Here is a 494,794-nt window from a genome sequence, read left to right on the forward strand (position 1 = left end):
GCTATGTTCTCATATCAATTCGATGATTAACTCCCATTTATTGGGAAGAAATATGCGATAATTTTTTCAATAAAAATTGACCTTATTTATTTCAAAACTAAGCGGTATAAGTATAAGATATCATATTTCATGTTCTATAAAATTTCCTATTAAGTGAGAGGCTCCCTGTGAAAATGGATAAAAATTTAAGGGTTCTAAGTGTAATTATTTTCATTAGTTATTCTATTAGTAATTTATAGTAGCTCCTGCTTGATAAGAAATTTACACTCAAAATCTTAGGTGCTTGGTTGTGAGATCAGAAAAAAAAAGGATAAATGAGGAGATATTCCAATATAACGGATGTTTTTTAATCTAGTATTAGGTGATTGGTTTTTAAAATAAGGATAATTATCAGAATAAAAATATGAGATAAAATGATATTGAGTTACGATAGCTGAGATAAAATAAATAAAAATACTAAATTGATATTATTATTTTCTTCTAGTTTAATATAAATAGATATCTATTATTTCTCTGTCTGTTCAACATAGACATGAAATAAGTAAAAATATATATTTTATTTTACAACTATTATATTATATTTTAAAGATTATTTTTATAAAAATTAATTTGACTTAATTTATAAAAAAATTATATAATACAAATATCATTACAAAAAATATTTTATACTATAAAAATATTTTAATATGTTACTAAATATATTACAGCCACGCTACATTTAGTACTGGCGATAAGAAATTAATAATTTTGATAGAGTTTATTCGGAATAACCCCTTCATTACTCCACCCATAAGAATAAGTCCTTAGCCCAAGTAACAAACACGTGCTTACTTGTAATGGCCACTATTGTGATTCCATTACCGGAGACGGCCGTATGGCCCACGGTACAACTCCACACATCATACGCCACGTTCCCCTATTCCTCTCCTCTACTTTACCGTACTCACACGTGTGAATCCGGAAAGTTCACGTTCTCCCCCTAAGGGCGCGAGGATTCCCTCCGACCTTCTCCCGACCCCTTCCAGAACCTTCCACGTGTCCCATCCCAACCCCGATAAAACCCTCCCCTTATCCCTTCCTCTCGCCACTCTTCTTCTTGCATTGCCTCGTCTCCTCCTCCACCTCGAAAATTAGGGTTAGGTTATTGCGCCAATGGCGTCCTCCTCTGCCCAAATTCATGTCCTCGGCTCTGCCGCGGCCTTCCCCTCCTCCAAGAAGAAGCCGTCCTCCACCATCTCCTCCTCGAGCTCCCTCTTCTTCGGCACTCGCCGACGCAATCCCATCGCCGGGGCCTCCATACGCCGAAGGTCTACGGCGCCCCTCCGAGTAGTGTGCGAGAAGGTGGTCGGAATCGACCTCGGGACCACCAATTCAGCCGTCGCGGCGATGGAAGGCGGTAAGCCGACAATCGTTACCAACGCCGAGGGGCAGCGGACAACGCCGTCGGTGGTGGCCTACACAAAGAACGGCGACCGACTGGTGGGGCAGATTGCAAAGCGGCAGGCGGTGGTGAACCCCGAGAACACCTTCTTCTCCGTGAAGCGGTTCATCGGGAGGAAGATGTCAGAGGTCGACGAGGAGTCGAAGCAGGTGTCTTATAGGGTTGTTAGAGATGAGAATGGGAACGTGAAGCTTGAGTGCCCCGCCATTGGGAAGCAGTTTGCAGCTGAGGAGATCTCGGCCCAGGTCTTTCTTTTTCTCTGAATGCGTTTTGCTCTTTTTCTTGTTCTCTAGCAGTATAATTTTCCGTACCGATAGTTAAAAGTGTTGACTTTATTATGACATTTTATCATGACTTCTTATTGAATGTCCGTTTTCAATTAATGCATAGTGAATGATCATTTGAACTTTATTAGGTTAGGGAATTCACAGGGAAATGCGTCTTTGATGTTGCATTTTATTATTTTTAATATTGACCATCAGCATTGAAGATGTCATCAAATTTCAGGTATTGAGAAAGCTAGTGGACGATGCGTCTAAATTTTTAAATGAGAAGGTCACTAAAGCAGTGGTAACAGTCCCTGCATACTTTAATGACTCTCAAAGAACTGCAACTAAAGATGCTGGTCGTATTGCCGGATTGGAAGTTCTTCGGATTATAAATGAACCAACCGCCGCATCATTGGCCTATGGATTTGAAAGGAAGAACAATGAAACAATTCTGGTGTTTGACTTGGGAGGTGGTACCTTTGATGTTTCAGGTATTACCTCTTGTTGAAGTTTAAATCTGCCATTGTTATCTTTCTTTTTATCTTTTGAGTTTTTTGTGAGTTTTTTGTACAAATATCTACTAGTTAACCACATTAACTGCACATATGAAGTATCCATAGACTGGTTTCTAGATTTGCAAATGTCAAACCATTATCCCTGCATTGCCTCCCCCATTAAATAGAAGTAAAAGCTTTGATATAAGCAGTTCTTTCTTTTATAGATTGATAGTCTGACAATAGTACTAGCATATTTAATGATTTTAGGTATTATTATACTGGAGTATTATTATATTGCACGAGTTCTCATAACTGAAGTATTTTAATAGACAAAAAAGTAACATGGAAGAACAGTTGGTTCAACAGAAAAAATTGTGCTCACTTTATTGGATAGTGCAATTTCAGTTTTTCAGTCATTACTTCTACTTGTTCCTTTTAGTAATGATTGCCATGACATTATGATGCAGTTCTTGAGGTTGGAGATGGAGTGTTTGAGGTTCTCTCTACATCTGGCGACACACATCTTGGTGGTGATGATTTTGACAAGGTTGGTTAGTTTCCTTTTTGCATGTTACAATACAGAAGATCTTGTTGCAGTAATTAGACACCTATGCTTGTTCATGACCATCTGCTGCATCTTTGCAAGCTTTGAGTTATGCAGATGGTGTTTGGTATGGAACTATTGCCACATATTTTTGTGCTTGAACAAATCAACCTTTAACATGCCTCAGAACACCATCAATTTACTGATATCTTATCACTCCTCATCATAAACAGAGAGTCGTAGACTGGCTCGCTTCCAGCTTTAAGAGAGATGAGGGCATTGATCTTCTGAAGGATAAACAAGCCCTTCAGCGTCTCACTGAATCAGCAGAGAAGGCCAAAATGGAATTATCAACCTTGACACAGACAAACATTAGGTTAGCTTAATCCATTCTGCTTTTCTCTAAATGACACTATGTTGCACTTTCTGCGGCTTCTTTTCTCAACCCATCCTAATTGCTTTTTTGCAGCTTACCATTTATTACTGCAACTGCGGATGGTCCCAAGCATATTGAAACAACCATTACAAGGGCCAAATTTGAGGAGTTGTGCTCTGACCTTCTTGACAGGTATAAAATTATCTTTTGTCGTACTGGTGCTATACAAGTTGAAAGAAACAGTTCGTGTTCTATAGTATGATAATTTATGACTTCCCTTGTGAAGTATTGCATTGTTTGAAATTACGTTCCACTTTTCAAGATGATGTTGCTAATCTTCTATATGATGCTTGATCCTCTGATTAGAGTCCATGTCTCAGCAAATTTCTTATCTATAATTTATGTGATCTGTGCGAGACAATGTTTAACCTATGTTACAGTCAGACTTGTTCACGTTATTTGGATGTCTCCGTTGCTTATTTGCTTTTGATCTCAACTAGGCTCCGTACTCCTGTGGATAATGCCCTGAGAGATGCAAAACTGTCATTCAAGGATATAGATGAGATTATTCTTGTGGGTGGATCTACTCGAATTCCAGCTGTTCAGGAACTAGTGAAGAAATTGACTGGAAAAGATCCGAATGTCACTGTCAACCCTGATGAGGTTGTTGCTCTTGGGGCAGCTGTTCAGGTCAGTTGTTGAAATATTCATCTTCATCTCTCATGCTAACGCATTGTATTACTAGACCATTGCTGAAAGGTTCTTTTTGTAGTCGATTCTTCTCTTGAGGGAAGGTTGGAAAATGAGATAAACAATAAAAAGACAATGCCCTAATCTTAATTTTGTGGTCCAGTGGCAATTTATGTAAAGGCCTATGCTACAGTTGGCTGCATTGTGGAACCACCATCCAATGCACCTTTCATAGGGCACTGCTTCTCTGGCACTTTTTTATCTACAACCTTACATTAATTTGAATTCTAGAAGCTCAGTGCAACTTATTTTAAGAGCATGACTCTATTTAGCTTTGACCTTTTATTATACTCTCGGATAATTTATTCTGTGTAATTTCTAACACCAGGCAGGAGTTCTGGCTGGAGATGTGAGTGATATTGTTCTTCTCGATGTTGCTCCACTATCTATTGGTTTGGAGACATTGGGTGGGGTGATGACAAAGATTATTCCTAGGAACACAACATTGCCCACCTCGAAATCAGAAGTCTTCTCTACAGCAGCAGATGGGCAGACAAGCGTAGAGATTAATGTTCTTCAGGGTGAAAGAGAGTTTGTCAGGGACAACAAATCTCTTGGAAGTTTCCGACTTGATGGGATTCCTCCGGCTCCACGTGGTGTCCCGCAGATTGAAGTCAAGTTTGATATAGATGCTAATGGTATTCTCTCTGTTACTGCTGTCGACAAGGGCACCGGAAAGAAGCAAGACATTACCATTACTGGGGCTAGCACCTTGCCTAGTGATGAGGTACATTATACAACTACTACTTGAAAGCCATATTGATTTTAATGATTACGCACTACGAGAGGCTGTCTTGTAATGTGTATGTATCTGGCATCTAGTACATCACATGTTTACTAGGCAATCTTTGGTAGGCTGTGGTTGTCCATATTACACATTACTAGAAAGTAGAAACAGATATATGCCTTGCATTTTGTCACTGGAGAAAATTAGTAGACCCATTTACCTCATGATGTCCTCTTATATGTTATCTAGTATATCATATTTTTACTATGCAATCTTTGGTAGAAACAGATATTTGCCTTGCATTTTGTTACTGGAGAAAATTATTAGACCCATTTACCTTTTATGATGTTCCCTTGTATGCTCTCCCCTAGCAATCAGATCATGTGTTAATGAAAATTCTTGCATATATATGCACTCATGGTAAGTAACACTGGGAATCTAATGCAAATAGTTTGGCCAGTATATGCTTATTTCTATACCATGACCATTTATATTAGTATATCCACTTACTTTAGGGTTCTAAATATTTACAAAACTAATATTTATTTGTGATTGTTCAGGTGGAGAAAATGGTGAAAGAGGCTGAGAAGTTTGCTAAGGAGGACAAGGAGAAGAGAGATGCCATTGACACTAAGAACCAGGCAGAGTCTGTGGTCTACCAGACCGAAAAGCAATTGAAGGAGCTTGGAGAGAAAGTCCCTGCTGCTGTCAAAGAGAAGGTAGAGGCAAAGCTCAACGAGCTTAAAGATGCAATCGCTGGTGGATCAACACAAATCATGAAGGATTCCATGGCTGCATTAAACCAGGAGGTGATGCAGCTTGGCCAATCCCTCTACAACCAGCCTGGTGGTGCTGGAGCCGGGCCTGGGCCTGCACCTGGTGCTGATGCCGGCCCTGCTGACTCAACTGGCAAGGGACCTGACAATGGAGATGTAATCGATGCAGATTTCACCGATACAAAATGAGGCTGACCCATCTGAGGGGAGGAGAATCTGGTAATTAGATATCTTCCGACAAAAGAGTAATTGTTTCCACAAAATATGCAGGATATGGGAATGGTGAATCAGGGCTTCACAGCATGAGCTAGCTAATTTTTCACCTATCCTTATCCGTTGTGGAGTTTTGAGATGAGAAATATTCGTAGGAAGGCTAGGAGATGTTTCACAATGTAATGATGTTTTATCAGAGGAGACTTTCTGTTGTAAAAAAATGCTACAATCATCTATTAAAGACCTTTCTATTGGAAAGGTCTTATTTTGGGTCTTTTGTTAATATTTGTGCAGTTGATTTCTAGTTCTTGCATTGCTGGTGCATTTGCCTCTCACTATAGCATTGCATTTTAACCACCCTCTTTTAAATGATACAAGCATTTGAGCTCGAAGTTTACGATAATTGCATTGTTATCCATGTCAGGTAATTAATTCGACGAACAGGATTTGCCTAATTTGCTAGTGAAGTAAATTGTAGAGCTAATTGTCATTATTTTCAGTAGTAATTCAACAAAGTCGGTTACTAAACTCGTAACTTTCTTCAGATATTAATGTTAAGAAAGTAAAACAAAAACAAATACAAAAAAATTATCCAGGACAGCAAGCTCTACACAACACAGCACATGGCAGAACACAACCAAGGACACACAATGAACCAGCAAAACTAAAAATAACACTCACTATAGTTAATCGAATTTTGTCAGTACAGAGAGATAGCAGCATCACTGTAATGTATACGTATAGAAGCTGACACATCTTGCTGATAAGTTGAACAGACCAAAATGGGCGAGTCAAGGAGATCATTGACCATGTATGATATGTATATAATTCAGAAATAATGTCTTCCCAAGAGGTGCATCAAGATACTGAGAGAAGTGCTTGGTTGAATGTCTCACTAGGTGGCTGTCCGCTAACTGAGTCGTCTACCGTCAGGCCATGTGCCCCAAAACAGAAAGATCGATTTGTTATCTTACTGCCATTAAAAAGACCTGGCCTGCGTTGTACATCCTGCGTCATGCCATTTTTGTTCATTGATGGATTAGAAGATGAAGCAATACCGGTGGTCTCATTATCTAAACAAATGCCTTTCTGTTTACCAGATGGGGGTGATGACATTGATGACCTTGAGAAAGGACTAGTTGGAGATTGTTTTAGAGTGGCAGCAAATTTCTCCGTTGCTGATGGGCTTGGCATGGAACTTTTGGGGCCAAGAGTTCGTCTGTTGCTAAGGATTGAAGTTGCCATGGAGAACTGCTGTCTGAGAGGAGTAGGAGCTTCCATGCATTGACTCCATTTCTTGAATGAATCCAATGAGTCATCATCTTCTCCAAGTTTCTTTGGTGTCTCATACTTCTTGACCTTTCGATGAGACCACGATAATAGGATCTTGAAATGCTTAGAGACATTCCGGGCAGAACGTTGTTTCTTATTCGACAATTCAGACTTTCCACCAGTTGGGCTAAAGTTGGCAAGCTCGCTCATGCTAGAACTTGAGCATGAGCTGAGTCTTCCACCAACGTCAGATGCCTCAATACCGGTATACAAAAATATCTCTGCATCAGATATCGTAAAGGAAGTACCTGGGCTGTTGCCAATTCCTTGCATCTTTAGGTGGGAGGCTATGGCTGACCTTGCAATGTGATCCTTCGATTTTGAGACTCCCCCAGCAGAAATTAACTGTTTAATCAATATTTCAGATGATGCCGATCGTGGGTGTTGCCGGAGTAGATCCAACGGAGTCATTCCATCAGCATCTCGAATGTTGACATTGATTGATCGTGCAGACATCAAGAGCTCAACAAGGTCAGAGTGCACATTACCTATCACAGCCATGTGAAGGACGGTTCTTCCATCATGATTTCTTGCATTGATTATGTTTTGGATATCAACAGCTGTTCCAGAGGTCAGTTGCTTCATAAAATCCAATTGGCGATCCAGCCTCCGAAAGCCAGGAGTTCTGAAACCTGTCACTGCCATATGAAGAAAAGTATCTCCAGCATTGTTCGTGGCTGCTTCCAATGATGGAAATGCAGTAATTAAGGCCTCTATAACTGACAAATGTCCTTGAAAGGCAGCCACATGCAATGCTGTGTTGCTTTGATTATCTCTTGAACTGATGATATCGAAAGAAGCCACTAAATGCTTAACAACCTGCACAACCAATAAAAGAGGTTACTTCACAATTTGTACCATGCCAGATATCTCAAGATAAAATGATTTTTCTACTAAGCTCGCTAAAGTAGCTCAACATGAGAAAAACTTCTCAAAGCATAATAGGATAGATACGTTATCTCATAAAAATTGACAGAAAGCTAAAGCTAAAGCCATGGGAATACTCTCTCCAGAGAAGTATCAAACATGAAGTCTAGAAATTAGAATATTAGTCTCTGCAGTATGATCCACTACTTGCTAAATTAGCTTGCTCACTGAAGAATCTTAACCTACACTTTCGCAAAGCATTGTGCATGTCAATGCTGGAAAGCAAATAATTCCAGTCTAGATGAAAGTATAATGAACTTAAGTTTTCCGCTTTAAAGCACAGAATTAAACATTATTTCATCAATTTACTAGTCTGCCTTTTCTTTTACTTTATTTGACTAAAAGATAACGAGTCATCGGTTCACACCTGCATTGTCACATCAAATCTCACATTACGGGCTGAACTTCAGGATTTCTATTCGACCGCAGAAGAAGACTTTAGTCAAATATTAGTTCGTCTGAAGCATATTATACATTTATATCAGTTCCATTCCTCAGCATTTCTCATCATGTTCATAAGTAGATTAAAAATCAGTTTTCCTACTACTGAATTGCTTCTCTTCACATATGTAATAGGCAAGATAGATTTCTACATGAAACAGCAGCACATCGATAAGCAGAGTCTGCTGATCATGTTATCTAAAACTAATATTTTTTTATAGTGCTAGTGTGCTACTCATGAAAAAAGATAAAACGACAAGCTGACAACATTAGCAGAGCACTAGAGCAAACTCAAGACAAAATTTCCTATAACTAGAGCACTGCTCATAATTGTCAACCATAGAAGAAATCTCACCTCAACCTGCCCTTTGTCAGCGGCAGCATGCAAGATGGTAGATCCCTGAACATCCCTATAAGCCAAGATATCAGAGGTGCCATCAAGAAGCTCTTTCAAGATCTCCAAATTCCCTCCTCTAGAAGCAGCATGAACAGCCCTGTTCACCATTTCCCACCTAAAAACTGAAACACTACGACCTGACACAGCTACCTGCTCTTCTCTTCCACCTCCAGTCGAACACCTTGGTGACACAGCGAAATCCAGCAGAAGCCTGAAAACATCGGAGTTCTTGCTCCTTGCCGCGGCATAGAGGATATCAGTGACGCCATATTCCCCCTCTCCGAAAACTAGCAGTGGGTCTCTATCAAGTAGCCCCTGCACAAAGCCAATATCCCCTGCGGCGGCTGCAGTGTAAAGCAGCCACCCGCCATAGCCGGCTCGAATCAGTGTGTTCCTCCCGTTCTTCGATTCACACTCAAGGAGGAGGCTCCGGGCAACAATTGCCCGGCATTTAGAGGCGTCAACTAAGCGGGCATCGTCGTCCCAGACAGTCTCAAGCCGGCGGATCCGGCGAAGGGATGTGAGCTTGATGAGGAGATTGGTGTCAAGATGGAGGAGCTCCCGGACAAGGTCATAGTGGCCATTAGCCGCCGCCCAGTCGATGGGCGAGGCGTACCACCACTGGTCCCCGGTGCTCTCCCACCGGAGAGGGAGGAAGTAGGATTGTGCCATTGGAAAGACCAAATTAAGAAGAGGTGAGGGTAAGAAAGGAGGGGCTGTCTAGAGCTTACATTGAGAACGACCCATTTGAGACAGCATCAAGAAGCAAGAAATTGAGAAGAACCCCCAATATATACAACAACTAAACTGGAAAACAGAGCACTACCCATATGATCTAAGAGCAAGAAATTCCAGAAGCACACAAGGTAGCTAGCAGTGAGATTAAGTAAAGAAGAGGGGCAAAAAGGAAAACAAAGAGAAGAAAAAGATATCAACCACCAAAGCAGTAAAGTGCAGAGAGATTAGTTCACGAGGAGGAGAAGATATGCATGACCATGACCCATGTGAGCTCAAAGCAAATTTAGTGACTTTAACTAGTAGGAAGCTTCAACCTTGAGGTGATAACACTACTTACGCAAACTTAGTAAAGAATTTTTGGGAAGAAGAAGAAAAGGTTACCAGAAGTTAAAACAAAAAGTTAAGAGACAAACCTCAAGATAAGATCTAGGATACTCTACAAGATCCAGCAAAAGTAAACACTCTAAAGAATGGAGCTGGTCAAGGAGGATGGAGAGTTATGACGGAAGTAAAGTATCTTATGTCTTATGGGGTCACCAAGAAAAGAGAAGGTATTAATGGAAGAAAAGCTCAAAGTGGAGACGACCAAGTATATATTATAAATATATATAAAGTAGTGTTTTTCTTACATCATATATTGTCCTCTTAACTTTATTAAAAACAATATTATATATAAATATTTTATTATTCAACTCGTATATTTTATTTTTATTTTATTACTTCAAATACCATTTATTTGATCTTAAATTTTGAGTTTCCTTTTTATTTTTAAATTAATCTTCGAAAAAAAAACTTAGCAACTGAGAATATTAAGGCTATTCTCTATCTATACTTCATTTAATTTATTTTTACTTAACTCATGCTAGTTCCAATGATAAATATCTATAGAATATGATGTGAATAATAATATATATTCTAAAATTTCATTTATTTTATTGCACCAAAATAGTCTTAAATATCATTAACTTACACAAATCTACTCATAAAAGGAAAAAAACACAAGATAATTCTCTCATACATTGTCCAGAAAATTAGAACTTTGTAGTGAAAACTAGTCTTATTTTATAGGTAATCAATTTAGATGCACATTTGACTGGGCATGAACATCCAAATGGTATGTGAGGTGCAAAATTTAGCAGCTTCATCATCCACTGGATCTTGTGAGCCCTAATTTGGAGCTTGAGGAGATATGATTGAGATGGTTGAGCAAAGGAGAGGGAAGAAGAGAGATAGAAACTTGTAAGAGATAACAGATTGAATCCATTCAAAATATGTGGAGAAGATTACAATGAGGTCCAAGTCTTAAAAAATTATCAATTCTGCAAGGCTGAGACAAAATAAAAGCTAAACACTCTAATGGCTGATCTCTTGTTAGTATCCTTTTCTTGGACTTTTCATCATGTTCCTAAAAAATGAAGATATATTTTCTTTGAGTCGCTGGCTTTATCGTATGTTATGGATGGAGGATCTAATTTTCTCGAATCTTACGATTTAAGAAACACGAGATGTATGTAGTCTTATCCGCATCAGCTAAATTTTTGAATAAGCGAGCATTATTTGATTATTTATTGTGACTAAAATAAATGAATTTGGGGGGAAGGTGGTTAGCATCATCCATCATAATCCCTACACATGCCTTTTTCACAGACTTTCATGTACTGATGCATGTTATTATTGGTTCCTCCCTGGCTTTAGCATGCTCTTCTAGTAGCTTTACAGGTGCATGCCTAACTTTAGGAACTTCCAGTAGGGTTGTATGATTATATTAAGATGCTCCTACTTAAGAGCAACTTAAGATCTAATTAAAGCACATAACATTTCTCAAGCCACACTACTCTTGCTTGCAAGAACCTTCTTGTTTTCATTGAAATCACCCACCAAAAGGAATGAAGATCCATGGTTTTCGCTTACAAATTCTGTGCCCAAACAGAATAATTAATTAGTGGGTTTCCTACAAGTATTTTAAGTCAATCAATGCTAATTTTGTTTCTATACTATTTGAGCTCCAGGAGGAGGGATTTATATAATTTAATTGCATTAAATATATTTTTTAATTTATAATAACCGACTCTAGTGTGCACTGCTTTGAAGTGAATCTAATAACAGGCAATTTCAATAGGGAAATGGGAAGCAGAAGCCAAAGAAATAGTAGAGACATTTTTTTGTCTTAATTTTTCTTCCCTTTCTACTCTTTGTAACTTGATTATATTGTCTTAATTAAATCTTAATTGTGGTCTAATCCCTATTTTATCTCTCAAATATATATATATAATAGTGAGCCCCATAGGATCCAACTTTAAGCCAAGGCCAAGCTTTTATGGTTGTGCAGAGAATCATTTGATACAGCACCTAACAAGTAAAACCACATGTCCATGGCTGTCAAGTGTCAGTCTACCTCTCAGGCTCTCAGACTCAAGAGAGATAAAAGAGGTAGATGTGGACTTTGTTGTGGGCCTGCCTCTCTTAAAAAGAACCATCTAAAACAGTAGCAGTCCCAGATGTCTTTGGATTCGAATTGGAGTTTTTTTTATATTAACATAGCATCTCTTTGCCAGGCCAATAGGCCATCCATTCTAAAATGTGCTAATGTTTTGTATATATATATATCTATCTCATGACTTTTTCTTTTATTTAATACTATTTTAATGAAAAAATATATGTTTACTAGCAAGTTAATACTATTTATATTTTCAGATCTCTATCTCCTCCAGTGGGGAAGAGAAACGTAGTTAGGTAGATAATGTCCAGTGAACTGGAGGGATTTAAAAAAAAAAAGTTACACTTAGCTTCTCTTAAATTATCGTAGTTTTTCACATATGTAGACTCCCTTAGCTAAGAAAAAATTATAATCATACGAATTCTCTGAATTAAATTTTTTCTTAGATCAGCGAGGATCTAAGTTTTGGAGGCGATTACCTGCTGCCTCGTAGAGAAACACTGAATTATTAAGCTGACTTTAAAGTTGCTTAAACTTCAACAAAATTTGCTTCATTCCACCTCATTCCACATGTACTTCGCTACCTCATTTTCTTCTTTCCAATTCATTCACCTCTGTAACACCTTCCTCGACACCTCACTGTGACACTTATTATTTTCCTCTTCTACAAGGGAAAGAAACCTAAAGATATAAATATTCTCCCATGAGTTTGTTTCTGCTTCTCCATCTAAAATTTTCACATTACTACAGTAGGGTCAGCAAAGATATCACACCTCAGATTGTATAAAGACTAACTCAACAACACCTTTCCTGCCATACAATTTATTCGAATTCAGAGCATAATCCAAAGATTTTGAGATCTTAATCTTCTACATGTCACTGCAATTCGATTTAAGGAAAGAAACAACAGGTAAAAGGGAAGAACTTGCTGCAGCTTTATAATCAGTTCTTGGCCCTGACGGCATTATTTTCCTTGATCCTTGCACGATTATCTAACTTAACAAAGCGTTTGAGATCATCGAAAGGAAGACTCTCCGTTTCCTTCCTCCTCAATTCACTTAAAGGAAGACGCTTGTCCAGCAGATGCCACAGCCAGTCAGGGTAGTCAGAGTCCTGCAATATCTTTGGATCTGCACCGTCCTTGAGGATATTTGCTCCAAATACTGTGGTGCTCTTCAATTCTTTGTCGAGTATAGAAGCTTTAGGAGCATCACCACCTGCACCACCTTTGGGACCCTTCTTTCCCTTGCCACTGGCAACTGCAAACTCTCTCCTACCCACCAACCAAGCAGCCTTGTTTATTAAACTTTTATGCTTCAATATTCCTGTGGAGTTCATTGCTATATTCTCCGTTGTTTATGTCAATGTCACTGCATTGGAAATATATTAGAAAGAAGAAGCTAATTCAGATATATATATATATATACATAATCCACAGTATTTGAAGTACTGCAAAGGCAACAGTATTATCCACCAATTTCATTTAAAGATGATCTCATAAAGATAGACTACTTATTTTGTACAAAAGAAAAACACTATAAAAAGAAAAGAACAGTAAATAATAATTGGTTCCATCTGCATGACATAGAGATTGATCTCTACAAGTGTTGAATGTCAACCAGGAAAAGCTCAATAGAGATGATCTCCAAAAGTCCAGAGCCTTCAACCAGACAATCTCAGCAGTTTGCGAAAGTTGCATCTTCGATCAGGGACATGCAACTTAATTACTGAAAAAGGGGTCTGTCAAACAAAGATAAGATTTCTTACACTATTTGTCGAACCAAAAACAAGTCACGGTTTATGTATCTTTGTCAAAGCCCGTGGACTCAGAAAGTTGAAACTGTCAAACATAAAAGCATCTTTCCATCTCCAAGCGCAACAGCAAATCGCTCCCTCAACTCTGCCACACCAGTGCAGTAGTTTACTCTATGACACAAATTACGTATTAAATAAATCCTACATCAGATCCATTTTCTCCAATTTACCATGTAACCCATCATCTTAAGCGCAAATTAGGAGCATGTCGGTGATCATACTGTAAAGCAACCCACTCAAAGGAACCCAGAGCAGATTTTCAATCCTTTCCAAGTTTCTGAAGTGATTTATCAACAAAGTGTTACGGTAGTAGATAGTTACCAACTAACCACCTGGACATGTTATTATAGTGGGTTCTTTTATACTTGCAACTATAGTAGTAGGAGGTAATGGGTAGTTAATTTGTTGAAGTGTTGTTATTATTCTCTAAAAATGTGGGGTCTTAGTTGTAACTAATGAGTCCTTGTATATATTGGTTAAAAACATGAATGGAAGGTGACTAATGCTGGTAATTGTTAATTAGGAGGGTAATAAAGTGGGTATGATCAATTAGATCACAAATCCATATTTGAACACATTCGAGTAACACCTCTGGTTCTCATTTTGTTGCTTTCCAGAGAAAGAGATCGTCTCCAGTGACTCTAAACCTCTTAATCACGTAAAATTGAAGAAAATAATAATGCATCAATCAAAAGGTATAGAATTAGGCATTGAAACCCTAGTGGACCAGTAAAGAACAGATATAAGAGGGGCAAAGCTAGTAGAAGTAGGATCTTAGATTGGAACCCTGATTTAGAAGAGGGCAGCAGTAGAGTAATTGAGAGGTCAGACCTGAGAAGGTGCCGGTGATCACATTTGGTTCCCTCAGGGCAACGCGAAGGGGACTTCGGCTTCAAGCGGCCATGAGAAGACTTAATGGTTCGCCTTTTTTTTTTATAATACAAGCGAGGATTAGATTAAGAGGAGGGGTTCAAATTACTTTCCAAAACTGTTAATTTTAATTCAATCTATTTCCCAAAGGTGGCAAAATCTACAGTGATTTAATGAATTCTAGCTCTTTTGGTCTCATGTGTTTTAAGATACAAAAATTATAGTGTTAAATGAGAAATCAATATACATAAAAGTCTTATATCTTCCCTCTTTTCTTTTAACTAAAATTTAAGAGAATGTGTTTTTGACACTCACTTAATTGAAGTGAATGTCAAGATCCTGCATGCGAAATTGTGAACCCATACCAGCCATTCAAAAGGATACTTAAATGGGTTCTATGAATTAAAAACTAATTTATATATTACACTTTATAAGTATAGATGTAGATTTTCTATATGCATGTAGCCAAGCGGCTAGGGGTGAAAACAGATCAGATAAAGATTGGATATTGTTTAACTCACATCCGAATTCATATTTTTGGTCCGAATACAAATTCAAATATGAATATTTATGAATATTGAACGGATAACAAAAATTAAATATCATTTCACACAAATAATTTTCAGATACGTTCCGGAACTTAAACGGATACTTATTGGTCTTAAATAAATATAGATCAAATCTTAAATGAATTATAACATTTCTTTTGAACACAATTAACACAAAAAACTAAGAGTTTTACAAAAATAATTTCTTGCATGTCAAATACATATGAAATTAGCAAAATTAATCTCCACAAACAACATAGAATATATCATTAATAATAATATCAATATTCACAATCTAAATGAGCAAACTAAAAACAACAAAAAAAAAAAAAATTGGGTGTCTGATTTAGTAACCTGATTAAATTTGTTCAGTTGCACAGAGATATCATTCTTGATCAATATTTCAAGATCGGCTAAGATGTGCATAAAGAATGCGGGCAACAAAACAATTAGAAGAAAATAACAAATTCTAAATAATATAACAATATTAACAGAATTACAAATTCTACTTACAAGGTTGATGAAGACGGAGACGCGATGGCGGCGAGCTCCAGGAGGGAGTGGGCGGAGCTTGGTGATGGCGGCGGAGCCTGGTGACGACGGAGAGGCGATGGCGGTGGAGCTTAGTGACGGCGAGCTCGAGGAGGGAGGGGGCGGATCTTGGTGACAGCGGAGAGCCAGAGAGGTGATGGCGGCGGAGGACTAAGATGGCAAAGGTCGGGTGGTGATTTTGGGATTTCAACGGTGGCTACATAGGGTTTTGGGTTTCGGTGATGGGTAACTAAAGGATTGAGGAGACAGGGAAGCTGGGTAGTGGATAGGGTTTAATTAATAACGGGCTAGATTTAGGCTTTTAGCGGGTAGGGTATGTAAAGTATATCATTTAAAAATTATTTGAGTAAATAGATATTCGATATTTATATTCGTATCAAAAAAAGCCTCTACAGTCTACACATCCATATTCATAATTTTCGAATAAAAAACCAAATTTATTTTTTTTTCAAAAAATTTATTCGTATTTAAATTCATATCCGAATTGAGTAAGAAATTTTAATGTCCGAATAAAATCTAATAGTGAGTTAGGTCAAAGTTAATTCAACTCACTTTCACCTCTACAAGCAGCCCTAAATGATTTGTAGACTCGGTGGTTAATTGATCTCCTATAATTATACAAGAATTTGATGTAAAAATTTATCTCTATCTTTTCTTTTTTTTAAAAGTCTATAGACTAAACATATCATTCATTTTAATATACCAATTATAACTTGATACAAAGGATGATAAAGAGAAATAGGACAGGAGCCTTAGAAGCAAACCCCACACTTGGTTATAGTATAGACTGAACAACATTTAACGCATGTATCATAACAAAAACTCAATCATAAATAAAGCAGAGAAGATAGAGCAAAACTCTAATAGCAAGTCTCTCGCTTGGCTAACCGGCAACAACACAGATAGAATAATATGAGTCTTTTATCTCTATCATAAAAGTTAAACCTCTCCTATTCATAAAGCTCTCTCTTTGCTAATAGTCTTGAAAAAAAAAAAACACCCCCATTTAGATTGAAACCAATTCATTTTTATTTGCCAACACTCTTAATTAGGTTCATGACACTGAATTATCCACCAAAAGAATCATAGGCAATATTTTTCTTCTTATTAAATATTTCTCCAAATATAAATGTGAAGCTAATTATGCTGTAGATTGGCCGGCTAAACCACTGCTTTTGTAATTAACGGGGCATACCGTATAACTACTCAAATACCTATATTATTGATCATGTAAAAGAATTATAACCAAATAGCACTGATTTAGATTATTGGGAGAAAAAAAAAAGAAGCTTTTCGTGCATATCAACAAACTTCTCTTCATTTCGTTTATGTATTTTGTGGTTAATTTGGCAAGAGGAATTGGATTGAACACAATTAAGCACCATTTAAGAGAGTTACAACAGAGAAGTATAAGGGAGCACAGTGAATAATTTCCCTCTCCAACCAGCTTCAGACTTTTTACTAGTCTGACATCTCAGTAAAATTCTCTCTTAAATGAGTACAAATCTTTTGGATCCATTAGAAAAATAATGTGACATTCCAGATGACTTCCATCTACTACATCATCCATGAAGAACTGAGTGAGACTCACTCTTACTACAGAACAGCCAAATCCAAAACAAAGTAGCAAAACATAAACAATCTAAAGAATACGTTCACTGGATAATAATATAATTTAATAAGACAATCACTTTAATCCAGGTTGAGTTTTATTAACTCATGGTCTCTAATTACCTCGTAAACAGAATTTTTGAGGGAATATAAAAAATATTTAATTCGGTCCAGAAGTTCTTTTTTTTTTTCCTTCCTTCCAGAACTTCCCATTACTTTTGAGAGACGCCAAAGTCGTACACGGCTCGTCCCCAATCTTGACCGCTTGTAACGTACCCATTAACTTCCCAACAAAGCAACCAATCGATCAACCAAAATTCAAATTCAAATTCAAAAAATTTCATAAAATTCAAATATCAAATTCCAGGCAAAAGTTGCCTTCTTTGGTAGATTTTTGAGTGAGCGAATCTTATGCTCGTGAAATGTATTACCTATATATTGGTGGGAAAGCGAGAAATTTCCGGGTCTTAATTGGCGGCCGTCCGCTCGATGCCGTCTAATGTCTTCCCATAAACCCACCCCCCAACTATATATATATATATATATATATCGGCGGAGGCTTCTCCTAATTATTTTCTCCCAAATAGTCAGTCTTCGTCTCCCTCACCAAATCAGCCACCAGCGACCTCGATCTCCTGCAGCTCTAACAATGGCTTCTTCCACTCTTAGCAGATGGGTGAGGCCTGAGGTAATTTTATTGTTCTTCTTCTCCTTTTTCTCTTAACTAGTATTGCCTTGAAACCAATTGCTTGTTCTTCAAATGTGTACAGTATGTGGCTTCGTTATTATTGGGATTATAGTTTTCTTACTATATTCTTCTGGTTGTCCGAGTTCTAATGTATGATGTTTATAATAGTATCGAAAGATTAAACTCTATTTTTGCATTTGCATACCATGATAGATGTGTAATAATAAAAAGAAAACACAACTTCTTTTTCTTTTTCCATTTTGAGCAAAATGTTGGTTTTTGATATCAAATAAAAATGAACACAAAGTTCATAACAAAATTTTATTTAAATTATTATTATATGTTTGTTATCTGAAATTGGATCGGTATTATTCTAGATGTATTAGAAAATTTATCTAATTCCATACAACTTTGTCTTAATAAATTTTTTGAATTCGATCTCTAATTTAGTCAATTACAATGGAGAGAGTATGATCACACTTTAGTTCAAACTATAAGAGAGTTAGCTGCTTTGATTGAAAGTACAGGGTGTTTTATAAATTTAAACTAAATCATATCAGAGTACAGTATAGTTTATCCTAAAAATAAACATAAAGTTTATATGATTTTATCATATGAAATCAGATGGTTGATACTTTTCTGGATGTTTAGGTTTATCCTCTGTTTGCTGCTGTTGGTCTGGCTGTTGGCATATGTGGCATGCAACTAATAAGAAATATCTCCAGCAACCCAGAAGTGAGGTAGGTTAAATGAGTTGAAGCAGATCACAAATTTGCATTGATCTATGTGATGTTTGTTATGTTTTAAGACAAGCATTAGGAAATATTTGAACATGGACTAATTATCTCCATTCTCCTTAAAAATATCAATGGTTTTCTCTTATATCTTATTACTGCTGAAAACTTTAAAAATATTATAATGTCATTCTATTATCATCATAATTGCTCCTAAAATCTTTTGACTTTTTTAGAAATTCTAATTATGTTGGTTTTTGACGAAATATTTATAAAATATTCCTTAACAAAAACATATGCAATGACTAAAATACCTTTTTTGTTGATTTTTTTCATGCATAAAAAATTTCTTTTCTTCTACAGAAATTGATATAGTTTTAAAATAGTCTAAATTTAGTGTTAACCGTGATAAGTTAGATTTAACAGATGGAACGATAATCTTAAAAAAACTCAAATTTCAGTGATAATTATGCTATTTTGAAGAATATAGTGACAATTAATTATGGTGTAACAATTATATAAAAAAATTTAATTTAATTTTAGCATTTGTAGTAATTGATGGTAAGTTTATTTTCTTGGCAGGGTCACTAAACAAAATCGAGCTGCAGGAGTACTTGAAAACTTTGAAGAGGGAGAGAAATATGCTCAACATAGTCTGAGGAAGTTTGTGCGCAATAGAAACCCTGAGATCATGCCATCCATTAACAAGTTCTTCTCTGATCCAAAATGAGAGATTATTTGTCAAAGATTGTGAAATGTTAACTGAGATTGTAACTCTGTGGTTCTCTTGACATTGCTTTGGGATTACCATTGGAGAAGAATTTAATTAGTCAAAAAAAAACTATAAATATTTGGTATATTGACAGTGGATGGTGTCAGTGTTGGTTGCTGAATAAATATCTCAATACAAATTTATGAAGAAGTTAAGCAAAGCATTTGTGGTGCATCTATGTATTCAATATTCATTCCTATTTACTAGTCTTCTGGCATTACAGGAGTAAATAAGTGCGAGCCAGCTTTAACTCATGCTTCGAGATTAAGATAATATTTAAGTTCAGCTCAGTTGAGCTCGAGTCTAACCAGAGTTGCTCAATAAATTTGCCAGCCCTAACTAGCATTTGCACAAGGGAGGAAAGAGCGAGCCTTTTACTCTGAGTTGATTTTATGTTGATTTGAATCCGTGAAAACTATGTTGTATATCACATACATTCGCTACTTTTTTAGACTACAATCCTTTTCTAATTATGGAGGTGACCTCGTTCACTTTAAATTTGTCTATTTTTATTTTAGGAATAATTTTTTTAATCTTATTTTACAACTATTTATTATAGAATACAAAATATATTTATTAAAATTATATCTTATACCATTCTAACTTAATTTTTAACTTACCTTTGATATCTATCTGATTAATCTACTTAATCAAATAATATTATAGTTTCATAAAAGAGAAAAGTTTTTTTATTATCTTTTCTTATTACTTTATATCATATTAAAAGTAATCATTACTTTTTTTATTCTAGAATACAAATAAATATATAAATAGTTATTCATAAAATAAATTCATTCTTTTAAAAATAATAAATTAGAATACCTATTATATAATTATCTTATTCCATATAAGACTTTATAGGAATTAGGCCTCAATTTTCATATCTGCATTACTTTTAAGCCTAAAGAGAAAGTTTATTTATTATCATTTATATATATAAAAATTTATCATTCAACTGAAATTAGATGCAAATCTCCTTATAAACTCTTAGAAGTTTTTTTGTTATACTTACGGCAAAAGTATAAGAGAAACTAATATTTAAAATTAAATAAGAGGTAATAATCTAATATTTTATACTCAGATCGGCTTCGGTAGGTTAAATAATAATACAAAATATCCATGAAATCCAAGTAAAGGAAAGGAAGAGAAGGTTTAATCAAGAATTGTAGTCCGGACATGAAAGTAGAATTCTCATACTCGAACACGATCATCATCAGTCAAGCAATCCAACTATTTGCTAGACTTCTTATGGCAGAGCTCTTTGATCCATCCAAACGTGCCACTCTTCACCTTCTTGAACCGCGACTGTGACCGCCCCTTGGAATCGTCCTTCCCCTTCTTGCCTTGGACGTCGGCCTGAGGCGACGGTGGCGGATCGGCGGTGGTGTCCCACTGGTCGGCCCAGGAGAGCCCCCCGACGTAGTTAGAATTCATCGATTCTCTCAATTCGCCCTTCTCTTTCTCTTCTCCTAGCTACGCCATGCGCGTATGCATGCATAGCTACTGGGAAGCGAGATTTGTTAAGAATAACCTAACAGAGGAGATCGAATATTGTTCCTGTCCATTGGATTTTATTACTGTTTTTGGCTATGAATGGAGGTTGCATGAGAAAGCTGTTACGGTTATCTTAAATTGGAAGTTATAATGTTGGAAAAAAAATATATATATATATATGATCATGAAATAAATTACGTGGAACTAAATAAAAACAAGGTGTCAAGGACACGGGACTTGCGAGTTTTTCTGATTTGAGAATATTCTTTCTATTAAGGGTGTAAACGAGTAGAGCACGCGCGAGCCGGCTTTGCCTCAGACTCAAGCTCAGCTCAAGTCGAAGCGAGCTGATCTAGCGAAGCTTAAGATAAAAAAAAACTAATGACTATAAATATACTTATATATTTACTCGTAGAAATTTTAAAAGATATTTATTTAGCTCGTGACAAATGCTAAGACCTTGTTTAATTAATTAATCAAAGGCTAAATAATGCCAATATTTAGCTCCACTTTATGCACAAAAATATATAAAATACCTCAATCCATCCATGATTCATTAATCCTAAGTACGTAACTAATCAATTGCATTGCCGGCCTTCTCTCTCTATATATCTTCAAAGCTAATTCTTAAGGTCGAGATCTATAATTATTGTCAAACGTATTAAAACATTGCACCAGCCAATGAGGGGCCACGTAGGACGGTACGCCGGCCTCAACTACCTTCACATGTTCCCCACCCCCTCTTTATCCCCACTTCTATCCACCCAACACCACTTCTCCTATTCCAATTCCTAGGAATAAGACCACTTGGACATGGGATAACTACTCGTGGACCCCCTGAATAAGAGGGTTGGATAACAAAACTGGACTTTTAACTATTCTAGGTTCATGTTTACATAACTGACTTATAAACTTATTTTCGAAACGAATGAATGTTAACAAGAATCACCTTCCTTTCGTGATAGTGATTTTATTCAATAAAAATCGATTTTTTAACGCCTTAGTAGTGATCCATTCAACAATTTATATATAAGATAGAAAAAAAATTGTGAAAAAACTTAATATATTAAGTTATTTATATATAGAGTATTTTATAAATTACACCTTATATTTTAACTATTATTGAATTCACACATCGTTTTTGACGATTTTATAATCCGATTCTTTATTATTTTTATAATTTTTATTTAACACCCTGACGTTATATTGACTAATTAATATCGACTAAATTACTAAAATATTTTTACCATTATTTTTTCTCCTCTAAAGAAGTCATGAATAATTTAGGTATTTATAAATTATTTTATATATTATAACAAAATATTTCTTTGCTGGCACCGTTTAATTATTTAAATTAAATAAGAGTGTTAAATAAAAATTATAAGAAAATAATCGGGTTTAAAAAAACTTCAAAACAAAATATATAAAATATAAGGTGTGATCTATAAAATTCCCTTATATATATATATATATATATATTATAATTTTTATCCACCGGTGCCCAAACTAGGCTGAAGGAGAGATTGGTATAAAATATTTGCATGGCATTCATGTAAATAAGTTTACATTGTTCGACGTGAAAAATTAAAATAGTAAAGAAAAAAGTCTAAAGAGGTTGGATAAAACTAAGTCATCCTGTACGGTAACCTCACCGCTTATCGATTTCAAATTCGGGCATATCCGCTTCATCCACCGGCCGTCCCCCATCAACAAAAAAAGCCGAGAAAAAGTTTAAATCCTTCCTCAAAAAGAAACCAAAATAATCCCCCAAAAAGACACCCAACGAACGGCCCACACGCGAGAGAGAGGAAGAGATCTAGTGGAGTTGTGAGACCGATCGAGGAGGAGATCGAGATCCCATGGCGACGGAGAGGGAGAAGGAGAGGGAGGCGGAGCTCGAGAGCGCCATGTACACGAACTGCCTACTATTGGGCCTAGATCCATCGCTGCTGGCCGTGGCAGGCGGAGGCGGAGGTGGTTCGGGCGCGGTGCGGGTCGGCCATTTCCGGCACTCGAATCCTCGTCTCGGGGAGCAACTGCTCTACTTCCTCCTCTCCGCCCTTAGAGGGCCCGTCCAATCCGCAAAGGTTTTCTATCTTGACTCGGATCGGCGGTTCCTGTGTGCTTTATATCTAAAATTTGAGTTCTTGATGATATGCGTATGGTTGATAGGATTTCGATAGAGTGTGGCCGATATTTGATTCGGCCCAGTCGAGGGATTTTCGAAAGGTGCGGTTTTTGCTTTTGATTATTATGCTACAAAATTTGGGATTTTTCTCTCTTTTTTATTATATTTTAGGTTTGTTAATTTTGCTGATTTGTGAGTTTGATTTGGTCCGGAGAAGATCGTGCAAGGGATCATAAGTGAGCTGGAGTCACAGGGGGCGTTGCCGAGGAGTAGTTCTAGGGTTTCTTCTCTGGCCACTTGTTGCGGGCCGAGGTTTGTAGCTCATACTTTGACTTATTTAATTTGCAGCATTTTGGTCTTGCGCATTAGATCTTCAGTTTTTTTTTTTTTTCCTATCTGCATTTGTTGGAACTGCTATTCGTTATGTTCAATAAGTTTGTTTGAAGAATTTGGCCATTGTTTTTAGAATTTTTTTTTTTAGTCATCCGTGTGAATTTGTATTCTGGATAATTTTGAGACAGCATGGTAAATAAATGGCCAATGATGTATATACTGATAAATTGATTTAGCTAATCTTAATCGTTTTTGCTATTATTCTTTGCAACTTTTGATCATTTCCATCAATCAAATTCTAATTGATATTCATCTTCTTTACCATGATTTTGTCTTACTGTACATGGACTTTTCAGTTTCTTATATCATACCCATGCTTGTTATTTATAATTTTGCTCTCTAATGTGCCACTGAAAATAAGCATATATTTACTTCATGCAGATTTGTTGAGCTTTTATGGCAACTTTCTGTGCATGCTTTAAGAGAGGTTCATAAACGAATGTTTGCTGCAGATGTAGCATCAAACCCGCTGCCTGCTTCACTAACAGATTCTTCTTATCTACATGCAGCTGCATTACTCCCCGTGACTAAGGTAATTGGATCATTCAATCCCTTTTTCATCTTTTGGGCGTTTGACTTTCTTTCATTGTTCGTTCTTTTAATTTGATTAAGTTTTAATTTAGTATTTCCTTTGGGTACAATGGTCATCAAATGGAAGAAATGTCCATAGAATCATTGGTTCCAACTAGTCTTTCCTCTATTGAGCAAGGACTAATTCAGTTTGGGCTGTTAAGCTAAGTTGCTTTTTGTTTCTCATTATTGATCACTTCTATGTCATGTAATGTACTGCTGACCGTCTCACCTGTATTAGTGTGTTCACGTGGCAGGCTGTTAATTCTGTATTGAGGTGTTAAACATCCAATCTCTCTGTGTTTGTGTGTCTGTGTGTGTGGTGTGTGTGAGAGTTGCTTATCACTCATCTAGTGCCTTTTGAGATAGTCTTAAGTTACTTTCTTCGATGCACAAAATTGTGTGTGTTTATACTAATATTGCCACTAATATTGCTTGCTGTAATTTTTGTCCTTGGTGTTCAGCTTGTCAAGTAAAAATCTACCTTGAATGCAAGCTGCAGTTAGCTTAGCCTAATATTAGCCCTAGAGATTGGGAAGGAAATTACTGTATTCTTTTGATAGAAATAAAATTGATATAATCCTCTCTGGCAATAGCCAATTATTACTGACATTTGTATACAGTCACATGGGATCATCTATTGTAGACTTATCTGGTGACTTTTCCTATGTTTGAAAGAATAATTTCTTCCAAACAGGCAAGGATAGCTCTCGAGAGGCGAAAGTTTCTAAAGAATGCAAACATCGCTGTTCATAGGCAAGCTACATGGTCTAACTTAGCCCATGAAATGACAGCTGAATTTCGGGGTCTTTGTGCTGAAGAGGTAGATGGTAACTTCTATATGGTCCCTTTAGATGAATTTATATGCCAGTTTTGGCCAGATTAATTCATTTCTGTTGTTTCCAATATACAGGCCTATTTGCAGCAAGAGTTAGAAAAGCTACAGGATATGCGGAAGAAAGCTAAACTGGAAGGGGAATTATGGGATGATTGTCCTCCTAGCTCTTCTGGACAGAACTTGCATTTGGTGTCTAAGGCTACTCGCTTGTGGGAATCATTATTATCTCGCAAGAGTATGTATATTCAAAATCTTTTAGTTATTGTTAAATATAAGTTGTGTTAATTTGCCAAAGTTAAAACATAATCCTTATCTTATCTCAACATATGGACAAGAATTATAGCATTTCCTTTTGGCATACTAAATTGTGACTGGATAATTTCTTGGCCACCAAATAATATGGCATACAATTGACTATTTGAGGAAATTTAGTATTGAGAGGAGTAAATTATGTATATTTAGTTCCTGTTAATTGATTATCGAGGAGAGGGGTAACTTAATGTGGTGCAAAGGCTTACCTCTTGTGCTCAAATGGTCATGCATTCGAGCCACAGAATATTCTCTCCGATGATGGAGGTAAGGTTATGTGCATCTTGCTTCCCTAGACCTCCCAAAAGTGGGAGCCACATGTATTTGAATACTTCTTTCCTCTGCTGAATATTGAGCACTATCTATTGGATGTAATTTTTCTCTATTTTTTTCTTCAATTGTGTTTATCTTTATTAGAACATGACAAAAGAGCAGGAGTATGGCAAATTGTCGTCTTGCAAAGTGGGCAGTTGGAATTATTTATCTTGGAGTTCCATGCTGTCATATTAATTAAAATTCATTTTTTTTAAATAGAGAGCAAATCAGTCTCATATACACATTCTCTGTTAGTGGGAAGCAATCTAAACAAAATAAAGTTCTGATCTTTCTTTCCTCATTCTTCAAATACCAGCTCTATCATTCTGGATTAGTGTCTGATTTTTTCTGTTATTTTGAGCACCATAAGGGAGACTCTTTTTGCTGGTTTACTTATTTTTTTTAGTTGCAGGTCAACATGAAGTTCTAGCTTCTGGGCCTATTGAGGATCTGATAGCTCACCGTGAACATAGGTGAGAATCACCATTTATTTTTTAAATAGTTTTATTATTTTATATTTTTGTGTACGATTTGTTTAACTTTACGAAATATGTTTCTATTAGGTATCGCATATCTGGCTCATCTTTGCTTGCAGCTATGGATCAAAGTTCTCAGGTTCCATATTCAGATGTACTGTCAGCGCAAACCGGTGAAATATCTCCATCCACAGATCAGAGAGAGCAAAATAATTTTCCTCAATCACAAGGAAAGAATGAGTCTCTTCCTAGAGCAGATGATAGAGGTGGAAGGCTTCAACCTACTGTTGATGTAGCTGAAATTCTTCGACGTTGGACTCATGCCTTACAACGTATTCACAAACAATCACTTCATTTGGTAAGTTACTAGGTTCTGCATAATGGATCTCTGATCTATCATGTAGTTTTTTCATAATATTCAAGATGCCACACGACTCTTATAAATATTATATACAGTAGCACAAATTACACAACTAACAATAACAATATTGGAGAGTTGGATGAAGTTATCTTTTCTACCTTCTATTTATATCTAGATATTATAATGAGTCCTTGAAACCATGGATCCTAAAATCGGTCGATCCCGACTAGACCGGCTGGTTTTGGCCAGTTTTAGCCATTTCGGCCGATCTGTCTCGGCCGTATTGGTTGAAAACAACAATATCGGCTAAAATTATTTTTTTAAAGATTTAGGTCTAATCTAAAATGTATCTAACCTAGAAGACATTAATAATTGATGTCATTAACTGTTTTCTTTTCAAATTTTTAGTTTTTACTTTCTATCTCTTACTCTCATACTTCACTGAGTTTATTTGACAGCCGTTTTGATGAGTTCCTTTGGCTAGTTTACACTTTGATGAATTTGGAAGAGTTTTATTTCTTACTCTTTTCCTTATTTATTAAACACTCTTTAACTCCTTTTATTTTTTACTGCTATAGAACAACAGTGAAGAGATATCTCTCTCTTCATGTTGTTTTATAGTAATAATTTACGAGTATAAAAGTTTGTCTAATTTAAATCGAAATTCATTATAATATTTAGTGAGTTTTTTCTTTAGTTTTAAAGTCCATATGTCACTAATTTATATTACTTATTTTTCTGTTATTGTTTAGAAATTTTCTGCATTTTAAATAATATATATAATTTTATATAATTGAAAATAATCCGATCCGATATGACTGGCCGATACGTATGGTTTTTTTAACGGCCGATTCCGATCCTGATACCGAGTTTCTGAACCTTGCTTGAAACTGTATCATGACACCTAAAATACTACAAGGTAGGTTGCCTCTTGTTGCCTTACATGTGAAAAAATATTTTGCACTGTGAAATATAAAAAGACGTGTGATCTGTTTGCTATAGGTTACTTGAGACTGACATTTCATATTTCTTTCGATCTATGAACTTAGATACATATATTTTCAGGAAGGTAACTAATTGTTTGTGAACTGTTGGTACAACAGGCCAAAGCTAATGACGGGGAGGGTCCAGAATTACTTCGTAGTGCATCCGACAGCAGTACTTGCGGTCATGCTGACTCATTGGCCGCAACCCTTGCTGAACATCGCCAACATTTAGTTAGTATACAGGTTTGATATTTTTCATACGACCAATAGCTATTATAGTTTCTTTTGACTTTTGATAAATTCTTATTCAGTGATTAAGGTATGAGTATAATTCTTTCTTGTTAAAATAGAAAAACAAATATTAGATAACAAATGATTGGACGGTGTGCTGAGTAAATCCGGGAGATCAGTAATATTAGAGTTGATTGGTTTGCACAAAATTTTACCACTTTAAAGAGATAACTTTAATTGGAAGGATTGCACTTACCTGCACCACCTGATTCATGAAACTTTTGTGTTCATTGTTATGCATGCAATTCATTGATTAGTTTTTATTAAACTAAGAACTTTAGATGAAATTGCTTTTCATTGGATTAATCAATATAAGAATTTGATTACACTCTTACATTAATATTATTTGTAAATTTAGGGACTTATTGATCAACTAAAGGAAGCTGTTCCAGCAATGCAGAAGTCAATATCAGATCTCACTGAAGAAGTAAACAGTATTTCCTCATGTACAATGGATGAGTTAGATGCAAGACCACATTTGTGTGTCCAATCTCAAAATGTTGGAAGACAAGAAGTAAGAACTACCTGACTTTCTCTTTGTACTTAAGCTGTTGGATGATTAATATCCACGCTCTAGTTTATGCATATATATATAAATGCTCTAGCTGATTATGTATTTCCTTGTAAGCAGGAAATTAGCAGTGATGAAGTTAGTGAAATGACTTCAAAGCTTTCTTCACTCCAGATTGAGAAAGTTGCCTCCAGCCCCACTTTAAAACTCCCTCATTTGTTTAGTCTCACTCCAAATTCTTCGTTGAAAGTCTCGGCCACACCGAAGCGTCAAGCTATGACTAATTCATCTAACCAGGAAATGGTACCGGCAAGAAAATATCTCACTCTGCCCTCTAATGATCATACAAATGGTGTAGCACAAGGTTGACACCTAACAATTTATTTCTAAATCTATCCTTACAATATATCAAAATTAATTGATAGCCTATTTCACTTGTCTCTATTACTTTATATTTCTCTCATGATCAGGAAAAACTACAGTTAGCAAGAATGTTGGGTTTTTGTTAATCTTTCCTTTTTGTTTTACAGAAGGTGGTCTTTACTATGCTCAGGACATTAGGCGTTCTGTTCGTGAAGCTGCTCTTTCAAGGCCATCAAGCAACTCAGATTGGTCACAAGACAAAAGTAGTGATGATGGGTCTGAACACTTCTTCATCCCACTCCAAAAAAATGCTTCAAGGAAAGAAGCAGATGCTCTGCCAAATCGGAGAAAACAAAAGTTGGTTTTTCCTCCTCCAGTCCAGAAGAGTACAAAAGATCTCCACTTGAATACTGAAAACCAGTTAAATTTGGCGAAAACCATGTCAAATAATCAGGCAAACCTACTACAAACTGCCAGTCGTAATGCACAGAGAACATTTCTGGATGCTGATGATGCATTCGATCATGTTTTCTCACCTCCATTGCTGATTGAATCATCTTTCTTCCAAGACACTTACGAAGACTTACTTGGTATGTATTTTGACATGCTTTCACCTTCCCATATTCCAAATCCAGACGAGGAAATCCATTGATTATTTTGTTTAACATGTGACTGCATATTGATAAACCTTAATCAGCAGCAACCATTGCGTAAATCCTATGGGCATGCAAATTCTATGGGCACAGGGATACCTAAACCACATCCTATGATTAATACTGTCCTATACAAATCTGTAGTGATACATCTTTGTTGATGTCTCATTTTTCTGCTACACTATATTTGCAGGGTGCCAATGATAAATTTACAAATTTTCTTTTGCAGCACCGCTATCGGAAACTGACACAGCTCTGATGGAGCACTAAAACTTGAGAAAGTGTATCGCAGTATGGACACCTGAATCTTAACTGCTCAAAGAATGCTCTCAATTCTTTGTGAATCCTAATGTTTAAAGGCAACACGTGTGTACCGTTACATAAGCACCAGTATCATCCTCCTCACTAATGCATGCTCGGTGTATAGGCAAGTCACCGTTTTTAGCTCGCGGCGTCTTGAACAGGTGCTTCAATATGATGGACTGAGCAATGTACTGATATTGTTGTACACAAAGCTATTCCTTTATAAACCTTTTATTTGTTGTATTTGTATTGTAGTAACCAATCCACCCATTGAAATGCCAATAGGTTCTCCTGAGTTTTGGTTTCCGAGATTCTAAGCAAAATGATGTTTACAGAGAGCAAGGAATGCTATTGATAGAGCGACGTTCCATAATGATAAAAAGGCTCATATATGTATTTGTTGGTGCGGATAAATTCTGAAAGGTATCTGAGCTATAGTACAATTATTAATTTTTCATCACATTTGATAAAATATAGGTCGAATTTAAAAATATTTATTAAAAACAGAGTAGTAGAGAAATTGATAAGTTTAAAGTAATAAAAATATGCATATGTTCAAAATTTTTAGTATGTCATTAGTTATCTAAAATTCAATTAATAATATTTTAGATGCCTTAAAGATGTTATTTAATCATTTACATCTTTGTCTCCAATAGATTTGGACAGGCTAATGTGGCACAAATAAAATACACGAGAATAAATTAAATTTACACTTAACCACGAAAAGAAAGTATGATTGGTGTAATAAATTTTGGACTGCTCCAGCCAATGAGGAGTGATCAAATACTATTAATGTGTGAGAAAACTGTGGGTTCTTTTAATAAAATAAGGCTAAACCTTGGGTGGTGATAATATGATATACAAATGAGCCGGCCCGACCCGAAACCCGGTGCCGGATCGTCATCGTTACTAACAATTTATTTTGACATTCGGTTAGGAATTAGTAACATTTTTAACTTAGTAGGATTAAGTGATACATTTTAAGTTATTATTTTAATTTTATATACTAGCATAAAAAAGAAGAAGATTATATTGGTATAAACTATTATAGTGTATAATAGTTACACTTGATGATGTGATATAAGTTTAAAAAATACTTTCATAAATAATAAAAATACTATTTGTAATAAATATATGAAAAGAAGAAATAGAAGTGGAAAAGGAAAGGAGAGAGTGTAATTGAAATAATAATTAATTAATTAATTAATTAAAGTGACTTATTTTCAATGATTAAATAGTAATTATTAAATATAATAGTATTAAATTGAAGAGTGGAGGAGAGAGAGGTATATATTACCATACTAATACGAGTCCAATGATTATTTATTTACTATGTTAATATATAAAATAATTATACCAAAATGAACTTATTTATATTCTATAAGTTAATAATACTTAAATTCAAGGGGTTTCAACTATAGTATGCGATTACGCAGCCTTTTCACATAATGTCTGATATTTGTTTGTTCTTTTCTAATCTATAATTAGTGTTTACATGTGATTTATTGTGGTGGTTGTAGGGCCTTGTTTTGGTTCATATACTGTGACATTAATAGGAATAACTAATTTTTATAATCTTGCGGATAATCTTAGTGGAGCCGACGCCTATTTGTAAAAGAAAAATTCTAAGGGTTGTTGATTTTGGACCAAAGTACATAGGATAATATATAATCGACCTTTTTATATTTTTTTATTTTCAAAATTGGACCAATTCAAACTCGCAACATACATTCGACGTAGTGGAACCGCCATCTAAGATTTCTTTTCTTTCATTAGTTTTCTCCTCAGATTGAAGTATTCATGAAGACGATGTGTTCCAATTCTATGTGCCTCTCTCTCTTCTCTCTCTCTAAATATAATATAATAGATCATGAAGATAATACTGTCGTCTTAACAGGTTAGTCAAAGTCCAACGTGGAGGAGTGGTCAACTTGAACAGTTTATTAACGAAAAGTGCGTAATTAGCACGGTTTCAAACACTACAAATAATTGCAATGTGACATTATTTTGAGCATCAATCAATTTTCTTTTGAATCTTATAACTATCGCAATTAACAATACAAATAATACCACTCATAATAGAAGAGATTTGATCAATTGGAGATAGTTTAAGTGGTTCGAGTCTTAGTTACATTAAAAAAAGATGCGAGTTAAATATAAATATAAAATTATATGTTTATAATTTAAGTTCATTGTACTTTTTTTTTTCCATGGTTTGGTCGGATGGTCTATTCGGAAAGGAAGTAGTTCGAGTCTTCAAGAAAACCATCATCCACGCAGTCAAAAGGACAAAGAACAGCTCGATCGTATCCGGATTTTTTTTTTCTTCTTTATCTTAATTTGGCATGCGTTCAAATCTCGGTTGTAACTCTTGGTGGCGTTTGACGATTAGCAACTCGTCCTACTATAAATCTCTGAATTTATCCCCTCTCTTTTCATACTCTTCTTCTCCATCAATGGCAATGTTACTCGCATTTGCATGTCTTGTAATCTTCGTCACTTGTCTCCTCTCATACTACAAGAGAGGAGGAGCAAAATATAATCTCCCACCTGGGCCGAAGAAGCTTCCTATAATAGGAAACTTCCACCAACTCAGTCGTCTCCCTCACCAATCCTTATGGGATCTCTCCAAGAAGCACGGGCCGGTCATGTACTTGCACCTCGGAAGCTTGCCGACCGTCGTCGTCTCGTCGCTCGAGACGGCGAGAGATGTGCTCAAAACCAACGACCTCGACTTCTGCTCGCGGCCGCACTTGGCGGCGACGGACACCTTCTCCTACGACTGCTCAGACGTGACCTTCTCGGCCTACGGCGAGCACTGGAGGGAGATGAGGAAGACAAGCATACTCGAGCTCTTCAGCCAGAAGAAGGTGGATTCCTTCCACGTCATACGAGAAGAGGAGATCTCAGAGGTGATGCGAACCATGTCTTCGTCCTTGGCGGCGGCGGACGGTCGAGTGAACGTGAGTAGCATGGTGATGAATCTAACGAGCAGGATTGTATACAGACTTGCACTCGGTATGAGGTTTAGGGAAGGCAGAGAAGTTGAGAAGAGTAGAATCCATGGGATTGTGAGAGAGATGCAGGAGTTGTTAGCGAGCTCCTTCGTCGCCGACTTCTTCCCGGCGTTGGGCTTGATGGATCGGATGACCGGCCTGCAGGGGAAGCTGGAGAGGACTAGAAAGAAGTTAGACGACTTCCTTGAGGAGACCATCGCGGAGCGAGTCCACGCCGGAAGAGAGGAGGCGGAGGATCTTCTTGACGTTTACCTTCGTATTCATAAGCAAACAGGGCAGCTGAGTAAACATTATGTCAAAGCTCTAATTACGGTAAAAAAAAAACTTGCATCCTAACCCTCTCTTTTTTTTTCCGTCGAAAGGTCATCTTTTTAGGCCATAATTTATATCTACAAACTATTATCATCAAGTTTTATCCATTAAGAGAAACGATAATTATAACTTTAAAAAATTGGAAGTGGACATAAAAAAATTTGTTTTTAAACATTTGGATATGTGTTGAATTATAGGATAGGATGGTGTTTGTTTATAATAGTTTAAAATGGATAAAAATAATCAAATGGAACCATATACTCCAATAAGCATAACTTTTAAGTTGCTCATATATTTATAGTGTAATAAAGTTATCATATTTGTTTTCTTACTAGAATTAATTTGCATAAAAGTCTTATGCGTGTTTAAGCCATATACGCCAACCAAACGAGTCACTAATCTCTAATCCTTTACGTTTCTTTCTCTTCTTCTTCCCAGGATCTGCTCGCCGCCGGGACCGAGACGGCGACGGCGACGATCGTGTGGGCGATGACGGAGCTGGCGAGGAACCCCCACCTAATGCTGAAAGCCCAAGACGAAGTCAGAGCCGTCGCCGGCTCTCGAGGCAAAGTCCAAGAGAGCGACCTCCCCCACCTCCCCTACCTAAAGTCCGTCATCAAAGAAACCCTACGGCTACACTCCCCAGTCCCGCTCCTCCTCCCGCGAATCTCGGTGCGCCGCTCTCGCGTCGGCGGCCACGACGTGCCGGCGAACACGACGGTCTTCGTCAACGTGTGGGGGATATCGAGAGACCCGAACGTGTGGGAGGATCCCGAAACCTTCAATCCCGAGAGGTTCATGGGGAGCTCGATAGACTACAAAGGCCACAACTTTGAGCTGCTACCGTTCGGAGGTGGTAGGAGGATATGTGCAGGGATGAACCTGGGAGTTAGGAAGGTCGAGATCGTACTGGCGAGCTTGTTGTATTGTTTCGATTGGAAACTTCCCGGCGGGGTGAGGAGGGAGGACGTGAACATGGAGGAAGCTCCGGGGATTGTTGCCCACAAGAGAGTTGATCTTGAGCTCCTCGCCGTTAAGCACGTCGTTCCTTTAAGTTGAATTAATTAGCATTACTTGGAATAAGTTTGCTGCTTAATTATTTATGTCAGCGTTAATAAGATTGTACGGCACGAGAGAGATTGATGTACTGAAATTATAGTTTACGACTCATCCGGTTTTGGCCGGATTTTTAACTTATTACCTTTTAAAGTGATTAACTTCTATTTGGTTCATCCTCCTCGTCAAACCAGTAACCCTACCGTGTATAAAGGAATAGGTAAAACACACCTAGCCTCTTAAAGTAAATACGATTTATATCCTATATTTTTACTATTTACAAATAAAAAAAACTCCGTGGATTAAATTTGGACTAACATCGCAAAAATATTCTGTTAAGCATAGATATTTTATTTCTAAAATGACTAAAATACCCTTATTTCTAAACTAACTAAATGTCCTTAGTATGACTTAGTTGAGGATATTTTTATAATTTTTTAGTATAGTTAATTTAACACATATGTTTAGTTAAGTTTAACTGAGTGATTTAATGGTAGTGTATTTTTTTTGCACATATTCACTAAATCATAGGGTTCAATTTATAAATAGTAAAAATGTATGGTATAAATCACAATTGCATTAAAATCCATAGTGTTATATGCAATTTAAAAAAAAAAAAAAAACCAGGTAACCCTACTGATTGTCCACTTTAGCATCGGGAAGAAGTTGTTGATCACGAATCTAGCCAAGAGCCTTTGCACCCTAGTGAGCAGCTCCTCCCGAACGCGACGTGGCAAAGGACGGCGTTAGCGAGGGCTAGGAGCCTCGCGCTGATGTCGATTTGGGTGGGATTGGAAGAATCTAAAATGGAGGAGAGGAGGAGAGAGACCTCGTGGCGGCGGATGGGGGCAAGGGCGCCGCTAATGAGGCGTGGAGAGGAGAGGAAGAGGAGGCGGAAAGGTGGTTGAGAAAGGGGAGACAGCGGGAGGCGAAGGGGAGGTGATCGCTGGATTCAATATTTGGTTAGGGGAGGTAGACTTGGTTTCGAGTTTTTAGGTTTAGGTTTGGACCTGTTAGGCTATTGATGATCCGATCCGACGTCACATAGACCTTTCTAAACTCTTTTATTTAAGAGTATATTTCTACGGTTTGTTTTAAAAAGTAAAATTCAAGGAAGCAACCAGCTTAAGATGACTTTTTTTCTTTTAAAAAAAAAGCTAAAAGGAAAAAATTAAATTATATTTGCAAGTTACTTTCTAAATGACTTTTTGCAACCAAGTATTAAAAATTAAGAAAATTTTGAAACATAGAACTTTCCTAGAAGTTTAGGCTATGTACACTTGTAGACAGATGACAATGAGACTAAATAAATTCGGACAGGATAAGCCACATCAAGCATGGCCTAAACTTGCAAGCATAATAACAATAAACATGAAATGTGTCTTTTTTAGGGGACAGGCAGCTCCCTGTTTCCATATCCCTTTCCTTTATTCCTCCCTAAAAGTATGCCACTCCTAAAGACAAAATCCATGCCAACCTCTCAGGGGACCCTGGAATATTTCAACCCTTCTTTTTAAGTTATCGTAACAAAACATATATAGGACCACTAGCTAGTTTTATCTGAATATAATCTCATGAAGAATCTTTTCGAGGCTTTCCAAGAGGACTCTTCTGCAGCTTCTTCTCATTTTTGACTTCTTCTAGCTCGGATTGTTCACAATGGCTCAAACACAAGCATTTCTTTATGCTATGCATGATCTGGCAGCATCTTTTTATATAGATCGCTTCTCTCTTTGCTTTGGCATGGGAAAGCAACCTTGCTGTGCTAAGATGGGAGTAAACAGAGGTCTGTGGACAGTAGAAGAAGATCAAAAGCTCGTCAACTTTATCATCAAAAATGGCGTCCAATGTTGGCGGCTCGTTCCCAAACTCGCCGGTATATAGACCAACTAGTTATTTAACATTGTATCAAAGATCTATCATTGTCCACGTACGAACTAATTCTATTGTTTGGCTACGAAGGTTTGATGAGATGTGGAAAGAGCTGCAGGCTACGATGGACTAATTATCTCCGCCCCGATCTTAAGCGAGGGGAGCTCTCAGAAGCCGAAGAGAACCAAATCATCCAACTCCATTCTTTGCTCGGTAACAGGTCGATCTATCCCTTGGGAAATAAACTCGTCAAAGTTTCAATCTCTCATGCACGAATACATACATATATTATATCCTCTCAACTCTAATGGCAGGTGGTCTAAAATAGCATCCTATTTACCCGGACGTACTGATAACGAGATAAAGAACCATTGGAACACCCGAATCAAGAAGAGATTGAAGCTTCTTGGATCGGGTACCGAGACCCACGACCACAAGCCTATCAAAGTACACGAGAGTTGCGACGGTGAACCGAAGGGCGGTTTCGCTTCGCAATCGAGTACTCTTTCGCAACTCGAAGAGAAGGGATTAATGGAGGCCACGGAGTTGGGGTGCAGCAGCAAAAAAGAAGTCTCAGTAACAGAAGTAAAATTAGAGGAGGAGTTTGAAGTAGTAGCCGACGCTTCAACTACCTGCAGTACTTTGTTCTATCTAGACGACACTACTGTAAGTCGTGTGGAAGGAGCAGCTTGTAGCCTTGAAAGCTCATTTCCTTTATGGGAGGATCAGTTTTATCCACTGGATGATGATATCTTTGTCTTCGGGAATTGCCCATAAATTTATTATATCTTTTTCTTTTTTGAGCAATATTTAGGAGTCAGAGGTGTAATTATTTTTATTTAATATTAAGTGGCATTTTGGTTCATGTGTAACAGATATTTATTTATAAATTATAACTCCTTTAAATATATTTTATAATAAAATATTTATTCATGTATATTTTCGTAAAATCTCTATGGATAGGAAATGTAATAAAATTATTCACGTTTATAAGCAAAATTTTATAGAATAATTAATATACTTATTTATAGTCGGTAATTAAATATACATTATTAATTTATATTTAAGAGATGAGAATAAATTTATTCTTAAAAAATTGTATGCACTAACCAAACTAGAGTATATTATCTGCGAATAAAAATCTTTTGTGAGGGTCCAAAAAGAGACTAGTAGACAAAACTCACGAGGCATATCCAAATTCCTTTCTCTGGGGTTTTCAACACCAAAAAAGAGGAGAAAAAAGAGCAATTTTTTTTTCGTTCCTGTGCATTGTAAGGCTATTCTAAACCAATTTCCTTCCGTTTCTATCACAATCCACGATTTGGGTTCTTGTTCTCCTCCTCCTCCAATTTGATGTCGCGCTATTCTCTGAGTCCCCCCAACTCTTTGTTTGTGCAGGGAATTTTGTAGACTCGCTCTAGTTCTTATCAATGTTTGCGGCTAGCGCAATAATGAGAATTGGGGGTAGTTCCCCTTTTAGCCAGTCACTATTAGGCTGGCAAGGTTTTCCAAGATTAGGGTTTCCATCCTTGTGGTGGAAGATAGGGTTATCAGCTGGTAATGATTCTTTCCTACTGTTGATTGAGAATATTCTTTTCATTTGTCGATTTGTGTGCAATGAGTTGTGTTCAGTAGTGTTTTTTTTTTTTTTTTTTCCTCCGTCGGTTCATAATTTCCCTTTTGGTTTCAGATAACTTTGCAACAACTTCTGCTTTTCTGTAGCTAGGCTGATACTTGAGTTATGTTCTGTTTAAAGAACCTTTGCTAGAATATATGGAAGCATTTTTTTTGGTTGTTTGCACGAAATATCAGGGGAACTCTGGTGGAAAGATTGAGTAATATTCAAGTAGCTCTTCCATCATTGCGATATAATTTATTTTCTGCTTGACAAGTTAATTTTTTTCTTCTTTTGCTCCAGTTTTTTCATTGCAAAATAATTGCTTCATGAAAAAGTTAATTATGACTTGATTATGCTTCCTTACATGGACAGAGCATATTTGATCAGGTAGAAAGTGTAGCGACCCCTTTACTACAAGAAAAGTTCTTCCTAATAATCCATGCAGAGTAAGTGCTGCTGTGCATCTCATTTTTCATATTGATCTAATTAATAGGAGAAGTGGATTATAGATCTTGAATAGACATTAACTACAATTTTGAAGACTTACTAAAGTAGCCAATATGATAAGATTGTTATCATTCTATTGTATCTTTTAATAATGTAATCCTTCTTACGCAGTGCCACTAATCCCGTAACTATTCTTGAATGGGTCCTTGGTACAGTTTAAAGCATTTGCATCAAAGAAGTCTGAGAGGAAAAGGAGAAATCGCCAGTCCAATGATAGAACCTCAAGAAGTGAAAAACTTTCTCTAGACAACTTTGGAGATTTGTCAGATAGAAGTCCAAGCAGAGGCAACGACAGTTCTGCAGCCAGCGTTGAACTGCCTAATGGTGACACAGGTGCTGGTGTCCAGTTTGCAAGCTCTAGTAGAAGTGCAGTGCTTCAGGCTTGCATTGTCACATCCTCCTTGTTACTTGCACTGGGTGCAATTGCTCGTCAGGTTTGTGGTTCTCTGTTGAACATCTTGTATGGCAAGTTTGCAATTTACTATATATGGTTTACTTAAACCTTTGGACATATTAATTCACACTGAAAGACCAGTTAAACAAAAGGACGAATTTGTTTGTGTGTATACTACACGGCATATTTTGAATTTTACTTTTTTAACTGAATCATTTTGTCTTGCTCATACCCTAAATATTTGTATTTTTTATTCGTAGGCATCCCATGTTGCATCTATAGAAGGATGGCCAATTCTTGACACTGCAAAAGTGTCATGTAAGTTCTTATGCCCATTAGACTTCCTTATGAGATTTGAGATATTTCCTTTAGTTCATATTTGTTCTACAGAGCTATATGGTTTTTGAATACCTTGAAATAGAAGTCCATACTGAACAAAGATGTTTCGTATTTTGTTTTATGTTAGGTTTCTTAATATTAAGAGGGCTAGAATTTATCTGCTAATTAATTTAGCTAGCTTGCTGCCTAGTCAGTACCTTAATAAAAATATGATTGATCTGTTTCTCATAACTCTCAAGTTTGATCATGTGAAGAAGTATGTGCATTTCCCAGGTTTTTGGGAAACAATGCTTAAAGCCTCACAATTCTTGGCTCTTTAACTCCTTTGCAGAGTGAAAGAAGTTGCCTTCCGAGCAACTCTGGCTTATTTAGTGGACAAAGATTATCCTTTGTCTACATAACATTGACAAAGATAAACTTTTATTTTTCCTGTTCTGAAGATGGAGATACAGGCCTTACCCAGTTAGTATTGATGCATAGTATGGATGTTTCCTGTCCTGTAGGTGCTATTTGATCAAGAGAACATTGATTTTGTATGTGATTTAGAGCCAAGAGAGTCTGTTTTAAGTATATTCTTTGAATTGTTTCACCAACATGATTAATTTTGCAATTTATCTAAAAGAACAGTGCTCTTCTTATTACCCTTTGTCACGTAAACGGTTTATTGCAGTTGGTTTCGAAATATGGCATATCGAATTAATCGTAGGACTCGTTATATTGATCTCATCCAGTCGATTTGTACTGTTGAAGACATGGCCTGATTTTGCAGAGTCCAGTGAAGCCGCCAATCAACAAGTATGTTCAATATATTCTTAATAATCTCTCTTTCTTGAAATGCATTATTTTTTCTCTTCTTTCTATTCTTTCTATGAGTGCAAACTAGAAGCAGGTTGGCTATTTTTCCCCCCTTCTTACTGCTTCTGTTTTTTTATTCAAGAAAGCTATCCTCTATTCATGATGACAACATCTATAATGAGGGAAATTGAATAGGAAACATTTGAAGAAATTTGAATTTATACTACTAATAGCTTTCATTGAGTCTTCATATGTCATTGACATCTTTTTAAAGTTTTTATGTTTCCTTTTGTCAGATCCTTAGTCAACTGCAACCATTGGATTTTGTTGTGGTCTCCTTTCTTCCTGGGATAAGTGAGGTAAAGATCCGCAACATCACTCTCGATGATGCATTAAACTTATATTACTTTGGAAAATGAGTTTATATTTCCTTCTATTCAGTATGTACATTTTTTTTTTCATTTTTGAACATAGACATACGTAGCATATAATAAATTGCACATGAGTGCGACATGTTTATTATAGCACTACCTCTAGTCCTCTATTACTTCAATGCTAATTTGAAATTTCTGGTAAGACACCAATAGCTTCTGTGGACATTATTGGCAATACCCACTTACATATCTTTTACTGTGCATCATCATCATAATGACACCCCACCAATTCTTGATGTACATCCATAAACCTCTCCAAATATGTGCAAAACCATCTTTAGAAGACACCAATTATTTTCCTTTTATCTTTTGATTTTCTTTTTAGGTGCAACTTGGTTACTTCAACAACATTCGCAGTTTGTTGAGGCATTATGTTAGTGAGAATCTTAATTGCTCTTCATAAAGGGCTTTGGCTATTTAAAAACCTGCTTTCTAAAGATCGAATCATATTTTCACATCAACTGTCGTCTTTGGCAAACAAGCTTCTAGTTATCTTACTTCCCTATATTTTTATGTGTTTTTTTGCAATACTTGTAGTACATATAAGAGTGAGAGATTGAATTTTGATAGTAATCCTCTCTAATGGAGATGATCATCATCTATCAATTTTGTCATTTTTGAAATACCAGGAGCTGCTCTTCCGGGGAGCTCTAATGCCGCTTTTTGGACTTGATTGGATAAGTGCCTTGGTAACTGCTGCTATTTTTGGAGGCCTTCATTTGGGTAGTGGCCGAAAATATTCCTATGCAGTGTGGTAAGTGATTCTACAACTGTTGTAGCAAATATAGGAACTATTAGTTCCCATTACTAGTAGTCCTGGCTTGCAACTCTTTTTTATGATCAAATCCATGTCTGGTCAGGTGCCTTCAGTTTGTCGAAGAACCACATTACCCCTGTGATAAGCAGGCATGATGCCCCACATATAATATCAATCTAAAAAAGACTATCTAAGACTCGTTATTTTTTGTTATTCTGGCAAAAATCATGTCACTTTTCCTCTCTTAGTTATTTGAGCTGTTTCATTGTTCAGGGCGACGTTTGTTGGATTTGCCTACGGTCTGGCAACTATAACTTCATCAAGTGTCATAGTCCCGATGGCTTCACATTCACTGAACAATCTTATTGGTGGCCTCTTATGGCGCTTCACTTCTAGTCCGCAGGAGAAGTTCAAATAAATCTCAGACATATGTTAAATTCATACTTCATCTGTCTACAACTGTGATATCTAACTGCGTAATATATATATTGCTTATTGACTTGTGCCTTATTGTCTTTTGTTATATGTTGTGGACCTTGTGTCTGTCCAAGACTGTACAATTAAATGAGTCTCTTGCAGCAACTTGATCTTACTTCAAAAATCATTTCGTATTTATCCAAAGTTTTGGTTCATTTTCCTTTAATTCAAGCTATATAACTGGAAATGGATCTGGCCACTTCCATGTGTTCTTATTTAAAGGAAATTACATTTTTACCTTTGTGGTTTGACTTAGATTTCAACTTACTATTTATACTTTATACTTAAACACTTAATTATTAATTATGACATAAAAAAATTTAATTATCCTCATAGAATATAGTCTGATTTGAGAATGGTAAGAATAGTTTAGTTATTTTGTAAGTATTTATTTATGATAAAAAATATCAGCGCCAATAATTTAAAACATTATTTTTTTTTTGAGATAAATTAAAAACAAGCTAAACTACGAAAGGCAAATTATAATTTGCAAATATTTATTAAATTATAAAGCTCAATTTAAAAATAATAAATATAAGATATAAATTATAATTTCATTAAAGAGTAAGAATAATTTAAATTTTTTGACTAACTTAATAGATAGATGAACAAAAGTAACCATATCTTCCTTCTTTATTCTTCAAACTCTAACTATCAAACCCTAAACACATTTTCTATAATTTATTCTCCAACTATCAAACTCTAAACATATCTTCTATAATTTCTTCAAATTCACTTCTAGGAGGAGTGATATAATTAAATAATTCAGGGATATATGTGTGAGGGTGGAAATGATATGAAGTATTAGTAGAGTGGTCTAAACATAATTAACTCTTGTTTCTTTTCAAAGAGTAAATTAAAAGGAGCATACAATGATATCGAGGGCGTGTTTTTTTAACGTACACAAATATCAAGTTTTTTGATGGTATTTATGAAAATCTCAAGTTAGTGAGATATGTATTTGCAAATATGCAATTATAGAGGGGTTTATTTGCAACGACACCTCTTACCTTTAAACCCTAAACATAGGGTTTTTCTCTCTATCTCCTCCCTTCTCTCTGGTGATCGGAAGCTAGCGCTTGGTGTTCATGGCCAACGAGGGCTAGGCAAGTATATCTCTCTCGCTCTCTCTCTATCTCTTTGACGACTATCTCTTCTCCTATCCATCGGCATCTCTTGTTCCCTTCCTCTCCTCGTCGCGGCCTTCCTTTTCACCTCAAACTACCCCCCTACTGCGTTCCCCTGACCGCCCCGGCAACGACACCAGCTCACCGCTGTTGCGAAGGATCCCTGTTATATCTATGGAGCATAGGTTTCTTTTGATAATTTCGCATCGTAGCTATTAAAATAAGTACGTACTCGTCTGTTTTTTACACCAACATTCATGCCTATCGAAAATAAAGAGAGAATTTGATCTATGTGAGCTTGTGCACGAGAGAGTGCTTCCTTTCCTTGATCACAAGATATAAATTTACCGAAAAGAATTCTTGAATCGTCCTTTATGTAACTTCTTTCTCAAAAAAAAAAAAACATCTAGGATAAAAGCAGAGACAACATTAAATAAGCATTAATTTCAGCTAATATTTTTCCTACTCTTCTGTATGCTATAATTGCTAATTTTTAATTTTTTTCTATCTGTTCTCTGGCAGGGTTAATATCCTCTCTGGCAAGATAATCGTTCTGCAACACAAAGTCTTCCTCTCTCTGCCTACCTAACTGTTGCTCAATTTGCCAAATCTTTCAAAATCCTAATGGGGAAATCACTTGGCCACAGAAAAGGTCAGACTCCTAAAACCATTTGTTAATCTCGTCTTATTTTTGTAGTCCTTCAATTCACACAAATTCCGTTGCTTGTGAATTTGATAGTTTGTGTGAACTGACAAAGAAAGAATACATTTTCATCAGGGCTTGTTGTCAAGTAAATTTATTTAATATTCTATTCCTAATGTGTTGCTAAGATGATGGAACACCGACAATGTTTTAGGATGGAAGAGACCTAAAGAAGCACAGCAGTCTGAAGTTAGAAAGGAATCAAGGAGGAAGATTCTTGATGATAGGTTGGAGGATGCAGGTAATTCATCACCATCTTCTTCAGGTGATTATTGTGATGTTTTTTCTTTTCGAAGTTTCACCATGTTTTGTATATTCTATTTGCTGGTTTGCTTGATTTGCAATTGCTTTGCTTTACTATCATTTGAAGTAAGTGCTTGACATATGATTGATATGAATTTGTCTTCATTTATAGTTATAGTATCTCATTCTTTATGAAATTTACCCTCGTGTAGAAACTCCCAATACTGTTGCCTCCGTTGATGGTGTTCTCAGGGAGTCATCCACATTTGACAGTCTGTTGAAGGCTTTGAGACCTGGCAGTAAGAAACTTGCTGCCGTGTATAGGATGAGGTATGCCTTGATAAGTTTGATATATGTTCTCTAAGAGATTATCCTTATTTTGCAAATGAATAATTTGCCATGTTCCACTGCATAATGCTCATTTTACCTATTTTCCTTTATTAAGGATGTCTTTATGATGTTTTACTGCTTTCCATATTACATACAGATAGCAACTAGATTGTATCAATTATTAACTGTTCGTGGGCATTAAGACAAGTTTAGTTGATGCTTATATTGAGCTACTCAATAGATTTTTTTATACATTTTTCTAGCTCAACTATCATAAAACTTATCGACATGAGAGGAAAGTTCACGAGTACCCCAATATAATTGAATCTTATTATTCTTGTGACATGAAAAATTCTAACTTATTGCCTCATGACTTTTGAATACTCATTTTTCTACACCAGAGTTTTATGATCAAGTATGCTTCCCAGTTTAAGTGAACTTAACAAAATCAGCTTTTGTGTCATTGAAAACCAAGGATATGAAATCTAGCAAAAATATAGAAATTTTGCTTTACCATTTTCTATTTGTGTAGGGAAAAAGAAGAGAAGGGTAGAAGTGATACTGAAGAAGATGAGAATGATGAGTTTGAATCTTCTAGTTTGTCCGAAGGGGAGGATGTTGATGGTGGTATTGTTTTAATCTTTTATCAAATTTATCAACTGCCCCATTCCAATCAATTGCTCTATCTCCTAGTGCTTATCTTGTTCATGTAGTTCTAGATCAACAGCCATTACTTGTTCTATTAAGTACCCCTTGAATCATGCATCTAGTTGATGGATCTTGGCATTTAGCATGGTAGATAAATTTTGGATAATTTTAGCTTGTTAGCTACATGTTACTAAGGAGTAGAGATGAAAAAGGATCGGATACAGATTCAGATACGGATATTGGATGGATAGCAAAATTCAAGACCATATCATAAATAAATGAATACGAATAATTTTCGAATACGGATCGGATAATTTTCGGATAGAAGATCGGATCTTAATCAGATGTGGATTGAATTTTAAATGAATTATGATGAGGCAATTAACATAAATATTAAGAATTAAAATAAATAAACTTTTTACATGTCAAATGCATATAGATTTAGTAAAATTAATCTTTAGAAATAATATAGAACACATTATTAGTAACAATATCAATATTTACTATTTAAATAAGCAAACAAAAAACTGTAAATTATTCAAAAAATAACACGGTTAAAGGATATCGGATATCTGTATCCAAAAAATTATATTCAATCCGTATCCATGTCCGAGTTTTTTTACCTGTATCTGAATTCATATCGGAGTTTTTTTTTCAAAAATTCTTCCCAAATTCAAATCCGTATTCCGGTCGGATAGAATTTTTTTTATTCAAATCCGATCTAAATCGGGTCAGATAGTGGGTCGGGTCGGAATTAAATTCAACTAGTTTTCACCTCTACAAAGGAGACTATTTTAGTTAATGCCAAGTTTTGGAAGGGAAAGATGATTTGATTTCTTAAAATTTTGGCTCGATCATGTAACAATCTACATATTCCCACACCTTGTATGAGTATGACTTGCATATGTCCATGTATGTAAACCAACAAAGACATTAAATGTTAGTGGAGTTGCACGGGCTTTTCTCTAGAATAAGTTCCCATGGGACCCTGTCTATGTATTCCCCAAATCTGCTGATTAGATAAGCACTGCTACCACATAATAAATTGCTGATGTAGTCAGCAATTTTCTTGCATGCTGCAAAACAGCTGATTGATTCAGCAGTAAACTCCTGAAAATTCTTAGGTAAAAGTTGGTTTATTTACTGCTAAAAGAGCCAATTGCATCTGGAGTTTTTCAGGTCACCTAAAATTGTAATATATTTTGAAAATTCACTAATATACATTTTTTTAATAAAAGCCTATTTTGGGGAAACAGTCGTTGTTGTGGACCTTTCTCCTGATGTCTTCATGTGTTAATGTTTGATATATATATATATATATATATATATATATATGAATGAACAGGAACTGTATTTGCTAAATGAGTGACTTCATTTTCCTAAGGTAAAATTGTAATTGTTATTTCTAACTTTTGAGATCAGGTAGTGAATATAATCTGGCTGATGCTGAAGGAGATGATCTACGTGAAAATCAATTAGCTCACATGCCACTGCAAGTTGAGGAAGATGACATTGGGGATGAGGATGAAAGCATGGATGGTGATGATGTACAAGGGATGCAAAATAACAGCCAGAATAATGTTAATGAAACAGAGAGCTCAAGGTTGGTTTCCTCCAACTTAGGTTTCACCAATTTTATCAAAATGGCTATTGGTTAACCTATAAGACTATAAAAATGTCACAAAGCGTTAGGTTGTGATAGATGATGACTGTGCTGCACCTCTGTGTTTAGCCAAATTTTTAGATACTTCAAATTTAAGCATTGATATAGATATTCTCAGGTTGGTTCTAACAAATTACCTTTATTGTCAAATTTTAACATAATACTTCTTGAGTGAACTCGCATGGTCTGTCTGTCTCCCATATGTCACCTATGTGCATGTAGTTTAACTTAACTCTAAAGGGCTATATTTTGAGAACTAGAACTTGCTAAATAAATTGAATTTGTCTACAACATTCCTCATGAGTTTATATCACTGATATTGTTAGTGTTTATTTAGAGGTGAATATAGTTTTGCTTGTCTTATATATATATATTCTTTTGTTTATAAGAAATTTAGTATAAGATTGTTGCAAGTTTCTTCTGATCTTGTTTGCATGTTAAGTGGACCATGCTTACTGTTGATTTTTTTTTTTTGTTGTTGTAAAATTACTGTTGACAATATGTGAGCCATAAGGACAAAAAAAGAAACTATTCATTGGATTAGTGCTATTAGTCCTTTCTTATTGCATTTCTGAGGCCTTTTAAGCTGTTGGTCAGAATAGTCAATTATTATTATTTTTGTTGAATTGGATCACTAACTAGAATATTTTATAGCAATGTTGCACATTTATACTTCAGACTTTTTGATCATACATGTAAAGAATGCATTTATGAGTAGAGAGAATAAATTTTTTATATCTGTACTGTTTTTGATGTGTTTTATTCCAATACACTTTGTTCAGCTCTTTCCATCGACATATTGGGCATGTCCTAACAAAAGAAGAGGTCGATAAGCTGACTAAGCAGAAAGCAAAATTTGATTGGAAGATACCTGCAGTTGGCATGCTAAATGCTGAGTGGGTGGGAACAGGGGAATGTATTTTGGAGGTACTCAGGAATACATCAGGAACTGTACTTCTGTCTCTTGGACCTTCTGACATTATTTTTTGATATATGAAAGGATTACTCTGTAAAGTACTTTGTGGAGATATGCTAGAAAGTTGTTGCAAGTACTGCTATATAGTACACACATATATTGATTTTCATTTGGTGATCGGCATACACTATTGTTGAAGGCTGGCATGCTGCATGTGTAGATTCAGTGTTATGAGACATGTCGGCGTCAATGAATGATTTCCATTAAATATGAAGACTGAAAAATTGGCCTCAGAAGTACATATACCATGTTTTATTTGGAATTATTTTATCTGGCAATCCAGATAAATCCTGAATTGCTTTTAGGCTTGATGGTAACTTGATAGCTTAAGTTTAATTCTTATTTTTTTATTTTCAGGGAACCAGCAGAGATCTTGTTTGTGACCTCAAGGAAAAGCTGTATAACCATTGGCTAAATATATACAGGGACTCTAGGTCTGGTGACTTCCATTCTTCTAGACAGAGTTTCTTCTTCTCACTTTGTAAGTCCTTAATATCACATGAAATTGATCTGTCCTTTTTATTGAATTCTGCTAGTGATTACACATGCTGAATGATATTTGAATTGAGGGTTTTCTTGGAACTTTCATGTGATTGATTCCTTTTTGCTTTCGGATTCTATTGTATTACTGGACATGTTAGATTTGTTGTTGTCAATCCAACGAGAGGAATATGGGGAAGAGTCTTGAGAATTGCAATGATTGAGTAGGAACAAAAAGGACTGGTAGCCACAAATACGTGGCTGATTCAATAGGAAGTAAAGCTCATGCTTTTGGAAAAAGCTTGGGTCATATAAACTTTTGGATATTGATTTTGCCTGGGATGTGGTATCCATGCACGTACATTCAATTTGAAAGATGGTTGTAGCGATTTTATTAGTTCTTTCTAGATCCTTCTCATTGCTTTGCTTTATGATTCATCATCTACTACATCCCAATTATCTTATCGGAAGCCTCGACCCTACATTCCCTTGCAATTGGTACTGTCAAACTTTTGTAGTTAAAGACAACTGTTCCAAACTTTACAACAACTGCACCCCAAGACGATATAAGAGTCATGTAATCCTAAGGGATACACATTGATAGGGAAGCAACACTTTTGTTGCTTAATCTATGTGCCAAGACAAAGTTTCGTGCACTCCAATCTATTTTCTTCGGTCACCAATATGGAAAACGGGGAGTAGGCTCTATCTTACCCCGAAGCTCCCAAATGATCAACTTGCTCACAAAATTATGAGTGCTCCCATTATCAGTCAACACTAACATCACACACCGAATAAAGTATTTTGTAATTCATAGCCATGGCATCACACACCTGGATAAAGTAGATGGTTCTGCCACATCTTTTAGGGTGGCTTAAGTCGTCTCCACATCCACTGTGTCATCGAAGTCTGAATTGACTATGAGAACGAATAGTTCTCCTTTGCATTGGTGTTTGCGAACAAACCTTTTGTCACCGTGAAAGCACAAGTCTTTTCCCATTGCTCCCACATCTGCTTATAAGTCAAACTCTAAAATCATTACTCGACAAATCTGTCGGTTGCACGATGCCTACCGGTTGAGCCCCTATTAGTGTCAACCCCGAGATCTTGCTGTCTGCTAGTAGTTTTGGACTCAACCTCGTAGTTGGTGTGGGTAGAAGACCCAGTCTACCCTGTATCCGCCTCCCCATCACAAGTCAATTCTCATGTATCCGTGCTAAATCCATGGCATAAGCTATTGTTTGAGGCTTGAAAGATTTCACTTCTAGTTATATCTCCTCCCGTAGCCCTTTGATGAAACAACCCAACAGTGCCGATTCTAATTATTTTTAGACTTCCAAGGCTAGTTTCTCAAAGTTGTTCTGATAATTGCTGACAATTTTCGTCTGCTGCAAATTCTTCAAGGCTTCATCAAAATTATCATATTTAGATGGCTCGAATTTGGACGTTAACCCCTGAGTAAACTCCTGTCAACCTTTTAATGAGTTCATTTTTGTAAAACCACTGGAATTATTACAGGGTCTCACCCTGTAAGTGGAATGCGGTAAGCCTAACACTCTCCACTGGCTCTATCCCTTGGTAGGTGAAAATTTGCTCCGCTTTAAATATCCTACCTATAGGATCTTCTCCCGAGAACTTTGGAAAGCCCATAGAAGTGACTTGGGGCTAAACTCCCCCATTCTGGATACCTCAACACCCATAGTAAGAGTGGTTGCTGGCCTCACTTCCATTATGGCCAGCATCTCTGTGATGCGAAACATCTGCTCCATCTCCGCATATTATTTTTTATTGTCTGTATTGCTTTCTCATGCTCCAATTGTTTCCCTGATTGTCGATGAAGAATGTACTCTAGCATATCGAGATAGTTCTTAACTGATGTCATCCGTGTCTTTGGCATCCTCCTCAACCTTGTGATGAGTTAAAAACAGAGTTATATCACTAATTGATAGGTTCTAACCTAACAAAACCCTATCAAACAATACCAAAGCAGAATAATGGGAAAAAGAAAAGAAATTGCAAACCCTACCCTCTGGCTAGACTTGAGAGAAGAAAGAACCGAAGAAAATACTTTATTGCCTGCCTTAGCTCACATAAAGCAATTTATATATAGTCTTCCAATCAAACTAATTAATTAAGGAAAAAAAATCAAACTCAAATCTAATCAAGCAAACTCTTGAATTAAAACAACTTAGCGAACAATCAAGCAGTTGAGCATTCGATTGCATCGACGAACTTTGCTCTTGGCCAAAAGTATTCTTATCTTGTTTGAATAGAACAACGACCCCTGTCGTCAGGCATTCGAATAACTGACCAGGCGTTCAAATGCCCGACTCAGAATTCGTCTGTTTTGACAAATCTCCTCTTGTGGCCAGACATCATCTCCTTCGATAAGTAGACAAAAGCTCGACTTAGAATTTGTCTGCTTTGACAAATCTCCTCTCATGGCCAAACATCATCTCTTTTGATAAATGGACTGGAATGGAGTGATTAGATCTCCATTCCTATCAGTTTGTTTTTGGCTCTAGCTTTAAATGTCATTTGTTACTAGGGAAAGTTCTTTCTTAAATTGGAATCTCATTCTTTCATTTTTATATCTGGCTCTTCAAAACCACAGTTATCTTTTGCAGGTACCACCAAGGTTGTAAAGGAATGTCATTTTTTTTAAACATATTGGTGCAGTTCTTTATATGATGCTTGACATGATTTTGCCTAGCTGGAGTCATGAGAATTTTATTTGCTTGTTTGAATTTGGTGCAGGCAATAGTTATCGTGATATAATGCATTGCAATAAGAGACCGTTTTATCTCAAGGGCAGTGAAGAAGATTCATGTATTATGGATGCCTATATTATGCATGCTGTATGTGTAAATCCTTCTCAGTTTCTTTGTTTCTGTAAGTTACTGAACATTTTTAGTTTTTCACATGTAATTCTTAGGCCAATATTGTTTTTGTAGTTAAATCATGTATATAGGACAAGAGACCATGTGATAAAAAATGATGCAAAACTTGAGAAGCATGAACATAAGGAGAAGGAGATTCTCAATTGTGACGCATATCTTGATCAAGGTTTTACTCGTCCTAAGGTACTTTTATCATAGCTCTTTTTTGATGTGATATAATATTGATGATTAATTTGGTTGTTTCTTACACTTGAATTCATTTAAGTCAAGTTCTAGTGGAGTGTTTCCATTTTTTTAAACTAGTTTAGAATCTTTTTTTTTTAATGCTAGGTAACCATTGTTTATCCACATATTTAAGGTACTATGAGTTGAGACTATTTGGTGTTTGATGCACTACTTTTAAAGTTAATGCCTTAATGGAGGAATTATCACAGCCACGACTTTATGACTTGTTATCACATTAATTTTTGAAATGCTTTTTTTCTAAGGGATAATTGCACTAAAACTTCCTAAACTATTGCTAATTTCCATATGCATCCTCTCATATTTTTTTGATACATATTGACCTTCTAAATTATGGAAAACCTCTCACCTCCTTTAATGGTGTTAATGAAAAATATTAAATAACCATTTTACTCTCAACTTTTCTCTCTTTCGTTTCTCTAAAATAAGGGTGGATTAGTCTCTAGAGGGCCTAACATTGATTACATGACACTCGCATGTCATTTTTTAAAGGAAAAATCTAACAGCTAACTAATGAAATTGGCATTCCAAAGATTTTCCATAGTTAAAGAGTCAGTGTGTCTTGAAAAAGAAAATGATGAAGCCTATGTGAAAATAAGCAATAGTTCAAAGATTCTAGGTGTAATTATCCTTGTTTTCCAATTGTCCTTTCGTCATTAGGCGGAGTTTCTGTGTATTGGAAACTGTCTTCTAAATAATATATGTGTGGTCCGGCTTCTCCTCTGATTGCTTTAAATATAGATTAGTGAAATCATAGACTATTTTAAGTGGTTTTGGTAAGACCCATCGATATGTTAATTTATTTTGAAGATTGTATGTGTGTATGCACATCCAATCATCCATGGTTATAAAAACAAATTCTGCTCTCTTTTTTTCATTGGAAATGTTTTGCTGTTCAATCTCCATAGGTTCTTTTCTTACTACCACTTGCAAGCATTGCATCACGTGTTGTGAAGAGGCTGATCCAACTTACTCCTTTATCAAATAAAGTATGTCCACTGACTTTGTTTCTTTATTTCTTGTTTTATTGTTTTAGATTATTAGATACAATTTTATGAACTTTGTGCATATAAATATACTTGTTTGATGAAGAACTAAGAACTAAGAGGCATATGTGTAGTTTTGAATACTTGTTTCTTGGGCATTGACTTAACTGCCTTTTGATTTTCTTTTGAATTCTAGGACAATGTGGGGCATATTGATCGTTTTACAGAAGAGTTTGGTAATGGTGATTCTGAACCTGAAGATGACCGGAAAGATGGAAGTTCCGAATCTCAAACTCGTGCGAAACCTGCAGACTTTCAAGTCTTATTTGGTGGAAACAACAATGATCACTTTATGCTGGGAATAAAATTCACTAAGTAATTCTTGTCAGATCTTCATTTACTCACTTTATCTAGTATATGTTACTTTATTATATATGGCAGTCGAAGTAATCTGAATTTTCTGCTAACTAATTTCTCGATGCAAGAGTATTGTAACTGTAGCATTATAAATAATTCTATTGCTGTTAGTTATGAAACAGTTATCTAATTTATCTTTTGGGTTGTTCAGAAAATAAATAGCAAAATATCCTTTGAACCTTGAAGTAAAAATAGTGTCTAATACTGTGAGTTTGAGTTATCAGCCCCTTTTTCCATCAACCCCTGCACACCCAATTCCCTCCACCAAATGTGGGCCATGTTATGATTAAAGATTTAGAGCAAAACAGTACCTGTTTTTAAGTTATATTTTTCTGAAGCCGTAGCCATTGACTCACATGAACATTGAAAAAGGATTTATCATTTATATATCTGACCTCAATATTACAAGTCACCTTATTAGTTACTATTGTGATTCATAACACATAAAATGTCAGAAAGTGTGGTTGTTGGATGTTGAAATTTGTCACCAATTAGTGTTTGAAAGTACCACTGCTATGAGTAGAGATATATGGCCCTCCCCTATTTGCAATATGGATAAAAATCACACTCTAGCAATTAATTAAAGTAACAACCTATTTGTCCAGGTATAAATCCATTTGCATGAAATATTTGAGATTATCCACCCTTTAATGCATATATCCATGGTCAGACAAGATAGCCACAATAAAGTCAATGTGTTAGGCAGTCCACTAAGCACAAGTTTTGCTTTTACCATTTTAGAAATTTATTCTATCACTACAAAGAGAAGCTCATGTTCATCTTCGGTTTTGACATGCTTCTCTTTCAAGCAACAAATCTGAACATGATTATTATGGGTATAGTTGCTGCTGGCTAACTTTCAGTTGTATGCTTCTGCTATATGATTGTTAGACAAGGATTGATTCAGCTTCATGATCCGAGAAAGACCTCAATGGCCATTTTCCCTCGTACATCTTGTATTGTTGTATGTGCACTCATTATTAGGTGAATTATGGCATTGTTCCATGCTAAAAGGATTGGTGATGTGTGTTTAGTTTCTTCTCTACAATAGAGCAAATGATTGCAAAATTTTTGGGTGAACAAATATGACAAATCAGTTGGTGAAGACTGTCATCGTTATGGACTTTCTAGCACTTTAGAGGATTCTTAAGTCAGTATACTGCAATAGACAAACTGACAGATGGTGACACCTATTGAGGCTGCATGATTATTTCTAAGAAACTTCTATGCTTACTATGAAACATCTATGTATCGTGTAATGTTATGTGTATCCTGATGTACTTTCTCTTACAACTTTATTGGAGTAGACATCATATGTTCATCTGTGTTTGCAGGAGATCCATAAAATTGTACAGCGACTTCTATTCCTCAGACATCATTGTTGCATCTCCTCTTGGATTGGTCACTGTAAGTATTAAACTTTCAATGTGTAAGGATATCTCTGTCTATCTACCTAGGCTCCATTATCAGCAACATTTTAGTGTTGGAAAACCTTATTTATACGATCTAATAGAAGTCGGTCTAAGCTTGCTTTTAGTATTACTTCTCTCTTAAAGTTCTTTTCTGTGAGAAGAAATTTTGAGGTTTATCTTGTAGTCTAAAACTTTAAGTTACAGTTTTCAGATGTTTCTAAATTCTAATGTTATTTATAAATTAATCACCTTTTCTTAACAATATTGTACCAATTTTGTAAAGTTGCTTATTTACTGGTAAAATTACCTTTTCTTTTCTTGCCAGAAAATTGGGAAAAGTGAATTTGAGAAGGAAAAGGACATAGATTATCTATCATCAATCGAGGTATGTAGCATTCCTTTTACTTGTCATGCCTGTGAAATTAATAATTAGTTGTTAAGTTTATGCAACTTTTATCTCCCTCTCTGATTTACTTATTTTCTATGTTACAATGAGCAGATGTTGATAATTGATCATGCAGATGTGATAGCCATGCAGGTTAGTCATGATCTGGAAATTTTATTTTATTTTTTCTTTGAGACAATATTAAATAATGAATTGTATCTGAAAGACTGAAACAACCGTGCAGAATTGGTCCCATGTGAATACTGTTTTAGAGCAGTTAAATCGGATACCATCAAAGCAACATGGAACTGATGTGATGCGCATTAGGCCATGGTAGGTTCTCATATATAATTTCCATTTTGTCCCATACCTGTGTCATGTTGTCTTGAGCTTCAAAGCGCACTGTGCTGTCTTCACATCCCTACATTCATAGCAGGTAGCTAGAGTATGTCCACCATTTCTACTTTTTGTTTCTTTGATTCTTGTACTTTCATTTCATTATGTTAAAAAGAAAAAGAAAGAGAAAAGGAAAATCTTGGCTTTAGCAGATAAAGATGAAAGGTACTTATCTTAGTTATTTTTCTAAATTTGTGGATGATTTTGGTATTTCAAGATCGTGAAGTTGATTTTAATTTATTGTTTGCTGAAAGGGGTTGTGTGTGATCAGATTAGTTAGATTGAGTATCAAACTTATGTATATGTGACATTTTATTTTAATAACCAGGTATTTGGATGGGAACGCCCGTTTTTATCGACAAACGATACTCTTGAGCTCTTATCTAAATCCAGGTACTAAAATATTTTTAGTTATTCAAATTTTGCTATATGCAGTAGAGATGGATAAATTTTATTCCGTTAGTATTTACTTGACCTTTTTCTTTTCCGGATCTCTTCTTGGTTTGTATTAGGTCCTTATCTTGTTGATTCTTTTCTGCGATCATATGCAGAAAGTATTATCTGGCTAGATCAACAAAGTGGAACTAGGGAAGTACGGACATATAAGATTTTCTGCTAATAGCTCGAGCAATTTCACTTAGATTATGTTCCTGCCTTGATGTTCTGGCCTTGAAATTCTTTTTCTGCCATCCTCCCCTCCGTGGATTAAGATCCTAGATGGTGTTTGACAGATTAAGTCGAGCTTTTCATTAACTTCTAATTTGTCTATCGTATTTCTATATTTCAGATGCATTGCTTGTAAGAAATTTGTCTTTTCTGTTATGAGTGTATTATTTTCTTGTGGATATTAATCAATCTTCTCCCACCCCTAACCCTCTGATATCTTCTTTCTTTTCTCTTTTTTTTTTGTGCTTACTGTTAAATTTACTTTCTATAGTATATGTAATGATCACCGCTCTTCACTCCATAAGTTTTTTCCCCTTAAGATGTCACATATTTCTTTTTCCTCTTGTAGACATGAACGCATTATTCCATCGCCAATCGGTTAATTATGAGGGAAAGGTATGCCAATGTACTGAATTTCTAGAAGCTGAAGTTCTACAATAAGCTGATTTTATTTTCCTTTTCAGGTTAAACTGGTGATTGAATATAAAGGTGTTCTTCCCAAAATACTTCTTCAAGTAGGGCAGGTAAGTTGGTTTGTTTAGCTTATTTGCCTATATTCTCTCAAGTTGTGTGAGGGAGTGTTGTGTCTGTTCATGTGTTGTATGTGGAATATACTAGGATTTCCTAGTAGTATGATAGTATCCTTTACTCGTCTTTCCTTTTTCCTGCTTTTCCCCACCCTGAGAGCATGGGTAAATTCAGCAACTTCTATGTACATTTTGGTTCAGATCATGAAATTCTTACAGCATCTAACCACTCAATCAGGTATATGAGCGTTTTGATGCCTCTTCAATCATTAGTGCTGATGATGCTCGCCTTGATTACTTTTGTAAGAAGGTTAGTTTATAAAGCTTCCATATGCTACTGTTACTTATGCTAATTCCATATATGAACTTGAGACGGTGAAGGTACTAGAGGTTGTATGGCTCTAATCTCAAAGTTATATATTATCTGTTGGGAAATAGTGACCCTACTAAGAGAGCTAGAACATGGAGTAATTGATCAGATTGCATTTTGAGTTTTGTCAATTTGATATGCCTTACATGCACAAGTTCATCCATGAATTTGTATATAATCTTTAAGTCATCATTATTTCATCATTTCTCAAAACAAGGAGGGCCAAGTCAAATAGGGCATTCAGAGTTGCAGGAGCCAAGGTTAAGCTTCAAGACATAGGTCTTATTGGTCCTTCTGACAGGGTTTTGTAAAATGCAAGAAAATTTGAAAATAAGCATGGTAATATTTGTGAACTATTGTGGATTACAGACTACTAAATTCAGCAAGTCACATTCTAGATGCCAAACTGTACTTAAATAATAAATCTTGATAATGAGCACACAAATACTATTTTTACTCATGCTAATCAGAACACGAAGCTTGGAAGGATTGGTTCCTTCTCTTGTACTAGGTTTAGATTTTATCAAGTCTAGCTTGTATCCTCTTGTATAATATGTACTAATTTCCATTTTATTTATATATGAAGTTCTATCCTACTCTTAAACCTAGAACTACTACTACTACTACTACTACTACTATTAGTACTACTACTATCTGATATACTTCATTTCTCGTGTGCAGGTTTTCCCTAAGATTAAGGACTCTGTTGAGGTATTTCTATTTTTTTATGTACCATCAATCGATTTCGTGCAAGTTTCTTCTTGATCCATTTGGAAAATAAAAAGAATTAACTCATGCATGTTTATTTTAATTATACTTATGAAACTAAGCTAGACACATTTGTAATACAAAAAATTAGAGTATCTTTTACTTTTTAATCCATGCATGTTTTATCTTTCCTTTGATGCGATAGAACTTAGACCTAGGCAATATTTGTTCACAAGCATATCCAAAATGCTATATTACTCCATGGATAATTGAAAGTAGATTTATATTTTATAGGACTAATGGAAAATTTAATAGATCTTACTTATGTCTCTTTTTTGTTTTGCATTCCTCTATTTCCGTAAACATAAATTGAGAAATATCACCTACTTTTCTAAGATTAAGATACTTGTATGGCACCACCTACCTAAAAAGGTAGATCTACACAATCTACCTTGCAATATCACCTATTTCAATTGGTGAACGCAAATATTATGTGTTCCAAAACTTCAGATAAACACATCTAGAATAACCTCACTGAGTGGCCTAGTAAAGACCAGCAAGGACTATCATGCTAGTGTTATGGTCAGTCATCATCATGATACATACCAATTGGGATGGTACATGATTGATACAGATTGGCACAAAGCTGAGAGGGAGTTAGGAGGGTTTGATACAGGTTGGCATAGGTCAGCATGGAAGAATTATAGATACTATCCCTTTACTTGTTTTGACAATTTACTAGCACACTATGTGCGGCCAAGAACGTGGGATCTACAATTACTTGCTAACGATTTTTGTTTTGCTTCTTTTAGCCTTTTTGATAGCTTTCAAAATTCCAGCAGAAGAATTAGGCAAATGTTTTCCCAACTTTAATTAAAATTTTGACCTGTGCTCCTCTCCACACATTTGGTTTGGGTGGTTTTTCAGTTTTGGTAGTGATTATCAAGCTTATTGTCCTTTCATGGCTGATAGCAGGACAGGTTACAGTCTTTTATGTAAAATTGTTAATGTGCAAGCTAATAGATATGGGGATACGTTCATAATTGGAAGTTATATGACATGAAATAAATGACAGCTAGTACACCATAATAATAGTTTCTGGAGTATCACAACTAAAATCAGGCTTTTCTACTTCGAAAAGCATATCAAGAAGGGACAATTCATTGCCAATCCTTAAATTCTATAGTTGACATCTAACTTGGAAAATTAATTTGAGCGGCAATTTTTCAAGTGAAAATTTGGTATAGTAGAAAATATACATTTTTGTTTGCAGAAAAACAGCAATATAAGGAAGTTTCTGGCTGAAGCTTATCATTTTCTTTTTGGCCTTATAGTGAATTGTGGCCAGAGCTGACCATGAGCAGAGTTTGGGCCAGAATTGATTAGAATGTGAGAAACCCAAGATTTGTTGGGTTTCCAATTGGATTTGGCCTTAATTGAAACTTCAACCTTGAATGAAGTCTATAATTTTTTTTATATTTGTTATTTTGTTACCATGTTTTGTACATGTGCCATGGATCATTTATTTTTTGTAACTTCACTCTTATTGGGTTTTTCATACAGGGAGGAATCTTGCTATTCATAAGTTCCTACTTTGAATTTGTTCGGATTCGGAACTTCTTAAAATCTCAAAATGCTTCTTTTTGTCTGCTTGGGGAGTAAGAACACTTACCTTTTCATCCATTTTGATATTTTCATAACAAATTATTTTGATGTGTTGCATTTAATTATTTGCCATTCTTAAGCATTTTATGACACAATGTGCAAAACGTCATTTGCTAACTTGAATAACTTGTATCCTAGGTATACGAAGCAAAGTGATATATCCCGTGCACGGATTTGGTTTTTTGAAGGCAAGCGGAAGATTTTGCTTTATACTGAAAGATCCCATTTTTACCATAGATACAAGGTTCGATCCGATGCTCAAGTAGAAATGCTTCTCATGCTGATATTTCTGTGCCTTAAAGTAGCTAATGTCTTCTATGTGCTTTTTGCTAGTGCACCTTAGATAGGGAATGATTTAGTTCTTATCTACAGAAGTACCAAAAATTATATATGTTCTCTAAAACTAACTTCCACTGTGGCTTCATCATATAATGAAGAAAACTTTGTTTGATTTATCAAATGCAGATCCGCGGAATAAAGAATTTAATTTTCTACTCTCTGCCGGAGAGAAAGGAATTTTATCCTGAGGTAATCTCTGAATAATAAGTTTTAGTCCTCATGATATGTTATCTTTGTGTTGTCTATATGAAGCTTATTATCTATATTCTATTATCATTTTTTTTCAGATTATCAATATGCTTGATGGATCTGACAACAGGATGTGCAACGTGCTTTTCTCCTGTTTCGACCATTTTAGGGTGAGTGAAGTTGAAACCTTCAATCTCTTGTACCATATAGGTGGATTGTGTAATGGCTCCAGGTTGGCTAATGCATTCTGAACTAGGTTTATTCTTGGAAATGGCTTTTCTTGAAGAAAATTAATTTCCTCTAAGCTAAGCTACAAAGTGAGAGCATAGTCTGGGCTCAATCAGATCCTAAACAAGCCTGGGCCCTTCTTGAAACTTGAATATGGGGATGATTTCATCAATGTTGCTTGTACATGTTTGTCAGTCAACTAGAGATAGTGAGCATTTGTGAAAACTTGCATTCTTTCTTTCTTTCTTTCAATGTGGCCCTCTTGCTGCTCTCCTCTCTTCCACCAGTGCCTCAGCTAAAGCACCCTTTCTGATATCTCTTGTTCTGTTGTGCCAACTCTCTTCACATATCCACCCTAATTCCCCCCCTCCTCCCTCCCTCCCTCTGCTCTCCCTTTGCTCTCCCTTTGCTCTGTGTGTGGCTTCTTTCTCTGCCCCTCTTTTCATATGTTCTGAACTGTTTCTAGTTCACTCTTTCTCGGAAGTGGCTTCACTGTAATGCAATTCTGCTTACTTCAGCTTGATGCCATCTTGGGCATGTCAAAGTAGCCAGGGATCTTCCCCATCCATAAAACAAGCTCTGAGCATGCTTTGCTTGTAGTTTGTACATTGTTGTTTCCTGCAACTTGACTCCATGTAATTTCAAACATAGTAAAGTTGTGGGAACTGAATACGTTTTATTATATCAGATATTTTGGGATATGAATAGAAAGTAAACAGAGAAAAAGAATATGGAACTTCTCTATTGAGAGATTGTTGTAGATCATTTATATTGACTAATTGTTATAGATGGCAACTTCTGTACATTATAAATACCTTAGATCAGTATGCGCCATCACATCCCACTTCTGCTCCTATTTCATTTTGCTTATAAGCTATCATGTTAGTTGTTGCCAAATATCTGGACCTGGGACATTTCTCCACAAGAATAGATTTGATGTAGTTTGGACAATACTATTGTTTTCAATAGTGCTATTTTAATTTTTTTTTCTTTTTCTCTAATTAATCTTAGTTATCATTAAATTTATCACTCATGACTCCTTTTAATCCAATTCATCTACATTTTTTTTGTTAAGGTCCTTCATCCATAGGTGGAATTTTTTTTCTCAAACTGTGTCTAGCATTGTCATTTTCAGTTTTCTCTTGTTGTGGCTGCTTTCTTGCCTGTATTGAATTATATTTCTTTTGTTGATGCACCTTGTTGTCTGTTGGGTATGGAAAAAGCATTTAATTGTTATTACTGTATCATATCCGCAATAGGGACTACTCTCAATCCTATCCAAATAATGTCAACCATCGTCATTAATAGCTCAGAGTCTCCTTGATGTCTCCATATGTAAATTGCTGCCTTTCCCAATCTGTTGGACTATTGGCCCAGCATACACTCAGTTGTGCTTACCAATGATGATGACTTAATTTGCAGTTGGAAAGAATTGTCGGAACCTCTGCTGCAAAGAGAATGCTCTCCTCTAACAAGGACATGTTCGTTTTCTGCTGATGGAAGCTACTGAGCTAAACTTTTCTGGAAATGTTATCACCAATGGTCAATGGAGCAAAGCAGAACTCAAGGCATGCTTCCATGCTGATTCACACTCGCTTTATAATTTATTAATCTTGTATTTTTGTAATATCTTTCTTTTTTGTTGACAAAAGTCGCAAAGCAAGTTATTTTAGTCTATTTATTGTAGTTCTGTTTCTTTTAATTCATAGCTACGATAATTTATCTAATTTATTTTGGCCTTGCCATTTGAGTGTACAAACTAATTTTTGATCAATACATTTAATGATAAAGCTGAGAGTTGATTTATTGTGGGTGATCTTTCTTGTTCTTAGCATTCTAACAGGGTCTTCATTCATGAGGAGCAGTCTCAGTAAATTTTACCTTTGATTGTAAGTGTGGTCATAGTTTGTGAAGGCAAGAAAAAGGAAAGGGATGGGTATCGTGAAAGATGATGTTTGGCTTCATCTTTAATTTACATCAACAGAAAATTATATTTCATATACTACATTTTTCTTATCATAAATTTGCATCCGATCTTTTCACGTCGATTATATTTTTGGTGTGAAAGCTGCAACAAGGTAAGAAATATGAGTTTTGGAAGAGCTGAAAATAAGGTCCATGGTACCAAGGGTTATTGATGATCAGGAATAATGCAGTGAACACCATTATAAATTGCAATTAATTGGTGGATTTATTTCCATCTGTATGTCTAATTAGAGTGGGGCATTCGTTCCTCGGAAGTTTGCCAAGATATGCACTATTAAGGACACTCAGTTGAAATGTGGTGATTATCCTCAAATGTCAAACAATTGCTGCTCTCCGTTTTGTGTGAAGGATTATTTTGTATATCTATTCTCTCTCTTTACACTTACCATGAAGCACCTTCAGTAATTATTATTATTTTCTTATTATTTGATGCAAGGAATGCTCCAGTCTATGATTTATGTACATGTTGCAATTGTGAATTGTTCTCTGGACATCGATGTCGAATCCTAAATTATATGTGCATATTCTTTCTTCACAGTCAGGAACCTAATAAGCAAGGAAAAGGATATGGAAGATGTAATGAGATGATAGAAGTTAAATTATTATGGACTGGAGGATGTTGTTAAAGATAGTTGATGAAATCTGAAGTCATATCTATTAAGTTTACCACATTAAAAGCATTTGTTTTGAAAATAGAAACTCCTAAACCATCACCACTTTCCAGACTGTTGACCAGACGGTTGATGCCGTTGATCATTTTTTCTAACCATCACTTTCCAGGAGTGTAATCTTCTGATAGGGTTGGCCACCAAATAATCCACACCAAGTTAAATTAGGTGACGAAAAAATGTCAAGCTATATATGACTCCATTTCAAACATATAGCTTCTTTTTTTTTAATACATATGGACAATAAGTTTATAAGCTAATTATATACTAAGAAAAATAATTAACATTCTTGATATATAAGTTGGAAATAAATCAACTAGCCTAAACTATACGCATAGAATAATTTAATAAAAAATGAACTAAATATCAATTCTAACGTTTGTCGAGAATTAAACTCATAAACTTTGTCATGAGCTGACACAACTCTACTACTTGATTACACTTCAATCAATGGAGGACTTCCTTGGGATGTGATCTTTTCCTAACATAAATTCAATGTGCAGCATAGATATATTAGAGCAAGATGGAGCCCACGTAAAGAAGACCCAAAAATTTAGTACGGTGGGTAGTAGTTGAACCACACCATGCCACCATCACTCCAAACCTTGAGGTGGGTCATATGGCTTTCAAGAGAGAACTCTCTTTATAGTCTTTGGAGACTTCCCATAGATATCTAAAAGAACAACAACTCATGCTCTCACAAGTCACATCTACTATAGTAAATGACCTCATTCCATATCGATGACCTTCTCCTCATAGTAAAAAAAAGGAAAAAAAATGGAGAAGAAGAAGAAAGAGTGTGCTTTTTCTGGGCTTCTTCTTTTTCCTCTTATGCTTGTGATGATGTCAAGTAATCCACAGGGAGATCAAAGTAATGGATTGCTTGAGGAAGTGGCCAACCAAGCCAACCTTAACTAGATCATCATACTATTCAATTGGAAACTTAGTTTTCTCACTTGAGTTAGCTTAGTTGTTCACCCTCTAACAAATTCCATTCCTCATGATCTAATGCTCTAGTCTTAAATTTTCAGCAATCATGATGTTCTGCTACACAAGCGGGTGAACCATGAGATCCTCCATGCTTAAATCTTAATTAGTTTAAGTGTCTTAAATAGATTGAAGGGTAATTTATCAAAGACACGCTACGTTATGTTTAGCTTTTATTATCATTCGCAACCTACCTTTCAGATATTTATCATTTTATCGCGTTCCATTTTATTCTTAATGCTTTGAAAATAATCCAAGTCAATTTTAACCTAACAACAGATGAAGAAATAAAAATTATTCTAATACTTCTTAAAAACTAAGAATTAAAATACCTAAACTACCCTCATTTGTTTTTAAGATCTGATTTCTCTTTCATTTTCTTTTTCAGTTTAATCTTCAGAAAAAAAAAGAGCCGAGGAGTATATATATATATATATATAATATATAACACAAGAGAAAAGGAATCTTTTATCAGATGAAATCTTTCAATCTCAGTCAAATTGATGATATAACTGCAATGATTAGACAATAAAAATCTTTCAACTCCAGTCAAATGTTTAGGTGACTCAAAGTTTTGGCAAATAAAATTGTTATGTTGATTTCATCACAAATGCAGGATTACTCCACTAAATCCACTATTCTATATGCCAAATGATGTCCCCCTTATACTTATGATCAAAGGGCTAATTGGTTAATTAGGGAAGAAACTTAGTTATGGTTGACTAACAGGGTTTGGTGGGTTAGTTATCCCACAGATCTTTATCACAGCATAATTAAATGGGCAGTGTTTGATGTTAGACAATTCGCATTGGCATTTCATAAATTGGCCACCTAATCCCCTATTATATGATTGGAATTTGGAGGACAATCTTAGTTACTGTTGATTGGCTTGTTAGTATACATCAAATAGCCTAATTTACCCAAGTTAAATTACCAAAGAAAGGGTCTTCTTTTTTTTTCCCCCCCATTTTAAACATTTATGTTGTCTGTTATTTTAGTTTTATACTTTTCCCTATTTCTTAATTGGACTGATGTATTTTAATAAGGGAAAACCATGCTTTATCCTCTAGTGGTTAGTCATAAATTTATTTTGATTTTTATTATTTTATTTGTGTCATTTTACCTTTTCCAATTATATTAAAATTATGACTGTTATTTTTTCTATCATATTTGAGTAATTAATATATTAAAATACTAAGAAGCTTTTAAATGAATAATACCGATTAGATTTTAAATGATAAATATATGACAAATATATTGAATATATTATATATATAAATATTTATCGTTTGAAATTCGATCGATATTATTTTAGATGCGCTGGAAAGCTTATCTAATTATCTATAACTTTCTCTATATTAAATATTTTTAAATTTGAAAAATACCTTAGTTTAATATAATAGAAAATATAACAATTTTAGTTTATATATATATAACCATAAGATATTAAAAATATTAAAATAAAACAATAAAGGGTGAATTACGTGCAAAAATTTACTTAGAAATAAATACCGAAAGATACACTCCAGTGAGCTTTTGACTAAACTAGCCCTATTTTAAATTTTATTAAAAAAAATAATTATACGTCAAACTTATTACTAAATGAGATTTAATTCACTGTATTACTAATAAAAATATTGAACCGATCAATGTTATATGTATACATCTTTTTTAACTTAATCTTTTAGCAGTCAAGACAAAAAATAATATTAATCAATTTAATATTTTTGTTATGACTATAGTAAATTAGATCCTATTTAATAATAAAATTGGGTATAAAAAAAATATATATATATATATAATTGGTGGTAAAAAAAAGTCCACTCGAAGCCTCAAACATTCTTAATTCCTTATATTAGGCTTTTTTTCAGAAAAAAAAAACCAGCAGAATATTTTGCACTATTTAATAGAGCAAATTATAGTTTACCGTTTAGTTCGGTACTAACTCTCGTGTAAACAAAGTTGTAAACGTTAAATTTTTCGTAACTAATAGCCCAAATGTTGAAATTAATGTGGTAACTTCATAATTAACCTATTATTACTTATTTTTAAATAGATTATTTTTTATGGGGGTAATTATATTTTTTTTTACATCTCTTTTTAACGGTTGTTTAACCGTTGCAGCTTAGCGTGGATTAAAATTTTATAATAATTCTGTTAAGTCCTGCACTCCATCTCTTGCTTCCTTCTTAACCCCTCTTCCTCTTTCCTTCGTTTTTCCCTCCCTTCTCCTCTCTCTTCTCTCTCAATCTCTTCCTTTCTCTACTTCAAGATATCCAAATCCCACTTTGCAAGCCTCCTTTACCTGTTCGCTTTCCTTGGCTTCCCTTTGCTGCGCTTTCTCCTTTCTCCTTTCTCGGTGGTGAAAGCGAAGAGCTTTCAGAGGAACCAGCGAAAAAGCTGCCGCCTTTTTCCCGTTTTGGTTGTTTAGTCTTATTACTTCAGGTGCGTAATGATTCTTCCATGGTTCCTTGGTCGTTTTGATGATGGGTTTTGATGGGCTCGATGTTTTTTTTATTTATTTTTTTCCTTCTTGTCTCTTCACCTGTTTTGGTGTTCCTAATGATGAACTATAACTTTAATTTGAAAACTTGTAAGAGTTTCCGCTTAAAAAGGGTCATTTTGATGATTTATCTTATTGGTTTTTGATAATTGTGCTCTTGGCTGGCTTGCTATTTAATCTGCAGATGTTTTTTATAATTCCATTCTGACCCTGGTTTGCCTTGAAAAGGGTCTCCTTTCAATTAACTCTATTTCTTTCTATTATGTACTTGGCTTGTATCCCTGTGATCTTTAGCTGGCGAACAAGTAAAAAAGTTGATCCTTTTTAGTTTCTTCTCTTTGAGTATAGCTTTAAGGCTTTTTGGTTCTCCAATTACAATTCTTTTCTTCTTTCTTGTGATCATTGAAGGATGGGTGACCATTTTGTGTTGCTGGTGGACCGGTTGCTTACGGAATCAACATTAGTAGCAGCCATTGAGAGCAGAAACCAGGCTTCAAATTGTCCTTCCTCACCCACAAAGTTTAATCTTTCTGAAGAGAAGAATGATAGTATTAAGAAGCCCACTGGTAATGTGGTGGAGTGTCGAATTTGTCAGGAGGAAGACGACGACTCCAACATGGAGACCCCCTGTTCCTGTTGTGGCAGCTTAAGGGTAATATGTTGTATATTATATTGGTTTTTGGCAGTCAATTTGAGTACCTTTTAAAGTTGAGAATTTGATTTGCCAAGAAGGACCTTAGGGAGTCTTAAGATGGCAATAGCTTACGTGTGGTTTTCTGCAAGTGTATTTATTAAGTAAAGGAAACTTAACAATAAACATATGCATGCATATCTAAGTCTGTGGAGTGATAGTTAAGCATAGGGTATATCAATTATTTGGAGAGTATTTATTGTCTGAATTTGCGCAACTTTTTACCGTAGATTTGTTTTGTTTTCTGTAACAGCATCTTGCTTAGATGAGATATTGCATTAATTGATGTAGCTTCAGCTGCACTTCTGGTCTCTTACTAGTATCGAATGAAATCTGTGAATGGTAGTATCCATATTGTCTGTAGATGATGCCTAAGCTTTTTAGCTACTGGATGTTCTTCATAAGATTCCCAATTTATCTTCCTCTTTTCTTTTCTTGTTTTTTGTGCTTATTAATCTTCATGATAGAAGAGGTGTTATTAAGGTATAGGTGAATTGAAAGTTTTATTTACACTTCTGGTCCACTGCCATCATAGTTGTCAAGAGTTCCTTGTGGCCTACAAGTTTATCGGCTTTGAAAGTTTGCCTCTTATGTCACTAGATCTTAATACACAGCAAGTCTTAACATAGGAAAACTATTTACAGAATAAAAAGATTTTTTTTCCCAAACTGAAAATGCTCCTAAATGAATTTGTTTTGTTTTTTGGATGATAATAAATATTCATTATTGCTTTTCTTCTTATTCTCTCCTCTTTGTATGATTGCAGTATGCTCATCGTAAATGTGTTCAGAAATGGTGTAATGAGAAGGGCGGTACTACATGCGAGATATGCCTACAGGTGGTAATAGCTTTTTATGATGTTAATTCTGCATACTTTGTTATTCCCTTCCAATTGAAAACTTACTGATGCTGTCTTTCTCCTCTTCTTGGATCAGCAATTCAAACCAGGCTATACTGCTCCTCCAAAGTTGGTGCTATATGGGAGGAGGATCCCTATGAACTTTAGGTATTCTTTGTGCTCTACTCTGGTAGCAACACAGATGCTTATCTCCTATATGATCATTAGTAACATGTTCCAGTGCTTTCTATTACCAGGGGAAATTGGGCAAGCCAGGAAAACCACAATCTTAGGTACATAGAGACCTCAGGACGCAATACAATTGGATCCTCTACTGATGATTATTCAACATCAAATGCGAGAAGCATTATATACTGCCGCATAGTTGCCATAATTGTGAGTTGTTTATTCAATAAGTTAGGTCTTCTTTATTCCAGGCAAATCTCTCTCTGACCTATTATAGTACTATTCCAAAATCTCCATTGCCAGTTCATGGTTCTTTTGGTTCTTCATGATGCGCTTCCAATCATCCTCACGGAGTCCAAGCTGTATTCATTTACAGTTTTAGCGGTAATGCTCTGATAATATAATTCATTTTATTAGCAGTAACATGTAAAGAAGCCCATTTATATTGATTGTCCCATTTTACTCTTGTCAAATTAGTCGGCGCTTCTGAGGACTGCTGGAATTGTCCTACCAATCTATATAATTTTGAGAGCAATTTTAACATTTCATCACCGGCAATACCAACATCAAGTAATAAGTCTTTCTTTCCTATTTGGATGAATGCTACTAAATGTTCCTTCTGTTTGATCTATGTCCTTATCTAGCTTTCTGAGATAATAGGTAACACATGAGTCGTCCATCGTGGAATCTGGAAGCGCAGACAGTTTGCCATAATTGCAAGAGTCTTAGATCTTCTGCCTTCCCAATCATAAGAAGATCCATAAAAGAAATGAGCAGAAGTCTGGAAGTGGCACTTCCATCAAGTACCTGATACATCAGATGAGTGATGGTCACATTGTGTAAATAAGACATCATACAGTAGTTTCGCGCAGCTTTTTATACTTAACAACGGTTTCATTCCTCTGGTGATGTCACTCTCTTCATCAAAATGAAGATGAAGTGTCCTGTATGAAGGAACCATATAAAATAGTTCAAATGTATATTTTCTTATAGTGGAAGCAAAATCAAGTATATTTCTGTAATGCCTACTTTGGTCCCATTTGTTATATTTGACAGTTTCGAGTTTGTTGCTCGACAACTTACAAATTTGTGTGCGATGAATTAGATACTTCTGAAAATGATACAAACTGTTCATTTTGATTGGAGTAGTTAAAGGAAAGAGGGATGATAATATTGAATCTCAACTATATGGACTTTGGCTCCTAATTGAGTCTCAAGTATCAAGTGGGCAAAGTAATTAAGGTATCTGATTTGGTTGCTCCTGAGATGCATTGCTAAAGATTCCCCTTGCAAGAAATGATATTTTCTTTGTCTGCCAATAAAACCAGCATCAGTTCAGTTCAGTTTAAATCATAGTTATCTAAATTGGACCAGACATTGACCCAGTCATGGGTCAGGCCATTGGGTTATTAGTTCAACCTTTACCTGATCGGATTGCTGATTTTTTTAAAAAATATTTAAATAATATATAAATAGATGTAATAAGTATCTATAAAAGTAGTATAATTATATGTATATCTCTTAAAACAAATATTATTTATAGATACCATCATGGTTATTTTCAAATTAAGTGATTTAATATAAAAATAAATAAAAATATTATTAACTAAGAAAAATACTTGAAAACAAGAATAAAGATATTTTTGTCTTTTTATATTTAAATTGTTTAAATTTTAATAGTAGTTTATTCCATTATTACATGCAAAATATAAGAATTTTAAAAAATATACATGCAAAAAATTTGTATTTTAAGATATAATATAAACTTTAGATAGGCATAATTTACCAATTCAACTGGTTGGTCAGTCGGTTTTTATTAGGTAAATTGCTTATCCGATCTAATAACTAAAATGAACCAATTTGGTAATCTGTTCATTGGTCCGACCACCGGTCTGATCCAGTTTTGATAACTATGTTTAAATGCTTTCACTGATCACAATAAATTTTGATATAGATGGTAGTTTGTCTGTTTGGACTTCTAATGGGCACTCCTTAAATGCAATATAGTGTCCTAGCTTGGCAGTTGGCAGGAGGTTATAGTGTAAAATAATGCCATGCTTGAGATTGAGACTAGTACTATGTCCGGTAACTGGAAAGTGCAGTTGCTAGAACTTTGATAGAATTCCCCGTTTAGTTGTAGAATAAGCATAAAATTAATTTGATATAGTAAAATTTATTACTAATATAGTAATCAAACAACATTTCATCTCAATATTAATTTATTAATATCTACTTCTCTCTCCTATTCTCTTACATCTAGTCTTTTATATTTAATAACAAAATCTAATTATTATTTTGCTCTTAAAAATATATTACTTTAACCAACTATTATTTCAATTATTCTCTCTATTATCTGTGCTCTCCTCTCCTTATCCATACACTATTAAAAATATTTTAGCCATTTATTAAAATATTTTCTAAATTTATTACTTTTCATGCCCGTATCAAGTGTAACTTATACACCAATATACTAATTTACAGTCAAACACCAAGTGCACCTGAAAAACGTCTGAATTTTAAAATTGTCTGGCATTTTCTTCTCATAACAATGTGTTTGAGATTGGGCACCAAGGAAAATTGCACCTATGAATATAATATACATTTCATAGCCACGAACAAGTTGGAGAATCTGTATAACTGAAAAACTTGAACCAAGATGATCTCTCGTTCATGGTATGGATCTTGATTCATGGCTGTGGTTGGTTGTCCAGCAATTTTGTCCTGGTCTCAGTTCCAGTTCTTTCTTTGCCTGTAACAAAAATAACAAAGAGAATAATGGCCAATCTCGTCAAATGCCAAATCATACTCTCACAAGCAAATGACAACCTAATGGGCCACACATAAAGATAATCACCCTCCTAGAATTCATATGTTCTTTAAAGAGCAATGTTGGTGTAAGTACTTTCTATTCTTCTGCTGTGCCCTCCAAAAGCATGCTAGTGCCCCGAATGTGCAGCTTGCGAGGGCGATGCCAAGTGCAGCTCCAATAGGCACAGCTACTGCGTTTGTAGAAGTGGCAATGTCATCCATTGGCGATCCATCATTCCTGCTGCTGAGAGCAGTATCCCTGTCAGAAGATGCAAGAATCTTTCCATAGTACTTAACTAAGAAATGGAACACTTCGTCCTCGTTCCAATCGACTTGAGTTGTGCCGCTACTTTTCCTGCTTGGGGAATGATAACAAGATGGGCATAGCTGCTTTGGAGGCCAAATGATCTTCGGAAATCTCGGGTCGGCGGTGTCTAAAGCTTCCTCTACTTTCATCAGCCTCTCGTTCACTTTGTTATGTGCACTCCATAACCAAAGGCTTAGATCACGAGTTGTGTTGAATGGGACCGAGACACTGGTGAAATTTCCATATTGAGAACTGGACATGGTATTGAAACATAGATGACAAGAAGTAAACTTTTATACCTTGAGCACATAGCATAGAAGTGCCTGCGGCATTCCTCGCATATGAAGAAATTGTGGATAAAATCACAGATTGTTGTAAAAGCCAATTGACTTTCTCCATCTCCAACTCTTACAGAAAGTGAGTGCAACAGAACCCAAAGTCCGCAGCTGCAATAGACCACAACAAGCAAAAACAAGCACTAGGTTCAATCTGTCTGTAACTCAGATACATAATATCCTTTGCAAGGCAACAAAATTTACTTTGCAGTGCAATTAAGAAGTTCCATAAATAGTCCCACTCAGTTGTATAATTAGTTAAACACATAAAAAAATCCTGGCTTTCTAACTAAAAATGGAAACAAGAGTATGACATAGCATCTGAAATCCATATATGCATAAAATGTTAACTCTTGATAGAAACCATCAAGCCCCATCAATTTGATGTTGGGTGCCCAACCTCTTTCCCTGAGATAAAAATCTTATCAGCTCAATTTACTATTAAGTGAATATTTTCTCAAAGGAAAACTTACTACAAAATAAATAAAAACAAATTTAGTTACTCTTGATTGCACATGCAGATTAGGATGACAAATATGGCCTTTTAATAGTTGAACAGTTGGTCCAGCGAAAAGGAAGCAATCAGTCAAGTCAACTGCATCCATGAAATGAATGCAGTTCAACCTTTTAATTCTAATATGATACTTATTGCACTATATTTCAATCATGAACATTTATATTCCAATATTCTTTACCACACCTTTGAAATCCTCAGTTCCCTTTCTTCAACTTTCTCAGGTTTATGCATCTTCTCTTTAACTCTAGTATAAAACATTTGAAGTCATAGCCAAATTTGGTCCATTTTGGCTGGAACAGATCAGTTTCAACTTTCAATCACATCCAATCCAAAACATTCTCCAAAACAACAAGCGGACTGCTTTTGGGGGTGAACAGTGAATTTCACCTGAAACTCAGTTTTGGGTCAAACAGCTGAAACAGCCAAAACTGGCCCGATGACAAATTGCCCAAATTCAGGTAGGAAGACTAGTGGGATTTGGACAATATGCAACCCGCACTACCATAATGTCCCAGTGTAATAACCTAGTTGCATTCTGGCACTATAATGCATCACTTCTGATTAATGGCCTTCACATCATTTTGGTAAATTCTACTAGTGATGATGCAAGGAGTTACTTGAGCAGCAAACACATCACTGACAATGACCAAAGCTGTCAAGTTCATACCACAGCTGCTTTCTCTGCTCAGTTTGGAGAGATCACTATATATATGATTGAAAGCCCAAAGGGGAACAGGGCAAGAAACTTGCATAAATTGTTTTAAAAAATAAACAATTTTTTGGGGGATTAGATTAAAAAAAGTTAATAAATAAGTACCTAAATCCTCTTGTCTCATTTTTGCTCCCCCGGCAAAATATCTGTAACATGATTTACCAAAAAGGAGAAATGAGAATTTAAATAAAAAAGCTAGCTAAACTAAAATCATCTCAGGAGAGTCAGGACATAACATCTAATTTCTCACAATAATCTGAAATGCCAGTAGATAACAAAGAAGATGAAATGCTCTCAGTAATGCAATTCACACATACAAATGATGCCAAACTTTTTGCTTGAATGAGGCAGACAATTATCCCAAACATTTAGAAAGAGGGAGAGAAACTGGTCAGGACTTCTAATTCAAGGGGAAGTTTGAATAGAACTTCAAAAGTTTTTAAAACTTGTGGGGCAGAACTGAAAAACACTAATTAAGCTAAAAAGGAAATCAGGTGTATGTGAGGACAAATAGCAAGTCTGTGGCTAATTCTAATGTATGATTGTGGGAAACTTTACATGAGAATGACACACTAAAAGTAAAAAGGTTAAATAACAATAGAAAGAACACATGTAGCAGAAAGAGGTGAAGAGAAAAAGTCTCAAAAAGAGATACTGAGCAGAAAGAAGCAAACATAAACTAGACAATTCATAGCTTAATTTACATCAGAATAGCTCAAGGTATTAAAAGAGTTACAGAACATGAAGTACTAAGTCTCGAAAGCAAAGCTACTAAAAATTAATTATGACGTGGAAAACAACTTTATACTGTTTGAACGTCATCTATTACCATTTACCACAGTTGACATGCTATTGCTGTCGTCATTTTAGTTAAGTGCATATTTACCTTGGTGGAGTCCACTCAATTCAAAAGGAATATCATGCCAGCCATAGGCAGAGAATAATTAGCAAAATGAGAAACCAAAGAAAGGGAAAACAAGAAACACTCCATAAAAGCCAACAAAGAAAAATAAGCATAGTGGAGTTTTATATACCCAATATCCACGAGGAACTTCTTTGCCACAAATCAAGTGACTCTTTGTCGTGTCTCTTTCCTGTAATATAGTGACCTCCTGTGAACTGACCGCATGGTCTGACGGCCACAAATCATCAAAGTTCACGAGTATCTTGGCACTTCCCATTCGACACCTACTGACCAAACTCATTAATAAGCAACAAGGATACATGATCTGACTCATGAAAACAGGAAGTCCAACCTTTTAGAAGGATGATGTGCCGCTAAAAGCTGGAAAAACTTTATCAGAGGAGCACGAGTATCTGGTTTAATCATCTGCATATTGTTGAAAGAAAATAAAATTCATAAATATATATATATATATATATATGCAGATTTCATATAGACCTCAGAGAAATAATTCAAACCTTGTGTTCCAAGATTATATCAAATGCATTTGTTGTTGCTTCCTCAACATCGTAGATAGCTCGCGCAATCTTATGAAACAGATATAATATGATAATGTAAAGTTGATATACTTGTATAACAAAAGAAACTAATCTTACTCAATACTTACTTAATAATCTAATAGACTAGTATATGAAAAAGTAAATTTACTGCCAAATTATCAATACCTGTTCAGGATCAGAAGCATTTCTTGGAAATGTATTTTCATTCTCATACTTTTCATCGTCCAAACTGAATGAACTGCATATGTCATGAAAAGGGCATATCCATCAAGATATTATTTGAAACTTAATGCTAGCACTGATAAAAGCCCCTAAGATCAGAAATTTCTGATTACATAATCTATAACATGATTAGAAGTGACAAAAAGATAAGTCAGATGAACAAGAAACATAATTAGTGTATTTACAGCCATTTAGCAACAGTCAACTGCTTAATCCTCGAGGAACTTGTAGTGTATGGTCCTTGATTCAACATTATAGCAAAGCAGGTCACTCAAAACATACAAAATCCTTGAGCTAAGTTAGAGGGGTTGGTTTGACCATTAAAATGAACTTTACAAATTAAGAGTGTTTGACATCATTCTGCTTTCCTACTATTAGCTTTATTCAGAAAAAAAAGGAGACCTTGAGGCTCTCAAAAACACACGTCAACTATGCACCATACTTATTTACTTTTACAGATTTTATTGGAAATTATCATGCATTCACTTAGAAGTTGTTGACTTGTTTCAGGTAAAAAAAAGGCAGATAGAGTTAGGCAAATAACAGGGACAATATTGAATTGCATTCTAAATGGATGTGTTGCATGTCAAATATCTCAGAAGTTCAAGAATTGGCAATGTAATGATGGAAAAAAGAAAAATCAGCACAATATATAACTAGTGACATTTACAAGCTTTAGCCTTTGATGTGTACTATAGGTTTTTAAGCTGAAGGAGAAAGCGTTCCAGTAGATAACTTGCCTTCCGATACGTTTATTTATCCAATTAAGCAAACGCTCTGCTGTTCTTCCATCATCGATTGATTGTATCTCATTTTTCTCTTGCTTAGGATTCCACCGAGTGGATGCAAATTTTGACGGAGGTCCCCACAATAACATAGGATAGTGGCTAACTGAAAATCTATCGCAGAGGATTGTATTCACCTGTTCTGTCACACATTGAAAAGGAAAAAGAATATTAATTTTGTAGCCGCAAAGTTGCTTCACTCAACTTCCAAATTTGCATATCCTTTTAGGTGTCATAACTTTTTTTTAATGAAAGTGGCTCAAAGATATCTAATGTTTAAGGGCAGGTAAAGTACAAACCTAATTCGCATGTCTACGACTGGCTTAGATACAAAAACAGAAGATGACCCTAAATAGAGCTACTATACCTTCATTGCACAGTCCACTCGTGCCATGAGTATAACCCCAGGATGTACCGCATCTGGACCATTGAAAAGCCTCGCAACTTTCTCATAATGAGGCTGAATTATTGCCCCTCAGAATAACAAAGGTCAGCAACAGAAGAATTTCTACATAATCACAGCATGCAACAAATTTATATACCTTATAATTTCTGCAAGCAGGACACCTGTGGAATCAAAAGAGTGCAGCAGCATTCCGATTAGCATATTCAAATGGAAATGGCAAAATGAACAAAGCTTAACAACGCACTTCTAGAATGGCATAGACCACTAACAAAAAGAAACTAATTCTATGAAGTTTGCCCTTAACGAATTATGGCTGCAATAAAGTCAGCAAATTTCAGCTGCTTAAGCTCCATATATAATTATCTATGATCCAGTCCAGAGAAACAGAAACTAAACTTACCATACGACAACAGAAAGGTCAAGTGAATCAGATTAATCGCCAGGGACTGCTAACTTTCGTACAAATTCAGATAGATGAACAAAAAGGGAAAGCATATCCGACCACTAATAAAAAGTAACTAATGTATGGAGTTCACCTTTTACAAATTATGGCAGCATTAAAAGTCAAGAAGCTCCTAATTCAAAAGCTAACTACCACATGACGACAAAAGAAAATGTCAACTTAATAAAATTAATCCTCCGGGATCATAAATCTCAAAAAAAAAAGCCAAAGGATACATCAAATCTTCCCACAAGATGCAAACTTTCGTTCAAATTAGGGGAAAGAAACAAAAAGGGAAAGCATATCCGACCAGTGAGCGAAGAATTCGACGATGGCGAAGGTGGCCGGCGACCCCTTGAGGGCGGCGTCAAAGTTGCTGCTGTTGAGGTCCACGGCCGCGTCGACGAGATTCGCCCCATCGCCTAGCGATCGGAGAAGAGATCGCCGCGGCCCAACGGAAGACTCGAAGCTATAAACAGGGAGGATGAGGATGAGGAAGAAGATAAGAGAGGCGGCGATTGGAAACGCCATTGGAGGAGAGGAAAGTCGAGGAGATCGGTATCGACCCCGATCGAGTTACAAGGAAAAGGAGCGAACTTGGTAACGGATCCACCGGGGTTTTGGAGATTTGGTCACCAGCTCTCAAGGAAACGCTTCTAGGTTTTTTTAATAACGAAGAACTCCTCTGGGTACTCGTTTGATGCAGGTAGTGTGCAGTGGAAGGCAAAATACTGTCTACTTTACATATGAGGAAGGGAGAAAGTTATTGGTGGGTTTTTCTTTGAGTGTATTAAATAGTTCGTGGTTTCTTGTTTTAAAGTCAAATAATAACAAAAACTATAAATTATTATCCTATTTATGTTTGAATGAAATTTGCATCTCGGATATATAACTCAATCAAAATTTTCACCTAAAATATTTCATAAACGTTATTAAAAAAATGTTAAATTTTAAAAACAGGTTAAACTAGTTTACATGGTTTATATAAATTATTTAAAGTATAAACTAGTTATTTAGCTCATAATCAAATTATAGGGTCACAAAACATTTATATTGTGATTTGTAATTGAATTATCAAATCATAAATAAATTAAATAATAATAATAATAATAATAATAATAATAATAATAATAATAATAATAAAGACAAGCCTTTATGTGAATTTTTTTTATTTATATAAAACTCCTAAATTAAGAGAGATATTCTATACATAGACTCTTCAACTAAGAAAAAAAAACTACATTCTTATTAAACTAATAAATTTTTTTTAAATCAGAGGGTTTATGTGGTAGAGACGTAGTGATATTTTAAGAGCTAAATATAATTAACACTTTTTTTTAGGTTTAATTATATTTACACCGCCCGAAGCTCTAACAACTTCGCTTACGCTAGCCCAACTCTATCATATGGACCAGGCCGGAAAAGAAGGTTGGTCTGACCTGTAATTACTGGGAAACTGAGTGGCAAAGACTTCTCCTTGTGGTGCCCTAAAATCTAACCCGTGTAGGTAAAGGATTCCTCCCCTCCTCCTCCTCCCTATAAATAATTCCTCTCCCTCCCTCAATTTCATCCATCGCCCCCCTCAAGGTTAGAATCTCTCCTCCTTCTCCTTCTCCTCCTCCTCCTCCTCCTCCTCCTCCTACGCTTTAGAAATCCCGTGTTCTATTTGATCTTCTTGTAGCGATCGATCTATGTTGTTGCCATTCTTATCCGATGATTTTGTTGCATTAGCTCGAGATCGGTTCGATTTCCGCCTGGATCGTGACGGTTCGTGCTGAATTGTGTTTCTTCTTCTTTTTCCTGGGGTTTGTTTGTAGTCATTAGAATCCTGTTGATTTGTGATCATGGTTCCGTTTTGGATTGGATTGTTCTAAAATTGTTTTCTTTTTTTTGTTGATTTGGAGTTGATCTGTATCTGTCCATCGATTTGTGATTTTACGTTTTTATTTGTTTGTACCTGTACTTGTCCATTAGAGAATGTACGTGGTTATATCTACTGTTAAAAGTTTGCTGTGATTCACAACCAAGATAGGGTTTTTTTTTTGCTTATCTTTGAAGATAAGTGGTTGTGTAGGATTTAGTTAATCTATTTGGTGGTGAACTTTTAGAGATTTTTCCAAGTATTATAAGAGTTACTAATGTATCTAGTATCAAGCTCACTTTGAAACTCATGGTTTGTTAGAACTTGAAACTTTCTGTTCACTGAAATATTTAGAAACCAATGGTAGGTTTTATATAACTACAAGCAACTCCGTAACATGGATTATTGTTGCAGTTGTTACTCGGAAGTTACATTGATATGCGGTCATCCGTGTATAATTAATCAATTAGTACATGGATCTGCTTATATGGGTGGGTGTTTGTTGTTTATAATTGTTATCTTACTTTGATGAGTTTGTACAATTAATTTGGGCAGCATGTAAAAGGGAAGAGAATTTTATTGATGCCCAAAGAGGTAGAGAATCATTGTGGCTTGTGAAATTATATTTTGCTATTTAGGTATCTTGCTGAAGTTCTTGTGTATGCTTAGTGCCCGTTTAGTTTATTGTTGTTTTACACAATGATATTTAATGTAAAGCAGGAAGCTAGTAGCTTCACAAAATGTCTCTTCTACTTATGAAACATATGATAGTTGCGAAATGGTGAGGCTTATGTTGGCAGTAGGTTCTAGTTCTATTTGGGGATCTCTGGTTCTTGGGCTCCTATCCTAGATCTCTTTCTTACAATCCTTTTAAACATCTGAATTGGTAAGGTGCATTCTTGTATTATGGTTGGCATCACAATCAAATAAGCAGTTGTTTACATATAATCAATGTAAAATGGCCATGGAGCCATTCTTCGTATAATGTTGTAATGGGAATTTTAGTGGGTCGCTCAGCTGATACTTCTGTGACCTTTCTATTTGAGAAACTATAATGATGGACAATATTGTTCTCTTTTGTTTGCCTAGTGAGAGTCTACTATTTTTAGGAATGATTCTGTGGAATAATACTTAGTTTTGAGATAAAGCCTTTTAGATGAAAAAAGATTATTATATATTTGCTTCTACTTTTTGTTGATATTTTGTTATACTACTTTGATAATTGGAATTATAATCTGATATTTGACTTTTCTGCTCCAGGAAGTTGGATTTCCAATCTGTTGTTGCACATCGCCAAGGTGGAGGCTGCAAACATTGAAGTCTCTTTTATGTCTGAACAAGCACCTCTCTTCTTGGAATCAGTTGGATTGCTTGGAGAATATTCTCCTACACCAAGAAAAAGATACCAAAACTCCTTTGAGAGGTTTATCTGCATGCATCACAGTCTCCTTCAGCATTCTGCGCAAACACCCGGTTGCTATTGCAAGCAACCTCTTGTAACTGCAAAACAACCTCTTAGTGTTCTTGAAAGAAGCAACAACACTGTCCCGTTTGCGTACTGCTGTCTCTAACAGTGCCAAATTTCAATCTTGTGATCCAAGATGGCTTTGCAAAACATTGGTGCTTCAAACAGCAATGATGCCTTCTATAGGTATAAGATGCCCAAAATGATAACAAAAATCGAAGGGCGTGGCAATGGCATCAAGACTAACATTGTGAACATGGTGGATATTGCAAAAGCGCTGGCCAGGCCTGCTTCTTACACAACAAAATATTTTGGTTGTGAGCTTGGTGCACAGTCCAAATTTGATGAGAAGACAGGTATTTCCCTGGTGAATGGAGCTCATGATACTGTCAAGCTGGCTGCTCTTCTTGAGAATTTCATTAAGAAGTATGTGCAATGCTATGGATGTGGCAACCCTGAGACTGAGATCATCATCACCAAGACCCAGATGATTACCCTCAAGTGTGCTGCATGTGGCTTTGTGTCTGATGTTGACATGAGGGACAAGCTCACAACTTTCATTGTGAAGAACCCACCTGAACAGAAGAAGGGGGCAAAGGACAAAAAGGCATTGAGGAGGGCAGAAAAGGAGCGACTGAAGGAGGGGGAAGCTGCTGATGATGAACAGAAGAAGCTAAAGAAAGACACGAAGAAAAAAGGTGTGACTGCTTCCAAGGATGCCAGTACTGCAAAAGTTGTTGCTTCAAAGAAGAAAGCTGGTCGTGGCTCTGATGGGGATCATTCTACTTCACCTGCTAGGAGCCAAGATGGTAATAATGCTGCAGATGATGATGAAGAGGAGGATGATGTTCAGTGGCTGACAGATACCTCATTGGAGGCTGCAAAGCAGCGGTTCCAGGAACAGCTGAGTGCTGCAACTGCTGATATGGTAATGCTCTCTACCCTTGAGCCTGACAAGGAGAAAAAGCAACAGAAGGCAAAGAAAGAGGGACTTACTAATGGAAATGTGAAACATGAAGAAAAACTAGGTGCTGACCAAAATGGTGTCCAAGGTAGTTCTTATAGTAAGCTGCTTGAGGAGATTGCAGCTAATTTACGCAAAGGGTTAGCACCAAGCCAACTGAAGAGCTTTTTGGGTTCTCTAGCTCAGCCCCCTCAGGAAGTCATGACTGCCCTGTTTGAGGTGCTTTTCGTTGGTGTTGGCAAAGGATTTTCAAAGGAGGTAAGCAAGAAAAAGAACTACATTGCTTCTGCCCTGAAGAATGAAGACTCCCAGATTCTCCTGCTCCGAGCCATTGAAGCATTTAGCATCAAGTGTAGTCCAGATGCACTGAAGGAGGTGGCGCTTGTCCTCAAAGTACTTTATGACGGAGATTTGCTTGAAGAGGAAAACATAGTTCAGTGGTATGATGAAGGCGTAGCATGTGGGAAGAACTCTCAGGTGCTGAAGAATGCAAAACCTTTTGTTGAGTGGCTTCAGAGTGCCGAGTCGGAGGAAGAGGAGTGATATGATGATGCAAGCACGACTTCCTGATTACGAGTAACAAGTGATAGTTATTGAATAATGTTTATAGTCTGCATGCTTTAGAATTCTGTTCCATTTGGTCATTCAGTCCGGACTGTTTTCTGATTTCAGGTTTCTGCATGTTTTAGTAAGTTCTTGTGTTACAGTTCTGCTCCTCTGTAGGGTCATGGATATTCTGAGAACCTCGTCTGTAACAAGGTTGCTATTTATTTCAGAAATCTTCTTGCCAGTGTCGTGAACCTTTATTTAATAGTTCTCTGGAATGTAGTAACTATTCAAATTAATGATGTTGGACTTCTCTGGCATTTAATTGTCTCATGGGGAAAGTGCCACTATTTATTATTTCATGGTTCGATCCTTACGGATGGCCCTTCAAGCAAACAGGAGTTCTCTTCTTTGAGAGAAGCAGAGGAGTTTTCTTAGGAACAAACACTTGCTTGTTTGTGTTTAGCAACCTAACGGAGTTTCCATGATGTGAATTAAATGACCAAAAAGATTATTTCACAGCCAATTTTCTATGACCCATTGACAAATTTTATGGTAAACAAGATATTTAACACGTAAAACTTCTATGGAAAACCTTGCTTGAATATAAGGAGAACAACACAATTTCGAAGTACATATCAACTTTTATCTTTCCACATTGTCTCGCTGTAAAGAAGACATGCCAACACAGTTTCTCGCCCCAACCTGGGACCTTGATAAAATGCCCCCCCTTTTGAATTTGATAGATAAGAGAAAATGGGAAAAGAAAGTTAACTACCTAAAAAGTGCAAGATAGACTACCTCCTTAAAGCATAATATTGCACGATGACCTCTATTGGAATAGATTTTCTTTTTCTTTTTTTCTTCACATTCGACGAAGAGCAACAGTGCAAACACGAGAACCCTCAACTCCGCCAAACATGATTGTAGGATAAGTCCGCACATGATCCAGGTATTGGAAGACTGAAGGCTCCTTGCTTGCCTCTTGGTCCAAGTCCTTGCTCTCAATCTTTCTTTGGTTGAAATTATCTACTTCTTGCAGCAACTCATCCCTTGTGTTATTACAAGATGTGACGACCTGTAAAAGTTAATCAAGTGCTAAGGTGAACAATGAATCTTGGCCCGATCACAACTATGCATATATTTATTTCTAAGCAATTTCTGACAAAAAGAATATCAAGGAAATTAGAGAATATTCAACTCCCAGAAGTTTATCTGATAGAGGAATTACTGACCAGGATACCACCAGGGAGAACCAGGTTTGATAATGATTCCCAATACATTATCCTGAACAAGAAATATACAACACAAAGAGGATGAATGAGGTTAAAAAATTGTTGTATTTCATCTTGATGAGAAATAAGAAGTGGTACAAGTACTTTATCTACCATAAAGAAATCTCTTTCCACAAACTAATACAAGATTGTGCATCATCGTGTAAATTAGCATAGTAAAATTCCTGGTTATGTACTATTGCTTCTGAAAATTGTTGTTCACAATAAAAGCTATGGTCAGAAACTTCACATAACGAGATCTTGAGTACTTGTAAAATGTTATCTTTCCAGCCCTCTTTTTGTAATTGAAAGCATCAATGGTCCTCTGGGGTTGTGTTTGATTCGAATATTGAGGCAGTATATGAACATACTGATAGAACAAAAAGTAAATGAACCAAATATATATATATATATATATATATATATATACACAAGCAAGCAGAAATAGATGCCTTTTTGTAAATCTAACCTTCTAATGGGGCCATCTGGATGTAACCCTATTGCATCCAATGTTCCTTTGTCTACAACAAGTTGGAATTTTCCTTCCAGCTTTGTCTCCAGAATATCGTCAACCTGATACAAACATGCATGTCCATTATAAAAATAATTTAACCTAACACGAGGAGCAACTGCTGCCAAGTTTGCACGGGCAGACATCATGACAACGATTAGGGTTAGCTCAAGTTAGTAAAAATTGAACGCTGTACCAAGTAAAGAGAGCATCTAAATCTTGCCATAATCTACATCATGAATTTAGCTTGTACTCTATAGCCTCCACCAGTTGCCACTTGCAAATATCAGGTAAATGTAATAGAAGAAAATTATAGAGAACCAGATCAACAGCAAGGTAATTCAAAAACAATCCAGAACAGAACAACAACAGGAACAAGGAAAGACCAAGAACTCTTCATAAATAATCTTAACTGTTTGATGCTAACTTATGTTCCTGAAATTGTCATAAAAATAATTAAAGAAAAAGCACAGTAGCAGTCCTGATAGATATTTAAGTTTGGTGGACGAATGCAAAGGAAAAATAAATTCCAGTAGTCAGTCTACTACTGTCATTACATACCAAAAACTTTATATTGGTAAACCCATCACGAAGAGCAAGATTCCGTGCAAGTTCAATTGCTCCCTCACTATAATCAGTTCCAGTCAAATCTGAAAACCTGGAAATCAAATTTGTCATTAGTTACTATGAAATATAAAGCAAGGTTCTGGTAAGGTTGCCCAAAAATAGAAATATTTGAGGTACATTGTTCTCAATTCTCATATTCACTCACAGATAGTCATGTTGGAACAAAGAATTCAAATATATACAAAATGAAGCTTAGAAGGTAAATTTTCAGAAGTGTACCCCTGCTTTGCTAGGGTTTGCAAAAACAGGCCATTCCCAGTTCCAACATCAAGAACACTCCAACTTGACAAGTCTTGGAAAATCTCACTAGATTCAGATTTACGATTGCTGACATCAGCTGTATTCCCATTTTGATAGGTGTTGAGGCACAAGTTTTTAGTCCAAGAGGCAACAGTATCCATGACTTCAGCTCCAAACCTAATAGAAAGAATCTGACTTCAGGCCCCAGCTTTAACATAAATTTTATACAACATAACCACAAAAGATAAACAACAAGAGAACTGACAATCTATAATATGGATGTTATACAAGATCAAAGAGAAGTTCGGCAATATTAGCAAGCAGAAACAGGCTTTTTCACTCATAATGCAAAGAGCTGCCAACATACAAAAACTGTAGTTGATAACTTAAATCTGTTATTGTTTCAATGAAACAGGGCAGTAGTGCCTTTTGTCACCCAAAAAAAAAAAACTTAAATTTCGGCAGCATGCATTATTCCAAATGAAAATTTGTCTTGTAGACAACCAACAGAACTTCTTGCATAGAAATTGCTTATGTATGACATGCAAATAATTAGTCCTGATGTATGAACATGTATTTATCTGATAACTAAAAAACCAGCAGAAGTGGTGAGAACTGAGAAGGGTGGCCAAAATAAGGTATTAATGGTAAGTGAGGAAGATCATGGTTTTTCCAAACCTGTAGATAGAGAAAAAGATTCATGTACTACAAAGCAGGTAGTAGGCTAGCAGCCTTCCACCTTTAGTTGCCTAAAGTGGAGGAAGATTCAGATGCAACTAGTAGTGTAGGTAAGTCTCACATTTAAAGTTCTAAAAATTTTAAGGTTAAAGGTGCAGTGGGCAACAAGGAACTGAGGAAGTGAGGTCCAGGAAGGCAAATCCGTAGTGGATCATCTACAGGCAAGGATGAATGCCCTAAATTAGCTTCCTTTTAAATAGAAATCTCAATATGATTATCATAGGTAAGTCTCATTATGCTGGAGAGAGGAATAATGGCCTGCATATCTAGATGTAACACTAAAATGATATTATTCAAGGACACTTTTTATTTCCACTTGTTACTTTATATAAGAATTACAAAAACTCTTTTACCATTGGTGTGAGAAGAAAGTGAACAGGAGAGACATGCTTGTACAAAAAAAAATGGAAAGCATTTCATGGCAACAAAGTAAAATTCAAACAGAAGAATAAGAAAATGTAAGGTAGTTAATAAAGAGGATGTTAATGTCAAGTTGTCAACACCCCAAAGCTAAGATGACAATTGCAACTTTACTGAACTACGATGTGGTTAATAAGACATCAACATTCAAGAGAAGTAATCACCAAACTTCACCAGCATGCCCGTGCTGGTGATAATTTGCAAGATCCTCCGAGTACGAAGCATCCCAGTAGCTCTGCAATCCCAGCATTGATCCGTCAACCTCACTGGCATCTGCCTCATCCTTGTCAGAACTGTTTCAAAAGGAATTGGAACACATCAGTAGTAAAATATCTACATTCAAAGGAAGGGGTAGGGGTAGGGGAGGGGGAGGGGGGACCGACAAATTATAAGATATTGAACGAAGCTAGTATTGTTTTCAATAATACAACTAGATGTCCATTATAAGGAACTCTCTCGCTCTCTCGTCTCCGGAGTAAACACACATTTACTTATGGGAAGAAACTTCTAGATGATCTTGACATCAATTAAATCCTTAGCCCGAACTGGAGGCAGAAAGATGAAAAATACAGATTTTAATAAAAGTAGAAGCTGTGCCACCTAGTTTTCACATGGGTTGACATAGATGGTGGTAATTTGCGGGGGAAGGATATACTTTGCAATTACTCCAGCAAATTCTCTTTAGTGGAGGAATTTAGAGGTAACAATGAGGTTTGCTTGTGGGCTCACAGACTGACATTCCCCTTCAGCAGCGCTCTCTTGAAGAAACAGGAAATAGTAGATAGTCTAGATTCCTCCCGATACATACTAGTCGTATCTCTGAAATGAGCACCTGGGCCCGTCAAAGGTGCAAAGGCACTAAAACTACATGCAGGTGGGAAATAATTAGAGTTAATATCAACTTGCAAATTTCGATTTTTGGCACCAACCCAATCATTTTCTTAACTCATTCAACTACCTCGAAAGATTTCGGCGGCAAAAAGATTCCTCAAACGGGAACTAAAATTGAATCAAGAAGCGAGAGGAGGAGACCCGTAATCCGAGGCAGCGGCCGGGTAATTGGCGGCGCAGAAGACGTCAGCGGCGTCGGCGTGGCGTTGATCGTCATCGAGCGTGCTCCCGTACTCGCTCTTGATGGACCACGAGTCGGCAGCGACGGACCGATCATCGTCCGATATGAGATCGGCAGCAATCGCCGGCGGCGGTCGAGCCTGAGATTGGTCAGCGTCGTCCGAAGGCAACCCTACGCCCTCCATGGATCCGATGAGCTCCGCCGCTTGCCGGAGATCGTAGTCCTGGAGAGGAAGTTAGAGGACTAAAACCCTAGAGAGAGAGAGAGAAGTTATCAGAGCGACCAGGATTCGTCCAGTTGGATTGAGACCAGACCAGTAGTACTCTCTCTACTCTGTCCGATGACTCGGTTTTAAGAAGAAAATGCAAGTATTTTGACCAAACTTATTTACCGAAATATTTTACCTCTCTAGTGACCCAGGAATAGGAATAGAGATGCCGGCACTTTCTTCATGATAGAAGAAAGAAACCCACTCTCGGGTAGTGACTGGCCCATCAAGCTATTTCCATGGCCCGGGAAATTCTATGATGCAAAAACTGGGCAGCCTCGTTGGTTGGTTCAGTGGATCAGTAGATATCCCTCTCGAGTCTCCTCCAACTCTATAACAGAGAGAGCTGACTTTCTTTCTGAACTATTAGAAATACTTTACTTAATTCAGTTTAAAAAACTCAAAAAATAAAAAAAAAAATTATAAGCGACTTTGCTGCTATTTTTCCTAAAAAATTTAAAAAAAAATAAATGGATACCTCTCAAACACACTACCGAATTTTTTTTTAATTTTGGACATGTCATTTGCCATTATATATGTCAATAATTTTACATAAGATGCAAATCTCACTATGTTTCAGAAAGGATATAGAATGCTAATCTCATAATTAATTTTTATATAAAGAGAGTAAGGAGGATAAGAATATTTAATTTCTACTTATCTTATTAAATTTATAAAAAAAATTGCCTCTTTTGGTATTAATAAGGTTCGAAGAGGGCCAGTTTGGTTAAAAACTATAAAGAAATGCTCCATTTAATTTTGTTTTAGAAAATTTTCATCTGGCACCCCAGCTTCTTGGTTTATTATAACTTAGATCCCATCTCTTCACAGTTTCTAAATCAAACCTTTCGTTCTTCTAAAATTGTTTAGATATATACCCTCCTTTCCCAAACCCGTACAAAATCCCCTCTATTGAGGCGAGTTATTTGACGAGAAAAATATAATAAAACCTCAAATGAATCAAACTAATCATAAATTTCAACTGTTTCTTGATGAAAATGTTTACATATCCATTCCATATAGGTGGTGATTACTCACCATTCTTATGCACAACACCAGAGTCTAATAATAATCTCACCCAAATCCCAACAATTATATGATCTCCCTTCATCACTTAAAAGACATGAAAAAGAGTGAAAAAAAAAATTAAAGAAGAAGAAGAAGAAGATTAATTAACTCATCTATAAGAAATAATATCCTCTTCTATAGTCTCCAATGCAGGCTTCCTTGATCTGCTCATACTCAATCTATACTTCATCTCTCCAATCTCCGCCGCCGCCTCCGGCGGCGGATCCATCTCGTCGAACTTCACCCTCACCACATCACTCTTCTCCTTCTCGTCCTCCGCCTCCGCCGTGGCCGCAGCCTCTGGCAAAACCCTCGCCCTCCCGCCGGAAGCCCGCCGGACGTCCCTGTTCGCTGCCACGAGCAGCCTCGCCATGTCGGCCGCCGCGACGACGGATTTCGCCTTCTTCATCGGGAACATGACATAGACGTTGCCCATCTCCAGGTCCTCATCGGCCGCGAGCGGCGAGAACCGCCGGCCGACGTGCATGGATCGCGAGTTCACGACGAAGTGGCCCGGCACGTCGAGCATGAGCTCGGCGGCGTTGAGGGGCCCGTCGAGCTGCCGGAGGTCGCCATCGGGAAGAACAACCTTGGCACTCGATTGAGTCGAGCCGGGAGAAGAGAAGAGAGTGCAAGAGAGGTAGTTCCCCATGTTAAGTATAGGAGGATAAGGATGCCAATGAGGTTAGAGTTGGGGAGGAGGGGATTAATAGGGATCAGAAGAGGTTGGAAATTAGAGATGAAAGATTCCGGCGGCGGGAGGAGAGCTGGATCGATATACGCGTAAGGAGAAGGGGAGGAAGAGAAGGAGAGAGAGAGAGGAAAAGGTCACGTTGTTGGAGTATGGGGTGGATGAATGATGATGATATGCATGGCTGTTAATAACGTGTGGGGCCGGCTATTGTTCTTGTTTGGAGGCGGTGAGAGAGAGAGAGAGAGAGCAGTGGATAGCATAACTTGCCAGAATCCAAACTGAATTTGTTAGAATAATGAATGGGATTATTTTTCTCCTTTGGCATCGGAAAGTTTTGAGCTTTTGATCAAATTTGCTATTATTCCTGATTGAAGAAAAAGGGTAGTATTTATTTTACTATGATTTTTAAACCTGTTAGCCGAAGTACTACGGATGATATCGTGCAACTGTTTAAGCGCCACGTTAGCAGACGGGAGGGAGTTTAGATAAATTTTGCAAATACTTCGATACCTTTGTAAAATTTATAATCTTAATTTAACAGTTATAATAAGCTAATTTTCACGACCGGTATCTATTTCTCGATACAGATTTCTAAACCATATTAGGTAATAAAAGAGAAAATTAGTAAAAAGCATATTAGTAAAAGGATTTGATTACGATGTGTTTAATTTTCTTTTTCAACGTTATTTTCTTCCGTTAAGATTTCTCTCTCTTAGATATAATTATGCCTTAATTATATGAGATATATTTAATATTAAACCAAATAATAATTACCTATTGAACAAGTAATATATTTTAAATTTTTTGTATTCCTCTTAACCGTTAGATCTTTATCAAACGAACTGATAAAATAAATTGTGATTTATTTATATGGTGACGGTTAAGTTGAATAAATATATATATATATATATATTATTTAAAGTGAGGAGAATTGAATTAAAAAATATAATTTTTATAAATCACACCATATATTTTATCTATTTGTAATTCATATTCTATTTTTGAATATTTTGTAACTTGATCATTCTTTTTTTTCTTATAACTCTTGTTTAATACCTTCCCCCTCCTTTTTTTTTTCCTATAATTCTTTTTTTCTTTCCAAAAAAGAAGAAGAAGAAAATGAGGGCGGGGAGGGTGGTAGAGGAAAGACAGTGACGATGGAGGAGATAGGTGGAAAAGATTGTTGAGAGATATACAAAATAAGAAGATATGATAGGGGTATTTTAGTAATTTAATTAATATTGGTTAGTCAAAATAACGTTATAGTGTTAAATAAAAATTATAGGGAAAAAGAGGAGTCGGGTTATAAAATCCTCATATAAAATAGATAAAATATAGAGAGTGGTAGTAAACATTCTTTAAAAATAAATTGAGAAATTCTATTATTTGGGTACATTAATTTTTCCATTTTGTAGTTTGGTGTAGTAGTTCAACAAATTTAATGACTGCGTTTGACCTTTTAGGAAGATGCGTGTGAGAACGCCACGACACGGAGGTGGAGAACGTGCACGGAAATTACTTTGAAGAGAAGCCAACTGCGTCAATGGTCACACGTGGCTGTTTACTGTCGGAAAAATTGACCGAGTCAACACGCTGTATTGCTAAGTTGTGGTGGTCAAATACTACTCACGAGATTGATTTGAGTGCAGTGGAATCGATTAAATTCCTGATCTTGATGGTTTCGACTTTTTATTTTTAATTTCACTGTTCTTAGTTTTATAGTCAAACACTAAAAGGGTCTTGAAGAGTACTTTGTCAAACACTAGCATTAAAAAGTTTGCAATTGCTTTCAGAGCCGTGGTGGGAACTGTTTGAAATTACGCGTTAACATGCATTTTAGAACAAGCATCTCGTTTACAAAATTGTGTCTCCAAGAGTCAACCAAATTTTATATTGTTGTTCTTTTGAGTTTTGACACAGTTTTTCAAGAGAGAAAATTGATGAATATTTTTTTTACTATTGCTGATTTCATATTCTATAGACTTAATTACATTTTACCTCGCTGTATTATAAAAATATACAAATACTCTTATTTGTCAACCTTCCTGAGTTAAAACTCGCGTGTCAAACTATAAAAATAAAAAAGAATATTTTTTAGAGAATTTTATCCTCATCTTTCCTAACCCATCTCTTTTCCTATTCTCTAATAAATATTTTCATCCTATCCCTCTATGTCTATCTCTTTTCCTATTCTCTAGCAGAATAATGGATTTCTCAACTAATAAATCATAATATTTTCTCCAACAATAAATGATAGATATATAATTTTAGGGCCTCGGTTAACGACGAACAAAATGATACCATGTCAAAGTATAAAAAAGCAAAATGTGATTAATCGAAAAATTGAGATTGGGATTAACCTTCTAGAAAACGATACATATCAATTACTTGGATCAAATCAGACTTTTTAATTACATAAAATACTAAATTTTTTTAAAAATACAAAAAAAACTTTTGAAAATTTAGAAAAAATTATTAAAAATAAGAAAATAAAGAAAGAAAAATTATGGTGCAAAAGAAAAAGGAAAAAAAAAGATTAAAAAGAGAATGAGGAGAAGAAAATCAAAAGAAAAACTATAGTGTATTGAAGAAGAAAATATTAGGGAGAGAGTGGAAGAAATTAAAAAAAAAGGAGAAATAAATTAAAAATTATATACTAAAGTCGGGGTTTGCCGAAGCTAGATTTCTCCGTAAGTTATGGAGAAACAATGGTTATATGATAAAAAGAATAAAAGAGAGAAAATGTGAAAAAAATAGGGTGAGAAGAGTGAGAATTCAGATCGAGCCTGTAACGAGTAGCTTGAGTTGATCTTAGTTCATTAGCTGAATCAACTTGTATATCATAGATTGAAAAACTCGATGATATGTCCACGAGGCATAGAGGCCATCTGCTATTTTTTTTAGAAAACCATATATAGCAAAACTGCAAACCAGATAAATCTCACTAAGTGATAGAAACTGAGGCACTATAAACAAACATGGTATGTCATCTCACTACATAGTGATAGAGCTAGTGAATTTGAATCTCAAAGGTCCTGAATAGAATAGGCACTAAACGTAGCCGAAGAGTACTATTATAATGGACTTCCATTATCAATTGCAGAAGATAAGCTACATTTGCAGATCAACATCAAAAAGCCGACTATAGTCGACTTGTATCACCAACTTGAAGAAAATGTAAGTCTCAGCTTGCAGATAACTAGACAATTGGAAGATCTTTGTGTTCAGGAAACTAGTAATCTCCTTTATCTTGTAAGATATAGGGCAAGTCGTCTCTCTTCAAATGAGTACTCAATCTCTTCCGGGGCTCTATCTATTGCTGCTTCATATGCAAGGGAGGTCAGAGCAGGTGTGGCAGCCATTTGCATTGGTATAGACACCGTCATTGGAGTTTTAGGAGCTGGGATGGCCATTATTTTTGGAGTCTTATTCTCCTCATCAGCTGAACTGGAAATTGGTAGTGAAGGTGTTGAAGGGATGTTGTTTGCCAGCGCTATAGGAGCAAAGGGCCTGCGGGGCGTCTCGGCCTCATGAGTATTGTTCATTGCACTGTTCATTGCATTGAAAGATAACTTCTTCACTGGAAGGCCGGCAATATCTAAGCCTCTCCTGCCTGGAAGTATTCAGAGTTGCATGGTCATAACTCATAAAAGTCAGTCATTAAAAACTAAAGGCAATAAAACTTGTAAATATATCTTTCAGAATAGAACTTGTTAGGATAGTTACCTGGAGATAAAGCACCCATATCATCTATCTTCTTGGCTGAGCGCATGGACTTGCTTGAATGCAGAAAGTCTGGCTTTGGCGGTTGCATTATGGCTCCACCAATAGACACTCTTCGGTTCGGAGCACCAGTCGAAGTCCGAGAATTCTTCTTTGCACTTTGTGTCTTTGAAGGGCTTGGTTTAGATCCGAAAAGAGCTTCCTGCTCAGCTATTAGCTGACCCTGAAGTTTCTTCTGATCCTGCAGTTAATTTATATATTAAGGGGATGCCTAGTAAAGCAGTGCAGACTCCTTGTTAAACAGATGAGTTTTTAACAAGACATTACTCTCTGTCTCTTGCGTTCTTGCTCTTTTTCCTGCCTCAGTATGGTGTACTCTTCCAGCATTGACAGAAGGCGAACCTGCATTGGAGGGAGGAAAAGGATTAACCATGTTAATATGTGCTACATAGAACGTAAAATGGAACAGGCGGAACAGAATCCTTACACCATCATAAGTGAATACCGAGCCCCTTTCATTCTCCCAAGCAATGATTTTATTAGCTAGAGTGTCTACCACTGCTGCTCAAGATACAGCAGCAAATCACAGGTGTAAAATTATGAGAAGGAAGTTACAGATGAAAGATCTACTTGTTTGAGTAGAATGGCTCATTCATAGACCCCAGGGCATTAGCAGCATACCTGGAATTTTGTTGACCAAGGCACGAGCTTTTTCGGCTCGCTTAAGCGTAAGGTGAGCACCTCTTCCAGCATTGTAACGGTTTTCATCCTAAAGATATCATGTAGCAATTTAACTAGTTGCAGGATGGAATGACAAATGTAGCTTACACAAGCAATCGAATGCCTTACCCTGTTGTACTCCTCTAGCCAGGATTCCTCTTCACATGCGGCCAGCCATTTTTCAACCCTTTCAAGAATATCTTTCCTGCTGAAAGCTTCCTCTTTTACTGTTGAAATTTGCAACTCAATCTGTTCCAGCACCAAAGAAGGATTAATAGCTCCTGCAACAGAAGAATGAACGGCAAAAATGGTATCAGCGTAAAATGATATGTCTACAGGACAGTACAGACCACAGAATAGATGGAAAAGACAGATGAGCAAATTTAGCATCAAAAGATCATGTTAATATTATAGTATATAATATATAGCAGGAGCATCACGTGTTCGTGTGACTGATATCCTTGTCTTACCAGATTCAATGGCTTCAATAGTTAATTCTGTTTCACAATCTGCTTCCCCAATCAGATGCATCCGTCGTCGAAGCTCCTCGAGCTCAGTTTTCTTTTTCAGAACTAGTTCTTTCATCTTGCTAGTTTTCAGTTGTTCAAGCCTCAAAACTTCTGCCTCCACCTGCATCAAAGATGAGTTCCCTCTGCTGCTTTCAATTCTTAAATAGAATGTACATTAATAAAACAGGAATAAAAAAGAAAAGAAAAAGAAAACTAAAGCTTCTCTTGTTTCTGTCATCCGCTTACATAATTGAGGTAATCCAGAGAAAGAGTGTTCGCCTCAGTTATTTCATGTTCAGAAGCAGCTATATTACATGTGACATTCTGAAATAGCTGCTGCTCTTCAATTGGTGTATCCATCAGATTCCACAATTCCAGCATAGAAGTTGCAAGATCTTGAAGCTGTCATAGCTTAAAGCTTTAAGCAATGGAAATATCAAATATCTAGGTTAACTAAACCAAAGCACTTACCTTTTGCATTCTTTGGATCTTAATCTCCCTCAACCTCTCTATTGCAGATGCCAGCCTTTCAATTGTATCATTGCTTATATTCCTTGATCCTTCAGCTTCATCCAAACTGGGATGTACCTCAGAAATTGTTTGTTTGAAATCTATACCGAGTACTTGGCATAAAGAATTCAAACTATTTAAATGATCCATAACCTGCTGTAGACGATCACTCTGTGATGGAAGAAATTTATAGTTAAATATCAACAGATCATAAGTTATAGAACTAAGTCTCCAAGCTCGATCATTCAAGCAAAAAGTGAGCTTCAACCTTCTCCTTTTGAATAGTCTGTAACTGCCTGTGCAACTCTTCAAGCTTTCTTGTGGATAGGTCATACTCATCCAACATCTTGGGAGGAATATAATCTGTCGGCCTTATCTCAATCGTGATCTTCCTTATCTGCTCTATAACGTCAATAAATTGGTTCCATCTTTCAGTTTTTCTCTTTCGCATCTCCTCCAGCTGCGGAATAATAGCTCCGAGCTGCTCCTTTAAGCTTCCAGCATTCTGATTGCACTGGCAAATCATCCAAATAAGTTCTTATACTGTCTAATGAAGTTTCCCACTAGAAATCATAGCATATTGAAGCTGATTCTTTTCATGTTCTCAAAACTTACAAACCAGCTTAATTATCTTACCATAAACTATAGAATGACTCTAGTTTCTAATAAAATTCTCTCAAAATTGAAAACTAATGGGAATACATATTAGATAAAAGGTTTAAAAGGATATTTTCCTATATATCTGATTTGTTCATTCATAGGAATATGCTATATGCGGTTCAACAGATTTAAAATTTGAAATAATAAATTGATGCACCAAATTCTTTTGAGCTTTGGATGTCAATAACAGAAACAAACCTGCCTGATGTGCACTGGTCGCTCACCCATTGAAGAACAGATGGCAGCAAGCTCCGCTTCAGAATCTGCAATGGCTTGCCGAAGCTGAGCTCTACACCGGTTTGCCTGGTCAACCTTCCTTCTATACACCTCCAAGCACTGCTGCTCTAACTCGAGAAGCATTTTGTCCTTTTCAGAATCAGATTCACCAACTTCATCCCATATCACCTGTACGCAGTGACATTCACAAAGCAAAAAGAAGACAGTCATGAATTATCTTTGCAAAGACACCATTTTTATTTGAAAACATGCATATATGGTCAATCCAAAGTTGGCCAATATCATTTCCTACAAGATGGAGCACAATCTGCTGGCCACTACCCACATCTAATATGATTTTGGTTGCACTGCGGGAGAAGCTTTCTGACATATCCTCAATTTAACGTGAGAATTTTGAGAATAATAGATAAAGAGTTTTAAAACAATGCTACAGAAACTTTTGAGATACCTGAAGCTCATATAGAAGAGATCCGCATGGTGTCTCTGTTTGCAAGAGCTGATCACTTGGAAGATTAGTCATCATGAGGCAATGTGAAACCTTGTGAAAAAAATATTTACACATTAGGCAGCAGGATATAAATGGTACAATGGTAAAGGACAACATAATGTTCAACTCTCATCTCTTATCTTCCAGTGTACGAATGATCTGGTGACAATGATAAGTACTCCTAGTTGTTAGTTTTCCATCTTGATTTCACTCTTCCAGAAAAATATAAAAATAAATATCTCCCTTAAAGTTTTGATCTTCTATATGCCGTCTATGTTGGATAATTAGGAAGAAAAAGATCATTTCATGTAACACAAACACTGGTGTAACCTACGTAATCCTCCACAAAAATTAACAAACTGGTACTTATGGAACCCTTTCATATGGCAATTTATGTCGCTCTATGTTTCCACATACGCAAATCATCAGAGTTTACTCTTCTGTAATTTTCCATGAAGTCTAATGTCTAACAAGAGATCTTACAGGGTCGATGTATAATTCTGACATTCCAAAGTTCTATTTACTCCGATGAAATGAGCAAAATGGAAAAAAAACGACCATCATGCAAGGCATAAAGATTTCATAATAATAAGCAAAAATCTTTTTTTTTACTCGTTGCTACATTTTAGAAACCTATCTGACTTAAAAATTAGGGCATCGACCTCATTAATCCACTGCATTCAGTTATCAGCAAACTATAGAAGGCGAAAATCACTAGTTTTTAGGAGAACGACTGCAAAACCCCCAAAATAGATCCTTACGAAGCAGAAAGAAGAGAGATCTATCAAATAGGAATCCTTGGAGGGTTCTCTAAGCTAAAGGAGGATAAAATCCACAAAAAAGGCCGAAAATATTCGCAGAAATATAGTCAAGACGGAGAGAAATGTACCGAGGTAAATGTACTCGGAGGCAGCTCGCAGAATTCGTCCAGAGAAGCGCAGATCGTGAGATCCGTCAGCGTCGGGGGGAGAGAGAGAGAGAGAGAGAGAGAGAGAGATTTAAATTTTAGAATGTCGTTTGAAATAGAGGATAGAAGAAGAAGATTTCGAATGGTACGTTAAAGGATGGCGCTTTTTATATTATTTTCTGTTCGAGGATCGATCGAGAGCGTGTATTTCAAATTATACGGCTAGGATTCGATTCTGGTTGAGGTTAGGCTTTTATTGTAATTATACAGGAGTTTTAGGTCCGGTTTGGAATCTAGAGTTTAAACTTTATTTCCCTCTTGTCAACGTCGGCTGTTACCGTTTGGCACTCCCTAGTTCTCTATGGATGTTTAACTTTGAAATCAAAACATTTAATGCCTTAGATTTGCTTTATTAATATTTATTAAAAGACGAATGATATAAAAGGGAAGTATATTCCTCCAGTCGGGTATTTTCAATTGCATAATTGGGTGCTAATCATGTGCAATAGTTAAAGCAAATGATAAGAGAATCTAGAACTAATATGGTAGTTTGTCATAGACTGCAAAATGCCTCGAGATTGCAGAGGGATCAAAGTTTTTGGGGGAGTGCAACATGATTATGAGCCATTTTCTGGGGATCAAATGTAAATAAACTGAAAGTTTCATGCAAAGCAACAGCAAGGAAACGAACTCAAAAAAGTTGAAAGCAAAATGATTTGAAGCTAAAGAATATTTTGTATATGAACCAAAGCTACCGATAGTTCACAGAGCTCATTAATTCCACCATCTAAGGCAGCAACAACAAGATACGTGTGATTTACAGGGTAATTTGCATAAATACTCGAACCAGAAAAAGATGGATAAAATTACAGAAACAATCCAACATAAACATGGGATATGTAATTAAAACTTTAAAGAGACTCATTTTGATGCAAAAAACTAAACAAACCCCTGCTGTCATTTATTGGCAAACAAAAGGAAAAGATCCTCGCGAGCAGCCACTTGGTTCTTCGGCTGCTCGAAGCTGCTAGTTCTGGTAGAGCTTTAACAGGGATTAAAAGCATATAATTTTGACCTAAAAATGAAAATATTTGATACAGGTATCACAACCTGCACCCTCTAGATCTTACATAAATAAAGAAAATTTTCTCATGCCGCAGACTCCTTGGCGATCTTCTCAGCCTTTGCAATGACTTCCTCTATTCCTCCAACCATGTAAAACGATTGTTCAGAAAGGTCATCATACTTTCCATCCAAAACACCCTGCCATTTGGAAAGTGAAATCTTAATAAACAGTTAAGAGAACTTCAAATATACAAGTAGCAAAGTTGGTGTTAGAAAATATTAAAGGTAGAATACAGATTAATCAAGGTTCTATGCAAAGCCATCGCCATCTCAATCCAAAAACTGAAAATAAAAGAAAAGAAGTTTTTCCAATTTCTCAACAAAAAAAAAATCCAAGCTAATTAGAAGATCTTTTTTATTTATGGTTAAATCTCTTACTAGCTTCCTAATCAGAAAACAGTAGTCATAAGTGCCAGACGACTGAACGAATATCTTGCAAAATTTATTCCACGAATCATCCTAACTAATAAAATAAGCTGAACTCGAAAGAATATGAAGAAACAAAAGTTAATAAAGCAAGTCAGAGATAAAGCACTTCCAATGAGACTTGAAGGCAAGATCCTTCCTCTTCTATCATCAATTTTACATAGCACATTCAGCTTTCTACTAACAGCACATCATGGAATTTTCGCATAGAAAAGACTAAAAGATAATCACAGCCAACATAATCTTTGCGTTAACATTATGAATAATTACCAACAAAAAGCCTTCTATGTTTAACAAAGTGGGGCAGGCGTGTCACCTTGTTGTGCTTGTATTTATGCTTGCGCGAGTGTGATATGTGTGTGTGTGAATCAGAGAGAGAGGAAGGCTTTTGCAAGTATAATAACAACCACTACTATCTTGAATTTAGCATATTAGAAAGGATAATCATATATTATAGTGCACCTAGGATGAGCCAATGAGAAATTGAGAATCTAGAAACAACAGCGTAAACACAATACATCATATTTAGGAAGTGAAATTAGAAATTACAACTAGTCAACTCCAAGATACTCATTACGAGTGGTAGCATGATAAGGAAGCACACTATTTTGCTTAAGTAAGACTCAAAGGCATGTTGGCAGTGATTGTTAAAATGTCTTTCTCCTTACCTGAAAGCTGTTAACACTCTCTTTCAACTCGACATACTTTCCTGGTGCACCTGTGAAAACTTCAGCAACATGGAAAGGTTGGCTTAGGAACCGCTGGATCTTTCTAGCACGAGCCACAGTTAACTTGTCATCTTCACTTAGCTCATCCATTCCCAAAATTGCAATAATATCTTGAAGATTCTTGTAATTCTGAAGAACCTTCTGAACACCACGAGCAGTATTGTAGTGTTCTTCCCCTAGCACATGGGGAGAAAGCATTCTCGATGTGGAGTCAAGAGGATCAACAGCAGGATAGATACCAAGCTCAGAGATCTGCTCAAAGAAACAGTCAAATAACTCAAGTCAGAATAGGCAGATAAACTGAAAGACATTTTAGGAATATAACTACGTGAGGAAACCTGTCGTGACAACACAGTCGTGGCATCAAGATGAGCAAAAGTAGTAGCAGGAGCTGGATCAGTCAAGTCATCAGCAGGCACATAAATAGCTTGGACAGATGTAATAGAACCCTTCTTTGTTGTTGTGATGCGCTCTTGCAACCCTCCAAGATCAGTAGCAAGAGTTGGTTGGTAACCCACAGCAGATGGAATGCGTCCAAGCAATGCAGACACTTCAGAGTTTGCCTGTATTTCATGGTAATATGCAATCTAAGCAAAAAGAAACTTCTAAAGAAACTCTTAAAACCCCTTCAAAATTAAGAATAGATTTTCTGCATAGCTTACCTGAGTAAAACGGAAAATATTGTCAATAAAGAGAAGCACATCTTGGCCTTCAGCATCCCGGAAATGCTCAGCGACTGTCAGGCCAGTCAATCCAACACGAGCGCGGGCACCAGGAGGCTCATTCATTTGCCCATACACGAGGGCACACTTGCTCTCGCCCTACCATGAACATAGAAAGCTACCACGTTGAGGGCAATTACACATCTGAATTACAAAGAAAACAGAGGGAAAGCTAGAATATACCTGCTTGTCCCCAAGCTTAATCACACCGCTTTCAATCATTTCCCTGTACAAGTCATTCCCCTCACGAGTTCGTTCACCGACACCAGCAAACACGGAGAAACCACCTAGAGCAGAAATTTTAATTACAAGAGGTATAAGTGATAAAAAATTTCATCATTGAGATCTTTCTTAAACTGACCATGAGCTTTAGCTACATTGTTGATCAACTCCATAATAAGGACCGTTTTCCCCACACCAGCTCCACCAAAAAGTCCAATTTTTCCACCCCTTTGATAAGGTGCAAGGAGATCCACAACCTGTTGAAAGTAGGAGCCTAGAATTACAATAAAATGAATATAACAACTATAGATTTAAGATCGTGATATCAGATAAAAGTTATTCAAGTCTATTCAGTGAAGAAGTTCAGAGAAGTGGGGCAAACAACTTTACTTTGATTCCCGTAACAAGAATTTGCTGTTCTGTTGCTTGCTCAACAAAAGCAGGAGCTTCACGATGAATAGGAAGGAAGTGATTTGTCTCTATTGATAAGAGCAAAATTATCAAGCCCGATAAGATTTTTGAACAATGTATAAATAATATACCAAATTAAAAATGCAAGCACTCATTCGGTATTGCATCACATTTACGTACTTATATCACCCTTCTCATCAATTGGTTCACCAATAACATTAATGATGCGTCCAAGTGTTGCCCGACCAACAGGAACCTAGCAAATGACAAATCCAACTCAGTACACCTGAATATACATCTCGGTGATTGCAACAACTGAACAATGTAAAGAACTGATGTAAACAAGGACATCCGACTGAAGTTTAGATGCAACAAAGGAGCAAAGAGTTGAACCATTCAGCTGTAATAACCTTAACAAACAGTTAAAAGCTTCAAGTACTGTTTTCTGTCGATTGTTGTCCACCCATATCATGTCGCTACAAATTTAGTTTACTACAATTTATTAGCTAACTTCCTATATAAATATGTATGTAACTAACAATAAACAAAATCCTGAATTACTATAAAAAAGAAGAGCTAATGTCAATGTGTCCCCACAAGCTAATCTTTATGCCACAGATCTGCTCTTTAACATGAAAAGAACTTACCAAATAATGCAACATGACATGGAAACATTTCATAACCAAATACATTGTGAGAAAAAAGAAGTAGAATGAAGTTTCTACCGTTTATTAAACAGCTCAAATCAAAGCTAAAACATGATGTCATTTAATCAATCAAAATCAAACAAGAGAGCAAAACGCATTACGGTGATCGGAGAACCGGTGTTCAGAACTCTCTGCCCACGGACAAGCCCCTCAGTCCCATCCATGGCGATCGTCCTCACCATGTTCTCCCCGAGATGCTGCGCGACCTCAAGAACCAACCGGATTGAGTTGTCCATCACCTCCAGCGCCGTCAATATCGGCGGCAGCCCCTCATCGAATCGAACGTCAACGACGGCACCGATCACCTGGCAGACCTGCCCGATCGCGCCAGCGCCAGTGAACTCATCAGTGATCTTGCCGCCAGGGCCACCGGGTGACTTCGCCGGCGGCGAGGGCGGGGCCGGAGAGGCGGCTGCGGCCGCGGAGGTGGCGTACTCGGCGGCGCGGGCGAGGAGGAAGCCGGCAGGGGAAGGGCGCGGGAGGGGAGCCTTGGGGGTGGGCAAGGAAGCTGTCGAGGAGGGGCGGCGGCGCGAAGCGGAGCGGAGGAGGGAGGAGAGGACACGGCGAGAGGCCATGGCCAAGGTCGGAAAGCTAGGGTTACGATTTCCTCTTGCCCTTTACCTCTTTCTCGGCTGCTTCTTTTTCTACTCAGTTACTGCTAGGGCTGCAAGGCAGATGAAGAGAGGGAGGAGAAATGTGTGGATGGAGAAAAACTAATAAAAATTTAAAATTGATCAGTTTTTCGAAAGTTGTAAACCTTCATCATTTAATTCTAAAAGTGAGACGCTAATTTTTTTAGACCGATTATTTTGCATATTATTTTTTTATAATTAGATTATCTTAATAATTTATTAAATATATATATTTATTAATAAATTATTAAGATATTGATGTCTTTTTATATCCTTTAACTAAGTATTTATATATTAGAATAAAGGTATTGATGTCTTTTTATAATTAACTTAATAAAAGTTTAATTATATATATATTTTTTTATTAGTTTAAGATTAATTTAACTTATTTTTAAATAATAAATTTATAATACTAAGAACTTCTTTAAAAAAATAATATATCGTGGGTTTATAACTTAAAACAAAAAAAAAGAAAACTAGGAATCTTATATTATTATCTAGAGAAAAAAACAACAGTAATCTTATGTTATTTTGAGAAAAATAAAGAATACGTACTTATAAGTATATGATTATAATAATAGACCTTATTTGAAAATAAGTTTTATATTTTTAATATGATTATAAAGTGGAATTAATTTGCAAAAGCATCGTGGAACGCCAGTTGCGCATCTGCAAAGCTTAACCGCCTCAAGGAACCTCCTCGTTGGCGCCATCACCTTCTCCATTTCCCAACACCACCACCAAGCCCTAAATCTCATGGTCTCCTCCCAACCATGGCGACTCTCCCTTCCTCCACCGCGAAAACCTTAACCCTGACCACCTCCTCCCTCTTCCTCTCCTCCTTCACCTCCTTCTCCGCCATCTCCCCTCAAACCCCTCCTCCCCAGTCCTTCGACCTCATCTCCCGCGGCTCCCCTCTCCCTCCGATTCCGTCCGATTTCCCCCAAATCAAGGTGATCCCTAAGTCCCGCTTCGTCGTTGACGGCTTCCGCTCCGCTGGCGACTTTTCCGTCTCCTACTTCCTCTCCCACTTCCACTCCGACCACTACGCTGGTCTGTGCCCCACCTGGTGCAAAGGTATAATCTTTTGTTCCGAGACCACCGCTCGCCTCCTGGTGGAAATCTTGAAGGTCCCTCCTCTTTTCGTAGTCTCGATCTCACTGGGTGAGACGGTTGAAATTGATGGGTGGGACGTCACGTTGGTCGACGCTAACCACTGCCCTGGTGCTGTCCAGTTCCTTTTCAAGGCTCATCCGTTGGAAGGGCAGCAGCCGGAGAGGTATGTCCACACCGGCGATTTCCGTTTCTGCAACTCAATGAAATCGGATCCCAGATTGTGTGAATTCGTTGGTGCGGATGCGGTTTTCTTGGATACAACGTATTGTAATCCGAAATTTGTTTTTCCATCACAAGCAGAGTCGGTGGATTACGTTGTGAGTACTATAGAGAGAATCAGGGATCAGAATAAGGAATTGGCGGAGCCCGTCCTTTTCCTGGTCGCTACTTATGTCATTGGGAAAGAAAAGATTTTGCTTGAGATCTCGCGTCGGTGTGATTGCTTATTGCATGTGGATAGTAGGAAGATGGCGACATTGTCTGTTTTAGGTGTTGGTGACTCGAGGGTTTTTACGGAGGATCCTTCTGCCAGCAACATTGATGTGATTAGTTGGAATCTATTGGGTGAGACTTGGCCATATTTCAGGCCGAATTTTGTGAAGATGAGGGAGATTATGATGGAGAGAGGGTATGGTAAGGCAGTGGGTTTTGTTTCAACTGGGTGGATGTATGAAACAAAGAGAGATGGTTTTGCTGTGAGGGTTAAGGATTCACTAGAGATTCATCTTGTACCCTATAGTGAGCATTCAAGCTATGATGAACTGAGAGAGTATGTGAGGTTCTTGCGACCGAAACGTGTAATTCCCACTGTAGGAGTTGAGGGAGAGAAGCTTGATGGCAAGAATGCTGTTGCTTTGCGAAAACATTTTGCAGGGTTACTTGATGAGAAAGCTAACAGGCATGAATTTTTGATGGCTTTCCATAAAAAGATGGATGGCACTACTCCACATGTAGAAGATGAAGAGACTGGCAGCTTAAACCAGAAACAGGATGAAGAAACAAGTGAGTCTCTCCCTTTGGTATCATTAGATTCATGTCAAGGTCTTGATTCAGAAGGCATAAACAATTTGAATGGCAAGGATATGGAAGGAGCAAAAGAAGAGCTTCGCGGTTGCCTTCCATCTTGGGTAACTGAGGACCAGATTTTAGGCCTTCTGAAGAGCTCAGATTGGGATACTGTCGAATCTGTTTCAGAATTTTATGAGCATGAAAGAGAATTTTATGAGCAAGCAAATGCTTGTTCTTTTTTGGTGCCCAGCTCTCAGAAAAGCATGCCCATTGATTTAGAATCTTTTGTAGATAAAAAGTCTGCTCAAGAAGTCCCAAAATGTGGTGCGATGAAATCCTTGAATCATGCTCTAAAGCAAGTGAACCGGAATCCAACTAAAGTGAGCTCTAACTTTTCTAAGAAAAGGAGTACTGGCAGCAGCAGTAAGACAAAGAAGAAAGCAAGATCTGTTGTAACTGTTGAATCTGGTGCATGTAAGCAGTCCAGAATTACAAATTTTTTCGGAAGAGTTGTGGCTAATGCTTCTTATTGTGATGACAATTGTAGTATTGTTACTGATGATCAGTACCAGAATAATGTGAACCAGCAGCTAAGTGGTATTGTTGAGACACACAAGCAGCAGGTGGATCAGATCCTTCAGATAATAAATGGCAGTATGACTAGACCTTCAGCAGTCTCTTTGCTGGAGAAGGCAAAAGGAGATATCAGTGTGGCACTAGATATATTTTATAATAATTATAATGATGTATATAGCAAGGAGACGAGTATAGCGCCTTCCAGTGCAAATGACTACATGCATAATGGTCTAACTAATTATAGTGAAAAGGCTAATCATTCTTCCAGTACAATGGCAAATTTGTCGAATCCATATATAGAGGGGTCTTTACAAGAGGATAAATCCATAGCAAATGTATCCTTGCCAATTGAAAAATATTTACCTATTGACCATGGTTTGTATTTTTTTTTCCTTTCTTTTAAAATAAAGTCATTTTGGAAGAAGTTTTTATTGGTTTGTCAGCATAGGATAGTATGTCACAGATGTACTCTCTGCAGCTTGCTGGAAGTCCGGACAGCCTGCTCCGTACTTGCACTTGGCACGCACTTTTGATCTGGTAGAGCAAGAGAAAGGAAAGATTAAAACTACTGCTATGCTTTGCAATATGTTCAGAAGGTTTGTTCATTTCTTATATTCTATAGTTTTTCTTGCCTTTTTCTTCTCAAGCTTGTCCTTGATGTTCTTTTGGACTTAGTTTTACTGATATTGCCTCTTCACATGCAGTTTGCTTGCCTTATCACCTGATGATTTGCTACCTGCTGTGTATCTATGCACAAACAGACTTGCTGATGACCATGAAAACATGGTTAGTTTATATGTTGTGATAATTTTCCCCTCCTTTCAGTCTGTCTAACTTACCAATTTTCATTGAATATGTTTTTGGAAGGAGCTTGCACTCATTCTTTGCCAATTGAAGGTTGATTTACACCATTAGCGAATTTAGCAGTGATAGATCCCTGCTTGTCTTATACATTAAAGAAATAGATGTAGATTATTTAGTAATTTTTGTGTTTCACGTCTACATCATGCTGTGGATACCTTTGATTCAGGTGAGCTGGTACCTGATTTTATAAAACATTTCTGGTATTAACCTTGACTAAAATGCTACGGTTGTCTTAAAAGAAGTAATTTTGTTGCTAATGGTTGCAATTTTTGCCTTGTGATATGGGCTTTGATTCTCAACTACCAATTTGGGCCTTTTAGGCCCAATTGAATTCAATTGCAATTTTGGACTTGATTGTTGTTCGATGGAATTTTAACTCCAATTTTACTTGTTTCTAGTTTGATTTGGTTCATAATATAAGTTGGTTTGATGGTTTCAATCAAAGAAACTGAGAGATAACCTCTGTGGTAATGTGGGCAAGGTTGATTCTTGCTTCTGAAGGCATCTCCTTGGCAGAACCTTGGTGCACTAGCATGCCTTTTATATAAAACTACATTGTACTATAATGAAAACATTTTTTAACTAATCAATAACAGTGAAGTGCTAAAATGGTACATAACAAGTATTATCTATGTATTCTCTTTGTTGTCAGAGATGAGACTAGAGATCTTTTGGTAATATTATAACTTAGTTTGTTGTACTCTTAATTGGCTGTAAAATTATCAGCAAGTTGAATTTTGCTGTACAGAATTATATAGATAGTATAAAAATGGTGTCAAATATCAAAGTTGATTTTTATCGATAAATATAACTTCAAGTTTCATATTTAAACTGAGGGAGATTCTTTTTCCCAGTCTGAGCTAATTAAAGAAGCACTTTATCTAGGTTTCATCTTATTTCAAGCAGATGGTGCCAGTAGTCTGTTTTCTTTTTGAGCTCACCCAATTTACAATTAGTTTTCACTTTTCAAAATTTCAAATGGTCTGACAATAGAGCTCTTTTGACAAGTCTTGTGAAACTTGTGTAGTTATCAGGTAGTTGCAAGTTTTTACTGTATTGGTCTTAAATGAGCTCTCCATATTCAATGTAGATTCCTTTCGTTAGTGTCATGGAGCAAAAATGTGTATATCTATGTAGTATGGTATGAGAATCATCAATCATTGAATCATTTTGCTAAATAGTAACCTTATATTTGTAAATGAAGCTAGGAACTCAACATTGGTGGTGGTCTCATTGTAACTGCTCTAGAAGAGGCATTAGGAACAAGCAGATCAAAAATAAAAGAGATGTACAAAATTTCTGGTGATCTTGGTGAGATTCACAAGATTTGGGTGTTCATGATTTTGAAATATGATCTTGTATATACTCCAACGAAGCTGGATAATTTTCACAGGTGATGTTGCACAAGAATGCCGTCAAAATCAATCATTACTTGCTCCTCCTCGTCCACTTTCTATACGCAATGTATTCTCTATGCTTCAGAAGATAAGGTATCATTTGTAGATTCATTTTGGTGAAGGTTGACATGGTTTATAATTGGATTTATTATTTATGTATTGGATCATTATCATCAAGGAAATTTTGTACTATTTTATGATGCTTTTGTTTGGGCAGACTCATTATCTTTGGCTCTTAGTAATGGCTTTCCCTTTTGTTTTCATTTACTTCACTTTGTTCAGAATATAATTTTTCCTTTCGGGATTTTTTTCCATATATTCATTGAATATTATTCCATATAGATAGTGCACTTCTTTTTACATCTCTTAGCTATGAAAAAGAGATGTGCCATTCAATATGCCTATTGTCTTAAGTGACTAAAACTTGCTTTCACCATTAGATTTCTTCACCAGCATATCTTTTGTAGAGATTATAAAGGTGTGTTATGGTTTGGAGTGTTTACACGAGTAGCTTATTTGGACAGGCAAAGCTTGAGCATATGTCACTTGTAGATTTTCTTTTGATTGGATTTTTTGATGTCCCAGGTAGCAATCTGATTGATATACGATATTGTCTGCTATTTCATTTTTCTCTGTTATACAAATGGACAATTCAAGTTATATTCTGTACTTATATTTCATCATCTTTCTGGAAGCAATATCATTATAGATGGTTTTTGCCTTTTGATGTAAATTCAGTCTTTCCCAGATCATTTTATTGTACTTAACTTGCTATAAAATGTTTATAGATATGATGATTGTGGATTATCACGTAATTGTCTTGTTGTATTTTTATTAGTGTTACAACAGGTAGTGGAAGTGCTGGCCGAAGAAAAGACCTTGTTATAAGTCTTATACATTCTTGTAGAGAAATGGAAATGAAATTTCTTGTTAGAACGTTGGTGAGTCATCTTGTCTATTCTTTATAGTTGATGATGCATTTTTGATTTTTTTCTTTTACTTTTTCTTCATTTCTGGATCCAATAGTTTCAATGTAATGAGGTCTTTACCCGTTGTTCTTAGTGAGTACAATGCATCAGTGTCATGGATTTTACTATTGCTATTTAACCCCTTAATTTTCTCACATTCTTTTGTATGATGCTTGTAGCTTTGTGTTATAGGTTCGGAACCTGCGTATTGGGGCCATGATGAGAACTATCTTGCCAGCTGTGGCACATGCTGTGGTGCTGAACAGCTATCCTCCAGCAGAACTCACAGCAATCTCAGAGACACTAAAAATGCAACTACAGGTTTTTATTTAAGCGATTGATCTGAATTTTCTTTGAGTAACACTAGGGAGATCAATCATGTGCAATGGCTTCATCTGCTATTTCATACTAAGTTATAAAGCTCTGTAGGGACTTTATTGAAACTAATCCTAACAACCTCTTTCTTTCTTGTGTTGTTGTCCTATCAAAATGTTGATGCTGGTAATGTATATAAGCACTGTCAATCCAGCCTTCTATCATGATGGTGGAAAACCCTTTGACACAACCTGCCACAATGAATGCTGAACCCAATTCGTGATGGAATATGGATGACTAGACTTATATCACTTTGGTTAAGCTCAATTAAAATTAAAAGTAATTGGGAGCAATTATGTACAACTGACACATTATTTTCTTCATTCGTGTCGTATAGTTTAACTGATTATGTTTTTGATCTCGGGCATTCGTATTCTCACATAAAACCTGAACACTTAATCTTAAAATACAATTTCAAATGATGGCCTGATGGTTGATTATATCGAATGTTTGTAGTGCATAACACTCACCTTTTCCTGGCCTAAACATTGATATTTTTTTAAGATAAAAATATTTGTCAGGATGGCTAGGAAACATTAATTTATTAAAGTGAGCTTATTTCTTTGAATTTTTGTGTTGAAGTATTGCTTTTACAAGTCATGCTAGAGATGACGTTTATTTTCTTGCCCCAGGGTATTTCTATGGAAGTTGCAGAGGCCTACAATGTACTTCCTAACCTGGCAAGTCATCTATTGAGCTCCAGTATTTTACACTCTTCTATGACCTCTATTGGAGAATTACTTCTTTGTTGCTTCTTTTAGAAGGAAGGAATTCTAAAAACATAGGAATATAGCATAGTTGATAACGTTGTGATGTCAAAAAATTTCCTTCTAAGTCATGCATCATTATTATACGAGTGCTGCAGGCAATTCTCCATAAGTGCTGCAGGCCACTTCTGTACCAAGAAGCTCATTAGTTTACTGCACATTGATATATAATTTATGCTTATATTTGTAACCAGGATTTGCTTATTTCTTCCCTTCTGAACAAAGGCGTTAAATTTTCTGCCTCTACTTTAGCAATGGTTACAGGAACACCTATTCCACCTATGCTTGCTCGGTATATATTTCCTTTTACTTTCTAATACATTGTTGTATACTCCTTTTGTTGAATATTAGCTGGTATTTTGTTGATGCTCTTCATATGGTTTATGTGGCAGAATTACGAATGGTTTCACCCAAGTATTGAAGTCATTCCAGGGTAGAGCATTCACCTGTGAGTATAAGTATGTTGCTTTCTCTCTAAGCTTCAGTTTTACTCTTTTAGGTTGTCTAGTAACTATGATCATTTTTTCCTCTGAAATACATAAAAACAACTGAAAACTAGGAGGTTACATCCCGAAGAAATGGAGACACAAAGTGAATGGTCTACATTTTGTGTTTCTTCAATTCTGATGGAGTTAGTTGGAATGTTACATTATAAGTTGCTCTTTCAAGATTGGATATATTTCCCTGAAAATAATGTTTACTTATATGCCAATCTAAAAGATTGAATCTTGCTTAGATACCTTCTGGAGCTTCAAAATTTGCATATATTCCCCTAAATGAAATGACATCCTTTGTAGAATGTTCTAGATGTGATTTCCACCTTTCAAATGGTGTACAGGTTCTTGTAAAAAAAATGGTGTACAGGCAAAGAGGCAGTTTTGACAATTTTGCAAGTGAAAAAATCTGTGTTCTTAATTAATGAACTATCCTTTTCTATCTTTTTCTTCAGATATGATGGCCAACGTGCTCAAATTCATAGACTAACTGATGGCTCTATACGAGTTTTTTCCCGGCAAATGAAAGAAGCAACGTCCCGCTTCCCTGATGTGATTAATGTAATTAAAGAATTGTGCAACCCTGCTGTCCCAACTTTCATATTGGATGCTGAGGTAGTTTGGTTCTCCATAATTTACTCTCTGTGGTATTTGATTCTTGCTTTTTATTGCGTAAAGCTTGCTACACTTGTTTATGTGGCTTTCAAGAGGTTCTTGTGCAGGTTGTAGCAATTGATAGAAATGGAAGCAAGCTTATGTCATTCCAAGATCTATCCTCGCGTGACCGAGGAAGCAAAGACTCCTCAATTTTAATATGTAACATAAAGGTATAATAGATAAATCGCAAGTTATATTTGATGCTTTACATTTTTAATTCTTACCCTATTTCCTTTTGATGTCTTGGGGGCCTGACCAAGTCTGACAATTAAAGTTTGGCCATTGCACCCTGGTGGCAAGGGTTTGAGTCGCGTAGTAACAGCATCTCCTATGACAGGGCATATTTGTTTATAGTCTGTGAAATGACTAGTTTTTAGTTTTACAAAATTATTGTATTTTTTCTGTGCAGGTTGACATTTGCATATTCGTTTTTGATATCATGTTCTACAGTGGAAAGCGGTAAATGTTTAAAGCCTTTTTTATCCTCTGATATGTTTAGAGCCTTTTTTATTCTCTCATATGGCTTTATACCCCTTTCGCTCATTGAATGGTTTTCTTTTTCCACAACTATGCCATGTTCTTGCAAGGTGGAAGTCTAGGTTACATTGAGTACGTCTATGAATCAGTTAGGTTTTGGCGTATGGTTAATAGTTAATTCAAAACATGGTCCTCAAATTAAGTAGCCAGATATCTTTCTATCAAGTTGTTTAATAAAAATATTTAATAGAGTGCATGCTACTTAGTTCATATAAAATGGTTCTATCAGCTTTTTGACAATATTATCTGGAAGAATGATATCACGTTTTTGTTACAGGCTGCTGGATTTGCCACTACGTGAAAGGAGGAAGTGTATGCTCTATTTACTACTAGAAATCTCATGGCAACATCTATGACCAGGAATATTGTTCATCTTGTTGCAATATAAATCATATGGGTTGAGGTCAAAAAAAGAAAATTTTAATATTTACCTGCACTATCATTGCAGATATAAATGATTTGCTTAGGGAGAAGGCAGGTTATTTGGAATTAGCAAAGGAAATAACTGTGAGTTGTACCAGATGTAAAAGATATATATATGCTTGGTTTTGTATGCATGCAACTCAACATTTGATGATATTATTAGTATATTCAGTGAAGAAGGGAAGTGGGTGATAGTTTCTTCAAGTAGATCTTGTGACGTAGACCTAGTCCTGCTATTCTGCAGGTAGAAGCAGATGAAGCTTTTCCTGATAACCAGAATACATTGAATAAGATGAACTCTTTTTTTGAAAAAGCATGCAACTCTTCTTGTGAAGGAATAATGGTTAAGTCTTTGGATGTTGATGCTGGATATTCTGCTTCCAGGCGTAGTGAGGCCTGGTTAAAGGTATTGCTTTAATTGTACATACTGGAGTACCAAGAACTTGATTTATTAGTTATTTCTGTTCTTTCTTAAAAACTAATCTTTGCCTGGATTTGTTCACAGGTTAAACGTGACTATGTAGAAGGCCTGGGAGATAGCCTTGACTTAGTTCCCATAGGTGCATGGCATGGGAATGGGCGGAAGGCAGGATGGTGGGATCTGGAGCTCTTTTCCCATTACAAAGTAGCCTTTACATTATTTACCAAAATCATCCTTTTCTTGGGAGTTAATAATGTTTAGTTCTCTTATACTGTCAGGTATAGTCCTTTCCTTATGGCATGCCATAACCCTGAGAATGAAGAGTTTCAAAGTGTATGCCGTGTCATGTCTGGCTTCTCAGACTCTTTCTATAAAGAGGTAAGAATAATTTGCAGTTGATATGCATATTGAAATTATGACCAACTAATTATGTGACTCGATGTTTAACTACCCCGTTTTGCTCAGCATTACTTTGTTTGTCATATTTTTAGTTCTAATGAACATTCTTTTAGTCCTTTAGATACTTCTTCAAATGCTCTTGCCTTTCTATCGCCTGAGAAAGCTTGATTTATCTTACACCAGTATTTTGTTGGATAGACCTAATAAAGTCTTGACCAACGATGGTCGTGCCACCATTGGCACGCCTCGCCGTGCCAGTGGCATGCTCCTACGTGCCACCTGCTTGCATGTAAAATATCTTTAATAAACTTTTTAAGATATTTAAAGATATTTTTTGATCTTCGATATGTCAATCTTAGTTTTTTGTTTAAATATATATATTAAAAGTTTAAAATCTATATTATAATATTTTATCTTAAGATTATTTTTATAAATGACATATTTTATTAAGGATAAAGCAATAGTTAAATATAAATATTATTTAACACATACTATGATTGAAGACATTCATTAAAACTAATATTAATGATTCAACACTTTAAAATTTAATTGAACACATAATATTAATCGATAATAGTTTAACAATTAAAATCAATATTTAGTTGAACATAAAATAACGATGAGAATCAAATTCTTTATTTGTCGGCACAAGAATAACACGTGAATGTTGCATTAAATACTGTCGATATTCTTTAAAACTCATTCACTGATAGTATTGCTCATTGTAACATCTTACATAATCTTCATATAAATAGAAATGTTATAATTCTCTTATGATATGATATGAATATTGAACATACACGAAAATAAATGATACCGACACAAGCATAAACACACCATAAACATATCAAGGTTGTAAAAATAGAGTATAATAATGGTGTTCTGGCTTTGATGGGTGTGATTGCATGCATCGATATTTTAGGTTGGATATCATCCTCCGCGCCCTCCTCCACGGCCTCCTCATGGACCTCCTCTGAACACTCTCCATCACCAATAACCTCATTGTCCTCCTCGAGATCATCGATGAGCATCACACTCCCAATCGGTTTGGAACACCGATGACCAGGGGTGAAATATTCATCACATTGAAAACGAAGGCCCTTCGCTCTTCGCTCCACCACTTGGGCAGGTGTGAGAGTTCGAACGGGGGATCTTGTGCTTTCTCTAACATCAGAAAAGGTGGTCGTGGTCTAGTACTAGTAGCCGCTGTCTTTGAACCTACAGAATTTCTAGCAAACGTTCTTGGTGCAAACCGCTCATCTTTGAAGGGATCAACATCATCCGCTAAGTGCGAATCCTCTTCATCAATGAAGCGCTTATGATGAACTCATATTATCATGTAGGTGCATCTCTCTTAATATCCCGCTATCTATAAACTCAAGTCCTCTGTAAAAAGAATCTCTCTGAAAAGGTTATGTAATAGGGACGTACGTCTCATTTCTATTATCATCGCCACAAGACTGAGTCTCGTTATTATCACCATCACCATCATCATCTCTAGTCTCATTATGATCAGTTTTATTTAAGCCTTCTAAATAATTAATTGATTAGTTGATTTAATAATGACGGATGGAAATAAGAGAAAATTAAAAATGGCTCCACATTGCACAATGACTCGGCATGCGTGCAGTGCCATTACTGGCACGGGGTGTGTCGACTAGCACGACCATCCATGGTCTTGACTACATAGCAACAGCCTAGGGTCATGGTTTAGAGGTCTTTTCTGAGCTTAAACGAACTTGACTTTGAACATAAACATTCAAAACCAGATGAAGCTTGGAATGATAGCCTCAGGTCTGGGCCTAACCTGGCTGATCTCTTTCTAGAAGAATGAAAAACCTAGCTAAAGTTCTTTTCCTTTCCTATCTCCCTAGATTAAATGATTTGTGGCACTGCAGCAGAGGTTCCTCGTATTTAACATTGCTAGGGTTTGTAATCTGTCTGGTTATACTCTTAATACTATATCTCAGGAACGACAACAGTATCAAGGGCTATGAAGCACGGACACCTCTCCTAGGGAGGTGTCCGTGTCGGACACGGACACGCTTCGGACACGCGTGGGACACGTGTCCGACACATGTCTGAAGTATCCTTAATTAAAAAAACATAAAAGAAAATATTGGGCACGGGGGGACACTGCGGGACATGGGAGGGACACGGCGGGGACACAGGGGGGACACGACAGGACTGACATCAGTGCTAATGGGTCAGGATTGGGTCCTTTTTATTAATCCAAATCCAAACCCAAAATTAATTTCCCCAAACCCCTACCCCTTGGGAAATCTCTCACTCTCTCAGCCCTAAATCCTCATCTCGACGAACGAGCGGTTGCGATAAACTTTTTCTTTAGATGTATCAATAATTATATATATTTTATTGATTTATTTATTTATTTGCCGTGTCCTATGCCGTGTCGGTGGCTTATTTTTTCAGAATTTGATGTGTCGCCGTGTCCGTATCGTGTCGTATCCGTGTCCTGTGTCTGCATTCGTGCTTCATTGATCAAGGGCCTTCAGAGTATACTCCCCAAGACATCAAATGAAATGGATGAATACTTTGTAGCACTCTCTTTCACACAATCAATAAGATTTTTTTGGACTATTGCTGTAAATAATCCTTAATCCTCTATCATCTAGAATGAGTGAATAAAATTCTCATTCATATACATTTACATATTCATGTAACATGCATATTCACCGGTATGTACTGTCTTCGACTTATTTCGTGATTCTGTATGGCTGCATTTCTTTTACTGAATTCCAGATGAAGGAATATTTTTCTGGTGAAAAGATTTTGTCCAAGAAACCAGCATATTATCGAACAGATGAATCACCAGATTTTTGGTTCAACCCTGAACTTGTTTGGGAAATCAGAGGTGCAGGTATGCAAAGAACTCAGCTGATCAGAAACTTCTGTTTTTAAGATTTTCTCGAACTGCTTGACATATACAAGCTATTGACTGAATCATTTGCGACTATCGCAGATCTTACAGTCTCTCCTGTTCACCATGCTGCAGTCGGTTTAGTTCATCCGTCTCGAGGTATCTCTGTCCGACTCCCAAGGTACGTACGGTCCGTATTAGACAGGAAGCCTGAGGATAGCAGCTCAGCTCTTGATATTGCAAGCATGTTCAGATCTCAGACCAGAAAGATGGAGGTGATCCAGGAAAATTAAGGTTCACCTTTATGCTGGGCCTTTTGTATATAACATCGTATCTGCCCAAGTAATTGGAATGGAAACAATCAGTTGCCTGCATGAGTATTTACTTTTGCTTGTGTATAAAATTTAAAAAAAAAAAACATGCTTGTATATGTATGTGTATACATATATAGTTGGGCTTTTTCTTTGAAAATACTATATATTTCTTTACCTTTTGCCCCCCTTCTTGTCTCATTTGCACCTGAAAAGAGTAAGAGTATTATGCTTGGCCCATCGAATCTTGTACAAGTTTTAAGGATGCTTGCTTGCTTTAAAAACATGAGAGGTGTTATTGAAGCAAAAGATACCAAGGATGCTTGCTTTAAAAGATGAGAGATCTTACAATGCAAATCCCTCTTTATCTAGAGATAGAAGGCCAAGATAGCGGCCAAATGAGAATGCAATGAGAGGTTTATGCATATTTCTTTCTTTACTTCCTCTTCTTTTTTATTAAATATTTTTGACAGGAAATCCCAAGTTATGTGCTTCATTAAGATAATGAAAAGAAGGTTGGTCATGTCTGTGATTTACTTTCTTTCCTTTTCGCCATGTATTTTTTTTTTCAAACTTTCCCGCCAGTCTCTTCCCCGCCATTCCCTTCTCCCGCTTCTCCTGCAAAAACCGGCTGCAACCGGTTACGCGCAGCCCCTTCCGGTTTTGAGCCCTAAAAAGAAAAGAAAAGAACAGAGAAACAAAAATAATATAACCCTTTTTCCTTTTTCACATCACACACCTCACGGAAGCGAATTCCATTTTGCAAATTTGGGCGATTCTAAAACCCTAGTCTTTTTTCCCCCTCCTCTTTGTGCGCAATAAAATTTCCTCGCTAGCTATCATCTCCTCTCCTTTGATATTTTGGTTTGCCGCTTTCGGATTCTCTTTGGGGATAACCGTGTAGGTTCTGAGTTCTAGGGTTTGTATTCTTTGCTGCGATCATGAGCGCGGTCAACATTACCAACGTGACCGTGTTGGATAATCCCGCCGCTTTCCTCAACCCTTTCCAGTTCGAGATCTCCTACGAGTGCTTGGTTCCTCTCGAGGATGGTAAGAGTTTATTTCTGTCTTGGTTCGTTCTGAATGATATGTTCTCTTTTTATCTTTTGGTTTGATAAGTAATCGGCTAGTTTTTTTTTTTCTGTAAATATTTTCTTCTCTTTTTGGTTAGTTGAAAAGGGTGTAGGGTTCACTGTGTTTCGGGCTTTAGCTGGGAGGGAATACTGAAGTGGAGTATTAACAAGAATCGAAAAAGAAAAGGAGATTAATTATATTCGAGGCCTCCAATTTGATTTAGAATCCTTGCCTTTTTTTCTTGGGATGCAAAATGTTTTTGGTGAGTTGATGGCTTCCAAATTCTAACAGTCAGATAGCTTGGCTATAGTTGAGTAACTCTAATTTTCCTTTAGATTGATGTACTGCTATGGTCAGGGCATTGATTGCTGTATTTTAATGTTGTTGATTCATGTTATTATGCACCTGTCTGTTGATGCATAATTTTGTGCCAGCATGGCATAATGAGAGGAGAGATGGGAGGCAGATTGGGCCGGGTTAGGCCCTAACCCTTAGTCTGCTTCTTCCCCCTCTCCGTTGAGTGATGAACCTAACGCACTTCGTTGTCAGCATAGTTGTGCCTGGCGCTTGCTAGTCAAATATCCTTTTCACTCAAGAGATCCTACAGGAAAATTTGCTCATTTATTCCATCTGTTATTTTATATGTCGGTGGCACTTAAACTCTTAGTCCTTTTATATTCTATTTATATGAGTTGTCACCATCCGTTGTACCATAAAGGCATAAATTTGTTGCCTTTCAAACCCCTGAGGAAGAATGAATGTTGTAAAGTCTGTTTAGGTTGCTTTCTACAAAGCTGAATGTTGTCAAAACCAATTCAATTGATCATGCTGCTTGAATTCTTGAGTTTCAACAATACAAACACCTATTTATTATGATGTAACATTCCGTCCCCATTAACCGCTCAGGCATCGACCCAGGAAGAATTCATTCTAATAAACAAATACTAGTTCTAGTATAATTTTCTTTAGTGAACTATGTTGGCTGTTATATGCAACTTCTCTGCATTAATGAAGAAGAAACTTATGTTGTGGCCTGTTGTAAGGTAAATCTTCTGGATACATGTTAATGGATAGTTATTTGTTTTCTTATTCTTTTCTCTAGGTCATCTAAATCGGTCTCAGTTCTATGATTTTGTTTACACGGAATATGAAGTGCTTATTTTCACAAGTTTATGTGCTCAAATGTGTATGGCTCATGTAACTATATGCAATTATGCATTCCTTGAATATCAATAACCTTATTTCTGACGTCAAAGTGGGGATCTAGTAAACTTTCTTGAACCTCTCGAGTTAGTTGTCTTTTGACACTATATCCTTGTCTTGTTAACATATACAGATGACTGCTGGATAGTTAGTTGTTTGTATCTTGTTCTAAATTGACCACATTTCTCCTCACTCCAGATTTGGAATGGAAGCTCATATATGTTGGATCTGCTGAAGATGAGACTTATGATCAACTTCTTGAGAGTGTACTTGTCGGCCCTGTCAACGTTGGAAACTACCGTTTTGTATTCCAGGCAATTTTAGCTAACTGGATTTCATTTGTCAGGTTTTCATGCAGCAATTTTGCATTGTAAACTGACTTGATTTAGAATTTCTCTTTTCAGGCTGACCCGCCTGACCCATCAAAGATTCGCGAAGAAGATATTATAGGTGTCACAGTGCTGCTCTTGACTTGTTCCTACATGGGGCAGGAGTTCATTAGAGTAGGTTATTATGTGAACAATGACTATGATGATGAGCAGCTTAGGGAAGAACCACCACCGAGAGTGCTAGTTGATAGAGTTCAGAGAAATATTTTGGCTGACAAGCCCCGTGTTACAAAGTTCCCCATCAATTTCCATCCCGAAACAAATGACAGTGCTGCGCAGCAACATCCCTCTACTTCACCTGAAATTCGCCCAAATGATGAAACCCAGCCAAATCAGCAGCTATGATGACATGAGAACGAGCTTTAGATATGCTCAACATGTCAGAATGAGGTGTGCACACTCAAAGAATGCTGAATTTGCTGGCTCTTGTGATGCAAATATTTTGTGCTTCACTCGAACCTTGATGTGCTAAAAGGGCTCGTGGGTCATGGGTGGAGTTGATAGTGATGGCTGATGGAATCAGTTGCTTAACTTAGATGCCTTCGTTCATCTGTTTTTGTTGGAATGCTCACAAGTATTCAAAAGCGAGTGTTGTAGCTGGTACTCCAATGTATAATTTTGAGAAAGAATTGGTTAATTTTTAGTTTATGTTTATAAGCAATGCTTATCTTTGAATTCCAGAAATGTTTGGTCAATCTTTTACGTTATTTTGTCCTTGATCTGGTAATCTGCTGCAGAGTTATTCTTGGTAATGATCTGATCATTGGATCCTAATCTAATAGGCTAATAGCTAGGCTACAAAGACTATACATTAAGCTTTTACTTGTGAAATATGAATACTTTTCTTCTAGGTCCATATGCTGTAATAATAATCAAAGACTATACATTAAGTTATTGTTGGAATGCTCACAAGTATTCAAAAGCGAGTGTTGTAGCTGGTACTCCAATGTATAATTTTGAGAAAGAATTGGTTAATTTTTAGTTTATGTTTATAAGCAATGCTTATCTTTGAATTCCAGAAATGTTAGGTCAATCTTTTACGTTATTTTGTCCTTGATCTGGTAATCTGCTGCGGAGTTATTCTTGGTAATGATCTGATCATTGGATCCTAATCTAATAGGCTAATAGCTAGGCTACAAAGATTATTCATTAAGCTTTTACTTGTGAAATATGAATACTTTTCTTCTAGGTCCATATGCTGTAATAATCAAATAATAATTTAGCTTCTTTTGATATTTAATTTTAATATTCTCTCATCTTATTCTATATAATGTTTAAAAAATAATTTAAAATTATTATTTGATCTTAAATTAGATAGCATGTAAATAGCAACCACTTCAATTATAGTTAAGATTCTCTCTTCTTTTAAAAGATAATAAGTTGAAAAATAGAAAGAAGATATTATCAATTCTCAACATAAATTTATTATTTTTAATACTTTAATATTAACTTTATATCATATCAATATAATTATTATTTTTTATATTAGTATTCAACTATACATTAAAATAACTTATATTAACATTAACGCTCTTCTACTGGTATTAAAATTTTAAATATTAGCCTTATTCACAAGTGAAGGAGGCCTAAGATCAATAACGAAACAGCAAACTATATGGAGGTGAATAAACGATGAACATAGTAAAGAAATGGTAACTGAATCAAGTGACAATATAGAGCACATCGATCGCCTTATAGCTGGATCATGTTATCCAGTCTTAAGCGCTAATTATGGTTCATGTCTTGGAAAACCTCTCGGGCATCAAATTCATATCGTACATGTTCAGTATCCTTAGTGTAACACACTAAAATGCTTTCTTACAGTGCATGGTATCAGAAAAATAATCACCTTGGAGGTTTGTCAGCAACCCACAAACCAAAGAACTACATCAACACTAACCAGACACTAAAATGCATGGAGTAGAAGCCAATACTATAAAAGTTGGAATCTTTTCTTTAAGTGTTGCATAAATGAACAGCTGGAAATGATTAGAGAAAACAAATTGCCTGTCAAATTAGTCAATTAGAAGCCATGGACTCAAAATTTCACTCATAGGTGGAGATAAACAACAATTAGTAAGGATGGTTTACTTTCCTATCCATCCCGGAGAGGAAGGTACTTTGATCCACGCAAACCACTAGAACTAGCAGTTCGTAGTTCAGGATAACTTCTGCAGCCATGGGAGGATTCTCCATTCAACCCTCTGTATTTGTCATGCGGCGCTTCTTGGGATTCCCTGTTGGCTGTTCTGGCTTTTGCTTCTTCTCAGAATGATTTCTCAACCTCTGCATCATATACCATGCAAGTTATCACATATTTGTACGCAATGATAACTTGTTCTACGATTAGTGAGTTGTCCATCAGCCCTCGAGAGAAAAGGCTTACCTTTTTCCTTCTTCGGTTCTGCCGCTGCCGTCCTGAATCTTTCTTTTTGGGAGCATCCTGTTCCTGATATTTCAAATTAGAAAAAGGGACATGTTATAATCTCAATAAAAATGGGTGAACTACTGAAATTTTGAACATTATTATTTTGTCAGATAGACAGTCAGTGGATGTACTCAGAGAGTACCTGAGCAAGCGCCATAGTTCGAGCATATCTTTCTGCATGGGTTTCTTGGTCCTCCTCAAGTTCACCATCACTATTAAGCATCAGCTTAAGCCTTCCTTCTCTTAGTAGCTTCTTGGATCGGGCGTGTCTCTATGGGCACGGGAAATGTCTATTAGCAAGTGCAAAAGATAATTGAGCTGAACCATAAAAAAAAACATGGCAGGTAATTTGATGGCAAACAATCATATAACTAGGAGAAAGCAGCGTAAACCCCATCCAATAAGTTCTTGCCTACTGACAAAAGCCACTCTATATTGCTTACCTTTGATTTAAGATGTACCCTAATTGTTTCCTCGCTTAAGCAGACAATTCTGGGACAGAGTCTGCACTTAAACACTGATTTACATTTCAATATATAACTGGCCATATCAGGTTCAGTAGGGTCATCTATGGCAGGGGCATTCTTTCCAGCATTTTCATACTGACAATCTTTAAGAAAAACTTCATTAGTCAGATGGTCATTTTTATGGTTCTTATCACCTCTCTTCGAGCTCTCTTCTTCCTCATTAACAAGCAAACCTGTTCACAGTTTAAAGATGGTATTTGTGAGATATCTGCAAAGTGGCAATCCTCAGTAAATGATAAATAGAGCACAACATATTTCATATGTTATTAGGAAAAGGAATAAAAAGAAAGTGATAATGATTTATACAACAAAAAAGTTAGTAACTAATCAGAAGAAAAAAGGAATAAGTATTAAGATGCTATTAGATATTAAAAATAGAAGAAAAATGCAACTCACTACACAACATGTCAAGCTAAGCTCAATCCAGTGGTTATATTGTTAATCCTCCAACCGCCGAAGGAAGTAAATGTTTACAAACCAAAAAATTTATCATATCAAGTCACTCAAAGATGTCCGAGCAAAAACATCTAGACAATTTTACCTGAAAAAGGCTATAATATTTTATGGGTGGAGCAGAAAGGACCCTTAAGTAAGCAGTTCAGAGAAATAGGCCAGAGGGTTTCAAAAGCAACTGCTTCTAGATGTGATGATAAGATCTCAGATCAGGAGCAGCTAATACATTTTTAGCTTATCTGCTCAAAATGAGCAAGAACATATGCTCCATCTTTTGATTATCAAACTGTAGCTCAAAACACAGGAAGAAGTTAATACTTAATAGACCAAAAATTGAGGGAGAAGTGAAAGAAAAAAATATCAAATTCTTTTTCAGCTTCAGGAATAATAGTTTATACCATCATCTCTCATAGTCTGAAATTCTGTGATACTTGAGCCCTTGCGAGACAACGCCCATAATTAATAGCAAAAAGACCAAATGGCTGAAAGATGAGGATTCAAAAACAACATCACCTTCTCTCTTCACCTCCTTATTCCTTTCTCTTCTTCTTTTTTATACTTTACCTTTTACTTTTCTTCTCTCTACAAACCTTCTATTTCCAGCCTAAAGGCCTGGATGCATCATTACCAAGATAACCACACTCTCCAGATTTGCAGCATCATAAAGTATGTTTGGTCCCATTATGTTAATGACCAACCATTAGTGCTCGATGAGCCCTTTCATGCTCATAAAGCTGAATCCAATTAGGCATATGACAAGCTGACACAGGTTAAGGTCTCCTCTCAGAATAACTCAATCTGCTTAAAGAAGTTAATTTTGCTAACGAAATAATAGTTCTGGTATTCTCTTAGACTCTCAAAGTGTACAGTTCCTGGCGTTACATCCATAATGTTCCAAGAAGAATGTCTACCCTTAGAAAGAGATCACTTACTAAGTAAGTTCTATTGTCGGATCGTAAAATGGTAATTAGCATTGATAGAATTTTTAGACAATTATTTCAATCATTGAAATGCAACCTTTATGACCAGATATCTGCAATCCAACTTATGGATCGACTTGAAGGAGCTAACCCATATTGTTGACACTGATCCAGGAAATGGAGCTAGACTGCTGGTCTTTAGAAAAATGATATTGGGTTTTATGAATTCCAGAGATGACGGCAAAGAAACAACTTGACGATGGTCTTTCTTTGCTCTATTATTTTATTCTCTTACTATTCTTATAAATGAACATCTCTGATTAATCCAGTCACAGATCCTGATTGAGAAATAAAAATTATCCCTATGTCATTACCAGGATGTCCCCCTTTACTAAGGAAATTCCAAACCTAGAGTCATAGGCTCGAAGTTAAGTTCAATCCATCCCAGGGACTTCACTGATTCTTTCTTCTACTAATTCATGGTGAATAGCCAGAAAGCCCTAAGGGTCTACCTGTGATTTATCATCCAAGGCATGTCAAGGTAGATGTCTAACACAAACTTTCATCCAAGAAGACTCCAATTATGATAAATGGTCATATTTTTGCATTTTAAAGTTTAAACTATATTAATTTGCATATAGCCCAAACATGAAACCAAACAATGTAATGCCAATTATTCAAGTAAACAAGGTTAGATTCCATATCACAAACTAACCAGATAAAAGGAGGAACCACTTCAGAAATAATCATTCAAAGACCACACTTGAATAACTAAAAAACCAAAAATTACCAGTGGATTCTCCGTCAACATCATTTCCAGAGCTATCCTCGCTTTCATATCCTGAACCTGTCAAAAACACGAGGAAAAAATATATATACATATATATCACCATAACGCATACAACACTGACTAACAAGAGCAGAAACGAGCATCACAACCAAATTACCAAATGCATATGTACGAAATAAAAAATATTAAATTCCACGTCCATACAATCCTCATTACCAAGTAGATCAATAACATAAACCTAGAAATTACCGCCCACCGTCATCTGCTATCAACAAGCAATAAAAGAATGCCCAAATCAACCCTAATTCCTAATAAGACCTCATTATTAACCGCCCACTTATATAAGAAAAAGAAAACCGTCCAAACCCCATTCCCGATACATCAAGACGTGAAGGGAAAGCTGGAAAAGAAGTAGCACAACAGAGAAAAAAGGATGAGAAGAAAGCCACCAGGCGAAGGCAACCGAGTTTCCTGGTTCTCATCATCTCCTCCAATTGCTTCTTCTCCTCCTCCTCCTCCTCCTCCTATTTCCTCTTCTTCTACTTCATCCTCGACATGGGGAGTGGAATCGGAGTCGGATTCGGACTCCGATGAGGAAGAAGAAGAGGACGAGGCGCTCTTATCGCCATGGTCTTGCTTGTAGAAACGCCTCTTTATCATTTCTTCTTTGCTTCTCAGAGAGAGAGAGAGAGAGAGACCGAGCTCGGCGCTGTGTGTTAGTGGCGGAAATAGGGATGGTTTTTGGAGGAAGGTCGTAGATGTCGGCTTTGTCGCAGTGAGGTACGGTTTAACTGGGTCGGATTTTATTGGATCGATTCAGGATCCGTTAAAGAGGTTTGCATGATTGGATCCGCAACTAAAAAAAATTTTAACAAAAAAAATATATTCATTAATTAATTAAAAAAAATCTGTGTCTAAAATCTAGTCTTTGCAATAAAAAAATTATATAAAAATCTTCATTCATAACTTATAAACATAATACATGCCAACGTTCGCGTATAAATATGGATTGAGATTCGGTACACGCTAATTCTATTCGGATATGTATAAATAATAATATATTAATCATGCATGTTCAACAGTTATAATTGTGCGTTCTAATTCTAATCATTGAACACATGTAATTCATTTGTTACTGAATCCAAACTAACCCAAGTGGATTGGCTTATTGTAGTTATTCTTATTTTAGTTATAAAGCTAAAAAGATGTTAACATCTTTTATTGAAATGTTAATTTAAAGTTAGTAATCCAACTCCTATGAAGTAGTAATAAATTAGAGAAGAATAATAAATCTAAAATTAGGTCTGAGTTACCTCAAACAATACCAAAAACCTTAAAAAATAAAAATAAAAATTAAGATTAGCTTATAATCTGTACCAAGAATGTACTTCCAAATATTATATGTCTACATTTTCCTTTTTTTTAGGGGTGAAAAGTACCGTAGAATGATAGTTTTTCTAAATGTTGCATTAATAGATGTAATATTTAACTAAAAACATGATTAAAAAAAAATATATCAAAATTTATCCCCGATGTATCCTTATACAAGAAGGATGCAAAACTAGAGGGAACCATGCCCAAAAGTTATAGGGGCTTCAATAAAACAAGATAAAGGTCCAAAATATTGCGTTTGGGCTGCCACTTGACATAGGTATGAGGAGGTTTGGGGAGGGGGTTGGCTTCTTATTGGGCTAAAAACTCTCAAGGGCCAAACCCATCGTTTCCAGAGCTGCCAAAGTTGTAGCCTTCTTTGATTCGGTCACATAGAAAGCACAAAAATTATGGATATAGGTGGCTAACTAAACCAACCTCTTATTACAAGTAGTCCTGGCAAAAAAAAAAGCCGTGGCTTGTAAGGTGAGCTTGGCTCGAGCTCTAAGTGAGTCGAGTTCGAGCTGAGCTGAGCTGGCATTGGGTCACTTAGACTCGATTTGATTAGACTCGATTATATATAAATATATGATTTAGAACCGTTAGATCTTATATCCAACGGTTGATATGATATAGATATAATATATAAATAAAGAGAAAACCTTAGCTTTCTCTCCAAATCCATTGCCTATATCGATTGGCACCGCCCAAAGGTTCAAATTCTCTATCAAAACCCTCTTCTCCATTGAAACCCCACTAGCTTATCTGGTTACCAAAGAACGACCATCTCTCTCTTCACCATCGAGGCACCAACGGTAATCATCTTTATCTTCACCATTGAGGCACTAATGATCAATCCTCTCTAATCTCAATTGGACCACTGAAACCCCATCTTCACCATGAAGGCGACATCAACAGCAAATCATAATAAATATACCCTAGCCTATTTAGCCCACGAGCTAGCGAGCCAAGCTCGAGGTTCGTTGAGCTAGCCTTGAGTCGAGCCGAGCTTCTCCGACTTGATTTAAACTCGAGCCAAAATAAAATTACTATCGATCCGAGCCAAGCTAGGTCTAGCTCACTCAAGCTCGGCTCACTTGCACCCCTAATTACAAGCACCCGTGATATGCATATATATTATAGTTTTACCTCTATTAATATTATTTATTTTATTCATCGAGCTTGCTTTTCATAAGATCTACGAAGACCCGTGGGTTCGAGTAGCAGTGGGGCCGTAGCCTCCGACCAACAAAAACCAAAGTTCTACGATCCGCCGCCTCGTCCAGTCTTTTCCTTTTGTCTTATTACACGTCGCATGTCTGGTACCTTGATATAGAAGCTTAGCGCAATACGACAACCCAAAAAAGACACGCTGCCTTCTTTATCACATCCCACGTCGTCAATTCTCAGCAATTTCTCTCTCTCTCTCTCTTACTTTTTCGTTTTCCTTGATCCAAAATAATCCCTAAAATTTTATCTGACCCGTTCGATTAGAATTTTCGCAAACTTTTGATTACGTGGCTTTCGAATCTTAACTTTTCCCGTGAATAAAATAATTTTTTTAGTATATTTTATAAATTACACTCTATATTTTATTTATTTTTGACGTTTATCTTTTTATATAATTCTTATTTAATATCCAATATTTATTTTAACCAATTGATATCGATAAAATTATTAAAATACTCTCACTATTATTTTTTACTTCCGTTAAAGAAAGTCATGAATAATTTATATATTTATAATTTATTTTATATATTATAATATAATTTTTTTTATTAATACTGTTTAAATTAATGAAAAGTCTTAAATATGAATTATACAAAAATAGGAATCAGGTTAAAAAAAATTTGAAAGACAGAATATAAATAATAAAATAAATAAAATGTAGGGTGTTATTTATAAAATTTTCTTTTTTTTTTAACACTCATTCGAGGATTTTGAATTACAATTTTCTTTTTCTCTATAGTTTTCACATGACATTGTAGACTAAGGATATCAATCAAAGATTATTTCTAGAATTTCTAAATTATCGTTTTATATTTAGAAAGAGGTTTGTTTACGAAATATCGTGTTAACCGGAAAATAACGAAAACGTAGGGTGTTCTTTGAAAATATTGTTTTTCATATAGTGATATAGATCTTTATCTTTCTATATTTATACCAAACAGATGTGAGAGAGAGATCACTCTCTCTAATCTCTATCCTTCCAGAGATGGAGAGTGAGGTGGAGGCAGCGTTGCTCTCACCAAAGGAGGGAAGGGAAGGAGACGAGAGGAGGTGGTGGTGCTGTGGAGCGGCGAGCATATGCGGCGGCGAGCTCATGGAGGAGGGGAAGAAGCTGGGGTACGTGGCGGCGCCGATGGTGGCGGTGACCCTATCGCAGTACATGATCCAGGTGATCTCCAACATGATGGTGGGGCATCTCGGCGAGCTCGCCTTATCCAGCGCCGCAATCGCCACGTCCCTCACCAGCGTCACCGGCTTCAGCCTCCTCGTGAGTCGCCCCCTATTCCCTAAACCTATTCGAACCGATCGAATACCTAATAGCTTATTCTCGAATAAGTCTTTTACTATCTTGATCGATCCTGATTTGGGAATTAATATTATCGTCTCAGTATTAGTGTGTGGTCAATAACGGACGATTTGGTATTACAATGACCGTTTGATTTTTTTTTAAAAAAATTGTGTTTGATAGTAACTCTGCAGCTGTGGCATGGAATAAAAATGCCAACTTTGGACATTTGTGTGAATTGTTCCATTCATCCAGCATTTAATGGTTCCGGATATTGACTTTGCCACATTGTGTGATGCTAGAGTTTGCCTCAGAACTCGAGTAGTTAATATGTTTCAATTTATAGGAAGAAGCTCTCGGATAGTAATTTTTTGTTTTCCAAATTGGTGGTAGGTCAAAGATGGGAAGTATTAGGAGTGGAGAGGCAGGACCAATTCTTATGTCAACCACCATTTGGTTCTCTTGGAAAGAAGTTATTAAGAAAAACCTCTATTATTCACTAGTTGCTTTGTGGATCACATTATATCATTTAAGTTACTATTTTTCCTTGTTCCACTTATGAAGAAACTGATCGTAGGACTCTTTCATTTAAAGACAAGTTCCATCTAGCTTTGATATGCTGGTAGCAGATGAACTGTTTAAGTAATTATTCAAAGCTTTCGATAAGCCACTTTTGGTAGAAGAATATTCATCAGCAACTCCAGTTCTCTTCAAAAGATTCATCTGATCATCATCTCTTTTGCTGAAGAGTTCTGGGTAGCATTTATGTTGGTGCCACAACTTCTTATATTAAAAAGGATTGTCATCTTCATCAATTTCTTGAGGTGGAAAATTTTTAATTTGTTTGGACATGTAGAAGTCTAAAAGGAAGCAATGGGACATACTTTAGCTATATGACTTTACATGTAGAAGTCTAAAAGCTTTTTTGATGCTCTATATGTTAATATTTGCTGGCTACTTGGCATGACTCACTTTTGCCATCAGCTAGGAATGGCATGTGGTTTGGAAACTCTATGTGGGCAAGCTTATGGGGCACAACAGTACCAGAAGCTGGGAATCCACACCTACAGGGCCATAGTTACACTTCTAGTAGTATGTGTTCCCATCTCTCTTCTATGGTGTTCAATGGGAAAAATTCTCTCCTTCATTGGCCAAGACCCTATGATCTCACTCGAGGCAGGGAAGTATGCAATCTGGATGATACCCGGCCTGTTTGCTTATGCAACAGTTCAACCTCTTATGAAGTTCCTTCAGTCCCAGAGCCTAATCATTCCAATGCTCCTAATCTGTGCTACAACACTATGCTTTCACATTCCTCTATGTTGGGTAATGGTATTCAAGACCAGCTTGAGAAACACCGGTGCTGCTTTGTCAATAAGCATATCATACTGGTTGAATGTCCTAATGCTTGGAGTGTACATCAAATACTCGGATTCTTGTAAAGCAACTCGCTCACCTTTTTCAAGCGAGGCTTTTAGAGGAGTTGGGGAGTTCCTTCGAATAGCCCTGCCATCTGCAGTGATGATATGGTAATTACAGTTGTTTTCTCGCGAGGGTTTTATGTTCTTTTTTTTTAAGTTCACCTGCAGTTAATAGATATTTTCTGGTTATTTGGTCGCAGTCTCGAATGGTGGTCCTTTGAGCTGCTCGTCCTTCTCTCAGGACTGTTGCCTAATCCTGAGCTTGAAACCTCGGTTCTTTCAATTTGGTATGAAGCACCCAGAACTGGATAAATGATTTATAATTGACTAATTGTATGTTGCTTTGATTGGTTTCATCCTTGTGGCAGCTTGACTAGCATCACATTGCTATATACAATACCATATGGACTTGGTGCTGCTGCAAGGTAAGCACAAGTTTCACATCCTTAAATGGACTTGCATTCAATTGCCTATTCATCAGTATGGTACTATATGTACGAGTGTTGCTTCTTATGAAATAGTACACGAGTATCAAACGAGTTAGGTGCTGGGAACCCTGGAAGAGCTCGATCAGCAGTTCGTGTCGTGATGCTTCTTGCAGTTTCAGAGGCTGCTCTTGTGAGCGGAACCCTATTAGCCTTGAGAAAAATTGTGGGCTATGCCTACAGCAATGAGATGGAGGTCATAAACTATGTCACCAAAATGGTTCCCTTGGTGTGCATCTCTGTGATCACAGATAGTCTGCAAGGGGTTCTCTCAGGTTATATATTCCTCCTTCCATGTCAGCTTTTCTTTGAGGTGCTATTATTCGGTTTATGCTGGCTGCTCAAGCATGTAATATTCATTTGAGATGTTCTTAACTTCATATCCATCCCTCTGCATTACTTGGTTGTTATTTGCTCCTCTTACAACAGGCAATTTTTCAAATCAATTCTAAAGTCAATATAACAGGCTCAACAATTACATAAGCAATAACTGTTAGTAATCACTGATCAGTAATCCTGGAAAGTCTAAACTAGTTTCAACTTGTATAGCTTTTTACAATTCAAATTTTGAGTTATTTGTACTTAAACTCCTAGAAGAATATGTTAGTATCTCTAGTGTCAAAGCATGATACAAGAAGCATGAGAATCACCACAGTACTTTAATGTAAATATGGGCAAGATTTCCTATTTCCACAAGCAAACACACTGTGCACATTGTTTAGTTAATTATCGCAGCATCATCAGCAGATCATAATAATGTCAAATTGGAAAATTTACAATTATAATTTTGCTTTTCTTTCGAAAAGAAAGAATGGTACCTCTATGCTCTATGCTTACTAATATGTGTAAACTTTTTTGCATCAGGTGTCGCTAGAGGATGTGGGTGGCAGCACTTAGGTGCATATGTTAATCTTGGGTCTTTCTATCTGATTGGAATCCCTATAGCTGTTTTGTTGGGCTTTGTACTGCATATAGGTGGAAGGGGTCTTTGGATGGGTATAGTCTGTGGGTCTGTAACTCAGACAATTCTTCTCTCTTTCATAACAAGCTTCACAAATTGGCAACAAATGGTTTGCTCCTCTACCTACAAATCCTCTATAATCATATCTTGTTGGTCCTTGATGAACTCTAATGAATAGTTGCTATAGACGAAAAATAAATTCTTGAAATAATTGCTGACTATCTCTCTTGTTACATAAATTGCAGGCAAACAATGCAAGGGAGCGAGTTTTCACAGAAAAACTACCACTGCAGAGTGAATCTAAACGAGCTGGCGTAGTAGTTCTTTGAATCTACTTGTATTCAGAGTACTAACTGTTTTCCTTCTAAGCAGGTCAGAAGTAGGATTTGCATCGCCTAAGTAGTTAGAAAAAGAGAATATTACACAAATAATTCTATTGCTGATGGAGTTTTGGCTCCATTTGATGTTTGTGTTTAGGCTCCACGAGGTTATAAACGTGGGTTTTATTGGTTAAGAAAGCTCATATCGAATTTAAGTATTTTCAAACTTAAATCCTAGTAGCACTGATTTAACTGTCCCACTGTTAAGTTTGCACTCTCTTAAAACAGAACAATAATGCTAATATTTTTGTCCATGTTCACAAGCGAGCGAAGCTCTGAGCTGGAACTAGAGAATACGTCTTAATCGCCCCATATTTTAGCTCTTATGAAATAAGACAATTATTTGGGAAAAAAATATATTAGAAGGTAGAACAACATGTACACATTAGAGAAAATAATTTGGAAATTATTCTCCTTCATTCTCCTACTTCTGCTCACTATCCTTGATACGGTTGAAAATTTGAATAAGTCCAGAATGTTATAACAATTAAGCTCGTGTCTTATGAATCTTCCAAGGACTAAGAGGAAAATATAATTGATAACCTGAGTATTAAGAAAGAAAAAAGGATTCCTTTCTACTAAAACTAAGATATACAAAATTTTCAATCAACTAACTACACGTGCAATGGTTAGATCATGGAGAGCTACCTGATGGAGGAAAGCAAAGCGTAGACGACAGACTGATGTACTATGAATAATGAAACTGCATACTTGTATGGTATTGACAAAATGGTAAACTAGAAACAAATGTAGTACAAACCTGAGCCTGAGGATCTCAGCCTATTCCAATACAAATCTTCTAACGAGGAAATCTATGAAGATGGATAAGGGATACGAGGATATGGCTATACAGATTCGGAGATATAATAAGTTCATAAAAAAAAGGATATGAATAGATATGGCAATAAATAAATTGATAAAAAATATATTCTTAATTTATTGCCAACCAATATATAGTACAGTAAAAAATGCATATCATTCTCCAAAAGTTCATAAAAAACCCAAGTTCTGTCATTAGATAATACATACACTAACTATGTTCGTACATCATGCACTAGATAAGTTTCTTCATTAGATAATACATACACTAGATAAGTTCATGCACTATCCACTAATAAGTTTCATCATTAGAAAAACCTAAGTTTCTCCTATTATAAATTGACATCAATTCTAACATGGACATAGAAAGTATAAATATTAAATTAATATACAACAGTGACATTCACGAGCTCCAATTAATTCATCTATGAATGGATAGTGACAAGTAATATTATGAATAGAGCTCCTTTCCTGCTTCATTTTCGTTAACTGTTAATGGGTTAGCTAACCAATTAATGGGTCAAGACACATTTTTATTGCAAACCTGACCCACTAGAATCCAAAAAACTTCAAAAAATGTACCGGAGTCATATCCCACTATATCGGAGCCGTATCAAAAAATTAAAATTAATTTTTAAAATTTGGATACTCTTCCAATCGTATTAGATACGTATCAGACCGTATCAGTATCTAATACGTATCAACTACTAATGCGGAAAAGTAAAAAAAGTATCCATGCTTTAGAGGAGGAAATATAACTAGTTCTTTGGAGTTATGTATCCATAATTATGGAATTATAACTAATTGTTTGGAGTTATGTATCCTTATTAATTAGGGAGCATGAACAGCTAGGGGCATATCTGCTATGACAACATTTTCCATCTATGACTGCTGCAATCCTTTAGGCGAGTTGCATCTAATATTCTAATCTTAACAGTAGTACGCAGGATATTTAGAACTTAATACTTTGTAGCACAGGCAAACGGCGAAACTGTCCCTTCACAAGTATTTCTAACAAATCAAATCGAAGGAGGAAAATTTCTCAACAATATCAGTGACCTTGATTTGACTCTCACTTATAGCGCCAGGTAAAACTCCAACAAGTAGGGTCCTCTCAAGTCTCAATATAATTGATTATAATTCACTACTCAGCAAACTACAGAAAGCAAAAAATTGGACCATTAAAGGAAATGCATTACCCAATTATAAGTCATTCATAAAGGAAGAGATGGTGTTTCAAGCATGAAATCAAAGTAATATGAGAAATTTGATTTGAAATTATCTCAAGGCGTATTTATTTCTAGCTTCAGATTACACCAGAATAACGTTTTCACAAAAGGTGACTCACTTATTGCAGGCCTTAAATTTTAAATAAAAATCATGAGAAACATGCATTTTCTCTCTCAAAAGAAAAATAGAAGATAATTCTTTGAATTTCTTTCTCCAAATGCATCAATCCACCATCATCTTGGCTTTACCTAATGTGTGAAACATTAATAACAAGCACAAGAAGTGCATGGTGGAGAACTCCTTAAGCTCCATGCATCTAATGCACTAAAAATCCTTGTGTTCCTTTGATCAAGTACCCCTACCAGAGATGCATAAGAAGCCACAATCATGGAGGAAGAGGAAAAAGAAAAAGGCAATCCAAACTTGCAACCTAATTCATACCAAAGTAAACAAAATCCAGAGAAAAGTTACCTCTTCTTGATCACTCCATTACAACCTTGGCGCCGACAGCCTTCATCTTCTCGATGATCTTCTCTGCCTCCTCCTTTGAGACCCCTCGCTTGATCACCGTCGGCGTCTTCTCCACCAAGTCCTTAGCCTCCTTGAGCCCGAGATCCGTGAACCCCCGCACCTCCTTGATCACCTTGATCTTGGACGCCGCGTCGAACGCATCCAACCTTAGCTCGAACACCGTCTTCTCCGCTTTCTTCTCCTCCTTCCCCTGCGCCGCCCCGCCGGCCGCCGCGCCGCCACCGAACCCTCCCCCGCCGCCTGCGTTCAATATCCCGATCTCCGGCGGCTCCTCCACGCCGGCGCGCTGCATGAGGAGGGAGGTGAGCTCCGCGACCTCGGCGAGGGTGAGGGCGGAGACCTCGTCGACGAGCCGCCAGACTCGGTCGGAAGGTGGGTTCGCCGGCGCCGATGGGTCGAACGTGGAGGGGTCGTAGTTGCTCGGAAGCTTACGCTGGTCGAACGGCTCGAGATCCCCGACCGCGGCGGCCTCCGCCGCCTTCGCCGGGAGGGAGAGGCGGCGCAGGGCTTGGATTGGGTTCGAGTGCTTGGTGTAGAGGAGGCGGTGAGCGGATCGAAGGAGAGAGCTCATCGTTGTAAACTAGATAGTGTAAAGCTTTCGCTCTGATGAAGCAATGGGCTGGGTTTTAAGTGGGGTTAGGGTTTGGGTTCGAAGAGGAGGAAGAAGTGAGGGGTAGAATTGTACACAAACATTCAATAAGGGGGACCAATATGCAAATATAAAAAAAAGCAGGGGAGTATCTATAAATGCACGTTTTGAGTAATGTAGAACATCCGAATCAAAGGATCCCCATCCTAGCAAATATGAGGAATTATATTTGAATTCTCCCAATATTTAGCTTCTCTACCTCATAAATTACAATTGTTTATCCCAAAAGCCTCAAAATACATTTGCCCATCTGCTTTGTTTGGCCCTCTCATTCTAGTTTACATATCCTACATAATTAATACATTAGATGCTACACAGAAAGCTTCTCTAGTTCATTTACTAGGTCATCATCACCCAATCCAGACTCCAGTTCTTTTAAGGAGCTCTCAAATCCTTCACAGGCTCCATAAACAGCCTCCGGTGAGCCGCCAAGACATTCAACTTCCCTGCACATCCCGCGAATTACACCGTACATATTTTTTATCATCGATTTCATCTGAGATACATCTTGCGGCGGGTAAACACAAGCTCCCAGATCATTAACTTGGTCTGCCATCTCCTGACAGAAGCTCAGCAATCTTTCCAAGGAATCAACAATGTCCTGAGTCCTAGTTTCATGGCTTGAGCACTTGAGCAACCCAGTAACAAATCGGATGACCTCTTTTATGACTGTCAGTGTATTGGATGCAACGCTGATGACTAACTGGACGATGGTGATCTCATCACGAGAAAGATTGTCATCTTCATCATGCTCAGACCCACAGGTGGTGTCAAGAGCTTCATTGGAAGTTCTATCTGTTGAATCACCAGGGCTGTGGGTATCAAGAGCTTCATTGGAAGTTCTATCTGCTGAATCACCAGGGGAGTCAACATATGCAATGAGTTCTTTCATCTCTCGTAGGATGTCCTTAACATATACAGCCACCTGAGTCATTGCTCGGCCGATGGCAGTATAATTTGTGGACGGGACCTTCTTGAGGGCAGTGCATGCTTCCCAAACTTCTCCTGTTAGCTTTGGGAATGATGATCTTTTATGAGATTCTGAACATAAGTCAGCATAAAATGTTAGGCAGCCATGGCAGAAGCCTAGATATTGAATCATTGATTGAGTCTGCCTTACAGAAGAAAGAAAATAAGAAAAAGTGAGAGTGCAGGGTTTGCTCCAGTTTCAAAATGATTTAAGTGAGTTGACTGTTGATTTGAGTTGTTTGACTATATCTTGTAAAGATAGGCTGCAATAATTCACAATATAAACTGACAAACTTTCAGCCCTTTTTGAGTTATTTTGCGGCATAGATCTGACCAGGTACTTGAACTGTGCCAATTCTTTTCATACAGATTGACTTAAAAGAAAAGTTCACAGGTGATAGATTTGCATACCATAAGAGGAGACAGCTTCCCTGAAGAATGAAAGGCTGCAATCCACAACTCTTTTCGCAGAAATACGGATGCACTTATGGAGGGTGGGCCCAGCACCAACTGTAGTACCACAGCAAATTAAAATAAATCCCTGAAGCACATTGAAATATGTACTCATGTTCTCCTTCAATGCTTTCGCATCAGGTGCTTCTCCACCCCAAAGCATTCCAGCTGCATGGTATCATATCTATTGCATTCAATCATACATCTTTAAATAGAGCATAGAAGTAGTAATAATTTTGTATTATGATGTTATTCTTATCACTTTATCGCTTTACAAATATGATACAAATTTCATCTAATAAACATGAGAAGTACTTAACATGAAAAAATGATGATGTAGTGCCAAACATTCCCATTTGACTTGGTAGTAGCCATAAGCATAATTACGTAGATTAAATGTATCAAAAGCAATCATATCTTTCTAGACAATTTGCAGTTAGAATTGATAAACTAAGGATATCAGAGCAAATTGGCGGAAACAGATTGCAGATTGATGCGGTGTTTGGATGTTTCTGGAATCAGGCTTGTATTACATTATGCAACTGCTTGTAGGGATCGTCAGTGCATACAATCTCTATCATGTACTGTGCCCATCCATCATAAGTGAACTCAGAAAGTCACAAAGTCAAATAGCAAGTGGGAATTTGTTTGTGCACAGATGATCTGAATGAGATGAAATATGAAATATAATGTGTTTGAGGAATGTTACATCTTCCATATCTATGGGTTTCATTCTTACAGATGTATTATATTAATTAACCTCCATCTTGAAGGTTATGTAATCCCACGGGTCAGCCAAAACAAGCACTATCCAAACACAATATACAATGGAAATTCCAAACACATGAAAATAGCCCAGAAAAGATAATAACAGAATTAACCTCTAACAGATCTAAAAGTGTACACTATCATATTCCATCCCAATATTTCATGTTAAAGATTCAAAATAATACCAATAAGCATCCTAGATATGAAAAAATGGATCAGTTATTCAACACCTAGTAAGTAAATAAACCTAGCCTACAATGTAGTTGTTGTGTGAGTTTTTGTTGTGTAGCTGTGATAGTGGTTGGGTTGTCATTTTGATTTGGTACATTGGTGTGGCTTGTGTTTGTGGTAGTCATGTGGAACTTTTTGCGGGTGTTGCTCTCCGGCAATGTTTTGCAGGCTTGCAGGCTGGGAGGCAATTAAGTTTCTAAATGAAATGGCACGAATGCCTTCTGTCAAAAGAAAAGAAAAAATCATTTCTCTCCAACTCTCCATCATCCTTCAAAGATTATTCATCTCTGTTTTGCATTTCTCAGGAGTGCATAATTCACGGAATCAATGAGAAGTAATCAAGAATTTCTTTCATGGCCCCGAGAATGCCAATATTAGCAGAGATATTGACAAGAAGATATTTAATTAGGTATTAATATTCAAATTCTTGGGTATGGAATGCTAACGCATAATTACATTAATAACAGCATGGTGTTTCTTTATCTAGGAATCTATCCATGACATAGCTCCAACAAAATTCCTATGTTTTATGTGATTTCTCCATTAAATCAGACAAATCCACGAAAACCCAACTCAAAAATTGATACCAAAATTCCAAACAACATGAACAGAGAGGCGAACAAACAAATGGTATACCAACTGTTGCTTGTTTAGAGAGTTCATCACCAAGTTTGGTGACTTGAGACCAATCCACCCTCTCAAGAGTCGAGAGCGCGGGCGCGGACGCCTCCATCATCTGCGAAGCATTAAAAAAAAATTGCCAGTTTTAAGCCGAGATAGCAACTATGAGAATGGGGATTAGGATTTTGCAATCGACTACCTGAAACGACTCATTGATGCTCTCGATTTGCGAGTCGAGAAATTGAGCAAGATCGAGTCTTCTCTTTCCTTTAGACATCAGTCCTCCACGAGGTCGTCTTCTCTATTCTAGGGTTTTTTACTTCTCCAAAACTGAAACCCCTTCTTTGAATAATCCCTTCTTTCTTAAGAAACCAAAAAAAAAAAAACATTCTGACACGCGCAAGGCACGTGCTTATTGCTGGTATATAAGACCAGAATGTTTCCCGCCAAATTATTCCAGTCATGGCAGCCGAGAAATCCCTAGCCCTCTTCCGATCACGGCTCTGCGACACTCGCTTCGTCCACTCCGCTTTCAAATCCTCTCCGGAGAGCAATTACAGGTATCCAATTCAATATTTTCCTCCCATTCCTCTCTTGGGTGTTGATTCTAGTCTTCTTGAGATCTTTGATCACTCCATCACGTCCATTCGCCAGCAAGCTCAAGTTCCTCATCTCCAGCTCCATTTCCGAGGGCTGCAACAACTCCGTTCTCCTCCTTGGCCCCCGTGGATCCGGGAAAGCAGCGGTAATTTCACTTTGCCGGAGTAATTTGCACGTAGGGAGTTTTTTAGATGCGACGTGCTTGGGAAAATTGATGAAAGATCGGATCTTGTTTATTTTGTTTTAGGTAGTCGAGTTGGTTCTCGAGGATTTGAAGATGGAACACCCTGATGCGATTTCTGTGGTATTTCTCTTGTAGATATATTTCTCTCTTTAGTATGATTGTAAAATTGCTTTATTGTAACTGAATGGAGGAAATTGGTTGGGCTGCTGCAGATCAGGTTGAATGGGCTGCTGCATAGTGATGATAACTCTGCCCTCAAGGTTTGATATTATGGAGCCCTACTTGTTGTTTTAAATTGAGATCTGTTTGCAATTATGATTATTACAGTAACCGAGCAAATTAGTGTATCAACTTATCTATTATTTATCTTGCATCAATTCTAAGATCTTTTATTGCCCTCTATCCATGTTTTGTGCCATTTACTTATGTTTATTGTTTCTTTGCTTTTAACTTTCTCGAAATATGTTCAGCTGTAAATCTGATTGCATTATCTGGATTCTGATTTTGAAGGAAATTGCTAGGCAATTGTGCTTGGAAAATCAATTATTATTCTCGAAAATGGTAGGTAGTCAATACCTATTGTAGTTTTGTTCTATGAAGGTTGGACTATTTTGGTGCATTTACAGGATAACAAATCTAAATTCTCTCTAGGCTTCATCTGATGACAACTCTCAGTTCATGATTGATATGCTACGGTAAGTATAAAGTTCAACTTCATTTTCAGAAAATTCATTTCAGTTGACAACTTGGTCCATTGTTCTTTTGGCAGGGAGTGTGGATTAGCTCACAAGGGCGTTATTTTTGTGTTGGATGAGTTTGACCTCTTCACTCAGGTTGATCACAAGTACATATTGTTATCCTATATATATATATGACTTTATTTTATACCCTAATCCATTTCCTTGTCCATAACTATTATCAATCTAATTTATAAGTAGGTAGATGTCCTAGTAATCAATTTATGCTAGATTTTAATGTTAAAATATCAGTAAGTCATAGTCGTGCTTCTGAAACTGAATCCCTTATAATTCAAACTATTTGTATAGAAACAGAGAACTTTCTCTTTTTTCTTATTGTAAAATTTGTTGTCAGATTATGTTTGACACAAGGAGTTAACTTCTGCATGTATAGGGGAAGCAACGGCTGCTTTATAGCTTGCTAGATGCATTGCAAACTTTGACGTCCCAGGCTGTAGTCATTGGTGTGAGTTGTCGCTTGGTATGAGGTCTTAAATTTTTGTTTGCTATTTATTTTCTACTTTATGTATCATTAGTAACAGCTTACTTTGATGTGGTTAGTTGGAATTTATTCTTAAACAATAGATGTTTAAATTCAAATTAGTTTTCTATATTATAATTCACACAAGATTGTACATTTCTAGGAGCAGTAGAGCTGGAATATGATCTGTATTACCTAATGAATCACTCGAATAAAATCTGATTAAGACGGATATGAATCTCAAAATTCTTATAGTTTTTTCTTTTGCTTACTGATTATATTAATAGAAGGTTCAAAATATTTGACTTTATCTTTATTTTTGCTTCATCCTATAAGATATTTATTACTTCTTTCTATTAGTTTTTCTTTTTTCATTTATAGTTTGTCAAAATAATTTAGTTTTGTATGTTTTTACAAGTATAGATTATATAGTTAGAAACTTTGCATATGCAAATTAGTAGTTTAGTACTTGTATGTTCTTTATATGTAAATTTGCTTCAATTTCCAATTTCCAATTTTAATCCAGCCATATTCTAATCTGAATGGCCCGGATATTAAATGTATTAGATATAGATTACAAAGATATATTCAGATTTAGATCCAGTCCTAGTCAAGTTAAGCTGGATACAGAGTTAATGATGACACTAATATCTATCTATCAAAATATGAAGCTTTCCAGTTAAGTACCTATTTTGGGCAGTTCTCACAAAGCAAGACATAAGATCCAATTAAAATCAGTACTCTAGGGATATCTTGCATGAATGTGCACAAGTAGAACCTATATAAAACTTCTGTAAGTGAGAAAGCATGTAATAAGTTCTGAGTTAATGCGTCTCACTTGTAGCTAAAACACTGTCTATTTTGCAGGATGCGGACCAGCTCCTAGAGAAAAGAGTTAGGTCTCGGTTCTCTCATAGGAAGATTTTGTTTATTCCTCCTCCAGCAGATGACATACAACGGTAGGTTCTGGGTTCTTCTTAGTCTAATTTGTATGTGTATTGTTAAGATTAGACCAGAATCTTTTAAAACTGTCTAACTTTGAGATGATATGCAGGTTGATTGAACACTTGTTATATCTACCGAGAGAATCGAGTTTCTCTTCAAAGTATGTTAGTGAATTTAATTCAAGGCTCTCCGTATCCTTTAGAACTTTACTAGCATGATGTTTGTTTTCATTGGCAAGAGTGAATGATAGGATAATTTGAGAACAGTAGGAGTTGTACTAATAGTGATTAAGATATCTAAGAAGAATTACAAATAATGCAAAAATATACTATAATAACAATATAAGAAAATTCTTGCTCCTGTTAGTTGATTGGACTTCTCAGTTTTGACTAGGAAGGCTATGGAAGACACAACTTTGTATTAGGCATTAATACTAGGTTTGCCGTTTATAGTCCTGAAATTGTAGTAGTGAATCCTATGAAATGAATATCCTCTATCCACATTGTTTGGAGAATATGAAGTTCAGGGATATTAGTGCAAAAATCAAAGACAATTCACTTAGCATCCTATAGTGCCACAATCAAGTTGCTTCCCTTGACAGGTTGCAGAATATTTTTAGTGATAAGAAGTTCAAAGAGATTCTTAATTCACTCTTGGATGTTGATGGCACAATCAGCAACCTTTTGGGGTTTCTGTAAGTTTTAAATATCATTTACATTTTTGTAACATCATGATGTGTGCTTGAATATCATTATTTATCTTGAGAGTATTTGTCTTCAGATTTAGGGCCGTGTCTTGTATCGATATGGACTCTGGATTTCTATCATTGGAAAACTTCAAGAGTGCACATCTATGCACGCAAAGACAGCCCAAGATTGATGCCCTGCAAGGTTTGCCACTCTCATATATGACTTGCACTGTGGCTAGTTGGCTAGTTTGCCTATACACGCCTTTTACAGTGGTAATTATTTTGTCAACATGATCCATGTGTTGACTTGCTGTGAGAGTGCGAACCATTCTCTTTAATTGGACCATATTGATCCTATCAAATTCTTTCCTGTCAGCTGGATGTACTCTTTTAGTGGATCAATCCTTTATCAAGAAATTTCTGTCTTAAGTTTATATTGCCTGCCACTTACTCTAACCACCGAGCTGCCTGTACCTTCTCTGGTATTTTTGCCACACCTTTGGATGTCCATTTGGCCAGGCTACTAGATAGCCTACTTGATTCATCATATATTTCAGCTGAGATGGCTGACTCTTATCTGGATAAGCTGGATATTTCTCACAGCAACCCTGAGTATGCCTGCTTCTAGGAATAAAGGATCCACACTGCTAAGCCTGAGAATTGCATAAATTTTGATAGGATACGAATATAAAGTATAAACCAAGTTTCATCAGCATTCACATCACTTGGTGCATTATGTGTATGCCTGCTAAAGAGAGCACCTTCAGTTTGAAGATTACTTATCACCTATTTTTCGATATTAGTTAGCACTAAGATGTTGTGCGTAGAGTTGTATGTGTGGAGGGATGTATTACTATTTTGGAGAACATAGAAAGCAGCTGTTGTTTACATGAGAATTGTTCATTCTTATTCTCTGTATTTCAGAAATAGGCTCTCTCATGATTGTTTATCTGAAACATTTTTTGAGCAGGAGCTTCCATTCTGGAGCTCTATATCTTGGTCTGCATGGAGAGGTTAGAATTTAAAGAGAAAAACTCGTACAACTTCACTTCTATAATGAAAGGTAGGAATCTATCTTGTTCTCTTTACAATCAACTCTAGCAAAAGTTCAACTCAACAGTTTTTTTTTTCAGAGTATAAAGCTATTCACGATGCCTATAAGACCTCTGACAATTATGCAAATATGGTTTGTTTACAGGTCAGTATAAAAATTATCGAGGAGCGCCAAGTTTTCTCATTTCTATTGGAATATCAAAAATAATATAATATTTTTTTCCGCAGGCTTTTGAACACCTTCTAGATCGGGAATTGATCAGCTTCGCAGATAGCAAAGGATGGAATCAACCCATTGAGTTTCGTCCTGTGAAGCTTCTGGTTTCTGCCCATGAACTGTATCATGGTCTGAAGTCAAACTCTGCCTGCCCAGTGAGTTTCTTCATCTCATCCTACTAGAAAGACTGTTCTCTTGCTTAAGTTGGATGATGTAGTCGCCTCAGAGTGAATACTTTCTTGGTCATTAATCATTATTGTCCTTATAATATCTTCTAAACAAATGGAAATTCTCTTTCTGTTCTGATAGGCCATTCTTCAGAAATTGTTTGACCATGAAAGTTACAAGTAGAAGAGATGGTATTCTTACTAGTCCTTATTTGCTGGATGCTGGCAACAAAACCTATAGATGGCACGCAAATGCCGATTGAGCTGCTTTTCCGATATTTCCTCAGGTGACTTTCAGAGGAAACTTGATTCACTTCAGTCAATGTTAAAGCATGACGCAGAATGCCAGTGCTAACCATGGAGTTATTTGAAGATGAAAGACAAATTATTTATGATGACATGCATATAAGAATGTCAGTCAGACTCTGTCCAAATTCAATGTTGTAAAGTGAAAAACAAAACCCAATGGAATTTGCTGTGCTAATGAAGCAATAGTTTCAATTTTCCTTGATACGTCTTTAGCTAGATGTTGCTAATAGCTGGATCCTTGATACGTCTTTAGCATATTGGCATGCATTTAGCGACGATCATAAGAAAAGCTTATTTAAGATATGGCAATGATGTATTGATATTTAGGAAGACAATAAACTTGTAGAACTTGTCTTGTTGAGCAAATATCTCAAATACTGGTGATGTATCACAAATAATCGTCAAACAAGAACTACAATATTGTGCTTTGAAAGAGAACCTCAAATTTACTGTTTTGGAATTTTTTTCTTCTCAAGTTCACTGATTAAGAACACAAATTCTAGTTTCAATGATACAATATCTGAAGAAAAAAGTATATTCTATTCTCACTAGAAGCAGCAATATACAGAAAAAAAGGGACATAAATTTTGAAATGAAGCTTCTTCAGTTTAGTATAAATTAGGAATATACTCTAGCCCCATTTCAATCTGACCAAAATCTACACATTCACGAAGCAAGATGATGCTGCATGTGTACATGTATATGTATTCTGGAAAAGAGATTGTGGAAGAACTTAATAGAAGAGTGATGTGATGAAATCATAGCCTCTTTTTTAACATTTCTCGACGAAATCTCCACGACCAAACTAGCAGGAAAAGTATGATGACCATCCCAACAGATTCCCAAAAAATCATCAGCCATGTCGGCATTGGATCAGGGAAAAGACCTGGTTATGTTGCCAATAGTCAGCCACTGATTTACAAGAGATAAAGGACATAATTTACCGATAAAATAGGCAGTAAAAATATGCATGCATGCTAAACATGACTAAGATAGAACTCACCATGCCCAAATTTAATGCAGATAAGAAGCTCTACTATGCATATAGCTAGGGAAAGCCAACAAAAAGCTCCCACCTTCTTCGTTGGTTTGCTGAGATGATTTATAATTTGAAAGTGTTAGTTATCCACTGAAAATAAAATCATACAAGTTTACATGCTGGACAGTGAAAGAAGTAAAACAGTTTGTAATAGCTTTGCTCATATGTGACAATGTATGTATGAGAGAGAGAGAGAGAGAGAGAGAGAGAGAGAGAGAGAGAGAGAGAGAGAGAGAGACCTGTCTTGCAAGTAAGAATTATATTCACGGATAGTTGGTATGGCTATTAGCCACCAAAGAATCAGCCTATACACAACCAAGGGATTTCTAGGAGGAATCCAAAGGCAGAATTTGAGGAAAAAAGTGTTAAGTTCCACAGTCATGAAAGCAATGCAGAGGCTCAACACTTGGATGAACCTCCATGGCCCCATGAAAGGGTGCCACTCATCCCTGTCCCAATGTGCCGGTGTAAACTGGCCTAATGATCTCTTTACCTTCAAGACAAAAAGGAAAAAGAGCATTATAGAAAAAGTCCTAACTCAAACTGACCCTTGCGATGTAAAGCAGAAAACTTATCAGTAATCCAGAAGTCTAATTGTGTATGTAATAAGTCATACAGGACTACTGAACCTTGCAAGATGCATTCAATAATCCAATCCACTTGTAAACACTTGATTTACATGTATAAAAAAGAGTTTTATATCTCAATCATGAAAAGAATGCTTCTTCAACTAGCCATATACTCTTCAAAAAGGATTTAACAGAATGTGAAATGAGCTACTGATTACATGAAAGGTCAAACACACATGTATCTGTTCTGTTGCAAGATTTTTTGATAAATGACAAGTTGAAGCTGAAGCATAATTTTATCCAGATCTTAACATCAAGGATCTTACCGAGAATGAAGTAATTAATTACTTTCATAAGCTTACCTTACCAATGATATTTGGTTGGCGGCTTAGACCAACCCATTCATATGTTTTGCCATCAAAATACCTAACAGTACGCATTCCAGCCCAAATACCTGCACCAGGAAACAAGTCCAGATAATCATCATGGAGGTAATTGGAAGTGAACTTTCATGAAGATCTTCTCAATGGAAACTATAACACAATTAGAATGGAAAAATATAACACAATTAGAATGTAGCATGTCGTATCTTCAGTGAGAATGCTACATAATGAATTATGTTTAACGAATAAAAGCCGTAGAGATAATATGAATAGTGGAAGTCTAAATCTTAAATGCGATGTCCTCATCATAAAGTTAGAGAGCAAGCACTCATGATGGAATTGTAAAAAGTATTGTCTTTCACTCTTGTGGCCAAGACCCTGCTATATCTTTAACATCGAACTGGTGTAGAATAAAAAAAAGAATACAGTTTAATATAACAATGAAGATCTTACCAAACCAATTGCAGATCAAAACATCCAAAATGATACTATCCCACCAACATTCGTTAAAGTTTGGCAACATATGGCGAAAGGTGAGCTGCACAGAATCATGCATTGCTTACTTTGAGAGGAAATTAAGAAACATATAGATTGAATTGAGAGGGTAGAACTTTTTTAAATGCTTTTATAGCTTATACCGACCTCCATTAGCTCAAACCCAATAGACAATACCCATAAGAGAGGTTGGTTCCGTATCATTACAGCCTTTCCCCACCAACCCAAGATATGAGCAACAACAAACTCATCAAACAAAGTTTCCTGGAGAAACAGATATACTGAATGTTATATTATCCGATAACTGATGCAAGAATTCTTGATTGAGACATCATACATAAACATTGCCAAACTTGCTTTTGGGATGTTCTGGAACATAAATACGACAATCAGCTCCATAAGATCTCTCAGGTAGTTCTGCATTAAGCAACTTAATCAACAAAAGAGTCTGCATTGACAGTAAATAAAAGAACATCTCATACTGTAGTGCTTCTTTCTTGTTTCGATCAAAATCTTGTCCTAAAACATTACCAAATCCAAGATCAGGGTGAAGGTACTTCATGAACTGACGAGCATCAAGACGAGTCTGAAATAAAAAAATGAAAGAAATAAAAATCTTGCAACTTATATTTCCAAGAATTTGCAAGAATATTTAGCTTTCAAATTGCAAAGCTAGAGTCTAAAGATACTAATAATCTGGCAACAAGACAACCAGAAAATAAAATTCTTTATGTCCAAATTTCAGTAAGAAAAAATATCTATTGAAAGATTAAAAGAAACATTAATTTTTTTAAAAAAAGGAAAGGGAATATCAAGGTAAACGAAAAGGCATACTGATACCTGGATAACAACAGTAATGTCAAAAAATGTTTAATGATAACAAATGGAATCTTAGAGAGGATATGTACACAAAGGGGAAAAAAAAAAGAGAGAGTTACAGTATAATTATTCACAACTTTTTCTATAGAAGATTATGAACACAAGAGAAGTATAACAATATAATCAAACAAGAGAATATTAACTTAGTAACGAATATTGGAGTTTGAACAACCTCAATAATCCTAGGGTCGTTCATTTTCAATGAAAGCTTTATGAAAGAAAAACCGAACCTGGAAAAGAAGAAAAGTAAGGGCGACAAGGTACACAACAGCCATTCCATGGACCAAGCGCCAAACAGCAGGATGAGGTCTGATAAGTATCCTAAAATAACACAATTCAACTGTCATATAAAAAGAACTTGCAAGACTAATTCTTAACTATTTATTTTTTGAAATATATTATAAAGTAATTATTGCAGCAGTTAGAAATGTTTTCTGCTATTGCACAAGAAATGCTTTTGAATATGGTTCTTATATCATTATATGTATTGTGCTATCTGGCCAAGCCCTTGAGGACATCCATGGAATGAAAATATCTCCAAATCAAATATCACATAAAAGACATGACATACAGATTAAGATTTGCCATTTCTAAAAGATCGTAAAAGTAAACATGTAGTACTCTCTTAAAAGAGTATAAGTAAATGAAAAACTCACGTAGAAGGGGCTTGAAGCACGCAATAAGCGAGAAAGACTGCAATCATTGCCCAGACACCCCTGAACAGAAAATATGTAGGTGTAACTGTGTAAGCACTTCTTTATTTTTCTCTTATGATAGTGGTGATCGGGAACTATAAATTGAATGGTGCAAGAACAAAAGGAAGCAAGATAATTAAATTAATTGTATTATGTCCCAGTATGGTATCGGCAGACTTCTGCTAAAATGAAAATAGAGTTATCTGCTTGGCTGACTGATGATCCTCATGTATACATATGTAAATTACCTCTTAACAGATGTAATATTAGCATTGGAAATAGTGCTTTCTGGATCAAGTGCTCCACTGGCCCAACTGAGAAAACACACAGAAAGATCACATTGCAGGGTCAGCATTTCCACAAGAATATAAGAATGAGAGGTACAGTCATATATCTCTTATGTGCAAAAAATTTCAAACATCTGGCATCTGAAATTCTAACCAAAAAAAAAAAATTAACTCTTACTTATTATAATTCGATTCATTTACATTAGTTAGCCTATCAAGCTTCTTAATTGTCCAGAGTAAGACTAGAAAGATAACTAAATGCTGAGTCTGACAAAGTGGTTGCATCTTTACTTGCAGGAAAATTCCATCAACACTCTGGAGCATGCTCAAAGAATTGACTTTTTTGTGATGCTTAAATAGAAAATGGGATTATTTGATTGTGACAATATAAAGATTGAAATTTCAAAAAGATCAATAATCAAACAACTCACATTAACAGACATGCACCAACTAACAGCAAGGAAATTGTGTGGGGCTTGTAAGCCCAAGCCGTCCAAGGATCAAATTCACTGACATCATCTGATAAATTCCGACCATTATCCCCTTGAATAGTATGAGCCACTCTGTTTTCATTCCCTCGAAAATTTACCTCCATGAAAAGAGCACTCTAACGCTCTCAGGTTGATCTCTGAATGCAGTGACAATGATGAACATGAGAAAATTCCGGCCCAGAGCAAAGGAAGTATACACACTAATATAGCATATAACTCCATGCAGTACTAACGAAAGTATAAACAAGTGATTATCTATCTCAAATTAAAAGCCGCCACTCTCCACAACTAAAACACAGACCATATGCTAATTGCTCAAGTACAAGGATCAATTGAACCACAAAATAAATCAACAAATAAAAGTAGTTATCAGTTTCCCATATGTGCCCAAAACAAATTGCAGACTAATACCTAGTAGCAAACAAAAGAAGAATTCAATACGGTCATAGTTTCCTGCCAACCAATCTAGACAAAATCCTAACCTTTTGAACACAAACTCTCCAAAAATATTCCACAAACACAACATAAGCGAAATTTGATGCAGGGGAAGAATCCAACCAATCAAAGATTGCAACTTTTTGAGACTAACTCAAAGGTGGAAGTGGGATTAAATGATGCTCAGATAGGACGAAGAAAGGAAAAAAATACCGAACCCAATAGAAATCTATGATGATGGCGGTTGCTTTAAAAGAATCGTCCATTATTTTCGTTACTCTTTTCTGGCTTCGTTTCGTATCCGCCGTGGCTAGTAGCCGACAAGCCCGCCGTTTCCGTGCGATCTCGAGACGAGGAGATCCTGTCCGTCCGAAAAGTCCGAATAAACGAAGGGAGAGCGTGGTGGATTAGGTGCGGTGGGTGTGGATAAACTCTGGATATTCTTCTTTTGCGTATCTGATGCCCATATTATCTTTATCCGGTCCGAGAAAACTATATCTTTGTTTGGTTCCAAGATTTGAAATTTTTATCCAATTTAACGCCAATTGGAACGCAACTCGAATAGGAACACCGACAAATCTTAACGGATCCAGATTTAGTCTCATACAACATATCGATTATATCCGGCCCGGGTGATGCCAAGGTTCGTTATATTCTTCTCCATCTTTCCTCGTTTCCAGGTAGCATCTTTTTCAATTGAAATTAAAAAAATAAATAAAGATTAATTACATTTCATTCCCTGTACTATCACCTAATATCACACCACACTTGAAGAATAAATTTGTCAGATCCATCAGTTTAAAGAAGGGTATCTAATGTACACAATAAAATGATAAAAGGATTGAAGCACATATTATTCATATAATAGAATCATTGATGTCTATACATTTGCTGCCGAGATGAATCAACCTGTTAGATATTTCAACGTGGAGCCGCGTATCAAGGGCTTAATTTCTTTCACAACCCTAAAGATATGAACCTTCATTTGATTCTTTTTAATAAGCTCAAAAACGCAGACATCATGCTTCTCCAGATTATTGGCAAAAGAAAATGCGCCCCAACCGCCACTTAAAGCACCGCGATAGCCATATGAAACATAGCTAACTGCCCATGAAGTTCCTTGTGGATCCCATAGGGTCATCTTTCGACCGATCTTGGGAAGATACTCTCTCGCAAAATGAACTGGAATATTCTGGAACCATGAAAAGAGGAGGAAAAATAAGTCAACAAACAACAAATTTTAGATGCAGCAGCATATAAGGGCATCTTTTTACAGGTGCTAATCTAAATTCCAAGAAATGAATGTCAACAAAGTATCATAAATTTTCTTTAGTGGCTCATTGAGTCAAGGCTATTACTTTGTTCTATCGGTCCTGGAGCAAATATATGGTTATTATGGCTTTAAATCGTACTGGGTAAAGAATCATTCTAGGGACTGGAAATAGTTTGAAGAGAAAATATAAATGGTAATGTTATATTCATAGTGGGCTGCTTCACCAGATATTATGTAGAGTTATCATTAATACAACCTTAAAAAGAAAAGAAGGGAACGTAAATTTATAATGACAAAAGCCATTACACTTCTAAAGACAGCATCTTTGAAAACAGGAGCACCATACTGGAAATTTAAGCAATCCATAATCAAAAATCTTGCAACGTAAATATATGACAGTTTCCAAGTACCGCATACTTCAGCTTAATACACATTGTTTTTGAAATTAAGAGGGAAAAACAAGATGACAACCTAACGCCATCTCATTTGATCCGGCACTAGAGGCTCTCCCTCAAAAGCAGTAGCATCAAGTACATGAATGACATTACTATCATGGATTAAATTTCACCTTCTTGCTACTAACATGGGTAAGTCTTCCCTACTTTCCATTTCTATTGACTTCAGCCACCATATAAAGTTGTAAAATGTAGAAATTTTCAGCATAAATAAAATAAAGAGAACATATGAAGCAGCTTTTTTCACATGGGCAGTGTTAGCTAATTCCACAATAATCTGTTAAAAGAAATAAACATATTAGATATTCTCAGTTTGTAAAACAATAATCAGCTATAAGTAGTAGAAAGACTGGGAAGGAGAATATACCATGAAGAAGCTATTATAACAATAGGAATCCTGCATCACAATCAATGTAAAAGGATTCCTTGATTTAAATAACTTTGCCCTTTCCAGAGACTTATTGATTTCCTCCTGTGTGACAGGTCTCCGTTGTGATATTAATGCAGGCATTTTTTGGATCGTTGCCACAGCTAATGAGGGAAAAGTAATAGAACAAATTAATCCATAAACTCCTACTGCGAAAAGTGCCATGTAAGCATAAGATAATACTTTGCAAGATTCAATTATAGGCATTCATGCAAAAGGAAAAACTGACCTTCCCCACGCCATCGTACATGGCTATACTTTATCAATTTCAAAGATCCTGCGTACTTCCTAGATATTTCGGAGGCAGCTGTTTTACTGAAAGTGACTAGTTTCTTACTTATTGAGCATGGTGCGGGAGCTTGAGAATGAGTAGTAGCTGGAACATGGACGGACTTAAAATGTTACCATGATGTATATCAACCAAACCATAAAATATGCAGATATAATTTGTCACTAAACCTTCATTTGCACGAAAAGTAACTCACCACAACCACTCTGGGCATTTGACTTAGCCTTCTTCACAATAGTACCTGAGCTCATAGGATTCTTGCACAAGTTTTGGCTACCCAGTTGGCTGACCCTCTCTCTTGAAGTAACATTACAATCTATTTCTGGATAAGAAAGGTACAGGACCTTATTTAATTGGTTTTCAATGCTCAGTTTTATGACAATAGCTAAAGTTCTACAAGCTACAAACATCTAATTACAATCAATGATGTTGTACAGACCTAGTGAAATGGTAGCAATAAAAGACATACAAATTTTAGACAATGTATCAAGTTCTGACCTCTTTTACCAAGAGAAGTTCTGCTCTTTGCATTATACAAGCCTAGGTCAGACCCTTTTGTTTCAGCTCTCTCTGAAGGGCTACATTTCTTCTTCAATGGTGGGACATCTACCGCGATGCAATCATCCATTTCCCTCCTCCTCTTTGACTTGACTCCGACACTCTCATTTGAGGGTAGAACCAGAGCCTTTGAACTGCCTTCGATGACGGTTTCTCCTTCCTCTTCCTTCTCCGTCTTGTGAACAGGGCGCGCGATGTCCCCTTGGCGTGGCACAGCAACGAAAGCCGCCTCCTTCTCACACGCAGTTGCATCAAACACCAAGACAGAGAAATGTGAGCGCCCATCATACTGGAGAACCAAGAAGTCCCCAGCCTCCAGGGAATGATCAGAAACAAACTCCTTCCAACCACTCTCGAAAAAAAGACCCTTGGAATTCTCAACTAACACCACATGCCACATATTCCCACTGGGGCCTTTCAAGTAAACCGCTCCTGAGGGTTTACTCCTAAGGTGTTCTTGAAACGCCGGCGGAATTTTCTGCAACAACCCATGCACCACATTGTTACTAGAGCTAGCCTATCCATCAAAATGTCATATTTCCTCAAAATCAAGGAAGAAAAAGTCATCCGCTACAACACCCATGTCACACATTTGCAATTTAGAGTTAAACATATACATCAATATTCCCATCTTTGATCGACCCACGAGACAACTAATGATCAAAAGAACAAGATTTCCTACAAAAACACAGAGGAAACGTACCAAGTGCTCTGACGAGAGATGGGGGAGGAAGACTTTAAAGAAACGGGGGCTTGATCTCGCCATTGGAGAAGAGTGGCGTCTCCTCTGCGCCTCTACTGCAACCCCTATGTAGGGTTTCTGCCCCGTTTCCCCTCTATGGAATAGGAATCGGCAGCTTTCTCTCTCCCCTGCATTAATTTTCCCCCTTCTGGGACTTTTCCTGGAATAATGCTGAGCGGAAGAGGAATAAAAGATGGGATTTTATCAGAATCTATCTGAAATCTAATAAATACCTAATAAGGTGGAATTCTGGCTAAGTTGTTATTCATTTCCAGCGATAAATTGATACGGTTTTCATCACTTGGAAAGACAAATATTTTCGTTTCACACCCTAAAAAGTTTAATAAATTTATAAGTGCATACTCTATCAATTCACTATTTGTACTTGGAGATCTTGTTTGGAATTAAAATTTGATTTCCAATAACACCATATCATGTAATAATTTGCAAGATAACTCGATAGTTTGCAAATAAATCCTCTAAGAAAGGAGTCCCTTTAGAAAGGTAACGAGAACTCTCTTTTTAGAGAGACAAGGTTCTTATTTAATACAATCCGTCGAAATAGAAAGAGGCTCGAAATATAAACACTAAATAGGTCAAATATGAATCTATTGTATAGTCTCCTTGAACCCAAATCTTCATTATTTTTTAATTTCATTGAATTAAAGTTTAATTATATTTAGATCCCTAAATTATAGTCTGATTTATATATTTTCTATAGTCGATATATATTTTGTTATAACGGAATACACATAATTTATATATACAATGCATATTAAAGTCAATTATTATAAATTAAAAAAATTAAATGCAAATAAATTATAAATACAGCCTATGTTGACGTACCCTCTATATATTTTTTGTGACGCTTTAACATGTTAACAATCTAATATCTCCAGTAGTAAGGAGAAACCTCAAATGATCATCTTATCGTCGACTTATTTTTATCAGTGTTTTCTCAAATATGAATCAAGCAGATAATTAACAGAATAAGTATACGAGAGATTTTATATAATTAAATAAATAAGAGAGTCTAGATGTAATTATCGGTTAAATTAATTTGTTAGTCTTACATCCCACACAACTCTCTCACCTTTTGTTATTCTCTTTAAATCATCCATAAAAAAAAATTAAAAAAAAAAAGAAGAAGCTCATCATCAAACCTTGCTACCTAATACATCAAACATCCTCCTTAACAGTAGTAGTAGTAGTAGTAGTAGTAGTATCAGGATCATCTGTATGACAAGAATCATGAAGCCCTCTCGTGTGCTCCGAGGTAGTATCCAGGAGGTACAAAAGGCAACACATGACAAAGCTAAACACCAACATCGGGATGGGCCCGAAGATCCACAAGAAGAGAGTGAAGGACAAGTAGAAGGCCCTCAAACCAAGCGACCAGAAGAAGCTCCCGCGGTTCAAGCTCCTCGCCACGTAGGACGTGGAGACGGCGGCGGACGCCGGGATGCAGAGTAGGAAGCTGACATGGGCGTAGTGGCGGATGGACTGGACGTTGCAGACGAAGGCGAGGATGAAGCAGAGGGAGATGGCGAAGAACTTCACGGAGGCGACGATGGTGGTCTTGTTGCCGTAGACGAGCGAGGAGGAAGACGAGAACGGGGAGGAGGCAGAGGCGGAGGCGGAGGTGGCGCCGACGAAGACGCCGATCAGGGAGGCGAGGGTGATGGCGGTGGTGGCGAGGACGGTGGACGCCATTATGTTGTTGCGGAGAGTCTGCACTGCCAGCACTCCGTTCTTTATAGGGTCCTACTTAATTATACAGTAATCCAGTTAAATGGCATATATATATTGATAGCTTTGTATCTAACTATTTAGCTTAAAAATTAATCACTATTTGTACCTCTACTAATATCCACTATATATATATATATATGAATTTACAACGACTCAGTTAAAAAACTTCGAAGTTTCTTTCGATATCCTTCTTTGGCATTAGGTTAATCTTTTAGCATATGATTATCTAACACAATATTAAAGCTTGTTTTCTAAAGATTTTGAGTTCAAATATCATGTATTATAAGGCCTAATCACTCGTGCAAAATTCTACCTACCTTAACTAAGAAGTTAACGAACTCTCACGTGAAAAAAAAAAATTATACTTGGAAGAGTAAACTAATTAAAGTTTGGCCTTACTTTGTTTCATTTCAATAGAAGGAATGCATTTGCATCTAATATACATTATTAGTTCCTTTTTAATATAAATTAGCTCTTATGAATATATATATATATATATATATATATATATAAGATAAATAGGCTAATCTTCTTTTAAAAAAGAAAAGCCATTGACATTTTTGCAAATTTGAGTAACATGATGTCCAAATGTAAGTTCCTCTTACCAATGTAAGGAGCAGGGACCCACTAATAACAACTACTTGATAAAGGGACAAAGGCACCGATAATAGTTTCTCTCTGATAAGATAAAGATAGGCATCTTCTAGGCCTCGATTCCTTTCCCATCACAGTTAACTAGTCATGCCCAAAATCTAGAACCACCCAACTATAGCATTCTCAAATCTCTTAATCAATTAAAGTTTCCTATGAAAAAGAGGATAGATAGATAGATGGATTAGGAATTGGAGACTGTATATAAAAAGATATATGTAGGTGATCAGAGGATGGAGAGCTCACAGCCATCATGGTGGCGACCCATCGTTTCCTTGCAAGAGCATTGAGGCCGATGACGGTGCTCTTGGGGTTGCGGATAATGGTGAAGAGAAGCCAAGAATGGTAGGTGGCCACCACCAGGAGAGAGAGAGGAACTACCACCAGATCCAAATGGTTCTCCTCCATCCCTACTTTGCCTTGTCTGTGGTTGCTTCTCGATCTTTGTTTGCTTCCTTTAGAGGAGTAGCTTGTTAATTGAGAGATGGTGCATTAAAGTAAGCAAGCGAGTAGATATGGGAATCTAGGAAGAGGACAAAGTGAAGGAAGCGGAGAGGTGACAAAGATATATTGGTTTAGTGGATTCCATTTCTTTTTCTTCTTTTAAACCCCATTTGTGGTCTTAAATTGGCTCGTGAATTGGGACCCAACTTTCAACGGGTCGATTTAACCCCTAAAACATCACGGATTATGCATGAATAATTTATTTATTAATTATATATCTAATAAATTTAATAATAATTTTAAAATATATAGAGAGATAATATAATTTGTGCTAGGTCCTTAGGCTGTTTTGCTTTTTACTGCCTCGAAAATATATAAGAGTTAAATTTAACTTATTGTTACTGAGAGAATAAATAATATTTTTTTCATTTGAAAATATCTAAATCGCCCTATTTTGACTTTAAGATTGATTCCCCTTGCAACTTTACCCTGTTCCCCTCTCTGGTATGAGTTTATATAAGGTATTGATAATAATATAACAATAGTAAAATATAAGGTGTAAATTATAAAATTTTCTAAAATTTAATAGTTAGAAGGTTTTTTTAATATAATTTTCAATATTTTTCATAAAATATTACAATTGTCATATGATGTAAAACATTACAATTTCCATGTAAATTTTTTCATTCTTTTAGAATGACTAGTTTTTAACGCAATATTTATAGAATATTTTTAATATATCATTGTTAAAATTAATAGACGCAAATAGCTTTTGAACCATTCTTAAAGCAAAAAAAAAAAAAAAAATTTAAAAATATATAAAAAAAATCTTTAAAAAAGTGTTTCTATGGCGATAATAATATTTTAAAGAATGTAGTTGCTATTATGATAGTTTAGAAGTTTTAAGTGGCAATTATATAAAAATCTGGAGAGGTTAGTGGATATCAACATCTGAAAGGAACTTCGTCGTTTAACTTAACCTTAATTTGCTAAACTTAATCCATGCATGCCAAAGTACAAGATCTAAGCTGGCCTGGCAGTTGGTAGTCTTGCTCAGTTAGCACTTGGCACTCTACCGTGGCATGCAGCAATCCACGCGTACCAAATCCTATCTACATGGCACTCGTTTCTCCTGCCACGTCCGCACGCCCACCTCACCTCAGCATCCACTTCCTCGTGTCTCTATATAAAGGCACGTTCCTTGTCTATTTGCATGTAGGTCCAATTGAGTTCATCTAATCTTTTTTTAAGTCACAGAGATGAAGAAGGCAAGCGTTTGCGCCATCCTTATGTTGCTGCTCATCTTGCTCGTTACCCGGAAGATTAGCTCATCGAATGGTACGGCATTTTAATGGGATTTTTTTTTTGTTGCAAATAACGACCTACGTTTTAGATATTTGCAATTTGCATGAGAATTCCCTTCTTTTATGGGCATTTTTGTAAAAAGCCATCTCCGTCGTTATATTTAGGTAGAGGTGGTTATTTATAAATATATCCAAATAGCGAGATATCGATGTGTAGATTATTTTTTTTTATAAACAGAGGTGGATTTTTGTATTGACGTTGAATTACAGGCGGTTATTTGCACACACAAAAAAAAAAAACTCTGTCCTCTTTTTTATTATTATTAAAATCATTCATTTTTTATATTTATTAGAGAAAATTAAATTAAGATCGGAAATCTCAGCTATTTATTTATTTATTTATTTATTTATTATTAGATATTGCATTTTGCTCATTTAATGTCTAAAAGAGATCCTTTTTAATTAAATAAATGAAAAAAAGGGTGTTATATATGTATATATATATATTGGATATGGATTGCAGAGGAGATGAAGGTAGGAGTTGCAGGGCGAAGGAGAAGGGTGTGCAGAGTGAGGAGCGCAGGGTTTAAGGGGCCGTGCTTCTCGGATACCAACTGCGCGCAGGTCTGCATCAGCGAAGGCTTCGGTGGTGGAGACTGCGAGGGACCTCTGCGACGCTGCTTGTGCCAAAAGCCTTGTTAATTTAATGTAAAAGAAAACTCTCTTTCTCTCTTAGATGTCCAGTGTACTTTATATATATATATTCCTACCATAATAAGATGAACTCCTCTTCTTCAGATTAATAAAACCTCAGGGTAGGGACTGTAGCATTATTCGATAAATATTCTGAATTATTCAGGAGGTCTTTTTGAGATGGCAAATGGGCATCATCGATAATTAACAATGCTACAGTCCCCTTCAACTAAAGTTTGCCGGGGCATGCACTTAAAAAGTAGAGATATAGAATAAGATAACAATTGTTCACATACGTACGTGTAACGACTCCTACCCCAAGGAGCTCTGAATCCGAGTGAGTGCCTATTCCTCAATCCTCACCCCACTCAGAATCCCTTAAAAATACACACACTAGAGTCCAAACTCTCTCTCTATCTTTCTCTTCCTCCCTTCTTCCTCCTACTTATATATCTTTGCCTTCTTCTCCAACTCCTCAACACTCGACTCCGCTCTTCCATGGAAGCCAAGCCCAGCTCCCAGCCAAAGCTTGGAGACCCAGGTGTTGGTCTTGAGCTCTTCTCTCTCGTTTCCACTACTCCCCGGTACTCCAAAGTAGAGCAACATGGTTGATTGAGTTGCAGGCATGCATGCACCTTGAGGAATTGAGGCTTCATGGTCCGATCGAGTTCTACGTAATGCCAAAGTACTTTTGTTCTTCTTTTCCTTTCGTTTTTGACGTTTCTGATGTAATTTGTCTTTCTAAAAAGCCTTCAACATCAACTATCAAGCTTGATGGATTTGGACTACCTGCAGGTTCGGTGTATCTCTGTCATTTCTTAATGTGTAGTGCACCATAAGGGTGACCCAAGTTGATCCTGGAATAGTATTGGATGACATGTCCCTGTCCTTGTGAATATTTGTGTGGATTTTTTTTTTCTTTTTAATTTGACTAAGGGGTTGATGTATGTGAATGTGATTAGGCTTTAAGCATGTATGTTACATTGAATTTTCTGAAACACTTAGTTTGGACTCCTTGTAGCTTTATTTCTCAAGAGAGTTGGTCAGGAAAGCTAGTCTCTTTATTTAGAAAATAAGAAATTATAGCAATTTTAAAAATATTCTCTTAGGATAATTTATTAAAATTAAATATTTTATATTTTACATTTTACATAATATTTCGACTCAATTTTTTTACCAATTTTAGTAGAGTTGGTAAGTATTATGGAACCAGAGAAAATTATTTATTGGTCAGTAGTGATTTGGGTTAATGCATAATATTTTAGAGCATTGTCTTAACGATATTTAATTTGTAATAATAGTTTAAACGATACACACAGTTTAAAATTTAAACTATACAATTCAATATATTAGTTAAAGCTTAATAAAACTTTTAATGTTTTTGAATTTAGAAGGTTAGCTTTTGTCAGGGCTTTCGAGGAGTGATAAGTCAAGGCTTTCGAGGAGTGATAAATAAACTTTCAATTAATAGCCGACAGAATAAGGAATAAGGAGTACTATCCCTTTTTCTAATTAAAAGTAAAACTGTCCAAAGATAAGTACAAGACAAAAATGCATAAAAGTTATTGGGCCCTTTTGGAGTTACATTAGTTAGTTAATCACGATGATAATACTTTAATCTCTATTTCTCACATAAAATAACAAAGAGAATAGCAATCTGATTCAAAAGCTGATAGGTGAAAGAAAACGATAATAAAGTAAGTAAACAGATCATTCTGACAAGCAGAAATTTATTTTAAAGACAAGCAACCCGACCAGGTTTCACAGGATATAGTACTACTTCTCATATATATTTAGATGTCTAAACAGACATAGTCACCATTAATAATCTCATCTTCTTCTCTTCAATTCAGCCGCCTTTCACCATGGCAGGAGCAATTTGAGGTATGGGACTTATATTTGGCAATGGTGCAGGCGGCATAGTCTTAGGGCACCCACGCAGTAATCTTCTAGTCCAATTCTTCAAACCTATAAAAGATACAAATTAAAACTATAACCTATCAAATGTATCAAAACATGAAAAGGAGAGATATTTGAGTGCGGAGTACTTACCATGGTTGGTGACAACCTCTGTTTCCGTAATAGTAATCAACACCATTAAAAGCAATAGGAAGATGGAAGAAAGCTTCACTGTGTTCATCTCCAATGTTTCAAAGGCGCATTGCTCTGCTCCTCAAATATATACATATATATATATATATATAAGATTTGCTGCTTATTTTTGTGTCTACTGTTCATTTATTTTGACAAAATCATGACTAATTGGGCAATTATTGTTTGAGGAATAGGCAGTACAGTTGAGTCGTTGTGTTGCAGAATGGTCTGAGACATGCCGTAAAGGACGAGGACTTGACTGACAAAGGGGAATTTAGGGTGGTCTATTGCAAAGGAGACCGTTCGATCAAATGCCAATTTTGTTTGAGAGAATGGTAGTTTGGAATATAGGTTAAGAGTGATGTTATTATATCCACACACACTCTACAGACACAATGTCTTAGTGTTTATCTTTGTCTAATAGTCATCACTGTAAATGGATAAAATAACTACACATCAAAAGTGTAAATATATCTTATTCTCTTATACTTATGATTAAAATTATTTTAATCGTATATATTTTTTTTATTAAATTGATCAGTCTTTTTACTTATAACAAAACTGGCATAGTTATAGTTTCTATCCAAATTAATAAAGTTCACCTAAATTATCAAAATATCTGTTTTATATTAGATATTAGAAAATAATAAATTACTAAAATACCTAAATGGGATGATTTGTTTGGTAAAAAAAATTATATGACGAGGTAAAATAATTTTATGCATAAGTACATAAAAATAAAATATATTTAATATTAAAATTACTTTAATCCCGGGTATTTAATTTTGAATCAATAACCCCTTACACTTACAAGTAATGTAAAACCAACAACACTGTTAATGAATTATCAAACCCTAACATTATAAATGATCACCACTGTTAATGAGCTCAAACACACTCCTCACAGATAATCGTAATCGAATTTTTTAATAAAAAAAATCTACGAAAAAGTTATGATGCAGCTTAATGAATCAAACTAATCAGCTCATAATTTGCTCTTCATTATTCAAGCATTAGGTGTTGCATTTAGTTAGTATGAGAAATGCATATAATTACCACTCTGTAGAAAATTAAAGAGTAAGTTCCCATTCTCCACTGCTCTTGTACAGTAGTAATAATGGGTGTGTTTAATTGATGAAAAGTTTTATAAAAAAAAAAGTTACTAACTTTTCTTATTAATTTAATGTAAATAAATATTAATTATTTCTTTTTCTATGAGAAAGATTGTAATAATTGATTATTTACATTTGGAATTAACTTGGTGAGAGATATTCTTTATCATAACATTTTAAGCTCTTGTAACAAAACAATGGTGATCTGGCTTTTGACCAGCCCTTCTCCTTGTTTAGTGTTAAAGAAAAGGGGATTTTGATTGCAATTGATTCACAGATAGAAGTAGGTCACACTGTTCCCATTCTTCTTCCAATCCTCCCAACTCCATTTGAATCGGACTCCCTCCACTCCGCCGAAGGTCTCCCTCGGCCTGACCGTCTCGTCGGTGTCCGGAGACGCTACTTCCTCACCGTCGATCGCAGCTGCCCCTCTCCGACCAGAGATAGATAATTAATTAATTTCTCTCTCTTTTATTTTTCCCGAATAGAAGATTTTTCAGAGGTACTTCACTAGAAGCGTCAGAAAATAAATCAGAAGAAGAAGAAGATAAAAGCCTTACCTTCGAGGTAAATAAATAAAAAGAGAGGCTGGAAATATTTGATAAAATCCGATCAAAGGATTTTCCAAGTGCTCCCATCTTGGTAGCTTGTAGAAATCCTCAACTTCCTCTCTCGATCATACCACCTCTCAGTGCTTTGACGGATCTAAGTGTGAAGCATCGAGGGAAAGGAAGGAGCAAATAGAAACCATTGGTATGGGAGGAATTGGAAAGCACTCCAAGCTCAAACGATAAAGAAGATTTGGGAGCTCTCCAACCCAACCCCATACCCATAGCTTCTACTTACTGTCTTCCTTCACCACAATTGCCTTCTTCTCTCCCAAACTCCCCTTTCTCCCCATTATTCTCACCCTACTGTTGATAAATAGAGGGGGGTTAAACTTTTACCGGTCTTACAAAACCGCTTTGTGCCACCCCTGGTTTTCTATAGAAAACCAGCTTGGTATTAGAATAGTTATTTTGTCGTAAAAAGTTTATTTTTTGGGGTTACTTATTTTGTCTCAAAATAGAAAAACGGAACATAATAACCAAGTCGTTGTAGTATAGTGGTGAGTATTCCCGCCTGTCACGCGGGTGACCCGGGTTCGATCCCCGGCAACGGCGTTATTTACTTTTTTAAACTACCGTTTTATTATATTGGCAAAATACGGATTGGATTTTGACAAAGCAAGCATCAAACCCGCCCCGTTTGCACCATCTAGTGTCCCATTAAGAAAAGGCACGCGGCGATAGACTAACCGCACAAGGCACCGCAAACGTGGACCGCTCATGTCACCGGGCCCCACAACTTCTGCGGTGGATGGCGCGAAACTCGTCTAGTCTTAACCCTACCCTGCGAGACAGCATAAGCTTGCCCCGATAGAAATAAGTTCCGCGAATAGCGAGAACTGGAGTTCAAAATTATCCAGGAGAAATGGCGGCCACGAGCTCGGTCTTCTCTCTATCCTTCCAGTCTCTTCGGATCCCCTGCCCTTCCTCTCGGAATCCGAAACCCAAGCGCTCGACCCCTAGTTCTTGCTCGCTGAATCCCTCGTCGGATACTTCTATGCCCCAAGTCGAGCTCGAATTCCTCGGTGTAACGCTCTAAAATTCCCCCCTTCTTTTTCGTCGTTGTTCTAAATTTATCGTCAAATTGATCGGCCTTATCTTGTAAATTGATCGATATGTAGCCGAAAGCGGGAGACGATGGATCGTATCCGGTGGATAAAGCCTCTGCAATTAGTGGAGAGAAGCTTCTCAGGAATATTATGCTGGACAGCAAAATTGAGCTCTACGCGGCATATGTAGGAATAGATCTTTATTCGTTTTATTCCATTTATTTTGGGGAATTAGTAAATAATTTGGGATTTTTAGGGGAAAGTGATGAACTGCGGCGGTGGCGGAAGCTGTGGCACTTGCATTGTCGAGGTCTGTTTTCTTTTCTACTTGATAGTGGTGTCTGACATATAGTGGTATAAGCGTCAAAATCATTGTTTGATCTGATAGATTGATCTTTGAGTATCTCATGCGTCAAATCTTCAAGAGAATAAAATAGAATTAGCAATACATATATCTTACAATTTTAATTTTGCGTGTCTCTGACTCTATTTAATGCAATCTGAAATGCATTTTGATACATCACAATTAATATTGGCAATTCCTCTCTTGCAAGAAGTGGTTTTTCTGATGGTCATTAAAGATGAATTTGAAAATAGTATTGCAATTTCTGCAGATTATTGATGGCAAGGATCTCTTGAATGAAAGAACAAACACTGAGAATCGCTATTTGAAGAAGGCATGTTAATTTACTATCCACTCACTTCGGAACGTTGTGTTCTCCAAATACTGAGTTTATTAATTTCTTTTGTAGATTGTGGAAATTTTCTCTTGTTATCTGTGCACATCAGCCGCGTAATCTTTGACACAAAGTATTAGATGCCATTGTGCCAACTTAACTTTTCTCCTTTCTTTGTCAAATTATAGAAACCTGAGTCTTGGAGACTAGCTTGTCAAACTATCGTAGGAAATAAAGAAAATGCTGGCAAGGTATGCTGTCCACCTGCTTTCATATTTTACTTGTAGAATTTGAAATGGCTTATTAAGAACTCCAACTGCTACAATTGATGATTTGGCTTTTGAACTTTATAAGGATGTTAGTTAATAATATTTCCATCACTGGAATAAATAGAAGGCAAAAGTATGCCGTAGGTATATTTACTTGTTAATACAGAATTATCTACTAGGCCGTTAATACAGAATTATCTACTAGGCCTCTTGAATTTTTTTTTTCTAGTCAGCCTTCTAGTGCCATAATTTGAGGCTTGTCCTTTTTCATAAGCTAGTAGAGTAAATGATATTCCCATTGGTATCTATGATAAAGATAAATCATCTGTATATTAGGCATAAGTTATTCATTTGCGCCTCATATTATTTACTAGCGAGTAATTTCTTAATATCCTTTTACATACTAAACTTGTAAGCTATTGTTAAAGGTAGGCTGGGAGTTGTAGGCTACTATGTTTTATCTTCAAAGTACTGACTATCTGGAGCTAGAAAATTCGACATTTAATTAAGGGTTAATATATGCATTTAGAACAAACAAAGGAAGAAGAAAACCCTTTTTTCCTGGTTGTTTTCTTTTCTTTTTTTCAATTTGTGGAGTCTCAGTTTATGGCTTTTCTTCTTGTTGATTTGAAGTATTCAACTCAAAGTAGTGTAATATTTCTGAAACCTCCACATTTTTTGGCACAGAAAGATAAGCTATATTCTTAAGGTGCATAATTTCTCAGGCAAATGATATTTTTTAGCCTTTTAGCCATAGTCAGTTGCATAAATATGAACCAGTTATGTGTTAAAGCCTCTTCCTTTATAGATACACATATGGTTGTATGTTTGCAAGTATTCAAGTATAAGCCTATATGTAAGCCTTCTTTTGTTCTCTAAGCAGTTCATATTACTGTCAACAAAATCACATTCTTATTACAATCAAATCTTTCCATCCCAGGTTGTTGTCCGACGGTTACCCCAGTGGAAAAAATGATCTGCATATTTTCAGATCCTACTAGATCCCGAAAACTCGCTAGGTTCAAATCTTTTACTTTTTTCTTGAATGTATTTGAATTGCAGCTGCCATGCCCTCATGATTTATCTTTCTGGTGTGTTACCTTGTCAGCAGAGAGTTACCAGTTTGTTCGAATTTTTACATTGATTTAAACGAACGGAAAAGAAGTACATGACGCCATTAGTCAGTCTGCTTCTTGGACCTCACAGAAGGAAAAGAAGATAGAAGAGTATATGAATGATGTAGTACATGCAAGATATTTTTCATCCACTTGTAATATGCTTGGCATGATTTGCAAATTTGAGTTTGTTTAAGGAATGCAACAGCTCAGACCTTTTTTTAATTTTTTTAATTTTGTGTCCATTTGCTTAGAATTATTATAGACTAATGTACTGATATTCTTTTATTCATATATTCGTAATTATGGATAGTGAGAACTATCAAAGGTTGGTAACCCTTCTACGAGCAAGGAGGAGATTATAGAGTCGATTTCAATCTTATATAATTATTATAGAAAAAATATTTTGATGGTTTGATAGTTTGGCTCTCGAACGTTTAATTGGGTTGTGCTATGTTATTAGATCGCATCGGGTTGTGCTATGTTATTAGATCGCATCTGTCGGATTGCATGATGGCTGCTCTTTCCATGGGCATCATTCATAGAGATTGTAGGATTTTAGTAATTTAGGGGTTAGTCTAGTTAATATGTTATTAACTCTAATAAATGATAAAAAGTAATTCTATGTGAATAACTTTTTGACAAAATTTTAAGCGTCATAATCTCGCTAATAAATAAATCTACGTGGACAAATTTGAAAGGAATTATTTTATTATTTTTTTGTCATTTAAGAGCTGACTAGATCCAATCCTTCCTTAGTATAATAATAACAATAAGCAAAGATTTCACTAAAATTTAACTAATATACTAAGTCGCTAAATTTAAACTTTAAGTCGATGTGATACTGAACTATTGTTTCGAATTAAATAACTCCGAATTATTCTATTATTTCAAATTAAACACCTCGGAATCATACGAGGTTCTCAATTTTTTTTTTAAAAACAAAAAAACCGTTGGTTAGAGAGAACTTTGCGAGCATTTTGATAATAAGGATACCTTCCAACATTTTAAAGTAACGGTAGTTTGCATTACTTTTATCGTTAATGTAATAATAGTTGCCTATTCGATTTTCCTACAAAAGAAACAAAAATTAGGTTGATAAACATGGAAGGGTACTCCAATGACACAGGAAGGTTATCCAAAAGCGAATAGCCACCTACACATATTATAAATAAATAAAACAAAAATATATGTAGATGAAAAAAATTAAAAACAAAATACGAGCTTTAGCTCTACATCTCGGAATCGGATAGCGGCGAGGCGCTGTTCTCCTCTCGTCCCTCGCCGCCATCGCCGTCCCGATGAGGATTCTAAACGCACTGTCTCGACCTTCTCTATCTCCTCCCACCACCATCTCTCCTTCTTATCTAACACATCACTCTCCCTGTTCTTTCCCATCTCAAAAGAATTCCCCTAGCAATCCTGATTCCAGACCAGGTTAGAGACGAATATATTCGGAAAATCAACTTCTTCTTCTTTTTTCTATCCCCCAATTATAGAGTCCGAAGAGCTCCTGAGGAGTATGGGAAATAACCCATGCTTCTTTTGATTTCTTTAATTTATTTTTCACGTTGAAATAAATGGCACTAGAACTGACAGGTTTTGATTGATTAACATCTCAGTCGTAAGCTTTTATTGCTAAATTTATTGATGTATGTTTGATAATTTGCTATCATCGACACGTTTGATGAAATTTTATCGCAAATTCTTGGTACCCATTTGTTGGTTTGAGCTAAAATGGCTTCTTTATGTCTCTGATTGTGTGTATGTTGTAGTTTCCCTCTCAAGCAATTCGTCGAGCAATGGACGGGGGATGGTGCCATCGCGCTCGGTGTTTCCTACCTCTCCTGCTCTTACTTCTTCTGTTGGAGATCTGTTTGAGTTTATATGCTCTGGCCCTTTGATGAAGAAATTGGGATTCACTGCCGAAACGGTGGGCGAATCCGTCGACAAGTGGTTGCAGTGCGGTGGGCTCTTGTGCCGGTTGTTTCGGCTCAATGAACTTAGGTTGTCAGTCCCTGAGAAGGCTAGAATCTACCATTACTATGTACCTGTGTTCCTTTGGTGTGAAAACCAGATTTCACATCACAAATCCAAGTTTAAAGATGGAGAAGAGATACCACCATTAGTGGTATGCAAATAACTTTGCCAAGTATAATTATGCTCATGTTTGTGTTCATGGATGACATAATTCAATTGCTTTTTGACACTTCGAATTGAAATAACAAAATAAGACATCTGGCGATGTTTGACTTAGCTGTTCATTCTTTAGATTTGAGATAATGTTTACCTTATATAATGTAGATTGGTATCAGTGCTCCTCAAGGCAGTGGAAAGACGACTCTTGTTTTTGCCCTTGAGTATCTTTTCAAGCGAACTGGTAGGTGAGTTGGCTATTCTTGGCAGACTAGGAGACTTTAAACATCTGATCCAAGTAGTACCTCCTTTCTTGAACTGTGACGCCATTACTTTTGTATGCTTACAACTAAAATACTGATTTATCTGTTTCGTTCCCTAGAACTGCGGCTACCTTGTCCATAGATGATTTTTATTTGACAGCAGAAGAGCAGGTATGCATCTTCAAATTTGGTACAGTGATAAATTCGTTACTTTATGCTTCTTTTGATTTCTGATGGTTTGATCTGATATGCAGGCTACTTTAAGGAGTCAAAACCCTGGAAATGCGCTCTTAGAGGTGCCAAGTGAACTCATTCACTGTAATCATTAGAAGTTGAGCATTCTATGATGCGCCACAAACTATTGTGAATTTTATGTGTTCATGTACTTTCAGCTCCGAGGTAATGCAGGAAGCCATGACCTGCAGTTCTCAATTGATACACTTACATCTTTAAGCAAACTGACAAAGAAAGGTATCTAATCCTTGTTACTCTGTTTGATTTCCTTAGACCAGATTCTTCTCCACTAATCCAAGTAACAAGTATCCTCTCATGTGATGTTTTCTGATAAATCGGTGAAAAAGAATGATATGGATTGCATGTAACATTAAACCATTTGTCAACTCAAGCTGACTGAGAAATTATCTTGTATGTTCAAACTATTTAGGTATGACGATGAAACTTCCACGATATGATAAGGTATGCTTAATTGCTTACAGTAATGTGCCTATAAATTATCCTTACTTGATAGTTATGTTGGATATTCATGCTAGACATCTCGTCTATGTATGTAGTCGGCTTTTGGAGGGAAGGGTGATAGAGCAGACCCTTCCACATGGCCAGAGGTTGAAGGGCCAGTAGAGGTAAAACTACTTTAGAATATACTGTACAATGATGAGCTTCTACTTCAAGGAATAAAAATGGGGTCTTCATTTATCATTTTTCAAAATTAAAATGAATTGTTCTGTACTTTTCTCAATCAGCCTATTTTCTGCTATGGCAATTCAGGTTGTATTATTTGAGGGATGGATGCTTGGATTCAAACATCTTCCAAATGAAGTTGTGAAAGCAGTTGACCCACAGGCAAATTCTTCTTTCTCTCTCTTTTTCTCCTAGGAGAGTTTCAGATTACTCAGATGAGATCTTTTGTAATCCTTCTTTTTATATCAAAGTATATTTTTCCTTCTCTAGCTTGAAGTGGTAAACAAGAACCTTGAAGCCTACTATGATGCATGGGATAAGTTTGTTGAGGCATGGATGGTCATAAAGATAAAGGATCCGAATTGCGTATATCAATGGAGATTGCAGGTTATCTTCACATTGATATGAAAAATTAGTACTGACAACTGCAAATTATGAGTTTGTTCGTTATTTCAAGCATCCATTGTAACTTATGGCAGACTAAGTTTCTCTTTCGACATTTCAGGCGGAGATAGCCATGAGAGAAGATGGAAAACCTGGCATGTCTGATGAGGAGGTGCATCTTATACTTACATATCCCTTTTGAACTCATCTCATAGTGACCTCTATATGCTTTAATTTTCTTTTGACCAAGGTTCTAAAAGACTTTTGGTGGTAAATGGGCTGACAAGAGATTATGTAGCACCTAGGCACTAGGCAGGTTAAAAAATAAACAAATAAAAGAAATATCAGTTCGAGAAGAAGTTAAAATTAATACCTACAATTTAAACAATATACAAATGCATTTTTGTTAAAAAAAACTATAGTAAACTATTAGAATCCACTAATTCATCGTGTATAATAATTTTTATTTTCAAAGTCAATTTACGCGAAAGTATGATACGAGATGCTAAGACGACCACTAAAGCGGGGCCTAAAAGGAGCCTAGAAAGTTTTTTAAAACAATGCTTTAATGTGTGAAATTTACTCCAGGTGTATAATATCATTAGTTATCTGTGATGCTTCAAGTAATCACCCGAACGGGACTTTTTCTTAGAAAAACTGTAACAAGTTATTTTACCTATTTTTAGTAGTTTGTTTTACTGTGCACCTGCAGTGAATTACTTTAGAAGAGCTAAATTTCCAGCAATTCTTGCAGGTTTTGGATTTTGTATCTCGTTATCTGCCAGCATACAAAGCATATCTTCCCACTCTGTATGCCGAGGGACCAAACGGAATGGATCCGGACCGACTTCTTGTCATCGACATCGATGAGGAGAGGAATCCCATCTGAAAGAACTGATCTGATATTTCTTTTCGACAATTAATCAACACTTTTTGTTTTAGAATAGTTCTTTCATTTTTGTATCTGTATAGCAAACACGCCTTAATATTTGTATGAAGCTTTGTGATTTGTGGTTCGAGGACATCTCTCTGGTGGAGTTTATATTTCTTTCATAAACTTGTGATCACTTGGACTAAGGGGCCGATTGGTTAAGTGGAGTAAGTGGGTTATTCCCAAATAGATTCTCTTTATTCTAAAAATTTCATGCCAAACGCAGGATAAGATTTTGGAGTAAGAAAATAGGAGAAACTTTTTTATTTGGTACATTTTTTTATCCTAGATTTTAGTTTGGATAAAAAGATTAGATTATCTCACCATTTATTTCAAAATGCAAATGAACAATTACCCTCATTTATCTATGTACTATATCATAGTTTAGATTCAAGTTGAATAGCATAGCATGACTAATATACTTAATAATATATTAGAATATATTTACAGTGAAAATATTTTAATATAAGATGTCCATTTGTGATGGCATTTATATTATATAATTATAATGAATTAAGTCAAATTATGTTTTGACCAAAATGGTGATAATAACTATGAGAAAGATAATAATAGTTTAGGATAAAATTACAATTTATATTTGTTTCTAAACCTATTTCTTATCTTTCTCTAAAATAAAACAAGAGTTAACAAAAATAAATTTACACTAAATTAGGAAAACATCAATATCCCTTTCTTATAAATAAATAAATAATAAACATAACATTTTCAACTTCCATTGTAGTCTAGTTGGTTAGGATACTCGGCTCTCACCCGAGAGACCCGGGTTCGAGTCCCGGCATCGGAAATTTTTTTAATACCTCTTCCATTATGTTTTTCAACAGCAACCTAATTCAAGTTGATTTGACTCAAACCAAGATTAAGTCACCAAGTCAAATTGACTTGGCCGAGCTAAATTGATTCTTCTATTTGTTTATTTATTTATTTTTTTCTTTGAAAGGGGGGTGGGGGGGGGGGGGAGCGAGATTGACATTTACTCGGAAAAATATATATACTTATTAGACTAAGATATTGAGATATAGTTCATAGTGGATGCCTGGGTAATATTCATTATTCAACTTAATGCTCCACTTCATGAATCTACAGAACAAGTAACAAATGAGCATATGTATCATTTTGATATGAGACTTGAAATAAATAGATTTTAAGATACACCGCCTAATGATGATTCCAGGTGCACTATGAAACACAATAGTACAACAGAGATGGATATATGCAAGGAACACTGGTCCAAACTGTATCTGAGAACGATCAAACTGGAAATAAGAGGAAGAAAACTGGGCAAGTTGTAGGGTAGGAACATGCTCATTGCAAAACAGGCAATAGTACAGAAAATGAGTGTTAATACTCATAACTTGCCTGCCTGAGAGAGCAGGAGATTCCCAAATAGTTACAATAGAGCAGAGCAATAAAAACAAAAAAACAAAAGAAAACAAGATGAAAAAAGAAGGAAACACTTATGCGCAAGCAGCCCATTTTGGGAAATCACCCGATTGTTCACACCTCTCCTTGTTATCATAACTAAGTGAAAGCTGAGGCTGTCTCTAAGGTCTTACTAGGACAGGAGTGTTGCCAGTCACCGGCTGAAAGGCGGCGGCAGACTCCAAGCGCTCCCAGGTGATCTTTCGCTTCTCCTCCAGAGCCATTCGCTTCTCTTTCTCCTCCTGGTACTTTGTCTGGCAAGACAAGAATAGCTCCTCATCCATCTCAGACAACATTTTCCTCATATTCTGTGTTAGATTCAAGACCGCTTGGTTCCAGTGATTCTGACTGTTTCTTTCCAAAGCTGGGAATAGGATAGGCATGATCACTTGCCGGTTCTGAGCAACCAAACTTATCACGTGATCGTTGTTCCACAAGAAGAGCGCCCGTTCAGCAACCTGAAACATATAATTTTGTTTGGAGTACATGGTAAGGAAAAAAAATATATAGAGGAAGCTGATAGGATGTTGAAGATGAAAAGTATTTAATCACAATATCAAAGTCAAACAATTCTAAAAACTTCAGTCTTATAATGACTAACAATGTCCTCACAGCAAATAACTAATTGTAATTTTGACTGTTGGAAAATGGAAACACCACATGCTTCCCTAGGGCTTGGAAACAATCTTACCGAATAACTTCATAAAGTTAAATTTCAGTTTTTTCAATGATTGCATGTGCCTAATTATAGATAGGAATAAGTATATCACAATTACATGTTTGATTGGACCCAACTTTATCATCATTTGCAATTCATTTATGGTATCCGCTTCAAAAAAAATTTCCAGACTAAGCAGTCTCCCAAATACATGCAATGTACGAACAAGAACGAAAATTGCTTCCAGTAGAATCAGAAAAAAGTAATACAATATTGCGAGTAAAATTTCAAAGGGAGATCTACAGATTAGAAGTAAATGTTTCAGATACAATTATAATTTGATCATTTTTACTCCTAAAAGAGAGTCGGATCAACGCAGTCAAAAGAGAACTATCAAAAAGGAAAGGAGATGTTCCTCTGTTTCTAACATCTTTAAGCACCAAATTACTTTCTGAACCTATTCAACAATCTTCAGAAAATTTGCTTTCCAAAATTACTGCATCAAGATTGCATAAAGCCAGACTACATACCAAATTATCAGTTAAGCAACACGAGTATAAAGTGGTTGATACATCCCCACAAATGAACATACCAACATAATGACCACCAGTGTTACAAAACACTTGGCATGCGTGATAGATGTCATCCCAAGTGCCATAGAGAGGTTCGATACATTCCCGCAAATGAATGTACCAACATAATGACCATCGGTGCTACAAAACACTTGGCATCTGTGACAGATGTCATCCCAAGTGCCCAAAAGTGTCAACCATGGGTAGTACAAAAGTATAGGTTCAGAAATTTACACACCATATTCAAACTTTGGTCCCATACCTATAACTTTGCACTTGCCTAATCAAAGCGTCTGGGGGCAACTAAACCAAATGTACAATTAAGGATAAACAGAAGCAACCACCAATACAAGCAAAGGAAAACAAGGGGGAAAGTCATGTAAAGAGAAAATCAAGAGCACAAAATTAATAAATTATTAGCTAAAATATCATAATTAATCACAAGAACTAACTACCAATCATTTTATTAATTTATTTCCCTATGAGGCTGGTGAAATATTGAAAGAATCCACAAACCGAGCAGAAAATATTGATTACCTGGAAATGGGAACTATTGATGCAGCAAGCAATGCGTTGAAACAATGGGACCATGCATTTCTGGAATTCTACTACATTAGTAGCTTCCAAGACCTCTTCCAACTCACTCAAAAACATTACTTCTTTCTGACTATTTGTTACTGGCCAGTATTTCAACAACCCTCTAATCACTGCACTTGCTAACTTTGGCTCTTTCTCTATAAACTGCATCACACAATAAGTCAACTGTTGAAGATAAACTCCGACTGTTTTTGGTCTGTGCAAAGGAACTAGTGCTCTGCACAGAAAAATCTTATGTTCCTCCTTCAGAGGCAAGGCAAACCCACTAATCACACTCCCAAATACCTCCAGCAATTCAGCAATTCCATTATGCCGGTCAGTCTCAAAGACAAAACGATAGAATATATTACTAACTGCTCTTCTGATGAAAGGACGATGAACCATGAATTTCCCATAAATCTTATGCAAGATTGTTTTCAAGCAATCCCTTTCTCTTGGATCCTCAGAGTCAAAGAGATCGAGCAGTCTTAAAATGAATGTATGGTCAAAGTACTTCTTCCCAATCTTTGCATCAAGCGAGGAGGATGCAATAAACTTGAGAAGGAGATCATAAACAAGTTGCAAATGGGGCCAAGCAGGATCGAACATTGGCTCCTCCTCTTCAGTCTCCCCACCACCAGATGAGTTGGACCGGTAATTCGGAGGGAAGACGCGGAACAAATTATCTGCAAACATCTTACAGCTAGCAGCAATCACTGGCTCAGTAAATCGAGCACTCCCAGCATTTACATAATCAATAATGTCCAACAGAGTTTGCCTTTTGATGTCTTTCTCAGCTGAATTCTTGTTTGAGTCGGAGAAATCAAAAATGACACAGCAGAGATTCAACTTGCTAATGCAAAGGTTCTGCTTTTCTGCATTAGAGACGTCTTTGAAGGACACAAGAGGTTCAATTCCAGCAACTACGCTCGATGGGAAGACAGCAGATGACATCCGCTTCACAGTGGCGGATCGGGCAGGCCCGACATTGCTGCTGCTCGTTCGCTGGATCGAGTTCCCAGAGGTTGTGGAATTGAGCCCCAGATGGTTGTGCCCGGAACCTGAAGCCGTGTCAGATTTTGAGGACGAGGACGACTTCCGCGGCAACTTGTTAAGGAACTGCTTCCACATGATGCCAAAGTTTTTAGAAGCAAACCCTCAGATCAAGATCATGGCTTTTGATATTTTATCAATTTGGGCAGCAAGTACAAAGCTACCACCACCATAGATTTTGGATCAGAGAGGGACAAGAAACAGTAAACTTATATAGGAGCCATAGTCCTAATGCTATGCGAGAATAATTAGAAAATCCCTTGGCACTAAATTTTACAACAAAACAGAACCTTTATCGTGGGAGAGAGATCAATGCGACGAAAGGCTAAATCTTTCCTAAGCCGTGAAACAACAGAGAGCAAAATGCAGCTAGATCTACGACTCGAAAGTGGAAAACCGACAGAAGCTCAAAGATCGAGCCGTCCCCAGCTAGGATCAAAAGAAGGAAAGCTAAAATCTTACCTTTAGAAGAACATTAACAACAAAAGATCCTAAATTCGAGAATCTCGCATCAAATTCCACGCCACCGACCTCTACCTGGAGTTCAAAGAAGACCCGGAAAAAACCCAAATCTAGGCTCGGAAGAAAGGAAACTCCACGAACCCTAAAAAACTGGTACCGAAACGAATCCGAGGCTTCCAGGCTCAAAACTTACAGATCTATTGACAAGATCTAGATCGGAAGAACGGATCCGAGTTCGCTTCCAGCGATCCAGCAGCCATGAGATCAAATCAGAGATCTCGAGGCTTCTTTGCTAGGGGGGGGGCGGGGAGAGAGAGAGAGAGAGAGAGAGAGAGAGAGAGAGAGAGATGGGAATAGAAATGGGTTTCGAAATTCCCCCTTGGGAAAAAATAAACTTCGAAATGGGCGGATCTGCACCGTTGGAACTGAAAGGAGGGCGTGATGGGGGCAATACGGAGCGTTGATCATGGAGAGGGGAGAGGAGATTGACCGTCTGATGTGATGGTTTCGTCCTCAGGACAAAGGTGGACCAGGGTCCACAGATATGACGTGACACGTGAAGTGATGCCGATAGTCCACGGAGGCTTTGGCGCATAGCGCGGAGGAGGTGCGGGTGCCGGTTAACTTATCCGGTGCCCTTCGATGGGTACAAAAGCATGCATAATTGCATTTTTGTTGGTAAAAGATGCGACTCCTTTGCTAAGTTGGTCTATTTGTCAACACTAACCTCTTGCGAGTTCAATAATTACACCTGAACCCTCCACGAGATCAATATTTTACCTTTATTTTAGGATTTTTTAAAAAAAAATTGAATTTATTTAATATCTCATAAAAGAAGAGAAATATTTTTAAATAATTGATGAATCAAATTATTACAAAAAATAAATATCTCTAAAATTCTACCAACTTGTTCAGTGGAGAAACAGCTCACAAGATACAAAACTCAAAGGCACTTGTCCAGATATCCAGGGTAATCATTAACTTGGTTGAGTAGAATTACGGGTTTCCGGAATAAACTATCCTTTATCCTAAAATAAGTGCCGAATATCAAACGCATGAGAAATGGAATAAGTGGCGAATATCCTGATATATTTATCTCAGCTTTAAGCTTTTAGAAAAAAATAGAATATTCCATTAAGTTATTCTAAATACAAATAACTAATTTACTCTGTTTAATGTGACTATAATATAATTATCGAATTACTGAATTTTATAAGACTATAATATATTATACTATTAAAACATTTTGTAATGAAAATATTTTAATCATATGTTCATTTATGATGTTATTTATAAAAATATCTATATTATGTAAAGAATTAAATTAAATTATTTAGACAAAAATTCTAAAAATAATCATGATATAATAATATCATAATTGTAAAAAAGAATTACAATATCTTTTAATCTATTTCATATATCTCTCCAAAAAAATATATATTTTTTATATTGAACTAGAAAAAGAGTAATAAGATAAATTCGATCATTTTTATTTCTTATACTAACCAAATATCATCTTTTTCATATTTTATCCCTGTATGTATCCTTTTATTCTTTTCCAACAAAATATTAGGACTGAAAAAAAATATATTATCCTGAAATATATACTCATTTTATCTCAATCTCAATCTCAATCTCAATTTTTCTCATTCTGTAGCTAAACAGTCTCCAAGTAACTTTACAAGTGGCTGCAGAAAGAAGTGAAGCATAAACTCATACTATATTCAACAGGAGAGCCTACAGAATGAGTTTATGGACTACAAATCGGAGTCTGCACTTATTGATGACAGAATGGAGAGTGCAACACATATATTCATATCATTCTTCAAGCCAAAAAACCTGATTGATAAGGTACATACAATGTCCTTTATTGCTACTTTAGGGCAACAGTCAAAACTCGGGAAAATATAAAAAGGAACCAAAACAATCCCTGTACATGATCATGTCTTCTGAAGTTGCTGATGCCCGTTGTTTAATTTGTCGACAACTCCCTGGCTGCATCCCTAGGATGATCTCGGAGCTGCACCATAAGGCGAAAACTTACTCAGACGTCCAAAACATGAAAACTTCCTACTAAACTTGATTTAGTTAAGACAGCAGCACAACAAGACTCAATATAATATATAGCAGTAAATTTTACTGAAAGATCCTAGAATATGATGCACTCAAGGCCTTCAAATGGAGATATTTGAATCATCCAGGACCTTTCGCAATTCTAGGAATGATAATCATATGCTCTTCTCTCTATAAACAGATACAGAATGCATGTGACTTTATGGTACCAAACACAAAATTGACTACTAAGGAATACCGTCAAGTACCTAAGTTGATAGCCTCCGAGCTCTTCATCAACCGAAGTCGCTTGCATGATGCAACAAACATTCTGCAGTAAAGATGCGCAGATCAGAATTGCGCCATTAAGATATATATATATATATATATATATGAGATGATGCTTGCAAAAAATGATTGGGCATGGCATGTACTATATAATTCCTTTCTTGAAGGTAAACATGAAAGAAAAGTAAAATGATCAATAGGCTCATGCATATATAAGTTCTCCAAACAAAATTTTTGCAAGTTCTATCTCATTAAAGCCTAGAGATATATTTCATTTACAGACATCACTGTATCATATTTCAACTCAATGGCTATATAATACTCAAGTGGAAAAGAATGCAGAAGTTATTCAGTAGTAGTTGCGTACGAGATTCCATGGACAGGAAAACTACCCTGAAGAAGATATGTGAAAGAATGAACATTTATCTTTTCCTTAAAGGTTTAGGGTCATTTTCTAAGAGGAATCAGATGCAGGAAAATATGTTCTCTTTCTTAATTCATAAGTTACTTGCTTTCTAAAGAAAGCGACATGTACAATGCATTCAATGCTTTGTATTCAAGAAGTAGTCCTAAGAGATTGCCACAGCAAGCCTGGAGGGAAACCCTGGAAACAAGTCCAAGCACCATGGTGAAACAAACGGCACATATTCTTCAGTCAGTGTAGGAAGGATATATATTCGTGTACCTTAGCAGACTTATAGACCTTACATGAGCAATATCTGCTAGTTATTGATGCAATAATCAAATAAACTGGCCAGAATAAGTGGGATCTTATTTCTTGTTATGCTTGGAGGAAGAAAGTAGAAGTAACATAAACATAATAATTCCTCCTTAAACACTTGTCACTAGAATTTACCAAACATGGTTGAAGTCATAAGGAAAATGGTAGAGGACTAACACAAAACAAATTGCATATAATACTTTAGCATGACATCAGATCATTCTGTTGCTCGCATCAGTCAGCATGCACATCCATTGTCCACATTGACAAGGACCTAAACACTATAAAAGACATTGTTATCTAAATCCCCAACCTATGTTCGCTTCAGGAAATTCCTTTTCTTATTTTGAATACAACTTTATATTCCAAAACAACAGCTAAACATCATAATAACCTCATTCTAAAATATAAACATTATTCATCAAAATTACATATTATACCATTCACTAGCATAATTACTAATTTACTTTTAATATCTATCTCATCAACCTACTCTATATTAAAGCAAAGAGTATCCATAGTAATTTTATAAAATACAAAACACTTTTTCCTCTTTTTTACACTTTATACCACATCAAAAATAATTATTATACTCTTATTCTAGAATATAAGTAAATTTAAGAATCATTATTTCTGAAATAAAAACCTCACTTTGAAAATAACAAAGAGGAATATTTATTTCTAGAATTGACTTTATTCCTAAAATAAACAATAGCTCAGTAAAACATTTAAAGCCTTCATGTTGTGTATTGTATAATAGCATTGCTTAGCCATGAACATCCTTAACTCAGTGATTTGTGTTTTGTGTTTTGTGTTTTTAAATATGCCTCAGTCACTCAACATTGTAATAATGGATAATCATAAAGAAATCGAACAAAACTTGCCTTCGTTGCAAATGGAACCATCACAACCTATTCATGCAGGTACTTCTATCTTATGATATATACTCATTCCTGAACCTCTGCCAATTAGATGTAAAACACTCCTTTTCTTTTATTGATAAAAAAAACATAATAAACATACATATATATTCAGAATATTATAACAGGAAAGAGACCATGACTCGTGAGCTATCCTCAATTCTATGAACACAGCATCTGCGTTAATTTTCCATTGATCAAGTGTTATTAGTTCGCCAATCTTTACCAAAAGAACAGCTACTACCACGACGACGACAAGATCCAGAAAAACGATAAGATCATTCTAATCAACTATGGTCAAAAGACAACGAAAGAAACGTACTTCCATGGGACGTCCCCGACGAGCATCCAATCTCCGTCCTTGTCCTCGTATGTCGGGACGTACTCTGTCCCGTTCACCGGATCCACGAGCCTCCTCTCATTCAGATAGTTATTACCTGCAAAGCGCCAAACTCGCTAACATAATGCAAGATAGAGCGGTAGGGAATGGAACAAGCACTTGTCATGGCGAGATCTTACGGATGGTGAAGCAGGAGAACATGTCCTGGAGCGCGGCGAGCAGCTGCTCGTATCCGTCGTACGTCTCCAGATCGACTTTCCGCAGGTACGGCGCTCCGTCGACCGCCACCTTCACGTACGCGCAGCTCTTCAGCACGTTCCGCCGGAAAGACCTCACCGGCGGCCACCCCACCACCTGCGCCCTACACACATTCCATCAGAGAGAAAGCAAGTTGAGACGGTTGGCCCGATGGATTACCAGGGGAGAAAATAATGAATCAAGGGCAAAAGCGTCATCTAACAGAAGGCAGTAGACTTTTTTGGTACTACTCACTTGGCAGCTGAAGGCTTCCCGGCTCCGGCGACGGGATCACCGGAGGAGGATCCGGAAGACCGATCCCCGCCACGCATCTCGATCCCGGCTCCTCCGAGCCTGACATCGACGGTCTCGGAGAATCCGCGCTTCCTCTCCAGCTCGGTGCCGCCCCGCGGCCCAGGGAGCCCCAGCTTGAGCTCCGTCTCCTCGTAACCCAACCCCGTCGCCTCCGACTCCGTCGAGCTCTTCCTCGTATCCGTCGACATCGCCGCTCTAGGGTTCCAGCCAAGCTGCGTGTCTCCCTTTCGCTCCGACCTTTTTAAGAGAGGAGAGAGAGAAACAGAGAGGGAGGGATGAGCAGAATGGGATGTGTGGTTCTCTATAATCTCTCTTTTCTAAGTATATATATATATATATATAGAGAGAGAGAGAGAGAGAGAGAGAGAGAGAGAGAGAGAGAGAGAGAGAGAGAGGTTTTGTGTGTTAGATGGAGGACACGTGGTGGAGAGCGTGCGGCGGGGATTGGGGTTTGGTGGAGGAGGACAAGAACATGGACGGGCTTTGAGGAACTGGGCCCCCACCTGTCGGTTCGTGCTGTCCCCCGCCCCCAGTCTCCGGCTTCGCTCTGTTGCCGTCCGTCGCTCTCCGTGTCAGTCTTATACATGTTAAAGTACCCGTGTGCGCGTGGTGCCTTGTACCGAAGAAACCGTAACGGAAAAGTTCTTCTTCTTCTTTTTCTCTTACTCTCTTTATTAAAAACACCCTATTTTTCTTTTATTTTCTTAAAGATACTCTGAAATTAAATTTAATCTAACAACTACTTGTCCACAGAAGGGGGATAATTATTTTGTAGCAGACTCTTATCCAGTGTTAATATGATGTATAAAAAAATAATAAGAGCTTTATTTTGCAAATTGTTAGTTACCTTCTCAGTTCATTGTAATATTTTTGACCAATTTGCAGATGAATCCCTCTCCTTTTCAAGCCCACCGTGACTATAATAAATGAACCATTAATATATTATGCATCATTATCATGATTCAAAAAGAACCAAAGGACACAAAATTAATTTCACAAGTCTATCATTAGAAGGCAGAGAGGGTTTGCTAAGTAAACTTATGATTGTTTAGTGAAATGAATACTTTGGGAATAAATTAATCATGGAGATTGGGGGCAATGTCGGGGAAAGCCGGTGCTAATGTGACATTGGATTAATTAATCTAATCCTTAGCTTTATCTTATTTTAATAGCAAACTGGCCGTCAAAGATCTCATTAGGGGATCCTCTTTGGGAATTGTTAAAGAAATAGAGTACTTTAACTATATTACATCAAAATATGACTCCTTTTATATAGAATATGTGCATGATATTAGAATTAGCGGGTCGGGTTTGGATTAAATTTATCCATTTATGAATCCAAGACTATCATCATATTACTCTTCGATACTGGTAGAGCACTCAGCTATTATTATTAGAGAGAGAAATAAAAATTTAATGGTGTCTTGGTTAATTAGTATCCTTATAATTTAAATCTAGATACACTTATGCAACATACTCGCCATTGTTTGACTAAGATTATTAATTATTAACAAAATTTGGTTGATAATTATAGGAATTATTTAAGTGTTCTCTGTTCACTTTGAGCTCTGATGCTTTTGGAGCTTTTTGATGATGGTAGTAGTTCATCCATATTACAATGTTTGTGAAGAAGAACAATCCACACTCTTTAAATTAATAAATTCTTCCCGAGGATTTCATGTTTGAAGTTTCTAAATTGGAAGCCAGTTTTTGCTAGTATTCTATTTTGGGCCAATTAATTATCTAATATACTATTAGAGCTAATTTTATTTTCAAACTTCTAATATTGCATAAAAACACGATAGATGTATTATTAGTCTGTTAATTTAACAGTTTAAATTTTTGGATCAAATGGAAATAGAAAGTGTTGACTTCTTTGATATAATTTATGCCCAATTGGATGGATGAACAAAAGTTCCCACTTGTAAACCACGGGCATCCATCCACTAATTAATTATGTAAACATAATAAGAGTTCTTTTACAAGGCAACAGTGAATACACAAGTGACATCAAATTTGATGAAGGAATCTTTGAGTACATCATCAACAATGATATGAGTTCTTGAAATTTTCTTTGACCATCTTAGATTAAATATAGATGCATGTACAATTAGGCAGCAAATGCATGTTATTCTAAAAGCAATTATAGATTCCATTATGCCCAAATCCTTGTTTAATTTTAATAAACACCATTCACTTTAAAACATTGCCTGAATAGTAGAAGTAGGTAGCTAATGATGCAGATAAGATTCTGTGTTTCGATAATTAATTAAGGGCTTGCATGTGAGGTTAACCCCATGTTAATCCACATGCCTATTGTTGACTATGTTAATCCACAATGTCATTGCTTCTAGATGAGCATTTTTATATAGGAAAAAAAATATATATATATATATAGTGGTTTTGCAATGCTAATGGATAATAAAATTCCATTAGTAATTTATTATTATTTTTTACTAAAAATAGGGTATATTATAAAATTGCGATCTATATTTTATCTATTTTATTATTCACATTCCGGCTCCGACGATTTTGTTGCTTAACATTTTTTTTTTCTATAATTCTCCTTTAAAACCCCAACGTTATTTTAACTAACCGATATTGATCAAATTATTAAAATACCTTAACTACTATTTTTTCTCCTCTTAAGAAGTCATAGATAAAATATTTCTTTGCTAGTACTGTTTAAATTAACAGAAATCATATTAAAATGATAATTATAAGGGAAATAAAGTGTCGGATTATAAAAACATCAAAAGACGAGGTCTGAATGAGCTTGATTTATAAAATTTCCTTAAAACTATTACATAATTAATTTTAAGTCACGGAGAAACTAGTTTGGAAAAAAGAGAGACATTTCGGACGAAACTAAAACCTTATTTTGTATAATAATTAGGATTAAATTTTTTTTTTTGTTTAGTGTATAAATAATCTACGCTCGTAGTAGATCGAGGAATAAAAATTTGTCCATTTACAAATTTATTTGATTTTAGCTAAAGGGTGATTTTAGGATTAAAATAAGCAAGGAGTGTGGCGCGCTGTCGGGAAGCCACATCAATGGCATCATTAAACTAATGAAGTTTTTTTAATACCACATCATTAAACTAATGAAGCTACTCCAACACCCCAAAACCATTAATGGCAGACAGGCAGTCAAAAGATCTCCTTGGCTGCACTCTTGGCTCTAAGAATCCTCCTCGGAAATTATGAAAGTTTTCTTAATCTACTAATACATAATAATTATAATAATAATAATAATCTAAGCTAAGATGGACGACCTGGATGTATATAGCTTAAAAATTTGGGTTTAAGATGAGAATATATTAGTAGAGGTCGGTAGCTAATGATGCAGATTAGATTCTGTATCTGAATAACTAATTGAGTGCTTGTCTGTGAGGATTAACTCAATGTTAATCCACATGCAACGAGTGCTTGTATGTGAGAAGAATATGAGATTTGCTTCTCCATCTATTTAAATTTTCAATTATGGCAAACTAATATATATATTAGATAACTAAATATTTTTTTAAGAAGAAATCCATAGAGCTCCAATAAAAAAAGTGAGATTTGGGAGTTAATTATTTATCAATTAGTTTGATAAGATCTAACAGTTAAGATCCTCAGGGCTATAATACGAATGCAAAAATTTGATAATTATATTACCTTAATATTTTATCAAGTAAAAACATATATCCTTGACTAAGAGTAATATATATATATATATATATATATATATCATAATAAAGTTATTGATGCCTTTTTATAATTAATCTGATGAAAATTTAATTAAATTTTATCTCTTTGATTATTATTTATTATTTATATATAATTTTATTAGTTTAAGATTGATTTAAATTTAATCTAATAATAGATAGAGATAGAGAATCATATTTAAATTGAAGTTTATCTTCAAAATATTTAATATTAAATAATATCTTCTATATTCAAGGCATAATTATATCTAACAGAGAAATTTTAAAGGAAGAAAACAACGTCCAATTCGAATTACCTAATATAGTTTTGGAACCGGTAAGTACTGGGTATGAAAACCGCCGTTAGATTAAGATGACATTTTATCACCGTATGTTAATGATATATTATTACTCTCTCTCATACGCGGAGCCATTTATGGTGTTTTTTTGGATTAGTGTATTTATTATTAAAAAACTAAACTATGTAATAGGAAAGTTAAATTTGATTAATCTAGAATATTTTTAATTAGATGGTCATAACGGATAATATTTTTATGAGTATTGATATCTAATTAGAGATATTGCCCCCTAATCAAAGTTTTTCTCTCTCACACTCGTTAACATTAGATTCCAATAACAACACTCTATTGTTGGGCTTTAGGCCTTGGCCCAATTATTTGTTGGGCTTGGGCCGATTCACACAGAATCTGACCCAATTCTATATCTGAGTTTTTTTGAAGATAAATATTTAATATTCTCAGCGATATCGGCATAATGATATTCACATCCCAAAATAAATATGGCTTGAAAATTCTTATCTAAAATTTAGTTTAAATATGATAAATAAAACATTTTTTTTGTGGTCTTTTCAAGTGAATATTTTACACATGTTTATTATATCTTATGCTATATGTTCTTTTGAATAATATAATATTTCTCATGGATTTATAAATTATACCAAGTAAATAAGCTAATTTATTTTTATACATAGTAGATTAGATAGTTGAGTCTAACTCTCATAATAAATTTAGTTACAATGCGTCCAATGTCTCCCGTGAAAACTTTCTTTGGTGCTTCGCTATCACGATTTCTTATCCTAAACCGATATAAGTTCGGTTTTTTAATCCAATTTTTTTAATAAATATTTTCTAGATTTTCCGACGTGGCGCCACCTCAGCGACATTATATCCCTATCAGCTCGGTCGCGTCACCGTAGGGTTACTCGTGATGGCTACTTGCCACCTAACCCCATAGTTGACAAAGCCTCCTACAATTGGTGTGATGTCGCTATCTCCAAGTCCTGATGAAGTCCGGTCACCGTCCATTGGACACCGTCGATCCTGTTTCCGCCGACTGATCTCTACCGTCGATCTCAAGAGAGCAGCCGAAACTAGTAGTGAGAGTTCGGACACGTTAAAGTTTCACCCCATTCTTCCTATTATTTTTCTTACCGAGCGAATAAAGAATTAAATTTCCTCTCCAGTGTGCATATCTTTAAATTATCTCTACGAGGCGACGGTGATCGAAGGCAGCAAGAAGGCCAGAAGATATTTTTGGGGGAACCGACGAGGTGCTTGATTTGATCGCAGCCGGAAGCACGCAAAATCGGCGCATTTGCCGTCGGATATGGTGTGTTCTTGTTCAAATTCCACGCTTCCCGATGCTCTCTATCTTTTGGGTTTTATTATATAGTTGTTGCTTCGTGTTAGTTGCTTTCCCCGATTGTTTGGATTCGTTTGAGGAGTTGGGAGCTGGAAATGGCATGCGGGTTTTCATGTAATTGATAGGTTATTAGTCGGGTTTGAGGGTTTAGGGTTATTTTGTGGATTTTATTGTTGGGTTTCTTGATATATAGGGGTTTGATGATCTTTAGATGCTAGTATAGTTTGTGATGGGGAAGTTCTTGAGCCAAGATATTATGATTATGTATACCTGGTGGTGGATAAGAAGCAGCAAAATAAGCTTCACTAAGATTAGCGCTATTATGACCTTCTTAGCATGGTTATAAACTTATACTCATTGAAGTCCTTGCTCCATGAAAGATAATAAGGTTGTATGTTATGTCCCTTGGTTTATATGTTTTGGTGCTCTCCGTCTGTTTTAACATTTTTGTGGCGCATGCTGTAAATATTAATCGGCAACTATATAAATGAGCATCTTAATTGATGTATATGATCTGCAGGTTGAGTTGTTTCCGCCACACCTTACTTTTTAGAGAAGAAAACGAAGGAAAAGGGTTCTGGTTATCACAGCAAGGTCTATTCAACAAATTGTCTATTTGTTCTTCAATTCATATCTTCCACACGTGAAACCCAATTAGGCATTTTGAGAAGGCAATAATCTGAACAGAATTAATGAACTGCTGAATCATTGGGAGTTCAAATTTATTATCTCTCTGTGTTAATTTCCAGTATGAATACTGCCTAAACTTTGATTGAATTCCTTTTCCGTAACCATAAGGTGAAGGTAGAGGGGGCATAGATCCTTTATAAATGGAGGCATCTGCACAAATTGACGGACATGAGCATGTGATTAACATAGCAAAGGCCAGCATGGTTACTGCATCAACCAGTGATCAAGATTGCTATAATTATTCTGATGGATTACATTGTGAAGATAGGCCTTCTACAAGTACACAAGCCCCGGCATCTTCATCATCGTCATCCTCATCATCACCGGTTGCATCCAACTCCAGGAATGTCCATTCCAATAGAGGAGGTGAAAATTATGGTCGTCACCAAAGAAGTCCTATGAATTCTGGTTTATGGATTTCAATTGAGTTTCTTGTCAATGTGAGCCAAATTATAGCAGCTATAGTTGTACTCTCCTTGTCGAGGCATGAGCATCCGCGAGCTCCATTATTTGCATGGGTCATAGGCTATACTGCTGGATGTGTTGCCACTCTTCCTTATCTTTGTTGGCGCTATATTCATTTCAATGGTCAAGATTCTGGGGAAGAATTAGACGAAACACGCCAAAATTCTTTCCCAAACGACCCTGCTGAATCTACCAGTTACACTTCAATTACTTCTGCCCAAGCAGTGCAAGCAGATCATCGTAGCACTGAACCAGTATCACAACTTGCTTCTGTAATTACTAGTCCAAGGTATTGTATGTAATGCAGTTACACACTGTGCTTAATTTTCTACCATTATGATTTATGAATTGCTCTTCTCTAGCATTTGCTGTTAACTAAACTGCAGCCATATAATAAATATTATGGCAATGTTTATAGTTGTATTCTTTCAAATATTAAATAGACATTTATATGGACGCAGGAGAAAAAGATCACTTGCATATTCATGATATCTTCCTTGCTCTTTAACATGCTCCAAATCTTGGTTAATCAGAAAGAGAAGATACAAGATAGAATTTGGATACCTGCATATAATCTTGGTTAATTCGTTCTGTTCTTGCAGGATTCATGCATTGTTTGACCATTTCAAGATGGTAATAGATTGTTTTTTCGCTGTTTGGTTTGTTGTTGGGAACGTTTGGATCTTTGGTGGGAGCTCTTCAACCGATGCTCCCAACTTGTACAGGTATATGCACAGTAACTCTGCATTTCATCCACTTAATTCATATCTGGATCCACCTTGACTTATTTTCCTGATCTCTAGGTTATGTATTGTGCTCCTGACAGTCAGCTTTATTGGGTATGCCGTGCCTTTTATCCTATGCGTGACGATATTCTGCTGTCTACCTTGCATGATGTCTATCTTGGGATTCAGAGAAGATTCTGGCCGTAGTAAGGGAGCCAGCGCAGAAGTAATTAATGCTCTGCCAACCTACAAGTTCAAGTTAAAGAGAGGTCGAAATAGAGGGAATGAAATTATCTCCAATAACCTACGCGAGGGTGGAATCCTGGGCCCTGGTACTAATAAAGAGAGAATAATTTCTGCTGAAGATGCTGTGAGTTCTCTCATGTTTTACATTTCATCATTGTTTTGCTATTTTGTTAATTTCCCTTTAACTGTCTTCATGGAAGTTGCTAGTTGCTCCATGTTGTAAATCTTTTGGCCTTGTTTTGGTTTGAGGCTAAGCTCCGAACTCGATTAGTTAGTCTTAATTTTTTGAAGAGTAAATAGGATTAGATATGAAAAAGATAAAAAGATGTTTAGTTACTGAACCAATTTGGGGGTTCCTGAACCATTTTAGGGAAGGTCCCTAAACTCAAAGCAAACAAAGCTTTGTGTCTCCTATATAAACTTTTGGATGATAGAAGAGAAATCTGATGTCTGCATCTTTGGATCTATGTTTAAGTTGGCACTTCTTAGTTTTGATGGAATGGTAAAAACAAAAAAGGACACATCGGTTTATAGTCCTTTCATAGAACCTTCTTAACTTCATGTTGAGAGCCCCATGTTGTTGAAAAAAGAATTGGATAATGATATCAATTGGTGGAAGGGCCTCAACTACTGGGATTCAAGTCTACAGTCCATACTATCTGATCGAGACTCCTCTCTATATTGTTGGAAACTTGGAACTTCTTGTATGTTTGATGCCTGAGTTAATTATTTGATTACGCGTTGTTGGTTACTATCTAAGGGTACTTTGTGATTGTCTTGAACTTCCTCAGAATGCTTGCTTTTATTGATTTATAGTTTCGATATTAAATGGGGCCCATGCCCTTAGTTACCATTTCTTCTTTGCCATCCTTTCCATCTATTCAACAAAATTTTAATTTGCTGTCTTCTGCTGCAATTGATAGGTTTCCTTAACATAATTTATTCATCTAATGGCATTAAGAATACATCTGAGTTGACCTAAAAGTTAGTTTATTTCTTGTTGCTTTTGATTGATACTTAAATGGCACCTTAATCTAGAACCAGAGTAATTAATGACTAGCAAGAATATTTTTATCGATCGTTTTCTCCTGAGGCACTTGTTTCATTTATGATTTACTAATGATGCTGACATGTGCAACGATGTATTTATAACTCAGAAGAACATTAAATTGATTAATTGATTTAGGGCGCACTTGCTTCATGACTCCATCTATGGGTGCCGGAATGCTTAGTATAGCAAACTTAACTTATACATGTAAATTTGATTCTCTCCTGGCCACATTCAAATTGTACATGTAAAATTGATTCTCTCCTGGCCACATTCAAATTGTCTGTAACAGACACTTCACTTTTAACTTGGGGTTTGAAAAATCAGCTCTTTCATTATCAAGGCGTGATTTGCAATTTATTATAAACCACAAAGTAATGTTTAATGCCGAGTGTGGTCTTTGCAGGTTTGCACCATCTGCCTTGCAGAGTATTCAGACAATGATGAGCTTCGTGAGCTGCCCTGCTACCACTTCTTCCATCTTTCCTGTGTAGATAAATGGCTCAAGATCAGTGCAATATGCCCCCTTTGCAAGTTTCAGATAGGATTTGAAGCAGCAGGGTCGGTGTTTGGTGCGCAGTTCAGCCGTCGCCGTGGCAACAGGAGGTTAGGGAGAGGTGTTGATTCCACAAGAGTTGCAGTAGTGTAGGCTTCGAACTACTATCTGCTCAAGTGTTGTTATATACTTCTATGTTGGAAGATCCTTCAAACATGGATCTTGGTATCACTCAGGCCTCAATCTTCTCTCTGTTGCATGTCTACACCAGATGCATGGAGATAGATTGTATCATGAATTGAAGGTTTCTCTTTTACTTTAGGAGGACTGGATTGTCCTTTACTTTTGCTCTTACCCCATGTTACGACATAATCCTTCCTCCATGATGCAGCTGACATCCTTGTCTGTGGTGCAGGTTGAGAAGCATGATAATTTAATGAAGGCTTCTTGAGTCTGACCAACTATAGTTTCATACGAGTGTCAAAATACTCATTCAAAGATTCTCATCAGAACAGTGCAAGCTCTTCTAGGATTTCTGAGCAAAAATGCAGGCGATATATCTTCAAAAAATGATGCACGCGGTCGTTATTGGAGATGTTATAAAGAGTTATCATTGAGATTTGTTGAAATTCTTGTTGTATTAAACTATGATCTCCACTTGTGCAGTTGATTTGCCAAATGATTTGAATTAATAGTAAAAGTATATGAGATAATTTATGCTCACGTGGACTACAATTGCAATTATCAAATCTTTATTTCTACGAAATAGACGCCCGGCTCTTATAAAGTGGACGATATTATTCGTATTATCCCTAATGTGATGAAAAGATTTGCCATCTATGAATAGTATTACATATCAGCAATCCAAACACGGTGAATAAGAATGACGAAAGCCGAACAACTCAAACCTACATTTTTTGCGACAATTAGCTCATTAGTGAAGATCTAAAGCATTACTTTCACTATTTTCCAACTTTTGACATGTTTGAAAGCCAAAATACGTGAATTGCACAAAAGCAATTATACAAGTCGGTTTATGCCAAAATTTTTAGTTCAATGTGAACGCTGATAACACATAATAAATAGCTGCCAGTGTAAAGTGAATAATATAACCGGGCAATGAATCTTGACCCACTACTTGAAAGAATATCACAACCCAGAGCTGGCAGTCCACGGACATATCGCTACACAACTAAGAACACCATCATTCAAATAACTGGGCTTGATGATGATGAGGACGACGGCACAGCGGTGATGAAAGGTTGTCTTCCACCACCTACACAATAAAATCTCGAACAGTAATACTAGTCTGTAGAGGGCCACTCAGAGCTATTAGTTCCAACTCACCAACATACTCTCACTGTAATGTGCGGACAAAAATGTCTTGGGTGCTCTTGAAACATACCTTCTTCCCCTCCAGCTTTTCGTACCGCATGCGCACCAAAATTCTAAATATTCTGACTCCACACTTTCAACAAAGTAAATCTCCTCTTCCTTTGGCAAGGTTAGTCAGAGAGCACATGCTGTGCTATTGAATGCTTAGGCTGTTCAGCTCCTTCAAAGGATGCAATTTGTCATTCAAAGAGTAGGGAACATCTTTTGCTTTTAATTCTGGAGATGCCACAACTCCATTTTCTGGTGCATTTTCTATGCAGTGATTCACGGAATAGGAAGCGGATGAGCTGTGGCCCCCAAGGTATGTGGAGTAAGGAAAATATTCTGCGCATCGCGTCTTCCATCCTGATTAGGAAACAAACATATAATTAGTTCTGAGAGGTGCTACTAGTGCATGCTGCAAGTGACTGATGGAGATCAAGACTTACTAAATGCAGCATCCTGATCAATGAATACCGTCTCAAGCAATTTATGGACCGCAATACAGTCTTGAAGTTTCCATTCATTAACTGGAGCCAGTGCACCATTTCTGCTTAGAAGGCGAGAAGCATGTAAGTTTTGCTTACATATTCGCAGATGGATCATGACTAAACACTTGGATGTACTTACCCTGAAGCAATGTTATTTGTTGAATCCTCGATTAACTTAATTGCCTCATGCTTCTTATCTGGTTCCATAACATATAGCATTTCTGCAGCTGCTGCTCTATGCATTAAGGAAGCTGGTTCAAAAACATGAGATCTATGTAAGTAGATATCCTTCAGTATAAGAACAAGTATAGAAGAGATAAAAACCTCCGTGCTTCTCAAGGAATGATGTGTTCACTTCCATCAGAGACTTCTCATTTAACTGACTGCGAAAAGAAGCTGACAAGTTAAAAATGACTAGTAATGCAGCTGCACAAGTCAGAACTGGAAAAACAGTATAAAGTTAGCAACCTTATCTCTAGCCGTTCGGCTTCCAAGACTTTCCAAATTAGTTTCTCCGAGTCAGTGACTGGAGATGAAGATTGACTTATCTTGTGAAAAAATCTTATCTGGAAGGAATTGTAACCAAATTAGGTCCAAAAAAGTAATGAGAGAGTTGTGCTAAATTCAGGTAGGCCAAGAATGTATGAAATATATTGCAAAATTGCCAGCAACCAATTAACAGACTGCCAGCAAAAAGAATGTGGTAGTTGGGATGACCACAGATAGATGGACAGAACAGAAGTCTCTTTGCACATAATCATGGTCTGAAATTTCAGCCAAGAATGATGCGTTTTGCCAGAAATGTATCGGTTTTACCGACATCCAATCCAAAACTTTTCCCTAAACAGGCAATTTGACTGGTTCTGTGGTTTAACATTCTACTAAGCCAAGGGGGATAAACATTGTGTTTCTACCGAGCTAAAGGCACCCAATAACATTCTTCTTGAGTACGATTCAAACTTAGCTGATGTTCAATATTTTCTTCTATTCTAACTTTCTTTTGGTGCCATTAAGATTTTTTATTTCTTATATATTAATAAATAGTGCAATTGAAACGGGAGAAACTAAAGCAAAACACAACCTAAGCTGATCAGAATGTTTTGCTTTTTCGCTTTTTCGGCGGACTGAAACAGACAGGGAAAACAGAACTTTAAACCATGCACATAACAAGAATTGCACTGGTATATTCAGATGTAGAGATTTCTTAAATTTTAAACCTGAAAATGATTGATTCAAATGTGATAAGTGTAGACAATAAGTTTATTTTTGTCAGGATACTAACCGGTGAATGTTTAAAAGTTAAAATGACTATTGTGCAAATGACTTATATATATATATCAAAATAAGGACTAAGAACACTAACATACCATTTTACCTAATTAATGATAATCATAATTCAAAGCAAGAAAAGGGATGAAAAATACAACTTTGCTAGTTGGATGACTTACCAAACACCGATGGCAATCCGGATTATTTTTGTCCAATTTAATTAACTGTTTGACAGCCTGAAGAAAATAAGCAAATACTTACAGTAAGAAAAGCAGAAGTGAAAAACTCCTATAGGGAAATTCAGAGTTTCAACGAATAATATAATGAGATATCTGGAGAGAAATCAATGTACTTGTTTGATATGAAAAGAGTAAACGTGAAAAAAAAAGGAACAAATCAGAAAGCTCCTTCAATATGAGTGGTCGAGCTTCTTTTCTCTCTTTTTTTGACCTATTTTGCTAAATTTCAACATAAAAAAATAATTCAAATTGCAAAGAATATACTTGCCATCAAGCCTACATACAGCTAATTGATCAAACTATTTTTTTCTTCAAAAAATAAAAAATCACCACAACAGAACTATAATTAACTGACCTGAAAAGCTAGTAAAGTTCTTTGCTTCCTCATGTTTAATTCAAAAGAAAGTATATGTGTTTCCAACGAGTTTGATGAATTATTCTGGAGCAGCTTTAAATATTTAGTAGCTTCCAATAATGGATCCTCAACCTGCATTATAGATAATAAACATCTGTAAACATCAAACATCGACATTAAGCTAGGAGAAAGGCTACAACAATCTTGAGAATTTAAAGTATAACAAATAACTCTTTTTTACTTTTCTTCTATCATTTTCTCTGGTAATGGATGAACAATTGGGCAGAGGGTTTCAGCTTCACGTTACAAGTCATGGCAACTAAAAAAACGTACACAAACTTCAGATAAGAAAAAATGTCCAACATGAACAATTACCTGCAACAGTTTTTCCCCGTGAGGATCTAAATCAACTGGCCTGGCATGCTGCCGTTTGCCAGATTTAGATGTGCCAGAAGTTGCTTCCTCTTCAACCTTCTCTTCAGCCTCCTGATAGTATCAAGCATAATTACACGGACAAATTTAGCCAGTCAAATATATTGTGCATTCAAAAGTAGCACTTACTTTCTTTGCACGTGCTTCAGCCTTTTTTTGCTTTTGTCTCAATTTCTTCCTCTGTGAGGGCGGCAGTTTTGACATTTCATCACCCTCCTCACTTGCTGATTTCAATGGAGAATCATGTAATTTCATATAGCACCTACACAGAAGATACATCACTAATTCTTGAAGCTGAATAAATAGCTAGATATGAATGAAACAGCAAAATGTTGAAACGACTAATTAGTTATCCAATCTCAAAAGTCTTGTATCACACTCAAAGCATATTGCAAGATAATGTGTTCAGCATTCAAGTATTGCTCAACACTGGATGAAGATTAGCACTGATCACAGTATAGTTGGGAAATTTATCAGAAAAAGGGACTACTATTTCCTTATCTTTTCCTTTCTTTTCCCTTTTTCTCATTCCTCTATTTCATGATTATTATGTGAAATAATTATACCTTGATAGTTTGAATTATTGCTCATTTTCACATAGACTCCCTTATTTATTTTTCATGATATGTCAACCCCCTTAACTATGTAAAACATCCAAAATGCATGTTCTATTAGTTATCCGTTAGATTTTACTAAAAAGATCACTGATCATAATGTGATCACTTTTAAGCTCCATGGGGATCACTTAAAGAGAAACAAGATGAGGGTAAGATGATCATTTAATGTTTTTTCATTAATACTACTAGAGGGTGAGAGATATTAGATAGTTGAGGGCGTCAAAAATGTCACAAAATATAAATAAGATCTATGTGAAAATTGACTATAGTTCAAAAGGTCTAAATGTAATCAACTTTTATTACCTCCAACAATGAGATCTTTGAAGAACAAGTAACAACCTTTAGATAAACCAGTCACAATACTATGTAAAATTTTTCTCCTTAGCTATAAACTCTTGCTTTTGGGACACATTGAAAAACAAAAAAGAAAAGAAAATTAAAGCAACATAATATTGTTATGTTTATGATTGTAGGCATCTTCAAGTAACCTGGCAAGCATCAATGGCCCTGTTATAATGAAATAAATCAAACAGACAGTAGAGGCAACCGCTCCCCATCTCTGACTATAAACTCTTACATCAACTCTTCATACTACATACTCTATCACTTATTGTAACAAGTGCCTCTAATGAACCAAACCCGCAAACTAGATCATTTTGAGTAAGTCTTTCAAGGTTTGCCAAACTTGTTATCAGCAGTTTCATTTAATGATATGCAGCAGATATGAAATTTTACAAGAGATCTCTCACAAAGCTAAAGAATCCTTGCAAACAGACAAGGTTTGGAACGTAAAGTACCATCAAAATCAGAGAAATTATCTAAACATCGTGATCTCTTATTTTCAGGCCTTTAGACAGGAATAAGTGAAAGGGCAATTTGTAGCATTAATGAGAGACTTATTAGTTTGTAGAACACTAAACCGAGAAAAGTTAGAGATCAGTGGAATTTCTTATTCAACCATTTGTTTTGTGGCAACCAATTTTAAGGGATATCCACCCCCAAGAAAGTAGGTGTGATGAGGTATTAGTATGATATGAGAATAAGAAGAAATATTCTCAAATCAAATGGCCCTCAAGATAGTGGTCTCATTGATACTCAACAATATGCTTTGAATCAACTCTTCCTCCAAACCTACATGAAGCATAATACCATAACAACACTAGGCATCAGGCAAATCCCAGATCTAACCTTACATACTGCATTCACAGTTAGCACCATCCCCCCATACTCTCAAAAGAATTAGGGTGGATTGCTTGCTGCAAGAAAAGGGAAAGGATAACAAGAGCGTTTGTGCTTCAGCATGTTTTGTGCATACAAGCCAGATGTTTGCAATAGAAAATAACAAAAGCAGCATATATGGAAGCAAGATCTACATTTCAAATAGCCTGCAACATGAATATAACAGGTGAGAAAGGAAGTGATAACAATTTAACTAAATGTTTTAAACCACAAAAAAAATGTTAAACCTTTCAATAAATGAAACAAGCAAGAAACAAAAGATAATCACAAAGAATATAGTATCAAGTGAGACGAGGCCATATAAAGAATGTCCTAGGACAAAAAAAAACTTGCACAACCAAATAGAAACCCACCTGATAGCTCCTGCAGCAGCCTTATGGAAGTACTCATGTGAATGTAACTGGTCTTGAAACTTCAACATAGAAATGTAGGCTCGAAGTGTCATTTTACGTAGACAATAAGAATGAAAGTCAAACTGATCCTCTGTAATATCAGCATAGTGCTTCTCAACAGCCAAAAACTTTTTCAAAGCCCGCCCTAGATCTCCTTGACGGAAGTAACTTTCACCAGAAGCAAGTTCATACCTTTCCAGGATGCAGGATGCAAAACTTAATATTATTGGAGTAGACAAAATAAGACAGTAAAAGGGGGGGTGGGGGTGGAGGGAAGGTAGAAGGGAGGGAATGATGCAAAAGAATTAACATAACTGGGACAGGCAAAAGAAGATAGAACTTGAGAAAGACAGATTGAGAAAGAGAAGGCAGGAGAGGGAAGGAGCAAGAACGCACCACATGCACTGCATGTCATGCAGATTATTGTGCTGGTCTCCATCCTTTGTGAATAAAACAGCTGTCTTCTCTGCTAATCCAACCTTCACCAAAAGTAGACTTAAGAAACTCCAGTTGCAGATAAGCAGACTCTAAACAACTCAAGGAATAAAGTTACAGTTGGTATTCAGGTTTCAAATGCCAGATTACCTGATCAGCTTGAAGCATACGAGTAACACACTCACTGTTCAAGTAACGATCAGCAAGATCCATAGACCTAGCTTCATCTGCTAAGGTAGCAGCAGCAACTAAGTCACCTGCATGTTTCAATATCCTTCCCTGTGATCAAGAGCTTAATACATTAGATAAATTGTATTACTTGTCACAAAGTTGATCATCAAGAAGTCAAAATAGAAGACATGAACTGAGTTTATGTCCTTATTGGTTAAATTAGTAGGGAATACTTCACATAGTACATATAAGTGAGATAAACATTAACCATGTCAATGAGATGAGTACATCTGCAAAAGTAACGGAAGAACAAACAATCTAACAAGCATTGTTCCTTCCAATCTGAAGCCAGTTGGACTCTCAGTCTGTTCTTTCACCCGCCTTGGAACCTTTACATGTTTCAATAGCAGGCAGGGTGGTGCTTGACTTTCATAATTTCATCACTAATCATGATGAGCAAAGACAAATAAAGTGTTGCCATTCTTGAGAGGCCATAACAGTTGAATTTCCCAACTGAATGATATTATAATTAAGAGTGAAACATAGCATATGATTTCTCTCATGCTTCCAATTGAAAAAAATAAATATAAAACCTAATATCTCGTGATGTCCTATTCCAGATGGGACTTAAAATATTTACTTCAACATTTAGAAACCTTTTGCCAAGATTAACTTCCCCTCTCTACATGGCTAGCGTGTTTTACCAATAGAAACTTTAATATACAAGAGAAAGTCAGACATTTATGCACTAGTAACTTAAGAATTTCCAGGCCCCAAAAGAGAGAAGCAACATAAGTCATCCTTGCCAGGACTAATTGTAGTTTGCACTACTCTTCTTCAACAAAAATAGGTGAACAATTCTGTTTTAAGGCTTCAAAGATGACAAGCACATGTGAAGTTGCCTATAAGCTTGTATATGACAACAGCTGTGGAAAAAAAAAACTTATATAGGATATGGCTATGACATGGATACATGCTATAGTTACCCAAAAAATTGACAACCACGAGCAGATGCATCCTTATGGTAAAATACCAAATTTCGTCTTTACATCATAAATTCATCATTGCTATGTGGTAAGTTCTAATGATCATCATTGCTATGTGGAAAGTTCTGATGATCATCATTGCTATGTGCTAAGTTCTAATGATCATCATTTCTATGTGGTACTTTCCAGTAATATACTGGCAATCCAATGTGTGGAGAGATCTTTCTAGAAATAGCTTTGTCCTCTACAGTGTATTGAGAAACCACTGTTTCTTCAATTTCATTGAATAAGTAGGTTAATATTAGCTTACATATAAACTGTCAGTGGGATATCCATGGCTGTGAACACAAGATACAAGCAAAGACATGCATTTTCAGCTGCCAAATTCCTGCAGGTGCTACATTAATACTACCAAATGAAGAACCTCTATTGACCAATGACTTCTTATACTAGGACTCTGGAGGAACTTAACGTTTTTAAGGCCAACACAGAAAAATTTTGTCCATGCAGATGTAGATATCTGGAAACTAAAAAAAATGTCAAATACAAAAGTAAGAAATATGTAGCTATGAATTACAAACAGTTGAGCCTCAACCAAACCAAGTCCTGTCAAGGAGAACCGAACAATGGGTCCAAAAATCTAAAAATTCTTTGGCTATGAATAAATATTATCTTCCGTGTGGTCGAATATGGCCTGATTTTAGAGTGGTCTTGTCATTACATGCCACTATGTTACTCTACTCACATAACCTCCCACATTTGCCACCACATTTGTCAAGACTTTATCCAGATACAATCCTAAGCTACTCACTGTCAAGGGAGCCTACTAACTTCACATGCTCCCCCCGCCTCCAGCAAGCATCCATCTACCTAGAAACCTTTGTGCACCTCCTATGGTCACTCCACTGTTCCTCTTTGATTAAGCAGACTAGTTCAGGCCCTGAATATCTATGCTCTGGATCAGGCTTGGCAGTAATGCAATCAAACATACACCTAATTTAGTCTAGTTAAACTATTTTCTGTCATGAGTGAAAAGACCTACAACCAACTGAAAATGCCCAATGTCAACATGAGTAAACAGATCTCAGACAGATTGATAGCTGAAATAAAATAATTACCTTGAGCTTCTAAGAACTTAAACAGATCTCAGACAGATTGATAGCTGAAATAAAATAGTTACCTTGAGCTTCTAAGAACTTAAACAAATCTCGGACAGATTGATAGCTATAGTTATTCGTAAAGAAATAAAATTGTTACCTTGAGCTTCTAAGACTTTTACATGTCACCAAAAGAAAACAAACCTTGACAGAATATAAATCAATCACTGTTGGCGTGTGTGCAATAGCCTCATCAATTTTAGCCAGAGCAACATCATACTGGCCCCTTCTGTCATAATGCTGTATACAAGTAAAAGTATGACCTAAGTATATTAAGACATCCTAAAAAAATTAAATATTTACAAATTGATCCAAACAAACATAAAAAGACACCAAATCCAAACCTGGGAAACCAAAAACAATGTCCACATAAGTGTTGATGGAGGTTCCTTTTGTGTCCTGCACTTTAAAGTCTAAACATTATTCATAATACTATCATAAGGAACATAATAAATCTAAATGTAGCGTCCAGGATAATTTGGATTGACATATGTTATCAGACCTATCAATGGAAACATAAATTTTGTAGGGCATGGTGTACTAATAACTTTGCTCCAACATGATAGGTCTCATGTCAATTTGGTCCAAAATGGGGAAAATAATAATATTCAAGTACTGCATAGCAGCACAAACATGACTAAGAAAAAATGAAACAGAAAGATTAGAACATCCAAACACATATTTTATTGTCTAATGACAACAATTATAAAACACAGCTTAATAACTGTAATCTTGACATTACATTAAATTCTTGTTTCAGAAGTTGTTAAGATTATTTAATGAGAATTCATTATATGACTGGGAATACCATAATGTCAAGGATTCCTAGGATTACCTTCCAGGAAAGCAACCAGTTGTCCTAATGGAGTCCTCCAGTTGAAGAAACAACTGTTCCAGAAGGCTTGCCTGTTAAGGTCGACAAGAAGTTTTCATTAAATAAGCTTTATCTGACTTCTAACAATTCTTCAGGAAAGTAATGTTCTGTGAGGAAATTTAGGAACCTTGCCAGGGTGCTCATATAACGGGCTTAGGTCACCAAACAACGAAGGAACTCCCTGAAAGACGGAAGAATATGTCAGCTTGACTGTTTAGTCCATCCATACAGAATGATAAACAAAGTGATGAGAAATAAATGCAGAAAAAAATATAATACAGAATGATATAGAATTTTACAATGCAGACACGTAAATTATCAGTAAAAGGTGCTTTGTAATTAAGACAACCTTAGTTAACAGAGGTCTGACATAGTTGTCTGCTGCCTCTCTAAATCTGTCACCTTCTAGAAAATCAAGTGGTATCCTCTGCAACAAGGAATTAAATGTTTAAGAATTGAATATGGTCATAAGACTAGAAGAATAGTAGAGAACACAATAGAAAACAGCACAGCTAAAAGCAAAGATGTTTCCAGATTTAGATAATTTAGTTGAATAAATAGTGGAGCACATGAAATAATGTAGAGTGAAGAGATTGAGAGTGATGAATATATTTACTCCTCTCACTATCTATAAACTCCAAATTTCATAGTAAGAGTATTCACCAACAAAAATAGCCTAGTTATTTCTCTGTTTGCATTACTATAACCACATCAAATCCCACGCAAGATTAACTTGTATTATAAGTTCACGGCAAACTTATTACTGATGGTGTTTTCCTCTCATCAGAAAAAAGAAACAAATGGGTATACATGATTCAACGCATGAGCATATTATGATATGTTGAAGAATACCGTGGAATTGATTCCCTAGATTCTTGTCAATATCTTTCTTATATTTCCAAATAGTAGTAATTCCTAATGTTTATCAAAGATATAAAAAACCAAAATAACTTTTACATATCAAATTAATGGCTAAAGATCGTAATTTAGCATCAGTTAGGGGCAAAAGACCAGAGGCTTCTCCTCCTATTGCAACTACAACCCATGAGGCCAGGACCAAGCTCTATGGTTCTGAACTTCACATTAACAAAACATAAAAGAGATGTACTATATTCCTCTTTCCTTTTCCATTAATAACTTAACATTCCACTGAATAATAAAACAAGGTTAGGAACTAGCTATCTATGCATTCCATTATACAAAAAAAAGAAGTAATTGAGCACCATAAGCATAATACGAATTTTTATGCTCACATAATGTAACTATAATCTATAATGAAGAGAACAGTACCACAAAAAAGAAGAACAAAAAAGGTAAGAACATCAGGGCATTGGTTAGTCTCTGAGGACAACATTTACCTTTGCAGCTGATGACCAACTGAATTGCTCCTTCAGTGATTTATACAAGGCATCAAGACATTCAATCTCATTAGGAGTATACTGACCTATCTCAGAATACAACCCCGTGCATTTTTGCAACCCTATCAAGTATCTGAAAAGAGGTAAACAACAAACATTAGTGGATCTCAAGTTTAACAGGGACACCATTAAGTTCCCACTTCTTTTTTGTCCTTAAATGCAAAAGTCCACCTCTTCTAGCAAATCAGGCGTATGCAGCAAAGCAAACAAAAATACAGGACTGGAACATGGTCGGATGCTGCATCACATACAATAGCAGATAAATAGTTGACCTCTGGAGATCAATTAGTCAACTAGATGTAAAAAGATTATTTTTATAACTCCATTTAAAAGATAAACAAAAGCAATTATAATCCAATTAAGGTTTTATTCTTCTCCTAAATGTATGATACTCAATGGATTGTTATTGGGTATTATAAGAAAACTAAGGATTGTATAGATGTGGAAAGATTGAGTCAGATTCTCCAGTGTGAGATTGAACACCATTCAAGGTGGTCAAAACACATGGCTTAGCACAGATGATGCATTTAGGCTAAATATGTCCTGAAGATGTTGCCTTGTTCTCATGAAAGGAAAACAGGTTTATAGAATCATAGAATAAGATATTGCTGTTTTTAAAAAAAAAAAACACATTTTGTGCCCTTGGTGCATCATAGTGGTCTTTGGCCACACGTGGAATTTGATCTCTTGTGATTTCCTTAACACAAATTTATCCACTCCCTTTCACAACCAAGTGAGAAAGACCAAAAACTGTGCCAATTAATAAACAGATAACAAAATTGGCACATCACCATATGTAGAGAAATACCCAAAATTGCTGAGTCACCTTCCAGTTAACAAATCCTTTGCGAAAAAATGGGAAGTGAGAATGAGCGGTGAAAAAATATGCAGTCAGCGCAACAAACAAACAAAAAAAGCCCTTAGCAAGGGCATATGCATGATACAAGAATTGATAGAAGAATCAATAATTTTTAGAAGTCAAAATAGACAAACATGAGTTCTTATAAGAAATTCTGGTGAATAAAACACAACTAGATGTATCCACTTACAACATCAGGGGCATTGTCTCCTTTTCTAAGAAAATATACATTAAGAAGTATATCATTAAGGATATCAGCCACAACCAATCACTCCATCTACGGCTGAACTAATCCAAGCACTTAGCAGTCGAGGCAAAGCTACTAAAACCCAAAAGCTCGAAAGGTAAATTCAAGCAAACCACAAACATTTGCATTAAGTATAAATATAAACACACTGCCTAAAGCAAAACATGAGCGACAACTTTAGCGAAATTGTTTTCACTTGTTCAGTATTAAAATATAAAAATAGAACTGGTTCTCAACATCTAGAAATTCCATCTCAACGTGAAGAGGGAAGCCCTAAACATCTTACCGGTAGTTATCAGAATTCATAAAGAGGAGGGATCTATATATTTTCTCTCCTTCCTCTAAACGACCAAGTTTCAGTAGGATAGAAGCCATTTGTTCTTTGAAGGCTAGTTTGTCAACCTGGCAGATAATATGAATACTCGTAAGCAAGAGCTAGCTTTATACACCAAGATAAATAAAATGCCCCCTACATCCTTCTGATCCCCATACGGAAAATATAATCCTTGTATTGAAACTTCCAGATCATTTTCTTTATATGTACATATGTAAAATTCATAGAAGTTGAATAGGCTTACGATCTTGGCTTCTTTTTTGTGCATTTCCTCAAGGGCTTTATCCAGCAAACCACATTCCTCTAACAATGATATCTGCAGTAAATTACATAAAAAAGATGACAACAATATTTTCTCGATAGTTAAACTAAAGGAGAAATAGAAACATAAAACCTCACTATCAGTATCAGTATCTAATGTCATTGATTACTGGACAACACTCTCGTTACCAAAGAGAAAATGCTCATCAGATAGTAGCACCACAACAGAATAGAAGGACTATTACAATCAGCTTGAGGAATTAACGGATCATCATACAAAGAGTACCAAAAGAGACTAGGCTTCCTTCCCAAGTAAATTTCAGCACAGCGCTTCACAAATTTTCGAAACTAATACGAACTGATAACATGTTGTAAAGATATGTCGGCATAAGTTACTCCTAAAATGTGCAGACAAAATATCACTTCTAATAAAGGGACTATACTTTTGCAGCCATTTGATACAAGGAAACCCCCAGTGAGATGTAATGACTGAGCAGAACAATCTACTAACATATAACAGAAGTTCAGCAGCTTGCAAGCATCTGTATGAGGCTGAGCTACAGCTACAAATCTTCCATAAATTAAGTTGATAGTTTAATGAAAGAAAAGGAAAATTTTCATGCAATATAGGATGTACTATTTATATGCAGCTTTGCTCTAATAAACATAGTTTCTTCACAACAGCCAGTAGACAAACATCATCATTCTCTCTCTTCAAGTTAAAACTTAAGACAGCTACTTGAACTGATTCTAGTGAATTGACTTCATTTTTGTTCAATAGTTGTTATCTTCTTTTTAGTCCAATGGAATGTTGAATTAAGTCTTCCCACTAATGCTGCTAAGAAGTCTCAGCAGCTGACAGCAGACAAGGAGGTGGACTCATACAACCAATCAGACATCATCAGATATATGGCCGGGCCTAATGTCTAACTATTGTGGCAATCCTTGAAAAAGAGTATTGCACCAATGGAGACTCAGGGAGAGCAATATTAAGCTTTAGGTTTTAACCAGGGAGAGGTTCAATGAACAGACAGACAATGACAGCCTTATTTGATCACCAGTATTGACTTCCAGCAGTAAATCCTCAATTTGCCACAGTAAACATCAAGGGAATCTCATGGCAGCAGGAGCAGTAAAGGTAGGGATTGTAGCACCCATGACAAGTGGCAACCTTCAATAGCATGATCCAACAAAGATATTGTTCCCAGCAAAGAGATAAAGTTTTAGCTGTGAACTTTCAGCAACTTTCCCTCAATATTTGTTTGTATATCAAAAGTGGCACTCAAAAGATATATTCAAATATGCCTGTAAGAATATCATAGTACTGTTTGTCATAGCACCACCTAAATATGAAGAGTAAACATGCCATCTGCAAATCAAGGAGATTTTTTCAATTTATTTTTGAAGACATAGAGAATAATGACAACCCACCTGCTTGTTCAATCTCACTCATAAGGAAATTCAAAATAAAGATACATGCTTAAAATACATTAATCACATTCAGTTGCATCTAAAAGTTAAAAGAACTGCTTGTATAATAGAATAAATACCTTGTACAAGAGCATCTCTCCATGTTCATAACGCTCATTATCTGGAGGATAATCATCTTCTAGTGTCCCTTCATAAGCCTCCAATACTTCTATCGCCTTCGAACCACTAAGGAATACAAATGAGGAAAACAACAGAATTACATAAATGAATCATTCTCCAAAGATGATGTTAGCAATCTTAATAATCAAAATTCTGATACCAATTTTTGAGTTACTTCTTTACAAGACAGATGGAAAAAGAAAATTAAAAGGAAGGTTAGAAGAGAGAGACATGGGAGGGTTAACAACGTGTTGGTTTGATGGCTTTGCCAGGCCACCGGGTGGTAGGGTGTCAAAAAAAGCAGCAGGGCACAGAAAGTCCAAGCAGTAGATGGCAAAAGCATTGGAGGCAGGGAAGAGGCAGGACCATGAAAGGAGGCTTTTGTTACTATTGTGCCTGGCTACAGAATAACAAAATATTCACACCAGATAATAATAGAGCTACAGAGATATGGAACTCCTCAATTTATATCTCAACAAAAAATTCAGTTTGTTAACTAAGATGGTATGGTTTCTATTATATAAAGCAGATCAAGTACTACTAAATTGTTAAGTTTGACTGCTTATAATAAAGAAACGACAAATTACAAGCATAAATTTGTGTATGATTCATCAGGAATGATTTGTAGAATGCCAAAGGAAACTAATATACTTGGAATTCAAATGATGAGCAACTGCAAAGCCGATCCAGTTCATGCGATGATTCGGTTTTAAACTTAAAAGTTGTTGTCTTGTTTCAACAAATCCTGTCAAATCCCTCATTTGTGCCTGCAGAATACATTAAAAGGTGCTTGTATTTAGCAAAATATGGGTGTTACACTTCCCAAAACTTCTAAAACAGCATATTCTTTGATAAATAAGTAGCTAAGCACACAAAAGATATATTACAGCAAACTCTTTTCCAGCGCCGTCTTTAATTTTGATACTTATAGTCTTATACAACTCATATGGCTTTAGATCAGTAGACCATACAACTAAATCAATTGAGTAGCAGTGAAACAAGAGAAAAACAAGATGTTTATCACATTCATCCTTCTAGGCATAGTTGAGATATTTATAAATTACATATATGATTACTAGAGAATCTCCAGTGATTCCCTAAAGAATCTTTTATTTATTCCTTTTGGTATCCTCAGTTTATTAGCATGCTGTATTACCCAAAAACGTTCCATCATTGTAAACTGAAACATAAAGTTTATTCTAATAGCTGAAGATAGATACCGTCTTCTGAAACCCAAAAAGTTTGTGAAGTCAAGAACTTCTGCCAAACTATTCTAACGTAACCACCTTATAGAAAAATATAGGTATGGATGATTCTTTACCCAAGAAAGGATGTGTACCCAATTCTTCATAAATAGATGTCTCTTAAGAAAGTGTATCGAACTAACACATAATAAGGTCATCCAACATCAAGGTCTTGACTAAGAAAGAATTTTAGGTTCAATAATATTTGTAACAATTATAGCACCAAAAACAAATAACAGGGAATATTTGAGATGCAATAATTTATCATAAATTTACATCTTTACAACTACAATTAGCAATATTATTTCCAAGATTAGAGCTAGGTATTTTTGGACAAAGACCAACACACTTATGTTTCACTGCAATGAAAATCTCTGATTCCCACAAAGTTGAAAGAGAAAACAATCTCAATCAAACAAAGAGTTATAGCTATACTAGAAACTGATAACAATAAAATCAATTCACGTGTACCCCACCTGTAAGAGTGACAAGTCACGTAGGATTTCAATATTATCTGGATCAATCTTCAATGCGTTTCTGTAGCATTTAATTGCTTCTCTATATTCTCTGTCTGATCGATAAAGCAGACCATAGACATGCCAGCATACATGACTTTTAAGATCATTCTGCCAAGAAGCAAGAGATATCAGATCAAGAGATATCAGTGTGTAACAATGAACTGATCGCACCAAGTATTCAAAGAAGTAACTGACCTTGAGACCACGGCGAACAAGCTCATACGCTTCAGATTTCCGGTCCATGCAGTTCAATGTTAATCCTTTCATGGATAAGGTTTCTAGGAGGAGACAAACAGAGAAATGGGATGAGTACAACTATACAGAAAGTAAGAGCATGCTCCATTGATACACAGACAACAACCAAATGGTATGGCATAGTGGATAAAACAAATGGGAGCAAACCCTTTTTATTATTTCTACACATACCTCCATGCTCAGGAAACTTTTTTAATATGGCATCTGCAGCCTTCAACCCCTTTTTGTATTGCTTGGTCTCATATGATTTCTGAATAGATTGATTCAAATCATAAAAATGACAATCAACAGCCTTCAAAATTGTAACTAGCAAAAGACTTACTTTCTAAACCAGGTAAGTTATAAAATACAAATATTGTTCATCCGTTCACATGAGCAATGGTGGAACAGTACTATTTTCTATTTCAGAAATAAAGGATACAAAATCAGAAGCTTCAAAAGCTGCGATAGGCAAAGGTCTTATTCTCTAAACCAGATAAGTAAAAAAAAACCTATCCATCTATGCATACGGATGAGTAGAAAAACAAGCAAAGAATAAAAATGAAAAGTGTTACATGCATTTGTTATCGTAGCATCTAGAATTTATGACTTTATGTGCATATGCTTGCAACCCCATCAAAGATATAAATGTGTCGTTCCTTCTCCTGCACAAGCTACTGGCCTACTTTGCAAGTTCTCTAAACATGAAAGTTATGAATCAATCCTCTATAAGTGAGCCTGCAGCCTAGTTTGCCCACCTTAATACATAAATGACCTGCCGAAAAGCTTCAACAACCAAAAAAAAAGCTTCATGGAGAAAATTAGTACTAGCCAGGAAAATTAAAAAGGCCTGCTACAGTTGATATTTTCTTCAGACAGGCTTGTATCCTTAGCAGTTTTATAGGCCAGATGCATGCCCACTCCATCCGGATAGATATGTTATACACAATGGAAATCCTTGATGACACATAAAATCTTAAAAAGGATGATTGTATAGCAGATTTTAAGGAACTAATTGACAAAAAAAAAGAGAGGAATCCCCAAGAACACCACCTCTTGTTTCTTGCATATTCAGCATTCTAATTCAAGTAACTAGTAAGGTTCCTGGCTGTTAAGTTGAATAAAAGCAGAGTTCTATTGATCTGGGAAAAGTGATAGATAGTTGTACTTTGGAATCAGTAGCCAATTTCAGAAAAGCGGAAACTTTGTCTTAGTTATGGCCATAATACTACCAAAACTAATAAACTTGATGATGCATTAAACAGTTTTCCAACAGTTGGTGGAACTAACAATTGCTGGAAAAAGCGACTAATTCAATATGATATCCATAGTGTTCATCTCTGTAACAATAAGCAATAAACTAATAACAGTCTTGTTCAACAAAAGAATTATGTTCAAAATAGACAAGGTGCTCTGAAGAAAATGAAAAATAAAATAAACAAAGAAAAATGAAAAAAGATATCCATTTGACATTAAGTAAACTTAGAGCACAGCTCAAGTATAAAAAACAATTTTTGAGAATAAATACAATTTCCAGTCCATATTAGAAGATATATATTTGTGAATCCTTATATAAATAAGCAGAAGATGATACACTAGATTCAATTACATGAAACCTTCAAGGTAAGGAATATATCCTGGAAAGGACAATATATAAATTGTCCATCAATTGTATATTTCCTGTTTCAACAACAGTCTACGCTAGATGAAAAAGAAACCTTTCTTCATTCTATAATAGGCCATGTAACTTAATACTAAAAACAGTCTACAACAAGAAAACGGCTCATCCTAGCCTTAGAAATTAGGTGCATTTAGGAGGCCGCGCATCCTCTAATTATTTCTAATCATTATTAAACACAACAATCCAAAAATTATCTTTATCAAGAATCGAAGTCGTTCACAATACTTCCAGTAACAAATTACAAGTTCTTCTATCAAATATTTGAAACACCAAAAATTTGACAAAAAGTATTGAATCAGTCATATGCACTTACTCTAAAATCCATCCCAGTTCTCACTTCCAATAGAAAGTTGCAACGCAGCAAGACTATAAATACTTCTACCAAGAACGCAACACATTAAACAAAACTTCCAATAGCAAAAAACAAGTCTGCGCAGTAAATTTATGAACCACATATAAAAAAGCATCGAATTAGCCGAATGCGTCGCAAATCAACTCATCCAACCAAGCTCCAAAACCCATCCCAGTTATCTACAGCAGCAGCAAGCAACACCCATCCAAGAAAGAATAAACTCCAACAGAGACGCCTCCACTCCCCCGAGAAAACCAATTACCCGAATCTAACTCAAAAGAACCGCGAGAAAGGGAGAGGATAGGAGGGACGGAGAACTGAGGAGAGCTTACGACGATGACTTTGAACAGATTGGCTTCCTTTGTGGGGAGAGACGACCCCATTATCCCCGGTAGCGTAGCAGAAACCCTAGGAGAGAGAGAGACGAGCGAAGGGGTTTGGGCAGCGGAAGGGAGTATCGTCGCAACCCTACCCCTCTTCGCAGTAGCTGACCGAAGAAAAGAGAAAAAAGAACTCGATCCGGTATGGTATACCGCGGGTTTAGTATAAGGAAAAAAACAGATCTACGTCGATCGAGGTAAATGGACGGTCCCTGTGTGGGGATTCATTTTGGGTTATATTTTATCCTGCGGCCATTTAAGTGCGAATATGGCTTTCCAACTTGGAAGACCTAAAAGGCTAAAAGGAAAAAAGAATCTTATCGAGACTCTTTTCGGTAAAACAAATTTAATTATAAGGGCATGTTTAGTTTCAGCAAAGTGAGCGAAATAAAAATAAATAATAAAAAAACTATCTTGCGTTATGTGCCAACATATAAACTCATTTTGATGCTGTAACTAGTTTATGGAAGACACCTATTTCTCTAATTAGGTTTTTGAACAGACTTATTTCAACAATAAAATATAATAATTGACGATATCAACATCATTATCTAGAGATGATCTTATCCAAATTCATCGGCCAAAAGTCATGTCAGTTTAATATAAAGCTTGTCACAACGTCTTTCTTTTATTTTCTTTTAAGTGTTAAAAGATCCTCCTTTTTCCTTTGGGATAGCAATTTTTTGTTTTTTTTAATCTCGAACAAATAAATCCTATACTAGGTTGCCTATCTTATGGAGCAAATAGTCATCTGCAATTCAATTACGAGCACAATCTTGCCTTATTTTCTTGATTACATCAAGTATATTGAACATTAATATGATAATTTTATTTAAATCTTATGAACTATTATGTATTTTAGCTAATGAGATAGTGCTTAAATAATTAAAGAGACACACATGATATGAGTTTTCCGAATTTGAATCTCAGCATCATTGATTTAATTAAAATAGTATTAAATTTCTCTCTTTTTATTTAGATTTTTTATGATGACCATTCGCTTTTTTTTCCTACAAGATGTCGCATGATTATTACATAATTAGTAAGATAATTTTACTCTTATTTTAGAAGGGAAAAAACATGGGTAAAATAGTTATTTGCCATTATATATATATAAGAATTCATGTGAAAATATAAAATAATTTTAGAGTGTACGTGATTACATAACTAGTTGGGACTTACTCAGATTTGGTGTGGCGTCCAACGTACAGTGTAGAGGATCCAAACCAATAAAATTAAGCCCGAGCAAAGTAGAACCTCCGGTCATTACCGCCCCCAGTTGGATCGGATCCGGTGCAAAGCTCGGGTCTGGTATATTTTATTCGGGGGAATGCTAGCGAGGACGCGTCTTACGACCAATTCAAACATCTCTCACACATTATAAGCTTCCTCGCATATCCCCTCTTTCACTCTCACCTCCAGGTAGTAACATATCTTCAAAGAATTAGATAGAAGAAGGGATAGAGGAGAGAGAGCGCCGCCCCTCGTCAGAACGACGAGCCGTTGCGGCCTACAACGCCTTACCATCTCCTCCGACAGCAGGGGGGTGGCGTTGTAAACCGCACGACTCCTCGTTACGGCGACCGGCCGGAGTCCATGTTCAAGGTCTAGCTCAACAAGCCTCTACCGTTTCTATGTTAATCCTGCGTTCGTCTCCTGTAATATATTTTGAAACATGCCATGTAGGATCTGCAATGATCTTTTACTTGTAATCTTGTACTAATTATATATTTTCTAAGCAGGCGTGGAGTTGAAAAGGTTATTAACTCTTGAAAAGTGCATGTAATTAGTACTAGTTTTGCTAAAGCAAATGGTAGAGACTTGCATCAAATCATGGAACACCAGCTTCTTTGGTCAGAAAAAAAGAAAATAGAAAAGAAAAGGAGGAGGCAGGACCGGCTACGAGAGAGAGGAAGAGCCGCCTTTCTTGAGATGAAAAATACAGTCAAATAAAGGAATTAGACAGTGGTGAATAAAAAAATCACATTATGTATTAGTTTCATTCACAGCCCTCTTCAGAAAAGAAGAGAGAAAATATCATACACGATATACTCCACATTGTTTTCCACTCACCAATTGTAAATTTTTCCAGCAAATGCCTATTCATCTGGTTTCAAATATTCCTCAATTTACAAGATAAAATTCCAGGTGGCCTGCTCTGCTTTAAATAAGGTACAGATAGTTTAAAAACCAAAAAGGAAAAGAAAAACTCCATCCATAAGCCTGTCTATTCATATGATTAGCCACTAATTCTGAACTGGTATCAGCTGGACCTACACGGCTATACCACACGTACAAGGAGCACAGAAGTTAGTGACTTTTCTATGCAAGGAAGAAGCTAATACGTTATTCGTAGCTAGATCTCGTTCAGTCAGAAGAGTCAGGTGATTCATATCCGTAGGGGTTCTTGCTAGCCCAGTTCCACTGATCTCGACACATCTCTTCAATGCTGTACTTTGCTCTAGAAAGACATATTACCCGCAGTCAGTATGCCGGAAGTACAGAAGAAGCAAAATGGAAATAAAAAGTTCTTCCTTTTAACAATAAAAATGTGTTAAGAGTCTTCCAGACAGCACTCATGCAGGATCTTTGAACTTACTTCCACTTCAACTCTTTCTCTGCTTTGGTGGTTGATGCATAAAGAATTTCAGCATCACCAGGTCGTCGTCCAGCCATGACCAAAGGGACTTTCTGCATAACATTAAGACAAAAACATAAAAAGAAAAGATGGTATCAGGTAGTGAACAGAGAGGACCAAACAGGTCCTCTCTTTTGCCAAAATTAACAGTTACCACATATTGAAATAGAAAGATGTTGGACTGTTGGGTCTCTTTGATCTGGAAGCTTCTCAGCTAGAGTCAACCTAAAATGCGAACTAAAGATTGAACTACTCAGAGAAATGGAAATTCGGCAGTGTGGATTATAATCACCTTCCCTGAAGCCCTTTCAAATGCTGCAACCATTTCCAAAACCGTTGTGCCCTTTCCAGTTCCTAGATTGTACGCTTCACAGCCTGCAGATTGCAATATACTTCATTAAAGCAAAGAACAAGCTTCTAAATACCTACTAAGAAATGCAACACACTATTATTTAAGGTGCTATCAACAGGAAAAAAAACTAGCATGGAATGCTTCGGAATTACATAGAAGTAAAATATGACAGCTATGCGGAGCTTTGCGGGTCGATAGAAAATGTCATGCATGTAATGAACTATAAGGAAAAATGCAGTTATGAGCTATAAGGATAATCATGTTGCAGGGATTTGTTCCATGTAAAAGCAAAATCACTATTTCTCTAAGCTTGATGAAAATCTCCTATTGGTCCGCACCTTACAGCAATGTTCTTGAAAATCAAAGAAAAGTTTTTTAGTCCAAAGAACTCCTTATTCCCCCCTTTTTATGCTCTAATACCTTCCTCATTTTCTACTTTCCTATCCTTTTGTTCTTCAATTGGATAATAGGCATGGCAAAATAGGTTCTTACGATCATTGAGGTGACACTTTAGTGGTTAACTGTGGTTGTCCCTACGTATCAGACTCGAGTCCCATATAGTGTAATATACAGGTTTGCAATTTCAGTTTCTCTGCAGTACGAACAGCAGAAAAAGGAAAAGGAGAACATTTGCTTTTCCTTTGCTTTCATATAAAACCACAGAAGGAAAATCAAGTTAAAGTATTCCATACATTTTCTTTTTCAGAATTATCTTATCTCAACTAACAGAGGATGCACCAGAAATTCATAAACCTGAACTATCAAGGCAAACTTTTGTGAAGACAATGGAGACCAAAATATATAATTCATCCACACCTATATTAGAGCCTTCAAAAAGCTTCTTTAAAGCTGAAACATGGCCATCAGCCAGATCAACAACATGGATGTAATCTCGTACCTGCAATGGCAGCACTCATGTCATTAAGAACATGCAATCCGATATCAAGCACCTTAACTGTGGACAATAAATAAGCAAGCCAGATTGCAAATATTTAATTTTCTTCAGGCGCTGGAAAAAAATGGTACACACCCATATCTAAAAAAGAAAAACTTCTACAAGGGTAGCCTCATACCTTGTAGTATTCATGAATTAGTCATTTCATACTTATGGAATAACTACAAATGTAATTTTAATTGGAAATATGTATGGAGGAACCTATTTAGTACAAAAATAACTAGAAACTCGACAACTACCCTACTGCAAGAGCAGAATGAATCCAATCAGCTGAATATAAGATTAAGATCAATACAGAAGAACCAGCTTCAAACAATTGATATCGAGGTAAAGAGATAGTTTAGTAACAATACCCCAGTGCCATCTTTAGTTGAATAGTCATTTCCATATACTGTAAGTGCAGGTCTCCTCCCAACAGCAACTTGCTGAACAAAGGGCATGAGGTTATTAGGAACTCCATGAGGATCGTCACCGATATATCCACTGGAATGAGCTCCAACAGGATTGAAGTATCTAAGCAATATTATCTTCCAATCAGAGTCGGCACAGTGAATATCATGACATATCTCTTCAATGATAATCTGTGGCGTCAATAAAATCATAATCAGCTCAGAGAATTGGACCATTAATATGGAACATGAAGGCCAAAATTGAAAGAAAGTACCTTAGTACGCCCATATGGGTTCAATGCAGACAGAGGGGATTCCTCCCTACAGGGGACCTCCTTAGGGCATCCATAGACAGTTGCTGACGATGAGAATACTAACTGAACATTTAAAAAACACCACAAGAACGAGAACGTAAAAGTTATTCGATCTACAAATTAATATGTTTTTAATCAACATTTTCAGGTCCATCGGATGTGTGCATCATTAAATTTGCATATAGAGAACTGAGCAGGTTGATCTGGCAAAAGGAAAAAATCGTGCAAGATGGACCAAGAAATACTGTTTTGCTATATTATTAATCCTTCCAGATTATCTTGATGACTAACTAAAAGTATATTTGTTCCACATGAAGTGAAACACGAAAGTACCTTCATACAACTATGGGCAGCCATTACTTCCAAAAGACTTATTGTACCAATAAGATTATTGTTATAATAAAGCAAGGGCTTCTGCACGCTTTCACCCACAGCTTTTAACCCCGCAAAGTGAATAACAGCATCGAAGCTGAGAAGCAAAAATGAAAGCAAGAATTTATCAAAATGACAACTGATCGAGTTAATTTTTACAATAACCAAAAAAAAAAAAAAAGAATTCACAGACTTGATAATAACAAGTCCAAAAAGTGCAGTTACAACCATCTTAAAACATTTGAAGCAATTTGCAGAATTAATGAATAACAAGCAAAAATAAGTTGAATTGAAAATATTTTAGCTGCATAAATAACAAGCAAAAATTGAAACAAACATGACAAAAAGAAGTACAACATTTTTGCTGCATTGGAAATATTCAAGCTTCACCGCTACTAAGGATGATTCATGTAAATGTTAAGCAATTGAATGCTATCCAACAAGCAGTCCATTTTAAAAAGAGATAAAAATTAGGTTATCATTTACATTTTGCTTAAACAAATGCAGAATAACTATCAAGATGAAGTTTCTTACTGTGTCAAAGCAAAAAGTGTGTTCAAGGCCGCTTTATCTCGAAGATCAATCTGCAGAAACACATAAGTCACCAATTGCATTAAAAGGTTATTGTTAGTATTTTCTTTCGCTTTGTTGAATGAGCAAGCATTGGTGAAGGATACATTATCAACAAAAAAAACTTACAGAATATACCTAGTTTGAAACTCTGTAATGAACAATTTTACCATTGCACATAGCATCACTTCCTAAGGAATTGCACCATGATTTTGAAATCAGTTAACTGGGATGGGATAATGCAAAAGAGCCCAAACAAGATCAAGAGGTAAGAAACAATGTATAACTCCATAAACTGAATATTTCCTTATTAATTAGTTATTTCTTACAGCAAAAGAAAATAATAAGACACTCCATGCGATCATTCTACATCCGATGGAAAAAGAAGTCATATATCCAAGAGTGTTTTCAATTGAGACAATTTAATGTAACAGTTATATGCAAAGTAGATGAATCAACGGGGCCCAATCCACATCCTACTTGCCTCAACAATCATCTTAGTGTATCATCTTAGTGTATCTTATGATTTGATGTGAACTAGGCTATATATTTTTCCTGCAATCTTTTCTAGTGTGGCGCTCCATTTCTTATTTATATGCGACTCTAAATTTCCCACTATTATTTTGCTTCATTATCCCGATCCCCACCTCACCATTTGGCTAGTAACTAGATTTTGATAAGTGCGAGCCCAAACTCCAGATACGTTTGGAACCAATTCTAAGTAGAATTCAATTGATTTCATTTCCGAAGAGAGGATAGATTATGGGAGTGTGTGACTTGAACTATTGATTTAGCCATGCAGATATAAGATTTTATCTGCCACGTTGGAATTCACAGACTTGGGTCTCTTTCTTGGGCAGGACACCAAATCCATGTTTTAAAGAGAACTCAATTGATTTCACTTGGAAATGAATTCCATTGTTTGAAAAATAATGAAGTGAAATGAAATTCATCTAATCTTGTTGTTTGGAACCAGGCAGGAAATTATTTCATTATGTTCATTTTTCCTATTATACCCATGAGTTTCAATAAGAATAGAACAAATGATGGGTTAAATCTGAGATCTGGAAAAGGTAACTTAAGTGGCAAATAAATTCCATCCAAATCTGACCTCAAATCATTGGATTTCATTACATACATTGAGATCTATCCAAATCCACTGAAATCAATCGAAGCCTCATTACTTAATAGGTCCAAACAACAGATTTGGTTAGAATAGAATTCCAAATAAATTGATCCACTAATTTGCCGATTCCAAACAGGGTGTAAACAAATGAACCATTAACCCTGTCTAATAGCTGGCTTTTGGTAATCATTTAAGGGAAGACAGCTATGTCACAATTGGAACCCACATGATGGAACGTACCACACCTTTAACACCCATTTGCTATCTGGGCCTCTATGCAAAGAGGCTGTGGGTTAGGAGGAGGTGGAAGAAGAGGTACTAGTCCACGTGCCTTTTAACCCACAAAGTACCAATTTCCTCTTCCATTATCATTGACTAATAAAATATTTTGTTCCTTGTACACCTTTTCTTCCGCTCTTTTTCTCTTCCTCCTTAAAGGTTATGTTTATCGGCCAAGGAAATACTGGATCATCCTTAATCTGCCATGATCATGTATTTCATGGAGCACAGGAATTAACTACTTCCATAAATTGAGCAGCTTACTGTAAACTAGAAAACGACCAAGCACCTAAATTTAAACCAAAAAAGAAAACTTTACCCACGTATTAAACCCTACCCGTCAAATTCACAAAGTGGTGAAAAAGAAGGAGCGGAGCCCAACATAATGAAGATGCCCTATCAGCAATCAAATGCCACCTAAAAGGAGACAAATTTCCCATAGAAAACTTAAAATCATCGATTACATGCAAAACTAGGCAGGAAATCTACAGAACCAATCAATTTTCGATTGAAAAAAAAAACACCACAAAACCAAAATTCCAATCCTACGCCACAAAGAAAAATCTAAAAAACAATCCCCCACCTCTTGCCTTCAAAGAAAAGAGCGAAACTGATACCTGTTGGAAGGAGAGATTCTTGCCGAACTCCCCGGCGAGCTCGGAGACGCGCTTGATTGCCACCGCAGCGGAGTTGTTGAGATTGTCGACGACGACGACGCGAAACCCACTGAGGAGGAGTTGGAGCACCGTGTGGCTGCCGATGTAACCCGCACCGCCGGTCACTAGAATCGACTCTGACATCTCCAAGGAATTCGAGAGTAAGCGGAGAGAGAAGTGATAGAGATTTCAAGAAACTAGAGAGAGAGAGAAGCAAGAGTGACGAGAGTGGTGGGAAGGAGATATGGGAGAGATGGAACAGACCAGAGAGGAGGAAGGATCCAAAACCAGGTATTTACTCTTTATATATTAATATTACTAAACTTTTAATTTATACTATAAAATTTAACAATTCTTTTTTCTCGCACATCTACGGTTAATTTAAAAAATAAATCCTTTGTCTCTCTTTCTGTCTATTCAAAATTTAAAACATCTCTCTCCTAATAAATTCAAAATTAGAAAAAGAAATTCTGAGTGTAAAATTAGAAAAGGACATTGACTGAGATGTGATTTGGTCCACTTAAATAAATAAAAAGATATTACAATTATATATAATTAAAAAATAATAAAACTAGAATATATAATAAGGTAAGAATATAAATAATTTGATTTACGGTGTAAATTGCCTAAAAATTTCAAAGTATTATTATTATTATTATTATTACCATTATTACATTTTTTTAAAATATATATGTATATGGTAATATCATCTAGAGTTTATAAAAATATAAAAAGAGAGGGAGATGTTTGTAAATTAGTCAGGCCTCACATACGGCAACGAACGGCATACCCCTGAAGATATTTTAATTGTCTATGTAAAATTGTAAACGGAGGGTAGAAAGGTTGGGCTCCACGCCTCCACCCCTGGAAGAAGAGCATCAAAGATCGTGCTGTCGCGTGAGACGGAAGTTTCCAGGGAGCAGCGTCAGCCAGCAAAAAGTTATAAATTATAAATAAAAAGTATATTCCTGGGGACGATTGCCGACAAACCCGCTTTGCTGGAGTTGGGAGAGTGGAATTTGGGGATGAGACTTTTTTGACTTTTGACTTTTGAGAGAGAGGAAACGGAGGAGGAATTTTCAAGCTAATTTCAGGTTATTCAACTTTGGTCAAAAGTTGGTTACACGTTTCAAAGAGCGGGCACTGCCACGTGGTTGTTTGAGGCTGCGTTGGTCGGTTCGGTTCCAACTTTCTAATGTGCACCGAAGCATTGCTTTTAATCATTTTTAATTGTATATGTTCAAGTTTTATTTGTTGTCCGTTATGATCAAAAATATATATATATATTTGTTGCCCGTTCACACATACCATTGAAATGCATTCGGAATTTCATTAAATATATGTCAACAAATTTTTTAATCTATTTTGATATTCGAATTCGTATTTGTATTCAGATAATTTATATATATATATATATAAGTACGTAGGTTGAAAATTGGTATCTGACTTATAATGGATCTCAAATCTATTTTTTTTAATGTGTTTACTAATTATAATATATATTTCGCCAATAAATTTTTGGTCAACGAGATTGTGCTCGCTCATGCTATATATATATATATATATATGAGTTTAAGAAAATTTATACGTTAACACTCTGATTTTAACGAAATTATAGTGGCACCTTATATTTTTATTATTTACAAATTGAATTATATAATTTAGTAAATATATGTAGAAAATATTTAGTAAAAATAGTATCCTAACGAAGAAAAGTATGGGTTCAAAGAAATTGGATATTTTGGCAGTCAAGCCAAGAGTTCCTGACTACTACTCAACTCTTAAATGCTAGTTGTTGACTTAATCTGTTTCCCCTGCTGAAATATTATCAGCATTCTACCTGAATTTTTAAACTTTTTGCAACATATTTATTTTATATTTCATTTAGGCGAATCACTATCAGAGAAAATGACTCATGAAGTCAGCATTAGCAACTCGCTATTAGTTATTTTCTTGTGACTAAGAATTAGGGTTATAGTTATTAAAATCGGATCAGATATTGACCCCCGGTTGGATATGGATGCTTTTTTAAAAATACTTAAGTAATATATAAATTTTTCTATATAACTTTTAAAATAAAAAACAATATCGATAAAGTAGTATAATTATATGTATATCACTCGAGATAAATGTTTCAAATTAAGTCATTAATAGAAAATTATAAAAATATTATTAACTAAACGAAATATTTAAAACTAAAATAAGAATATTTTTATCTTTTTTAAATTTAAATTATTCAAAATTTTAATAGGAATTTACTTGAAAGAATATTAATGCAAAACAAAAATAAGAATTTTAAAATGTATATATAGAAAAATAGTGTATTTTGAGTGATATATATATATATATATATATATATGTGAATATGATATTAAGAGGAAAATATAAGCAAATAAGTGTCTTTTAAAGGTATATGTATATAAAAAAAACTAAATTTATAACACAAACATGTTATTTTTTAAAATTTTAGGACTAAAATATTATTAGGATATAGAAAAGAATAATAAAATATTAAAGATAATTGAGTAATTTTGTAAAAATATTTGACTCATGCATGGGTCTGATTCAACCGCCAGATTTGTCAATTTTTAATAGGTTGATTGCATATTCGGTCTAATAACAAAATCGAATTAATACGGTGGTCCGATTATCCTGATAATTAGGTTGATAAAACGTAACTCCTTTTCAGCATAAATCGATGTCGGAAAAAAGCATTCAGCTACATTTCGATTATTAATGTGATGGTTACAGGACAACAACTGTAATATTTTATTAGATCAATAATAATTTTTTCACGGAGAAATAGTTTTAGTCGAACAATTACTATATATGTTTCGAACAAGATCAAAGGAAAATAATATTTATAGAGCAAAAGCTTTTACATTCAGAGCAATCTTTTCTTTTTACAACGATTAAAAAACGCCCTTATGTTACTTAATAAATAGAGTAGGATAGCTAAAAAATATATAATATGCGAACAATTATTATTTTACTTATGATTGCTATAATGATTGTTTCCCTATAAATATCAATTCCCAATAATAGATGCTATCACCTCCTTTTCACAATATATATATATATATATATATGGGTGACTCCACTAATTAACTGTCTCGTTTGCGTAGTTGATTTGCATTCAATGTTATCTGTACACATAACTTCTTCTTTTTTTTTTGAAAAAAAGAAAAAAAAAACTACCTATTATTAATACTTTACTATATAGATATTTACGAGAAGACAAATACTTCAGTGCCCCTCTCGAATTTATAATTCGAATTTAACAGCTATAATAACTATTTCTCACACTATGTGCTAGTTTATCCGATTCAAAAATCACATTATGTAAAAAAATTTATATTAGTAAAAAAGATCAGTGCGTTTCACTTGGGAGTTACACATTTTTTTTTCTGTTAAGTTTTCTCTCTCTCTTAGATATGATTATATCTTAATTAGATAATTTTAGTTTTAATTTTTACCTTTATAGGAGATAGACTTTGATTTAAATTTGATTACCTATCTCTATTTCTATATATTATCAAATTTCACTTTAAATCAATCTTAAACTAATAAGAGATATATAAAAATAATTTAAAAAATAATCAAAGAGATAGAATTTTAATTGAACTTTCATCAAATTAATTATAAAAAAATATTAATATGTCTTTTATTTGATAAATTATTAAGATAATATAATTGTCAAAAAAAAAGAATATGTAGAGTAATATATTTTAAAAATAAATAATTAGCTATGGAATCAGGTAATACCTTTTAATTTTCTTGCATTCCTTTAACTATTAGATTTCTATTCGAAGAAGCGCTCTTATGAGAATAGAGAATATTTTAGTCATCATTTTAGGGCAGTGAAAGTCATACCAGTCGGTCTCTGAATTAAAATCTAATATATTATATTATTCATCGGAGATTGTCCGAAGCGCAAACTGCAAATATTGTTAAAATATAGGGACTGAAGTGAAAATATTATGGTCAATTCAAGGGCACATTTGTAATTCAACTTGCCCACCCAGAGGTCGTAACTATTCTATTCTATTCCTCTCCAGTCTCGGGTCGTAATAGCTAACATAACCCCCTCAAACTCCAGATCCAAACCACTTCCCGATCTCCTCCCATCTCCGTGGGGGGAAAAGGAGAAGAAGAAGAAGAAGAAGAAGAAACCCTTCATGGATTCCAACGACGCAGCGACGCTGAAGAAACGGCCGCTGGCGATAAAGACGACGAGGAGCAGCCCGGAAACAGAAGGCCATGAGAGGGCGAGGAAAGGAGGCGAGGGAGCCAGCAACGGCGAGATAACGGAGGAGCTGGAGGAGCCGTTAAGTCCGGCCGGGAGGCTATTCCACCAGCCAAACTTTAACTGCCACATAGTCGCCGTTATGGGGATTGGAAAGCCGATCGACGTTGCCGTCCTTAAGTCTGGGTTAGAGGCGACTCTTATCCGCCATCCGAGATTCTCGAGCATTCAGGTCGGAGACTTTTCGCTTTTCTCTTCCTCTTCCTCTTCCTCTGGTTTTATGTCCATCCATCATATCTTTTCCGAATCTCTCCTCTCCCTCCCCCACCACTCGCCCTGTAGACGAGTAATTTGCACGAGAAACGTTGCTTCTTTTTCTTTTTCTTTTCTCGTCCACCGTTCTTATCGTTATTTGATAGATTTTATAATTAACTAATTGTCGTTCTATATAAATACATATTTGATAGGTTTAAAATTAGCTATTTTATTATAGGCATAAAATAAAATTAAAAAAGTCACGGACCTAAGGTAATTAGGTATTTACTTTTTTTACTTTAAAATTAACGGAATATCTTCATTCGTCGTCTAAAATTGAGGACCCACCAATAGAAAGAAAAGTCTTGTTTAATGTTGAAAGTAATGTTATACAAATACTTTACTAATAAGCATATCGTCGATTGGTAGTACCACATGTTCTAATGTGGGCCATCCAAGATGGAAAACTATATATGTTGTCTCTTTCCTTTTGGCAACGGCAGAACCCGAATAGAGACGGCGGATACGGTGCTTATCCTTGTCTCATTTTTACACGATAGACACAATAATGGGGAAATAATTGCGTATATATGTGGATAAATCCTCAGCTTGTTATTGTTATTGTTATTGTTATTGTCATTGTCACGCTTTAAAATGTTGTTAGGATATTGGAAAAGATTGGGCCACAAATATTTGCAAGATTACTTACTTCTTTTCCTTGTAGGAATTAGCATATATTAATTTCTAAATTTTTTTATTGAAAACACCTTATGGTTTATCTTTATTATTGTTCACAAATCACTTACGTATAGTATTATTTCAGTATTATGCACATAAATCCAAAGCACACCCTAACTAATCCCCGGAAACTTTTATGGTACTCAGCTCCTGGACGAATCCAAGAGCAAGAAGGCCCGGTGGGTCCGCACTAAAGTCAACTTGGACGACCACATCATCATCCCCGGCGTTGACCCCACGGCCTCCTCGTCGGCCCCCGACAAATTGGTGGAGGACTACGTGTCCTCCCTCTCCACCTCCCCAATGGACCTCTCCCGGCCCCTCTGGGACCTCCACGTCCTCAACTTCCCCACCTCCGAGGCCGCCGCCGTCATCGTCCTCCGCATCCACCACTCCCTCGGCGACGGCACCTCCCTCACCTCCCTCCTCCTTGCCTGCACCCGCAAGTCCGCCGACCCCGACGCCCTCCCCTCCCTCGCCGACCTCAGCCGCCCCCGCGCCCGTCCTCGCCGCTCCCGCCCCGCCTCCAAGAACCCCCTATCCTTCCTCCTATGGCTCTGGGCGATCTTTATGCTCACCTGGCGCACACTCATCGACGTCGCCGCCTTCGCCACCACCGCCCTGTTCCTCAAGGACACCGCCACGCCGTTCACCGGCGCGGAGGGCGTCGAGTTCCGCCGCAAGCGGTTCCTGCACCGGACCGTTGAGCTCGACGACGTCAAGCAGATCAAGAATGCCATGCATTGTGTAAGAAGCTTAAGTTTCTCTTCCCGCCTCTTAATCCGAGGAAAACCTCCGAAATATCCTTCCAGTTAATTATTTATTAAAGAGTAATATGTGTGTCTCGTGGTATTAAAGTTAACTTTTTAGGAACTAGTTTACTCTTATTTGAAAGGAAAAAAAAATATGGAAGTCAATGTGTATTAAAAGAAATTGAAGCTAATTTATATGCAAACTTCTCTTCTATTCTTCAATGGTTACTTCTCTCTTGCAGACTGTGAATGATGTGCTGCTGGGGATTACCTCCTTTGGTCTCTCTAAATATCTCGAAAGGAAATATGGTGATTTTTTCTAAACAATTATTGCTTTACTTTAATTTTCTCTCTATTGATTGCATAAGTTGATAAATTCGATTCTTTTTTATTTTTCTTTTTTTAAGGTGAGAATAATAAGAAGAAACTGCCCACGAACATCAGGATGAGATCAACCTTGCTGGTTAACATCAGGCCAACACCAGGGATACATGTAAAGGCCTCCTTTCAGTGTCCAAGTTGTAATTAGTGCGATGTTTAATGCATTAATCATGGGGTTCTAATTGATGATTATAATAAAGCAGGCATTATCTGATATGATGGAAGAAGGAAAGGGAAAGGGATCAAAGTGGGGGAATTGGCTTGGCTATATAATCCTTCCATTCCCTGTTGTCATGTATGAGGACCCCTTGGATTACATTCGCAAGGGGAAGGCGACTGCAGACAGGAAGAAGAACTCCTTGGAAGCAATCTTCACTTATATGAGTGGTGATTTTATTGTCAAAATCTTCGGCATTAAGGTATAAATTACCCATGCATTGCAGTCTGACATTATAGAAAAAAAAATAGTTTGTTTATCAATTCAAACAGAGAGAGAAATCAATGCGTACGTCTAAGTTGAGTAAAATATTTGCTCAAAAACTCAATCCTGTTAGGCCTACAGGCCTTAAATTTACTTTGTAAATCAGTAGCAAGTTTACATATAGCTCCTCATTATTCGATTCTAGAGAATTTAGAGAAGTGCGAGGTTAAAGGCATCCTACCAAATACTGATAACGCTCGAATTCGAACTTAGAAATGTATAATATGAACCCCTTTAACTAACTGAACACTATTTAGTCGGCAAAAATATAAATTACTACAGTTTTTTATGCTTTCGTCGAGAGTTGAACTCTAGATCTTATTAAGTGAAGAATTCTCATGGATCTGAAAACATTTTATTTGACAGGCAGCAGCTGCTCTATGTCACAGATTGCTCACTCACACTACCTTCTCTTTCTCAAATATTATGGGACCAGTTGAGGAGGTAGCATTCTATGGCCATCCAATTGTCTACCTCGCTCCAAGTGTATATGGCCATCCTCAAGTAACTACTTCTATCCTCCTTTAGACATTACACTATAATAACTCTAAAATAGTATACAAGTTTCATATCAGATGCCTAATTATTTCCATTGAAATGTGATAGGCTCTCACTGTCCATTACCAAAGTTACATGAACAAGGTGAAGATAGTTATAGCAGTGGACGACTCCGTGATCCCGGATCCTCACCAGATCTTGGATGATTTGGCTGAATCCCTCAGAATTATTAGGGATGCAACTGCGACGAGATTGTGAACCGATGAAGGCTAATGTCCTCACGGTGATGATCTATAGGCTTGAACAGATGTAGAAAGGCTCTGAATATTGCTGAACATATTCACACATGATCTGCAAAATCTTTCAGAGTTTCAGCATACTGTAGGAAAGGAAGAATGAATCCACTGTGGATTGGATTCATAGTGTAATTAATCCTTTCTTGTTTGTAATTTACAAATGTAATCCTTTCAGAGAAAGGTTGTAAGTAAGTAGAGATAAATCTGTGATGGTATAGTTGAGTGTCTTCATTATCTTCTTGCTAGAATATAATGTTGTGCAAGGAGTGAGATATCATTCTAGTGATGGAATTTGCTCATCGAGTAGGCTACAAACGAAGGCCTGCGCTCTTTTTTTTTTTTTTGAACATTGTTCATGAATCTTTCATGGTATCAAATGATCAAATGATATCTACCATAATTGATAGAGTTAATTATTGAAATATTATCCTTTTTTCACATATCTATTTAAATTTTTTGTGACTCATAAATTCTTGAACTATTAAAAATGTCTCAAATTCGTTAAGTTTTTATGACATATTTACTTATGTTTTAAAGAGAAGAAGAGAAGAAAATTTAGTTTACCAAAATATCATTACCAAATTACCAAGCATATTCAAATCATATTTTATGTGTAGAGGGTAATTAAATATTTTTCATATTTCTTCTAACAATTGATTTACAGTTGCAATTTAATGCATAACAAGTGAGGGTTAAATACTTAAATTTTAAAATACATCAAAATAAATTAAAATCTAGCCAAACAACAACATGAGACCCAACTTTCAGTGTTTCAATTATAAAATAAATTTGTGTATCCATAAATCATATTGAGATGATTAATTATATCTAACAAACAATCAGGTGGAAAATCTAAACCTACATGAGCTGATATCATTTGACCAAATATTATATCTACCATCAGACAGCTTAGGTGGCTAATCACACCTACTAATGTCATATGCACTCAATGGTAGGTAAATAATAGAAATATTTGGGTCCCTCCCATCTTATGGCTAAATGTTTAATGAGTGGTTGCATTGCGTTGGGGGCCCCAAGGGCATTTTGGGAATAATCTAATGTATAAATAAGTTAAATTAAACCAACTAATAATTAACTAAGGCAATCCCATAGTCTAAATTAATTTATAATTGTTAGATTTTTCATCCAAAAAGGTAACATTTTATTAACGCCAATATTTTTTCATCATGAATAAATAATAAAATTATTACCAATTTATCTTTCAACCTATAAATTAGAATATATATTTATTTCAGTTAACGGATGAGTAATAATTATCTATTTGATAAATTACAAAGTTTAAAATATATAAATTAAGTTAAAATTGAGCTAAACAACGTGAGCTTAAATTATAAATTTTACTCCGAACGAATTTGTGTGTTTTCGCGATTCTTATTCGTATCGAGATCTGGATCTGAATTGGATGGCAAAATTGTATACCAAAGAGAAACTTTATTTATTTATTTATTTATTTATGATCTAGGAGTCCAATTCTAAATATATGAGCATACAAAAATATTTTTGGTATGCTAAGTTTTAACCAAATATATATTAAGCCATTGTGCTGGCGTACCATTGCTCCGAACTATATTTACTGAGCCGTTGAACTAAGCCAAGCTAAGCTGAGTTACTAAGCCAAACTAGGCCAACAACATCCAAACAAATTGCCCATAAATGATCATATCTATTGCTCTGGACTAATCATTAAATAATTTTTTTCACAATAGTTATTTAAAATTGGAGCAACACCTTAGACCTTCTTGGTTGTAGAGAGATAACCTATTAACTTCATAAGGGCTCTCAAGCTTTAGCTAGTATACTAAGTTACCTAGTTTAGGTTTCAAGTTGTGTATGTCACCAAATTATTGCTCCGAACTAAACGCCATCGAGACATATTTCAAACCGTCACGCTGTTTTGAGTCAAGCCACCAAACATCCAAACTACCAAATTATTTTCTTCACAATAATTATTTATTACTGAAATTAATCATATGACCTCCTTAGTCATAAAGAAGAGTACTTACGGACAAGCTAAAACCTTAAACTTTTTTTAATTTAAGAAGCCGAAAGTTTTACTTATTTATTTTGATTGAAAGCTTTATTTTTTTTTTATCATTCATGAGCCCAAATGCTAGACAAAGGGCAAACCCTCTCTAGATACAGAGATATTTAGACTCCACCGAATTTTAGCCAATATAACAAGCTGCATAGTTTAGACTACAAACTATATGCGTCACCGAATAATTGCTCCGAATACTGAGATTTGTTCTAAGTCGTCGCACTACTAAATTGCTTCTCTAAACCAACTGCATAGTCAAACTGTTGTGCCAAGTCATCAAATTACTAAATAATTTTCTTCACAATACTTAGTCCAAGAGAAGTTATCCACTAAATTTCGTTGGTTGATTGAAAGCTTTACAACCCATAACAACCTTTTTACCCGTTTCCTGTCCGGAGACGATCCTCTGCAAAACTAATGCAGGAACATTACTACACTCTATGATTTTTCAACTGCCTTTAGTAACTTTCCAAAAACGGCCTGTCAAGTACCCTGACCGTAAAATCCTTGCAATCTCAGCTACAGGGAATCCACTTCCTTTCTCCTCTGCAATCTAAAGGACTTTTTTCATTTTACACCCTACATTAGCTGTTTATTACGGTTAACACTGCCTTTTAATTATCATTAAGGTAACCCCCCAACCACCCTTGCTTATCTTTCATAATTGCCATTAATAATCCCGAGGACAAAAGTAAATCAGAATAGTCTTCGAGAGTCATTCTAGTTAATTTTTTGACAAATATTAATAGAATATTCCTCCAAACATATATAGTTGTTATTGGCGATCAAATACATAAAAAAATATATTAAAATACTTTTTTCTTCCGTAAAGTTTAAAGTATAGAATATTTATTATGATATCCACAATATCATCATTAGATAGCTTTAAAACTATTTAAACCATTTTATACAAAGACAAAATAGTATTTATAAATTTAAGTTTAACCGAAAGTGCGGTAATTTTCAAAAGGTTTAATACTTTTTAGTAACAATTATGATATTGTAAGCAATTTAGTACCCTATCCTTACATAGCTTTATTACCATGTTAAGCAATTTATATCAGGGCAAAATAATGTTATATTAATCTAAGTTTAGTTTTAAGTTAAATTAAAAAAAAGTCATTTCCCTCCCTTTTATTAAAACATCAAGGACATAATTAAAAATATCGAAACATACAGGGTGCGAAATGTAAAACAAAATCCCCAAAACGACATAAATCTATAAAAGCAGCTCCTTTTACATCTCTGGTCACCTGTCTCCCCATACCTTCCTTGGCAATCTACCATGCATCATTTCTTTTATACACCTCTCTTTTTTTTAAATATCTTCTTCTTCTTCTCTGTCTCTCTCTCTCTTCCAGATCTGGGAGAGAATAAAAAGCCAATGGCTTCTGGCCCCATCCAACAACCCTAATCCTTCTCCTTCTTCTTCTTCTTCTTCTTCTTCTTCTTCTTCTTCTTCTTCTTCTTCTATTACTACTACTACTACTACTACTACTACTACTAGTACTGGTTGTTACTTTTTACTTGCTGAATTGACGTCCCACCCAACTCACAACTTGTAAGTTGTAAGCGACTACAACATCCCATCTTCCCTCTGCCCATTTCATCCGACTCCTATCGTCATTGCCTTCTTCCCATTATCTATCTTAGTTTTGCTTCTAGGCATTAATTATTCGTCTTCGCCGTCCGGCAATGGCGCGCGTCTTCTTCGCCCTCTTCTTCGCTGGAGCCGCCCTCGCCGGAGCCGCATTCGCGCAGACCGACACCTGCGGCGTCGACTTCCCCCCCGCGCTGGCCGCGAATTATTCCGGCCTCAGCTGCCGCCCTGTTTGGAATAATTTCGTTCTCAGGGTAAAATTATCTCTCTCTCTCTCTCTCTCTCTCTCTCTCTCTCTCTCTCACACACACACACACACACACACACACACACACTCTCTCTCTCTCTCTCTCTTTCTAGTTCTCTGTTTGATGTTATTTCTTTTTCAAAAATTTGTGGTTTAATTAAAAGACATACTGTTGAGCAAGATCCAGATCTCAAGGAAGTCTCTGGAAAAAGAAAACAAAAACTTTGCACAGAGTCACTGTAAAAGATAAAGTAAATGTAATGGATCTAGATCTCAGAAGAAATTGAAGGTAAAATAGTTTATTTATATCAGATTTACATTTGCTTCCCTAACTATCCATGCATTAAATTTGGATTGTTCATTATTTTGAGATGGTCAAATTGGGTAAATAACAGTTCACCTCTTTTTTTGGTTTGGCCTGATTTTAACTTATCCCATGTACTTTAAACTCGAGCATTTAACCCTGTTGTCGTTAATGAAGATGCGACCCACTAGAATATAATCTGATCTAATGATGGTAAGGGTAGTCTCGCGATTAGCAACTTGCTTATGGCTGAAAAAAAATGGTGCCAATGATGGCAGTAGGGGTAGCTTGGTCGTTTGTACTATTATTTTTGGATGGAAAATCTAATAACTGCAACTTGGTTTGGATCATAGTACTGTAAGTTAAACTCGGGGCCAGATCGATGGGGAGTAAAATGTAATTTGCCCTATCAAATATTGATTCTTGCAAGACCACCAAAACCAAAAATGATGTCCTGAACTTGAACATCATTATATTCAGTGTGATTGAATGCAATTTCTTTACTATCCACCCTTAATCATTGCAGTACTCCCTGAGCCAAGACAATGTTCTGAGCATTGTTCTATCTACCACATACACCACTGGCTGGGTTGGCATGGGGTTCTCAAAGGATGGAATGATGGTTGGCTCTAGTGCAATGGTGGGTTGGATTGGCAAAACTGGCTTAGCTCATATCAAGCAGTTCTATCTCCGCGGACAGTCTAGTTCAGAAGTTGTGGTAAATGAGGGGCAATTGCTCTCGACTGATGTTGCACATAAGGTTATTGTTGATCAGGCCAGAATCTATCTAGCATTCCAGTTGAAAAATCCAGATATGCAGCAAATTCTCTTGGCTTTTGGGGCTTCGATTCCCGTAAATAACCGCCTCACGAAACATGAAGATATGACATCATTGTTCTTTGATTTCTCAACAGGTGTGGTTCCTTTGATCATTTTTAGCGTTCTTTTTATTCTCAAATCATCATCAATGGTACATATTTACTATGAACTGCAGTATGTTGTGTTCCCTAATTATAATGTCAAGGCTATATTAATAAGTCTGATAGGATCTCTTGGAGATATTTAAATACAGATTAATAAGATCTTCTGTCTTTCTTCACTGTTCTCATTGTTGTGATCTTTACTAGGGAGATGCACTTTAAGACCTTTTGCAGCTAAAAACCACCCGAATTTGCTTCTCTGCAGAAGTTAATTTACGTTCTACATGATAATTTACTTCATATTAATGAGTATTTGAGTGCCTATCTTGCTATTATAAACTCAGTGTGGTTAATCCATTTATCGGCATACTCCCTTGACATAATGCAACATTATACTTTGCTTACAGGTAGTTCATCTGGTTCTCCTGGTTCTTCTGGTTCTTCTGGTTCTTCTGGTTTCTCTTACCCATATAATCTGAAGAGAACACATGGAGCACTTAATTTAGTTGCATGGGGAGTTCTACTACCGATCGGATCAATTGTTGCGAGATACTGCAAACAGTGGGATCCACTATGGTTTTACCTTCATGTTGGCATCCAATTTATCGGCTTTATCCTCGGAATTGCCGGTGTAGTAGCTGGAGTTGCTCTATACAACAGACTGCATGTAAATGTTGCTGCACACAGAGGCCTTGGCATTTTTGTTCTCGTTTTAGGTATTCTGCAGGTGAGTCGTCTGATCATTTCCTTGCTCCTCTTGATTATAAACAAAGACAATATTGTAATAACCGAGTTAAACCGATGAAAATATTGTTATTTTGAATCAAAACTGGGTCATTCTCAAACCTTTCTTCTAGCTTGTAAATGATTCATCAAAAGCGATGCATTACTTTTTGTCTACATGCCCTTTTGAAATGAATTGATTCATTCATTTTAAGGAAACTAACTACCTAATTGTCATTAGATTTCCAACCTTTATATATATATATACATAATTATGTAGCCAACTGTCGCAGGTAATATCGTTCTTTGTTCGACCGGATAAGGACTCCAAAATGCGCAAGTACTGGAACTGGTACCATCACTGGGTCGGGAGGCTTGCTCTCTTCTTCGCCGCCGTTAACATCGTTCTTGGTATCCGAGTCGGAGGCGCAGGGGCATCTTGGAAAGTTGGCTATGGCATTAATCTCTCTGTTCTTCTGATTACAGTTGTCGTTCTAGAAGTCCTCCTGTGGACGAGATGGTCCAGGAAGACGGATCCCAAAACAGTTCCTCCTCCAGTCTTCTAAGCTTTTTCCTTTCTTTTTTTCCTTGATGTATTTCCAGAATTAATCGCATCTCCCGTTCCCCTCCTCTGTTGAAATTTGTATTTAGGAGCAGCTCAATGGACAGTTTGTGACTGGAAAAGATTTTGTTGCTTTTCTTTTGATGTACATTAAAAGCAGTCAAGTTGTGACTAGTGATCCGAATATGTATCTCTCTCCAAATTGTTTTGCTGAGTGACAGCTAGAATTTTCTTATCAGATTCAGTGTATAGCGTGCTAGAATTTCAGTTTGCTTCATCATCACCTGAATTTATTGAACGTCCTTTTCTCCTCAGCTTCAACTTGGCTTAGATATTCTTGACTAATATTTCTGGGCTAACATCGTCAGTTTGTTAGACAACTAAATCCAGAAAAAGGGGGGAAATTTCAAGGAAGATCTTTTGAATATTCACATCAATGGGCAGATACGATAATTATTTACAAAGAAATGAAGTGAATCTAAGTCGCTGCACTAAATCAAAATCAACACACAGCCCTGCTGTTCCTCACGATTTGCAAGGCAAATAAAAGTAAACACATCAACGCATAGTAATCATAACAATGGCAGTTTCCTGACACAAAAAAATAAAAGAATTGACCAAAACTTTTAGGATGAAATGATTACCAAATTTACCAATCACAGTGCCACAAACTATTTAACCGCCCTTAGCTACCATCCCTTCATGAAAAATTTATAAATCATTTTACCAACTACTAAAATTCTGTCTATTATTCTCACCAATTAAACTAGATATATCGTAAACTGGAGAAAGATTAGCTTCAAAGATCCAATACCTGCTTACTATATTCTTTAACTTCCAAATATTATGAAAAGAGAACACGAGACAGAATTTTACACGACACCAAAGCAGAAAATATTGCAGCCTTTTGAAGGAACGAACATATAGCAGGGCCATGGCTCCTCAAATTCATAAGTGCAAACAATTCCCTGCTGTTCCTCTCCAAAGTGTTCCAACACAAAGAAGAGTAACAGTCAAACAAACTGCGAACCACCAACCTAAACGTGAAGCTGAAGTGAATTGGACTAAGGCAATCAGTGAGGCCAGACAACTACTATCATCTAGAGAAGTTGCCAAAACGACGGTTATTGCCACCAGATGGGCCTACATCTCTACCTCGCCGCTGTTGGTTAAGACGCCTTTGTGCAGTAAGGCCATTCCCATTACTGTTAGTCGACTGCTGCGATGAGGCTCTCATCCGCTGCTCCTTCATATTAGCGAAGAGTGCATCCAAGGTCTGGGGCCTTTGCTTCAGAGCCACCTTATCCTAAAAAAATAGAAAATCATTCGAGGTAAGAAATAGAACCCACTATAATAGTAAAGCAAAAGTTTAGTCATAAGAAACAAATCAGCCTAAGAGATAATATCTACTGTAGTCATTACCTTATGTCAGTCACTCTGCTTATCAAGCAAAAGAGGGAAACCAATGAACACACAACTAGAAAAATGAAGAACCAGAGGTAGTTTACATATCAAACCTTACAACTATGACAAAAGAATGTATACTCTGGAGGAAGTTGCAACCCCCAACAAAACCCATAGGAGGTGAATTTCCTTGCAATAGTTTTGCTTGCTTATTGAGGTTTCATTTTGGTAGTAGATGCACCTCTCAACAAATCGTGAAAGAGCAAAGTACTGTTAAAATGAATCAAGATCTCGATTGAGACAGATAACACGATCATTTAGCTTCACAGTTTTTTAACAAGTTGAAGCAACTCAAAACTGGTTTCAACTGAAAAAATACAAAATAGATCAAGCATGTGCACCCTAATTCACCTAACCAGCTGTAAACCATATCATCTTTCGAAAATGACCTAAATTTTTATCATTAATTATCTATTACTCTATATAAATCAGGGTAAACTTGAAAAAAGAAAATTGTCTGGCCATATTGACATATTATAAAAGGTAAACTGTAACATACTTTTCCAGCAAAGCCCACATCAGCTGCTTTCCTTTGTATCAACATAGGTGCAAATCTGCATAAAAAACATACTATCAGTAAATAACATGTAATGAGCATCAACATCATCCTCAGTCCTCATGCAAGATTGCCATAACAGAATATATCTAAGCAATACATAATATTTCATGTCATCTATTACTGCATTGAACAAAGTTCCATGGTCTCCATGAACTTACCAGGGTATCTCAGAAAAAGTATAAATCCTTAAAACGGAAAAGGGAAAAAAAAAAAAAAAGAAACCTAACCAACTGATGCTAGATAGGTGACTACTGTGAACATTTCCAATTCCATCTCCATAACTCGCACACGCTTTAATGCTCCTGTATTTCCAGTTTCCTACCATGCGGAGACTCTTGAGTACAACAAATATTGCTTCCAAGATATTCAATATTTATCATCATTGGTTTGCAGAAACACATCAGAGTAAAAGATCACGAGCATTACTTTGCAGGATTACCGTCCCACATTGCAGTATCACCTCAAAACTTCGATAAGAATTTTTCTGTCTCAGATTCAGGTATTCAACATCTTGAAATGGAAGGGCCAAAAAGAGGTGTATGATTCACAAAGAGGACCTAGAAGAAAGATTGGGCACCATCACATCTTTGCTTCTGTAGCGAAGTCACCGAAAACCTCAAATAAACCTGATGACCAATGACAGAGACAAGACAGACCAACCACCATTCTCACATGCAGGGAAGAAAGACATATATGGTCTGCCAGATAATTGAAACATATGACTTGCATGCCATCAGATATTTGGGAGTTGACTAAAGTATAGAACTTAAGAACTCAAAGCCCTTACAGCTCTCCTGATGCACAACAGTACTTCGTAGTTTTTCAGTGAGATGCATAAAACTCCTACGCAACAAGTTTACTGAAGATCAAACATTAATATCATCTGGCAGCTACAATTTGTATCCAACAAACCAAGATCAGCACGGGTGCACGACGAATGCTGTAGGAATTATACTCTCCCTTCAGTTAATGGCAAAAAGATTTAGAAATAGAAAATTCATGCTTTGAACACAAACACCAATTTCTTTCTTGAAGATGTCAGGAAACACCAAAAGTTAACATCCCTCATATATTTAGAGACCAAACTACCAAAGATTATATATCTTGTGATCAGATAGATGTGCACAAAGATGTCTACCAAAGTTCCCAAGTTATCTTCCACAGATCACTAGAAGAGCATCAATAGCACATCAAATTGTGCAGGACCAGACTGTACTCGACTCAGAATAGGTCTCTAACTGTGTTAAAGCAGTGATGTGACTTACGCATCTGACTACCAAACTTGCATCTACAGCCGGTACTGCTTATTCTAGTTATTGGTGTAACTTACTCGCCAGACAATCAAACTTGCATCTACAGCTGGTACTGCTTATTATAGCTTATCACAATGAAAAGGCATAAGTATCTCTGAGCACAGTTGTTTCTCACTCCCCACAATATAACAGAAGTGACTCAAAGTGCCTCAGATAGCATGAAAACATGGAGTAAAATTTCTGACAACAGAGAAGACAAGCTGAATGCTCTCAAGGGAAAATGAGCTGCATGTTCAGCCCATCAATCAGCTCAACTGCCAACTAAAAACTGCAGATATGCAATTGTATACATGTAAGAGACCTTCCCATCACCAGAAAAAGGAACTGTTATTACCTGTGAAAAGATATGTATTAAGAAAATCTGAGAAACAGGAAAAGAGTGATAGCAAGCAACAGAATCACAAGGAATAAATTCTCACCTTGGCTTCTTCCAGTTGACCATCCTGTTATGAATAGGCATGGCTGCAGCCTTTTTGCCAACTTGTGTAGTTACAGGGAATTGATTCCCCTGAAAATTGGACCTTCTCTGTGCCAGCACACCCTAAAGAAAGAACAGATCAAAAATTGAACACAGAAAACATAGCCAAGGATCTTATCGTATAGGAAATTAAATACAGGAAACATCCTAAGCTAATTCACCTGTCTAATTGATGATCTAGAATTCATAAACTGCTGCACCTTGGAGTTCCCTTGGGGAACATTGCCATTGAAAAAACCTCGGCCTTTAATCTGTAATTGTAAAATAAGATATAGTAATTCATGAGAAGAAGTGATCCAAGTGCAAATTCGGTTTTTCATATAAACGAGCTGCTCACAGGCATCCTTGGAGGTCGTTTCCCTTTGGAAGTAGTTTTCTTTGACATTTTTATAATATCATCTGGAACAATCACAAGTGCATTCCATCACAAAACCAGATCAGGGAGATGATACCAATGTCAAATGGAATTTTTTCTTTAAATTTAGCAGTTTAAACAAAATATACCTAGAGTCATGTCCATTTTTTTCTCAGTAAGAGCAACAGCTTCAGTGGTTAGTGGTTTTGCCGCCATCTGGAAACAAATCAAATATCAATAAAAGTAAGTAAAACTATAATATAAACACCCTCCAGGATTCACTATTCATCTCGGAAGCTACTAAAGCTGGTCTGAAAGAGTCCTATGGAACCACCAACGAAGCTAATCCTACCATCTTAGATTGAAACAGATTAATATCATGTAACTATAGACAAATAAGATAAAATTGCGTGTACATTTGTAAAAAAGATTGCAGACGACAATAGAAAAACACAAGATAGATGGCAGTAGAGTTCTAGCCAGGATTCCTAAATTAACAGATGCCGACATTTCAAAGCACATTATATTACGGATAGACTCGAGACTAGAAAGTATAAGCTAGAAACTTCAAGCAGGTGAACCAAAAAAGAAAAACTTCGGCAGAAAGGATAACCAGTAGTTGTTTTCAAATATTTGAAGAAAATTATTCGGTGATAACAAACAATGTAACTTAAATCCCTGATATTGAAGCTGATAGAAATATTTGACGTTGCAATAAATAGACACTGAAGCCCTCAACATCAAATCCCACAAGAAATAAACACCTAAAAATTTCCTCAAAAACATATAAATCTCCTAATTAGCTCACAGCTAACACAACAAACACAAGCTCCAAAATCTTTCAAACCGCCTTCTGACCTTCTTATTAGAAATCTAGAACTATTATAGATAAATACAAAACACCCTCAAGAAGCTAAACTAAGCATTATAAGCATCAAGCCGACAAAAGAAAAGAAGAAACCCTAACCAGATAATTTGAAATCAGATATAGATTCACAGAGAAAAATAAGAATAGACCTCCGATTGACAGGAATAAGGTCACTAATAAAGACGAATGGATCTTCCAGAGAGAGAGAGAGCGAGAGAGAAAAGAAACTCACCAGATCCTCCTCCTCGAAAAACTAGGGTTTCAATTAGGATCGGAACGAAGATAATAGAAGGGAAAACTCTCGAGACCGGTCTCGATCGCGATCGGCTCTTCCTCGACCTCAACCTCGACTTCGACCTCGACCTCGATCGAAGACGAACCCTAACTTATGTGGCTCGTGTGAGACCCACGGTTTCTATGGCAGGGCACGATATCGGCTGCCTTGAGACGCGTATATGAAGTATCCACTACTGTCCACCGAGTCGGAACTCCATGGCCACAAGATATCCATAATGTGTACTTAGAAGCACGAGCCATTCACGTGCAATAGGATAAGGATGGTTAAAGGCCGGGCATTTTAGTATTTATTTATTTATTTATGGATCCACCTATTTAGACTAGGCTTCTGTTCTCTTTTTGGTACACGTGGAAATTAAACGCGACTTACTCATACAATAATTTTTTTAAGAAGTAGAGTTAAATAAAATCTCTCACTTCAGTAAATACTGAAGTGTGCAGTGAATTTTTTTTTAAGAAAAAAAAATAGTCACTTTTTAAATTTATTTTTTACAATTAAATATTAAATATAGTAAATTTATTGGAAGTGAGCATTTTCTTTGCCCATTTTTTAGCAACACACACCCTCTAATTTGAAAACTACAAGAAGATAAAGGATACTGGAGATTTATATATCCTTTTTTATATCTTTATAAATGAAGCTGATGAATAAAAATTTTTACGTGACAAGTGTTAAAATTATAATATATATATATATATATATATATGTGTGATAAATTTATAAATCCGCCACGTACATATGCAGCAAATCGATAGTATTTGTAAGGAAATCTCTTTTTACTGTACTCCCCTCGGCTTTGCTTAACTGCTCTGTCTCGTATATTAACAGAGCTTCCACAAGAAGTTGCACAGCAAACTTAGTATTTCAGCTTTGAGGTGAGTTGACATTTGTGGCACTGAAATGTCATGAAATCCACGTGTGAGTCCTATGTGGGGTCCTCGTAGGATGAAGTTAGAAATTTATTTGATGAGAAAAATGGTCGAGTTATCAGATCAGAGGAATCTAGTAAAGGGCACATGGGTGGATTGGTCCCCAGTTTCATGATTAGGACACCAGCTCTGTTTTGCAGCAGCAATTTGGCTATTAATTATACGGAGAGTCTTTTCACCCTTGAGTTTGTGTTTATTATGAAAGAAAGGGAGATAATTATATGAATTAAGAGAAGGAAAAAAGAAAAGGAAGCAGAGAACAGACCTGTCTATAGTCTTTAAATGTTTTAGAGAGAGATTAATGGAAGATCTTCTCGTTGTGCTTCTTTCAAAGTAGTCACCAGAGAGTACCCAGCAACTGATTGCAAGCTATGTGAAGCTGAAGAGTGAATTGAAGTTCTCCTCCATATGTGAGCGAAGGAGTGAAGTCTCAAAAGTCTTAGCCTTCATTTTGGATGACAAAAACTCGTCTTATAATAATGACTGTCGGCCCACTCTCTCGCACTTCATGGGACTCATAGGAGAGGAAATTATTGGAGTAGTTAGGCAGAGAAGATAGGCAGAGAAGATCCTTGAGATAGAGAACCAGCCTCAATATGGCAACCTCTGATATTGATAGAGATGAAGATATCCACAATAAGAAGGGAATGCAACTATCCCAGTTGATGGGTGATGGACCATAGAACAAACCTCATACTTGGTTATATAAGTTGTCCGACAACGAGAAAAAAAAATACTAAAGTCTTAAAGTATATAAAAAATCAACAAAAGACATAGCTTAGAGGAAGCGTGTGCGAACGCAAAGGTTCCAACGCTCAACATCTTTATCACGGTCTCTGATGATTTAGATGCCACAACTCTGAGTGAACCCTAAGGAAGCTGGAACAAGAGTTTGATACTTGGACAGAAACATTACAAATAATAATCTAATAAAAAAAATAGCAAATAATAAAAGTGATTGCACCGGAGGAGGAGTCGACGATGATTCCTCTCATCCATGTGAGTTTCCGACATGGGGAGGCTCTTCCTCTTCTCTATTGAAACTCATTCTCTTAACCTAGCCAAGTCAACGGGGGGAAGGGAGAAGGAGAAGAAATGGTTGCCGACAGTGGGCGAGCGATAAGGGATGGGAAACTCAAGCATTGCTAAGTAACACTCGGTGGCCCTCAAGAGGGATGTACTATTTTTTTCAAACCATAAAAAAAAAATCATTAAATTTCAGAAAACACTTTGACAATCAAACGACAAATACAAGTGGATGTATTCTAACGATCTGTTCACAATGTATCAGCTCGAGTAGTATCGAAACAAGTCAGAATCATGAGAGCCCAACGTGTTTGGTGAATTGATTTTGACCTATTTAGACATAAAATGACTGTTTATGGCGTGATATAACGTTTAAGCCTTCCCACACATTGCAACACACCGTTTAATACGATTAAAATGGATATGGATCTTAAAATTGACATCCATTTATTTTGGCATCACTAAGATATCAAATGAAGCTCCTAAATACACCCCTCGCCCCGCCCTCCACTGTACTATTTTTGGCATGCAGAATTTAGTAAAAAGTATTCAGACAACCCGAATTCTAGCCGAGCTTTGAACGCCGGAGTGCTCTGAAACCGGCTATTGCCGGTAAAAGGGGGCGTGGATTAATCGTTAACGCAGAGTGGTGTTATATAAGCGCCAGCTCGCACTTAATTATTTAAAACGTATGGTCCATATCGGCCGTCCACGTATACAATAGGGAGAATAGACGGTGGTCTGGATATCCGCATAAGAAAACTTCCTGCGAGGCTTCTCGCACACGCGAGGGGGCGGGCGCTTGGATCCTTTCGGTTGTACAAAAGCCCATTTCTTTCCCTCTATTTACGTTTAAACGCCAAGTCCACCTAGGCAGGGTTATTATGGTAAAAGAGGGGTTAAGAGGGGCATAATGGGAAGCGCATGTTTAATAAAGCCGTGAGCCCGTTCCTGCTTCCACTGCCTGCCTCTCTTCCTTCTTCCTCCTCTCGCTCCTTTCTTCCTTCCTTCTCAAAACTGCTACCTTTTTTGGATCTCTTTCACTATTATTCGTATAGATTTCTCGGGTGTAATCTTTGCTGCATACGTATCTAGAAAGAGAGGAAGAGCTGTGGTGTTACTTGGAGTGCGCCATTGATGCGTGGTTTGTTGGAGAGCCATGCGATTTCGCCAGAGATCTCTGCGTCGAGCCATCCGCGAATCCCCTCGGCATTTGATATGATGAGGTTTTGCTTAGATCCCTCTTCTTCTTTTCTCTGTCTCTGCGATCTAATCTCGAAGGTTTTCAACTTTGTTTGAGAAGGAGATGGCTGTGACTCCTCCTCAGGCATGGATCGACTTCGTTGGGTATGGTGCCAACGAGGTCTCAGAGGAAGCGCTGGGGTTTGCGTCCTTGCAGTTATGGCTCGGCTTCCTGTCTTGTTTGATCCGATCGCGTTTTTACGACTCTAGAATTTTGTTGTTGTTGTTGCTATTGATACGAAAAAAAAAATGTTTCCGAGATATTCGATCTTTTCTTTTATTTCCGGGCTAGTGGTTTCACAATTACGTTATCTTTTTTTTTTTTTACTTTGTTTCCGAGATCAGCAGAGAGTTATGGTGGTTAATCGTGTTCTTCTCCTTAGTTTCAAAGTTATTGGATCACTTATTAGCTGGACTTTTGGGCGTTTCCAGTTCGGATATTGCTGGATTATGCGTTATTTTGGAATGAAGCGCTTCGGAATGTTTGATTTCTTGTGCCATATGTGATCTTGGGTAGTCTATCGTTGTGTCCTCCTGATTTCGATCTTCTATCAGGAAGGTTTCCTTCTTGCTTCATTAAAAAAAAAGAGAGCTTTTGTCTCATTCTTATCATCTTGTTCTGTTAATTTTTCTCTTTGGCCGGCGTTTTGTTCTTTCCTCTGCTTTCTTTCCTTGGGTAGTTTCTCCCCCGGATTTAGTCTCTATTTATTCTTCATTCGCTGATGCTTTCGGGCTGTTCCGGCTCCTACCTCTCTTTGTCGCTGTGTTATTAGTTCATCGCCTTTAATCTCCAGGACGAAGGTTCCTCTGGTTTTCTTTTTTCTTTTGCTCGATCTTCTGTGGATTTCAGCAAGAAGAGAGGTTCTAGATTCGGCTTCATTTTGTTCGGCTGCCATCGGACCCCTTTAACTACTAGTTCTGTTCTTCGCTGTTGTTTCTCTAAGAATAAAAGATGAGACTATATCTTTTCCCAAATTCGATTGATAGATCTTATTTTGCTCCTTTTGGTGTTCAAGTTTTAAGCAAGATCTAAGTTTGATACGTTACTGAGCTCCCCTCTGTGCTGGTCTTTGATACACAGATACCAGAGAGTGAGCCCAGAGTTCCTATCTCTTACCAATGGAAGGAAGCCCACCATCTTGAAAACCTACGAGGGAGACGACGCCGTCAACGCCGCCGCTCTAACCCCCAATTACACCCCCATCGAAGCAAAACCTATCATAAGAGCGCGGTCAACAGCGACGGCGTCGGCCAACCCATCCTCGACGAGAGACCTGCACTTCTCCCTCCCCTGCGCCGAGAACCCAACGCCCATCGCCCTCTCCGTCTCTACGACTACCCAGCAGAACGGCAAACACCATGAGATCAACGGGGGAGGAGGCGATCTACTCCTCCAGTGGGGCCACAACAAGAGGTCACGTCGCTCGCGGTCGGAGATCCGGGCGGCGGGGGACAACCCATCGACCACCAACGGGAAACGGACAATTAAGATCCGACGGCGACCGACAGCGGAGAAGGTGATGCCGCCGCCGCCTCCTCCGTGCGGGAGCTACACGAGAGGAGCCAATCTAAGGCCTTGTTTGCCTTCTCGAGATCCGCCTCTCTTCCATCACAGGTCATACTTCCCTCCTCTGGTTCTTATCCTTTTTGGCTAAAAGCCCTCCTCTTACGCCGTTATTCCTCTTATGCCCTCATCTTCTACCTTTTCCATGTCATCTCATAAGATTTTCTATGTAATTTAGCCCTTCTATTTTGTTTACCCATCTCGAATAATGTATAGTAAACTTTACCCTTTTTTTATTTATCTTTTTTCTTCTCTTTCTCTGTATATAAAGATAACTAACTTCTTCCTCCACTACCGAGCTTTTTATGTGTGGGTTTATAAATACCACCTTCCTTTGTCTTTTTAGTTGGTATCAGAGGTAGCCCACTACTTTAAACTTGGCAACAACAAACTACCAACTCACGCACGCTATTCTCCCACGATCAGGGCCGTCGAAGACCGATCCAGCGGCCATCCTCGATCCGAGAAGCGATCGCCGCCGTCTCCGCCGCAGAGAGCCATGAGCACGGAGGCGAAGCCGCCGCCGCCGCCAGATCTAGATCCGGCGGCGGAGAAGGCGCACCAGGAACCGCTGGAGTGGCCGCGGATCTACATCTCCCTCTCGAGGAAGGAGAAGGAGGAGGACTTCCTCGCCATGAAAGGCACCAAGATCCCGCAGCGACCCAAGAAGAGGGCCAAGAACATCGACAAGACCCTTCAAGTATTCTTCTCCTACATTTTTCTCAACTAATTTTCGCAATCTTTTTACTTGATTTTAATCTATTTATTCCCTTGTTGTTTTTATTTTTTTTTCCAGTATTGTTTTCCAGGGATGTGGCTTTCGGATTTAACGAGAGGGCGGTACGAAGTGAGGGAGAAGAAGTGCGTCAAGAAGGTATTAATTTAGATCTAAGATCTAGACTCGCCGTTATCTTCCACGTAGCCTCCGTGATGCGTGCCGCTATAATTAATTCGGTCCCTGGCTCACCTTTTACCATGCCGCAGTAATATAAAAGAGTCTAATTTTATAGTTTGGTAGGGTTCTGATTGGAAATTCTCCATTTCTTTTTTTGTTTTATGGATGGTGTGCAGAGGAGGAGAGGGTTGAAGGGGATGGAGAGCATCATGGATAGCGATTCGGATTGAGATGGGATGAGATGGGGTTATTGGAGAATGATGATTAATATAAGGGGCTAAATGGAAAAGTCACAAAGAGATAGAGAGGAATCGAGGAAATGGAAGGCGGGGAGATTCCTCTTTGGGCCTCCGGTGGTCAGTGGGTGAAGCTTTGGGTTTGGTTGTCGGTGCTAATCTTATATTTTGGTTTTATTCTTTCCCTGTGGGCCCTTGTAGTAGTACTACCTTTGGGGTGGCTTCTTTTTTTATTTATTTCTTCCTTCTTTTTTTTCTTCGTTTTTTTCTAAGGGGATTGAGGAGTGGTTTTGACTTTTGATCCCTCCCAATCTCCAGTTCTCATTCTAGAGAACAGATGAAATTTCTCTGGGTTAGATACAATTTATCGTCTATATTTTGGTCGAAATTTCCTCCACTTTTCTAAATTTTGTAAATCGTAATTACAAACATAGTTAATATAATTAAATAATTTAAATAGCTTAGCTTTTATTTTATATATTTTTTTCAGTTGGGTGATACAGAAAAAAAGGTCAATGAGACAGAATTTGAGATTAAGATATTTTTCAAGTTAATTGTATTTTGACCTTCTCAAAAAAAAAAAATTAAAAACTATTTAAAGTTATCACTAAGTCTGCTCCTTTAGTATCTCATTAAAGTTAAAAGATTGACTAATTTAATAGACGAATAAAAATGTAATTGTATCTTTCCCCTTTCTTTTGTGTCAGTAATCTTTATGTCAACTTCTTTATATTTTTAAATTTTTAATTGATCTGCTCTAAATTATTATAAAATTCACTTCTAACAAAAAAGAGAGAAGAAAAAATAAGAGTATTTTTGTCGATCTAAATTTTGAGAAGATGAAAGTAATTATTAACAGTAGAGCGTATATTTACACTACATTTGTAGGGTCGCATTTATTTTCATTACAACTGGATGAAGAAAATATGGCAGATAGAAAAGTAGAGAAAAGAAACAGAAAAGGAGAATAAAAAAAAATTATTTTGCTTTCGTTTGAATATAACAGAGAAATTATGTCATTTTTCCTCGCATTCTCTCATCCCAAGTATATGATGTTAACCCAATTTTCTTTCTTTTGAGGTGTTGCCAACTACCATACCCTCAGCTGCAGTACATTCCTACTGAATATGCTGCAGAAGATCCATATATGTGGATATTTGCCGTATCTACCAGAGATTCTGAAGAAATTGAAGACGTTGTTCATTTGACAGGCTAATAACAATAAACTCGGAAATTTGAGCGTTTTTTTGTAAATTTCGTTTATTTGAAAGAGACGGCCTTCGGCTTGAGGACTTTTGGTCTCTATTTCTAGTTCTCATCGTCCGTGTTGCACGTTACAAGTTGGTACTCACATAGCCTAGAATAGATTGATTCTCGGTGGACTTGGATAACTAATTAATTTTGCAGATAAGTGGGGACTTATTCCACCTAATTTGGCAGGTCCTGGATACACCTATAGGTTTGACTAGCATAATTTTGTTGCTGTAATAACTTAGATGGAATAAGAAGGATTTCATACAAGGGGACGAGGTCAAATTTTTTGAGAAAGAGAAAAATTCATCATGCCATTGCCTTCTGAGGTGGTAGCTAAGCATCATCAATCTAGTGTGGGGGTGGTAAAAAGAAGACCAATTTTAAAAGGAGGGACCACTTCCACTTGGTTGATGTGAACCTTCAACCAGCTTACTGAGGTTAGATAAAGTCTTGCGAAAATTAATTTTTTATAAAAGAAAATATCTGGATTACTATTTATCTTATCAGGATATCCACGAGTTATCGTCGATAAGGTTCTGCGTCATTGTAGCAAATCCGAACTCGCTTTTCTTTTTTGTTCGCGATTCACGGGGGTCGATGAGATCGCCTCTCACATGCCACGCGTGCCTTCAAATGCAATACAACTTGAAAAAGATAAAGATAACGTATTGGATATACAAATTCTGCTGTCCTTTTCTCCTCATCAAATCCTCCACCAGGAACAAATACTAGATATGAGAACAATTTAAGAAAATAATTTTTTTTAGTTTATAATCGTATTATCAAGACATATGTTTTAGTTTATATTCACTAAAATAGAGTGGAAATGCCATGGAATGAGACAGAAGGCTTGTTTGTGAACAAAATAATCTCATTTTTCTCATGAATGAGAACTGGAGATCTGTACAAAAGGCTCCATCCACTTAACCCAAAGAAGAGAGGGGGAAAAAAAAGAAACAAAATTAAAAACCCTAACAAGAGGTAAGCTATTACTCTTTTCCTTTGTTCTGCTGCTCTACTAATTTATCCTCCTCTTGTCTTTTTCTTTTCTCCCTATCAATCGGAATCGCTGTCGACGCTCTCCATCCCCTTCAGCCCCCTCCTCTTCTGCAAGCGGAAAAAAAGGTTGAAGAAATTAACAACATTTCCATTAGGAACCGAATAGATATGTGGGAATTCTTTTTTTAATATATATATATATATATATATATATAATACCTTCTTAACGCATTTCTTCTCCCTCACTTCGTACCTTCCTCTGGTTAGATCCGAAAGCCACATCCCTGGAAAACAATACTGGAACAAAGAATAAAGGTTAATTATTATGAGAAGAAGAAAAGGGAGCTACTGTTGTTTTTTTTTAAAGGTTTAAAAGGTTGAGATGGAGTACTTGGAGGGTCTTGTCGATGTTCTTGGCCCTCTTCTTGGGTCGCTGGGGGAGCTTGGTGCCCTTCATGGCGAGGAAGTCCTCCTCCTTCTCCTTCCTCGAGAGGGAGACGTAGATCCTCGGCCACTCCAGGTGAGGTTTCTCCGCCGGCGGATCTTGGTCGTGGGGTTGCGGCTTCGCGTCCGGGTTCGCCGACCACTCCGGCGTCGCGCACCCGTTAGCGGACGCCTTACGGGGGTGCTTCTCCGGCGGGGACGGCGGCGATCGCCTCTCGGATCGAGGATGGACGCTGGATCGCTCGTCGACGGCCCTGATCATTCCCGAAACAACCGGTGATGTGATGGTGGAGGTTGAGTCAAAATAAGGCAACATTTTGATACCGCATGGAAGAGGAGAAAAAAAAAAAGGGATGGGGATGGGGAAGAAAGCCGACTACTTATAACCAACGCACACACAGCTGTTTGCTGTTACTATCTCTACACCCAAAAAAAGCTCAAATGGCGAAAGAGCGGATTCCCGAAGGAAACAAAGAACTATAAAGGAAAAACAAAAACAATAGCGGAAAGGGAAGGGGAATATTGGGGAAGAGTAGGGTGTGAATCGCAAAAACGGAAGAAAAATAAAAACTACAATCTCGAAAGGTGAAAAAAGATCTAAGAGTTGTCACCATCCCAAGCACACAAATACAAAATATTCGAAAAAAAAAACCACGGAAATCTTGTGAGATGACAGGGGAAAGGTAGAAGACGAGGGCATAAAAGGAATAAAGGGAAAAGAGTAGGGCGTTTTTAGGTTTTGAGTCTAGAGGGTTACAAGGATAGAGGATGAGAACGGAATACCAAGGAAAGGGTTGGAAGGGACTATTATTTACCTGTGATGGAGGAGAGCCGGATCTCGAGAAGGCAAAGAATGCCTTAGATTGGCTCCTCTCGTGTAGGTCCCGCACGGAGGAGGAGGAGGAGGGGGTGGAGGAGGTGGTGGCGGCATCAGCTTCTCCGCCGTCGATCGCCGTCGGATCTTAATCGTCTGCCGCCTGTTGGTGATGGATGGGTCGTCTCCCGCCGCGCGGCTCTCCGATCGGGAGCCTCGTGACCTCTTGTTGTGGCCCCACTGGAACAGCAAATCACCTCCTTTTCCTCCACCTCCTCCGTTGATGTCATGGTGTTTGCCGTTCGGCTGGGTGCTCGTAGGGATGGCGGCGAAGGCAGCGGGGGAGGCGGCGAGGGGCGTTGGGCTATCGGAGTGGGGGGAGGAGGTCTGGTGGTCTCTACTTGGGGATGGGTTGGTCGATGCCGTCGTTGTCGACCGCGCTCTGATGATGGGCTTTGCTTCGATGGGGGAGTAATTGGGGGCTCGAGTGGCGGCGGCGGCGGCGTCTTCCTCGTAGGTCCTCAAGATGGAGGGCTTCCTTCCATTGCTAAGAGGAAGGCAATCCGGGCTCATCACTCTCTGGTATCTGTTTACATATATATATAAAAGAATAAGCCAAGTATAGATGGATCTGGTGAGATATAGATCGTCCTGAAAGAGATAACAAAGGACATGATAGAAGCGCTCAATAAAAATAGCTCCTTTGCATAACAGAGGGTACTTGGAAACCAACATGAGCAAAACAAAAACTCCTTAACAAAATTTGTAGTAGAAGTCCAAAAAAAATAACAAACAACGAAGAACACAACTAGTTGTCAGAAATTTCGATCCAGAGGATCCCAACTCTACGACAGCTTCAGAAGAAAGACAACAGAAGCAAAAGATGAGATGGAATGCCGGATTCGAAGGTAAAATACTAACTTCTCGATTAGAACTTGTGTGAAGCCAAAAGAATCCCTCGCCTCTTGGTACCCAGAAAAGAATTGAACAGAAGGGAAATTTTTTCACAAAACCAACGAAACAAACCAATGGGAACTTGCCAGTTCCTCCATGGAATAACTGGGCTAATCCGAGAGAAACAAGCAAGAAAAGAAAACAAATGGAATCCGAAGCGAAGCCGAGCCGGCGACATCAGAAGCCAAACCGATGTCGTCGCCTGACACCCCGTCGTCACCCGAATCCATCGGAGGCGATCTACATCCAGCGGAGAGGGCAAGCCATCTCCAGCCGGAACCGCTCTCCTAAGCGTCCTCTGTTTCCATCAACCTCTTCGGGAAGAAGAAACTTAGGACAAAGAAGAGTCGATCTCGAGCACCGAGGCCCTTCGCGAACAAATCGAAGAAACCCAACGAGATTAGAGCTCCGGAGAGCAGAGAGGCAAGAAGAACGATAGGGATCCGAGCAAACCTCATCATATCCAATGCCGAGGGGATCCGCGGAGGGCTCGACGGAGAAATCTCCGGCGGAATCGCATGACTCTCTAAGAACCCACGCATCAATGGCGTGATCGAAACAACACCACAACTCTTTCTATCTCTCCGTATGCAGAAAAGACAACAACAAGCACTCGAGAAATCTATACGAAGAAACGAGGAAGAAAAAGAAAGAGAGAGAAGAAGAAGAAGAAGAAGAAGAAGAAGAAGAAGAAGAAGAAGAAGAAGAAGAGGAGGAGGAATAGGAAGAAGAAGAAGAAGAAGAAGAAGGTAGAAGAAAGCGAAGGCAATCGGAAACGGGTTCAAGGCTTTATTGAACGGCTCTTCCGACTATACCCCTCCAAAATTTTGTTACCGTAATACCCCTCGAAGGCCTCAGGAATGTTTTCGTAAATATAAGAAAAAAGAGGGGCTTCTCTGCGAACAAAAAAGATCCAAGGGGCATCTTCTCGCTCGCTTGCTTCCTGGGGAAGCCTCGTATGACGAAATTTTTTATGCGGCTCGATTTGCTTGACTTTTCTATGCGGTCGCCTAAATCGCCGTTAGTTCGTTTCGTCTCGTCTCGTCTCGATGTGGATGGTTTTATGGGAAAGGATTTCTATTCACGGCGTTTAGATTATAATACCACCCGGATTAGCGATTTTGCACCCCTTCTTTACCGGCAACAGCCGGTTCAGCCGTTCAGGTCTTGTCCGTTCCCGATGCCATTTATGTGAAGCAACGTCGAGAGAATTTTTTTTTCCAAAATAAGTCACGGGAGAAATTTAGAAAAAACTCCCTACATTTTGTTTTTATTATTATTGACACCGTATTATATTAACATATATTATTAGAAATACAAAAGCTAGTTTAATTGATGGGCTGTTACAATAAAGGTGGGTCAATTATAATAATTGTAATGTCACAATGTAAGTTAACCTAAACTATCTTTCATAGGTAATTTTATTGAGAGGTATTTTAGTTTTTTATTTTATGAAGTAACATAAAATTGTTATGTTAAATTAAACTTAAGATTTTTTGGGGACAATAAAAAGTAAAATATAGAATTGAGTGATAAATATTTAAAGTGTTAATGATAATAAGAGAAATAATTAGAGTATATTTTTACAACTTGAAATATAATATAATAGGATGACACTCAGGCTTAAACAAATTTGAATTAAAACCCAATTGAACTTAGTCAACCTCGAACCAATTTGATATTAGAGCAAGATAAGTTCAAACTGAATAAGCTCTTAGTCAACAAACGAACTGATATATTTTGCTGAACTTTTTGGGCCCTTGTCCATGTTTTCTTTTAATCAGGGCTTGTGTTTGTGTCTAATTGCCGGGGTTTATAGAGAGTTTAGGTAAACTCATATTTTTAATTTTAATTTCATGTTTATCAAGTCGGTATGTTTTCGATCTTAATAAATTATCTACCCATAAAAAAAATCAAATATTATGAACAAGGCTAAGGTGATTTATTTGTTGTGATGGCCGATGGAGGAGATTTGGTTGTGGAGTTAAAGGAGATTGTGAAATCTATAGGATGTGAGAGAGAGGGATAATAGTGCTGATGATGGCGCCGGGTAGATTTATAATTTAAAAATGAAGGAGGGGGAGAAGTTGGTTGACCCTAAAAAATAAGGGGGATCGATAGTTGACGAGGGAGGAGCTAGCTGATGGCTAGGGTTCGAGGGAGGAGGGAGAAGATGGGCGAATCTATTATACTAGGGGGATCGACAGTTAAGAAGAAAGGGAATGGCGTCGACTTGATGACCTTGGATTGAATGAGAAGGTTGAGAGAGATAAGGTACGAGACGATACAAATATCAATATTCTTCTCTCCTTCAAAATGGTTGCTTTTCATATATTTAGAAACTAACCAAAATTTAAAATAATTTAAATTAACTCTAACATAAATATTTCGACATCGAACGTTTGAGCGTTATTAGATAGACTGCACTCTCATGTTCAGGTGTTTGAACGACGGGCGGCAACTGTTCGAACGTCAAAATCCGAGAGCACTTTTTCATCGGTGGAGTTGTGTCGTTCGAACCCTGGGCAGTAGTTGTTCATATGCCAAAATCCGATAACACTTATTCTACGATGAGCCTACGGCGTTTGAATGTCGAATTGCGACACTTTGAACGCCATAGCTACAACTGCTACTGTTGAAAAAAAAATTCAATGATAAACTAGTTCAACCCGGCAAACCCAATATCCACTAGGAGGTGATCCGATGAGGCCTGAACTACATCATCAAATTCGAGCAAAATATAATTTTGAGTGGATTTAGTTATCGAAAAAGTAAAATTTAATAAAATGGCTGACTAACTCTCCTTTTAAAAAAGTTAAAATAAAGAGATGGCAAACTTATCTCAGCTCGATCAAGTTCGGGTTATTTACATCATAACTTTTGAATTGTGATAGCTAAATGTGAAGCACTATACGAATTGGAAATCTTCCTTTTCCCACCTGAGAATAATGACATAGTGAATCACATAATTCCAAATGAGATCTATAATTATATTTTAGATGGACCTAGGAAATTAATACCACCTATATGCCAATTAATTATTTGGCCAACTTTAATTCATATACTATCCTGTGTTCGTCGGAATAATCACACATAAGCATACAAAAAAATTTATCCCAATGGGGTATGTGAAAAAAATAATAATAATTAAACGTATTCATCCAAGCTACGGATAGTGTCTGAATAGTGAATAGTAATTCTTTGAATTGACGGGTCAGGGAACGGATAAAAATACTTGTCGACTTCCTCCTATTCGCTTGCCACGTCAGCGGGTATAATTAAAAGAAAAAGACTAATAAAAATGATTAACGTAGTTAGATTTATCTCAAAAATGTAATCCACCTTTTATGATATCATTCTATGCAACATAAAAGAGGAGAAATTGGCAAAGATTGGAAGGGAAAACAAATGCCTTAATAGAACCTTCGATTGAGGTAAAATTATCGAGTATATTTAGAAGGGCATATGAGAGAAAAATGGAAACCATTCACATAATTAATTAGTAATCATCTCCATGGCTAAGTCTAATTAGATACTAAATTATGCATGAATAGGAAATTTTTATAATGTTCGCACATCTTATCGTTTTTTAAATTTTGAAATTTGGCTGGTTTTGGGGAAATACATAACAAATCTATTATTTTTATGTACTTCTTTTTAATTACTTCAATATTATGTGGCCAAATTTGACTTAATCTACCATATTATTCCACTTAATTTCACATGCTACATCTGGTATGCATGTAGATATAATTATTTTACCGAGCAAATTAAAGTTTTATAACCTTATGATTTGGCATGATTTTAACCTCTCAAACAAATTATAATTATTCTAAATTAACGGTGCGAATGTTAGAATCAATGTAATCCATTGGCAGTAATATATCTTCAAAATGAGACTATAATTCTGTTTGTTTAATTTAAACTTTTTCAAATAGTTACAAGTATAACTTGCGGGAGTTAAGTATTTAAATTTAAAGTATGTATTATATACTTATCTTATATGGGTTATATTTGAGTTTAAAGTACAAGGGAATCTATGTGTTGGTTAAGTTTAATATGAGTGTTTGTATTTATAACTTGTAATATGGAAACAAGATTCCTGAGATATGTAGATTGGTCTCTCTAATCGCTTCAGTAATTTATATAGGAGAGTAAAGGAATTGCATCTTAGTAATATAGTTTACTTGGATCAATCTGCATTAAGGATCTTTGGGTATGTAGTCTTCCACTGCATTAAGGATCTTTTGGATATATCAAAGTTCTTTGTAAACATTATTAACATAGAGAATGTATGTTGAAATTTGAAGAAAAAATGTTTAAATAATTTTATTTACCTTTTTTTAGCTTTTTATTATGCACAAATCTTTAGTGTTGGATAAAAAAAGCACTCGATCTTGAAGTTTAACTTAAGTATCACAACTAATTTCATGTAAGATTATGCTCAGATTGTTAAGGAAACACCGTTGAGTTTCTACTTCTCTCTCAAAAGAGAGAGTAAGAGAATAGTATACCAAAATATTGAGTCCTTCGCCGAAGCTACCTAGGGTTCTAGAGAATAAATAATCTATTTACCAGGGTAGATAATTACAAGCATTGCTACCATTATTCTTATTCTACCCATTTTTTTTTTGGTTGGGAATGAGAAGACACCATTATTTTAGAATTGCTGCAGGGAAGAGAAGCAAAGTATATTAGATGTAGCCTTCTCCATCTCGTGACAAAACCCCGGAAAGTAACAGAGCATTTTAAATAGCCTACAAGATGAAGATGTAGTAGTCATATGGGTTTTTAGTTAAATAAACTCTCACATGGTTGCCATTATCTCTATCATCACCACACTGTCATCCAGATTCCCCTGATCAAAACCTTTTCTCTCAAAACACTTTCATGAAGTGAGCCACTAGGGCACGTTTCTAGGGCTTTTGATTTTTTTCTTTTCTTTTTTCTATGTTGTGATTTGGGTATTGCTAGTATTAGATTTATTCCATGATACTGTAGAAATGTAGATAGAGATACTAAATAATACTTAACAAAAAGAAAGAAAGAATAGAGCCAGGCCAAGTGGGAGTAAATTTTCCAAACCCTAGACATTCTTGGGCTTAGAATCTTTAGCCAAGATTGAGTTCACTGGGCCAAAATTGCTAGACAGAGACACAGAATAGGTGAGGTATTAAATTTTCCATGGCCAAGTTCATACTTCCTGGCATTATTGTAATCAGTTGGTGTTAATGACTGAACATTATGCACCTTTGATTTAGTATGCAAAAAAAAAAAAAAAAAAAAAAAAAAATCATGCCAGAGATCTAGAACAAGCAAAAGTGTTCCTACTGAGATACCTTTTTGGCGAATTAATTGCTGATGCAACAAAATCCTTGTAAAAGATGACATTGCAATCACAGACTTTACATGAGCATAAGAAGAATAAGCATTTTCCACCAGCTACAATGCATTTTTGAGATGAACATCAACTACAACTCTAGAAGGCAATTCTATGCAGGTGCACCAACTTGCAGGCACAGCTCTTCTAATGGAAAAGCCTAGGCACTGATCGTTTCGGTATCTTCCCTTCAAGTTTTAGTCTTCTATAAGCTTCTCTAACGTGGCAAGGCCTGATGGGACCATTCTCCTTTCTCTCTGTCATAACTACTCTAGCTACAATACAGAGAGAAATTGTCAAAAGGAAATAAAGATTTTAGAGAAAATAAAGATTTTGGTTCAACAACTTTTTTCTGGAAAAAGTTAGTGTGGAAGTTCGGTGGTAAGAATTACAAGAGCTAATATATATGTAATAATGAAGCCTCAAGCTTTGCAAACCATATGCTGTCTATGTTTGAATCAAACAATGGGCTGAGAAGCTTAACTTCAAAATTCAAACAGAAATAAGAAACAATTTCCAACAAATGGTGATCATATTTGAGTTGACTTCCTTTCACAAGTCAGTAATGAACAATATCAGGCAAAGAATAGATGTGCATCATGTCATAGAGAGTCAATTAGTCAAACTCAACTTGCCTGTCTCAATGAGCTCCCCAACGAACATTTTTGCTATTCCTGACACCACAATAGTCGTGGGCATAGAAATCTTTTGACTCCCTGTAATACTAGTCAATAGCTGTAATAAAACAGAAACAATGTGTCAAAACAAACATCTGAAATAAACCACAGCAACTGCAGCAAACAAGTAGAAGCGGAATTTCATCCACTAGTAACATGATATTACTGCTAATACAGAATACATGTTAGCTAATGGCTGGGATAGTATTCCATGGGAGCATGCCCTTGATGGTCATCTACAATCAACTCTGAGCTGCTATTTACCAAGGAAAGATATAATGCTACAGGATTTATCATCAAGAATCAGAGTATAAAATTAAAACATAGCCAACAACTCAAACGAGAAAAGAAAATAAAGATGCATGTGCTCTTGTAAAGACAGTCCGCCAAGTAATGACATTGATCCTACTGAATTACATGGTTTACAACTTTGCATACCCTTCTCATATTAGCTTTCTGAAATCCAGATCTTCGGAATGACTCATATCGACTCATTTGCTCCTCTGTAAATTGGGACAGAATTGCCCTGACAGAGAGAAGAGAAAATAAAAAATACAAAGAAAATTATTTTTTACTTAGATTATTATGAAATTAATCTGAGCAGAAGATCTTGACTTCACAAAAGCAGGGATGAAACTTTTAATACTACATTGCTTAATGGTCAGAACAAGATGTAACAGCGTGCACAGCGTAAGAAGCAGCACTATTTCAATTCAGGCACAAGTAGAAAGTCTTGACACTCATGTGGTAACATTGTAAATTATATCGGGTGAAGAGAATGCCATATATTATTCTCAAATTTCAATGAAATTTACAAAGTCCCATTGGACTCAACCAATTTCAATAGGATGGTTTCTAGTCAAAGACAATTTTGGACAAATTGAAGGCATCCCAAAGAGGAGACAGGAAACAAAAACTAGGTTAGAAACATGAGAAAATATATGACAACCTCATATGGGCAGAGTTCATTGCAGAAGATCGTTAAATCAAGCATATGAAACACACAGGCTACCCTAATTGATTCAAACATAAGGCACTGTAGTTCCAGACACTGTTGTTATGGGCAGGGGAGCGACCTCTCTTAAAGTTAAAACCTCAATGGTGAACTGACAAGAGGAAAATTACATGTCTAACAAGTCCTTGGAAATTTGTATCAACAAAAATGCTTCAAATTTGCTTTGAATTTTCACAGACTATGCAAACATATGGATGCAAAGCCTCTTCAACAATTCAGTTCATCAGTTGTAAATTCCTTCGTCAACTCAAATAGTACCAGTGAATTGCAACTAGTGATTAGCACTAAAATTATGATATTTTCTTATGTCAATTTTTACTACAGAGAAAGATTAGAAGCTTTCCCCAAATTGAATACCAGAGAATTGTTACTATCAACAAAAGAAGTGAACAATAATAATATTATAACATCATCATTGAGCCTGCCTAACGCGTGAAATTTTTTTATTTGCAGAAGTATTCCTATAAACGAACTAGATTCCAGTATATTGTTATAGAGTGATAATACTAGAATACTTTAACAACTCAGAGTATTCGAATACCCAGACCAGGGGATTCCCAACCTACACATAAAGATGAGTTCTCTATCCGATTTCTTTCATTATATCTCGGTATAGTTTAATTCCACCTCTAAGATTTTGATCTATATCTCTATTCGCTAATCTTGACAGTTTTTAGGGCAACTCACTGCATCTTCGCCAACTTGTCGGGATCGCCTCTGGATGGGAGCTTGTCGAGCTCGACTTCCATGTTCTCCTCCTCTTCATCGTCTTCTTCCTCCTTTCCCTTCCCTCCCGCGCCCCCAGCAGCCGGCGGAGGGGCGGCGGACGCCGGTCGAGACTGCGGGTCGGCCTCCTCCTCGTCGGCTTCGGCGTCCGCGGCAGCGACCTCCTCCTCCTCCGCCGGCACCGGCGATTCCGGCGGTGATTCTTGCTCCTCGACGGCCGCTTCGAAGGGGTCCTTCATCGGCTCCCTCCCGCAACCTAAAACGCTAAAACCTTCCTCCAGAATAAGTTTCTCTATTTCGACTTAAATTAAAAGAAATACAAAATAAAAGAAATATATAATGTATATGATAATAAATAAACCTTTTTTCTTTTTCTTTTTCTTCTAGTAATAAAAGATTTTGTCTCTAATTTCAATTTCTCTTTTTTCTAATTAAAATTTTAGAAAATGATCACTTTGGATCAACCAAATACCGCATCTCAAAATAATTAACCACAGGATTCATGAAAGAAGCTTTATTAGTGGTGTCCCATTACATTGAAGAATCTCTCAAAACACTTATCTCCTCCACCTCTAAAGTCTCAAAGTACAAAGGTAGAATATACCATCTGATATATTATTAGACAAGGGCCAACCCATGCACTAATGCTTTCTCCTCATCAAGATATTTAGACAATGACTTTTTGCTACACTTGTCTTGCAAGTCCAAGTCCAAGGAGGATTTGAGGGAGTTGACTTTTGATTGGCAACTCTATGATGTTTTTGGGGACATGCACCTCATCAGAGGTGGAATTAATCAATCCCTAGCCGCCCGCGCTGCCCTCGGTAAGTTTTTTTTTTATTTTTACTCCTTTTTTTCTATTAGAAAAGAACGGTGATCAAAATTATCTTATAATTTCTAAACTTTGGACGTAAGAGAAATTTGAGCTCAAAGACGTGCAAAATTCATTAATTCTCATCAAATTTATGTTTCTTAATTAACCATCCTAAATTATAAGGAAGCATAATTACATATTGCAAATATAAAAATAAGAGAAATACCCGTTTTTTTCAATTTGGGCACTCTAATCATTTTACACCTATAGTTAAGTTAACTAATGTGGGTAATTAAGTTGAGTTTAAAAAACTAGCATTGTGGTGTTTTTAATAATTAAACCCAAAATATAAAAATTCAATAATGTATACCCATAAAATAAAACATAATCAATATCCCATTATAATTAACTTCAGAAATTCTTTTTAACCCGGCGTTAAAGCAAAATGTGAGGATTAAATGATAAGTATTTATATAATAAAATAAAAACAGAGCATCAAGCCATCATCTTTCATCGATCAAACAATCACCACCCTCCTCCTCTTCTACAAACTAAGAAATATAAAATAAATAAAAAATTGGGAAAGAGTACAAAAAAAAACTGTGCCTTTATTAAGCGTTGACTTGAAACAATGGAAAAACGAGAGATTTTTGTAAGTCAAAAATTATTCTAAGGATAAGTATCCCCTTCTCCTTTACGCCGACCACGATTAAATTCAATGTATAGATTCGTACATGGAGGTTCTTCCACTTCCATCATTGTCGGAATAATAAAATTATTATTATTATTTTCCCATTTCACTCCATCGAATTTGTTAGAAGTGGACATGGGGTCAACCCCATTCGGCAGAGAAAGAGACATGCTCCATTTCTAAGCTTTATCCTTTCGTCTTTTTTCTTGTGTCGGAATCATCTTGATCCAATTTTTTCTTTTTCCTTTTTTTCTTTTTGGCTTTCTCACAAGAAGAGGAGATTAGATCATCTTTAGAGCTAAATATAACCTCCTCTGTTTTGTTTTTTGTTCTTCTTTTTTATATTTATAATACTCTTCAATTTTTAACTGCAGTGTAAACAAATATATGTTTTTATCTTTATTATATTTGAATGTGTATTTTTGAGAAACAATTAATGATAACTTAATAGTAATAAAACATTAATTAGGTGGTATAGTAATTTTTATTTAAGTAGTAGTAACTTTTCTAAACTAAGAAGGCACATACACATAGTCAAAAGTTGAAGTTTTAGTGATTTTAGTCTATAGGACATGGAGTAAAATTATATGTTTATAAAAGATAGAGTGGCATTTGGTATGCTAACAAAATTATAGACAGTAGAATAAGTGTTAGAACTTTATCTTTTCCACTCATAATAGAAAAACTTGTATGAGAAAATGAGAGAATAGTTTTTTTTTCAAATAACATTCTTATACACTAACCAAATTCTTTTACAACCAGTCTACTCTAATAAAAGAATTTAACTCTAAATATCTATTTTTTTTTTTTTTGAAATAATAAGCTTCGTCGTGTTAACCTACTTACTACTCTAAAAACTTAAGTTATTAGAACGGTGACATTTTAATAGATAAAAAATAATAATTTTAATTTCAATTGACAGAGTTATATACTCATATCCTCTGATTCGTTATTTAAATTAAATTTATTTCTTAGATCCATCAATACATTTCATACCAGAAGTAAGAGCGGGTGTTGAACTACAAAGTATAACAAATCTATCATTCTAAGAGCTTAAAAATTAAATTTTTAGAGCAGTTGATGAGTTAACAATCGTGGGTTGGTAAGATCCAACTACTAAATAATAAAATATTCAAAGGGTGTTGTATAGCAACATTCCCCTGGACCCCATCACAGGGCAAGCATCTAAAGTTGGTGAGTGGAAACACACATTGGTGATAGAACAAGTGGTGGATGTTTTTGTCACATTACATCTTACTCTCTAATCACAGACATTGTGGCTGCGCATGCACATGATATGGAATGAAATGGAATGGAAGGCATGCACTATATAGTAAACCAAATTAATCAACAGTAGAGGGTGCTATCAGGAAAAAAACAAAGATAAAGTGAATCAACTTCTTTTAAGGCCATGGATCATGGAATTATCATGCTTATCTTAGTTTCACCCTATATATAGATGATAAAAGGTTCATTTATTCTCACATATATATATATATATATATATATGGCGGACAATTGGACCGGCCATTCTAAACATCACTCACTAGGTTCTCGTAATATTTTTGCTCTCAGTCGTAATATATGATATGTTATGTCTTTTAAAAAATTAGAACCTAATTTTGTAAAATTTTAATTTTAATGAATTTTTTTCTTTAGTATATTATAAGCTCCTAGATTAGAATAGTTATATTTTTCCGAATTTGAAGATCGTTGTTAATGACGAAATAGTGACTATTTCAAGTCACAAAGGAGGTTAAGTGCTTAAGCTATAATTAAATAAAATGATGTAGATAAAATGTAATTAACCTCTTAATTGTAATTAACTGGGTCATATATTATTATTCCAAAGTATGATCACAAACATCCAAGGAAGTGAACACTCATTGTTAAACACCAGATTGATAGCTTAACAATGACAATTTCCAACATGGGACACACCTGACTCACTACCCACCAAACCACTACCACCCTCCTCCTCCTCCTCCTCCATTGCTGCCAAAATTAAACAAATGAAGAGCTTTTCAATTAAGTACGTGCGCAAATGATTGGTTTGGTTGCAACTGACTACTAATTAGCGATTAAGCTTTTAACTGTAATCACTCAAAACCCCCCACCTTGATGCATGCATTGGGCTTAATTAGATGTACCCACGTCTATTAATTTATAATTATTTTCCTTTAAAACAAAACACAACTTGCATCACACTAATCAATATTCTAAACTGTGGAGTTGGTAAAATAAATTTAATTAATTAAACATCAGTGGCGAACTCAATGTAATAGAAGAACAACCATGATGCTTAAGTAGCTAGCTTCCATTATTTTGATTGTTTATTCTTACTTAGTGCTTAATGCTCCTCTCGCAAGCAAACAAACCAACCACCAACTTCCAAACCTTTTTGCATCAATAACAAATTTTGCAAATCACTACCTGTACTCTATTATTATTATAAAATATCTTGGCCTTTTTTTTTTGGACAAATAATTCTTTCTTCAAATTGAGGTATGTACGATGGTGAAATAAAGTCAGGGTTGCAATAAGTCTATTGCTGCTCCTACGCTGAATGAAACTAAGTCCAGGTGCGTTGATCGACTTTTTTAGGATTATTTTTTTTAAATAGAAAAAAGTGTATTATTTTTTAAAAAATTGAGGGTTAATTCGCGAAATAATTAATCGCTCCGCAGTCCGCACTGAGATTATCAAAGGTGCCGGTTTGCAATTATGTCAGAAAAAGGAAATTCTTTTTAGGTGGTGATTTGCAGGGACACCCTTGCCTTTTTTCCTAATCACAAGTCCGATATGTTCACCCCAACCATATCAAATTCCTACACGCTCTCCTCTCCTTCTCTCTCCTTCCTCCCATCCCCTAACATCTCCGTCTCCATCGTCTCCTTCTCCTTCTCCTTCTCCACCTCCACCCCTCCCTTCTTCTTATACTCCCCGTATAGATAGGAAGAGAAGCCCCAAACGCAGAGCACCGTCGCCACCGCCTTCTCTGCACCGAACTGGTCGCCGAACACGACGACACCGCCGACGACGTTCGCCGACAGCACCGCCGTCATGCAGATCCCGCTGTGCAGTGACGACGTCAGGAAGATCATCCCCGCCGTGCCCATGAAGCACATCTGCCAGCTCAGCACGACCGCGGCCAACGCCGACCAGTATGCCACCGGCCCGAGGTCCCACTTCCCGTTCTCCCTCCACCCACCGCCGGCCGCCATCCCAGCTCCTGCGAGTGCCGTCGCCGCCGCCTCCATCACCGCCTGCACCTCCACCACCATCCTGAAACCAACAACCCCACGGTAAACAATCTCCATCACGGGCAAATACATCGCGAAGAGCCCGGCGGCGCCGAGGGTGGCGGCGAAGCCGAGGTAGTAGTTCGCCTTGCTCTCTCCGGCGGGCTTGTCGCCGGATTTACCGGAGCTGAGTGCGAGGAGGACCGAACTCAGCGTCAAGAGCACCACCGCGTTGAGATTCGTGAAGGTCAACGGATGGCGGACGAGGAGCGCGGCGAGGACGAGGGTGAAGCCGAGCTGGGTGGAGAGCAAGAGAGACGATGTGGACACCGGGAGGTAAGACACCCCCCAGGAGAAGAGGAGGTTGTTGACTCCCAGCAGCAACCCGAGGAGAATACAAAGCAAGAACAAGCGAGGGGTGAAGCGAGAGAAAGGCCTCGAAGAAGAGGAAGAAGGCGAGAAGTAGACGGCGAAGAGGAGGAGAGGAAACCCCGCGGACTGCACCAAGGTGGACACCCACCGGTTAGATCCACCATGGGCGAAGTAGAACCGAGAGAGGAGGCTCGAGGAGAGAGACCCCACCAAAAGCGCCAAGTAGTTTAGCGACAACAGGACGTAACGATACCTGCGGTTCCCCGTCCCCTGGAGAACCGGACTCGTTTCTTGATCAATAGCCATGAGAGAGAGAGAGAGAGAGAGAGAGAGAGAGAGAGAGAGAGAGAGAGAGAGAGAGAGAGAGAGAGAGAGGGAGAGTATTAGGTGTGAAGATTTGAGAGTTCTATGGATGAGTATTTAAGTTGGGATAAGTGGAGAGGTTATACGTGGCCTTCTCTGGGTTACCGTGGAACCTTTCTTTTTATTATTATTTATTTTTAAGGAAATGTGCCCCTCAAGAATGCGAACGAAGAGGCAACTCATTACTGCAACTAATCCGATAAGGATGTGCTACATCCTATAAAGGGAAAGGGTGGCTGTATAATTCGTATTCCCGGAAGTGCATCCAGCGTTTGTTTGTTTGTTTCTACTAGTTTCCTCCCTTGAGAGATGATGGCATCGAATGCAATATAATTATATAAGGGGCGGGGGGGTCTTAAGAAGCTCTCAGCAAGATACGATCTTTCTTTCTAAAAGTAACACTATATAATGTATAAATAAATCTACGACAAATATTTTGTCGTTTCTGGTTGAGCGTTACGTACTGTACTAATCGGCATCCAATAATGATATTATAACCAGAGGAATAATATAACGTACATTATTCGCGAGGAGCATTATTAGCGTGAGAGCCGAGGCGACGAGTCTCATGCATAACTAAAAGTTCCGCTCCGCGACCGAGGTGGTGCCTGGTGCTGGCGGTGGTTATCCGAACGGATGGTTTCCAGTGGGAGTCCACCACAGGGAAATATATATTCACGTGAATTCTCTCTCTCTCTGTGTAGGACTTACACCAGAGAAGAAGGGAATAAGTAATAGTTTGTCCGAGAATAACACTTGGAATGATCTATTCTGACTTGAAACGGCTACAGATATAAATATATACATACACATACATGCATATATATGTATATATATTAATGGGGGGAGATGGAGAGAGAGAGAGAGAGAGAGAGAGAGAGAGGTTGGTGAGAGTGGAGGTTGTTGCCAAATGGTTAGGCTTCATTTATAACAGTCAACAGATGCCATTTCTCAGTGTGATTTGCACTTGATTCTATAAATATAGAATAGGATAGGGTAGGAGAGTCTATGAACTTTGGTCTTATTCTTGTGAAGGTCAATGCGGTGGATCATGTGGGAAAGCGTGAAATGGTTTCAGTTACTACAAAGTAGGAAAAGTAAGTGATAATTTTTTTTTAAAGTGCTCTCCTTCTTTTGTAATGTTTGAAAGGACGGATGGAAAGTGGATTGGAAAATAAGTTTTTTTTTCTTAACCTTTTCAAAATTATGTATATATATATATATTTATTTATTGAAAGAGTGGTAAGCTATACTTTACACACCAAATTGATTAAAAGTTACAAAATAAATTCCTAAGTGGTTGTAAATCTTGAATTGGGTTCTAAAAATTGCATTCCATTTGGACCCACCCTCGACACTAGCGAAAGTGTTTTTCCATCACTAATATTAGGTTTTCTTTTTACTCTAAAGATGAAATCGAGAGAAATGAACTTTCTAAAAAGCCCTCAATTTTATAATGTTTAGATAGTGTAAGGAGAGTGAAATTTTATTTTCTTTAACTTTCCCTAAACCACGCTTCACAACTTTTTATATATATATATATATATGGTATGTAGCTATTGGTTATCGTAATTACTCACTTTCGCTAAACACTATAACTTATGACTATTTTTAAAAGTAAATTCTCTATAAAAGATATTTCATATATTTTACGTGTATATTATTTAAAAAAAACCTTATAATCATTTTCTTATATCTTTTAGTTGTTAAATTACTAAGAATTTATCTATCAAAAAGTTGGGAAATTCATAAGGGCATATACGTAAATAATAAATTTTAGAGGGGTATACTTATAACAGAACCCTTTATCTAACTATTTAGTTACAAACCAATTCAAAACTGGCCAGGATTAAAGACGGTCCTGGGCCGGCCCAAATTTAACCTTTTTGACCCAAAATATCGAACGAACGGTTGTGATCGAAACAAGATCGCCGTGGTGATTAGGTGTCCCCGAAACCCTAAATTTTGATGGTATAAAAGCGAAAGCGGCGGCCCGCGACGCGATCCTCTCGTCTCCTCGATCCAGGTTTCGGCGTCGCGAGCTCTCCCTTCCCCCCCCGAGATGGTACGCTGCGGATCTTATACTTTCTCTCGTATACCAGTTTAGATGCTATCTTTGGTTCGTAGGATGAGAAATTAGGTAGACGTTTGCTCTATTCTTTTCTCTTTATGGTGTACAAGAGAATGCTAGTAGTCTTCCTAGTTTCATCTGCATAGCTGCCTACAAGTTTGTAGAATTTTTTCTTAGCTGTGGATTTTTCCATGGTTGCGAATGGTATTATGACTGAGTTGTTTGATTATTTAGTGTTTATTGGTTGTATCATATTCACAAGTGCAAGAACAAGTTACTTCTAACACTTTTAACGTAATTAGAAAGCTATTGATATCTGCAAATAGCGATCATGATGTTAGATAGTCGTAATAATATGCCGAACATCTATTTGGTATGCTGCAGTAATACGTTAGATTTGTCTCAATTACCTTTCATTATCCTCTTAATGCAGACAAAGCGTACCAAGAAGGCTGGAATTGTTGGCAAATATGGTACTCAATTTTTTCAAAGATAGACTTACATTACCTCTATCCTACTTTTTCTCACACGTAAGACGTTTGATACATTCATTTAGTTCATTCGACATCGTGTCTTGGAATGCAGGTACCAGATATGGTGCCAGTTTGCGAAAGCAAATTAAGAAGATGGAAGTCTCGCAGCATGCAAAGTATTTCTGTGAGTTCTGTGGAAAGGTATCATCTCCAGGCTGAGATTAGATGTTGTGCAATTTTGGAGATTTATTGTAAATCTCCTTTTCTAGATGTCCTGAACTCTTAAGTATTGTTTTTTCATCTCTAATAATACTTTGACATGAAGAAGAAAGTGAAGCTAGAAAGGTTCGATTCAGACCTACTTGTGATTGGAACCTTGCTAATGTGGTAGTGTTCAATGTATTAGAATATATACTACTTTCTTCTTTCGAAAGATCATGCTTTGGAGTATGTTATTTTGTTATTATTATCTTACGGTACAAATATTTTTGTTTGTCTGAAGGATTCATAGGAAAGGCCTTATGTTAGTGTATTGAGGCACAAATATTAATTTCAAATTAAGTTTATACGAGTTATCTTGTTGCTACTTGAAAGGTCTTTGTGCAGAATTTTCCTTCTACATTTATCATCATTTCCTTCTGTTAAACTTTACATTTATTAAAAATTCTCATCTGTACATTTATGTTAAAATCTTTTGTATCTTTCCAATTTTTCGCTTAATAGAGAGCATCCGAACTTGCAAGCATTGGTTCATAGGAAATAGGATTCTTGAGGAATGAAGTTTAAATTGCTCTCTATAATCTTGTAGTTGAAGCTTCTGTCTAAGGTTGCACATTTTGTACTGCAATGTTTTTCCCCTCAGTAAATGTCATTGAATTGACCGGATTCATCTGTCCCTTCGTATTGCCCTGATTGTTTTCGCGGAATCTTAGTTCCTGATACAGTTTTTTGTTTTCAGTATGCTGTGAAAAGAAAAGCAGTTGGAATTTGGGGATGCAAGGATTGTGGGAAGGTCAAGGCTGGCGGTGCTTATACCTTGAAGTGAGTGGTCATTTCATTCTTCTGCTCGTATCTTTCAATTCCTTGCATCATTTTCTATCATCCATCTTAAATTTGTTCATTTACTCTTTCAGCACTGCTAGTGCTGTCACTGTGAGAAGCACCATTCGTCGCTTGCGAGAGCAGACCGAAGGGTGATTGCCGCAATCTTTCTTGGGTGGATCTGCACTTTTGCCTTACTTTTAGTCGAAACTACGGGTAGTTGCTAAAACAATATTAGAAAGTCCTTGCTTACGAACTGAATCATTGTGACTGAATTGCTATTCCATCTGATATGCTTCATTTATAATTTGAGGACATGGAATGTTTCGTTTTGGTGAAGCATCTTGAGATTGAACCCCTTCCAAATATAATTCTTTAGCAGACTATAATTCTTAATTCTGGTGAATGTACTTCAGGACACTTTTTGATGAGAAACATGGCATGATTTTGACAAGGTTCTGGTCTGTGGCTTACTTAGATATCTCAATTGGGATTTGATGAATTCGATTTTGTTTCTTTAATTTAGTTTATGGCTAATTACACTGAGAACTTATAAACTACTGTCTATTTTTACTTGGTACTCTCTCCTAAAAAAATTCTACTCTTTTATTTTCCACATGATTATTATTATTATTTTTACATAGATATGCAATGTTTTCTAGATGGCTTAGAAATAATCATGTCATATTGGCATATCATTTAATGTGTTATGAGAAATAACCGATGGGGGTCTATAAAATTAAATATCAGTTCATAATTCATAGCGGTTTGGTATAATCCTCTCTAATTAATATCATTGAAAGCTATTGATTTTGGGTATAATAAGGTTCGGAAATACTTTATTATACACCAGAGTACCAGAGTACTTTTTTCACTGGAATCCATTTAATTCCAGTACCACCAACCCAGCCAACAGAATTCGTTTTCTCTCTTTTCTACAACACTTTACTTATTAAAGACTACAAATTATTTATATAAAAAAAAAAGACTAATAATTGAACGTCACATCAATCCAATTGTCCACACTCTATACTGGGTGTGGCGTCCAATCAACGGGAAGGAGGTTTGTCTCAACCCTCATGTTTTCACGCCATTGTTTTCTATTTTGCTGCGACCGTGGATTTTCTATAATCAAGTTGGAGGAAACTTTTCCCCACATTGCTTCTCGTATAGCTATCTATTTGTTTTAAGAGTTATTATTATTAATTTTCAAAGGAGAAGTAGCAAGCTGATGGTGTCAGATATGAGATGTCTATATTGATGGCATAAAAACTCACGCTGACGACATACATTGATTTCATTACAAGAAAACTAAAATATCCTTTTCATCTTACAAATGCAGATAAAAATTAAAAAAATTAATTAATTTTGGTCTAAATTAAAGGAAGTAAAAGCTAATTTTTTATTTGTTTGATAGGAAAGGAGATGTTGGATTCAATTCAGCGACATAACTCTACCGATATGATTCGGTATGATATGGGGAATAGAGTCCAAAGGTCTCTTAAAACTAGACGAGAAACTGACTCTCTATCTCGTTTAGTTGCCCGATCAGTTATCCAATTACTATACTGATCAACTAGTCTTATGATCCTCTTAAGGGCACTGTGCGGCTCCACGTAGAATTCTTGTAGCCTCCCAACTAGTCCGTCTCCACCTCATCTCGATATGCCCGTTTTCGCCGTTGGCATCGTCGTTAGAGAGAAAAGCAACAAGGATTTTATATAGGCAAGTTGTACAAATTTACTATTTCAAAAATTAGAGAAAAAAATGACCCATTTTTTAAATAATTTATTTACTTTTAATATTTGATTGTTAAAATATAATTAAAAAAGTAAATTTTTTTACTTATGAAAAATAATTTCACTTGTTCCTTTTAACTTACTCTTTTTTTTTTCACCAAAGAAATTCTAATAAGTAAAATAATCATCTAATTCGCAACTAATACCAGAGATTAATAAACTATATCATTAATACATTTTTATTAGGCAAGCAATAATAGTAAAGCCGTGTGAGGGGGTTGGGTGCTGAGTCATGGCACGCTGGTTGCTGTTTAGTCTTTATCTATCTATTCACCCACCGCCCAAGAGAAGCAGTTTACACTACCAACTCTGAATCCTGATTCATTCAATTACATAGTACTTCCCAACTCCCATTTGCTCCAAAGAAACCTCTCACAGGAGGAGAGAAGAAGATATGTTCGAGTTGTTCATCCTCGGGTGCACCAGCGTCGTTGTCTTCCTCCATGGAGTCAACTTCTTCTTCCATATGCTATCTCAACAGATGAGGGTCCGATCGATTAGGTATTCTTCTTTGTTCTTTTGAGTACATCTTTGATGGGTTTCTTTCTTTCTTTCGTTTTCTCCTCGGGTTTAATTTTGGTTGGCTTTCTTGTTTGCAGTTTTCTTGGATGCGTTGCGTAGTAGGAGGAGCATCCATGGAAGAGGAGAGAGCTTAATATGTACAGGATTGATCCCTTTGTTGAGCAAGAACGCTTTGTGATGTTAATGTAACTTGGGACTTTGAATCTAATTCATCTGGTCGTTTACTTCTTTTCGTGGAGATTTAGCTTAACATTCTGTTGAGAAAAAAAGTGGTATTGTTCTCTCTCTCTCTCTCTCTCTCTCTCTGCTGTTAATCTTGGCGAAGAGCAATGGAAGGAGAAAAAGAAAATGTGGATAGATGTTATCAGAGTAGAATTTACTAATTGTTAGTAGAAAATAATCTAACTTTTAGCCCTTGTATATATACTTGCTAATATATTTAACTTTATTTGTGTTTAGGCGGCTTATATTCTATATTAAATATTAGAGAAATTTGCAGATAATATTTTATTTTTTAATTATATTGTGGACGGCAATTATATCATCGTTATTGAATTCTATGATTTAATAAATATATACAGAAATTAGATTCAAATTAATACTAAAAGAATATTTTATTAATTAAAGATGTTTTATTTTTAGAACGACTAAAATACTCTTATATGACTTAGTTGATAATATATTTATAGTTTTTCTAGTACTGTTAATTTAATTTAATATTTAATTAAGTTTAATTAATAGATCTAACAATGATTTGTAAAAATATATGATGTAAACTATAATTTTTTTTAAAAGATAGGTTATCATATGCAAATTTACCTAAATGTTAATGCTAGCTTAACTTATTTTTTTATTTTTTTTTTTAATTTCTTCTCTTACTTTCTCCTTTCTCCATTTGACATAGTATAAAATGTTATACTATGACTGGTTGTTATCTGAAGAATTAAGAGTAGGGTAAGGGGGAAAACATGGGAATATTCTACCCAATAATAATAATAATAATAATAATAATAATATAAGGCAATCAAATTCCTTAATTTAAGAGGATTCTAAACAACCTCCTTCTTCTACTTATATTTGGTCTATATGACACCTTTGTCAAGGGTGAAGGACCTAGAACTAGAAGCAACATCAGAATCCATGGGTCACTATAAACTCCTCAGAACTGGACTTTGTCTATTATTTGATTTGAACTTTTCAAACCATAATCAATTAGACATTACAAAGACTTTTAGAAGCTGATGAAATAGATTATCTTTTAAAAATAAAAATTTAATGGTGTCTCGATTATATTCAAGCAGTTGAAATTCGAATCTGGAAATATTTATACACTAATATGTGCCACTTTAATCATCTTAGCACAATCACACTGCATGTTAAATTAAAAAAAAAAATCCCACTTATGTGAAATAAAATTTTCGTATCAGATCTTATTAGTATAAAAATCCCAACTAATTTATTTATTTTAATCCAAGTAGGGTTTTTAACCGTCTAGCTAGTTGGGTTGAATTATCGTAATAATATAAACATGAATACAACTTATTTATGAAATTAATTATCAGATGATATAAATTATTTATCTGAATTATAAATAAATTTTTTTATGTTATAAATAGGTTAGTAAGTTGGGTCAACTATGAATATGATGAGAGTTAACTCATTTAGGACTCGGATTTAATTAAGTTACATTTAAATCCGTTTAAAAAACTAGATTATTGAGTAGGCTATACTTTTGCCACCCATTTCCGCAAGGATATTTTCTATAATTATTCTTTTCGTTGGGTTATTTTTGTAAAAGTAACTTCTCCCACTCCGATCGCCACGTATCAAATCGGCTCCTCGCCGATATATATAAAGACTGTTCACTCTTCTTACGAGCCGCCACCTGGTAGTATTTCTACTCTTCCCTTTCCTTCTCTCCAAGAAATGGAGGCGACACCGCCGCCGCCGCCGCCGGAGCTGGCTCCGATGCTTGAAGCCGCCTCGGATTTTGCTTCTTTCCCTGGTAAACCTTATTTTCCCCATCAATTAATTCCGTTCGTCTTATCTCGATCCTTTCTTCTTCTTCTTCTTCTTCTTGCTCATCTGTGCAGCGATCTTTGTTGCAGGAATGCAAAACGATGCAACTGTGAAGGAATTCCTCGATATTTTCCCCCTTCCCGTTCTCTTTAGGTAGTGCAATCTACTTACCTCTCTCTAATTTTGTCCATTGCTTGTTGTTTGGCGTCACGAGCGTGGAATTTAGTTGAACGTCTGGGGTTTCCGTCTAAACGTCAATATAATGGACTCAAATTGTAGTCTCTTGTTTACATAGTGCCATGCCTGTCAACTGTTTGGTTCTTTGCTGAGCTGAGGCGTTGTACCTGAACAGTTCAGGGTATCTCGTCTCTATCTTGCGGCAACTTGGTGCCCATCTCTCGAAGTGGAGCATATAACATGAATACTTTATGATCTGGAAGTTGGTAGGTCTGGTTATTGTTTATTTGTTTTGTTGAATGTAGAAGCGAAATGAGAATTGCTTGTGGATATTGCTTAGTTGCATGCCTTTTAAGTTTTTGGCCTTCTTTTAGCAATTTCATGATGTCCTGCAGGTTGTGGCAGATTAGCTAGCTCCTTTTTTTTTTTTTGTTGTTGCTTTGTGCGTTGGGCTAATGTGTTTTTGAGAGGAGTTTTTATCTTCTTACGTGTTCTTTGCAGGGTGACAGTGACTTTGCAATCTGCTGATTGTGATGTGAAAATTTTGTCCTTGAACCCTTAACTCTTCATTGTGGTGTAACATGACTTCTGTTTTTTCAGTGCGTTGCAAAATGAGGCTGATGTACCTGGGGTAATAGACACACTGGTTGCATGCCTGGATAAATTATTCAGTACGAAATATGGTGCATCCCTGCTTCCAAAGTACGCCGTATGTATCATGAATCCTCTTCATTGCTTTCTCTTGAAGATTTGATGGACAATTAACATGTTAAATGGGATATATTGGGCATTTGAGGGCATATTTTTTATTTTTTTGCTTCTACTTTGGAGGCTAGGCAGGCATTAGAGTCCTCTGGAATAATACACTTTATGCATTATCAGTTGAGATATAGTTCTGAAATTTTTAGTATTATTTACTGTAACTCCGTATTGAACTCTTCAGTAGAAAAGGCTAAAACTGCTGAATACTGAATCCTTGAGAAGTTTCTTTTGGTAAAGATTTTCCTTTGTGTACTCCAAGGGTCCCATTATATGATAATGGTGCATATAATTAGTTCCTCTTTTGCGCTAACTTCTGCTTTCTTTTTCCCTTTCAGTCCTTTATACTAGCTGGATTGCAGTCTGACTCTCAGGCAATCAGATGCCTAGCTTGTAAATCTGTACGTCTATCAAATAATGTTTATGAAATGAATCTAAATCCAGATATTATCTTGTTGATTTTGTTTATAGTTTTAGAAGGATTTTGGAAATATATTCAATCTCTTTCTTAGATGAACTTTACATGCTTTGAGTTATTCATATGACTTAAGGAATAACGGTATCAGCTGTAGATGCCACAATAATATGTTTTTTTACTTCTTTATCGATTGACTGTTCTCCTATAATTATGTTCCCCTGAATAAGCCAAAAGTTATTTCAGTCCATATTCTGAGTCAGCAGAAAACTCTCCATGTGATCAATAGTTGCATTTCTTGTACATTTGTAGAGTTGATTCTACTCCAAAAGACTCATGCCAACTTGTATGATCATCAGGTGTCCCATCTTCTTGAAAACACTGAAGATTGCAAAGCTGCTGTGCAGACTCTTGAGGGACACAACATATATCCGCTACTGCTCAACAGCTTACTTGATGGGTATTTGCCTCCTCAATGTCCTTTACATGCATCCTTGCTTTCTTTAAACAATTCTATTCTTTATTCACGAAATACTGTATTGCCCGTTGATTCTCTTAACTCTCCGGCACATTTTTGCAAGATGAATATTTTTAGCTCTACTTGTAGTGCTCATATCTCCTTTAGGTGACTTGCGGAATATTTGTCCTTTTCACTTAGTACTAGAACTTTTCAGAGTCTAATTGCATATAATATTGATTGCCATAGAGAGGAACAAACTTCAACAGCATCAATCAATGCCATAAAGTGTATTGCTCAGTCTCCCGGAGGAATGGTAAGTAATGTCATTGATTATGCCATTGAGACAATTGGAATACACATCCTCACCCCTTTGGATTTTATTTTATTTCATTTTCTTTGTACAACTTGTGTTTAGGGTATTGTCTTTCCAGATCCTAGTGAAGGGTCCAAACAACTCAAAGACTTGGCAGCTCATTCGTCATCGCTGGTATGATGTGCATTTTCTTTGATAATTCTTGCTATATAACTACAGAAGGTTCTTTTCCTAATATTTGATAAATAATGATGATAATACTGCAAGGTACATATTCCTCTATTTTAACTTTTTAATAGTCTAGGTAGTGTATACAGTCTACAGACATTAAAAAAAAAATAATGTACTTAATATCCTGTCACTGTTCTTTGAAGACCCAATTGCTATTGGTACTTCTTAATTTTCAAATTGTATAAACAGTAACCATCTCTTTCTTCAATACCTACTATAAATGTGCCAATGGATTTCTAGGGACGCATTCGGATTTTGGCTCTCATAGTGAAGCTGTTCTCTGTTTCTAGTTCTGTTGCAACAGCAGTATATGACTCCGACCTGCTCAACTTATTTGAGGTTGAAATCAATGACAGGCATGATATGCTCACAACTTTGAGTGCTCTGGAGCTTCTCTATGAGGTAGAAAGAAAAGCAATATTTAGTGTTGGCTTCTGCATTTGCTTTCTTATCTTTATTTATTGCATTGTCACAGCATTTCTTTTTGAGTTCCATAAATCCGGATTCTTCAGAGTTCAGACGTGTAATCCCAGAATTTGATGATTTCCAACTTATTACTTTTGCAATTTAAGAAAAAACTATATTAACTGAACATGTTGCTGAAGGAGAAATGCATGTTATTCTGTTTGTGTGTCCAAACTTATGCATAGGTATATGGGGACACCTTAATAGCTCTCAGGGAACAAATGACTTGATAGTTCCTAGCTGGAAAACTATGTGATCTAGATGAACTAAGACTATTGAGATCATTGATTATGTTTCCTCTAGCTTTTATCTTCTTTCTTCTACCTTTTCTCGATTCTAACATCCTATTATCTCTCTCATAACTATCATCATATTTTTGTTGTGCAGAAACAGATCATATCTTTCTTCTTCAACTCTCATATCCATGGGACTCGATCTGTTATTTCTTAAATGCAGTTCTTACTTAGTCTGATTGTCTGATATTCGGCCTATTGGCCATTAACAATTTGATTAGAGCACGATCAAACTTGCTCTGTTCTAATCAGAACCACTGATGAGACCATAAGCCTCGTAATTACATTTCCTTAGTTTGCGTTATGTCCAGGTAAAGAAGGTTCAATTGTTGCTTGACATCAATTTTTTTCAGCACAATGAACTTGGATACTCAAATTACATGCTTAGACTAGGCTGTTGACTAATCTCTGTAGTGAGGCTTTCAGTAGGTTTCCTTGTATTTTAGCTAATCATCTATAGTTATTTTTCTTTTGGTTGACACTTGTGCTCTTTCTTAGTTGGCAGAATCTCCTTATAGTTCTAGATTCCTGTTGAAGACTACCTTGCTTCAACTGTTGATTGGTATGATCAGGTACTTTGCTTATGAGTCTGTATGCTTGCTTTATTAATTCTTAATCACCCCGTCTTATATTTTAATAGCTACTCTTGTTTCAGTAATTCCTCTGTTGATACTATTCTACGATCAAGAGCAGCTTTGATTAGTGGGAGGCTTCTTTCTTCAGTCGATGCTTACACGACAATTGATAAATCAAGTAAGATTAGTTCCTTAAACTCAAAAACTTGTGAACAATGTGAAAGCTATATTAATTTTTAGTGCGGTATGTGGATTATAATTTCCTTGATTATTTTTACTATCCACTGTGCTATCTGATGTCTTATATTAAGTTATTAACTGCTGCACTGTGCTATCTGATGTCTTATATTAAGTTACTAATTGGCGTCTTTTCTCCGCTGGGGATCTTGGTTTGGGATCTATGTATGCGAGCTTATCTGTAAACAATCAAAATTACCTGACCGCTGGAGTTTTTAAACTAGATGAAAAGTAGATGTGCTTAGATATTCACTTCTTTTTTGTGTAGGATTGGTGCTTTTTGGCCAAAGTATGTTTCTCGTATGCCATCATTTGAGATAGTCTTTTTGATTTTGAGTTATTCCCTCCCTAAAAGATTTGGGGCCAGCATTTATAGGTCATGTATGCCAAATCAAATGGTTCTTTCTAAAATCAGCATAAAATGGCCACTTCAGATTTCATGCCAAAATGTTGACACCCAGACAACAAGGTGATCAGACTCCTTGCTTGTGAATTTAATCAATATTTTTTGGTTATGCTTCTTTTGCATCATAGGTGAAGCTTAGTTACTGGTGACGTGTGTTTGTATTGGCTTTTCCTCATTCAGTCTCTTTGCTTTTCAATTACTATGAACTTTTATAACTTACAAAGAAAACTTGTTGGAGTTATGTTTTCTTTATCAATTGAATTTTGTTTTTCATATTCATTTTGGTATTCTTTTATGAAAACCTAGAACTTAGTACTAGAGGAGCTAACCAAATTGCTGAAATTGTTTTCAGGTGTTTCAACACTTCTGTTTGCTATTGATGGAAGACTGAAGCTGCTAGACAGTCAAAATACAGATGAATGTGAGAGCATACTAGAAGCTCTAGGGTTAATTGGAGCAAGTAAGTACTCTCATAAAGCCTTTAATATAACTTCAAAGGCAAATCCAATGGAGTTCATTTCTTATGGTTTGCCAGAAGAATCTCATGAATATTTGCTGCTGTCTTTTCTTGGAAGATTTAGCTATTTGGTTGGGTCTTTTAAGTTTTAACGTTATTTAATATTCTCCAGAATTCCTGGATCAACTACTCAAAAGGATGTTAAATTGTTAATATTTTGCTTTCATATTCTTGTTTGTGTTATTTGATGTCTAGCAACTGAAGGAGCAAGTCTGTTACTTACAAGTTCGTTTGAGGTTGCAAGCCATGTTGTAGAATCAGCCTTTGGTCGCCAAAGTAGGGGTAAACAATTGGTATGTACATAGTGACTTCTTTATTTACTCCAAAAATATATTCTTTTATAGTAATTCATTATTCCCTGATCGTTCTTATCTGGCCCTCATATACTGTTTCATGATCTGCTTCTGCTGCAAACAAGTGAATTTCATTTATGTGCTCTTCGTATGCTCTCAAAAATTAACTACAGGCTAAACAACTTTTTAGTTATGCTTTAGGTTGTAGTAATGTTATTCTCCAGGTTGAACTAAATGATGTATTCAACAAGTGCCAATATCAAGATAAAATTGACACACAATTTCAAATAATAGATGGCTCATCAAGACTTCTATCATTTTGGTTTCTCTTATATTCTGTCGTTGGTAATTTTACTTATTAAGATGATATTAATATGTTGGAGCCTGTGTCATCGAGAATACTTTTCTCTGGAGAACTAACATAGTTCTTTCAGGCTTCTTTACATGCCCTTGGAAGTATATGTGGAGTAGATCGACCAGAAGAGAAAATGATGCTGGACAGTAAAGCAGAGGAATGCCTTAAGCAACTGTTTTATGCAACAGCAGCCAATAGTCCAAAACTGACTCCGTCTGTTAGTAACTTACCCTACTGTTCTATTCTTTTTCTTTATCAGGAAGTTTCTCTATTTTGTGGAAATAAGTGTATCATGCTGCACTATGAATTGTTGACTTTAGTCTAGCTGGTCAGCTTCATTAGTACGACTTTTCAAGCATGACCGGGTATCTCTATGGGCTATAGCCTTCTTTAGCACCTTTCCATCCTCTTTTGTGGGGAAAGCGATGTTCACATATCTTGACATTTGTATTCCTTTTAAATGCTTTCAAATTTTTTATATTTTGTTAACAGGGTCTTCTTTTCTCAATACTGCAACAAGAGCCAGAAATCCGAATAGCTGTAAGTGGTTCCCAATGGACATATCCTTTCAATAAGTATTTGCAATAGTTAATCTTTATTTAAATCTTATATCTGTTTCAACTTGCGACCTTATTGCTATGCTTACTATTATTTCAAGTCACTTTTAAACTTTTAATTCTTATCCCGCAACTGCATCTCTTATTCATTTAACCTCTAATGTTCTGATCGAATTTTGGGATGCTGGCTGACTATAGTACAGTTTATCTTTTTGATATTTGAGTTGTTCCTTAATATGTTTTCCAGTGCTTGCAGCATGGAGTCTAGGAACTGTGCAATTTCTTATGTTTAGCTCACCAGAAGTATGGAATTGCAATTAGTTTTTTTTTCATGATGTTTGCCCCTCTAAAGTTGATATCTCTCAAAACATATATTATTTGCATGGATATCCTCTTGATTATTTTTCAAGTTAAGTCTGAATAATTTAATAAAAAAGACACTTAACCAAGAAACACATATTTTTTTAAGAGAATAACTAAGAAAATACTTGAAAGCTAGAATAAAGATATTTTATTTTTTTATATTTAAATTGTTTAAAATTTACCAGCTATTTAACTTTAAGGGTATTCACGCAAAATATAAGGATTTTAAAGGATGTGCATGCAAAAACCATGCTTGAGGGATACCGGATACCATACAAATATCAATTTTAGAGGTGAGAATTTTGAATGGTGTGTGTACAAAAAACCCTATATATATTTATTTATTTATTGTAAATGTTCGCAGGGTTATAGATTGATAGCTGGATTGGTGGTTCGCCAGTGGTGTTTGATGGAAGTTTGTTCAAAGCAGGATATTATTTCTGTGGTGACTAATCCACATGCTGAGACTACAAAGAATGGTTCGCTTATTCTTCTTCATAGTACAGTTGATCACTTGTTCACAACTCGTCCTGTAAAATGTGAAGTACTTCTGTTGAAAATGTTTCATTTCTTATGATTATTTGTGGCGCACCGGTGGAACATTGACTGTTGTAATATTTTATGATTAACTCAATATGTGCTATAACTAATTTTGCAATTTCTAGGTATGGATGCCCGGCATGTGTGTTGCGTGGCAATTAGCAAGTCCTTATCATCTTCACCATTGCTTCATGATGCTAGTATTGCTGGAATTGCAGGAAAGGTATGTTTAGCAATCAAGGTGCACATAGCAAAATTTGGTGGAATTAGAGGTAGAATCTATATAATGTGAAGATGATTGAGACAATGACACTAGCCACACTTATCAGTTGCAGGAAGCCATCAAGAGGGGGCCTTACCTTACCAAGAAGCATATTGAAGCCCAGCCTCTTGTCATCACTGCTGAGAGATTTTGAGCTGGTCCAAATAATTTCACGATTAACGTTAATTTCTATCCCTAGGCAGAATAGGAATTAGAAGCTATGTAGTTTATTACTCTGCTGAGAAAAAATTGACATGGATTTTGTTAAACCTCCAGAATATATTTGCTGTTGATGCTGGATTAACAAGTTTATTTAATTAAAAGCTCTGATACCTTGTCATTGTCGTTGTGTAGCAAGTCAATTATTTATCTATAGTGGTATCTTCTTGTTTAGAAAAAGAAAATTGCGCAGAGTGATTCAACGAAATTGTTTGGGTATTGAGCATTGGTATTTCAACATGGTTGCATTCTATGATTTTCTTTTTCCCAAAGAAAAATGGAACTTGTATAGTGTCTCAGCTGACCTGATTCTATAGAAATTCAAATTTCGATACATATGAGTCTCTCTTTAGTTATTATGTCAACGCTGATCCTTTTAGTTTGGTTGCACCCTATGTTGAAACTTGAGCAATACAACTCAATTGTAACTTAAATATTGACCTAAATCGAATATGAAATAAGTCGATATCAGAATGGACTAGATGCCTAGATGTTGTTGGTCTAGGTACCGGTCGGTATATGATTCAAATCCTAAAAAATTTAAACAGAGTCAAACGAATATAGTTGCAATCTACTATCCATAATCCAATAGAAACTTGCCTTGTGGCCCCGTAGGCCGTAGTGCAATCGAAGTTAATGAGCTAGTCGAGTTGGGACCCTCTCTGATTCGTTCGTTCGCCGAAACAACGGTGCTTGCGCCTGCCACGTGGAACTAGAGACGGGTTTGCTTTTCCCGATGCACCGGAGAGACTCCGAACCCGTTTAATCTATCCATTGGCTAGAATGGACGGTGGTGATGTACGTCCCTGGTACAAGTTAATTAAAGTTCCTTTCCCTCTCTTTAGTCTCTTTCGTGTCGTCCTCCTTTACCTCCCCGATCGCTCGCTCTCTCTCTCTCTCTCTCTCTCTCTCTCTCTCTCTCGCGTAAACTTCTCCGAAGAAACCCTAGCTCTCGTCTCCTTCAGGTTTTACTTCGAATTTTTCGCTTGTTATTTTCTTAGCAGAGTTAAGATAAGTAGTTCTCTTCGTTTTTAGACGAGAGATCCTTTAGATTCATACGCGATTTCGAAGCGTTTGCTCCATTTGTCTTCCTCTGGTGTTTTGAAGTTAATTCGTAGCTTTGATTGTTCTTGCGCTTCTGTGGCACTTCTTGATAGTGATATCTGTTTGATGTTAACGCGATCACGACACTTGCGGCACTTCCTTTTGTTTTCTGCAACTCGTCATTATTCAAGATGAATTATTTTGAAGCCTACTTGCGATTTGAGCAGAATTTTTGATGAGATACATCTGACTGGACTATGTTGCTGTAAGGCTAATTTGATGGGTTCACGTTTGATCTTTTCGTTTAATTGGAATAAATAAATAAGCTTAACTGGTACGAAATAATCAAGGTGAGTGCGGAACGTTTGGTAGGATAAAAATGTCTATTGCGGCTATTAAGTAGCAAAGAAATAGGAAAAGAATCTGAGGTGGTAAAATCCGATGGTAATCATAAGAATCTGAGGAGGTAAAATCCGACGGTAATCATGCATGCCAGTCAGTTAGTTAACTATGAGAAGATAAATGAATTGTAGTCAAACACAATCTAAGTGGTGATGTTGACGAGGATCACTTGAACAAATTCTTAATGAGGTGCTGGTTAATCCTTTCATTTAACTAGCTAATTTATGGATGCACCAGAAGTTGTAATATTATGCATGCTTATCTTTTTCTCCTTGTTTATTTCACTTACTTGTGTTTGTGGATTGCAGTTTGCAGATTTTTCCAGATGATTTTATGTGTTTTTGATATCTGAAGAAACTCGGGCAATGATCCTTGATTGATGTTCTTTGTTTAGGTTAAACAATATATATAATTCAAAGGGCAATTTTGTGTGTGAAATACTTAAAACTGATTTCTGATGCCTTGCTAATGTACATGTTCATAGGAAAAGAGTGGCGAAGCAGCGACATCAGCTTGGGATAATATATTGACGTTTAATTACATGTATGTTCAGGAAGATGCCAAGTTCCAATCTTCTGATTGGTGAGCAGTTTGGCATTCCATATTTTCTTTTAATTTTTCTCGTGAGCCTTTAAAGAGGTTATTTACTTATTTATTAATTGATCTTTGCCTCCTCTGATTGCACCTTTATAAGCAGTGCCATGGGAGAAAAGAAGAAACCAAGAATCATGGGCTGGGGTCTTCGTCAGTACAGTACAATAGGTAAGGTAGTTGACTCAATGTTTCTTGACATTTTTGAACTTAGAGTCAGCTTATACTTATGGGTTAAACAATATTATGTTACCACCCATAATGATACCTGTATGGAAGTTGCATGATCTCAGTTGTTGTAGTATGCTTTGTGGAGGATATATCATTAGTATAAAAACAATTTCCTATTGAAATTATATATTGTCTTTCTGCACGAACTGTATCTTGTTTTGTCTTTCAGTTTGTAAGAAGGTCGAGGCCAAAGGAAGAACAACATATAATGAGGTAATCTGTGCTGTCTAATAATGCTTTTCTCTTTCATGTTTCTTCCTTTTTCTTTCCTTTTCTGGTTGATATTCCTTATAATAGCTCGAGCAATGAATATCACTCCTTTTTTTCACTTCTATATTTTGTTTTTATTATGAAAAAGATGCGGATGTTGAAGCATAGGCCTTTCTAATTGGATATGCTAACTTCAATATACAAACAGGGCATTGAGTCTAATGACACAAGATTCTGCTACTTAAACATCTCCTTAATTTAGAAAACATTCACTAGTGAATGCTACAAAAATTTTATGTGTTTATTATGAGAAATATTTTTTCCGTGAAAACCATATAAAACATCAAGCGGATTTTGAAACTCTGAGCAGTGTACCATAAACATATATCTGATGTTTTTGGTGATCACACACTTGTTTGACAATGCCTACTTCTTGCTCTCACATAATCCTACCATAGTCATTTGTCATGGAGTCCGAAGTTTGTGTTTTTAAATGTTTAAATTTTGTTAGGATACTGGCTTAATGCAAGATAGCAGTTTGAACTCAAGGCCCTTAGCCCCTTAGCTGTTATATTAATATGGATCAAAAGGAAAAAAGTCTTACTTTAACTAGCAGTAACTCTCAAGGTAAATTAATTCGAATAAAGAGCGCAGTACCTTCTCCTTTTTATCATTTTTCTTAATTTAATCTATCTTTTAATTATTCTAATTTTTAAGGTGCATATCCCAGGTTGCAGACGAAATTCTAGCTGAACTGCCATCCCTGGTGAATAAGGGTGAAGATATAGAGGTTTGTTCTGTACCATCAATTTCAGCTTAATTAAATACACACAGACATGCGCAAAGAAATGTTTACAGGTGGCATTGTCAAATTATTTCTATTTGAGTAGTTTGATGAGAAAAACATCCGGCGGAGGGTGTACGACGCTTTTAATGTTCTCCTGGCAATTGATGTTATTGAGAAAGACAAAAAGGAGATAAAGTGGATAGGATTTCCTTCTACCAGGGCTGAACAGATAAAGAAGTTGGAGGTGAGTTCTATTGGATAAAATGAAAATATATCAGAATTGAACGTCGATCAAGTGCTATGGTTTACTAATCTATAATATGCTCATGATACAACCCTGACAAGGAACATATATGTTAGTTTTTAGTTTTGTTTTACATTTTATAGGAAATTCGCTTGGATCTTTTGAGCAGAATCCAAAAAAAGACAGCTTTCCTACAAGAAGTAGGGGATCAAGTAAGCTCTAGCAATTTAGTCATATGCTCGTGCTAGTTTTACTTGATATCAACGTTCTTTCAATGAATTGGTGGTCACCTGGTGTGGTTGCTCATCTTTGCCTAGTGAGTGATACTTGTGTTACTTTTTGTTTCTTCAAGTTAGTAGACCTCCAGAAACTTATGTCACGCAACCAGAAATTGCAGAAGTCAGCGAATATTTCTGAAGGTGTCGCACTACCATTTTTGTTGGTCAAAGTATGTACTCTTTATTCTCATATACTGTAGTAATGCTGTAAATGTTTTTCCCTCTGCCTAGTACAATTGCTTCTTCATGTTTTCCAGTTAATGGTTAGCTTCCTCTCTCATGACTGGTTTGGCACATGTCCAGTTATTTAAATTATTAGCAGATTCTTTCTTTTCAAGGAAATGCAGATTATGGAACTCTGATCGAACCGTTTATTGTTAATTTTAGTCAAGTTCAGCATGAACAGTATCCATTTTGCATGAATTATTCCTGATGATTATTTCCCTTTATGTTTAAGTTCTTTCTTTGGTGCGTTTTGATTTATTAGGATTTATGAAATACTTTTGCGCGGGTGATCTTTGATGAATACAAGTTAGAAGAGCGTTGACAATTGATTTAGGAATAGTTGAATCGGTATTTGTATGATTTTCCAAATTAACCCATGCTTTAGTCCTTATATGCAATTTGCATGGCGGGAGCTTCATGGACTAGGTCACACTTTTTGATTGATAAAGTAATTGTATCTTGAATGGACTACTATGAGTGGATCTTGTAGCCTTCCAGTAGAGTGGCATACCTTTTCATGTAAAGGTGATTTCCTGTATATTAATGAACATCTTATTTGCAAATTGCAATTGATGCTACTTTGATGTATTTGCCAAACATTTGCGTCCTGACTATCTTGCCTAATCTGGAAAAGATCTGTTTAAGCTCTCATAACATGGCAGCTGCAAAGGTATTCATCTTTAATAACAGCTGACATTTTTTGACTTAATATCTTCTTACTAGTCATTTTCATTGATGTAACTTCTCTTGGAGCAGACTAGTCCCAAGGCAACAGTGGAGATTGAGATTTCAGAGGACATGCAATTCGTTCTTTTTGACTTCAATGGGTATTGCACTCTGCACCTTTTATTGTTAACACATACTTGTATCATCTATTCGTTAAGAGTTGCGGAACCTCATCCATGCAGTACTTTTTTTTTTCTTCTGTTTTTAAGCTTAGAGTTGAGGCAACTCTTAGTTACCCTCTTTTAATTTTTTCTAATGTGTCTTGTTTTGCCAGAGCGCCATTCACCTTGCATGATGATGCTTCCATCCTCAAGGCAATGCGGGTGGAGCAAAAGAACTGAGCATGCAACCCAAAGTTCAGTAGACTGTTCAGATATGGATCCTGACCAAATTCGCAGTAGCATAGCCACCTTCTTCATCATAGAACTCCAAACTTATTAATTGTAGTTATTGACATAGGCAATACCATGTTGTTTCATCTTAGTAGTCAGGTTTTACCTGCATTTTGGTACATAGACTATATAGTTAAAGATGGAACAAGTAGGTAGTCCTACATGAGTACATGTCAATAGCCAAAATGTACATATTAACTGACTATACTTTTTGCAAACGATTGCTATTGAAGGGTGGTACTCTTATTTACACTTTTACTCTGAATTTCTTGTTCTTGTTTATACGCTTCAGGTGTCTGCTCGCTTCAGTGTTGTAGCATAAGGTCTCATTTACATTAGTAATAAAATCAATTCTAGAACAGATATTCTTTTTATTATTTTAAAAAATAAGAATTTTATTGTAGGAATAATTATTTTTATATTTATTTATAATCTGAAATAAGAATGTACTAATTATTTTTAATATAATATAAAATAAAAAAAGAGGAAAATATATTTTGGTTTTTATGAAATTATTATGAATACTCTCTATAGTATGTTGATGCGATATATATTAAAGATAAATTAGTAATAGAGTTAGAGTAGTATAAGATGTACTTTTAATTAATAATATTTTTATTTTAAAATAAGGTTATTATGATGTTTAGCTTTTATTATGAAATAAGGATTGTGTTTCAGAATAAAATAAAAATTATTGAGAGCATGGTTTGTTCTTTTAGTTTTCATCCAATAGATAAAGAGAGGATTTTATTTGTAATATAGGGTGTTATTTGTACTATTTCTTAAATTAATCAATCTCATTAGAGTTTCACTATCTTCGGGACAGATGAACTCGAAGCGGTGAATCTGAAACTGTCAGTCGCAGACAAGAAGAACTCCCTGAGCTTATTTTCTTGGCGGTAAAATAGTTTCCAGGAGATGGATGGCACGACGACTGACGTTATGCATAAAATTAAAAGCATCAATAATGGCGCATAGACATAGTCTCACACATCTCAGTCGATGACATAGAGAACTATCCTGGCCGGTGATACGGTCTCTTTGGTCCGTTCTTGGTTGCTGTCTCCTCCATCCGGAGAAGGGTCAACTTGATCAACTTTTGGCTTGTAGCCGTGTAGGGTGTATAGCAGGATAGGTAACTCTCCCCTGCACCGGTGGCTCCTGCTCGTCACCATTGCGGTTCAGATCGAAGAGGTCAGTGCCTTAAAGGCCAAGGCTCTCCTTTTCCCTTCTAGCCTATTCTGGTGGTTTGCTGTTCCAGGGCTCCTTCCTTGTGGGCTGGGCTACCATACCATTTATTCTTTTGAAGATCACACTCCCCCTCCTATATAAGGTCAAGGTTTTTTCTTCTTTTTTGTTTGTTATTATGACTGACTGCTCACTGCTCTCAACGTCGGGACCGTTGCCCTACCCTCTTTATTGAGAGGAACTGTAATCGCTTGACCATTTTCTTCTCATCAAGCATTTTCAGGATTCTCTTCTTTATCCATTAGGCCTTTCGTCCCTGCCGGCCCTCGTCCTTCGTTCGTTGCCTATCAGTCCTTTTGGAGAAAGGACTTTATTCCGCCTACTCGCTCTTTGGCCTCCTCTAGTGATTACTGGGCTCCACATTTCCCCTCTCGGAGATCTGGGCTTCTCCTCCCTCCTCACTTTGTATTCCACTCCCTTTCCCCTCCTCTAGAATCCTCTCTCCTTTGATCCTTCCCCATCTTCTCCCGTCTTCTTCAATAATATATCTGGGTTTCTCAACACACACACACACACACACACACACAAAATGTAATAAGATCTCTTTTTTCCTTGGACAAGTTAAAAAAACATGGATTATGGACATAGAAAATCTACTTCGCCAGTTTACACGTGAGGTACACTAAAGCATCAAGCCAGCACACGTTTCACTCATAAAGTACCATGAAAACCCATTCTCTCTTGGACTGTTACATGGCTAAGAGTTATTCACACATTGCGATATAGTAAATAGTAGTACTGAAGTCTTGCAATATTCTGTAACAGTAAAAAGCTTGGGGCCAACAATGACGTCAAAGAACAATATACACACTCCGATCAGTTAGCACCTAGCACCATTACATGCATCGAGAGAAGTAGGTTTGACCCACGTATCCTCCAGCCATCGCCCTTCTCACATTAGTCTCAAACATCTTAGGATTGTCCCGAAGAACTGCAGCTGCATCATGGTTCAAGGGATCCTCGTCATTCGGTTGCTGCAGATAGAAAACCAAAAAAAAAGTTTAAATAGAGAGAAAATTTCATCATAAAAATAAAGTGAATGAACAAATGATTCTGATGAGTGACTGATGTCTACATGCAGAGACAAGGGTGGGTACTACACAGAAGTTCCAGATAGTTCAGTCCGACATAAATCCTCTCTTAATTTACTTTGATGATGTAAACAATATCTTTAACCACACTTCTATTTTTCCAAGGGTTTACAAGAAAGTCTTCATCATGGTTGACACTTCCAAAACTCATAAACTGATAAAATTTAATTCGTCAATCAACTTGGATCTAAAACAAATTCATGAGTAATTATACAACCATGAAGAAAATAAACATGCAACTAAATTCAGAGGCGGTTATTATCTTCTAAAAGGATTAAAGCTTTACAATAAATAAGAAGATTAGAAATACCAGAAAAAGGAGATTCAAGCCGTAGATGATTGTGTTAATATTGAGAACAGGCTTCCAATCTTCACGCAGAATGTTCAGGCAGACATTTCCTTCCAAGTCGATATTAGGGTGATAAACCTGAGTAAATATATATTTCAGTTCATAGAATAAAAAAGTTTCAACAAATAACAAGCATCTTTGGAAAGAAGAAGAACGACTGACATTTAGCAAAATCCAGTTATACCTTCGTCTTGCACTTGACCTTTGGTGGCTCATGAGGATAAGAAGGAGACACTTGGAAGGTAAAAATAAATGCACCACCTCTGACCGACAAGGGATAAGACACGTAAGATTCAAACAAGATGTTATGGATCAGGAAATACAACTTTGGAAAGAATGAAACAAAATCCTGAATATTAAAAAAAGCTTCACACATAACAGCTATATAGACATACAGAGAGTAATATTCTCGGGTTACATTGAAACATATTATAAATCAACACGAAAGAAATCCTAGTATTCCTAGATGGAATTGAAAAATGGCTAGCAACTGGCAAAACATTACTTACTGGTAATATCCTTCATCAGGGCGAATGCAGATTTCAAAGTTCATCAGATCATCCTTCCCATTGGGGAAAGAAATGGAAATGGTGTTAGGTAAGTTAAGCTCACTGATATCTGTAAATTATGGATAACGGATAATCAGGTAAATTGTCTTAAACTCTTCATACTCTAAAAGAAGGTGAAATATCAGATGATGAAATAGGCGCTTGCAGAAGTTAAAAGAAACTTGCAACTCTGAATTTGAACAAATAAGTTGTACGTGCAAAATGTTAAAGTTCTTATCCCCATTGTAATCCCATGAAATGCAACTGACAGAAAAAAAGAGCCCAAAAGTTGCATAACACTTTCTACATATAATTATTCAAGCTAAAAATAAAGAAATTACAGTGAATGGGGCTGCAGCATAAGAATGTGAATCATGAGAAACTGTGGAAGGTGAATGCAGGAAAATTGCATGACCATGCAACCGATACCCCGTTAGCTTAAAGATCAACCAAAACCAGAACACTCATTCATAAGAGGGGAGTGGGAACAACTCTATGAATCATTTTGCATTTTCAACTATCATTTGTGCAACCTTTTAAAACTAACTAGAGACCATGGCATCTTTACTCAACCAAAGCATCTGGGGAAAATATCTCTATACCTTTTCATGCCTCTCTTGAAATTTCTGCTTAAAATGGATCACTCCATGCTGACACACTGTGTAGCATACTTTGACAACTCCATTGGCTTATATGTCCCGTATTCTAAATATATCTTTCCCTCATCTATTATTTATCCATGTCTTGCTGAACTAAGTTTGCAATGGATGTAGCCAATAATACATTAAGCAACCACTTGGACCACCTGACCTTTATTGTTAGTGCCATTTCAACCAACATGCTATACCCAAGAGAGCTTCTATCTAACCAATGAATAAAGAAAGCACTCCCTGGAATAAACTTGCAACTAAGTATTGTAGGGTATTTTCTTAAAATAATATAAAACGAATCATTCATAAAAAAGAGTTTTTTTGTTTAAAGAATAGTGTTGCACGACTGTTGGAGATAAAATTACCAAGAGTTCATCCGTAATTTAGTGAAAAAAATAATATCTTAAAAAAAGCTACAAGCATCTTGCCTCATCAACCCAAATTTATAATTTGATTCCACTCCACTTGACAAATTTCTCCAACAAGTATAAACAAATTGATAATAAGAAAGGTAGCTCAAGCAATAAGAAATTAAAGTAGATACATATATAAAAGACCTTCAATGCAACAAACCTTTATGAAGACGTAATTCCCCTGCACTCTGCTTCTTAACCGAAGACCTTCCATTGGGATTTGCTGCATCTTCCCTTTTCTGTCCCTTTATTTTAAATAGATTTATCATTGTTCTGCAAATAGAAGGCAAATACCATAATAAAAATACAACCTTGTATAAGAAAGTATAGGCATATCACAACGCTTTCATCCTAGGATGAATTTAATTCACTCGGATCGTGTGGAGTTGCCCTTCTCAGGAGAAGTCCCAATCCTAGTATAGATCAAGAAAACTCACAGATTCAACAAATTTTCTTACTAAACCCAATCCGTTTCTCGAAAAGCGCTACTACAAGCAGCAATCATTAACCAAATCATCGGAACTCCAAATCCAACAATTAGAAAGAAGTAAGTCTCAGAACCACAACAAAATCAACTTGAATAAACAATTCCTAGATATGAACTCATCAGCGTAAGCTCCAGCGATGCAAGGATTAGGGTCAGGGTTAGGTCGTCCTCGACTAGATGATGGAATTCGCCTGAAGGGTGAAGAGAGAGAGAGAGAGAGAGAGAGAGAGAGATGCACCAAAAGGCACGGATATCGCCGGAAAAGTTTGCCGGGGAGAGAAGGGAGCGATCGGAGCTTGGACGAGAAGAAGCGGAAGGGAGACGAATCGGGTGATGTGGGCAATTATTTCGTGGGATATTTGACAATTGACATGACCGCTTTTTTAATATGAGAATTGCCTTTGTATATGAACCCCTACATTTTAGTATTATCGTAGAACAACCCTTTTCTTTTTCTTTAATATTTTGCAGTTGGACTCCTACACTTGGGTATATTACCAAAAGCCCTATTCTGATTTCTGATTCAATTGGAAGGAACGCGATCAATATATTCTAATTTTGACTAGAATCAATCTTTTAGCTTTTAAAATTAAAAAAACAAAAGATTAGGGGAATTTTCAAACTTTATTCTATTGCAATCACTATTTGTTACATATATATATAAAACTAATAGCAACTTTATGTGCATTTATTTTTCCCACAGGAACCATAGAAAGATCCTGGTAAAGAATATATGAGTGGGGGTCGTCTGTAAGGAATGCAACGCAAGGTTATCAGTGGAGCATCATCCTTTCTCCTTTTCCAAAGCATTAAAGCATCTTGTTATAGTGTGTATAAAATTGGGCAAATCCAAAGTCCGTGCTATGATATCTTAAGATCAATCCAGATATGCTCACAAGTGGTGAGTACATACAAAGGAGATATGCTCATATGTAGCTCAGTGCTATGATCAAATTGTTTATTATGTCAAGATTCAAGAACCGGTTACATATTTGTGGCGAAATGTAGCAGTAATCAATCAATTTCCATTTGGACTATGGATACAAAAGACAGAGAGAGAATAGTTTTTGTACACAAAGATATTAGCATATAGATAACCACTGAACTGAAGATAGGAATGCGCAGAAATACATAGTAGCAGAAGAATTTGTCCATCTGAATGTTCATCTATTGTTGCAGAGAAACACAATTCTGGCAATAACCACATTAGATTTGATTGTGAAAATACCAAGGTACAAAATTGAAGCACCAGATTTCTTTTTCTTCTAATCAGATCCCCTTTTCAATCTGAATGATGATTTACATGTAAAGGAAACTTTGTTGAACCGTAATACTCGCATATGCTATGAGCTAGCAACAGGAACCATCTCATATTCTATCGACTTTTTGTGCTTCAGAAGCAGGAAACAAGCACCACCAAGACTCTGCTGCAAACATATGATCACTGAAAGAAGTAATCCTCCAAAAGGAATAATGATATCCCATGCAAGAGTAAAGAAATCATCATGAGGACTAGCATAGATATAAGATGACTTCACACCAGGTATATAGCTTTGAGCTCTATAAGCATCATACACATGAGGTAGTGCCCGCACGAGAGAGCTGCCAACATAAAAGGAAGGGGCCAGGACCTTATCTTTGGAATCTGAGAATACGTTGAAGATAACTTGAGGGAGCAAGAACCCATCAAGTATCAAGCCAGCATAAGATATCAAATCCTCCCATAGAGTATGTCGGTGCACAGAGACTAAATATGGTCTTTGCTGTGCAGCTTGATTAGATTTCATGTGAATTAACAAGGCAATTAGGCCCCCAACAACATACAAAGGTGCACAAATAAAGAGAGCCTTCTTTTCAGTAACCCACATGGCTCTTTTTCCCTCATCTACTGATCTTGCAGTCCATGCAATCTGAAGAAGCCGAAATTGCAATAAGAAGGCCACCATTGTCATGACCCTCACTAGAACCTCGTTCACCTCAAGCCATCCACCAGTCCAAGACAAAACATTTTGCCTGCTACGCCCAATGAAGAACAGAGCTTCAAAGTTCAATACTAAAGGTATCATGTAACCCAAAGACAGAATAACAAGCATTGTAACAGATATGGAAGGAATAATTTCCGGATTCTTCTTCACATGGAAGAGCTGCAAGCCAATGAAGATGCAGGATAATGTCAAAGAGATCAGAACCATGGTGATCTCTAAATCCATTCTCCAGATTGACGCAGCTGCTTGTGCTGTGTAAATACCATATGAAGTAATCTCCAGTGGATCAAGGAAAAGAGGGTCCGACCTGTCTCGTGTACTCCTAATTGCACCTCTTAGATGCTCTCTGGTCTTCCCATTCAAGGGAGCAAACTGGACATTAATAAGAACTTGACAGTCCATAGAATCATTAACTTCTGCTTGCTTTGCAACATCCAGGAAATCCACAGGTCGGCAACCTACCAAGCAAAGTGAACCTGTTCGAGTGTTATATATTCCTTCTGCCAAGATTTCTGTTTCTTCATTCAGATTTAAGGATGCAGCGGGAGAGGTGTAGCTTATTTTATAGCTTACATTCAGAAGGCTGTGGCTCATTTCTGTTGATGTAGGCTTGGAGAATGGAAGCACTCTGTCCGACATGAATGATCCACTAGAAAATACATCGCCAATTGTAACTGGGGCTGCATATCCCCGGGCACTTTTTCCCTCAGCATTTGTCACAGAAAAACCAAATTTCAAATCTACAAATGAACTCCCATCAGGGTATCTCTCTTTCCTTTTGTTATGCAAATCATCCATCACACAGGACATTCTCACTACATCCATCTTGGTGTAGTTGTATTTCAAACCAGAAAGATCATCCCTATTTCTTCCAGTGCTCTGAAATGAAAGCATGCTGAAGTTATCTGGGCCACCCTTACGCGGCTCGCTCCAAATACGGCCAACAGCAATGCTCCTACTCCTAATTGACCAGACGGCTGGCAACCAAAAGCTCATCCCAAATGGACAATTACCAACAGATAAATTAACAGGAGTATCCTTAGAAATCAGCACATTACAAGCAACAAGACAAAGCCGGCTGTTCTCCTTGTCCCAAACCCCTTCACCAACTAGTGCATTCTTCGCAACCACAAAGCTATGATATTGGAAACTAGTCCAATTGGAGAACACTACATACATATGTATCTTCCCATCGTCAGTACAATGGACCTGATTCAATGACATAAAATGCTGGTTAAACCCAAGACTCCCTCTTGCTGGAACACAATGTCCATCTGAACAATTCTTCCCACCCTCCAATCTAAACCCACCTTCCAATACACTCTGCAGGCGAGAACAAGAAAAACTAGATCCAAACCCTCGCGATTCTTCCAAACCACCTACACGAGAACAAGAACTCTCGGCTCGGGCGATCTGCGTGTACTCATAATTCCCCTCAGCGTAGGCCAAAACCGAGATTTTATCAAAGTGATTCGAACTACCAGGAGCATCCAAGCTCATCAAACTCCCACTGATGAAACTAGTAGAAAGTTCGAAATTTTTTTTGTAATTGAGCTTAAAAACAGCTGCGAGATCAACGGAGCTACCTTGCTTGGATCGCCCGACGCCATTCCCCACCATACAAAGAAATCCACTAGACTCCGACCAGAATCCATCTAGCTCGAAGGTGGCCTTTGCCCTCCGGGAGAAGGAGTGCGGAATCCGAGGCCGGACACGGTGAAGCAGAGAACGATTCTCGGTGAGGTTGCGGTGGGTGGTCCAGAAGGCGCCACCTCCGCCGCGTAGAAATAGGGTCCCGGCGATCTTGAGTACGCCGGGGGTTTGCGTCCAATGGATGGATCGGGGGAGGAAGGAGAAGGATCTGGGGAACGGGACGCTGAAACCGGCGTCCGGGCCGAAGAGGGAATCTGCACCGGAGAAGTACCCGGTGGACAGTGTAAAGGTAGAGAATTTGTCAACGGAGGCGTCCGATTGCGGGACGGCGGCGGCGGCGGCGGTGCAGTGGTCGGCATAGGAGATCTTGGAGGAGGAGGCGGAGGAGGGGAAGAAGAGGACTAGGAGGAGAAGATATGGACAGAGGGAGACCCTAAACCTAGATTTGTTGGAGAGCGGCGGAGGAGGCGACGCCATAGTTGAGGGATCGGCGTCTCGCGCGAGAGAGAGAGAGGAGAGAGGATCGGAGAGATCGTAGCAGCCAACGGGAATTAAAAGCAGGGGAAGAGAACGTCCTCAATTTTCGAATTATTTACGTGCCAGCCACTATCAGCAGTGTTTACTGTTTAGTTACCGGCAGGTCGGTAGGTGAGAAAATGGGAAAAAAAATCACTTTTATAAACGTTTCTAGTTTTAATATTTAATTATAGAAAATAAATTAAAGAAAACACTTTCTTATTTACCAAAATTAGTTTTTTTTTTAACTCTTACAAGAAAGTCACTTTACGGAAGTCTAATTATTTCATAGAACTCCACTATCTAATAACAAAAACACACACATATTATTCATGTATTATATTATAATCTTAAAATATTTTTATGTTATGCCTTTATTATAACTATTAATTAATTTAAACCATGCATTTTATCTTTAATAACTAAAAAAATTATCATGACATTAATATTCTACATTTAGACAAGTTAACTAATAGTGCAAAATAACTTTCATATTTTTGAAGAAGTCTTTTTTTTCTAAAGTGAAATAAAAAATAAAAAAAGAAGATTTTAAGGTCAAATAAGTGGTATTCAAACTAGTACTGAGGATGATGTTCTTTTAAATGAATTAAGAGCAAGTGTTGTTCTGCAAATTGGTTTTATGGCAAGTAGTTCTTATTCAAGTACAACTTTACATTCAAAATTTACACAAGGAAGCAGTACAACTGACCTAGTTTACAGCAACAAAGAAGATAGAATCATCACACTAAAAGAGATAATTACAAGCCAAACATAGCAGCTGCGCTTATAGGAAACCTATACGCTATAGCAAATAAGCAAAGAAATAGTTCATCAATTGATACCTATATCAGATTGACTCTTTTCCTGAACGTGGAATTTCATTAAATTGCTCGATAAACTGGCTGTGATCGCCTCCCATTTCATCAAAGGCTGACATAAGCTTCGGCAAAAGCTTCGCGAGCATGATTTTAAACCCGGTGGAGCAGCTCTTATGATCTTCACCTGATACCGTTCCAGAATCATATGCATGCCCAACCTGGGCACCATCCAAATAAGACTTGCAGGCAGCCAGAATATGCAGTGACCGACAAGTGAAATGCTCCTCGACGAGTTTCTCAAAATGCTGGATTGATATGAAGAAGAACATTAAATTACTGGAGATTCAGGATATAAATTCTAGGTGACCTCGCTATGAACAAATTAATGGAAAAGGATATGGATAACATATGGTTTTGTAAAAGTTGTAATGGAAATGCTGAGATACCTTAGGTGGCTTTTGCAAGAGGTATAGCATGGACTTGCATGACAGCAGGAAAGCGTTCTCGTTGTAACTGATGGAGTTTTTCTCTCCTTCAGCTCTTCCTATCTGTTTATCGTAGCCCGCCTCGTTGAAATATGGTTTCTCATTAAGAACAAGTGCCTGAAGTGATAATAATAATTGAAGGATAGTGGAGCTATCAGGATTCCACACTTCAGTGCCAGTACCCGTCCATGTCTTAAGAAGGCTAAGACACACTTTTCCTGACTCATACAAGTTTGGGTTCAATCGGAGCCCCCCAGAGATGTAGTGAACGAACTGCAAAATAAAGTTGATTATTTCAATTTTGTTTAGTATATTTTAAGTACATCCTCTTATATTCTCATTAAGAAGTTCAAGATATCCTAATAGGATTTCACGCTACTCAATAAAAAAAATTGAATACCTAAATGTCTGGTACTTAAAGATAACGAGGAGGGAAAACATTTACCATGAAAGCACATCTATCAAGCCACTAGGACTTCTAGATTTCATCTACTGAAAGAAGTTGAGGATCTTACATATCTAGCAGAAAAGTCTTATAATGCAAGATTCTTATACATGTAATGGTTAAAAGAAGGAAAAAGGAGAATGAGGAAAAAAGAAGAAGACTTACAGGTGGTTCGCGGGGATAATCCAGAGGAAACAAAATATCAAAGAAAAATAGGCCGTCGTGGTAAGGAGTTCCAGCTGCTCCAACAATGCAAGCCCTCAAGAGATCCATTCTTTCCTCATAAACTCTAACGAAAATACTATCTGTCAAGAATACCAAGGATACATGCCATTATCAGCACAATCTTAACAATAAGTTACCAGCAACCTTTAGAAAAGGAACAGCTTTCCTTGTCAGTTTCACAAAGGAACAAGCGGCAAGTCTATCAGGGTTTAAAAGATACCAATTACTTTATTTTTTCCCAGTGCCTTGCCAGGAATTACGCAAGTCCTACTATATCTTGTCCGAACATTTACCATGAACTGGAGCATCTGCTGATTATAAACGTGAAAAAGATAGCATAATTGCAAATGCAATCTTCTCCACAGCATTATCTATTCTTGTGAAGGTTCTTGAAAAAGAAACCCTATAACTGAAAACCAAATAAATGGGATCTAAAGACTCATGAAATTTAGCAGGTTATTGTATGGATAATGTTCACAGTTTCTGGATATTAAACAGGAAAACTGATTAACATGATGAGTTTGTGCACCAAAAAAAAAAAAAAAAAAGGGAGATAGCATGAAGAGCAAACCTGGTAGACCATTCTTCAGGATGCTCCACTCTTGCTGTATCCTCTTCAACCAACCTCTTCTTACCTAAAGTTAGGATAAGTTAAATAAAACATGCATTGCTAGAAGAGATGATTGACATTTCAGTGATAATTCTGTACCTGAGATGATAACTTTTCAGTGCCAATGCCAATTGCAAAATGATGATCAGAGATCTCATTGATGACATCAAACTGCTTAAACTTTGTTCTTTTGTCATTCTCAATTGGTGAAGTTAGTTTTTCGTTCTGTTCAACCACTTCCTTTTGCTGCTTCAAGCATTCTAGTTGGAAATTGTCTACACCAGATTGAAGTTCTTCTGTCTTCAGAATTTGATAATGAGAACTTTCTCTCAACTGAAAAGAGCCCAAGATAAGTTTTCCAAAATAGAACTAGAGCTTGAAGGTTAAGGAAAATCCAAGACATTGATCTTACTGAGCCAGACGGTGGAGTCACACAATGGGCAGAAAATAGACTTGCAGCTACATTTGTGAGAAAACCAAAAGCTGTTCTTCGAAACAAAAGAGCAGTAGATTTCCACAAATCTCTAAAGCAATCTTCACTAGAATCATCTACAACCTTCTGAAAAAGATATTGAAGCATATCAGTTCATTGCATTTGTGCATTAGTAGGTGATAACAGCACATAATGCAGTAAAATGGCATCTTGTATGTACAAAAGAAAAATAATATTGGGCCTGGGTAAATTACCTCTGCAATCTTGTGGCAGAGCTGTTTCTCCTGCTCGACCATCTCTGTTGCAAGATTTGCATGAAAAGATTCCTCATTCACTGATACTGAGGAAACAGCATCAAGAAGCCTGTTTAATCCAAATATTTCAAAAGGCTGAACCTGAGATAATTGAAGACCAGAAAGACTATATCATTGATACTTCTGATTCAAGATGAACTAATTCTGCTTTTCCAACAAAACCTTCAAAAAATTAAATATAGTATAAACTGCAACATAATAGTAAATCTCCATGTTTCTTGAAATTAACCACATTTTCCAATTACAACTGATTAAGGACAGTTATCGTAAAAAACATGGAACAGGTAACAGGATGAGCAGATGCATACCTTAGATATGAGACCATTGGCCCACCTTACTTCAATACCTTCATCCTTGTAACCGATGACATTTCCAACATATGATAGAAAATGATGAAAATCTTTTTCATTACTTCCATCTGCGACCATTTTCTGAGGAGTGTAATTTCCTAAAACTGAAACTTTCAATGCATCAAGGATCACACCGTTTCCTTGTATATGTCCAATATGATTTGCACCAGCATGATTGTCCATATAATTAAGATCTAGAACTGATCTTAGCACGACATCACCAATGCAGTAGGAGAAATCTGGATGCTCAATTAGTTCATAAGCACTTACTGTCTCCTCACAAGTGTCTCTAGTAACATCAGAAACCTGTTTGAGCTCAGGAACTGCCCATTTCACTTTCACAGTCTTCTCAAGTGCATCAACATTTCTCACAACCCCTATAAGATGTTGCTTTTGAACACACACTTCTTCAGCTCTTACTTTGTCTACGAACTGTCCTGGCCAAAAATCATGGTCGCCAAGATTGTTCACAGGAAACAAGGTTCGTGGATCTAAGCCAACTGAAAGATCACCATTTTGCCACAGAACATCAAGCTTGCTCTTTGTCCTCACAATAAGATATATCTGTTTATGGTCTTGACCATTAACTGCAGATCTATTCTTCATCTTGGTATAGCTTTTTGGTGCAGTAATCAGAGTTGCTGACTTGTCAGCATTCATCTGCAGACTATGGAAACAATCCACTGGAAGGGTACACCAATCACCAAGTTGCCAATTAGCATATGAAAAAAATGACAACAGAGTGAGGTTTTTTGGTTCTTGAAAACGAGGAGGAGTTGCTGAGCGGTTTGAATCATTAATGACAGAAGTTATCCAGCTTACTCTCAGTAATCCTATTTCCACCTTGCAAATTGTACCTTCATCTTGACTTGTTTTCCATGAGCCACACCACCATCTCGCAGATACAGAAGTAGTTGGAAGATCAATTCTGACACGCTGACCAGGATAATAAAATGGCGCATCTTCAAAAAGGATTGGAGGAACAGGTTTTAAAAGTTCAGTGTCTTTTATCAACATTTTGCACTTTGTACCATCATTATATACAAGAGTAACTACATCAAACACCCTCTCCACCCTTCCAATCCATGGCCCCATAAGTACATAATCCCCAGACTCGAAGGATCTGACTCTACAAAGGGCCTTGCTGTTAACACCTTCTATTAAATCACCAGAGCTTGCCTCCAAGTCTACAATCATGTCAACATCCACAACTCGACCCAACTGTCCAGAGGGATCACTCATTGAGCAGACAATGTCACCATGCACAAATCCTCTCTCAAATGCAAGAAAATCATCAATCTTGATGATGCTCTCATCTAGGTTTGACAGGATGTTCTGTGCATGTCCACTGTATGAAGATTCACCATCATCTTGGTCCTCACTATCACTACTTTCAGCATAGCCCTCGCTCTCCGAGTCAACAACAAGAACGTCCATTATTTAAATGCCTGCGACATGTTATGTTGCTAACTTTCAACACTGACACTTCTAAGAATGTTAAAGCAGAAAGTCATATTAAGTGGAAGTAATCTACCAACCTTCTTAAAATAAACAAGGGGCTGAATGTAAAGTTTATGATAACTCAATGATCTTTCAACGCCAGGCTTTTTTAAGAAGTCAAATCTATCTTCCAGTACTTAGAAATTATATCTTCAACAAGAATGAGCAAGTTGCAGAGAATCCCTACAAATAAAAAAATGTTCAAAAAGTAAAATAAATAAAAAATTTCAAGCTTATAGCACAATATGCATTAGAACTAAGAATAACAAAAAAGAAGAAAGAAAATTCTTACTTTGCTTACTTCTCTTATTGGCGAACTGTTCTGTATATATCTTTAACGGGTATATATTGGTAATCACAAGTATTCAGCACAATCTACTGTGGCTTCAAATGTGAATTCTCAAGATGTAGCAAAATTTTCAAGAAATGAGATAGTCACATCGACCATAGAAATAACAGCAAGAGGATGTATCACCAAATACTCATACAATCAATAAATCCAAGGTCCTAACGCTGAAGGAGAATTACCCAGATAATGACACAGGAAGTTAGCCTGCACCTGATAATACTATTACTGCCAAAGGAGATCTGCCCAACAGACCAAATTGTATGTAGAAGTGCCAAAGGAGATTTGCCAAGGAAGCAAATTATAGGGAACTAATGCCAAAGAAGATTTGTCCAAGAGAGCAAATTATAAGCAATTAATGCTGAACTATTTATCAAACAAAGGAATACTCCTTGCCCAAGGAGACCTGATTATAGGAGAAGTTTTTTTCTTTTTTGAGATTTTTCTGCCGAACGAGATATGCGTGAAAGAATAACTTTCACAAGTTGTCAATGCCAAAGGAGATTTGCCCCACAAACTAGAATGCTTCACATAATAGACAACTCATTGATATACTCTGATTCTTGTTTGCCGATTATTGAATCTTCTGCTCCAAAAGGTACTAACTAAACTTATCAATGCCAAAGGAGATTTGCGCCGGAAATAGAAGTTCTTGCCAAAGGAGATTTGTCCAACAAAGTGTGATAATTGAAGATGATGACGCTTCACATGCCAAAGATGGCTAATCTTGTGCCACGCCACACTGCAATCTTGCAAGGAGAGAATATACCACCAACCAACCGACAATCAAACATGTCACTGAAGAACTTTCCAAAGACGGCCGTGACTTCATTCTTCGAGTATTTACAAAGCCTCCAGCAATCTGCATGCCAGTTTCACAAAGAGTTTCATAAAAATAATCCCATAGTTAAGCAAGCATAAGTTAACTCCACAAATAAACCCTACCTTATATAGTAACTTGGTTCCGGAAGTAAAGAAATTATAATGGAAACCCGAGTAAAACAAAAATCACCTAATATACTTGCAAATCAAAGTGGACAATACAAGAAACGATTTTCTTTTTTACCAAAAACAAATAAAGATGAAAAATAGCAGCGAAAAGTCTTTTTTTTTTCAACAGAAAAATAAGAGCATCGGCTTTCTAATCCACAAGGACCATCAAGAATCAAAGGAGAAAGCTTTACCTCGAGAACCCAAAACCCCAATGGATCAAAGGGATTGAAACCACCAGTTCCAGCTACTTCTCTTCTTGCCCTCTTTCTCTTCTTTAACAGCCAAAAAAGAAAGAGAAGGGTGGGTTTAAGCCAAGAGTTCGAGTCGCACCCATCAACCCATCTCCTACACCCGCAACCATAGCAGGGCGACTCGAGTCAGAGAAACCCAACTCCCAAAACTCCTCTTTTTCCTTCCAAATCCTCCTTGGTCTTCTCTCTGCTTCACTCCTCTCTCTCTCTCTCTCTCTCTCTCTCGCTCTATCTCTATCTAAAAGCAGAGGTTTTGAGGATATTTCAAATGGCAGTTATAAATCTCTCTCTCTCTCTCTCTCTCTCTCTCTCTCTCTCTCTCTCTCTCTCTCCCTTCTCCCTTTCTCCACGCACTTTTTTGAAGGTGCTTAGAAACTTTAGACTATTTTAATGGCACATGCTTCTCAGTGCTGTAGAATTTGGACTTTGGGCGGTAAAGTAGCAAATGGTAGGTATCATCGTGTGTAGTGTTCTTGTGACTTTTATTTATTGTGGGACATGGTTGGCCTTATATTATGCAACGTAAAGTTGAGGAAAATAATGCCCACGCTCACACAAGCACTTTACAAATATTTACACGTGGCATTTTCTCCTCATTTGACAGTGATAATTATAGAATGGATTGAGAAAATATCATATTATTCATTACTCCATGAAAATTATTCTCTCTCATTGACTCTAATTTCTTAACCTCAATTTACTTTTATTTTAACTATATATGTATGTATATCCAAAGGTAGATCGGATTTTAGATATACTTATGAGTGATCCTAAAAATTAATTACTGTGCATTTTTTACTTCTTCTTTTTTTATTTACTATTTCTATATTTAGTCCTGCATGGATGTAGACCATGCCATAGCTATTTACATGATGTTATGTCATTCTCTATCCATTCATGCATGTCGCTATATAGGCACAATGGCAGTATAAAAGTTGGATGTGGTGATATCATAGCATCATGTACTTGGAAGATTGGGTTGGAACTTGGAACTACTTTTGCTGCCATACTTTTTATAAGTCACTACCTTTTTTTGCCACTAAACTTTCCAGTTTCCACTCTTCTCATCATGCTCCACTTTCTCTTTTTTATTTTTTTTATTTACTTTACTTTTGGAGTTTGCCAACTCATTTTCAAATGACTTTAGGTTGCAAATTATGTGAAGGTTGTGTTGGATAATTTTGCTCTTAGGACTCGGCCTAAGTTAATTTGTGAATGTATTAATTGTGCTCATTCGATAGTTATTTTAAATTATGTGAAGGTTGGGTGGAATAGAATACTAACTCACCTGTTTGAGCTGTCTGTAAATTATATATATTTAAAGATAATAAAATATGTATCGACTATAAAAAATATTTATAGAAACTCTAATATGCTTAATTGAAAACTAAATATAATTAAATTGCTAATAGGTGTGCTTTGCAAAAACTTACCACTAAATTCTTTTTAATACTTGATTTGTTTTATATGTTAAGTGCTCTCAAGAATCTCGTGATGTCTACTGTTAAGGAATCAAAGCGAATGTTCTTCTTACCCAGAGAAAGAGTAGGATAAAAGTGCGAATGTTCACAGGATATCTTTGCTTATCTACGGAAGTTATTTATCCGAGGTTTCGAGTGGAATTGGGATTAATAAAGTTTCCATAGAGAGAGAAATTTTAAGCTAAAACTAACACCAGTTCATTTAAGTTAATATTTTTCTTTATTTCATAGAGGGATATTTTTTTTTTCATTTCGCACCCTATATTATGTGTTAATTATAATTTACACCTTTTCTTCTTTCTTTCTTTTTTAAAAAAATGAAATCATAGAATACGCCCCCCCCCCGCCTAGTTGGTGGAGTCCAGTTTGCATCTTCTTTGGATTAGCACTAAACTTAGTTTAACACAACAATTAACATCACCCGGCACTAATAATATAATTACTCAGCCATGTAGAACTATCCATGATCCACTAATCGACCATTAATTCCAAGACTAGCTAATTAAGAAACTAAAAATTCGTGTACTTGATTCCCGTTAGCAGCTAATGCATTTCTGACTCATTGTTATGAGACAAATGATTCAATACTTAATTTTTGGAGGAGACTAATTAAGCCTCCTTTCCATAAACTAAGCAAAGTAGACAGAGGGGTTGCAGCTTCTGGAGGATATGCTCCAATGGAGATGCCCACATCTTGCATTTTATGTGTCTCTCAATGAAAAGTACTTCTGTATATAAAGAATTAGTGGGAGCTGTGAGTTCTCCATGATCATGAGTTCTTATGCTTTTGGAGATTGTGATCTCCAACCATTTCACCTCACTTTTTGCCAAAATTTGTGATCTCCATTAAAGTTTCCATCTCTCTCTCTCTCTCTCTCTCTCTCTCTCAATTAATAATTATGATCTACATAAATGTGAGAGATTCTTAAATTGATGGGCTCTTGTATTTGATTTGTATGAGTGAATTAATCATGAGAGGTTTTTAAAATTGATAGCGAAGATGGCCATCATTCCAATGTGGGTATTAAGTCATAAGTATGTTTGTAGAATGATAGTTTGAGACTTCATAAAAGAGTCCACTTCTAAAGCTTTGATCTTTTTGGATGTCATGGTTTGGTCCATGTCCATTCTTGTTCCTCAAGTCAGTCAGTGTGGAAGAATAATTCTTCTGGTACTCTTTTGGTAATTTTAGTTTTACTTAACTTATAATATTTAAATTAAATTTTACGGTAAAATTTAAAAATACTTAATAGAAATAAAATTTTAAAAAATAGAAAAAACTTATAATGGAAATATAAACCTGAAACATATCTCGAGTTTTTAAGTCAAAACTCTCTAAATACTTTTTATTTCAAATAGAAACAATATGTTTTGAAGAGTAGTCACATAAATACAAAATTTTGAGGGGCATATATGTAAAAAATAATGATACTCGTAATATATATATACCAAAAGTTTGTCCAAAATAATTGATAATATTGTTGTTATAATACTGTTGATATTAATGCTGGCCCAACACAAACAATGTTCAAACTGGGGCTTGGAGTTGGGCCAATATCAATTTGGATTTGGGCCCTAAAGTTGGGCCATTTCCTAATCATTCTAATATTCTTGACTAAATGAAAACTAAGAGGATATATAACTATATAATTAGTAACCACATGAGAGTTAGTTCACCTAATTCTCTACTCTTCCACCTAAATCTCAATCTCACAACAATTCCAGTCAAATTAGCCTCTAGATTGGAGTCAGTAACCTATCACATTGACTTTTATTTACAAGCTAATAAATGATCATCTCATATCTCCTTAATATTAACCTTAAACAATGAGATCACACAACTCTTCTACTTGCTTAATACTTGGGCTTGCATGTAGCATGATAACATTAATATATTCTTTAAACTGAGACCACCTACAAACATGAATCATAATCTTTATCATTTCTTATTATTTTATTTATTTCATTGTAATATTGTACTTGCAAAAATTCCATATTATATTAGGGGCAATCTAGCTTAAAAAAAACATTATTTAGTTTAGCATATGAAAATTCTTTTTTCTATCCCTTTTTTTTTTTCTTCTCTTTAGTTAGGTTATATTTAAGAAAAATAATAATTTTATAATATACAACCAACTAAATAGTAAATTTGGATTTCTGACCCCTTAGAAGAGCAATTTATTAAAGTTGAGATCGAGACCTAACTGCTTCTACTATATGGACTTGGTTGACATTTCGGGTGAGAAAAAGGAATAAATAAATAAATAACGAGGGCTTAAAAGGGTAAAAAGTCCCGCCTATTTATAGTGATATAGTCTCTCAAACCTCCCAATCCCCTTCAGAGATTTCTTAATGGAACAAGCTTCGTCTTCTTCGTCTTCCGTCTACTCTTCTCCTTCCAATGTATTCTACTTGGGCACTCCGGCGTTGGACGAATCGTATCGGCCGCTACCATCGCTCTACTTGGCGTTCCTAGCGATATGGGCCGTGTCGGGCTTCTCCTGGACCTTCAACACCTGGCGGAATCGCCATTTCCAGGTGCCTTCTCTTCTTCATTCGGTTCGTAGTAGAGTTAGAGCTTCCGACTAGGGTCTCCTTTGATGCATGTGCCAAATTTGGTTTCTTGAATGCATTTGTTCTTCGAGGATTCTTTCGTTTACTTCAAATTCAGAAATTTTGCGGAAAGATTACATTTAGGCTGGTAAATTTTGGATTTAGATTCTTTTGAAGAACGTCTTTTGGTGACACTTGACTCTTATGTTGAAGCAGGCAAATAATCTACAGTGGATACTGGCGTTGGTTCCTTTAGTTAAGGCCTTGCAACTAGTACTTTCCTTTTCGTTTTGGTGAGTACTTACTGAATCAACTATTCTATCACAGTTTCTACCGCCTTACCTTTTTGTAGATCATAATAATGTGTTGCACCAGTGGTAAAGGCAGTTCTCTTTAGGATAAAACAGTTGATTTTCTTGTAGAATATTTACTTATTAGTTCTTGTTACGGCATCAAAGAAAAGCAAAAGGAATCTATGTGCATTTTAGTACTTTGATCAAATATATAAGTCATCAAAAAAATTTAATGTGGATCATATGCAGGTACTCGTGTTTAAATCTTCAGACATGTTCTTTGTGGATGTCATTTGGAGTGTATGTAACAGGAATACTCTTTCAAACAGCCTGTTTTGTATCATTCATGCTCATCTCACATGGCTACTGTATCATGTGTGAGCGTCTCTCAGTACGTGAACGGCGAACAACAGCTGCTTTAGGATGTGTCCTCTACTTGACTCTTGTTGGTTACAAAGCTTCTGTGCCATATTTCACTGTGAGCTTTCTGTTTTCTCCCCACTTTTCGGTATGCTCATTTGTGGCTATACTAGTTCCCATTATTTTACATGTGGGTCATGTAGGCTTTTTATGAGGATTTGAAGACAGTATTTTGCAGAGACTATAGTGCTTAACAATATTGATGAACATATGTTGGCATTATGATTCATTTAGAGGTAACTGCAATATGCTTTTTGAATTGAATGCAAGACAGGTCTTTCTTATGCTGAACTATCTCGTCTCCTTCTATCTGATCTTCCGGCGTATTTCCCACAATCTGATAGTTCTGCGTGAGCATTTGAGTTTCATAGAGGAGGAGGATATTCAGACAATGCATGAAGTACTGAATAAAAAGTACACCATGTTCAAGTATGTTGGGCTAGTCTTCGCATACTTATTTGTATGACTTTTTTCTGAAGTAACTATTTTACAGAGATGACCGTCCTTTCTTTCTTCTGAATCAGGAGATTCCAAGGAACAATGCAAATTGTCGCAATTGTAGACATTCTGGTATTTCATTTTACCCATCAACACTAGTTATTTGTATTCACATGAAAATTTGTTCACTAACTGTAGTCAACATCATGTTCAGGTTTACATGAATGTTGACGAGACACCGGATAACTACTGGTTTCGGTTGTTAGTACGTGAATGGGTGCAATTCTGCATCTTCCTGTACATTGGGTAAATTGAAAGCATATCCTGTTCTTATTGCCCTTCTTGAATCGCACTTCAAATTCCAATTTGATTTTTCTTCTCTTTTCAGGTGGACGTTCAGAACACAGGAAGCATCACCACATTTCTCTGTAGTGCCTGCTTTGAAATCCAACTGGGATGTGGCAATGCCCCCTGTTTATAGCATAGTATGCTGTTCTCTTGGAACTCTAGTTGACTATCACATCATCTGTTTATTTGATTATTTTCATCATACTTGATGAGCCTTGTTAACTGGCACTGCATTCACTCACATAATGTGTAGGTCATCAGCAAGTCAAACCATTCTTTACATAGTTCCACATGTGTGCATCTGTCAGGCTCGACCAGGTATCTAGGATTAGGCACCCACCAAATTAGTGAGGACTTGAACTGTCATATATACAGTTCAGTTTTCTAATCTTCTAAGCAGGCAATTATAAACTCAAGGCAGTGAGGGCTTGACCTAGCCCATTAAACTCAAGGTCTTGAGATTTTACCCTGAGGCAGTTTGTTGCATACCTATTCCAGTTTGTCTTTGGTGTCTCTTCAAAGTGATTTTGTTTTAGCCTTTTGAGTTTGGTACTTTTGCCTAGAACTACGATCATCGTCTTAATCCATCACAAAACCGGGTGTTTTGATAATCAACATATTGCGTTCTTTTCTAATTAACCCTCATGAAAAGATCCACTTGGTAAAATATGGTGATAACAAATCACATGTAGGTAATCTGGTCGAAAATGAAATTGCTTTGTGCTGCAGCTCATTGGTCTGGCCAAACCTTTTTGGAGGCACACCAGGGTTATAAACTTATATCGTTGTCTCAAAAACTCAGCAGAAAATCATTAGGAAAACTCTTTTCGATTTTTGGATCCAATTGTATGATGTCTTGCCGTATGCCTCCTGCTGTCTTTATCACCATGGAAGCAGCAGCATATATCACCTTAACTCTTCTTTCTTAATTAAACATTTCAGGAAATGGATGCTGCTGATTTCAAGAATCTGGTGTCCCAAGAATGGCATGTTGGAGTGGTAAGCAAAACATTAGTAATTCACTTGGACCTTTCATACCTTTACAACTTTAACAATGACTTGCATTATGCCTGATTTTCCTCGTCTTTCAACTTTATATTGCTTATTTCCTCCTCCTTTTTTTTTCTCTCCCAAGCTCTTTTCGTTAGTGTTTACATCCGCACTCCTCTATTGTTCTTCTGCACTTCAACTGAATAATGAAAATGCAACTTGCTATTTTGCAGCCAACTTCTCCTTCAGGTGACAAAACTATGGATCCTTTACTAGTAATAGTTCAGAACCCTTGCGCAACAAGCAAATCCACAGCAGATGTACATAATAACCCAAGGACTCCTGCTGCTACCACTGCCATAAAGTTTCAGCGTGCTGTTGACCAAGTTTAGCATCAAGAGAAGAAAGAAACTTTGAATCAACCAAACTTGCTGATGAGTAAGGCGGCAAAACCGCTGTTGTAATTGTCCATACATACAATTTGTGCTTTTGTGTTTTCTTTTATTGTTTGTACTGTAATTTGTGTCCTCCTAAGGAGAAGTCGGTAAACGGAAATTTCATGGGAGTACTCAAATTTGTATAATCCTTCACAACCTTTGCAATGATATCGTATTCTTATGATGGTCATATTTGAACTAATTTTTGGAAGTTTCACAACATTCAGAGCAAATTTTATCTTGAGTTGCGATTACAGTTTAATGAGGCTCCCATCTTTGCAAGGTCTTCAGAGGGAAGATAAATACAACCTTCCCACAACCAAGTCGCTTTCATAACTTGGAATACATGCAAGTAGGAAGGATGGGGTAAGTGCATGTGTCACACTAGGCAAAATCCTCAAGTCATTAACACAACCAAACTATATGAGGGTATTGACCATTTATACCAAAATAACCCTGGATAGCGACATACCTTCTTGTGAAGAAGCATTGGAAGAGGACAATGATTCATTGATCTATCATTCTCATGATCTACAGGAAGAACATCATGATACGATAGAACTCCCTTTCCAGCAAATATTATCTCAAACATTTTATTGATAAAAATATTTACTTGACAAGAACTACACTTATTGGGCATAAATTAGAGAATACAAAGAATATCCAAATATTCCTTGTAATACGGAATTCAGTGTGCAAGATCAACAGTGATAGCTTCTCTGGGCAGTATCTTTCCTAACATGGATTTGCTACTCTCGTCATGGCTTTAGTGGATACGCTGAGCTTATATCAACTTTCATCCCTTTGACCTTTTTGTCTTAACAATGAAGTCATCACCATCATCACTGTAGCTAACTCTTTTCTTTGGCTTCACATCTCCATTCCTTACTACATGCAGATTCTTTGAGCTCTCTGGCAGCTCCTGCTTTGCTGATTTGATAGGCATGCCCATTCGCAATTGCTGCTGCCTCTTTTGCTTTCTCTCATAGGCTTTCTTTGCTCTTTCAGGAGATAGCAAACCATGTTCCATCATCCTGATTGTCCAAATAAAATCAATGAAATTCAAAACAGGTAAGGACAAAAGAATCATCATAATCTAAAGCCAAAAACTTTGACAAGAAAAAAATTGACTGCATTCTTCAAATAGGAGGTAATTCCATAGTTCTCAGATGGCAGGTTATGTGCATACTGACTTATAATCTAGTACTTCTAAGAAATTCTTAGAGAAGATAACGTCCAGGAGGTGGACATTAAGAAATGCCTACTCATGGAGTTCAACTAATGGCTACTAATTCAGAACCCTTTGCCATATTCATAGTAATAATCCATACTTATTCAACTTGTCAAATGGGCAAGTAAAATTCACATGAGAATCAGATGACACCTTACCAGAACTCTGCCATTTCGCTTGATGGAATCTGCTCCCATAATGATTCATAGAATATCCTCAATGGTTCTCTCTGCCAAAAACAACCCACAACTAGGTGATGGTGGGCCAGTAAAGATTAACAATTAGAAATTTAAAAGTGAATGTCAAGTCTAGAACCTCTTCAGGAGGATCATGCTTCTGACCAGGAAGAGAATAAACTTTTTTCTCAGCTCTCCCCTTAACAGTTACCGTCTTCGTCTTGGTCGTCTTTGTGATAGTCTTTGATGACTTTGTTGAACTTTTGCCTTTTGTCTTTGTTCAAAGATCATTTAAGCAAGGAAAAAGAATGTGAGTCCATATCCACCTCATGGCTACTGCTAAGATTGAGAAACTACAACAAACCAATTGGTTCACCAAAATTGGAATGTGAACAACAATAGGAGAGATATCTCAGGACTAAATATAACATGAAGACACTAAATTAAGTGATTCAGTACCAATTTCTTTCTATGATCCCAGGAAGAACTGTTCACAAGCCTAAATTTACCATAGATAGAACCACTATTAAATAACTATGCCTAAATTTAGCAATAATTATAGTCAACACAGAACAATTCCCTTGCTAAGGACGCCCAGAGAAGCAGGAAATGCACATCAAAACCGACGGATAGCTAAAATTTCCTCATCAAGATCGTGTCTTTTCTTAAGAATTACAAGACGGGTACCTCCGATTTAGCTACCACCGTCGCAGATTTCTGGGTAGACAGCGAAACCTGCTTCCCCGATCCATCCACCTTCTTCCTCCCGTCCGGCAAGGTTACCCCTTTCGCTCTTGCACCGCCGTCTTGGTTCGGCTTCGCCTTCAGCCCCTTGGCCGCCGCCGTCGCCGCAGAAGAGGAAGAAGCCATCACCAATCCTTCCAATTGGACTGCCCAGATTGCGCAATCGACATCAAGATCCGCACTTCGAGGCGCCGCCGCCGCAGCTAGCTTACTAGCTCTCCTTTTCTTGCCTTGAGAGCTGAGAGCTGAGAGCTGAGCTCGTGGGATATATACAGCAGAGGGCGGTGCTATCTTGCGCCCCGTGGGCGGCGGGGGGATTATCGTGCGCTTTTTGGTGTGTATAAGGGCGTTTTTGTCATATTAGCATGCGGCTTAACCTCCTCACCGAATAGGAGATTCTAGGATTATTGCCGTACTCGCAGTTAAATCCCGACTCCGTGACGAGATTACATCTATGCGGGATTAACATCAGCCGTTCATTTTTCTTAAAACAACAGATCGGTGAGTTATGTGCGGACGAGATTGCTTCGAGTAAGAAACGACTTATCCGGGGGGCAGAGAGGGAACCCGCGTAAATAAGAAGAAAGCACGGTTAGAATTACAGATTTGCCCATGATAACACTAGTGGTCCAGGGTTGTTCGCATCTCCAAGTTAATATGCCAAGTAAGCCAATGAGCCCGAAGTAAGCCAAATTTTGTTTCTCTTTTACTTTTTCTTCTATTTTTTTTCTCATATTTGATCGTCTTCATTAGGACTTTGGTCCATACGAAATTAAGAATTAACTTTTTTTCTAAAACAAAATAAGAAAAACGGCACTCTACATTGTCTGCAATCTGATTCTTTTTGTTTGAACTATTACTGTTTTATAAATACACTAACAAAAAATAGTTATATATCCTCATTTGAACTAAGAAAAATAATAATTATTCGAGCATCTAAATTATTTTTTTAAAATCAGAAAATATATACGGTAGAAAAAAATTCAGACGATCTAAATAAAATTATTATCCCTATAAAATATAATAACATTTCATAATAACTATACTTCCGAACATTTAAGCAAGCATTCCATAGGATGGCTTTCAAAAAAATTACAGCTTGATACTTTGAAACCAATATTACTAGCACCACCATACAACCAAAGAAAGAACATTCAAGTTTAAATGGAAACACAGGATAAAAATAAAGATGCCAAGGTATGGTTTCAGATTCCAAATATTAACAAAATGCAACCAGTAAGTAACAAGTTTTACCAATGAAGCGAATTATGAGTTAAAATTGGAGGAAGTAAGAACTCAGATCTTAAAATGAAACTGCAAGGATTTCTCTTCGAATTTAACAAATCAAAGTACATTTTCAACATAAGATGAAGGAAGAAATTTCACTTCTTTATTAATCAGTTTCCGATTCTTAGACAAGAACTGATAAAGAATACAGAAGTTCCAGATCTAATATATGTACAAATAAGGAGAAAAGAAATGAACAACAGGATTTGAAGAGAACATTTCAATAATACTCCACAGACCAAATCACCAACATCCACTTATCAATATCAATAAAACTAATTTCTTAACTGAGGATTACTCCAAACTTTTCTCAAAAAATAAAAACAAAGATAGAAATAAAAACAAAAATAAAACTAACATATAAACTACACAATATAGAGTAATCATAAATAGTACAAGCTTATTTCAAATGACTATAAACATTACATGGATCATAGGGACCAAAGCAGTTATATTACGGAAAGGAATAGAGAGCACAAACATTAGCAGCTAGTAACCAAGTCTAGAAGATAATGAAAATTAGATAGACACTTGTCTTCATAAAAGAGTGACATGGAAATCTTATTCATTACCCTCCCTGGAAATGGGTTATGATCATCATTTCCTTCCTCCAGATGTTATCCATCAATTAAAAAGTTCAAGGATTTCAAAAGGCAAGAAGCCAAGAAGTTAGAAGCACCAAAAAAGAGGAATTTTGGCATAATGGATAGAATATTAGAGTACATAAGGCGAGAACAACATTAGGCATATTTTGATAGTTATGCATAATTCTCTGTTTTGTCAGTCTTTTTTATGTTAGCGGATTCTATTGTACATGCTGAGCACATAACAACATGGAAAAGCACAACTTTGTTCAATCATATACTTCAATGTGGATGGGGAAAGTGGAGTACAAAATTTGCAACCCTTGCTAAATAATGATATACAAATATATCAAAAGTCCGATTTTCTAAATAGATCGCTTATGCTTGAAATATATTTCTAGAATTTTGTCCTGCAAATAGACAAGGAAAAGGATATTGCTTGCACTTACAATCTTCAGGATTATCCCTCATAAATCAAGTTGTAGCTTCACTTTCTACCTGTAAATATCTGACAAGCATCTTTAAACAACACAGAATGTAACAATCTTCACTCGAATTCACTAAGACTGGAAGTGCCAACCTCGAACTGGAAAATATAAAATGAGAACAAAAGGGTTTTAAGGTCGTCAACCATTGGCTCCAAGTGAATAGGCATATAGGCAATAATACCTCAGTATTTTTCCATTACTCAGATCTTTCAAGCTAGCATTCAATATCAAAATGAAATAGAAATAACAACAAACTCCTTAATTGCATAACAACTTAAAACTGAAATATATAAATAGTAGGGATAACCTAAAACCTGCAGTTTTATGATCATAAAAGTGGTCTTAGTTGATCATAAGGTCCACATTGATCAGTTGTGATCCGCAAATAGTCTGGCCTCACTGCAGGAAAACTGTAATGGAAGAACAAGCAATCATCTCTTTCTGACCAATCCTATGTCCTCACCTTACTCATCTTAGTCTTCTGCACCTGCTTATCACCCACCATCTTTGTCTTGCTCTTGTTTTTCGTCTCATCACCGGTAGAGTGAAGCAAAGCAATTTCTTTTCCTTGTCCATCCTTCCTCTTCTTGATATTTCCAACTTTGCTCTTCTTCTTGTTCTTCTCATTCATGGCTTTGTCTTCCTCGTCCAACTCATCGCCTACTCCTTCTCCAGTAACATCATCCTCAATATTACTGTCTGTATCTGCATCTTTCATCCCCTCCTTCTTCTTCTTCTTCTTATTCCTCTTCTCCTCTTTCCCATCTCCGATCTCTGGCACATCCTTCTTTGCCCTCTTCCTCTTGTTTTCCATTTCCTCCTCGCCATCAACCTCACTCTCCTCTCTACCAACCAAACAACCACCATCGACGTACCGCATCACCTGATCCATTTTCCCATTTTTCTTCTTCTCCTTCTTCTCCTTCTTCTCCTTCTTCTTCTTCTTCTCTCCCTTGACCTTCTTATCCTCCACATCAAGACCCCCCTTTAGAGGCACATCAATCTTCAACCCCACCTCCGGCACCGCCTGGTAGATCGGCAATGCAACCGAATCCATCGCCTTGATATGCAGCGACCGCACATTCCCCCACTTCTTCGGCACCCTCGCGACCGCCTCCTCCACGACGGCCATGAAGTTATCCACAATCTGATCGATTTCCATGGACAGCCTTCCGACCTTGATGCCGCTGCACGTGCCGGATCGAAGGTAGAGGAAGGTCGAATTCAAGCACCGCTGGAGCTGCTGGGGCCATCCGGGGCGGGAAAGATCGAGCGGCAGCGGGATCTTCTTCTTGCGGAAGAAGGACTTGCCAAGGAGGCGGGGGAGAAGGGGGATGACGCGGCGGTCAGCGACGAAGAGGTCATGGGAGCCGCAGAGCTTGCGGCGAGACTCGAACGGGCGGTAGTCAGTGCGGAGGTCGGAGATCCCGACGACTTCCGAGATGGGGAGGTTGAAAGAGCGGGCGAGGTCGAGGGCGACGGAAGGGGAGGGGGAGGGGGAGGGGGGAGGAGGGGCGGTCGTCGGCGATGAGGAAGACAGAGGTGGAGGAGGAGGAGGAGGAGAAGAGGGGGTGGGGGAGGGGGAGGAGGAAGGGATTGGTGCGGGAGGAGGAGGGGATGCGCTTGAGGGAAATGACGAGGTAGAGGAGGTCATCATCGTCGTCGAAGAGGAGCTGCGGCTTGCGGGTCTTGGAGCGAGAGCGCATCCAGGTGAGGAGAGCGGAGACGGCGGCGGTGACCGCCTCGCGGTTGATGCGGCTCGACATGGGAGCGACGACGGTGGCGGCGACGATGGATTCTTGGGGTGTACTAAGGTCGACTTTATACACCCTCTTTACAAAACCCTAACAGGGTTTAAAGAGACGATGTTAAGTTAGAGCAATGATTCGATACTAACCAATTAATTATTAAAAATAATTTTTATCTATTGATAAATTAAAGGGTATATAAAATTATATATATATATATATGACTAGATTAATTAATAAAATAATTATAATTTAAGTATTTTCTTATTGCTTATTCTTATAATATTTTCTTAATAATAAGAGTGTTAATTTCTATAGATTTCTTACTATTTTTATCTTTTATTAAAAAAATAGATAGCTAAGTGAGAAAAATAAAATATGACTAATCTACCCTTATAATTTAGAAAAGTGATTTCTTATTGAATCATTTGTCATTATAGGCATAGTTAGCGATCGGATCTGAGTTATTGGTTCAATAGCTGATTTTTTTTTAAAATATTAAATAAATTTCAGATATATTTAAATAATATTTAGAATAAAATATTTTATAAAATTAGTATAATTGTATGTATACCACTCAAAAAATATATTATTTATATACAAACTAAAAATACTATTAACTAAGAAAAATATATGAAAATAAAATTAAGAAATTTTTTTTGTATCTTTTTACGTTTAAATTGTCGAGTACATCAAAGGAGTCTATTAGTTATGTCAATCTTTTAAGACATGATATCGAAGCTCACCAACCTAGAATAAAGAATAAGAAAAATAAAATCTTATAGCACCCTAAATCCCACTGGCAAAACAAATCACGAACAAGATCCAAAAATGGCAGATTAAGAAGTTGCGCAAGCACAATCTTTTATTGTTATTTTTATATTTATATAATTAATTTAAGTATCTTATCATAAATGTTCTTTAAGTAACGTGAGGTTGTTTCAAGGCAATAAAATAATTGTTTTTTTTTTATCAACGAGGTAATAAAAGTAAAATTTAGGGGTTAGAATAATAAAATATTCATATAGTAATATCGTGATAAAATAGATGCAAAATATAGGTTAAGTTATAACTGGTAATCTAAACTTAGATTTGACTCGTTCGGATCAAAAATCAATTTCACTCATCCAAACGGCGTATGCATAAGTGAACGGCAGCAAAATGTTACAGAGAAATTAAACTTTTTATTTGCATCGCCAAAACCCTTATATCAGATGCAGAGCTTGTAAGTCCTGAGTTTATGAGCCATAAGAATTTGAATTCAAAAAAACTCATACAACTAAACTCTTTTAACCATCCTAGCACTATTCCATTAATTAGAGACAGACACTGTTCTTTTAGATGAATCTCTATTATAATTACTATTGTCAAAATCTGATTTATATAAAAATTTCAAACTAATTTGTCGTTTCTAATCATCGTTATCTTGCTTAGTTTCATCATTCTAATGAGTTGCAAACTAAATCTATTTTTCAAATTTATTGGAGAAGTAGAAGGTTTTCTTTAATGCTGTTGTTAGATTCTAACATATACACAGAGAAACGTTACCCTTGAGGCCTTGAGAACACATCACTTTTGTCAAATGTGGTTCAACCTATTCTTCTGGAAGACTCAAAAAGTCACCTATTCCTCCAATAAGTTTGAAAAATATACTAGGTTTACAACAAGAAGAATAAAATCTCATATCCAAGGTTAAGCTCGGACAAGAATTTAAAAGTCATGAAGAACAAACCTTCATCTTAGCAACACAAAGTTGGACTATAAAAAGAACTGAATTCTCCAAGTTTCTTGACAAAATAGTTTATGTTGTTCAGCCACCTGACGCAAACCTCCTCCCTTCCAGCACTAGGAGCTGGCACCAGAAAACACAAATTCATACCAACAAAACATTTTAGTCAAATTCATGTAGAACAAACAAAATATATTTTTTCTTTGCCAAAGTTCCAGGTCAGGGACAAGGAGAACCATTTATATGTGAATGTAAAACTGAAAAGAGAGCTCCTAAGATTATTTCTACAAGGGCCCTTAGGTCCAAGAATTTTGAATGAACTATTAGCCCAGGGGTAAGTCTTACTTATAAGTTATAACCTAAATTACATATCATAGAATGATTCCCATTGAAAGTGACAAGGGGCCTATAAGCTTAAAAAATGATCAAAGGGAAGCTTCATTAACTAAAAGAGAGAAAAAAAAAAGGACTTAACTATCAAATGATATTTTCCTTCGAGGTGGTTGCAGGGAGCATGCCTCAGCTAAAAACTTCAGAAGTGAGTAAGGAATTAACTTTCAAGAGAAAAGAGTATAGGAGCACCAAAAGTTCAAGTCCCTATAGAATGCCTTGATAAGCAAGCGCATGCCGCAAAGTTCACCTGTAGGAAGCACATCAGAAAGCTAGCAAGTCAACCAAAATTTGCAAATTAGTTAGCGTCCTCATCCTTTAACCAAGTCATCCATTAGAACAATAATGCATTCAGAACTTGCAGAAAAATTGGATATATTGTTGCTCAAAAGAAGATTCTCTCTACTGAGGAAAGCAGAGATAAAGTACGTTACATGACAGTATTAGATACAGAGAATCAGAACCTTTAACGACTAACAAGGACTTCATCCTCACATAATAGAGATTGTTCACTGGAGCCATCAAATTATTAATCCTTAAAAATGGGGAACTCCTTTACAGCAGTTAGTCCAAAATTGAACAGCTGCAGAGGAGATTCTATAGATAATCTCTCCTCTGACGACCCTAGGTGATTTGGCATGAATTCTGATAAATCAGAAATTAACTATTAAGCCTAGATTAAGCCCACCAACTCCTTGAATAAGGCAAAGCTTGTCTTACAAGGGCAACATAGTCAGACCTTACTGACTATATGTGACAGTGCAGTGAACAACTGTTACTACACAGACCAGCAAGTTCCTTGAAAGGAAGGGCGTGAAACTCCACCAAGTAACTGAAGCAGCGGTGAAAACTTACCAATTATGTAATGAATTCAGCAGGTTCTCAATAGAACTTGTTAACAACCTACCAACTATATGTGGCAGCAAACTGGATAATTGATCTTTGGAAATGTTATTGATCAATTCCATGATGAGTACTGTTTTACCTACTCCAGCTCCCCGAAACAGTCCGATATTGAGAAGAAAAGGATTAAACCTTTTTAAGAAATAAAGTTTAAAAGGTAAAAGTTCATATTACAATGAATCACACGTATTACTTGCTTTTTGCAATCAAAGGTTCTAGTGAAATGGGAACAAAGATTCCTAAAAGCTATATGTTGCTGGCCAACGAGTAACAACTAATCATCATGTATACAGTAAATGAGTAGCTACGGCTAGATATCTAGACTGAGCTGAAAAGGGGAAAGATGTCCTGCATACTGTATGTCACGGGTAAATGAATAGCTACCAAAGTATACATGTGGTAGCTAACTGATAGCTACTGAATACATATTAGACCAGTAGGTTCTTTACTTCGCAGGCAAACTCCATGGCTATATGTGGCAAGTGACTGAATTGTTAGAAAAAAAAGAGAACCACAAATACTTTACTGGTTTGCAAGTGTAATAAGAAAAGAACTTACAAAGGAAGAAAACAAAATCAGTCTTTTGTGTGAGAAAATTGCTAAGTACCTTTACTTAGTCCATTATGCACCACGATGATACTCCAACTCTTTTGTATTCTCTAGGAGAACCTGGTACACCATAGTCACCACAATAGAGACACATTTAGAGGATGAAAAAGGAAAGAACGAATCTCTGCACAATCTGAGAACACTACAGGCCGGAAAAAAGAACTCTATGACAGAAATAATATGCTAGGAAAGAATATATATGAAGGTTTATTTTAATTTGCACTGAAGATACATGCTAGATAATTCATTAGTAAATATTTGGGAAGTAGGAACCATTACACAGATAAACAAAGTAAAAACAGGGGCAAGATGAATACATGCAATGGTCAGAGTAAAATGCTACATTTCTTACATTTCGAATGTAATCAGCCACTGCTTTGCATCCTTCAATTGCAAGTTGCATAACATTTTCAAAAATATCCATAGGTAATTTTGCATCCATCTGAGAATTAAAGAAAAGTGATTTCTCAAACACAAATTAAAGCAGAATATCAAGGAGAACTTTTGTAATCAGGAAAATGTAACTGATAAAAATGAAGGTTAAATGGAGAGGAAAGCTTATTATTATCCTCAAATCAAAGAATGAAAATTGAGATGCAAGGACATTTAATATATATTCACCAAGGCAATCTTAAAAAGATATCAACAAACACATACATTGGACAATTAAAGAATTGGAAAATTAAAGCCGTTGATTAACATGGTGTAACTGAACTAGGAAAATTTGAGACCAGGCTACTGTCTTTTACATGAAAAATTCTACTTACTGCTATCCTAAATAGTTACCAAATCTTTACAGCACAGATAAGCAAAAATAAGCAATAAGTTGAAGGACCTTGTAATCCGGTCATCACCATTTTGAACCCCAATAGAGGTGGGATATCTGCCTAATCTGACAAGTCTTCAAGAAGTAGGATTCTAAAAGAGATAACTACCTTCATAACATGAATATATAGATTAGAATTTATGTACTTCTATATGCTTCTTCATATTCTTATTATATTTTTTATTAATAATTATTTGATTGACATAAATTAAAAATAAATAATAATTTTTTCCCATCCCCACAAAAAAATTGAAAATCCTAGCTCTGCCATAATTGTCCTCTATCACTTTCTTATCCGTTATAGGTCTACCATATGGCACAAAAACCGAGATGGCAATAATACAAGGATTGACTATATCTTCATAAGAGTTGTTAACCTCATATCAACCCTAAGAAAATTACAAAAAATTTCCTGGGAAGGAACCAGGCAAAAGAGGTTCTATTCATGAAATCTGGGAAGCTAGAATGGCCACTAAAATTGACTGCAAGAAATAGTTAAAATTCCTCTGAACATGGACGATGTTGACATGAACTTGACTATGACAAGTTTTAAGCAGAATATACCGAGAAAATCTGGCTAAATTATAGTAGCAAATAAGGATTATTTGTTCACCATAATAGTCATGTTACATTAACATTATCTTGAGGACTGTGATAATAGCTATTGCTTTCAGGAAAGCACTAGCTAATTGCAAATATAGATGACAAAGTACCAACAATATAGATGACAAAGTAGCAACCTATAAATAGACATAACAGAGTAACTTCTTGTCTAAACAAAGTTAGTGTCCAATGTAATGTGTACTGAAACCCCAGATAATTTGAGGTACTGCCAATTTTTTCTGTCAAAGAAAATATGTCACACGCCACATAAAAATTTTAGAAGTAAACATGCAAAACTAATGTTACATGGAAAGACTTTTGAGCTTCCAATGGACAAACAATCAAGGACAAAGTACTCAGTATCTTAGAGACCTGAAGAAGAGTCACTTTATCCATCTTTTCCAGTATCCCCACAGTGACATCTGGGCCTCCAGCACTATCTTCTGCATAATTTAAATCTGGCCACAAGACTCATCGAGTTTAAATATTTCTCTTATTAATGTCATTAGGTTTTGAATATCTTGAATCATTTTAAGCAACATCAATAGTCACACCGAGCAAAGGAGTGGAGCAGAGATATCCAGCACTGCAAGAGGTCACAATATCATGCATTGGTATTCTAGCATCAGCAAGAGCCAAAGTTGCAGCATTGATGCATGCCGATCTTGTTCCTGTTAAAGCCAAGTTGCATTCACATACATCATAACAAAACAGTTAAACAGGTAGGCTAGAAAAGACAGTGAAACTTCATGCATGCACAAGTAAAACAAGAATCAGAGAAACAGTAGATTGGAAAGAACATATAAAAATTAAAATATACAACTGGACAAGATAGCTTGCAACAAACAAAGCCTTGATAAACTCATGATGATAAATAACATGCTTACCACCATCAGCTTGAAGAACTTGGACAAATATATCAATCTGCAAAAAGGGAAAGCAAATATAAAAAGGAAAAAAAAAGAATCTGGTCTAGTTCTACTTTGGAAGAATAAATGATTTAGGAGTTCTAGTAGACTGACTTGTGAGTGTGGCATCAAATCTGTTAATATGCATGCCTCCATGGTTTGACGAATAACTAATGATATTTCCGTAGATCGCCTGCCAAGAATAAAATTGAATTAATAGGCTTATCAATATAATGAGTAATATTTGTGTTCTAACTCCTACTACAAATATATGCATGTAAAGTACCGTTAAAATAAATAAAACAAAATAATTAAATCTTCCAAAGATAGCAAGATATATGTGAATGATGTAAGGTTTAATGTGTCAGCTAAAATAATGAAATGGTGTCATACAATTTCTTGCTTCACCTATTGATCAGCTCTAAACTCCATACTTCTCCACACTTCAGAAAATATATAACTTAGATACTTGTCACCCCACTTTCCACATGTTTGCCCGTTCACCTCAATATTGAAAATATTCTGCTGTGGACTACAAGCTCAAGTAACACATTTCATGTCATGAGTTTTGGAGGTTAAAGAAAATGGGTTAGGTAATATAGATTATGTAAGCATTTGTACGAAGAATCAATTTCTGAGTGGACAAACATAAGAAATGGTGCAGTTAGATGTCTTTATTGAACAATGTCAAGCAAACTGCTAAGATATTTGTACCAAAGGACTCAAAATTTTGGTAAGGCTTGCTGTACTTGAATTTCGATATGGCAACAAGAGTACTTCAGTACAGCTCTACATGTGCAACTAAGAGATGTTTTTTGGACATTACAACAGAACATATGAAGTTTAAGACTTTGTATGGATTTCCCTTTCGAATAAAATTAACTTTTTTTTCTGAGAACACAACAAATTCATACGAGAACCCTGTCCCTGGTCACTACATGCTGATATGCTATGACATCCTAATTCAGGTAATATTTCGAAATGAATGAATTTTAATAAACCTTGGGATAATAAGACTTGCATGACCACCATCAAGTATCAGCATCCCCTAGGTATATATTCTACCCATGATCCAGCAAAGATCCACGTACTGAACTGCGAGTCTCAACTCAAACAATATTACTCTCTTACATTTTCTAACTCACGATGAGCACAACAACATAGAAGCTCCTTGGACCCAAGCAAATGCCAGATTGATTTGAAAAAGATAGAATTGCAAAATACTCGATTTAAAGTGGGGAAGCACCTGTCACCCTTTGGCCTTCTCGTCCGATCTCCAGTACTAAAATTGGCCATGCTATACTCGCAGCGCACCTGCAGGTACAATTTTCAGCATATAGAAAATATGTGATCTTTCGGTAAGAAAATCAAATACCTCGTCACTAAGAAAATGAGAGTATTACCAATGCTTGGCCATGGGTCTGCGAACTCCTATTCTGGACCTAAAATGCATAAAGTATGATAAATCAATTAAAAGATCAAGCCCTTACCAAAAGGACAACAAAAAAATTAGAATAAAAACTCTTCCATTAGTTTTTCAAATTAATAAGTTTCAGAGTATATTATACTACATAAATAATAGAGACGAAGAAATAAAAGAAGAACTCGACTCTAACCTCTCTGGGCCCGTATACAGCTGCGATGACCCTAGTATTGCCCATCTCAAAAAGAGCAGACCTGCACTCGATCGAAGAAAGAACAATGACCAAAATCCACCGCTTCATGCAAGCTCTAGATGCAAGAAAGGAGAATAACGAAAAAAAAAAAATGGGAGATCCAAGAGGTGATACCCATCAGCACTTGCGACAACGCCGAGTTCACCTTTGATATGCCTCATCTGGAATCCAAACCGAAACAGTTTGTAGTGAAGAAGAGATCAAATAGAACGACTAGAAAGATAGAGAGGAGGAGGAGAAAGGATTCGTGATACCTCGTTCGGAAGACGCCCATCTATGCGAAGGCCGGTGAGGGTATTGACGTACTCCATGGCTTAGGATTTGCGATACCGAGACAGAGAGAGAAGAGAAGAGAGAGCGGAGTTTTCTTTCTTGCAAAAGGTTTTGAAAGGGTTTTCGACGAGGCTACTTATCGGACCAGGCCACTCTTTGGGCCGACATCGGCACTAAACTCGGCCCAATAAATAAATAAATATATATATATATAAAGATTGAATCTATTAATCCATTTAATTTCATGAGATTTAGATTTACAATAAAAAATTTAAATAAATAGATAGTCATAACATGTTATATGTAATAGATTTATTATCTATTATCTCGGACTCAAATTGAATTTGAATTCAATCAGAAAAAAACTAGATTTAGATTCTTTACGAATAACCTATATACTATAAGATCAAATAATTACAATAACATGATTCTAATAAGTCACGACTTTTGGCACTAAAATGATGATAATTTATACCTAAAATTTAGACCACAATACTTTAATCATTTCACGCAAAACAATATGAACTTAACATATTAAGCAAACATAATTATATTAGGAAGTATATTTTTTCGAGAGCCTCGGGATTATTATATTCTAAAAGTATTACAGTATTAATCCAAAGTTTTTATTTATATAATTTAAGCATTAGACTATATATTAATTGTCTATAAATTTTAAAAAAAAATTATATATTCATCAAAACTCCCGTGGATATTCATTTAATCCGAATCCGAATAATTTGGATGAGAGTCAAGTTTGAGGTATTTTTTTTCTTTATTTGGTGAAATATATATATATATATATATAAATAGAGGTTTTAGAGAAATCTATCAACAAAAAAAAGGGTTATATTTTGAGTTCATTATCTTTCACACAATATCGAATAATGTTTTTTTTTTTTGTTACAAAAGATTATTTGCAATCCTATGCATGGAAATAAAACTGTTCTTTGTTACAGAAGAGAATATTAAGTTATAGTCAATAAATCGCACGAGAAAATACCAATTGTTTGATACTTCTTTTTGAAAAAGAAAAAGAAAAAAAGAAAATTTGATACTTTAGGATGTTAATTGCAATAAATCCAAATTTAGGTGAGTAATTGGATATCATATTAGATAACTAATTGATCTAAGATATTTGGCCTTTACAAAGCAAAGATAAGAGTTAGCATAGAAACAGAACCTCACAATGAGGCCTATTCTTCTTCCAACGGCTTCCTGCTCCTCTATCCGTTCGTTTCCTTCATTCGCCACCGCCCTCCACCTCTCACCTCAAGCTCGCTGCCATCTATCCTCCAATTCGAATCCATCTCGCAGGCTCGCCCTCCTCCAACTCGGCACTGGTGAGCTCTCAATCTGTATCTTCTCTTGCTCATGAACTGTTCGAGAAAATGCCCATTCGACACCTCTTTTACGATATACTTTATAACAGCTCAAATGCGAGTTGGTAGAGATATATCTGAGTTGTTCAATTAGATGAACCAATCTGTTGGGGGTGTTATCATGCAGTCATTCCGCAGGCGCAATTGTTAGGCGTGGGAACTAAGTTTGCAGGGGCACAGGAGAGCCTTATAGAGACCAGTACCAATGGAAGTTTCATTCGAGTTAGTCCCACAGTTAGCGAAGAAGGTGCCGCAGACTGGGCAAAGAAGGATAAAAGGAGAATGCTTCATGCCGTCTGTTGTGTTGGAGATCTGGATAGGACTATAGAGTATGATTTATTTCATTGCTCCTCTGCTTTCAATGTATTAAGGTTGTTGGCTAATTGGTCCTCTGGGTTATCTTTTTCGTTAAAATATAGATTTTACACAGAGTGCTTGGGAATGACGTTGCTGCGGCGACGTGATATACCAGAAGAAAGATTCTCAAATGCTTTTGTTGGATATGGGCCTGAAGATTCTCACTTTGCTATTGAACTTACTTATAGTAAGTTAACTAATGATGTTTCTTTATGCTGTCACTCTATATTGATGTTTGAAGATCAATTGTGCTAGATTTTTACTCCTAATACACTTAATTTAACTTTTATTGCCTGTTCTAATCAAGTATTGTGGAAATACTTATGTATATGAACATGTTCCTGACAAGATTATGTTGTGAACAAACATTGGCAGACTATGGTGTTGACAAATATGATGTAGGAACTGGCTTTGGTCATTTTGGTATTGCTGTTGCAGATGTAAGAACTCTTTTCCCAGTATATATATGTACTCTTGTTTTGCTTGCATTATTCTATTTAATCAAATTTGTGCAAAGTTGCGTGGAATGCATTGTATGTTAAAATTGTATCTTGCTCCAAACATTCATTTTGCTCTCACCATTCATTTTGCTCTCTTTCAAATCTTTCAGATATCATATATCTTTTCATGAATTGACAACAGGTTTCCAAAACATTGGATCTTGTAAAGGCCAAGAGAGGAAAAGTAATCAAGGAACCAGGACCTATAGAGGGCAGCAGTTCTATGGTTGCTTTTATTGAAGATCCTGATGGTTATAAGTTTAAACTTATGGAAAGGAAACTTACTCCTGAGCCTTTATGTCAAGTAATGCTCCAGGTGGGAGATATTGATCGTTCTGTTGGATTCTATGAAAAGGTTAGTGCATTAGGATGCTTACTCAATTTCATCTTTTGAATCTATTCTCCTTTATATATCTTATTTGTTGCTTGCTCATATTTTCTAGTTCTAAAATTTCTCTTGTTTTAAAATCTAGGCTTTTGGAATGGAGCTTCTACACAAAAAGGAGAATCCTGCCTACAAAGTAAGCATGACGGACAACCTATCTTTAGTTCTTGTGCCAGCTCTTATTCATTTTCTTCTGCCTAAATTATTCATTTTAGTTATTGTGCTGGCCTCTTAGTCATTTTTCTTGCTTTTCGCTCTGGTCCTCTTAACTATGTGTCTATGACTCAAAGTTATATTATTGATTTGTATTGTCTGTGGTAGTCAACTCAAATGCACTCTTTACCAGTATTCAAGTGCAACAATGGGATATGGACCGGAAGATAGGAATGCAGTTTTGGAATTGACATACAATTATGGGGTTACAGATTATGATAAAGGCAATGCTTATGTACAGGTGAAGTACTACTTGTCAGCAAATACAAATTTACTGGATCATGGCTTTACGATTTGCATTATAATAGAAATGGATTGTTGCATATAGAGACTCACATCTCTAGTTATCAGATCGCAATAGGCACAGATGATGTCTATAAAACTGCAGAAGCAGTAAACCTATTTGGTGGAAAGATTACTCGCGAACCAGGGCCCTTACCTGGTCTTGCCACAAAGATAACAGTGTGTTTGGACCCTGATGGTTGGAAATCGGTATGACTCTACACAAGTTTAACAATTCAGGTTTAAGAATTTAAGGTTATGATGCTCATATTAGTTCTCTTCAGCATAGTTTTGTCAACTTCCACTATTATCTTGTGCAGGCCTTTGTGGACAACAAAGACTTTGACAAAGAGCTGCAATGACCGAGCTTATTCGACCACTTAAGAAGAGGCAAAAGTATCACCTAATTATTGTGCATCAACAAATTTGAGTAAGTTTAGTTTCTTTGTGATGATCTATTTATATTCCTTCACCTTAACGCGCTCTGTTTCTTGTACATTTGGGGATTGTTATTTGCACAAGTGAATGGTAATAGCTTCTTCGTGTAGGTCAACCTTGTTGCTCGATCATTTAATATGCAGATGAGCGTGTTCCTTGTAAAAGGGTTTTGGTTTCTTCTATACAAGGAAAGATATATAAATTATCAGAAGCGTCACTACTTTCCCCTGTGATATTGATTATATAATTACATATAGTAGCTTTCACCTGTTGAATCGAATTGATGTGCATTTCTCTCCTCCATGGAGTCCGTTGACCTTTTGATTACATGCATTTTTGCATTTAAAAGCATAAGATGCTATATATGCTGCAAAAGAATTGGATTTTCGTGTTAGCAAAAAGCTAGTAGTTGACCCTTGAGAATTAATTTGCTCTTTTATTATTGATCCTATTATGTGCTGCCAAGTCCTCACTGCAGAAATTTCTTGCAGCCGGGGCTGCATAGGATCTACTTTATATTTTCTTAATTACTCTTTCTTCTGTGACTCTTGCTTTTTTGTTTATCCATATTAACCCCTCCTTTTTTTCATCCCTGTTTTATTATATATTAGCTAATAATTAGAAAAGTCAGGGGTCCAAATACAATTTGGATAGCCTTAAAAAACCTCGAGCCAAAAATAAAGGGAAAGGCAGGGTGTAAAACAAAAACTTCCCTCGTTTATACTTCTTTTTGGTCCACCGACGTTCTTCTCACGCAGTCGCTTTCCCCACGCGCGCACGCGTGCCCGTCTCAATCGCCGAGAGCTCGCTTTCGCCCACGCGTGCGCGTTGTCCGCTCCATGTTGGTGGCCTCGGTCGTGTGCTGCATGCTTCCCTCTCGGGCACACGTGCACGGATACGATCTTCTAAGCTTCTAGAGAGGGAGAAAGAGAGAGATGGCAAATGGCTTGAAAGTTTGGGGAGGTACTTACGTCGGTACGTGATGGAAAGGGCAAACAAAAAAAAGCCCATAAACGAGGAGCATGTTTGCTGGAACTTGGGGCATCTGGGTCTTCTTTATTACCTATTAAACAAATAGCCAACCCAACCCAACAGTGCTTCCATTACGTACACAAACATCTATAGCGAGGTAACAAATAACAAGCCGCAAGTGTTATATATACCTTTAGGCAGAGACAGAGACAAGAGAGAGAGAGAGAGAGAGAGAGAGAGAGAGAAAATATAGAGTTCAAGTAAGAGTCAGGTATATATCTTTGCATGTCACATATCCTTTGTTTTGACCATCTTGGTTCGTCTTGAGTCGTCTTAGCTAGTTTGTTAATTTTAACAATCACATAGATATGGAGCCCAGCGAAGTTAAAGCCTCCTCGGAAGTTACCTGCATCGAAGCGGAGGATTCCGATACCACGTCGGACGCCGGCACCGATGGTCTTCAGGCGGCAGAGAAGGCCGACGACTCGGAGGGCGAGATAACTACGGACGATGTGTTCCATGAAGAGGGTGTTAGGAGTAAGATTTCGTTCTTGGCTGCGATAGTTGGCATGAGAGAGTGCGGCGAGCCCGGGGTTGTGTTAGCTGAAGTTGTAAGGGTTCTAAAGGAGCTGGAGCAAAAGAGAAAACTTATCGGGTTCGGATCCTCTCAGCAACCCGAAAGGACTAATGAAAAAGAATGGAATTAAATTACGTTGACAATTAATTCGTTTTCGTTTGACAAAAAAAGGGCGAGGGGAAACGAATTAAAAAAAAATGAAAATTACAAATATTGTATTGTTTTATAAATGAATATATGAATGGTTATTCCAGGATCGAACACGCAGCAATATAGTTATTGAATCTGGACCCAGATTCCTTTGCTGGGCACCCCTTTGGTCACCACGAAGACCAAGTAATACCCCGGCGGCGCGAGCTCTGGCTTGGGCGGCGCCGCCACTGTGACTGTATACCCCCCGCTCCCGTCCTCGGTGAACATCTCCGTCTTCAGTATCAGTAGCCTCTGGTTCATGGAGAAGCCGTGCGTCGTGAACGGCGGCGCGTACATCGTGACCATCACGTCCTCCTCCTCCACCGCCGCCTCCACCTTGAAGTTCAAGGTGAAGATCCCCAGATACCGCATCCCGGTAGTCGCCGCCGCTTTCTCGTCGATCTCCGCGCGGTTCTTCGCCATTGCCGGATCGAGATACGGCGGGTAGAACCGCTCCACCCTCACTTCGGTTTGGAAGTCGACCTTGGTGAAGTGGTAGGCGTTGTTGGGATTGCTGCCGGCGACCAACACGGTGGCATCGGGGAGCACGGCGCTGCTGGAGTGGTACATCCTGGCGATAGTAGTCGGGGCGAGCGTGCGGAACCGGTCGGCGGGGGCGGCGTTAGGGTGGTAGAGGACTGGGGTGAAGACCGGCTCCCGGCCGAAAAACCACCCAGCGCATCCCTTGCTTGCGCCGTTGATCATGAGGATCTCGGCGGATGGGAGGATGAGCATGTCGCCCATCGTTCGGGCTACCGGCATTTTCTCGACTCTCCAGTTTGCCGTCGGCGTGGTTATGTTGATGCGGCCGCAGCTGGTAAGCGCGGGGAGGAACTGGTTCTTGCCGGCGGCTGTGAAGGAGTTCTTGGTGGCGCCGCCGCAGACGATGACCTCGGCGTCGGTGGGGATTCCCTGGCGGAGGTCGAGGGGGAGGAGGGCGGACATGCCGGACGCGGGGTAGTTGCGGGAGCCACCGTCGAGACGGGGGAGCTGGCGGACGACGATGTGGGTACGCGGGTCAAGGATGATCGCTCGGTCGTTGGCGAAGACGAAAAGGGTGCCGTCGGGGGCGAGGTGGACAAACGGGTAGAGGTTGTTCTCCACGTCGTCGGTGGTGTCGATCAGGAACTGGAGGGGGATCGCCGCCGCATTCTTCTGACCGGCCTGAGGGACGAACTCGTAATTGAAGCCACGGCGGCCGCCAATCACGATGAAGCTGCCATCTGGCAAGATTTGCTGGGTGGCGTACCTACATTATTGTTAAAGATACTTATAATGGCATTACCATGCGTAATTTACTAATTTTTCAATTGCGTCTACTATTTTGTTTATATTGTGAGTTGTAATGAAGGAAATTAAAACATACCATCTACTGTTGCCAAGAGAGTATTGATACTCAACCCAGTTACAGGTGGGACAAGGAGAGATGTAGCGCACGGTCCTGTCGCCCTCGGCGTAGCCTCCGGTTTGCACGAGGGTCCCATCCAGTGCAAACCCCCCGGATGAACACCACGTGTCAGTCAACACCTGCATTCGAATCCCAAAACATGAGGCCCGAAATATAAAATACTGAAAAGATAGGGGTGTGATTAATCATAAATAATTAAATACAACTCGAACCAACACATATTTATGCATGCGTACCTTGAGCGCCCGATACTTCCCAGTGTTATAATCAAACTCAACCGCATGAGCCCAGCAATCCAACGACTTGTTCTTGCTCCGTTGGTCGACGCGGCAGTTGCCGTTGGGCAGTTTAATCGTCGACGGCCCGAGGGAGGTAGTGTCGAACATGATCGCCTTGTTGTCCTTCAGGATCGCCAGGTGCATTGCCGACACCCCGGAGGTATTGGTGATGAGCTCCCACTTACCGGCGAATCCACCTGTGATGTCGGCGGCGGCGGCGGTTTTCGGGGGCTGGTTGACGGCTTTGGGCATATTCGAAGGCACGAGGAAGCTGCCGGGGTTACTGCCGGCCGGCGGGAAGATGTTGAAGAAACTGTCGAAGGGGAAGGGCTCGGCGAGGGTGGCAGCGAGGAGGAGGGGGAGAAGGAAGGAGGCGACTTTGAGAAGAGTCTCCATTGTTGATGAGACCTCTCAGTTGCTTTTCCCTTCTATCGTTCTCTCCCTCCCTCGCTATCTATCCCTATTCGTATTCCTCCCCTCCTCTTATTCTTCCTCTCCCTCTTCCTCTTATTCGAGCGGTCGACCTTTGTACGTGGGGATCGGTAAATATAGCATGGGGGTTTACTGGCTCATGCAAGCTTATAGCGTGGACCGTGTCGTGTTCAACAGTTCGGGCTCGTTCTTTCGCCAAATACCGAAAACGCCATCGTGCTTCACCGGCGATGGTTTTAGTGGACGGTGGCAATTTTGTTATTTGGTGACAGCTGGAGGGTGCATAGTTGTCTGGACAACCGAAACAGTTGGGAGTTAACCGTTGCGTCCAATGTGGCCGTTAGCTTGGGCGAGCGCGTTATTTAACGTTGGTCCAATGGATTGGTGGAACTTACTTGGTCGTAGTATTGGAGCACAATTTTCTAATTTTAATTTCCAGATAATTTTAGACTTAGATTATTATAAGAATACCCTATATTCTTTTTCTCTTACAACATCCAACTTTTATTTTATTTTTATTTTTCTTTTAGAAACCTCTTTACCAAAAGTTTTATTATTATTATTGTTATTTAAAAGTTTATAGATTATATATTGGCTGATTAAAAGATCGATCATTTCTTAATATAAAGACATATAAGCTTAGAAGAATATAAAATAATAGGGTGAGTAATTAGGTCAACCCTCCCATTAATCGAGTCATAGAAAGGCTAGTTCAAACCGTTATATCATCATCGAGCCAAATCTATAAGCCAAAAGTTGTTGAGCTCAATGTTCCAAATTATTGTACCACATAACTGGTCTTCCAATCAATCTCACTAAGGAGCAATCAAACCAAGACAAGCTAACGCACAGAGTATGGATATAGATATTTACTAGTTATTACTTACTACACACTTCTTCTTCTTTTTTTGTTGAGGGGATTCACTGGTCACTTAAATTTGGACGTTTGAATTAAAGGATGAGTGGGCCAACATCCAACCGGAGAAGTCCATCTCCTATTTTGGGCTGGCCCAATAAATATTTGATAGTACTAGAATTTGATATCTAATAACTAGGGTAAAAATAAGTCATTTGATGTGATTCCATATATGAGTTTTATTGAATATGAGTTCTATGTGGACACAAATATGAAATATGTGCTGAAGAAATTATTATTTTTGTCCAAATTCATATAATAAAAATAGTGAAATAAGATCAAATTGCTGGACAATTGAATGATGCTATGTCTCTTCTAGCTTTACAAAATGAATTTAGTAAAAATAATGGGATAGTGCCTCGTTTAATTAGCTGTTTGAGTATTCAGGTTTAAATCCCAGCGGCATTGCTAAAATTGAGACATTGTTCTCGCTTCCCTCTAAAAATAATGAATTTAGTAAATGGCAGCAAATCAAGTAGTAAATACAGATACAATTACGATATATAATAATCAATAATTTTCTTTTTAAACCTCAAATTTGAATGATCCACCTAAAATGCTAAGTTGGGTTGAAGTTCTAAACTCTAGCTCTATTGAAACTAGCCAAGTAATTAACCCAAGATCTTCTTCTTCTTCTCTCTCTCTTTCTTGTGATGCAAAAGATCTAAAACTAATAATATGCATTTGAATATTACATCAACTTGGCCGCAAACTACCATGCCATTCTGCTACCAACTTGTATCCTTTACACATCATAACATTCTGGCCAACAAGCTTCATGATTATTGAGTGTACCATTAAGCATTAATAGATCGAAGTGCATGCTATCTATCTCACTCTCTCTCTCTCTCTCTCTCTCTCTCTCTCTCTCTCTCTCTCTCTCTCTCTCTCTCTCTCTCTCTCTCTCTCTCTCTCTCTCTCTCTCTCTCTCTCTATATATATATATATATATATATATCTATGCTTCTGCAACTTGCGAGAGTGGCTGTGTTAATTTGCATGTCTGGTGGTGGATGCAAGTGGTGGTACGTAGTCATGCAAGAATCTCGATGCTCTCCTTTGATAGGAGAAAAAGAAATGGAGATGATCTCCAAGTGGGTGTGAGGTTTGATTTAATTTCATTTAATAATGTGGAGAAGAGAAACACATCCATGTTACCATTTGGTTGCATGGAAGGACCACATGTGCCCATCTAAAGTTCAATGGTTTAAATCATCAAAAACATGCAAGAGAAATTTATAATGAAAAATGTACTAGAAAATAAATATAAAGAAGAGAAGGAAAGGCTTAAAAGAAGAGAAAAATATATATATACACAATGGTGATCTCCCTATAATGAAGATATAAAGAAGGTAATGACTACATACAATTTCTAAATTATAATTTGTCCTGTAAACGAAAATTCTGGCTCCGCCACTATGACAGCGCTAATGTAGGTATAATCTAATGAAAACATATATGCGAGTCTGAAAGGTGTTTAGAAGAACACTTGAATGGTATAACAAGAGTAACGTGTCCTATATGACAAAGGAATTGCAAGTAAAGAATAATAGATAGGTTGAAAGATACACCAACCTAGGCATTTATACTCTGCATGTAATGAATTGATGCTGTAACACCTTTAAATACATTTTATGTATAGGATTATACAAGACTAGCATATAACAGTTGCATTTATGCTATGCAAAGATTATTGCTCGCTCGATAGGGGGGATGATACCATCAACATTAGATGAAGGCATCTGGAAAATTTTCAGACTCATAATTTAAGATCTAAGTCTAGTTCCTGTGTGTTGCCTGAGTCGGAGTTTGGACTCGCCGAATCTGTTACCGACTCGCTCCGGTGGTGGTGGTGGTGTCTTCTCTTGTAAGCTGAGTCCTGCGAGTAGATGTAATCAATCGAGTTTTAGGTACCTTTTTTTTCCAATAACTGTTAATATATACATACTAAGAATCAGCAGACCTCGTAGCATTGATTGAAGAGGGGCAGCGTTACCGTAGATTGATCGTAATGTGGCGTAGAAATATTATGATGACTGAATTGAGGTCTGGTGATGAAGATGAAAAAAGATAAGGATATATGAATAGTAGTAAGGTTTTCTAATTTTATGTTTAAATAGTTTTGATAGAAAGAATGGAATGAACAAATTAGTACCTGATAATGGAACTAGATAGAGATTCGCAGTACTTTGCGTTGCTTCCTTCAGTTCCATATGAGATCTAAAAACATGAAGAACATAAATTTAAAAAAAAAATTGGATGAAAGATGAAAACTATATTGTTCTAGTTGTTATATATGTACTAAAAGAATGGAAGAATATATTGTTGATATATATCTTTTCCTTCATCAAGATGAGCTTACCATGAAATTCGGATGATAAGTAGTGAACTTAATGGAAGAAGAGGAAGACGACGACGCCATCTCTCGCGCATCCTCCTGCCAAAAGTAGGGAATTAGCATCCACCATGCATCTACCTCTACCCCCATGACATAGAGATATATTATCATAACTTCATTCAAAGTGCATATTTCTCTTTGTGTCTGTGTGTGTGTATATATATATATATAGATAGATAGAGAGAGAGAGAGAGAGACCATGTTGAGGTTGTCATGTAATGAAGATTGGAGAGAAGGATGATGGTATCCAGTCATTTCACTCTGTAATCTGATCTTCTCCAATTGAGCAACTCCAAGGCCTCTCTGAGGTTGCTTTGGCTTCTCTGAATTGCTCTTCCTCCCTTTCTTTAAAGAAGTAGGTCTTCCACTACTGAAGCCAAATTCACCAAGGTTGTCCCCCATCTACTACAACTCCTAAAGTCCTACCTATGATGCCTATCTACAACCCTAGAGAGAGAGAGAGAGAGAGAGAGAGAGAGAGAGGATCTAAGAAGAAGAAGAAGAAGAAGAGAGAGGAATAGTTGAATTTAATTTATAGATCTATTGGAGTGAATACAAGATGGATGGATCCCCAAGATCTCTCCAAAGTTGAGCCAATGACTAGGTTTACAACGGTGGAAAGGGATCGCAGGATGAAGACTGAAGAGAGATACTATGGGATGGAAACTCCTCTCCTTTTTTTTTTTAAATTCTCTTTCTTCCTCTCCATATATGTTTACATTTAATTTGTGGTTAGGATGTTGCTATATTTCTTTATGGTGTGACGTACCAACGTGATATAACGCCAACCTTTATTTATAAATAAATTAATTAATAAACCTCCAGAGCTACTTATTCGTTAATGAACATAGATCTTTGTCTTAAACCTTTATAAAAATCTATCCCAAAACACCCTCTAATTTTAATTTCTCTTCGTACCTCCAAATTAAATACTTCTGTTATTAATATAATTATCTCTTAACATAAAAGAGATTGCCCGTATCTTTTCGGTAGATGGGAGGGGTTGTTAGGGATCCATTTAGAATCGTACCATCCATGTTATCGGGTTTTGGTAATCAGATCCGCTTCACGTGCCGAGGTGGACCACGAGATTATGGGTTAGTTGGCAATTCTATCATTTGTAAATTAGGATGATTCGTTTTAGATTATTAAAAAGGATACTTGGTCAATTATGGCCTAATTATAATTTATTATCATATTTGGGGAGGATTCCTTCTGTCTCCTAATTTGCAAAATATACCAAGATCTTTGTTCATTAACAAATACTGTGTCCGGATATCGGACAATTATATGGATGGAGCAATTTTTATTAATTAAGGGCTTCTTTTGCAAATAATAACATTACTTATTGTTAAAACCCATCATCTCCTTTTATAAATTTAGAACTAATTAATGTTTCTGATTATACTACAGAAAAACACCAGACTCTCTGTTTCTCATCTAAATTAAGAGTAAAGTAATTATATTCCTGGGGTTTTTTTTGAAAATAAATATACTCATGGAGATGAGGTTTTTAATAATAAATCCGAAATGTTGGAGGTTATTTGCTTATTTCTTTTCTCTTTTTATATTAAATTACAATATGATTGATATTTAAAAAGGATCACATGCTCACCATGAACTAATTTTTTTAATATTTAGAGAAGGTTCGTCTATTAGTTCTGTTGTGGACTATGCTTGGCCATACTTAAAGAAAAACGTATAATTAAGGCATGCTTTTAAATTTCGAATTTTGAATTCTTAATTTGAAAGTCAACTTTTATTATGTGGTCTGCTTCTAATATTTAATATGAACAAAGTAGGTGGTATCTCTTTTGCACTATTAAATTTAGAGGTAAAATCATTTTAGGTCTCATTTGTAAGTTTTTCATCAAAATGGAACCCCTTTCATAATAAATTTAATCGGTAGACTAAAATGATCAGCGATTTCACTGTCTACGAAGGAGCTAAATAAAATTTTAAATTTTTAAGTAACTGAGATAAAAAAAAAATGTTTGACATATTTACTTCCATGATCCAAGATGACCCATGAAGTTAAAAGAGAGAAATTAACTAAATTGATGTACATCTAATATAATAAGTGTCATTAGTATCAAACTATTAAAGATAAACATGGGATCCATCAACAAGTTTTATAAACAACTTAAATTTTGACGTTAAATTGTTCAATACAAATGCATATTCGTGCATAAGAAATAGAATTATAATTTATTTAAATATATTTTATAATTAAACACTTATTTATACATAAGATAAATCACGTGATAAGTTATCTATAAAATTTTATCATATATAAAATGTGTGATAAAGCTATGCACATTTTTCGAGCAAAATTTTTAGTATACTTAACATAAGTATTTATAGTTTAGGAGCTAAACATAAATTTATTTAAGTTAATCATTATGCTTTACAATCAAACAATAAAATGTGAGTAAAATTATAAATATACTAATCTTTATTTGGAGAGGTGTACATAAATTTATCCTGTAACTTTTTTTTTATTATCCACACATCAACAGAAACACATATTTGTTATAAATTCTTCTTCTAATTATTGCACGGTTAGTACTTGACACCCTGAAAATAAAAAATAAGAACTCAAATAATGTACAAGAAAACACGTTAAATTTATCATGTTAAATAATCTAAACTTTTGGCATTTACAAAAGAAGATAATAAATTATGAGATTCTTGTACTGTATTGCGTTAACATCAAATGGATATCCCTGATAATGAACTTTGATCTATTAATATTAATGTTGACCCAACTAAAATCCATCCAATAAACAGGTGACGAAATTCTCAGATGAAAGCCAAGTCCTCATCTCATGGGCTAAAACCTCAACATGACAATTGGAAATCTTTAAACTGATCAAATCTAACCATTTGCTCAAATTTAAGATAAAACTAAATCCAAGGAGTATGGTGTGGTCCAATTTTTTAAAGTACATCTCCCCTTTTAAAAACATTAGGGGGAGGGGGTGGGGGAGATGGAAAATATGTGTCTCTTTTAATAAAGAGTAAGAAAGGGAAAGATTACCCATTAAAGTCAAATGACTATATATTATGTTACGTTCGCATCTTCTACACTATTGGCACAATATTTCTACATAAGTTGAGATCAATCGATGACACTGGACATAAGCTCTTCACTTAGTTATCGTTGCCAGCACCATAAGAAGAGCACAACAAGATATTTAACGCGTCTAAAAATCTTTAATAATGTTGGTATAGGTAAGAATAAATATACAAAAAGGTTGAAACCTTAGATCACGTAAAGACTTGACACACACAAACTTATAAATCTCTATCACAGCAAAAAAAAATAATGAACAACAAAACAAAATGAGAAAATAGACAACTGCAACGGCGGTCACAAGCGTACTCAAAATGTCAGCCACCATAAAACTCTGAATTTATTACCCTTGTTGACACCTACTTGCTTCTGAGCCTTACAAATGAGTTGTGTCGGCTTAAAGCTCGGGGACAAGCAGTTAGGATGATGACAAGCCCGATAGCTGCAACAATAGTGACCTCAACGATCCAAGATGAAACATGATGCTAAAAAGAAAGGAGAAGACATAAGAAACGGATGAAGTAGAACGAGTAAAAAAAGGGAGAGAAGAGAGGGAGAAGACCACTGGCAACAACCGAGAGAGCCTTCTTAAAGAGCAGAGTTTTTGTTTTGGTTTTTTGTTCAAAATTTCTAGAATATGAGGTTGGTACCATATACCTAGGCTGGTTATCTTAAAAGTCCTCAGCATGACAACATATATAACACAATACTATAAGAGGTCACAATTGAGATGGAAGTATAAAGAAATCTTAATGCGTGTCACCTTCAACATGCCTCTAAACTAATGATTTAAACTAATGGGAGAGATGGTGATCGGAGAGAGAGGGTTGTGTTCAAATTTTTATTTTTATTTTTCGTTTTTTATTTATTTTTATTATACCAAGTGAACGTATAGAAAATGTGCACCGGATTAATTATACTCTAATTTATTGGAATTTACTACAAATAAGGATAACAGATTTGTGTATTTTGTATGTATAAAGATTTTTTTTATAAGCAATTCAAGAATCAAGAATAAGCTTTTGAGTTCCGATCTCATTAAAATCTATCTTCCCACCACGAATAATTTATAAGATTATATATTATTATATAGATGCGTATTGTGCATGTCTATATTATTACGCATATAAAGAATGTATTCTACTCATTGCACATAAAATAAGTGCATAAAAAGTTATGAAGTTGGGTATGTATTTGCTAATGTGATTTTGAAATAGAATTATCTTATAAATTATTTGGTACTTTCTTAATAGAAAAAAAAGGGGGGGAAATGAATAAAAAATATATCTATATATATATATAGAGAGAGAGAGAGAGAGTCTTTTGCAGTTAAGACCTCGTAATTAAAGCAAGCAACAACCACAGTCCACACTACACGCTCCACAGCGATCACCGGAGAGCAAGTGTCGCGATCGAATCGAGGAAGTCGACGAGTCGATGCAAGAAAGCGTTCTCTCCTCTCGGAGATCAGCTCCCAGCCCGCAGGAGGATGAGGACGACGACGAGGAGGTCGTCGGCGACGAGTCGAAGACTCGGAAGCACGCGTGCCTCGCCTCCCAGATCTTCGCCAAGTACACTCGTCTCGTCGCCTCTTCCAGCCGTTTCCTCGCCGTCGCCTTCTCGGTCCTAGTCCTCCTCTCTGTTCTTGCGTTCTTCTTCTTCCGTTCTAGCCCCGTCGTCTGCGTCTCCCCCTACGACTCTCTCTCCCGCAACGCCCTCTTCACCAGAAATCTCGAGGGCCTCGCATCCGATTTCGGTTCTCTCGGCGTGCCTTGGTGTAAGTTGCTACGAATCTCCGTTTAATTCGATTGGTGATTGGAGTTTTAAAGTTAGGATTTTTGTGGTGTTTTTTCTTGTCTTCTCGTTTGGGGTTTCTTTTTAATTGACGGAGACAGTGGGGGGATTTATGAAATCTTGGCCTTTCTCTTTTGAGTCATGGCTGCATTCTTGGATTCTTAGCGGTTGATTCTGACGAGTTCTTGGTCAAAGTTAGGGTTTCATGGGTTTTTCTTCGTTTTCCCATTTTTAATAGCTTGTTCTTTGAATCTATTATTCTCCCTTGCCATATTCCCAATAGTGATGCTTATAATGCCATGATATGCTGCCATTACCTAATTGTAGTTTGTTCATGAGACTATGGTGCTCAGCAGTTCAAGTGATGCGATATACGAGTCTTTTCTATTGTCATAGTCTCTCAATTCTTGTTCTTGGCTAAAGGCAGATCGAAACATGGGAAAACAGTAGAGTGGACTACGAAGGATCTGCTCATGGGCTTGCAGGAGTTTGTACCAATATATGAGAATCGTCCAATTAAGAATAACATGTATGGGATGGGATTTGACCACAGTTTCGGGCTCTGGTTCATGACCCGGTGGCTGAAGCCTGATCTGATAATAGAGAGTGGTGCTTTTAAGGGGCATTCGACCTGGGTTTTACGACAGGCTATGCCAGAGACGAGGATTATTTCTCTGTCACCACGCCACCCGGAGAAGTATCTGAAGAAGGGGCCGGCGTATGTTGATCAGAACTGCACTTATTTCACCGGGAAGGACTTTGTTGATTTTGGTAGTGTTGATTGGGGGAAAGTTATGAAGAAGCATGGAATTTCAGATTTTAGTCGGGTTGTCGTATTCTTTGATGACCACCAAAATGAGTTGAAAAGGTAATTTTGTCGCACCCTATCTTAGGCAAAAATATGACGCTTCCACATTGTACCAGTGTCACTCTTCCATCATTAATTCTATTTTTGCTGAACTTTGCCTTTTCTCTAGTGATCCCTTTTTTTTTTTTTTTTTTTTTTTTTTTTTTTGGTGATGTATACAAATAGTTTCCATGAGGTGCCAATGTGCCATAATCTTGTCACTGACAAATTCTAGTATGACTCTTGTATGTGCATGAGCCATGCAGTTCACTGACATTACTTATAATCTTTTTATAGCTATAATGGGGTGTGTTTTTAAGTTGTGCACTTTGCTTGCATGTGTAATAGGTTGCAGCAAGCACTGAAGGCTGGATTTCAGAATCTCATATTTGAAGATAACTACGACACTGGAACTGGTGATCATTATTCCTTAAGGCAGATATGCGACCAGCCGTACATTAGAGGTATGTTCCTGTGTGTTTACTTAGGTTTTATGATGCATCTATTCCTATATATGCATTTTTATGCATGACACCTTCATATTGGCATGCTTTTAGTGTCATAATAATGTTAAGGTGAACGAACTAAAATAGCTTAGTATGCAATTTTCTGGTTCTTATGGGCTTGTGCTGTAGCTGCGGAATAGCTTAGTGCTTTTTGGTTTCTTAGCTGTCTAAAATCTTGTTTCAATGCATAAATAGCCTTGGCACCGCAACCCCTGTTATGTTATCCTTATCCTTTTGTTGAAAGTTGGATCTAAGAAATCTAAGATGAACTTCTAATTATTATGTACTTCTAGCATTGTTTTTTCAGCCAAGATTTTGCTTGATGTCATTACACCTTAAGATCTTTAGATCATAGAAAGGTGGTCATTTTCGCTATTAATCTCCTGATGAATGAAGATTATTTTCCCTTTTAATCTCCTAATGAACCATTACAACTTTGTATAAGGTGACAAAAGGATTACAGAAAATATCAAATATGATGTCTTAGTTAATTATGGTAGCTAATTAATATTGAATACTTTTAAGCTATGAGGCCTTATCTTCAATCTACACTTTGTTCTCTTACTCTTGCTTGGTTGACTGTTGTGATTAAACACTTATCTCTGTGTACTCTGCACTGCACATTATGTTCAGTGTTTTTTTGCTATTGTTTGTGTCGACTCCTTTGATAGGACAAATATTTATGCATCTTTTTCTTTCCTGTGGCAGTGGATTGTAATTACATATCTCGCTAACTTGACCTTCAAGATGTTTCATTTTCATTTTTCTGCTGTAGGTGGTGGACACAGCTGTTTTACAGATAGTGATGAGGCAAGAATAAGATCCAAAAGGAAAAAGATGTGGGAGAAAGCTGTGGACATAGATGAATTATGCGGGAAGGGTGATGGTTGGTGGGGTGTTAGAGGATACATGCGAGATGATTTTAACCACAGTAATAAAGCAATTTCGTACGCAGACCATTTCAAGAATAGTAGATTTCTGGAGTCAGTGTTGGATATATACTGGGAGCTCCCTCCAGTAGCAGGCCCCTCGCTAACTCATCAAACCAGATACGATCCTGCCCGTTCGCCAGATCCGATAATTGAAGATGGTCGATATCGGTCATTTCAAAGGCTTGGGCTAGGAAGATTAGAAACATCAGTTTTCAATGGTTATACACAGATGGTCTATGTTCAGATATCTGTCTCAAACTCTTAGGTATACTAGAAGAAAAATTTTCAAGGTGACTTTTGTTGCACTATCTTTTTTGGCGTATTGAAATCTAACATTTGTTTCATCTTTTTGTTTATCTGGTTACATTTTATGGTTGAGAACTATGCTCTTTTGCATGTAGTTGATGTCTCCATTTGTAGGACTGATCTTTAGGGCTGTTCGGTTGTCTAAGAATAAATGGTTCTTCTGGGATAAACCCTTTTTGTCCTATAATAGTGCTGCTGCCGCCAAACTCACCTTTTTCTTTTCTTATCTCAATATTTAGGTGGGATAAAAAAACTGAGCTAATCAAGTGAGTCATCCAATTTTGGCAGGTGATGTATTGTGTCATATTTGGAAGGCTATTTATGTTAACTATTATAATACTATAGGACTTTAATATATTTATATATTATGATGTTATTTGTGATAGTGTTTGTGTAAATTATAATGAATTCGGTCAAATTATTTTTTGGACAAGAATTCTAAAAATAATCTTAAGGAGACAATATAATAATCATAAAACAAAATTACAAATGTCTATTTATATTAATTTTAAAAAAAAGACAATAAAATTAATTTGATCATTTATATATTTTATCCTTCCTTTATCCCCTGATGAGTCTCTCCTTTATCTCTATCTTAATTTTTCTTTTACCCTGCAACTATTCGTAATATTCAGGTAGAAACGGTATCAATAACCACTGCAGGGAGCCCAATGATTTTATCAAGTTTGAACGTTAAGAAGTCAAATCAGATTGCTTCCCTTTTTAAAAGATCGAATGGAACCGTCATATAGACAAATAAAATCCCTTCCTACTATCTTCGCTATGGAGAGAAGGAAAAGAACAAAAAAATTTCAAAATTTGAGCTTGCCCTTGAGATCAGACGGAGAACAGAGCAACAATAGATCATAGGCTGATGCATCTTATTCTTCCAGCGCCAACCAAACTAGTTCTCTAAGGACAAATAATTCTCAAGCAAATCTCTCAGGAGGAGCCATTAGGAACTCATCAAAGGATAAATGCAAATGAGAGAAGTCAACAAGGTAATGATAAAACTGCAACCACAATCCAGACGGCAACCAATTTCCAGACCACCTAAAGGTATGAGTTGACTTGTGTCGTGATCAGTTGATCCAACTTTGAATCGATAGAGGTCAAACAAGCTGAGATGATTATATAGTGCTTGAATAGTAGTAGTAACTACATAGGGGTCATCAAAAGTGACAACAATGCATGAGAAAGATACAGTGACTTAATGACTGTTTAAATTAAACAACTCTAGAGATGTCTCAGAAGTTCACCACAAGTTTTACTTGATACATAATTAACCATGAGAAATAAACCTTGCATCTTCCTCGTCAAGAACATCAGCATCCTTTTGATTTGTATGCACTTTCATCTATGGCTTACAAGTGCTGCTTGTTACTGTCTCAATTACTCCAAGGCCCGAGGGGCTGCACAGAGAGAAAAATAGTTACACCACAGTAAGCATGATATGATCAATAAACTAATATAATAAGGTCTTGTCATTCGAGACCGGTCTCTTTTTGAAGAGATGATACAGTCAATCATTTACTCTCTCTTTGGAGAGTGCTTAAAGTCCCGATCAGCGTGCTGTAAGTATCCCTTTTTGTTTTGGCAGAATGCTAAGTTTCATTGATAAATTGCGACAAGTCACATGATCAAGTTGAGAGTTATTTGCTTAGAACCTATCAATCACTGTGACCATACAGGAACCAGGATGAATAAAGTTTGAAATAGCACATATAACAAGGAAACTTTATATGAAGAATGATGCCAAAAGATAAAAAGAATTTGTAAATTGTGCTCATTTCACCATATCAAGGAAGAATAATGAAATTCAGTTTTTTGTCACTTAACATCATGTCCTATATTACAATCGCTACTTTGCTATTGCTACAAATACAATGACGTGAATGATGAGATTTCACACTGACAAGACTTTAAGTATGAAAGACAATGGTTAATTGATAGCTTTTTAAATTCAAAGAGTCAATAGTTAAGGGTTCTTTGGAAGAAGTAATATGTGTAAGATCTCAGACATGAAGAAAAACCGATGATGCATGACTGAGAAACAAATCAACAAAACAATGAAGCACCCACAGATCAATAAGAATGAATACAAGTAGAACATCGTACAGATAGATATAGATAATATGTCCATACCATTTCCAGTTGCATCTGAACCCTTCATGATTCTCAACTTCTGACATGAAATGATGAACATACTGCAGTCGCAAGCATAAATAATAATATCAAGAATAATTTTGTATACAAGTGATAAGAATAATTTATCACTAAGAAAATAAAAACAAGTTACAAATCTTTTTTAGGATAAGCATGAAAATGTAACTTACAGTTATAAAAAGTAAATGTTGTTTATAAATTAAAAAGATCTCATCCATTAAGTGAACACCTTGATTTGGAGCACAAGTAATATGTTGAAATATGGAGGATATGTGTGAAAGAAGGTAGCAGGATGGTCTTTTCATAAGTTATTAATCTAAACTTATACTTGTCAAACTTATTTTTAAAAGCTGTATATCTTTGTTGGGGAGTTAAGAAGGAAATGAGGTTGCAAGAGTAATCCTTCCATACATTATTCTAATAGAAACTATTTTTCAAATAATGTAGATCTTTGTCGATGCCAAGTCTTGTCTATATATGATGTGTTCCATTCATTATAACTATAGCTTCTTACTTCTTAGCTGCAAATTGTACCCTCACCATATGAAGTCGATAAAAAAGTACAAAAGTTATAATACTCACTCCCATGGAACATCACCAACAAGCATCCAGTCACCATCCTTGTCTTCGTAAGTAAGAACATACTCAGATCCTTGAAGAGTATCAATCATTCGACTCTCACTAATCCTCTCTCTGCTTGATACTTCATTTGAACTGCATTGGCCTGAAATGTGCAAATTAAAGAGAGCTCTTTTTGCAGAAAGACAATCTCAAAAGCAATAAAACATCTGTTATTGATTACTTGTCAACCTCCACGCAGAATGGAAAAAAAAAACAAAAGAGAACCTCTTCTGGGAGACGCAAAAGAACCAGATAAGAGGTCCTAGTGTGATCATATGTCTGCAGAATTAACAGAATAATCAAGTACTCCTAAGCAGGCAGCAGTAAAACTAACAAGTTGGTCAGAGATCCATCTTCGGTTAATATGTCACACCTTCACACCTCATCACATTAGATAACAGAGAAAGAAAAACTGAAAAATGTCCTACCGTACCAAAAACCAGCTAATAAAAAGAAAATATAAATCTATTGGAGCTCACCGATGATAAAGCAGCTGAACATCTTCTCAAGAGCAAGTGAAAGCTCCTTGTAGTTAGAGTAGGTTTTAAGATCCACTTTTCTAAGATATGGTGCCCCATCCATGCTGACTTTAATATATAGACATCCCACCTCTTGTTTCCCTTCATCATCTTCTTTGTTTTTGGAGGAGTTTGAAGCCATTGTATTCTTTCGGTAACTCCGGATGGGTGGCCAACCGACAACCTGTGCCCTATCACATATAATTTTGCTTAATCTCCTGACAAAACATGTGTACTGCTGCAAGACTCTTACAGAAATAACCAGAGTCTTCATGAACTATGCAAGCTTAAAGAGGTTAACAGTGACACCAGTACTGAAGGTTTTCTCCAGGGCAGAAAACTTCAGTAGAAAAGATAGATATGATAAATCTAAACAATATAAAAGAGAATATCGGTAGAACTTTCAAGCTTATCAGATTAAATGCCATGTTATAAGGAAAATGCAACTCAAATCACTTAAACGATGGATAATAGAAGTTATGTAAAAGAGTAAGATTACTCGAGGACAAACTATGGTAATAAACCTATAGGAATTAAAGTTATGATGAAAAAGAAGAGTTATCTAATTCCTCTTTTCCAACAACAACAATGAATGAACTGCTTATTACATTAGCAATTAACTGAACAAGAAAGCAACTAGCAGTTGATTGAACAAATGAGGTAACATCAACTAACATTTAGAGATGAAAACAGAACGCGATGAGCAAAGATTGAAGACATCAGTTACACAAAACTTTCACACTATTATTCATAAAAAAATGTAAACCAGGAAAAATTTCAGCAATCTAATGGGATTAATAGCAAGAACTAGCATCGAGTTAAAATTTAAAGCAAGCCAAAAGAATCTCGAACATACTTCGCAGCAGGCGCAGCTAAACCAGAACCAACTTTCCCCTTATTTTCCTGGCCCGTAGCCTTTCCCACCCCACCGAGATCCTTCGCCGGCGACGCCACGGGGAGCTTCCCACTTCCATTTTCTCCTCTAGGCGAGAACAAAATCCCACCTTTCCCCAAACCCACCTCCGACCCCCCTCCTCCGGAGAAAACCCACTTCGCGGATCCATCAATAGCATCAGAAAACCCCCTCTTCGCCCCAGAACCGAAGCTTTTGGGGAGCCCAAGAGTGAGACCGACCCCTTCCCCTCTCTCGGGAAACTCAGAACCGGGGAGCCCGAGTCTTAGCTCGGTTTCCTTGAGATTGAGATGACCAATGAGCTTGCCGTTGTCCTCGGAGTTTGACACAGTCGAGGAGGAGGAGGAGGAGGAGGAGGAGATCTTGGTCGAGTTCTCCATGGCGGATGTCTCTGCCAGGCCTATGTAATCGTGCTCTAGTGGTGGCGTCATCAGAACTAGTGTTTGGTTTCTAAGTGGAGGGGAAGAGGAAGAAGCTTCGTGGAGCGCAGTAATGGAGGTTTTGGGTGGTGGCTGTGATATATAGTCTCACTTTTTAACAGAGTGGGAAGAAAGGGGAGTGGAGAGTGGAGAGTGAAGGTAGAGAGAGAGAGAGAGTGAGAGAAACAAAGAATCCAGGAGAAGATTATGTTGAGCAAAAGGATTAAAGTGCAATAAAGGTTAGCAAAAAAGTCTAATTTATAAAATTATCTCAACCGCTTTTGCAAATAAAACCACTAATACTGCTTACTATTAGTATTAAACAGATAGTTATAAGAGAGGATTAGCCGAAAAGAGAGGGTGCTTTGTTTAATATTAAACTTTGTTCGTGATGGGAAAGACGTACTCTTTTTGGGGCAGACACACCGACAAGTGACTGAAAGTTCTCCGACAGCGTTGCAGATAACTCTCTCACCCTGATCACTTTTCGTATTCTTGTCATTAAAAGAATGGCAGGATTACACTTCACCCCCCACATTTTGGTAAAATTACAACCCAAGGCCTCCTTTTTCGTATTTGCATTTTGAAACCTACGGTTCGGGCTTTATTACGAGAAGAGTATTTTGTCCGGACTCAGGAACTACACTTGATATTTTATTTCAAAATATCTTCCACGGAAGAGGGCGAGTGCTAACCGTTACCCAAAATTAACTCAACATAATTCTTTTAGGACAAAACCTAAATTTATAATAATATAGGGTGTGAAATGTAAGTTTCTCCAAAAATTATCTTAGATAGGTAGGTGACCGATCCCATTTATTAGGGGTAGAGAAGTAATTTGATGTAACGAGATCTCCCCTTCAATGCGCACCAGCAATGCTCGTGTGGTTAAAGTACTCGAGAGGTAATTAGTTCTACATTTATTAACGCAATTAAAATAATAATAATAATATAATAAAATATAGGGTATAAATTATAAATTTCTCATCTTCTCCTCCTGCATCTTATTGAGATATATGCAAGTCAATTAAAGTCTGCAATACCCGCAGCTTTCCCGGTCGTCGTCCTCATACATCGATCTCACACCCCCCCTCCCCCCCATGCCGATCGATGCCGGCATCATCCGTCATTATTATCGTGCTCGAAACCACCCATCCCACGCCTCAGATCGGTCGTCGATGGCCATCCATGCCCATGCATGCGTGCTACCGACCTCGCCGGTGCCATCAATGTCAGTCCATTCCTCCTTTGTTCTTTTCCAAGAAACACCAAAACTCCACTGCCTGAAACCCCACCCAACCTGCCCCTTTTCCTATTCCTATTCCTCAATATATACACTATACATAGAGCCTCCAATGGTTCAAGCATTAACCTTCATTAATAACACTACAATTTTCACTTTACACCCTCTCTTTTTATGATTCTCATAAAAATACTCCCTAACAAAAGTGTATCTTAAAGAGAGATGGGTAAAAGAAATCAATATCTGTAGTGTAAATCATAAATTCATGAAGAGATAGGTTGCGAAATGTAAAGTTGCCTTGAGATAAAGACTTGTGCTATTGTGGAGTAGTTTGGTTTGGTTTTGCTTTTCGCAAAGCAATATCATTAGGAGAATGGACTTAAGCCCGACAAGGCACCGAACCCGTTTGTCGTGGGGCGTAAGTCAACACTTGTCCGTGACTCTCGACACCAGGTCAATTCACCGGGGCCGTTTGACAATATTAATGTTTTCAACTCCTTTTCCTGTTTGTTTTAATCGGTAACTCACCTATTTTTAAGAACAACTTTTGTTGATTAGGTGCGAAGCTTCTTTATTTTCCTAATTATATAAATAGGCAGAGCCAGAATTTTTACTGAGTGACTTACATAATACTAGTAGAATTAAATGTATTCTATTCTCACTAATTAAAACGTAATTAAATATTTGACAGGACAATTAGAAAACATTTACCCCCTTATATAAATTTTTAGGGTTTAATTATTGTGGGCCCCACATAAAGACCTATGAATAGAATAAATAATGGGCAAATACTTGTTTAAGAAAAAAAAAAAAAGTTGACAAAATTTAAGGATTTAATTCGCCCTTTTCTGTTTCGAATCAAATAAATATGGAAAGAGGTAAAGATATTATCTCCTGTTAATTTGTATTTTTGTATGTGCATTAAAAGGTGGCCTGGCTACAGACATATTACCAGTAGCTTTTCCAACATGCTGCAAAAGAACAATTTCCAACATGCTGCGTGTTTCTCCTGCAAACCTTTGCACAAGTACCCAAAATTTCTATGCGCCCCCCCCCCCTCCTTCATCGCTTATTGCAACTAGTTACTAGTGTGCACACGTGCCACAAGAATCCCGTGTATCCTTTTTCTTAATGCTTATACCCCCCACGTCTTTGCTTAAAAAAATATAATTTTGGTTGTAACGGTATTCTCAAAATCAAATATATTAGAAATCACATAAGATACATATTCAGCGGTACACCTGTACCAATATTTGCAATATTAAATGAATCCTCATTGAATCTTATTGGTAATAGTACCAATAAGTTGGCTAGCATTCACTAAGAAGGATTGTTTCAGTTGGAGGAGGTTTGATTTTGTTGGTATATTTTCATTGTCAAGCCCAAAGTCTTTCTATTCGTTCCTAGGTTGTGGAACCTTATCATTGATTGATACTTTCTGGTTATTATGGAGTTTTTGACCAAACTATTTTTTTATTATCAAAATAGACTACTTTTAAATTTATATTTTAGCAATGCTGAACTAATCGGTATTTTATATTTAAGCAAAAATACTAATTAATTTAATATTTTTTAAATTTTAAAATACTGAAATTATTAGTGATATATATTATTTTAACTTAATCTTTCAGCTACAGTGAATTAGCTTTATTTGATAATAAGTTTGAGGGACTAAAAAGCATAAAAGGGGGTCTAGTTGTGTTTTATGATGTTGCAGTGTTTATTTGTTTATTGATACTTTGTTCTACTATAATCTATTGATAGATTATTTACTATTTTAAGTTGATATTTATATATATACACATAAAACATATGTTTTCTTTACGCTTACTTTTCAATAAATATAAAATTAAATCTCAATAACTTAATTAAAAATTAATAAAAATACTCGTAACTAAGGGAAATATATAAAATATAGAACAAAAATATTGTTTTATCTGAATTATTGAAAATTTAATGGTTAGTTAACTTGATAGAATATCTATAATAAAATAAATATATGGAAATACGATGGATATATAAATAAATGAAAGATTTTTAAAGGGTAGACATACAAAAAATATTATTACAAAATAATTATGTAATTATGGCTGTTAACTAATTGATCTTGTCCTTTAAACAACAGAAAGGAAACAAACAAAGCAAATTAATAGCATTCCAACCTTAAATGGGCTCCACTAATGTGATTACTTAACTACCGTTGATTTGACAAGGTTAATCCTATACGAACGGCTATTGTTCAACCAACCCACTCCAGCTGGACACGTGGCATCTTGCGGGGGTTGCACCGCGAGCCAATCCAAAGATACCCAACTAAGCTCACCAACCTGGGGCCCACTAATCATAACTCTTGGAGCAGTAAGGAATCGAGTCCGTGCGATTCGTATTGGTCGGTAGGGATTGAGTTGCATCGCAGGATAAGGATGCCGTGACCGATGGAGCAGATCATCCATCACATCTCCATCGGACGGCCAAGAAACGAATTCGGTGCTGCTAATACATCGTCGTCAGTGTGGGAGAGGTCAGATGAACACCGTTCCGTCGCTCTCGTTCTCGGCTCGTCCCTTACGACTGGGCCGCCATTTTTATTTATATTTTTTCTCTCTAGTTTATTGGGTTCTGGAGCAGGTATGAGGAAGCGCATCCATGGTTGATCGGCAGGTTCAAGGAAGAAATGAAGCGCCAGATCTCCATTTGACTCTTTTGAAGATATCGTCAAGTAATCCTTTTACACTTTCTTTTTTGTTCTGATGATACTTCGGATTTGGAGATATGGGTCTTGCTTGTGGAGATGTGTTTCATTTGAATCCGAAGGAAAGTTTGTATGTTTGTTATCCTCGGTGTGATTTGGAACGAATAACATTTTTATCTGGGCTAATTCTTCTGTTGGATTTCTTCTTTTCTTCTCTTTAAAGTCTGAAGAAACTATCTTTGATTGGTTCTCGTTGGTAATTCTAAATCCCTTTTACTTTCAATGTCCCGAGACACCTTAGAAGAATTTTTCTTTGCAACACCCTTTTTTTTTTTCTTCTGGTCATGCTTTAAACTGATTGGGGTTAATTGGCTTTGCAGTTTAGAGTGGATTGAGCAAGAAAAATGGAGTGGAATGGATCATTCAGTCGCGTTGCCCAGAAGCCTTTTAGATTTACATCCCTTTGTACATAGTTATAGGACGATACTAAGGAGTTGCAGATGCAAATCTCTCGAGGATGAGGCACTGGACGATTCATATGACTCCATGGATCTAAGCGCTATCTAATTAAGAGAGGAGGCAAAGCAGTTGATTCAGTTTGGAATTCAATTAGTTGATGCTCTGAGATGGAGGGCTGAGTTATGTGGTGATTGGAAGACATGTTGCTTAAGGATTAGTTTCTTGTTTTGCAATATTTTGCAACTGGGTTCTTTGACAGCTAACACTGTTGTGATAAAGCTGGATTTCTATTCGTAGCCACATATGTGAAATTAGAGCAAGTTCTGAAGTGAATTAGCAGTTGGAATCTTTGTGTTATTTATAAGTAAGACAATGGCATCTCTTAGAAGAAGTGCAGCAACAATGCAGCGAGCAGGAGAAGAATTTATGGATCCTTCACCTTCCCCAAAGTTGTATTATTCTCGGACCTACTTTGCTTTCAGGGGATTGCTAAATTCGTTTCTAATTTCCTTAAATTTGGTCGCATTGTATACTAAAGTCAAAGCTAACTGCTCAGTTCTATTGTTGCAAAGACATCCTCGGTCTCCAGAGAGGTCAAAATCAAGAGGAATAAGCTGGAAGAAGGTCTCGTTCCATTTTGTTATCTTCTTTACTTTTGGAATTTTTATTGGTTTCATGCCATTCTTCTCAATAGATATTTCCAAAATTATTGCATACCAACATGAGGGGTTTACCGTAGAGGAGAATATAACAGCTGATAGTATTCAGCAGAAATCTTATTCGGTGAAGGAGGAGGTTTTATTGTTTGAGCCAGAAACCAATGACACCACTGCTGCTATATTGAATGTGAAAAATGAATCTCTTGATGCCTCATACCGTAAACCAACCTTTAATGAAACTTCTAATGATTCAGATTTCATTGCAAGGAAGCTTCTAATAATTGTGACACCAACGTATGTTCGGCCATTTCAAGCATATTATCTAACTCGCCTAGCCCATGTGCTACGACTTGTACCATCTCCTCTTCTGTGGATAGTTGTAGAGATGTCTTCACAGTCTGTGGAGACAGCACAAATTTTGAGGACAACTGGGGTCATGTACAGACATCTTATTTGTGAGCATAACCAGACTGGCATAAAGAAGAATGTGGCTTGCCAAAGAAATGTTGCACTTTTGCACATTGAGAAGCACCATCTTGATGGTATAGTGTACTTTGCTGATGATGATCAAATGCACTTGGTCGACCTGTTTGAAGAAATGAGGAAAATCAGGTAATCAATTCTCTCCTGCTTGATGTTTTATCGAACGTGAGACTACTAATGTGATTTAGAAATTTATTTCAATTTATTCTTGTATCAATTAGGCTTGATTTCCATGTTACTAGATCTTTCAACTTCAGCTGCATGTGATGCCCCTGTTTTGAAACAGTCTGACTGTACCTAAAGTAATGTCATAAATGTTGTGCGTGCGTGTGTTGGCGTTCGATCTGTTATGTACCACTAATATTGTGTGATTCCGATTCAGCTCATGGGACTGTGATTTGAGCATGACATTAGGCATCTCATTCATTTAGTTCAAACTTCAGGTCATCCTTGATTGGTTAGATGGGGTTACCCGACCTGCTTGAGTAGGTTACACAACGTTTACCGACCTGAGAGAGATACTGAAATTAATGCTACTAACGAAATATATGTAGTTATCTATATTGTGAACTTCTAGGCATGCTTTTCAGTAAGGTAGAGTCAATATATGGGTAAAGTTATGTCTGTCTGTTGTTCCCTTGGCCTTACTAGTTGATCTTAATGGTTGCTTGTTTTATGTGAAAATTAATTTGAAATGTAGCAACTAAAAAGTTATATACATGTGAATATGTGATCTTTCAGTTATTTTGTTAAGTAAAATATTACTCGCACAACAGCAATGAGATGGGAAAAGGAGGAAATATTTATGGGAGATGGATAAATTATTGCTGTTATTAGCTTTGAGAAGTAGTTTTCTGTAATCCAGTCCAACCGTAAACAATATTAGTCGTGCAAAACAACTCTCATTCAGTTCTCTAGTTGGTCATTTTATCTACTGACATACATAGCATGTATTTCCAACATCCTCTTTGCTAGCATTTTTTTGTCATCTTAAGCCGCAACAGTTTCTGTGCTTTCCTGTAAATTACCTGATCTGCATATAATGCATAAAATCATCTAGGTGGGCGAATTGAATCACCTTCCATCTTGGCAATTAAAGGTTGTCTGTGATTTAAGGTGCTAGTATATTTGTTCTTTTGATATTTTAGAGGTCATTTATACTTGACTAAAAGATGTCTGCATTGCTGATGAAATTTGTATGAGTCTGAGTTGCATGGAAACCTTTTCTGCAAACTTCTGGTAAAAGTGAATGATGTGATTGATGAACAAATAAACAGTGATTTCATAATTTTATTTGTAGAACTCCTAACTAGGCAATGATTGGGAAAGGTTCAATTTCTTTGAAATTGTTCTTCCTTTGGTGCACTTTTTGAGTGCAATGTGATTGAACATTTAGGTTATTCTTTTGACATAGACCTAAATAGTTTAATACTTCTGATAAAATGTTGCTTAGTGAAGATGTAATGACATGCACCGTGAGGACATAACTGCTAAAATGTATTTTGTGACAAAGATTTGATAGATGTTATAAGCACTTCCTGCTAGATTTTACTGGGATTCTGGGAAGAGACCTTATAAACTGGGAGTTTATACTATCCTCTTAATCGTGTTCTTTCCTTGCAGCTCCCTCTCTAGCTTCTCATGACCCTTTGTTTGCTCCAAATTGCAGGCGCTTTGGCACATGGCCAGTTGCAATGCTCTCTGGAAGTAAAAACAAAGTTTTATTAGAAGGTCCTCTTTGCAGTGGCAGTCAAGTTACAGGATGGCAAACAAATCAAAGGAGTAGGGTACCTCGTAGATTCCTCATTGACTTGTCTGGTTTTGCATTCAATAGTACTATTCTTTGGGACCCTTTGAGATGGCATCGCCCCAATTTTGATGCCATCAGACTACGCGGCAGTGGGAAGGTAGGTTTTCAAATAAGATCGCATGGTACTTCTTTCTCAAATAATTTATATACATAATATATGACTGCTGAAACCCTTCATTACCACAGCTTGTGCAGTTGCATAGCTAGGAACTTAAGGAAAAGCTTACCATCTTTTAACTTATTTTGTTTTCTTTTTCGTAGGTTAAACACAAATAATTTGTACTTTGTAATAATTGAGCTCAAGATAAAATAGAGATTAATATGAGATGTATCTGCAGGAAATCAGATTCATCCAACAGCTCGTTGAGGATGAGAGCCAGATGGAAGGTTTAGCAGACAACTGCTCGAGGATAATGGTCTGGCATCAAAATTTAGAATCTCCTGATCTTAACCATCCTATAGGCTGGTTGATGCAGAAGAGCTTAGAAGTTGTTGTGCCTCTTACATACTAGGCATTGTTTCACCTAATGTGTGCCCCACCATCCCTTTTCTACGAACTGTGGAAAAAGGACTTGCTGGATAAAAGCTAATTATATCTCGCTCTCTGCTTGTGATAGTATGCAATTGGACATTGGAAGACTCTGAAGATAAAGCTAAAGCACCTGATTATAAATGATGGTTTTGCCTCTAATGCTACCTAGTATTACCTAGAGACTGCTTCGCTCCCCAGAAAGATCTGCTTTGACCGGTGTAGTGCAGTGAAACTGAAAAGCGCATTTTCTGACATGCCTTCTTCTATACTCTTTGTTTGGTCCTAATCCTCCTCCTCTTATTGGAGAACGTTGTCCTACATGTATTTATTTCATTGCTGTGAAGGTTTCTATAAATTTAGGGAAGAAAGCACTTACCGGTTTGAGAAACAAAAGAGGATTGTTTAGTGCCGTCACTATAAAGTTAGGGGTTATACTCTTTTCTTCTTTCTCTTGAATGGTTTACATAATTGCATATTTGGCAGCCTAAATTATAACTACTGTAATCTCATGAGAAGAACTTGTTCATATTGAAGCACATAATTTCTGAGTTATTTTTCTATCATCTTTTTCTCTTCTTGAGAAAGGAGCATATCATCTCTGACCGAGTTGTTAGCTTACAGCATCTATTGATTGTTCCTCTGGCTTTCCATGCACATCTCATTATAGCTGTTGACTAAAGGTGATCGGATAATACTTTTGTCAAATTTTATTATGCATGTAGTTCATTTCTAGGTAAGTTTTGCTTCGTCGAAATCACTAAGGAATCTATTTTCTGAAGTGTTTGTTGGTTGTATACTCATTGTGACTACTTACTGACTGACTACATTATTGTTTTGTACTTGGTGATTTCCCTCTTTCCTTTTTACATATCTGGCAGGGGCTTTGGCTAACACAAGTGGGTAACACAAAGCGTGATATTGGATAAGTTTCCCCCTCTGGGATCAGCTCTCCAAGTCTCCATGCACAGCACTGGACAAATGAACCTGAAAGATTCGCATATCGCTCTACACTCATGATGACAAATTTCCAGTGTCTAGTGCGAAATGTTTAACTGTCTCCCAGATGAGATCACTGACGATTCAAATGCCTGGTAAATCTGAGTTGTAAATTTGTTCTTCTGAACCTTTTTTTTTTGTGTGTGTGTGTTTTTGGATCCATCCATTTGATCTTTCTCAATGATTCACGACAGAAGTCATGACATGTATGTCACATGTTCTAAGATGCAACTTTATCCATTAAATGATCACTGTAACATGAAACTACAGTGAATACAACTTGATCCGAGAATCTAGTGCATGTGGTGGGGTAGAAGCATAAGCATTGCCTGCCTGCATTGCTGAAAGCTCCTTCTCGGGGCCTCCCCTAAATCCTTTGTTTCTTTCTCTTCAGAATTATCGCCGAGAGATGACAAATAGCATATTGGGTCCTCAAATAATTATTCACAACTGTCTCAATTCTCTCGATGAAATAAATTTAAAATATCCAATTAAATAATCCGTCGATATGTCCGAGTGGTTAAGGAGACAGACTCGAAATCTGTTGGGCTTGCCTGCGCAGGTTCGAATCCTGCTGTCGACGTTTTCTTTTATTTCTAGTTTTTTATAGAGAGAATTACGAATAACACCCTATATTCGGGCAATGTTATAAAAAAGCCCACTCTTATTATAGCGAAAATTACGAATAAGACCCTATATTATAAGTAAATCCCTCTCGTTTTAATCATTGTTATGCAAAGTCTATCTAAACTTTAAAGCCAATCCTCTCTGGATGTGATTGTGATTATCCTGCATGGTGGTTGGTTGGACGTACTACCAAAATATTTCAAGATAAGATTATCTCCCAGATGAATGTTAATCACCAATAATATACCTCTACGAGCAGGCCCATGGCCAACATGATGCATGTGAATGGCTAATGATTTGTTGATCACAATAATAATTTGATTAACTTGTCTACTTCCCTTCATCCCAAGCGAGCTAATAATATATACTCATTCAATCAAGATCACAGTCCAATCCCAACTTTAATTTAAATTGATTCTTGAACAAGCCCTGTGCGTAATCATCTCTAATATCACAAAGTAATATAATGTATTAAGAAATAAGCCTGTTATTTGCTAAAGAGATAGTAAGCTATATCCTTGAGTTGAGTTAATTTGATAAGCTCCCAAAGAAGGAATGAGAAATAGAATATTTTATTCATTTTAAATTAGTTTTTTTTTTTCTCATTCCCTATATTCCCCTAGTCTCCATTTATTGATATGATATTTGAGATTAAACGATGGTGATTTAGATTTAGATCCGTTGATCTTGTAAAATTTAGTGTTTTAATATGATCTTAATATTTTAGAGGCACGATTAAGTTCTATTTTGTTGGAAATCGAACTAGATATAATAAATAACAAAAAGAGAGAGAAAGAGAGATTTACTTGTAATGTAGTCAAGATGTAAGGTGCTATTATAATACTTTCTAAAAGTAACACTTTAGATATATTTTGAACAATGTAGGTAAGTTATCTAATAAATAAAAATAATAATAATTTCACTTAAAACTTCTGAATTATTATCTATTTTATAATATACCTCCTAAACTTCTTTTACACGTAAATCACTCATCCACACCGTTAATAGGAAAGGTGTACGTGAAAAGGCATAAATTCTACATTAATATATATTTTTTTCCTTCAAAAATACATCACAAATTTACTCATGAGTGAGTTAAGTGAAAGCTAATACTTATAGATGAAAAATATTACTGAGAATTTCGAGGGGTTTCTAATATTTTAAGGGTATCAAAAAAAATTTTATGAGGTGTCGTCTAAGTACAATTATCCCTAAGCAAAACCCAATAACAACAACAGGATTACTCTCATGGCCATGGGTTTCTCTTTGGTACTCATTTAGAAGAGCACACACATGCTACAATTTATGGGAATGAACTGCTTATCAACTCCTTAGATAACTTTAGGTACAAGTTAATTTACATTGCCATGTGTATTTTGGACATATATATTAAGAAACAAAATAAATAAATCTTAAGCAACATTAGGTATAATTAACAATTTGCCTTTGATTATTTTTATCATTATCGAGGCGATTATGACTTGTTCTGTTGGGAGTGATCTAGTTCATGGGACATTACATACTTTATCCTTATCTTCTCTTGGATATAATGAATATTTTTTAGGAGAATATATACAATTGCAGAAGCAAGATCACAACAAACAAGGGCTTGATGATCATTATTATATAGCAATTTTAGTACTCATCGAGACACCCAATTTGGCACCTAAAAAGGATGACAAAGTTGTGTAAGAAGATAATTAAGTTAAGCCAATAGGATTAACTCATTGGAGACTAACAAGCTTATATTAAATATTACTCAAGAGGACTAGTTGGTGGATAATGATTTGAAATAAACAATGGACAAGCATGCAATGAACAGTGAAAAGGATGGCATTATGTGCTCCTTTAGAGAGAATGGACAGTACTAGATTCTTGAAATGCCCAGTTCATATGGGTCTCCTAATTCAAATATTTTATTTATATATATTTCCTCTAAATTAAGAGGAAACTAGTATATAATTGACGACGTGACAAGAACGTAATATCTTGTTAACAAAAAAACAAACAGACAACTAACAGCAATGATATTTGGGAGATTTCACATAATCAAGAGGGTCAGTACGTGACAAAAATAAATAAGATAAGTCTATGTGAAGATTAATGGTAGATCAAGGAGTTTAGGTGTAATTATTTTTTCTCTCTGCCAAATGTGAATGGGTATAGTGCTATTAATCTACTAGATACTTTTCTAGTGTTCTTTTTCTCTTGCTATTTACCACCGAGCAGCATCTGATCACACATTCAGGATGTGCTTCTGGTTTTGAGACACTACATGGAAAAGAGGTGATCAATGACACTTAAAATAATATGAGAGCTTTTGACATAAAGAACATGCAAAAAAAAAAAAAAGTTAAAGATTAAGAGGGCAAAGTAGGGGGAAGAAATAAAGAGCAAAACAAAAGTAATGACCCAGGTTTCTTCTCATAGTGTCTGTGGTGGGGTGGGGATGTAGTCTAATTATAGATCAATGGAAAGCATTTTTCTTTTTTCCTTTCTAGAGAATAGATCAACAGATAGTAAGCATTATAAATATTTTACAATACTCTTGCAAGAATTAACCATAACGGCGTGTAATTTTAAAATATATTTATATATTTTTGACAGAAGTGCATGGTGTCTCAACTAAACCGATGCTGCTGGGTTTCAAATCGAAGAACTCTCATGAAATATGAGCTTTTTTTTTTTAACTATCTAACCATGGTTCTTTTAGCGACAGTTATGAGTTTTTAGAAGTTTTATATAAATATTGTGATTAAACAAGGGATAAGATGGAGATAGGCATTTATATATGTATATATGAGGAGAGAGACGTGTGTGTGTGTGTGTATATATATATAGGGGTTGAGGAATATGATGGATAGAGAAGAAGACAAGGGGGATGGGAGCTTTTGCAAGGTAGGAGTTAAAAGGGAAAGGAGTAAACTACGGGAAAAGTCATCTTTGCAACGGACAAGATACACTCGACAGAGATTTCAAGCAGCGTACGGACTGAAAACTACAATTCCCAGACTCCCAGACGTAGATTGAATCCTATTTGATTAATTCCACGGATAAACGAGAGAAAAGGTGAAGAAAATTATGGTCTTTTTTTTTTTTTTGTAATTACTATTGATTGGTAATATAAAAAAAAAGGCCATTTAGTTGCGAGATAAGAAAAAATAAAATAAAGATATGATAAAAATAGGATTTATTGAAAGAATTTTAAAACTATAATAATAATAGAGGACTGTGGACACAGCCGTCTTATTTATTTTTTTTCTAAGAATAAAGGAAGATTTATCTTGTATTCTGCTCTATTTATCCTGCAGCCAAACAAGGCAAAAGTGTACTAAAAAAAAATAAAGATATGATATTGCAGTGAGGTTTATTTTCCTGACTATTAGCAAGATAATGTATAATTCGGTTTTAATTTGGTGAAGTACTCATACCTCATTATTTGTTTCTATTTCATTTCATCAAGTGAATAATAGAAGAACAAAATAAAATGCTATCAGTAATCTAACCCTAACCCTAATCTAGTTTCCACTCAAATTAAGAACTAAGAACTTTCTTAATGCGATTGCTTTTTGTCTGGTCACTGCCTCTTCCTTTTATCCTTCTTTATGATAAAGCAAAAGCTCGAAAAAGGAGGAAGAAAGAGGAAAGTAAAGAAACATATAAATTTTTTCTTAAAGAAAGCTGGTGGAAAGAAAGGGCAACAAAGCAAGATTACTATCTCCATGACTTCATCGAGAAGAAAGAGAAGGATAATCATACTTGTTTAGTTTAGCATTTCTTTATGTAATTAATAGGATCTCAAGCATGATATGTTATTTATAAAGATATATGACTATGAGAAGTAATTAACTCTAATAGCATTGATCCCTTTAGTTAGAAAACACAAATCTTCCCTTTCTTGTCCAATTTTGCCAAAAAGGAGGAAGGAAAGAGCAAGTGGATCAAAATAAATAAATAAATAAATAAATAAATAAATAAAGGTATACACATTTCTGGAGGCCCAATTAAAAAGTGTACACATACACAACTATGAGGTGAATTGGGTTTCTCCAGTATTTATCCAACCACTGGAGAGGATCCTAAACTTTCAAATAAAATACACCAAGCCTTCAGCTAGAAGCAAACAGAAGGCTAGGCATCTGTACTTGATTGGAGTGGTATAGAAAAGGGTAGAAAGAGTAGTGGAGAAAGAAAAGAAGAAGAAGATGAAGTAGAAGAAACAAAAAAGAAAAAGAAAAAAAAAGATCCCAAAGTTGTGAGGCAAATGAATAGAGGAATTCTTGAGAGCTCTCATGTACAGCAAATGATAAGGAGAAACCCTAGTTTATGGAGCATGAATGATCTGAGCCTCCCAATCCAAGAAACATCCCTAATCCTACCCCCCTTCTCTTCATCATACTATTCTTCTTCCTCCTCTTCTTCTTCTTCTTCTTCTTCTTCTTATTCTTCTTCTTCTTATTCTCTATATCCTCAAAGCTCACAGCCATCAAATTTTCTTCCAACAATCCCATGGCCGGATTCACAAGTGCTACCTGTGTCATGGAGCCAACTGCTTCTGTAATGCTTCTCTCCCTCTCTCTCTCTCTCTCTCTCTCATATCTTTTTCTATTTGTTTAGTTAAGTTTTCATAGTGTTAGTTATAATATTTCAACCTCTTGTACACTGACTAAGCTAGCCCGTAGTGCATCGATCTTCAAGTACTCTCATGCATGCTTGCTTCATGATCAATTCTGGAAGCACTTACGAGTAGCTTGTGGTGTGATTTGAAGGGGTGGATTGGTGGAGGAAGAGGAGAGATGCAGTTTGAGTACTTCTTTCCAATCAAAAAGAATGGACAATTGGGAGAATCATGTAATACACCCATCAGCAACTACTGATCATATGATTGATGTAAAACAAGAGAATGAAGAAACCCCCACAGCTAGATCTCCATGGAGCCAAGATCTATCAGCTAATTCTTCCACTAGGTCTTGTGCTACAGCAAGTTCTAGCAGCAACTTGATGGATTTATCAAATAGCAACGCAGAGAGAAAGCATGTACAATCATCAGAGGTACAGTAAAAGAAGGAGAGGAACAAGAGATCCATCTTACTAAAATTTCACAAATTTTTGTTCATATCATTGTTGCATATTTTCTTCAAGTTATATGTGTATGATCTACTTGTAGGTAGTTTTCATGAAATGCATCTTGATGAACTTGAACTTTTTTTTTGTTGACTTTCTATAGTGCGATAGTACAACTGGTTCAGCTTTCAAGAAGGCTAGAGTTCAAAGCTCCTCAGCACAATCACATATGAAGGTAGTAGTCTATAGTCTATTCAATCAATACCTCTCTCTCTCTCTCTAATTAATTGATGTGTACCTTTCTTGAGTACCATAACTTTGATGCCCATTAATTTCTCATAATTTCGAGTCGAAATGTTGGGCATTCAGATTATGAAGTCTTATTACTGTATATTTTTCAAATGTTTCAGGTGAGGAAGGAGAAGTTAGGAGATAGAATAGCAGCTCTTCATCAGCTAGTTTCTCCATTTGGAAAGGTACACAACCCTAGCTATCCCCTGAACTTAATTAAAAAGAATATATAAATAAAATAAAAAGTCCATCAATATAGTTCACATATCTATATATAATCCTATCTAGTTACACTGCCCGTAGATTTTTTTTTAAAAAAAAAACAGTGCCCATAGATTTATATATAAATTTATAGTTTCAAAATGAATAAAGATCTCACATGTGCCAACTTTTGCAGACTGACACGGCGTCCGTCTTATCAGAAGCCATTGGATACATTAGATTCCTCCAGGGTCAAATTGAGGTCCAACTCTTCTCTCTCTAGACCTCTCTCTCTCTCTATGCTCCCGAGGTGAAGCATATCGTTTTGGGGCTGCTCAAGAGCACGCAGTAAAAGTTTGCTGCGTTGTAGACAGTGGATGTTGCTTAGTGCAGCATCCTTTAGTTGTTGGTGTCTTGTACATGCTGTCATATATTTCAGCAAGATTTTACCCACTTCCCCATTTCACTATTATTCTTTCTTTCTTTCTTCCAGGCCCTCAGCTTGCCGTACTTGGGAAATAGCTCAACCCACACTGTGCTCCCCGTATGTAATTATTCACTTTTCCCGCTTCTTCTTCTTCTCCTTCTTCTTCTTCTTCTTCTTCTTCTCTCTCTCTCTCTCTCTCTCTCTAAGCTATATGATGACTAGCTTGTGCAAGTGTTTAAATGTTGGGTATTGTTCATTGAATAATTTGGTGTTTTACTGCAGGAAGTTGATGATGAACTGAAGACGGATTTGAGGAGTAGAGGGTTGTGCTTGGTGCCGGTATCCTCCACTATGAATGTTGCAGGTGATAATGGAGCTGACTACTGGACTCCAAATTTTGGTTAGGGGTTTCAGTAGAGAGCTCAACTAGTATTATATAGTATAGATAGGTGATTCAGAATGTTAAGGGCATCTGGAAGGCTAAGGTGGCAAGGAACATAAAGACTGGCTAGCTACATGGAGGGCTCAAAGAGAGACAGGTTTCTTTGCTTTCTTTACTCTTTCTCTTAGTTGTTGTGTGCTTGTAGGGATCTCAGTTGTATCAGATGTAAAGTAGCTGAGGGGGGAAGTGATGCTGTGCCTACTTTGATCAAGAAAAGGAATGTTGTTGTAGTAGCTTTCAGGGGATCTTTTGCTTTACTTTTTCCAAGAAAGTAATATCTACTCATCTCTTCTTCTATTTGTTTCTTTGAAAAAATGTTCTTTCTTTCATCTTATTGTTGATTATATTCTCGGTTTGTTTCAGAGGAACTTCGTCCTTTATATTTTATCTCTCTCAAATCAATGATGTTTAATTTAGTGATTGTGTTGCCCTCTTAGAAAATTTCATGCATGTTTTCTTCTAATTATGACTAATGTAATATATCTTTTCAGTAGCTTTAAATAAAATGAGGTTCAGGTTTTTTTTTAAAAAAAATCTTATGTTTACTCAACTGTTGATTCCTTGGATCAAGAGTTCATTGAAGTTATAATCCCATATCCATTTGAATCAACTAAATTTATACATGATTGTGCCTAAATTTCGAGTCTGATATATTGTGTGTATATATATAGTAATATCTTGTAGTTACTTAATCTATATACCAATTCTAAGCAAGTTATTAGAAGTATTCACAGCCCTTAATTAACTTGAGTTTGTCTAGTCTTTTTTCCTTATTAATTATAATCAAAATAGAAGATAGATTCATATTCTGGTGTGTATTTCTTCTAGTTATTTGTTTTTTTTATCAAATTATTTGTTACCTTTTCTTTCACCAGTAGAGACTCGGTCTCTCTATTTTATTTATTATTAATTGACTACCGTTACTTTAGTATATAGCCTATAAAGGGAATTAATATTTACAATAAAAAAATTATACCCTGGACAGTATCTCTTTACACTTGTTAGCACTAAATCAGTATAACTTAATTTTATTATTCTATATAAAAAAAGTAGTTTTATATCGTTGCCATTGAAAACTTCTAAAATATAATAATTATCGCTACATTTTTTAAAATATTATAATGGCCACCGAAATCGTTCTGTTCATTTAAAATTATTATTATTATATTAGTTAAATCTAACTAATCATTATTAAAATCAAATTATTTTGTCTTTGCATAAATTATTTAAAAGATATCCAATATTTTACCTAATATGTAATATCATAATACAGTGAAGAATAGCTTCTTCTATGAAAGACGATAAATATTTTACATTCTAAACTTGAAGGAAGAATAATATTTTTAGTTATTTATATATATTTGTTAATGTTAACAATGATTGTTTAAAATATTTCGTTAAAAATCAACCATAATGATAATTATGAAAAAGTTAAAATCGGGCAATTATGCTATATAATAGAACACGACGACAATTGTAATATTTTAAAAGTTTTTAATAACAATTAAGATCAAGAGATGATGCTTTTAGTTTGAATTTTTATTAGAATCGCAGATCAAGAATAACTCTATTACTTCTTCCTCGTCAAGTGTTTCGTTAGTTAAAAATGCTCATATTATATGACAATTTTTGGATTCAAATCCTGGCGATGAGTATAAGATTAAATTCTCACTCCACTCAACCAAATGAAAAAAGAAAAAAAAAAAAAGAGCTAGGCAAAAATAGTTGCAAAAAGAAATAATGGAGAATATAGGTTTGAATATGCAAAGGCGCTTATTCGTTGGAAAAGGAAATAATATAAGAATGTAGGGTTGAATATGAAGAGTACGTACGTACGCTTGCCCGGTGGCTCGCGTCGTTGTAGGCTTGTAACGTGAACGCATCTTGCTGGTTTTGTGGACCAAAGACTGCTCTACTACTACTACGACGTCAAATTGAGCATCTTGTACGACCGAGTCTATTTCCAAGACTTCCTAATTGGCTCCTCGTTTGTATCTATATATATATATATATATATATATATATATATATATATATGTCAAATAGTTCATCGCTGCTGCTTACTTGGACTTGGTCTCACGATATTTCAAACAATTATTTACCGTATATAAACTTTCTACTGGATTGCAACCGTTGATTTTTTATTTATTTTTATTTTGGTATTCGCTTTCTAATTTGTAGTGTAATGGAAGCACGAAATTAACACTGTGAATTTGTTATTTATTTATTTTTAAATAGAAGTTAGATTTCAGAACAAAAATGAAAAGATTTATTTTTCTTATTTTTATGCATATATTTTGAAATATAATAGTTGTGTCATATCCTTTAAAATAAGTACTCTTCGGTTAATTTTAATGGATATAAGTTGTAATTTTTTATACTTAAAAATATGAAAGAAAGAAAGAAATATCATTAAATAAAAAGAATATGTAAAAATAAAAAATAAGAGTACTTTTATTTATTTATTTTTGGGTCAAATTGATAAAATTTCTAATGATTAGTTAGATTTGAGGGTATTCATGATTTTTTTTTTTTTAAATGTATGCATGCAAGAAACTTAGTTTTAAACGACCCAAAACAACATAGATATTAATTTTAGAGATATATTGGAAAAGTATTAAATAAAATAATATGGGTTGATGACTCTTAAAAGCTGGAGTGGGTAAAGTAATTTTCATCAAAACTATTAGGGGCCTCTTCTCTTAGAGACAAACGAAGTATCAAATTGCCCCCCTTATCCTTTTATCAATATATATAGTTCCTCCTCAAAGATAAATATTATAAACATATAAGAAATCTTTGCAAGTGCCAGCATCTTGGGGGTAAACTGTGAGATTACAAGATAAATATACTTGCATATTTGCTTACATACTTTGCTAACATTAACGCTATACATAACTTGTAAGATTCTGCATTGAGTCTACAATGCAATCACAACTCCAATCCCAACTAAAAGTAGAATTTTAGTAATCCCTCTTCTTTGGAAATTAAATATAATTAGCAAGTCCTATCAAAGACAAGTGACAAAGGTCGGGTCAAGTTGAATGAACTAAAAGTGGATCATTGACTTTGGAAAAGCATCAAAGATCAAACATTGTGTTTCCATTTTGTTGGAATATCCAGCAAGTGGAGGACACAAATCTGGACTGTATCTTCTCCTTTTGGTCTATAAAATAGTAATCTCCTCTGCTTCTACTAACTCATTGTGTCATTTCTTCTAGGGAAATAAATCTTATATCAAGAGAGAATAGAGAAGCAAGTAATGGCTCAGATTGCAGTTGGTGATTCAATTCCTGATGGCAAACTAGCATGGTTTGATGAGAATGATCAGCTGCAAGAGGTGTCTATCCACGCCCTCGCCGCGGGCAAGAAGGCCGTCCTTTTTGGAGTTCCTGGGGCCTTCACCCCCACTTGCAGGCATTCTAGTCTTACCTTGTTCTTTTGATCCATATTTATTTCCATTTAGTAATTGTTTCTTATTAGAAACATAATATTTTCAAGTGTTGTCATAGTGTCCTTCAGATGAATATTTTGCGAATAGAGTGAAAGCTATTAGTTTCTCAAACTCTCTTCTTGTAGTTGAATATTTCAGAGAGATCTTATATGGAATAAAGTTTGATTGTTTTTTTTTTTAATTGGTGAAGCATGCAGCATGTGCCAAGCTTCATAGAGAATGCAGAGGAGTTGAAGTCCAAGGGTGTTGATGAGATCCTTCTTATCAGTGGTATATTCTCAGATGCCATTCTTTTTTTCTTTAATTTTCCTGGCTATTACCTCATCTACTCGGCTACTTTCACAATATGATCCAAAGTTAATATATGAGTAAAGCTTAAAATTTCTCCATATAAATTCGTAGTTTGGTTAAGTCTTCCAGAGTAGGCAATTCCTTCTGTAGTTCTGCACTGTGTTCCCTGATTCAGATTACCCTTTCTTGCATAAATCTATCTTTATATCTTCTATTTGTATGACTAATTCTTGCAATAAAACCACTGAAGTGGTAATTTACCTATAACCATTTTGTTTGAAAATTTTGCAGTTAATGACCCCTTTGTCATGAAGGCTTGGGCAAAGACATACCCTGATAACAAGCATGTCAAATTCCTAGCTGATGGCTCAGGAACCTACACCCATGCTCTTGGCCTTGAGCTTGATCTTTCTGGCAATGGTCTGGGGACTCGTTCTCGCAGGTTTGCGCTCCTTGCTGCTGACCTTAATGTCAAGGTTGCGAACATCGAAGAGGGCGGCGCATTCACCATCTCAGGGGCTGATGAGATCCTCAAGGCACTCTGAAGAAAACATTGATCTCTTGAACTAAACTTTTTTGCTGCTTTTGTTGTTACTTGTTCTTCAAAAATTAAGTTGATGTCTGTTGGCTGTATGTTGTTCTTTGAATAAGAAATTTCATGGATGTAAGGTAAAAGAGTGTTTTGCATATCCATCTGAGTCTCTAATCTTCTTATAGCACTGCAAGATCTAGGAAGAGACAGAGATCATAGTAGGCAGAAGCACAGAAAGAGAATAAAAATAAGCCGGAGGATCTCGTGAATAGATCACAAAATTTGAACCACTTCAAAGACATCTATCTATTTCCAGCATACTGCGGAATATATCATCAATCAACAATATCTCATTGGTTTATATGAATGTAATGCTGATATTGAAACAAAGTAATGCTACTTCAACCTAAGAACACAAGAAATACATAGTAACAGTTAATCATTATATTTTCTTCCATGTAGCAACATAACAGTTGGATGGGCTATTAATAACAACTCATCTGCTCAGCCTATGATTTAACCAGACAATGCTGTCATCTATCGCCCATGTTTTCTTTTTTGGGCAAAAAGAAAAGGCTGCTGCTTGCACCGAAATTCATGATTTTCATTCTCAATTGCACCTGATAACTTACATTACCTTCTAGCCTAGTTTTAAACTGACAAAGAGCAGAAGCATGTGGACTAGCTTCAGATAGTTACATGTACAAGTAGACCTTGATCATATCTCCCCACGGTAGCCACCTGAACCGAAGTAATCCCTTCTTGAACCAGCAATTGCCATCGTCTTCTGATGCTCAAGCTTGGGACAGTCCCGAATTCGATGACCAAGACCACCACAATATGCACAACCCTTGACTCCACTTGCATTGGTAATAGCATCCTCGTCCTCCATTGGATCGTTGAGCTCTGCCAACACTGGTGGTATTCTTTGTTTTGCTTCTTGCAGCAGGTGCTTCAGATCAAGAAGTGTCGTCTCTGTCTGGTTCTTGTTTATGAAGGTCGTTGCTATGCCTGTTTTCCCGCACCTTCCTGTTCTTCCTATCCGATGCACATAGTTCTCTATTTCAGCAGGCATATCATAGTTGATCACATGCTGGATTTCAGGAAAATCAAGACCTTTAGAAGCAACATCTGTAGCAACCAGGACATCTTTCTTTCCAGATTTGAAGGATGCAATTGCATACTCTCTTTCTTCTTGATCCTTTCCTCCGTGAATGGCAACAGCTTCAACTCCCTTTAGAAGGAGATACTCATGGATATCATCCACATCAGCTTTGTTCTCGCAAAAAATGAGGACAGGCGGTGGAGTCTTTTGGAGACACTCAAGGAGGTATACAATTTTAGCCTCTTGTTTCACATACTCGACCTCTTGTATGACATCTAGATTTGCTGCTCCAGCTCTTCCCACATTGACTGTCACAGGTTTCACCAGGGCACTTCTTGCGAAGTTCTGTATCTTTTTGGGCATGGTGGCAGAAAAGAGCAGAGTTTGCCTCTGTGCTTTAAAATGGTCAAAAACCTCCCTGATATCATCCTCAAAGCCCAAGTCAACCAGCCTATCAGCCTCATCCAGTGTCAGGTACCTGCACAATTAACCGGTAAGGTGAGACAAGAACATGTGACATTATGAGAATATTTATTCAACCATGTTGCTTAAGCTACTTGGTCAGTCTTGATGGTTACGACAACAGCAAATAGCTTGATATCATTCATGCATATTTTTGTAAACTAGGACAAAAATACATAGAATCTTTTTCTACAAAGAAAACAGATATCCCACTAGTGAGCGGTAGAAATTTTCCAGTTGCAAACTAAAAATTCAGCAGATATTCCTCTTCCCTTTTCTTGTTTACTTTTCTCTCTCATTTGAAAGAACCTTGTTATACTTTTGACATCCCACTAGTGAACTGTTCAAAGCTGAGCCAACAGCTAACCTCTCTTCTACCTCTTGACATATCTCATCACTGTATCAATGAATCTTATAACTCAACATTACCCTTTCAATTCAAATTTCAGAAATCCAAGGAGAAACCAGACAACCAGCATACTCATAACCCTCTCAGTACATATTAGCTTCAATTTGGATGAAAAAATGTCTGTATTTCAAACATGTCAACCCTGTCGCATACTGCAATCTTATGAACTTTACAGAGAAAGTACAACATTTCTACGTCTATCCAAACTCTCCAATGTCAAAGAGATCAGAAGCCAAACAAAGAACTGATGCCCACTCAAAGTACTAGAGTTCCTCGTTAAGTCTTTTTCTTTTCTTAAACTCGGTTATCCTTTTTCCTTCTTTTTATTATATATGAGTTGGTAGCATACATCGATGCATAATTCATCAAAATTAAAGAATGTCAACACTAAAACATGGTGGCATATTTCAAGAATTATAATTATCAGGAATAAGATAACCAGCTTGCTTTTTATAATTAGTGCTTCAATATTCAGGTTGAACGGTTCTAGTTTCCGCAGAACTAAGAATCAGTGCAGCTTAAAATGAAAGAATTGGCTTATCATAGAGGACAACATTTTAATCTAGTCTGAAGTAACAAATAATCAAAACTAGATGTAGAAATAAACAGAAATTAACAATGTTATCCATCAGTTCTGTTTTAATCAGAAGGTTGGTTGCAGCGAACAAGCAGCAAACAAACCTGCAATTATCGAGATTCATCTTCTTCTTCGCGAGCAAGTCCTTGAGCCTCCCTGGCGTCGCAACCACAATATGCACCCCCTTCTTCACCACCTCGAGCTGCGACCTCATATCCACCCCTCCTATACACAGAAGCGGCCGGATCTCCGGGTACCCACACGCCCTTAACGGTACAAGGAACTCCTCCACCACCTCATAAGTCTGCCTCGCCAACTCCCTCGACGGGCAAACGATCAACCCGAACGGCCCCTCCCCGGCCACGATCGGCATCATGATTTCCTCCTGCAGCGCAACCATAATAAGCGGCAGCACGAACACCAGCGTCTTCCCGGACCCGGTGAACGCGATCCCGATCATGTCGCGGCCCGAGAGGACCACAGGGAGGCCTTGGACTTGGATCGGGGTAGGTTGAACAATACCCTTTTCCTTCAATTTCTTGAGGATGGGATCGGGGAAGCGCATGTCCTTGAAGTTCTTGATCGGCGGGGGGACTTCGTCGCCCTCGACGAGGATGTGCCACTGGCGGCGGAGGGCGTCGGCGGAGTCGGGGGGCATGCGGCGGATGCGAAGCGGCGGCTTCCAGCCTGTGGGGATAGGGTCGGAGTAGGTGATGCCCTTGGCGAGCTCGCGGACGGACATGAGGGTTTTGCGGTCGGAGAGGTGTTCGATCATCTCGCGCTCTTGCTGGGCGAGCTGCTCGGTGGGGGAGATCTCCGGGGCCTCGCGCTTGAGCTGGGTGGCTTGGATTAGAAGGCTGGGTCTGGAGGTTGGGGGAGGAGGGGGTTCGAGGGGATCGAGAGGGACGGCGGAGGAGGAGGAAGGGACGGAGGCGGAGGTGGAGGTCGAGGTGGTGGAAGTGGAGGGGGGCTGGGATTTGGTGCGGTGGAGGAGGAGGAGCTTTTGGGCTTCCATGGCGCGGCGTTTCTTGACAGGGATGTACTCGACGAAGTCGTCATCTTCCTCAGCGGCGGCGGCGGCGGCGTCGTTGGGGGTTTTGAAGAGAGGGTGGCGGTGGCGGTGGCCATGGACATGGGGTTGAGGGGGAGATTGGGGAGAGAAGCCGAGAAAGGTTGGGGATCCAAGTGGGTGGGGTTGGGGGTGGGGGTGGGGGTGGGGGCTTTATAGTTTAGATTAAGGCTGTCAAAATAATTGAGCGGGCTTCTTCAGTTCGGCTAGTTAAGACTCGATCAATCTCAGTTCGAAACGGAACTGATTCACGTTTGATCGGGGAATCAGGCTCAGAATTAATTTCGAGTTAAGCTTGATCTTGAGCCGGGTCAGTTAAACATGGCTCGAGAAGCCTCAAAATAGTCTTATAATATTATATAAAGTCTCATAATAATTTTATATATTAGTTCATACTCCAAAGTTTGAAACTTTAGAAGTTAAAATTAATACAAATATTTATATTAATTTATGTTTTTTAATGTATATATTTTTATAGTTAATCAAACCTTATTTCCGGTTTAGAATAAATTCAAGTTTGGTCAGTTTGAATTGATTAAAGCTTAAAATTACTTATTATTGATCTCTGTTTAAGCTCGAGTTTGAAATTATTTTAATTAAAGCTTGATCCTAATTGTAGACTGAAAAATTATTTTTAATTCAAATTTGATCAAAACTCTGATTCGATCAAGCCGGACTTCGATTACGCCCTTAGTTTAGATTCAGTAATTTCTGTTTATTATACTCTTACACCTTAATTTCTAAAATATAGGATATAAATGATAATAACTGTAAAAATACAAGCTGTTATTTAGGAATTCTCCAAACTCTAGATTGATGACTAATTTATTATTAGACACAGTAGCGTAGTTCCCATATAAGAAATAGAGAGCATGAATCATCATTTTTGGTGCATTTGAAAACCAGTAACTGAAGACAAGCTAATAGATACCATTCATCAGTGCTCATAATTTAATGGAGATCTCGTATCATATTTCTCAAGTAGAAGCGAGAAATATTGAGAGGAGGAGAAACAAAAGAAGAACAAAATATTTCTCTTCTATCCTTTTGTTTTTCTTAACAAACAATGAAACAAAATTATGCATGCTGGATTAGATGACAGCAGCGTCTCATCACCGATGTTCTCTGTACAAATTTAATATGATTTTAAGATTAAATCTGAGGAGAAAAATGTACCATATTGTATGGATAGAACCGAAATCAGACTGGTGAAAGTTGATAACTTCACCTGCACAAGTAGAATGTAGAGAGACTTAACATATTGCATCAAAAAACTGATCAATAGAAAAGATAAAATGTTCCGCAGAAAATTAAAATGAGGCTAAAAAGGAGTAAGATCTAAGTAAGACTATTTCTTAGTAGTCAAATAACAACGGAAGATTAGCATGTTGTATATTTAAAAGATTGCAAGAATTATTACATTCTGATGTAGGTAAGAACCAGCATGAGAACGTACCTCTACTCTGAGGGAAGGAGTGCAATTTCAATTTCTTGTAACGATTTTCCTTTAGTTTCCATGACATTCCTATTCACAAAAATTGCTGCCAAGAGACAAAAGGAGGCAAATATAGAGTAAAGAATCAGTGGGCCCAGTTGTTCTAGCAATCGCAGGAATAAAAAGCCCACAAAGAAATTCACCACCTGAAATTATCAACAGCAAAAGAAAACATCAGCAAATTCCATACTGAGAAATATATATAAATGCAAGAACGCTACAACACCAGATTAGTTAGGAAAACACAAGAGATAGCTTGACCCAGTTAAAATTGCAACTATCATTTCTGGTGAAAAAAAGAAGGGGGAAGAGCGGAGCCTCACAGTCTTGATTAAACCAGTCACAGTTCTGCCAATGGCCTTCATTATATGCCAATGATAAAGATCAGAACCAGGAGTATTATTACCTACTCCCTGATTCTGGTAACCTCTACAACTTCCACTATGTGGAGAATTTGTCTCTCTCAACTTTGACCCTCACAGTTTTCATCTCCAATGATTCAGCATTTCATCCACCCTTACCTTTTAATCAGACCCACTTGCAACCACCAGACAGGTTGGCATATTGCATCTTACATGCACATATTCTCCTTCTAAATTCAAATATATTGCATCTTTCTTTCCTGATATACTTGATGTGAATGGCAATTGGCAAGTTACAGAGTATTTACCCAGTGCACAGACATGCACAAAGCCATAGCCTTTGCTCGAATTCCGTTGGGAAAAATCTCTGATAAAAGAAGACCAGGTACAGGGCCAGCTCCCAGTGCAAATACCAAGACACACCTGAAGAAAAAGTAAAGCAGGGTAACTACCGAGTTATTATTGAACTTCCTTCCTCCCCAGGCCATAACATTCTGGTCAACTGATCCTTATTAAACTTAATATGTATAGTTATATTGTGATTATTGTCTATTACTTCATATATGAGTACATTCATATTCAAGTCAGTAAGAGACAAGACACATTTACCTTATAAACTATCAGTTCATCAGTTGTAGTCACCGGGTATCAAATATAATCTTCTTTCTTTTTTTGGTTTCTTCACCACTAGGTTTTGCGTATGTAAGTTTCTACTCAAATGAACTAGCTGTTGAAGAGCTATTGAACTGATGATTTTAGAATTCAATGAGGTGTGCATTACCTAAAGAAAAATTATTTGATTGCATTTATAATACAATGTTATGTTATTACTTACAACAACATTCCCCCAACTGACAGATATAAATCCCCAGATTTAGGAAGATTAATGCTCATTGCTGCTGCTTGGAGGCCCATCGAGATTGCCTAGTCAATATGTCATGAATAAATACGCATTACATTGGTCCTACAAAAGTTTCTCCAATTACCCCTGAAAAAAGCTTCAGAACAAAGTTTACCATGCCTATGAAACTTCCTAGAAGTAAAACCTTCCTTCCTAACTTATCCATTAAAAGCATCGCGGCAATGGACCCTGCTTAAAGAAGAAAAGGAAAATTGTTACTACTTCAAACAGAAACTACAACTTCATCAGTGACCTTACCTGACAAGTTTGCAGCTCCGACACATGCATTTGCAAGTTCTGAGGGCACACCAGCACTCTTAAAGACAGTTGAAGAGAAATAGAATACAGAATTTATGCCAGATAATTGTTGTAAGGCAAACAGCGTTGAACCAATAAAAACAACTGTAGAAAAGAATAACCATTCAGTATAGAACTGTATGACAATGTATTATAGTTTGACAACTAGCAAACATAATATAGGAAATAATTTGTGCTACCTTTGAAATGGTGACCACAAAATAATTGTAGAAAACTTATAGTTTCTACATCATCTCCTCTGTTTGAGCGTAATAATTCTGCCATTGCTGATTTGACATGAGATCCGCCCCAGAGTCTTTCAAATTCAACTTCTGCTTCACCAATTTTACCATGCTGTAAAGAAAAAAAGGATATAAAGGCAGGAATTAATAAATACAATCAATAATAGTTTATAAACAGTCTCCGCAGGACAATCAACAATGTGTGGGTACATCAACATTGCATGTTATCTTATAAATCAATAAAGCTAATGAAGCATTCCCCTCAAGAAAATAAAAAATAAAGCTAATAAATTATGTCATCACTTATCATCCATAAAGTTTCTGACTATAATAGTAACTTCTATTGTTTATATGTGAAAACTCAAAAACTCATAAAAGAATAGTATTCTTCATTAAAGGTATAATAATCCCTTAATAAAAATTGTTCTATAAAACCACAAACAAGTAGGACCTAATAGGCACAATGCACTGTGGCTAGACTGCACAACATGAAGTAAGTAATAGGACAAACGGCATTCTAGTATACGAGGTAAGTTACAGTGCATCATCTAGTGTGGTTCATACAATAATTGACAGCTCTAATTCACATTATAATGAAAGAAAGCCAATCATATTTCCTGTAGCTTCAGAGGGCATATAAAGCAAGCAAAAAATAACCATTTCATGTGCCTCAAGACAAAATAGAATATCTAAAGAAGTATCAGGAGTTAAAAGACCTTGTACAGCCAATGAGGACTTTCGGCACAGAACTCCATGCAAAGCGCAAGCAAAGCAGCAGGAATAATAGAAACCCAAAAGCAAATTCGCCACCTGATAAAGGTCAAGTATTATTAAGAAAGTTGTGTTCCTAGATGCCTAAAGAGTAAAGATAAACCAAATTAAAACAGCACTTGATATTAAATAATGAAACGATGTTCCTCACCATCCCTCAAATTCTTTAAAAGGGATTCCAATAAAAAAAGAAGCCATAAGACCAAGACATGTTGCTATCTGAATGAAACTTCCATATCTGCCCCGCACAAAAGAAGGGGAAACCTGATAATTTTCACTATTAGAAATCAATACTTAACGTCGTTATGGGTGGATGATAAAAAATTAAAAAAAGACATGAAGATCATCTATACCTCTGCCACATAAAGTGAAGCAACAGGCGGACCTAAACCCATCCCAGTTCCAACTATGAAGCGACCAAGAAGCATACTTGCCAGAGTTCCAGCTGATGCACTGCAAATTATATACTGTCACTTAACAGGATCCAAGAAGCAAAAGATGTATGATGACTTCTATTGCAGCTTATCAATTGTGTAATAATTCAGATAAATGTTCCATAAGAACATGAAAAGTAGTAGATTTTGTAAATAAATTTTGCATATTTGTGGTGGAAAAAAAAATCTCTGATTACCTCGCAGAAGCTCCAATTATCATTGGCAATGCACTCAATTGGAAGGCTCTGCGCCGTCCAAACTTATCTGCAACCCAACCACTAAACAGACACCCAAGAAATGCACCGCCGAGACACATACTGACCACTAGTCCTACATCCACCACCATATTTTGGACCTCATCAGAATGGCAAAAGCAGAAGACTATCAATAATGGGACTTGAGATATTCCATCCAACCGCTAATACCTTCTTCCAATGTATTGCCAGCAAATCCAAGATCCCTGGAAATGCTCTCGAGCGGTTCGTTCACTACTCTGCATAAAATAAAAAAAATTCACAACATTTCTTCTCTTGTTTTTAAACAAAAAGGAATGGAGAAACGAGACGAACCCAGTGTGGTATCCGAATAGAAACGACGAGAGGGTCGCCACGAACACATGAGGGAAGGAAAGCTTCCACCACGGATTGTTGTTGTTCTCTTGCCCCGTCCCATTCAATACACGGACTAAACGCAAAGATTGAAAAAAAAGAAGAAGAAGATAACGAAAACCAAATCAAGAAAAATTGACAAACCCAGTAAAATCCAAGGCAAAACAAACAAAACCCTCAATTCTGGAATCTCTCACCTGAGACGAAATCGCCGCGATCGAGAGTGCTCATGGTCTCTCTGGGAGGCAAGCGCTTGTGGATGCTCGGATTCAACCGCATCTCGGAGAACTACGATATGAGATCACACACGAGGCTAAGATAACGATCCAAAGTCCATACCCAACTCAATCATCGGGGAAAGAGAAAAAGATCAAAAACTAACCAACTTGATCTCTCCGGACTGGGACAAAACTCGTACGAACAAAAGGAAAGGGGAGAAGGTAGCAACATAGAGCACCTGAGACGGCGATGGTTCATCGACGTATGCATTACTATTCCCCAAGGTGACCCTTCACTCCTCTCGTCCTCCTTGCTTCCCGCGTGAGTGCGAGAACGACGGTGGAGGCCAGAAAATATACTAACGAGTTCCTCTGTTTTAGAGAAACGGATCTTTTCTCCTTCCTTTGACGCGTGTCAAGCATCTCATGTTATTTAATAGACGAGAAAATGTGAATTTTTTTTTTTTTTGTGGAGAATAAAGAGAACATGTGAATATTATTTGAATGAGCAGTTCTCTTTAAGAAATATTGTCCATGGTTTCTTTTGAGAAATATTTGGAGGGATGATATCTAAAACAAAATTCAGCCTACTTTGCCTCTTTTACTTTAGTAAAAAAAGGTTAATTTTAAAATAATTTATTTTTTTATTCTCAAAATAATTATTCATATATTTACTTATATTTTAAAATAAGAACATAATAATTTTTTTTCTGTGATATAAAGTGAAAGAAAAAATATATATAATATTTTATTATAAAAAGGTAAATTAATAATTGAGTTAATGTATATAGTGTAAAATATATTTTTAATAAATAATATTTATATTCTGGAATGAAATTAGAATGCTTAGATTTTTTTTTTTTAGGAATAGGGAGTTATATTTCAGAATAAAAAATAAACTTATTCCTAAAGTGAACAGCCCAAATTATGAATAACTTTTTTTTTTCTAAAATTCATCTCTTTATTCGGGGGCTGGTGTGGTGTGCTGACCATTACAAATTAGTAGAACAACATGTGAAATAACCTACAGAGAACCAGCCTGATGTGCATTACCAATTTCTGATCTAATATTACGCGAACTCATATAGCCAACTTAAAGAGTGCTGGACTTGGCCTTATTCCGGACAAATTTATTTAGAACATACTTTACTATCTCAGAAAGAAAGAAAAAACATATGACCTTCACGGCAACATGTCAGTTTCTTCAAAGAGAGAAAGCGGCGTCGATTTGGCTGCAGGATTCGCAATAACAAAGTAATCAATAATAAGAAAGTCATGCCAATATAACCAACCAGTAAAAATATTCATAACTAAAAAGAATTAACTTTCCGCAGCAAATGAAGAAAATACAGTATAAGTGTAATGACCGCCAAAATGTCATTATATATTACGCATACACCGTTCACCATCATTGCGCAAAAAATAAAACTATTACCCAAATTCTCCAAAAGTCACTTACAGACAGGGAAAAAATTACACAAGTTTGCCCGTACACAAGACTTCTGTGCTTGCTCAAAATTCAAATAGTTGGCACACAAACATTACTATACGACAAAGAATGAGGTCGATCCAATATTGTTTCCAGTATACAACGTTTCTAACTCATATATAACTCTTAGAGCAGCTGAAAGGCACGGCTCTATTGGCTGAGTCCTGAACATGCAATTACAGATTCCAGTATACAGCAAATTCAAAGAATCTGTACTACAAGATAATCACAAAAGATTGGACAAACTTGTGGGAGTATACCACGAGGGCGGTACTTGTAGCAGCAATAGAAGCTTTGTGATTATGCTGAAGAACTTAACGTGTGAATCTGCTTGAAAAAAATGATTGACGAACAATATGAGTATGAATTTTAAACTATGCATTAAAAAGAAAAGAAAGATATTGTACATGGAAATTCATGTACCTTGTTCACAAGCAAATCTACTTGCTCTCTATACATCTCCTTTAGGTCAATAATATCAGCACGCAGTTCCTCTAACTGCAAAATGATATTAATGTGCTTGAGAAAGCCATATCAACATGTTAATAGAGTAGCAGAACTCTATGAGGACAACTTATTTTCATAGCACTCTATCCCTAGGGAAGTCAAATCCCATGGCCTCCTTCAAAAGATAAGTCCTAAATAAACTAAACAGTTGGAACATGTACGTCGAGGCAACAAAACCTTACAAGGCTTGGCATGCTGTGAATCTCAAGGGGTACCTTTTGGTCGAGAGAGTATGGAAAATTGGTGTAAAAGATTGAGTAGGATCTGTGAGGTTGGTTATTATAAGGGGCCTGGCCTTGAACATAGGCATAGGTGTGGCAGAATGTCATCAGCTCTTGATGTAAGGTGTTGGGTTTGGCATTGTTTATTAATACACTATATCAACTACATTACCAACAATTCATTTTTAATAGAGGAAGAATAAGCGAAAGGCAATTGTTTGTTCCTGCATATACACTCTTGAGGTGTCCTTGCACAGGATGGGCCAAGTTGACTTCTGCGCTCAGGCATGGGCTGCCCAAAATTGGGCTTGCTCATGTTCAAGACCGGGTCAAGCTCATGCTATAATAGGGCTCCAAGATTGAGGCCCAGGCTCAAGCCCTCCTTCCTCCCTCCATTTCTACTCAGATCCTCCAGTCCTCCTGAGTTCAGCTCAATGGGAGCAGAATAGTAGCGGAACAAGGGATGTGAGAGGCTTAGGGGTCCCTAACATTCTCCCACTCTGCCGAACCTGGCCCAGTAGGTGGACCAAAGTAAATGAGGGGAAGGCAAGAGATATGCTGGAGGAGACAGCATAGGAGGGTAGCACGAGAGTAACAGTGCATCCCGCCAACAACAACAACACACAGACCCATACACTAAGTTGGTCTGTGATCATTTATTGTAGAGGCTCTCGCGAGGAATATTCAGTCATAAAGTTATATAAGGTATCGATGTAATTTGACTACTGCGGTATCCACTACTGAGATCTGACAATTATGGTAATGGTGCATGAGACAAGAACCTCTTCATCACGTTCGCCCATTAGCTCCAGCGCCGAAGAGTGCCTTCGCCTTAAGGCTTCCAGTTCTGCCCGTAAGCCAGGCAATGCAGCTGCTTCCACTTGCAACTTTTCACACTGGAACAATACAGATTTAAGGTTATTGCTAAGCATCATACAGATGGAGGATTAAAAAGTTCAGATGGAGGTTCATCAAACTTTACTTGCTCTGTCATTTTCACCAGCTCCTCTGCTAGTGAGTCACGAATAGATTCCAATGAGGCCTATAAAGATGAACTTAACATAGTAAGGAAAATGCAGTCGCAGGTCCAGAATTCAAGAATAATTTGATCAAATGAATAGATCTAACAGTGCAAGAGAAAAACTTTCAAGTTCAAGACCAATTTACATGTCACACAGGGAAAAGAAAAAGGACATAAACATGGGACAGGCAAGGAAAAAAAAACAACAGCAGCAATAGCAACACAACAACAACAACAATAGCAATGGCAGAAGCACCCACGACATAACTTAATTTTCACCATCTAATGTATGAATAACTTCAGAATAGGACATAGAGATTCACTAAGTATATAGTACTAATCTTGATGTACAAATGAAAATCAGACGGAATTACTGGTAGCTAGAAGAAGCATACCACAGAATATAGTTCCTCTGTCTAGAAGAATATAAAATAATTATGAAAGAAAGTGCAGAGAAAATTTATCCACTATGGTGCATGTAAAGCTGGGAAGATGCATGACAGTATTGCAGGTAAAAAACAGGGACAATTAATTAAGACCCCTTAAACTCTTACTCATTTCCACATGCACCCCCTCAATTTTTTCTTTGATGCACATCAACTCCCTAAAATATAGAAAATCTATCACCCCTCTAACGATGTTGACAGAAAACACCCAGAAAACACCAAATAACCATTTTACCCACAATTTTTTTTCTCATTCTTTCCTCTAAAATCAGAGTAAAATAGTCCCTAGACAGCCTAAATTTTATCGCATGACACTCACATGATATTGTTTAATGAAAAAAAAAATCTGACATATAACTAAAAAAAGGAACATTTCAGAGGTTTTTTATAGTTAAGGAGGCTAATATGTCACAAAAAAATAAATGTGATGATCATCATAGAAATGGACAACAGTTCAAGAGGGTCTAGGTATAATTATCCTAAAAAATAATATAAATTCTGAGTATGCAGACATCCACTTATTATTTGAACAACTATAGACAAGCATCCGGGCAATAAAATACTTCAGCTAGAAACAGCCCACTGATTAAAGTTATGATTCAATTGTATCTTAACAAAATATTATGTAGTAGAAGATAAGAGATCATCTAGACAAATTCAATTTACAGCAACCATGACAGCATAGGGTGTGGACAAAAGCAAACAACTCTGAAGGCTGAGAAAAGAGAATCTTGTACTCTATAGACATAATAGCATGGAAGCAAGTCCTACAGCTACATATGCAAACACAAAACAGACTTGCTCTTGAGATATGCTAAAGAAAATTTCCATGTGTTTCTTCAGAAGATACATTATCTATCAGATGAACTTTATGGTCTTGTAATTCAAAAGGAAGTACATCTCCATACCAAACGTGACATGTACGATGCCAATTCACCATCCTTTTGACGAAGTGCTGCCTCAAAAGCACTTGGGGTCATGCTCTTCAGAAAATAAGGGGATATATTAGTTTCCCCAGAAATTCTCCTTTCAGAGAAGGAGCTATCAGACGAGTCCAGAGATGCTTGCAAGAACTGGCTTTCTTCCATGCTATTTAGACTGCCAGCACTTGAAAGCTTTCGAAGAGGAATATTTCCTTTAAGGGAAAAGGAAAGAAACAAATAAGAATAAAAAGAGCTGAAGAAACCAACTAAAAGATAAAGAAAATCAATTTGCATTATAGATCAACAATAGGAACAGAGATTACTGGATGGATCTTGATTGGTGATTTTAGTTGCTTCACGGGAAGCAGCTTTTTCTAATTCTTCTCTGGAAGTCCTTTCCCTCTCAAGCTCCTGAAAACACAATTTGGGTAGATGTCAGTTGTGGAAACTAAAACAAAATTGTACTAGCCAGTCTAGCCATCTATTATTGTAGAAATTATGTCATGCACAAGGAAACTTGATTTATGGATCACATATTATTTGCTATTACTGAAGGAAACAAGTAAACAATCTGATGAATGACAGAAGATGAGTACAAGTGTACAAGCCCTTAGTTCCAACTATTTTCGGAATGACACGATATGTATAACAACAAGAAAATGCAACTACATATTACAGAAGAATAAAAAGCCCAAAAAGGACTTAATGAAGAAATTGCATGGCAATCGAGATGGCATAGTCATAGTAAATAGAAAACTTTATTGGCTCATAAATACAGTTCTTTGATTGATTTGGTAAACATGTACTATGTAGACATGACAAAAACCTACTTAAGCCAAGAGAAAGAATATGTGCAATTAGAACTCAATTACTCAATCCATGAACGACCACCAAAGATGAATATCTCAAAATAGATGCATCTAATTGTTGTTCACTATCTTTTCCTTGACTCATGTTGCAGAAAAGGTCAAGGAAAGTAATGCAAGAACAACTACACTGCAGCATGATAAGGAAAGTGTACCTAGCAAGTACTCCCAAAATGAGGAAATCATCTGAACCAATTTATGCTAATATAAACAATTAATCCTTTATTGCAGAGCAACTCATAAATTGTAGTAACCAACAGTATAAATTTACAAATAACCTTCTCCAGAAGTTCTCTGTGTCCTGCTGCTTCTTGCAACTCTCTTTTGTGTCTAGTCCTAAGCTCCTTGATTTCATCTTCAAGCTGTTTGGCCCGACCTTCTTGAGTTGCAGCTTCCTCCTTTATTGCTAGATATTCTTGTCTACTTTCAGATGCCCTTTGTCTCTCTTTTTCAAGCGACCGGGTCAGCTGTGTTTGCTCTGTTCTAAGAAATGTGACCTGAGAAAAAGCAACGATTAGTTGATCAAAACTTGCTTAATCAATCACCTGCAACAAGAAGAGAATGGAACCTGGGTTTCTAAAACTGTGATTCGAGATAGATTTTGAGATAGACGCTCATTTATGGACCTTTCACTTTCCTCTGCTGCTGCAGCTTTGGCTTCTGCCTCCTGTCAATTGAAGTCAACTGAAGTCAATAACTGTTAAATGAATTCCTCTAACAGATTCCAGCATTCCTGTATCTCAGTTGGCAAATGCCTCTCAAAGTACCTTAGAAAACTATCGGGAACCGTTAATTGGATATTAAACATATGAGGAAGCGAGTAATTTGTATGAAACCATAATTGGCTCTAGACATGTTTTTCAACACTTGGTACACAGTCCAAATGAGGCACCATTTTAGTCATTTCACAAGTTCATTTCAGATCTTATATTCTTATAGGATCTGCAAATGACAGTGCAAAATAAATGAATTTACGAGAATAATAAGTATTAGGAGAAAACCTGAAGACGGGAGTTTAGGGCTCTCTCTAAACCAGCCCAAGCTTCTGCTCTTCGAGAAGTTGTCTCCTGTTAACAATAACACAGTTTGAGAATAATGTACAACTATGTGAAATGCAAATATCAAGAATTGCAGAATAACTTAGTAATATGTCTATAAACAGTGTTATGTCATGCTTGAAATAATAAATACCATCAAGAACAAGAAACAAGGGGAAAAAATATTTAAGAAGGTAAATAACCTGCATTGCTTCAATTTGCCTTAAAAGTGGCCTAGTTGATTCAGGAACTTGTGTGATCAACTCATTGTAACGAAGTTCACTGGCCTGGAGGTCAACAAATCCAAGGAAAAGTTACAAAAAACAATGAAAAGCATTTATCGCACAAAAGCACAATGATGTTCTGGGAGAACAAAGCACCACTCACTTGATAGCGCTTTTGAAGATCATCAAAATCCCTTTTGAGCATTTCTTCCTTAAAGGCAGCCTGCATATGGCCCAAGAAAGTGTGATCTTTTATGTAACAACAGGGTAATGTTAGATAGAATTTGCTATTGTTAAAATTATAGGCAAACATGTTAATAGTTGGATCTACCTCCAAACTTGCTGGATTAAGTTAATAAAAGTTATAGCGACCAACAAATCTAGATAGTAAAGAAGTTATAATAAAATATAAATAGCAATATCTGGGTTCAGCGGCTACCTCTTGCTCTTTCCTTGTGAGAGTATGTCTCAGCTCCTCAAGTGTCTGAACCAGCATTGCTTCTTTTTCACCAGCTTCTCTTAAACGACTCTCAAGTTCAGCTCTGGCTTCATTGTTGGCTCGTGCCTCCGCTAAAGCCTCAGCTTCTTTTGCTGCATTAAGTGCAGTAGTAAAGAATTCCTTCTGAGCAGCAAGTTCTGCTTGATTTCTCTCTATAGTTTCTTGCAACAACTTCTCAGTTGCTGACTTGTCTCTCTTAATACTCTCCACTTTTGTCTCTTCAACCTACCTTATCCAGGACTCATTATTAGCAAATGTTTGCAAAACAAAATTGTAACTGAAGAGACATTGTATGAAAAAAAATATAAATATTTAAGACAATTGTCATCGGTAACTACATAAAATATCTGTTAAATGGAAAGAAAGGAAGCTGTAGTAGACACTTTTCAGATTTAGAAAGTGCTACTCCTGAACTTCACCAAAAATCTTCAAACAAAGGCAGACAGTTTGAGGCAACATTCTAAATTGAGAAACATATATGGAAATCTACAAGTTGACATCCATGCTTGTTGACTTTTGGATAAAGCATATATGTAAAGTGGAATTTGAATTAGTTTTTACCAACAGAAAGACACTATTTGATGCAACATTTCATAAGAATTACATTACTCACAAACAAGGAGTAAGTAACAGGGTTGGAAGTACGAAAATGGAGATGGTTAAGAGTTTATGAAGAAGATATCTTCATTCATATACTCTGTGGAAAAGTTAAAATAATAACCAATAATATCTGTGAACAAAACTTTTGCAAAGTAGCCCACTTCCCGGATCCTGAAAGAATGGATCATATTGTTTTCTTGAACGTACTGGAACTTATTCGCTATTATTCCCTAATATTTTATCCAATAACTATTACTGCATACTTGACATCTACCCTTAAGGGCATGATGCCATATCTTGTTACTAGTTCCCTGACTTCCTCCAAGTTTGTTATCTCATACATAGCCCTGCGCATACCAAGCATAGGACTAAGATTGAAGGATAAGACTGATATTCAGGGAGGTATCATCCCATGGGATGCCCCAAGGATGGCTAATCCCCCCTCTATCCCTTGGCTGTAACCAAACACAGCATATCTGAAACCAACTAAATCTGAAGCAGAATTTTCATGATTATAAACTGCTGAAATACAGATTCTCTACCAATTATTAAATTACCTGAAGCTTTGAGTTAAGCTTTTGCTTTTCTTCTTCAAATTCTCGAATCTGGCTTCAATGAAAAAAGTAGCAGAGTTTAAATCAAACTATTAATCAAGACTACTAAATAAAATGGGCAGTCAAAAAGTAAGGTTGACTCCGTGCCTGTGCCCTGAGTTTCCTTATAGTAGCTTCTTGAGCAGCTTGCTTTTTAGATAGCTCTTCACCTGTTTCAGGGAAAACAAGAAAAAGATGATGAAAGAATTATGCAGATATTTAGAAGTCATTTCCCTAATGAGAGGAAGGTTCTATTGCTATATCTTGATGCATGAAGTAATTAAGAGTCAGTCTTGTTGTTGTAGCCCATCTAGTAGGCATTGCTTCATGCTTCCAATGAACTCAACTAGAGTCAGTTCTCCTCGACCGTATTGAAGCTTATTATTTACCATGTCTCTTATGAGATGGCTTATCAAGTATCAACATAAAAGTTATTGAGATTTTGTTTGAAAGTCAAAAAGTCCATGATACATCCACGAACACACCACAAGGCTAGCACTGGTGCACACTTCAAGAAAAAATAAAAAATAAAATAAGATTATAAGATATTTTCATCCTTTTGGAGCCTTCCTTTTTCTCCTCTAGATCATATTGACAAATCAGCCTTTAATCTGACATTTTTTTTATATCAACAATATAAGAAAATGATCTTGAGACTAGTTAATTGACAAAAAGGTAGAAGGAACTATTATAAACCAGTCATTACAAAATACTGGGAAAAAATGCCCAGACTCCCCCTCATACATACCTTCAGCCATAACTTGACTGATTATCTCATCCTTCTCTTTCAAAAGAGCAGCTGCATCACTTTTTCGACTTTGCTCTCTTCTCAATGTATCCCTTTCTTTTGTTAGTGCATAGACCTATAAAAGTCGAGATACATGTTACACAACATAACTTGTTTCCATAACATAAGATTGCTTGACCTGAACTGACATTAAAATAGTCAAAGAAAAGCAGGGTCAACTATTCAGCAAATAATGAGATGATCCTAGTTACCAAAGAAATAAAAGAATTATAATTACAGGGTTAAACTACTATAGACAATGCTCTTCCCACCACTAGTTGATAGGTGAACAAAGGAGTCTGTTAACATGTATCATGCAATAAGTAAATGGCCAGCTAATTCTACAAAATCTTTCCTAAATAATTTTCTTGCACTTGGTTCATAATTTTGTTAGTCTCAATTTCCTGGTAGGCAGCCCATGAAATACTCAGCTAGTTGTGATATGAAATTAGTTAGCAATTCTAATATTAAATGTTCACATTAAGCTGATCATAATGCATTTTGCATTTGCATTGCATAAATGTCAGAACTGTTTGATTGCCAACATAAATAATAATTTTAAAGATTTTATAGAGGTGTAGACCTTTTAGTTCTCAAAATAAATATATTAACTATTTAATCATATACTCATATCAATGCCAGAAGACATCAAAGCCTAAATAACATAAAGTAGAGGACGGCTAACAATTCAAAAGATACCAACCAAAACAAAAGTAAAAAGTAGGACATTGATATGATTATAATAGGCATTAATTAAGATGTAAAAGAATACAGTCATGAGAACAGCATGCACCTTTCTTTCAAGAGATGCTACCCTTTGGTGATATTCTTCTTTCAAAGCATCAATTTCTGCTTCCAAAGATTTACTCTGTAGCACATTGATCACCGATTAATATAATTGTAATGCAGAAGAAAAAACTCATCAAATTTGTTATCCCAAAATCCAAATTTTGCTTCCAGTCAATCATCAGAAAATGAAAAGCCCCATCTAAATCATCACTACTTGTAGGTAAGTTGAGTTTCATGTCTTTCATCAGAAAAATAGCAGCCACTGTATCTACTAGAAAAATGGAAAAAGGAAAAGTAAAGTATGAAGCCCATACCTACCTTCAAATCCTCAATGATAGACTTCAACTGCTCATTCTCATTCATCAATTTAGCGATCTCATCAGCTTTGGCCTGAAAAAAGCACAAGTATTAACGATATCACAACTCGCAAAACAAATAAGGCCAGGAAAGAAGGATTGAGTGCCATGACACGAAAAGAGTAAAGAATATTGTATTTTGCTAGAGATCTGCCAGTAATAACACTAACCGTTAGAATTAGGAACATGAGTTAGCATTGCAAGATGGATTCTCATTTGTAATTTGAATAAGACCCTTGATCCATGGATTGCCATTTGTCAATTTAACTATGGGATGTCAAAGGCTCTACCATAAGAGATATAGCACTGGAAGATGAATATTTATACATATATTTGTCTGCTAATACATGACCAATTATTATTGGACAAAAAAGATTGTCATCCCATTTTGAGGGCTCATGAAAATACCTTGGATAGTAGGAATAAAGACTGAAACATCTCCAGATTGAGTCAGCTGGCAGTTAGAAGTCCTCAGAGAGATATTTGTGTATGACTTTGATAATAGCTAGAACCATAGAGGCAAGAAATATCTAATGGAATTATACATATATTTATCTGTACACAGTTAATATATTGAAGTTCTGATGAAGATACAGAATTTTCACCCAAATTGACAAGAAAGATGCATAAGTGGTGCCTACAGCCACATATCATATAGTATGAGCAAGCAACATATGTAGCTTTCAAAAAATTATTTAGATTCAATGCAACAACAAATATCTAATTTTTTACAAAAAAGAAAACAAAATCTGTTAAATTAACAAACCTTTGTCAAAAGTGAACAATTATTTTAATTACTACTAATAAAAGCAACGATCCACATTACATTATTCGCAGTGGATATCTTCTACATATAGCTTCCACCTTATACAACAAGCAGTGCCCAGATAGAAATTGGATAGAAAGCACAATAACAATCTATTTTTTAGATAATTGAACAATATGGTAATACGTACTTGTTGCTTAAAAAGTCAGAAGACTCATGCGGACTAGGTTCTTTATTTTATCTAACTTAAATAGTTGCACTTATGATTGCATGCCATTAATGACACGAAATTTTTTATATGGCATTCACATGCATACTGCATGCTCTGGCCTTCATTCTTTAATCAAGTAGGTACATCAGAAGAATCAATCAAGTTGGAAATATGATATATTGTGCTCAACCATGGGATAAGTTAGAAATCTGAAATGATCATGGCAACAGTTTTTTGACATAATGGAATGCAAATAACTAAACATTACTTATTAAATTGGAAGTTTCTTTGCATTTCAAATATAAAGTTCTCAAATATCAAAATAGTAATTTAAACACAATATCAATTCAGAAGAAGATATCTTTTGCTTCATTGGTACTCTGGGTGTGTTGGATCCAGCTGGGGGATTAATAATATTTCACAATTCATAGTTAGATTTAACAGCTTACGCACAAGGTTTGATTTGATAAATAATTAGTAAAAGATCTCTCTAATTAGTTGGCCCTAGTTATTGTGTGTTGGATCAAAACAGAGTCCAATGAAAAATAGGCAGGTGAAAGTGTAGCAACTGTAGAAAAACAGAATGTAGAATTAGGTATGCGCTTGGATTTCTTGAATCTATGACTAGTTAAATGAGATTGTAGATACCTGAGATTGCCTGGCAGCGCCTTGCAGTGCAGCCTCCATCATTTTCATTTCCTTTTTAATTTTCTCCACTTCAAGGATAGGATAAGCAGGATCCGGCAAATCTTTGGGCATACTCTCTGGTGATCTCTCCTCCTCAATTTCAGAATCTTTTTCCTGAGAACCTACTTCCACCAGTTCGCTAGATACATTAGCAGAATTTGATACTGACCCAGCAAATGAAGCTGAATCTTTCTCCGAACTGACTAACTGCAAAACATAGTCTTCAGGATGTTCAATAGCATAATCATCCTTTGGTGCAATTGAAGTCTCTGTGAATTGTATTTCATGTCCTATTTGCCCATTATCTACATCAGCATTATCAGCAGAAATTTTGATACCACCTTGATCATCTCTAGTCTCAAGTTCTTCCTGACTCACCTGTAAATCACTTGAGCCATCAGGTACATGGAGGAGACTTCTCTGAGTTCCTTCTATATCATCAGCAACCATTGGCTCAGAATCTGCTGGATCTGAGTGACTATTGGTTCCAACTTCTGCATCTTCCTTTCCTTGAGATGTCAGAGGAGAATCTGTTGCTTCAATATTCGTGGAAGTTGATATATCCATTTCAGGTGGTGAGTTCGTTAATATCTCGTCAGCTTTGTCCTCACTAGGTTCACTGATTTCACTTTGTACACTGCTGGCAGCATGAGGATAAGCAGCTTCAACCTGCTCATGATTTTTATTATCCCTTTCAGCAGAAACAATTGGTTCTTCTGTAGATATGAGAGACCCTTCAGTGGAAGTTTTATCATTCTCTTCAGCTACTGCATGATATGAAGATTCTGCCTCCACTGATATTTCAGAAGCACTTCCTTCTGCTTGATGGCCCATGAAGGCCATGACTGGATCAAAAAGTCCTTTCCTATCTGATGCTGATGCCCATGATCCTGAAGCTAATGGAGCAAAAGACACGATATAAAATACGATTGGTCCCTTAAATGTGTTTAACAAAGACATTTGCTCAAATTTCAATGAGGATTACTGATGAAATAACTGATATACCAATAAGAAGTATCAAGAAAGGAAAAGGTGAAATAAGCATGCTAATAGTACAGAAGAACAGATAAACCAATTATAGCTAGTAAGTCTTTCAAATGACAAAATTTCTGCAAGAAAATTTCACAAGTCTAACTGCTTCATAAACAAGTCACAAGTAGTGAATCTAGTGATTGAAACAACTCTGAGTTTCAAACTACCAATTCAAACCAAGAAGCTATAAATGCCTAACTTTTAAAAAGTGCATTATGTCCAACATAACAAAAAAGAAGGGAGGACAGTGTTGGTGAGGATAGCACGGAGATCTAGGAGTTTAGGGAAAATGGTGTCAAAGAAGACAGCAGCAGGCATCTGCAAGGCCAGATTTGAGGAGGTGGCCTGAACTCTTGAGATGCCATAAATGGTGAGGGATGTCAATTAGCAAAGTATTAAAGGTTGGAGAAGAACTAGGAGACAGAAAAGGAAAGCACTAACTGAGAGGAGAAGGCAAAAGAAAGAGGAGTCAGGGCATGTCTAATAGGATGAGGCTACTAAGGCTTTCGGTCAAGCCAAGATTGATTTATCAAAGGCTTTTCACATGGAAATTGGCATCAGGCCACCTTGACTAGATATTCACAATTTAGTTTCCTAGGCCTCAGAAATTAGCAGCATAAAAATTAAAGTCTGATAACACATTTCCAGATTATTGCCTATTCTCATGCATACTCAGATTATAAGGATGGTTCATCACCGAGCTGTTAGGAGGAACAAAATCAACAATTTAAAGGGCCCCAGGGAAGTCACGAGATAGAAAAATCAAAATTGTATTGGAAAAAAATAGTCTAATCACTTCCCCGTTCATAGTCTTTTAAGTACAAGATCTTAGGTACCCACATCAAATATTTTAAAATATTCGGATCAATAAGAGCATATACATTGATCTAAGGAATTCCCTCTACAACTATAATGTGTAAATGCTTTCTCCCAAAAGAACAAGTATAGTATGATCCGATGGTATGTGTTATAGTTGTTCAGATCAACAACGACTAAACACATAACATAACTAGCTCAACATGGACTACAACTTGGTAAAGTGAAAATGAAGCATAAGAACCTTTGCAATCGTGAGGTCCTAAGAAAGCGTAGCATTGAATGAAGCATTACTAGAACAAAAACCAACCCTAGTAACAAATCGTGCGGACCTCCGTCCCATTTTAATTTTTTTAGCAAAAACCAGTTCAGACTTCCGAGTATTGCATACCAGAACTAATCAAAGCTGTAAGAAAAGAGAAAAACGAAGAAAAGAACTACCGGCATCGGCATCGTCCTTCTCCTCTAACCCGAGAGCGCTGTCGAAATTCTTCTCTATGTTCTTCACGCTCTCGCTGATCTTGTTCACCGCTCCGGCTAGATCCTGGAGGCCTCCCAACGAGACCTTCCCAAACCACGCCATCACCTAACCAGGACAAGAACCTCCCCCCTCAATCAAGGCTCAGAATTCCGACACCACATGCATAGATCTGATCCAATCTTGCATATCAAAACACGACTCAGCGTTCAAGACAAGAATGTGGAAATCCAAATCAAGAATTCCCCCGTACGAGCATCACAATTCGGACACTAGCTTCGTAAAAGATGGCCTGAGATGTGGACACTTGCTGTCTCTTAGTTAAAAAGAACGCCAGATTCGACAAAGATCACAAGATCTAAGAAGTAAATAGAACGATTGCAGAATCTTCTCGGATCGACAAGAACCTCGTCGGAGATCGAACGGAGAAAGGCGGCGAGATCGCGAATCTCCGGTTCCGATCCGGAGACGAGAGATCCAAAATCCGAGAATCGATTTTAAGACGACACCAGAATCAAAGTTCGGAACCGGGGAGGGTTTTGTCCCGATCTCCACCTCCAAGGGATCGAAGTTGGAGGGAGTGGAAATGGAGAAAATAAAAATAGAAGAAGGGAAGAAGTTGAGCTTTCGGGAAATTTTTCCCTTTTTTTTTATTTCCTCAGTTGAATTGTGATTTATCTGAGCCGTCGGTCGATCGATGCATATGAGATGGCGCCGACTGGGTGGGATCAGCTATTTACCATCAAACACCAAACAGGAAGGATAGGTCGTTGATAAATAGGGCTCAAAATGCAAAAGTTTTTCTTTTAGCCCCTTCATTTTAAGAATTTTTTTTTCTTATTTTAAAATATTACAGAATAACAATTAAATATTATATTAGCCCTATTCAAGAACACAAAAATTATATTTTTATATCACACACTAACTCAATTAACAATTTTCCCTTAATATCTATCTAAATTAAACAAATATTTATTATAATGATATAAAAATGTTATATTTTTTCATCTTTTTCTTTATTTTATATTGAATCAAAAATAATTATTACATCTTTATTTTTAATACTAGTAAATATATGAATAATTATTCCTAAAATAAATTCCACAATTTGGTAATATTAAGCCCTCGGAGCTTTAATATATACATTTTTCTCTTTTTTGAGTATATACCCTCCTCCTAGTCCCTTCAAATATTCAATTTTTGTACGGATACTATGAAACTTAAATAATCTTTAACTATAAAAAAAAAGGTATTTATATCTTTTTCCTCTATTAAATTACTGAAATCTTAAGAATATAACTATGATCTTACACGCAAAATTTTAGAGAGATACATGCCAACCAAATTAAAAATAAAAAAAAAACAATGCAAAATTGGGAGTTGGGTTTACTTTAAAAAATAGGCAGGTAGACTTCTGGGCTGTTAGGTGTCTCTCTTCTAAATGACCACCATGTCCTCTTTCTACCTTTCAAAGTTTTCTTATTCTCTCCACATCCATATATGGATTACATACAGATCTAAGGGTCTTGGATATAAATGTTTCACAGAATTTTTCCTCCCCTTCTCCATTAGAGAAGCTATCAAATAGCCCTAGAATAGTACCATGGTGTACTGCCTAAGGTGTTGCTTGAGTTTTGCAATGAGGGCTTCTAATCTTATGGTAAACTTCTTTGGCATGGGGATGATAATTTACTCCCTTTGGCTGCTGAAGTTATGGAGCCAATTTGTTAATGAATTGAGTGTCTCATCATCGTCTTTCCTGAGACCTTGGTATTGCCATATCCTCATGTCTTACTTCCAATTATAATCTTCTTCTTTCTTTGTTCTCATTGAGTATAGATAAATATGATAAGCAATGGAAGCCCCATTAACTGATCTCAGTTTCTTTTTTGCAGGTTCATCTATACAATTCTTGGCACAGGTATTATTGTCTGCATGAATGCACTCTATGGGCATATGGTAGCCAATTGTATCAGTAAAATTGCTCTATTCATTGTATCCTTTCCTGATGCAAGATGGCCTGGGTTTTTGTGATTTTCTTTAATTTGCAAACATATAGGTATCTATCAATTTTTGTGAGTTCCAAATGGAAATGTATTTTCTAGCATCATTACCTTTAAAAGTTTTATACTATGAATCAATCCTAGTTATCTTCAGATTTCTGGATTGCAGAGCAGATGAGTTTTGAATTCCTTAACCTCTAAAGTACATATTATTCAGCTGCTTCATACTATCCATCCAGACTGCGTTGATCGTGGCGATAATGTTCAAAATAGATTGGCCTGCGGTGCGACATTTGCCAGAAATCAAATAAGATTCACTTCATGATTTTTGTCTCATTTCTGCAAGACATTTTACCAAATTAATTTGCTCTGCAGGTAATCTCGAGATATCTCGATGGAACAAATGATGCATCACAGAACATGTTGGACTTCCACATAAAAGTCTGTCATCTGATTGGCATTGCAATTTTGGTAGCTCAGGTAATTGCAAATAAAGAGTAAATACATCAATTCAAATGTCATATAAACTCATTCTTCCAAGAGAGAAGAGAAAGAATTCAGTGCATATCTTTAGAAAACAGATGATTAGAAGTGAGTTTATCATGAATGTGTCTTTCTTAAAATAGTGGCACCATTTTGTGGTGTCATGCAATCAAATCAAATATGATCAACGACTAATCAATCACAATCTAGGTCATAATTTTAACTTGGATTGATGGTCTTTCAGGCCAAGGTATTGGTGATTGCTACTGTACTATTAGCCCTTGGACCCCAACCGAAGAATCATTGCAGCAATGTCGCTACACAAGAGTTCAGATACTCATTTTTAGTGATCGGGTCCGAATCGCAGACATCTATCACACCTTCAGCCCCTGGATTTTCAAGGAGAATTCAGTTCTAACACTTAGAGTGGTGCTGCTTGCTGAAGTTATTGTAAAAAAGCCTATAAGGAGGAAAATTTTAATTGACATCCATTCTTCTTACTTGCAGTCAAACTCTGATCAATGCTTCAAAGTGAAGCATAATTTGTACTGAAATAGCCACCGAGTTTCTATTACATCTTCAGATTATTTTTCTCAAAGACAGAGCTCAATCTCGCATTTCAATGGCAGCAAGTAGCAATATACAAGTTCAGTTTCACTACAACTATCTGTCCAGCTTATTGTTCTCTAAAAAGAATGTAAGAAATGGACACAAAGATGCCAAGATAAACAGGTTGCCGCTTAGCTACAGAAAATTCGACATCAATCATATTATTAGTTTTCAATCCTCATTCTAAATCCTATATCCCAGGTAATTAAAAAAAATCTAGAGGTTAAAAGTAGTGAGCTATTATCAAACAGTAGTAGTTTTAATCTTTTTTATTCTAATAAATTGATGCGGTGCTTGAACTAATATTTACAGCAGTATAAATCTTGCAATATTTTTGTATCATTTGGGTCTATTTGATGAATTAAATCCATATTTCACTTGCCTCTAGTTTATAAATTATTTCCCTTCCTTTTAACAATATAGCAATTAGCAAATGCGAGGACCCCAGTAGATTGCCAACGACTTCATCCGACCAATCAGCTCACAGGATTCCAACGCCACTTCCATTGGTCCTCATGACAAGGCCAAGATCAGGATAAGCCTATCCAAAATCATCCACGCGTCACTCTTCCAATGGATCCTCATCGCCCCCATTCTCCCACCGAATCCATACAACCAAACATACCGAATCCCCCTAAAATACCCTGCATCGCGATAGAGATCCTGTAAAGGCTTTCGAAGAGGTAGGAGAAAGCCGAGCCGTTCAAAGCCCAGCCTAACAACAGCAAGCAGCCATGGCTTCTCTGGCTACGATTGCGGCGGCGCAGCCCGTGTCCATCAAGGGTCTCGCGGGGAGCTCCATTAATGGCACGAAGCTGGCCGTCAAGACCTCGCGCCGCACACTGTCGCGCACCAACCTGAGGTAATTATCAGCCGTCTGGTGTATGTATGTATGTTTGTCGGACGAGGGGGTTGAATTTAGTTACGTGATTTGATTTGCATGGCACGAATCGTATGGCAGGAGGTCCGGCGGGGGAGCCGTGGTGGCCAAGTACGGGGAGAAGAGCGTGTACTTCGATCTCGAGGATCTGGGCAACACCACCGGGCAATGGGATTTGTACGGCTCTGATGCGCCCTCGCCGTATAACCCACTTCAGGTGCTTAAAGGGTCTTTCTAGCTATTGCTAAGAGAAAAGAGAGACGGGCTTTTACAATTTAATTGCATTTAGTTTTTTTTATTTTATTTAAATTTTACATATAAAACTGAGTGCATTTGATACACATTTTGCTACAATGAAATATATAGCATTTACTTATGCGTTGCATATTAGAATTCATTCTTATAAATTAAAAAACTAAATATGTAATGCAGAGCAAATTCTTTGAGACGTTTGCTGCCCCCTTCACCAAAAGAGGTCTCTTGCTCAAGTTCTTGATCCTGGGTGGTGGCTCTGCAATTGCCTACCTGAGCTCCACAGCCTCAGGAGACATACTCCCAATCAAGAAGGGCCCACAACTGCCGCCGACGCCGGGTCCACGTGGCAAGATATAATTCGGCAACTACTACGACGACTATTAGTTAATCTTCCCTCACCTCTCCATATTCTATGCTGTTCATATTGTATCTGTTAATTTGATCAGCTCTGAGTAAAACTGCAGCTAAATGTGCTTTTCTGATAATTGTGGAGAAAATTTGATTTCATATGATTCTAATCCGCATTCGATCAGTTCTCAACCCCATATAAAGGTAGAGAAAAACTTCATCAGGAAGAAGATAGAATTTAGGATCCAATCAGGAAAAGCTTTTAACTTCTAGGGAGAGAAATAATACAAATGATGAAGTGTTCATTAATTTTTTTTTTGTCTAAGTTGTCCATGCAAATGACATAAAAATACAAACTTCTTGCTCTTGGAGATTTCATTCAGATACCAGTTGAAATTATCAATTGAGTATTGACAGGAGATATATTGAAGAGTACAAAAGGGCACTTTAAGTTAATTAGCACCCAGATGCATGCAAATAACAACAGTCCTCGAAAATTCTCTTCGAGCTATATACATGCATTTGTCTATAGTTGTTGCATCACCCACATCTTTGTTTTCTTTTCATTCTCTCTTCTCCTTGTACAACAACTAATTTCGAGCTGTTGGGCTTCTAAATCCTCCCGAACTCTCAAGTTTCTCTATGTAGGAAAATTTCTTGTTAGTCACAATGTTAGGAGGCTTCTTCATGAACTTCCCATCTTCTATATTCAATATGTCCTCCAAGTTACCTGAATCCTTCTTCACCTCAGCATCTTGATCCATGTTCCAGCCCATAAAATCTGACAGTGTAAATGAAGCAGGCGATTCCATTTTATTTAGCTTCTCAATTTCTTCCCTAGGATCAAGTGCTTTAATTGTTCCTGTTGCTGGCTCTGATTCTGTTAACCAAGTCCTCCTTTTCGAGTCGCTGAGAGTTGGATCTCGAGCAAGGGAATCGGCATAGAGAACATCTTCAATCTGAGACATCACTGTGTATGCCAAGCTTTCTAAGATCCGCGAGTAGCTTTCCAAAATAGAGTATCCAACATCCTGAAGAAATTTATGTGGGCAGAAAAGTGTCGTCAGTTGGAAAAGCTGGAGTGCCAGAACAAAATTCTTGCTTACCTTATTATACTGGATCTTGCTTATGTCTAGGTCTGACTGAGGAATACCAGGAAATCTGTGCTTGAGAATGAGTAAGATGGTCTCTGCTCTTTCTTCAAATTGTTCCCTCTTCTCCAAGCTAACAGTTGAACCCCATGGAGATTTGGCATCTTTGTTGTGCATCTTCCTCTTCCAAATGACAACAGATGCTTCAATCCGGTTTTTCAGGTCGAGAATCTTGTGCTCTGTTGACAAGTCTATAGATGCTAGGAAATCTTCAGGATCGAAAACATCGACTGTTATACTACGGTAGAGTGAATCTCCAAGGCTTGCCCTTCCATTCTATCATACGAAGTTATAATCAACGACTTCAATAAAAGGCATAAAAAGAGAAAGGATCCTGACACTTTAAGTCTTTAAATGTAAAATTGGCACAGTTCAAGCAACTGAAAAGAAAAGAAACGGTAGCAGAAATAGTCATACTATAATCCTATGTAGTAAGAGCCAGCCAACCTTCGGAAGCGAATCAATATAGTCTTCTGGGATTTCCATCTCCATAAGAACATTAGCATTTATAGCCATTGCTGCCTTGAGCACTTGGTTGACAAGTTCCTTTTGATACTGAAGCCATTTTCTCGATACTTCAGATAGCCCATCTGGAGGAACTTTAACAGTTGGAAGCCACCACTTATCATCCTTCCTCTGTGATTTACCCTTATCTGACTCATCTGCATCTCTTTTCACATACCAGAACTCGTGATGGTCTTTGAAGTTGTCAAGGTATTCCTGTTTGATCAAGGAAAGGGTACATGAACACCAATTCTAAGTTTTCCATAGTTCAGCAACTGACTCTATATTATATAAGTTGCTTAATGCTCCTTACCATGAGCATCGCATCAAGCTTGCGCAAGGCAGGGATATTCATGTGTAGATCTCTACGTTGCTGAGTTACCATTATCTATCAAGAGAAGAGACAATAAAAGTTTTCAGCTTTTTATTAGAGAAACTAACAAAGTTAAATTTGCACTAATATGAGTCAAAAGTTAAAAGAAAATAAGATCACTACGTGACCTCCATGTTAGTTCCATTCGTTGATACTTGTTGGGATGGAACAAATTCTACGACATGATCAGTGACTGATAAAAGCCAATCGACTTCTTTCCTCCACCTTGCCTTCCTTTCAGCTGGCATGGGCTCTAAACGCCGTTGCTCCCCAAAGACAGAAGCTGAGATGATAACGAAGAGATATTGAGAAGAACTATTACTGAATAAATTTTTTCGCAGCAAACCAAGTATCGAATTGCTTGTTGACATGAACAGCCTCCATTTGAAATGAAACCAGACTTGTCCTTACTGCAATCTGAAAATGAGAGATGCTTGCCCCCGTTTGGAAAGACTTCTAAGTCAATGCACAATTATTAATGAAGATTGAGATTTTCTTTCTTAAAACAGAGGTTACTCGTACATTCCTAATGTAATTGCCAGTCTCTAGAAATTCAATCAAACATTTGACGTGCATTTGATACACATATTGCATGATATATTCGTCAAAAGATTCCAACTATTACCTGCAAGATTTGTGATGGCATTGGAGAGAGCCAGAGCTGAAGAAACTCCTTTGCCGGACCCTGACATGTCCTCGCCAAGAAGCAGCTTTGCAAACTTCTCCTTCATCAGCTCCATATCTAAAGCAAAAAACCCTCATCCCTTTAAATTATTAGCAACCATATAAGTTCACATATGTCCAAACTCATGCAAGTCTGCATGGTTACATGAATATAAAATATTAATACTAACAATAGATATCAGAGCATGAGGTTAATTAAAAATATAGAACCTTTGCCCATTTAATTCAGAATCATTTCTTAGGCCTATTAGGACATACATTTTTATTTTGTGTGTTTCAAGATGCAACATCTATTATTTATGAGAAACTATTATAAATAAATTGTTGTTATTTACTTTTTTCTTCTAATAAAAGGTTAAGAATTGAGAGAATATATTTATATACTACTTTATTGAAGTGGATGTTAAGATAATGCAAATGAGTCCAACGATCCTTTTTAAGTTTTTAAAGCAACTAGCGAGTTAATATGCACGACGCCTCACCAGAAGGTTGTCCATTGCAACCTATGTACTCCCTGGTCAGCCGCGACCTGGGTCCTCTCTCCGACGACCGGTCGAGCTCGACACCGATCTGCTGGACCACCAACGGGCGGCCGGGCGTCCTCGACTCCTGGCTCCTCCACATCATCTTATCATCGTCAGGCGGCGGCGGCGACGTCGACGCATGGCTCTCGAAGATCATGCTGCGGGCCTTCCGGCCCGAAATCTCGAGCATCCCTCTGCGGTGCAAGAACCTATCGAGGCTGTATCCTCTCTCGAGGAATCGAACCATCACACACTCTTCGCTCTCGAGGAAGATGGGAAGAGAACAAGAACAACAATGTCATGTCTCGGAGAAGGTCCACCTCTCCAATGAGCGGAGGAGGAGGAGAGGATGGGGGAGGGGGCCTAATTTTGGGAGGTAGTTATTGTAAGAGTGAGAGAGAGGAAGTTATGGGATGCATCTTTGGTTGCGTATAGATTGTATGAGGTGGTCTTTTGGGCGGTTCTCTTCTTCGCTTTTCTTTAACTTGTTTTCTATTTTTATCGTTTTCAATTCATGCATGGAAGAGTTTGCGGGGGAAGTACGATATATGAGATTATATAACAATTTTTAATTTTATATCATCCGACCTTAGCTCAGTTGGTAGAGCGGAGGACTGTAGTGTTGCAGATTAATCCTTAGGTCGCTGGTTCGAATCCGGCAGGTCGGATTTTATGTTTTTATTATAATTATAATTTTACAGGGCCTCTATTTGTATGTCTCTGAAGTTGATATTTGTATGTTTCTTTAAAAAGTTAAGTTTCAATAATTTAATAGGAAAATAAAATTTTATATTTAACTAGGAAAATTTATGAAAATTAGAATTTTTATTTAAATTATTCAAATTTTAATGTTTAGTTAGCTTCAAAGTATCTAAGCAAAAAAGAATTATGGTTTTAGAGGTATATATATATGTCAAAATGAGTGTTTTGAGAGATTTACATACCATTATTAACTTGGCAAAATGGGCAGATCCAAGCTCGAGGAGAGTACAGCAGCAAGGGAGTAGTAGTCAAGAAAAGGGCAACAACAACGAAGGTGCACCAGCAACAAAGTCACACTCAAATTAGAGGATGAGAAAGGAAAGAAAATGAATAAACCTCTACTTAGCTATTTAACTAGGAGTAGGGAAAGGGAAAAAAGTCATCAGCGGCAAGGAAATCTTTTAAGGAGAGAAAAAAAAATGTCATGCTCTAGGCCCTCCTTCACTCGTGGAATAAAAATAAATTTATTCTAAAATAAGTCTCTTTATTCTCGTGTAGTAATTAATTAATAATTTATCTTATTTTAGTATACTAATTCAATATTCTCTTCCGTCTTATTCCATATAATTTTTAAAATCTAATTTATTGATAATCTAAGATTATCATTTTACTTTTTGAGGTGACAGTACAAAATACCGATCATATCAGCTACAATCCCTATATACATGCATAGTACGGAATTATAACCCCACACAAATTTCACATCTTTCTACATAATCGCATAGTGCGAGGTATTACCCCGCATATCCGCATAATGCAGGACAATTTATAAATATTATTTTTTGTAGGCAATACAGAAAAGTTGAGAAATACAGGGAAGTATGCATTAAAGATAATATAATGTGAGTTTATGGAGTTTATTAAGTATGCATTTGTAATAAAAATAATATAATTTTAACCAAAAAATACTATTTACTACTATACTTTAACATATACTAAGTGTTTTTTTATCATTTAGTTTAAAACATTATCAATTCTCAATATAACTTCATTATTCTTTAATATTTTAATATTAATTTTATGTCACATTAAATGTAATTACTAGTCGTTATATTAGTATTGAACTAAATATTAGAGTATCTTATGCTGTAGTATTAGCTCTCTTCTTTTGGTATTAATAATAATTTTTATTCTAGGCTTAGTTAACATAGCCCAATAATGTAGTCTGACCGATGAGTGCTACTTAATTTATCAGGCCTTGAGTTCAAGGAGAGGTCTCTAAATTAGTTTAGAGATCTCTAACGTAGTTCAGTAAACAAATAATAATTTTTTTTTCAAATCTAGTTAATAGTCCCTCACAGAATAAATACTAATATATACATTTTAATTTCATATCTTATCAATTTTATCTCTCATTTCTATCTTCTTCCATCTTTTAATAATATTTGTATTTTATATTATAAAATATGTTAAATTATGTCTAATCTCTTTTCTCTATCTGAACTATATAAATATTATATAAGTCAATGAATATACACTTAAACTCGCAAATATATAATATATAATATTTTCGTTCATTAAATTTACATACTAATTATTTTTCTCTTTCTATTTTAGGTCACATCATAAATAATAAGGCAAATACTTCAATGCAACTTTAAAAATTATAACCTTAATCCAACGGCTATAATAGCTAGTTTTCATACCCGGTACCGGTTCCCGGTACCGGTTCCAAAACTACATTACGTAAAAAAAAAGTATATTAGTTAAGAAGATTAATTACGTGTGCCTAACTTCCCAATTTTCTTGTTATACCCTTGAAGATCTTAACCATTAGATCTTCATCAAAGTGATTGATAAGTACGGAAGTAGCGCTCTACAAGTTTTTTATTCTTCCGTTAAGATTTCTCTCTTAAATATAATTATACCTTAATTATAGGAGATATTATTTAATATTAAATAATTTAAATTTGATTATTTGAAGATAAACTTCAATTTAAATATAATTCTCTATCTATTAAAATTTAATTTAAATCAATCTTAAACTAATGGGAGATATATGTAAATAATAAAAAATAATTAAAAAGATAAAATATAATTAAATTTTTATCAACTTAATTATAAAAGTCATCAATACCTTTATTTTGATATATATACATTACTCTCAGTTAATGATATATATGTCTTTTACTTAATAAAATATTAAGATAATATAATTATTAAAAAATAATGTGCGAGATTATATATCTAAAAAAAATTACCTGCTGAACCGGTAATATCTTTCATTCCTATTATACCCTTAAAGATCTTAACCGTTAGATCTTCATCAAACTAATTGATAAAGAATTAATTCGATTGCACGGAAGAAACCCTCAAAATAATAAACGTACTCTTAACCGAACCAAACACCAAATCACATGAGACTAAAAAATTTGGGCCCACGGGTGCATCACCAGCCGGTGTGGCCATGTGACTATCTTACATCTTATTCGCCTGCGTCAACGTGAAACCCACGTGTTATCTTTTTGTCTCTACTCGTTCCTTATTGCACCGAGGAAGATAGATTCATGGAACGAACATTTCTTTTTGGCGGTTTTGTCTTCGAAGAACCCTACTGTGACTGCACTGCCGACCGTCCAACTATTCCCGCCATGCACGCGTCACGGGCTCATCACCCGAGGAGTACTGCTCCAAATATATAGATACAAACACAACACAGAAAGCATAAGAATATATATATATATATATATATATGTGAATACAAATGACAATAAGTTTCCATAAATCTAAACAACGATCCTCCATAAATCTTGAATTTAAATACCTTTTGGAATAAGTCTCATTGCCCTAATGTAGTAACTAAACAATATTCTTATCTTATTCTAGTTTACTAATTCAATATTCTATCTTATCTAATTATATATAATATTTTAAAAAATATTTATTAATAATCCAAGATTACCATTTTATTCTTTGAGATGACAACACATAATTATTAATCATATCAGCTACAGTTATTATCTACTCTCTATCTCTTCTCTAAATGCTACCCTACATAACCCGCATAGTGTGAGGTAATACCTCGCACAGTACGGTATAATGCCCATTGCACCCAACTACTGCGGATTGTAACCCCGCACAGTGTGAGGTTAGTGCGGGGTATTACCCCGCACACCCGAGTGTGGGTTATAACCCTGTATACCCATGTAGTGCGGAATATTACTCTGCGTATCTAAGTATGGGGTTATAACCCTCATATCCGTGTAGTGTAGGGTTATAACCCCACATACCCGTATGATACAGAGAAAAATTTGAAATATTATTTCCTCAAGGGTATTTTCATCATTTAAATGAAAACATCATCAATTTCTAATATTTGCATATTAAATTTATGTTATACCAAATGAAATTATTATTCTTTATAATAGTATTGAACTAAACATTAAAATAAGTTATACTAGTATTAATTTAGTATTAAAAATTAGAATAATTATGTCTTTTCCACCCTTATTCCACAAGTGATCACAACCTTACCATTCTAGTATAAAATATATTCTTATTCCACAAGTTAATAGAGACTAAATGATCATTAGTTTTATCCTCAACTTTACTCTATTTTCTTTAAAACAAGCGTAAAACAATTCTTATACAACCTAAAATTGTTCACGTCACACTTATGTGTTATTACCTTATCTAAATGGGACATTTGAAAGTTTTTCCAATAGTTAATGGCATTAATATGTTGGAAAAAAAAAGGAGAGGATTATCTAGATTGAGTCTTCTGAGCTGGAACCCACCATCATCATAGTATTCAGATCCCCATCCAAGTTTATCTAGAAAAGGAGCCAAAGTGCAAAGTACATTTGGATAGATTCAGACCCTCCACTGTCTACAACTTAACATAGATCCCCTCTCTCCCTTCCAATCTTCCCTATATATATATTATCCACTGCATAACCTAAAACCTCATGAGCAACTCAAGCATGGGGTACTCCAAATTCCGCTCCACCCACGACAACTGGATCCAAGTCCAAGAAGCCGACCTAACCAATCTCCTCCAAGCCAAGAACTCTCCTCTTCTCCCCGATCAAGAGCTGCGTGCCCTCGTGAACAAAGCCATGAAACACTACGAAGACTACTCGTCCGTCCGCCGCGACCTCGCGAAAGAAGACCCCACTACCCTCTTCTCCCCTCCATGGTGCGCCTCCTTCGAGAACTCCTTCTTGTACATCGGCGGCTGCCGCCCTTCCCTCTTCATCCGCCTCCTCTACTCCCTCTCCGGCGACTCCTTCGAGTCCCACCTCGACGACTTCCTCGCCGGGCGACTCGACGCGAGAACCCAAGGTCTTAATGGCACCATGGCTCTCTCAGCGGGGCAACTACGGCAGGTGAACAAGCTACACTGTCGGGTTTTAAAAGAAGAGGGTAAGTTATCGGCGAGGTTGGCTACGTTGCAAGAAGCCGTCGCCGATAAGCCATTGCTGCCGATAGCGAAGGAGAGGAAGAGAAGAGCGGAACAAGTAGCGGTCTGTTCGAGTACTAGTAGCTCTGATGATGTTGGGATTAATGTGGAGGTGGAGAAGGCTTTGGAGAGCTACGATAAGGGGTTAGGTGAGTTGCTCGGGGAGGCGGATGTGCTCAGGGTGGCGACGGCGAGGGAGTTGGTGGAGGGGGTGCTGAGCCCGAAGCAGGCGGTGGATCTGCTCGTGGCGGCGAAGCAGCTGCATCTTTCGATCCACGAGTGGGGAATGGGAAGGGATCTCCAGCATCGCCGCGGATAGAGAGGTAACATGCATGCACCGATCTCTCAGATGTTTAATTGTGTGTTTGTTTTGCTTAAGTGTACGTGTATGTTGGCGTGTTTGGTGTATACGTATGCGTAACAAGTTATCCTAAGAATGCGAAGAATGCCGTATGATTTCTTACATATAGTACAAAGAAAAGTAATGGTGCTAAAAGTTGCGTAAGAAATCATACACATACGGATCCCACCTATGTGTCGCCATTAATTTGCAATGCGAGCTCCTGCATGCCTTCTACGTGATTCCAGTTGTTGCCGCACGAGGCCGCACGTGCTACCTTCGGTTATTTAGATCATAAGTGAATTATTCGGTATAACCATCAAATTATTCGAATTATAATCGACCTATAAATGACAAAAGACGAACCAGCCAATCTATGATTAATAAAACATAATTGGGTCAATTTGAGCAAATCTGCCTGTTATATCAAACCACGTTTTACTTTATTTATCGAAACAAATTCTTCGTTAAAACCCACTCTAAAAGTTCTAATCAAACTGTACGCAAAAACTACCCCTTTATACAAAATTGGCCATAATACGTCCTGGATTCCACCAACCCACAAAAGAATAGGCGATTTTGGAACAAAAGATACAGCCGCGAGACAAAAGAGGTCTTCGTCAATCACATCCGCGCCACTAAAATATCCCAATTCCAGTACCAAATACGCGTTTTTTTTTACTTATAAAGACCCCCTAAAAACCATTGATTTCAGATAAGGATCATTCACTGCGCACGCGCAGACTTAGGCCCAGTGGTCTTCTTTCGTTTTCCCCTCTCCAAGACTCCAACAAATAAAAATCGTAAATTAAAATCCTCTCCTGGCTCCTGTCGCCGATACGGAGGATGATACTCTCGAGGAGGAGCTCGTCGTCGTGGCCGTTCTCGTCGTTCTCTGGCGAGATGGCCGTCGAGGTGATGGATTCGCCGGCAGAAGAGGAGGCGGAGGAAGAGCAGGAGGAGTCGGGGGCGGAAAGGTGGTCGGAGATGCTGCCGGAGTTGGTGGAGGAGATCGTGAGGCGGGTGGAGGCCGGCGCCGAGGCGTGGCCGCAGCGGAAGGACGTCGTGTCCTGCGCTTGCGTATGCCGGTGGTGGCGACAGATCTCCAGGGGGGTCGTTCGATCCCCGCTCGAGTGCGGGAAGATCACCTTCCCTTCCTCTCTCAAGCAGGTGGAATCTCCATTTCTTGATCTCTCTTGGATCTGGTATTCGTTTCAATGTGATTAGGATTTGCTGATGAGAATGCCGCAGCCGAGTATATATATATATATATATATATATTTATTTATTTATCTGATGATTCTAGGGTTCTTGATGGATAAAGATTACCTTGTTTTTGTTGCTTCATGTTTAGTCTCTAATTCCATGTTAATGTGATAATGGAACAGCCGGGGCCGAATGATTTCCTTATGCAGTGCTTCATCAAAAGGAACAAGAAGAACTCGATGTTTTATTTGTATCTTGGTTCGACGCAGAGTAAGTCGATGCTAGTATAGTTCTTTCTTGATGTTCCTCTCTAGACATGAGCACAGTTTAGGCTCATGTATTATACATAAATATATCTTTGAAGTTCTTTTAGCTATCTAATCATTATTAAGCTCTTGATATACTGATACTCTTCTTAAGTTAACAAGTTTCACACAAGTGAGAACTAAAATTTTGAGTACCAAATGCTTAAATGGCTAGTTCAGAATGTTATCTTCTAAGCACTAGCAAGCTGAGCAAGATGATTAGACCTGCAATCTATATGAGTAAAGGCTTTCTTGTCAATTGTCATTGCTGTATTGTGGTTTCGCATGGTTTGATGGAGTGTGGCATGTGTGATGAGCACTATGTTCCTCCTACATGTGCCGATAATACATCCCAATATAAGATTTTGTGATACTAGACAATGTGAAGTGCTGTTTCCATCTTTTCTCTCACTAAGTATATCTACAACTTTCTATAGTTTGTGTCCTGACAATACATACTTTTTTTTCTCTAATTTAACTATAGTTCAAACATAACTGTGTATTGATTACTGGATTGCTTTTCTTGGTTATCATGGCCTAAAGTCTTGCGATTCTTTTATTTGCTGGTTTTTGTCTTTTTAGCATTCATGGATCCAGGGAAGTTTCTACTGGCTGCTCGAAGGTATAGACATGGAATCCATACAGAGTATATCATCTCCCTTGATGTTGATCACGTATCCCAAGGAAACAATGCTTATGTGGGAAAGCTGAGGTGAGGCAGCAACTTTTGGTTCATCTCTTTAGGGTCATACTTGAATTCTTGTGTTTAAATGATATATCTAACATATTTAGTGTTGATGGAAATTCATTGGCAATATGCCTCTAGAATACTACTATTTGTGCTTTGCCTGAAGTGCTCTTCCTTGTCACAGCCGAGGAAGGTCTTCTGCTTGCCCTATTCTCAAAATCGGGATATTTTACATGTCCATTTTTTTTACATACCAAGGCATGAATTATTCTCAGGCCTTGGAAAACTAGTTGTTTTGGATCAGTTTTAGCCCATTTGAATGGAAATTCCACAAACTATGTTGAGCACCCAATTCTGTATAGTGAGATTCTTTTTTTAAACCTCAAGGACATTGGCACCAAACTAGGTAGTGATGGAATTTGCATTCCAGCTTGTTTAAATCCAATGCATTTTGTTTTTGAGGCCCTTCAAGACCTAGTTTTACATTTTCGCCCGAAGAGACGATTTTTCCCCTTTTGTATTCTATATTCTCGTTATTGTAGAGTCCAAGCAAATCTATTATTGTGTTTGTAGGTTTATCTCTGTCTAAATCCTTGTTTAAAAGCTTCTGAAAAATTATTTGTCCAAATAATACCTAGTTCAGCTCATATAACATTTAGTTTGAATTTTATTTGTGCTTGTATTAACTTGGCTCGAATTTAGGCTCATCACATATGAGTTACTCATAAAAATGCAAGCTTGGCTTGAACATTTGGGTCAAAATAGCCAAACTTGATCACACCTTGGTTCCACATGATTAGCTCATTGCATGTGTACTAGTCAATAGACTTTGGGGCACTAGAGTGAGAAACACTTGACCAGCCTTATCTAACCAAACCTGCCCACGGCAAGTCAGGAAGGTTTGACTTGGCAAAGGATGCTAAGTGGTTTATGTATATCCAGAAGCAATTTTATAACTAAATTTGGATTAATGGTTTTGATCATATACCAGGAGGTTGAAGAATAGTACTTTCTTTATATTGTGATGATTTCTTCTCAAAAGCATATTTTCAAGATATTATTTTGGGAAAACAGTAGTATCTAGTACTTAATATGAATGTTAACCATGCTATCTTTAATTTCATATCATGGTGAGTTTTTTTTTCTTGATTTACAATTCATAGGGCCAATTTTGACTACAAGACCCTTGTTTTTTCAGAACATGCTGAAATTTCATGATAGGAAATTAGGATCTATACTGAATATTTTATATTAATCTCTTTTTCTTAACCTTACTTTGCATTTCTAGCTTTATTTCTCCAGGCTACCTGTTTATATAGATGTTTTCTTTCATAGGATTGGGTTGTGCTCTGGCACACATCCATAATCATCTTGCCTTGATATGTGCCTCGCAGATCTGATTTCTTGGGGACAAAGTTCATAATATATGATAGCCAGTCACCATACAATGGCGCAAAGGCATCGTGCAGCCGATCTAGCAGGCGTTTTGCGAGCAAGCAAATCAGTCCCCAAGTCCCTGCTGGAAATTTCGAAGTAGGGCAGGTCTCATACAAATTCCTCCTCAAATCAAGAGGACCAAGAAGAATGCACTGTACTCTGCAGTGCCCTTCATCTCGGGAAAGCAGAGAGGACGATTCTCTCAAGTCGCAGTTACTGAACCCTGCGAACACCACACTCCTGAGAAATAAAGCTCCGAGGTGGCACGAGCAGCTTCAATGCTGGTGCTTAAACTTTCATGGTAGGGTCACAGTTGCCTCGGTGAAGAACTTTCAGCTTGTATCAGCGGCAAATTCTGGTCAACCTGGTGGTGTCGGGAATGAGGAGACAGTGCTGCTCCAGTTTGGGAAGGTTGGTGATGACATGTTTACTATGGACTACCGGCAGCCACTCTCAGCCTTTCAGGCATTTGCCATCTGCCTTACCAGCTTTGGTACAAAGCTTGCCTGTGAGTAGCAACCTCCTAACCTGTTCTGTGGGATCGGAATATTATTTCTGTCATCTCTTTGTGCAAATGATAGTTTTTGTAGCTCTTGGGACGTTGAAAATTTTGCTTGTTTTCCATTGTTTAGCTTTTAACTGAAATAGGATGAAACTCTTTTGTTTTTGTGTATATATGTATACGATGGTGTTGATACGATGAAGCAACACAATACTAGGGCTGGGCCAGACTTGGCCCAACATCCATTTCTGATTTAGCCAGCCAGGCTTGATAAAACTCTAGCCCATTGATTTTTATTTTATGTTATTATTATTCTTTTGTGAGAAATAGTGAAAAGTAATTGGTGTTACAGTTAAAACCAATGCCGGCCCAATGATTATTGCTGAATGCTCTGCATATAAGACATCAGATGTGTAAAATTGCCTAGAGTCCAACATAAGCGTATATTTTCTTCAAGATGAATTTGTGTATCATATTCGTCTTCTTTCCCTCTGCTTGCGAATAAGTGATGATCCCTCATTGGTTAAGCCAATATAGAGTTTGTGGTCCATGGGAATCTTTGTTTTGCATTAATCGTACTTGACATAATGAGCAAGCATGGATAAAACTAAGATGAATACAGCTAGATGAATATGAACATCGAAACCAAACACGAATACTTCTTATCAAAGATTTCTTCTGGATAACTTTTATCATGAAGATTCTTGTGACAACTGTTAGGTTTACAACAACCGGAACACATGGTAAGCCTGGACCACTTAATAATCTCCGGCTTCTCCAGCTTCGCAATTAAGATGCAGGAATGCAGTTCCATTGTTCCAATCATAGCCAATTTCTATGCTAAGTAATGTCCACAGCTCCAATCATGATCAACAAGACATACTTTTTCTCCTAATAAAGGAAGAGAAGTAGAAGAAGAATTAACAAGAAATAAGTAGATAGAGATTGGCCTCCTCCTCCAGAACTGTTGTTCAATGGAATGTGTGCACAGAACTGTTGTTTAATTGAAGAAAGTGAGAGTGTTTTAAATCAGACAATGATGGGTTTCTTTGATAAATCGTCAGTATCTTTTTAATTACTCCACTTCCTATTGAAAAGTGAACTTTTCTATTATTTTTTTTGGCTCCATAAAATTTCTACACTAAGAAAAGGAGCTGATGTCCTTCTTTTTTTAAAAGTAAAAGAGGAGCTGTCACAGGAGCTGAATTACATTTCTACTAGATTAAGCCACCCTCCAGAAATTTCAAACCTAAGGATGTTACCAAACTCAGCGTCGGATAAAAAGGAGTCCTCTGAGACATCTCAGTCACAACTTAACCCAGACCTAGCAATCCAGTCGGTTGCCCTGTTATAGATGTGTATTATTCATACATTATATTAGAAAAGTTTCTCTTTATACGATTAATTATATTATGGATACTCCAAAGAGGATTTTCACTACCTTATGGCATCTGTATCAAGCTAAGATTGTCACTCTAAAAATCTTAGTTTATATCGATATTTTTTTTATGAAGAGGTTTATATAGATCAACGAGAAACCTGCAATATAAAAGAATATTAGGTAACTAACTAAAAATCAATTAGAATAGTTATTATTATGAAAAAATATAGCGAAACATCTATTCACAAATTTATTTATTTATTTATTTTAAAATAATATGATAGAAATTAATATTTCTAATAGCAACCACCGCCTAGGCAGCCGCTGGCTTTTTCATATTAATATCTTATATTTTTTATCCTTACTTCATCTATGCTTGCTTTAGTATTGACTTTGATCCACAAGATTCAGGACGGATTTTATAGGAGCCCCTTATTTAGTGACATATTGTGCTTGTGATTGCTATATCTTCTTTGCCCATTAGGTTTCATATAATATGTTTACTATTGCTCTGTTAATATTTTACCAAATTGTGGGGCTTATTCAAATTAATTTTTCTTTTCTTTTATGCATTAGGCTTGTAATTTATTAGCAGTAATCTGCTAGTAATAAATTTCTAATTGATGGCAAAAAGTTTCTAGAGTAGATAATCCAACATAGTAACTTGACTTTTAAATGAATTTGATTTTTGTTTAATTAGATTTGAATTATAAATAGTTCAACTCATCTAACCTTTAACAGATCATTTTCATATTTATTATCCCAACCCATTTAACTAATTATGATCCTACTCATAAATCTATTTATAATACAATAACACTTATATAATTTGATTAATCCGTTTACAACACAGAAAAAATTATAATCTAAAAAAATATGTCTATAACACGAATATAATATCTAAATTTTAATAACTCGTTTAATAATCCGATCATATGAAATTTATGTTAAGAATTTTTAACCAATTTAATAAATAGATTTAGTTCATATTTAAAAAAATTGAATTCGAAAACGACCCGAACCCGGCTAATCTAATGTAGTTTCCAACCCTACCTACAACCTACCTTTCCCCTCTTTATATATATATATAGATATAAGCCGTAATGGTACTTTTACAATCTTTGGAGAATAATGGAAAGGAGGGACAGTGGTACTTTTCTATAAACTTCCGTTTTCAAAAGTCACTTTCTTTCCTCTGCTGCCATCAAACAAAACACGCTAATAGAAATTGCTGGAAGAGGACGGAAAGTGAGAGAAGAACACAGCCAATGGAATTGAAGCAAAAATCCGAGTTAGAAAGGTGGAAACCAACAGAGGAAATAGTCAAGCACCTGAAAGTATAGCTTCCAAAATTCCAGTTTCCTTTTCCCTTTCAATGAAGGATTTGATACTAATAATTTACGAATAAACGACATAAAAATCCATGCTTATGATCAACAACAACAACAACAACAACAATGCCAGTAGTATCCACGTACAATGAAATCAACTGTGAATACTGAATAGGAATTGTGTGCTTGCTATAGAAGACTTGAGTTTTATATCTAAAGGGGGAAGAAGGAACCCGAGGTTCCAGAAAAGGGAGCTGGTGCCATCCTGAATCCTTTTCTACAGTGCAGCGTTGTAAATGGAGATCAAGATCATCCATTGTTTGCTTCGAAAATATAGCTAGCTTTGAATTAGATTTTCTTTTCCCCCCATTTTTTGATGTAATATTATTTTAATAAAATTTTGATAGTGGGTTTAAAGTATATAAATATATAAATAATAATAAGCTAAAAGAAAAGGTGGTCGAAAGACGAGAACCCTTGTGACTCGCGAGTAGCCACGGCACCCGTGAATAATAAATACTTCGTACTATCGCGCTTGTTAAGAACCTTGTGACGACACGTGTCCCCTCCAACTTTTCTTTGATACCAGGATTCGCGGAGACGCCACGTGCGCTGCTCATGGTTAAAGACGAGTCCGATCCTCGACTCATGGATCCCAAGAGATTGAGCTCGAGCTCCCCAACTCACCGCGCACTCCAACCCCAACACTGCGGTCCGCGAATTCGTCGACGGATTCCTTCGCCGGAGGTAGGTCGAGATTTCGATGCGTTTTTTAGTTCGTCGCCGTGGGTGATGCCTTCTCGCTCTTTGATTTCTCTTCCCGATCGTTATCGGATAGGGTACTGTTCGTCCGTAGTAATTCTCGATCGGGAATATAAGTTCTTGGTTGGTTCGGGTTGTTCTTTGCCTTTTGGGTGTTCGTTTGTCGTGAGATTTGTAGATGATCGGAGGGGGGGAAGGAAGGATTGGGGCCAATTGGGCTGCTTTAATGAGGAGGAGTCATCCTCGGTGTTGCCTACTTCTTCTTTTGGTCCTATTATGTTGCAATTCGGTTTCTTCTTTTCCAATTCATGCTATTGTTCTTCAGTTGGTATTAAGTAAGTGAAGAGATAGCAGGAAGATGGTAACTTGTTCAGGAATGAAGGAGACGTATTAAAACAAACAAGTGGACGGAGAAAAAACATTATTATGTTTTTTTTTGAAATGGCTAGAATTTTGTGACCCGTGCTTTGTGCTATATCTGTTGTCTAGATTGAGGATCTTAGTACTCCTGTAGATATGCTTGTTCATGGTAGCCTTTTCCTTTCTAATATGAGAATCTGGAATCATTTTTTATCTCCTATTGTTAGTTTGGAGAAAATTTGCAAGTATTTCGATCTATTCTCAATGCTCCTCCATTTTGGAGCTGATAAAGATGGAAAAGATTATAGTCTCAACGAAGATGTCTTGTTATATTTTCTCATATAATTATACGAACTGCATCTAAAATTCTTTCATAGTATTGGATACAGGGGAGCAAGAAATTTCATCTTCTGCGAAAGGAAGCACCAAGTTCTTTCTTGATTGATTGTTTCTCTGGTTAAGAAGTTGCAAATTTGCTGCAAGGTGTCTTTGAGTTGCTGCGATTGTCCTTCTGTATTGTCTTATTGGTTGTTCCTTTCTGCACTATGCCCGCCATCAAGCGACTATACAACGCCTGTAGAGAATCATTTTCTACTGATGGACCAAAATCTGCAGAAGGTCTTGATCGTGTTCGATCTATACTAGGTGAGATTGTATTTAGAAATTTCTTTATCACTATGTACATTCTTTAAGAGTTATATCTATTCATGCTGCATGAGGCATGGAACTTATAAGGCATTTACATACAGAAATTGCCAATTATTTGTTACAAAGCCAACTTTGTAGAATTGTACTTGTTTAAATGCATGATCTTTTACTGATGCGAACCACTAAAGATGTATCTTAATAAATAGTTGTATGTAGTACTTTTCTTTTTAATTTTGTTACCTCCTCTTATCATGCTCATATATTTCAGATGGGTGTTGCCACTTATAGAATTTTCCTTTTTCCCTAATTGGATTATGATTATCAAGTATACATTAGAGGCATTCCTCCGTTTGAGCCATCCTATAAAGATTCTGTGCTCAATATCCTCATCAACCTTCTCTTCATATTGAATTGGTATATACAAGATAATGATATACTCTCCTTTTAATTTTTATTTTTTAATATAATTCAAATCTTTTTATTCCAAGTTTCTCCATACTTCTAATATGATATTCAATCTCATCTTAGCGCATAAATAATGTCATTACTAATTAGTAAATAACATAATAAAGGAATCTTGTACATTCTTTTCATTTACTTCATCTAAAATTAATACAAATAATTAAGGAATTAATGTTGAACCCTCATGCAACTTTATGACTAAATAAATATGTAGTTGCATGTTGACCGTAGCGGTGATAGAGCACAGTAACATATGTTCCCTTGAAGTATGGTGAAATAATTAAACCTACCTGTAGATGGTTCTACAAATATGCGTTGGATAATTTCCCTTATATAGTTTTGTTAATGGTTTGAAGTGTCATCCAAAATTGAGATGTTTCGTTGAAACGTTTCATGTTTCATGTTTCAGTCCTTTTTTATCTGAAATTGGCTCCCGAAACTAGCATCCAACCGAAACAACCTTAATAATATTTTTTTAATTATGTTCTTAGTTTGAAGCTGTATTTGACTTGAATCCAACTTGTACCTAACTCAATATCAACTCATTGCTTAAGTGCTATTAGATTTTGTGTGATGCATTGAAAGAAAAGATAAAGGTACTATTTATTAAAAGAAGTCTGAAATTGATACAATGAAACCAAAACTGAAACTGACCAAAATGTTTCGTTTTCTAACCAAGCAGAAACAAAAATCGAAACTGAAACTTCGAACTATGGTTTTGTGCATAAGCATTTGATATATGTAGAAGGAAGCACATTACAGAATGTTGCTAAGATCATTACTTCTCTATTTCTTTTGATCTTTTAGTACTTGCAATTGTAGTTTTAGTACCTCATATTGCCATATTAATTTAACAGCTAATATGCAGTCCATGAGTTATGTATGGCAGCCTTTAAATTATCTTAACAACTCATAAGGTATTTAGAGTGACTGAAGAAACTTCTGATGAATCCCTTTTTCTGAACTTCCATAATCCAGTAGACTAGTATCCATTATGAATTTCTGTGATATAAAATACTGACATATTTGAGGTATAAAATGCATCCGTGGTTTAACAGAGATTTCCAATTTGTTTAGAACTTCTTGAAACATAAGACTGAGGAAGATGATGACCATTTTAAGGATTAAACACCTAACTCAATAGAAATCTACACAAATGTGTTAACATAAATAGAAAGGATCTCTTTGAAGTTAACAAGCTTTAGTATATTCAGATTGTTAGCTTGGGATTCAAAGGTACTAATGGATGGATAAATTTTGGATGGATAAATTTAGGTCTTTTATAGAAAATGCTAGAGTATTGATGAATATTTATATTATCAATGAGAATAGTAAAATTTATGTTCTATTAATCCGTTTTAGAGCTCTTTAGACCAATGATCAATCAATTTTGCCATTTATACATCCTTGCTCTACTGGGTATCAACTTCGTCACTTAAACAGTTTGATATATTATCATATGGTATACTTTCCTAAATGAAGACACAGGGATCTCAAAACTTTCAGTATATATCCGTGTCTGTGTGTGTGTGTTAAATCAGATACTTGGTGGAAATACCAGATGCTTGTTGGTCACATATCTGAAGTGCGTCAGTCACTGCCACAGCACCAAAATTAGTTGTTCGTGCTTTGTAGATTGTTGTGCTTTCTCATTTACCTCCTGGGAGAGACCCAATCAATATTGGAATGATCATTTGCATTTATAGGAGTTAAGCAGATCTCATTGAGTATTAATATGGTTTCTTCCTTATAACATGATGTTTTCTTAGTAACTTGAGATGCCTGTGATGCATATAATCAGAATGGCATAAAACATGTTTCACAAGAAGAGAATTTTTCTGCTGTATTTTGATGCCTTAAATGCATTGTATTACTTTCTGCTTTCTTATCTTGTGATTTGGTTATGTAGTTGCATTACTATTGTGCAGGATAGAACAATTATATAGTTATGCTTATTGTGCTTATGAATTTTATTATGTATCTTGTTTCTATTTCAATTAGTATGAACCTGTGCAGAAAGTTGTTGTATTTTTTTTAGTTAATTCAGAAGCACCTGTAAGCCATCTGGTGAGGATTTTATGATATTTTCCTTTTTTTGACTCACAACTTTCCAGACAAAATCAAACCATCTGATGTGGGTCTTGAACAAGAAGCTCAACTTCTACGAGGTTGGAAAGGTTCAACACGTGGTCCAAATGGGAAAAAAGGGCGTAATGGGAGCAATCAGTATTCACCTCCCATTCAATATCTGCATATACACGAATGTGAAAGCTTCTCTGTACGTCTTTTCCTTTTGTCTTTGTATTGTTTTAAAATTTTGAGCTTATTACATGCCTTTCATCCTTCTAGTGGTGTTCAATGTATTGAAATAATGATTTCTAAGAAATTAGTTATATTACAGAGCACAGGTAATGTTCTGAAGATCCTTTTGAAATTCTGTGCAGATTGGTATATTTTGCATGCCACCATCATCCATTATTCCACTTCATAACCATCCTGGGATGACCGTACTAAGCAAACTTCTTTATGGTACATTGCATGTCAAATCGTATGATTGGATTGATATAAATGGGCTGATGGATCCCTCACAAGGTGATTTTCTTTCTGTATTATATGCACAATTTGCTATTCCTAAGTTACTGCACGTACTGATAGCTATAGGTGAGTTTTTGCTTGAATCCTCATGTCAGGTAAAATGTATGAATGTATTGGTTATTTAGTTGACAGTTGTACGGTACCAACATGCTATGCATAGAAACTTGATCATAGATAGTAACATGGATACTGATCTTGAATAATATCAGTCAGGAGGCAAAACCTACTGTCATCATGAATCAATTATCAGGATTTAAGATTAATGCTATATACAGTTTGGAACAAATGGTAGTATAAAAAAAAAAGGAAAAGGAAAAAAAAGGGAATCATCAAGGAGAGCTTGCAACCTAAGTATATTTAACATGCAAAAAAAGGATCCAATATATGAGTGGCACTACTGGGGACGTTGCAATGGTGAAACCATATATAGAATGTTTGCAAAAATGGTCAGGAAGATTTTTGAACCTTTTTGTAGAAAATGATCTACTATCTTGTAATTAACAAGAATACTGATGACTTTTAGGATGTTCTAGAATGTAACTATGTGGGAATAATGGATCACTCACAAGTCACAATATTGAAAAGGCTATCATAATCTCCTTTTCTACTAATCATCGGTCTTGTGAGAATGATATTTTTATATTAGATGCCTCTGTACTGCTGTAGAAATAATCATGCAATTTTATTTGTACTGACTAAGAAAGTGTATTTTTAACTTATGATATTAAATAAACAAATTACACATCTCTAACTTATTAATCAGAAAAAAGTAGTCATCTAAAGAAAGCTTGGAAAGCATATATGAAAAACAATCTAAAATCAACATGCACATATCAAAAGTATATATGGAGATAAGTGGAACTGAAACCCACAAAATGGGGATGATGATCATCACGCAAGTTCCAAATATAGATGCCCAGATTCATAAACAATCAGCGCACACAATAAAATCTAAAATCAACTTTTACTTACAAAAGAATCTTCCTTGCTTACTAAAAGTAAATAATCGAAGTCTCTCTTCTATTTTGCCTATGGGACTTATTATTTGTCTATATTGTGATTTTCTCCATACAGATAATATGCTAGATCTTTCAAATCCCTACTCACATTTTTCTGTTATTTTAAATATTGGGAACTTGAAATCTAAAACACATACATCATATGTGCTATGAGCTTCTGCCTAACCGATATCTCAAACTAACATTATTAGTATCTCATACATGCCATGATTATGAAAGTACCATGACTTCAAATTCTGTATGGCACTACCGAAGTTATATTTTTTATAGGATCTGCAGCTAGACCTGCAAAGATTATTAGAGATGGTGAAATGTCCGCCCCCTGTGGATCAACAGTTCTTTATCCCACAAGCGGTGGCAACATCCATTATTTCAAAGCGATTACACCTTGTGCTCTGTTTGACATTCTATCACCTCCTTACTCATCGGAAGATGGACGACACTGCTCATATTTCCGGAAGTCCTCACCAAACGATCATTCTGGTAAAGAATGCTCATATACCGCACTAGATCGCCTCTATAAGTTGTCGTCATCATGCAACTTAAAAACCTGTCAACCTTCTTTCTTGACTGTCTTAGGTGCTTTGCCAAGCGGAATAGATGCCTCAGAAGTGGTTTGGTTGGAGGAATATCAACCTCCTGACAGCTTTGTCATCAGGAGGGGGTTGTACAAGGGCCCTGTTGTAGGTACGTGAAGGTTCTCTCTCTGTTGTAAGTTGTAACATTACAATCAGATTGGCTCTAGTTAGAGGTAAACATGAAAGCGGGATATCTGCTCTTATATGCCTTTTTTTCTCTCTCCTTTTTGCTCTGTAGACGGTAATAGTTACTCCTGCAGAGTTTCTAATATGTAGCTCGTAATTTGGGATGTACATGTCAATGTAAACCTTTTGTTCAATGGTCTCACCTTTTCCAAATGAAGGAATTGAGGTTTACTGCTATTTATCTTCTTGCTTCAGGATCTTTGTTTTTTTTTTATTACAGTCATTTGGTCATGCTTCAATATTGTATTCTATTGTATTTTGTGGCGCATTAGGTTCAAAAGATTTTTTGAATCGGAAATTTAGTAACTATAGTGATGAGAGTAGGGGTTTTTTTTTTTGGACCAACTTGAGGATCTAAGTCTACCCCTAAGTGCTCTTTTATCTGTTGCGTATTGTAGAATTTTGGGTAACTAATAATATAAAAAGGATATGGCCAATTTCTGTCCGGATCCATCTCTTATTTTTATTCTTTTTGAGGAAAAATTAATCGGATGTAGGCTGCTCTTGAAGCTTAATAAGAGCAGAATGGGTTGGTGTTTTTTTTTTTAATTTTATTTTATTTTTATGTAAAGCAGAATGGCTTGGTGAGAATGACGTGGTAAATCGTGTTATTTGTGCAGTGACAATTGATCCTCTGTAGTTCTGGCTGCAGGAATTTCCTGGAGTTGGGGTGCTTGACGCCCGATTTGCTGTAGCCAAACTAATTAACGTTTTAGATCTTGCAAATAATCCTGCATTTGTGAAGACTAGCACAATAATCCTTAATCTTTTTTACATGTGCAATCCAGAGTAAAATTACACTTTCCAACCACTAGTTTCACTTCGTTCAATTCAATCTAAAAGGAATACCCAAAATTTTCTATTTATCTTACAAAGGAAAATTAGTTTTGTTTCGCTGATGAAATTTTTTTATCAAATTGACTGCTAAAATAGGAACCTTGAATTTAACTAATGAAACGAAAGGGTTGAAATGTAGGTCTGCTACATATCAATTTAACGTATGAGCAAATACAATTTGTGTTGGTATATCTTCCTGGCAATTTATATAAAGATTTCAGAACAAGGATGACAACAACTATATTTCCTTTCAATTCGTCTCGTTAAAGATAAATCTCAAACTCCAAATCATGGCATCACAGTGCAAAATAATTATTGATCCAAGGAAAAAAAAAAGTGGATAAAACGAATTATCCTGCTCTCCAGATCACAGGTACAAGAGTACTGTGGAAGGACAAGTTGAAGAACGTACTCTGACATTGTCTTGTAAATGATAAATAAAGTGCAGGAAATCCTACTCAAGAAAGGCTAATGCAAGCAATCAGGGTCCAATTGCATCTTATAACTAAATATCAGATCACACTTGTACAGATAAACAATAAGAATATGCAGTTAAGCACACACATAGCAGAAGGAATATATATACTAATATACAAATGGATGAATAAGTAAATATGAAAGCAGAGACTAGACGAGCGACAACAATAAGAGAGAAGAATGGAGAGAGAGAGAAAGAAGATCAAAGAAAGAAATATACGGAACGGGACAATTGACTGAAAACGTCTCCCAACAACACTTAGAAGTCCACCTAAGTACAATATTAGGACATAAGCATCTATTTTCTTTTATAAGGTAAGCCCAAAATGTTTTCTTTCTAATCGACTGAAAACAACAAATAGTTTCCCACACAAATCAACAGATTCTCAAGAACACATTTTCACATAAGCATACAAATTAAATAACATGTAACAAGTACTAGCCAGCAGCACAGAAGAAGCAAGTTAACTGAAGGCATTTAAGTATAAAAATAGGAATAACACACTGGACCACTAGTCTAGATATATGAAATAATTTGCAGCAATTGCAACTGGTTTACTAGGATTGAAAGATTGAAGCTGCATACTTGAATTTCTCTTATAGTAAAGGTACAAAGTATGAGTTGAACTTTTATGAATTGAGAGTTTATATATGAAACTATATTATTGTAACTGAAATGCTATACTTGAAAATACATACAGATATGATATATTAAAAATGTAATTGAGATTTCCAACAGAACAACAGATAATAGATCCCAGCTACTTAATGCCGAAGTAGGAACAGCAGGGGATTATTACTACCTATACGCTCTCGGGGAATCACAAGCCGGCAGGAGGTAAGTGCCACCAAAGACTTCGTGTCATGCTAAATCTCCGATTTTAGGGATGCAGGCTTTGAGAGCACCTAAAGGATAAAAGAAAGAGCATTATGAAACAGCTTTGAAATGCAGCACATCAATCACAATACAAATAATGTGAGAAGAGGAATACTTCTGCAAAGCGTATCTGACGGTGCTGTGGTTTTGAAAGCTTACTGCTCGTCTCCAGCTTTGGATCAGTCGATGCATGCAAAGCTTGTTTCTTGGGCTGGAATTGGATACCTAAAAACGACTGTGAAGATGGCTTTTTTGATGACACAGTAGGCAAAGTGCGAGAAAGCCAGGAATCAGAAGGTGATTTAGGCAACTGTAGAGGGATTGTAGATGGCAAGCGAGTAACATCCTTCTTAACATGATCACCTTCCAAATGCATCAAGCCATCATTTTTGATATCCTGCTTCGAGATTTTGTTGCCATCCATCTCTCCATCTTTTGGTCTTTCCAAGCAATTTGATAAATGGGGCACGACAATCTCAGCAACTTTACGCTGCAATTCATCACTTTCACGAGCTTCTACAATACAACCTTCTTCCATTCTCTGACTTCTTTCTCCAAGCTCAAAATCATTCTCCCCTGAATTTACCTCGGTGCTGATCTCCGTAACGACATCTAAATAACTTGATTCTGAATCTCGTGTATCCTGCATATTAACAGAATCAACATAGAGAGTTTTCTCCCCTGCAGGGCTCATAGAACCCGATCCCTGCCGACTGCTGTGAGGGGTTGTCGCTTCCCAGTAATGCTCACTATCTTTCTCACACGAGTCGGATTGATCAGTCCTGCTACTCCTCCCCTCTCTAATTGGAACTCCAAGAGAACTTTTCTCATTGCGAACTGGCGATGCAGGAGCTTCATCTCGATAAGGTGATATCCCTTCTCCTGTAGACCGATGAAAAGGTGAGGACCCATCCGCCGTTTGCGAATCACTCCAGTAGTTAAGCTGGTTCGACTCGCTAGTCAACTTACTCCCATCTTCCACTTGTGGTTGATATCTCTGCCCCATCTTGTGCTTATAAACTGCATCCCATGAATGCTATAAACGAAGAGTAAATGAACACCATTTTAGCCAACAATAGTCAATAACACTTAAACAACTAAAAAGATGAGACCTTCCATAGCTCATTTTACCTCATCTTCCACTTGACCAAGAGTTGCATTAACTGAACTTCTGATCAATGGGCTACCAGACCTCCGTCCTCGTGGCGGTGGCAGCCGACCTCGGACCTTTACTCCAGGCACCGGATTTAGGAGACAAAAGGAGCTCTTGAGACAAAATTTAGGAAGCAGTCCACAACCCTTTGAAGGTAAATATCGTTTATCATCATAATCCTCATCCTCTTCCTCATCTTCCTCATAGCTCACCCCTCCCTCTACTCCTTTCGCATACTGCGAAACATAATTAGGTGTATGCTGTCGCGGAAGCTGAACTGGCCTCCGGTGCTCTCCAGCCATAATCGTCTCCACTGGCTTCTTTGCTTGCCGTCCCTTCCTGAATGTATACTGCGGCGACCCTATGGCCACTGCCTGGGCAGCCGGCAAGAATCTCCCCATCATAAAATCCTTTACTTGCGGGTCATTGGAGAATCCCCCTGAAGTGTTCGCAGAATCCGGCAAACCGCTCATGCCGCTGACGCTGCAATTCATGAAGAAGGATTCCGTCCGCGATAGCGTGTCGAGCGCATCCGAGAAATTGTCTTCTTCCTCCTCCTCGTTCTTGTCCTCCTCCTTCTCATCATCGCCAATATTACTATATGCTACATTTCTCTCCTCCTGCTGCATCTCAACCATTTCTTCGAACACCTTGTCTTCCCGACGCACTGGCTCCTCCGGAGGAGGCAGCGGATTCTCCACAGGAGGCTTCGCCTCGACGGTGGGAGAAGAACGGATCGTCCGGCGAGTCCGGACGCTGTTTCCGACGCAAGGTGGGAGTTTGGGAGCCATGGGAGGGCGGGAGGGGGAGGAATTTGAGTCCGGGTTGCCCTTGGGCTGCCCGGGGCGTTGCTCCCAGACGAAGGGGACGACCCCGGGGTTACGGACCGGGCCAGATTTGAGATCCGACTTATAAAACGGAAGGCTGGATCGTCTCCGATTCATCAAACCCTCGTCTTTACCTTTCTCCAGAGAAGACGAAGAAGCCGTCGCCGTCGCCGCGGCCGAGAAGCGCCGCACGGAGAGCAGAGGCGCCTCGAAGTCTAAGCGCTTGTCCGCCATAGAGCATCACCTTCCTCCTCACGATTTTGAGATCGAATTGGAGAGATATAAATATATATATATATATATATATATATATGTGTATATATATCGCCAAATCTACCGCCAGATAAAGGAAGGGAAATCGGCGAAATATGGCATCGAATTGGGAAAGGATTTAGAGAAGATATAGTGAATAACGATCCGACCTTTTCTTTTACTAAAGTAGGTTGGATTGCGCAATGGAGGAAAAAGAGAAGGAAAGGGATTGTTTGAGAAAGAAGCGAGCTTTTCTTTCTTGGTTGGAGAGAGAGAGAGAGAGAGAGAGAGTGGGGAAAGGGATGGAGTTGGACGGATCTATACGTCGGAGTTGGACTGGTTTACTGACTGTTCTTTTTGCACACCGCCCCCTATAAGTTCTGAATTATTGCAGAAGTCCTCCTTTTGACATATTTGCTAATCCCTCCTTTCTAAATTATATTAGCAAAGCTCCCAATGAATAAAATTGTACGAAAATATTTCCTAATGAATAAAATTGTTCTTGCAATAAATTTAATGGGAGGAGGTGATTTGCATAAAGCCTTTTTTTTTTCTTTTTCTTTTTTTTTCCTTTGCGTGGGAAGTTGTGGGTGGCTGTGGCCTGTGGGTGCGTTTACTTATTAGAGCCAGAAGGGTTTGGGATCTCGTGGGAAAACAGAAACCTTTTCTTTAATTAAAAGAGTGGAGTGTTAATGAGTGAGATTGGAGAGATTGGAGAAGGCAGCAGCACGAGAGTAGGATCTGGTTCTGGGTTTAACTCCAAAACGCTTATATTATATCTTTCTCACCCTTATTTAAATTATTCAAATAGTTTAAAACGTATTTAATGTTACTCGACATTTTGATACTTTAGTATAAGCACACACAAAAAAAAACGTAGAAATATTTTATATTTTAAACTTAAAGAAAGAAGGGCATTTTGATTAATTATTAATTTGTTGATTTTAAGTTAGTAATATCCTATAGTACTCAAATCTTAATAATTATATTTTAATAGTTTTGAGTGATAATTATATAAAGAGCCCTCTCTTGTCGCATAAGAAATGACAAATATAAATAATAGAAATAGTTACACCTAGTTCCCTAAATTATTGCTCATTTTTATGGTCCCCTCATTTTTTTTCTAACGCAATGACTATTTTACTGAAACACCTCTGCAGTTAGTTATTTATTTTTCTAACATAATGACACTCTTACTCAAATACTCCTTCAGTTAGTTAATTATTTATTTATTTTTTTAAAATATACTATTAATTTTAGACTCTGAGGAGAGAAGGATCATCATTGTATGCTCTCTTTTTTTTGTTACGTTGACGGTTTAAAGTATTTAAAAAAAAATCTTATGTTAAAATGGGTTATAGTTGAAGAAGTCTTGTAATTAAGCCCAAATTCTCAAGTACTAGTAGATCTAATCTTTGGAGATAATCTTGTTAGTTTGGTATCGTTAGAATTCTTTTTCTAGGTGAAGTTAGTTAAAGTCGCATTATCGCGTGGCGTGTAGCGTGAACTCGTTTGAAAGGTGAGAAAAAGAACAATAAATTAAAATGGGGTTTTAATTTGCACCACCAACTTTTAGATTTATTTTCACAGAAGGATATTAGATTAGTCTTCTTGTAGTAATTTAGCCTAGATTGCCCTTCACAGATTAACTAATAAATATTCGCCTCCTTGCATAGTATAAGAATGTCCATGTCCTTTTCTTAGATAAGTTAAGTGAGTTAGCGTGGGTTAGCTACTTGCCCAGTTGAAAAGAATAATATAAATGAATATCTCGTCTAAGGATTTCTTTCACCAAAAAGAAAAGAAGAAAAAAACCTAATAATGTTTGTGGATGACTTAGTGTGTCAAGTATCTCACAGCTCCTGCTAGAAAACTAAAACAAACAAACTTATAAACCAACAACAAAAGGCAACATCAAACCACTAACAATAACCCACATAGCAAAACAAAACACAGACAAAATGAAGCAAGAACCCTATGGTGACAGAAGAAACTACCACTAGCATAAAGGGGAGAAGCCAGGGAGGAGGGCGAAGAATGATGGCTCGTCCACAAACCTGACCTCAAGGTCACTAAGCCTAGCAGAGCTAGGGCTGGCGTCGAAGAGAGAGATCTAAGATGTTTGTTAGCTATGAATTCCTACCATCATACCTGAAAAGGGAGGGGCTTTGAATATATCAGGTTGAAGAATTATATTATGGTTGACTAGTAAAGTCAATGGTTCATTGCCATTTATGCGCACAAGGGGGAAATTACTGCTGCCGGTCTTGGGAATCTATAGCATGGTCTACAATTAAGAGGGGAGGGAGTTATTCGCGTCGGTAGGGTGGACTTCTCACGCTCTTCTCACGCTGATGAAAAAAGAAAAGAAAAAAAGAAGCCAGGAATGACAGGAATGGAGCGTGGAACCGTTACCTAAACAGCGTGGATTTACTGACGGATCTTAATTCCACAAGGGTCAGACCAAAGTACGAGAGTCAACGCAACGGCCCAGATCGCATTCAGACCTAAGCCTATAAAAAGCACTTGCAGAATAATGAATATATCGGTCGAGTTTCCGAGTTCTTTCCAGCCATGCTGGGTTTCAGTGGAATTTGATTCAAGTATCATTATATCTTTCCTCAAAACAAGCTCCATGGAAAAGTTAGAACTGAATTGAATTGAAGGAGCTTCCCACCGCTCTCTTTTGGAAGCAAATCGTTTGACATATACAGAGAGAGCAACAGAGCTACAAATCTTACATCCGATATCATTGATTAACATGGAATTAATGAGTACATTTCTGATTTGCTTCAGAATTCTTCGGAATATTGTAACCTAGCTGTCCGCAAAAGCCTTTTGTGATCCAAAAGAGAAAATAGCAAGAATTCCAGAACTAAACGTTATCTTGTATTGCGTGAGAGATGATGTCCAATAATAAACCTCTAAGAAATCTGCCCCTTGATAACTTCAACAACAATTATCAAGATTCTAAGGATTACCATTCTGTTAAAACTTCCCCCTAATACCTGGCTTATAGAAGTAGCTGATCAGGATCCTATCTTCTTGTTGAGCTTGAGAGTCCAAGACCTACAAAAGGTATTTCAGATTCTTTTTCACCTCTTTCAATTGATCCACTGGTATATGAAAGTCTTAAAAACACATCGCTCACAGTGAAACCAGTTGATACACCTGTACACGAATCATTAGAATGGCCATAGCATTTCTTGCTAAAAGACCCACCCTGTAGTTCTCAGATTGCTCAAAACTCAAAATTTCCTTTAAACAACTCCACGACCCCTGGCCTTTTCTCTTCCATAGGCATCCACCCAATAAAAATTTCCGGATGGAATGGATTTCCTGTGGTTACTATTACAAGCTTTCCCTGTGGATACAATGAGGGAAGACTATTATAGAGAGATTTACACTACTACCATACACTTCGAGCCATACCAACCCTTTCCCTCTGCCCATGTAACCATCTTATGAACGATCTGCTCAATGGGCACATGCCCATCTTGCGAAGGCGGTGTGCACAATATGTGCATGGTGGATCATCAGATCCACCCTCATTTCTAAATCAACCAAAATCTGGTGTCTCCTTCTGGACTGAATCACACTAAGAACCACTGGATGTTATCCAATATCTGCAAAATCCACCAATGAATCCAGTTCCTCAAGGCCGGCAAGAAAACTGGGGTCATACTCGTATGGAATAAGCTCCATTCCTTCAGACTCTTGAGGAAGCAAGTCCATAGGAGGGAACTGAGAATGGCCACTTATAGAATCCAATATGGTGTGAGGCATATTGAAATACTCTGTGAGACCTGTAGGAGTTCGACTTGGGGATTGCAGAAAAGCTTTACTAAATAAAGCTAAACCTTCATGTGGTTCAGCAGTCCGTGGAACTTTGGATTTTGGAGGTTTGACTGTATCTGAAAATGGCTTGTGCTTGCCCAAAGACTGAGACTTTGAACCAGATTTATATTTAGTGAGATCACAAGTCGGAAAAGCTGAAGATGCCCAAGCAGATCCATCACCTTCAAAGCAAGCTTCTGAAGCCATCCTGTAAAATTGTTACAGAAAATAATGAATGAGAGATCGTTTTCTAGAAGAATGGAAGAAAGCAACTTTACATTGATGATGTGTAATAAGAATGAGATTAAGAGGTACAAGCTAGAGTCCACTTAGGCTCATGAAGAACAAGCCCTAGGCAAATATAAATGAACAGCTAACAGCACTTAATCGGGTCAGAATATAAACAGATCAGATCCAGTCCTGCAGGTCCTAACATGATCATATATATGTTCAAACATAGATATGTCCTGTAGAACATAATCTGGAAAGAGAGAAAGAGCTGTATTACAGCAAAAATTGTTTATCACAGGTTTAAATTTTGTTACCAAATTATGGTTATGAGAGACTCCATGACCAAGATGTATCAGTTTAAATCAAGTTATCCTTGTCCTATGTGTGATCTGATGGGAAGTACCATATAGAAGGAAACAATACCTGAACCGATTCTCAGCAATTCTGCAAGAAGATTCTGCTTGCAAAACTTGTCCAACAGGTTCACTGGCCAGATGAAGTGCTTCCATGACATGTACAGAAACACTAATGGAAGACGGAAAGGCATTGTCGTAGTCCGCTTGTTCCTCAGGGAATTCTACTGTTACATCCACCTGTTCAGTTACTTCAGTACGAGACTCCAGCTGACTGGGCAGAAATACTGATTCTTTCTGCTTTTCCCTATAAGCATCGGCCAGGGCTGTCATTACTAGCTTACTACTTTCTCTACAATTGGTTAAGTTCATGTATTTAGTTAGTCTGCTGAACTTCTTCCCAGATGAATTTGAAAGAAGTCCAAATGAATGGACATCACTTTGTGGACATAGCATGGTTTGACGATGTTCAAAGGAACATTTTGCTCGCCATACCGAAGAAAGTATAGCAACAAAATGTTTTTGGAGAAGCAACTCGTTATCAGGCAGCTCACTCGTCACATTGAGTAAAAGCCGAGCTTGGTCCTGCCAAAAGCTCCCTGGTTAGTTCAAAATCTGTTTCAAAACATTATTCAGAAGGCCTAAACATGAAAAAGGTAAGATAGAAACCAATAAAACAAATATGTGAAAAAACCAAGAAAAGACTAAATTTTGAATTACAAGTTCTACAAAAGTTTAAAACACCAAAGAAAGATGCAGCCAAGAAAATTCAGAAGATGGCAACCTATAGTACACTAATCTGATTGTTCTCAACATGTATAACTGGAAAGAATACAAAAATTGTGTAACTTTAGCAGCAATGATGACCATCATGTCAGCAGCAAAAACTATTTCCCAATGAAAATACAGAACAAGCAGCCAAGTTACTATCAATCCTTAGATATTGACCATACCTCTTGGCATATTTTAGGCAACAAGAGGGTTAGCCATGAAAAAACTTACCACAGTTAGCATCAGGTAAAGCAGTCTCTTTGGTCACACATTTGCAAACAAGGAGTAACCTTCCAATGTTATACCATAATTGTTAGGATTCCAAAAAGAAAGACCATAGCCCTCGATAAGAAAGGTCAATTCATTGCAAACCAAGAGGGGAATGAATGAGGGACACAGAACAAGGATGAGACAAAATTAACAGTGTTGATAATTCTAGCTAACAATTACTTAGGTTCCCCTTCTAAGCAAAACTAATGCAAAAGTGTATGAGTTAGATTAACGATACCTCAGTTACTTTTAAGAGAGCCTTTCCAGATCCGGAAGAGGAAACTTTATCTGAGTTGGAACAGTCCACTGATGAGAGAACATACTTAAAGAACAATTCTCTAAACCTCTCACAACAATGGATCGGATGGCGGAATCTCCCTCTGTAAATGCCCCCACCTGACATAAAATAAAGAGCGTCGCTTACAAGGCTCCAATTGGTGCCATACTCATGTACAACGGCGCATAATGTGGCATCTTCCTGGAGTGACCAAGAATCTGGAGTGCAATCTTTCGGCCAAGCATGACCCCTCTTTCTTAATTTTTCTGGCTTGACCACCATGACACGTTTTATTGGCACATATGAGATGGAAATTCTACCTCCCATCTTGTCTTTGTTTACTGGCTTAAAATCGAGACTGCTAGCTCCATCTCCAGTCTTTAATTCCCTAGTTTCCTTAAGTTGCTTAGCTGACAAGCCAGAATGTAAGATAGAGTTACCCTTAGAAGGTTTCTTGAGTTTCTTCGAGCTTTTTGCAGAGCTGTTTTCTTCCTCGGATGCACCCATATTCTTCTTACGTTTTTTCCTAGGAAACGAATGAGTAGGGGACTCAGTGGAGACATCATCCACAGTCATGAAATCCTTTGTTGGTTCTTCATGCACAACTTCCAATTCCGATGCTAGAGGTCCTTTCTTCAGAGACTTAAATTTTGTCTTCTTCTGCTTCTTTTTCGGCTTTGGTTTGTGTTCAACAGGTGTCGTCGTCCTGTAAAAGCTAAAGCATTTAGCAAGAGGATCTGCGTGTCATCCTTTGAAAGGAAGCAACATTAGCAATGCAGAATATCAATCTTAAATGCAGACATCCATGCAACAAAGAGTCCAAAGTGAATCCACTAAGTTGCTGCGCAAATGATGCATTTAAGTATGGAGATTCCATAGCAATAGCAATAGAAATAGCTGCAGGGCAATAAGAATAAATGTGCACCAATAATGTCCCACTTAAAAATCCAGAGGAAGAGCTTAGTATCAAACCACTACTGCAACAAATATTTGGGAACTGAAGCACAAAACACTCCTTACCAGATATCATCGTGATTCTCCTCCTCTAGATCATTTGCTTCCTGAGCTTCATTTTCAAGTTCTTCCATCAACTGCAATAGATCACCAGTTAGGCTACTAAGAGATATGAAAAAGGAATCAAGTATGCAAGGGACAAACCTGACGCTGAGCTAAAGCCTCAACATGTTGTCGGTAAGCTGTAGTGGCAAAATCAGCATCCCACCCTGCAATTAGTAGAATAATATGAGACATTATGATGCAGTAATAACAAAATATTTCCCACACAAAACATACAAAACCCTTTGTCAACATCTGTCAGGAAAAATCTATTTAAAGAAAAATCAGATTACAAACAATTAGCTTAGGGTGTTAATCTATTGTTTTGGGTAAAAGAAGGCAACAGTCCATTTCTCCTATTAGCGCAAATAATGACATGTCAATAACATAAAAGTTCATAAAAGAGGTCCCACATCAAGGATCATCAAGTTTAACTTATTGCAGAAGTCACTTACTCTCATATAACAATGGTTCCTGATCTTCATCAATCTCAGCTTCTAGATCTTCCTTGAATTTCTCAATGCGATCCAGCTCCCATTCCTCTTCCTCAACATTGACCTGATATTCCATTGCAGACTTATCAATAACTGGATACCAAAGGTCCAAAAACCGCATTGCATATCTATCAATTGGTCGAAGCTGGTTTTCAAAAGATGAACTTGCTTGTCCAGCAGCTGCAGCAGCAGCAGCCATCTGCTTAACATCAGCCAGCATGTCCATTTCTTCATCTCCTCCAACCAAAGTAAGAGCCTTTTTTTCATTCATATTACCCCTGGACAAGGTAAGGTCCTCATCCCTACTAACAACAAAAGACATGCAGCTCTGTTCTTCAGTATTCTTCTCTTCACGCCGCACTATCTCTTCAGGCTTCACATCATCCTCATTAACAACGTCATCATCATCTAGCCTCCCAATGACCTCCTCAGTGAACTCTTGATTGTCCACAGCGTCCTCTTGCTCCACCTTTTTAAGAGCCATATAATCTGCTTCATCTTCTGCATATTTAATAGCTAACTCAACATCAGCATTTGACAGAGGCAGTTCCATTCCACTGGCAGAGCATTCAGCGGCAACAAGGTTCTCTTTATTAAGATGTTCAACATGAAGTGCTTCATGCCCAGAAAAGAGTTCCATTGGATCAAGCTTCTTGAAGAACTCTGTGTTGTAACTGCCACTTTGTATAACCAAGTCATCAAGAGCGCGCTTCTGATTTGCCTTTTTGAGAATGTTCTCTTCAATGGTACTTTCACTAATAAGCCTATAAATGTGAACTTCTCGAGTTTGCCCAATTCTGTGACACCTATCTTGAGCTTGTTGGTCCATTGCAGGATTCCAATCACTGTCATAAAAGATAACTGTATCTGCCCCAACTAGGTTAATCCCAACACCACCACTACGAGTCGATAAAATAAAAAGAAAAAATTTTGAATTGGTATTGAACCGCTGCATCAAGGTTTGTCTCTCTTCTGGCGGTGTTGATCCATCTAAACGCATATATGTATAACCATATAAATTTATAAACTCCTCCAATATGTCAAGCATCTTAGTCATCTGAGTAAAAATCAAGGCTCTATGACCTTGTGCTTTCAATCGCCTCAGCAAGACAGCAAGCTCCTGTAATTTCCCACAATCAAACTGTATCAAACGTCTATCAGGAAAATACACTTGCCGACGGACAATAGCTGTTCTAATGGGTGATAGAAGAGGACTGAAGACTTCCATGCATGTCTCCTTATAAGCTGGTCCCAAAAAAACAGGGCAACTAACTTTACTGGACCAGCAAACAGGTGGAGGGGCTCTTGAAGCAGGAATTGCAAACATAAAGGATTCAACAAGATCAAGCATTCTTTGAAACCGCTCTACCGGTGATAGAACTATATCTGCTAGTCTTGATGAATAATTCATGTGGCATGAAGGATTGTTCTTCTGATCATGAATATGAGAAACTGGATGCTTTATTGTTACAAGCTCCCTTAGATTGGTTCCATAGACAGGTTTTTTCCGGCACTTTAGAGTATTCCACCATGCAATGGAGGCTGCCCTTTCCTTTGACTGTTTTATTCTTTCCTCCCAAAGGGCCATCTGAATCTCTTCAAATATATTGGTTCCATGACATCTCCTCTTCTGATCATTCTTACTGAAGCAAGACAATTCTCCATCATATGTGTCTTGAGTGACATTTAAAGAAGCAGCAATTGTTGCAATCTCATCAACCTCCCACGAAGTAATGTCAAAATCGTTTTGTGTAAATATAAAATTCATGCCCCTCAGATCAACTTCAGAAAATGGACCAGCCGAGAGGATTGTGCAAACTGATGAGCTCAATTGCATGTCTACACCAGTCATGTCAAATGAGCTTATAATAGGACGGCCTTCAAAAAGATCTGGATGGTTGCATACCTTACGAAGTTGCATGATAATACTTATCATACCAAAGAAGTTTGAACTAGCAAGCGTTGCTTGTGTTTCTGAGCTAGCAATAAAATCTTCATATAGATTCCGTTGGCGTCTAGAAAGTCTACAATTAATCACATGTTCATGCTTCTGTGGCAGCTGTTTCTCCACATCCCTTTTCAAACGCCTCAGTATGAAAGGCCGAAGAACATTGTGCAATCTGTCCACAACTTCTTTATTGACCTTTTCCTGGCCTTCCACCATCCCTGATATTGGATTGCTGAACCAGTCCTTAAATTCCTGATGAGACTGAAATATATGAGGCATTAAAAAATGCATCAGGGACCAGAGCTCCATAAGGTCATTCTGCAAAGGTGTTCCAGTCAAGAGAATCCGGCGCTTTGAGTTGAAATTTAGTAGAGTCTGCCATCGCTGAGATTTCCAGTTTTTAATCAGATGAGCCTCATCCAGAATAAGATATTTCCATTTTTTCCGCTTAAATACTTTTGAATCCTGTATAACAAGCCTATAAGTTGTTATGCACACATGGAATGAATTGGGCTTTAGCCAACCTTGTCGCTTATTCTTCCGTTCCTTTGCATTTCCAAAGTATGTTAAAATTCTGAAAGCAGGGCACCATTTAAGGAATTCAGTTTCCCAATTGAGCATAACACTGGTTGGTACAACAATCAGATGAGGGCCCCATATTCCTTTTTCGCATGCTAGATGTGCTAGCAGAGCAATTGTCATGATTGTTTTCCCTAGACCCATTTCATCTGCAAGAATTCCATTAAGTCTCCTCTCATACATTGCAACCAACCAATCCAAACCAATATGTTGGTACTCACGAAGAGGGTGCTTAAGAAGGAAGGGGAACTTTGTGCGTACTTTTGTAGTTGAGAAAGTGTTACCGGTTGGCTGTGCTGATCTTGCAGCAGCAGCCGCATCAGCAATTATATCTTCACTTTCTCTTCCATCCGTCATCTTATCATGATTCACTTCCTTGTCTTTAATACCAGATTCTTGTTCACTGGACCTGGTAGGTTTGTGTTGCTCAACTGATCCATCTTCTTCAGTGAAGTTTACACTTCCATGTTGGACATCCTGATGTGTCTTGAAATCAATTTGATCATCAGAACTGGACGAAGCACATTCAGATTCGCCTGGCCCACCATCTGCGCAGCCATCCTAAATGTGAAACATATGTTACAGACAGAATTATACAAGTATATAAGGCAAAGTGAATAACGAGTAAAAATAATGCATACCTTTCTGTATATTGCAAGAAGTTCTTCTATAGGTATTTCACTCTCTTTTTGCAGCAACTTAATCTGTAGAACAAGGATAGGGCATCAAGCTATTAAAATATGGTTGCAGAAATAAAATAGAAAAGCATATGATTGCAGCAGTACAAATGAAAAAGGTGAATCATAATGTGTCCAGATGACAGGGCAGTGTGCTCTATATATTGACAGTAATTAGGCCTACAGGGGAGCCCTCATCTACAAACTGGAAGTTAAAGACTGAAAAAGAAGTCAGCAATTTCAATCTTTCCAATGTCATCATTAATTGGAAAGCTAGTAGAACAACTTTGGTGATTGTTTGCGCAACAAAAACAAAAACAAAAACTTAAAGGACTTCGAGTCAAGATTGTTTTGTGATTATAGTTAAAGAGGGACCTAGGCCTCAGTTTGTAGCCTGGCAGCCATGGGCACATGCATAGACAATAAAAAAAAGGGCGAATGACTAGTCATACACATGCAATGGACTCGTACTTATAGTAAGCAATTGTCAAAAAATTCAATGTTATAAGCCCATTGATATTTGAACGATGACAGAAGATCCGATGGAAGACGTGTATTACAAGAAACAGTTAGGGGCCGCTTGGATTGATGTACTTCCAGATGATATATTTGTAGAAGCAATATATAATATAAAATCAACAACATCAGGAAATATTCATCAATTTCTCTCCAAAATTATCGTAACAAGATCATATCTAACAACCTTCCCTTATGATAGAAGGCCAAACATTTGTGCTTTGACATCTACTCAATTTAAGTGGATGTCAAAATGCAGGACCTTGATTGGCACTTTGAAACACAATTTATAGGCCCTATGAACCAAACGATTATTGTAAAATGCATGCTAAGGCAGCATTTTTCAAACACAAACGTCCCCTTAGAGCTACCTAAGAAATCTTTTTACATGCTTACTGCTTTTATAGTTGGAACTTCTTTTAGAGACGCTTTTACTACTTTAATGTCTTCAGAAATGTACTGATTACAAAGAACATATTGATACCAGAACAGGAATTAGTAGGTTCTCTGTAAAGCTGAGAAAAATTCGTACTTGTCAGTAAATAAAGTACATTTAGGCAGCATGACTTAGTTAAAATACTAGAACAAACATACCAAGAACGCAATTGGGCAGTTTATTGCTGGTAGATGAAAAGAAGTTCTAATAAAGGCTAAGCCCATGAAAAATAACAAAAATATCCCTGAAAACATCTTTCTACCTCATCTAGAGGGTCCCTTTTTTCTCTCTTTTCCATCTCTTCCTCTTCAGATAGTGTAGTCTCATCATCCTATCAAATATGATCATATAAACAAACAATAAAGATCAAGTAGGCCAAACAATATCAAACTCAGAATAACCTTCAATGATGATAAATCAAGATGTAGCTGGAAGTACATATATATCAACATATAAAAGTTAACTACAAACTGCAAGTCCTATGCTTCCTTAACAAAATGGCGCACTCGCTTCACATGTATGAGGCCTACTCTATATGACATCAGGAAGAAATGCAGAAGTAACAGCCCTTGCTTTTAAGCATGTTCCATATCTTTAGTCAGATGAGAACCAGTACAAAACAACTGCGCACATGATTTGAGAATAGATATAAACATAAACACATGATTTGAGCTGCATGCATCATATTTGGCATTGGGCTAAATGGGTTTCAAATATGCAATTTCAACTTTAAGACCTTTTTATTGGTCGCGCTGATACTTCTAAAATTAAGTAGGTTTTCCAATTGCTTCTTAGAAGTTTCTAATTTCATTTTGAATTTTCTAGCTTGATTCTTCTAGTCATTCACAGTTTGGTGGGTAAACATGATGCTCAGTTAAAGCTTCATCATTATTCTTGCCATCTTCGGCAATAACTAATAACCTCACTATTATTCTACCTTTCATTCTAATTATGCTAAAAGATTATGCCTCCATTAAATGAGTCTTCACTGATACATGTAGCCTTTTCATTTAATTATGCTAAAAGACTATGCCTCCATTTAATGAATATTCACTGATACATGTAGCCTGCAACTTCTATGTACTTCACATTGTCAGTTACTTTTATACTTCTAGTATAAATAAAACATGCAATCATGAACTGCAGTTCAGTATGCAGTTCCTCTGATGTTACTATATAGAAGCCCCTCGCAAGAATTTGTCGACCAATGATGCATTAGTATCATTGTTCCAATTAATGAACTTCAACTTTAGGAAATACCCATTTTTTGCTTGTGAGAAGTCAGAATAGATTCCCAGAAAGCTGTATCTGCTATCAGTGAGTGGTACAAAAATCTAGTAGAGAAATATAACAAAATAAATGATAAAATAATAGTGAAATGGGATGAGAAATACCTTTGCTTCTTCATCACCATCATCATATTCTTTGTCGTCCTGAAAATAGAATAACACTGGGTCATCTACAAGAATATCACCAGCATAAGTAGATATTGTTGTATGGCTACAATCAGAGAGAATTAACTGCAAAGTAAAGTAACCAGTTAAAGGACTTCTGTAAACATTTAATTGGTTTCAACTAAAGTAAATAATGCTGCACAAACTGCATTATAAATCTAAAATAGCTCGATACAAAAATTCTCAGCTCATAAAAAGATTTAGAAGATAGCACCAGACATCTGTTATCTGCAGAAAAACCAAGCAGAATAATACGTAAAGAGGAAAAATAGAATCAACAAAAATCTCTTGAGAATGTGCAGTGGGATATCTAAATGTAATGTATAAAAAATGATTTGTCGAAATAAAAGGGATTGATCCAAATTAAGTGCAAGTCACGCATTTCCCCAGCATGTTTACATGAGGACAATAGCAAGGTCACCTTAAACTGAACAATCTCTCGTCTCTTTACATTTTGAAGAGACTTGAATGCCATGTAATTACATATCCAATAGCACCGTAGGTTCCTTCCACTATCAGGTCCATGTAGTTGTAGGTCAAAGATGAATTTATGACCCTAGATATTGCATTTTCAACCTATGGTCACTGTACCTATGGGTTAGAATGTGGAAAACTCAGTAACTGACGCATACCTCAAGCTAATGTGACACGCACACTTCAAACACACACGCAAGCACATGTTAGAGAATACAACATTACTGAAGCAGAGAATAAAGAAAAAATCAGAACTTAAAAAAAATGGGATCATAGATAAATCCTCCAATGGTCTCATGTGATATATCTTGCAGAAATATAACAGATGACAACAAATAGTATAATAGAGTACATAGATGGCATAACTCACTTGTTCATCAACAGAGTTAAGAAGCGACATTTCCATATCAGACCGATCGAGAAAATTCAATGGAAGTTCCCATTCTGATTTCTTAACAGGCAGCTGTTCACCAAGACAGGAGTTGCCATTGCTGGCGCCCTGTCAAATATTTGAAGAGAACTGTTAGAAAACTAGTTGCTACATGTCATAAGAAAGATTATGGACATCTTACATCATGAGGCTGAGTGGAAAGATTTCTCAAGTTGCTGTTCTCAATTTCCTTATCAGTCGAACTGCCTGCAGGAAGATGAACATTTTTTGGTGGACTTGCAGTAGCTTTTTTAGAACCATTTACTTGGTTCCAAGAATCTGCAACGTCACTAAAAGAATGAGAATTAATCCCTTCTGAAATAAAATATATGCATCAAAAAAAATAATGATCATTCAACTTACTGATATCTCACCCTTAATCTGATGTTTCTTTGCAGTAGGTTTGGCCAAATCTTCACCACTTACTGGACTGCCTTCCCTGCTATCTGAGAATGCTTAAAGCGATCAAAACTCAGCAAAAGATGGACCAGCTAAATAAGTCAACCTTTCAATAATATATAAAGATGTAAAGTTCAACAATTATTCACACTCACCATTACTGTTGGTGTAGCACTTAAGAAGCTCCTCGATTGGCAGTTCAGCTTCAGCCTGCAAAGCTGACAGTTCTTCTCTCCTTTCTGCATCGGTAATTTGAGCTTCATCCTGCTCGATAGTATGTTCATCATCTTCCTGCAACAATCACAACAGATGTTCATATCCTCTACTTTCAAGGCCATGCTAAAGAGTAAGGTGTAGATGTTGTGACTTCTTATGGTTATGGGCGTATATGGTTAAATTCTCCAAAAATGTAAAAAGGACCTGAAATCTCTCCAAATACAAATTTGACATCTCAGTGATATCAAAATAATGGCATACCATAAGAAAGGAGTAACATTTTGGTCTCTCTCATGCTTAGAAAACCTAAAGATATTATAATTTTAAGGCTAACACTCACCGAAAAGTGAAAACATGACATCTTATCATTTGCAAAGAGGATCTCAGAGACAAAGCAGATATCTTACCAAATCATCTTCTGATTCTTTCTTATAATCATCATCAGTTTCCAGATCATCTAACTGGTTTGCTGTACAAGAGCAGCAAGCATTTTAAGTACATCCACTAAGTTGAGGAAACAAAAACATTACATGCAAGGCAGCTACCTACCAAGATTCCCATCACTTCTTGTGAGGCAGCTTCTATTGACCTCTTTATTCAAATCACAAGATTGATCCAAAGCAGGACTTACGGGCGGGTTAGATGAATAGGGCACATCTACAAGATTTTCTGCTAACATTGTTGAATACCTGTGCAAGTCAATCAAACATTACTCAATGCCTCAATTCCAAGAAGCTGAGAGTTCAAATTTCACAGGAAAAAAAAAGCACAACATATGAGTGTCACCTTTCTGTTTGACCTAAAAGGAAATCAAGTTGTTTATCAAGAGCCTTTTTTTTCCTTTCTTCAAGCTCCAATTGGTACTTATAAAGAACCTGCACTCAATTACCAACCAATCCTCAGAACTCACAAACATCAAATCTACAGCAACCAGGAAAGACCACAATCTGAATATTTTCATCGAGAAAACTTACCAGCTTCTCTATTTTCATCCAGAATTTCTTCACATCCTTCGAAATATTTAGGGCAACTTTTTTCAGACGTTGTTCTTCTTCCTAAAAAAGCAAATACTATAGCTTTAGGCTTTTGTGTAATTATCATGTATACGGAATTACTAGGGTGAACCCTCACAATTTTGGTGCGCAGATATTTAATACATTATATAAAATTCACGTGGTAAACTAAAAATGAACCAAACCTTCAGTTTTTTCTCTCCCCTAGTGGCTTGATCCAAAACATTTTTACTCGCTCGTAAAGCAACCTTTTTTGCTTGAGCCAACTTCCATTTTCTCTCCGACTCAAAGTCCTATGAAGAGAGATGGTAAATTAGGAAGAAGGATATCCATAAATCCTCCTTATAGGTTAAATTTGACAAATATGCAAACTCTGGTGGCAACATAAGTGAATTAAATAAGCATCAAATACAGAAACAATCAGTATCTTACCTTCGACAGCCAAATCATCTCCTCCAGAACATGATCCCAGTGGGTTTTAGGTCGAGGAGGCTCTCTTGGAGCCTCAAGAGCCTATCATAAAAAAGGAAAAATGTCAGTAACCAACAATTTTAGGCAGGTTATTGAAACATTGATTTACATAGCTTTCCTAAGGCAGAAAATTGTCCCAAACAAAAGATGCTTCCAGAATGCCCTTACGTTAGAGTTCTATTGCCCATCTTGAAATAGATGAATCGGTGGAGAACTGAAAAGCAGGTCAAAGTAAGATAGATGGGAGAAAGAACCACTCCATGACGGAAGCTAAGCAACCACTATACAATATCTTATATGAATGGCCACTGGGATAAAGGAATGGGTGATCCAAACTAAAATTTAAGGAATGGATGATCCAAACTAAAATTTCTTCATCTTGCCTAGAAATTTATGCAACTCAACGATGCTAATAGTCTTTCCTCCCAATCTTCTATAAATGGAGTTAAATTTCATTAATTTAAGTTATTTAACGCAACCAAAGTAAAATATCTATGTGCAAGATTATTAACAAAGTTTCTTATTAGAGTTGACCAAATCAAGCACATTGGTGAAGTCCTTATTTCAGGTATAAGGACATAACAATTGGTAGCCCCAGCAATTTAATGTCCTCAAAAAACATGTTCAAGGAAGGCCATTTTATTTGGTTACCAGTAGGTTAACATTTTGTTGACTACTGATCTGCTTTTGTTTATGGTTATCACATCTTCTGAATAAACAGCAGAATGCAGGATACTCTTTCTTCCCATTATGATATTATTCTTCAATAAAACAACCAAACAGAAGGGGCAACTACTTTTTCTCTACAAAAGTGAAAGCCTAGCTCAAACATGAAGTAACAACAGTACTATTAACAATAGACCAAAAGATGCAAAATTTATCTAAAATGGTTACACAATCAAATGATACACCCTAACAAGTAAACTAGGTATTTGCGTGAGAAAGTATAAAATGCTGAAAATTGAACAATCACCTGAGACAGTACAAATACTGAAAATCGAACAACTATAAGACACATGACACATAAGAGAAGAATAGGGTCTAACCTTTTGACGTCTAGCTCTGGTCTCATGATCTAGCTTCGATCTAGGACCTTTTGAGGCCATCCTTTTTTTCCTTGCAGTACCTACTTCATGACCTAAGGATAGGTAGCAATGAAGGTGTAATAGCTACAATAAATATATTATTATTAGACAGTTCAGATCATAAATATTAAAGATGCAAATTTTCATCACATAAATAGCAAGATATATGAACGAGCTGCACTTAAGATGTGGAAGGATAAGTTGTAACTCAATCATATATTAAGTTTGGTGCATGACATTAACAAGTCATCAAAAAGTAAGTTGCACTGAAGAACCATATATGGAAAGATGAAGAGAGCTGGCAACTATCCACAGCAATGCTGTCAAACTCGATCGTCCAAAATATCTTAGAAGGTTTTAAGGGGCACTTATCTTCTTGTAATAAAAAGTCTGTCAGATAAGTAGAGAGTCAATAGTTATCCACAGAAACGTTGTTAATCTCAGCCATTCACAATATTTTAAACAATTACCAGTGGCCATCATATCCCTCCCTTCTCTATTCTCTCTGAATCATCAACTTCTCTCCATCACCCAACAAAAGACAAAATCATCTTTCATATCACCTCAACTTATCCTATATTATCTTCCAATAGGACCGATACCACACATCATCTCAAGTTCCTCTAAGCTCAATTAATTTCTAGAGATTTGGTTCCATTAACAAAACTTCTGATCCATAAAATATAAGTGCCCTAATCATTCTTCCATGTAATTTCCTTTTCAACCCAGATATTCATCAACTAAAAGACATGTTCAAAGCATTTCTCCACATTAGCAAGCATTATGAAACTCTCATTTCTTCTACAGATATTTCACATCATCTAAAATAATTTAAATTTGCCATAACTGAACAGCCAATGTTTCTCTTACAGCTCCTATGTGAAAAAAATAAAAAGTGTGAAGCCTTCTCAGATGGCAGATAGAGATTTTATAACTTGAAGATATACCAAGTCACTATGAGGACGTAATTGAACATGATAAGACACTAACTGCAGTAGAAGATTGTAATGATGTTTCTATTACAGTGCAACTATTGCAGCAAAGAGCGTACAATAAACGAGAAACAAATACCAAAATAGTTCATCCAGTAAGAAAACTTTTCATTTGCCTGTACAGTGTTTCTGCAAAGTTCACTTCAACATGGAGTTTAATTTAGTAAGTTTAGTGCTTTTGAGTGCTATCGCCTCCAGACAGCAATGATTCGCCAATTGTTCTAAATGGCTGAAGAAAAACTGCTTGATTGACGGTGTGGTACATAAATTTCTGAAAACATTACCGTAGAAACATTCCGCACTGGACGGATTTGATCATACACCTAATAAACATCATAATTGAAACAACGGAATAAAAGATATCTTGATCTTGCTAGAAAATCAAGGGTAAAACGCAAAATACTCATCAAAATTAGGAAATGAGCAGGATTAGTCCCCGTTACCTAGACGTTTTTTGCGCCCAGAGGTCAGAGAACACCCGGGCAAGAAGCCAACAAGAATCCACAGCCAAAAAGATTCCGCGATCCACGACGACCCACTGCAACGGCCACGAAGCAAAGAGCATAAACCCCAACTAACCTCGATAGTGAAATCGATAGGCGAAAGAGCACAAAAGACGCGCGAAATACCTCCCTCCGCACTCAGCATCAGGGAGTGCCAAGAAGCAGAGAGAACACCGCCATGAGACCGAGAAAGAGGTAGAAGAGAAGATATTCCAGCTAGGGTTGGCAAAGGTAGACAATATGAAGGGAATGAGAGGATTCGAAGCTAGAGGAAGAAGAAGAAGGGAGGTAGGAGAAGCTCGAGAGTAGAAGGGTATATACCAAGCAGAAGAAGAAGGGTCGAGAGGGGCGAAGGCAAAGAGGCGCTCGAGAGTCGAGAGTCGAGAGTCGAGAGATCGAGAGAGACGGGGGGGCAAATGGGTGAAATGGGCGAATAAGAGAATAATAGGGTTAGGGTCGCTTGAGGCTTATGATAACCTGATCCGTTGATTCACGGATCCTGGGTTTGTCTTGACTCGTGATCCGCGACCCGCTACTTTCTTCTACACATAACGACAAAGCTCTTGCTGGGAACCGCCTTCAAATCTTTCCGGAACGGATCGGCTGCACGCCGTATGTAAGATTGTAGTACAATCTTGCACCGTGTAGCTTACCAGTGATCTATATGTACACCGGCACATAAATTTCGTGCAGTTGGAAACTAGAGGCGATCCTACGCCAAAAGCTCGATCCCACTTTGCATTGGGCCCCACTGTCAAATATATCCAATGAGGCCCAACGATTCACTGTTCCTATTATATATTTTGTCCCCATTTATTTTAAATGCACTATATCTTTGTTTTCTCTTGAGTCAACAAAGAGGTTTAAACGAGATTAATCTCTCAGTAAAGTCAAACAATCTTTCTAATATGCGATAACGAATCTTGGTAACACTCAACTCTAAACCTAAAATGATAGTGTCGTTTCTTAGTTGACCCCAATAACCTCACAGAAAATAAGAAGGCAAATGAACTCCATTTATTATGAAAAATGCCACCTTTTACACTATACTTTTAACAAGATTTGCTATCCAACCAAACTTCGATAGCATTATGCATTATAAACATCCCCCCTAACGAGGGATTGGAATGATATTGGTTGTTGATAGTTGCTCACTTTGGCTCAATTGATTTTTATGCATTAGTGCTGTTCTATCTACTAGTTTGTTGTCATCATCACCATCATCTTAAGAAAGTGGAGGAGAAAAAGAGATAATACTAGAAAAGTCAAATCTATTATTGATAATTAGAACTTATGTATTAAATTGTCTAAAGTTTTAAAGCCTTCTCTCTCTCTTAAAGTACAAGACGCGATTATATTGCGGTATCTATTTCTACATATAAAAGTAAATAAATCTATAGCACATTTTGGGGAATCTAATTAGCTAAGAGAGGGACTTCATACCACCTTTGCTCTCCCATTAGGCTGCTATATAGTGTAACTTCTATGGCATGGAATAGTAAGCTAGCTCCACTTCATATGCCAACCAAATAATTTGATAGCAAACTTTCTAAGATCAAAATGAATTCGAATCACCTCCAAGGCTATAAACTGTAGTGGCAGAAATGTGGAAGCTTCGAAGCTCTATTAAGTTTGAATCTTTTTGCAATAAGTGAGACCAGGGAATATAATGATCGCATAGGTATAAGATGCACATGATTAAGTTCCATTGAGTTAAGTAAGAGAGCAAATTTGGTGTACGAGGACTCATACACGTAAGCTCGGAAACACTTGAAAAAAATTAATGTACAAGAGACTGTTAGATCAAGCGAATAATTCATAGTTATCAGGATTTGACCGAGTGATAGAATCGGTGGAACAATCATCAAATTGATTCAATTATATTATTGAACCTGTAAAGTAGTTGACTTAATAAAATTTAGTTAAACTGGTGATTGATCTAACAACACATGCAACTCGATAATTTTTGTGGTGATTATATCCAGTCTCTTATGTTTGCAAAGTAATACAGCTTATTCTTAATATTTAATAAATTATATTCCTTATTGGGAGAATATTTTAGTTCTAAAATTTTAAAAATATTTAGTTAAGAATATATTTGTGTTTTTAAAATTTTATTCATGTTAATTTATCAAGTGGATTGACTTTTATTGTTCCATTTAGTTTTTATAATTCTTGCTAATAAATTATATTTACGTGTTACAAATGTTTAGTTAATAACAAATTTTTGTTTTATTATTAAGGAACTGATCAATATGTTGTTAATTGTGATTCACAAATCCACATATTTCTTTAAAAAATAAATTGATGTTGTTAAACATAAAAAAATTGTTAAAAATAGCCAAGTAATTATATTGCTTCTATATATATATTTACCTATATATATATATATTAGATTCATGTAGAACTATCTTTATCTTATTTAAATATTCTAAAACATTTATAAGAAAACTAGCAATCCGACCTAATATATTATCTCTCAAATAAAAATAACTAGTGACCAAACATCTGAATGAATGAATGTCTGATCTGGTTCTAATGAGAACGATATATATCACTAGAAGTGACATATGTATGCAATTGGGGTCAACACACGTTGGATGACACGTCCTAATCGATTCGGTCGGCCCACGCTAAGTCACAATCTGTTGGCGATAACAATCTGATTCCAAAAAATCCGATCAAAATAAATTAAAAATAAACTTACAAATTTCAGAATATAAATTCTGAATAGTCGAGTCTAGTGTTGGACACTATCTCCTTAAGACCAATTCGCCCTCCACTGATTGCTTCTGGAACAGTGGACGTCGGTCTCCCAGGATACAACGACTGCCTTGCACTGGAAAGGAAGCAACTTTCTAATGCCTTGATTAGACCTGAACCGTGCTGTACTCTCTCTCGACCAGTAGACTCAAACTAAAAAGACTCGACAATAAACTCTCTTATGTGTGCGAACCGAACCGAGCCGAGCCGGGCCGGGCGGCGCGCGTGTGTGTGTTAGGTTGCATAGTAACCTTTACCCACAAAATAGGTACCCCTTTTGGGGCCCAAAGCCCATAGGAAGTTTGTTGCTTATATACCATACTAACATTTCTCAAATATCCAATATGGTACTAAACTTACTTTCCTTTATTTCCTATTGCCATGATACCCACTTTAGAGCCAATTATCATTCACTTCTCTTCATGAATTTGATTAAGTGAATATATGACAATAAAGTATGCTTTGAGCTAAATTGATTCCACCATTAAACCATTATAAATAATGTGTGGGCCCCACTTAAAACTTAGCTCAAAATTAATAAAATATTCATGTCAAAATCATGAAATTACCAACAATCCCCACATGAATGAATTGGCTGAAAATGCATATGAAATGCGGACTTGATCGAGAGTACAACGAAAAGTTACCGCATCGGGATAGGTAGCTTTTGGCTTTGAACCTTCCATAGTGAAGTATTATCGGGTTTATTCGCTAACCGGTGAACATGATGTCTTGAACCTGTTCGGCTTTTGTATAAACCAAGACAATAATACTCACACGGCTCTTTTCAACACGGTCGGTTCTATATGTTGTGTCCATTTCGGCCCAGGACGCGCCGGTAATTCTTTGAGTGCTCTAGAGATTTAGCCTTGTCATCTCATAGAAGCGGCCCACTTCACACTCACATAGGTGACCTCTTATTAAGAGTATCCTGCCATACTCCACTTGGATTTCCAAATTATAAGAGTCATTAAAAGCATTGCTTACCCTAACACTTAGTACAGGTTTATCACTATGTCATCATAGGAAAGGTGTAGGAAATTTAATTCCTTAGTGATTTCGAGAGAACGCCCCCACAACTCGGTTGTCCCTTTGAACCTAGATCTTGGGATCTCCGAGTCAACTAGGTTGGGTTGCCGTTGTGTCGTTACTCTAGGTGGTAGGCTTCAAACCCATTCCCTCGATGAACAATATACTCGATCTCTTGTTAAACCCTTAGTTAATGGATCCGCGATGTTATCCTTTGATTTTACATAATCAATGGATATTATACCATTGAGATCAATTGTCGCATTTGTATTATGCCTACGACGTATATGTCGTGACTTACCGTTATACATCGACTCTGTGCCCTTCCTATAGCCGATTGACTATCGCAATGTATGCAAATTGCGGACACGGGTTTTGGCCACATAGGAATATCTTCTAAGAAATTTCGAAGCCATTCTCGCTTCTTCTCCAGCCTTATCTAATGCTATGAATTCAGATTCCATAGTAGATCTAGCTATACATGTTTGTTTAGAAGATTTCCATGAAATAGATGCACCTCCAAGTATAAAGACATATCCGCTCGTGGATTTGGTATCTTTTGTATCGGATATCCAGGTTTGCATCACTTTGTACCCTTCAAGTACTTCGGATATCTTGAATAGTGCAATCCATAGTTAGTGGTGTATCTCAAATATCCGAGTACCCTAACTATCGCCTTCCGGTGATCACTTTGCCTGGATTACTTGTATATCTACTCGGTTTACTCACAGTACGCAATATCCGGACGAGTGCAATTCATGATGTACATCAAACTACCTATTATCCGAGAATATTCTAACTGAGATATACATACACCTGTATTCTTTTGTGAGATGAAGATTCACATCTATAGGTGTTCTGGCTATATTGCTACTATCTTTATCAAATTTATCGAGTATTTTCTCAATATAATGTGATTGAGATATAACATACCCTTCAGTTGCCTTAGTGATCTTTATACCAAGAATCACATCTGCAACTCCCATATCTTTCATATCGAACTTTTTAGCCAACATGTTCTTGGTAGCTTTAATGACATTAATATTACTACCAGTTATTATCATGTCATCCACATATAGACATACAATGACATAATTATCTGAAGTGCATTTCACATAAACGCATTTATCACATTCATTAATGTGAAAACCATTTGACATCATAACTAAGTCAAATTTTTCATGCCATTGTTTAGGTGCTTGTTTAAGCCCATAAAGAGACTTAACTAATTTGCACACTTTTCTCTCTTGTCCTGGAGCCACAAACCCTTCGGGTTGTTCCATATAGATTTCTTCATTTAATTCACCATTCAAGAATGCGGTTTTCACATCCATCGATGTATTTCCAGTTATATAATGCCGCAAGAGCAATTATTAATCGGATAGATGTTATTCTTGTTCTTGGTGAATATGTATCAAAGTAATCTATTCCCTCTGTCTGTCTATATCCTTTGACTACAAGTCTCGCCTTGTATTTGTCAATTGAACCATCTCGCTTTCATCTTTCTTTTGAATATCCATTTGTAACCCAAAGGTTTACAACCTGGTGGAAGATCCACCAATTCCCGGTATGATTTTGCAAAATGGATTCAACTTCACTATCAATGGCTTCTTTCCATAAAGGAGCTTCAGGAGTAGACATTGCTTCCTTATAACTCGAGGTTCTTTTTCTAACAAATATGTTAGAAAATCGGGACAAAAGACGTAGAAGTCCTTGCCCTCTTACTTCGTCTAGGTTCAATATCATTTCCTTCTTGCATAGACTCTTGGTCATGCTTATTTTCATAAGTTCTTTTGAGAGAACTTATTTCTAATGTAGATTTATATGGAAATGTATTCTCAAAGAATGATGCATTCCTAGACTCAATAATTGTATTCTCATGTACCTCGGAATTATCGATTTGTGAACCGGGAATCGATATGCACTACGTTATGAGCATAACCAATGAATATACAATCAATAGTTTTAGGTCCAATTTTTGTTCTTTTAGGAACTGGAATTGCAACCTTTGCTAGGCACCCCCACACTCTTAAGAATTTATAGCTAGGTTCTCGACCTTTCCATAACTCATAAGGTGTTTTATCCAATTTCTTATGGGGTAACCGGTTGAGAATGTGATTTGCAGAAAGCAAAGCTTCCCCCCACAAATTCTGGGGTAAACCAGAACTTATTAACATGGCATTCATCATCTCTTTTAGAGTTCTATTCTTACGTTCAGCAATACCATTTTGTTGTGGAGCGTAAGGAGCCGTTATTTGATGAATAATTCCATTTTCTGCACATATTTGTGCAAATGGTGACTCATATTCACCACCTCTATCACTTCTTAGCATTTTAATCTTTCTGCTAAGTTGGTTCTCAACCTCTAATTTGAAATGTATAAACATTTCTAATGCCTCATCTTTGCTTCTTAGCAAATACACATAACAGTATCTTGTGCAATCATCAATAAAAGTAATAAAATACTTTTTTCCATCTCTAGTTTGAATAAATTTCAAATCACATACATCAGTATGTATAAGTTCTAAAGGTTCTGTACTTCGTTCGACGTAATGAAACGAAGTCTTAGCCAATTTGGCTTCAACACATATTTCACATTTTTTATTTAAATCAATATAGAAATTAGGCAATATGTTATGATTAATTAATCTACGTAATGTACCATAATTAACATGTCCTAATCTACCATGCCAAATTTCATAAGACTCAAGCAAGTAAGAAGAAGATTCTTCTTTATTTATTTTTGGAGTTACAGTCATTACATTCATCTTAAAGAGGCCATTTGACAAGTAGCCCCTTCCAACATACATGCCATTTTTGATAAGTACAAACTTATCAGACTCAAACACCAACTTAAACCCTTTCTTACTCAATAATGATCCCGAAACCAGATTCTTTCGAATGTCGGGCACATGCATTACATCATTAAGAGTAAGTTCTTTTCCTGAAGTCAATTTTAACACAACCTTTCCTATTCCTTCCACCTTGGAAGTTGCTGAATTGCCCATGTAAAGTTTTTCATCTGTCGCAGTTTGATAAGACGAAAACATCCACCTATTGGCACAAATGTGTCGAGTAGCTCCAGTGTCTACCCACCATTCTTTAGGATTACCACCAATCAGGTTTACTTCCGAGACAACAGCAGAGAGGTGCATATCATCAACATCAGAACGAAGGTGTTCTATTTCATTGGCTTGTGGCTTCTTCTTTTCAGAGTTCTCCTTCTTTGAGTTCTCCTTCTTTTTCCTCAAGCGGCAGTCCTGAGCACGATGCCCTTGTTTGTCACAGACGTAACATTTGCCCTTGAACTTCTTTGCATTGCCACTTTTAGAGCCTTCGCCAGTGTGCTTCCTTTTCTTGTCCTTTGTGGACTCCACAACATTTGCCTTTGATACGTGCGGCTTCCAATTTTCTTTTCAAAGCAAGATACGATTGTCTTCTTCAATCCTCAATCGACAATAAGTTCTTCAAGTGTCATTTCCTTGCGTTTGTGTTTTAGGTAATTTTTGAAATCCCTCCAAGATGGTGGCGGTTTTTCTATAAAAGCCGCCACTTGGAATGATTCATTAATCACCATCCCTTCAAAGATGAATCTCATGAATTATTACTTGAAGATCTTGCACCTGGTTAATCACTTTGGTTTAGTGTCAACCATCTTGTACTCAAGAAATTTACCGACTACAAATTTCTTTGCACCTAATCTTCTTTTTGTACTTCTTGTCTAAAGATTCCCATAATTTCTTAGACGTTTTTACTGAACTATACACGTTATACAACGAGTTGTCCAGTCCATTGAGGATATAGTTTCGGCAAAGGAAGTCGGCATGCTTCCACGCATCCACTGCAGCAACTACTTGCCTATCAGTTTCCTCCTTTCGGAGTTCAGGCACATCTTCATGTAAGAATTTAGCCAAATTCAAGGTGGTCAGATAAAAGAGCATCTTCTGTTGCCATCTCTTAAATTCTCGCACCACAGAATTTTTCAGGCTTTTCTCCATGAACTGTAGGTACTGTAGGAGTAGTGATAGGGGAAATAGTACTCTTTACTATTTCAGCCATCTAAAAGAATGAAATAAAATTAAAATCCGATAAGAAGAAAAGAACACTGATTGGAATCAGAGTGAAAACCAAAATTGGTCTTAAGATTGTTGGCGATAACAATCTGATTCCAAAAAATCCGATCAAAATAAATTAAAAATAAACTTACAAATTTCAGAATATAAATTCTGAATAGTCGAGTCTAGTGTTGGACACTATCTCCTTAAGACCAATTCGCCCTCCACCGATTGCTTCTGGAACAGTGGACGTCGGTCTCCCAGGATACAACGACTGCCTTGCACTGGAAAGGAAGCAACTTTCTAATGCCTTGATTAGACCTGAACCGTGCTGTACTCTCTCTCGACCAGTAGACTCAAACTAAAAAGACTCGACAAATGTGTATATTTATTATGCAGACTGACAGCCTATTTATAGAGGTAAACAGGCTCGACGAAAAGATGCAAAATCACCGAACGGATGCACCAATTCGGGTCAGAATTCAACCAACTAACTGAATTGATTAACTGTTTATCGACAGCACTTCGATCCCGAATCAAATCAGACTTGAACCCGAACCCTTATCAGGCAAAAAATAAAATTGGACTTTGACCCGTGCGTGCGAACCGAACCGAGCCGGGCCGGGCGGCGCGCGTGTGTGTGTTAGGTTGCATAGTAACCTTTACCCACAAAATAGGTACCCCTTTTGGGGCCCAAAGCCCATAGGAAGTTTGTTGCTTATATACCATACTAACATTTCTCAAATATCCAATATGGTACTAAACTTACTTTCCTTTATTTCCTATTGCCATGATACCCACTTTAGAGCCAATTATCATTCACTTCTCTTCATGAATTTGATTAAGTGAATATATGACAATAAAGTATGCTTTGAGCTAAATTGATTCCACCATTAAACCATTATAAATAATGTGTGGGCCCCACTTAAAACTTAGCTCAAAATTAATAAAATATTCATGTCAAAATCATGAAATTACCAACACAATCCATCCTATAATTAGGGCCACTAAACCATCTTATTCAAACCACTTAATCGAGAAGCTCTCGTCAATGCGAGAACCAAAAGTAAAGGAATGCAATCGAATATAATCGGATGTATTCCGGTAGATCCGACCCATTTGGATATCGTACGAGTTACGTATAGGAAAACGTCCACTTCTCTCCTCGGGTTCACCGTCAACTAAAAACTCTCTCTCTCTCTCTCTCCTCCCTTTCTCTCGTCGCTCGATCTCTCTCTCTCTATTTTTTTTTTCATTCGTCGAACGTAAACCCAAACAACAAAGCAAAAGCCGACCGGCATCCAACGGCGAACAGCTCACTGTCTGACAGCGAGCCCAACGAGGCACACATGTCTCCCTCTCCCCCACTTCCTTTTCCAACTCTACCCCTCTGCATCGCCACTTTCATTCGCCCCTCCTTCCCCCAGCCATGGAGGGCACTTTCGTAATCTCGGAAGGCTCCCGGATCCGTCCGTCCCCCAGAAAATTTCTATTTACTTTTTATTTCCTCCTATGGGTTTCCCGGTCAAAACGTCCCCATATCCAACGGCGGTGATGCTCCGATACCCTCTTTGTCCCCACCCCGCGCGAACGTCGGCGCACGTGTTTCCCCGGCGTTTCACCGTTTCCCCGATCCCCACCCAACTCACATGCTTCTCACGCGCTTTCCCCACTTCCGGCGCCTCGCCGCCCCTCTTTTACTACCCCACCTTTCCCACTCCAAATCCAAGACCCGGTCCCCAAATTTTTTTTATAGAGATAGAGAGATCGAGAGGAGAAGGATTTGACGGCGAATGGACGGAAAGGAGACGGTGCCGTCACGGCCGCCGAACCCCGCGTTGCCCTATCGCGAGGACTGCTGGAGCGAGGGGGAGACGGCGGCGTTGGTGGAGGCGTGGGGGGGCCGTTATATGGATCTCAACCGCGGTAACCTCCGTCAGAAGCACTGGCAAGAGGTTGCCGACGCCGTCAACTCACGGCGCGGCGCCGCAGTGAGGAAGCGGCCGCCGCGCACCGACGTCCAATGCAAGAACCGGATCGATACCCTAAAGAAGAAGTACAAGGTTGAGAAGGCTCGGATCTCGGGCGGCGCCGCCGCCGGTAGCCAGTGGCCTTTCTACGAACGCCTCGACTTCCTCGTCGGCTCATCCACCACCCCCTCCTCCACCGTCAGGAAACCCTCGACGTCGCCGGCGACGGTGACCTCGCCACCGATGGCTCTCCCGTTGCCGTTCCATCGTAAGGGGCCGCCTCTCCCGGCGGCGATGCCGGCCACTATTAACATGCGCCCCGTGGTGAAGCCGTTGCCGACTGCGCTGCCGGTGGATGGTTCCTTCATTCGTAAGGCAGCGGCTGCTGCAGCGGCAGCTAAAGGGGAGGAGGAGGAAGAGGAGGAGTTAGGGTCATCTTCGAGGTCGATGTCGTCGACGAGGTCAGGGAAAAGGGAAAGGGGAGAGGGGGTTGATGGGATCCGGCAGCTGGCTAGGGCGATCGAGAAGTTCGCGGAGATCTATGAGAGGGTGGAGGGATCGAAGCAGAGGCAAATGATGGAGCTAGAGAAGCAGAAGATGGAGTTTGCTAAGGGGCTAGAGTTCCAGAGGATGCAGATCTTTGTGGATTCGCAAGTCCAGCTCGAGAAGATCAAGCGAGCTAAGCGGGTGGATGGTGGTAAGTTGACTGGTAGATCTGTTGTTGCCTTCAATTTCCTTTGTAATCATAGATTCGATTAATTTATTCCTTATATGTTTGGTATTTTGGTAAGGGTTATATTTTTTTTCCTGGATATCCTATATGTTTTGAATTTTGTCAGATGGAGGCATTTAAAGATCATTTAATCATTTTTAATTCCTTGCTTTGGAGTTCAAAGTTTTTTGTTGAGAATTGCAGGCATGGGCTATGTGCTGGTAAAGTGTTTATTTGTGGATCATTGCTTGTGGTAGCTATTAAGGCCTACTTGAGAGTTAATTTTGCTGAAAGTATCAATTACTTTTACCTTTTTGACTTGCATAAGTTGCACTTACGTGATTAAAGATCAATAGAGAAGCAACCTCTAAATTTGATCTAATTTGCAGTTCTTTATTGTTCATTTGTACAATTTTTTAGTTTTTTTAGTGAAGCTCAGTCCTCACCATGTAAACTCTTCATTGTTCTGGAAGCGATAAACTCTTCATTGTTCTTGAAGCCATAAGGAGGGCAGCTATCAAGTTGTAGTGGGTGTTAAGGGAACAATGGAGGTGCCACTTGACATGATATATTTGAAGCTGAATTGAAATATTGAACAAAAGAAAGATGAGAGAACCTAGCTCATGTTAGACTTTTTCATAATCGAGCCTTTTCCAGCTTAAGTTTTTGATTACCTACTCTCAGACTCCAGCGAAGCAACACATCAGCTAGTTAGTTTGCCAATAGGCTTTTGATAGCCCTATGTATTTTTGGTAAAAAGTAAAACTTTTGTGTGCTGTATCGATGCCCTTCCTGGCCCACCCATCTTTGCATGCATCTAAATTAATGTACCTATTGAGTTATATCTAAGCTTAAAATGTGGTATAGCCCTAATGATTAGTGTTGTAGAAGATATCACATCTTATCCAATTAGCTTTGAGCACTTGGATCCAAGGATTTTATGTTAGGGCACTTTGCACTCCATGCCACAATAAGTAAATATATCTGGATTTATTGAATCATTCTTCTCTAGGTGCTTGACATTTTTTCTGTTTCACACTTGAGCCCATCTAGGACTCTGCAGTCTGCGCAATTCTCCATCCGAGCCTTTGTGGTATCAAAGGCTCATCCCATGTTGTATCAACATGATAGGCTGTTTAACATGGATATTTATAATTTATAAAATTTACCCAAGTAAATATAGCTTTTGAGAATTGTCGATCTCTAACTTTTTCCCCTCTTTTATCATGGATAATTTGTTACATCAATTATGTTAGGTCCGTTTTTCATAGTCTATTTGACTTTAGTTTTACACTGGTTATCTAGCTCCTAATGCCACTGTACTCCTTTATCTGGGCTTGTGACTGACTTGTGAATGATATCACAGTAAAAATGGACATGACACATTTGGAGTTGTCTTACCATGGATAGTTGTAAAACAACAGGATGGTAGTGTACAAACAAAGACTGATTATAGTGATTTAATTTTGGATTTCTATGCTTTCAGGGGTAAAATATTCAAATGAATTGCACACTATATATGACCGATGCTATGGCTTTCTTTACATAATCATCCATTGACTATCTGCCACAGATGAATTCTTTGAATATTGGATGTATCTGGTTATTCATCTCATGATTCTTGAGTTGGAAAAGATCGTTTGTATTTTGATAATGTGTTTAGGTTGTGAACTTTTTTCCCTCAATATTGTTATGACCCAGCATATTAGTTGTCACCTCATTTTGTTTGTATCACTCATGTTGCAGATTATTTATAGTCAGTCAAGGGAAATGGTATCCCTGTCAGATGATAGCCCTTCTAAAGCAGCACATTCATCTGGGTGGGACATAACTCGTCTTTCTACGTGCAAGTTGAAGGATGGTTGGTATTCACTGCCAATTATCCACAGTCCCTGATAGGAATGTCATGAGACTGCGAAAGATCATGATATATTCTCTATTTATTGCTGATGCATCACAATTCTCTTTTTGATGTTTTGTAGGATTAGTACAGCTAGTAACTCTCTAGGATGCTTGTTATGTTAGAAATAATAGCACAATCAGTAATTTATCTCTAGTTTTCCATCTTTTTAGTTCCTTTGTATCTATTCTGTTGGCATTTATCCCAGTAAAGTTTGTCGCCTGGAATTTCTATTGTCTTATGGACTCATCTTGCTGAGGTTATATTTCCTGAGACGCTAGAGACTACTTACAGGGGCTGCAGAGTAGCATTGCCTTTTTGAATTGATTTGTTCAGCAAACATTTGTATAGAGTTCTTTGACTAAAATGTATAGTGTCAAAACACTTGTCTTTGGTCCGCTCCCTTTTTTTAGGTAATTTAATTGCCTTTGTTTTACCAAAAATGCGCTTTAGCTTGCTTTCCTCATTTCGCTTTGATACTATACAAGTGATTCATTGACATCGTTTTGCATAATGTGGGTTAGATTGTCCTCTACTACAGATCCACATTATCCACTATCGATGTGAATAATGTTGGTGTTTTTTGGGTTCTACTTGCATACGCTCTATGCTGTCAAAATCGGAGATGTTATGTGTGTTGTTACTTGGAATCCGAAGACATTGATTTGCTCTCTCTTGAACCTAAACCAGAATGAATTATGTCAAGTAATGCCCTTTCCGTAAGGTCTCTTTTTTGTCCCTCTGTACATAAACAAGAAAGAAAAGAACACAAACAATCACACAGCACAAGATTCTTTCACTCCTTTTCTTTTTATCAATTCATGAGGCAACAAGAATTATTGCCTTACAACTAAAACTATAACGTAACATCTGAGATCAGACAGATAAAATATCACTATGCCAACGGATTTCAATGTTCTGGTTGGCAACCTATCTATATGGAAAGAATAGTTTTTGAGAAGAAAACAGAGTATGTAAAGAATGCCAGTTAGAAAGGCTTGAGACTCCCGATAATGTCAAAGGACTAGGAGATGAGCTACCAGAAACCTCGGAAATCTCTGTAGAAGTTATCCTCGATGAAATTTAAATAGCGCTCATGGTCAATTGCTGGCTGCAGCCCCTATTTCTCTCAATGTTTGCTCCAAGAGAAAGAAGCTTTGCTTCAAAATTCTCGTAGCCTCTATCAATGTGAGCAACACCAGCAACTTCAGTGACCCCTTCTGCTGATAGTCCTGCTAGAACAAGGGCAGCCCCACCCCTCAAGTCAGCTGCCGCAACTGAGCAACCAGAAAGCGTGATCCTGGAAAATAGTTGATTTGGAGTAAGCAATCAAGTTTCACCTAGGGGACAAGAATTCACAACACTGGAGATAATGGAAGCAAGATTACCTTCCTGGCCTTTTTCCTTCAACAATTGCTGTGTTTCCGCAAACTTTGATTTTGGCGCCAAGCTTTTGAAGCTCCTTCACTATAAGAAAAGCAATCGAGGGAGGTCAGCTTAGTTGATGAGAAACCCATAATACTCTGATAGCATCTTAAGAAACATCAGTACATCTCAAGACTTAAAATTTAATGGTTATAGTCATTTATCGGTCAAAATAAAGAGGCAACACATCTTTAGACATTTACAGGATATTAATTTGATGACTAGATTAAAGTTTTCAAACAGAAGTGCCAATCTTTCCAGATTTCATCAGATTTTGCCCTATGTTGCAGTGCAAAAAGTGGAAAGTCATTTTACTACTCACCATGATGCATACGGTTCTCAAAGACCGATTCTTCAATGATGCTTGATCCATTACAGGTTGCTAATAATGCCATAAATTGAGGCTGAAGATCAGTAGGAAATTCAGGATATGGTTGTGTTCTAAGATAAAGCCCTTGAAGGTCTTCATAGGATGTGGCACTCAAAGCAGAAACCTGCATAGTCACATTTTTCAAAGTTCTGATTAATTATGGAAGAGGAGGTTAGAAGAGGTCTTGCCTCGAGAAAATGAGGCTCCTTCTGCATGATCCTACAACCAGCTGCAGAAAGCTTGTCCATGATACTTGTTAAGTGACTAGGGATGATGGGTGACAAAGAAATGCGTGATCGGGTAATAGCTGCAGCAACCATAAATGTACCAGCCTCGATCCGATCAGGTATAATGGTGAACTCAGCACCACATAACTTCTTCCTGCCAGTAATAATAAGTGTGCTTGTTCCGGCTCCATCAATATGTGCACCACAGGCGACCAGAAATCGAGCAAGGTCAGCTACTTCAGGCTCCTGTAGGGTAATGACAATGAAGTAATCACTAATCAGACCACATTTGACATTTCAAGTCTATCCTGATAAAGTTGCAGCACCCAATAAGATGAACCATCTAAATATTTCAGAGTCTCACCCGAGCTACGTTTGAAAGTACAGTCACTCCCTCAGCCATAGAAGCTGCCATCATCAGAGTTTCAGTTGCTCCTACACTAGGGTAATCAAGACGGAATTGACCTCCAACAAGTCCTTTACCATTCGCAGCCTGCACGTGAACTTTCCCATGCCTGTAAAATGTGGCCACACATTCAATGATCTGATACATTAAGATTTAGCAAAGTTAAGATGCTCCTCCAAAATTTAGGTAGCAATATCTAGTGATAGTTAAACACTGACTAGTTGGCCAGAGGTGGCAGGACCATACTACCCAAGTAGATGCAGGGAGTCAAAAGGTAAGGAAGCGAAATGTTGATGAGGAAGTCCATCGCACTCTATCCCTATTGCTTATTTTGATGTTGTAACTTCAAGCACAATGCGTTATTCTTTGCAAAGTGACCATTTTGTTTTTGGATTTGCAAAGAACAAATGCAAGACAAAAGTGACACAGTAATCCAATCCATAAGTACTTATTTGTTTCAATGCAGCCAAAGCAGATCCAAAGACAGTATAAAACCAAAAGGTAAAGAAATTCTATCTTTTTAGAAGCGCAGTAGTTACTGTTCTGCAGTCTCCATTTAAGTTCCCTTGACTAGAAACAGCCGAATATGGGCCCGATGCTTCAACATCACAATCTGACATTTAACCCAAAACTCCTCTAACTGATCGAGATCTTTATTATAGGTTCAAGACTCCTCTGGGATGTCATAAATTGGCGACATACTGACATCGCAACCTAAAAAGAATCTATCTTTGACATAAGCCTAACTTTCTAAGAACTCTCAAATCAAATGGTTTGACGAATTATAAATATCACATCACATCTTTATAGTTTATGTAACTCTCACAAGGAAATCAACAGAAAAGGAGATGGATCCGTTTATATACTTAACTCAATTGGACGACAGCACCAAGTGCGGTGAGCCCTCGGATGTAAAGATCAATCGGCCGCGACCCAATCCTACACCCGCCTGGAAGCGCCACCTCCGCCTCCCCAAATCGAGCCACCAACGGTCCCAACACGAAGAACCCGGCTCGAATCCTCCCCACCGCACCCGGATCGGGCTCGACGGATCCTACGGCGGTCGAATCCACCACCATCTCGCCGCCGCCGTTCTCTTCCACGCGAGCCCCCAGCGACCGGAGCACCTCCGCCATCGTCCTGGTGTCGAAGATGTCCGGCACGTGGCGTATTACGGAGGAACCGGAGGAGCAGCAGAGGGCTCCGGCGAGGACCGCGAGGGCGGAGTTCTTGGAGCCGCTGATGCTGACATGACCGGAGAGGCGGCGGCCGCCGGCGACGACGAGGCGGTGATCAGGATCCGGCGCCTCGGCGCTGAAGGAGGCGTAAATCTGGGCCGAGGCCGGCCGTTGGCGTGGGAGGTGGAGGGCGAGAGGAAAATGGAGCGATGAAATGGAGGACAATGCCATGGGAGGTGAGGGGAGCTAGGGTTTGAGGTAGTGGAGATAAGGGTTATGATCAGCGGTCGGGCTTCCTTCTTTGGCGTGTTTCGTTCTTTTCTCGTGCATTGGCTTCGGATGCTCCATGCTCGTGGTCAGTGGCGACATAGGGGACGGAGGAGGGAGCTCGGAGTACCTTTGGAAGGGACGATATTGGAAGAGTAGATCTTAGAATCGTGCGTGCTATTTAACACGTCCTGGATTTGATGGCGGGAAACAATTTCCACGTGGCAAAAAGTTAGCAGGTGTGAAGGTGGTCAATTGGCGGAAGGATCCAATTAATAGAGTAGCTGATTCCTAATAACAACTCCGTTGTAGTCTAGTTGGTTAGGATACTCGGCTCTCACCCGAGAGACCCGGGTTCAAGTCCCGGCAACGGAAATAAATTACTCTTTTTTTTTGGCATTAGCTCTTTAATTTCGTTTCTCTTGGATCTCAGAATTGTCATTAATCTGTCTTGCCATATATTTATATGACATTAAGATTAAAAAAATATATACAACAAACTAACACCTTGTTCAATTGTGTAATAAAGTCAATTTTAGAAGAAGCATTCTAATTTTTAATAAGATAATAAGAGAGCTAATATTTATTTTTATTACTTAATTGAATACTAGTATAAAAGTAATAATTATATTTAATGTGATATAAAGTTGATATTAAAATTAACAAATAGTAAATTTATATTGAAAATTAGTGACATTTTTAAATTAAAAGATAAAATATCCTTAATTTGATGTAAAATAATAGTATAATTATGCACTGCCTAATCTATAAGTAAAATAATAATTTTAGATTATTACTAAATTATTTTTTAAAAATTGTTGAGAATAAAAGGAGAATAAATGATGAACTTATTTTAGAAGAATGATATTTTTATTTTACAAGTTAACAAGGATTAAGGTATCATTCTTTTTTAAAATTTAAAGAGTAAAATGTTTTCTTTCCCTGTATAATGATATCAGTAACATTTATATAGATTTAGAATTAATTTAAGCAATTTATACAAGGATTAAATAAACTTTTTATAAATTTAAAGTTTAGTTTCAACATTGTATTGTTAGATCTTATAATATTTTTGAAAGGGTTCACTAATTTATATGATTATTATGATATTTTGAAGAATATAATACTTATTATATTAAAATAAAAATTAAACAGTAATTATGTGAAAAATCTTAGAAATATATAACCTACCAAGAGACGCCGTGAAAATAATAATAACAAATAAAATTTGCTCGATAATTCATCAAATTTAATGGGGTCACTTTCCTATTCCCCTTGCGAAGATACATCAAATCGATTGCTCATATATATTTTTTTCACTAATCTTTCATAATTGTTACCAATTTATATATTTCGACGATCAATTTGGGTCATCGCTTTTAAACGAGATAAGGAGACCCTTTGTCCCTTTCTTATTTCCGTGAGTCATGGAAAATCTTCTTCTTTGTAATCTCATAAAATAAAATCTTCTTTGTAATCTTCTTCTTGAGGTGAAAATACATATGTTCTATTTTCTTATCCTCATTTTTCTCCTAGCATTAACTAGTTTGTTTTCTTTGTATATTCTCACCAAAATAAACAAAAGTAAGTCATCAAATTTAATCCAGAGCATTAGTTCAAACTTACTTTATAATCTATTTCTGTTGCTATAACTATTGAAGATGAACAAAGCTAATTTCCAATCCACAGCTCCATACGCGAATCTACCTATATCCTTTATAAGTGACGAAAGTCGAACAGCACGGTTTAGATAGCATATCTTCGAGGTTTATATTAAGAGACGATGAAAAAGATCGATTTTTTTTTTTTTCCCTTGAGAGAATCTAGTCACCGGCACGTGCACCGCACGCGTTCAGCCGACCAAACGGAGGTCGCGTAAGAGTGGAGCAAACGCGGAACAATCCACCAACGACTTTAAATCCAGCAAAAATCTCATTCATCGATTCAGAAAAATAAATACTCTTTTTTTTTTGGGGAAAAAGAAAGAAATCCTTTATATAAATAAAACCCTTCATCCACTCCATTTCTATCGATCCAAGTAGCGTCTTCCGGTTTCCTCCTCCTCCCCCTTCTCCCTCGCGTCGATCACCTACGAAGAGAAGGAATAAGAGCATCGGCGGAGTCGATCGATGGCCAACAGCAACCTCCCGCGAAGAATCATCAAGGTAAGGATCCTCTCGATCCGATCTGAGACTTATCAATCCATTTCGTTAGGGTTTTTGATCTCCTCGCTTGCTCTTTTCTGATCTTGGCTGCTGGATTCGACCAGGAGACGCAGCGGCTCCTCAGTGAACCAGGTAGGGATCGATTTGTGTGGTTGGTTTATGAGTTCATGGTTTTTCGTGGGGTGGAGGAGATCTGTGGGGGTTTTGGTTCATGGATAGAAATGGTTTTGTTGCAGCTCCGGGAATTAGTGCGTCGCCGTCGGAGGAAAACATGCGCTATTTTAACGTGATGATCCTTGGGCCAGCGCAATCGCCTTATGAAGGTGAATTTTTGCTAATATTGTGAGATTGCTTTACTGGTAGTATCATCAATTTGATAATTTGGTTGTCTGTTTTAGATTGGACTACGTTCAACTTGCTGGATTTGTCACAATCTTATCTGCGGTGATTGTTTATCTGCATATTGTTCTGACTACCCGTGTTCAGAATTTGTGACAGATCGTTTCTAACCTGATAAAACTCTCTACTTCTTAACTAGTTAGGATGATATTGTCACGGATGCAACTCAATTTGTACGTGTATTTTAATTTCTTTTCTTTGTCCTACATGTAGTGCAATGTTACATTATGAGTTTATGACAGTGCTTGCTCTAGTGAGTTTGATGTTGCTGGGTTCTGTTGGGCATGTCCAAACTCTCTCCGAAAGATTTTTATGCAACTTATCCCTTGTTGAGTGCAATCCCTGACTTATCTTTGTCACAATCTTCTTATTCAGTCTGCTTACTGACATCACTGGTCCAACCCAACATCTCATCTCTAAAACACTGAGTTTTTCTTATCTTTTTTATAATTGGCATACATTTTAATCCCTGGGGCATGGCTGATTTACAACCAACTTAGATAGGTATATAACAGACGAGAAGAGATGTAAAAGAGAACAAGAGGGTGGTACCTACTCATCCCCTCTTTCTCCTCCACATGTCATTGAATCACCTTTTCTACTGAAATGGTGAATAAGCGGGGCCGTGTCTTTCTAACTCGACCATTAGCGAACCAATCACCCTTTATCTCTTCTTCCTTACTCTTGGCTTGCAAAAGGGCAGGTTCAGTTATGGATGGGGTTGTCAAACTCACCACTTAACAAATCAAGGGTAAACAGAAGAAATTACCATTTCGAAATAAATCTCTCTTTTCCAAAATGATATGATTAATGCAGTTAAACTGAATTATATTTTGTTCAAAAGGATGAAATATATTTGTATCTGAATTGTAGTAAATTGTTGTTGAGATTAATTGTTTAGCCTTCTCACTTCAGAATCAAGTTTTCAAGGACTTTGTTTCACATATTTGATGTTGTTCTTGCATTTATTGAATGTTAGATGAGTTTATTATCTTTTATTAAAATTTGTTTGACTATGGTTTTCTATGTTATTTAGTCTTCTAATGTTAGTGCATATGAACTATCTTGTCTCTTTATTTGTTTTCTATTTGTATAGGAGGTGTTTTCAAGCTTGAACTGTTTTTGCCTGAAGAATATCCAATGGCAGCCCCAAAGGTAATTCGTAATTATTTGAGTATAGAGATTATGCCAATTGTATATGTAGATGGTATCCAAGAAACTCAAGATGTATTTTTTTGTATTAATTTTACAATAATGGGACCTCTGCATGGGTGCTTAAACCATATTTAAGTTCTAGCAATTGTCACACTACACCTAGTAACAAGTTATTTTTATTTTTTGGTGCATATTATGGTTGAATTAACTTTAGTTTCGATAGTGATGGTTGTTTGTGATATGTTTTACTAGATCTATTTAGTATTTCCTTTATTATATTTCTTATATAATTTAATATTGCAGTTGTATGTGATGGATGCTGCCTCTTTTATCTATCCACATCATTTTTTGTGTTGGATTCTCATGATCAATAATATTCATTCCATTATCTGACCTTTGTAATTTAATATTAATAATCCAATTGATATTCATTAAAAAAGATTTGCAAATGCTTTTGCAAGCATGGCGGGCCAATTAAACTTCTAGAGCTATATTACATGTGCATTATGTTGAGTCCATGTAGCTGCTGATAACTGTATGATACTACCATTCTTTCCTTGCTGTTGCAGCTTCTTTCTTGTGCTTAATCTTTCTTAGGTCAAGATGGAACGCTATTATGGTGGAGTTATATTTAGTATGACAATCGGTCAGACTGGTGCCAGCGTGACAATGGTAGTAAATTATTTTTTCACCAACCGTGTTCTGGAGAGTTCCCAAATGTGAGTTGTGCCCTAGTGGTCTCCATATCAATGAAAAAAGGACTTAAATGGTGATGGTGATGTTATGGTCTTGATGGCTGTCTGTTCTCTTCAAATTATAGTTCTTTTAGGCTCTGCAATCAACACTGAGGCTTAATTGATTAATTAGTAGTTGTGGACTCCATGTTATAATTTTTGTGGTGACTCTGTGTTATATTTTTTTGTGGTGACTTGTGTATTGAACCATGTAGCTTACTAAGCATTTTGCTTTGAATGTTGCTGAAACAGGTTCGGTTTCTGACCAAAATTTACCACCCTAACATTGATAAGGCAAGTGGATTATCTTTCTTCTCTAATATCTTTATTGTTGGAAGTGAAATTCTGATTTGTGAATATAATTGCAGCTTGGTAGAATATGCCTTGATATTCTAAAAGACAAATGGAGTCCAGCCCTCCAGATTCGAACAGTTCTTTTGAGGTAACATGATTGTTTCCTTTGTTGCTATTATACCGGTTATACTAATAAGTAACATTTAGCAAAATTGTGCTTACTCAGCTCCTGCATTCTTTGTTTCCTTTTGCAATTAAGATCAGTCGCAACTGCTGTGCTACATTTCCTGCTTCACTTTTCCACTGTCTTCATGAATTTTGAGTCTTGTTTATCCACATAAATTGTGATAAGATTGGAAGTAGGCATCTTGTCTAAATAGCGTCATTGTTATTTGGCTGGCAGTATTCAAGCACTTCTCAGTGCTCCAAATCCAGATGACCCACTGTCTGACAACATTGCAAAGCATTGGAAGAGTAATGAAGCAGAAGCTGTAGAAACAGGTATGGCCATGGTTATCCTTGCAGTTCTGCTGTGATCATTTGTTAGTATTCACATTGATTTCCAGTATTTGTTGCCTTTTGTATGCTAATGGAACTGTTCGGTGATGCTGCAGCAAAAGAATGGACCCGTCTATATGCTAGTGGGGCATGACGACCTGCTGATGGCATTTCGCATGTAATAACCCGCCATACTATGGGGGCTCTTTTCAACCAATTGCTTGATGAGAATGGAATGAAGTGTTGGATATGTGCTTAACTGTCTAAACATCAACCTTTCTGCTTGTGCCATTATACTTGCGGTCTGTATAACTTTTGATATCACTTTCACCTTTTAACTTGTTCAGTAGTTGAAATTGCTCTCTCGATAATCTTTTTCAGCAAATGGGAGTCTAATATCTCAATAGTATGGAAGCGAGCATTTTTACTGATTACAGTACTGCTGCTTTGTCCATTTTCTTTTGCATGACATCTATCTTTCGATAATGTTAAATTTTCCTCAACCCGTTTACTTTGTGTTGATTTGCACATACTTTGTGCCTAGCACTGTAAATGATTGCACAAATTGAACAATTTATCCGTCTACAAGCTATATATATATATATATATATATATACTGATTGCTGTTGGAAGATAAAAAGTGAAAACCTCTTTTATTATTGCAGAATCTTGGAGTACTCTTGGTTTTCTTTAGTTGCTCACCCTACGTTCTTTTTCCCCTCTTCCCTTTTCCTTTTCTATCTTTTCTCTTTTTGTGTGGAAAATAAAAGGGTATACTAACCAATTATGAAATGGTGTATAGAAGAGGGGAGGGAAGGGGGATTTGCGGTGCAGGTTTAGTTGTGATAAGGGAAGTAAATTAATTTTCCATTTCCTCCAAAATGGGGAGGACTCAAGAATAAAATCGGAGAGAGTGAGGGCCTGAATGTGAAATCCTTTCGTGTCGCGTCCTTTTCAAAATTTTCACCCAATGATAAATAGCATGTCGATGTCTCTACACAACGGGCCAAAATTTTCACTCGTCTTTTCCTCGTTTTGTTTTTGAGACTTTTGAGAACTTTGTGTCATTGTGAACGACATTGAACAGAGAAGTAATATCATGGACATGTAACAAAGAATCCGATGCTCGTTTCCGATTATGTTACTGTACAAACTTCGAGTAAGTTTTCAGACTATTTTTATAGTATTTACCAAACTGCAGATTTCTTAAGTAAATTGGTTTTTCAAAAATTGATTTATAAATTCACTCTCTTAATCAACAATTTTTTACCTTAATAAAAATACTTTCACAAAAAGCGACTCTTATTTAAGATATATTATCATATAAATCAATGTCGTAGATAACAGTTTATTAGATCGCTTTCCAGCACCGCGATTTACTTGCACGACAACAATTATAATAATAAATAATATTTTAAAAACTATAGCCAGAGGATTTTTATTTTATTTTTATCAACGATATTAGATTGGTGAAAAACTCTGCAAACTTCTGTCTATTATTTTATCGATCGACGGCAACTCACATGAGCGAAGCTGACTTTATGAATACGCATCAACATATTGGATCAAAAACTAAATTTCCACTTGATCGCTGCTCAGAAATCTGCAGCATGGAGGGCCGCCAGCCTTCTCCTAGACCTTTGGCGAGCATCCTCTATCGATTGCTCCACTGAGACAATTAAAGGAAACAACCTTCTGATAGTAGAGTTTTCACCTTCTATATAATATCTGAAATATGAGGAGTATGTATGATAATTACCTGGAAAAGCGTAGTGGACGAAGGTGACGGCAATCAAAACAACGCCAATGCAAAAGAAAGCATAGAGATGCCTCCCTGCCTTCCCGACCAATCTCTCCACAAATTCCTCCATTTGGGTTCCGATCAATCTATCGAACACTGCGAGCTCTTAGTCTTTTACCTTCGTTTCCTTCAGTGGGAGTGATCAGTTGGATATGAAGGATGCTAATTTGTTAGCAGTCTGTGTATAAGATAGGGAAGTTGGGATGCATTCATATCGGTGTAGAATCCAGTCGGTGGCCTGTGGATGGCACATAGTATCCAAAATGGAAGGCATGGGAGGAGAAGGATAAGTCTAGAGAAGAGGGAACTCTTTTGGTTCTTTCTGCCAACGTGGCAAGTGTAGGAGTTAGTCTGATGAGAGAGAGAGAGAGACCCACCACGGCTGTAGGAGCTGGGATACTACTCGCAGCCGGTAGAAGATTACCTGCAATTCCTATTGCAGGAATTTGCTACATCAGATACTTGGCAGCTCGTGATTGGCTAGGAAATTTCGGTACTAGAATGATCTGTGACACGGAGCTTTTACAATTTAATTATATTCAGTTTTTTAATTTTTAATAATAAATTCTAGTGCATACTGTATATGTAAATTATATACATTTCATTATAACAAAATGTGATATACACTTAATTTTATACACTAAATTAAATAAATAAATACAATAAAACTGTAAAAGCACCTTGTGACACTAATCTTCTAAGCATATTGATTTCTCAATAATCAACGGAACGGAGAGCGAAACCGATGCGAAATTAATCAGCTCGCAAATGTAAAGTAATTCAGTTGAGAAGATGGAAATAATTTAATGCTTAGTGTTTCATAAAATATTGTTTATATGGTACAAATCCCTGATAAAAGATCGATATACAACACACAGGCAAGTTTGCCCAGTTTAAGTTGTTTTCTCCTGAGACTTGAAACCTTTTGAAAAGACTTCAATCTTTCAAAACGACTCCCAAATGCCTTCGCGAAGAGCAATGTACATGACTGAATTAAACAAAAGAAAACAAACTCTATTTAGTAGGAAAGAATTTCCATGAATAACAATACAATCTCCAAGATATAGATGGGCTCTCTAGAAACCAGACATATTGCACTCCACAAGCATCAAAAGCAGTTGATTATTGGAGCAATCAGCGACTGAAGTTCGAGGGATTAGTCAGGCTTAAAATTGACTATTATCTCCTGCATGAAACCATTATAAGAACTCTCATAACAGAAACTGAAAAAAAAAAAATGATTGCAGGGTCCTTCAAATATGATGGGAAGTATTAAATCTCACAGTTTTACCCATGACTTGCCCTTAATTAAGAATTTGGCTTCCATAATCCTGGTTAAATTTTTCGTAGCGGTGTGCATGGAGATGGGCCGATGGTCTTGTATTCTTCAAAGCTAGCTCAACATCCTCAGGCTTCACTAGATCAACTTCAGGTAATTCTGCACCATAAAATAGGTTGAGATGTAGGTAACCTTGTAAATCTTTGAGAGAACACTAGCAACTAAGAAAACCCACACAATTTATCGTTAATATAAAATAGAGAATATAAAAGTTAAAACATGCAGCTTATAATCAAATCAAGTTTTGATGATTATGAGGAATAGTTTAGATGAACTGCATGGCACTGCAGCAACTGAGTGCCCTTAATTTCCACTTGTTAAATAAGCTAGAAACAGTCCATAAGAATTTCTTGTGCACTCTAACCGTTTTACATGCTCTTATCACAAGGAATGCCTGGCCTTCAAGTTATATGGCCAACGATAGGTTTTCATCTATTTCAAACCATTAGCTACGGAATTTTAAAAAAGAAAACTTGTGAAAAGTGTACAGTACAGCTCATTAAAATTTAATGGGATTATAGTAACGACACATACCATCTTCAGGCACCTGCTCTTGTCTGCGTTCTAGAACTGTCATTAACCGTCTCAGTGGCTGCATTGCTGCCTCTTTGCATACAAGACGAATATCAGAACCTGAATAACCTTCTGTTCTGTCCACCAGAATATCATAAGGAATCTCTCCTATTTCAGGTGTTGATGGCAGAAGCTCCTCAAACATTGCACGTCTAGCTTCTGCCTCTGGCAGGGGTACAAGGATCTGATTGAACAAAGTCAAGAAGTGTCCTTTCTTGTACAATAAATTTATATAAGCATAAACAGACATTTCCTGCAGTGGGCTAGAGAAATAATATAAAATCCACTTTCAGTTATTTTAGGACTTTCTATCGGCACTCAACCAATAAATTTTCTTCACCATTTCTTTAACTATAGGGCATTAAGAGGAAGAACAAATAATGTAGGTTCTTCAGCATTATGCCTAAAGGTAAAAACCTTCAAAATCTAGTGTAGTTTAAGAGGAGATACGTCCCCTGTGTTACTCCATCTAATTGAGAAATCTGATTTAAAATAATAAATATATGCTAACAATTTAGGATAGGCATCCACGTTTCCGATTTCATTGTCTATTCCAGTGTTATTAGGATGCGGCAAGATAATCACAATATAAAAACATTGTGGTCTGCATTATAACTATAGGTGCAATTTCATGTAAAAATGCAATAAGTTGAAAAGATTTCCTTAAACGGAACAGATTCCTGTATGATTTTAAGGGCAAACTTATGGACTCACTGAGTTCCAGAGATAAGAACCTATGTTGTGGTCCGTACTTTTACGCATATACTTAAGCTTGCAATCCTGACACGAAAACAGCCAGTCGAACGTATGGACTCTCTGAATTCCAGAGATAGAAGGCTATATTGTGGTCCCTTTATACATATACTTCAGCTTGTAACCCCAACATGAAAATAGCCAAATGAATCTGATATCAATGTATTAAAGTAGGAAAACCAAAATAAATTTAGTTGTGTGCCTGTACATAAGTGATTCAGTATAAAATACCACTAGAATTGTAATGCAACAAAGGAATACCCGCTTCTCAAGACGGCGAAGCATGGCTGCATCCAATTCCCAGGGTAGATTTGTAGCCGCTAAAACAAATACAAGCTCATCTGTCTTTGTCAAACCATCCATCTGCATTAGATATTAATTTTTAACGAGTCACATAACCAAATTGTGTCTTGCCATTGCACATTTGTTAAAACTGGAAGCTAAATGTGCATGCATATATCCATAAATAACAACCACAGAAACAAGAAGAGAATTATAATTGTAATCATCAATGATAGGAAGCAAGGAGTATGAACCACCAGCATTAGTGCGACTATCATACTATGAAAGATTCACCTCACATAAACCTTTTCCATTTAATCTGCTTTAATCATTTGGGGAAGCAGAATAGCAAATTTTCTTTTCCCCTTTCTAGTATAAATGTATGGTATTGGCATATTGCTACTGCTAACCGTTTGATATGCATCACCACACTCCTTCAGCAAATAGCACTTTGAGCCTCTTTTTTATTTCTCATGATCATTCTTTCTTCCATTTTTCTTCCTCTTTTTTACTGTGTTCTGCTTTATTTTTTACATACTTCCCTTTTCACTTTTCTTTCCTCTTTCGGCTACTCCAGAAGAAATGCTAATCTTCATCTTTATTGTGCAAAAGAAAATATTTACTCAACAAATTGTTATATTCACTTTTAAAGTTCTTTCAGATTTCAGATAGAAAGTATGACCATACATATGAAATGAAACAGAAATATAACATAGGGTTCAGCACCTCAATAACCAGCAGTTATACCTGTATGAGTAACTCAGTTTTCAAACGTCTGCTCGCTTCATGCTCACTACGAGCCTCACCACGTTGACTAATAATAGCATCAATCTCATCTAGAAATATAGTAGATGGTGCATGATGTCTGGCAAGCTCAAATAGAACTTTCACTAACTTCTCTGAATCACCTACATTAATGCAAAAGCACAGAAATGGCATAAATAGCATGCTATTAAGTTAATAAATCACCATGACAATAGAAAAGTAAACATAGGAATTACATTAGCTGATCCAAGCATCTGTTAGGTCTATGCTTGGATAAAAATGTAAACATATTTCAACAATATATCAGTAACATGCATTAAAAGATAAAAGAATTCAAGTAAATCATAGATCAAATTTCAAAATTAGCAATGATGCAGCAAATCACAAGTACATCTTCTCCATTAAAATTCATCATATTAATCCAACTCTCTGTCTATATAGAAACATTGTTATATTTCTGAAACAAGCAATCACATTTGAGCTTTCGCCAAGTTAATGATCTCATAGGTGTATATAGCAGCCCTTCTCCCCTCAACACAAACTGGCATATGCGTAAACAATTACATAATGGATGTCTTGTGATACTGCTGATCCTCACCAAAAAGATTACTAGGAGAACGTAAATGTACTGCTAACATCTTTTGCAGCGGGATGTGGTTAACAGGTAATTTGCTCTTTAATCCCCCATCCAAAATATGTTTAATCATCATTAGTTGAGGAATGGGATCCAAATAAAAATAGAGCAAAAGGTAAAACAATAACCTTGACAGGAGATACCACATAGCAAGGAGAACACTGCAATAACTTTTCCTTTATCATTATATATCAGTGTCCATTTTAACAGGGCAAGTTATGTGAATATCAGATATGAAAAGGAAAGGAATAATATAGTACAATAAAACAAAAATATGTTAGGGAACATTAAATCTGAAACATACCACGCCATTTACTGACAATAGATGATGCTGAAATGTTGAAAAAAGTAGTTTTGCACTCAGTAGCCACAGCTTTTGCTAGCATTGTCTGGAAGCAAGTACGGCCAAGGAAAATATCCAAAGTTAGAGGTGATCTGTGACTAATGTATCCCATGAGTAGTTTAGGGTGCAAAGTGTATTGGCATCCAATTAATGACCTTGAAGTTGCTAATTACATGTGCAAAGTGTATTGGCATCCAATTAATGACCTTGAAGTTGTTAATTACATGACAGGAAAGTAGGGAAATCCAAATTATGCAAAAGCATGACAACAGAACAGATTAATAAAGGAATAACTAAAACCACTTATCTCAATTCTCAAGGAGACCTAGCTACAAAAATAGCCTCTTTAATCAGTGCATGGAAGTTCCAAGCCTACATTTAGGTTATGCATTGTTTCATGAAAAAAGCTATCATAAGGAACGCAGTGTTTAACCAAGAACATCTTTACTTCATATGAGATCATCACCAAAGTATAAGGTAACATGAGAAAGGTCAGTTGACATGTCCAATATTTTGCAGGGCATGCAGACAAGCCAAGACAACAAGTAGATTCTCACGCTCAGCATGGTACCTACTTCAACATGATAACCCTTAGTTCTAATTAATAATTATTAAGTAACACATATTTCCTATTTCAGTGAAGCCAAATCTTTCAAATGAGCTGAGATATTCACTAACCGACTTATCAAGTATTCAATCTTGGCATTTTATGTCTAACCTAAAGCAAGGGTTCGATTGGATGAGGCTTAAGTAATCCAATCCGATAACTAATGAACAGATCAGATTGCTATCATACCGAATCTTTTTAAACTAGAGGCCACAGTGTCAAACTCCCATATTAGTTTCATGCATTATGTTAACTAAGAAAGTTTTGTGTCTATGACTTCAATCAAAAAAAAAGAAAAAGAACCTGAGATATTTCAGAGTGAGGAGTTGTGTTAAATTGGAAAAAAAATCACATATACAACTAGGAGGAAATAAGATAATAGTGTAAACAAGCAGCTAGAGTAGCTGGAAGTTTATAGAGAGTGTGATCAGTAAAAAGGAGAAGCACATGCCAATAATTGTAGTGCCAAATCCTAACCTTTCCTGTTCCTGGAGGACCAAAAAGCAAAATACCTTTCCAAGGTGAGAGAAGACCTGTGAAGTACCTAGAAATAATATCCAAAAGAAGAATATATTATCACTCTCTTATCCTTCTACAAAATGATAAGGTCTAAAATGTTCAATCCAACTGAAATCAATGGCGAAGGAAGATTTCACAAGAAGTAATTTCTAGTAGTGACCAACAGAGTTGGTGTAAGGCATTGCACAAAAAATTAAAGCCGTATTTAAATTCTTCCTGTATATGTATGAAGTCATACATGTCTATAATAGTCTGTTAACATGTATATATTTAAAATCTTCCTTGATATGTATGAAGGAGGAAGTGCACTCTGTAAATAAATGCAAGATCCTGCAATAAGATCTTGAACAGCATATAGGCCATCAAAGTTCAAAACATTGAGATTTAAGTTTGCTAAGGTTTTAAATTTAGCAATAAGTATGCTGACCTTGTGAAATTTTGTTCAAATAGCTAACGGGATAAATTTCATTTGCTTTAGCAACACACCTATTCAGCAAGGTAATACAAGATTATGAAGCCTCACTTCCTTTTCAACTATAAAAAGCTATACATCTCTTATACTAACTCCAAAGATATTCCAATAAATACATTGACCTACTTGGGATATTTTATGGGCATGACAACCGCTTCTTTTAGAAGACGTTTTGCATTCTCCAATCCTTTGATGCTTTCCCATTTCACATCGGGACTGCCGCGAATGATATCCCTGAAAAAGAATATTTAAAGACTACAGTTATATAATTTGTAATACCCATAAAAGCCACTGTTTAATTTCAGGATTTACTAACTATGAACATACTTGTAATGTGAAGAATTACCTGCATAATGTCTCCGCTAGGTTACGCACTTCTGCAGATTCAAAAGGAGGAAGTAGGGATTTCTGACTGCAAAAGAACGCCTTCCCAGAATTATGACACAAAACATAAGAAAAATAATCATTTGGCTTAATAACAATTCAAAAACAGCATAAATAAACTATTCTAGTGACTCTTACGGCACTTCATCTTCCCTTCCCGAAACAACTCCGGCCCGCGCACCCATCTTTTTTTCCTAAAAGTTTAGATCAAAACTTTACCATCGACACCCCTAAAGGCATAATCAATCATCCAAAAACCCAAACCTGCCGCTCAAACTGCTCAAAGATAGCCAAATCCGATGTCGCCTTCATCTTGCTGCTTCCATTAGAGCCGATCGAGCCACTCGCGTAACCGTCGTGAGCGTTCAATCTGTGATCCGGATCGTCTTCCTTCGGTTCCTTCGTCCTTCCAAATCTCACATCGTAAAACAGCTCGAAATCCTGAATAGAAATCGAAATGGCGGAATCTTAGATTCTAGTAGGGGAAATTGGATGAGAAAAAGTAGATAGGGTATTCGTGGAACCGGATTCACCTCGAAGGTCCAGCGAGTGGGAAGCGGCTCGTCTCCCATTGCGTTTTAAGACCGCCGCCTCCCGGGAGACGGGAACGAGGGGAGAGAGAAAGAGAGAGGAAGAAGAAGCGACGAGGTTCCAGCTAATAGGAATGGGGGGGGGGCACTTGTGAATAAAGAAAGTAGCAGTTGTGACAGCTAATAGGATGGGAAATGGGAAATGTTATGTTTACCAAGTAATTTTAAATGATAAAACTACCCACATAGAATTTAATAGTGTGGAGTCAAAAATAAAAAATAAAAAATCGGGCTTAATTACACTTCGCCATTTCTCTTAATTCTTCTTATTAATGACTTTTTATAATAACACCTCTAAATCTTTAACCCCCTAAACTAACCATCTCTAATTCCTTCAAACTTTACTCTTAATTTTGCCTTATATTTTTTTGTCTAAAAGATTTATCTCATGAAATACTGACCGAAGAGGCTTAGCAGTGCAATTATACAATTTAGAAGATACTAATAAAAACCATAGCTTAGAAATTAATTATTTATATTAATGCAAACCTTGAACTAACTTTAACTAACTTAACGATATTTAACGATATAGAACAGTATGTTTTTTTTTTTTTTTTTACTATTGTGTTAACAAACTTTTGTGCAAATTTATAGTACAAGAGTCATTATTATATGTTCCTTTTATAATTAATAAAATAAAATAATAATAATCATATGGATCAAAACATAGACCACTCGCTTATTCATCAATGTGGACATATACTTGCGGCACGTGTGACGTGTCAATTAATATCACCACATATGTGTTAGTGACATATGCATTAATGTACTCCATTTAATGTTTCAACTTCTCCGGTTTGTTCACAAGTCTGTTTCATCTTTCAAAATTCGATGCATCTATGTTTTATATCACAATGTCGAATATATGATCCAGAGAGGAAAACCAAACCTAGACAACCACATTGGGATCCAAATTTTGGATTGATACTAAATAATAATTATACTTACACTTCTGAATTATTGTATATTATTTTTTATTTTTGTGTCACAGAAAATATAGTTAGGAAAACAAGGTCCCTAGGAAAAAAAAATTTATGGGGTCTAAGTATAATTTTTCTTTAAAATTATTATATTTAGACTATTATCGTTTCACGTAGACCCTCATTTTTTATGTGAAATACATTGACCTAAGTACGTAAAAAATTAAAAATATTTTTTCCGTTAATTATTCATTATTATTATTATTTATTTAAAAAGAATATTATGTCTTATTTAAATTTATGTAAAAGAGAAAAGTTGATGGTAAGGGAGATGTTTGACATTTTTCGTTGGCACCAATGAGACAGAAATATTAGAGAGTCGAGAAGAGTTTAAAGTGTCATAAAAATAAACATGGTTTATGTGAAAAAATTAACTATAGTTCAGGTCCAGGCATATTAAATAAATAAATAAAATATTTTCTATATAATTGTCATTGAATCATTATATTCTTTAAAATTTTAGAATTGGCGTTAAAATCTTTTGCCTCTTTTATAATTGTCATTATTTAGGTTTTAATATAATCTTTCTAATAGATTATTATTAAAAATTAAGTTAACAAACATAAATAAATAACTAAAATACCCCCTCTATCTTTTTAAGTTTAGAATGTAAAATATTTACCAATAAGTTATCTCAAATAAAAATATATATAATCATTGCACTATGTTATTGGGTGTAATATTAGATAGCTTTTAAAATATTTTAAAATTTTTATGCATGGGTAAAATAATTTTTTAAATCTAATTTGTAGTGGCAATTATAATATTATAAAAATGTTCAGTGGCAATTATGTAAAAATCTCAAATAAATATCTAAATTAGGCTATTCATGGGCCATCGAAGGCTCAGTCCAGCATTGCTTGGGCCTACAAAGGATTAAAAAGACAAAGGCCTAGTTTGGTCCTTTTAAAGGCCCTTTTAAGAGTATCCAATGATAGGAGCTCTTATATGTTTGGGGACGAACCGTAATTAAATATTCATTACGACAATGAAAGTTAGCGTAGAAAAATTAATATCTCGTTAGCTATGTTGATCCCAACTAAGGAAGCTAAGAGTGTTATAATCATTTGCACCTAGAAACTAAAAATGTATATATATTTAGTTAATTTTGCAATTTGAAATTTAAAAAAAAAAAAATGGGATGATACGGCAAAATGGTGAATCATTTAGGCTTTTCCCGCAAATGAAAATAGTAACTTTTAAGATAATTTCTCCAGTTCTTGGACCGGACGTGGGAAATGTCAAACGGAGGAGGGGTCCCTCGCACGTACACCAAGATCTCCATTGTAAACGGTTTCGATCGTATGTGGTGGGCAACTAGGCGGCACTGAAAAATTAAAATTTATTGTCCTGATGACATAATATTTAATTATTTATTGGTGGGTACTGCTAAATTCCAACTATGTTCATGGTCTCGCACGTATTGTTAGGCGAGATCCCCCTATAAATTTATTTAGACAAAGTTGACGGTAATCATAACATCTAAAATATAGAAATGTTTTCATTTCACACCCTCTGCACGTATATTGCGTTTATTTAGATCTAAACCCTGCCGTTGGAATTTTAACGATTTAGTACTTGTACAGTATTATAACTAGGGGCTATAAACCGAAATAAACACTAACTCCTGGTGTGAAATGAATTAAAAGTATATGTCAACCCTAGCAAGAGTATTTCCTCCCTTGAGTTGTACGCATTTGAATCGAAAACCTCGGAGACAAGAACACTCGGCTCCCCCTGCTGCCACGGATGTAAGCTACAAACATGACTAGATTCAGCTGCTATTTATGGACTACTCCAAAACAAGCAAAGGAAAGGAATCCAACATCTAGGTATGGGCGAGGCTACAGGTAGAGGAATGTCAGCACATCGGAATTGGACCAAACAAAGGGACCACGTTACGACCAATGGGTCGTGCATGGGGGAGACCACTAGCTGTCCTCGTGATAAGAGTGCCACGTCACCATATGCTCTCCACGAGCTCGCCACGTTTCCAAATTCCGACACACGATTCATGGAACCGCGAAGCGCGTTGACCATCGCCGCTCGGTATCTTGTTGTGATGCTACATACGATCAATATATATCTAATATATATATATATATATATATATATATATAGTATAGCGTTCGGTTAAATCTAATGGCATCTAGCAAAGTGCACGTGGAAACGTTAATGGTATTCTGCCACATGTGAGGGGGTTTATCGGTCAACCCCCATCGACAAGAATTCATGCTTATCCGAAGAGAACAATGTTATATATAGTATTAATTAGAGTTCGTACGTTAAATCGGAAGGAGGTCAAAGGTGTTGATCGTGACTTTGTTGGATGTGCATCAACGCCTTTCTATCTATCAATGTGTATATGATGTATCATCGTACATTCAATTAGCCTAATCCGACGTCGAAATTAGAACTGTCCATACCACATCGTGATCACGATTTACTTGGCAAATGCCAATAAACACACCGAATTTAGATTGTTTACGATAGAGTGATCTCATATAATTATATTACCGTGTAAGTTACCTTAAAATGAAGAATTAAACTAGGGCTGAGGAACGGATTGAATTTGAAATCCTAATCCCTACTCGAGTCTAACATAGCGTGTGGGTCCACTTTTATTTGTAAAAGAAAAGAAAAGAAAAATAAATAAATATATATATAGAAAAAGAATAAACAATGGTCGGTCAAGCCGGCCTCTGGCACAACTTACCGTGTGATACGGATATCTTTCTTTTTTATTTTTGCATCAGTGGTTCGCAATTGAACGTGGAGTCAAATCAAGTGGACCCACTGGACGCCCTAAAAAGGCTGACCCAAAACGGTATGTCTTGTGACAAAGTCCACAGTTGTACTCCACCGACTTGACACTTGACATATTTAAAATGATTGTTAGATGCCACCCCCAACCCTGCAGTAGGGAATTCCTGCAGAGGAGATCGCTCCTCTTTTTTAATTTTACTATTTTTTCAGCCACGCGGGCTATCCGCATTGGCTGCTTTTGTTTGGAAATCCTATCCGATTTCCAAAATGATGGGTCGACCATACACTCAATGACAATTGACAACTCCTAAGTCCTAACCTGACCTGTTTGTAGGATTAATAAGATTCTCTCTCACACTCATTTCTTTCTTTTTTTTAACCCTTCAGTAGTCTTCAAATTTGAGCTCTCTGTGGGGAAAATGAAAGTCATACACCTTATACACATGCAGTATTTATTTTAATAAGGATAAACTTACAGGCTTCCTGTGGGGAAAAAAAGAAAAAGAAAAGAAGAAAGAAACTAGGTTTGCTACTACTACTACTATATATATATGTGTGGATAATTATAAGCATGGACACCTATGCCACCTCACGACCCTGCCCGAAAAGAGAAAATACAAAGCCAAAGTTGGTATCAGAATCAATGACCGACGAGTAGTAGTAGTAGTAGTACAGCAGTACTACAACAACACCCCCTCTCGCTGCTGCTGGTCTTCAAACTGGGCTAGCCTGTTCTCCCCCAGCCTTAGTTTGTAGGCAGCTCTCTTGTACTCCCCCCATGTGAACTCCCTGTACAGCCTCTGCTCCCCTTCTCCCATCACCTGTGGAAGTGGCGCTATCCTCTCTGCGATGGGTGGCCCCCCAAAGTAGATCATGGAGGCCCTGGACCTCATCCCATTGGTCATCACCCTGTGCCTCACACTCCTGAATCTCCCGTTTGTCAGAACCTTTGCACATAAAACACAACCAACAAATTAATCATCAGATATGGATAAATCATCAATATCATATCGTATCGTATCATATCGTATCGTATCATATCATATAGTATGATAAGTTTACGATCGTCAAAATATACCTGCATGGAATCACCAATGTTGATGAAGAAAGATTCTGGGTCGGATGGGGCTGAGACCCACCGGCCGTCCCTCAAAGCAATTTGGAGGCCAGAGACGCTGTTTGATCTCAAGACTGATATGATCTGAGGGTCGGTGTGCTCCCCAAACCCTGTCGAGCTTAGAGGGCATGGAGGGTAGTGGTTAAGCCTAAAGATTTGATCACTCTCGCCATCTATCACGAGCTTGCTGAAAATGTTCCTCGGTTGGATTCCTAACCCTTCTGCCATCAGTTCCAGCACCTCAGATGCCAACCTCCTCACCGCTGCTATGTAGTCGTTCAAAGCAGAGCTGCAGCAAAGACATGGGTTGGTTGGTTATGTTTAAAACCTGAGGTGAATTGACGAAAGGCAAGTAAACGGAGAAGCCATCAATGCATGCGTACCGGAATGAACGAGAGGAGGGTTCGGCAAGAAAGGCAGCAGATGCTTGTGATATGGAGCTTGAGTTGATTGCAAATAGAAGGTACTCCAACCAACCAATATCACCATTAGGGCCAATCCTCTTATTCCCGTACCCAAATGGATTTGGAGGGCCAGACTTCTCCTTCTCCGCCTGAGGCAGGGAGAAGAACCTAGCAGCTTCTTCCTCCAATCTCCCCATTAGCTCCATGGGTATCCCATGGTTGGTGACCTTGAAGAAGCCAAGCTCTTCGCAGGCCTTCACGATCGCCTCCGCCGCGCCGGAGTCCGAGAGGTTGATCACAGGAATGACCGAAGAACAAGGACCAGGTTTTGAAGACTTCAGAAGGGATATTTGATCTATTGGAGGATTGGCTAACACCACCATGGCTTCTGTGAAACAGAGCAAGAGAAGATAGGGGTAGTTGGTGTTATAAGAGGCAGAGAGGTGAAGAGTTCATAAAGACTACAAGCTATATATTAACAAGAAGCCTCCTTATAAGAGCCTGGTGGGAGATTTTCTTTTTCTTTTTTTCTGATAAAAGGAAAATTCATTAAGTATTAGCTGCCACGAGTATAAAACGAGCCTGGTGCGAGACTTACTGGGACAAAGTTATGCAGCTACAGCGAAACAAGGGATAGATTAAAAAAATGTGGAATTTTCAAATATTAGTTTCTTTTAGTGGGTACACACTCCTTCTATCTATCGTACTGTTGACAGCCAAATGTGAGCTTTAATTTTATAAGGCCTTGCTTATTTTAATATATACCTACTTATATTAGTACAGTAACCGAACAAGAGCTTATAAATTATGTGAACTTTAGGTTGAGAATTTTCTTCAAATTGTAATATGAATTTTGGAGTCAAACATTGGAAAACTCTCTCTATGTGTAGATATAGACGATGATGATGATAATAACGATGGATGGATATATATATATATATATATATATATATATATATATATATATATATATATATATGCTTAATTCTTTGCTTTAATCGACAGTACTACACTGACCCAAGTGCCTTTCTTAGGCTATATCAATGTTGCCAAACAGAAAAGGTTCATACTATTTATGCTCATGGATTAAGACGATGAGCTAAGTACGAGGCATTGAAAACAAAGTACAAAACCATCGTCCACTCCATTTCTATGGGCTTAAAAAGTCCACAGTTATTTCTAATCTCATTCTGTTGTCATGCCCTGGTCTTTCTCGGTGCCCGGTTGACTTGGTAGAATATAAAACTATAAAATCACTGTTCAACATAGTACTATAGTAAGAGTTTTTTAAAAAAAAATTTAAATCTGATAATTTTAAAAAAATTACTGAGGTATTAATATAAATTTAGTTTAAGTAACAAATTTGTATTAAAAATTATGCTAAAAGTTAAAATTAAACGAATAATATTTAAATCTTCGAGATATAGTATCACTGTCGACATAGACACTCACTTCTAATATAACATAACTGGGTGATAAGCTTGATATTCTAATTCTTGATCCAAGATCCAATAGGTGATGTTATTTTTATATCAATATATTTCGACGACATTTTTCTTGAAATGTATGTTTTATTATCACCAATTTTTATTTGATCAGTCATACTTGAAATGAAATCCTAGCAGTAATAGGTTAAATATTAATAGTTACCTAAATAACAATTAAATGACATATTAGTGTTATCCTCTTTCGCAGAAACGTAACAGGATTAGTGTTGGAAAGGAAAGAGATCGAAGGAAATACGACTTTTCTAATGGCGGCAGTCAATTGAAAGACCAATTAAAATGTGGGTCCGATACATTAAGTTTTTTTTTATTTTTTATAAGTGGCCTCAAATTTGGAATAGAGCGACGGAGAAGAACGTGGACTCACGTATAAAAGGAGAGGGAAAAAAAATTTAACGTGGCAATTGCCCCAGCTCTCGTTTATGATAGATGTATGAAAATTAGAATCAAAATAGTTTTAACCATAAGTTAATATGAATACAAAGAAATATCGTGTGTTAAAAGATATAAATATATGAGAATTTTGTATACAACACCTTCACGTTTAATAAAATTATAATTTACATTTTATATCTTTACTATTTATATATTAAATTGTATGGTTTAGTGAATACATGCAGAAAATATTTGAGTTAGATTTGAACTAACACCATGAAAAAATATGTTTTCTACACAGATAAATTATAGAATCTAATTTGTAAATAGTAAAATGTATGATATAAATTATAATTTTATTAAACAATAGGGTGTCATATGTAAATTTCTCTAGATATTAAATAGTTGTAAAGCAGAGAAATATAAATATAAAAAATTAAAGGACATTTATATTGTTGTAATTAAGTATGAGTTCCGAGGTGCCTTCCGGGATGCATGGCTAAGGCTTCCACGCCTTGTATTCTGGTGCGTAATTAAGCCACGGAGACTAGTAAGACGTAGCGTTCAACACCGTCTTCCGTGGACTTCCACACCACCAACCCGTTCACGTGTCCAACTCGCACACGCACACACATCCCCAGCCAATGAGAAGCCGCCACCTCACTTATGATAACGCCTTGTGGGTTCCACAGTTGATAAATACGAACAAAATGGTCGGCCCCCGAATAGATTAAAGCTAGGCTAGGTTATATAAAACGACCGGAAGTTGGACGACATTCTTTTTTTTTATATATATATTAAAAATTCCTTCTCTCTCTCTCTCTCTCTCTCTCTCTCTCTCTCTCTTCTTGTGGACTAATTTTTTAAGGAATTCGAATCCTTGGTGATTCGATTCAGAGGAGTCAACACGCAATTCTCGTCTGTCTGATAGCTTTGGTAGAAAAATCAAAACCTAGGCGCTTTCCAGTTGTGGAAATTTGGCATTGCTTTGTTTGACATTCTTTGTTATTATTATTGTTTTTTTTATTAAAATTCTTCGTATTTGACTCAGAAGGTAATAATGACAGGTCGATCGAAAGTAGGTATTGACCGAATTTTTGAAGTTCATGACATCACTTAAGGCGACAAATTAGGGCAGTGGTTTATATTGTATGAGTGTTATTTATTTCGTATCTTAGTGACATCAATTTAACTCTCTCTCTCTCTCTCTCTCTCTCTCTCTCTCTCTCTCTCTCTCTATATATATATATATATATATATAAGGTTTAATGGGTTTAACTAGAATACCATTATTTTCTCGCTTATCTATCTTAAAAACATAAAAAGAAGCATTAGCATTTGTTGGTCAGAAAGATAGGAAAGCATTAACTCGCCAACTATGAGTTATTATTATTTATACTCTAATCCTCTTAGTTATTTTTTATAGGCTTCAAATATTTTGATGGGCCTGGGTAGGAAGTGGGGTTGGGACTTTATATTTTAAGGCAAGTACTATAATATCTTTTTTAAATCTTTATATGTCATATATGAAAATTAGATACTTTATATGTGTATGCATGCAACATCAACTTCAGACGAGCGTATGTGCAAATAAGATATATTTAGAAGGATATACATGCAGAAAACATCTGTCGAAGCGGTTATAGTATTTAAGTTTTCGGTTAAATCTCTCCTTATTTTGGATAGATAGATAGATAGATAGATAGATAGATACGAAGGATATGAAAGAAGAGCTCATATTTTTAAACAATGGATAGATTTGATGAGCCCTTAGGACCTTCAGTTGACAAGGCAACAACATACTCCCAGCCACTGGTATAGTGGTAGATGGTCCTGCCAAACGACTTAAATATTTGCATCGGGCTCGGATGATACCAAATTCGGCCCATTTGGATGCGGGTGGGCCTAAACCATTTGAGAACCATCTAACACCTCTTGAAGACAAATGCCCAAAAAAGGAACAATCAAAAGAAAAAGAAATGCATATGAGAGAGAGAGAGAGAGAGAGAGAGAGAGAGAGAGAGAGTTGAGACTTTTGCTCTTACTTATAAATCTCGTCTTTTTCTCAAGTCATTGGGCATTTGTTATCCAAAGTACATAGCACTGTGACAAAACTCTATATGAGCACATGGCCTCATGTGAGGTTGGTTTGGCATTGAGTTAGCGTTGATTTCTCTGCAGTTCCATGACGAGGCCATCTGGCTGACAACGATGGCTCGTGATGAATAATAGTTCGTGTCTTGTTTGCCTCCCCCGCCCCTCTCCCCCACCACCACCCCAGTGCCATTAACCTCAATTGGATCTGCTGTGTTTCTGGGGATTTTGCTGCTTGTTGCTTTCAGGGATGAGCTGTAATCTCGGGTCAGGTAGTAGGGAAGAGCTCTGTCGACCTCTCATCCACTTCTTTGGGGCTCTCAGATGGGCAAAGGGTCCCAGATTTTAGATTTAGAATCAAACTTTAGCTTTAGTTGGAAGATGGAGTTCTCCTTTTGGATGACCAATTAGTTTGAAAGCTTAGGTCTTTCGTTAATGGGCTAATAATGAAAGTGCACTGAAAGCGGTGTAAGGTGAAAAGATTGGCGATATGTGACTTCAATGCCTTTGGAAAGAGTGTAATTTTTCACCAGTGCCGTTTATTATACTTTTACAGTTGAATGAGCATTATGAGGAATTCAGCAACTACCATCGAAAGCTCACAAAGTTTGGCATCCAACTTCTTTTCTGTTGGCAGATTACTGTAAACATACGAGAAAAGAACGTGCGTCCTTCAAATGAACTACGTAATGGATTACTCAAGGTGAATTCTTTTGACAAAGATTGCGAGAAAAGTGGTTGGTTAGAACAAAAGTAACTTTGGGGGGTTGGGAATTTGATAAGCACATTCGAGATCACGTTACGTCGAATCCTAAAAGAAAAAAAGGTGACATGATTTAGCTACCATTGATGTGATGCAACTTCCTGGTGTGGAAGAAGGTCCATAGGATTCCCTAATCTTAAAAAGCAAAGCTGGGAATATAATTTTTTTTTTTCATTATTGATAATGACTTTTATAGGCTAAATAAAGTAGCTAACCTTTTTCGATATATAAGTTGCATGATTAAGTCAATCCCTCTAAGAAAAAAGGACACAATGAGTCTATGTATATATGGGGAATTGAACATAATCTCTCTCATGAGTTGAGCTATAATAGTGGGTGGGTTGATAATAGTATCCAAATCCCAAACTTAACTTTAGTGACACAGGAGTTGTATATATCAACAAAAGCATGAGGACATGAGCTTGTGAGCAATAAGATAAGTAGGTATCATGCCTGGCAATGTGGATCTAAGACTATTCCAGGAAAGAGACTTATCCTCGGCATCTTAAAATGGAATAGGAAATGGGCAATCATGAAGTTGATATTTTATTCATCTCTTTTGGTTTGTCTGAGGAAGTTGCAGCATCAAATTAAAAAGAAAAGAAAAGCATTATAATGCAATCAAGGGGATGAGAAAGAGACCATTCATTTCCAATTATAGAGCAAAGCCCTTCCCCCACTGAGCTCCTCCCTCTCCTTGTCAGCTTGAAAACTACACATTGCTTCCTGTCTAATGCCACAGTAGTAGCTCAATTTGGTTGTCTACAGTAGAATCCTCTATGTCTCTTTGCTTATGTTAGACAAAGACCAAGCTATTGCTATTACTAATACAACAGTGATACAACTAATACAAGAGGAACAACAACTAGGCCAAACACCATCAAGACAAGAACGAAGGAGAAGAAGAAGGAAGGATACAGAGTTCCCTCTGTTCACAACTACATAGACCAAAAATATTATAATGTAGAGAGAGAGAGAGAGAGAGAGAGAGATGCGAATTACTGGTGATGAGCAGAGGAAGCAGACGAGAACTTATTGTTACCTATGCCGTCGTGCTCCGCGTCGCCGCCGTGGATCCGAGCCGGGATGTGGAAGCCGGAGAAGTCGGCGTGGCCGGCGAACGTGACGAACCCGGCTGCCGACGGCTGGGACATAACCGCCGGCTGCGCCGCCATGGCGTCTAGCCAAGCGCGGACCGACGGCGAAGCACTGGACTGAAGGGATTCCCTGTGACTGTGAGCGAAGAAAGGACTTTGATCGAACACCTGACGTTGCGGAGCGTTGAACACGAAATCTCCACCTCCGCCGCTGGTTTCTGCCACGTTCCACGAGGTCATCGGAGCGGAAGGGCCTTGGAACGACTGCAGAGAGAGGCGAAGGTCTTGGATGTGGCTACTGGTGCGGGACAAGATGTCAGGGGGGTAGCTCTGGTACGAGGGCTTGACGCCATCGGCAATGGCGTCCGAGTCGAGAGAAGGGTGGAGGAATCCGCCATCGTTCGCGTAAGCATCGGGCGCGAAGTGTTCGACGTCGGACATGGGCTTCTTGCTCGCGGCGAGGTCCGCGAGGGGGGCGGAAGAGTGGGGCTGGACCTCGTCGAGCTCGTCGATGGCGGCCTTGGCGTTCTTGATGAGCCAGTCGACGGCCTTGCTGGGGCGGTCGTAGCCGAGGCGGTCTTGGACGTCGTAGAATTGGATGGCGGTGTGCGCCGAGAGGCGGACGCGGCGGTCGCGGACGCCGCGGGCGGTGCGGACTTTGCTGTGCCGGTCTTTGCGGCCAGTGGACCGGACAATGTGACCCATCTGCACCTCTTGTTGTTGTTGTTGTTGGTGGTGGTGGTGGTGGTTGTTCTCTGACATGGTAGATAGGATTAATTGTAGTTGTGCGCAAATCTTGTGACTATAAATCTCTTTAGCAGAGGGTAGATTTTGAATTGGGAGGCGGAGCCTGGACCCCCTTGTTGTCCACTTCCAGGATTAGTTGTAGAGCTGAGATCTTGGTGGTGATGATGGTGGGATATATTTAGCAGGGCTGCAGGCGAGCTACTATCCCACACCACCGACGTACGCCACCAGTGGCTAATCCTTCACCTCCAATAGCGGCATGTAATTTAATGCGAGAATTTAAGGATGCTATGTTATTTGCCTGAAGCTTGAGAGCCATCACATTCTGCAACAGTTTGCTGGGGGGGAGGAGGGAGTGGGAAGGAGTCAGATATAGCCATGGGAGCCACGCTTCTTGGTGTTATGTGTGTGAACTATTAGGAGGGGGTGAGTAGTGGTTTATAGAGAGAGAGAGAGAGAGAGAGAGAGAGAGAGAGAGGTGTGGGGACCTAAATAGGAGGAAGGAGGCGGAAGATGCTAAGGGGAGGGGTGGCGCAGACAGACAAGATTCAGAGCCAAAGATTTTGATGAGCTCAGCGGCTAAAGTCCACCTGCCAAATTTAATTGCAAGGGAAAAATTACATTATACACCTTATGTTTGTAAGAACTGCAATTCACGCCCTACCTCTATAGTTTTCACTTTTCGAGTCGTATGATTTTTAAACTTTTTTTTTTTTCTCGGAGGCAAAATGATATCTACAGAGCACAAATAATTTTTATTTATTTATTATGTACAGAGTAAAATTTCCTCTTTTCAAAATATAATACTAAAAAGATAGGATGTCAAACGTAAAATTCGTACAAGTGCGGGGCGTGCAGCGTAATTCCCCTTCAATATACTCTTTGCAGAGATGGAGCCTTTTCCCATAGGCTCTGAGGCCTAGACAATGACTTGTAAAACTTTCGGCTTCTACTAGGCTGTTTTTTTTTTCATCTTTGGCTCAAAAGAAAGAAAGAAAGAAGTTACTGTTTGTTTAAAATCTCTAATGAGATTTATTCGTCAAATATACCCACCAGTGAGATCGGTAGATGAGATGCATGTGAGCAAGTATATGGCCGGGTACATTGAAGGATATGTACGGCACTGTTCTGGGCTTTAAAGGCCTTATCTGATATTACACTACCTTCCTTCCTTCCTTCCTTGCTGGGAGGAGGGAGGGAGTGGCAAATTACATCTTTCTTAATTTACTGTAAGACAAATTCTGAGCATGTCAAGGGCTGCTCTCTGAGCAATTAATAACCCCCCACTTGTGATGTTGTGCAACGATAAAGGCATCCTCTGCCACATTGTTCTGATGTCAATTGGCTTATTGTCACACTCTGTCGCATTGTTCAACTCACTATACAATTGCTGGGTTGATAGCCATCAGACATGAAAAAAGATAGTGATTTTTCAACATAAAAAGAAGAAAGAAAAGAAAGAATTCAATAATCACCTTGAAACAAAAAGTCTGCCAATAATTGGCTGCCCTTGTGAGTGACCATATATATTATTCCGATTCAAATTCAGTACCAATGTTCGAATTAGTGTAGACGCACTATCAAATATATGTTAATCGTGCAGAGTTGACGGTCCTGATCGTGCCAACTCTGATAATGTAGGTTTAGGCTGGTTTATCTAGAATAGACGTTATTTGAAACACGTTAGCATATCAATCACTCACATTTGACTACTCTACTTCTAATCATGCATGTTCTTTATATTTAACTAGCACTTGTTCGACATGCATACCATCCCACCCGAATAGATCGGCCGCACTAAATCTCATACCCTATATATATATATATATATATTTTTTTTTTTTTGCTTATATAGGTAGGCTTTATTTTTACCATTTTCTTTTATTTTTTTGCATAAAAGCCATTAGTTGCTATGCATAACTCTCATTTTCTTTTTCGATTTGGTTGAGCTTGGCTTGTCCATGCAGATCAAATTTGGTTGGCTTGTATCAAGTAAAACATCAATTTCATTCACATCCAAGTCCATGCTTAGACAATAAAAGGCAAACAAAATGAGGACCAAAGTTTCATCAATACCATTCAAATCAAAGTATCTATTTTCTTACCACACTTGAAGGAGATGGTGTGTAATTGTGAAGTGGAACTCAGGCATCACTGATGAGGCTTGATTGGTGTGAAGTGAGAGCGATGGATATGCCCAGTGTGTGGCTAGGATTAGAGATCTATAAGTGATACCAATTAATATTATGATGTCTTAGCTTGTGAAAGGGAAAACCAATCCTTCAAAGAGTCCATATTTTAATTAGAAAAAAGTTATTTATAAAAGTCTTTACTAAGACCAAAATTTATTACCTAAATAGGGTAAAGTAATTTTGAGCCTAAAAGATTTATCTAATTGAATACCATATGATTCAGGTCAGTTTACATCTTTTTTTTTTAAAATATTGTCGTCATTAAGTTGCAGATAGTGTCGTTTTCGGAAAGTCTACACGGAAGAATTTATACATCGCTCTCTTTCTAGAAGTGGTGCCATTGGTAGCCTAATTAAAGCTGCCACCGTTTACTACAACCAACAAAGTCATCGTTGACTTGATCTGTCGTCATGCGTTTGGATACTTGCTTCGTTGCTTTTGTCAAAATGTAAAATATAAAATTATCGTTAGATATATCTTAACAGTTTAATCTTATAGAGTAGCTCTTAAATTAATATAATATTAAAGCGAGAGGTTGTAGGTTAAAATATCGTTGTACTTATTTTTGCTTAAAAATACTAAAATATAAAAATACTAAAATATAAAACTCTATCTATAGTATCAGCACCAGAGGTTAGGAGTTTAAATCCTATTATGCTCATCTTTAAATTAAAAATGTAGAACTCTACGTATTTGTCTATTAAAAAAACACTCGACAAGGGCTATAAATATGATCGAAATATTGATATCGTGCGTAAAATAAAGTAGTTCTAAGTAGGAAATATAATTTTATTTTTAATACATTAATCGGGTAGAAAAAACTGGTAGATAATAATTTTCTTTTGAAATTTTCTTTTTTATACTGAATAAGGATACAATAATTCTTGGAATATCTAAAATTAATTATGTGACAGTAATGTTATATATAATATTTTCTAATCAAAAATCAAATTAAGAGGTTTATATTGAAATAGACAATGTAGTTATTTATATTTGCAATTGGAGGATGAAAAATAAAGACTACCATTCTTTTAGCCGGAGGTTTTAGAGTATTTTGTATCGTAATAATACGTCATGATCTAATTTTTATTATTTAAAATATAACATATTTATCCAATTATCTTCGGTGGATGTAACACCGCTTTCATGCATTTTAATATTGGGAGGTCCACCATCAAGCCGCACTCATCAATGGTGTTCTGCGATCCTTCCAATCATTACATCCTCTCAAACTTCATTCACTTTATACCCGACAAGACCAATTTGCACTATAAATACCATTAAAATATAGTCATATCTAAAATTACTTTTATCTCTTTTATATTTTCTTGTTAAATTTAACCGTAACTATTTTAATTATTTTACAGTATTATTTTAATTACTTTAGTATTATTCAGTTAAATTTAATAAAAGAACTACCATGTTAATTTTTAGTTATTACTCATCTTAGTTTATGTTTACAGTTCCACTCAATCTTTTTTTAAATATTAAAATTGTCTTGGCACCTAGATTAAAACTATCTTTCAGCATTAAAATGCAAGGAGGATGTTATAACCTTACGAGATATAAAATACTAATATATTTTTCTACTAACTCCTACTTGAGGAAAAATATTAAAATTTTGAAATATTAAACTATCTTAGAAAGAAATTTCTTTTTTTTTTATAAAAAATCTCATTTTGGGGCTTGACATATAAACTGAATCAGTCGTCCTTCATTAGGTTCAATCTAGAAACAAAATTAATAATTGATGTTTTTTATCATTTAGGATAATGAACTAATAATGTGTACTTCCAAAATGAGTAGATAGAATGTAGAGAAGTATGTGGGTTTATCTTTGCCACAAGGAAAGAATTGAGCAACAAATGGCTTTGTATCTACATTACGTGCAAAGTGAGCATGACAAGAAATCAACTATAAAGTCCTTGCAAGAATTGGATTTTATATTTCATTATTTTCACTGGAAATGTCTTCGTTGTGAATTATTCCAAGAATTTTGTTACAATAAAATGAGCATTTCAGATATTATTATTTGTTCATAATTTCGCACAATAACGTTTAGCCAATACATAATTTTTTGCATAGCATATAGAGTTAGTAATTTTTTATATCCAAAAATTTGATACCCTTAATTAGTATCTTAAGAATCTATAGTTAGTAATTATCAAATTATAAAATATAACTACGAGAGATCCAAGAATTAAATTATGGAACCCAAAACTGAATTTTACAGTTGTTTAAAGATGAACGGTAACAAAATTTGTTATTATATCTATTATATTTATAAATATTATCTTAGTACATCTCTATGCTCGTATATTTTTATTATTAATTAAATATATAGTTTTTGATACAATAGTCATACTTCAAATGTTAACTATTAATGTCGATAAAATAAAGATAACGTATGGGTATTTTCAAACTTTCAATTGAAATGAAATGAATTCACCCTCACCCGTAGCCAGAAGCATGTTTCCAAAGGAGTGGGGTAGGGCCCATGGCATGAGGCATCGCCAATTATTGTAAAAGGGGGAGAGAGGGCAAGAAAGGAGGCAGGAAAGAGACGCTAGGAGACAAAAGGAAGGAAATCTGAGAAAGATCCGGGGCGGAGTGCGACGTGCATGCGAGATGGAAGATCAAAATTGCAAGTTGGAGAGCGAGATCGAGATCGAGATCGAGAGCGAGAGCGAGAGCGAGAGCGGCCCCCCGAGAGGGACGTCTCGACTCCTCGCCTCGTGCCGGCGCCTCCATCCATCCCATCTGACGACCGAGAAGGCCCCGAAAGAGAAAGAGAAAGAGAAAGAGAGAGAGAGATCCAGGCAGAGCGACGCGCGGATCGATGAGACCGCCCCCCACTCACAAACCCGACGAGCAGCAGCACGCCTAAACTAAAGTCATCCACCTAAATCAAACGGATTCTCTGCAAGTCAATTGTCGTTGTTAACCCAAATAAACAAACCCGGCTCCATGTAGAATCTAATTAGTTGTAGACGAGTCCATCTCGATGATAGCGTATTGGGTGGACAATAACACCAAAGCTCACTTTGTTTGTCAGTAGACATGATGATTTAAGCTCAGCTTGACACGACTCGAGTGGAAACAAAATGATTGTGCATCAATATCGAGTTCAATTAGACACCCCCCCCCCCTAGCTACTTGGATCATCTAGGCGGGGGCAAGGAGGTAGGTCCAGCGAAAGTTTTGGACTATTTGGCAGTGAGATGCAAGCTTGAATAATGCATGATCCACTGTAGTACGGGTGTACGGGGGAGGGGGTGGCAATGATCAAAGCTTAATAAAGGCTGCATCTTTTGTACAAACCCCCAACAAAAAAATAAGATGAAAAAAATATTCAAGATTATCATTGCCAATTCGAGTTTCATTTAGAAAACATCCATTTGTTTTAAGATTATCATTTTACATTAGTAGATACTAATATCAAATTTTAAATAGTAAATTATTTTTACTCTAGTTAAAAATTCATTTATTCAAATTAAATATGAACCTAAAATTCTTGCTAGATTTTCTCATCTCTTTTGTCACCCATCAATCTTTCATTATTTTACTTACATATGTATTGCATACTTACAAGTAAATATTACTATACAACTATTGCATATATATATAGAGAGAGAATATATGTTACATACATGGATAATAGTAATACATAATCATTGTATCAATAGATAATGATAATAAATATTCATTGTATACATAAAAGAATGATAATATGCAGCCAGTATATATATATATATATATATATATATAGGGAATACTGATATAGTATTTAGACGTTGCTTTGTATATAAATAATATTAATACATACATTACAAATATATTATAATGATACTATAATAGTTATTATACGGTGGTTTAGTCCATCACATCAAACAGTATTACACCACCATTTTAGATTATAAGTAAACATTACCCGTTTAAAATTAGATTAAGTAAAAACCTAGAGCACGTTTCTAGCTTTTAAAGGTATAATTTTAAGAATAAAAATCTATTCCTTAAATCTCAAGCAGCCTGGGCTTGCAGGCTGTCCACATGTTAGAATAAATGATTGCCAAACCGATCAAATTGTCCCATGAGCATTTACTTTCATATAATTACGAATAAAAAAACGTGCTAATGTTCATACTGGTCAATATAAGGTGCTCTCAAGTTCTCAAGCTGCAAGAACAAATTGGCATGCAGTTGCTACTACTCATGGGTTTAAGGTGGGTCCGGCCGGCATCGCATGCTCAGAGATCCTGCCACTTTGATCATCCGACCAAAAACTATTCAACCCCAACTATTTGCTGTTATTATCATTTATATCCTATCATATGAATATTTATTATTTGATCCCTCCACCTCATCCTTAGACAAAGTTAAAATTAACTATAACCTTAAAGATTAATGTAATAGTAGAAGGAAACTAGACCTTAAGATCAAATGATGGTTATTTAGACATTTTTCATTTTTTTAATTAATGAATTTTTTTTTTATCTCATAGGCAAAATATAAGGGTTAAATAATAAATATTCATATAATAGGGCGTTTTTTTTACAAATTTTCCCAATTTTTTTTTTCCTAACAGTTAGCTGTTTGAATTGCCTACGTTGCTAGCTAGAGCTTGACATGTTATGGAGTAGTTATCAAGATAATGGAAAGAAGAAGGTATCTTCTATAAAGCTTGGCCTGCCAGTGCCCAGTGGTGCAAAAGGTTCTCGGGCAAAAGCTTCTTTTTTTTTTTCTTTTCTTTTCCTTTTCTTTTCTCAGTAGAGACATATAGACCTTTTGGGGAGTATAAAGATGCATGCAAAAAAAAAAAACATTCTGGATAAGCTTTTTCTTTCTTCTTTTGTTGATGAGGAATAACTTGTAGATAAACTTTGCCATTGCATTCCGAGAAGTTGGTTGAAACTGCAAAATGGAAGATGATACCAAAGTAGCCAAACCATGACAATTGGCATATGGGCTTGAAAATAATCTAATCGGCGTGGGCCGACCTAAGATGGGCCAATATTGGACGTCGCTAGACTCGGGCCCAATAGAGATTGATTTGAAGAGCTCATCGGACTGCTTGCATTCTCTGCATGATAGGAAGAGCTCCGAGTGTTGTCTCACCTTGCCCACCCGTAACCCATTAATACCCCCACAGTCTATCGCGATATTTGAGCGGGTGGGTCACGAAATGGGTCCAAGAATTGGGGCCAGGAAGGACATCGAACTAGGCCTTTTCCCGCCTCTTGATCTATAAATATATAAAGCGGTGGAGGCTTCTGCTACAATCCTCTCTCTCTCTCAAAACTCGACCTCGGCGCTTAGTACTCGGAGGAGGAAACCGAAGGCAAGATCTTCTCTCTCGCTCGATCGGTAGCAAAAAGGATCAAGAAACTACTGAAATTCATCGATTTCGTTTTCATTTGATTCATTTTGAAATTGATCGATAATTTAATTTTTAGATCGTCTTCATACAGAGGTGCAACGTAGGTCTGTTGTACTTTCAATCTAGTTACGAATGTACCCATAGAAGATCTTGTGTAGAGCTCTCCGAGTACTAGCCCCTAGTCTAGAGCATAATCGAACTACTGTATCCTTGAATGCATTTGTATTGTTGCATTTAATTGCTATTTTGTTTCTATTTGAGGATGGATTGATTAAGAAATCCCTGTATTTGCTTGATCTTCTCTCTCTATCTCTGATGTAGCTCATGATATGATTGGTCGTTTGCATTTTGATCTATCTTTCACGGGATTAGAGGATCTATATAACGATTACGTGGAGGATTCTTTATCTGATTGGGTTGCCACGGGCAACGTGCTTTCTTGTTAAGTAGAAGAGCTATTCCTTGCTTTTCCGATACATTATTTCTCTATCCTTAGACCGTAATCATTTCCTCCAAACACGGAAAAGAGCAAGCACGATTGTCTTCTATAGTTGGAAGAATTGATTTACAAACAACTAATAGGTAAGCTAATTACTTCTTCAGAGCTTATTAATAGTACAGAATCAATGGGAGCCGGTAAAGAGAAATTTGTCACATGATGCTAGTTTTTTCATTTAGATATGTATACAGAATATAGCTGCTCGTGGATATTGTGAATTTTCATAAATGGCTCAATGCAGTGTCAGGTGATTGTATTCTGAAGTATTATAGCTTTTTTATCCATCTGAACATTGCAATTAAGAAATTCCCTCTATTTTGTGAAATTCCAATTTTTGTGAAATGGTTTCTTGTCTGATATTTCTTTTTTGGGTCAATGCAGAGCAGAAACTGTTAATTTTGATTCATTAATGGCAGAATCAGAAAAGGGACCTGTATCAAGTGCTAATGTAAAGAAAAAAAGTGCATCATTTGGTACGATTATTCTACAGAACAATTATTCTTTGACAAAAGTCGACCATCTTATGCTTGTAATTGCATGTAGTATTGTAGCTATTGAAAATTCAGAAATCATGCTTTACTGGACATATTTATATAATCCCCTGTGTACTGATAGTTGGTCAAGGACTCAAAGTCATATTAAAATTGGTCATATGGAGAGTAAGATTGTTGCTTAGTAATTTTCTGTCTGTTTGCATAATGCATTGAGATTCTTTTTCCCATTGAACAAGGTTAATTTCTGTATTATCTATGTTAGTAAAACTGATATTTGCTTCCTACATTGAGTAGATGAAGATTTTGGGGAGGATTTTCTTATCCCGTGGAAATCATCGAAATTGGGAAAGGATGCAATTGACTTTGATGTCGGAGCAGTTTCCAGAAATGGCAAAAAAATCTACTTCGACAAATTGTGAGTTGATATTCTCTGCAACAATTTTGATTTTCTATAATGAACTCTGGATGGAAGAATATCACCTTCTTGCCAAAGAATCTTAACAATACCCCCTCAGGGATGACTTTGAGCTTGGTGGTGACTTTGACAAGATATCATCCTTTAAGATGGATATGTCTGATCTGGATTTGTCTAGCCCACTTAAGAAAACTGAGAAGCCTAATGAGACGTCATGCAAAGAACTTGTTCTAGGAAAGAAAGAACCAAGGAAAGAGAACTTCTCCTTTACATTTGATTTTAACGAGTAAGTTTATTACCTCAATACTCTTTTCATTCTTCGAGCAATGTACTGATACTTTTGATTGAACTGTGAGAAAATCATAAACAATTCTACTGAAATCCAGTATGAGAAAATTTTGCTGCTATTTTTTCTGAGGCTGATGGCTTGTAGCGAACAGTCCCTTATGAAAGAAACTGAAAGCAACCTTTGCTTTGGTATTTAAGTTAAGTAGTTATGGCGAAGAGCCTCAAAGTTGTTAACAGCTTTATTTTGTGTTCATTAAGGTTGAGTATGTTTGGCCTTGATCCAAAGCTGGTAACTAAAGAAAATGAGGTCAGTAAACCCATGGATGATGTCAGGACTGGTGGTTCTGTTAAGCATGATAAGGATCTTTTATCAAGAAGTAATTCAGTCATTAAAATTGATATAGTTGAAAGTGACCAAATGCATACATTACCAAAGAAAGCAAGTATGGACACTTCAAGACCTACACATTTGATTGAGCAAGATACTGTAAGGAGTGATGACCCTTCGACTTCTTCCAATCTGAGCTGTGATGATATGTGTCGTGAAGCACATATATCTCCTGACAGACATACTCCTATGACAGAAGAAAATGCAGAAGATAAAAGGTTTAGTGAAATGCATGGAAAGACAGCAGATGATTCACTCCCTGCAAGGCAATTTTCTGAAAAAACTGCTCAAGACTTTTCTCTGTTATCCGTATCTTGTGATGATTTAGTACAGCCAACACTTCCAAATATGCACAAAGTGGTTTCTACATCAGAACCTGGTAAGGCTAATTTAGGCAGGGAACAAGATAATTGCATGCGATCAATTGCTAGTTCGCAATCCAGGAACTCCAGCCCTGTAAATTCATATCATTCAAGAGGTTGGCAGTCAGCGTACAAATCAGAATCAGCAAGTATCAGTAATGAATTTCAGAAAGATGAAAGGAACAAGAGACAGATTGGTAGAAGTGGTTCCCTTGAATCAACTGAACATAGAGAAGATCTTGCAAACACTTCAGCTAGAGAATTCTCACACGGAATTTCTCGTGGAACCAAGAATGAAGGAGAGAAGCAAAATTCAAACCCAAAACTTCTTCCATCGCCACTGCACAGGTTAGTTATCAAGGGAAACTCTAGGGTACTAAGAAATGGTTTTCCTATTCAGTGGATTCGTCTTATTATTTTTTATTTTTTTAACATGAGTTGATTTTTTTAAACATTAAAACATTATGTTGGGCTTTTGTTGTTTCTGTGACGCAAATGCTTGTGAATCACAAACCTGCTAATTCGCAAATTGTAATTGTTTTTTTGAATCCTTTGTTGCTATTTCTCTGGGGCCTTCCTTTTTTGTTTTGTTTAGAGAGCTATAAAGTAGTATATGTTCCCACAATGTTTTCCTAACTTCAGTTTATAATGCTTTATCCAGAGATTTTGTCCAGGTTAAGTCCAAACATCCCTAATGTCAAATCCTCTTGGTATATCGGTAAATAAAATAACCTCAACCAAATCCATCATTAACTTCAAAGCAACTCTGTGGATGGATCTGAATTCTACAGTTAGGAAAAAGTAATTGACTTATATAGTGATTAATTAAAGCTGCATCAGTAGTTTTATCTTGTTGACTTGCCTTCTGTTACCCAGGGAAGCTAGGCAAAGTGATGAGCAAGCTGAAAATAAAAACAAGGGTTTGTTGATGTCAATTAACAAACCTGCAAAACAAGGGGCACCAGATGTTATCAGAACTGAAAGAACTGAAAGCAAGAATCTTAGCTCTAGGTAAGTTGGCTAATTATCTGGCCGTTAATTTATCTGGTTGCAAATTTAAGGTTTGAATCAACTGGCAATTTAGTCTTTAGCCTGAGGTTTTTTTTTATCCATGTCAAAGTAACTTATCCCTCAACTTAGAAAGTTTTTACAGTACAAATAGTACATCTCTTGACATGTTAAACTTAATGAACTATAGACTTACCTCTTATTTATATTATCAATTGGAGTGAAATCAAAGTGGAAGTTGATGCTTATGTGATACACAATTTGATCGTTTGTTGTATTGATTATATTATAAGATCTTGACATTTTCTTTCTTCCATGATCTCTTATATGTGTAATTTGTCATCCCATCATTTTTTTCAAGCTTTCATATATTTTTCATTTTACCTTGCTTTAAAATAAATTCATCTCTTTGTTCTCCTTTATTTAGTTAAATTTACTTCCTTATACAACTTAAAACTCAATCAACAAAGACATCACTTGGAGAATACCAGTGAGTCGAGTTTAAATTTCATATATTAATATGTAGTTTCTCGTTTAATGGTCATAATATCTATCATGTTTTGCATTGCACTTTGGCCTTGCAGTTTCCATCTTCAGTTGTCGAACTTGGTCGGGCCAACTATCACAAGTAGCACAAATAGGAATCTCACGCATAACATTATCCCAAACCGTAAATTTATGAAAAGTTCCAGGAGTGTTTCTTCTGAACTGCAAGGTACTTCTCCTAAAGATGGAAAACAAGCACTTCTTTCTAGCTTGGCAGCCTTAAGGTAGGGTATATGCATCATTATTCCTCCAAATAATTTACATTGCAAGATTGATATTAAGTAAAATAGTTTGTGAATAATATATTTTCTCATTGGAGGGTAAGAAAATTGAATGGCAACAACTCAAGTTCTGGTGTGCAGCAAGGAACAAAACCGAAAGAAGTACTAGAGGGAAACAAAGGAGCCCCTCTAAGAATGATATCTGGTGTGACCAACTCTGCTATCAAAAAGAATGCATTGTTAAGCCCACCTTTGAAGCGAAAGACTGTTGAGGTCATCAGTATTTTGCATTCTTTTTATTATTAAAACCATATCAGAACACTGGAAAATATCTGTACTTTTATTTTCACTATTGAAGCAATATCGGGATACTACAATGTAAATATAATTTCATAAGGTTTGAATCTTGATTTTTTCCTTTTTTGGCTTGCACTAGATAGAGAAAAAACAAAGAAGAAGGTTCCCATATAGCTGACCTTAGATAGTTAGGACTTGGGAGTAAGGCAGGAAGGTTTGATGGTGGTTGTATTATTTCTTGCTTTACTGTCTTTTCTCTGTTTGAAGCATCCTAGATAAGAAAGTTTTTGGTCCTTAAAGGTGTGTATGAGTGCACAAAATGGGACTTCCGATCCTACAATTTTTTTATCTTTTAGCAAATAAATGATCAACAGAGTGTGGAGGGAAGAATTTTGGAGCGTGGGGGAGAAATAAAGTTGCCAATTAGGTTATTCTGCAGGCTGTCTCCTGTGTCTTCTATCTATTCTTGGGATATTGTAGTGTATCATAAGTGACAAGTTTTATTCTTGTTAGTTTGCCTTCCAGGTCATTAAATTATTAAACCACACTATGGTCATTTGCTTGATAATCTGTTCCTTTTATTGTAAGCCAAATATAGAAGCTTTGTGATAGTAATCTTTTCCTTACTTTCTTATGTCCATATCAGAGACTGACATGCTTATTTAAGCAATTTCTAGAATAGTATTAAGGAGTGGGAGTTTTGTTGTGATAATTATTTGCCTATTTTGATGTACTTGTTTGCCATTTCAGTACCTTGGGATAAGTTGTGCAATTCTCTTCTGAGGCATTCTGATATTTGAAATCAATATTTGTAGTATTGGTACAATCTTGTACATATTGCAGCAAGACTGATAGGCTTCCTGTGCAAATTTATTAGTGGTGTACCGTATTTGTTAAATCAATTTATCTTTTTCAGGACTCGGTTCCAGAGTCAGATGCTCTTAACCCGATGAAGTTTATCATGAAGTGTCCTACTAAAAGAAGGTTGTCTTGTTTTGTCAAATATATAGGAGAAGGAGAATAATGGTATTCCGTTTTGACTTTTGACAGATTTACTGTAATATTATGCAGAATGTCACCAGAAATTGCCACAAGGTCTACCAATGAAATGGTATCACTCAATATTATAAAAGACACCTTCATTGCAAATTATGCTTTTCTTTCCCTCTCTTTGTTCGTAACACTATATTCTTTAGTTTATTGAAAGGAGAGACAGTTGGCATCTCCCCGGACTGGGACAGGAACAGCCTTTGGGCTTTCCTGTTTACACATATGGTTAAGGCTACCCACTTTGGTGGATCTTTACTGCAAATTATGCTTCTTAAAATGGAAATGTTATACCGGTCGATTCCTATTGCTGCATCTAACTTGTTTTGCCTCCTGTTTAGGTTCTGGGCGGTGAAACTGCAGAAGCTTTTGATATAATTCCCTTCAATAGCTCACATGAAAATGGAAGCTTATTGGACTTTGAAGTGCCAATACTTGTAGAAAATGATGAAAATGTGGAAAAAGCTGAAGCTTGCACGAGAGAGCTTGATGAGGTGAGTACATTCATACTTCACAAATCATATTGGTTAGCTGTTTCAGTACTCGTGGAGGAATATCCTCAAATCCAGTACAACTAACGGCAATATGATCTATTGATCTAATAGCTCTTGTTTTGTCATTGGATAAGCGAAAGAGGTTAATTCGTGACATATGAGATCTAGAGAATTATTTTCTTGAGTACTGATTAGGATATTCAGCTACATTATTCAAACGTACTTGTCAACAAATTTTCCTAGATGTTAGCACCATTGAGTATAAAATTACAATGCTTCTTATTTGAATACCTCACTTAGGCTCACTATACAACGGAAAAGAACAATTTACACGGTCTCCTAGTTTTCTGTGCTTATTATTATTATTATTTTTGGTTATCTACAATGATTTTCTTTTCCCCTTTAGTAGCAGAGGTGGTCTAACTTCTAAGACCTGTCTGTATGAGATTTAGGACTCCCATCAATGGATTTCTCTGTAGTCAGATTTCTGTAACCCTCACTGCAATATCTCCATGCTCCTTGGGTTTCATATCTGTGGTGCACGTCTAGGAGGAATCAACAATATTTATGTTTCTGTACCTATTCTAGTAGGTCTGGCCTATTGGGCTATAGAAAAAAATAAAGATTTAGAAACTCGTATTTTATATTAGTTGAACTCATTACTATGAGATATTATTTCATCATAATTCTTGACATTTTTTTTGTTTCTTAATATGGTTGGTTATATTTAATTGATTAAATTCCATGTTTGATTTTAGGAGAATTTGTTAAGATTCTTTCAGTAAGAAAATAATGCTTCAAGTTGTCTCCTCTTATTCGACTGATAACCGTAGGTTGTGCTCTCAGCTTTGGCTTATTTAAAAAATAGAACCTCAGAGTGACAATGTTATTGGCCAGAAATATGTGGAGGAAAAAATGCATAATGATTAGTTGGGACTACAAAGATTTACTTATTTTTGTTGTTGCAAAATGAATATGGATTACTCGGTGTTCAGAAAGAATTAGATAGCAAAAAGCACAAGTATTTAGATATTTGTATTGTGAAATCTGTGAATCCTGCGATCACTTGCTTGCACCTGCACCTGCATGCACAATCATAGGTGATAAAATTTAGTGACCAGTTGTAAGTGGCAAAAAAGTTATGGATCATCAAATCTCTTCTTTTAATACTATCAACTCATAGTTCTCAAAGGACACTAAGATTGTAATCAGTCTAGTTTTTCCAGATATGCAGCATGCTGAAAAAGAAAAATGAAGAAGCTAAAGAATTACTTGTTCGTGCTATGGTGAACAACAACGCGCTGTTGATGCTGAATCATCCCATGTTTGAAGAGAAGATATCCTTTAAAATTTTGGCTGCACTTGAGCATTACGATTTTCTGGATAGAGATTAAACTTGTGAAATCCTTGACCAACATAACATCGGGGTTCTTCAGAGGTTTGCTACCACCCTGCGCTCCAAGTATTTCATCTGAACAAATGCTTATCTTTTACAGTGTAAGCTCTAATCTGCTTATATCCATACTGCAGCTTGCACTAACTGACATGGCCAGATTGACAATCTATTATTACTACTACGAAAACTGAAACTATTATGATTGCTTACTTGAACAAAAAGCTAATTTCTGCATATAATAGCAATTTGTTAAAGATTAGTATGATATCAAATTGGTTTTGTTTAAAAGTACTTTGAGGCAGAAACCATGTTCCAAATATCGGTATCAGTCGCTGAAAAAAATGATACGTATTGGCTGCTCTATCGACGATTTAATTATCAAACACAATTTTAATTGCATAAGATTCTAAAAGATGATGCAAAATGCAAGAAAAATCCTAAAAGGTCAGTAAATGACATAAAAGAAGAAAATTAAATTACTCATATAAAGAATGTAGATACTCAAAGCCACCTTTGGAAGGTGGCCGCATCCACCTCTGGTAGCAAAAAGGTTGAGAGAGGAGAGAAAAGAAATTGCCTTGGCCTCCCAGTTTATGGAGAAGGCAATAAGCACCTTTCACATAACAAGTTTTCTCTTCTATTTATGGAGCTGCAACTTGTCATTTGAACCAAGTCTTTTGGATTTTGATTTTCGTTGTCCTGTACCAATATTTATCTGCTGAAATGATGCTTACATGCACAGAGGTAAGTTACTTTTGCATGATGCATTTTGGTCAGAGAGGTTCTCATTGAATAATACATTGGTTTGAGTAATATTCATATGTTGTTGACGTATTTCATGTAGTTCTTTTTAGGGCTATAACTTTCCTTATAGGGAGTTGTTTTTAGAGAACAAAATGAGGTTTCATCTTTCTTAAATTGAGCTAGTTGTGGCCTCAGTACTTTCCAAAAGAATTATAAACAACAGACTGACCAGTAGTGCCTATCAACTTTGCATAGAGAAATCTAGTAAATCCATAGTTTTTTGGCAATAGACTGTTTTGCTGACTGTGATGAACACCATACAAGAATTCTCAATGTTTTTATACCAAACATAATTAAAATGAAAATTTATTTTTTTCTGTTTCTTTTTCAGATGAAACTTGGTGATCTTTATAGTTCACTGTTCCCTAGATGGTCCAGGAATGATAAGTCATGATCCGTATCTTGTTTGGTGACTTTGCATTATATTGCTGATATCACGTTGACATAGTAACATAGTTTAGATTGAACTATATAATCCAATGATGATTTTATGTTGCAATTCGTTGAAATATGCTGACATTAGTTTATCTTGATAAATTGATTCTACTATGATGTAATGTGCATGAATGTTAATGATTTAACGACACCCATAATTGTAACAGGCCTAATGGGGTGACATGGACAAAAAACTAACTCGTTCCTGATTTGAAGGTATGCTTAAACACTTGCATAAGGTTGAGCACATGTTTCAGTACATAAGTGAGCTATCAATTCTGCTATAGTTCAAAATAGTCCTGGCCCATCTGAATTTGAAATTCCGTTTAGCATAATGAGACGAATTCCAACTATCAGTTCTGTCCCTTAATGTTAGATTTACTGACATACAATGGCCAATAACTATGAGTAGATACTAGGATGTGAAGCCAATTTAGATGCTGTATGATCATATGATTCCTTTCCCATTTAACTTGGATTCAACTTGCTTACATACGTGATTAACTAGAGAATTTATGAAAGAAAGGTAAACACATTATTTTGTAATCAGGATTACTTTTGATTTTTCCTATGGGCTTGTCATGAGTAAAGTTTTTATTTGAAAGTTGAAACTAATCTGATCTGCTTAAGATTGTATTGATGTTTTTGATGTCTGGTGATCTTTTGTCCTGTTTTTTTTAATATTTAGTGATCTTGTCATACCATTCTTTTGGCTTGGTATGCTTTTTAGTATCACTATCTAAGCTCTCTGAATTAGGTTTAGTAGTTTTAGAGGATATAAATATTCGGACATGAATGGTTATTTCTTAAAAAAGAAAAGAAAAAAAAGGGACATGAATGGTTATTAAGAGTCCAATTTTAGTCAGTGTTGAGATATGAGTTTCTGCAATCGTTCTACAATACAGGGTGTATTCAATGAAGTGGGAGGTAAAGGTGCCTTGAACTTGCAATTAAGAAGATTAGGCTAGATTTCTGTTGAATTGGAGGAAACTGGAAAAGTCGGGATTTAGGTTATGGATTCTATGAGCAGTCTTAAACTGAATTTTTTTTGTGCCCACTTTTGATACCTTTCTAAACATAGTGCGGGGATCTATTAGTATTGTGGTGAAAATGCTGACTAGTGTCGAACACAATCTGCCCGCCTTCGGTTGCAAGGACGGTTTGTGCGCTTTTTTTTTCTTCTTCTCTTTGTCCTTTTCGATGGAGTCAAACCATTAGTAGGAAGCCCGCAATATTTAGTTTCTTGGAGATCGTAGTCATCTTTCTAGGGGCTTTGTGAGATTTTCGCAGTCCAGATCCTAACCCCATTAAAAATTAACATTAGTATAAATAAGCTAATTTTTAATATTGGTATATGGGAGCTTATTCTTGTATAACTTTTTTTTTTATATTTTTAGATAAACTAGTATAATGTGATATCACATAAAGTTGAAATGATAGTTTAATAAATAATTAAAATATAATTCATACTTGATAAATGAGGAGAGAATAAAGGAGAAAAAAAAGAGACCGAGATAATAGCTAATTAAAGTGATGCACTTTTTACAAATAAAATAATTATTAAATATAAATTATTGGATAGAAGATAGAGAGAAAATAGAAGTAGATATTATTATACTAATATTAACCGTTTATTTAATTTGACACTCTCTGGCTCTTAGTCACAATACAATAGAAGCGAGTTAAGCAAGGGTAAAATGATTTATAAATCGATTTGGCACGTTCGACTCTCTAGTTACAATACGATGGAAGCGATTAAAGCAAGGGTAATTGGCACAGTCTATTCAGTATCTTTCTAAAACTACTTACATATTTTAGATGTATCCGTGATTTCCAGGAACTTTAGTGTCAATTTTATCTGGCTATAACCCGTATATATTATGTACCGTTGTACGTACAAGAAAACAAGATAGAGAAAATAAAATACTGGAGGACAAAATGCTTGTATGCTGGTTTTGGTGGTCCAATGCACTCAGAAGCTGCTCTCCTTTGTTTTTTTTTTTCTAGTCTTTCTGTTTTTTCCTCCTGTTGGAAGATAACCCGATCAATTGATGCGCGGATAAGTGGGTTTCGTGGTGGCTCCAAACTCCGTTACGTAGATTTTCCATCAAAACAAAAAGATAAACGTCATGAAAAAAGGGCGGGCCTTTTCGTATGTATGCCATTTTATGTCTTTTATCTTTTATATATAAATAATATAAAATTTAAGTCTCGTTCACTTGTAAAATAAAAACAAATTTATTTCAGAATAAGCTTAATTATTTTGGTATAGTAACTAAATATCTTATCTTGTTTTAATATAGTAATTTATCATTCTCTCTCATCTTATTTTATTTAACTTTTAAACTTTGTATTAATTCGCAGTGTCTATTTATTTATTTTAGTGTATAATTATTTTATATAGAGTGCATGTTTATAATTATTTTATTGGATTTAAGACATCACCAATTCTCAATATAATTATTTTATTTTCATATCAATTTTATATTACATCAAATGTAATTACTACACCTTATACTAGTATTGAACTAAATATTACAATAGCTTATATTAGTATTAGTCATTTTCTTCTAGTATTAAAAACTAGAATATTAATGTTTATTCTATCCTTATTCTACAAGTGAATGAGGGCTAAGAGTATTATTATTCAAAGATGTCTTTAGCCTTCGTCTTATCTAGTATTTTTCCTAGATTTTATTTACGTCTATATGTTACTTTTAAAATAATACGAGCTGTCATCATATCTTTCCCTACCATTCTAACTATCACGACTCGTTTCTGCTTTGATGAAATTTCTAGGCTTTTTTAGACATTTCATGGCTATACATGTTAATCACTAAAGATTATGAGTATATGAAAGGTATCCTGAGTTCGCGTCCTACTCAACGTCGACACGTTGCATAGTCAATGCTAAATTTGACTTGGTGTAAGTACAGAGTTTTCCGTGATAAGAAGCGTTGACGGAGAGAGCCTTTTCTCTAGAAAGGTAAGAGTAATGGAGGATCAAGCAGATACGAATACGACAATGGAAAGGATACTCTGTTCAGTGAAAACTTAACTTTCCTTAATTTTCTTTTCTGATTGGTTCTCGTGGCCGTTATAAGCTTTATGGTTGGCAGTGTCGGCATTATAAACCAAGTTTACCTAGATAGAATAAGCTACGATTTGAATATTAGATTTCCACATCTTAATAGTCCTTAAACTAATAAATAGAGCTCACTTGAGAGATGTATATAAGCTAGAGGTTGGATGCCAGACTCTTACACATTGGAGTAGTTATTGGCCTACAAAGCAAGAACGAAAATGGGGAGAGTGTCCATTACATGTTTGATATGCATCATCTTAATCCTCACTTCCGTTTCGATCATGGAGTCGCGAATGCTAGAAGAAAAGAATCAGGTCGGGGGACTTCCTAACTCTAAGGGTGGAGAGACCGTAGAGGGGGCGGTCGCGTCTAAGAGGTTGAGTCCTGGAGGGCCAGATCCTCAGCATCACTGAGTGGCATCCCCCTAGAGGATGTGTTTGATGTGTGGAAGTGAAGAGAGGAGTGTGTTACGCCTGTTTCTGTTGTTAGTCCAGTGGTGTTGTTTTCTCTGCAAAGTGTGTCCTATTTGCCTTTGGTTTATGTAATGTTTTGGATAGTGTGCTAATACTGAGGCAAAGGAATAAAGTCCAGATAAAGGTGTTCTGGTACCCTTTTTATCTAATTCCTTTTTTTTTTAAAGTACTGGTACTTTAGCACATGTTTCTTATTTTCAAGCTTAAGATGATAAAAAATGCATGGTCAAAATAGAGCTGAATGCAACCACAAAATTAATATACGAGATGGCCATAAATATCTTATAAAGAAGTACTAATTTTCACGGGAGATTTGGCAGTGGGCATAATACTTCAGGGACATACAATATTCATTATCTTGTAGGAAAGAAGTTATAATTATTCTGCTCTAACAATTATCGCTTAATTTATTGATATCAATATACACAAGCACGCAAAAGAATTTACTGACTTCACAAAACCTACAATAACTGATCGATTAAGGAGAAAGGTGAGCGTCATTTGTTGTCTTCTACTTTTTCTTTAGGAAATCGAGCAATATATATTGCTATTGGAAGGAAACGAAGATTCAAATGTACCCTGCTAATTTTGGCCGAGTCCTATTACTCACGGACACTAGCCTTTATGGATATATATATATACATCATTGAGTTTGGGTATGACCTAAAATGAAGGCAATTACTTTTATTAACCTTAGTTTAATAATATATCAAAAGAACCTTGGAAACATCCTTATGACTGAAATGGGAAGAAGAAATATACTCATCACAACTAACTTTATTTTTGAAAGTTAAACGAGGCCTAGACGGTTAATATATCCAAATCCCAAACTGTAATTTATGCATGCAGATGAATGCGTACGTAGGATAACTGGATAAGCTAGTTCTTCATTCATTCTTTTGACGGATAGAGTCGTAGGTTAGGCGGTTAAGGATAAGCATATTGCTTAAGTTGACTAATATAAGATAAGTGGATAAGATCTGCGGCAACCCTAGATGAAATAAACTACATCTAAGTCGGTTCGAGCTATGAATAATCCAAATGCGGAGAACATTAGCTTCAAAAAAAGGTCAGTTTGTGACCATGTTCGTTCTAATTTAATGGTCGGTCCAAGATAAAGTTACGGTGGAGTAGGTAGAATGCCGGCCGAAGAGGAGCTTTTAATCAAACAAGCTCATCTTTTACCGGAATAAATCACACCCTAAAAATCTATCTTATTATACTTCTTAGTAAAATGTTGAATTTATTGGTGTTGTACTTTTAGATGAGTTCAATGTAATTAAAATGCTGACAAAATTAGCATTTTTATTAAAAGAAAATTGATGAATTTTTTAGCTTTTTAATAACAAAAAAGATACAAATAAAAGAATTTATAGCATCCTAATCTTGTATTTGATTATCCATTTCAATCATAAAATATAAAAAATACTTATGCATAACCATTGTCTGAAATAAAATAGGCTTCTTTAATTTTAAATTTTAATTTTTTTTTATCTATTTCTTTTTGCTGAGACTTCTAGGCGTTTTTATCTAAAAGTAAAGGCATTAGTTTCAAACAAGGTCCGAGGCGAATCTAATTTAAGTCAAAGTTTTAAACGAGCTTAATCCAAGCCTATTTCAGTCGAGCTTACTTTAAGCTTAGTTAAACCTCGAACCTTTAACTAACTCAATTCAAGCCTTAAACAAGTCTAATGCAAACCTTATTCAAGTTGGTTAGATCAAGCTTAATTTAGGCTTAATTAAAGCTTAAATTAAACAAAGATTATAAACCACTAAATATTTTGATATGATGTTCACAAATTATTCATAATATAAAATAATATTTATATATAGTAATTTGAATTTTATTAAGCTGAGTCGGAGCGAGGCGGCTTAGTGATTAAGCTAGGCTCAAAATCAATTTCAATTTGGAGAAGAGCATGAGTCAAGGTGAAGCTGAGATTAATTTGACAGCCCCATAGACATGTTTAAGGATCTAAAATTATAGAAGCTTCTTCCAAAGCAATTATGAGATGCCCATGGGCTGGGCCTAATATATTAACTAAAACTATTTCCCAATTGGTCAAGGCCCATATATTAATATTTTGATAGGAGCTTGGGTTTATTTAATTATAAATTTGAGAACACTCATACAATATAAGCTTCTTTAATTATCAAATCACCATCTCACTCGCCACAAAATAATTATTATTATATGAAGGCTGAAGCCTTAGTAGTCAAATATATTAAGTAGTGCCTATTTCTGGACAATGAAAAGGGGTGGATTTAGAATATGGAGAAGAACAAATATTAAACTATATCTATAATAATTTAATAAAAAGAATATCTTCTTTGGTGCAAACAATCTTAAAAATGCATCTACCTTTTTCCAAATTTAAATATTATCCCATTTAACCTAAAAAGATTCCATGAAGAGCCCAAATTGCCAATTTACAAAGGCAAGTAGGATCGTAATGCGGCAACTCGATTGCATTAAAAGAACAAAAAAAAGAGAAAAAAGAAATCTTATCTTAGATTCGCTTCGTCGAATGTAAGATATCCAAACAAAATCTTATGACTAGATTCACAACAAGCTTAATTCTTCGAAGTGTCAAGAATAAACAAAAGCCTATTCCTCTCATCAACCTTTTATACGTACAATTAATGCTCCATTGCTCCTGCTTTCCTGCCACTATCCGTTGTCTAGCACAAAATGGATAATTAAATTGCGTATAAATTTGGGTCCGTCATTGCTTACTCAAAGACCACTAATATTTTTCCAATATAACTCGAGCCTTCTTGGTCAAATTAATAAAATAAAATAAAATAAGGAAAAGCTTTGCTTGTTTCTCATTGATATATATATATATATATATATATATATATATATATATATATTTTTTTTTTTTTCATGATAATATCGATGTAATGAGATAATAGATCATTCTTTTTTTCCTCTCTCAAAAATCTTCTAAACGCATTCTAAACTATATGAGAAATTTGAACTTTGTGAGTATATATATATATAAGCTGGATAACTTCTTATTAGATTTGTTATCGCCCCGATAAAAGTTGCTCAACCTCGATAAAATTTCTCCGTCCGAAGGAATTTTCTACGTCCCACCAGGTTAAAAACTCTCAACCTTCTTTTGTCCCTATTAAAAATGGCTGCATAACCCAAATGCAGCAGATTCCTGAAGGTAGGTTTGGAGAGGATATGCTGCCTTTTTAATTAGATTCTAACCAAAAAAAGGAACTATAAAGTTTGAAAAAGTAATTTGTATTAAGGGCCAGTGGAGGGGGCCAATAACATCAATTAAATTTAACAACAAAAAGACATGACCACACCCTGACGGTGACCACATTACATATATATATATATATATATATGTTTAGGGCCAAATCTAATTCAATTATGTGAAACATATGATAAGGTGTTCGTAATTTAGTAAATTAGAGGGACCAATCTCTCTGGCTTTAAGAGAATTATTTGGAGACATGATCCCATAGGTTGAATTGGAATCCACTAATAAATTGCACTTTTGCCTCTCTTCTCTCTCTCTCTCTCTCTCATCAGTGAAGAGGATGGTGTGTGTTTATCTCTTTCCATGGGAAAAAGAGAACTTTCCTCTTCCACGCTGCTTGTTTTTCTCGTACATTTCTTCATTAGACTCAAAACAATTAGTACTAATTTTGGTTTGTGTTTTAGTCATTAATATTGTTCACTGGGAGCTACATTCTTAAGTGAAGGGCTCACGTAAGATAATATCAAATCCTCTATATATCATTCGGCTACTCAATAAATATTAGAGGTGACATAGTTTATGATTTAGTTGATTCACATATGAAGACGAACTGTGAATAAATATCGATCGACGAGAGAATGATAAGCCTTCAAGTCCATTGGCATATTGACTAAATGATAAGCAAATCTTAGTTTAATATTTAGCTTGAAATATCGCCCACCGTTAGACTTACAGGCATTATAAATCAAAGTATTGGAGATCATGGGAAGAGCACATTGGTATTGCCAGGGACGAAATGGTGGCATATGTAATATAACGGCCCCTGATGGAAGAATGACAGTTGACATGGCCAATTGGCCAAACCACCTATCTAGCTTTCTAAAAAGCAAACCCTAATGAATAATAATAACAATAATTATTGTTAGTCACTCTCCTTAGTCTCCTATGTGTGTGTGTGTATATATATTGCCTCTCCTCTCACAGTTTATAAGTAGAATGATCAACATAGTCCTCAGAGTCTAAGGGAGAAAAAAGAAGAAGAAATTTAGTACTTAGTTACGTACATTAATGGCGAATCGAGTAGCACTTTCGCTCGTTCTGATAATGTGTTTTGTGTTCGTCGGGATGCCCGAAGCGCGAGTCATTCTCGAGAGTCGTGCTGAGCTCGACGGCAGCCGTGCCGGCGGCCATGAAGGCGGGGAAGGGGTCGAGATTTTGGTGCATAAATTGATGGGGAGGGGGAGGAATATTATGGCTGCTGGTGATGGCAAGAGAGAAGTACCTGGAGGACCAGACCCACAGCATCATTTTTAAGCCTTGCAAACGGCATTAATGTAGTAGTACCTGTGAAGCTGTGAGGTCTTTTAGTAAGGATGCAAGATTGGTAGCTTTGCTTTAAGGTTGATGTTTGGATTTTTAGAGCTTTTTATCTTGTGTGATGCAAGTATGATGTTTACCTGAAGTGGACCATCTATCTCTATCTATTTATCTGTCAACCTATATATCTTTCTATCTGTGGGTCCTTTTTTTATGGAAAAAATTGTGGGATTGTGATGGGTGATGGGTGATGGGCGATGGGCCTGATCATCTCTTCCCACTTTTCTGGCCCACTCCTATTTTTTTCTTCTTCTTTTTTTTATATAATTTTACTTAGATCCTAAACTATTTATCTATTTTCATATAAACTTTTGAAATATTCCCTTTTTTTCTCTAAAAATAAGAATATAAAGTTCACAAATATTTTCGCATACCAGTCGTGATAATTTTTGGATGAAAAATAGAATAAAAAACTAATGGAAGAAGGGAATTTGAGAAGTTTCTAATAATTTAGGAAAATTGTGTTCTAAAAAAAAGTTATAGGAGGGGGTGGAGGGGTATATATGAATATTTTCTAATATTTTCTATTTTCTAAGAAAACACTTTTAAGTTGATTATTTGATAAATGAGATGAGAGAGACACGAGTATCATATTTAGTTGCGTTGAAAATGAAATTAACGATAATTACAAATACTAGTGGAGAAGATAGTGAAATTACTATGAAAACAAGCCTCATATTTAGCCATCATCCGCATCACTGCAGAAAAAGCACATCAAAAGGTTTGATAGGCCATAAACTCAAATTTGCCTGACAAGAATGCAGACGCAAGAGAGTCGAAGTTTTATGACTCTATCAAGACAATATAAAGACACTCATCGCTCCCCTTTTTTTCTCTTTTGTCATTGCTTTCTTTATTTTCTATTGCTCTTTTGTCATTGCTTTCTTTATTTTCTATTGCAGTGCGTTGTAGGTTTGTGTGTCAATACTGGCATCAACATTGACAAATGTTGCATTACTGTATGAAGAACGAAACAAAAGATATGGAGGATGATTATAGTTGATAAGCTCACACAAACGGCAAACCATCATGTTCTCGAACCAGGTTAGATACCAGTAGGTGGCAGATGCCATAACAATGGAGGATATTAGAGCTAAGATAGATAGCACATGATATATATAAGACGAGAGGAGATCAATGAAGTGGTTTGTGAGCAAACACATTATTAGTAATAATATTAATATTCACTATTTAAATAATCATTCAAAAAATATGTAGTTAAACGGATATCTAATATTCAAAAAATTTACCTAACCTATATCAATATCCGTATCCGAGTTGTTTACTCATATTTGAATCTGTATCTAGATTTTTTTTTAAAAAAAATCCTATCTATATTCAAATCCATATCTATATGCAAGTCGAGTATAAATTTTTTATCCAAATTCGATATGAATTGAGTTGGATAGTGGATCAGGTTAGAGTTAATTCAAAAAAATGGGAGAAAGAGAGAGAGGGAGAAGAAAGGAAAGGAAAAAGAGAAAAATGAAAGAAACGTCGTAAGGGAGAGGAAAAGGCCTCTCCCTATTATATAGTTAAAATGGCTAAGGTAGAGAAGAGGGGGAAGACAGAGAGAGGCTTTTAAGAAGAGAGGAGAAGAAACGTCTGAAACCCATGCAGGGTTTACTTCTAGGGGCTACAAAATTATGAAAGAAAGTCTTCTACAAAATTATGAAAGCATTTATGAGGCCCTTTCATATTTGTAATTTCTATAACAATACCTCTTAATCTATCCTAGAAAAAGGGAAAAAAAAAATGTGCTAACTATACATAGATTTGAGAATAGAAATGTGAAGTAATGAATTAAAACAATATTATTGCCCTCTGATTGCAAAAACCCAACAACCAAACTATAACATATGCTACTTTACTAGAAAATGAAAGCCAACCCCTAGGCTACAGCGGCCTGAAAGAAGAAAGTATTTGATCACTAGCATT

The 494,794-nt window shown here is 36.6% G+C and overlaps 75 protein-coding genes, 6 long non-coding RNA genes and 6 other non-coding genes across 141 annotated transcripts; 44 read left to right on the forward strand and 43 right to left on the reverse strand.

Annotated features, from left to right (window-relative positions):
- The first annotated feature begins 1,023 nt into the window (after positions 1-1,023).
- LOC140797466 (stromal 70 kDa heat shock-related protein, chloroplastic) lies at positions 1,024-5,876 on the forward strand. The gene is made up of 8 exons (XM_073150910.1): positions 1,024-1,686; positions 1,949-2,201; positions 2,675-2,754; positions 2,985-3,127; positions 3,221-3,319; positions 3,628-3,817; positions 4,206-4,604; positions 5,165-5,876. Exons 1-8 carry the CDS (start codon positions 1,153-1,155, stop codon positions 5,567-5,569), a joined length of 2,103 nt encoding a protein of 700 aa, XP_073007011.1. The 5' UTR covers positions 1,024-1,152; the 3' UTR covers positions 5,570-5,876.
- Positions 5,877-6,113: 237 nt separating this feature from the next.
- LOC140797660 (uncharacterized) lies at positions 6,114-9,955 on the reverse strand. 2 transcript variants are annotated; one of them, XM_073151279.1, is made up of 3 exons: positions 8,649-9,955; positions 6,691-7,744; positions 6,433-6,601 (listed from the first exon to the last, which is right to left on the reverse strand). In XM_073151279.1, exons 1-3 carry the CDS (start codon positions 9,360-9,362, stop codon positions 6,573-6,575), a joined length of 1,797 nt encoding a protein of 598 aa, XP_073007380.1. In that variant the 5' UTR covers positions 9,363-9,955; the 3' UTR covers positions 6,433-6,572. The 2 variants fall into 2 exon arrangements, with proteins under 2 accessions (XP_073007379.1, XP_073007380.1); XM_073151278.1 differs by having other exon boundaries at positions 6,114-7,744.
- A 2,701-nt stretch (positions 9,956-12,656) lies between these two features.
- On the reverse strand, positions 12,657-15,897 carry LOC140797661 (large ribosomal subunit protein mL54). 3 transcript variants are annotated; one of them, XR_012110697.1, is made up of 3 exons: positions 15,612-15,897; positions 13,633-13,765; positions 12,657-13,235 (listed from the first exon to the last, which is right to left on the reverse strand). XR_012110697.1 is itself a non-coding variant. In XM_073151280.1 (2 exons), the coding sequence occupies exon 2, from the start codon at positions 13,201-13,203 to the stop codon at positions 12,808-12,810; it is 396 nt and encodes a 131-aa protein (XP_073007381.1). In that variant the 5' UTR covers positions 13,204-13,235; positions 15,612-15,753; the 3' UTR covers positions 12,657-12,807. The 3 variants fall into 3 exon arrangements, 2 of the variants coding, with proteins under 2 accessions (XP_073007381.1, XP_073007382.1); XM_073151280.1 differs by lacking the exon at positions 13,633-13,765 and having other exon boundaries at positions 15,612-15,753; XM_073151281.1 differs by lacking the exon at positions 15,612-15,897.
- Positions 15,898-17,729: 1,832 nt separating this feature from the next.
- LOC140797843 (uncharacterized) lies at positions 17,730-19,615 on the forward strand. The gene is made up of 3 exons (XM_073151525.1): positions 17,730-17,949; positions 18,601-18,689; positions 19,266-19,615. Exons 1-3 carry the CDS (start codon positions 17,761-17,763, stop codon positions 19,411-19,413), a joined length of 426 nt encoding a protein of 141 aa, XP_073007626.1. The 5' UTR covers positions 17,730-17,760; the 3' UTR covers positions 19,414-19,615.
- A 3,042-nt stretch (positions 19,616-22,657) lies between these two features.
- Positions 22,658-29,752, forward strand: LOC140798225 (AUGMIN subunit 6-like). Its single transcript, XM_073152000.1, has 13 exons — positions 22,658-23,036; positions 23,122-23,178; positions 23,295-23,389; positions 23,852-24,002; positions 24,738-24,863; positions 24,954-25,113; positions 25,915-25,975; positions 26,066-26,336; positions 27,443-27,568; positions 27,975-28,130; positions 28,248-28,491; positions 28,658-29,080; positions 29,373-29,752. The coding sequence occupies exons 1-13, from the start codon at positions 22,809-22,811 to the stop codon at positions 29,411-29,413; spliced, it is 2,139 nt and encodes a 712-aa protein (XP_073008101.1). The 5' UTR covers positions 22,658-22,808; the 3' UTR covers positions 29,414-29,752.
- Positions 29,753-31,891: 2,139 nt separating this feature from the next.
- LOC140798050 (cytochrome P450 71B35-like) lies at positions 31,892-33,986 on the forward strand. The gene is made up of 2 exons (XM_073151773.1): positions 31,892-32,775; positions 33,214-33,986. Exons 1-2 carry the CDS (start codon positions 31,903-31,905, stop codon positions 33,832-33,834), a joined length of 1,494 nt encoding a protein of 497 aa, XP_073007874.1. The 5' UTR covers positions 31,892-31,902; the 3' UTR covers positions 33,835-33,986.
- Positions 33,987-36,834: 2,848 nt separating this feature from the next.
- On the forward strand, positions 36,835-41,168 carry LOC140797628 (uncharacterized). The gene is made up of 9 exons (XM_073151233.1): positions 36,835-36,974; positions 37,102-37,260; positions 37,709-37,767; positions 37,984-38,262; positions 38,483-38,540; positions 39,232-39,356; positions 39,653-39,715; positions 40,420-40,544; positions 40,821-41,168. Exons 2-9 carry the CDS (start codon positions 37,134-37,136, stop codon positions 40,963-40,965), a joined length of 981 nt encoding a protein of 326 aa, XP_073007334.1. The 5' UTR covers positions 36,835-36,974; positions 37,102-37,133; the 3' UTR covers positions 40,966-41,168.
- Positions 41,169-42,026: 858 nt separating this feature from the next.
- LOC140797627 (protein NUCLEOLAR FACTOR 1) lies at positions 42,027-60,431 on the forward strand. 5 transcript variants are annotated; one of them, XM_073151227.1, is made up of 26 exons: positions 42,027-42,130; positions 42,674-42,803; positions 43,009-43,119; positions 43,310-43,427; positions 43,960-44,054; positions 45,498-45,678; positions 46,521-46,665; positions 47,072-47,195; positions 49,952-50,052; positions 50,149-50,277; positions 51,246-51,326; positions 51,520-51,698; positions 53,075-53,147; positions 53,478-53,537; positions 53,652-53,690; positions 53,782-53,870; positions 54,262-54,326; positions 54,949-54,995; positions 55,064-55,123; positions 55,365-55,436; positions 56,178-56,207; positions 57,768-57,862; positions 58,008-58,113; positions 58,335-58,397; positions 58,496-58,567; positions 60,048-60,431. In XM_073151227.1, the coding sequence occupies exons 2-26, from the start codon at positions 42,776-42,778 to the stop codon at positions 60,120-60,122; spliced, it is 2,238 nt and encodes a 745-aa protein (XP_073007328.1). In that variant the 5' UTR covers positions 42,027-42,130; positions 42,674-42,775; the 3' UTR covers positions 60,123-60,431. The 5 variants fall into 5 exon arrangements, with proteins under 5 accessions (XP_073007328.1, XP_073007329.1, XP_073007330.1 ...); XM_073151228.1 differs by having other exon boundaries at positions 43,009-43,095; XM_073151229.1 differs by lacking the exon at positions 51,246-51,326.
- A 4,015-nt stretch (positions 60,432-64,446) lies between these two features.
- Positions 64,447-67,506, forward strand: LOC140797327 (uncharacterized). 2 transcript variants are annotated; one of them, XM_073150683.1, is made up of 8 exons: positions 64,447-64,711; positions 65,178-65,421; positions 66,227-66,298; positions 66,396-66,466; positions 66,556-66,694; positions 66,788-66,868; positions 66,962-67,054; positions 67,145-67,506. In XM_073150683.1, exons 2-8 carry the CDS (start codon positions 65,179-65,181, stop codon positions 67,196-67,198), a joined length of 753 nt encoding a protein of 250 aa, XP_073006784.1. In that variant the 5' UTR covers positions 64,447-64,711; position 65,178; the 3' UTR covers positions 67,199-67,506. The 2 variants fall into 2 exon arrangements, with proteins under 2 accessions (XP_073006784.1, XP_073006785.1); XM_073150684.1 differs by lacking the exon at positions 66,962-67,054 and having other exon boundaries at positions 64,572-64,711; positions 67,129-67,506.
- Positions 67,507-68,977: 1,471 nt separating this feature from the next.
- LOC140798136 (sulfhydryl oxidase 1-like) lies at positions 68,978-75,224 on the reverse strand. Of its 2 annotated transcripts, none has more exons than XM_073151893.1 (12): positions 74,793-75,224; positions 74,177-74,201; positions 74,002-74,094; positions 73,590-73,771; positions 72,793-72,865; positions 72,586-72,654; positions 72,420-72,493; positions 72,198-72,351; positions 71,269-71,309; positions 69,899-70,045; positions 69,311-69,827; positions 68,978-69,233 (listed from the first exon to the last, which is right to left on the reverse strand). In XM_073151893.1, the coding sequence occupies exons 1-11, from the start codon at positions 75,011-75,013 to the stop codon at positions 69,350-69,352; spliced, it is 1,557 nt and encodes a 518-aa protein (XP_073007994.1). In that variant the 5' UTR covers positions 75,014-75,224; the 3' UTR covers positions 68,978-69,233; positions 69,311-69,349. The 2 variants fall into 2 exon arrangements, with proteins under 2 accessions (XP_073007994.1, XP_073007995.1); XM_073151894.1 differs by having other exon boundaries at positions 69,387-69,827; positions 74,793-75,221.
- A 708-nt stretch (positions 75,225-75,932) lies between these two features.
- On the forward strand, positions 75,933-79,562 carry LOC140797154 (eukaryotic translation initiation factor 5-like). Of its 2 annotated transcripts, none has more exons than XM_073150426.1 (2): positions 75,933-76,069; positions 77,604-79,562. In XM_073150426.1, the coding sequence occupies exon 2, from the start codon at positions 77,945-77,947 to the stop codon at positions 79,313-79,315; it is 1,371 nt and encodes a 456-aa protein (XP_073006527.1). In that variant the 5' UTR covers positions 75,933-76,069; positions 77,604-77,944; the 3' UTR covers positions 79,316-79,562. The 2 variants fall into 2 exon arrangements, with proteins under 2 accessions (XP_073006527.1, XP_073006526.1); XM_073150425.1 differs by having other exon boundaries at positions 76,051-76,249.
- Positions 79,563-79,900: 338 nt separating this feature from the next.
- LOC140797155 (uncharacterized) lies at positions 79,901-84,748 on the reverse strand. 3 transcript variants are annotated; one of them, XM_073150428.1, is made up of 8 exons: positions 84,605-84,748; positions 84,161-84,423; positions 83,293-83,421; positions 81,950-82,147; positions 81,665-81,761; positions 81,062-81,165; positions 80,554-80,605; positions 79,901-80,396 (listed from the first exon to the last, which is right to left on the reverse strand). In XM_073150428.1, exons 2-8 carry the CDS (start codon positions 84,382-84,384, stop codon positions 80,184-80,186), a joined length of 1,017 nt encoding a protein of 338 aa, XP_073006529.1. In that variant the 5' UTR covers positions 84,385-84,423; positions 84,605-84,748; the 3' UTR covers positions 79,901-80,183. The 3 variants fall into 3 exon arrangements, with proteins under 3 accessions (XP_073006529.1, XP_073006528.1, XP_073006530.1); XM_073150427.1 differs by lacking the exon at positions 84,605-84,748 and having other exon boundaries at positions 84,161-84,589; XM_073150429.1 differs by lacking the exons at positions 84,161-84,423; positions 84,605-84,748 and adding an exon at positions 83,729-83,877.
- Positions 84,749-85,424: 676 nt separating this feature from the next.
- On the reverse strand, positions 85,425-86,372 carry LOC140798258 (uncharacterized). Its single transcript, XM_073152057.1, has one exon. It carries the CDS (start codon positions 86,186-86,188, stop codon positions 85,646-85,648), a length of 543 nt encoding a protein of 180 aa, XP_073008158.1. The 5' UTR covers positions 86,189-86,372; the 3' UTR covers positions 85,425-85,645.
- Positions 86,373-89,244: 2,872 nt separating this feature from the next.
- LOC140797275 (65-kDa microtubule-associated protein 3-like) lies at positions 89,245-94,101 on the reverse strand. The gene is made up of 13 exons (XM_073150600.1): positions 93,966-94,101; positions 93,038-93,127; positions 92,551-92,757; positions 91,961-92,206; positions 91,654-91,863; positions 91,429-91,584; positions 91,144-91,303; positions 90,803-90,954; positions 90,635-90,722; positions 90,441-90,514; positions 90,281-90,355; positions 89,957-90,194; positions 89,245-89,843 (listed from the first exon to the last, which is right to left on the reverse strand). The coding sequence occupies exons 2-13, from the start codon at positions 93,110-93,112 to the stop codon at positions 89,476-89,478; spliced, it is 2,049 nt and encodes a 682-aa protein (XP_073006701.1). The 5' UTR covers positions 93,113-93,127; positions 93,966-94,101; the 3' UTR covers positions 89,245-89,475.
- An 822-nt stretch (positions 94,102-94,923) lies between these two features.
- LOC140797412 (ATP synthase subunit beta, mitochondrial) lies at positions 94,924-99,126 on the reverse strand. Its single transcript, XM_073150821.1, has 9 exons — positions 98,426-99,126; positions 97,798-97,873; positions 97,597-97,685; positions 97,346-97,463; positions 97,168-97,271; positions 96,925-97,083; positions 96,601-96,825; positions 96,203-96,514; positions 94,924-95,246 (listed from the first exon to the last, which is right to left on the reverse strand). Exons 1-9 carry the CDS (start codon positions 98,897-98,899, stop codon positions 95,133-95,135), a joined length of 1,671 nt encoding a protein of 556 aa, XP_073006922.1. The 5' UTR covers positions 98,900-99,126; the 3' UTR covers positions 94,924-95,132.
- Positions 99,127-99,615: 489 nt separating this feature from the next.
- Positions 99,616-112,327, forward strand: LOC140797587 (DNA ligase 6). 4 transcript variants are annotated; one of them, XR_012110688.1, is made up of 20 exons: positions 99,616-102,031; positions 102,135-102,252; positions 102,361-102,442; positions 103,729-103,831; positions 103,914-104,010; positions 104,756-104,858; positions 105,078-105,206; positions 105,893-105,937; positions 106,219-106,319; positions 106,420-106,485; positions 106,977-107,136; positions 107,244-107,348; positions 107,588-107,637; positions 107,993-108,027; positions 108,164-108,222; positions 108,367-108,544; positions 108,644-108,732; positions 108,838-108,937; positions 111,722-111,839; positions 111,942-112,327. XR_012110688.1 is itself a non-coding variant. In XM_073151157.1 (20 exons), exons 1-20 carry the CDS (start codon positions 99,730-99,732, stop codon positions 112,130-112,132), a joined length of 4,215 nt encoding a protein of 1,404 aa, XP_073007258.1. In that variant the 5' UTR covers positions 99,616-99,729; the 3' UTR covers positions 112,133-112,327. The 4 variants fall into 4 exon arrangements, 3 of the variants coding, with proteins under 3 accessions (XP_073007258.1, XP_073007257.1, XP_073007259.1); XM_073151157.1 differs by having other exon boundaries at positions 105,893-105,940; positions 106,222-106,319; positions 108,383-108,544; XM_073151156.1 differs by having other exon boundaries at positions 108,383-108,544.
- Positions 112,328-112,783: 456 nt separating this feature from the next.
- Positions 112,784-115,523, forward strand: LOC140797588 (probable histone chaperone ASF1A). The gene is made up of 3 exons (XM_073151160.1): positions 112,784-113,200; positions 114,626-114,741; positions 114,832-115,523. The coding sequence occupies exons 1-3, from the start codon at positions 113,092-113,094 to the stop codon at positions 115,159-115,161; spliced, it is 555 nt and encodes a 184-aa protein (XP_073007261.1). The 5' UTR covers positions 112,784-113,091; the 3' UTR covers positions 115,162-115,523.
- A 1,224-nt stretch (positions 115,524-116,747) lies between these two features.
- LOC140798130 (uncharacterized) lies at positions 116,748-120,689 on the reverse strand. The gene is made up of 6 exons (XM_073151879.1): positions 120,384-120,689; positions 119,935-119,991; positions 117,688-117,944; positions 117,387-117,515; positions 117,203-117,265; positions 116,748-117,102 (listed from the first exon to the last, which is right to left on the reverse strand). The coding sequence occupies exons 1-6, from the start codon at positions 120,592-120,594 to the stop codon at positions 117,013-117,015; spliced, it is 807 nt and encodes a 268-aa protein (XP_073007980.1). The 5' UTR covers positions 120,595-120,689; the 3' UTR covers positions 116,748-117,012.
- A 2,776-nt stretch (positions 120,690-123,465) lies between these two features.
- On the forward strand, positions 123,466-127,239 carry LOC140797493 (protein DETOXIFICATION 14-like). Of its 2 annotated transcripts, none has more exons than XM_073150956.1 (7): positions 123,466-123,802; positions 124,805-125,349; positions 125,442-125,528; positions 125,610-125,666; positions 125,763-126,001; positions 126,591-126,796; positions 126,933-127,239. In XM_073150956.1, exons 1-7 carry the CDS (start codon positions 123,521-123,523, stop codon positions 127,014-127,016), a joined length of 1,500 nt encoding a protein of 499 aa, XP_073007057.1. In that variant the 5' UTR covers positions 123,466-123,520; the 3' UTR covers positions 127,017-127,239. The 2 variants fall into 2 exon arrangements, with proteins under 2 accessions (XP_073007057.1, XP_073007058.1); XM_073150957.1 differs by having other exon boundaries at positions 123,485-123,802; positions 124,809-125,349.
- A 1,913-nt stretch (positions 127,240-129,152) lies between these two features.
- On the reverse strand, positions 129,153-130,306 carry LOC140797497 (uncharacterized). The gene is made up of 2 exons (XM_073150967.1): positions 129,588-130,306; positions 129,153-129,474 (listed from the first exon to the last, which is right to left on the reverse strand). The coding sequence occupies exon 1, from the start codon at positions 130,216-130,218 to the stop codon at positions 129,598-129,600; it is 621 nt and encodes a 206-aa protein (XP_073007068.1). The 5' UTR covers positions 130,219-130,306; the 3' UTR covers positions 129,153-129,474; positions 129,588-129,597.
- A 134-nt stretch (positions 130,307-130,440) lies between these two features.
- LOC140797496 (uncharacterized) lies at positions 130,441-133,675 on the reverse strand. 2 transcript variants are annotated; one of them, XM_073150965.1, is made up of 4 exons: positions 133,538-133,675; positions 133,354-133,453; positions 131,677-131,886; positions 130,441-131,337 (listed from the first exon to the last, which is right to left on the reverse strand). In XM_073150965.1, exons 1-4 carry the CDS (start codon positions 133,613-133,615, stop codon positions 130,607-130,609), a joined length of 1,119 nt encoding a protein of 372 aa, XP_073007066.1. In that variant the 5' UTR covers positions 133,616-133,675; the 3' UTR covers positions 130,441-130,606. The 2 variants fall into 2 exon arrangements, with proteins under 2 accessions (XP_073007066.1, XP_073007067.1); XM_073150966.1 differs by having other exon boundaries at positions 131,677-131,902.
- On the forward strand, positions 133,663-138,923 carry LOC140797495 (origin of replication complex subunit 4). The gene is made up of 16 exons (XM_073150963.1): positions 133,663-133,898; positions 133,993-134,083; positions 134,186-134,242; positions 134,335-134,382; positions 134,633-134,683; positions 134,774-134,817; positions 134,892-134,955; positions 135,254-135,340; positions 136,208-136,299; positions 136,395-136,476; positions 136,894-136,979; positions 137,066-137,175; positions 137,944-138,036; positions 138,107-138,171; positions 138,255-138,398; positions 138,553-138,923. The coding sequence occupies exons 1-16, from the start codon at positions 133,801-133,803 to the stop codon at positions 138,592-138,594; spliced, it is 1,254 nt and encodes a 417-aa protein (XP_073007064.1). The 5' UTR covers positions 133,663-133,800; the 3' UTR covers positions 138,595-138,923.
- A 317-nt stretch (positions 138,924-139,240) lies between these two features.
- On the reverse strand, positions 139,241-144,350 carry LOC140797494 (CDP-diacylglycerol--serine O-phosphatidyltransferase 2-like). 5 transcript variants are annotated; one of them, XM_073150959.1, is made up of 13 exons: positions 144,211-144,350; positions 143,498-143,694; positions 143,028-143,093; positions 142,741-142,800; positions 142,315-142,405; positions 141,737-141,791; positions 141,543-141,622; positions 141,353-141,469; positions 141,164-141,248; positions 140,690-140,781; positions 139,998-140,251; positions 139,723-139,811; positions 139,241-139,605 (listed from the first exon to the last, which is right to left on the reverse strand). In XM_073150959.1, exons 2-13 carry the CDS (start codon positions 143,659-143,661, stop codon positions 139,478-139,480), a joined length of 1,281 nt encoding a protein of 426 aa, XP_073007060.1. In that variant the 5' UTR covers positions 143,662-143,694; positions 144,211-144,350; the 3' UTR covers positions 139,241-139,477. The 5 variants fall into 5 exon arrangements, with proteins under 5 accessions (XP_073007060.1, XP_073007061.1, XP_073007062.1 ...); XM_073150960.1 differs by having other exon boundaries at positions 144,206-144,333; XM_073150961.1 differs by having other exon boundaries at positions 144,116-144,226.
- A 472-nt stretch (positions 144,351-144,822) lies between these two features.
- Positions 144,823-148,003, reverse strand: LOC140797241 (B3 domain-containing protein Os11g0197600-like). The gene is made up of 6 exons (XM_073150533.1): positions 147,698-148,003; positions 146,935-147,472; positions 146,633-146,758; positions 146,377-146,523; positions 146,088-146,251; positions 144,823-145,184 (listed from the first exon to the last, which is right to left on the reverse strand). Exons 1-6 carry the CDS (start codon positions 147,758-147,760, stop codon positions 144,897-144,899), a joined length of 1,326 nt encoding a protein of 441 aa, XP_073006634.1. The 5' UTR covers positions 147,761-148,003; the 3' UTR covers positions 144,823-144,896.
- A 767-nt stretch (positions 148,004-148,770) lies between these two features.
- Positions 148,771-150,675, reverse strand: LOC140797829 (uncharacterized). Its single transcript, XM_073151505.1, has 2 exons — positions 150,386-150,675; positions 148,771-149,500 (listed from the first exon to the last, which is right to left on the reverse strand). Exons 1-2 carry the CDS (start codon positions 150,545-150,547, stop codon positions 148,916-148,918), a joined length of 747 nt encoding a protein of 248 aa, XP_073007606.1. The 5' UTR covers positions 150,548-150,675; the 3' UTR covers positions 148,771-148,915.
- A 2,213-nt stretch (positions 150,676-152,888) lies between these two features.
- LOC140798043 (uncharacterized) lies at positions 152,889-153,443 on the forward strand. Its single transcript, XR_012110769.1, has 2 exons — positions 152,889-153,265; positions 153,376-153,443. It is a non-coding gene; the product is annotated as an uncharacterized lncRNA (long non-coding RNA).
- A 775-nt stretch (positions 153,444-154,218) lies between these two features.
- LOC140797220 (uncharacterized) lies at positions 154,219-154,771 on the reverse strand. Its single transcript, XR_012110595.1, has 2 exons — positions 154,633-154,771; positions 154,219-154,548 (listed from the first exon to the last, which is right to left on the reverse strand). It is a non-coding gene; the product is annotated as an uncharacterized lncRNA (long non-coding RNA).
- Positions 154,772-155,927: 1,156 nt separating this feature from the next.
- On the reverse strand, positions 155,928-156,699 carry LOC140797221 (uncharacterized). Its single transcript, XR_012110596.1, has 2 exons — positions 156,347-156,699; positions 155,928-156,209 (listed from the first exon to the last, which is right to left on the reverse strand). It is a non-coding gene; the product is annotated as an uncharacterized lncRNA (long non-coding RNA).
- A 178-nt stretch (positions 156,700-156,877) lies between these two features.
- On the forward strand, positions 156,878-156,949 carry TRNAD-GUC (transfer RNA aspartic acid (anticodon GUC)). Its single transcript has one exon. It is a non-coding gene; the product is annotated as a tRNA-Asp (tRNA).
- A 249-nt stretch (positions 156,950-157,198) lies between these two features.
- Positions 157,199-159,831, forward strand: LOC140797793 (photosynthetic NDH subunit of subcomplex B 3, chloroplastic). Its single transcript, XM_073151450.1, has 7 exons — positions 157,199-157,421; positions 157,516-157,629; positions 157,700-157,753; positions 158,058-158,120; positions 158,309-158,371; positions 159,330-159,408; positions 159,501-159,831. The coding sequence occupies exons 1-6, from the start codon at positions 157,260-157,262 to the stop codon at positions 159,363-159,365; spliced, it is 492 nt and encodes a 163-aa protein (XP_073007551.1). The 5' UTR covers positions 157,199-157,259; the 3' UTR covers positions 159,366-159,408; positions 159,501-159,831.
- Positions 159,832-160,698: 867 nt separating this feature from the next.
- LOC140797566 (D-glycerate 3-kinase, chloroplastic) lies at positions 160,699-164,222 on the forward strand. Its single transcript, XM_073151120.1, has 12 exons — positions 160,699-160,941; positions 161,280-161,635; positions 161,809-161,888; positions 162,023-162,074; positions 162,158-162,199; positions 162,296-162,374; positions 162,568-162,599; positions 162,695-162,763; positions 162,909-162,983; positions 163,092-163,208; positions 163,327-163,377; positions 163,960-164,222. The coding sequence occupies exons 1-12, from the start codon at positions 160,806-160,808 to the stop codon at positions 164,092-164,094; spliced, it is 1,224 nt and encodes a 407-aa protein (XP_073007221.1). The 5' UTR covers positions 160,699-160,805; the 3' UTR covers positions 164,095-164,222.
- Positions 164,223-164,868: 646 nt separating this feature from the next.
- On the forward strand, positions 164,869-164,941 carry TRNAE-CUC (transfer RNA glutamic acid (anticodon CUC)). The gene has a single exon. It is a non-coding gene; the product is annotated as a tRNA-Glu (tRNA).
- Positions 164,942-165,440: 499 nt separating this feature from the next.
- LOC140797565 (serine/threonine protein phosphatase 2A 57 kDa regulatory subunit B' kappa isoform) lies at positions 165,441-169,229 on the reverse strand. Its single transcript, XM_073151119.1, has 2 exons — positions 167,344-169,229; positions 165,441-166,034 (listed from the first exon to the last, which is right to left on the reverse strand). Exons 1-2 carry the CDS (start codon positions 168,511-168,513, stop codon positions 165,699-165,701), a joined length of 1,506 nt encoding a protein of 501 aa, XP_073007220.1. The 5' UTR covers positions 168,514-169,229; the 3' UTR covers positions 165,441-165,698.
- A 1,369-nt stretch (positions 169,230-170,598) lies between these two features.
- LOC140798198 (auxin-responsive protein IAA1-like) lies at positions 170,599-174,086 on the reverse strand. Its single transcript, XM_073151964.1, has 5 exons — positions 173,711-174,086; positions 173,398-173,579; positions 173,201-173,315; positions 171,219-171,280; positions 170,599-170,917 (listed from the first exon to the last, which is right to left on the reverse strand). Exons 1-5 carry the CDS (start codon positions 173,956-173,958, stop codon positions 170,901-170,903), a joined length of 624 nt encoding a protein of 207 aa, XP_073008065.1. The 5' UTR covers positions 173,959-174,086; the 3' UTR covers positions 170,599-170,900.
- Positions 174,087-178,885: 4,799 nt separating this feature from the next.
- Positions 178,886-183,515, forward strand: LOC140797248 (E3 ubiquitin-protein ligase At1g63170-like). Of its 3 annotated transcripts, none has more exons than XM_073150548.1 (7): positions 178,909-179,091; positions 179,645-179,718; positions 179,923-180,568; positions 180,882-181,004; positions 181,083-181,374; positions 182,705-183,098; positions 183,210-183,515. In XM_073150548.1, the coding sequence occupies exons 3-6, from the start codon at positions 179,955-179,957 to the stop codon at positions 182,945-182,947; spliced, it is 1,272 nt and encodes a 423-aa protein (XP_073006649.1). In that variant the 5' UTR covers positions 178,909-179,091; positions 179,645-179,718; positions 179,923-179,954; the 3' UTR covers positions 182,948-183,098; positions 183,210-183,515. The 3 variants fall into 3 exon arrangements, with proteins under 3 accessions (XP_073006650.1, XP_073006649.1, XP_073006648.1); XM_073150547.1 differs by having other exon boundaries at positions 178,953-179,091; positions 179,645-179,795; XM_073150549.1 differs by lacking the exon at positions 179,645-179,718 and having other exon boundaries at positions 178,886-179,091.
- A 213-nt stretch (positions 183,516-183,728) lies between these two features.
- On the reverse strand, positions 183,729-202,078 carry LOC140797247 (N-terminal acetyltransferase A complex auxiliary subunit NAA15). Of its 2 annotated transcripts, XR_012110601.1 has the most exons (27): positions 201,896-202,078; positions 199,723-199,801; positions 199,492-199,574; positions 199,255-199,404; positions 198,186-198,301; positions 197,495-197,600; positions 195,928-195,999; positions 195,636-195,751; positions 194,184-194,316; positions 193,175-193,252; positions 192,953-193,006; positions 192,787-192,857; positions 192,296-192,350; positions 192,096-192,191; positions 189,788-189,916; positions 189,599-189,681; positions 189,164-189,394; positions 187,084-187,216; positions 186,898-187,008; positions 186,523-186,654; positions 186,108-186,164; positions 185,128-185,225; positions 184,984-185,042; positions 184,799-184,910; positions 184,618-184,718; positions 184,200-184,534; positions 183,729-184,070 (listed from the first exon to the last, which is right to left on the reverse strand). XR_012110601.1 is itself a non-coding variant. In XM_073150546.1 (26 exons), the coding sequence occupies exons 1-26, from the start codon at positions 201,944-201,946 to the stop codon at positions 184,323-184,325; spliced, it is 2,718 nt and encodes a 905-aa protein (XP_073006647.1). In that variant the 5' UTR covers positions 201,947-202,078; the 3' UTR covers positions 183,729-184,322. The 2 variants fall into 2 exon arrangements, 1 of the variants encoding a protein (XP_073006647.1); XM_073150546.1 differs by having other exon boundaries at positions 183,729-184,534.
- Positions 202,079-204,019: 1,941 nt separating this feature from the next.
- On the reverse strand, positions 204,020-209,898 carry LOC140797337 (UDP-glucose 4-epimerase 1-like). Its single transcript, XM_073150699.1, has 9 exons — positions 209,556-209,898; positions 207,498-207,547; positions 206,925-207,060; positions 206,553-206,654; positions 206,242-206,469; positions 205,750-205,831; positions 204,874-204,956; positions 204,543-204,634; positions 204,020-204,404 (listed from the first exon to the last, which is right to left on the reverse strand). The coding sequence occupies exons 1-9, from the start codon at positions 209,736-209,738 to the stop codon at positions 204,311-204,313; spliced, it is 1,050 nt and encodes a 349-aa protein (XP_073006800.1). The 5' UTR covers positions 209,739-209,898; the 3' UTR covers positions 204,020-204,310.
- A 3,593-nt stretch (positions 209,899-213,491) lies between these two features.
- LOC140797336 (wax ester synthase/diacylglycerol acyltransferase 11-like) lies at positions 213,492-217,518 on the forward strand. Its single transcript, XM_073150698.1, has 7 exons — positions 213,492-214,072; positions 214,981-215,580; positions 215,828-215,894; positions 215,993-216,078; positions 216,170-216,385; positions 216,814-216,951; positions 217,054-217,518. The coding sequence occupies exons 1-7, from the start codon at positions 213,773-213,775 to the stop codon at positions 217,201-217,203; spliced, it is 1,557 nt and encodes a 518-aa protein (XP_073006799.1). The 5' UTR covers positions 213,492-213,772; the 3' UTR covers positions 217,204-217,518.
- A 3,037-nt stretch (positions 217,519-220,555) lies between these two features.
- LOC140797120 (cytochrome b561 and DOMON domain-containing protein At3g61750-like) lies at positions 220,556-223,894 on the forward strand. Its single transcript, XM_073150383.1, has 4 exons — positions 220,556-221,154; positions 221,978-222,365; positions 222,779-223,098; positions 223,388-223,894. The coding sequence occupies exons 1-4, from the start codon at positions 220,996-220,998 to the stop codon at positions 223,658-223,660; spliced, it is 1,140 nt and encodes a 379-aa protein (XP_073006484.1). The 5' UTR covers positions 220,556-220,995; the 3' UTR covers positions 223,661-223,894.
- Positions 223,895-224,449: 555 nt separating this feature from the next.
- Positions 224,450-229,177, reverse strand: LOC140797121 (uncharacterized). Its single transcript, XM_073150384.1, has 7 exons — positions 228,926-229,177; positions 227,975-228,041; positions 227,808-227,869; positions 227,632-227,721; positions 227,412-227,533; positions 225,620-225,674; positions 224,450-224,962 (listed from the first exon to the last, which is right to left on the reverse strand). The coding sequence occupies exons 2-7, from the start codon at positions 228,039-228,041 to the stop codon at positions 224,753-224,755; spliced, it is 606 nt and encodes a 201-aa protein (XP_073006485.1). The 5' UTR covers positions 228,926-229,177; the 3' UTR covers positions 224,450-224,752.
- A 2,702-nt stretch (positions 229,178-231,879) lies between these two features.
- LOC140797599 (uncharacterized) lies at positions 231,880-235,271 on the forward strand. 2 transcript variants are annotated; one of them, XM_073151180.1, is made up of 6 exons: positions 231,909-232,172; positions 232,250-232,344; positions 233,270-233,803; positions 234,179-234,452; positions 234,549-234,626; positions 234,824-235,271. In XM_073151180.1, exons 2-6 carry the CDS (start codon positions 232,253-232,255, stop codon positions 234,875-234,877), a joined length of 1,032 nt encoding a protein of 343 aa, XP_073007281.1. In that variant the 5' UTR covers positions 231,909-232,172; positions 232,250-232,252; the 3' UTR covers positions 234,878-235,271. The 2 variants fall into 2 exon arrangements, with proteins under 2 accessions (XP_073007282.1, XP_073007281.1); XM_073151181.1 differs by lacking the exon at positions 232,250-232,344 and having other exon boundaries at positions 231,880-232,172.
- Positions 235,272-236,987: 1,716 nt separating this feature from the next.
- LOC140797419 (uncharacterized) lies at positions 236,988-240,195 on the reverse strand. Of its 3 annotated transcripts, XM_073150833.1 has the most exons (6): positions 239,802-240,109; positions 239,316-239,716; positions 238,396-238,980; positions 237,528-237,834; positions 237,356-237,433; positions 236,988-237,244 (listed from the first exon to the last, which is right to left on the reverse strand). In XM_073150833.1, exons 3-6 carry the CDS (start codon positions 238,965-238,967, stop codon positions 237,194-237,196), a joined length of 1,008 nt encoding a protein of 335 aa, XP_073006934.1. In that variant the 5' UTR covers positions 238,968-238,980; positions 239,316-239,716; positions 239,802-240,109; the 3' UTR covers positions 236,988-237,193. The 3 variants fall into 3 exon arrangements, with proteins under 3 accessions (XP_073006934.1, XP_073006933.1, XP_073006935.1); XM_073150832.1 differs by lacking the exon at positions 239,316-239,716 and having other exon boundaries at positions 239,802-240,195; XM_073150834.1 differs by lacking the exon at positions 239,802-240,109 and having other exon boundaries at positions 239,435-239,541.
- A 4,475-nt stretch (positions 240,196-244,670) lies between these two features.
- LOC140797151 (transcription initiation factor TFIID subunit 11) lies at positions 244,671-247,455 on the reverse strand. Its single transcript, XM_073150421.1, has 4 exons — positions 247,108-247,455; positions 245,844-245,931; positions 245,364-245,463; positions 244,671-245,003 (listed from the first exon to the last, which is right to left on the reverse strand). Exons 1-4 carry the CDS (start codon positions 247,383-247,385, stop codon positions 244,876-244,878), a joined length of 594 nt encoding a protein of 197 aa, XP_073006522.1. The 5' UTR covers positions 247,386-247,455; the 3' UTR covers positions 244,671-244,875.
- A 3,895-nt stretch (positions 247,456-251,350) lies between these two features.
- Positions 251,351-252,768, reverse strand: LOC140797866 (probable purine permease 4). Its single transcript, XM_073151551.1, has one exon. The coding sequence runs from the start codon at positions 252,569-252,571 to the stop codon at positions 251,480-251,482; it is 1,092 nt and encodes a 363-aa protein (XP_073007652.1). The 5' UTR covers positions 252,572-252,768; the 3' UTR covers positions 251,351-251,479.
- A 1,761-nt stretch (positions 252,769-254,529) lies between these two features.
- LOC140798273 (large ribosomal subunit protein eL43z-like) lies at positions 254,530-256,667 on the forward strand. Its single transcript, XM_073152079.1, has 5 exons — positions 254,530-254,693; positions 255,133-255,172; positions 255,285-255,373; positions 256,131-256,213; positions 256,306-256,667. Exons 1-5 carry the CDS (start codon positions 254,691-254,693, stop codon positions 256,367-256,369), a joined length of 279 nt encoding a protein of 92 aa, XP_073008180.1. The 5' UTR covers positions 254,530-254,690; the 3' UTR covers positions 256,370-256,667.
- Positions 256,668-258,323: 1,656 nt separating this feature from the next.
- Positions 258,324-258,772, forward strand: LOC140797386 (uncharacterized). Its single transcript, XR_012110633.1, has 2 exons — positions 258,324-258,513; positions 258,612-258,772. It is a non-coding gene; the product is annotated as an uncharacterized lncRNA (long non-coding RNA).
- Positions 258,773-260,327: 1,555 nt separating this feature from the next.
- LOC140797384 (uncharacterized) lies at positions 260,328-268,111 on the forward strand. Of its 3 annotated transcripts, none has more exons than XM_073150770.1 (17): positions 260,329-260,539; positions 260,643-260,706; positions 261,331-261,439; positions 261,828-261,890; positions 262,264-262,364; positions 262,611-262,677; positions 262,780-262,851; positions 263,149-263,310; positions 264,165-264,238; positions 264,307-264,419; positions 265,237-265,344; positions 265,597-265,694; positions 266,129-266,266; positions 266,542-266,589; positions 267,334-267,448; positions 267,635-267,732; positions 267,839-268,111. In XM_073150770.1, exons 1-17 carry the CDS (start codon positions 260,461-260,463, stop codon positions 267,923-267,925), a joined length of 1,596 nt encoding a protein of 531 aa, XP_073006871.1. In that variant the 5' UTR covers positions 260,329-260,460; the 3' UTR covers positions 267,926-268,111. The 3 variants fall into 3 exon arrangements, with proteins under 3 accessions (XP_073006873.1, XP_073006871.1, XP_073006872.1); XM_073150771.1 differs by having other exon boundaries at positions 260,330-260,539; positions 264,322-264,419; XM_073150772.1 differs by lacking the exons at positions 267,635-267,732; positions 267,839-268,111 and adding an exon at positions 267,170-267,262 and having other exon boundaries at positions 260,328-260,539; positions 267,334-267,447.
- Positions 268,112-268,798: 687 nt separating this feature from the next.
- Positions 268,799-273,370, forward strand: LOC140797385 (transcription factor-like protein DPB). 8 transcript variants are annotated; one of them, XM_073150774.1, is made up of 12 exons: positions 268,837-268,955; positions 269,745-269,830; positions 269,921-270,018; positions 270,131-270,198; positions 270,428-270,471; positions 271,199-271,258; positions 271,359-271,499; positions 271,643-271,711; positions 271,852-271,947; positions 272,637-272,672; positions 272,759-272,829; positions 273,003-273,370. In XM_073150774.1, exons 3-12 carry the CDS (start codon positions 269,978-269,980, stop codon positions 273,067-273,069), a joined length of 693 nt encoding a protein of 230 aa, XP_073006875.1. In that variant the 5' UTR covers positions 268,837-268,955; positions 269,745-269,830; positions 269,921-269,977; the 3' UTR covers positions 273,070-273,370. The 8 variants fall into 8 exon arrangements, with proteins under 8 accessions (XP_073006879.1, XP_073006875.1, XP_073006877.1 ...); XM_073150776.1 differs by having other exon boundaries at positions 270,134-270,198; XM_073150778.1 differs by lacking the exon at positions 272,637-272,672 and having other exon boundaries at positions 268,799-268,955.
- Positions 273,371-274,929: 1,559 nt separating this feature from the next.
- Positions 274,930-278,368, reverse strand: LOC140797857 (NEDD8-conjugating enzyme Ubc12-like). Of its 2 annotated transcripts, XM_073151539.1 has the most exons (6): positions 278,145-278,368; positions 277,580-277,692; positions 276,318-276,426; positions 275,993-276,071; positions 275,770-275,886; positions 274,930-275,342 (listed from the first exon to the last, which is right to left on the reverse strand). In XM_073151539.1, exons 2-6 carry the CDS (start codon positions 277,686-277,688, stop codon positions 275,205-275,207), a joined length of 552 nt encoding a protein of 183 aa, XP_073007640.1. In that variant the 5' UTR covers positions 277,689-277,692; positions 278,145-278,368; the 3' UTR covers positions 274,930-275,204. The 2 variants fall into 2 exon arrangements, with proteins under 2 accessions (XP_073007640.1, XP_073007641.1); XM_073151540.1 differs by lacking the exon at positions 278,145-278,368 and having other exon boundaries at positions 277,580-277,834.
- Positions 278,369-278,897: 529 nt separating this feature from the next.
- On the reverse strand, positions 278,898-282,079 carry LOC140797119 (uncharacterized). The gene has a single exon (XM_073150382.1). The coding sequence runs from the start codon at positions 282,019-282,021 to the stop codon at positions 279,250-279,252; it is 2,772 nt and encodes a 923-aa protein (XP_073006483.1). The 5' UTR covers positions 282,022-282,079; the 3' UTR covers positions 278,898-279,249.
- A 617-nt stretch (positions 282,080-282,696) lies between these two features.
- LOC140798079 (probable ubiquitin-conjugating enzyme E2 24) lies at positions 282,697-288,370 on the reverse strand. The gene is made up of 10 exons (XM_073151807.1): positions 287,533-288,370; positions 287,279-287,423; positions 285,699-287,188; positions 285,331-285,471; positions 285,056-285,202; positions 284,743-284,976; positions 284,605-284,668; positions 283,974-284,113; positions 283,325-283,636; positions 282,697-283,183 (listed from the first exon to the last, which is right to left on the reverse strand). Exons 3-10 carry the CDS (start codon positions 287,175-287,177, stop codon positions 282,908-282,910), a joined length of 2,793 nt encoding a protein of 930 aa, XP_073007908.1. The 5' UTR covers positions 287,178-287,188; positions 287,279-287,423; positions 287,533-288,370; the 3' UTR covers positions 282,697-282,907.
- Positions 288,371-292,647: 4,277 nt separating this feature from the next.
- Positions 292,648-295,992, forward strand: LOC140797913 (uncharacterized). Its single transcript, XM_073151612.1, has 9 exons — positions 292,648-292,849; positions 293,081-293,157; positions 293,407-293,635; positions 293,852-294,006; positions 294,102-294,147; positions 294,230-294,321; positions 294,404-294,500; positions 295,306-295,362; positions 295,587-295,992. Exons 1-9 carry the CDS (start codon positions 292,664-292,666, stop codon positions 295,743-295,745), a joined length of 1,098 nt encoding a protein of 365 aa, XP_073007713.1. The 5' UTR covers positions 292,648-292,663; the 3' UTR covers positions 295,746-295,992.
- A 364-nt stretch (positions 295,993-296,356) lies between these two features.
- Positions 296,357-298,338, reverse strand: LOC140798126 (uncharacterized). Its single transcript, XM_073151875.1, has 4 exons — positions 297,885-298,338; positions 297,337-297,471; positions 297,180-297,250; positions 296,357-296,824 (listed from the first exon to the last, which is right to left on the reverse strand). Exons 1-4 carry the CDS (start codon positions 298,065-298,067, stop codon positions 296,587-296,589), a joined length of 627 nt encoding a protein of 208 aa, XP_073007976.1. The 5' UTR covers positions 298,068-298,338; the 3' UTR covers positions 296,357-296,586.
- A 2,130-nt stretch (positions 298,339-300,468) lies between these two features.
- Positions 300,469-302,146, reverse strand: LOC140798125 (uncharacterized). Its single transcript, XM_073151874.1, is given in 2 exon segments — positions 300,469-301,789; positions 301,791-302,146. Coding segments are annotated over 2 exon segments (1,314 nt in total). The 5' UTR covers positions 302,067-302,146; the 3' UTR covers positions 300,469-300,751.
- Positions 302,147-303,598: 1,452 nt separating this feature from the next.
- Positions 303,599-310,075, reverse strand: LOC140798127 (exosome complex component RRP41 homolog). The gene is made up of 13 exons (XM_073151876.1): positions 309,947-310,075; positions 309,807-309,853; positions 309,633-309,693; positions 309,420-309,458; positions 309,263-309,330; positions 308,131-308,209; positions 307,996-308,032; positions 307,663-307,779; positions 307,481-307,566; positions 306,032-306,121; positions 305,678-305,739; positions 304,253-304,417; positions 303,599-303,900 (listed from the first exon to the last, which is right to left on the reverse strand). The coding sequence occupies exons 1-11, from the start codon at positions 310,001-310,003 to the stop codon at positions 305,692-305,694; spliced, it is 729 nt and encodes a 242-aa protein (XP_073007977.1). The 5' UTR covers positions 310,004-310,075; the 3' UTR covers positions 303,599-303,900; positions 304,253-304,417; positions 305,678-305,691.
- A 902-nt stretch (positions 310,076-310,977) lies between these two features.
- On the forward strand, positions 310,978-313,733 carry LOC140798340 (lactoylglutathione lyase GLX1-like). 2 transcript variants are annotated; one of them, XR_012110821.1, is made up of 10 exons: positions 311,089-311,308; positions 311,475-311,676; positions 311,767-311,891; positions 312,080-312,144; positions 312,347-312,559; positions 312,678-312,725; positions 312,936-313,043; positions 313,154-313,294; positions 313,405-313,514; positions 313,633-313,733. XR_012110821.1 is itself a non-coding variant. In XM_073152168.1 (9 exons), exons 1-9 carry the CDS (start codon positions 311,155-311,157, stop codon positions 313,444-313,446), a joined length of 1,098 nt encoding a protein of 365 aa, XP_073008269.1. In that variant the 5' UTR covers positions 310,978-311,154; the 3' UTR covers positions 313,447-313,733. The 2 variants fall into 2 exon arrangements, 1 of the variants encoding a protein (XP_073008269.1); XM_073152168.1 differs by having other exon boundaries at positions 310,978-311,308; positions 313,405-313,733.
- Positions 313,734-315,242: 1,509 nt separating this feature from the next.
- Positions 315,243-317,432, reverse strand: LOC140798341 (aldehyde oxidase GLOX1-like). Its single transcript, XM_073152170.1, has 3 exons — positions 316,908-317,432; positions 316,630-316,790; positions 315,243-316,512 (listed from the first exon to the last, which is right to left on the reverse strand). Exons 1-3 carry the CDS (start codon positions 317,343-317,345, stop codon positions 315,348-315,350), a joined length of 1,764 nt encoding a protein of 587 aa, XP_073008271.1. The 5' UTR covers positions 317,346-317,432; the 3' UTR covers positions 315,243-315,347.
- Positions 317,433-319,851: 2,419 nt separating this feature from the next.
- On the reverse strand, positions 319,852-321,387 carry LOC140798053 (protein SPEAR1-like). Of its 2 annotated transcripts, none has more exons than XM_073151778.1 (5): positions 320,894-321,387; positions 320,660-320,734; positions 320,453-320,517; positions 320,261-320,345; positions 319,852-320,176 (listed from the first exon to the last, which is right to left on the reverse strand). In XM_073151778.1, exons 1-5 carry the CDS (start codon positions 321,095-321,097, stop codon positions 320,057-320,059), a joined length of 549 nt encoding a protein of 182 aa, XP_073007879.1. In that variant the 5' UTR covers positions 321,098-321,387; the 3' UTR covers positions 319,852-320,056. The 2 variants fall into 2 exon arrangements, with proteins under 2 accessions (XP_073007879.1, XP_073007880.1); XM_073151779.1 differs by having other exon boundaries at positions 320,294-320,345; positions 320,894-321,220.
- Positions 321,388-325,081: 3,694 nt separating this feature from the next.
- LOC140798324 (uncharacterized) lies at positions 325,082-328,234 on the forward strand. Its single transcript, XM_073152141.1, has 4 exons — positions 325,082-325,548; positions 325,989-326,433; positions 326,761-326,876; positions 327,694-328,234. Exons 1-4 carry the CDS (start codon positions 325,209-325,211, stop codon positions 328,113-328,115), a joined length of 1,323 nt encoding a protein of 440 aa, XP_073008242.1. The 5' UTR covers positions 325,082-325,208; the 3' UTR covers positions 328,116-328,234.
- Positions 328,235-329,264: 1,030 nt separating this feature from the next.
- LOC140797570 (auxin-responsive protein IAA19-like) lies at positions 329,265-333,097 on the reverse strand. The gene is made up of 5 exons (XM_073151126.1): positions 332,318-333,097; positions 331,423-331,652; positions 330,905-331,046; positions 330,302-330,363; positions 329,265-329,568 (listed from the first exon to the last, which is right to left on the reverse strand). The coding sequence occupies exons 1-5, from the start codon at positions 332,803-332,805 to the stop codon at positions 329,549-329,551; spliced, it is 942 nt and encodes a 313-aa protein (XP_073007227.1). The 5' UTR covers positions 332,806-333,097; the 3' UTR covers positions 329,265-329,548.
- Positions 333,098-336,560: 3,463 nt separating this feature from the next.
- LOC140798248 (probable beta-1,4-xylosyltransferase GT43E) lies at positions 336,561-341,234 on the forward strand. Its single transcript, XM_073152044.1, has 4 exons — positions 336,561-336,755; positions 337,109-338,458; positions 339,999-340,236; positions 340,478-341,234. Exons 2-4 carry the CDS (start codon positions 337,560-337,562, stop codon positions 340,649-340,651), a joined length of 1,311 nt encoding a protein of 436 aa, XP_073008145.1. The 5' UTR covers positions 336,561-336,755; positions 337,109-337,559; the 3' UTR covers positions 340,652-341,234.
- Positions 341,235-342,169: 935 nt separating this feature from the next.
- Positions 342,170-342,250, forward strand: TRNAS-CGA (transfer RNA serine (anticodon CGA)). Its single transcript has one exon. It is a non-coding gene; the product is annotated as a tRNA-Ser (tRNA).
- A 4,133-nt stretch (positions 342,251-346,383) lies between these two features.
- Positions 346,384-349,016, forward strand: LOC140798226 (transcription factor bHLH133-like). The gene is made up of 7 exons (XM_073152001.1): positions 346,384-346,851; positions 347,064-347,346; positions 347,522-347,593; positions 347,769-347,834; positions 348,047-348,112; positions 348,344-348,394; positions 348,560-349,016. Exons 1-7 carry the CDS (start codon positions 346,559-346,561, stop codon positions 348,680-348,682), a joined length of 954 nt encoding a protein of 317 aa, XP_073008102.1. The 5' UTR covers positions 346,384-346,558; the 3' UTR covers positions 348,683-349,016.
- A 2,830-nt stretch (positions 349,017-351,846) lies between these two features.
- Positions 351,847-353,139, forward strand: LOC140797986 (peroxiredoxin-2C-like). Its single transcript, XM_073151703.1, has 3 exons — positions 351,847-352,136; positions 352,364-352,443; positions 352,756-353,139. Exons 1-3 carry the CDS (start codon positions 351,982-351,984, stop codon positions 353,007-353,009), a joined length of 489 nt encoding a protein of 162 aa, XP_073007804.1. The 5' UTR covers positions 351,847-351,981; the 3' UTR covers positions 353,010-353,139.
- Positions 353,140-353,418: 279 nt separating this feature from the next.
- On the reverse strand, positions 353,419-356,737 carry LOC140798240 (DEAD-box ATP-dependent RNA helicase 35A). Its single transcript, XM_073152022.1, has 2 exons — positions 355,654-356,737; positions 353,419-354,579 (listed from the first exon to the last, which is right to left on the reverse strand). Exons 1-2 carry the CDS (start codon positions 356,562-356,564, stop codon positions 353,715-353,717), a joined length of 1,776 nt encoding a protein of 591 aa, XP_073008123.1. The 5' UTR covers positions 356,565-356,737; the 3' UTR covers positions 353,419-353,714.
- Positions 356,738-357,615: 878 nt separating this feature from the next.
- Positions 357,616-362,295, reverse strand: LOC140797818 (probable plastidic glucose transporter 2). Of its 5 annotated transcripts, none has more exons than XR_012110724.1 (15): positions 362,111-362,270; positions 361,926-362,016; positions 361,690-361,804; positions 361,546-361,613; positions 361,318-361,450; positions 361,040-361,139; positions 360,838-360,950; positions 360,632-360,725; positions 359,874-360,027; positions 359,635-359,778; positions 359,492-359,565; positions 359,311-359,399; positions 358,437-358,898; positions 358,075-358,259; positions 357,616-357,846 (listed from the first exon to the last, which is right to left on the reverse strand). XR_012110724.1 is itself a non-coding variant. In XM_073151487.1 (15 exons), exons 2-14 carry the CDS (start codon positions 362,005-362,007, stop codon positions 358,077-358,079), a joined length of 1,464 nt encoding a protein of 487 aa, XP_073007588.1. In that variant the 5' UTR covers positions 362,008-362,016; positions 362,111-362,295; the 3' UTR covers positions 357,616-357,846; positions 358,075-358,076. The 5 variants fall into 5 exon arrangements, 3 of the variants coding, with proteins under 3 accessions (XP_073007588.1, XP_073007589.1, XP_073007590.1); XM_073151487.1 differs by having other exon boundaries at positions 358,784-358,898; positions 362,111-362,295; XM_073151488.1 differs by having other exon boundaries at positions 358,784-358,898; positions 362,186-362,274.
- A 1,005-nt stretch (positions 362,296-363,300) lies between these two features.
- Positions 363,301-376,942, reverse strand: LOC140797559 (golgin candidate 5). Of its 2 annotated transcripts, XM_073151113.1 has the most exons (20): positions 376,258-376,942; positions 373,930-374,864; positions 372,267-372,338; positions 371,953-372,027; positions 371,121-371,235; positions 370,481-370,542; positions 370,337-370,384; positions 369,120-369,404; positions 368,844-368,903; positions 368,660-368,743; positions 368,421-368,486; positions 367,988-368,086; positions 367,698-367,916; positions 366,877-366,964; positions 366,539-366,765; positions 365,146-365,205; positions 364,946-365,059; positions 363,859-363,933; positions 363,696-363,762; positions 363,301-363,599 (listed from the first exon to the last, which is right to left on the reverse strand). In XM_073151113.1, the coding sequence occupies exons 1-19, from the start codon at positions 376,397-376,399 to the stop codon at positions 363,736-363,738; spliced, it is 2,853 nt and encodes a 950-aa protein (XP_073007214.1). In that variant the 5' UTR covers positions 376,400-376,942; the 3' UTR covers positions 363,301-363,599; positions 363,696-363,735. The 2 variants fall into 2 exon arrangements, with proteins under 2 accessions (XP_073007214.1, XP_073007213.1); XM_073151112.1 differs by having other exon boundaries at positions 363,301-363,762.
- Positions 376,943-377,804: 862 nt separating this feature from the next.
- On the forward strand, positions 377,805-379,378 carry LOC140797157 (tetraspanin-19-like). Its single transcript, XM_073150431.1, has 5 exons — positions 377,805-378,064; positions 378,190-378,289; positions 378,501-378,581; positions 378,673-378,777; positions 379,025-379,378. The coding sequence occupies exons 1-5, from the start codon at positions 377,898-377,900 to the stop codon at positions 379,196-379,198; spliced, it is 627 nt and encodes a 208-aa protein (XP_073006532.1). The 5' UTR covers positions 377,805-377,897; the 3' UTR covers positions 379,199-379,378.
- A 439-nt stretch (positions 379,379-379,817) lies between these two features.
- On the forward strand, positions 379,818-381,009 carry LOC140797158 (photosystem I reaction center subunit VI, chloroplastic-like). Its single transcript, XM_073150432.1, has 3 exons — positions 379,818-380,251; positions 380,351-380,486; positions 380,702-381,009. Exons 1-3 carry the CDS (start codon positions 380,124-380,126, stop codon positions 380,879-380,881), a joined length of 444 nt encoding a protein of 147 aa, XP_073006533.1. The 5' UTR covers positions 379,818-380,123; the 3' UTR covers positions 380,882-381,009.
- A 266-nt stretch (positions 381,010-381,275) lies between these two features.
- LOC140797156 (rho guanine nucleotide exchange factor 8-like) lies at positions 381,276-384,370 on the reverse strand. Its single transcript, XM_073150430.1, has 7 exons — positions 384,067-384,370; positions 383,526-383,642; positions 383,029-383,183; positions 382,841-382,915; positions 382,471-382,743; positions 381,979-382,299; positions 381,276-381,903 (listed from the first exon to the last, which is right to left on the reverse strand). Exons 1-7 carry the CDS (start codon positions 384,353-384,355, stop codon positions 381,463-381,465), a joined length of 1,671 nt encoding a protein of 556 aa, XP_073006531.1. The 5' UTR covers positions 384,356-384,370; the 3' UTR covers positions 381,276-381,462.
- A 321-nt stretch (positions 384,371-384,691) lies between these two features.
- TRNAY-GUA (transfer RNA tyrosine (anticodon GUA)) lies at positions 384,692-384,776 on the forward strand. The gene is given in 2 exon segments: positions 384,692-384,728; positions 384,741-384,776. It is a non-coding gene; the product is annotated as a tRNA-Tyr (tRNA).
- Positions 384,777-388,793: 4,017 nt separating this feature from the next.
- LOC140797772 (protein DOG1-like 3) lies at positions 388,794-389,591 on the forward strand. The gene has a single exon (XM_073151422.1). It carries the CDS (start codon positions 388,794-388,796, stop codon positions 389,589-389,591), a length of 798 nt encoding a protein of 265 aa, XP_073007523.1.
- A 734-nt stretch (positions 389,592-390,325) lies between these two features.
- On the forward strand, positions 390,326-394,026 carry LOC140798110 (tubby-like F-box protein 1). The gene is made up of 4 exons (XM_073151849.1): positions 390,326-390,782; positions 391,001-391,088; positions 391,706-391,835; positions 393,206-394,026. The coding sequence occupies exons 1-4, from the start codon at positions 390,459-390,461 to the stop codon at positions 393,762-393,764; spliced, it is 1,101 nt and encodes a 366-aa protein (XP_073007950.1). The 5' UTR covers positions 390,326-390,458; the 3' UTR covers positions 393,765-394,026.
- Positions 394,027-397,073: 3,047 nt separating this feature from the next.
- On the forward strand, positions 397,074-403,249 carry LOC140798217 (plant cysteine oxidase 4-like). 2 transcript variants are annotated; one of them, XM_073151989.1, is made up of 6 exons: positions 397,074-397,209; positions 397,974-398,229; positions 400,809-400,972; positions 401,139-401,286; positions 402,579-402,791; positions 402,888-403,249. In XM_073151989.1, exons 2-6 carry the CDS (start codon positions 398,130-398,132, stop codon positions 403,001-403,003), a joined length of 741 nt encoding a protein of 246 aa, XP_073008090.1. In that variant the 5' UTR covers positions 397,074-397,209; positions 397,974-398,129; the 3' UTR covers positions 403,004-403,249. The 2 variants fall into 2 exon arrangements, with proteins under 2 accessions (XP_073008090.1, XP_073008091.1); XM_073151990.1 differs by having other exon boundaries at positions 402,588-402,791.
- A 1,701-nt stretch (positions 403,250-404,950) lies between these two features.
- Positions 404,951-407,538, reverse strand: LOC140798332 (uncharacterized). Its single transcript, XM_073152156.1, has 3 exons — positions 406,395-407,538; positions 405,379-406,299; positions 404,951-405,292 (listed from the first exon to the last, which is right to left on the reverse strand). The coding sequence occupies exons 1-3, from the start codon at positions 407,475-407,477 to the stop codon at positions 405,254-405,256; spliced, it is 2,043 nt and encodes a 680-aa protein (XP_073008257.1). The 5' UTR covers positions 407,478-407,538; the 3' UTR covers positions 404,951-405,253.
- A 2,593-nt stretch (positions 407,539-410,131) lies between these two features.
- LOC140797539 (protein PHOTOPERIOD-INDEPENDENT EARLY FLOWERING 1) lies at positions 410,132-426,392 on the reverse strand. Of its 4 annotated transcripts, none has more exons than XM_073151086.1 (23): positions 426,299-426,392; positions 426,104-426,193; positions 425,918-426,012; positions 424,444-424,535; positions 423,359-423,439; positions 423,112-423,219; positions 422,888-422,968; positions 422,700-422,788; positions 422,463-422,602; positions 422,321-422,382; positions 421,853-421,988; positions 421,673-421,744; positions 421,441-421,577; positions 421,239-421,367; positions 420,335-420,373; positions 419,203-419,271; positions 417,953-418,015; positions 414,746-417,872; positions 414,393-414,457; positions 414,255-414,325; positions 413,196-413,940; positions 411,987-412,501; positions 410,132-411,540 (listed from the first exon to the last, which is right to left on the reverse strand). In XM_073151086.1, the coding sequence occupies exons 4-23, from the start codon at positions 424,501-424,503 to the stop codon at positions 411,111-411,113; spliced, it is 6,219 nt and encodes a 2,072-aa protein (XP_073007187.1). In that variant the 5' UTR covers positions 424,504-424,535; positions 425,918-426,012; positions 426,104-426,193; positions 426,299-426,392; the 3' UTR covers positions 410,132-411,110. The 4 variants fall into 4 exon arrangements, with proteins under 4 accessions (XP_073007187.1, XP_073007186.1, XP_073007185.1 ...); XM_073151085.1 differs by having other exon boundaries at positions 424,444-424,566; positions 426,299-426,382; XM_073151084.1 differs by lacking the exon at positions 426,299-426,392 and having other exon boundaries at positions 424,444-424,566; positions 426,104-426,238.
- An 8,428-nt stretch (positions 426,393-434,820) lies between these two features.
- LOC140798140 (trihelix transcription factor ENAP2-like) lies at positions 434,821-438,633 on the forward strand. The gene is made up of 2 exons (XM_073151898.1): positions 434,821-436,491; positions 438,253-438,633. The coding sequence occupies exons 1-2, from the start codon at positions 435,618-435,620 to the stop codon at positions 438,261-438,263; spliced, it is 885 nt and encodes a 294-aa protein (XP_073007999.1). The 5' UTR covers positions 434,821-435,617; the 3' UTR covers positions 438,264-438,633.
- A 448-nt stretch (positions 438,634-439,081) lies between these two features.
- Positions 439,082-442,416, reverse strand: LOC140797330 (uncharacterized). Its single transcript, XM_073150689.1, has 6 exons — positions 441,705-442,416; positions 440,793-440,943; positions 440,390-440,674; positions 440,154-440,325; positions 439,795-439,873; positions 439,082-439,706 (listed from the first exon to the last, which is right to left on the reverse strand). The coding sequence occupies exons 1-6, from the start codon at positions 442,241-442,243 to the stop codon at positions 439,490-439,492; spliced, it is 1,443 nt and encodes a 480-aa protein (XP_073006790.1). The 5' UTR covers positions 442,244-442,416; the 3' UTR covers positions 439,082-439,489.
- Positions 442,417-442,581: 165 nt separating this feature from the next.
- TRNAE-CUC (transfer RNA glutamic acid (anticodon CUC)) lies at positions 442,582-442,654 on the forward strand. The gene has a single exon. It is a non-coding gene; the product is annotated as a tRNA-Glu (tRNA).
- Positions 442,655-444,186: 1,532 nt separating this feature from the next.
- LOC140797549 (ubiquitin-conjugating enzyme E2 36) lies at positions 444,187-447,909 on the forward strand. Its single transcript, XM_073151099.1, has 8 exons — positions 444,187-444,444; positions 444,549-444,576; positions 444,681-444,767; positions 445,940-445,998; positions 446,985-447,026; positions 447,101-447,174; positions 447,430-447,527; positions 447,641-447,909. Exons 1-8 carry the CDS (start codon positions 444,409-444,411, stop codon positions 447,676-447,678), a joined length of 462 nt encoding a protein of 153 aa, XP_073007200.1. The 5' UTR covers positions 444,187-444,408; the 3' UTR covers positions 447,679-447,909.
- A 1,081-nt stretch (positions 447,910-448,990) lies between these two features.
- Positions 448,991-449,616, reverse strand: LOC140798100 (uncharacterized). The gene is made up of 2 exons (XR_012110781.1): positions 449,284-449,616; positions 448,991-449,193 (listed from the first exon to the last, which is right to left on the reverse strand). It is a non-coding gene; the product is annotated as an uncharacterized lncRNA (long non-coding RNA).
- Positions 449,617-450,124: 508 nt separating this feature from the next.
- LOC140797839 (uncharacterized) lies at positions 450,125-456,699 on the reverse strand. Of its 7 annotated transcripts, none has more exons than XR_012110730.1 (13): positions 456,530-456,699; positions 456,261-456,437; positions 456,135-456,190; positions 455,959-456,024; positions 455,739-455,846; positions 455,099-455,165; positions 453,976-454,060; positions 453,020-453,180; positions 452,252-452,353; positions 451,199-451,421; positions 450,609-450,763; positions 450,415-450,511; positions 450,125-450,313 (listed from the first exon to the last, which is right to left on the reverse strand). XR_012110730.1 is itself a non-coding variant. In XM_073151517.1 (12 exons), exons 1-11 carry the CDS (start codon positions 456,566-456,568, stop codon positions 450,630-450,632), a joined length of 1,218 nt encoding a protein of 405 aa, XP_073007618.1. In that variant the 5' UTR covers positions 456,569-456,680; the 3' UTR covers positions 450,125-450,511; positions 450,609-450,629. The 7 variants fall into 7 exon arrangements, 4 of the variants coding, with proteins under 4 accessions (XP_073007618.1, XP_073007621.1, XP_073007620.1 ...); XR_012110732.1 differs by having other exon boundaries at positions 450,628-450,763; positions 456,530-456,674; XR_012110731.1 differs by having other exon boundaries at positions 450,617-450,763; positions 456,530-456,674.
- Positions 456,700-460,761: 4,062 nt separating this feature from the next.
- LOC140797940 (gibberellin 2-beta-dioxygenase 3-like) lies at positions 460,762-462,318 on the reverse strand. The gene is made up of 3 exons (XM_073151648.1): positions 461,833-462,318; positions 461,411-461,738; positions 460,762-461,279 (listed from the first exon to the last, which is right to left on the reverse strand). The coding sequence occupies exons 1-3, from the start codon at positions 462,234-462,236 to the stop codon at positions 461,013-461,015; spliced, it is 999 nt and encodes a 332-aa protein (XP_073007749.1). The 5' UTR covers positions 462,237-462,318; the 3' UTR covers positions 460,762-461,012.
- A 5,270-nt stretch (positions 462,319-467,588) lies between these two features.
- LOC140797773 (transcription factor TCP4-like) lies at positions 467,589-468,449 on the reverse strand. The gene has a single exon (XM_073151423.1). It carries the CDS (start codon positions 468,447-468,449, stop codon positions 467,589-467,591), a length of 861 nt encoding a protein of 286 aa, XP_073007524.1.
- An 8,280-nt stretch (positions 468,450-476,729) lies between these two features.
- Positions 476,730-481,611, forward strand: LOC140797774 (uncharacterized). Its single transcript, XM_073151424.1, has 8 exons — positions 476,730-476,749; positions 476,884-476,975; positions 477,291-477,411; positions 477,512-477,697; positions 477,958-478,797; positions 479,326-479,460; positions 481,438-481,505; positions 481,593-481,611. The coding sequence occupies exons 1-7, from the start codon at positions 476,730-476,732 to the stop codon at positions 481,472-481,474; spliced, it is 1,431 nt and encodes a 476-aa protein (XP_073007525.1). The 3' UTR covers positions 481,475-481,505; positions 481,593-481,611.
- On the forward strand, positions 481,603-483,371 carry LOC140798086 (uncharacterized). Its single transcript, XR_012110777.1, has 3 exons — positions 481,603-481,632; positions 481,910-482,062; positions 483,289-483,371. It is a non-coding gene; the product is annotated as an uncharacterized lncRNA (long non-coding RNA).
- Positions 481,715-481,838, forward strand: LOC140798352 (U6atac minor spliceosomal RNA). The gene has a single exon (XR_012110827.1). It is a non-coding gene; the product is annotated as a U6atac minor spliceosomal RNA (small nuclear RNA).
- Positions 483,372-494,794: the final 11,423 nt, after the last annotated feature.

Source organism: Typha latifolia, chromosome 11 (genome assembly GCF_019914945.1).
Source record: "Typha latifolia isolate L0001 chromosome 11, TyphaL0001v2, whole genome shotgun sequence".
Lineage (NCBI taxonomy): Eukaryota > Viridiplantae > Streptophyta > Magnoliopsida > Poales > Typhaceae > Typha > Typha latifolia.

Bases quoted from the DNA above. Each gene is read 5' to 3' on its own strand.
- LOC140797466 (XM_073150910.1), top strand. From the start codon at position 1,153: ATGGCGTCCTCCTCTGCCCAAATTCATGTCCTCGGCTCTGCCGCGGCC. The intron at 2,202-2,674 runs GTATTACCTCTT...ATTATGATGCAG, and splicing joins TGGTACCTTTGATGTTTCAG to TTCTTGAGGTTGGAGATGGA. The intron at 4,605-5,164 runs GTACATTATACA...GTGATTGTTCAG, and splicing joins GCACCTTGCCTAGTGATGAG to GTGGAGAAAATGGTGAAAGA.
- LOC140797660 (XM_073151278.1), bottom strand. From the start codon at position 9,362: ATGGCACAATCCTACTTCCTCCCTCTCCGGTGGGAGAGCACCGGGGAC. The intron at 7,745-8,648 runs GTGAGATTTCTT...TTGGTTGTGCAG, and splicing joins CTGACAAAGGGCAGGTTGAG to GTTGTTAAGCATTTAGTGGC.
- LOC140797661 (XM_073151280.1), bottom strand. From the start codon at position 13,203: ATGAACTCCACAGGAATATTGAAGCATAAAAGTTTAATAAACAAGGCT.
- LOC140797843 (XM_073151525.1), top strand. From the start codon at position 17,761: ATGTCTTCCCATAAACCCACCCCCCAACTATATATATATATATATATA. The intron at 17,950-18,600 runs GTAATTTTATTG...CTGGATGTTTAG, and splicing joins GCAGATGGGTGAGGCCTGAG to GTTTATCCTCTGTTTGCTGC. The intron at 18,690-19,265 runs GTAGGTTAAATG...TTTTCTTGGCAG, and splicing joins TCCAGCAACCCAGAAGTGAG to GGTCACTAAACAAAATCGAG.
- LOC140798225 (XM_073152000.1), top strand. From the start codon at position 22,809: ATGGCGACGGAGAGGGAGAAGGAGAGGGAGGCGGAGCTCGAGAGCGCC. The intron at 27,569-27,974 runs GTTTGATATTTT...TTGTAAATTTAG, and splicing joins AACATTTAGTTAGTATACAG to GGACTTATTGATCAACTAAA. The intron at 28,492-28,657 runs GTTGACACCTAA...TTTGTTTTACAG, and splicing joins TACAAATGGTGTAGCACAAG to AAGGTGGTCTTTACTATGCT.
- LOC140798050 (XM_073151773.1), top strand. From the start codon at position 31,903: ATGGCAATGTTACTCGCATTTGCATGTCTTGTAATCTTCGTCACTTGT. The intron at 32,776-33,213 runs GTAAAAAAAAAA...TCTTCTTCCCAG, and splicing joins ATGTCAAAGCTCTAATTACG to GATCTGCTCGCCGCCGGGAC.
- LOC140797628 (XM_073151233.1), top strand. From the start codon at position 37,134: ATGTTTGCGGCTAGCGCAATAATGAGAATTGGGGGTAGTTCCCCTTTT. The intron at 37,768-37,983 runs GTAAGTGCTGCT...TCCTTGGTACAG, and splicing joins TTCCTAATAATCCATGCAGA to TTTAAAGCATTTGCATCAAA. The intron at 38,263-38,482 runs GTTTGTGGTTCT...TTTTATTCGTAG, and splicing joins TGGGTGCAATTGCTCGTCAG to GCATCCCATGTTGCATCTAT.
- LOC140797627 (XM_073151227.1), top strand. From the start codon at position 42,776: ATGGGGAAATCACTTGGCCACAGAAAAG. The intron at 46,666-47,071 runs GTACTCAGGAAT...TTTTATTTTCAG, and splicing joins CAGGGGAATGTATTTTGGAG to GGAACCAGCAGAGATCTTGT. The intron at 53,538-53,651 runs GTATGTAGCATT...TACAATGAGCAG, and splicing joins ATTATCTATCATCAATCGAG to ATGTTGATAATTGATCATGC.
- LOC140797327 (XM_073150683.1), top strand. From the start codon at position 65,179: ATGGGTGACCATTTTGTGTTGCTGGTGGACCGGTTGCTTACGGAATCA. The intron at 66,467-66,555 runs GTATTCTTTGTG...TTCTATTACCAG, and splicing joins AGGATCCCTATGAACTTTAG to GGGAAATTGGGCAAGCCAGG. The intron at 67,055-67,144 runs GTAATAAGTCTT...CTGAGATAATAG, and splicing joins ACCGGCAATACCAACATCAA to GTAACACATGAGTCGTCCAT.
- LOC140798136 (XM_073151893.1), bottom strand. From the start codon at position 75,013: ATGGCGTTTCCAATCGCCGCCTCTCTTATCTTCTTCCTCATCCTCATC. The intron at 72,494-72,585 runs GTTTGAATTATT...AACAATATGCAG, and splicing joins ATATAATCTTGGAACACAAG to ATGATTAAACCAGATACTCG. The intron at 69,828-69,898 runs GTATAAAAGTTT...AAATTTCACCAG, and splicing joins TTCTATGCTATGTGCTCAAG to TGTCTCGGTCCCATTCAACA.
- LOC140797154 (XM_073150426.1), top strand. From the start codon at position 77,945: ATGGCTTTGCAAAACATTGGTGCTTCAAACAGCAATGATGCCTTCTAT.
- LOC140797155 (XM_073150428.1), bottom strand. From the start codon at position 84,384: ATGGAGGGCGTAGGGTTGCCTTCGGACGACGCTGACCAATCTCAGGCT. The intron at 81,762-81,949 runs GTACACTTCTGA...TTTGATTTCCAG, and splicing joins CAAACCCTAGCAAAGCAGGG to GTTTTCAGATTTGACTGGAA. The intron at 80,397-80,553 runs GTCAGTAATTCC...TAACTTTTACAG, and splicing joins TTCTCCCTGGTGGTATCCTG to GTCGTCACATCTTGTAATAA.
- LOC140798258 (XM_073152057.1), bottom strand. From the start codon at position 86,188: ATGGGGAACTACCTCTCTTGCACTCTCTTCTCTTCTCCCGGCTCGACT.
- LOC140797275 (XM_073150600.1), bottom strand. From the start codon at position 93,112: ATGATGACTAATCTTCCAAGTGATCAGCTCTTGCAAACAGAGACACCA. The intron at 92,758-93,037 runs GTATCTCAAAAG...CACTGCGTACAG, and splicing joins CTCTTCTATATGAGCTTCAG to GTGATATGGGATGAAGTTGG. The intron at 91,304-91,428 runs GTAAGCGGATGA...TCTTTGATGCAG, and splicing joins CTCTGGATTACCTCAATTAT to GTGGAGGCAGAAGTTTTGAG.
- LOC140797412 (XM_073150821.1), bottom strand. From the start codon at position 98,899: ATGGCCTCTCGCCGTGTCCTCTCCTCCCTCCTCCGCTCCGCTTCGCGC. The intron at 97,874-98,425 runs GTAATGCGTTTT...GTCATTTGCTAG, and splicing joins ACACCGGTTCTCCGATCACC to GTTCCTGTTGGTCGGGCAAC. The intron at 97,272-97,345 runs GTCAGTTTAAGA...TTTCTGCTCTAG, and splicing joins CAATGTAGCTAAAGCTCATG to GTGGTTTCTCCGTGTTTGCT.
- LOC140797587 (XM_073151157.1), top strand. From the start codon at position 99,730: ATGGCGACTCTCCCTTCCTCCACCGCGAAAACCTTAACCCTGACCACC. The intron at 107,349-107,587 runs GTATAATAGATA...TTTTCTGTGCAG, and splicing joins TTTTAATATGTAACATAAAG to GTTGACATTTGCATATTCGT. The intron at 111,840-111,941 runs GTATGCAAAGAA...CGACTATCGCAG, and splicing joins TTGGGAAATCAGAGGTGCAG to ATCTTACAGTCTCTCCTGTT.
- LOC140797588 (XM_073151160.1), top strand. From the start codon at position 113,092: ATGAGCGCGGTCAACATTACCAACGTGACCGTGTTGGATAATCCCGCC. The intron at 113,201-114,625 runs GTAAGAGTTTAT...TCCTCACTCCAG, and splicing joins CTTGGTTCCTCTCGAGGATG to ATTTGGAATGGAAGCTCATA. The intron at 114,742-114,831 runs GCAATTTTAGCT...TTCTCTTTTCAG, and splicing joins ACTACCGTTTTGTATTCCAG to GCTGACCCGCCTGACCCATC.
- LOC140798130 (XM_073151879.1), bottom strand. From the start codon at position 120,594: ATGATAAAGAGGCGTTTCTACAAGCAAGACCATGGCGATAAGAGCGCC. The intron at 117,945-119,934 runs GTAATTTTTGGT...AACTGTGAACAG, and splicing joins TGTTGACGGAGAATCCACTG to GTTTGCTTGTTAATGAGGAA. The intron at 117,516-117,687 runs GTAAGCAATATA...CCGTGCCCATAG, and splicing joins GGGTACATCTTAAATCAAAG to AGACACGCCCGATCCAAGAA.
- LOC140797493 (XM_073150956.1), top strand. From the start codon at position 123,521: ATGGAGAGTGAGGTGGAGGCAGCGTTGCTCTCACCAAAGGAGGGAAGG. The intron at 125,350-125,441 runs GTAATTACAGTT...ATTTGGTCGCAG, and splicing joins CCATCTGCAGTGATGATATG to TCTCGAATGGTGGTCCTTTG. The intron at 126,002-126,590 runs GTTATATATTCC...TTTTTGCATCAG, and splicing joins TCTGCAAGGGGTTCTCTCAG to GTGTCGCTAGAGGATGTGGG.
- LOC140797497 (XM_073150967.1), bottom strand. From the start codon at position 130,218: ATGAGCTCTCTCCTTCGATCCGCTCACCGCCTCCTCTACACCAAGCAC.
- LOC140797496 (XM_073150965.1), bottom strand. From the start codon at position 133,615: ATGTCTAAAGGAAAGAGAAGACTCGATCTTGCTCAATTTCTCGACTCG. The intron at 131,887-133,353 runs GTATACCATTTG...GATACCATGCAG, and splicing joins CTCTAAACAAGCAACAGTTG to CTGGAATGCTTTGGGGTGGA. The intron at 131,338-131,676 runs GTATGCAAATCT...ACTTATGTTCAG, and splicing joins GGAAGCTGTCTCCTCTTATG to AATCTCATAAAAGATCATCA.
- LOC140797495 (XM_073150963.1), top strand. From the start codon at position 133,801: ATGGCAGCCGAGAAATCCCTAGCCCTCTTCCGATCACGGCTCTGCGAC. The intron at 134,956-135,253 runs GTTGATCACAAG...CTGCATGTATAG, and splicing joins AGTTTGACCTCTTCACTCAG to GGGAAGCAACGGCTGCTTTA. The intron at 135,341-136,207 runs GTATGAGGTCTT...TCTATTTTGCAG, and splicing joins TTGGTGTGAGTTGTCGCTTG to GATGCGGACCAGCTCCTAGA.
- LOC140797494 (XM_073150959.1), bottom strand. From the start codon at position 143,661: ATGGAGGTAAATTTTCGAGGGAATGAAAACAGAGTGGCTCATACTATT. The intron at 142,406-142,740 runs GTGAGTTTTTCA...GTGTTATTTTAG, and splicing joins GTGCTTCAAGCCCCTTCTAC to GATACTTATCAGACCTCATC. The intron at 139,812-139,997 runs GTCTCTCTCTCT...AAATCATCTCAG, and splicing joins AATTCTTACTTGCAAGACAG to CAAACCAACGAAGAAGGTGG.
- LOC140797241 (XM_073150533.1), bottom strand. From the start codon at position 147,760: ATGGCGAGATCAAGCCCCCGTTTCTTTAAAGTCTTCCTCCCCCATCTC. The intron at 146,252-146,376 runs GTCAGTTTTTCC...TTCCCTCATTAG, and splicing joins TGTACGATGGCGTGGGGAAG to CTGTGGCAACGATCCAAAAA. The intron at 145,185-146,087 runs GTATATTCTCCT...TCATGGTTCCAG, and splicing joins GTTATAATAGCTTCTTCATG to AATATTCCAGTTCATTTTGC.
- LOC140797829 (XM_073151505.1), bottom strand. From the start codon at position 150,547: ATGGAGGAGAACCATTTGGATCTGGTGGTAGTTCCTCTCTCTCTCCTG. The intron at 149,501-150,385 runs GTGAGCTCTCCA...ATAATTAAGTAG, and splicing joins GGGTCGCCACCATGATGGCT to GACCCTATAAAGAACGGAGT.
- LOC140797793 (XM_073151450.1), top strand. From the start codon at position 157,260: ATGGCGGCCACGAGCTCGGTCTTCTCTCTATCCTTCCAGTCTCTTCGG. The intron at 158,121-158,308 runs GCATGTTAATTT...GTCAAATTATAG, and splicing joins AGAATCGCTATTTGAAGAAG to AAACCTGAGTCTTGGAGACT. The intron at 158,372-159,329 runs GTATGCTGTCCA...TTTCCATCCCAG, and splicing joins ATAAAGAAAATGCTGGCAAG to GTTGTTGTCCGACGGTTACC.
- LOC140797566 (XM_073151120.1), top strand. From the start codon at position 160,806: ATGAGGATTCTAAACGCACTGTCTCGACCTTCTCTATCTCCTCCCACC. The intron at 161,889-162,022 runs GTGAGTTGGCTA...TTCGTTCCCTAG, and splicing joins CTTTTCAAGCGAACTGGTAG to AACTGCGGCTACCTTGTCCA. The intron at 162,375-162,567 runs GTATCTAATCCT...CAAACTATTTAG, and splicing joins AAGCAAACTGACAAAGAAAG to GTATGACGATGAAACTTCCA.
- LOC140797565 (XM_073151119.1), bottom strand. From the start codon at position 168,513: ATGTGGAAGCAGTTCCTTAACAAGTTGCCGCGGAAGTCGTCCTCGTCC. The intron at 166,035-167,343 runs GTAATCAATATT...TATATGTTTCAG, and splicing joins TCAATAGTTCCCATTTCCAG to GTTGCTGAACGGGCGCTCTT.
- LOC140798198 (XM_073151964.1), bottom strand. From the start codon at position 173,958: ATGTCGACGGATACGAGGAAGAGCTCGACGGAGTCGGAGGCGACGGGG. The intron at 173,316-173,397 runs GTAAGATCTCGC...GGCGCTTTGCAG, and splicing joins GTTCTCCTGCTTCACCATCC to GTAATAACTATCTGAATGAG. The intron at 171,281-173,200 runs GTACGTTTCTTT...TCTTTACTGCAG, and splicing joins GTCGGGGACGTCCCATGGAA to AATGTTTGTTGCATCATGCA.
- LOC140797248 (XM_073150549.1), top strand. From the start codon at position 179,955: ATGGAGGCATCTGCACAAATTGACGGACATGAGCATGTGATTAACATA. The intron at 180,569-180,881 runs GTATTGTATGTA...CTGTTCTTGCAG, and splicing joins TCTGTAATTACTAGTCCAAG to GATTCATGCATTGTTTGACC. The intron at 181,005-181,082 runs GTATATGCACAG...CCTGATCTCTAG, and splicing joins GATGCTCCCAACTTGTACAG to GTTATGTATTGTGCTCCTGA.
- LOC140797247 (XM_073150546.1), bottom strand. From the start codon at position 201,946: ATGGGGTCGTCTCTCCCCACAAAGGAAGCCAATCTGTTCAAAGTCATC. The intron at 193,253-194,183 runs GTAAATGTTGTC...TCCTTGTTGCAG, and splicing joins GTTGGTCATCAGCTGCAAAG to AGGATACCACTTGATTTTCT. The intron at 187,217-189,163 runs GTGGGTTTCTAT...TCTTCTGTGTAG, and splicing joins GCTGCTGCAGGAGCTATCAG to GTGCTATATGAAATTACATG.
- LOC140797337 (XM_073150699.1), bottom strand. From the start codon at position 209,738: ATGTCAGAGTCGATTCTAGTGACCGGCGGTGCGGGTTACATCGGCAGC. The intron at 207,548-209,555 runs GTATCAGTTTCG...GTGTTTCTGCAG, and splicing joins AGAATCTCTCCTTCCAACAG to ATTGATCTTCGAGATAAAGC. The intron at 206,470-206,552 runs GTACTTTCTTTC...TTGACGCCACAG, and splicing joins ACCCATATGGGCGTACTAAG to ATTATCATTGAAGAGATATG.
- LOC140797336 (XM_073150698.1), top strand. From the start codon at position 213,773: ATGGATTCCAACGACGCAGCGACGCTGAAGAAACGGCCGCTGGCGATA. The intron at 216,079-216,169 runs GTAAAGGCCTCC...ATAATAAAGCAG, and splicing joins GGCCAACACCAGGGATACAT to GCATTATCTGATATGATGGA. The intron at 216,952-217,053 runs GTAACTACTTCT...GAAATGTGATAG, and splicing joins GTGTATATGGCCATCCTCAA to GCTCTCACTGTCCATTACCA.
- LOC140797120 (XM_073150383.1), top strand. From the start codon at position 220,996: ATGGCGCGCGTCTTCTTCGCCCTCTTCTTCGCTGGAGCCGCCCTCGCC. The intron at 222,366-222,778 runs GTGTGGTTCCTT...CTTTGCTTACAG, and splicing joins GTTCTTTGATTTCTCAACAG to GTAGTTCATCTGGTTCTCCT. The intron at 223,099-223,387 runs GTGAGTCGTCTG...CAACTGTCGCAG, and splicing joins TCGTTTTAGGTATTCTGCAG to GTAATATCGTTCTTTGTTCG.
- LOC140797121 (XM_073150384.1), bottom strand. From the start codon at position 228,041: ATGGCGGCAAAACCACTAACCACTGAAGCTGTTGCTCTTACTGAGAAA. The intron at 227,722-227,807 runs GTGAGCAGCTCG...TTACAATTACAG, and splicing joins AACGACCTCCAAGGATGCCT to ATTAAAGGCCGAGGTTTTTT. The intron at 224,963-225,619 runs GTATGTTACAGT...CTATTTTTTTAG, and splicing joins ATGTGGGCTTTGCTGGAAAA to GATAAGGTGGCTCTGAAGCA.
- LOC140797599 (XM_073151180.1), top strand. From the start codon at position 232,253: ATGGCTGTGACTCCTCCTCAGGCATGGATCGACTTCGTTGGGTATGGT. The intron at 233,804-234,178 runs GTCATACTTCCC...TCCCACGATCAG, and splicing joins CCGCCTCTCTTCCATCACAG to GGCCGTCGAAGACCGATCCA. The intron at 234,627-234,823 runs GTATTAATTTAG...GATGGTGTGCAG, and splicing joins AGAAGAAGTGCGTCAAGAAG to AGGAGGAGAGGGTTGAAGGG.
- LOC140797419 (XM_073150832.1), bottom strand. From the start codon at position 239,890: ATGCGTGGGTTCTTAGAGAGTCATGCGATTCCGCCGGAGATTTCTCCG. The intron at 238,981-239,801 runs GTTTGCTCGGAT...ATATGTAAACAG, and splicing joins TCGGCATTGGATATGATGAG to ATACCAGAGAGTGATGAGCC. The intron at 237,245-237,355 runs GTATTATATATA...TTCCGCTTGCAG, and splicing joins AGAAGAAATGCGTTAAGAAG to AAGAGGAGGGGGCTGAAGGG.
- LOC140797151 (XM_073150421.1), bottom strand. From the start codon at position 247,385: ATGAAGGACCCCTTCGAAGCGGCCGTCGAGGAGCAAGAATCACCGCCG. The intron at 245,932-247,107 runs GTGAGTTGCCCT...TCTCTCTGTCAG, and splicing joins GACAAGTTGGCGAAGATGCA to GGCAATTCTGTCCCAATTTA. The intron at 245,004-245,363 runs GCAAGTTGAGTT...TCTGTATTGTAG, and splicing joins TGGGGAGCTCATTGAGACAG to CTAGAGTAGTTATGACAGAG.
- LOC140797866 (XM_073151551.1), bottom strand. From the start codon at position 252,571: ATGGCTATTGATCAAGAAACGAGTCCGGTTCTCCAGGGGACGGGGAAC.
- LOC140798273 (XM_073152079.1), top strand. The intron at 255,173-255,284 runs GTACTCAATTTT...CTTGGAATGCAG, and splicing joins TGGAATTGTTGGCAAATATG to GTACCAGATATGGTGCCAGT. The intron at 256,214-256,305 runs GTGAGTGGTCAT...TTACTCTTTCAG, and splicing joins GGCGGTGCTTATACCTTGAA to CACTGCTAGTGCTGTCACTG.
- LOC140797384 (XM_073150770.1), top strand. From the start codon at position 260,461: ATGGAGGCGACACCGCCGCCGCCGCCGCCGGAGCTGGCTCCGATGCTT. The intron at 263,311-264,164 runs GTAGAAAGAAAA...GCTCTTTCTTAG, and splicing joins CTCTGGAGCTTCTCTATGAG to TTGGCAGAATCTCCTTATAG. The intron at 264,420-265,236 runs GTAAGATTAGTT...AATTGTTTTCAG, and splicing joins CACGACAATTGATAAATCAA to GTGTTTCAACACTTCTGTTT.
- LOC140797385 (XM_073150774.1), top strand. From the start codon at position 269,978: ATGTATGTTCAGGAAGATGCCAAGTTCCAATCTTCTGATTG. The intron at 271,500-271,642 runs GTGAGTTCTATT...TACATTTTATAG, and splicing joins AACAGATAAAGAAGTTGGAG to GAAATTCGCTTGGATCTTTT. The intron at 272,673-272,758 runs GTATTCATCTTT...CTCTTGGAGCAG, and splicing joins ATAACATGGCAGCTGCAAAG to ACTAGTCCCAAGGCAACAGT.
- LOC140797857 (XM_073151539.1), bottom strand. From the start codon at position 277,688: ATGATAAATCTATTTAAAATAAAGGGACAGAAAAGGGAAGATGCAGCA. The intron at 276,072-276,317 runs GTAAGTAATGTT...CTTGTCGGTCAG, and splicing joins CCTGATGAAGGATATTACCA to AGGTGGTGCATTTATTTTTA. The intron at 275,887-275,992 runs GTATAACTGGAT...ATATTTACTCAG, and splicing joins AGGTCAAGTGCAAGACGAAG to GTTTATCACCCTAATATCGA.
- LOC140797119 (XM_073150382.1), bottom strand. From the start codon at position 282,021: ATGGCGTCGCCTCCTCCGCCGCTCTCCAACAAATCTAGGTTTAGGGTC.
- LOC140798079 (XM_073151807.1), bottom strand. From the start codon at position 287,177: ATGGACGTTCTTGTTGTTGACTCGGAGAGCGAGGGCTATGCTGAAAGT. The intron at 285,472-285,698 runs GTATGCATCTGC...CAATTATCTCAG, and splicing joins CCAATGGTCTCATATCTAAG to GTTCAGCCTTTTGAAATATT. The intron at 284,114-284,604 runs GTTTGCTCTTCA...TATTCTTGACAG, and splicing joins CCTGAAGAATGGTCTACCAG to ATAGTATTTTCGTTAGAGTT.
- LOC140797913 (XM_073151612.1), top strand. From the start codon at position 292,664: ATGGAACAAGCTTCGTCTTCTTCGTCTTCCGTCTACTCTTCTCCTTCC. The intron at 294,501-295,305 runs GTATGCTGTTCT...TAAACATTTCAG, and splicing joins TGCCCCCTGTTTATAGCATA to GAAATGGATGCTGCTGATTT. The intron at 295,363-295,586 runs GTAAGCAAAACA...GCTATTTTGCAG, and splicing joins AAGAATGGCATGTTGGAGTG to CCAACTTCTCCTTCAGGTGA.
- LOC140798126 (XM_073151875.1), bottom strand. From the start codon at position 298,067: ATGGCTTCTTCCTCTTCTGCGGCGACGGCGGCGGCCAAGGGGCTGAAG. The intron at 297,251-297,336 runs GTTCTAGACTTG...TGTTTTTGGCAG, and splicing joins AGCATGATCCTCCTGAAGAG to AGAGAACCATTGAGGATATT. The intron at 296,825-297,179 runs GTAAGGTGTCAT...TTGGACAATCAG, and splicing joins AGCGAAATGGCAGAGTTCTG to GATGATGGAACATGGTTTGC.
- LOC140798127 (XM_073151876.1), bottom strand. From the start codon at position 310,003: ATGGAGTACGTCAATACCCTCACCGGCCTTCGCATAGATGGGCGTCTT. The intron at 309,854-309,946 runs GTATCACGAATC...TTTGGATTCCAG, and splicing joins ATGGGCGTCTTCCGAACGAG to ATGAGGCATATCAAAGGTGA. The intron at 308,033-308,130 runs GTCAGTCTACTA...CCCTTTTTGCAG, and splicing joins ATTTGATGCCACACTCACAA to ATTGATATATTTGTCCAAGT.
- LOC140798340 (XM_073152168.1), top strand. From the start codon at position 311,155: ATGAGGCCTATTCTTCTTCCAACGGCTTCCTGCTCCTCTATCCGTTCG. The intron at 312,726-312,935 runs GTAAGCATGACG...ACTCTTTACCAG, and splicing joins AGGAGAATCCTGCCTACAAA to TATTCAAGTGCAACAATGGG. The intron at 313,295-313,404 runs GTATGACTCTAC...TATCTTGTGCAG, and splicing joins ACCCTGATGGTTGGAAATCG to GCCTTTGTGGACAACAAAGA.
- LOC140798341 (XM_073152170.1), bottom strand. From the start codon at position 317,345: ATGGAGACTCTTCTCAAAGTCGCCTCCTTCCTTCTCCCCCTCCTCCTC. The intron at 316,791-316,907 runs GTACGCATGCAT...ATTCGAATGCAG, and splicing joins GGAAGTATCGGGCGCTCAAG to GTGTTGACTGACACGTGGTG. The intron at 316,513-316,629 runs GTATGTTTTAAT...ACAATAATGTAG, and splicing joins TCTCTTGGCAACAGTAGATG to GTACGCCACCCAGCAAATCT.
- LOC140798053 (XM_073151778.1), bottom strand. From the start codon at position 321,097: ATGGGGGACAACCTTGGTGAATTTGGCTTCAGTAGTGGAAGACCTACT. The intron at 320,346-320,452 runs GTACTAATTTGT...CTTCATCACCAG, and splicing joins CTATCTAGTTCCATTATCAG to ACCTCAATTCAGTCATCATA. The intron at 320,177-320,260 runs GTCTGCTGATTC...ATCTACTCGCAG, and splicing joins TCTTCAATCAATGCTACGAG to GACTCAGCTTACAAGAGAAG.
- LOC140798324 (XM_073152141.1), top strand. From the start codon at position 325,209: ATGCAAGAAAGCGTTCTCTCCTCTCGGAGATCAGCTCCCAGCCCGCAG. The intron at 326,434-326,760 runs GTAATTTTGTCG...CATGTGTAATAG, and splicing joins CACCAAAATGAGTTGAAAAG to GTTGCAGCAAGCACTGAAGG. The intron at 326,877-327,693 runs GTATGTTCCTGT...TTTCTGCTGTAG, and splicing joins CGACCAGCCGTACATTAGAG to GTGGTGGACACAGCTGTTTT.
- LOC140797570 (XM_073151126.1), bottom strand. From the start codon at position 332,805: ATGACGCCACCACTAGAGCACGATTACATAGGCCTGGCAGAGACATCC. The intron at 331,653-332,317 runs GTATGTTCGAGA...TATATGTGATAG, and splicing joins TTAGCTGCGCCTGCTGCGAA to GGCACAGGTTGTCGGTTGGC. The intron at 331,047-331,422 runs GTGAGCTCCAAT...TGCACATTTCAG, and splicing joins GTTCAGCTGCTTTATCATCG to GCCAATGCAGTTCAAATGAA.
- LOC140798248 (XM_073152044.1), top strand. From the start codon at position 337,560: ATGGCATCTCTTAGAAGAAGTGCAGCAACAATGCAGCGAGCAGGAGAA. The intron at 338,459-339,998 runs GTAATCAATTCT...TCCAAATTGCAG, and splicing joins GAAGAAATGAGGAAAATCAG to GCGCTTTGGCACATGGCCAG. The intron at 340,237-340,477 runs GTAGGTTTTCAA...ATGTATCTGCAG, and splicing joins GACTACGCGGCAGTGGGAAG to GAAATCAGATTCATCCAACA.
- LOC140798226 (XM_073152001.1), top strand. From the start codon at position 346,559: ATGAATAGAGGAATTCTTGAGAGCTCTCATGTACAGCAAATGATAAGG. The intron at 346,852-347,063 runs GTAATGCTTCTC...TGTGATTTGAAG, and splicing joins TCATGGAGCCAACTGCTTCT to GGGTGGATTGGTGGAGGAAG. The intron at 348,113-348,343 runs GTCCAACTCTTC...TCTTTCTTCCAG, and splicing joins TCCTCCAGGGTCAAATTGAG to GCCCTCAGCTTGCCGTACTT.
- LOC140797986 (XM_073151703.1), top strand. From the start codon at position 351,982: ATGGCTCAGATTGCAGTTGGTGATTCAATTCCTGATGGCAAACTAGCA. The intron at 352,137-352,363 runs GCATTCTAGTCT...TAATTGGTGAAG, and splicing joins GCCTTCACCCCCACTTGCAG to CATGCAGCATGTGCCAAGCT. The intron at 352,444-352,755 runs GTATATTCTCAG...AAAATTTTGCAG, and splicing joins TGAGATCCTTCTTATCAGTG to TTAATGACCCCTTTGTCATG.
- LOC140798240 (XM_073152022.1), bottom strand. From the start codon at position 356,564: ATGGAAGCCCAAAAGCTCCTCCTCCTCCACCGCACCAAATCCCAGCCC. The intron at 354,580-355,653 runs GTTTGTTTGCTG...TTAATTGTGCAG, and splicing joins ATGAATCTCGATAATTGCAG to GTACCTGACACTGGATGAGG.
- LOC140797818 (XM_073151487.1), bottom strand. From the start codon at position 362,007: ATGCGGTTGAATCCGAGCATCCACAAGCGCTTGCCTCCCAGAGAGACC. The intron at 360,726-360,837 runs GTGAGGAACATC...GACCTTTATCAG, and splicing joins TTTAAAGAATTTGAGGGATG to GTGGCGAATTTGCTTTTGGG. The intron at 358,899-359,310 runs GTAAGTAATAAC...CTTTTTCTTCAG, and splicing joins TCAGTTGGGGGAATGTTGTT to GTGTGTCTTGGTATTTGCAC.
- LOC140797559 (XM_073151113.1), bottom strand. From the start codon at position 376,399: ATGGCGTGGTTTGGGAAGGTCTCGTTGGGAGGCCTCCAGGATCTAGCC. The intron at 368,087-368,420 runs GTTTTCTCCTAA...TTCAATTGACAG, and splicing joins CCCTAAACTCCCGTCTTCAG to GAGGCAGAAGCCAAAGCTGC. The intron at 363,934-364,945 runs GTTCTTGTCTCA...ATCATTTTGCAG, and splicing joins TGGGCGAACGTGATGAAGAG to TTAGAGGAACTGCGTGCTGA.
- LOC140797157 (XM_073150431.1), top strand. From the start codon at position 377,898: ATGGTGTACTGCCTAAGGTGTTGCTTGAGTTTTGCAATGAGGGCTTCT. The intron at 378,065-378,189 runs GTATTGCCATAT...TCTTTTTTGCAG, and splicing joins TCGTCTTTCCTGAGACCTTG to GTTCATCTATACAATTCTTG. The intron at 378,778-379,024 runs GTAATTGCAAAT...ATGGTCTTTCAG, and splicing joins TTGCAATTTTGGTAGCTCAG to GCCAAGGTATTGGTGATTGC.
- LOC140797158 (XM_073150432.1), top strand. From the start codon at position 380,124: ATGGCTTCTCTGGCTACGATTGCGGCGGCGCAGCCCGTGTCCATCAAG. The intron at 380,252-380,350 runs GTAATTATCAGC...ATCGTATGGCAG, and splicing joins CTGTCGCGCACCAACCTGAG to GAGGTCCGGCGGGGGAGCCG. The intron at 380,487-380,701 runs GTGCTTAAAGGG...TATGTAATGCAG, and splicing joins CGCCGTATAACCCACTTCAG to AGCAAATTCTTTGAGACGTT.
- LOC140797156 (XM_073150430.1), bottom strand. From the start codon at position 384,355: ATGGTTCGATTCCTCGAGAGAGGATACAGCCTCGATAGGTTCTTGCAC. The intron at 383,643-384,066 runs GTGAGGCGTCGT...TTTTTGCTTTAG, and splicing joins TTGCAATGGACAACCTTCTG to ATATGGAGCTGATGAAGGAG. The intron at 382,916-383,028 runs GTCACGTAGTGA...TTCTCTTGATAG, and splicing joins CGAATGGAACTAACATGGAG to ATAATGGTAACTCAGCAACG.
- LOC140797772 (XM_073151422.1), top strand. From the start codon at position 388,794: ATGGGGTACTCCAAATTCCGCTCCACCCACGACAACTGGATCCAAGTC.
- LOC140798110 (XM_073151849.1), top strand. From the start codon at position 390,459: ATGATACTCTCGAGGAGGAGCTCGTCGTCGTGGCCGTTCTCGTCGTTC. The intron at 390,783-391,000 runs GTGGAATCTCCA...ATAATGGAACAG, and splicing joins TCCCTTCCTCTCTCAAGCAG to CCGGGGCCGAATGATTTCCT. The intron at 391,836-393,205 runs GTGAGGCAGCAA...TGTGCCTCGCAG, and splicing joins GCTTATGTGGGAAAGCTGAG to ATCTGATTTCTTGGGGACAA.
- LOC140798217 (XM_073151989.1), top strand. From the start codon at position 398,130: ATGCCCGCCATCAAGCGACTATACAACGCCTGTAGAGAATCATTTTCT. The intron at 398,230-400,808 runs GTGAGATTGTAT...ACAACTTTCCAG, and splicing joins TCGTGTTCGATCTATACTAG to ACAAAATCAAACCATCTGAT. The intron at 400,973-401,138 runs GTACGTCTTTTC...AATTCTGTGCAG, and splicing joins ACGAATGTGAAAGCTTCTCT to ATTGGTATATTTTGCATGCC.
- LOC140798332 (XM_073152156.1), bottom strand. From the start codon at position 407,477: ATGGCGGACAAGCGCTTAGACTTCGAGGCGCCTCTGCTCTCCGTGCGG. The intron at 406,300-406,394 runs GTAAAATGAGCT...CTTCGTTTATAG, and splicing joins TTGGTCAAGTGGAAGATGAG to CATTCATGGGATGCAGTTTA. The intron at 405,293-405,378 runs GTATTCCTCTTC...TTTATCCTTTAG, and splicing joins GTCAGATACGCTTTGCAGAA to GTGCTCTCAAAGCCTGCATC.
- LOC140797539 (XM_073151086.1), bottom strand. From the start codon at position 424,503: ATGGCCTCAAAAGGTCCTAGATCGAAGCTAGATCATGAGACCAGAGCT. The intron at 421,989-422,320 runs GTAAGATATCTG...TGATTGTTGCAG, and splicing joins AAGAATCAGAAGATGATTTG to GAAGATGATGAACATACTAT. The intron at 420,374-421,238 runs GTGAGTTATGCC...TTCTATTTTCAG, and splicing joins TTAACTCTGTTGATGAACAA to GACGACAAAGAATATGATGA.
- LOC140798140 (XM_073151898.1), top strand. From the start codon at position 435,618: ATGGACGGAAAGGAGACGGTGCCGTCACGGCCGCCGAACCCCGCGTTG.
- LOC140797330 (XM_073150689.1), bottom strand. From the start codon at position 442,243: ATGGCATTGTCCTCCATTTCATCGCTCCATTTTCCTCTCGCCCTCCAC. The intron at 440,675-440,792 runs GTGAGACTCTGA...ATTACCCTACAG, and splicing joins TACTTTCAAACGTAGCTCGG to GAGCCTGAAGTAGCTGACCT. The intron at 439,874-440,153 runs GTGAGTAGTAAA...CTTTTCTTATAG, and splicing joins TGAGAACCGTATGCATCATG to TGAAGGAGCTTCAAAAGCTT.
- LOC140797549 (XM_073151099.1), top strand. From the start codon at position 444,409: ATGGCCAACAGCAACCTCCCGCGAAGAATCATCAAG. The intron at 447,027-447,100 runs GCAAGTGGATTA...ATATAATTGCAG, and splicing joins ACCACCCTAACATTGATAAG to CTTGGTAGAATATGCCTTGA. The intron at 447,528-447,640 runs GTATGGCCATGG...GTGATGCTGCAG, and splicing joins AGCAGAAGCTGTAGAAACAG to CAAAAGAATGGACCCGTCTA.
- LOC140797839 (XM_073151517.1), bottom strand. From the start codon at position 456,568: ATGGGAGACGAGCCGCTTCCCACTCGCTGGACCTTCGAG. The intron at 455,847-455,958 runs GTAATTCTTCAC...ATTCTTTTTCAG, and splicing joins CTAGCGGAGACATTATGCAG to GGATATCATTCGCGGCAGTC. The intron at 455,166-455,738 runs GTAGGTCAATGT...TATTATTTCTAG, and splicing joins ATGCCCATAAAATATCCCAA to GTACTTCACAGGTCTTCTCT.
- LOC140797940 (XM_073151648.1), bottom strand. From the start codon at position 462,236: ATGGTGGTGTTAGCCAATCCTCCAATAGATCAAATATCCCTTCTGAAG. The intron at 461,739-461,832 runs GTACGCATGCAT...TCTTTGCTGCAG, and splicing joins CCCTCCTCTCGTTCATTCCG to CTCTGCTTTGAACGACTACA. The intron at 461,280-461,410 runs GTATATTTTGAC...TTATGTGCAAAG, and splicing joins ACATTGGTGATTCCATGCAG to GTTCTGACAAACGGGAGATT.
- LOC140797773 (XM_073151423.1), bottom strand. From the start codon at position 468,449: ATGTCAGAGAACAACCACCACCACCACCACCAACAACAACAACAACAA.
- LOC140797774 (XM_073151424.1), top strand. From the start codon at position 476,730: ATGGCTCAATGCAGTGTCAG. The intron at 477,698-477,957 runs GTAAGTTTATTA...GTGTTCATTAAG, and splicing joins TTTACATTTGATTTTAACGA to GTTGAGTATGTTTGGCCTTG. The intron at 478,798-479,325 runs GTTAGTTATCAA...TCTGTTACCCAG, and splicing joins CTTCCATCGCCACTGCACAG to GGAAGCTAGGCAAAGTGATG.